At 41.0% G+C, this 576716-nt stretch overlaps 7 protein-coding genes across 18 annotated transcripts; 5 read left to right on the forward strand and 2 right to left on the reverse strand.

The window, feature by feature from the left end:
• Positions 1-510: 510 nt before the first annotated feature.
• On the forward strand, positions 511-48295 carry ST8SIA6 (ST8 alpha-N-acetyl-neuraminide alpha-2,8-sialyltransferase 6). Its single transcript, XM_075048240.1, has 9 exons — positions 511-663; positions 933-1028; positions 10496-10594; positions 16159-16245; positions 28201-28345; positions 30639-30751; positions 32016-32108; positions 35067-35539; positions 40505-48295. Exons 1-8 carry the CDS (start codon positions 569-571, stop codon positions 35533-35535), a joined length of 1197 nt encoding a protein of 398 aa, XP_074904341.1. The 5' UTR covers positions 511-568; the 3' UTR covers positions 35536-35539; positions 40505-48295.
• An 18960-nt stretch (positions 48296-67255) lies between these two features.
• On the reverse strand, positions 67256-75716 carry VIM (vimentin). Its single transcript, XM_075048251.1, has 9 exons — positions 75096-75716; positions 74901-74961; positions 70712-70807; positions 70406-70567; positions 69753-69878; positions 68812-69032; positions 68674-68717; positions 68153-68238; positions 67256-67624 (listed from the first exon to the last, which is right to left on the reverse strand). The coding sequence occupies exons 1-9, from the start codon at positions 75635-75637 to the stop codon at positions 67583-67585; spliced, it is 1380 nt and encodes a 459-aa protein (XP_074904352.1). The 5' UTR covers positions 75638-75716; the 3' UTR covers positions 67256-67582.
• Positions 75717-77461: 1745 nt separating this feature from the next.
• TRDMT1 (tRNA aspartic acid methyltransferase 1) lies at positions 77462-118243 on the forward strand. Of its 9 annotated transcripts, XR_012653204.1 has the most exons (12): positions 89207-89382; positions 97652-97761; positions 98806-98882; positions 100363-100434; positions 104243-104308; positions 105815-105884; positions 106803-106886; positions 107385-107755; positions 111811-111868; positions 112922-113051; positions 115868-116038; positions 117482-118243. XR_012653204.1 is itself a non-coding variant. In XM_075048308.1 (11 exons), the coding sequence occupies exons 3-11, from the start codon at positions 98845-98847 to the stop codon at positions 117580-117582; spliced, it is 990 nt and encodes a 329-aa protein (XP_074904409.1). In that variant the 5' UTR covers positions 77462-77479; positions 97652-97761; positions 98806-98844; the 3' UTR covers positions 117583-118243. The 9 variants fall into 9 exon arrangements, 5 of the variants coding, with proteins under 5 accessions (XP_074904409.1, XP_074904382.1, XP_074904418.1 ...); XM_075048308.1 differs by lacking the exons at positions 89207-89382; positions 115868-116038 and adding an exon at positions 77462-77479; XM_075048281.1 differs by lacking the exons at positions 89207-89382; positions 115868-116038 and adding an exon at positions 88990-89108.
• Positions 118244-129008: 10765 nt separating this feature from the next.
• Positions 129009-283937, forward strand: CUBN (cubilin). The gene is made up of 67 exons (XM_075048329.1): positions 129009-129142; positions 129302-129431; positions 129770-129862; positions 130870-130908; positions 131696-131797; positions 132751-132854; positions 136470-136596; positions 138036-138204; positions 138966-139097; positions 140300-140395; positions 140953-141074; positions 143279-143465; positions 145208-145326; positions 146616-146850; positions 148181-148362; positions 149170-149332; positions 149531-149721; positions 153688-153844; positions 154467-154645; positions 155146-155308; positions 155555-155771; positions 156777-156907; positions 164127-164313; positions 167374-167534; positions 168650-168831; positions 169505-169661; positions 172220-172407; positions 185463-185622; positions 201955-202136; positions 208745-208919; positions 210587-210768; positions 217366-217522; positions 219202-219318; positions 221605-221718; positions 222969-223097; positions 223373-223505; positions 225673-225878; positions 227148-227329; positions 228867-229056; positions 230126-230323; positions 230649-230795; positions 231677-231867; positions 232150-232333; positions 233672-233846; positions 234923-235101; positions 236814-237023; positions 237321-237461; positions 239233-239414; positions 240973-241144; positions 242120-242326; positions 245397-245546; positions 246400-246521; positions 248405-248630; positions 250675-250862; positions 253195-253351; positions 254905-255054; positions 262173-262373; positions 264700-264829; positions 265780-265997; positions 276248-276453; positions 277319-277481; positions 277947-278155; positions 279449-279596; positions 279695-279876; positions 280994-281159; positions 282991-283226; positions 283626-283937. Exons 1-67 carry the CDS (start codon positions 129024-129026, stop codon positions 283731-283733), a joined length of 10905 nt encoding a protein of 3634 aa, XP_074904430.1. The 5' UTR covers positions 129009-129023; the 3' UTR covers positions 283734-283937.
• A 7851-nt stretch (positions 283938-291788) lies between these two features.
• Positions 291789-404064, forward strand: RSU1 (Ras suppressor protein 1). Its single transcript, XM_075048341.1, has 9 exons — positions 291789-291982; positions 292238-292349; positions 301761-301811; positions 318398-318518; positions 322173-322291; positions 323855-323937; positions 324207-324321; positions 339427-339559; positions 403591-404064. The coding sequence occupies exons 2-9, from the start codon at positions 292241-292243 to the stop codon at positions 403691-403693; spliced, it is 834 nt and encodes a 277-aa protein (XP_074904442.1). The 5' UTR covers positions 291789-291982; positions 292238-292240; the 3' UTR covers positions 403694-404064.
• Positions 404065-431752: 27688 nt separating this feature from the next.
• On the forward strand, positions 431753-438132 carry C1QL3 (complement C1q like 3). Its single transcript, XM_075022467.1, has 2 exons — positions 431753-432340; positions 437057-438132. Exons 1-2 carry the CDS (start codon positions 431753-431755, stop codon positions 437234-437236), a joined length of 768 nt encoding a protein of 255 aa, XP_074878568.1. The 3' UTR covers positions 437237-438132.
• A 1844-nt stretch (positions 438133-439976) lies between these two features.
• Positions 439977-462720, reverse strand: PTER (phosphotriesterase related). 4 transcript variants are annotated; one of them, XM_075048353.1, is made up of 6 exons: positions 462629-462720; positions 451118-451155; positions 450546-451022; positions 448093-448358; positions 443926-444066; positions 439977-440814 (listed from the first exon to the last, which is right to left on the reverse strand). In XM_075048353.1, the coding sequence occupies exons 3-6, from the start codon at positions 450975-450977 to the stop codon at positions 440604-440606; spliced, it is 1050 nt and encodes a 349-aa protein (XP_074904454.1). In that variant the 5' UTR covers positions 450978-451022; positions 451118-451155; positions 462629-462720; the 3' UTR covers positions 439977-440603. The 4 variants fall into 4 exon arrangements, with proteins under 4 accessions (XP_074904454.1, XP_074904462.1, XP_074904480.1 ...); XM_075048361.1 differs by lacking the exon at positions 451118-451155; XM_075048379.1 differs by lacking the exon at positions 451118-451155 and having other exon boundaries at positions 450546-450752; positions 462629-462687.
• Positions 462721-576716: the final 113996 nt, after the last annotated feature.

The raw sequence follows: 576716 nt of genomic DNA on the forward strand, positions 1-576716 counted from the left end.
GTGACCCCCGCACACCGATCCCGCCTCCACCCGCTCTCCGCCGCCGCAGCCGCCCCTCCCAATTAAAGTTTCGACGGTATTTTAACTCCCCCGCGCCGCAAGGTAACCGCCCCGCCGCCTGCGCTGCCGAGGATGGCCCCGAGCGGCCGTTAGCAAAGGCCGCCCGGGTCCTGCCCTCAGGCCGCGGCAGCTCGCCGAGCCGCCCCCCCTCCCGCGGCACCGCCGCCCCGGCAGCGAGCGGGAGAACCGAGGCGGCAGCCCCCTACCGATCCGCTCCCCCGGGATCCTGCCCGGGGAGCGCCGCGCCGCTGGCCTGAGGGGAAAGTTTGGCGGGAAGCCCGTCCCCTCAGCGCGGCCGCGCCGGCCACCAGCCCCTGCCGCCCCGGCGGGCAGGGCCCCGAGCAGCGGCCGCGGTGGGAGGGGGGCTGATGGCGGCGGCGCAGGGTTGCGGGCGAGGGGCGGGGCGGAGAGCCCCTGTGGCTGCCATGGCCGCCTCCCCCTCCCCGCAGCCTCCCTTAAATACTATGGGGCGGCCGTAGCTGCGGCGGGCGCCGCTGCCGAGCGCACCATGCGGGCTGTCGTCGCCTTGGCCGCGGCGCTGGGCAGCCTGCTGCTCGGCGGCTGCCTCCTGCGCCTGGGCGGCCAGCAGCCCCTCCGCGCCAGGTAGGGCGGCCGGGCCTCGCCCGCTGCGGTGGGGCCGCGGGGCGGGAGTGCCTGGAGCCGGCTGGGGAAGCAGGAGCGGGACGTGGCGAGCCCCCCGCCGCCCTCCGCCGGGAGAGGGGCGCGGCGGCCCCCCGGCGCAGGCTGGGCTCGGCTCGGCTCCGTTGTTCGCGGCGTGCGAACGATTCGCGGGGAGGCGACCGGCGCCGCTCACGCCTGGTGATGCTTAACCGCTGGTTCTGACAACTTTGTTTTCCCGTCTTGCTTGCCAGGGGCTGGGAGGAGGACGCGGGAGTAGCTACTGTCACGCCGAAAGTGGTGCGAGCCCTCAGGTCCCCCCTAACGTCCCCTCCTCAGACCGAGAACAGGTACGGGCTGCCCGCCTTCGCGGACGGGTCGTGTGGGTCCGTGTGGAAGGGGCTACAGAAGCAGAAATTTGCCTTCGCTCCCATTCATTCTTCCTTTTGTTTTGGCAGCTTAATCAGAGAGAGCGTTGGAGACTCACTAGATGGAGAAAATGGAAATTCACTTTAACTGTAATAAATTGTTTGTTCATAGGCCCTCTTCGTGACAGCTGTCACGCTGCCCTTAGTTTTGAGCCCATTAAAATGTTGCGTATAGCAGTTTTGTTAATGTGCGACGCATAAAGTCCTTGCCGAATGGCATGTTCCAGGTATCTTTTACTCTTCTTTCCAGGAGGGTGGAGCTGGAGCTGGGTTGTATTGTTACCGGTTTTGTAATGTGTATTTAGTTAAAAATACAGATTTCTCCTTTAAAATCCATAGGATGAAGGCAAGACGTATGAAGCCTTTTTCATGTTGTGTAGCATCTTACTTCGTGGGAGCCCTTTTGCTTGATCCAGTGTTTTGATCTTCTAGATCAGTGTAGATCTTTGCTTTACAGCCTGTTATTTTATACTGTGAAGTTTAATATGAAAATAGTTGGTAAAATTAGCTGTGAAACAAGTCGTGTCTTGTGTGCAGGCTTCAGTATTAACGACTGTGTTTTCATGCTCTTGAGTCTTCACACGCTGTAGGAAAACTAACAGTGCAGAAGAGGGTGGTGTAATCCACACATGAGATACTACTATGTAAGAAGTAGTTTGCAAATATTTTTGCTATTCTCTTTTACGTTATGTGGCCTCATTAACATTGCAGTTCCAATGATTATTACATGTTAATATATATTATGGTTCAAAACACATGATAAAAATTAGAACTTGGGAATTTGGTTTTTAATGGGAACTGTGATGTCCTGGTTATATTGAAGTCCATGGTGACAATGCAGTTAACCTTACTGAGGCTGCCATCTCACCTAATCTAACTGAATTTGAGGTTGAAACAACATATGCTTTTCCTAAGTGAATGCAAGTGACGTTAGTCGTAGTAACCATTGCAGTGTACCCTAACAGTAGGTTTCTTACATGTTTCTGATGAGAGAACCTTGTGCTCCCTGTCTCAAAATTTAGAACTTTCACAAGCTGTAAGTTTATAACATCTTTCAAAATTAGAGTGAAACAAAATGAACAGGAACATTTGCAGAGTTCTAACTGTTGTTACATGCTTCTAGCCTGCTTCTCTTTCCTGTGGTCATTTTTTCCCTTTCTGCCTTTTTTTCCTTCTTTTCCGCTCCTTACAATTTATTGGTTTTGCGGTACGTACTCTGTTCTGCTTTGGTTTTGTAACTGTCAGTACATTCTCCACTCTGTTTTATGTTATGTCTGTGGTTCCCTCCTGCCCCGTCTTCTCATACTCTTCCTTTTCCCTGCTAGTTTCTGAGCTGCAGTCTCCTTCCACTCAGCTCTGTGTGCTAAAACATGGAGTCAAATTGACTAGAAATGCTGCCAGAGAGCACTTCAGAGAACAGAAGTCTAGCTACTTCCCATCTGCTGTTAGTATACTCACAACTGGGGCAAAGAAAGTGGAAGCAGCACATACCAAAGAGGGCTGAAAATCCATGGCGTGTATGGGTCAGTTTTTAAACTCTGTAATAAGGCAAGTGAGCATGAGATTTTAAATACATGTTTTTCCTCAATCTACTTGGAGGATTTTGGCACCAATTTGGAGCTAGTTTTGATCAACCTGAAATTGTATTTCTTCATGACTAAGTGACTGCAAAAGTGTGACAAGTAAATTATTCATCAAAGAAAGTTTCATTTCACTCTAGCTCCTATAACCGTAGCATCTTTGGAGGGGTGGCTTGGTGGCTGAATTCATGAGAGGATGTTCTTTCTCACCTGAGTGACTACGCTCAGTAAGCTGGCCTGACAGGAGTTTGTGGTGCATGTTTGGCATATGAGGAAGGAGAGAGGGCTGCTGGACTGACCAGGAGCTGTTACTTAATCCAGAGAGCAGCTGGACTGGGCGGGGAGCCATGCTGGAGGGGTTTGATCCAGGCAGCAGCTGGACTGGGCCTGGCTGAGGGCCATGCTGGAGAGATTTGATCCAGAGAGCATCTGGACTCATTCAGGAGATTCAGACCAATCCCTCAGTGATGGAGATGGATGGTCTGGTCAATAGGAATTAGATTCCAGTTTGCAGTGGGTTTATGCCGCAGTATCCATGAGTATAGCATGAGTATTAATCTTAAAATAGATTGTACAGGGGTTAGTGAATTTTGGGCTATGTTAGTATGTTGATGCGTAAAACTAGGAACAATCTATTGGTGCAGACTTCCTGAAGTATGGTTCTCCTGAAGTACCCTGACAGTTTGAATAGCATTGCTGTGTTGCTAACAGCAATGTCCTTTCCTGCATAAGAGTGAGAGGATGTGCACAGATGTTAGGTTCAAGTCTGATCTCTTCATCAGTTTCACGCATTTTTCTGGAAAGCAAAGATTTTTCTCACCAACTTTGGTGGGAGGATCCAGGAAAGGAAAAAAAAAAAAAACTTGGACACTATGCTTTTTGAACTCTAAGTATAAGTAAGCTAGACAATCTTCAGAACTGCAAGCTAATCTTTCTTCTTATCATGGTTTACTTTGCTGTTGGAGGCATATTTGTAACCAGACATCTCCTGAAGAATCTCTAAGGCCCTATTATTCTGTTGCCTCGCAATATTGAAAGCTAATCTGCTCTTTTACTTTGAGTAATTCTTTTAAAAGGATGAAACTGAAGGATGAAAGGATGAAAAGCAGGGGATTGGTTCAGACTGTTGTAGATATTTAGGCAGCTATTATGCACAGCAGTGTTTAATTAGATGGTGACCAGGCACCTAAAGTTCTCTGAAGTTCTGTGTCTTAGTAAATAACCTTGAAGATGCAGTTTGTCTTTTACAGGACACTTCTTACCACTTTTTCGTGTTAAGTACTACATAACTCGAAAGATGTGACTGCCTCTACAGTGTGACTTCCAGTTTTTGTCTTGGGTTTATTTCATAGCCTACTGTGCCTGTCAGTAGGGTTTCTTACTTTAAAAAAAAGGCCATTGTTAGTAAGATTTCTCTGGTAGTCCCCAAATTTATTCGTGGAACTGGTATCATTTACACTGCAATACTATGTTTCTCTGGCAAATCCTCATGCCTATGCCTCACACCATCCTCTCAGTTTTTAAGCTGTAACTGCAAGTACAGCTTAAAATTGCTTAAACCAAGAGTACAACCAAAAGAAGTAGTCTTGCACTTGTCACACCTTTAGACACTTGGCCCTCCCTCCCTCCCCATGTTTGTGCTGGCATGTTTGTATAGTCACAGCATTAATAGCAAAATAGAGGGTTTGGTACTGCTAGTGCTTATCGGGCAAAGGTGACATAATAAGAGGAGCTAGGTAGTCTTTTCGTTGTTATGAGGCCCAGGGTATGCAATGTTAAGCTTGGGCAGAAATTCTAGCTCCTTTTGTACTGCCCAGGAATATATAGCAGATAAAGAATGCCAGCTCCTACGAGGGAACTGAAAATAGTTTTCTCGAGCACTATTTATATACAAGTAATAACAAGGCAGCAGTACCCTGAAGAACTGACCACCACTACTCTGTTATTCTGTTTGTGTTGCCAATTTTAAGGCATTCACTTACTGTTTCCCTATCTTACTCTCTGTCCTCGCAGGTCCAAGGCAAGCACGGTGTAGAGACTGTTGGGGTAATTGAACAGTGAGAGGAAGTGATTGAGGAGCTATGAGTAAACAAGTTAGTATTAATACAGTGTTCCATAGTGTTGGTTTCTCCAATTCCTCTCTCAGTAGCAGATCTTTATGCAGGCCTGGGGAATAAACAACTATACCTAATTAACTGTGCTACAGAGACCTGTACATTCTGTCTTCTGTCAAGATACTGCATTCTGGCAGGCAGCAGGGGAAGAAGAGACAGGTTATTACCACAATCATGAACAGTAGCTTAGTATATTGCACAAATAATTTGTTACAGTTTAGATAGTCAGCACTGGTGGCCACTTCACTAATTTTACTGCTCTCTTAGTATTTTTTCCCTTCATTCCCAAGTGATGCATGCAGACATATTTTAGGAGCACATTTCTAACACATACCTCATGTATTAGTTCTGTCTAAATGAATAGGTGTTCAGTTGAAAGCTGCTGCCAGGACACATTTATGTTCTGACAGTGGTGAAAGGTTTCCCAGCCTCTTTCTGTTTACTTGATTCAAGTGAAACTGCTCTGTCATTCTGTCTATCGTGTACTATTGTAACATCATTTTAGTGTAAGTACCTTATTCTTTTCACTTTACCCACCATGAGACTCTGAATGTTGTTTGTCATGTTACCTGTCATGTGGTTTATGGATTTTATAAATAAAAAGTATCTGATGTTATGTATACCTGCACTGGAAGGTCCTCCAAATAATTTCAAAATGCAGCTTGTCTCAAAGACCTGATTTAGCATTCCTTAGATAAGCAAAACCTCCATGGGAACTTGAACAAGGATAGTAGGATCAGTCTCTTTCACAGTTACTGTGATTAATGTTACAAGACAAATTCTTACTCCTATGGTTTGATAAAGCCATTTTTATAGTCCATTTCACCAAGCATTTAAATTGTGTATTGTGTATTACCTTATTAATCAAGGTGTTGTGAACCTTAAAACCGTCACTATGTTCTTATCATCTGATTAATTTGAAACAGTGTCAAAGATGGCACTTAAGAGCACCCTTCCTAGGGAAGTATGGATTACGGGTTTTTAATAGTATTCAACTAATAGACTATGAGATTCAAATATAAATTAGTCTCTTCAAGGGAGAGATTAAGACAGAAGGTATTCACAATCTGGATAGTGTTGTTCAGTGCCACTTTGGTAGAAGGATATAAATGTGCAGTTTTGCATGCAGAAGTTACCCTTTTTAGCTGGAGATCCTCAGCTGGAACAGGGTTCAGAGGTCCTTGTGCTGCTTCAGGCAGACAAGAGCAGGAAGCCGTAGAAAAAGTGCAACAACTGGTTCTGCTGGGCACTGAGTGTTTAAAGCCAATGAATGGGATTTTTCCTTATGTTGTGTGGACTTAACTCTTGCTGAATTTAGGGGTGAAATTATCGTTGCTTTCAGTGCTACCAGACAGTCCAGTTCTTAACCCTTTTTGAAAATCTCACCCCACATTTTTTCAGTTGTTTCCAGCTGATTTTGTGGGAATTCTGGAAGGTCGACCTTTCAGTCCTGGGCATATCTTTATGTTATAATATAATTCACAGCACTATATTTCTTTCTTCCATCTGCTTCCCCCCCCCATCCTTTTTTCATCCATCTTATGTCCATCCATTTTCCTACTCTGATAACTGTTTGAGGTTAAGTTTAGTTTTGTTTTTAAAGGGCTTCCCTTTTCTTTCCCTTCCTGTATCACTGCTCCCTCAGAACCCCATGTTAACTGAGGTACCTGTCTGTCCAGTGATTCCCTGCACTAAGACTCCCTATAGTCTCAGGACTGAATGCTACAGGTGCAGCAAAAGGGACTGTGGACTTCCCATATATTTTTTTCTATTTCTTATTCTAACAATGGGTGCAATCCTTGTTTTAAAGAATTTTACAGTTTAAGGAATTGCTGTCTTCCTGAGAGCAAGATGTAGAATAACACCGTGCTGATAAATATGGCACATAGTCTTAATCTACTGTGGATTTATTAAAGTACAGATGGTGTACTTTCTGAGTTCCTAGAATTACCATAGGAAGTATGTGGTCCTCAAGCCATTTGTATATGATTTTAAAAAAACACCTGTTTTTCAGATTTAGGCCAGTGAGGTTGGTTTTGAAACACCTCAACCCTAAAGGAAATACAGCAGGAATTTCCCTATTTCATCAGGTTTATGAGTTCAAGACAACAGGACATAACATGGTTTCCACTTCAAGTTCTCATCTAGCCTAAGAGTTTGCAAATTTAGTTGAATGTAGCCTGATATCTGCATTGTTAGGCATGTTATCAGATTTCATTGCAGGAGTTCTAGTGCAGTTCTAAGTATTGAACGAAGACTGTCATCCACTAGGTCAGGTAAATTCCTTTAGTGATAAATGTTGCCTAGCATAATTGTCCTAAGTGATGAGAAATCTAATCTGAGTCTGATGTCTGCACAACTTTGCAATGAATAATGCAGAAGTCTGGACTGCCCCTTGCACACCCCTCTTATCTGAATGCAAAAATCTTTCACTCATGTGAAGCAGAGGCCTCTCTGACAGTGAAACAGAAATTCAGAAATTTAACTTTTAGTAAAACAAGTCATTGTTTTGCATGTCTTGTTTTATTTTTTATCTTTTTGCACCATATAAAGAGCATTGACTAAATTTTGTGTGGAAAAAGCCACAGAAGAAGCACTTTGGTGATCTGTCTTATGCCTGCATTATATAGATAAAGAATTTGGATTAAAATTTGTGTCTGGCTTTCCCCACAGCTGTGCCATTTTCCCAAATCTTTACATGTGTCATGGAAAGGGAAGGAAAGACTCCTTATTCCTTTTTTCTCCCCTTGATGGCTGTAAAAGTGATTGTCAGGATTTAATGACAAAATAGAACAGGCATTTATTTTGCTCATTCTTTTTTATCTGACTTCTTCCTTTCTGAATTTTTCAAGTCTTGAAAATGTGTGCATAAAAAGCAATTACATATTAAAAAATGAGGCAACTTGCTTCAGTTGATCTTAGTGCTATGAACCTAAAAAGACTAAGTCTGTTGAGTAAAGCTTGTATTTGGTTGAGAGAATATTTATTCACTGCCCTGCTGATCTCAGGACATAAATTAAAAGGAAGCTGTAAGGACCTTGTAATGATTCTCTGCACACAGTTGAAACCTACTTGTGAAAGAATGTTGGTTCCCCGACAGTGCCTGCAAGCGCACCTCGCAGCGAGCTGATCAAACCTAACCGCCTGCCCTGACTTGGTCTTCCTGGCAGGCTTCATGTGTTAAAGAAGTTCTCCTCTGTGGATCAGAAGGGCTGGGGCCACTTCTCAAATCAGCATCCAGCATCTTGATTTTTAGTTGTAATGAAAGACTTATTTGCAGCAGTAACATGCATGATACCAATAGGTCTTTTTTTAAGGTGCTGTTTATGCAGCTAAGCAGTGCCTGTAGCCATTTCTCTTACTTTAAGCTGCAGCTGCAGAAGAATTATTTGAGCTTACTGAGTTAAAGAAGCAAGAGAGAGGAAACATGATTTAGTGCTAACTAAATTTGTTTGGGAATTGATGTTGGGTTCTTTTGTGAAAGGGCCCACCTGGTTCTTCAGTGTAGACAAAACCATTCAGACCAAGCTGCCGCAAACCTGTGTGTGTAAATGTTGTAGGCAGAATATTTGCTGGCACTTACTATGTAAGTTCTGCTGAGGTATTTGCTCTGAACTGTGTGCTCTGAGAGCTGTCTGCGCTCACATTTGTATGTCGCTCCTTGAAAAAGAATTTGGTAAGGACCTGTATGCAAAATCAGCCAAGGAGCTCTCAGTAAGTAATGCCAGCTGTTACTATCTATTAAAGTCACCGCAGAACTGAAAGGACAGAGGTTTATGTTGTGTTGTCTTACCATTGCCCTAAACCAGGGGAATGCAGACTGCATACTTCCTTGGGGGCACTAAATGTATACTGGGAAACAGTTCCTGATGGTGGAAAGAAAGGGAGAGAGCTGATCTCTCTCCTCTGCAGCCTACATCCTGGGTGAGTTGCTCCTGTGCAGTGACTGATTAACTAGAAAATTCATGGGCAATGGAAAGAGAAGGAAAGGCGCTTTGTTCCTTTTCCTCCTGTCATAGCTATGAACATGCCAGTCAGTTCAGTGGCAAAATAAACAAGCATTTATTCTACTCTTTCTTCTTCAGTCAGTCGTCTTCTCATTTGAATTAAGGTTTTAGTTGTTTAAGAAGAGAAGGCTTAGGGGAGACCTTATCAATATCTGAAGGGAGGGTGCAAAGAGGATGGAGCCCGGTTCTTCTTAGTGGTGCCCAGTGACAGGACCAGAGGCAATGGGCACAAACTGAAACACAGGAGGTTTTCTTTGAACATCAGGAAACACTTTTTCACTGTGAGGGTGATTGAGCACTTAGATCGTTGTCCAGGAGGTTGTGGAGTCTTCACCCTTGGAGATATTCAAAAGCCACTGAACGCAGTCCTGGGCAACTGGCTGTAGGTGGCCCTGCTTGAGCAGGAGGTGGAGCACATGACCTCCAGAGGTGCCTTCCAACCTCAGCCACTCTGTGATTCCATGACTTGAAATGGTATCTTTTCCAAGTAAGATCTTCAAAATCAGCTTGTCAGAAATCTTGTTGCTAAGTGGTCTCCATGTTTTAACAGGTGAAGGCAATGGAGTTTTGGTCCTTGTTGGTAAAAGGAATGATGGTTCCGAAGCAGAGCGCGTTGTGTACAAAGCAGGGAGACCCTTTCTCTTTGAGTGCCTCTGTATAGAGATGGCTCAGTTGTTCTGTGTTTCTAAGAATAGTATGGGTTCTGTTCACTGCTGCAGCTCACACCCAGGGGTGAATGACACAGCATCTACGTCTTCTGTATTTCCAGTTCTGGTTTGGACAAGTAGGTTGCAGTGTCCAAGTGCTCCAGAAGTAGTGAATCAGTGGAAAGAACCCAAAAGGAACAGGGCAGGGGGGAGAGGGGAAGATATTGAGGAGCAAGGAAAATAAAAATGCTGGAGAAAAAAACCTTCATGCTAAATGACAGTATGCACAGCAGAAGGTTGATGATGGAAGAGGGTGATTGTATGAGATTGAACCTAGATACAGGGTGAACTGAGGTGAATGGAATAAGACCTTGGTATCTCAGTCATTTACTAATTTACAGCTCAATCTTCTACGGGGACTGCCAAAGCAAGAGGACCACACGAGCTTGGTGAAGATAAGACAACAGGAATTAAAGATCACTGTCTGGCACTGGCCTTGGTTCCTTTTACAAATATTTATTCTCATTGTGTAAATAAAGAATAAACAAGGGAGGAAGTATTAAGCTCAAGTCAATAAGTTAATGTCCAAGTAGAAAGATCCACTTCACCTGTGGTGTTTCCTGTACGTATTATATTGGCTCTGAATATTGCACTTCATCAACAACTTTAGCAAATCACATTTGCTAAATATTTCACTGGTGAATATTTTAAATATCTTCAAACATAATGTTCAAGAGGCTTCCCATTTAATTTCTTTTTTTTAAATTACATTTTCTGATTACAGTGTAAAGCAGAAAATAAAATTCAGACTATGAAATAGGGTTACTTTAAAGAATCAAATATTTTATAGGCACAAGCAGCAAACTCCCCTTTTATACAAGAGCTTCACAATAGAAGTCAATAAGATTTCTTTGGTAATGTTTTCAGCTAAATCAACAGTTATTAATCTTATTGTTATAGCAAAGTAAATGTGACGGCATTGTCAGAATATGTTCTCTCTTTTAAAGTTTGTTGCTTTCTCTTCCCCCCACCCCGCAACAGAACAACTGTTAATAAAAATGGAATTTACCAGTTCGAACAGGCTTCAAAATGTAAGGCAATTCAGGACAACATTTTGTCATCATCTATCAAGAAGAAAAGGTAGGTGTTTGCTGTGCTTTCTGCTTTGTTTGTTTTAAATAGAAGGGTAAAAGATTGTCCTCTTTTACATAATTCTCAATTATATTAATGTGGAGCTATACAGCAGGAAACTGAAATTGTTCAACCAATGTTTGCCTGCATTTTGTCTTTCACGTGAATTAGATTTGTTCAAGGTTGGATTTTATTTTTTTTATTTTCACAATATAAGTCAACAAGATTTCTCCTTGCCAGTTAGCAACATTTTATTCCAAGATATTCACAAAAAAGTTGAACAGAATCTCTGAGGTATAATTTCATTCTTGAGTGTCTTTTTCCTGATTGGTGAAAACTGCTATGAGCAACCTCAGTTAATAGATTCTTTTCAGCATATTCACTAGAGTAAGTATGGAAATGTACTAGTATAAAAACTTGCTAATTAATTGCACTCATTATAATAACTAGTTTGTAGGAAACTAATAATTTGATTTTAGATATATTGAAAAAACACCCCAAATTAATTTGGGGTTTCAACTTGCTGTTTTGCCTTTTCCTGACACAGAAAAAGAATCTTTGTTATCAGCCCTGCTCAAATTCCTTGCCACTTTCTAAAGTGAAAATGGGAGAAGCAGTCCGTTGCTTTTGACATGTAACATTTTGCCTGTATGGATGCACTAATAAATAAAACATTGTAAATAAGAAAGGCTTCCCATTAGGACCAAGTTCCAGCTTAAAATTATGTGCCATGGTGTCTTTAAAATTGAAAGCTCCCCCCCCCCCCCCCCCATTTGTGAAGAGAAGAAATGGAATGAGAAACAAAAGCTCCACTAAAAATAATTATGTGCCTTTCCCCATTCAAAGGACTGGAGAAGTCAAATTTTTCCTTAACACAGAAACAATGTTAAATCATGGTTTTGAAACATCTCCTGTCTTTTTTGCCCCCTCCTTGCTTTCTCATTGAGTTTTAAGATCTTTCACCTGTTTTTAAGTCACCATGTTCCCAGCATTCTGTCTTTACTGTTTTAATTCTTTCTTTTTTTTGTCCTCTATAACTTCTTCTCCCACAAATATTCCACCTCATCAGCAACACTATCATTGAAGTTTTACTCTTTTCAAAGGTGGTAGACCACTACGTTACTGATGCACAGCTAGAGAGAGCTGAAACAGAGACTGGCAAACAGAGGTCCAAGAATACAGTTGACTGAAAAATTGAGTGATTAACACCAAGGGAAGGACAACAAGTCACTGCATTGCCTCCAAAATCCAGTTATGGCAATATAAATGCCATTCTTTATCCTGTGTGTTACGAAGCTGTGCAGGCTGCAGTAATACAGACGTGCTTTTCATATCTAGAATGTTTTGGAACTGAGCTTGTAGGAGAAACTTTAGAAAGTGTGAGACCTTTATTCTGTGGCTAAAGAGAAAGGAGCTGCACCATTTAATGAGACAGAAGATGAATTGGGCAGGTAGGAGGAGAAACTGATGCTTGGAACAAAGGAGCAAGGGATTGCTTTATGCCGTGAATATTGCAACTCATTGCCCTTCACTGAGAGGAGCTGCAGGGATCTTTGTTGCTTTTTGAAAGTGTGACCCAGAGACATAGTATATAAATGCTTTATATTGCAGTTCTAGGCTTTCGGGGACATTCTGGACACTCTTCCCTCTTAAGTTGGCAGAAAGGGAAAAAAATTACTAGTTTAAAGCTTGTCAAATTATTTGATAGTAAAAAATGCTATGTAAGTGGGACGTAGTTATAGCAGGTATGTGCTGGTGGTGATAAAGAGTCTGAAATGCTGAGTTTTGCTGGCATTTTTCCATTTTTATTCTAGAGCAAGTCCTACGCGCACTCTCCTGAGGGCTTTAAAAAACAGTAGTTGTTTTGGTAGTATTAAAGTGTCCAAAAGCAAAAGGGATCATCCTTTTCTCTTGCATTTCCTGCCATTGTTTTTTTTTTATTTGTTTCTTTCTTGAACATAAGCTGCCAGGTTGGAATATTTCCTTTTGTCACTCCTGCTGCCCAATTTTCCTTCTAATTCAAATAGCTTTTTTTTCAAGTAGGTGTTTACTTTTAGCAAGTAACTAGTGGGCCTTCATCTGTCTCTCTGTTCTGACATTTTACCTGTTGTCTCCCTACTATCTCAACACTTCTGTCCTTGCTGTTGTCCTTTAGATATCTGCCAAAAATTAGAAGATACTTATACTTTGTCAATGCCTCAACTGTGCATAATAATTCCACCTTAGCCACTGCAGTTAGTGTAGAAGGTCACTGCATACCTGACAAGTACTATAGGCAAAAAATGACACCTTCCATGTGTTATTTGTCAGCAAGGCTCATGCAGTATATGTCAGTTTCCTACAACAGCTTGTTATTATAATGGTTGTGGTACAGGTGGCAGCCAAAAACAGGACTAAACATGTTTCATTCACTATTTTCAGCACTGTAATTATTGTCTTGTCCATGTATTTTTATACTTAATTTAGCTGAGCTTTTTTATCTTAATAATAAAACCCTTTTAGGATCAGTGAATATGTGCTGTAAGCACCTGGGTGCCAGTGGAAATATATATACTGTCCCAGCTCTTTAAAACGGAACAGTGGAGAAGAGGACTGTCTGGGTTACAGAAGAGCCATGAAATGATATTCTGATGGCCTTCTGGACTGATTCCATTGGAGGAGTGAGTCCCCAAGGCTTCTTTAAAGCAGGAAATGCTAACATAGGCTTTTTGGGAGGAAAACAAAGCTTTCTGGGCTGTAAACCCAGCTGCAGCAAATCCCAGAGCTTCACTTTGAGTCTTTAAAAAAACAAATCTGTGGGAATATTGTCTGTATTCAAGTAGAGTTTGTTTCATGGAAGCCTTGTATCGGTGCAAGCAGATGTGGCAGCTGCCTTGCAGAGCTGCCGGAGCCAGGAGCTCCTGTCCCCCAGGACATGCTGCTGGGATGTCTCCGCCGCTTGCGGTGCTGTGCCAGCGCTGGCAAAGATGAGTTCTGACAGTCCGTAGTGTCTTTGTAAGTCACAAGAGGAGCAAAACTGGATGCATAGGGCAAGCAGAGGTGTTGCTCTCCCTTGTAAAGACCTGTAAGTGGTGGTTTTCTGGGTGATCTGGTGAGCTTAGACACCTCTGAGCAAGTGATTCCATCCAGTAGACAGCAGAGGAAAGGCAACAATGTTCTTGCATTGTAATTGGTGTTTTTATCCTAAGTGCAGCTTCTGTTACATGTATAAGAAGGTCCTCACAGTTTCTGACAGTGAGTGCCCGTGTTTCTCATGGGGCCTCAGAACTAGCATTAATGGATGATGCTTCAATTTTTCTCCTTACCAAATGTTTCCCTGTAACTTGCTAATAATTTGTCAGTCTATGCAATTTCTTTCTGAGCTGATGGTAATTTTTCTTTTCATTTCTGACTCTGATCTTCATCTTTTCAATGTCTTTAGGCTAGAATTTGCTTTTTCTGTTTTTTTTTCTCCTGGATAAAGATAGCCTAAGTAACTCTTCATGCCGTGTTATTCTATTAACTTTTGGAGTTTTTCCATAAGTCCCAGCATCTAAGGGTTATTTATTGTTTAGCCTTAAGGAGTAAAACTAGATGAGTGATTCAACATCAGCATAGGCTATTTCAGTCCTGTGCTTCTATCCTATCCTCCCTTTACACTCACTCCCTGTCCTGCCCTGTGCTGGTACTGACACTTGTCTGACCCCATGATGAGCCGATTTAGGTAGCAGCTTCAGCAAAAAAGTAGTTCCTTTTTCTCTGGCTGCAGTTCCAAGGCTGCTAATACAACATACCAGCAGGCAGCTGCCAAAATAAGAAGGCCTTGTTCCCAGTTTCGCTGCTTCCATCACTCCTTGCTTATACTGGCTGTGGCATTTGTTGGAATCTTTCCTGATCTAGTTTAACATACTAAAGACGAAGAAAATGCATATGCTTATTTTTTTCCTTCTGGGTTATTTTTTTGCCATGGCAGTAAATTAAAGTGGCCTATGAAGGCATTTGATAAGTGCAAAAGCTGGGAAGAACAAAACAGAAGTCAAGTAAGTACCAGCAGTGGCACAAGGGAGAGGACAGATTTGGAGTTGGACTGGAAGGAGGGAGAATGTACTGCACCAGGTCAGGTCAGCTACAGCTGCAATGAAACTACTTTCGCTCTTCTCCCACTTCTGCCCATTCATTCCTGCTCTCTTGAGTTGTGCAAGGGCTCAGTAAAATCAGTTTAGTCACAATCATCTAGTTCTTTTAAGAGTTTGCTAAGTCTGGAGAATTAAGATTGTATATGTTGTCACAAGTGCAAACTTGAGCCAAAGACTAGTTCTAATGCAATATTCCTCTTAAAAGTTTCAGTTCTTTTTCCACATAGAAATGGGACATGATTTTACTCAGGGGTATATAAACAAGTTAACTTTAGCAGTTGCAGTACTTTTATGAAGCAAACAAAAAGTGGGATCTGTTTTTTCAAATGTTTACCATAAAGCTATGGTACTAAAAGCATGTTGAACACAGAGAGAGAAAGAAGCTTTTGGCTTGTTGACCTCTGCTGCTGCAAGCTGCCACAGCCTTTTTTATATTCCTTTTTATCAATTCTCATGCTCCATTTAAAAACAAGAGACATTTCTTGCCATCCCAACTCTTGTAAAACTATTCGAAATACACACTTCTAAGTTCCAGCTAAAATAAACTCATGATCATTTGGTTTTGGGCCAATGCTAAGCCATTTTTGCTAAAATAATACAAGGTAGATCTTTTCTGGAGACGTGAGTTTGTAGTCATGGCATCCATATCATCTCTTCTTCCCATTCCCCCAGCCCTCCTCATAAGTCAGTGTTTTTTAAAAGCCCATATTAGGATCCAAGCACAAATGGGAGAAGTATTAACATTGAACCGGTAAGGGAAGAAATGTCTCCGTTCTTTTGACTTCCATGTTCTGAAGTATTTCACATATGGACAAATTTGAATCTCTTGAAAGGGTTTAAAAGGAGCAGAAAGCTCTTTGGTTACATGTACCAATGTAACCAAAGTGCTAGCTGATGTAAAACAACAGATTGTTTTATTTAAGAGATAATTTGAAGGAAAACGTACATCTGTAAATATTGGTCTGTGGTCTTAGCTAATTGAACTGAGCTTTGGGGACTTTATAAGGTAAATAAAAGAAAAGGCCTAAGAAGTGTAATGTTTCATCATGGCTTGCAAGAGTCACATTTCAAACATTTTTGTAGTTTAAAACACCAAATACGAGAGGTTTTTTGTATTATTTTGGACTTTTGCACTTGAGGTGATTTCTAGTAACTTCAAGATATTTATGGTCAAATATTTAAGTTTGAAACCAGTGTACTTTTGAAAGTTTCTGAAAAGAAAAGTTCATTAGGACATCACTATTAGGAAGAGATGTTTAATAGGCCATGCTAATTAAATGAGGATAGTACTGTTACAAATTACAAAAATAAAATAGGTCATGGAGTTCTAAAAGCAATCTATTATATATGCACCATGCACATTATTATTAACACATGCATCATTTGAATGTTTTAGAGACTGTTTCTAAATATACATACATATATATTCTAGTGTTTGATGTTATTGCCTTTTTTTAGATATTCAGAAGATTATTATCTTCACATAGTCACAAAACTGCAGAACTGCACCTGGATAAGGAGACCAGAAGAATCTACAAAGTTCAGGTAATTTTCATTGTCTCATTTAGAAAAACTGTTTACCCTCAATTTGTCTAACAAGCCATAAGTTTAAATCTTCCCTTTTGAAAAGATAATTTTGTATTACTTTTAGACTGCATTCATAGCTATACATTTCTGTTAATCTTTTGATGCTGGGACTCCTTCTGTTTATTTGAATTCAACTGTGCAAACTGAGTAGGATAAAAGAACTACACAAATGAAGTAATTTCACCTGTATCCACTATAATGAATAGTTAACTAACTTAAGTAGAATGGATTAAAATATTCCTGACGCAAAACCTACAGTATTAAAAAAAAAAATAAAAATCACTAATGTAATTTTGTCCATCTGATCTGGCACTCATAAAAGAATGTGTAATGAAGCAGTGTATTTTTTACCCCAAGACTATTGCTTCTGTTACAGAAGTGCCCAAGGCACTCATTAGGTTTGACGCTGCATGTCATGGCCCCTGAGCGTGTAAGCACGTGATTACATCTGTCCTTGTTCGGGATGGCACATAAGTACATGCTCGGTAGGGACAGTGATCCCTGAAAAGCTTCCACTCTCATTTGGAAATGCATCATGCTGGTTTTAGAGAACAGCTTCACTGTGCCAACCCTATTTTCTCTGGGGGAAAATACTGTCTTGAATTACATTATTACATGTATCAGAATTAAAGATTCTCTCATAATCATTAAAAATAAATAAACTGACATACCTTCCAACTCTTTGGAGTTAACTAGCATTGAAAACTTAATATCTACATGCTCAGCATGATACCCTTGGAAGAAGTAGTTGGGGCTGGGGGGAGGTAAAGCTTTTTGTGCAACATTGCTGTGTTTGCTGTGTATCATAACTGACTAATGGTTTTTCCCAAAGCTGAGGTAGAATACATAAAGTTAAGGTTTAAAAAACTTTCAATGAACTGAGGTAGGCTTTAGCTGTGCACAGAGATACCAGAGCATGATAAGAAGCTGTAGAAGCAGCCCAGCCTGTTTCAGAACAGGCAGATGTCTTATACAGACTCTACAAGAGGTAAAGCTGCTCTCATCTGCTCATCACCGTGCTACATTTAGGCTTTTTGTTTTCCAACCTTATTTTAAAATTCTCTTCCTTCCGAATGGACCAGCCACCACTTACCAGCAATTTGCCTCTTCTTCTGCTGTGCTATGTGTATAAGTCAGTGGCAGAGTAACCACTCCTTGTTCCAGCTTCATTTATTTCTTCTGCAATCTCCCTTCCACTGGGCCAACTTCTTCTACGTCTTCTAGGCCTACGGGAATCAAACAAGACACCATCTATCTCATCATATGAGACTGTTGGACTTTAAGTACAAGATTCCTACTGTTCCTCTTGCTGTCTTTGCCTTCCAGCAAGGAGTGTGGATCATAAGTAGCTGAGGTTTGTTATACAACCAATGATCAGACTGGAAATATTCAAAAGTGGAAACTGTGGGGTGCACTAAGCCACCTAGAAAATGTGGACTGTATGTACATTGAGGTGAACTTACTAGCTTTAACTTAGCTCAAATACCAAGTGAAAAAAATCCTTTGAAAGCCATGGTTCAGCACAGGCTGGATAAACTCTTGTTACTTAATCGACATTCAAGGGCTGCACTGTTATGGTTTCATTGCTTTTTAATATCCAAACTAGCTAGAGTATTAGCTAGTTCATATGTACACAACCCATGCTGCAATTCTGATGACAGTACTGTGTATTCTTCTGTCCCTATGAAATCTGATCTGTTTTGATATCATCTAAAAATTCTATTGATATGACCAAGGACTGGTACTTTGGTTTAGGGCATTGCAGATGATTATTTTACAAAATTTGTGTGCTTTTGCATAAGTCTTTTCTTTCTTTTTCCATTCTCTCCAACTCCTCTTCTCTCTGTTGTTCTATGGAAATATGATATTAAAATTTTACAGTTGTCCTTGCTCCCAGACCATACTGGAGACTTTCAAGGCTCTTAGCAGTTGGTCAATAGAGGCTTTAAAAAAAAAAAAGATTAAAAGAAGGGAAAAACAAACTCAGTGTAAAATTTACTGACTAAATCTGTATACAGTCCATGCTTACAACAGTCCCAAACTTATTTATCAGACTTAAGCACAAGAGCTTGGAACTAGCTTTGCAAGGACACTCTAGCTGAGAAATGATGCATTGACAGAGCTCTATGAGGAACAATGCTTCTAGAAATGCAGTGAAATAAATGAATTAATAATCCCTTGGCAGTACATCTCTTCCTTTTTCTAACTTTGCCTAGTGTCAGTAATGCATAATAATTGTGTAATACAAATATTATTCAGTTCTAAAAATCTCATTAAGTAGGTAGATAAACACACCCATTTTGTAGAAGAGGAAATTAATCTCAGATGGGCTGTGCAGCAGGAATTGGGTAATACAGCTAGCCACCTTCAGGACGAGAGCTTGAAGCTGCCTGTGTCGTATTATTCACCTGCCAGTGCCACCAGAAGTCTGCCTGCTGACTAGACTGCAGAGAAGCTGCTTGACTTCTTTCCCTGTTTGCCCATCTGTTAAATGGGGTGAACACTTAACATGCTTTTCAGGTGTGGTGTCAATTGTATAACATCTCTTTATTATCCTGAAGTTCTGAAGAACAGGCATGCATATTTATAAGGGATTTAATGTCTTATGCTTCAGGGCATAAACTAACCCCTAATTAATAAGGTTCAAAAGTAGCTTCCCATGGGGTAGTGAATTTTTCAGAGAAGCTTTCTTATGTTTTCCTCTGCAACTTTTGCGGTTGGCTACCGTTATACTGGTAGTGGAGTAAAGGAATATGTGATCTGAGCCAGTAACTCTTATGTTCCTAGAAGACAGCACTGTGTGCCAATGAGTACACATCAATTCTCTTTGTAAGCTGCACTCCCAGCAGATCCAGTCCAAATAAAAGAATATGAATTAGAAGTGCAATGCAGGAAAGAAATACTTGTCTTTGTATTTGGCAAAAGGATTACAGCTGACAGCCATGCATGGCACAAACCACAGTATTTTTGCCAACCCATTGTACAAAAAGCAGAATGCAGGATTCCAGGCTGGCCCTCTACTACCTAGCTCAGCTTTGCCATCCAGCTGTGAAAACTGTGTCCATTTGTTGTCGGAGAACTGCCCTTTTCCTTTTCCAGATGGCTTCCTCTAAAGCTGCTCTGCAGGCTCCCATGCACTTGGCTAGATTGCTGTCTGGCAGTGGTCAGAGGTTGTTGACAGCTACGTGATGTTTACGCATGCGTTTCTCAAAATCAAGAAGAATCATGAGGCAAGTACAAGCCATGATGTTCTCTTTAATACCTCCCATATCTACAGTCACTCTTCTCTGGCAGATTTTTGTCCAGCCTCTGTTGGGGAACCGGTCTCCTGGCCCTTCACTTATTTCAGTACCTGTAATGCTGACATCAGCTCTGTGAGATTCAGGCTGCCCTTAGAGGAGCAAGTGCAAGCACTTGGTTCATTACTCTTGCAATCTAGATAAGGTTTGTTGTGCCCCACAGTAGTGTTTATCAGCCATTGCTAAAGAGGTTTTATCTATCTTCACAACAGAAGCTAGCAAAGGGGATGTACCTATACCAGAAGTGGTGTAAACGACATCCTACTAACAGTGATTTAGGGAAAGTCTTCTCCAGTGTTTACTGCTACTGACATATAGTAAACTATTAAGTTTTTTTCCTTCAGACCTTTCCTTTATGAAATTCAGCTGTGCTTCTCTTGTTCTTTTTTTTTATTTCTCTTGTTCTTTATGGCTCTACAATCATCTAGCATCTCCACATTCTCCCTTTGTTTCTAAGCCCACCTTCACTTTTCAGATTTGCATCAGCTCTAACTTGTTTTAGACAAAGCAAGTCCTCAGATTTCTTGGTTATAAGAGAGGATTGGTAGAAACCTGGAAAGGGAGGGGAAATAATCTTGCAGCTGCCTGGAAGCATCATTCTTAAAGCTCCGGAAAAAAGCTGTGCTGGGTAGCTTCCTCAGCAAAGGCTCTTCTAGCTACAGTCAGTAGAGTCTCAGGTTCCCTAGGTAACCTGAATATTAATTATTATATTAGTATTCTTCAAAGGTTTTCCACTTAAAAGAAATGTTTCATTAGTGCAACAAATTACAGAGCCCAATTGGGTGCAAGCTGTAATTGTTTTTTACACCTCCACATCTCTTTGCTCTACAGACTTTTAAGCTTGATTTATTCTCATTTGGGCTATATACCCATGATGGCAAATAATCTGCAGGTTTTCCAAATAGTTGCAACTCCTGTTTTTGCTGGAAGCTAACAAATAGCTAAAATAGCCCTCAAAATGACTGGGGAGGGCAGGGGGGGGATGATATGGAGAAAGGCTGAGCAGATGCTGTGTTTCAGAGAAGCCTCTGGGCATTGTATTTCTGGGCTATCTCGCTGAGCTTGGAGCCTGGCAAAGCAATGCAACAGTTCTTCAGGAGTGGTATCACACTGGAATAGCCCTATGTGAGCTGTAGATACTGGGCCCCCTACCCATGGAAATACCATTCCTGAAAAATCTTATTTGCATCTGATGATGAAAGGAGAAGGAAATTCCTAGCCGTAAAATACAGTTTTAAACCCCCTAACGTTACACTGCAGTTTAGCTGGCACACTGCTCCACCCTACCAAAATATTTTAAACATTTTTTTAAAGAAAACATTCCTACTTTATAAAAAAGAACCCTGGGTCTTGAAAAGAATAGTTAAAAGATCAACCCATTTTCCTAGTCCTGTAATTTCCCCTCCTGCTTTTTATTCCACTCGACCGCTATTACCCTTTTCCCATTTTAATATCTCTTCTGAAAAGTGTGTGTTAAACATTCCTGCAGATTATAAAATCACACTCCTTCTTGAAGAGATTAATTTGTAGTGTGCTACACTCTAACATATATAACGGTATTGTTTAACACATCTATGTGCTGCAATGAACCACAGTTGAAACACAAATAAAATACCCTGCAAGGTCAATTTATGCTTACGTAAGCTCACACTGCCACATAATCAATAGCTTTCCTAACACTAAACAGATCAATAATTCCACTGTACTCACTGAAATCTTCCATTCTCGTATACAAGAAAATATGCAGAACTCTGAGATTACAGTGTGATTTCAGAGTACATTTGCTGCATAGGTTTAATAGATCGTATGTAAAATCAGTAGTATATATTCAGAGACATTTCTATTTCAGAAGAGGAAAAGGCAGGGTGGAGAGATGGTAATTGGTGACAATTTGGAGAAATGGTTGAATCTTTTAATTGCTCTACAGACTATACAGTTTCCTAAAGGTTGGAGGATTCCTACAAGGGGAACCTAATTTTGGATCAGACTGAGTTAATTATGTCTTCATGGCAGACTCTTTAAATAGTCTTTGGTTTGAAAATTTTATTACACTTTTTACATATTCAGCCTTGATTTCAGATTCAACCCTGTTGGCTTTCATAGTGTTAGAATTTATGATGTTACTTCATTTATAGACAGTTCAAGGGCGGTCAGTGTAGCATTCCCCTTCAACATGTTCTGTTTCAGATATCAGATTTAACCACTCTTTTCTAAAAGATTGGAATATGTCATAATATGCCTCATTGCACTTTGATGCTATTGACTGGGATTGACAAGAGCCTGGAGAAACCCATATCATTGTCTAGAGCCCCCAGTGCAGTACAATAAGATAATTGCTTGGTCATTATAAAATATTACAGCAGTGGACATAGATAAAAGGTAGTCTCACTCTTTGTAGTTGCACCCTTGAAATTTTGCTCTTATATAGTCGATTTTTTTGTGGGTTCTTCTCTACTGTCATGACAGTCTCTTCAATATGAAACCTCAAAGTCTTTGTTGTCTTCACATGTACAATACAGTAGCTCACATGAACTAATGATTACAAATACCCAAGCTAGGTGAACTATTAAAACAAGCTATTAGACAGGCATAGACTTTCTGGTTATTAGTAGTCCACAGACTTTTGTTACTTGGAATACTGTGCCCTTTATTCAAATGATATTACAAACTGTGCTGTGAAATACACTTAGCATCAGGCTTACACGAGTAACAGCTTTAGATATTTGCTAGTCTTACTTTGTCTTTGGCTATCTCTTTTATGTGGTGTTTATGTGTGTTGGGTAACTGAAGATCCACAAAGAGATATGTCTGTGTCAGCGTTGCTGGTGTGGATAATGTGCAAGTGCTTTATAACAGGACTGGTATGATATTCGTTCTGCAAACAAACATTCACTTGTACAGATGTTTGTAAAAGGTGACTTAGAATCAAATGGACTTAGACTGTTACTGAAGAAGTTTTGCCCGTTATCTACTAAAAATCTCCAATTGTTGAAATTCTGCACCTTGCCTAGGCAACCTCTTTCAGTGCTTCCTCGTACTGAACTTAAGCATTCTTTAGTGCAAATTAAGATGATTTTCCTCACCCTTCCCACTGTGGCCTTAGAAGACAGTTGAGTATCTACTATTTAGAACAATGTTTCACATATTTTGATACTTCTGCAGTGTCCATCCCCATCCACTTTTCCCCTCCTTCCACCTCAATTTAGTCCAATGTATAATGACAGTGAAATATTTCACTGTCCTCGGCAATGAAGAATGCCCTCTGGCCCCAGTTCTACAGGCACTGGCATCACACTGAAGTGTAGTCTACACAAAAGAAATCCTATTAAGTTCACACAGTTTTGTCAGATTCTGCAGGCTCATGTCCCCCTGGGGGTACTGCAACCCCTTGAGGGTCACAGTTAACTGTGTGGTCCAGTTAACCACAGTGGTCCAGCTCTAGGCTGGAGCAGACAATTCCAGTGGTGTACTCTCTTTCCTGTGTTCCAAAGTATGAGGCTGTGTAAAGTTTTGGGGCAGAAGCAAGTGCTTTTCACACCAGACATATATCTGAATAAAATATTTTCAAATATAACATTTAAATAAAATTTACTTGAGTTAAGCATTTGTAATGAAGGAAAGTGTTCTGAATAAGAACCATCCTACTTACTGCAGGAGGATGAATGAAAAGCCTTCTTGGTGCTTGTATCAGTAGTTTGGAGGAGTGGGGAGTTTTTAAACTCTGCAGAAGCTCTTTGCATAAGGACAAATTTCATCCTTATTATAGATTCTTCCCATTCCACACAGGATAAGTGCCAGCTTTTGGACCAGCTGAGAAACTCTGCTTGCCCTTGACTAACTGTTGACTGCTTTAGTTCTTATTGCTGGTTGAAATGGAGTTGTTAGAATGAAGATGTTGAGACATTTGCAGTCTTTTCAGGATGTGTGCACACTGTGTCTTGTCAGCAGGCACGTGCAGCCTGTATGCAAGTGCTGAACCAGCTAAAATGCATATATTCATATTAGTGCAGAACCAAGCTGAGCTAATTAATTTTGCTGCTAGAAGGGATACAATAGTTCAGGCTGAGCTTCTTGGCTACAGAGCTAATACAGGAGCTGCAAAAAGACTACATCAGTTTACATAGATCCTGCAGGTACTTACTGACTTTCACGAAATATAGTGTACTATCCATGTTAAGTGTTTGCATTATGCAGATGCAGTTTGGAAACATGTACAAGCAAGGCAGTAGTCCTCTATTACTGCCCACAGTTCAGTGGGGACTAACTGCATAGAAGTTGGAAACACCATTATTCCTTTGGCTTGTCTCAATACTTTGATAACTTGCTTCAGAAACCAAGATTTTCTTAAGTTCTCAGCAGCCACAAACCTGAAGAAATTATCTGGATGCCATCTGGGCTCAGAATTCCATCCCAGCTGACCTCAATACAAAAATGGGCTCAGCATCCTTGGTCCACGAAGGACAAAATTCAGCAACAGTGTCTGCTGAGCAACAAAAAATGTTCTCCGGTGCAACAATGACTCTGTGTTGTCTGTGAAGTTTTGTTCATATTAGACAAATGCAGCACACCATACAGGTTAGGTTATTGATTAAGACTATCATGACTGTACTTATTCAGTTTTATGAGGTATGTATTACCAGTCCTAATGGTGTAGTCTTTTTCAAGGTACTGATTTTGTTCCTTACTTGTTACAAGTGAAATTTCCAGATAATGCAATCAACTCCCTTTCTGCTTATCTTGGCATAAGAAATATCTCTGGTTGATGTTATGCCTCAGGATTTAAAAATAGCTCTTAGGTCTCACTCTGCTTCCAGCTGCTTGCAGGAGAAATGTTGGGGAGAGGGCTTCCTCCAAATAAGAAACTGGCAGTAACAACCTGTACTCCAGAGGAGGTACTTTCCAAATCTAGAGCCCTACAAAACTTGGGTACTTTGACTCCAGGTTCCTTCACTCTGGACTTCTAATGCTGTGACTGGATCATAAAAACATTTTGTTCTAGGGCAACCCCCAAGTCTAGCAGCTCTGTTAACAAGTGGAACTTAAACCTTCTTACTGTAAGCTACATCCATGTTCTTACGTGTATCTGAGGTGGATACTCAGCCTGTAGAGCAACATCCCATCTTCCAAGAGCTGTCCCCATATCTCAGCATTTTCTCCTGGTCAGAACAGACAATGTGGTTCACTTTCTACCCTTCCAAAGAAAATGCAGAGTTTGGCTTTAAGGTAGTACTGTTTGGTGCTGTTAAGATTCTGACCCTTGTCTCTTATCCCACCACCTAGTTAGGAACTTTTGTAAGGTGGGTTTAAACAATTTCTCTCTCTCCAGGTGGCATGATACACGAGTTAAAATGTTGTCTTGACTTTGCAACACCTTACATATAGCACTTGTTAAAAGAATTGTCTTGTACGGTACCTGTCTTAATCTCATGAAGTACATGCTCTTTAGAGTGTCATTACCTCATGACAGAGACCACATATGACATTAATACTATGATGACAATTGAACTGCCCAGTCTTTACCCCTTCCTTATTGTTTGCTGTCAGTTGTAGAGGTACCATGTGTTAAAGCTTGTATAAAATCCTATATGAACAAATCACTAAATATCTTGCCAGTGGGTATTGCTGTCTGCAGGTTACGTGCATTCCTGCTGGAGCTCTGTACATGGATGCTTGGGCACAGTGGGATTCTGTGTCATGATTTGATCTAAGTAAGAGGTTTCTATTGTTACCTCCAAATTTTTAGCACATATGCTCTTAGGTAATGTAAGAATATATTTCATTAATCAATATGTATTCTCTTGTTCTCACTGCGTTTCTGAACTAGCCTGGCTCTGTTCTACTTCCTCAGTGGATCCATAATATTAATTTAAACTATTACTTTCTTATTAATTCTGATACCTGTTTTTCTTCCAGACTGTTTCTGCTTTTATTAAAGCACTCATTCTTGTGGAATGAGTAACAAAAAGCAAAAATGCTTTTTACATCACCTGTATTAATGAATGTTATCTATCATCAGTTTGCTTTTTCAGGTGCTGGTAGCCATCACACACAAACCAGCTGTTTTATTAAAGCTGGGCAAGACTATTCTGACATTGTTCCTTCTCCTCTGAACATCCTGTGGTTGACAGGCATAACGTTTAGGCCTGCTTCACTGCACTTTAAGAAAAAATTCAAGGAAATCAAAATTACGGGTTTTGTGATTCCTTATCTCCATGTGGTTGGCAGGGAGCAGTGAGGGACTGCTGCTCCCTAAGGGACAGGGAGCGAGGTCCAAGCGCAATAACCTGGCCAGCAGAGCAGGCCCCAGCCAGGAGTGGGGCAGCCCTAGTCCCGGGCAGCGGGCACCTCCCTGGGGATGGGATAGGCACAGCTGGAGACCGGCCCTGCTGCAGTGTTGCTGGGGCAGGGGCTGATGGCTCTGTGGGGCTGAGGTGGGGTCCTGGGCTATGGGCAGGACGGAGGTGGCCCTGGGGGGCTGGGCAGGGGTAATGAGGCTTGGTGGTGCCCTCAGGGCCTGACGTTGTATCTGAATCCTCTTATGACTGCAGTCCGTATTAAGGTTAGAAAGAGCTGGTTATAGGAAAAAGCGTACAAGAAAGAAAAGCAAGTGGACTCTAGTAAAGAGTGGTTCAGTAACATCCAGTGTTCCCAGACTTAAAACATCTGAGTCTCCTGCCTCATTGCTCCATTTGTATTCTTCCATATGTTTGAAATAGGACACTATATGCTCAGAGCAATTGTTTTTACCACATGTGCACCTCCTGACCCACAAGAGCATAGTCTCAGTTCCATCCCCACCCTTGTACCTAGAGATTTTCATTGATCACAGACCCCCCCACCGCCCCTCAAGGCTTCAAGCAAGGCAGTGGGAATCACTGTGTTCAGGGAGTGGAGCTGAATATGGCTTGTGGAAATCTGAACCTGACTGTTTCCTCCCTCAGGAGTAATATTTCCCGTTAATATTTCCTGGTAACTCTCCTAGTAAGATTATTTCAGATCTGTGCCATCACAGCACTCAGTCATTCGCAGTGTTCCTCACACATTTGGAAGCTTTGTCTTTGAGGAGTTTCAGAGCTCAGTATTCAAAACAGGTTAATATATACCAGTAAGCCATCTGACAATTGAAATGGTACTCTTTCCTTTGGTATTTTATGTATGAATCAAACCAACCTGCCCAACCTCCCCACCCCTGCTTTTTGACCATTATTTCAAGAGAAGTGTTTGTTTTCTTCCCTGTCTTCCAGGAAACATAATCCTTGGGTTATTCCATGTGCTAGACTGCCTCATCTCCATCAGAGTAAAATTATATTATTATTAGAATATTTGCTCTGTGTACACTGTTGATAAAGTCGAAGCAACTTCTCTTACATGTGTCTTACCCTATTAAAGTCAGCTTACTTTCAGCCAGAATTTGGCCTGTATTGTTTTAACTAGTTCCAATGGTTTGATTTACCTCTTTCACTGAAAAAGTATGAAAAAAACCTTTTCTATTCCTCTGGCTTTAACTGTAAATACTTTTTTTCTTCACAATTTCCCTGCAGCGTTAGAACAGGAATTACTATCTTTTCCCTGCTGTGTTATCTTCTTCAAAATTCCAGGCAATTCTGTTATCAATGAATTTTCTTCTCTAAATGGTTAGTAGTTCTCTTAGTGTCTCACCTAATCAGATAGCTATGTCCTAACGATTGATAGATAATGTCTGGCCATGAATATTTCAGCCTTACAGTCTGAAAATGGGATCCAGTGGCAGCAGAGAGAACATTGTTCCCTAAAGCAAAATGAATTACAGCGTTTCAGGTCTGATTTTAAATGGTCTGATGAGGCATTTCATTGCATTTCACTGTTAATAATATAGGGTGTTTGCACACATAATATTTTTAGAAGTTTGGAGGTAACAGCAATTGTACGGTGGGCAATAGCCTTAACTCCTACATAAAGTTTGAGTGAATCCCTTGCACTCTTATCTATTTAAGGTCTTCTGCTAGGTGTTTTGGGGAGCAGCTAGGCTATCTGTCTCTACCACAAAGACACCCATCATCTTTATTTGCAAGTTGTGATGTAATTTATTTAACATCTGTGATACTGTGCACAGGAAGACTGTGCTGAACAGTTGCAGAAATGAGTTATTAATTAATTGGCTTGTAATCATCTAGCTGTTCACTAAGTACTATAGCCAGTACTTCCCATCACCATTCCTTTCACCTCCTTGGTTCTTTCTTTCTTCAGCCTTCTAGTTTCTTACAATCATGCATTCTACATTGATTGAAATCACATTATTAATTCTTTGGGGACTGAAGTGTCTCAGTGTTTCTATAATAATCTTAGCAATTAATAATAAGGAGAAGACTGATTACAACTTTCTGGATGGAAAAGGGAGACCAAGATAAAAAAACAGGATAAGAAAAGGAGTTCTCGGTCTGATTAGTTTCTGAACATTTGCTGTGAAAATGGACTTGCTCTGCAAAGCAAGTCAAGGGAAATGACATTATAGAGGGTTCATATAGCCTTTTGTTGCTTAGTTAATTAAAACTGGTTTTCATTCATCTAGTTCTCTACCACTGCTTTTCTACTTATTTGCCTGTCTTTGAGCAGGTTTTGTTTGGGTTTTTTGCAGGTCAGAATTAGCTTCCTGCTGTGATGCAGTTCACAATTTTATTGCTTCTCAAAACAACAGCCCACTGGGAAGTAACATGAGTTACGAAGTGGACAGTAAAAAGACCATCCTCATTACAGAGGACATTTTTAAGATGCTGCCTGTGGTAAGAACCGTATCATTACCTGTTATTATAATTGCAGTATCATATATATTTTGGGTTAGTCATAGAGCTGCTTTGTTTGATTCCTCTGGAAGAAACCCTTCACCCCCTGTATGCACTTCTTCATCCACCTTGTAAGACCTTTTTTTTAGCCTTCCTCTGCAGTGGTGGAGGCATGGACAGGGTATCATAGATCAGTTTGTAGGTAGAGTTGCTACAGAACACAAGTTGCAGCCTGGCTTCACAGCCAGCTGAATTCAGGAGTGAATACTCTGAGAACGTTTGCCTTGCTTTTCCCATTCTCATTTTCAGAGGCATTTCAGTCTGAACAGCATTTCATGTTCCTTCGTATTCCCATGCCATTTCTGGTGCAGGCTTGGGCATATAACTTATGAAAGCTATTGTGGTGGTAAACCTGATATAGAATGGAGTAGGAATAGAATGGAATAGAATATTTCAGTTGGAAGGGACCTACAGTTATCATCTAGTCCAACTGACTGACCAATTCAGAGCTGACCAAGTTAAAGCATGTTATTAAAGGGATTGTCCAAATGCCTCTTAAACACTGACAGGCTTGGGGCATCGACCACCTCTCTAGGAAGCCTGTTCCAGTGTTTGACCACCCTGTCAGTAAAGAAATGCTTCCTAATGTCCAGTCTAAACCTCCCTTGGTGCAGCTTTGAACCATTCCCATGCATCCTATCACTGGATACCAGCAAGAAGGGATCAGCACCTCCCTCTCCACTTCCCCTCCTCAGGAAGCTGTAGAGAGTAATGAGGCTGCTCCTCAGCCTCCTTTTCTCCAAACTAGACAAGCCTGAAGTCCGTATGCACCCCTCACAGGGCATTCTTTCCAGCCCTTTCACCAGTTTTGTTGCCCACTGGGGTGGGGCCTTTACAGCCAGAAACACAGATTGAGCAAAGGAATCAGATTTTGTAGCTCAGGACTTAAAATAGACATAGAAGCTCTGGAGACCAGACAAAGAGGGGCACAGAGGTGTACTCAATTTCTCGAAAATAAGAGCACATGGGAGCCCTCTTGCCCATCTCTGGCATTCTTGATTTGTGAGATCCCAGCCACCATGAGTCTTGTCCTTTCTAATGCTGCTGTGAATCACTAAAAACTTCATTGCAATAGAGGTTACAGTGGTTCCAAATTTAAAGCGAATGAAAGCAAAAAGTAGTATATTTTATGTGCACATATACTTGCTAAGCTAGCCAGAGTTGTCTGGCTTTTGTGTTCTCCTACTGTCTCTTTAGAATTGAACAAAATATTTGAACATGTTGTTTTGTAATGTATTGCCAGGCAACGTGATGTCTGCCACTTTCCCCACGCTTTTTGCCTTGTTCATAACAGGGTCCCTTCCTGCTTCTCTTTGGGCAAGCTGATGAGAGAAGGAGGAAGGATAATGCTTTGTGTAAGCAAGTTTCAACTCAGTTTTACCAGTGGGTTCAGTTTCTGCAGTCAAAGTAGCCCAGCTGTTGGGCTCTGTTGAATGTCAGTGCTCCCACAGCAGGAGAGGGTGAATGAGATGTATGAGATGTTTCTGAGACCATGGGATTACAGCCAACTATATTAATGTCAACTGAAATAGCCAACAATTTACATTAATTTGATAGGCTGTGATCTGTGCTGGTTCACAAGTGGATGCACTTAGCACCCATTCAGCTTTGCCACTGCAAGGCAGCAACCTCTAACAAGAAGAGGAGTACAGAGGGTGAACAGCCAGAAACAGTAACCTCTTCAGTGAGCCGTCACATTCACCGTGAGTTAAGCCAGGGCACTTGATTATCCTTTACAATATCTTCAGGTTCCCCTAATTTCATTATTTTACATCAAATGTAATTGTGCGATGACAAAGTAATGAGCATTTCCAAAGTTACCTTCTATTAGCTGACAAAGTCAATGAGTATGTGACAACCCCCAGTCTGTTACAGTGCAAAGGAAACTGGGTAAATTTAAATTATCTTCAGTACAAGTTAGTTCCTTAGCTTGCCAAGGATTCAGTCCACTACTAGGTAATTTTTGTGTTAAGTGTATTTAAAAGATGTTTGTCCAGTTTTAACAATCCAGTGTTATTCCCTCAAAGTACTAATGACAGAAGTAGCAGCTCTCAGTCTGTTGGTGCCTATTTTTGGCTTTTGGCTGTCCAGGCCTGGCAACGCTGTCTGCTAAATGGTGAATGCTTTCACTGGGATTTACTGGATTAAACCTGCAAGGACAAATGACTAAAGATGTGAAGAAACAATCAAAAGATTTATAAGGCATTGGCTGCATCTTTTTATTTGTTTGCAGTCCTCTCCTCTTTCAGTCTATCCCTTCAAGACCTGTGCTGTGGTTGGAAATGGAGGCATTCTGAAAAATTCCAGTTGTGGAGCTGAAATCGATCATTCTGACTTTGTGTTTAGGTAAGAGCTGCTTCACCTTACCGAAAACTTGGCAGGCTTGGAAGCATGCCAATGCCAGTTTGTAGCAATGAGGAAGGATCTTGACAATTCTTTATTTCTGCCTCTCTAAGGATACTCTTTCTGCTTTGTAGATTTCAGAACGCTACTTCCTAAGTACAGAGGACTATATAGATACATGTATGATCTATGATTGCAAAGATACCTTGCCAGTGATGTGAAACATGATTATCTGAGAACCTGAAATTTCTATTCATTTAACATCCTTTAGGAGAGGGAACTTTTTTTTTCTTTTCTTTTCTTTTTTTTTTTAATCAGGAGGAGAGAATAAAGAGAACCCTGAAATTGAAATAAGAAAGGCTGGTATTAAATGTCACATGTTTACCTTTACCTCTGGTTTAACAAAGGTTTTACTTAGCCTTAGGTTGGCTCACTAATGCAGTAATTTAACTGCCCCGATATTTGTCTCACCTTCTGTTTTCTGTTAGCCATCTAAAAAATTAGGCATCTAATTTAAGTATTTTTTTTCAGCTCCCTCTACAGATTGTTGAGAAAACCAGGCATACTCAGAGTGTAATTTGGCCTACTCTCTGAGTACATGTCTCACACTTTATAGTTCCTGCAAGGGAGCAGAGTAACAGAGTGAAGGTTCTTCTCTCAGTGATGTCCAATCACACAGTCTGCTGGATTTTGTTTGCGTTCCTACTTTTGACTAATATTTGGGCTTTTCAAATTAAAAACAAAGCAAAACAAAACAAAACAAAGTCTTTCCAGTTAGATATCTTAATAAAAATGGGAAATCTACATACTGAGATGCTAAATTTACTAAGTGACTGAGTTTTAAAAAATGCTTTCTTTACCTTTCTTTACCAGAAACAACCGTTTCCGTAATTGGGCAAGTTGTGCCATTGTTGTTAGAAGACATAATAGAAGGCTTTCAGAAGAAATGCATTGTTTAAGCAGGAGGAGCAATATTTCCTAGTGGCTAACATAGGGTATTCATACCTCCTCTGGGGATTTTAACTTTGCTCCTGATTTGTGAGACGGTTTATGAAAATGAGCTCTCTGTGCCCTATTTTAACCATCTGTACAGTAGATTAAATATTCTTACTAGAAGTGCTGTAAGCCTTATTTAATATTTGTAAAGTGCTTAGATATCCCTGGGAGCTGACGTGAAAGTGTCATTGCACAGGAGAGGAATTCGCAAATAATAACTGTAAAGCATTTCTGGTGCGCATCTGTTTAAGTAAATGTTTCTCAATTACAGGTGTAACCTCCCTCCAACCACGGGAAGCATTAGCAAAGATGTTGGCAATAAAACAAACCTTGTGACTGTTAATCCGAGTATCATAGCTCAGAAGTAAGTACTACTGCAAATCTGTTTTTGTGCTATATTGTATAATAGTTTGACATGATTTAGATTTTGTTGGAAATCCATTGGGATACCAGCACAGAGAGCAGTGCATGCAGATTACTTCATTAAGCCCTAGTTCCCATGTAAAATATGTACCAGCCTAAACAGAAATCTGTTAAACCTGGCCTTTTTTGTAGCAGAAAGGAGTCAGCAATACCCAGATTAGCAAGTGCCTTGGTTGGCACCAGGCCACAATTTATGACAGAGTAAAATTGAAGGTTGCAAGCCCGAGCCTCTTCTTTTCCCCCCATGACCCTCATGATCCCAGCATAGGAAAGGAATTGTAATCATAAGTCAGGAAAGCTTGGAAATGTGTGTCCAACTCTATCAGTAGGACTGTAAGCACATGTTCTTAGGTAATGTGCTTAGAGGCTGTTCTGATGAAGGCTATTTCCTGAATGGAGGCCCAATTTCTGTAATCCATTTTCTCAAACCATACGAAAGCTGCTCACACACTTTTTTCTCAGCAAAGTTTTTTTTTTCACCTGCTTGATGAAAAGAAAATCAAATAAGGCCAGGCTGACTAATCTGACATCTTCAGCAGGCTGAAACTGCAGCTTATCTATGAAAAGGACTGCTGTGGTATGTTATTTACTGCTTACTGATCTTACTGTATCTTATTGTCTGTCATATCTGTATTTGTCAAATAGACAACACCAGGCAAAGCTTTTTTTTGTTGTTTTTCCTTTAAAGGAAGAAGTAAAAGTACAGTGAGCATAGAAATGACTAACAGCCATTTGTCATTGATTCAAGGATAGAACTTGATTTTTTGCAGTGAGTACTAACTACCTCGATGCTTACCCAGCCCTTTTTGACTTAAATGAAGATGAATTATTGCTTTCCCAAAAATAGATTTAGCTCATTGATGTTAGTGGGGTTGCACAAGAATATGAGGAAGGAAAACTGTCTGGTGACTCAGCATTATTGGTGACTAGTGACCTGATGCACAATTTGTCTGGGCTTGATCAAAGTGTTCTGCCACAGCTGCACTCATTTTTTAGCCAAATTAAACCACACTAGGGTTAATAGGATTTACACTGAAGGAAATAGGAGCTAAACCTGTGTGAGGACAAAATGAGATTATGAGAAGACTTTAGGAATTAAAAAAATTAATTCTTTAAATATTCAGAGGACACTGTAAATGCTTTTGAAGGAGTAGCAGGAAGCAATTTGGCACCATTTAGCAGAACTAAGTTTGTTTCTTCTCTCAGAAGACTTTATTCTGACTTTATTCACTTTAATTTCTAATTCTGTGTTTGGGTACTGGGTTAGTCCAATGTTGTTATTGTTAAGGTTAATCAGCTTTTGAACTGTGTCAGTCAGGGTGTATAATGTAGGTGAACTCTCTTGGAAGAAAGAAGCACAGTTCTTATGTTTCCTAATGGAGCTGGGCTACACTGCACCTTACGGTGGCAGAGCTGGAAAGGAAAACAAGACGAGGTTGAGTTGTTCAGGTTTCCAGCTGAGGAAGAAGAAGATCTGAATTCTGTCCTGAAGGCTCTTTATATACTTTACACTGAGTAGAAAAAGAGAAGATTCTTGGAGTAGAGGCCAGAAGTTCACACTTCAGCCACGCTTCCTAGACATAGACTCAGGCATTTCTTGTTTTTTTTGGCTGTGTGACTCTTTGCCTGCACAGGGGCCCAGGGTCAATAGGAGGGGCTGAGTCTCTCTCATTCATTTTGTTTCAGAGTCTGGTGGTAATAGTACTTTTCTGGGTAGCAGAAGCTGTAAGCTTAAACCCCTTCAGGCTGAGAAGGGGTGTATCACTCCTTGCATGAGTTCAGTTGTGCAAGAAGTAACTGATAACTTCTCCGTGAGGGTTTTGAATGGAAATGGCGGTGGCTGCTGTCCTCTGTCTTGAAGTGCTGCATGAGAAGAGGGTTTGAACCTACTCAAGTTGTGAAGAGAAATAAAACCAAGTTTTCCAGTTTCTGCTGGAGCCATTTGTGAAAAGTGGGCTCTGGTAGCCTTTAAAAGGTGAAAATACACTGCTCAGATAGACAACTACCTACAAAAGAGGATTCAGTGTTTTGAATCCCAAAGGGAGTGTGAGCACCATATGTTCAGGTGATTCAGACAACTCAGATCTATAGAGGAAACAAGTTGAGTGACCCTCTTGTGTCTTGTATCACTTCCTGGATAACTCTGGAAGTTCACTTTTCAATATTTGGGAGCATGGAATTATCCAATGGTGAGAACTAAGTGTCTTTCCTGGCTGTTGGAGAACCAAAGCATATGAAGATAAATCCTTTTCATTTGTGAAGTTAGATCTCTAAGTCTTTACAGATCTCCATGTGTTCCCTTTGTAGTCGAAGGAGATAAATAGACATGCCTATATTTTCATCTATTTTAAAAGCATATCAAAAGCAACTAAGACCCTGCAAAACTTGAGCACACACTAATCTTTAACACTCCAAGACTGCCCGCATGCATACTTGTATTTCCACACAGAGCAGACACCCAGATTTTGAAGAGAGGTTATTGTATACCTATTGATGTAAGAAACACATTTCACGAACGCATGCAGTACATACCATAGTGCATGTATTTTTAAGCAGAGAAAGTATAAATAGGAATTTTTTTTTGCATTCTCCTTTGAAATTTCTTGAATCGATCAATTCTGTAAACAGGTCCTGGTCTCATTAGCAGTGAATTCAGTAGCTCCCATGTTGCCAGTTCAATCCTATGAAGTGTGTTCTTATTATACAATAAAGCCAGATTTTCATAACTACACATGTGACAACATATAACAGGTTGGTATAAATTTGCAATGTAGACAGGCTGAACTGATGCAGCAGAGTTCATAATTCATATATGCAAGTTCAGTTGTGCTGGTTTGGTCTGTAATATTTATATCAATAGTACATTCCATTCACTCTTTTCCTAAAATGTACTTTGCAGATACAACAAACTAAATGAAAAGAAAACAGAATTTCTGGAGAACATTGCGGTCTATGGAGATGCTTTTCTTTTATTGCCAGCATTTTCCTTCAGAAGCAACACAGCCACTTCTTTTAAAGTGTATCACACTCTGCAAGAGTTCAAAGCAACCCAAAGGGCAATATTTTTTCACCCCACTTATCTGAAAAGTCTTGCCCAGTTCTGGAGAACTAAGGGTGTGAAAGCCTACCGGTTATCATCTGGTTTTATGATCACTAGTGCTGCTCTTGAGCTGTGTGAGAATGTGAAGCTCTATGGCTTCTGGCCTTTCTCAAAATCCACAGAGAAGATGCCAATTAGCCACCACTATTACGACAACCAGCTGCCTAAACCAGGTTTCCATGCAATGCCCAAAGAATACAACCAGATCCTTCAGCTTCATGGCAAAGGCATTTTGAAGTTGCAGTTTGGTAAATGTGAATCAGACTAAAAAGGTAGGTCATATTCTTACCACATAAAATGTCTTTATTCAAGTAATTTATCAAGGGAAAACTTGTTTTGCGAACAGTGTGGGTCTGTTCTTCCTTAGAGAGACATTTCTATCTTACACTCAATGAAGTTATGTTCATAAATAAGTGAAAGGTTGGAGTTTCCTGAATAAATATAATCTACCACAGGGTTGAGAAATGTTTTCTAATTGCGAACTTTAGATGGGAAGCATAGCTAAATACATATTATCATCATAATTCACAGTCAGTCAGTACTGCCTCCTTATCTCAGATACGTGTCTTCACCAGCCTATGTTTGGTTTGGTATAAATTCCCATGAACCAGCCTTTGTGAATTGCTTTATTAAGGGCAGTCACATACTATGATCTACAAGAGTGTCATGGTTTAACCCCAGCCAGCAACTAAGCACCATGCAGCTGCTCACTCGCTTCCCCCCCACCCAGTGGGATGGGGGAGAGAATCGGGGAAAAAAAAAGTAAAACTCATGGGTTGAGATAAGAACAGTTTAATAGAACAGAAAGGAAGAAAATAATGATAATAACAATAATAAAATTACAATAATAATAATAAAAGGATTGGAATATACAAAACAAGTGATGCACAGTGCAATTGCTCACTACTCACTGACCGATGCCCAGTTAGTTCCCGAGCAGCAATCAATCACCCCCACCCCCACTCCCACCAGTTTATATACTGGGCATGACATCCCATAGTATGGAATATCCCTTTGGCCAGTTTGGGTCAGCTACCCTGGCTGTGTCCCCTCCCAACTTCTTGTGCCCCTCCAGCCTTCTTGCTGGCTGGGCATGAGAAGCTGAAAAATCCTTGACTCAGTCTAAACACTACTTAGCAACAACTGAAAACAACAGTGTGTTATCAATGTTATTCTCATACTGAATCCAGAACATAACACTATACTATCTACTGGAAAAAAAAAATCAATTCTATCCCAGCCAAAACCAGGACAAAGAGAAGCCACCTAATCCTGGCACAGCCTTTCCAGATATATACAGAGGCCAAAGTAAGGATTAAGATTGCCCCATGAAGGAGTAGCATGCGTATGCGCCCTTGTTCCCTCTTGTTAGGTAGAGATAAGTTTAGAGCAGCATGCTTTCGCAGCCCTGGGCTGCGGAACAGCTTGTGGACAGCAGTGAGGAAGCTGCCATACACTATAGCAGATCTTGCTGAGGATTTTACCTTGAGGCAGCTAAGAATCTGGGAGTTACAAATATAGGATGAAGTGTCATTCCCTTTGCTCTGTCCTTTCTAACTGTCCCATCCCCCTTGGACCTCTACCTTCTGTGTATTGCCTCAGAGAAATGCAGCACAGAGTCTGGCCTCTGACCTTGAGCCAATTTACCACGTACAGATTACAGATGACTTTGAAAAGATTTGACAGCATGTTTTCAATCTTGATTTGCCCTGTTGACAAAGTAAGACCAATTTGTATAAATACTTCTTCATCTTTTAAGCTAATTCAGAAATTCCCCAGCTCACAATACTGTTGTTGGATTTGCCTTTCACAGAACTCTATTTTTCCAGGGGGTTCAAGTTAATATGACAGTAAGTGAAATGTACAGTAGAACTACCATTGTATATAATATGCTTTAATTGGACTGGTGTAATCTTACGACTGTATTACTCAAGTTAAATAAATAAAAAGAGCATCATCTTGTTCAAGCCAGAAATTTTAAGTTCAAAAGCTAAGGGCTTTTCTTCTGGCTAGGTTCTGAAATGTATTTGAAAATATCCTTTGATGGTATTTAGAAAACATGCTATCAAAGATACATTCACAGTTGGTTCATTGTCAGAGACTGCTAAGTTTTAAACTAGCAGATTGCTAGTACCAAGAAGGCACAATTTTATTCAGTATCAGTTTATTTGAAGAAATAGAAAAATAAACTGGTTTCATATAAAATTAGAATAATATAAAACATGTGACAAGGGACCTAGAAGTCATCTAGTGAATCCATTCTCCTAGTGCATGGAAGGAGATGATCTAGGAGGAGGTGTATGTGTATGCAGTTTCATGTGGCTGAGATATGCTTTTTTGCTTGAAAAAAGTTGCAGCATATTGGAAAGGTTAAGAAATACATAATGTATTTTTCTTAGTGGCTAAGCTGTTTATACCCTGCGGTTTCAATTGTATTTATTCTTCCTATAATATAAATCGCCGGAGACATACCATGTAATTTTAATTGTAGTAACTACACCAGCTAAGAAAATGAAAGGCAGCTCTTTATGAATATTTAATCTAGAAAGAACCAGATAGAAGCCACAAAAATGTTTAAGCATCTGTATGGGTTAATTAATGCTGTCCATGCTTGACAGACTGAAAAGCACTTCTGTGGCCAAATTAGCAAAATAAGCTGTAAAGAAAAAAACAACGAGAAGGATAAGTTGTGCTGCCCTAATTTACACTTACATTTACAAAGAGAAAAGTTAGCCCTTTAAAACCAAATAAATTAAATGCTTTCAGTATGAGCTACCATTCTACTACTATTATCTACTATTAGAGATAATTGAAATTCTATAATAAGTATATTTCACTGAAAATGACCTTTTCTAAAAATTGAACAATCTCCTTTCTCTTTTTAATTTCCCTTTTATGTTCTTCTCCCTGCTCCACGATCTTTCCTGTTAGTGTGTAGCTGAAGGTTCCTTACACCACTGGGTGCCCACAGAAGTCTCAGGCAGAACTTCCCTCACAGGTTACTGGGACACAAAATGTTGCTGCTGTAAATAAGAAGTGAAGGAAGCTGCTCTTCTGCAAGCACCTATATTGCAAGCAGGTGGCAGGTTCTGGAACAGTATGGGGAGAGCATAACTGCATCCCAATGAATCATTTTGGCAGTATTGCTCCTAAACACCATCCTTGCCATTGTAAGGGTGAACTTGTCTTATTGGATAGAGAGAATTGTCAGATATGAGAACCCTGTAGAGCTTGTGCTGAACGATGTGAGAAACTCCATCTGCCTTAATATCTGCTCCTGCACCTTTATGATTATGCTCAACAGACATGTACATGTCTTTGCTAAAGTAGATGCATACCTATCACAGATGGTAAAGTGGAAAATGAGACATCAGCAAAGTCTTGAAATGCAATTAAAATAATGAACTTTATTATTTTGTATTAAATTACCAAATCATTTTTGCTATGGCCCTGCAGCTGAAGGAAGTCTTCTTTGTTCATTGGTTTAACCTGATAAGCCTGAAGGGCATGTCATTAGCTTCAAGTAAACATAGGTTCAAGGAGGGGAAATGGCCTGATCCATATTTAAAAATAGACAGAAAAATCTGATTAGAAAAATTGTCAGATGATAAATTAATCAGGCTGGCAAAACTTTCATTGCCCAGAAGCCCGGTTAAAATGCAAATTTTGTCTGACCAAGAATCTCTCGGGTTTTACATTTGCTAGAAAGAAACAGCAGGGAAGGTGAGTATATGTTGCTTTGATATACAGCACAGTAACGTCAAGCAGCTGCTCAGAGGAGTTAGTCAACAGAAAATAACGTAGAAAGAAAGAATGAAACTGAGACTCCCTGAGCCTGGGGAAGAGAGTAGTGTTCAATTGTCCGAGCAGAAGGACAGAAGGAGGACAGGTTGAACAGAGGTGTGCTGGTGGTTAGGGAGTAAGAACTGCTGAAACTTCGACTGAGGGTGAGTGTATCTTACCTGGAAAGTAAATATTGGGTCTGGGCTTTTTAATTCCAACCAGATGATTAAAAGCCTTCTATTTCTGACAGAGACAGCAGCAGTGTAGCCCTCCACTCAAGGTGGAGCTAGTAGGGCAGCATCCTGTAAAGCAGGGGGCTGCCTGCTTACTTGCTCAGGAATTAACATCAGAGAACCATTTTGTTCCAAACTCTGTCGTTGTGTGATCTTTTTCTTAACCTTGAAAGTTACTGCAATCCAAATAAGTGATAAATACTGTTAAAAATAACCTATTTATAAATACAATTGTTATAAATAACCTATTTATAACAGTAGGATACCAACATGAGCTTAAATTCTGCTGAAATTCTTTTATGCTTGTGGTGTCTCAATGTAGCTGGAGAAATATGAACTGCCCCACATTTCGCTTTTAATTACCTTGAGAAAAATGATACCACATTTTGAAAATAAGGACACCTCTGGATTCCTGTCAGGCAGCCAAATTTCAGCCTATGCTTGACTTGGGCAAATATTACACAGCGTGAAATTATTAGATGTATACAACAATTGAAAGAAAGGTCTTCTGCTTTAGTACCCATACCGTATAGCTTTAAGCACACACTTTGCTCATGTGTTCAGCCACTAAGTTTTAGTGTTAAGAATAATGTTGGTAGTGAAACAAGTGGAGATAAGTTGCTTCTGGTTTAGTTAAAACCCGCCAGAATAGAAAAATATAGATTAAATCAAATTAGAACTTATGTTAGATTTCAAATAAAATGAAAAAGTATTTACAGATCTAGAAGGGTTTTGTTTGGTTTTGTTTTGTTTTTCCACAGCAGAACTAGCCTGTTGAAGAAACAGAATAGTTTCAATCTCTAGCTATTTCAAAATATGAGTAAGATAATATAATTTAGAACATATCCATATTCAGATTAGCAGAAGATACTGGTTGCACCCAGCCTTGGTTAGCTTAGGAAGCCTGAAGAGGGTGATGCAGGTGGGGTAAGTGTGAGAAGTTCTGGGGGTATTCAGATGAAGGAGTCCTCCTTTAGAAAGAGCAGATGCTCGAGCTAGATCAGGCACAAGCAGTTTAGCTTACCCAGGAGAATTTTGTGAGTCTGTGATGCTGTATAATAAATGTCACAGACTCCCAGTCTGAAATAAGGATGAAAAAACAGATGCAGAAGGTGAAATGGATACACAGAAGACTAAGCTATTGGCTTATTTTGAATAGAACAAGCAGTTTTCCTACTATACAAGAAATATCAATAACATATTTTATTGTTTTAATTCCAGGGTGATGATCCTAAGGAGACAATTTGTGTGTATCTCAGCAGTTCGGTGTTGGATTTGATCTGATGTGATTTTGTGAGCATTAAACTGCATTATTACAATAGAGAAATATTTTACACTTGGGGAGAAAAGAAAGAGATTTTTTTCACACAGTGACTGCTACATTTCTGAATTTTGAGCAATCATTTTTTTAAATACAAAATAACATTTATTTGGGAAATTATGAAACTCCTGACTATTGGTTTAATTGTAGCAAAGCACAATCTCAGGATGGTGGCAATATGCACATTCATCATGTTTTGCTTCTTAAAGTATCGTTAAACTATTTTTACATAAGTTCTCTGGTTTTGTTAATATCACGTGATACAGGCAATAGTCTCTGTATGGTAGCTGCATGAGTTGGCAGTGAACATTTTCAATTGAGAACTTGATCCTGTAAACACTAGCATTTGTCTACATGAGAAAGGTGATGAGAAGAGCTGCAGAGGAGTAATTAATTGAGAGCTATGTCATTCTTAGTTTGTCCCAGGGTGCACAGATGAAAAAATCCCTCAGGTTAGAGATAGTCAAGTGGTTTATGGGCTTTCATTTTGTGGGCAATAGATAATGCTGTGGATTTAATGGGCTTTTATTTTGTGGGCAATAGATAATGCTGTGGATTTAATGGGATCACTCATGTGAATGATGTTAATTTTGTGAACAAGTGTTTGAAGGACCAGAGCTGTATAATTGTTTTTAAACCCCTCTTCTTGCTTGTGTTCCTGTCTAAGGTCCAGTTCAGCTCCAAACGAGGACAATAAACTAGGTTCCATGCTGCAATCCCCAGAGTTCTGGTAGGGCATGACTTTGCAGACATTCCTGCAATCCCAGCTCTGTATCTTGGCTGACTTACGAGATGGGCCATTCATTAGAAAAATGATAGGTACCAAACCTATCATTTCTTCTATTTCTTTTTCACCTAACATCTGTCGTATCAATATGTGACTACAGATAAGGAAACTACACTAAGCATTATTAGAAGAATGTTCCTCTTACATCAACCTCAAGCTCTTCTCCTATACCAGGATATATGAGAAAAGAACCTACAGTCACTTAATTTAAAACCCATGCAGTTCTTGTGCTTTCAGTTTCTGTATGGTCCAGGAATACCTGTGGAGCAACATCCTGCAACAAGAGAAAGTGAAATATCAGCCCAATGAAAAGAATCACTTTAACATTTACAGGAGCTATGACAAGCAGTTGTTGCCCTAGCTATGGCTGCTTATAAGTTATTGCTTTGATGTTTTACTGCAAGGAAAAAAACAAACCAAACCAAACCAAACCAATTTTGTAATAACCAGTTTCTGTTAAAAGAAGAGTTTCAGTGGCTTTTTTGAGAGTCTATTGAATGATTGGTTCAAAGATAGAGTGTCCTTCTCTTCTTACAGTCAGATACTATCGAGTATTTTGTTTACTAAAACTCCTTTTGCCACTGTAGCATTAAATCCCCAACCAACTGATTTAAAGAGCATTCAATATTCCACTCATTGAAGATTATATGTGCAAAAAAATCCTACTTAAATGAAATGAACTTTATAAAATAAGGTTCAAAAAAACTTTTAAACTGATACTTCATAAGAGCATTTCTATATTGTTGTTATATTTGAAGGCTTACCTTGCAGCAGTTTTAAAATCACATAAATAATCCTGAAAGTATTAGAATCAATCATTATGGTTCCAGGTCTGTTAGTTGAGACACATTCAGCATCTTGATCCATTTCCAAGATAATGGTATCAGAATCCAATACTACTCCTACCCAAGCAGAAGCGTCCATAAATCCTGGCTGCACATATCAGCAATAAAGTCAATTTTTGAAAATAAAGTTTTTAAAAAATAGATAGTGCTTTGGGGCATTGAATGACACCACTAATATGCAAGTGGTCCTCTGAATATCAGTAGGGCTTTTAACAGAAACAAAGCCATCACAATTGAGTTGATAGGTACATCTGTGTTCCCAGCTGGTGACTGAAAGAGGCGAGCACACAGGTTTGATTTACTGTGATCTGCTGTGGTTCCAGCACCACACGTCCACATTTTGTCTTCACCAGCAGTGAAATTGTGCCAGTTTCTGGCCACAGGCATCTGCTGCTCATGTGCAGAGAGCTGGCTGCTGCAAGACCCTGCATCCATGTTACAAGTGTTATGGATGATTGCCTACTGCAAGACCCTAGTTATAGATCAAAGACAAATTTGCTCCCAAAAGAGCTCCTCCTATGCCATAAATCACTCACGTAGACTGTCCCTGAGTGTTTGTAGCTGGAAGCTGTGCAAAGTGATGTAGTTGTCCTTTGGGTGATGCAAACAGCCTAGGTTGAGGAGAACCACATCATATTTCATCCAGAGAGACAGAGACACACCTGTGTTCAGGCAAGGACTGTAACTTATTCCAGTCTAGTTTAGTGCAATGAGATGATCTTGGCTGTGTAGCAGGTACATGGTTTGACTTGGAAAAATTCATGCATCTTTTGGAGATTGAGAGGATCTTGCATTGTATCCAGATCAATTGCAAGTGCTTTGTGTGCATGTAAAGATGATGCAAAGGGTATCATTCATTGCTCAGATTAAACTAAATTAACTACTCAGCGTGAGTGAAGTGGCGAAACCTGGTTGTGTGTACATAGAAGATGTGGAGAGGAGAAAATGAAATTTACTTGCAGTGGAGAAGCAACGTTTTTCAAAAGCATTTGTTAGTTAGCACAGTATTGTATTATCTCAGTGAATAAATGTATATACAGTGTACCATGACACACCATAAAGAGCTGAAGTTACTGTGTGTCTGTACTATTTCTGTGCAGCCATGTTATTTATAACACACGTGTTAATAACTGGAAAGGTTATTGGAATGCATTTTAAGAGCACTTTAGCCAAAAAGAAGAAACCTATTCTAGTTTCCTTAATGAAAAGAGGTCTTAACTGAAGGACAGTGATGTAGCACACACAAATGAGAGCAAACAGAAAGCTCTGTAACATGGACAGACACTTTGACTTTTTAGTGCTGTTTCAGTGAAGTTTACACTTGCCATTGGCCTGAAGACCTGATTCTCTATGTTCTCAAAGCTGACAGTGATTTGTGTGGAGCACAGGACTGACAAGAAATACATGGAGGAATTGTTAACCTTTCCTATCTACAAATACTCTTAACTCCTCATAGAATAAAAATATACCCTATTAGACTTTAGATTAAGAACCTATTTTTAACGTAGCTTTCTCAGGCCTTGCTCCAGACATGAAGTTACTATGAGATGTTAGTTGCATCCACTTCCCTCCACAGAAGCACAGACCTTGTACTCGGCTTTATTATTGCTACTGCTGCTGTGTGCTTGGTGGCTAGGTCGTGTTAATTTGTTTACAGGCTGGGCAAGTTAATAGCATTTCTGTGTGACAGGATACAGTCAGATTGATCAAGACTTGCTGAAGTACACTCACTGTGGGAGTGGATGTTTTCTTGGGTAGCTGAATAAATTATTTCTCATTTATTTTACATCTGCGATTTGTTATTTATTTTACACCTGTGATTTCTTGTTTATTTTACATCTGTGCCAGGTTAATGATGAATAAATGGATTTTGTACCTGGCTGGAGATGTTTATGACACTTTGGCAAGACTGAGCCAAGTGCAGTTTTTATGAAGGATTCTTGACCAAAGGTTAGGAAGGGCCTTTCATTCCCTCTACTTCACATGAGGAATAATCATTTTTAGGGTTTGTGGGCCTCCAATGCTGTCACATGCTGTGGAATGAATATTGAGATTAAATAGTTTTCTAAAGATAGAAACACTGACAACGTGCTAATAGTTCCACTGTACCTTTGCAGAGGCTGACAGTGTCCTTGCACATGACTGCCTCACATCATCATTAGATTAAAGCCTGCTTGGCTGCTTTTATTCCTTTTTCTCCTCTGAATCTTTAATGTTGCATCTTCCTTTAGGATCCAGTGCTGCCTTGAGTTGGTTATTTCTCTTCACCCTGCAGGGCCTTATGTAGTCCTGTTTAGTGTCAGGGAGTTTGTATGGCTATGAGTCAAACACTGCTATGCTTGCAGCATAGTAAAACATATTTTAAATGGCTTGGTTTACACCACAAGGAAGTCAGCATGGTGGGATATTTACATTGCCTAACTGGAGGTGCTAAATTTGGGCTGTAGCTCCACAGTGACTTAAGCTGTCATGGCTGGCTACACAGTCCAGTCCTCGTTCTTGCACTGCACCCCTTCCTTCGTGCCATCTCCGGCTCCTGTCTGATCCTACACTGAGCTGTTTTGACACACTGAGCCAGCAAAAACCTAGCATGGCAACAAAAAGAGAAAACTGGTTCATGCCAACAGAGCCAGAGGAATTTCAGAGTCAAAGCAAAGGAGGGGGTGAGACCATGCAGGTGGGACTGTAAGGACACAGTGGGGCCGTCTGTTACGTGTCGGCTGTTGGACAGGCCCAGTGGTCCCCTGAAACCTCGGTCACCTCAGGAAGGTCACAGCTCTGGGGGCCTCCGTGGCCAGAGGGGAGAGATGGGCTCCTGCAAGGGGGGATTGCAGCACAGCAGCTGCTCTGGTGGGCAGGAGCCCATCTCGCCCTGTGGTGACAGAAGGTGCTTAAGGACTCTAGGTAGCTACACTAAGGACTCTAGGTACCTACACTGGTTGATTATTGCTCCCCCTTCTCCCTTTCCCATTACAGTCATTTTAACAAGCTGTTCACCACCAGCAGGTTCAGAAATGATAACTTAAAAAAAGCTTTGACTGTAAACACTATTTTCTCAGTTCACTGACAGTAAGCTTGCATAAACTTGCTCATTATTCAGCACGCCTATGCTTTCAGTCTCTGCTAATCCCAGCACTTCAAACAGCATCTGCAGAGTACAGAGCTGTGCAAGGTCTGGCAGTTTTGAGACCAGTTAGTCTCACTTTGGTTCTCTTTCCTTTGTACAGTAGTGAGATGTCTGATGTATTGCCGTGCTTGAGTCAAGATGAAATTCTCTGTCCTGTGTGATTCAGGAAAAGAAACTAAATGATCTAGGTGACCTAGCACCTTCTGTGGGCTCCCAAATTCCTAGCAAAATATTCCTGTTGTTATGTATTATTTTATTTTATCCAGTGCAGATATCTGGGTCAGTTAATTGGTCTGGGTTAATTGATCACTTAGATCTTGAGCCTGCACAGACTCTGTGGTGGAGTTACAGTCTGACATGGCAACCTAGGTTTAAAAAACATTTGACCTGGAGATCTTTCTCTGTCCTGTCGCTTGCTGTCATGTGACAAATCTGCAGAGTGAGATCCTGAGCTTCCGTGCAGTAGCTCCTCCACGGACTTTTGGGTCTACAAAGCACACGTCCACTTGTGTACAGGAGTCTGTGCGAGATCAAGCCCAAGGAATATTCTGTGGAGTGCTTTATTCTGAAACAGCTTTATTTCAAACAGCTGATAGCCACTTGTTGCATGCTCTGAAGCAGTAGACTTCTTACACATGAGCTTGTTCGTTAAATATATCTTAGTTTGAAATATTCACAGCCAGGTAGTCCTTCATCTTGTGGTACTTCAGCTGATCTATTTCATCTCTAGGTCTGCTAGCCAAGAACAGTGACAAAGGGATGTGTTTTTACCATATAAAGCCTGGCTCTCTTGATTTTGAATTCTGTCATTTTAGGCAGGAACATCGTCCTTCTCTGAGTTTCTGGACAGCCAAATTTCAAAGGCTGCTGATCTCTCAGGGTATTCTGTAGAAATCATTTGGGCCTTTCAGCTACAGTGCACAATGAGTGGGCAGATTTATATTTATTAAGCTTTGTTCAGATTTTCATAAAGTATTTCTTAATTGGCTCTAAATTATCATAATGGTCAAGTAGAGCATGAAACGATCTGCAGCATGCCACTAAACAAAGGAACTATTGCTGTTATTTAGTGGTCTCCTTTCATAAAGTCGCATTTCAGAATACCTTCCTGTTCTGGGAACGCTGGCTCACCAGGGGAACGACCCCGGGTTACTGGGTTACGGTGCGCTAGTCCAGCTGGGGTAGCAGCCTGTCAGTGCGCTCTCAGTGTCGAGCAAATTCAAGCAATATGACAAGAGCTTAACACGATGGGAGTACATCAGTTTGGGTTTGCTGTAGACCAAGGAGTAAACTTAGTACTGTGATGTGTGATAACTGAGCTCACGTCCCGTCCCTCTGTGTGTGAGCAATAGCTGCCCTTTGGTGGCAGGCGTTGGTAAATACTGGTTTAAACATGAAAACAGTCTGGCTGTTAAATACAAGAAGGAGTGGCATCCTCATGTTGCCATCAAATAAACAGTCAAATCTGTCTTTTGCTAAATTCTGGAGTAGCTTCAGCAATACATTGGCATTTGTTGCTGCACCAGTACTGTTGTGTCTTGTCTTTTTTTCATCCCTCTTTTCTCCAGTGAGGGAGAAAACTCAGACAATTGCATGATGGAAATATTTAATGATCCAACTATGAATTCATGGTATCATGGCAAGGCCATCAGAGTGAAACACGCTAATGGTTGTGACAGGAGAGTCTTGTCTAAGACAATATTGCTGGTTTTAAATTCCTCACTATTCACTTTAGTCCCTGACAAGACGAGATTCTTCACAGCAAGTCTGTAGTTCAACAACCTGTTAGGCTTCTGAGCTCTTGGCTCAGCTGTGAGATGATTCCCTAAAAACACCTCCTTCTTGGTGTATTTATTGTTAGTGCTTATGGTACAAACCCATTCTTAAATTCTTGTGAAATTGAAGTGTATCAGCTGACATTTCTGCATGTTTTATATGCACATTTTATATAGTAGCTTCATATGTATTCTTTATGTTAATATTCTTAATATTCTTTTCTTTAAGTGTCTAATAAAAATTATTTAAAATATTCATTATATTTTATGCTATGAGAGTAAACTGCGGGGCAAGTTACATAATGCCACCTAAAAAACCAGTGATACAATGCAAAATCATTTTTAAGGGTATCTGACTGATTTCTAGAAGGTATTTTTGTTAGTCATTTGGACACTTGCTGCTTAGATTTACCTTTTTAAGGTGGGTCTAAGAGGCCACCTCTGCTTCTGATTTATTTCAAGATCTGCAAGTGAGGAGATAGGTGGAGAGGTTCTACACAGAGCTGCTCCTAAGGGATGGCAAATGCATGTTTTTTTCTTTTAAGAGACTGTTCCATGTGTCATAATGTAATTAATTCCATAAAGTTTCTGTGATAGCTTTTGCCCAGAGGTTTCATTGTCTCTTAAAATGTGTATTGTTTTCATTCATTTTGGTTCCATTCTTTTCAATGCAATTGTCAAAGCAGAGCTTATCCCCCCTTGGAGCTGGTATAATTGTGCTCCTCCACATGCGCCAAGCTCTGTGTGAAGCTGCTAGTGTAGGCTCTGCTACTGCTGTTTCCAAAAAGGCTCTCTCAAATTCTCTCAGTGCTGAACTTATGTTTTCAGATGTGAACTTGATATTGTCTGAGTAGAATGTGTGCAGCGTAACTTAGAAGTGTCCCTGCGCAGGATTTAGGAGGAGGCACAGAAAGCCCCTCAACCGTGTGTGTGCTTTTATTACAGAAAACCAGGATGAATTTGTATTGTTGAGTCATCTGTTATGGCTGATTTAATTTGTACTTTGTTTTCATGTTTTAAGTGCCTAATGATTTTTTTGTCAAGGAGGCAACGGTTTCACTGTTATAATGCGTACTTAGAATTCTGCACTTGTTACCTGTTCTGTAATAGAATATTTTTGCAGTTTCTGTTTGGAAATAAAGAATTATTAGGCATAATTGTGATTTTTTTCTTTTTTGAATTCCTGAGACTTAACACTCAAAAATATGTCTTCTGAGGCACAGCAGCGTACAAAATGCATTAGTCTGATTTCTCTACAGTAGCTTTAGCAACTGCTGGTAGAAATATGGACAGTTCCTTAAAACTGTGCAAGGAATAAAGCAAGCTGTGCTTAAAAACAGGTATGGGGGGGTTGGGGCATTGGTACATGTATAAATACATATTGCTTAAATAATACCTTCATGTAATTTCAGTCTTTCCTGTTCTTGTATGGCAACACAGTTAACCATCTTCTTCTGTTAATTCTAATGACTTGAAATATTTTTTTAAATTATTTATTGAAGAAAATTCAAACAAGGAAAGGAACCAAACAAGAAACAAAAATTGTTACCGTTTTCCTCTAAAAATAGCTATTAAATTTGAAAACTATCTCTAAAAATAACTGAACACTTTGAAAACAGTGATTAACTGAAAATGTTAAAACCACTGATGCAAAAGTTTTTCATATAAAGTACTGACTGTGAGTACATGTCTAGTAGATGTGTACCTAGTAGACCTCTAGACATGTTTTGGTGGCTTATGTTTTTTCTTAATATAGGTTTTGGTAATTTACACAGATACTTGCAGTGAACAAATTTCAAACAGATGAATTTCAGAGAAAGCATTTTCCCTCAAAGCATTTACTTTTTACTTTTGGCCAGAAGAAGGCCGTATAGCTTCTGTGCTGCTTACTGTGACTTCTCCAAATAGAAGCTCATTGCCTCATCAAATCTGGTCAAATATGTACTTGCAGCTGTTTCGTGATGTGGACTATTATCCTTTAGGGCCCTCTAGGGACTGAACTGCAATTGCCAAATTTTATTGCAGCCAGAAGAGAGGATTAGAACTGAAAGGTTTTATTTGGCCTCACGGAGCACCAAGTGGCTTCTGCCCAAAGATTAAGATCTGGATCTTTGTGGCCTCCCTCCTTCCCGTAGTGAGTCTTTCTTTCACAGATGATCAGAACCAAAGGGTTTCTTTTGTTTGCTGTGGTGACAGCTGGAATTGAATATATGGGTGATGCAGATGCAAATGTGTCCTCATAATCTGAACAGTTTCTAAAGCAGAAGTGTGATTTCTGCTGTGGAAAGTAAGTGTCTTAGAATGAGCTTAGCTATCTCAAATATTTAGCTGAAGAACAGCTAAATGTTGAAAGAGCAGCACTGCTTGGTGATTAGGACTGCTTGGTCCAGGTACAGAATAAGTGAGTACTGCCCCAGACAAAGCATTGCCTTTTCCTCATCCTCTGCTTGAAAGGGGAGCAGTTTGGGAAAAGCTGGCTGGACAAGAGCAGAGCGGGAGGGAAGCAGTCATGCACTGAGATTATGCCTGTCAAACAGCTGCAGTACCTCTGGATCACGCCAAGCACAAACCATTCTCCTAGAGGTAGAGCATCTCCCATGAAGATGGCACTCCTGCCATGGGGGAAACACGGTCACTGGTGTTAGAAGGGCTTAAGAAGGAATTTTCCCAGGAGCAAGAAGATTGTCCAAGACCAGGTTAGGTTTTCTTCCTGGCTCAAAATACTGTTAGGTAAAAAGCATCATGCAAAGAAGTTACAACATAAGGGCACTGGGTTAGTCCAGAAGAGAATGTCCAAAGTCTAGTCCACAAGCTGAAAGCCATGGCGGTGGGCTAGGGGAGCTGGGGTCATGGCCGCATCATAGCCAGCAGCTGGGAAAATACGCATATGGGCTGAGGAGGACCATCAGCATTTTAAACAGAGCGGGGAGATCACCTCCTCCTCAAGGATTCTGGTATGCCCATGTTCTGGTATGTGCCTGGGTTTTGAGATACACGTCTAAGTTTTAGCTTGCCTCTTCCATTCCTGTATCAAGTGTTTGTGTCACCCTCACTCTGCGGCCAGAGCCAATTAATAGTGAATAGGGAGTGTTAAGGTCTCACGGCCTGTGCAGACAGATAGATGGAGCCATCTGGTTAATGGAGATACCATAATGAAAGCATTAGCTCTTAAGTATATAAGTGCAGCTGAAACTCTTTTATCATGTAAGTGAAAAAAGAGAGAGCCCAGCGAGGACTGAATTTAATCTGCTGTCTGTCTTCTGCAGCACTGGGAAGCAAAGCAGAATTAGTCTAGAAGCTCATGTCCTGCCACTGTCGTTGGAGGAAGCAATGCTGGATGTGCTAGGAAGAAGATAAAAGTATTAGAAATAGAATAACTTTCATCTTCAAAATTACTTTATTAGGTATTTTGAGACATTTTTAGAGCAAAAATAATCTGACTGAATTCTAAGCACAGTCCTGCTTGTGTAACTCCAAGCCTGCAGGGGCATTAGTTCTTTTTGTTTAGCTTTTAATCTCCTTTGTAAGGACGAAAATTGCTCTTGTATTATGTGTGGAGTTTTAACAGAGTAAAAACACTCAGTAGCTGCCCCTCTAAAACTGATGCTTCGCCTTGAACAATAATGCATTGTGGAAAACCTGCTGTGAGCGCAGGCAGGACCTCGGGAGTGGGCTGCAGCCCCTGCTTTCTCTGCCCTCTAACAGAGCAGGGGCACAGCTCCTGCCTGCAGGCTGCCACTGATCCTCCCCCAGACCCGTCAGCAGCTGGGTGCCTGGGACTCCTGCCAGGAAGGTAGAAATGATGGGTCTGAATCACCTGTGGGAGAGGAAGGACTTGAGCTAGGCGGCATGCTGCCTTGGCAAATATCCTAAAGCTGGATTATGACATAAAAGAGGAGCAAAAGGACTCTTACCCTAGCTGGATTTTAAATGAATTGGTTCTACTTTTCCAAAATATAGAGTTGTTACACTCTCAGGAAAGGTTTCAAAGCTGGATCCAAAAAAGACGATGATGTTCTCTGAGGCATTGGAATAGAAGAGACAAGAGTTAAGATACATCACGCATGTATCATGCATGATACATCATGGAGAAATGTTACGAAGGAAGGATGAGATGGGTGTGATTATTAAGTGGCAGAGGCAGTGACCTAAAATGGGAGATTACAGTACTCTGACATTGAATGCACAGTTCTCCATCAAATGCTGGTGTAAAATAACTTCTTTTTAAAATGCCAGACACATTGAACAACTGAATGGGCCAAAGTGGGAGGCAGATCTAGCAGCTGTGACACAGGTCTACCAGTGTTGTTGGGCATCTCACCTTGCTGTAAAGATGAGTGGGGTGGCAGAAGGAAACAGCCTGAGATTCATCTTGCCAACCACAGCCTCCAATTCGAGGGAGGGTGACTTGTATGCTAAGCTCCATGGTCCATAAGCACAGGATGCTACTTCATAGACAGGGTGACTACTTAATATATAAATTTCTACATCATAAACACCTACACTGATTAGATCAGTCCCATCATTCCTGTCCTACCCTTCCCCTATCTGCATTGAATGTTTTTTAACAGTGCCTTAATCATAGAGCTCTGAACTCTGTTGGTCCTATTTGTTCTGCTATAATATAGATAATAATCTCAAGGATGAAATCTCTTTTTCTGAATATATTTAACAACTTTCAGAAGAATCTAAAATAGAAACTCTAAGAGCATTAACTCAGAGCACTTTCCAAGTTCATCTTACTTGCAGTCCATTAAAGTGAAGTGACAACTGAGGTGTGACATGAAGTAATTATACTGATTGTGTTGTATGTGCTCCGCAGGAGCTGAATGATTTGCTGAGGACATTAATTTCAAAAGTCAGACAGCAAGAGATCAGCTGAGATGGAAGATCACTGCAAAGTGACTTCAGACTAGGGGAAAAGAAAAAGAAGAGGGGGGAATGTGGCCCAGCGTGGCAGTTCAGTGCTGTATAGTCTAGCAGTGAACTGAAGTAGATGCATTTTGAGGCCAAAAGTGGTCTTCATGTAACTGAATGTGGGTGTTATCACTGTAGTTCAAAGTCATCACTGTAGGTTGCCTTTATGGTCTATGGAGAGAAGTGGAGAATAATTCATCTGGCTTATTTTAGGTATCCACATTAGGTTGCGATAAATTATGCCCTAGATTCCCTGGTTTATAAAGAGTGTAGGGTGACTAGCTGGGCCATAATGTCTGCAGTTTGATGCTTCACCCTAAGGGACTGCAGTGTTGGTGAAATGCAGGTACAAGCCTAGATTGAGCTGCTATCTTATTCATACAAAGTCATAGACTTGTCTATGACCTGATCATTACACCTGTGGCATTACAGTTCATGTCCAGGGAAACAGTAGCTAAGTAGCAGACTGTGTAACATCGCTTAGAGATAGCATATAATGGGATCAGGTTGATAAGGATTCTCTGAAAGAATCTGTACCTTTGTGAATAACAAACATAGTGAATTTAATTTCTTTGATCTCTGAAACAATTTTCATGGTTATAAGAAGTAAATCAGAATGTAAAAGCTCTTTTTCTCTATCAAATGTTCACTGTTGAAATCAGTATTGGATTTGTGTACTCAAACTGTTGTGCAGCCCTAAATAGATACGTTCAAAATAGTTTAATTTGATTGTATCTTGGCTTTAGCATAGTTCAGTAGTCTAGCAGTGCAAGTAAAACTGCTTTCACTTAGGGATTGTCACTGCTTCAGTTGGATAAATTCATTAGCAAGACATAAAGTAATTGTGAGTCTGAGGGGCTTTGGGAGGTATGGGCTAGATCTTCCTGAGAGAACCAAAAACTGAAGGTAAGTAATAGCCAGTTCTCAGTGTAATACAACATTAATGGAGAGGATGTCATGAAGCTTGACTGGCAGCATATTCCTTGAATCTTGCTATCAATGCTCAGAGAAAGAGATAAGTAGTAGCAAAAGCATGATTGTGTGCTAACAGGGACCTCCACACTCAATCGTTCCACACAGCTTCATCTGCCATTTGCCAGAAAAAGTGACAAACTACTTTAGTTTCACTAAATGTTGACTCGGCCAAGAAACAATGTTTTGGCACATCCAGACCAAAACAGAAGTCTGTAATCATCATGGTCGTCGCTGCTACTGACTCATAGTCTCCGTGGAAAAACACAGGCAGTCCCTGAGTTGAAGGCCCTCGGCTCGAGGGCTGTGAGCACATGTCCAAGGATCCTGGGTCCCTTGTGGTTTTGGCTGCTAAGGCTCAGCCTGTACAGAAGAGGAGACTGGCCTATACAGCCTGCCCCAGGCTAACCATCTGGGCTGACATAGCTGCCTTCTGTAGTCAGTGGACTATTGGAAACAAGACCTTTATCCCATCCACCGTGGTGCTGTTATGTCTCCACTGACAACAGAGAGCCAACCTGAACGAGAGATTTAGGTTTCTGACAGCTAAAGTAAAACAAACGGATCACCTTGCTCACTGATTATGGTTGTATCCTTGCATGGCACCATTGACTGCATCAGTACTCCAGCCTCTGCAGCACAGGCACCATCCACAGGTCTTTTGTGATAGTGAGAAGGGATGCTAATCAATTTGTGGCCATCAGGAATCTAGTCTGTCTTTCCTTTCCACACACCTGCAAATGAGGCAAGACTTTGCAGTTCAGAGGGAAGGATGCCTTTGTAGGGATCTTTTCTTTTTAATCTCCATGTAGCAAGAGTAGATAGCAGTGCCTTGATTTCTCTATGGCAAAGCACTTAGTCCTCTATTACTCTCTCTTCAAAATGGGGACAGCAATGCTTTGTCCTGTCCCAGTAGCGTTATGGGGGTAAATACACTACATCTTGAGATCCGTATATGTTCTGTATGATGGAGATCACACATGAACTGCAGAGAGACAGCTTTTCCTCTCTCTAAAAACTGCAGCTTATCTCTTGCTGCTGTTTCACAGCTTGATCTATGCTTGGTTGGCCATGACATAAAGCACAACTGGACAGTTTTAATGTGTAGTACCATTATTACGAAATTTAAATTACAAAGATAGAAAACAAATCAAAAGAACAATGAGAGTATTTAACATTTTTTACCAGCCTTTCTCCTGCACTTTCTTACTATTTAATTTAAACCAGAGCTGCTTCTTTTCTCCTGTAGTAATCACTCATCTCCAGGAAGTGAAAATACACTTGCAAAACTAATAAATGAGAATCTATTTGCAAAGATATTTATTTATGCGCCTGGCACTTCAGGGTGTTTAGAGGGTAATCTCAAACCATGAGCTCTGCACTGTGTAAATTTAGAAGCGATTTTTCTAAATGTCAAGTATTTATTACATGAAAAAAACATTTGGAGTGTGGAGCAGGTCCCCAGTGATATACAGTGCATTTGAGGAAGAGCTTCTTGGACGAACAGAAATAATATTTGAAAGATAAAAAGCAAATCCTGTATTTGAAATTGCTTTGTGTACATGGAAAGGAGATTAAAGAAAGGTAGAAGGCAAGCCCAGTACTTTGCTTTGTCTCATGCATAAAATAGTGGTTCTCCAAACCTTTTATAACCAAGCCTATACCAATCTGTCTTTGCTGGGTCCTGCGACACTTCTACCACGTCTGCTTAGATTGCTGCTGTCTCCTTCTCACCCCCTTAACAGCTCCAGCAGCCTCTGTTCAGACCGCAGGCAAACAAACCCTGTAGAATTTATTCATATAGGATTTTACCCACAGAATACCTTACCTTAATGTCAACATATCTCAAAGTGCAAAGTAGTAAAGTGCAACTCTCCAACTGGAGGCTGATGTTATGGAATATAAGGGACTCTGATCTATTGCGAGAAACCTGTGATGCCTGTTGTTTTGCTTGGGAATACCAGTCAGCCTGGAAGCTGCAGCAATGTGAGAACCATCGCAAGCAAGGGAAGGACACAAAAAGTCTAGCGTGTTTTAAACCAGGAAGCTTTTTCAGGCTGGTGGGTGCACAGAAGCTGAAGGATTTCCCTCATTCAGACCTTGCTCTTGGTTTTGGTTGTCCGTAGTCCATGGTGCTATACAAGACAATCCCCAGCCCTTGGTGGACTATTCGATCTGCTTTAGGGGACCTTCTCAGACTTAGTATCACAGCCATATACTTCCTTCACCACTTTCCTCGGATGTCATTAGTGAGGATCTCCCATGTCTTCCTTTTGGTATACTGCTTTATGCTGACTTTTCAGTTAGTACTTATGTTACTCACCTCCCTTTGAAGACTAACTTCATGCCTCAACCACTAATATTCTGCAAGAGCAAAATATCTAATATAGTTGGTTCTTTGTGTTCAGTCTAGGAATTAAAGCAAGATGCTTTCTATCAGTAGTAGCTCTGTAAATGTTTCCCTTTTGCTCTTAAGCCTCTTTTTCTCTTCAGATAAAGGCTCATGTTCTCATTTTACACTGCATTTAGTGCATATCCTGAAGCTACCGTATTACTCCTGACTACTGTTTTGTCTGCGGATGTCTGTGATATTTTGGAGGAGTTAATTTAAGGAGGGCCTTGCAGTTCCTGAGCAGTGATGCAGACTGAGTTACACACATGCTGCCTCCGTGCTCTACTGAGCACCACGTGCTTCAGTGCCACCGCTTGGGAGGTCAGCAGCACAGGGAGTTAAGATGTGCCAGGCTATGCTCCAAAATTGCCATCTCCCTATGGTCCAACTCATTGGTCCCTTCAAAGTGGTGGAACCTCCTGCAGAGACTCACCTGTGAGGGGACTACAAACGGGATCTTCATGTGCTGTATGCAGGGCCCATGAGTACACTGTCAGCAGAGAGCCCTCTGCCCAGCCCTTCAGGGGCTTGTCAAGTAGTGAGGCCAATCTATGGGCTCTAGCTAGGTTACAAAGGCTGAGTCATGGCTGGCATCAGGATACCCAGCTGCATTATAGCCAGTGCTGCTCTCCTGGTGTTGGAGGTACCGACCAGTGAAGGTGTAAGTGAGGGTCTCGGTCTTGACTCACATGAAGCTGGAGTTCCCATGTGCCCTTGATAAGCTGAGTGCCAGGCAGCCAAAGGACAAAAGGAGGGAGTCTCTGCTCCTCTGCTGCCTCCTCTGCTCATCTGAAGTCTTGGTGGAGGTCTTGTGTCAGGAGCAAAGAACAGGGCAGGACCTTCTGCAGTATCCCCAGAAACTTCAGTGTTGGGCCCTTCTGCAAGAAAAGGGTCTGCTTGCCTCTGTGCAGAACTTTAGGCTGCTGTTGGGGACAGAAGGGAAGTTAAGGGGTCAATGGAAGTACCAAGGGCCCCAGAAATCAAGTGAGAAGCAGGAATGACAGCATATAACTTCAACACTACGCATATATTTCTCATTTGAAAAATGAAAAAGCAGGACAAAAAAAAGGACATAAACATAACAAAGGTAACAAGCAATGGTGGCTCTAACAAATTCCAAACAAAATATTTGAGGTCCTACAGGGAGACATTAATACAGGGCTATGGGGCTAAGGGCCCTTCACATTATCACCACACAGGTCCCTCCTGTCCTCAGAGGGTGCTGCCCTCCACAGCCTTGCCACTGCTGGTGTAACGGTGCATGAACTGCAACCAGACAGCTTTTCTGGCAATCCTTCCCCTCTACACCACCCTGGAGAGGCCACATCTGGAGTGCTGTGTCCAGTCCTGGGCTCCCCAACAGAAGAAAGACATGGACATACTGGAGAGTCCAGAGAAGGGCCACAAAGCTGATTAAGGATCTAGAGCATCTCACATATGAGAAAAGGCTGTAAGAGCTGGGACTGTTTAGCCTGGAGAAGGGGGGGGTTCTTATCACTGTATACAAATATCTGAAGGGAGAGTGTAAAGATGATGGAGCCAGGCTCTTCTCAGTGGTGCCCAGTAACAAGACCAGAGGCAATGGGCACCAGCTGAAACACAGGAGGTTCCCTCCGAACATCAGGAAACACTTTTTCACTGTGAGGGTAACCGAGCAATGGTACAGGTTGCCTGGGGAGGTTGTGGAGTCTCGATCCTTGGATTTATTAAAAATGCAACTAGACATGGTCCTGGGCAACTGGCTGTAGGTGGCCCCGCTTGAGCAGGGGGTTGGACCAGATGACCTCCAGAAGTGCCTTCCAACCTCAGCCATTCTGTGATTCTGTACTAGGGCTGGGCCAAGGTGAGCCCAGGACATCAAACCCAAGGAGAGGGTCAAGATCAGGCCTAGTGAGGGGAACTGGTATCAGAGACAGCCTGTAGTTCCCTGGGTCCTTATTCTTGTCTTTTGCTAAGATAGGAGTGACATTTGCTTTCCTTCAGCCTTCAGACACCTATCCCAGTCACCATGATCATTCAATAGTAATTGAAGGTGGCCTCACAATGACATCTGCCAGCTCCCTCAGCACTCATGGATGCATCCTGTCAGGGGCCATGGGGTTTGCGTATATCCAGTTTGCTTAAGTATTCTGTGACCTGATCCTCTTCTACCAAGGGTACATCTTCCTTGCTCCAACCTTTCCCCCTGGTCCCTGGGGATTCCTGAAGTCGGGTCTGGCTAGCAAAGACTGAGGTGAAGAAGACATTCAGCACCTCAGCCTTGTCCATGTCCTGTGTCACCAGGACTCCTGCCCCTTCAGCAGCAGGCCCATATTTTCACTAGTCTTTTTTCCCCTTATGCATTTATGGAAGCCTTTCTTGTTGCTCTTGACATCCCTTGCCAAACTCAACTTAGGGTGGCTTTTGCTCTTTTCTAGCCATGTCTGTATGCTCAGACAGTGTCTCTACATTTCTCACAGGTTACCTGATCCTGATTCCACTTTCTGTATACTTCATTTTTACATCAGAGTTTTGCCAGGAACTCCTTGTTAATCCACGCAGGCCTCATGGCATTTTTGCTTGACTTCCTGTTCTTTGGGATGGACTATTCTTGAGCGCAGAGGGATGATCATTGAATACCAAGCAGCTTTCTTGGACCCCTCTTCCCTTTAGGGTCCTATCCCATGGGACTCTTTCAAGTGGATCTCTGAAGAGGCCAAGTCTGTTGTCCTAAATGCCGGGGTTTTGATCTTGGTTTTTGCCCTGCTCTCTCTTTTCAGGATCCTGAACTCCACCATCTCTTGGTCACTGCAGCCAAGGCAGCCTTTGACTTTCACATCCCCAATGAGTCTTTCTTTGTTTGTAAGTGTGAGGTCCAACAGAGCACCTCTCCTTGCTGGATCCTTTATCATTTGGGTCGGTAAGTTGTCATCAATGTTCTCCAAGAACCTCCAAGGCTGTGTTCTCTCTTCAGCAGATACTGGTGTGGTTAACGTCTGCTGGGAGGACCAGAGCCAGAGAACATGAGGCTACTTTTAGCTGTCTGTAGAAGGCCTCATCTGCTTGTTCTTCCTGATCAGAGCAGACACCCTCTACGTCAGGCATATCCTTCCCCGTGGAGGTGCCTGATGCCCTGTGCTGGCGCTGCCCCAGCCATCCTTCCACACCAGCCTGGCCTGCTCCCTGGCTGGGGGAGGTGGGACGGGCCCCGGACGGCGAGGCCCTGCCCTGCCAGCCCCTGTGGGGACCACCTGCAGTGCCCGTTCATCTGATGACAGTGAAAGTCAAGGTCTGTGGATAGAGGCCCTGTGTTTTATTAGTCCATCTAATAAAGTTGGGGGGGGGGGAATTTCTGAAAGCTCTTCTTCACATCTGAAATAATAGATGCCATGAAGTTCAAAGCAATTGCTCCAAGTTCAATTAGGTACATAGGAACTCCACTACCTAAAGGAAAAGGTGGCTAAATAATTATGGGTTAAAGGAGAGAAATGCTACGAACGTATCTTGAAAAGGACATTGAGAGACAAGTAATTTACAGCCTGTGTGGAAAGTGGAGAGGTTAGTGGTGAAGAGGATGTAGCAGTTGCATGTATTGAAATTCAAAATCAAGCTAGGAAGGAAAAATGACCTGGAAGTCCATTTCAATGAAGCTGAACTTCATAAGGGAGCTTTCTTCAAATGTGGGCAGCAATATATATATATAAAAAGTAGAAGCTAAAAGATTGAAAATGCTGATAAGCCATGAAGAGACTTTTTGAGATACTATATTAAACAGAGAACTGCCTAGTATCTTGCTGAAAAGCCTCTTAGAAAAAGAAAAGAAAAGAAAGGAAAAGAAGAAAGGAAAAGAAAGGAAAGGAAAAGAAAGGAAAGGAAAAGAAAGGAAAAAAGGAAAAGAGAAAAGAAAAGAAAAGAAAAGAAAAGAAAAGAAAAGAAAAGAAAAGAAAAGAAAAGAAAAGAAAAGAAAAGAAAAGAAAAGAAAAGAAAAGAAAAGAAAAGAAAAGAAAAGAAAAAAGAGAAAAGAAAGGAAGCCTCACAAAAAAAACCAGCCCAATTAAATCAGACCGTGAAGGTAACTACTAGAACTTGACAAAAGTCATGTCCAAATGGGAAAACCAGGAAAATCTGGCAAATGAAAAGTAGATCTCCAGTGAGATTGATCAAATACCAGTTCTAGAGGCAAGTTGCTGATAAAAAGCACTTTCAAACACATCCAGACCATGCTGTCTGCCAGAAAGTCAGTGCAGCTTCAACTGAGACGGTCAAGAGGTAGAAGGAATACTCAGCAAAGATAAAACCATAGGAAAAAACTTGCATGAATACAGCTTATTACGAACAAGGTGAAGGACCCCCCTGTAACAGATTAAGAACAATCTCAGAGTGAAGAGATTTTGAAACAAATCAATACATTGACAGGTAAGATGAAGGCAGGATGGCAACCATCAAATGGGTCTGGAGTAACTCAGCATGAAACTGCTAATTTGCTAGTTGCAATGCATCTGGTGTCAGAGCAATAGTCAATGGCCAGTATAACTTCAGACTCTAAAAAAGGCTCCAGGTTGATGCCAAAATCTATGGAGCAATAAATCTAATGTTTTTACCAGGCAAAATCAGGAGGAACTGTAAGAGCAGCTCTGCTGGGTAGGATTCCACATGCATTATTTCCTGAGGAAGTCATGCCTCATGGATCTGGTGGAAATGTCTATGGGATTTTACAAGCTTTGTGGGTAAGGGTGATGCAGATGGAAGATTTTGTCAAAAGCTTCTGTGAAACAATCGCTGCAGATTCCTAAGAAATACAAAGGGCAGGTTCTCCCTATTTTAAACTAGAAAGTAGGAAATTACAGAAATAATGGAGACCCTTCACTGTGGAAGGAAGCTGCCACTGGGTTCCCACAAGTATTTGCACACTAGATTTTACTGTTCAATATATTCCTCAGTGACCTCACAAAGCATGACTAGTAGGTTGACAAAAGTTTTTGGTTGGTACAGATTATTAAGGGCAATCAGTATTGATACTGAGTTCAAAGTTGCAGAAGGGTATCACAGTCCTGGATGACTGGGTGATCAAACAGTGGATGAAAATTTAATGACAATGACAGCAAAGTAGGGGGAAAAAATAACTCGTAGCTATTAGTCCTGAGGAAATAGATATTTGAGTCACTGTGGATAACTTTCTGAAAACATCAGCCCAGTACTGAACAGTGATCAAAAAAGTAGATGGGATATTTTTACTTACTTTGAAGGTAACAGAGCATAAAACAGGAGTTCCCATTATGTCACTCTGTGTTGCTCCAATGCACGTGGCTTGAAGACTGCTTGTTGTCTTAGTCACCTTGTTTTAAATAGTATATAGCAGAATTAAAATGAGAAGAGTCATGAGGATTATTAGGGTTACCAGATGGCTCCACGATGAGAAGACACTATGAATGTTAGAAATGTGCAAAGGTGCTGGAGGGGAGCTACTAGAGAAGTCTGTCAAGTGAGGGGTGGCATGGAGAGGTTGTACATGGAATGATTATTTGCTATGTTTCATAACACAAAAACTACTGGAAAGTCAACAAAATTATCAGAAAGTGAGGATAAAATAAAAGAAGATGTTTTTCTGGGGTACACTGTCAAATTATGAAATACAGGCTGTTAGAAGCTAAAAAAATAAAAGCGTTCAAATTGGGTCAGACAAGTTCATTATTGATCTGGATAAAGCCACTGGCTCAAAAAGCCCCTGAACTTCTGTTTGCCTGAAAATGAAGGCTATTCCAGGGATTGGAGCCCTGTTTCTTATGCCCTTTTTCTCAGCAAGCACTGTAGGAGACCAGGTGGATTGCTGGTCTGACACAGTATGGCTCTTCATATGTTGTTGTAGAGCTCTGGCCTTTATTTACCCTCCCATCTGCTAAGTCACCACTTTCTATGGATGCTTTTCATGACCAGTCACTGTAGCTTGCTATAATGAAGCTAAGTTTTCTGGGGGAGGTGATTCTTCTGCTCTGCTCAGCCCTGGTGAGACGCCTCTGCAGTGCTGTGTCCAGTTCTGGGCTCCCCAGTATGAGAGAGAGATGGATGTACTGGAACAAGTCCAGCCAAGGGCCATGAAGACAATGAAGGGCTTGGAACACCTGACATACAAGTAGAAGCTGAGAGAGCTGGGACTCTTCAGCCTGGAGAAGAGAAGGCTCAGGGTGATTGCATCAATGCCTACAAACACCTGGGAGGGAGGGAGTACAAAAGATAGAGCCAGGATGTCCTCAGTGGTATCCAGTAACAGGACTAGAGGTAATGGGCATGAACTAGAAATACAAGAAATACTGCTTAAATACAAGGAACAACTTTTTCACTTTGAGAGTAACTGAACACCGGAACAGGATTTGGCCAGGATAGAAGCATATCGTACCAATGCAAGAATTCACCACTTCAGATCCCCCCTGGATCACAGTCCAATATACTTAGCTTAAAGCAATGGGGAAAGTGCTTTGTGCTGCGTTTGGCAGGAGTGGTACAGGCGTGCACTTCTACAGCTTCCTAGCTGCATGCAATAAGGTCTGATGGGGAAAGCTGGGGACAGCAAACCTGTAATGCACTCCAGCAAGCATTATCAAAGGACTGTTGGAGCAGAAGTATGTTTGCAATTCCCACCCCCAATTTGCAAAATAAGCTTTAAAAATATGATTGTATTAGTTTACAGTAGGTGGGAGCCAAGGTATTTTTACAGTATTTAAACATTAGCTAGGGATGGGGATGGAAGCCTGGTCTGCATGTGGAGTGTTTCAGCCAGCAAAACCACCCCATATTACTTGCTTTGCCTTATATAATAAAGCTGGTTATATAAAAGGGCAGAGCTTTTCTAGCATGTACATTTCTTGGACATCCATAGAATCTATAGAGTGTCTTATGTTGGGACATCTAGGCTTAAAACCCTGCTCCTAATTTGGAAAAGATGGACTTCGAATCTGGGTCCTTCTCAGCCCTCATATATAGCCTCCACCCAGGTGCCAGGTGCAGACACATGCACCCGTCTGAACCTCTGCTAAATTCTTGTACTAGGTCTGGCTGGAAAGTTAACTGTCTTCATAGCAGCTCCTGTGGTGCTGTGTTCTGGATTTGTGGCTAAAACAGTATTGGTGACACACATGTTTTGGCTGTTGCTGAACAGTGCTTGCACAGCATCAAGGCTTTCTCTTTGTTTTCCACTTGGCCCCCTCAACAAATAGGCTAGGGGTGGGAAAGACACTGGGAGAGGACGCAGTTGGGACAGCTGACCTGAATTGCCCAAAGCAATATTCTGTACCATACAACATCATGCTCAATCAGCTCAATCATCAGCGATAAAGACTGAGGTAAAGGAAGAAGAAGGAAGGGGTTTGGCTTCCAAGGTGGCCATTGTTCGGAGACCAGCTGGGCATCTGTCTGCCTGTGGGGAGTGGTGTGTGATTGCCTTTGTTTTTCTTGGGGTTCCCCTGCCTCTTTTTTTCACCTATTAAACTGCCTTTATCTCCACCCACAAATTTTCTCATTTTTGTTCTTCCTGTTTTCTCCCCCATCCCACTGGGGGTGAGGAGGCTGATCAAGCAGCTGGGTGGGTGCTTGGGCTGCTGGCCAGGTTCAACCCACCACCCTTCCCCATCCTGAACATGGTCTTATTTGCTGTCTGCCAAGTCTGAGACGTCTTCCTGGACTTCAGAATCACAGCCAGTAGCAGAGAATAACTGCAGAGCAATTATTGGAGAAAGCTGCATCTCTTCCCTTTGCTGCCATACCATCCTGCATGGTGCGCTGCAGTCAAGGATGCACCAGAGAGGAGAAACGCTCCAGGCAGCCTGTCTTCCCCTTGCAGTTCACATAATCCACCACAGGGAGACAGCTGCAATACGTCTCTGAAAAAGAAACAGGCCGAAAATGTCAGGCTGAGGCATTCGTATGGAAACTATCACACACTACTGTGCAGAGATTTGGCTGCTATGGACTTGCCCCTTTCTGAAGCGATGAGTTTGGTTGCTGCAGCCAGAAGCCCATAAGCAGCTTTTACCTCTGGCCAGTTCATGGGCCTGGGAATGACCTTGGACTGGGTTGTGAGGGGGCCTGTTAGCAAGAGCGCTGCTGCCCTTACTGCAGAAGGGAACTGTGGAATGAAGGATGCTGTCGTGGTTTAACCCCAGCCAGCAACTAAGCACCACACAGCCACTCACTCACTCCCCCCCCACCCAGTGGGATGGGGGAGAAAATCAGGAAAAGAAGTAAAACTCCTGGGTTGAGATAAGAACGGCTTAATAGAACAGAAAAGAAGAAACTAATAATGATAATGATAACACTAATAAAATGACAGCAGTAGTAATAAAAGGATTGAAATGTACAAATGATGCGCAGGGCAATTGCTCACCACCTGCCGACCGACACCCAGCCAGTCCCCGAGTGGCAAAATCCCTGCCCCCCCTTCCCAGTTCCTAAACTAGATGGGACGTCACATGGTATGGAATACACCGTTGGCCAGTTTGGGTCAGGTGCCCTGGCTGGGCATGAGAAGCTGAAAAATCCTTGACTATAGTCTAAACGCTACTGAGCAACAACTGAAAACATCAGTGTTATCAACATTCTTCACATACTGAACTCAAAACATAGCACTGCACCAGCTACTAGGAAGACAGTTAACTCTATCCCAGCTGAAACCAGGACAGATGCAATATGCTGTAGAGAGAGAGAAGTGTCCTACAGTTAAGGTAGGTCTACACCATGTTGGAGAACTGGATTTTTTTCTTGCTTGTGCTATAGCTTTCCTGGCCGAGGCTGGGAATTTCACTTGAATTGTGCTTTGCTTTGGTGCCCCTGAATGTTTGAGCTCCATTTTGTGGGAACTTAAGCTGAGATCCAGACTGGGAAAGTACCTGGACCTGAAATCAGTAAGTGCCTTAAAAGTACACAGTGCTTAACTGACCTCACACCAGACCCTTGAGGTTAGCTTCCACTTCTGAGCTTGGCTGCTCTGCTCCATGGCCCCATGTGTGAAACAGGGCTGATAATACCCCACCTCTCACAGGGGTGTTGCAAAGAACCTTGAAGAACAGCAGAGGGTATCCTAGAGGAAATTGAAAATTCAGGCTCTTTAAAGCAGATAAATAAATAAACTGGGAGAACACACACACACAGGAGGTCTGAAAATGCTTTAGCAGTGAGTGGTAGTGATTCCTGAAGTGCTGTTGGGTACGTGCACTGAATGAGACAAGGTCCATGAACTTGCAGCTGAAGTCTGTAGCATTATGCATGAGCACAAAGGCACCAAATGAAGATTGAAGATGTAATTTTAGTTTTGGCACTTTCTAGTTCTGCATGCGTGACTGCACTCAAGCAAATGTCTCTTAGAGCAGTTTATTGTATGCAAATGACTTTAAAATTTGCAGTCATATCCAGGCTTTCCTTCCCCTATGGAAGGAATTGCGACTAAAATCTCCGACACTTACCTGCCATTACGGCACCAGCGAGATTCTCTGTCCAGCCACTCAGCCACTCATCCTCTCCAAATGTGGGAATTTATATCCCCGGGCACCTCCCTTTCCACCAGTTGGCATAAGCAAGCCCTGACTGGGAGCAGGAGCCTCCCAGCACCAAGTGTGCCCCAGCAGGACACAATCTCCGTGCAGCATGGGTCCTCGGTGACTGCCGCCAACAGCCCTATGACAGGGACATCAACCACAAGTCTTTCCATGCTCCATGGGTGCCTAAAGGTGATTGAGAGTCTACAGGATATGTTTTAATTGACTAACGGTAGAACAGAGCAGTCCCAAAGTGCCCAGTAACCCACTTACATGTGGGATTTTGCACCTGCAAATCGGACTTTGTGTGTGAGCCCTGTAAGTGCTCTAATCACAGGCAGCACTGGGCACCCTGTCTGCTGTGGTGAGATTTGGGAGGTTTCATACTGGGCTAGGATGAGCGGTTTCCTATAAGCAGTTTTCTGAAGGTCTCGGTTCCTTGGGTGCTTTCATGGCTTTGCATGAGGTGCCCAGACGCCTGACAGTGTGGTGCAGCTTGGTGCCATGGGGTAGTAGCACCCTGCAGCCTGAGGCACAGCGGTGCCACCACCCTGGCACCACTGCTGAAGGTCGGCTTTCCACCGTACTGCCGTCAGACCTCATCCAGTGTCCCGAGTTCTTTAAACCTCACATGTAAACCAAGCTTTCAGGACCTCAGAGCAGACTTGCAGCTGTTTCCTCCGTACAGGTACCCCCACTGAGCACAGTCTGCCAGCAGCAAAAGCACCAGTCATTTACTGATGTAACAGCCAAAAAGAGCTGTCGCAGGGAGAGGAAGAGAGAAGGCAAGAGTCTTTGGCTGGGGCAGAAATGTGAGCACTCTTTGTGAGCCAAAAAAAGTATGCTCAACACTGAAACACTAGACAGACAGAGAGACAGAAAGGAAAGAAAGGAAGGAAAAGAGAGGAGAGGAAACATGGAACTACTACCATTACCTTGAATGAGCACTGAATGCAGTTCATACTTACTGAAGAACTCCAGTTTGCATTCACTCATTTCACAAAAACTATAGGACTGAAAGCTTACAGGAAGCAGGCTTTACAGAAGGAGTGATGCAGAACAGAGTAGCTACTTCTGTGGGGCAAGAGCTGTGCTGAGGTTTTGACTGTGTTTTAATCTGAGAATTATCTTGCTCTGCAGAAGAAAAGAAAGTTTAAGTGCTCACAGAGGACTTCAACCTTTCACTTCTGCCTCCTGGAAGGTTACAGTAGGCCACATGGGAGTTTTCTTTTCCCCATTCTGCTACACTTAAGCTGATGTTCAGCAGAGAACACTGAGCAATGGTGGCTCTCCTTTTTTAAAGGAGTTTAAATGCTGGAATCAAGTCAGCAGTAAGGCAAAGTAAGGCTGGAGTGTGTCCAGAGAAGGGCAACCAAGTTGGCAAGGAGCCCAGAGCACAAGTCTTAGGAGTAGCAGATGAGGGAACTGGGGTTGTTTAGTCTGGACAAAAGGAGGCTGAGGGGAGACCTTATCACTCTCTACCACTACCTGAAGGGGGGTTGTAGTGAGGTGGGTGCTGGTCTCTTCTGTCAGGTGGCTGGAGATAGGACAAGAGGAAATGGCCTCACGTTGTGGCAGCGGGGGGTTAGATTGGATATTAGGAAAAATTTCTTTACTGACAGGGTTGTCGGGTATTGGAACAGGCTGCCAGGGAAATGGTTAAGTGACGATCCCTGGAGGTATTCAAAAAGCATGTAGACAAGGCACTTCAGAACATGGTTTAGTGGGCATGGTTGATGGTTGGACTTGATGATCTTAAAGGTCTTTTCCAACCAAAATGATTCTATTCTTTCTACACATTCCCTTTGAATACCTCTCCTAACCCCCACTCCATCTGAAGCCTTCATTTAGCTTCTGTAATACAGAGAAGCCTTTGGGAACTAGTCTTTCCTGGAAAATGAAGTCAATGCACCAAGTCAGCTGTTAACTTTGCAAAGGTGCTGTCTCAGATAAGGGCTCCAGTGAACTATTTCACAGCTACTTAACTACTATGTTTTATAGAACTGTTTTAAGGCATTTTGGGCATTCTTAGCTCTTAGTAACTGGGTTAGCTAGTATAAGGAAGCAAGATTAATTTTTATTAGCTTGAAGTATCATATTTTATTCAAGTGATAAGAAATATCATAATACATTATGCATCTGCCAGTTATAGTCCATTTTAGTTGGTTCCAAAACCTAAGCAATAAATGAGTAAGACAGTTTATCTAGTTAAACTGAAAAAAACAGCATTCCACACAACCAGTACTGGAGATGTCAACCGTATAGTAATTCCAGCATTACCTTGTTATGGCTTTCCAGAAAGTCATGAAGTTAACAAATTAGAACACATCAAGAGCCATTTTCCAAAGATTTATTGAAGTAGCGACAGGTTGCTCATACTGTGCTGGAAAAAGCAGTTTTATTGAATTCAGATACTTAAAAACAGTATTGCAGCACAAGATATTGCTATTTGTAAACTAGACTCCATTGTAAACTCTAATCCTTCAGGGAGAGTCAGTTTGCAAGATCTAAGACCTATTTCCTAGCATAATAATCTTGCGCTCATGGAAAAACTGCAGAAAGGCACTTGAAAGCTGTTTCTTCCTTTAAGACATGGACTTTTTAAATCATGCTGGTAAGAATTTCTCCTGCATTAATAAGTATGCATCTTCACTTCAGCTTTACTCCAAGTCATCATGATGCTGGGAAGTTTCATTAATAACCTGTTGAAAACCAGAGACACTTGTATTAAATTTTAGAAGTAAGATCGTTGGGGTTTTTAGAGTTAGAATTGGAATATCCAGTACCACAGAAACATGAACAAATGGGTATTGACTCTCACTTGTTAATGAGAAGTTCTGGTTGGTAAATAGTGTGCAAAAAAACATTTAAGCTTTATTGGCTTAGTCTGAAAACAGTATCTTGTCCCAAACAAGTACCTCTGTTTACTGCCACATGTTTTCCTCAGGTGATGTGAGGAATCTTTTGAGAACTTGCTTACTCAGCTGAACATAAATACTCACTACACAGGTAACTGTCAGCCACTTAAGGACTATCAGATGAATTTTGTGATCATTTCCACAGAAGCCTGTTTGCTACATCTGTATGTTCAGCCATGCAGCCTGGACTGCCAGATGCTGTTCTACTCCATACTTACTACCACATACAGGCTGCACTGACCAGTAGACAAGCTTAAGAGTATTTTAAGGTAAGCAGCTGTGATAGAAATAAAATCAAAAGTTACCACCAACCTGTCCGTCTCTAGTTTCGACAGTCTTAATTAGAAGTGTCCTCTTTGAGTGAGTGTCAACCATTGGCTGAGACTCAATGTTGGTTTCTGCAGAAGAAAATGTATTATTATCAATAGTCTAGATGAAGTGCCTCCTCAAAGAAATGTCATGTAATTGATTTTAGTGTCTACTTTCAGAATCCTAGTTTAGTGTATGAAGACCCCATTTAGTGTATGAAGTCTCCTGCTCTGAATAAGCTTACCTTCTCTATTTTCTCCCTGTTCCCCTGAAGGCACCTTCAGCAGGCTTCTAAACCCATCACTCACTATGTACAGATATTTAAAAAAAAATCTGTGCCCAGAAACAAAGTAGCTCCTCCCATCCAAGGTTAAGTAATTGCAAATAGTCTAGTTATCTATAGAAAAATGTTCACGTGCAACTGCATTTATACAAGTTCAAATACTGGAGAAAAAGGAACTATCCAGGACCCTTTTGCTAATGATAGAACAGCCATCTAAACTGAAGCAGCAGAAACAGCTTACCTCTCAGGTTCAAGGAAGCAAAGGTTGGAATAGGCATGTTAATCCTGAAGGAAAAAAAGAAATGGATGAAGTCAGACAAGGGTATAGAGTGTCTTCTAGTAAATACTGTTTAGAAAAGTGCCTGCACATGATTTTTACCTGCTCTCTTCACCCTCCAGCAGTTTTCTGTAGGTGGCAATCTCAATATCAAGAGCCATCTTTACATTCAGCAGGTCCTGGTACTCACGGAGATGGCGAGCCATTTCTTCCTTCATGTTCTGAATCTCATCCTGCAGGCGGCCAATAGTGTCTTGGTAGTTAGCAGCTTCAACAGCAAAATTCTCCTCCATTTCACGCATTTGGCGCTCCAGGGATTCATTCTGGAAGAGAATAATGAAGTTGAGCACTGCTGCAATTCAGCCACTCTTCCCCACCCTCAAATTTTTAACAAAGGGAAGTTTAGTTACATTAGCATCCTTTCCGAAAATGCCCAGACACATCCCAACTTTGTCATCTCTTTATCTTCCCCTTGCAAATTCAAGGTGGGTTATTCTGCTACTTTGTCTGAGGTGTGCCATGTATTTGTTCTAGCAGGTGGCAAAAGAATCCCTTACAGTAAGTCTTAACACATGCAATACAAGTCAGCATGCAGGCAGACCTCAGTGAGGGGATTTGCAGGTGTACTATACACTGTTAAATCCATTTCAAGCCAGCCTTTAAGGCAGTCTGTTCTAGCAGCAGCAAGATTTGCATCTCCTTTCCACTGCTCCTCCAGCTTTTTTTATAGCTTCAGCTGTACCTGACAGACAAGCCATAAACACTTCCAGAAAGTGTTACATAAACAGTGAATATTATAGCAAGAGAACAAACTCAGTGTTTATACCTTCAGGAAGACTAGTTCAGCACATCAATCTAACTAGTGCACTGTAGTCCATGCAGGCAAACTGAGCCCATAGCACCCTTTTCAAAAAGTACTAATATGCTGCTGTATTGCATGGGAGATCAGCTGCATTCACATCTATTATCAACAATTAAACTGCAGTGCAGTGCTTAAAGCTGCAAAGGTAAGAATGTCCCAACAACTGCTGTCTTATACTTACGCTTCCCTTAAGGGCATCAACTTCACAGGTGAGAGACTGAATCTGTCTGCGGTATTCATTAGCTTCTTGTTTGGCCTGGCGCAGGGCATCATTGTTCCTATTAGCAGCTTCGGAGAGATCTGCAAACTGTGGAAATCCCCAGTTTGGTTAGCCTAACACTTCAACAGAAATAATGTAACAGACTTTTTTTTTTTGGACACAGCATTTGAGGGCAACTGAAGCCGTTACAAGCCTTAACACCTAAACCACTTAAATATTAGCATTACTCTTAAAATGCCTTTCTATTTTAATTGTTAAATTGGAATTCATAGTTAAACCTTTCATATTTGTTTTCCCACCCCATATGTTTCCCATCTTTTCATCATTTTTTCACCGATTCATTCACTCCTTTCTCCAGTATTTCATCCAACATCTGCTTCCAGGTACAAGCACAGGAAAGTCTCCAAGTATGAACCCATTACTTTGATGCTGTACTCATGGCACAAAATAATGTTTTCAGCTGTACTCTTCCCAGACTAGGAGTTTAAAGAAGACCCTGTGCCATGGCTGTGTTCATGTCCAGTAGAGAGACAGAGGGAACACCACGTGCTACAGCAAAGCTGTTATGTACAGTTAGTTCGAGTGCCTGATGCATCTGAACAGATTTGACTTACTTTGGACTTGTACCACTCTTCAGCTTCCTGAAGATTCTTAGCAGCAACGCTTTCATACTGTTGGCGAACATCACGCAGGGCAGCAGTAAGATCAGGCTTAGAAACATCCATATCAATTTGGATGTGCTGTTCCTGGAGTTGGGCCTGCAGTTCTCGGATTTCCTTAGGAAGAAGCAGACACTCAGTGTTATTACACGACAACATACAGAACGTACACAGGCGGGGACTCTGGGCCAGAATCAGTGAAGAGCTTCCTTACTCGCTAGACCACCAGCATCTAATCACAGACCCAATTATTCAGCTTACCTCATCATGAAGCTTCTTCAAGAAGACAATCTCCTCTTGCAGGGACTCAACTTTGCGCTCAAGATCAAGACGTGCCAGAGAGGCATTGTCAACATCCTGACCAGAGAGAAGAATGATTAGCAGTCTTACAAAACTGGTGTAGAAAAGTCTTTTTAAGGCAAGTTCAGTAGCATACAGACTGATCCTACATCTGAGCTTTTTGGCAAGACAATATGAAATAAAGAGCTGTGAAAAACACCTTTTTGCCACCTCCTACCCTAGCTTCAGACACTGCTATATGCACCTTTGTCATTTTGGAAACTATAGAGCATATGTAGATTACTTCATCTTTGCCAATGTATTGCTAAGCATGATCAAGAGCACACAGATCATGGTGGGAGTAAATCCTGCTTGAAGATGAAGCGGGTACTTGGGTCAGAAGCCAGCAATAAGGTCTTTTAGCTTGACTACACTGAAAAAGAGTTAGTCTTGCAATTTGCAAACTTCTTTTTTTCCAGTGGGGCTTAAAAGTGCAACCCATGTGCCTGCATGCCTATCAGTGGGCTTAGTTTCTTGTTTATTTCTTATGGACTCCTTGGTGATCAACCACAGAGCCCTTTGGATCCACAGACCACAGCTTGAAAGCATACTTGTAAAGCTAGCGAGGTACATACAGGAACTGCAAGCATTTACTTCTCCAAGTGGTTCAACAGATCTCCCTCGAGAAAAAGAAGGTATAAGCATAAATGCAAATCGAGTTAATCATCATTGGCTACACCCTCACAGCAGCTGGCAAAGACTACACCTTTTGCTGGACGAAGATAGTCTTAATCAACAGCAAAAATTCATTTAAGGCATAACAGAAGATATACCATGAATGTTACATGGGAGCAGCTTGAATTAGTTCAAAAACATAACTTAAGACTAAACATTGATTGGTAACTTCTTACATTTTAAATGTGCAAGGCAATCCGTTTGCAAAGGGAATGATTGTTCCTTTCATACTAGTTACATACGTGCTGCATGCTTATGTTCACACAGCATTAACATGTCAGGTTTTCACAGCTTACGCTAAAGCTATTTTGGATTGCCCGAAGCATAAGCATTCCTAATCAGCAGTTCTCACTATTATGGCACCTTTGAAATAAGGAATGTTTTCTTTAGACTCCTAGAAAGCCACTCCTTGCATCACTCCTACTCTGGGGTAGGGTTCTCGCTCCAGAATTCTTCTTCTGTTTTCTTTATCCAGCAGAACATCCCTTCTATGTGTTATTCCATAACTTCCCTACCAATTCCAGTCTTACACTCACACAGGTCACATCAGCCCTGTTTTTCATTTCAGAGAAAGAATTCCTTAATTCATTTGTCGTGTCCCCCCCGTCCCCCCCAAAAAAAAAAAAAATTGAAGATCATTCTGGAAGGAAATTACATGGCTATGACACAACATGTTTATACAATTAGACAGACATCCAAAGAGTTTCTAATGGATTTTACTGAAATCTGCATCCTGAAGACTAATTTTTTCAGGACAACTGAACAGCTACAGGATTTTTAGGAGCTTATAATAAACTGAAAGCATCTTAAATTGAAATCATTTGAATATATAGTATGTATTTTACTATATACGTTATCATTAAGTTGGGAGTAAAGAATCAGTGTACCTGTATTTCCTAGGTGTATGGAGAACCACATAAATAAGCTACTTGTAGCCTGAGCAAACAAAGTGTAAGGCATGCATACATGCAACTGGACTACACATTGATTTTATCTTAGGAGATTCTTTAATGCTAGTCACATAGTTTGCAGGATTGAGCATCCATGTTTACTTCACATAAACCCCATGTTAGCCAGGAGCAGCCCTGTTAGTCTTGTCATAGGTTCAGGACCTATTCCTTGCTGCCACAGCAGCTGGCAAAGCTGCAGTAAATAACTTTCTCACTAATTGTGATGCTTGTTTTGTCCCAAAGGAAAGAACTCTCTGAACCCCTAGGTTTATTTTATGTAGTACACCCCTCAGCATATGAGTAAAATCTCATCTTTGTTCAGGACAATAATTAAATTAAAACTCAGTACATAAAAGTTGAACAGTCTCTAAAGCAGGCAGCTTTTGGAAATACAAAGTTTAAGTTCAATTATTTGTTCACTTTCTTTAAAATACTGAAGTATACAACTGCTCCATCAAGTAAAAAGTAAATTTGATGCTACATCAGAACAGTAATTATCTGCTGAAATGTTCCAAATCCATGTATACAACTTTCTGGTGCAAGAATACAATGGTTTAATATAAAGCTGTGCATTTCTTTACAATGGGAAGCACAACAGGATGTTTCAACTTCAGTGTTCTGTGAATGTAATTTCACTTGCAGGAGAACAATACTTATACTGAAACAGATTTAGTTTTCACAACCTGCATGTTAAGCCCACCCTTTCACAGTAAGGAAAATTTAGATATTACTGTTGTTCAAATCAAACACACTAGCATGCACCAGTTATGTCGTGAGTGGATTTAGCATAGTGTTTCCAGAGACAATGATTTGCAATTCTTAACCATAAGCTACACCTCAGGAGATTAAATGGATCCAGTTCTGACTGTACCGCACACACAGATCTGCTGGAGGCTGAGCTCCTGAACAACCCCTTTCCACAGTGGAGGGAAAAGCGGGATAATGAATGTGGGATATGCACAAAGCCAAGTTCACTTAAAAGCCTCGAACCTTCAAAAAGTTTAATTGGTTTGAAATAGAGGTAGACGTGCCTTGAAGTGCACCAATTAAGTATGAAAGATCATTTTAAAAGCCAGCCTTAAGTCAAAGGATCCTTCAGCTGAATTCAGTAATGAATCAGAATAGATTAGGTTCTCTAAAACTTAAGTTAAATGCTTCTGCATGGAACTTCACACTACGTTAAATTAGCTTAGCACTCAGAAAAACAGAAGCTGAAGTTAAGGCAGTATCTCAAACTGTTCTGTTTCAAACTTCTGTCCCCAGAACACCAGCGGAGACTCTGAATTCCCAGACTCTGAATGGGAGTAGGTATCTTGGTTTCCACATGTTATCTCACACCTGCTCTCCTTCAGAGACTATAAATATACTGTAATCAAAAGCCTTGCCCCGGGAAACACTGACAATCAAGTGATGATTTCCTGAATGGTGACATCTACTAATGCCTATGAAGAGCTTTGGGATGAAATCAGCTGTGTAGAGATAAGGGCAGTAACTTCCAGCCAGGAGGAATGCTAGCAATGCTGTTTCACACCAGCAGTTTTAGGGAAGAGACCTTGTTTTGAGAAGGCACATTCCTAAATACCTTCTAGTCCAAACAAGGCTTAATCCAAGTTGAAAAAGTTGAAAGCTGGTTTTGCACAAGCGAAAACCTGAGCTTAACACTTTTTGAACACTGTTTGCACAGTTGGTTCTGGCTGTCATGTGGGTTTTAGTTTATCTGGATAACATTGTAGCATCCTACAGAGACTAAACTCTAACACAACTTGTTTCCTATGTTAACGTCTTTGTTTACAGAGGATTAAATTCTATGTTCTTAAGGGACATCCAGAGGAGGCAGACTTGACTGCTGTGACCTCACCCCAAGGAACAAATTGTCTACTTCTTGTCAGCAGACAACACCCATATGAAAAATTTTAGATTTGGAACTGCTGTCCAGTAACGCACTGACCAAAGTGATTCATTAAACAGGAGCTCTGTTTTGTGTAAAAACTGGACCATACGCACGATAGACACTTTTGGCCAGAAATACGCCCGCACCATTACACATTTAGTAAGAATGCAGCCCACTGCGCCCTCCCCTCCGACACAAAGGGATCTATTATTTCAATCTGCTGCCACCACACTTGCCATAAAGCCTGTATCTGCATTCCACGGTGAATCCCATAGAAACCATTAATACCCTTCAGCCAAGCGAGCAGATGGCCCCCTTTCACTTTTATTGGATCGGAAAGCGATTCCACGTCGGAGCGCTTTTTGTAAACCAGGCTAGACTTGGATAAAGCAAGACAATAGTTCCCCCCCACCCCCCACCTCCCTTCAGACCGCAGCATCCCCCTAAAGAAAACAAGAAGGGTTTGCGTGAGAACCGATGGAACTCCTTTGTGCGAGGAAGGCAAACTCCTAGAGCCCCATCCTCCCGTCCCAGGCACCACCGCCCACCTCCGGCTCTCCTCTCCTACAGCCCCCTCCCTCCGGCCCCCGCAAACCTGTCTGAAGGACTGCAGGGTGTTCTCGGCCTCTTCCCGCTGCAGCATCTCCTCTTGCAACCTGGAAGGGGCGAGACAGCGCTGAGGAGGGAGCCGGGGGTCCCGTCCCCGTCCCCCCCAGCCCAGCTCGGGGTGCCCAGGGGCTGCCTCCGCGCCGGCAGCCCGATCGACCCCGCCCTCCCCCCGCACACTCACTTCTCCCTCAGCCGCATGATGTCGTCGGCGAGGTTGTCCCGCTCCACTTCCACGCGTGCCTTGTCGTTGGTGAGCTGGTCCACCTGCCGGCGCAGCTCCCGCATCTCCTCCTCGTAGAGGTCGCCCAGGCGGGACGTGCCCTTGCCCTTGAGCTGCTCCAGCTCGGCCAGCAGGATCTTGTTCTGCTGCTCCAGGAAGCGCACCTTGTCGATGTAGTTGGCGAAGCGGTCGTTGAGCTCCTGCAGCTCCACCTTCTCGTTGGTGCGGTTCGCCTTGAACTCCGTGTTGATGGCGTCGGCCAGGGAGAAGTCCACGGAGTCGTGGAGCCGCATGGGCGGCATGCTGCTCCGCAGCCGCACCGACGTCGCCTTGGTGGCGTACATGCCGCCGGGCGAGGCGGACACGTACCGGGCGGTGCTGGGCCGCAGGGAGCTGCCCAGCGAGTAGCGGCTGCTGGAGGTGATGTAGCGGGTGCCGGTGCTGGGGCGGCTGCCCCCGCCGAACATGCGGCGGTACGAGGAGTTCTTAGTGCTGATGCTCATGGCGGCGGCGGCGGCGCGGGCTTTGTAATCCGGGAGCGGAGCGGGGCGGCTCGAGTGCGCGGCGGGCGAAGAAGAGCGGCGGCCTCGCCCCGGGCCCCTTCTTATGAGGGGACACCGCCCGCCGCCGGGCCCGCCCCGCCAATCACCGCCCCGCCCGCCGCCCGCCGCCAATCGCCGCGCCGCCCGCCGCCGCCGCGCCTCGCCCCGCGGGGAGGGGGCGGCGGCGGCCGGTGGGCCGCGCGGGGCGGCGAGGGGAGGGCGGGGGCGCTGCGGGCCGCCGCCGCGGCGGACACAAAGGCGGGCGTGAGGGGCGGGGAGGGGAAGGGAAGGGCGGCGGAGAGAGCGGAGCGGAGCGGGCAGCACCCCTGTCTCCCCCGGACGGCACGGCGCGGCCGAGCCCGAGGGCCGGCGGATTTCTCCCCGCGGCTGCGGGCGGGAGGGCAGCCGCCGAGGCAGGGAGGGAGGGGAGGGAGGGAAGGGGCGGCGGGGCGGTGGCCCGCAGGTGGGGGCGCGGCGGGAGCCCCGGCGCGGCGCGAACCCCGGCGCGGCGCGGGCGGGGAGGGCGGGGGTGAGAGCAGCGGCATCCTGGGCTTCGCGGAAGCGGGCGCTGAGCTCTGCCTGCCTCGCCCTCTCCCCCTGCGAGAGCTAGGGCGGGGGGTGCCTGCGCGGGGGGGTTGGCAGGTTCAGTGCTGTGCCACGGGACGGGCAAAAGTACCCCGGGTAACCCAGGGCGCGTACGTTAAAGAACCCTCTCTAGGCGAGACGTGTATGTTGTATCTTTCTGAGAACCCCTTTCTCCTCTTCCTGAGCTTTCTGAAAGAGAGTCAGATCGGGGAAGAGCGATGCTAACTGTTCACAAAGGCCTGCCACATGTCCAAAATAAACAGGCAGAAAAAATAACATATCTGTGTCTTCTTTAGCTGCCTCCTCTAACAGCAATCTTAGCTCCTACTTCTGTGCTGAAGACACAACATCTACAGGCTAAATGTCTTTCCCCTGTAGCTGGGTGAGCATTTACACCAGTAAGGCTTAATTCTGCCATTGTTGTAGCAACGATCCCAGCGGTAACTATTTTTTTAGTATGGAGAGTACATTATTGAAAGAGCTGCAGTCAGGATCTTGCTCCTGCATGCAATCCTTCTAATAACTAGGATAGTGGCCAGCTTGATTTTAACGAAGGTTTGTTTCTGCACTGTGGTACCCAACGGACTTTTGCTATTAATTTCAGTAGGCACACAATCAGTGTCTTAGGAAAGCACCTGGTAAAATTATAATTATTCATTAGACAACCTTTCTAAGTAGCTTCAAAGGCCAGACAAAAATCCCAGTTTTTCAAGAGCAATTTTACTATCAAAACTGTGCTCCCAGCAGTAGAGATGAATGATGTAGGTAGGTAATACAGGGCAATAACAATGGCATAAAATTTAACAAAGAAAAACTTAGACTGAGTAGCAGCAGATTGTTTTCAGTATGAATGCAGAAGTCGTTTAAGGGAGATGACAGAATCTCTCTCATTTAGATAATTTAAAACTTAGGCGGCCAAAGCACAGAGCATGTTCTCTAATCCTGCCCTGAAACATCAGGTAAGGGACATCTTCCTCTGCTGTGAGAAGTGACCAATATAACATAGAGGTATTATCTGTAATGTAGTACTTCGGCTCTTTTGGGATGCAAAACTATCACTGATTTTTAATTCTTTTTAACTTGCAGTCCTGCAGAAGCAAACATCTTCACTGGAAATTCTGATAAACCTGAACACGAACACTGGGCAGAGAGGAAGGTAATCTTCACATCCCAATTCACAGTGAAGTCAGCTATTACACTTCAGCTATTGTACTTCAGGTATTGTACCTTACAAGGAAGAATCAGAGCCCATATATTTTGCTAAGAATTTATTTTTTTTTAAAGGAAACTGTGCTTTGGTTTCATTCTGATGGCAACCAGAAGTGCAGGAATGCAGTTTGTATCTCAATGTAGGTCCTTGAGGTTTTAATTTCCTTTATTCAGTGAAGCTTAGTCAAGCAAATGAAGCTGACAAGGTTGAGCCACTGAAGTGCTTGCAGCATAAGTCCTGGGCTCCAGCTCATTCCATTCACCCACTGAATAAGAGGCAGAGGTCACACAGCATTCCTGAGGCTCAGGGTACCCGCAGCCCAGCCTGGACGCTGTTGTGCTCTCCAGCCCTCTGAGAGCTCTTTATTTAAGCCATCAAGTTTGAGCTGTAAGCCTTTGTGAGCCCCAGCACAAAAGTACACACTCCTTCTATGAGCAGGCAAAAAAGTAAAGCAGCACATAAGCAACAGCCTCACAGATTAAAGATGCTTTACTACTCAGAAGTAGTGATAGTTTTAGCAGATTGTTGGTTTTTTAAAGGTGTGCCGTGCCCAATCTGTTTTTCCTAGCTGAGCACAACTTATTTATACTCCACAGAACCTTTAGTGGCACACACAAGCAACAGTCGTCCTTCATTCAGAAATTCCTTTGCCCCTAAAATCCAAGGAGGTGTTTGTTTTAGTAAATAAAGATGACCCCCTCCACCACCATATTTGAAGTGCAATTTCCATATGTTTATGTCACCGCTGCCATATGTATTCTTGGCCACCTGCCTCGTTACTGTTTCTCACTATGAAATTTTCCTAGAAATGTTTGGATATTGTCAGTTTTCAGGACTACAATAAACCTTTAAGTGCCTTTTGCTGGTTGGCACTTGCACAGATGCATAAATGGAGGAAGCTCTAAGTTTCTTACAAGGCTGTAATAAATTTAACACACATTTGCATCCAAACCCCAAAGGGGAACAAGAAATGGTCTCTTGAAGTGTGAAAAGATCTCCACAGTACTTGTCAGGAAAGACTATATCTCAGTTTAGCCATAAAAATCATGGAAAGTGTACTTCTCTGAATTGAAATGAAACCACAGAAATCAGCCTAATTTTAAGGAAAGTGCTATGGGACTCTCAGAGTCTGTGGCTGGTCAGGATCTTGATCAATTCTTACATGAAGGACAGACAGCTAACAGCATCACTAAACACATGCTGGGGATTATTCATAAACTATTAGTTGTCATCTGTTTTGTTTATTGCGATGCTTTCATTTGCAATTCCAGTACACAGTCAGGCAGCTGCCTGGTCAGCTTGCAATGCCACTTACCTCTACAGATGTAGCATCAGAGGTAAGCCAATGGCACTCTTAAAAAAAGAAACATGTATTTTTATTCTGAGCCTTTCAGTTCACACTGCAAAATTTATTTTGGCATTTTTCATCTTTTTGCTAGGGAACTGATGTATTTGTTCACTGCCAAGAGTGAAATAAGGAATCAGGCCCTATAAGCGTAGCAAAAAATACAGGATTGTTTAACTTTCATTAACAGGAAAAATGGGTGTGCATAGGCAGAGGGTACAGTTGCCTGATTGGCTTTATACTGAAAATCTGTTACACTAAAACCAAAGAAGTCCTCATAACAGTCAGAATTTCTCTGACTTTCTTGCACAAATATCTGTTGGTCTGAAAACACTGCTGAAAATAATGGCATTCACATTTTTTTGATTTGCCACTTTATTTAAACAGTAAGGAACTGAGAAATTTAGTCCAAATATTGAGTGTGCTTTCCAGTTATTATAGACTTTGACTAAACAGATGTGAATACTTTCATTAATCAGATTTGTGCACTTTTAGTAAAGTTTCTGCTTCTAGGAGGTATAAAATGACCCATAAATATTAAATAACCAGGAAAAACATCCTGCTATGCAAATGCAATCACTTTTGTTGTCAGTACCATACAGCAACCTTAAGCCTTGGATTGCATGTGGCCATAGAGGCATTCCTTTACACTTCCTCTGCTCCATGAATATTGAACAAACTCCAGGTAAAGGGACCCACTTTAACATGAGGATATGAAAGACTCTTAACACCCTACAGTAGAAGGGACTCTCCGCAATGCTCAGCTACAGCAAGCGCTATGGCTTATCACTTGAGTGAATGCTGTAATCTTTAGTCCGAAAAAGCACTTCCTCCTTCAGCCGTGGTCTAAAAAGATGAAGACTGCTATGGTTTTGAAAACAGAAAGGTTCCTGTTTCCAAAAAATGGATTCTGGCTGTAAATCTTCAGCTAGGGCCAGTCCGTCCCTCTATCTGAGAGCTAAGTGTAATGGGGAGCCCCAAAGAAAGGCTGGTGCATCCAGGGAAGGACTGATTTTTCTGAACCCACAAAAACATGTCTCCCTGCACGCTGCCTGGGAGAAGCTGGTTTGTTTTTTTTTAACACCACTGGGCTGCAGAACACCTAAATGTCCAGGCATTGAAGTCTCCCTTTGTGAGTAACTTCCTTGACTAATTACAGTCTTAAGAAAGAAATTGGCAAATATTTTTATGAAATTTATTTTTAAAATTATGTTGCCTACGGTCATTGCCAGTGTTGCAAAGAATATCAAACTGGTGTGACTAGCTGCTGATTTTTTTCAAGGAAATGACTAGGTTCTATACTCAAAACTAACCAAGTCTCTCTGCAATATTATATTTTAATGTAAAATGAACTATATAAAACTGGCAGGGGTTTCAGCACTAGGGAAGTGTTTTGAACATGACTCATGCCACCCAGTTGCATGACTTATATTTCCAAAAATTATTATTGTCGTGCATAAAGTTCCGTCTACTATGGTTTCTAATTGCCAGAATAGGATGTTTTCTGTATCAGAACAGGATGTTTCTGTACCAAATCAGGTACTCATTTTCAAAGCCAGTACAGCCCTCAGCCCTGAGTCCCACAGTTGTCGCAAACACCATGCACAGTTCTAGCGACACAGGGAAGAGAAAGAGTTTTTCAGCTCTATCATAGGTGTAGCAATTTATTTAATCCATCCCTTAAACAAAAAAAAAGGATGACAACCTAAGTATTCCATCTGTCTCACTTCACTTCATAGCAATAGCACTGACTGCTGAATGTTAGCAATACATTTAGCAATGACTGGGACATAAAGGCCAAGGTTTTCCAAACTGACAAGAGGTTTGGCATGGTTTGAGGCTTGATGCTCAACCTGAAACTCTTTAAGCAGAAATAATTTCCAGAATACACAAAGTCCCTCACTCTTGATTTGGGTGCTCAAAAATAGATAATTTGAAATTTTAGCTCTTTGCTGTCCTTGTTTCGTGAAATTTGTATTTTGCTAAAGACCAAGGAACTATTCAAGGATCATGATAAGCACTTTACAAAGACTATTTAACTTAAATATCAGATAAAGGGTTTTTATTTACAGTCAGCTTAAGCTTTCAGTAGGATCTATGTAAAATGTTGTATAATGTGTGGGGATTCTTTCTGTCCTTTGCCACATTGCTGACCTCGCTATCTTGAGCTTGCTATCAAGTACAGTGCTCAGCTGCTATCCCTGCAGTAAGCTGTTGGCACAGGTAGAAGTCAACAGCATGGATGAACATTCATTTGTCACATTACAATGGGAAGCCATAACATTAATCTCTCTGGGATTGCTGTTTTAAATTTTGAGATTGCAAACCTTTTCAAAGATGAGTCATCCATCCATCCATTCTCTCTTTTGGAAAAAGCTAAAAGAAGTGATTCTAATATGCCATTAATGAACCCTGTCAGTTAGACATTTACTACTTCTTTTTGGCCAAGCTTTTTCAAAGGAAACTGCTTAAAGAGCTCTAGCCAAAAAACAATTAAATCTGAGGAGTGATTTCATTCTTCTCTCTCCCCCAGTTCCACCACTTACACAAAGCATAAATAGCATAATGTTTTCTTGCCATGATATACCAGGAAATGATGATGTTCTTTCTGAGGAAGAGGCAGGACACAGCAATGGAATCGTTAATTGCATGCAGCAATTGTTCCCTTCTTCCTTTGAGGTGCCCAGGACAAGTAGAACAGTACTAGCTCCTCGAGGGCCAAGTTTTTAGTGGATTCCTCAGTCCAAGTTCTTGTGCCAAATCCTTGGTTCCAATGAGACTCATAAACTGAGCGTACATTGTGTTAGCCATTCTGGGATTACTTGGCTTCTTACAAAAGGAAGAGGCGGTGGTGCACACACCCCAAAGCTGAGAAGACTGAGTTTCTAAGAAGACGAGCTGTTTTTTCATGCTAGCTCTATGCCCAATTTTCAAGCGTAAGTATATTCTGTCCAGTTGGGATTGAGGAAGGAAGATGATCCAGATTTAAGCTGATATTATGCATAAAATATTGTGGGCTACAGGGAATGGAGTGGAAACTTTATTGAATAAGTGTAGAGCAGACGGTGCATGTGGCTGGAGAAGGAAGAGAGCAAATATCTGGAAGAGTGGAGGCATCCGTATTTTTTCAGGTGGAAAGGTGTCCTGCTTCCCATTAGAAAGACAAATTCACTATTTGCCTGGAATTTTCCTTGAGAATTTGGTCTTGCATACGGTCATTAGGTGGGAGAGACCTTGTGCAGGATCACAGGAGGAAGGACCTAGCAACTATTTAGGAGCTTTGTAGATGCTTTAGTTTTGCTGACTCTTAGACTTTTGCCAATGTTTGTGGCTGTTTATTTGACATGGATCAGGCATTTCCCGTAAACTCCATGACATGGAAGTTACCAAGCCTACCACGTAAGTCCAAAGCATGCCAGGATGAAACAACATGCAGGTCAGATGTCAGGATCTTTCAAAGACACAGGAATGATTTACCCTGAATATGGTAATAATGCCACTGTCCTGCAGTTGTATTCTGAAAATAATCAACTTTTCTGATATTAAGAGGAATCTTGAGATTTATGCTGGAGATGAAGGATGTAATACTATTGTACTGCAATATATGTGATACCTGCACTGGTAATGACTATGGGAATTATGCACAGTGTAGGTTAATTAATTACTTGAGTTTAATTGTGTTAGTTTTTGAACAACTGTGTCTTATACCGTAGGAGATGAGTGCTACATCTGACTTGGCACTGTAACTGCAATGAAATCATCCTCAGGGACTTCATCTGACATGCAGGGTTCCCGATAGACAATTCCAACAATTTCCCATTGTATTTCTCTTATGAATTATGTGAAACATGTTTGCTGGAGTCTTAAATCAGCCCAACTCCCTACAGCTGAATATTGACACTGCCAGTCCATACTGAATACGTCTTGTGCAAGAAGATTTCTCTTTTTCAGAAAGAACTATTCTAGGCTTTCTTGACTCATTTAGGTTAGGCTTATTTGGGCTTCTCTCTCCAGACTGTCTCAGCAAAAATAACATTTTAAATTCATAGCCATTTTTCTAAAAAAGGTTTGTTTCAACTTTAGGAAAATGCAAACCTTTTTGTTCTTAGTTGAGGCAATACTTAATTGGGGGAAGGGACCCCAAAAGACGTAGCAGCCAAAAATGACACTTTTATATTTTAGGTGGGATTTTTTGCAGAATAACTTTTCAATTTATCCTGCATTTCAGTTTATCCTTACAAAATCTCACAACTTCTTCAAATCTGTGCTTTTCTACGGACTGTTTTCTAAGATACTTTCTGGTAGAAAAGAGCTATGTCCCAGCCACTAAGCTTTAGTATATTGGTATGCTTGACAGATATTTGTAGCCACATCCAAAGTGAGAAAGAGAATATTTACAGTGCAATCACTTCCATAACCGCAGTTCATAAGTGATATCAAATAGCTTTAAATTAGCTTTAAAGTAACTCATTTGCAAAGTGCCAGCAATATAGCCAGGGTGGCAGACACCTCCATGCTGCCTAGGTACCAAGTGCTCAGCTTCTTGGGCAGATTTTACGGTACTTACTTCATGCAGTTGTGGTTTATCTAATTTCAAGATAGCTCAGCAAGTCCACAGCTACAGCTCTGCTGCGGCTGCATTAAAGGTTTTCTTTCTCTCTGGAGGAAACACCCTGCTACTGAAATCCTACCACCACGGTGACCAGCATAAGAGATCTCATTTCCTGTGCCAACTACAGCCTTAGTCAAAGATTAAACTCACCACATGGGACTGAATGAAAAAAACAAAGTTTGGGCAGGGGCTGAACTACTTAAAAGACAAGTCTGTGGTATACAAAAGCTTTAGGTGATACTAGAAGGCCCCGTGAGCAAAAAGCATGACCAATGCTAACATACAGCTACAAGTCTTTCTCAGTTTGCACACTATAGGCTGTGCAAATCATATGGGGATGCCAGAGATGAAAGTTCCTGCCTTAAGCAAAAAGGTAAGAGGCATATCCAGGCTCACCATCTGCACTCTTTTTTTCTCTCCTTTCCCTCATACCCCCTCCCCCAGAGAGAGAGCAGCAGGCACCATGCGGTTTCCTCCTGCCCCTGCAAGGGAGCTGGGATCTCCCAAGCCATTACCTCATCCCGCTGGAGCGGCTTGAACTGATCCCTCCTTTAAGAACGCCTGGCTCCATGCCTGCTGTCACCCACTTCCTGTGACCCTTCAAAGGTCTGATTCAAAACACATTCGTTGCAGCAGCAATCTTTTAGCTGACTGCAGAGGGCCTTACATTGGTCAGAGTCCGTTTTGTTCAGTTCAGCGAAGGTTTTATAAAAATATATATAGTTGGTTGGTTGGTTGGTTTTTGTTGTTTTTTTTTTTTTTTGATACTAGCCTTTTTTTATCGTTTTTTTTCATCAAGCACTGGAATGTGTAAGTACAACAAGAAAGTCAGTAACATTATGTAAACATATGCATCTCATCCAGCCAGGGTGACCACTGGAGGCCAAACATAACAAACAGGCCAGATTTATTTAGATTTAAATTTATTTAAACTAGAAAAGTAAAGATTTAATTAGAGAAGCAATGTCTTTTTATTCCTTATTCCCTACAGAGTATACGCATAGCTCCAGAACCTGAAAATAAAATCCTGAAATGGAGAGATTAACATATTTGAAAGGAGAAAGGTTAAAAATGCTTGTGTCTGAGGACTCTTCCAAATAATTTCAGCTACATAAACTTCCCCTGTATAAAGTTCTTAGAAACGCATTGGGAGAGGCTAACAAACCTGGTTTGATGTGGGTTTCATTTCTAGTCTTGCAGATGCGTGGCATTATAAATGAAAATCGTAGGCTTCATTAGCCATACTGGCATGGCACAGCAGGCTTCCCAGAAGTGCCACGTCTGTGGCTGACAGCTACCTTTGCTGAGCATCACTTCAGCAGAAACCAAGTGTGATAAATTCCATCCTGAAACATTACACCCAGTACAGATCCATTTTGATAAACTGCAAAAGGTTTTTAGTTTTATTAGTAACCTACTGGGCCAATGGTTATGGAAACAATAATTCATGCTAGACACTCTCAGTGAATTTTTTCAATTCAGTGATTGCATTCCGAGGGTATGACATGCCTCACATTCTTTCCTAGCCACAGCGATTTCTGACCCAGAACATGAGCTTCCCTTCTAGACAGCTGAGATGTCTGTATACTCTTCCTGATGCCCACTTAAGTATTTAGTAGGTTATACTGGACATTCGGACAAAAGAAGCATTGTTTGTTGTTCAGCCATCAACATTAATATTTGCCTGTATTGAAATTTTGGCTGATCACTGTGAACGCCCTTTTAAACATCTGGTGGATCGGCAAAGGGGGAGTTTTCTCTCTCTCCATTTTTTGAATACAGAGGAAAGGCTCACAAACAGTTCACAGCTACGGGTCCACTAGCTTCCATTACCTAGCCTTACGTTGAGGGGTTGCATTCAAAGGAAACTTCAAGCAGTTTATACTGCTGCGGTATTGTGGCATCAATAAAGCCTGTGACAGGCACTGCAGACTGGCAACCTCCTGCTCACAGCTGGGTGCAGGCAGAGGCCTTGCTGGCACGTTAGTCTGCTCTGCTGCAGATGGAAGGGCAGGGAGAAGAGTTAACGTGTAACTGCAGAAGGCTTAAGATGCCTATAAAATGTTTTGTGTAGGTTTGTTGTGTGCATTTGTTGCTGGTGTGAATTATAGAAACACAACAGTGAAAATCTTTTCTTCTCACTTTGAGGAAAAGAGTATACATACGGTCCAGTCATAGTTTGTAATTTTACCCTTCAGTTGCCAAGTACAATGCAGAATCTTAAGGCAGTGGTTTTTGTATGTTTCTGTGATGTTGTTTGGCAGCATTGATAATTGTAACATTTTTAACAATTCTAAAGCATTTTAAGAAGAGAAAATACTGCAGTGGTTTCATTTGCGTGTTCCTCTTACCACATGTAGCTGTTTCACTGGATGTGTTTATAGGTTTCTAGGGCAACAGCTTCAGATCTAGCATGATTACCTGTATCATACCACTCATCAGAGATGTGGGCAAACTTTGGAAACTTCTACATTGAGGAAATGCTGCTAGTTGCTAGGAGACAGGACTTTTCAAAAGCTGTCTCAATGAAAATGCTGATATCACATGCCTATGTCAACGGCTTTAAAAATGTCATTAAATGATCAGTTTGCTTAAAATATATTTTACTATAAATATATTAGAGTTAAGAAAATAGCTGCTTCATCAATGCATTATCATAGTTCTATAGATGTGCTTATTTAGAATAAATTAACATCTTTTTAGAAAAGCCTATCAATTGTTATTTAAAGCCAGCTATATTGTTGAGCCATAACTGATATATGAAACAGCCCATACCTGTGTCCTAAAAAATGTTGAAGAGTCCAGAAGTGGACATTGGACTTCAACTCTGTTATTAATATCCTCTGTTAATCATATTAAATGTTCACTGAGATTTACAGGAATCCTATCCATCCTATATGCACGGAGCAGACAAAGAAGGAGCTGTCACAATATCCCAATTTCAGTAAGTCAGAGAGATCTAGTTGGGAAATTTTGCAGACATGTGGCTGCTTTGGGGTCACAAGACAAAGAGTGAGCAACTGTTTACCCTGCCCCATGGCAGTGGCAGCATGTGTTAGCAAGATATTCTGAGTGAAGCATGAACAATTGCTTTCACAGGGCTCATCCTCTCTCTGCAATCATTCAGCTTTTCTGTAATGAAGAAGATATGAGTGGCCATGGATCTCGGCACTTCCCGGCCATTGCCCCAGTCTCCGAAATAAGCAGCATAACTTAAATACTGTTATGTAAGGTCGGATCCAAAAAGTATGGTTGTTATTATTATGCTGACTTTACATTTATAAAGGGAAGAGCACTAAAAGTAACTGTTTCCAGATTCCCTGTTTTCATTTTGGTCCTTTTCGCAGCTGTCAATTAATAACGAGAACCAGGTTAGGGCAGACACAGTTATACAGAATTATAAAACTGACTACTGGCAGTTGTTTAAAAATGAGCACTAGGGAAATTTTGATGTTTCTGATTCTTTGCAAGAAGCAGCCAATAAAATCCCAACCTAGTTAATTAGTTTCCTTGTTGCTAGAGCAGAGGTGTGTTGATCAGATTCTCCAGTTTACTACACTGGTGGAGGAGGTGGAGAATTTCCCCTGAGCAGGGAATGTCCTACTGCCACCAGTATAGCAAAGACATCTCTGCTTTCTCCATCAGACTCCACCTTTCTTTCCCATGCGTGAATGGCAAGAATACCTTGGAGTCAGGGAAGGGAGAGGAAAAATATGGCTCAGCTGTCTCCCTGTCTGATATAAGGAAATATTGCTCCTCTGTAGCTTTAATTGCTCCAGGTACTGGGCAGCTCCAAGTAAACGAACTGCTCCCAGCTGCCTACAGCTCCCGCTTATCACAGTATCTAGCATTGCTGTGATGTTGCTGAAATAGTAACACAAGGAGCTCAGACTCATTCATCAGCTTTACTAATTTCAGTAGTCTAAAAGCTGCCTTTTTCTTTACCTTCACCTTGCATCTGTATTTTGAAGGGGTTCTACTGAAGTGTGTCTTTGTAGCTGATAACAGCCCTGCTCTTTGTAGCCACCTTCATCATCTTGAACCCTCTTCTTCACAGCCTTCACCGTCTTTGTCCCATGACTGTTTTCTCCAGCTGGCACATTCCTGCTTTTGTTATGCCATGTGATTCACCCACCTTTCTCAGTTCTCATCAGCCAGCCATCTGTGCAGGCAACCTGCCTCACTTCCTTTCAGAAATTCTAAAGTAGACCCTGGACTTCTTGTTTTAGTCACCTGCTTACATCCATGGCTGACATAGAAAGCAGCAGCCCCAGACTCTGATGATGAAGATCCACAGGTGAATGACAGAACTGTTTTGAAAAAGCTGGCAAGGACCAATATTCTTACTTTGAAATTTTGTTTCTAATTCCACTGTTTTCTGCAGTTGATGCGTCCCATATTCTGGAGAAGTACATTGAAAGGCAGCAGATCTCTCTCTTTTTTGCCCTTCAGTTTCAGCTAAAAATTCTTCCTCCACTGAAAGGCAAGAGGTAGGAGCTATGACAGGCTGTATGAGGCAGCTTCTAAGGAAAAATAGATATTCCTCAAATCTACCTTGTTTTTGCCAGGTTTCTAAGAGGCTCCACAAAAATATGATTAACTCAAGAAGTTATTAGAGAAACATGCTGAGGTGTTTTTTTTTAATGTTTCATCTTCACTTTAAAATCTAAATCTGCAAACTGAGGCATAGGTGAGCGTCTATTTGTATATGGTGGGTAACCCTCATTACAGTGTCTGTCTAACTTTTGTTTTGAAAACAAACTACTTTTCATGGGCAACAATGTCTTTAAGTTGCCTCTTCAATTTAGCAACAGCAATTTCGTAGTATTGGGGCAAATTAGAACAGTTTCATCAGTTATTTCCTTCCTTCCTGTTCCACCAGTGGTGCGGGCTTTGAAATGACTTCTCAAAAACATCACTGCACGCTGAAATCATGAAATGCTTAGGCCCATAAAACTGTCGAGGGCCATTCACATCAGCTGCCCGGCCGGAGAGCAGGCCAGCACGCGCACCCCCGCACAGGGATAAGCTCCTTTTGCCGCCCTGCATCCCTCTTCTCTCCCTGTGCCCTGGCCAGGTGCAAGCCACCCAAACTAATTTCGGCCTCCGGCCTGCCCTTCCCTGCTGCCCTGACACTAACGGCCAGGCTTGGCCTCCACCTCCCCGGCAAGCACTGGACACCCTGCGGTGGCACAGCAGGGCCTGAGGAAGGGCGATGGAGTTGGGGATTTCGTTGCTGCCCCTGTGAGGAGACGTTGACCACAGGGACTGATGGCAGGGAGAAGGGCCTTCTCCTGAGCCCCCAATCCCAGGAGGGTGCAGAGCTGCCAGCCAGTATCAGCCCCACGTCTGCCTTGGCCCCACGTCGGCCTGAGGGGCAGCAGAACCAGTCATGCCAGCGGGTGGCTTCGTCCTCCAGGGCCTAAGCCCGCTTTGGGGTTTAGTGAGCAATTAGCAACGCCAAATTGAGCCGCTGCTCCGCGGCTGTGCAGGGAGCTGCGGGCGCTGGGGAAGAGGGCGGAGAGCGGGCGGCGGGCAGGTGGGAACGAAAGAGCGGCGGAACGGGCGGGCGGCGCTCGGGGAGGCCGCCGGGAGTGCTGCGCCGGGCGCCGGAAAATGGCGCCGCTGCGGGTGCTGGAGCTTTACAGTGGCATCGGGGGGATGCACCAGGCCCTGAAAGGTACCGGCGAGCGGCTGCCGCCGCCAGCGCGTCCCTCGGTGCTCGCTGCCGCCGCGGCTCTGCCGTGCGCCCGCCCGCCCGCCTCCTCGCCCACCCCCACCTCCTAGGGCGCCATCTTCTTGGTGGGACCCCGACCCCTGAGGGGAGGCTGTGGAGGGCGCCATCTTCTCCATGGGGCGGGTTAAGATGGCCCCTCTCCTCCCGCAGCCCCTTCCCCGGCCGGGCGTGTCGCGCCGCTCCCCCTCATCTTGCACAAGCACCGTGTGGAAGGAAGGTATGGAGTGGGAGGGGGTCCCCTCATCCCAAGTCCCGGACACACAATCTGCCGCGGTGCAGTGACAGGAGAGTGACCTTATAGCGGCGGGGTTGGTGTTAAAGGGAGCCGGGGGAGGTGGCTGTCTCACGGGCCTGCTGTCAGGGACTGCCTGGGGGTGATTGGCAGCACTAGGCATTGGCAGCTGAGTTTTGGCTAGCGGCATGTTCGCACTGGGGGCCTGTGGCTGTAAACTGAGCAGTGCCCGAAAGCATTCGCGGCCTGCTGGGTGGCACCAGGTACCCTGGAGCATGCTAGGATGGAAATTATGGATCCGTGGTCCTGCTTTGGCCTGGGCAGCTGCTCCCGGGAAGGCTGTGATTTTGTCTTTGTTAATACGTGCTCTGTCTTGTACTGACAAACCACTGCTGCAGATGGGATCAGGATCATGCAGACGCACAGGATGATACTCGGGCAAATTAGCCAGGGTATCCCATAGGCGTGGACGCAGACTTGGTTTTCATGGCGCATAGTTAGATGAATAGCTGATACGTGATCCATATATGAGACTGGTATAACATTTTCTAAATATGAAAACTGGTATAGAGAATTCATGCTAGACCATGTGCCCTGGTTAGCTTTTGATCTACAAGGAACTCTGGAGCTGAATTTGCTGTATTAAAGCATGGCCTGGGTGACCTTCAGCAAGTTTTGTAGACTCTGTGACTTGGCTTCCCCAAATAAATAATTGAGCTAGTTCTATTGATCTCCTTTGTAAAGTACCTTGGGCCTTGTTACTTCGAAGTACAGGCTTCAACGAAAAAATGCGTCATTTAAAAGAATCACCATAATAATTTTAATTGTACCTACAATCCTTCAAATACTTCACCCTTCATAAGCATTAGTAGCCCTTCTGTTTACAACAGAGAGCATTTTCATTAAAAAATCAGGTGAAAACTTATCTTGTTAGTTTTCCAGTGAACTGAGTAATATTAAAAGGTTATGCTTACAGAGTAGAATCCATTTAGTGTTGTTCATTGACTTAAAACAGTCACAGTTGGCAGTGCAACATTTTTTCTAATTTCTACCTGAATGTGTATGTATGTTTTACATATATATAATATGTAAAAATACGTGACATACCGAAATATATACCTACATTGTTACTGTAAATAATCCTGCCTGCCTGTTGTAGGGATGCATTTTCCTTATTTCCAGAGACATCCTTAGATTATTAAGAACAAAATATATCTTTGTATGGAAGTGCAGATTTTGGAGTCTTTGTGGAATGAAGAGAGAATGTTAGACATTGTACGTTGTGTATATAGCTGTAATAGTAATACTCTACTTTTCTAGTAGTCTGGTTTGTGAAGTGATGGTGAACTATCTACATGTTATAGACAATTTCCATATTTCGGTAGAAAGTGGACTGGTTCCTGAAACTTAGCTTACACCATGGTCCTTCACTCAGCCATTTGTCATGTGTTGGTGTGTGTATATATGTAACAAATCTTTACTGAATGTTATCTAACTCTGTTCTTAATGTAATAATAGGTGTCTTGTGAATGTTTGGTAGTGTTCTGCAACAGTTAATAAATTGTAATGCCAGATGTGATAGCCTATGGATGGCTAACTCAGAAAGTGTCCTTTACAACACAACAAAACACTTAAAAGAATGGGAGTATTGGGAATGCAGCCTTAGAAGGTTATCAGAATACTGTAAACTTGTATCCAGTAGATAGTTACTGTGCATATGAAGGCTTGAGAGCATATATCACATTTATATCTTGTGTAGTTTGGAGGGTGAAGGAATTAACCAAACCCTTTGTATTATTTCCCGAAAAGGTAACTTTATTGCCAAGCTCACTGTTTCTGAACTTGCTGAACAACTGCATCAGTGTCAGTACATGTTGTAATTTCTGTTATTCTGGGTTATATTTGACTGAAGAAATTCTACCGAGTATGAAGTGAGACACAGATTCTTTTGTAGTCATACCAGCCAAAGCAGATGAAGGGACTGTGTATAAGAGGAGACTTAAATTATCTGTGTAAATTACCCTAGATAGTATTAAATTGTTAAATACCAATTGAAATTTGCAAAGTGTATAGATACTATGCTATTTGCATTACAGTTGGTTTAACTTTTTTTCAAATCTCAGTGCTTATTTTTCTGGGACGCATATGAGAACTTGGCCCATAGGCGTTATGTTCTCTTCGAAAAAGTCCAAACCGTATACTTCTAGATGACAATCTTGGTTTGAGTGTTGTTAAAACTAATAGTGAGGCAATTTGAAGAAAATGGTTCTGTGCAATTTGCACTGAATTGAGTATTTAATGACAAGTCATTATATAAAACTGGTTTTGATGAATTGAATTACATTCAGGAATACTGATAGAGTCAGGCATTTTGATCTTTTCTGCTGTTTTCTCTTTTTAAGTCTCTTAGACATCTGGATTCATTTTTCTTATACAATTTATAAAGGAACAAAGTAAAGTCAAGGGGGATTTAAGTGTTTGCTTTTATGTGGAAATCAAACAAAGAGTGAATGTTCCTCTGTAAGTACTTTTTGTATATAATAACAGGGTTTCGTATATGTTTTAGGCCTATATGTGTACATGAAACCATGTTATTTGAAAATGTTTCTGATACAGTTTTTTGGATATCATTTAGCAAGTGGCAGATTGGCATCTTCAATTTAAATCAAGTACAGAAATATTAGAAGGTTTTTCTTCTGTATAAATAAGAAGCTTGAAAGCAAGCCTTCCATTTTGCCAGTGCTTTCATAAACCAGATACATGAGAGATGAAGATTACGTATAATACTTTATTTTCTTGGTTTCTAGTGGATCTATACAGCCAAGAAAAATAATAGAAACATGTAGAAGAGAGAGAGCATGAAATACTTCAGTGGCAGCACCCCAGGAAAGCTACTTGTTCTACAAAAGGGATTCTGCAGTCCTGGCAAGTTCTGGCTCAGTGTTGGTTCCTGGCTGTGTTATGGAGCCAGTTTTGTGGCCAGCTGTGTTTAGGAGAGCTGGTCCAACTTTCTACTTTTCTGTGAAATTGCCAATGTTTTCAATTGGCAAATAGGTATTTTCCAGGAAATCTGACACTGCCTTTTCTACCTGGAAGCCTTTTTGGCTGTGATCTTTCATAAACTTAGTTTTAGGATGGCATATACTTGGTGTTACTGGATGAGGATGCTCATTGTTTTGGCAGCTGTCATTAAAAGTAGAATGCATTTGGCACCAAGTAGTATGCAATTGGTTTTGAGGTTGTCCTTGCCTACAGTAAGAAATAATTGAGTTTTAATAAATTCACCGAAGTTTATACTCTCTCATAAGTGTTTGTCTATTAACAGTACGTAGAAGTTATTAGTACATAGTTACATAGTTGAATCAGGTTCTTTTTGACAGTGAAAAGAAGGCTGTTCCTGAATTTAGATTTCAGTCCAAAACTGAAAAAGAAAAATTTTGGAGATTGCCTAGCTCTGTGTTGTTTCTTTAGCTATAGATAATTCAGCATATGCAGAATTTCTAGTTTTAGATTTTGAATGCTGTATAATAGTATTTTAAGTTTAACAGCAAAGGCATGCAAAAAGATGTGATTTAGAAAGTTGAGCTTGATTAAGGTCAGAAGTCAGCAAGTCTGTTCATATTCACACTCTTGAAAGATTGAGTAAGCTAAGGGATGGGATTGCGTTTCTTTCTTCCTGCCCTATGCTCCAAACTTTGCGAGATTTATAAAGATTGATGTTTAGATCATGTATGTCTAAACCTATGATACTTCATATATATATGTGTGTGTGTGAATGTATTCCTTATATATAAGGTGCAGAGTTTCTGCAGTGAAAAAGTGTTTTATTTTTAGAAAATCTATGGCTACAAATTCATTTCCTTAGTAACTTTCCATCAAACAAACAGCCTACTCTTCCTCATTCCCAACCAAAACAAACTTAAACTGGTTTATTAATTTAGGCAGTTTTCCCATGAAAAATGGGTTCCAGGTCTCTGCCACAAGCATTTGTAATCTGCCAGGTTACTGAAAAAAGGCTTCGTGCATGAAAAGTGAAAGGACATTTAAAAAAAAAAAAGAAAAGTGATTTTTGCAGCGCTAAAGTTGGTGATATTTTTCCTCTGCAATTGTTATATTCCAATTTTACAGACTAAGAATTTGAGTCTCTTGTACTCTGTCATCTCTGTTTATTCATTTTATTTGATTATCTCTGTGAATTGCACAGCATAATACACTGGTGTGCGTAATTACACTAAGCATAGCTATCTCAGGAGGAGACACAAAGGAGACAAAACTGGCAAGCAGCTTTAGGATTGAGCACAAGGCAAAAAAAAATATTGCCAGTTTGAGCAAATTTTCAAACCTAAACTCACTTTCATGTATTACTTCTCTAAAATATAGCTCTTCATAGCACAGGATGGTGCCAGTTGTGCTATAATGTAAATTTGCAAGGTTTGTAAGGCTGAACATGCACAAATCCTGTACAAATAGAGCAGTGAAAAAAGTTACTAAGTATCCTGCAGGAAGCAAGTATCAAGTTTACTGATAGTCCTGTTGACTGTAGCCATGGACAGTTCAGCCTAATCATTTTAGCCAAGAGCTGACGACGCCTAAATTAAATCTTTGCTCTCTGTTTTAAAAGGAAACAGGACTGACAAAACATGTGACTAATCTTCCCTTTTCCATCTGTTTCCATATACCTGTTAGAATAGATAATTGTTCTGGCTCTGATTTTCCAATATGCTGAGATCTGCCAGGCTCTGCCCTTGGTGTAACACCATGTATTTCATGTGCTCTGCTGACATTGATGATTCTATTACAAAAGTACAGTGGTGAATATAAACAGATCTATGTTAATTTTAGGTCTGCTAGAAACACATGACAAAGGAATCGATTCTGAAGAGGAAAAGGACAGATATTGTAATGTCAGAAACTTTATTTTCAGTGTTTGAAGATGACATGCTTTGGGTTTGTTTTTTCCAAATCAGAAGCTATTGCACACATCCCATCTTCCTTTGTTTCATATGCCACACCTTCCAATCATTACAGCAGCATCCCTTTCACTCAAGTGACGATTGCTAGTACAGCAAAATAGAGAATAGGGACCCAAAGTTTGATTGCTGTCTCTTTAGGCAATTTAAATAACAGTTAAAGAGTTTCTGCTGTGTGGATGCTAGAGGTTTTAAGACTCAAGTGCAAAATCAGTACTTTCCTAATAGAATTCCTAAATTTGAGTTCACCTGCTTTCAGCCAAATGAGACTATTATAGTCTGCCTAAAAATAAGCCATAAGACCTCCCTCAGTAATTTCCCCATCATGTTTGTGGCTTCCTTTTGAGCTACAACATCTCATTCAGAAATTGGAAGTCTCAGTTCAAAAACTGTGGTGTTGAGGAGTATTGCAAATCAAGTATTCCAACAGCTACTTAGTTTCACTTAGAAAATGTGTATTATTTTTCTTTAGTCTGCATAAAATGAAATTATTCTCTGCATAGCTGTAATTCTATTAAATGGCTGTTTTTTGAAAATTGGACGTACTTCTTTGGGGGCAAAAAAAAAATTCTCCAGAGCTGTGTCTGTTTCTGTATTGAAGTTCCTCTATATATTTTGGGGAGTTGATTTAACATCTCACTAAGTCAGCAATTCAGGGGCATTTTCATATTCCTGAGTTGCTTTTGTGCCTTTTGTCAATGAGGATAGTTAAATACAGTCTTGATTATGTTTTTTTTTTGCATTCTGCTTTCTGTCTTTTTTGTGATACATTCCTACAGTCATTTTCAAGTAATAAATATAATTGCTATAGCAAAATGGAATATCACAGTTTGACATCAAAGTTATTTAAATTTCAGGAGGAGAAGTTCTTTAAAAATGTTTCATTTTCACATTGTTTGAAATTTACACAAGCTTTTCTTTGTTAGGTTGGATGTGTGAGATCTGCTTGTCTGCTCGAGTTCCTTCATGCGTTTCCAGGGTATTTCCACACAAATACGCTTAATCAGCTTTTAGAGGGAGTCTGTTCTGTAACAGGAACTCCCAAGTGAGCCACAGCTTTTGAGTGAAAAGGAGGAGAAGCTTTGAAAAAATTATCAGGTCTTTGAATTGGAAAGAGAGGATGTCGGGTGGAATAGCTCAGGAAAAGTTCCTGTCCCTTTTCCATGCAGATTAACATCTCTGATTTAGACTGAACATTGTATCACAGGGGGATTCAATAAATTACTGTTAGCTATGTCCTCTCTTTCGGTATTTCGGCCTGTGAAGTCCCTTGATGCAAATCCCAAGTACTTCTTTTCTCATGTATGTACGCGGGGAGAGATTGAATTGATGTTAGTAAAACGGGTGAGTGTCTGAATCATGAGTTGTGAGAGAAAGCACGCTGCCTGCCTTTCCAATTGTCATTTTTAAACTATATGTTAATTTAGATAATAATTTGAGTTATTGATTTTTTTTTTTAGTGTTTTTATTTTTTTCTTCTGGAGTGCCTGGAAGTCACCCTAAGGATCAGCTTGTCAGGACAACATGTTCTAAGAACTGAAAGAATAAATGAGAAAAGCATTCTCTTAAACAGTACTTGAAGTCTGTTCCTATTACTTAGGTGTTACAGCTTTGTTTAAGGAAGATGAAAGTATTGAGTTTTGAATATGCTTGTAAATTGGGACAGTCAGCCTGCTAAGGTGACGTTCTTTTCACGCTAGATGTCAGTGTTAACATACCTGTTCTGTAATCTGAGGTGTAGTCATTCAGTTGTCCTCCTGGATACACCTGTATTAAATACTTTAGTTACAATTGATGGTCAAAATGTCAAGACAGTAACTGCAAATAATGATTTGTAGGCTGACCCTTAATGGGCAGCTCTCTCTAAATCTTTTTCTTGTGAAACTCCTGTTCTTACTGTGTACCAAGTAAACCCAGGAGAACCAGGCTGGCCTTTGTTAAAATGTTTGCTACAGCCTTTCCAATACCCAGATTTCTTTTCATCTTAGTTTTGACTAAGATGGCTTTGAAAACCTGAAAGATAGTAGATGGCTGATAACTGCATCACTCAAAATTAAATCCACTGGGGATATCATAGTTAGTTTTTCATCCTCTCAAACTGTAAATAATTAGCCGACTAGCAGTAATTCATAAGATGTCTCAAAAAGTCATTTGTCAATGTGTTACTTGAGCATGTTGTGAGACTACTCAAAGGCATGTGGCTATTTGCCTTGTTTCTTTTGGTTTACAAAAGATTTTTTTAAATACCCTGTTTCCTCTGGGGCTTTGTAATGGTGATCATAATGTAAATTTCCTGGTGGTTGAAACTGGTTGTGTATATTGGGACATATGGTCACTGTTTTCTGCCTGTGGCTATAACAGTGACCACAGCCTATCTTTGCGGATAAAAAGCCTCAGTGAAGGTATTGTAGTTAGTAATAATAAATAGTGTGACGTGATGAGCAGTGGTTTAAACACTGTTCTTTTTATGTCTTTGGCTTCTGTAGAATGTATTATTCTATTACTCTATAAATTAACCATTGATTATTTACATTCTTTTAAGTGTATTTTTTTTCAGGATTTAGCTGTCAGTAGATTTGTTACACTGTGATCTCTTCTTTTCAATAACACCTTTAAGTGTCCAGAAGTACTTCCTTTGATATCAAGAGAAGAGGAGCTGCCAAATGTTGTCCTTCAAAGCATTTGGTATTTTGGGGACCTTGAACTCAAAGGAGGCAGCAGCTGTGTTCAAGGCCCAAGGTTTTATTGGAATATAAACATAAATGTTTTTCAGGCAACTTCTTAAATATTTATTGCAAGAGTAGACATACCTCGAACATATTTATTGGTGCCAGTTTTTCACAATGAGTAGTAGTATACTTCTAAAATAACACATTTATTTCCTGAAAGTTGTCAGTGGCTAGAAAGGCTCAGGCAGTGGCAGGGGGGCTCGGCGGGTTGACTCAGGATCTGTTCCTATAGCTGAGGAACTTGGTGGCCACAGAGACCAGCTGAGTGCAGGTGGGAACGTTGTAGAGATGTGCCCTGTTTGGAGTTTGTGTGTGACTCCACAAATTGTATGCAATTAGCTTCCATTTTTGGATATATAAGGAGGGCAAGTACTGGCCATACAATTAGAAACATGGTATATTTTTCATATAAAGTTTTAAAGGCAACACATCAAAGTTTGATCATGTAATTTCCCTTTTATTTTTGAGCATAGCTGTGACACAACTGAACAAATGCATTTTTTCCAAGAGTAGTAAAGAGAAGCTACAGTTTTCAAATTCTTTTTTTAATTTTAGAGAGCTGCACGTCTGCAGAAGTTGTTGCTGCTGTTGATGTGAACACTCTTGCCAATGAAGTTTATAAGCACAACTTTCCCAGCACACCATTATGGGCAAAGACAATTGAGGTGAGTAATGAATGTCTCTCTTACTCTAGTCTGGCACTTCTAGAAGTAAGTTGTCTTTACTGTCCTTATTAGTAACAAGAGAAACAAAAAGATTTAATTTATGTTGTTATGCATATAGCAGTTTTACAATAACTTCGATTTCTTATGCTATGGTTGCTTGTTGAAGTTAGAGGGATACTCACACTGCAGTCTTTTCCTGAAAGTCTTGATGGCTGCATCAAGAAAGGTTATGTGAATGTCAAGAGGAATGCTTACCACCAATAAAGGAATGACAAAAAAATATTTTTAGATTAAAAAAATATTTTCATGTATTTTGAAAGAATTTAATTAAATTACTTGGAGGCATGCCTTCATTTTGTAGTTATAGTTGAGCTCAGTAGAACACAAGAAAATATACTGGATGGGACAGTCTGGCATTTTTTTGTGGGCTCAACAGATCAAATGTTTCAGGGATTCTGTCCTTTTTCCAAATTATTTGAAGAACAACTAGGTAAAATTGTATTCTGTTTTAATAATTGAGGGGCAAAGTAGGTGTGTTGTTTTGCCTGGATTTAGGTAGAAATTACAGCATACTTAATCTTCTTTTACAGTTTTACAACATGACAGTAAAAGATACTGAATTTGCTTTAAGACACCAGCTTAAGTACAAAGTTTTGATGTACAAAGACTTCATATCTGAATAGGGATACTTTATTTGGAGGAGGGATGGGGAGAAATAACTAGTCAGTATTTTGATGTGATCTACGGAAAGAACAACTACACGCCTCTTCTGAAAGAATGAGTAGATAAAAACCTCATGATTATGTATAGATGCTAATGTCATTAGTGGTTTTGATTTGTATTTAAAGCAATTAATGCATATGTGCATTGTATGGTTTGCCAAGGTAGAAAAGATTGAAATTATGAGGTCAAATGAGCAATTAGGTAGTTTTTTGCTAGGTGAAGCATATAGTGGAAGTAAGAGGGGTAGTTTGATCTGAAAGATGACTTGACTTTCATACAGTTTACAACGCTCAACATTCTTCTTTTTTTTTCCTTATTCAGGGCATAACACTGAAAGAATTCGACAGATTATCTTTTGATATGATTTTGATGAGTCCTCCCTGTCAGCCATTTACAAGGTAGATATAGCACACTTTGGAGAAAAGTGCAGTTATTACAGTATGTAAAGTTAAAGGAGAAATGTTCTCAAAAGTGACACTATGTGTGGTTCATCTGTGTATCTTTCTCTTCTTAAGCAAAAATATTGTAGCTCTGTTCACTGTGATATATACTGAAGTGAAAGAAATGTAGCAATTTCAATCTTAATAATTGATCACATTTCTTATAATATATATTATAATTCAATTTAAATTAAGTAAGCTTCTTACAGCACCTATTTTGCATACTGTATTGTTCCTCCAATAGTGAAATTCAAAGATTTTGCTGTTTAGAGGTGGTTCCTTTCCCTTTAAATATCAATCTAATCTTTTCCTGAGGCAACTCAGGAAAAGGAGGAGGTTTGGAATTTCTCACTTCTGCCTGAGACTGAGAGTGTAATCTGGTTTTGTTTGTACTTTGAAAATTGCACACGCACACAAATAGTTTATTCTGAGGAATGTTTCTATTTTAGCCAAGACTAGGAGGATAATGGCTTTGAAATGATTTTGTGGATGATATAGAGAAATGTCTTGCTGATTAAGAACTGAATTTACTGAGATGTTATTTGTCAATTAGTTTCAAATTCATATCGTTTGACAGCAGTGACCAGTGGAGGTAAGATTCTAGTAACTGTACATAATGCAAAGTAGCAGCTTCATGAAAAAGTCTGTTGATGGTGATGAAACTGCCTGTGTGAGAAAGTATATGTTATTGAATGGTCTAAGATTAGAAGGGTGCTGGTCTATAAAAATGTATTTGTGCAAATCTATGATGTATATAGCAATCATTCCTTAGAAAAAAAAAATTTTTTTTTTAATAATAAGGTGAAAAGAAAAAACCTGTGTATGACTAATTAATTTAGAGACACACTAAAGCTCTTCTACCAAGGCTTTATTCTTTTTTAAGAGCTAATACAAGTACAAGTTAGGGGAACACAGGCCTGGAATCATTATATTGTGTTATCATTTTTATAACCTACATGAGCTGTCCAGTTTAATGTTGCAAAATTGGTTACAAAGTTATTTGCATAGGGCTCAATCCTGCTAAATGGTGAGCACTGAGGCTTTAATTCATAGAAATAATTTAATATATTCAATGTAAAATAGCAGGCTATTCCCAGGAACCCAGTGGGGTTTTTTTGTTCTTTCAGAGCCAAGTATGTTCAAGGGATTTGCTGGACAGGACCAGAATGCTAAACGCTTTGCAGACTAGGGAGTGGATTTCATTACTGAATGCTTCAATTTTAACCTTGCTGTGAGCTGATGGATTCCAGAGGCAAACTATCATTCCTCAGAGCATTTCTTAGGACACTGCCTCTGTGAGCAGGTCCTTATGTCTGTACACAATGCTTTCGTAGAATCCCTTTTTGAAACTCAAAGCAAAAAGTGTCAGCATTCTATAGAAAATGTAAATGTCAGACTGCTCCAAGTAATATACAGTTGTTTCTTTATTCTTTCTTAGACTTGGCCTGCAAGGTGATGTATCTGATCCACGGACAAAGAGCTTTCTCTATATCCTTGATATTCTTCCAAGGTATAAATGAACTTCTACCTCAGTTCTTACGCCTTTGTTGTAACTAAGGAGGTCTTTTATATTTCAGTGGGACAAGTCATCTATGATTTTTTACAGGGGTACTACTAGTATTGTGTTGTATTACTTGTTCGTTTTCACATGATCATATGTAACTTAGAAATACTTGTATTTTAGTAATGCCATTATCATCTCATAGTTACTGTATATGCTTTCATGGTTTGGTTTTCTTTTTATTGTGTGTCTGTTTAAACTGTGGCTCTATCATAAATGAAGAAAATTGAGTTATCTTCAGTTCAGCATCAAACTTGCACTGACTTTATGTAGAAGTGGGAGTAGGTAATATAATGATTTGCTAATGGGCATTGTGGAAACATGAAAATTGTTTGAAATGCCGGGTTAAACAAGCTTTGATTCAACATTTAGTCACCTTTTGAATAGGTAACATTTGAAAGTTTGTTTAAATATGTTATTGACTGCACAATACAATACATCTTCCGTCCCCTTCCATTCTTTCTTAAAGTGTCTATTCTGTCTTCCTGGTGCTGCTTCTACATATCTTGGGGCAGATTGTGTATTTTTGGTTTGTAGTACAATCTCTTGTTTTGAGTAGTAATACTAAAGAATTCAGATAGCACTGCATTGTCTTTGTGTTGATCTGTCATTTTTGCCTGGTCAGACCCCAGTTCGTAATAAAATAGCTGTAATTATTTGTATTATTTATGCCTTAAATTTTGAAAAAGTAAATCCAAACAAAGTGGGCTTTGCTGCCTAAATTGTTCTTACTGAGAGTGTTAAAATCTGCTGCAAGTAATGCTTGTAGTCTTTTTGGGGAAGAGATGCACAGCACTAAGAACCCTTCCTGGGGAAGTGGAGCAAGCAGTTGCTTAGGGAGATTATCCAGCAGAAATCTCTGCTTCTGAATTGAGATGTCCATTGGGCACCAATTGGCATGAGCCTGAGAATTTGCATCAATTACAGTCCACCAGATGCTTACTGTTTCTGGCAGTCCTGCTTCTGCTGGAGACTGGGACAACTGTTCTCTACATGTTCCTTCATTGGTTAATCTTGCTCTCAGAATTGGAGGAGGATGAAGGGAGGTTTGGCTGTCCCTTTTTTGTTTGTTTGTTTGTTTGGGGTTTTTTGGTTGGTTGGGTCTTCGGGTTTTTTTTGGTTTGGTTTGGTTTTTTAACGAATGCTTTCTGCACAGAAGGAAACCAGTACCAACAGCAGCCTTTCTTTCAAACTGCTGTTAACACTGGGAGAAAAGGGTCTTCATCCTTCCAGAAACAACTTCTTTGCAGCCGGCAGCATTAAATGGGACTACCTCTTTGCCCTTGTCATGAGCAGATAGAGAACACAGGCACAGAAGGGCTGAGTGGCTTGGCTGGCATCACCTAAGAAGTCGGTGGCAGAGAACACAGAACACAATAGAGATTCTGTAGCCTTGTAAGTTAGGCAATTAATAGGTAAAAAGCAAGATTATTATTAGTAACCCGCTTCTAGCAGAGACACAAAAATAGGGAGATAATGTGAGTTTCCAAAAGTTGCAAAGGATGTCTTTTCTGGAACAAGGAATGTAACTCAGTCCTCCAGACTGACCTTTCAAAATTATAAATTAAAAATGGCAGATAGTGTGTAAGTTCATAATTTGTCAGAATAATAGTACCTTACTTATCTTTAAGGGAATCCTGACCTCAGTATTCCTTTCCATTAAACTGAGACACAGTTAAGAGGCTGGCTGCTTTTGGGACACTGTTGTGCATTCATATAGAAATGTTGCTTCCTGGTTGCTGTGGGCTTCGCTGGATAAAGGGCAGAAGCTTTTCCTTCTCAAAACCAAAACTTCAGACACTGTAGGACATATGTTTTTCGTCATGACGATGCAAAGGAGCTGGGCTTGACTGTGGCACTTTATCTCAACACCCCATGAGACCCTGCTGATGTCCCTTATCTCCCTTGAGCAGGTTGTTTCTTGAGGGAGCACTTAGTAAGCAGTCTGTAATATGTTCAAGATGGTGGCTTCTGCAGAGTTTCTCAGTTCCAATAGATTTATGTTTTACTGAGATAGTGTTTGTGTGTTTTTTGGATATGACATGTTTGCCTGACATTGAACATGGAGTATTTCAGCCCAAAAAAGGGAAATTCTTAATATAGGAATTATCACTTTGCATTCTAAATTTGTATGGCATGCGTTCAGTTTATGGAAACTATAAAATAATTTCTCATCCCTTGGCTGTTCCTACCTCATGTTCAGCCTTTTATAATGAAGTGTTGCTGAAATGAGGCTCAAAGATAGCCTGGGAAGACAAATATTAGAGATAAGGAAAGGCCAGTTTCAAGATCTGGAAAGACCTGGGAAATCCTTGGAGCACCCAGCCAGCAAACAAAGTCTGACCCAAATGGTCCAGATACTGTCTGTTTATCCTGTCCAAGCCATAACCCATGGAAATCTAATGCTAAGACGTCAAAGCACTGCTTTTACAGACACATTTGTAATGTTAATACCTGCCAAGTACTTAACACATACTCTTTGTATAGTGATTACTTGTCTTGTGATCTGTTGATCCTCTATGAGCTCTTGTATTTTAGGCTATGCTCTGGATTCATTACTTTAAAAATAAGTTTCGTACTAGGTGATGATGATGTTGAGTGTGGGTAAACATACCAACAGGTGTATTCTCCATTCCTTTGCAGGGAATTTGGCTGCCTCTGCTTTTTTCAGTTCAGTAATTTTTTTTTTTTACTGTTATTTTTAGTATTCTTAAATTTGATGTAGTATCTTGTACATTTTCCAATTGCTTGTGAAATGCTTTAGTTCTTTAGTTCTTCATGTGAATGTCTTTAATTGATGGTAGTTAAGAACATGCTAAAACAAATTCTGCTGTGATTTGTACCAGTGGAAGTCCAAAGTCACTTACTGACTTAAATAAGTATGGTGCTGCTGTCTGGTGGCATTAGTATCCTGTTTCTATATGCCGTTCTGAGATCCCAATGTGTGACAGACACACTATGTCTACATAAGCCTTACTAGAGAATTAATCAGTGCCAGGGAATGTTCCCAGAGACTTGAATCTGAATCATCTATGCATCTAAATTGTTAGAATGGTCCCTGGCACAGTTTGGGCATGTTCCTTTCTCCAGAGATTTAATATGCTGTTTTTGGAATGATCCTTTTTCCAGACCTCTGGACTGATCTTGCTAAACCTCAGGAACCTCCTTCCCCTGCCCTCCCCCCACCCCTCTCAAAATGAAAAAGTTAAGTATAGAAAATTAAGAGTATCTGTAGTCTGAGCTCTAAACATGTCATATTTCTTAAAGCAATTAGATGAATACTGGTTCTGATGTGTTACCGCTAAAGTTGATGTGACATTTTGACTCTGATTTCAGGTTTAAGCACTTTAAAATAAAAGTTTTCTGTTCCATGGCTAAATAGTGATCTTTTTCCCCCGACAATTATCCTTCCTATTACATAATCAATCTGTTCAATAATAATATTATGCTTTAGGAAATGACATTGGTAAGCATTTTCAGAAGTACATGCATGGGGTACAGCAGTCCATCTGAACATAAGTAGGTTTTGTTGCTTTTTATAATTACCAGCAGTCCACATTTTTAATTCAGTTGGGAATGATTTGATCTAGGCAACCTTGGAAGTTGAGGTACATTTTTGTAAGGATGCTAAACTTTAACAGCTAGCATGATGTGGAAATACTTTGATCTTTCTCATAACTAAACAAATCTGTGGATGAATATAATGTAGTTTACATCTTGTTACTCTGATTTGTTGATTTTTTTTTTTTCCTTGTAGGCTCCAGAAGCTTCCAAAATACCTACTTTTAGAAAATGTTAAAGGATTTGAATCCTCTTCTGCAAGGTAAAGTCTAATTTATGCAGGTTTTATTAATAAATTACTTTTTCTTTAGAAGGGGAAGGCAGGATTTTTATTTCCTAAAATTTAAGTTAACAAAACAGTGAGATGGGACAGCTAGCAACTGTTTAATTTAGGAATGAAAATCTTAGGTTGTGAAAGGACCTTGTTAAATAACTATTTATTTCTCTAAGCAGATAAAATATGTTTTAACAAGTTGACTCCATTGATTTCATTTGATAATGCTGTGTCCTTTGAAAGAGTCAATATTAATTTTCAAAGAAAAATAACAATAGGTATAGCACTCAGAGGTTTTGGGGTTTTATCCATGACAGGAGCTTGTGGTATCTTGTGTTAAGATCACAGTACAGTATAGGGGCTTTCTTCAGTACCTTTGGTGATAGTAGATGATCAGTCATTCAGGAACACTACATCAAGTGTTCCAGAGATGTAGTATGAAGACTGTTTATAATCTTTGTCTGAAATGTGGAAGAGGAAAGCTGTCAGTAAGGTTACCTAGTGACAGCAGGAGCATTCTCCTCTCTTGTGGGCAAAGCAGGAGACAGGGAGTTGCGGTCTTCCTTCTCATTTCTTGCTGGAATAGAGTAGGATCTTTCCATAGCATTCCTTAAAGCACCAAGAGAGCAGCCAGCCTGCACATCATGCTCCTTAATGAATATGGCAGGCAGCTGGGAGACACGTTCAGCGCGCTCACTGGTTAAGCGTGCGGCAGTCCTCTTTGAACACGTGAACACTTTGCTGAAGGTGCAGGCTGCTGCTATAGATCCTGCAATTCCCTAGGCTATGCCTTGCTGGCCAGTGTTTGGAACAAGTTGTAGTTCAGAAAACACCCCAGTCAGAATACTTGCTTTCTTATATGACACTTGGGGTGCAGTGTCACATACAGTACCAGGTACAGGTCACAGTTTATGCTTTTAGTGTAGTTCCAGCCTAGTGCAGTCTGCATGGAATAGAAGAGACAAGTCTTTTTAAGAAGATTTCCATTTCAGTCATTTTCCCACTGTTTATAAAGTACAGTCCTACCTCACTGTTGTTATCAAAGCTACCAATTTTTGTCATCCCTTGAGTTAGCCCTTTTGTGAGGCTTAGCTGATGCCATGTATGTGAACAGAGGGAAGTAGTGAGCTATTTGTAGTGGTTTTAGTCTCCTGTTTTATGATTCACAATAAAGAGAATGTCTTGCCCTCTGATTATTTTCCTTTTTGACACACTATAAGTACTGTCCTAGTGATGGGATATTTTTTGAAGGTGTTTGCACCGAAGTAGGTGCGAGAGACCTGTGAATGTGTAGTAGTCGTTTTTGGCTACAGTAACACTGAACTTCATATGTTGTCTCCTCAAGTTCAGAAATGGATGACTTCATAACTGTAATTGTCTGTCCAGTTCTTTCACTGAATGTCTTGGTACCTAAGGTCTTGCTTTCAGTGTGTTTTTATTTAGGATAAAAAAGGGCCTAGGGAGTAATTGCTTTTTTATTCTTTTTACTGCCAGAAATGAACTCTTGCGAACGCTAGCAACATGTGGATTTAAATATCAAGAATTTCTCTTGTCTCCAACCTGTGTGAGTACTAAAAATGCTCTAATGTTATTTAACTGTTCAGACTGCACTCAGCCCAAGAACGTTTGAAAATGATCTATTGTATTAGAAAAGACAGTTGTGCCCAGAGCTGAAGATACTCTTGAATGAGAAAGTCATCTTGCGTGACTTCTGACTTCTTACCAGTATACTGGCATAATCATACTGCTGTTATTCTTCAGATCCTAGTCCCGTATTGCTTTGCTACCATTTGATATTTTTTAAGAAGGCATGGATTTACACCATGACCAGGAAGGTGGTTTTCCCTGCAGGAGCCTCGTTGCTTCAGAAGTGCTGATGCCTGTGAATTTCCCAGCACAGAAAATGTGACTGTGTTTGTGGGAGGAGGGGCTTTGTTTGCATATTTCCCTGGCAACTGAAAAAAGAGTTGAGAGAGATTTCAGAATTGTGCAAGACTAAATGGAATCAGTGAAGTGCTGTATATACCTGAGAGACGCTGATAGAGGGTAGCTTGAAAACCAGTTGTGGTGCATTTGTTTCATTGTTAGATAACTTATAATTGCTTGTTCAAAAAGGCAAGAAGACACCACTTTGCTTTTGTCTAGAAAACAGATAGTACCTCTCCCAAGAAATTGTGATGCATCTGATTTTTCTTTTTACCTCACATAAAAGTTTGTTTATATTCTTGTTCATTTACAGACAAGGTCAAAACCATGAGGTACAAAGAATAATTGTCTGCTTATTTCATTGAAAATACCTAGGTATGGAAGTTATAAGTGTTTAGGTATTATCAAGTAATACTGATATCTCTGAAGTTGCAAAATATATTAGAGTGTCATAGTTCTATTGCTGTATATAAAGGCAGGTAACTTGTATGATGCTATAGACCACTTTTTTCTCTCTTTATCACGTGGACTAAAGGCTTGTGGATTTTGCTTACAGCTTGGCATTCCCAATTCTAGGCTGCGATATTTTCTAATTGCAAAGCTTCACCAAGAACCATTTTCCTTTCAAGCTCCTGGTCAGGTGAGTCTATTAGTGTTAACTGAATTTGTTTTGTTTCATGAAGATTGAGGGTTAAATTTTCAGTTTAGTGGTGTGTTTTGATGAATGGAGAGTGGGATAAGTGATATCAACAGAAAAGTTAAATTCTGTCTCTTTTTCAGCCTGAATACTGAGTTTTCTAAGAACTGAGATGCATGCCAGTGGCTTAGGTGGCTTTAAACAGTTGGGAGACAGTGGCTGATAGTGGGCTAGAAAACAATTCATTCTGCTACCTTTTTCACACCCTTGGAAAGGTCTTTTTGCGAAGGCAATTATTTGTGGTTGTTTCTGACATCATTGCTGGTAGATCAGCAAATCTTGATGCCAACATTTTTTTTAAATCTTCATGAAAACAACATGAAACAGTTATTTGCTTTATTCTGAGTATCTCTGAAGGAATTCTTACTCACTACAGAGTCGGCTATCAAGTTGTTTGTCAAGTGCAGCTTTTTAATTTTTTTTCTCACAATTTCTTTTTAGATATTGACTAGATTTCCAGATCAGGATCTAGAAGACTTATTCAAGGACAAAGTCATTGACAAAGTGGGTGAAGCTAGTTCTTTCTTGTCTTCTGAAGAGAAGAATCTGGATCCAGACATTGGTCCTGATTGCAGCAGCAAGAAGAGTTTACCAAAAGGGGCCTTTCTTTTTAAGCTTGAAACAGTAAAAGAAATGGAAAGGAAACATGATCAGGACAATGATTCTTCTATTCAAATGCTAAAAGACTTCTTGGAAGAGGAAAATGAAGAAATGAGTCAGTATTTCTTACCACTGAAGTCCTTATTGCGCTATGCTTTCTTGTTAGACATTGTTAAACCCACCTGTCGGAGATCCACATGCTTTACAAAAGGGTAAGTTGCAAAGAAAATGTCTTGCTGAATCATGTTCTGAAATTTTAAGTGTATTTTTGCTTGTGTCCTGTAAAAGCAACGAGAGCTGTTTCATCAAAAAAATCCAGGCCTCTGAAAAAAAATCTCCTTATATAGCATGCTTCCTGGTCCAGTGGAATGCCAGCATGAGAATCTGTCTGGCAGAACATCATGTGCCCACTCCAAAAAGGCATTCACAAAAGACAGTGCCATTTGTTGTTGACCTTCACAGAAGCTTAATTACCCCTGCGGAAATATGGTTCCAGTAGACTGGTATAGTACTGATTCATTAATGAATTTCTTTATATTGTGCAATGAAGTTACAAAGTGTCATGCTTGACAGATCCATTCCTCATTAAAACTGTCTCACTGTACATTTATTGATTTCTTGGATTTTTCAGCTGTGTAGGTCAGAATAGCTGTGGATTGGACATATATCATAAAACCAGTTAGGTTGCTGCATTACAAATCATATTTGATGGAGCAGAACGTCAGTGCTTTTCTGTCTAGTAGTTTTCTGATTCGTACCTTGCAATTTTAAGTTTGACTGCCAGAGGCTGGTGAGTATTCTGAAACTCTGCAGACAACCGGTCAGGACCTTTTCCACTGAATGCATTTGTATTGGCAAATGGCAGCTGGAGCCTGGAAGTTTGTGGGAAATGTTAATATTGGTGAATTTTTCAAATTAGTTTGTTTCTTTGGAATTCTTGAAATGTTTAAACAAAATTACTTAGTTGATGAGTCAAAGCTAATTAGAACTTTTTTTTTTAATTAGTAGAAATTGACTGCCAGATTGACAGAGTTCCTGCAGATTCTGTGATTTTAACTTTTTAACAATAAGAAAGCTGAGAAGAGAAAGAATTTCAAAAGTTCAAAATTTGTGCAACAGGAAAGCCCTTCCCCCAGCTCTCATTGACATACACCTTTTATGCCATCACTCTTTTGAGTTGTGGGGGAGTCGGCATCTCATGGAATCTGTTTCTTAACTAGAAGAGTCAAATAACCTTAGGCCAAAATAATCTCTTATGTATGTCATGTATGCCTTCAGTGTCATCAAAAATAAATTGGCCACTTGTGGTTTCACTAGAATACATCATGGAAGTTTGTGGTCATGTTTATCAAAATCACACTGAAAGAGGCTCCTGAGTAGTTAATATGAAGTCTTTATATATAGTGATGGGAAATCTGACATGGAACGTGCCTGTTGCCCTTCTGCTGATGTGGAAGGAGCCAGGCCAGATATTTGTGGTAGTTCTTGGCTCAAAACATAGGAATCTGATTTACTGTCTTTGTTCCCTTTTTTAAGAGCCTTTGGGAATGAAGGTTTCCAACATGGTTCTCAATGTGGTCATATCATTTACAGCTCTGCATTAAGAGAAGGATTTTAATTACATCTCAGGCTTCATCCAGGTCAGTTTCTGAGGCCAAGAATAAATTTCTGCTGTACATGTTCTAGGAGTTCTGTTTTTATGTTTCTCTGAAGCATGAGATTTAGGAAAGAGAACCCTGAATGGAGCAGAACAGCACTCCCAAGTAGTACAGAGAATCCCTCCACTGAGATGCCTGTCTGGTGTCTTTCTTAGAAGTCATACTGACCATCAGCTTTGAGACTGGGAGAAAAATTTCCCTCGGTTCTGATTGGTTTTCAGGTATTTCCAGCAAGGTTTGTGTATTGAGGATAATCCAGATATGCCTTCTCCAGGTTTTGCTAGTTCAGGGACCTCAAACACCGATATTTCATCAGTGTTTTTTTGCCTTTCTGCCTGTGTCATGCCAGTATGTCTTCTGAAAGGCTTTGGTGGAGTAGAGGGCAAAATCTAATGGCCTGTGACATGTGAGAGAGACAGCAGATGATCCTGTGTTCCCTTCTGACCTTGGACTCCTAGGCAATTGGAAAATGGTTGCTGAGTTCCTTGAGACTACGAACACCATGGTTTCTCCTGGGAGTATATTTGTGGTGACTGAAGTTGTGAGAGGAAATTGTCCATTTTAAAGGGCAGAGCAAATGAAAACTACTTCTTTAGGTATAATCGCTCTGGACTTATTTGTAAATTCTTGATATGCTATTGACAAGAGAAGCAATACCTTCTAAAATAGTGTAGTATTAGTTACAGAAACTCTGTTTAGCATTGTGGAAATTACCTTTTTGTTAGTCATAATGTAGGACACAATATACCCAGAAATAATATATTATGTATATGAAATTAAAAGGTTTTTTTGAAAGCTTACAGAAATAAAGGGGGGGGGGGGGATCTTGAGTCAGAGGAAAATTGAAGACTGTAATTTCTTAAGCCAACTTCTTTCATTATAACTGGTAATGAAATGTCAGAAAATCAATGCATCATTTTTTACTGTGGCAAAAATTCCCATCTTTAATGATGTTATGAGCCTAAGGTAGGAGTGTTAATTTTTCTGTAGTCAGCATCTGCAATAATAATTAATAACAATCCAGCTAACACTGGCCATCTGCCCACATTTGTGTTAAAAACCCACTCCACCTGCCCCCCAGCCTCCAAACCACTTCTACACCAACTACATTTTGGTGGTGGTGGTAGTTCTGTACTCTACTGCCAGTTATTTAAACTGGAGTATTTTGTATAACATGGATCCTATTAAAAGATTCTTTTCCCCCAATAAAACTGTGAAATACCACTTTGAAATTTATCATCATTTATTTATTTTGGCTCAGATATGTTCATCTGAAATATGATCAGATGCTGTATAAGATGACGATCAGGATTCCTCAGTGTTATGTGTGTTACATTGTTAAACTTGGTATTGGGGAATTTTCAGAATGCAACTAACCAATTAAAGGTGATGTATTTACAACACAGTTCTATTCCATGTGTTTTTAATCTGCATCAGTGTTTAGGGCCTTTTGTTCTGATCCTAAGGAAGATTTGCAAGCATTTTATTTTCAAATGAGTGTTGCTCTCACTGATATTGGCAGAACTACTCGTAAGCTTTTTCCAGCTGAAGAAGAAATTCTCAAGATTGTGCCATGTTGGGTCATTGTGTCTGTGCTGAAGGGAGAGTATTCCTTTATTCATTGTGGAATTAGAAAGGCTTGAAACAAAAATTGTTCCAGTGCCTTGCTTTAGAATGGGTCCCAAGTAGAGCAAAAGACCTTTATAATTGTCTTTACAGATGCGCAGATAAAAATAGAGAATAGTATCTGTTAATGATTGATGCAGACTGCATCTCTCTAATGCAGTGGATCTTCTGAAATTGTTCCACAGTGCAAAAGCCATCTGTTGACTTGCTTCAGTCTCTCTCTGTTCAGGACATTCAAACACCATCATAGACGAGCAGAGTATGTTTCTGAAAGCCCATAATTATATTTAAATGATAGCCTGGAAGAGACTACAGGGTAAACATGTTGTTATGCAATCAACCACAAAGCATCCAAAAGAGCTTTTGTATGGTTTTAGAATATAAGTTTGCTTACTGTGTAGTTGGATTTAATTTTTTCTTTCTTCTTTTCTTTCTTTCTTCTACTGCTCTGCATGGATGCCTGGCCATCCCTTATCCCTTCCCCCTGTGGAAAATCCACAAGCAACCAAAAGTTAAACCTGACTGAACCACTTTGTTTCTAATGGATTGATATAAAAGCTGGAGGCTCACACTAATGGTCCTCCTCTGAATATGGAGAGCCAATCTGACCCCCTAGGACCATTTGGCCTTTAACACGTTTTGCCTTAATGTAAAATTGGTTTGTGCGATGTAGTTGGCCCTTTCTGATGATGCTATGCTTGAATTCCTTGGCCTTGTATATTTGCCTAGTTGCCTTATGTAAAGCATTAGTGTGGATAAACCCTCGCGCGTTGATTGCAGACTCATCCCTAGAGAGCAAATTCAGAAGCTACTGCACTCCAGGGGTTAGCGTTGTTAATAACAAGGCCTTTTGCTTTATCTGTCCAGGATGCTATTTGTTAATCAAGGCAAAGGAACCTAAGTAACCTCCCTGTATCTTTGCAGTTGTCAGTACGGAGGTCCAATGAAAATATTAATTTAAGATTGTTACTGTTGTTGTTAAGGTATGGACACTATGTGGAAGGGACAGGCTCAGTTCTGCAGACAGCAGTAGATGTACAGGTAAGAATGTGGAGACTAACATACGAGAATGACATTTTAAAATTTGAGACTTGTTTTAAAACTGATACGAGATTTGTTTTATTTTTTTTTCTGTCTTCTGGTTTGTTATTCTGAATATTATAAGAAAAAAAGCTTTTAAAACTACATTTTATGGCAACTGAATTTCCAATTGATTTTCTTTATGTTCCTAAACAACAGTTTATTTAAATCAAAATTATATGTGTGTGCCTCTGTGTGGAGAATGTGAGTTGCTATTATTTTATTATCTGTAGTGTCATACAGAGGTTTCACAGGGGTACATGAAAACATTAAAAATGATTAATTCTGTGGATAAACTGCAGTACTGTGTTGTGAATCTAGTGCCATTTTTTGTGCATAGATGATCCAGTAAATATTGTCAAATGTTTAACATGTTTGAATTTCAAAAGTATTATTTATCTGGGAAGACATAGTATTTTGAAAAGTTCTGCTGTTGATACTAAGTTCACCACAAAGTGGTATTTAGGCATTGGGGAAGGTAATAATAAATGTATTGGTGAATCAGCACTCAAAGATACTTTTCACACAGCCTGTTTTGTACACAGGCACTGCCTCCTGCACTTCTGTGCTGTTCACTAATATTATATGGCATTTGTAAGCATAAGAAGAATGCAGCTTTGGAATTAGGGATAATCTCAAAGCAAATGTATTAAAACAGCTGCATCCATACAGCTTAATTTGTGTGGATAGTTTGCTATTGAGTTAATATTAAGTCACTATCCTGTCATTAACAGATGTTTATAGTCCTTTGATTGCCTCATTAAGTATTGGTATAGCTTGTAACTGGAGGAAGAAATGATGAATGCCCTCATGGCAACATTGATTTCTTTCTTGCAAGTCCATGTGTTGAGATAATGGCTGCAAAAATACACCACCAATTATACTTTCAAGCAAAACACGCTATTGTCTTTGGCACTGTGATAATTAAAGAAATATTCTGTTAAGATGTGACTGTTGAATTTTACGTATTTGGCCTGTGTCAGTGATATCTATTGTTTTGAATATTCTTCATAGCTTGAATCAGTGTTTAAACACATTGAAGACTTACCAGAAGAAGAGAAGCTTATGAAATTGTCAACACTAAAACTGAGGTACTTTACGCCAAGAGAAATAGCAAATCTTCATGGATTCCCTCTCGAATTTGGTATGTGGTGCAAAGTACCCATTTCTGCATCATTCTTCAGAAATGCTGATGTAGGTTTTTTACTGGGGACTAATCCATGCTTTTTATTTTGCATTTTTTTTCGGACTGTTTAATTCTTATGATTGATTCATGCTATTTGGCTAACTCTGAATTTCTGAATTTCCACTAGTTTTTTATATTTTGTAAGAGCCAGCTTCTGTGGTTAGGTTTATCTTCATAAACTTAGAAAAAAGTTTTGTGAGAAATGCTCTATTACTGAACAGCAATGAAGGAATACCTTTGTGTAAAGTTGAAACTATTTACTCAGCAGCCAACATTACTCACAACTGTGCTAAGTCAACACATCCTGCCAGTTTAGGAGCTCTGTTAGTGGTTCTCAGTGTTTGAGCTGCTTGCTTTCTCCCTTCCACACATTTGCAGCTGCTGACAGAAAGGGAATTTTCAGAAGGTACAGATACTTCTTTGTTTAGGACTGACGAAACTCTTCAGTTAATGACCTTTTAAGTCATCTCTATTTTCTAGAAAAGGCAGTCCTAGCCCTTGTTCAGATACTTAATTTTCTAACTGTTTTTGTCAAGAAGAGGGAGTCAAGGAGCAAGACTCAGCAATACCAGTACATTGCACACAGATCAACCAGAATTAAGCCTGAAATAAATTCACCAGAATTCCCCTTGTAAAGAAAGGGAGGCAAGAAAGTGTAGCTGTTACTACCTACTAAAGAGCTTGGCCTGCTGCTGACACTTCAGATCAATTTATTGTCTCAGCAACACAAGCATCCATAGAATAAGACACAACTGACCTTGAGTAATTGGTTATATTTTTTCGACTTCCTCAGTGACTTAGAGTTCTGAGGAGTGCTAATAGTTTTATATATTTCTTTCTTTTGCAGTTTTAGTTTGTTTTCTCATTTATTACTTAGTTATATTCAAAATTACTACATTCAAAAGCACATTATCAAGGTTGCAAAGTCAAATGTTACATTTGCCAGCACTAAGCTTACTTGTTTAAGAGTATTTGCAGGAGTGTGCTGTGTTAAGTTACATGCCAACATGCAGGATTTTTTCATAGCCTCTCTTCTTTAATAGGTTTGTTCTTTTGGCAGACAGCCTTTTTCTTAGCACAGCTCTGTTCCGTATTGATGTAGGCTGATGTAAAGAAACTTGGGCTAAACAGGGCTGGATTGGGCTTGTATAGATTTATCATTCTGTTCAAGATCACTTTTAAGCACAAAGTTGCCCATTTTCTCTTTTTTTTAAAAAATACAGCTTGTGTTTTCCAAATGTTAAATCAGTCTTTGCACCATCACTGAGAGGTGTAGCAGGGTTAATATTGCTTATATTTTACAGAGGGAGAACCGATACAATGCAGAAATTAATGTTTGGAAGACCCCATTAATTTAGGGTGATCAGTTTGCAAAACCTGACCTTTACTATTTCAGAGTGCTTGGAATGATACCATGCTTTCTCTGTTCAGAGCTCATCTTCAGGGGCAGCTGTGAGGTTCAATATTTTTGCAAACCAGAACTGAACTCTCAAGGCAAGTCAGGCTTCTGAATTTGAGGAGCATCCAGATCATCACCATCTATGAAGTGCTTGTTTAGCAAACTTGTCTTTTGTCACGTGGGAACTGCAGAGGGAGGGACAGGGACAGATTCCACCTCTCAGAGGGCAGTACCCTTCTGCCTTAATCATAGGACCTTCTTTACAGTTCTTGCAGTTCCCTGCCTCACTATGTTACTTGTCCAACTTTCACAACACATAAAACAAGCCTCTCTCATCCAGTGGCTTCCTCTCACATATACTCCTGATTCATAGGCAGAGCAAGTTTTTCCCACTGCTATGAGTCAGAAGTCTGACGTTTGTTTCCTTTGTGTTTAATCTAAGACATTTCCCTCTTTGTACTTTAAAAAAAAAAAGTGTTACTCAGCTCTAGGCTGATTGAAACCTCTGGTGAATTTAGGTACTATAATATTAAGTTTCTTTTGAGGATTTGCAAGCTATGGGATTTTTTGAAAGTCGCTATATTTATGGCTACAGTAAAGGGTGTTTCCCTGACAGCATTTCTCCCATGTTAAATTTCAAGTAATTATTGCGAAGTGTGGTATTTTCAGAGGGAAATATGCTATAATTTCTCTGCTCCTGTGTTCTGTAGTGACAGCAACATTTGTGCTGAAATTTTCAACAACAGAAAGCCTGGAAATGTACCCACTGCAAATATGTTGTGGGTCCAAGAAGCTGAAGAATCAGAAAACTAGAAGCTGAAAATGGAGTGAAGAGAATGTCAGGAAACTTTGTAACACAGAGTGTTACTAGCTGTAGCTACAGTATTACCAGAAGAAACATGATTGTGTCTAAATGGTTCTATGTTTTAACAAATTGATGGCCTTTTCCAATACCTGAGATGCAGAGTTAAAATCATTGTTCGTTCTTAACATTAATTGATTTATTTGTGCTTTTAACATCTAAATGTATAAATAGTACTTGCACTACAGGTCAATGAAATGCTGCAGTCATTTGTCTTAGTTGCTACTGTGGGTCCCACAGCAATATCATTAAAAGTGATCAGAGCATTCTTGCACCTGTGACCTGCTTTCATGAGGGTGATGTCAGGATGCCTTTTCCATTTTTCCTGTTAGTGATGTATGTAAGCTATTAGGAAACAAATGGCAGCCTAGCAGAAACCCAGCGCAATGTGGCAGTGTGTGTTGCCAAGACCGCAACATCATCAAGTAGCATGCATGACCTAAACGATATGGTGAGAGCTGTGCAGCAAGTGCCATCGTACTATGAGTTGTTAAATCTGTCCTTCTGATGTAGGCTACTCTTGAGGCAAGAAGATAGAAGGTGCAAGATAATGTTAACACGCAGATGGAGGAGCCTTGGGATAAAGGAGACAGTGAGCCTTGAAAATTAATTCAGGCTTTCAGTTGCTAAGAGGCAGAAGGAGAAACTCTGAAATTTTCAGGGTTCAGATAAGCTTCTTGGGCTGTAAGTGGACATGCGTGTGTGTGTGCATAAATATGTGTTTATTTTTATATATGCTTTCAAAATGTGTAGATTCTGTACCTTAGTCAGTGATATAATGTGAAAACTCCATCTGAGGAAGTATGTGTGGAGTGCAAGTGATTGTTCCAAAGAGAGAAGAACGGTTGCCCAAATGTGAGTGCCAGGAAGCTAGGCAGAGTGGATGGAGCTGGCAGAAGATGTGTTTACCAAAGCAGTCCACATTTGAGGCATTAATAGCTGGCAGAAAAGGATGGAACAACTCCTCCCAGACACCTCCTCCTCAGCTTTCCACCCTTGGCTCAGCAGCTGTCCAACCATGTTCTCTTCTGAGCGACCCCTGAAAGAGGATTTTTCTGAAGTGCCATGAAAACTTCAGAACATACGTATTGCTACTTGCACACACAGTGTATTGATGCATCAAAGCTAATCTGGCTGGTGATGACCTTGGGCTCAAAGTTAGGTTTTCGTCTTGGGGAATGATCAAATAATTGAATGTGATCAAGTTTCAGCAGCTTAGCAAATGACCTTAATGGTTGAATCACCGCTGCTGTTCGTCTTTCACTCAAGTTGAAGCAAATGCACTTTAGCTCACAGCTGGAGTAAGCTAAGAGTGTAAGCAAAGACAGTTACAGCAGACCAACTGGCTGTTGGCAACTTCTTCATTCTCAGAAGCTTGCTCACCTTTGGGTACTCAATACACAGCACAGCCCTTTCACAATAGCTGGACCTGTTTAATTTTTTCTTGGCCTCCCTTCTTTCTGCCAGTCCATGCACTTTACCATGTGAAGGACATCTCAGATGCTGTCTTTATTTCTGAGTGCATTTGACAGGTTCAGCATTGAATTACATGGAAAATTGTTCAGCTGCTTGATCACTGACTGAATAAGCCTTGCTTATAGCTTAATCTGTGCTGGTGGTATATTGCACTGTGAGACTCATTTGATTTGCCTCAACTGGTTAGAGGTGCTCAGATTGGAAGTACAATGTAAAGCTTGTTGAGAAATGCAGTTTAGTCCATCTGCAGAATCATCACTTTTTCTTTCTGCCATGGCCATGTTCCTCTGTGGATGTTCTCTAGAGTAGCAGTTGTGCAGTGTTGTAGGTGCTGCTGCCCTTCCTTGAGACTGCTGGATATTTTGAGCTACTTGAAGAGAAAATAGTTTGGCGTTACTTACACAATAGAGCAATGTTTTGAGGCTTCTTGTTAAACTTCAGAGATGGCAGTACTGCTAATGAAAGAACTGATACGAATCCAATGAACTGGTTGGGAATTATTTTTGTAACTTTGTGAATTTTAGACCGGGGGGTGAACCCTGCTGTAATCTGTGGTAACTGCATTAAGAACTGTTCACTGAAAAAACAAGTAGACTAAAAGCTAGGAACAAACCCAAACTAATGATGTTGCACTGTATGTTTTTGTTTTAGGCTTTCCTGACAAAGTAACAATAAAGCAGTGCTACCGTCTTCTGGGAAACAGCCTCAATGTACCTGTGGTGGCAAAATTGATCTCCATTCTACTTGGATAATTTAGAACCTGAATCTGATGAGTACGGAATGGTGACAGAAAATACTTCCATCTTACAAGAGAAAGCTGATAGCAGCTGAACAAAAGTCATAGCTTACCAAAATATCTGCCTAGAGATTTTGCTGAACAGTTCTGATATGTTTTTAATGCCTTGCTTTAATGGTGTATTTGAACTGTAGAGGTGTTTTATTTAAATGGAAGTTTCCAGGACTTAATTGCTTTATTTAAATATGTCCTTTTTATTTTGCAAAATGAAAAAGAACAGTGTTTACGTATACCTCAATGAAAATGGATAAGACTATTTTATTTTATCTTAAAAGCACCCTCTTGGTGCAATATAAAAAGGCTGTAAATGTAAAAGGTGTTCTAATTAAGTGCAGAGACCAAGTTCTACATGTAAAATGTCTTCAGCTGTAAATATCAGCGATCCATTCTTAAAAGATTTATTGTATATATAATCTGAAATTTTGATGTATTTTTTGTAGCCAATTAGACTGTTGAATTCAGTATTTTGTATAAGATTTTTAAGAAGACACAGTGTCATCCTTAGTTTATGGTTGTCTCATCCTCTCAAAATACTTGTAGGTTTCTGGAACCCAACTGCATCTGTCTGGAATGATTTTAGGTGCACCTGAATAAAAATATTTCAAGATCATCACAACCCTGACAATAACTTGCCTGTTTTCTGTTGTCACTGATATTATTCAGGATAAGATCATTGCTCCTTACCAAAAACCTACACATAAAAGACATAAAAACTGCAAGGGATGCAAAGAATAACAGGGGCTTCTACAGGTATGTCAGCTAGAAAAGGAGGGTCTAAGAAAGCATACCCCCCCCCCGATGAACGAGACTGGCAAACTGTTAACAACGGACAAGGAGAAGGCTGAGGTACTCAACACCTTTTTTGCCTCAGTCTTCACTGGCAGCCTCTCTTCCCACACTTCTCAAGTGGATGGGCTGCAAGACAGGGACTGGGGGAGTGAAGTTCCTCCCACTGTAAGAGAAGATCAGATTTGCGACCACCCTGAGGAACCTGAACATACGTGAGTCTATGGGATGTGACAAGATGCATCCCAGAGTCCTGAGGGAGTTGGCTGATGTAGTTGCCAAGCCGCTCTCTGTGAGATTTGAAAAGTCATGGCAGTCAGGTGAAGTCCCTGGTGACTGGAAAAAGGGAAACATTGCACCCGTTTTTAAAAAAGGGTAGAAAGGAGGACCCTGGGAACTACCGACCTGTCAGCCTCACCTCTGTGCCTGGGAAGATCATGGAACAGATCCTCCTAGAAGCTATGCGAAGGCACAGGGAGGACAGGGACATGATTCAAGACAGCCAGCATGGCTGCACCAAGGGCAAGTCCTGCCTGACCAACCTAGTGGCCTTCTATGGTGGAGTGACTACATCAGTGGACAAGGGAAGAGCTACAGTTGTCATCTGTCTGGATTTCTGTAAGGCCTTTGACATGGTCCCCTACAACCTCCTTCTCTCTAAATGGGAGAGAGATGGATTTGATGGGTGGACTGTTTGGTGGATGAGGAACTGGTTGGATGGTCACATCCAGAGGGTAGTGGTCAATGGCTCAATGTCCAGGCAGACATGATGGTGACCAGTGGTGTCCCTCAGGGGTCCATATTGGGACCAGTACTGTTTAATATCTTCATCGATGACATAGCGAGTGGGATCGAGTGCACCCTCATCAAGTTGGCAGATGATGCCCAGCTGAGTGGTGCATTTGACATGCCTGAGGGATGGGATGCCATCCAGAGGGACCTGGACAAGCTCTAGAAGTGGGCCCATGTGAATCTCATGAGGTTCAAGATGGCCAAGTGCAAGGTCCTGCACCTGGGTCGGGGCAACCCCTGGTATCAATACAAGCTGGGGGATGAAGGGATTAAGAGCAGCCCTGCGGAGAAGGACTTGGGGGTACCGGTGGATGAAAAGCTGGTCATGAGCTGGCAATGTGTGCTTGCAGCCCAGAAAGCCAACTGTATCCTGGGCTGCGTCAAAAGAAGCATGACCAGCAGGTCGAGGGAAGTGATTCTGCCCCTCTATTCTGCTCTCATGAGACACCACCTGGAGTACTGCATCCAGCTCTGGGGTCCTCAGCACAGGGAAGACATGGACCGGTTGGAGGGGGTCCAGAGGAGGGCCACAAAGATGGTCAGAGGGATGGAACACCTCTCCTATGAGGACACGCTGAGAGAGGTGGAGTTGTTTAGCCTGGAGAAGAGAAGGCTCTGGGGAGACCTTATGGCACCCTTTCAGTACTTAAAGGGGGCTTATAAGAAAGACACTTTCTAGTATGGCCTGTCGCGATAAGACAAGGGGTAATGGTTTTAAACTAAAAGAGGGTAGATTTAGACTAGATACAAGGAAGAAATTTTTCATGATGAGGGTGGTGAAACACTGGCACAGGTTGCCCAGAGAGGTGGTAGATGCCCCATCCCTAGAAACGTTCAAGGTCAGGTTGGATGGGGCTCTGAGCAACCTGGTCTAGTTGCAGATGTCCCTGCTCATTGCAGGGAGGGTTGCACTAGATGACCTTTAAAGGTCCCCTCCAACCCAAACTATTCTATGAGAAATTTAAAAACTCCATGTTTAGGTTCCTATGGTGCAAGAACTGGAGAAAAACTATATGGGGTTCTTCTGAAGATTTCTTCACAAAACTTGATAATAGTGCAAGGGTTAGAACTGTATGTTGGGATGAAACCACTGCATATGGCCATCCAGAGTGCCACAGTTTTACACCATCTCATAGAGCTGGACTGAATGTTTTTTTAATCATCAAGTCTTGTGAGTTTAATATCTCTGAAACAATAGAGAAAATTGTGGAAAAACTGAAAACCTTCTAAGGAAACACATGTTCCAGTTGTTATTTTTCCTTGCAGGTAATATTATATTGGTATCTAGAGAAAAAACAGCTTGAGGGAGGAAAAGGCAAGATGATACTTAGTAAGCATCCATTAGAGAGCTGGTGTGTCAGAAAACTGAAGGATTTCTTAGATTGATCATAGTTCCTGTAGTACCAAAGCAGTAAGTTATCAAAGCCGCCAACCCTGAAATTTTTTTTTTTTTTTTTTTTTCCTATGGGATGACATAGGAACAGTCATGGTGTTATTGCATCTAGGCTTGGTAATGCAGGAGAAACTAAAGACCGTAGAGAACAGAGCTGCTGTCGAGATACTGCAGCTATTCTCATCTGCCGTAGTCCTCCTGAAACAGAAAAGGACTACTTTTGTAGTCCTTTGCTATTTTGTGCCGTACTTTATCTTATGCTGACTCCTTGTGTATTTCTTCTTCAGTCTTGATTTGCGTGCTGTTTCTGGACTGTTAAACCAGGAAAAGCCTGGGTTGACCTACTTCAGCCTGTCTTATTCTCCAAGTGCATTTGGACCACTTGGGCTGTTCCACCTATAAAAGAGAAATGAAAATGGATTCTCCTAAAAGAGCTCTGGACTAGACTCTAGAGAAGGATGAGGTCAGCCTCTGTCTTTACCTGGTCTCTTGTAGTACTGTAATGGCAAAAAAGTGCTAGACTAATGTTAGGCTGTGCCTACTACTAAACTGTGAAGAGCAAGTGTGTTTTTGACAGTGTTACGAACCATAGTTATCTGTTTACATGGTGGTCATTGGGTAGATTTATCAGCCAGATCAATAACTCGTAGCTATATGGTTTGTTCTTGGGAGAAACATGACAACAGGAAGATCTGTTGCAATCTAACATGATCCAAACATTGAAATGAAAACAAAGGAGATAAATTTTATTTATAAATTGGGATTTCTTTCGCTAAGCCATGTAAATAGTCTGTTCATTTTGCCTCACTATAATAATATTTGGCAAAATATTACTATTAACAATGAGTTTTCAATTCCTTAATCTATAAAACATGTTTTAATGATTTATATGCCACTCATAAGCAAGCAGTATTAAAGTGTAAGTTGAAAGTTATCTAGCTGCATCTAAAACTGATATAGCAATACAGCCTGTTACATGCTGACAGTGAATTTTAATTGAATGTGATTGTGAAGACTTAAATCTGTTTGCTACTCTGAGCTGTTTCTAAAGGAGATATTTTGAAAGAACAGAGTTCAGAGTTGTAAATATATATTTGTGTATTTTACCTCTACTAACCCTGTAATACCAGTGCAGCTAAATCAAGTGACTGCTGCTTATCCCATCAGTTTGTCATTACTAGACTCATTTACTGAGCTCTGCTGGGTTGCACCTGCTTGACCTTACTTGATGATCACATTGCTTCCTTCTTCATGTAGTCTCCTAATCATAAGTGCTTTTCAGCCTTACATCGGTGCTGCACTTGCAACTTCAACTTAAGCATTTTCACAGCAATGAAATGTGATTACAAAAACAGCTGAAAGGTTAATGAGTGAAATCTGGAAGACAGCTCTGGAAATGGAAGATTTCCAGAATCTGATTTTTGGTTTTGTAACTCATTTATCCTGCATATCTGAAGCACATTTCATTATCTGAGCGAGAAGATGTGGTTGCATTCCCTCAAACTTGAGGAGCTCCACTGAGGAAAAGGATGTCATATTAGGTGGTGTCATACTTATGCAGTCATTTTTGAAGCTTGCCAGTTGCCTTACAGAATGCGTTGCCTACATAAGCTTGTTTTTCTCTGAGTTAATCTAGGGGTGCTCTATACTCATGGAGAAACCTGTGTAGCAGTGAAGTTACTAAAATACCATTTGTTTAACGCAGTGGGTTTGAATATTTTTTGATACATGAACTCAAAATTTTCCAGTGGAGGTGCATCGTTCCATGTAGTGAACGTAAGGCTCCTGCCCACAGGCTTTATCTCACCTTTTGCTGACTCTTGTGGGAGGAGTATAAAGATTGTCAGGAATCTGTACATTACAGGCTGGAAAACATCGATCTGTGATAACACTATCATATGTCTTAAACTTAGTCATGGGTAAGCCCATTTTGTTTTCTAAAGAGACATCTCAATAGAAATCTGAACAGGTCCAATGCTTTGATGACTGTACAATTCTTTTTTAGCAGTTGTCACACATTTCAAAAATAAATAGAAAATCTAGCAAATATGTGTTACATCTCAGGGATGAACTATTCATTCTCAGCTCACCCTTTGATTTCTCTGTTCTATTTGCTTGCTATTCATATGAGGTTTAACACTGTTGGCTTATTGTATAAATACTGAATTATATTTCTTTTCCTTAGCACTTTAATGTATTTTGCCTCTTAGATATTTGAAGCCACTTACATACTCTGTGTATTTTTTGCCTGCATGGTGTTTAAAGAATATGCTATATTAGTAAGGATTTGGAGGAGACAACGTAAGAATTGGTTAAGAACACTGTGCATTTCTGGACAGCCTTATATAAATAGTGTATAAAGTAGAAATGGTCAAAGAAATATCCAAGGAAAAATAATGTGAAAGTGTAAGAAATTAGGCACAGAGGCCCAAATGAACTCCAGCAACCATTTTCCTTTTGCCTGTGCAAACATGAGTATTCTAGTGTTACAACCTCCTTAGAAGTTTATGCTTGTTTTGTAACAACTTGTTTGAATAGATAACTGATATCCAAGGCACCAGGGAAAATGAAATACTGAGTAGTGATAGTATGTCAGTTTAAATGTTGTGAAGAGCATGAAGAGATTTGTGTTATTTTTATCTTCAGTTGATTACAAGGTTTGGGGAATTTATACAGCTGTTGAAGAAAAGAAGTACGTGGCCTTAGATGACCAGGCAACCATCTCTAAAGGCAAGACAACCGGGTTGTTCTCTTTGACTTTCCTTCCCCTGGTCCTTTTGACAGTGGGAGGAAGCATGGACAATGGATCTTTTGGCAAGAGCTCTCATGAAGCAAGAAGCAGAGTTGAAGGGCTAAAACTGAGTGGAATACACCACTCTTAGTGAGAGAGGGTTGTTGGAGGGAATTTCAGGCGGCCATGCTGGTTGGGTACCTTTCACTGGGATTCAGAAAACTCTGCAGCAAAGAAGTCCCTAAAATGTCCTTCAGTGGGGAGCCTCTCTGATTTTAAACACAGGAATACATCCCGAAATCCCAGCTTCATTTGAGAGCACATTTGTCTTGTGCTTTTGTCCATGACCTGGGCTGTTGTAACTCAAACATTTTTAAATAACAACCTGGCATTTGGAAGCAAAGCACATTGATGGTGCTGAGGTATTTTCTCATACCTAGAAAGTAATAAATGGTTTTTATTAATTTAAATGTTTTCCCTGTGTACATTTAAAAAAAGAAACTAATCCCATTCTGTTTATAAATATTACACTTAAAAATGGGATTCTACTCAGAATTAGTATTTCTGAGTGACATTTTGACTGTATATTGATCTTACTTACCATGTGGCATTACTCATTCATTGTACATGTGTTGTAGGGTGAAGCATGTGGAAGAGTTCAGAAGAATGGACAAGTTCATGGAAGAAAAATCCTTTGAGAGTACTGAGTAAATAGACTTCTGGCTGAAGAAGTTCCCAAGCTGAAAATAAATGGAGGCCAAGAGAGTACCTAGGAGAGGTACTGTATGTGCATGCCCCTTCATGCACCCTTCATTTCTGAACTATCTGCTCTTGGCCACTGTTGGGGACTGGGTACTGACCTAGATGGATCTTTTTCTAACCCAGTATGACCACTCTTATTTCCTTATATTTGTATGGTGACAGAATGCCAATATTTGTAATCACAACATTAATACACAGCAAATGATTTATGGACTTATCTCAGATCTAAGCCTCTCAATAAAGCCAACAGTACAGAACAGAATGAATCTGAGGGAGGTTGTGCAGCCAGGTCCATTCATGGCTTTAGGATTATTAGTGGAGAAGGGTGACTGTGCAAATGGAAGTCCCTAAAAATAACTCCAGTGTACGTTAAAGCAATTGGAATGTGCTAAAAGGAGTGGAATAATCAATAGAAAAGAACAAAGCCAATATAACTGAGTGGAAACTTTTCATGAACCTAATTTCAAAAAAGAATGAAACAGAAAATAGGAAGCTTCAAAGTGGTTGGTGGTTTGTAGAAACACCATGTGTAAGGAGAAAAATCAGAAAGACAGAGGAACCAAATACAAGTCTCATAATGAAACTAAAAACCTAATATATAACTGCCTTCGTTGTGATAAGGGAACCCAGGGAGAATTGGGACAGTAGATCAATTCCAGCTGAAGTAGCTAACTAAATCAAAACTCATCTCTTTGTTATTTGCTATTAAAAACTGAAAACCTAGATTTCCTGGCCACTTAGTTTAACTTTGTCAGCAGGTAACTTATTAACTTCATCATCTGTATTGAGGGAGCAAAATGTTAAGCAGGTGTCAGAGGGCAGTATGCTGACAAGTAAAAGAAATTCTTAAGAAGTGGTGTGGGAAATGGACCCTTGCTGCTGCTGCAGCCCCTGGGGAAGGTGCTGCAGCCGTAAAACTCTCCAGACACAAGTAAAGAGAATGAAGGAAGCAATGATGGGTGGATATAGGTAAGAGACAGAAAGGGGAACATTATTTCTCAGAGTAACCCTTGTCTGATGTAAACCTTGTGGTTGTTGATCCTCCATATAAGGCCTAATACCAGCTTAGTGCTGGGTTGTCTCAGAGCTATGGGGACACATAGGAAGTGCTGAATTCAGTAAGGAGCATTGTTTACACCAGTGATTTGCACATTTGTACCATGGAGGTAACAGTGATTCTTCGTGTGTCGTTTTTGAACACTGGAATATTATTAGAAGGAGGAAAGATGAAAGAGGATCCAGGGAAGTGAAGAGGGAAGTACTGGGAGACATGAGCTCAGCTGAGGGGAAACTCGGGTAAATGTGCACCGCTTGGGATTAAACCAACAACAGGGCTGGATTTGTAATTATTTGCAAATATTTGAATCACAACATTGAATAGCTGGGATCATTTTTGCATCTATAGAACAAAATAAAGGATTATTTGTTAGTCTTCCCTTAAAAAAATAGCCAGGGTGGGATTCACACCAATAGTTTTCCTTCCCCCATATAAAAAGGGAGCATTGTCACAGACTTGTGTCATGTCTTTGCATCTGAGTTGACTTCCTAGGTGCAATTAATGCATATTGAATTTTTGGCCATAATCTGAGTCAACTGTTGTCTTCTACAGCAGTGTCTTTGCATTGCAGGCTCATACTGCTGGAAAAGTAGAGGGATACCACCATTTCATTTCACACAGCTACACAAGATGGTGGTAAATTGTAGTCCCTGCTAGTATGGGATAAACTTCAACTAGAATTAGAGGTGAATGCTCCATTACTTCCTGCCAAATCTGTGCACAACCTATACTCTTTAGAGATGTTTTCTCAGCCATCATGTCAGTGAGGTAATGAACGATCTGTCCCAGGAGGAGGAGTTTGTGCCAGCTCTTCTTGTTAGAAGGAACAGCCCCTATTCTTATGCCAGATGTTTGCAAGGTTTCCATTCTGTTCCTCCAAAAATGATGTCTCAATCCAACATGTTTCAGTAAAATTAAAAGGTGTGGACCTATTTTTCTCCTTAAAATGGTTTGTAGATCTCCCAACTTGGCCAGCCTAAGGTGCATTCACTAGGAATAGAGAGTAAATTAACTAAAATCTGGATAGTCTAATGAAATGGAAAATAGTGTGTCATGCAAATTTTAGATAGATGTCCAGAGCTCTTTCCATCCTATAAACAGTGCATAGTCAAAGTCACTTGGTCTTCAGGTCAACCATTTTCTAAGCTATAAAGCCTGTAGGAAGAGAAGGTGAATTTCTTCTTCCTCCTTGCATTAGCAGCTTTCTCCCCATTCTCTGTGGTTTATTGCTCATTGGTCATTTGGTATATTGGAGTTAATGAGTTGGAAAGGGAAACTTAAATCAAAGATTGACAGGCAGCAGAGAGGGGCAATGCATACTCAGTATGCAAAAGAAATCAATAGAGAAAAGGAAGGATTTTGTGGATGACAGCCAAAGTCCAGGCTGAAAACTGTCAGCATGCAACAGACTTTGTGAAAGAGAGTCCTTGAGGTATGCATACATTCAGCCAGTCTGCTAAGAAGTGCAGGTTTAGTTGGCCCATAGTTTCTTCAAGTTGACATGCAACTGACAGTTATAAAAACTCAGTAAACTGTTAAAAAAACCCCCAAAACAAAACCAAAAGAGCAAAAAAACCCAGACAGACATCAGAACTGACATGAAGAATGTTAGTGAGCACTAGTTTAATGGACAGTACCAGGATACCCAGAGGCAGAAGGTGTCCTGTTGACTAGACAGAAACATCAATAATTTGTCTATGTTCTCCTATTCCTGAACAGAGATTTCAGAGCAAAGAGCATAAATAAAAAAAAACATAGAGGGACAGGTTCTCTGTTGTCGTAAAATATCATAGCTCATTTGGATTGAATGGAGCAGTAACAGTTTTCAGCAACTGAGGATACAATTCTGTATTTTCATGTAAACACTATCCCCTGTGATAGTAAAGGAGAACACCTGGGAATTCCTTCTCATGTTATTCTGTTCTGGCATCAACAGCTGATAGTCTTGGTCTCCTGGAGGCCACAGGCTGCTGCTGAGCAGGTGAATATCCAGCAAGCCGAGCTGCTGCTACTGCACCAGTAGGCATATGGGATGGGCTGCGCCCTGTGGGTTCAGAAGGAGCTTCACCTCTGCCCTTCCAGATCTCTAGGCAGCAGCAGTAGCTGTTGGGTTACCTGTATCACAGTCTGTGTGAGCACAAGAAAGATGGTCAGCAGGCTCATGCTGTTCTGAATTCTGAGATAAGTTTCTAAAACCACAGGGAATAAAATGTAATAAAAAAATACTTTTTATGCACACAACAGAAAATAGTGGAGGTGGTGGGATGCAGCTGATATAATCTCGAACACTGTAGTTATTCACAGTAAAGATCAAGTTATTACTTGTGGCAGTACCACAAACATTAGCTATCCTGGCTTCACATTCATTTTCAGAGTCCACCTCTGTCTCTTTTTGAGGTTACATTATTTTTTGTCACCACGTCCAATCTCTTCCCAGGGTGCTTTGACCTCATAACACTTCTGTCTGTGAAAGCTGTAGAGTTCATTCAATCCCCCAGCTCCAGATCACGTCCTGCATATCTGTAGGACATCTGTAGGTGGCAAGTGCAAACTGGAGCAGAAAGGAAGGCTGGACAGGGCTAGGAAGTGCAGGAGCTCTGTGGCCTCCAGGAAGGACTGGGGCTTAAAGGATCAGTGAATGATGGCTACTCTGAGCAAGAGCAGTTACAACTGTTGCTACACTTTTCTTCTCAGTGGAGTTTTGAAATGTGAGCAACCTGCATGAGTTGTCTACTAAACAAAAAGGAAAATCAAAAAGAATAGTGGTGGGCCTGGAGGTTCAGGTAGCTCCTATGCATGAGGAAGGAAAAGGTACATAAAGCTCCCCTAAGCAGGGAGAGGAAAGCACAGCAAGGTCTTGTGCAAGGGGAATATGGAGACTCTGGCAAAAGCAAAGGGGAGGTGGGACATAGACCCTGTCATGGGTTCAGTAGCAACAGCCTGGGTGTCAGAGACGAGTACTGACAAGCATCTGGGTGAGACGCTTCTTCTGAGAAGGCTGTGAGGTACTGCTGAAGGGTAGATGAAAATGGGATCAAGATTCAAATATTGGCTCTCAGAACATATTAATTTGCATTTTTTATTACTTTTGAGCCTCCTTTGAATTCTTCCTTGGTCTTCTGCATTGTCTATGGCTGACCCTGAATTTGGGAGCCCTAGTGTGTGCAATGAAAACAGCCTACACATGCCAAACAAAATGCAGTCCCCTTGGTGTGTGAATGTCTGCCCAGCATCTGGGGGCCGAGTCATCCTTGAGTCAGAGCAACCATATTTGGTTAAAATTGTATTTTGCTGTTATAATCCATGGGATGCTGTTTGGTACTGCTAACTTGTTTGTGTCATCTGCCCAATAAATTACTGTCTGGAAGCTTCTCTTTCAATACAAATATTCCTTGCCAGCCACTGTGGGTTTTATATGTGGGGTTTGGGGTTTTGTTTTTTTTGGTAGCAATCTAGGTCCTTTAGTGCTGCCAAATAATTTTTCCTTCGCCTGTGTTGTGTAGCATGTGGGGAGAGCGAGCCATTCCCACAGTAGCCAGCTGCAGATTACAAGGTCCTCCAAGATACAGGGGTGCACAGCTGTACAAAGGTCAAAGACATAACGATAAAACACAGGCAGCGTTCAATTAATAATCCTTCAAAACTCCTGAAACCAAAAGACAAAAAGAGAAAAATGCGTTTAATATCTAGAAGATTTGCATGCTGTCAATCTTTAATTAAGATACCTGAGATAAAGCTGACCCTTGCAAGACAAGACAGCAGAATGGGCACCTTGTGAATAAAAAGCCATGTGAGAGCAAAGAGCATCTGGGCTGGCAACAGTACAATTCAGCACTGGAGGTTTCACTTCAGACGCAGGACAGCTGGAGGAGGGCAATGCTCTGGGCTGTTCCTGCTCCTGGGCTTTTAGTTGCATTATTATTACTTACTGGATTGAGCTGTGAATCAAACCACTATGAAAAAAAGAGGCAGAAAAGAACCATTTATGATGAGCAGTAAGTACCATTGCTTGCAAATGCATTTGTTCATATGGTGGCTTCTAAGTGCCAGTAACGGGAACAGAATGGTTTTACTGCAGCTCTTTTTTTTTTTACATACTCTTTGGCAGATATGTGTAACTAAATGATCTCTTTGTTTTTTCCGTAATACAACAGGCCTCGTTTGTCCTCAGAGCAGGGTAATTTAGTGTTCCATGCTGGCTCCAGCAAAAATATTGAATTTAGAACTGGACCACTGGGGAAAATAAAAATTAATGAAGAAGACCTTGCAGAACTTTTTAGTCAGGTGATACAGTTACTTTTCCTTAATATATTTTTGCTTTCAGTTTTGCACATTAATAGTTTAATTGTCTTCAGAATTTGTCTTACCAAATGTTTGATGTGTTTTGTATGTTTGCTTTTTTCGTATTATCTATGTCAGCACTCTAATATGAAAGTAAGCTATTGCAGATTTGTAAAGTTACCATGCCATTACAGGAAATAATTAAAAGATTGAATTGTGTATGTAACAGAGCTCTCTGTATTTAAGTGGACTTTATAACAGTAAAGTTAAGCAAGAACGAAACTTTCCTAAGCTTTTGAAAAAGCAAAACTTGTTTCACATTATCTCTTGTTTAAATTTAGGTGAGAGAAAGTAACACAGAGATTAAAGAACTTAAAAAAGCCAGTGCTGCCTCTCAGAATGTGTCCCAGCAGGTTGCCCTGCTGACTTCCAAGGTGAGCCATACCCTTATGTTACCCTCCTCCAGCATTCCCAGTTTTCCATTCCTCAGATTAACGTTGTTACTTGATTCATTTTAGTATTTCTGGACTCCAATTCAGAGAACTGGAGTAGAGTCCATATTTAACATCAGACCTGAGTCTATGTTTAATGTTGAGATACTTATGCAGTAACTCTGGAGACAGTGGAAATATCCTGTAAATTCCATAATTTCCAGTTACCAGGATTCTTCTTTTGTTCACTGTCAACATCTCTATGGACTATATCCTCTAATATTTATGGAAGTGAAACCCCACTAAATTCAGGAAATGGACCCTATATGTTCTATAGTTGTTATGCAGACATTCCATTCCATAGGTGAAATAGGCTATAGGGGTTTGCAGTGGAAAGAAAGGACCTATGTAGTAGTTTTCTCTCTTCCCTGCTACTGAAGATTTTTCTCCAACCAAAGATTTTGAAACCATTGTCTGACATGGTTTAAGTGTCTTTTGTAACAGTGTTGCCACAAGTTCCTTATAGGAAAGTATTTTACAGCCTAAGAGACCTCCCTTTGGGAAATTGTGCTAATATGTATCCATTATATTCCCTGATTCAGTTTCAGCTTGCTGTTTCTGGTTACAACCCACTGAGATGTAGTGAAGCTTTTCTTGGCTTTTGGTGTACTCTCTCAGGCGTCCATCCTTCGCACGCACACGAGCACATGAACAGTCCTGCTGGAATATTCACATTCTCAATGTTGAGCACCTGCATACATCTTCACAAGACTGAGTCTTGCTTTTTGGACCCAAACAGGGACACATTTGAGCTGTCATTTTCTGAACAGCCTAAACCACCAAAATCCCAGTGAAAGGGTCCTGATTTGAACCTGATTGTCACCTGGTTTCACATACCAGCTATTCTCTTTTCTCAAAAGAAATTATTTTGTTAGCCCACCAGCATCTGGCATGTACCTCTGTGGTCACTCTCATACCAAGCATAATGTAATTTGCATTTTTTCTTGCAGATCGTAAGTCTTGACAACAAACTTCAAAGCTTAGAGCAGGTGAGTAAATGGGAAGCAAACTAAAGATCAAAAAATAAAAACCCAGCCCAAGTAGATGAAGTGAGATTACACTGATTAAATAGCTGAATGATTTCTTTCCTCTCATGCATTACCCAGGAGAAATTTTTTTGGTAACAGGAGGTAAAAAAAGCACCTAGATTTGTGAAGGACGTGAAATGCCTTCTTACAAAATACAAACTGTGTAGGAGCCTGCATTCCTTAAAGGAAAAACAGTTGTAGATTGAAGAACAACAACTAGATACCAAAGAGAAGTAAACTCTTCCTTCACTGATCTGTCAAGACAAAGACTGAAGAATTCAAACTGGATTTTGTATTGTACTGCAAATAGCTAATTTTCAGCTGTCACCTGCTTCTCCACTGAGCTTGTAACAAGCCACAGCTACAGCTGCCAGTAAAAGCAATTGTCAGATGAGTCACCCATGGAATTGAGAAGACAAGATAACCCTCATCTAGATTCACAGCCTGCTACCAAAGAACCTTCCCTATTAATATTTACTTCTTACAGGGCTTTTCTCATCCTAGTGCTTGCAGCTGACCATCCTGTGTTAGACCAATCATACTAGTCATTATTTTGTACAGGGATAAGCGAAACAGCTCAAAATCTTTACAAATCAACCTTGCTGAAAAGGAAGTGTGTGTGTGTGTACCCAAGAAAGAATGGGAAAAAAAGGGGGGGGGGGGAACAAAAGTTTTGTCTTGAAAATAAATGCTAATGGAACACCAAATAAGCAGGAACTTCATTTGCTGCTCTTTTCCTGGGTTTCAGGCTATCCAGAGGAAAGCCTGCAGTAGTAACCCCTGTGAGAACTCAGGGACCTGTGTAAACTTGCTGGATGGTTTCTTTTGCCTCTGTCCCAGCAACTGGCAGGTGAGTCTTTAGCCTCCTTGAATACGGAGCAGGTATTTTAACTCTAAGGATACACCTGGCTTAGTATAATTGTGATGAAGTGTAGCATTTTAAACTTGCTCAGGACAGAATAAGATATACTGAACAGCTAAGCAGCAGTATCACACTCATCATTTGTTTAAAGTGCAACACATTTGCTTCTCAACAGTATCAATATATACCAAAAAAATGAAGCGCAAACCATTGGGCCAGACTTTGCACTGTTATACGCAGGCGATGGCCCATGAAGTCAATGCTGCTTGGCAGTTCCCACAGCAGAGAATTAGTCTTTGGTTTTTGCTGAGCAGTGAACTGAACTGTGTGCCTTGCTGTTGATCTTATGCAAGGATAGAGAGAGAATGGGAGAAGGGAAGGATATTTATTTAAGCTCAAACAAATAAGGCAAATTGGGGTATAAGTAATCAATCCCATTCTGAGTTTTTAAAATCCAAACACTTTACTGGCAAAGGTTTTAATGGTGCTGTTATGTGCACTAGAGATGTAAAAGTTCTATCTTCTTCTCAAAGGCTTTCAACTTGAAAGTTGTCCCAGCAAGATTTGGTTCAAAATTGCTGTTTTTTCAGTCTAATAAAACAGCATCTCCTGACAGAAACAGTTTGAAAGAAAGTTTTCTGAGCCTTTTGCTAGCAAGTTGGGAAGTGGGGGGTGGGGGGTGGGGAGGGGGTGACAGTACTATGCTGTCCATATGCTTTCTACAAACATCTGAAATATTTTATTCCCCCATCAGACTGATAACCAGGGTTACAGAAACACAGCTGAAAACCAAAGTTTTGTTATAATGTTTCATAAGGGAAGCTGTGTTGATAGCGGCCCATGGTTTGTATATCTTTGGAAACTATATTAAACATTGGCTCCATGGTTTGCTTCATTTCTCAGCTATTTGGAAAATAAACTGGTTTTCCATTTCATCTTAGGGCCTCCTGTGTTCAGAGGATGTTAATGAATGCCAGATTTATGCTGGAACAGGGTTACTCTGCCAGAATGGAGCCACTTGTGAGAACAAACCAGGCAGCTACAGGTAACTTTTCAAAACTAGATACAAAAAATCCTATGTAAAATGTGCTGCTATTTTTGTACCTCGTAGCACACCTACAGCCCAAGTTCTAAGAATAAGTCTGTTTAGTATCTATGCGCTATAATCCCTTGCAGTCTGAGAGAATATAAAATCCTTAATACACTGTACACCGAGCCCACTGCTGACACAGGGGGCCTTCTGAAGCTGTTGCCTGTTTTGACACAAGAAGAGCAGCAAGAACCAGATTTGTCACACAGCCATGCTGGGGAAGAAGGCTGCAAATTGGAGACTGGCTCCAGTGACCTGGTTTTCTGTTGTAGGTGCAGATGATTTAATGGAAACTTACTGCACCGTGGGATGTAGATGGGGCGGTGAGGTGTGACATGCTGGTCTGTAACCAGCACTCGCCAACGTGCCCACCTAGCACAGCCACGTTATCACCCCTCCATTATCACCTACCCCTTGAGACCAAAGGGAGTGAAGAGATGGAGATGGACAGCTTTGGCCCAGCAAAGGCTTTGAGTTGTTGGAAACCTCCTGAATACATGGGCACCCTTGATCACTGGCATTCCAGCACACTGCATAACTCTGAGAAATGCCTTCACCCCCTCCAGAAATACAGGCACTGCTGAGACTGCAGCAGAGCAAGCAATGCACAGTGCTGCCAAGCAGAAAGGGAGTAGAAATACTGTTTGCAGCTGGCTGGCCAGGAGGGTGCCTGGGCTGCCTGTGTGCGGGCCCCATAGAGATCATCTCTGGTCCCTGGAGCATATCCTCCTCTGGCTGTGACCAGCTCCTTAGGAAACATGCTCTTGTTTACAGGGCAAGCCAGCCTGAACGTTCTGTGTCTTATTTTCCAAAATGTCAAACAATCTGGTAAATAAATAACTTTCAGATACAATACAAAGCTATTCCTGTGCAATGGGAACAAGCAGGCTGCAGAACATGGCACAGCTTTCTGCAAAGCATTTTGTCTCTTGCTTCAGCATGAAAATCTTAGCCCCCACAAATATTTCCTTCACTGGCTTATGGTGCTTTGTCAGTTCTTGGAAGAAGCTCACACAGGGGAAGTTCTCCTGTAGTGCTCCTCACACTTCAGCATTAACACAGAGCCTGCTGAGGTGTCACTGGTATGTGATGCTTCCTGTCAGCTTTTCTTTGATTTTAAAGGATGTTTCTAGCTTGCCTGCAGCTGTCCCCAACACAGACATTTGTCAAGGAAATGACACAAAAAGCAGCCTTCCTTCATTTGTTGTTTCTTACTGTGCTCAGAGATGTGGTGTGCAGGTGTGTGGCTAAATTAAGTTTTGAGAGAACAAACCCTCTGCCTTTCTTCCAAGTGTTGTCATTGTGTTAGTAGTTATGATTCCTGTAAGTGTGTTCCCCAATGTAATTCTTGCCCTCCTTGATACTTGCTGAATCAGTGCTTCCTGAAATGAACTAAACTTTTCTTAAGTCACCCAGATCTTAATATTACTGATCTTGCATTATGCCCTCAGGATTATGGAAGGATTATTGAGGCCTTTCCCCAAGCCCATTGTACTGTCTTCACAGTCTCCCTTCACATACTGTCTGTCTTCTGAGTACTCCCCAGATGCTAAATCCATCCCCAGGTAGAGCATGACACGGCTCTTTTCAACAACTGTGACAGCATTGCTGCTAGTGTTTCTGGGGCCCAGCAACCCAGGTCACCCCACTCCTGTTCTGGTGTAGTTATATACACCAGTGTGGACTGTGGGTAAAGAAAACGGTTATATTTAACCTTCCATAGCCCCCAGTGATAACAGCAGGTGAAGGGAGTACTGGATCAGGTACCGTGAAATGGAGCATAATACAGTCTTCACTCCCTTCAGATTCTTCACCTGCATGCTTCAGGCTGTAATTCAGGAAAGCACTCAAGTATGAGGAAAAAGAGCAGGTATTCAGGAAATGCCTTCCTTGATTGACACCTTAATGGGACATTCCATTAGTTGGATGAAAGGCTGTGAGAGTCCCCAGGTCTATCAGACTTTTGCGTCAGAACCAGAATAACAGGGACCTCATGACAACGTGCCGTCAGCGATGGGAGAGAACCAGGGCAGTGCCGAGCAGCAGTGCATCGCAATTTGGCTGAAGATCCTTGCAGCATGACCTACTTCTTGAAGCTGTTCTCTAAGCAACTTCAGATGGGTAGCAGATTAATCTTTGACAGACTAGACAGGAGAGTGCGGTTGTTGTCCTCCTTTGAGGCTGGTCAGATCGCTTTGCTGAGTCCTTTGGAGTTGAACATGAAGCTCTGAATGTACTTTGAACATACAAAGGTGATCTGCTTCCCTGACCTGTTGCCTCCATGCTTGCCTGGGTTGAGCTACTGCATTGGCGAGATGGTGTTGGTCTATCTGCCCTCTCTTACAATAATGAACATGATGTCTTACAGTACTGCAGACTGCAGTTAAGCATTAAGCTATTGTGGGTTTTTTTAAGCCTAAGTTCATCCAGGTTTCTTGTCCTGGGTGCAGCATTTAGTTACCTGCAATTGGCTTATCAAACTGCTATTTCAACTGAGCATGTGACACCCTGGCAGGGACAGTAGCAGCTTATTAATAAATTGCTCCAAGGTCCAGGTCAGCTGCACTGGAAAACCCTGATTCAAATTCTGCTGATAAATGCTCTTACAGAGTAGTTTTCATTAGCCAGCTTAAAAGCGATTCAACAGGGGTGTGTACCTGCCATATGTCTCTGTGAGGAGCAGACATCACAGCATATAACTTGCATCCAAATAAATGTCTCACTGTCATTTTAATAAAAAGCTAATGAACTGATAGGAGACTTTCTGTAGGTTTAGGTCCCTTTCAGTTGTATTTCACAGCCTCAGATTTGGTCCATGTGGAAATAAAGGGTCAGAGAAAAGGGAAATGTTATCCGATGGCTTAGAAGTTCCGAATCTCAGTTCCGCCGCATATGTACAGTGCTGTGACTAAGGTGTGCCCTATAAATAACAACACGATGCAGCTAGCAGCCTGCAAGGCAGATCCTCTCTATAGAATGCCTCCCTTCAGCCCACTACTTTGTTCTTCCCACCCCATTAGCCCCAAATGCCTCCTTCTGCCCGCCACACTCACCTGAAAGCTGGGCTGCTGCGGAGACAGCAGCTGCCGCGTGTTGAAGTGTGGGTGTGAAGTTACCCTGCTCCCTGTTACCGGCCAGACATGGCATTTCTGCATATTGCTAGAGGTAGGGTTTTGGCATCATATGAGGCTCATAAACTGAAACACAAGGTTTAGGTGCTCTCTGACTTAAGTGGGGATTTCCAGGCACATACTCTGCTAAGTCTCATGTTAGATGTTTCTTTTTTCTGGATTTGCACTTACAAATGTAACAGAAGGCTGTGGATTCTCCCATAGGGTCAGACAGTCATGGATATGCACAAGTCCCACATGATTTTTGAGTCTGCTGAACAGGAGCCTTGTGTCTGTGCATGATTGTTAATGGGATTGTCAGTATAGCTAAATAGATGGATTTCATAAGGAACACTACCTATTTAAAAGAATAGGAATGATCTCTTACTATGGCAATATATGATCTTTAAGTGCTGTATAAAGGCAACATTTTGATTTTTCTGTCTGCTTTCACCATTAGCTGCTCTTGTACTCCAGAAACCTATGGGCCTCACTGTGCCTTGAAGTTTGATGACTGCCAGGGAGGATCTGAGACACTCTGTGGACATGGCATCTGCATAGATGCAGACAGAGATCAGCCCAATAAGGTGAGGAACAACATTTAAGTTTCACTATACAGCACAGCATGAATAAGCAACAACATGCTGAGCACCACAAAACTGTAGCACACACTGCTGCTGAAAAATAGCAAGAAACGCCACTGTACAACATAACCCCTCTGTTGTCCCAAGCACAGCAGAAAGAATTGAAAATGCCTTGTGTCTTGTTAGAGGTCCTTGTCACAGTATCAGATCTACTACATCCATAGGGAGCTTGGGAATATTCTTTAAATAAGTCAAAGTCATATTAGAAGCATAATATTTTTACTTATTTGGGGACATCCAAGTTGCTAGAATATTTTATTACTTAAAAGATTAAGAAGTACAAACATCATGAATCTTGTTTTTCCTGGGAAAAGGCATACATGTGGAACATTATTGTCAGTGGCCTGCAACCCACTAGGGCTGCATAGCAGCTAGGGTGGCTGCTCCTTGTCTTTGGTGCTCCTCACGGTTAGTTGGACTCAGTCTCTGACTCCAGATACTCTCCAAGCGTCTGTGCTGGATACACTGCTAACCTACACTTGAAGAGCCTTCTGGAGCAAGCCAGCTCATTCTCTTTGGGAGAAAATTTGGGTACAGGATGTTCACTCCAAAGGGACATATGGAACATGCCAGCTTTGGCTCTTTCCACTCAAAGCAGCCCTCCAAAACTACCCTGCCAGGCCTGTGCTCCTTAACACTTCTATACACCCATGCACCACTCCAGATACACCACATATTCTTCATGCTATGCTATAAAATAATTTATTTTCTCAATTTATAAAAGTTTTCACAACTCATCACTTGTTTTCTGCCCATTTTTTTTGTGGAGAAAGCTTTTCAAAAGGGTTCAGTGTTGGCTTAACAGTGTCTGCTCCTGTGACAGTCAACAATGAAGCTCCCATTAGCTTTAATTGGACCAAAGCTAGTTAAATGCTGAACTCTGGCCATTAGTAAAGTTTACTAGAGAGAAAACTGTTTTCCTTAAAGAAAATATATATTTGCAATTTAATGTCAGTGCTGCACATTGCACAGATTACTGAACAGTTTGCTTAAAAGAAAAGACCCAAGCTGATTTCAAGTTGCTTACACTGATCTGTTTACTCTGGTTACGAAGCAAGTTGATGACTTCTAATTATGTTTATGTACAGCTCATAATTGCTGTTCATTTTCTCTGGGAGCTTTGGGGTAAATTGCAGGTTTCTTTTATGAACATAATGAATGCGCCTCTTGTTGCTTCCGTAATCTAAATAGGTAAATGCAGAGGAAGAAATAGACTGAGAAAACTACCAAAGCAACTTATAACACAGAATGTGCAAACCATGTAATGCTCTGAAATCTTTCTTGCTATAGTTTAAAAGACATTTTATAAAATGAACTCCTCCTGCCCTTTTCTTGACTGTTCTCACTGTCTTAAATATGTAATGTGATGTTTGCTGTGGCAGCCCAAGTACCGCTGTATCTGTGACACTGGCTGGATGTCCCCTCCTGGCAGCCCTGTCTGCAGTGCTGATATAGATGAATGCAGCCTTCCTAACCATCCGTGTTCACAGAATCCCCTTGTGCAGTGCCACAACACACCGGGCTCCTACTCATGTGGTCCCTGCCCCACAGGTATCATGTCCTTCCATGGTCTCAGGTGGGAGGGGGTGGCAGTAGGTAGTACTGCCTGCATGTCATAAGCACAGGCACAGGATCTAGGTGAGAGTAACTCCATGAAATGCTTTGGTCTGTATTCTAGAGAATAAATACCTGCAGGTTATGTCTTACCTAGGTAACACAGGCAGTGGAGGCTAACACATGATTTATACCATCCTAAACTGAGCATCTAAATAGGTCTGATGTACCCTCATGTCCATCAGTACCTTCATGTCCATCATGTCCTTTTACGTTCATGTAATAGGTCCGAGGTACTTTCATATCCTTATGCTCACTGCCCCAAGGCAATATAAAAATCTAATTGTCTCCTCAAGCCATATAACCTATGATTCCTCTTCCTGAGTTGGGTGTGTATAGGAGGAGATTTTGAAGTACTTAACCAGAGTTATGATAAAGCTTTGCTGCAAACTATACATGTGTGCACTAGACCAGGACTGCCTCCTCTGTAGGTTAAAGAGTGTTTGATTCTGCAATATCCAGAATACAGTTAAAATAAAACATTCTTGCACACATGTCTCCACCCTGTTGTGTTTGTAACCTATTTTGCAGACCAGTATTAATTTTCATCAGTTATGAGAGGGACAGGTCTTCTCTTGTGTTAATGAAGTAAAATTCAAAAGTCATATTTTTCTGCTCTATGAAAAGATCTGTTCAAAGATGAAAGTGAAAAGGCCAGGCATTTTCTATTTTAATGTCTTTCCTGTGCTTCTTTTTAGGCTGGCAAGGAAATGGCTACAGTTGCCAAGACATTGATGAATGTGAAAATAATAATGGAGGCTGCTCAACAGCACCGATGGTTCAATGTGTCAACACAATGGGATCCTTCCACTGTGGGCTCTGTCCACCAGGTAAAATGTTTTGGATTTTTTTTGATAAAACTATGGAAAGGCTTAAAAGATGAAGATTCAACACATTTGAGTCTGTTTTATGGTAGACTTAAGAAGCTGAAGATTTTTTTTTTATAAAGAAGTATCACATACACAAAGCAATACTGTAAATCAGATTGCAAAGTCCAAGTACATTCAAACTGCTTCAGCTATTAATGAGCTTTTTGTAGAGTATGTCTCTAACGATGATCCTCTGAATTGTTTCTCTTGTACTAGGTACCCCTTTTTAGTATTAGAGCCTTGATTTGACGAAGTACTTCCTTTATAAGATTATTAACGGGAAACAAGGATTGCGTAATTATGATAGTAATTTCATTGTCTGTATTAATTGAAAGAGTATCCTGTGTGCCATAAATCAGCTGTATTGTCTGTCTTAAAAAGCCTTGATAATTGTCACGCTCTGAATGCTGTCTAAGAAGGCAGTGTTTCCATTGCAGTACAGGTTGAGCAGTGGAAGTTGTGACTTACATCTTTATAATTTGTGGTTTATGATTTAAAATGCTTTATGAAATGCATGCTATCAATATGAGAAATACTAGCAGGAAAAAGTGTTTCTAATTGACCTTTCAATTGCTATTTAAATGGCAATAGACTGCAGGTAGTGAAGGCTCTCAGTTACTGAGCGCTGAAGGGCTATCACCATGCTGGAAACGTGGCCTCAGACAAGTTTTGATGTGGTGCAGTGGACCTCAGCTCTGGCCACGCAGAGTCGTGCTGCAGTGCTTTGGTCCTGCTGAGCCTCCCGAGAGGAGCTGGATGTTGCGTTCGAGACCCAAGGGCAGCTCTGGCGTGCAGCGGGAAGCCTGGAGGTGGTGGGGGCTGGCTGGGTGCAGACACGCAGGGAGGGCAGCACATGGTGGCTGAGAGCGCTGAGCTTCTATGGCCTCACTGACCTCACCTATACTTGGCTAGCACTAATATACCCTTTTTCTAAAAATCACGGGAGGGTTTAGTTACAATCAGAATCTATCCCTGCAATGTAGGAACCACAACAAATATGCCAGGTTTTACTTCAGCGGCAATCTCAACTTTTTTGTTTTTAACTGCAGAAGACTATGATTTTACACCATAAATTAGTCTTTTTCTCACTAGATGATTGTTTTGTTGTCAGTTCTCAGAGAATGTAGTTTGTTGCAGATTAACTGAAATTTCCCTCTGAACAGGTTATGAGGGAGATGGACAAACATGTACCCAGGTTGATATCTGCTCAATAAATAATGGAGGGTGCCATCCTTTGGCTACTTGTACCTCAGCTCCAGGTACGATGGTCTCTTAAGGACTGTAAGTAATACCAGTGTGAATCTCAAGGACGGTTTGGTTAGGCTGAGTCCACTTTGTAGCCACATACTTAGATTGCAGCCCCTTCTCCACAGTCAGTTTTGCCTCACCCAAAGGAGTTTACAGGCAAGTTAGGTAAAGCCAGCAGGCCTTTCCACAAACACTGACAGAAGTAGATTTAGGCTTCACCAAAGAGCAGATTTCATCATAAAAACGTGCAGATCTGCACCATTTCTCTTTGATGCAGTTTTCCAATTTCAGTTGCTTTTACTGTTCTTCTCCTTTCCATAAATACAATTCAACTACTCCCACTGCTTCCCACAAAGGTGACTTTGGACTCTCAGGTACCCATAGCAAAGCAATACCAGGGATCTTTCCATGGTCAAACTGGACACTGTCCAGGGAAGTTGTCAAAAGATCAAATAAGTTAGAATTATATAAAGGCTCTGCTTCAAAATGTCAAGAACCTTTACTTTCATTGGTATTGTCATTGTAACAGAGACCGAATTACTTTCTGTATCTTGTCTCATCTCCCAAGGGCCAATGGCATTTTGTTCCTGCACGTCTGGGTACACTGGAAGCGGATATGGGCCGAATGGGTGCTCTCCTTTCAGTGATATCTGTCAGCTGCAAAACCCTTGTGCAAATGGGCAGTGCTTGGTAAGTGCTAGGCTCCTCAGTTAGTGACAATGTTATGTAGCTATAACCAATAACAACAGGGAGACTGGTGAGACTGAAAGCTGAGTGCAGACATACTAAAGGTAATGAGGCAAGGTCACCAGGGAGTGGGAGATCAATGGATATACCTGGGGAAAACAAAGAGAGTTTCAGGGCACACAAGCCATTTCTTTATGTTTGAAGTAGAGGCAGCAATCTTGGCACTAATAACCTAAGAGATTGTAGCTGGTAGCCCAGGCTAGCGATGGGATGCTGGTGGTGGTAGTGGGGGAGAATTGATGAATGGCTGTCCCTGGTGGGAGAGGGAAGTAATTTACCACATTGGGCCACGGAGGAATCACCCAGGATAACAAAACCAGTACACCAGTACCTCTGTTGACCTTCAGACTGCTAATATCCAGTATAGTTAGTTATGTGTTCCTAGGCTGATCTTGTGAGAGCTCCCCTGGAGTCTCAGACTGTTTATATGGATATGGAAAAGGTGCTTCACGGGAATTGGTTGTACTCCTGCTGGTAGCCGAGTGTTTTGGACCTTTACTGATTGGTGGTATGAATTCATTCTCATGCACAGCGACCATTTAGTTTGTCCACATGGACCCTATGAAGGTCTTTTGGCTTCCTCATTGAGGTGTGCTGTGCTCAGGGAATTCTACACTGCAGACCTGGGGATTTCAATAATTCTGTTGTGGAGGATGTTTTTGGAGAAATGTTCACAAATAGCAAATTTGTTGTTCCAGTAGGGTCTGATCCCATTTTTCCACACTGGTCTGCAGATATCCTCCTTTTGATGATCCTAGGAGGCAGGAGGGAAATGGGACATACAGTATGGACTTGGTAGTGTTAGTTTAACAGTTGGATTCGATGATCTTAAGGGTCTTTTCCAACCCAAATGTTTCTGTGATTCTGTGATATGTTACCTTTCCCTTTTCCCATTTTCTGTGTGAAAGGAGACGATCCCCTCAACTCCACTCCACCCCTTACCAGCATTTCTTGCTCCCTCTCTTCTGTAGGTACTTATTGTCTTTTCACTCAGATATTTAAGGGGCCTTTTGTGCCCAGATCTAATCTACTTTTTCTGACTATTTAGAAACTGTCTATTTTAGTCAGTCTATTCAAAGATATGACATCTTCCCCTAAATATTTCCTAACATACAACTATAGCCAATCATGGTTACAAACTACTACATAAAGATAATAACACAGTCAGATACTTCAGTAATAGGACTACAGAAGCATCTAATAAAATAGAGGAACAGTAAAGCTATATTTGGCCAGCATAATGACAGATGAAATGTAATGTTAATTAAATATCAGGCAATGCATATCAGAAAAAACTTTTTGCCTTCTAAAGCATTCGGAGCCCTAAATACACATCAAAATCCTCTTCTGTCTTACTAAAAATCTCTGTTCAGGACACAGAGGACATGGACAGAGAATGCAAAAGGAGATAGAGAATATAGCACGTTGATTGTATGTCATCAAAGAGGGGATTTTTAGCATGTACCTTGGAACACCATGTTCTGCTTTAGCTGTAAAAATCGTGTCTATAAAACAAGAAATATAAGGAAGGAGGACATATGAAATTAAAACAGTTAGAGATATGGAAAGACTTGGTTATAAGGAGAAGTAGTAAAGGCTGAGACAAAAGAAATGGAAAAGGGACATACAGAATAAGGAATAATGCAGAGAAGGCAATAAAATTGCTCCCATTTAACATCCCTCAGGGTGAAAATGAAAGTTAACAGCCCACATAACTGCAGTGCAGACTTTCCAGAGAACTGGCTTGACAGAAATGATTTATAAACCACTATTATCTTGACTTTCTATTTATAAATTTTGGATAATATGATTGACTTGTTTCTAGGGTGATCATTTCAAAGCCAAGCAAACAGTTTTCTGAATGGCTAAATGAATACAGATTTTGACTTTTTAGAAAGTAATTTGAAAGAGCCCTGCAAAGAAATAACTTAATAGAAAAAGCAAAGAGCTAGATAATCTGATTAGAATTTAGGTTTATTTTGGTATTCACCAGTGACCATTAAGGCCATTAAGTTCCAACGGTTTTATTTCTTTGCTCTGGTGTCTCCATATAAAATAAGTGTAAATATCAGTCTTTCTGCCAACTACATTGATTCCTTTAGACGATCCATGCTCGTTGAGTTTATTGCATTTTCTTATACCTGTAGGCAATGATCTCTGGATATTTCTGCCTGTGTAATGCAGGCTGGACAGGCCCTAACTGTACGGAGAACATTGATGAGTGCATTAGTAACCCGTGCCAGAATGGGGGGAGCTGCACCGATGGGGTCAACAGCTACTCCTGCGAGTGCACCAGCACCTGGACAGGACCACAGTGCCAGACTGCCCAGCAAGGTACGGCCAGGACCTCCTCCTCCGCAGAAATGGGCCACCAGGCTTCAGCAAGTAGATGCTTGGTGTATATGATTAACATGTGAATAAGAACCAAGTTATGATGGAAAAAACGAGCTGTCTTCTTGGTGGATTACAGGTCCCAATCCAAAGTCCCTTGAAGTCAGAGTTTTCCATGAGTTTTGTTTATAGCTGCTTTGTTTAGCAGTAGGAGAGTAACAATGAAGTTGATCTGCAGGCCCACTGGCCTTGACTAGACACCAGACATCCTAAAATCAGATTTCTGTTCCTGAGAAAGTGGTCTGGTAAGCCGGGTGGGAAAGAGGATCTGATATAAGGAGAGTAGATTTACAAGGGAATGTATTAATGTTTCCTTTTGTGCATACTATTGCATTTGTTGCAAAGCTGAGAGGTCCTGACATTTTTAGTCAAGATGAAAAGCCAGAGAAGGTTTTCAAACAGAAATTAATGAAAGAAATGTTATCCATGAAAATGGGGGACTCTGAGTTTTATGGAGTGACTGCAAGGTCCTGCCTTTAACATTTCTTCTTACTATCATTTTTTCTGTTTGTTTGGGATTTTTTTTACCATTAATTTTAATTAAACAAGGTCAGGATAGCATTCCAGTGAGCATCCCTGTGGCAGCCATCTGTCAGATGGTTTGTATTTATTGCAGATTTCTGTGAAGAAAGCAGATTAACTTTTCACAGAATACAGAATGTAAAACTTTCACTGAGCCCCTGTGAAATCTGCTCTATTTCAGAGCTACTTCAAGCTCTTTCCTATTTTCCTTAAATATTTAACCAGTAATGTTTTATTATTAAGTAGCTAAAAAAAAAAAATATTTTTAACCATTCATAATAGAAGGGTTAGAAAACCAGTTTTTATCCTGTGAGAAATTATAATGTATCAACTTTTGGTTTAGTTCCTAATCAAGGGAAAAATGATACATTTTATGGCGTGATAATTCTGAATCTGAATGACAAATGGTGAGATATTTTAGATGGACACTTCAAACAAAATTATATTCTTTTTACCACTCCTTGAAACAAAATACTTCATTTCAGTTTGCTGAGAATTGAATATTTCTTTAGCATCAGTTCAATGTTAAACTACAGCTGCTTGTTGTACACTGTAGCTATGTGTGCATTGTATTTTGGGTGCATAAAGCACATATTTTTCTGTTACTATTTGGGATTCCCAGTTCACAGCCCCCATTCATTGAATGGCTCAGTGAGAGAAGAGACCACGGTGTATCATGAGAGGTATTATCAGGCCCAGAAATCTGACCAAGAAGAATAAATGGGACAATAAAACATCTGAAGGATAACTTCTATGGTGCACCACTACTGAGAATGACAATTTTACGTCATGTTAGCTTCAAAATGTTATTTCATTGTAGGTGAAAAATTTACAGATTCAATCTGGAGGTAGCCTTCTGGAAACAAACTAGTTTATGGACATGTTCCTGAGACAGAATCAATGTCTTTTGGGGGTATCCACATATTCCAGCTGAAAATCTTTGTTCTTTTTCCAGGAACTACTTTTCTCTCAGGGAGTAATTTTTCTCAATTTTTTGTGATGTCATTCCAGTTTATAGGAAATCCTGTAGAATCTTTTATAGGAGTATTTTTCACCCTTGTTTTAAATGTTTCGAAAGTCAAAGCTGTGCTAGAAAGTTAGGTTTTGTTTAAATCTGTATAGTGATAGCACAAGTTAATCTGTTTAATTTTCTCTCTCTGCAGTTTGTGGAGGATATCTCTCAGGCCTAAGGGGGACGTTCAGTTACCCTAACAGCCCAAACAGCCAGAGGTACAACAGTGGGGTCAGCTGCGCTTGGATTATTCAAACTACTCCCAACAAGGTAAAATAGAGATCAGGTTAAAGAAACCCTCACTCTGCAGGACCCCTCAGCTCATCAGAGCAAACGTGTGGCACCTTCATGCCACATATTCCAATATTGTGATCCAATCCCCTCAGAATAAATAGTTTTTCAAAAAGAGTAAGTTTCAGATCCTCACAAGCCTTCAGGCTGCTTAGCCTAAGAATTTGCCTGGGTTATGTTTTCAAGGTTTTTCCTATGCAGCTGAGGGTTAGAATTTATTCACCTACCACCAGCTAGAGAAGGTGCCTATTTTAGCATGTGATCTCTGAATAGCTGCACGAGAAAAGCTCTGCTCTGATAGGCTCCACAGTTGGTTTGTGAGCTAAGCGACCACAGAGCAATTTCATGTTTCTGATTTCTGAGCTCAGAAAGGTAGAATGCGGAGTTCATATTGTCAATGGCTTTGTGTAATAACAGCATTTGAATTTTTTTAAGGATTAATTTTTAAACATTACATTCAAATGTGTATTCTGATTCTGATGTGCAGCTAACAATTCCACTTGTGTTATAAATAACAACTACAAAATATGTTACTTCACACTTTAGCATGGGACTTCTTTCTTGGGATCTAAATATTTGATCTATTTTTGACATTTCATGGAAAGAATTAAGTAGTTATAAACCAGTGGATGCTAGTGATTGTGTTTGTATGTGACATATCCTCAGCTTTAAGCCTGAGAACCACTACTGTCTTCAGCAGAGCTATCTGAAAGCATATCAGTGAGGAATCTGAACATACATAAAGCTGTATGTCACTAAGTATCTAGAGTGGTCTTATGAGACACTGATTTTATATGTGCAAAAAAAGATAATTTCATTTTTTTAGCTCTCATGACAGTACTTTCAACCATAACAAGGATGAGAAATGTTAATTATTTGATGAGAAAACTGCCATTGGAAACCTGGAATAAAGTATTTTATGCTGTATTTCAAGCCTTTCACATGGCTTGAAATATATACACATATATATTTCACATACGTAACAGACGCAGGCAAATAGTCTCAGTTTATAGAAATAATGCTCTTTCCAGACAACTTACCTGTCCAAATTCTTTCCTATCTATCTTCTCTCTTTTCTTTTGACCCTTAAGATTCTGCAATATCTTCTTCTGTCCTGGAACTTTTCAGGAAATGGCATAATGGCTTCAAAGCTTGTAGAATCTCACAGTTGCATGAGCAAATACATCTGCTTTATGCAGAGTTACTGCATAAACACTGTCTCAGCAGATGGAAAAAAAGACATTTCTTATTTTGCTACTCCCTGCTAGATCCTGCGTATTACTTTCCCATTCTTCCAACTGGAGACAAGTAATGACTGTAACTCTGAATTCCTTCAAATACATGACGGGCCTTCAGCGTCAATGCATATGCTGGGAAAATACTGTGACTCCTCACCTCCTGCAGAGCTTTTCAGTTCCCACAACTCCCTGTACTTTTGGTTCTACTTGAACCACACCATTACGGCTGGAGGTTTTACTGTTCAGTGGGAATCTTGGGATCCTGGTAAGTTTGGTGAAATATCATGTGATTTAGCATTTGGAGCAAAATGAATGACATTTCCTTTGATTAGGAAACGTTAGGAGCAGTAGGACAGTATTTTACTAGGGAATGAAGCTGAAATGTAGACATACATGTAATTTTAAAATATATAAACTCCAACTCTGGGCCTCTGCATGAATAACTTTTGCTGGTTTTTAAGGCTGCTTTATACCTCCTGCGAGGAAACCCCCAAAGAGCATGTGTTTCTGGACATGCCATTCTTCTGATTAGTTCTCTTTTTCCACAGAAGTATCTAGTACTTTGAAATAGGCAAGCTACCCTTTTTTGCCACTGACAATTTACAAGAGGCTAAAGAGGTTGAACCATGCTTTCCAAACATGATAGTGTTGGGAATTTGATTTTAAATTATCCATGAGCTTTTTGGTATGATTTGCTGTACATTTCTGCCTGAATTCTTGGTAACACCCCTTGTTTAGTTCTTCCAGGAGGCCTGGCAGTGCATTTCTAGAGATAAATCCCAAATCACCTTGTGGAAGGTCAAACTCACTTCAGTGTTCTGTGTATTGTTTAGAAACAAAATGATGCATTGGGATATGTCTTGAAAGAACAATACAGTATAAAAAGTATAGAAAATTTCGGGGGGAAATGGTTTCTTTATTTCCATAAATATTTATTGAAATGCTTTTAATGCGATATTTGGTGTTTTTTTTCTTTCAATTAACATTATTAGATAGATAATTACTAATTGACGAATATGGATAATGAAAAGTGAAAACAGATCTTGGGGGGGGGGGGGAGAAAAAAAAAGCAAGGAGGGAGAGATGTATAGATGTGACTAAACTAGCTACTCCTTAGGTATAACACACAAGTTAACCTTACCACTCCCAACTGTTATGCTGAGAGGGATGGGGTTTTTTATTACAGCTATATAAAACAGCCTTCCCTGTAATTAACTTTTTTTTTTTTAGTTAAAACAGTCTTGTGCATGGAGACTATTTACAAAGTACAGAAATCCAGATTGATTTTGTAAATCCAATCTAAAATACAGTGCTTTTGATCATTCTCCTAAAGATATTTCCATCCTAACTGGGAAAGAATCTTTCTTTTACTGTGCAAATCAGGAAGTATTTGGAATTCTGCTTTTATAACTGAATTGCAGAATTAATTGTAAAATTTAAAGAAGTAACGTGTTTGCTTGTTTGTTTTGGTCTTTGTATTTTAATTTATTCTGGATCTGAAAGTGGTACCTAGTTTTGACACCACAAGAGAATTCATCTTCTGACCTGACATGTAGTGTTAAAGACTTTGTTCTTCCATGTTTCTTTTCTGTTAGAATGTGGCGGTGAGCTGACGGGTACTTACGGCTCAATAAGCTCTCCAGGATACCCTGGTAACTATCCTGTAAACAGAGACTGTTTCTGGACCATCTCAACCAGTCCTGGCCTCCTCATCACATTTGCTTTTGGCACACTAAGCCTAGAACACCACGAAAATTGCAGTTACGACCATTTAGAGGTAAAGTTTAATTGTGAACTATGACAACATTTTATGGCTAAGTTATTGCAAAACAAGATATTTCAAAACTTTTTGTACATACAGAAAGGGACTGTTTGAAAATTAAATCATGGGTTGAAATGTCCATTTGTACTTACTTATTCCAGCCATCAATGCACACTCAGATACAGGCAGCATAACAGAAAGAGGATGATATCCCACTCCACTGAAATCAGTGGATGTCTTGCAACTAAAGAGGATGGGATTCAGGCCAAATACCTGTTGGGAAGCTTTCACTTTCTTACAAAGTTCAGTCTCCAAACTCCTTGTCAAATGTCAACCCACAGAGACTTAATCAGCCTAAGGAAAACTATTAAGGAAAGGGTTCCAAGATTAATAGATTCATATTATAGTACAGTCCATGACTTGATGTGTGAGCTTAGGGTTTTTTCTCAAGTGCAAAGTAATGGTTACAGAATTCACAAATACCCAGTCATGGAAATGAGAAAATGGTTTGGAATAGCATGTTCTCCAAAATTGTGCAATGCAGAACATGATTTCAGGAAAACAGTTTAATGGGAAATCTCCTGATGCTTTCTTTCCCTTTCACAAAACCCTTGATGACTCTCCTAGGAGCATTATCACAGCTATCCTGGTAGGTCTATATCTTGGTTTCTGTGTGTTTGGAGGAAACTTTCTATGAGCTTTCCCTACACCCACCATCTACAACACCTCCTGGGGCCCCCAAGATAACTTTAAGAGTGTTGGTAGTGTTCACAGATGGCACACATCTAATAATCCTAAACACTGATCTATCATTCTGTCTAGATTCGAGATGGTCTTCTTCCACAAGATCCCATCCTTGGTAAATACTGTAGCACTGGATCTCCACCCCCACTCCAAACCACTGGTCCATATGCATGGATTCACTTTCACTCTGATGACTTAGTTACTGGTAAAGGCTTCCACATCCTCTATACAACGTCTCCTGGTAAGTAAAATTCAACATTAAAGGCTGGTTTGTTACATTCCCAAGATATAGCCAATAGCATACAAATAGATGTAATTAACACTTGCTATTTAATAATATAGAAAGCCTCTTTGATTTGCAGCCATTGTACAGAGGCAGCCTAAACTGAAAGTGTTACCATACTTGTATCTCAACTAATATATTTTTTTCTTACTATAGAAGATCCAACTTGTGGAGGAAATTACATGGATAGTGAAGGGGTTATCATGTCCCCTTTCTGGCCTAATCCATATATCAACAACCGACAATGTATCTACATTATCAGACAGCCAGAGGATGAAAAAATATACCTCAACTTCACTCACATGGAGCTGGAGAGTCACACTGGTTGTTCATCAAATTATATTGAGGTGAGTCCTCTCAAGCAGTTGATATGGAAGGTTGATTACATGTGTGTACCAAACCAATACCACTTAATTTCTGTCCCAAGGGCCACTGCAGAAATAGGTGTTAATCAAAGGACTAAGTATACCAGTTTATTAGGGTCCAAAAGTCACAGGGGCTAAAAGAGTAGAACTGTACATTCAGAATGAAGCAAAGATAAGAGAACAAGAAAATCTCTCGAGCTTAACACTAATTCTTAATCAGCTGTATGTGATTAAGGTGGAGTTTGGACTTTTGGTAAATGCATGCCAAATGTAAGAAAAATGGAAATAAAGCCCCAGCCACTATGCAGCATTTTCTGGAGTCATGGTGTTATACTGAAAATCTTGTGCTGGGGCAAAAAGGAAGCACACCATATATGTGTTTATATAGACATACATATGTACATATATGCATATGTAAAGCCAGGATTTTATTGTTAGTATAATTGAAATTTTAGAAGGCTAATTCAAGAATTGTTATTAGTCTAAATCTAATTATTATAGAAAAATAATAGTACGGTTAGAATGCTTCTATATGGAAAATGTAGTAATACTACTACTACTACAATAAAAATGTTGATGCTATCTAGGATCCACTTGAGGTTATTTTTATGTTTGCTAAAGTGCTTTTACCCCTAGCTCTTTCTTCATCGGTCTGCAGCTTCACATTACATCCAAATGTACTACTATATGGTGCCTTTTAAGTATGCTAGGTACGACTTCTTCATTTTCTTTGTTATCCCTAAGCCCAGTTTTGTCCAGCTCCAGGTCTCATTCCTTTAATTGACCACGGGTGAGGTTTGGCATGGTGCTGTGGAGGCCGGGGGCTCCTGGAGGCCAGGGGGGCTCCCCGGAGGGGCAGAGCAGGGTCTCACCATCAGGGCCCATCCCACCACCCTGGCCAGGGAGTAAGGGAGCCCCAGGAATTAGGCAGCTCCCTAGGGATGCGGATTGGCCAAGGTCAGGCTGGGACGTGGGCCTGTGGGTGGGCCTGGCTCAGCAGAGCCCATGGCCAGGCAGGGCAGGGCTGTGGGGAGCTGGAGACCAGCCCTGCTGTGGTGTCGCTGGGGCAGGGACTGGTGGCCCCGGGGGGCTGATGGGGGGTCCTGGGCTGTGGGCAGGGTGTGGGGGCCCCAGAGGAGGGCAGGCTGGGCCAGTGAGTCCTGGTGGTGCCCTTGGGGCCTGACAAGCTCTTTATGTCGGTGGCCTGTGCCCCTTCTCCTGTCACCACATCCCTGTGCCCCTCTGCGCTGCACCCCAACTCGCCACATCTCAGGGTGTCTGCTGTCATACCTGGCCTGTATTTCTCCATATGGTCACAAATAACTCATCCTACATGGAATGACTTCTGGGTACTGCTGGCTGTATAAAAGTGTGCTTGTACTGCACAGAGGCAAACAGGAGTAAAACAAACGGGGCACAGTCACTCAGTCAATTAGCGAAGGTGCCACCACAGCTGAAGCAGGTAGGAGCAAGCCCTGCGGCCCCAGCGCAGACCTGGGTCCTGCGCTGCTGGCTACACAGTTAAGCGGCAGTGGGATTTGGTTTTGTGCTTAATCTCTTCTTGACCAAGCGAGGAATAGGCCCCTGTGAGCTCCATGCAGTTAATCTGTTTTTAAAAGATGTTATTGTGCTGACATCATTCCCTTCCCTCCTCCTCTAATTCAGAGACTTTGGTTGGAATGAAGTGCAATTAATTTCTGAAATGAGAGGGGAAGTGTGTTTAATGAAAACAGACAGCTTTTGTTTGTTTGGCCTGGTACTCCTCTTGCCTAATTGCTGGCAGAACAGCAGCTAAATTCACAGCAGCCAGAGAAACAAAACCATTTCTGTTGAATGCAATCAGTTTGCGTTAGTTCAGCAAGGCATTTACCTTGCTGTTTGCTGATCAGTCACAAGCCATTCAGTTTCCCTGTGTTTCTGTCCTCCTCTTCTTCCTGCCCTCTCACTCGGTGGCTCAGACCAGAGAAGAGAAACAGGACCGACATTTTCTGACTGGGTCAGTCGGTACAACTAAGGCACTGTGCTCTTTTATCAAGGCCTGGTTTTCCACAAATGCTTTTCTAAAATACTGTCTCACTGGGTTTTATAATGAGGTTCAGCTAGGGAGGTAGCTTTTGGATGCTTAAGTTACTTTAAAAGTCACTCTCTGACAATTGTCACTCTGAAAAGGTGCAGATTATTCCCATCCCTGGTGATACCAGGAAACCTGCAGAGTTTCCACAAGGGCCAGACACAGCTCACAGACACTTGCTCAGGGAGGGATGTTTAGTCTTTTACTGAGGAAGGAACAGCCTGGGACCAGGAATCTGCAATAAGAAACTAGAGACAAGACAATAAAACTTCTTATTTAAGAAAGACTGTGACATGGTGCTGCAGAGGTAAGGTGTTAGCCAAGGCAGCTCTTTCTCCTTGCCATCCTTCTAATTGGCAATAGGAGACATTACTCACAGTTTAGAGAACCTGTTATTTTTATCATTACTCACTGGGCTTTATAAACCAAAAATGTATGGAGAATCCGCTCAAGAAAAAATGTAAACTCCTGTGAACTATACATCTGGAAACTTTCACTGCTGTCCAAAGATTTTCTAAATATTCCAGCACAAATTCTGATCTCAGTTACTCTGCTGTAAATCCAGAATAATTCTGTTACCTTAAACTCAAGTCTCAGGGAAATTAAAAATATCTGTTAGTCAGAAAGGCATCTCATGAGCTGGAGTTTGCCAAAGCTGGGCAAGTAGGCCAGCCATTGCCTGCTCACCCAGGTATTGACAAAGGTCCCCTGTCTTCTGTCCCAGTCCATGGAGGAATACAGCTGGAACACAGGAAAGAAGAGGTGATGAAGGGGGGGACCTGAAAGCTGGGGGTCTCTGGCTTTGCCAATGATTTCACTGGAATGATTTTTTGGGGTTGACATCATATAGGTGCATTTAAAAGCAGCTCCAGCTGTATGAGCTACCACCACTTCTACAGCAGAAAAGAGCTGTTTTCTTTTTAGCAGAATCTTTGGGAGAAAAATTTCATTTTTTGCCTGGGCAAATAGCAGCAGAACTCTTTTTTGAACCTCAGCTTGTTGGCTGCCTTCTTGGGCACCTCTGAGGGTGTTCATTGCTCCTTAGCTATACCAGTGATCTGCCTGGTCCCTGGGATGCACCTATTCTTTCCCATGCACTGTGGGTTCAGTGCCTGAAGTTCGGAGCTGCAAATACCTCTTTCTCTTCTTGTGCCCTTGATAATCAGGATTTATAATCGACTTCTGGGAAAACAAAAAAGATAGCAATTGATTGAGGTCAGTAGAGTGGCAGTGCAGAAGGTAAAAGCTGAAAGTGATTCCTTGATAAAGCTTCATTGTCATTATTGTGCATTGGACCCTTCAGATAAAGTAATGGAAAGATGTCAGTATACCTCTTTACTGCTTTAGGGACTCAGAGTTGCATCTCCTGTTAGTGAGCTGTCCCGCTGCATTGATGTATGGGTGTGATGGGACGTGTGCTTGTTCTGGAGAAGTGCCATTGAAAAAAGAAGCTAGAAGCTTTATGACCAGAGCAAGAAAAACACAAATACCCCTTTTTATCCCCAGCAGATTTTCGTGTTGGCAAAAATTTCATAGCTGTCACTGGTGAGCAACTTACTTGTCTCTTTCATACTAAAGGTGTCACTTTTGGAAGCATAGACCTAAATTGTACTAAAGCTGAGAAGATCTGTTTCACCCTAATGTCCTGTGACAGTAGCACGTGTGCGTCTTCTGTGCTGATCATCCAGTCCTTTGAGCTCTCATAAATCATGTGCTTGTGCCAGTTACTGTGATGGCTCTGTCCCTCTTACAAATAAGTAGAATAGTTATTCCTTTTGTTATTTAGCAGCTCTTGTGAGATTATAATTTTATCCAGATATCAGATCCCAAGGCTTTTATGATCTGACATTTTTCTTTTTTTTCTTTTCGATGACTAGGTTCGAGATGGTGACAGTGAGATGTCTTCTCTTATTAACAAATTCTGTCATAATACACTCATGTCACCAATCACTTCTACCAGCAACAGTCTCTGGATCAAGTTCAAGTCTGATGTGTCTGTGCAAAGGGCTAGCTTCAGGGCCATTTATCAAGTTGGTAAGAAGAACTGGTAACTTGCAGTGTGAACCGATCTGCAATTTGGACACTTTCAGTCATTTCCGTGCTATATTATCCATATTATGGGTTGAAGACAGACTTCAAAAGAAATAAAAGAAAAAAATAGAGTCAGTTTATTTATTTATTGCTACTTTTAGAAATTCTAAGATGATGTCTGTAGTAGGTCTGTTGTAGGCACTCCTAGCATGCTTGGAAATGCAACCCTCATTGCTACTATTAATGATAATCACTTCCTGCTAACATACCAAAAATGATACAGCTATAATTCTGCCTAAATAATTTTACTTTCATTTTTCCTGTCTTTTAGTTCTTAATCATCAACAGATCTGTGTCTGTGAAACAAATGAGTCAAATCCATTGGTTTTCATGGGCACAATTAAATTGGTGTTCTGTATATACATATTTATGCTATACTTATAGCAATATATTCTTTTAAATACATTCTTAATACTACTCAGATGATCTGTAGTAGATGCTGATAAGAAGATAGGTTTTTAGGGATGGTTTTCTTCTAATTTCATACTGATATTTGATAGACATCACATTATACATTCTGTGAAACCTTTCATTGCAAGTACTGATTCTTGGTGTCTCTTGGCAGCCTGTGGAGGCTCCTTGTCTGGAGCAGGCACTATCCGTTCCCCTTACTACCCCAGGATGTCCCCTCACCCAAAGACCTGTGAGTGGATCATCTCCCAGCCAGCTAGCAAAGTGGTGATTCTTAACTTTATCGACTTTGACATTCGAAATACAACCACTTGTGACTCGGACTACATTGAGGTAAAGAATAATACACATATACTATGAATAGTATATGATTTCTTAACTGTATGTTCATTTTCATACTCATCTCCACTACAACAGAAGTGCTTGACAGGCAAGCACTTCTTACAGCAGTTATAAAAGCTTTTCCAGGCTCATAATGGGATCCCAAACCTTTTCTTGGTTCTCCAAAGATGATGTGACCATTTTAATAATCAGAGAGGAATATCAGGTGTCTTTAGATAAACAGACCTGGTTTTGGAGGTTTATGTGCAACTTACTGTTTGAGGGTATAAGGTCTCAGCTTTTCTCCATCTGACATGCTTTGCATGGGAGAATGCTCCTCTGACAGTCATAAGGCTGCATTTTATGTACCTGTAGTAGAAACCATGCTGAAAAAAGGGTAGGGTTTGACTTGCTGAGGATGTCTTTTATGTGGTTCTTATGAACTCATTTATGCTTAAAACTTTAATATAATAGAAATTTGTATGGGATATCTTGAATACACTGTTCTTCAGGTCAGAGATGGCAACAACACAGACTCTCTTCTTTTGGAGAAATACTGCCGTACAGCTGTATCATCTATGGTGCAATCTACACAGAACAATCTCTATATCAAATTCAGAGCTTCCTCTCTTACCAACCTTGGCTTCAGAGCTGAGTACTGGCCATTAGATACAGGTAAGGATTTTTTTGTCGTTTTCTGTATAGAGTGTTGAAACTTTCCAAATTTTCCTGTACTCTGAAAACAGTTGGCCATCAAGTTTTATGAGGTTGTAATGGAAGATCAATTCTGAATCAGTTACTGTGTAGTATGCATTGAGGAAAAAAAGACTATAAAATTTCAGAAAGAAAAATATCTGATTTTATAATTGCCTAACTTTTTTGTAAATATATCATTTAACCTGATGTTTTAAATCTCTACAGGATGCGGAGAGACACTCACTGAACCAAAAGGAAGCATTACAAGTCCTGGTCATCCAGAGGTCTACCCACATGGTATTAACTGTACCTGGATTATCAACATTCAACCTGGCTACCTTATCCGCCTGACATTCACTTCATTTAACTTGGAATTTGATTATAGTTGCAGAAAGGATTATCTTGAAATATATGACAACACCACTGTGCAAAAATTGGGAAGGTGAATATGTCCATTAGCCTACAGAGCTGAATTACTGTAGAGTGAGCACTGTTCTGTAGACCTCAACATCCAATTTTCTTCCCTAAATTCTGTGTGTAGATTAATTTCTCTGCATTACAGAAACAATAGCAGCAATTTCTCTGCTTAGGATAGTAAAGGCAGCTTGCTTTCTTTGACTATGGAATGAGAAGCACATTTAATAAATATTATACCAGGACAACCTAACTTGTGTCAAAAAGATAGCTTTTTAAGGACAGGTTTCAATAGCTGGCATAGTCCAGCTCCATTAACATTTTGATGTATGGGAAATAAGTTCAAAAGCATTAGTATATCTGTGCCCAGCAAAAGACGTGTTTTGAAACACTTGCATAAGTGAAAGAAAGATTACTTAAAAGATTGTGCATTTGGATCTCAGCAAAAACTAAACCAAAATCTGCATTTTATAGGAATTTGTTTTCAATTTCTCTTGATATGTGATTTTATCTTAGGGAAGAATCTTTTCTTTTTTTCCCCTTCTCCAGTTGGGGTATACACAGGGTTTTCTTGCCGCCCTAGAATTCAAGAACATCTGAACTACTTGGGAACAGTATCCAGCTGCAGCTACAGGCTGTAAAGTAGTTGGCTAACATGGCAGTATTTTGGAAAATAAGGAGCAAATTAATGTCATAATGGAGAGCGTTTTGCAACCTTAGTCTTTGGCCAGCCACTCTGACTCCTACAAAAGAACAGAATATGTTGTAGGTACAGCATAGAATAATTTCAATAAGAATTTGACAACTTGATGAACAGTTTCTTCTCTGACTTTGCCACACAAGTTAGATTTGTACATGTAGTGTGCTATTTAGTCCTATGATACAGGGTATATGGCTGGGATCTGTATCATCCAAAGGACACATTTGTCTATGCATAACTGTTCAAACTGCTCAGGAAAGCTGAATCCTCTTCCAGTAATACAGATGCTTCATAAAGTACTGCCTTTCAATTTGGGGCATCTTTTTGCTGCAGGTACTGCGGAAGATCAATTCCACCATCCATCACTAGTGGTGGCAACATGATGATGTTGTACTTTGTGACCGATCGCAGCATTACATCTGAGGGTTTCTCAGCTAATTACATCTCCCTGAATGCATCACAAGGTAATATGTCAGTCTGTTCATTATGTAAATTGTATGTTTTCAGCTGTCACTGTAAATAACCACTACAAGAAACAGAAACATTATTTTCTATGTTAACAGAAGACTGCCTGGTGCCTCTTCTACCCCTTCTTATTTATCCTGCTTTATTCACAAGCTTTTTTCCTCCCTAGGAAAGCAGAAAACAATTTCTGTAAGCAACACTGCTGTTTTCTTTAAAAAGCCAGTAAGAGCTGACATGGTAGAACTGCATGAATTATTTAGGAAAAGTATTTTCTAAATTTGCTTTGTCCGTTCTGAGCTGAGTATGTGTGATCTAGGAAGCTTAGCAATTGTGGACAGCTTACTTGAATGGGAGACTCTCAGGTGCCATAAAAATTAATTTAGTCCCTATTAAGGTGCAGTATTGATGATGGGCAGAGAAAGGTCATATAGGATGAAATTTGATAAAGCAGCAAAATAACCTGAAAGAACAAGCTGGGTCTTTTTTTGTTACGACAGAGTGCACCCTTTCTGTCTCCACAAGAGTTCAAGGCTCCTGTTATGCCTTAAACCTGCCCTTTAAGTATCTCCTTTTAAGGGGCCATGACATACATCAATGGGGTAAAGACTACTGAAGAGAAGAATGATGGTTCCTTCCTTAGTTCTCTAATGCAGAGAAAAACTGAGAAATTACTCCAAATTCTAATCAAGCACATCTGTGCTTTCAAACTATGCTGAACCCACCATACCTGATCCAGTGTTTGCCCCTCTCTCTAGCACTGAGAGCATTTTAGCAGTGACTGAACTGCACTTGAAAAAGGAGCCTCTTGATGAAAGACTGTAACTACCAGTTTCATAGACCCAATAGACATGGGTCTGCTATTGCTCCCCTCTCTGCTAAAGACAGATCTGTAGTAGAAGAGGATTTATGTGGGTAGAGGGACAGGTTCTGCCTACAAAACCTGTTTTTAAACCACAAAAGGGGCAGAGTGGGACAATGAAGAAAAGTAAAAGTGAGAATACATTTGTAGCTGGGTTATTTATCTATCCATCATTAACCAGTTTCTAGGTCATTTGTGTGTGTGTGTGCAGGCTACAAGGGATTTATTAGATGAATACCAGAAATTCATAATAATCATCTATGCAGCCATAAACTACCAATGGCTGCTTATTGTTTGCTCTTAGTTTCTTTTATTCTTCCTGCTTTCTGAGTTTCTCCAACCTGTTTAAAACCAGCAAAATTTCCAATTTCTACCATGTGAAAAATAACTGCTTTCTTGATGACAGCTTGGAAAATTTGGTTATTATTTAATCTCTCAAGCATGTGTGTAGGCAAGACCAGTACGTATTTTGCCACTGTGTTTTTATTCACTACCAGATAACTTACAAATCCAAATAATCCATTTTCTCAGCTGCCTTCATTCATACTTGAGTTATCTGGCATGGAAACCAAGAAGCCAGTAAAAACAATTAAGATTTAATGAGAACTATTCCAAGGAGGAAATTACTGTTTGTTAGAAAATAATAGGCCAAACCCCAATTTCTACTTTTAAAAAAACTTTCCAAGAAAGATTCCATAGTTTGAAACCTGAGTTCTTATCAGTAAGAAACTGTGAAATTTTCAATCAGGCTTATAAAGAAAGTCTTCTATGAGCCTGGTTTTGGAGCTGCAAACTGTAACTTCTCTAAGTATGATTGTTATTTGTTAATGTGACATTTTTTCTTTTACTTTACCTCAGATTAATATTTTGTGGGTGGATTTGATTCCTTCCTAACTGTTCTTATAGCAGCTCTTCTCACAGTTCAAGATCAAAATATTCTTTACTCAACTTTAATCTATATTTCTGCCTCTGAGTAACCCTATCTGTTTCTCTGGCTTTGATAGTTATCCCGGTGCCATCCAACTTCACTGCTCTACCTCCTCTCTTCCATATTCCCCTCCTTTACCACCACCATGATGAATGGATTTTCTTATCTTTCATCCAAAGCACTGCTATATGCATCACGTGAGGTTCAAACTGCATCAACACTGTCCCTGGAATGATTTCAAACTATGTCATAAAAATGCAAGTCTGTTTTCTCTTCAATGCTATTAATAACTAGAAACTGTAAAAAATGTTTATATGAAATTAGAACTATGTAAAATCTTCATCCAAACTCTAAACAACAGGTATGATTTGTTTTTCCCATAATGAATGCAGATATCTTTACTACTCTTCAGCTAAACTGGGCTAACTCTCAATTTATTCTCACTCAGACGAGAACTATGATCTCTAGAATAAATGCTTTTTCATTTCAACCACTGTAGTTTGTAGAAGTGTGGCAAAGTAGCAGATAACTACTGAAACTGAGAGTAATAAACTTATACAGAAGTTGAAACTACGATCTGATTTCTCTACAGAGATTTGTTTCTTTTGGTCCCAGTACAAGCATAGCAGTACTATAAGGTGGTCATAAATACTGGACTGCTAACATTCATTTTTTAAGAATAAAGTGTTTTGAAGTTTCTATGGCCTGAGAGAAGGCAAACACATGTGTGTACGTGGACTTTGCTGTGAGGAGCAACTCCCCGCTTCCCTGAAATCATATCAAGTTTAGTTTTCCCACTGTGAGATGTTTAGGTCTGATATTCATCTTATGTATATCCAGTTACGCTAGGGTAGCAAATTGCTGAACATAATCATATCTGAGAGATTTACCAAAGCTATGGATTTTTTTTTTCTTTACATCTGCTGCCTATTTTCATTTTTCTGCTAAGGAAAATATGGTTCTAATAATGTTTCTTGTGCAGTAAAACTCCTTCATATTTTTAAGCTATGTTTTCTTAGCCAGCTAGAGTGTAACCAATATCAGAACTGGCTAGACCTGTTCTGGTTCATATTAGAGATTTCAATAAGATTTTGCCTGGAGTTATTTTACAGAGAATGAGCTATTGAAAAGATGGACAAGATTATCCTCCAAAAAAGAATAAATAGGAGTAAAAAAAAAAAAGGATAAGTAGGAGTGAAAAAAATATTTTTGTGTAAAACAAAACTAGTTTTCCTCTCCATGCATTTTAGCAAACAATGTTTTTGTTAGCATGGCTTATCTGTGATATATTAATTAGTTGAAAAGTAGCCTGAAAATAATGGCAAAGCTATATTTCCTGTTCAAAAAAATTTGAATGCCACAAGATACAGCCATGCCCATGGTCCATAAAGTGCAAACAACTTTTAGCAGTCTGCCAGCTAGTAGCTGCAAATAGCTCATATGGCAGCAGTACAAATGGAAATCCTTCAGTCAAACATGCCTACATGACAGTTGTTTAAAATGTATATTGCCCACTTAAACTATCTGTACCTTGGATGCTTAGTTCTTGGCTGTCTTTCTGTCTTTTAAAGGGGAAAGTCACATGGAAAGCAAAGTAATATTTGGGTTTATTTCCTAGAGTCCAGGTCTCAAATACCAGATAGACAAATGTTACAGCAGCCATATAAGTGTTATGACAGATTTTAGGGTTTTCTTTTGCCCATCTTGGCTGACCACGCCACAGAGAACCCATGTAAAATTATTGAAAAATATTTGAAAGAGCTCAGTCTTTCCTGGAAGTGTTGCTCAGGGTCTTGAAAGATCCAGGCCAAAATTTTTCAACAGGAATAGAACTAGAGTCAGTGTATGTATTTTATTGTCCTTGACTTCTTCACAAGTAAGTGGAAATTTATTTGTTTTACTTTGAATTGGGGTTTGGGGGGTGTGTGTTTTTTCTTTTTCTTTTGTTTTTCACTTGTTTGTTTCATTAAAGGGGCTTCATTTCATCCTTTCTGCTGAGAAAAGTCAGCATTTACAAGGTTTTTAGCTCCTCATAGAGTTTTTATACCTGGTCTTTCTCTGACTTTGGTGAAAGATAAGATTTTGTCTCCTTATAATCCTGAATTGTGAATGATATTATTTATCAAGAGGAGTAACTTGGTTTTAAATAGCTTCATTATGTGGTATATGTTAGCTGACAATGACTGACTGGAGAAGTCAGTTTGAGAAGGATGAGGAAAGAAAGGAAAACATCTGTAAACCCATGGACTTAAAAGTGCACCTGAATGTGAGGTATAGATTTGTTTGTCGTCTTTATTGATAGCTGAGTACAAGTTGAGATCTCAGTTTCCATCTTGCTGACTGAACCCAGTAATTAGTAGGAGGATGTTGCCTAGCTTTTCTCATCAGCTGAACAAGCAAAGACAAGAATGGAAAGTAGTGTCTGACAAATATGTGTGTGCAGAGATAAAGGGCATGGTTGAACAAGGCTCAGCTAAGAGAAAAAAAAGCTGAAGTCCTACATGCATCTTGGGCATCAGCTCATCCTAAGTCCCAGGAAAAAGGCTCAATCAGCTGGCAACAGACAACTTGTTACGCCAATTAACTTGGTTATGTTTGATCAGGGTATTAGTCTGCCTGTGTACACCTATATATGTGTCTACAACTCTATAGTATGTGTGTTTATGTGTAAATCAGCAGAAGAGAGTCAGAGATTCTTTTTAAACAGCTGTACCCAGTGTTTCTAAGGAGTTTGGGTCTGAAATGCTACAAAGGACCTTTTTGTGCCTTCTTGGTAAAAATTAAGCCTGTTAGCATCTGCCAGCAGGAGTAACAGAAGGCCCTGAAGTCCAGATGTGCTTTTCCATTGCCTGTGGAGAGACATATACTTCATGTGAGAGTTTCTTCCTTATTTTCCTAAACATGCATAGTATTACATAAAGATCTAATTGTTAGGCATCCCAATTTTCCTTTGGCAAAGTGAGATCGAAAGAAAACTCCCATTTTACATACGACACTATAGTTTTTTTTTTGATTAATTGGAATTGTGGCAACCGATGAATATCTCTTTATGGGAAAAAACATGGATATAATTTTCTGCATTATGCATGATTTCATGAGTGAGTGGTACAAAAGCTGGCATTTTTGTCCTCTGTTGGCTATTACAGTGGGTTACTGCCATTTATGGCATTTTTTTCAGAAGAGCAAACACATTCAGTACCAAAATCAGAAAGCAGATTGAATATCTTTCAAAACCTCACACGCTGGCAAAGCAAGATGTGCAATTGTCCTCGACAATTTCCTCCTTCTTCTGTTTTTCATGAGCTGCAATAAGTGTCTTCAAACTAAACTGAATTCGTATTTTTTCCAGGCATATAATAATCACATTATGGCGTTGGCCTGCATTCTGAACTTTGGCAAAGGAGTCAAAGTATTTCTTTCTTGCTAACTTTGCTAAAAGTGTTCACTGAAGGAACTATTACTGCCCAAGCACACCCCCAAATGCTGTGTTAGCGAAGTGAGGGCAAAAGGGGAGTGCCAGCTCTCCTGTTGAAAGTAGAACACAACACATGAATCCAGTTACCAGAAGAGAGTTGGCTGTCAAAAAACATGGGTTCATTTATGCTTTTCCTAAACTTCATAGCAGTGTATGCTCAGTCTACACTTGGATTTATTTCACTGTAGCCAGAAGTCTGACATTTCTAAGGCAGTCACTGTTCCACCTTCTGTATTTATGCCCCCTTAGATCATAAAGAAGATTGTTATGTGAAGTGTAGAACAGTATGCAGCACTTGGGATACAAGTTTCTGCATGGATTACTCCCAAGAGAACAAACTTTGGTGAGGGAGGGAACCTGGATAGTTTTGTGGAAATTGTTCTTAAAAGGGCTGATAAAAACATTTTGGCTTCTGTGTTGCTAATTTTACCCTAAGGGCCCTTATCTAGTACATCCATTTTAATATTCTCCAGGCTGAAAGCTAGTGTTCATAGTCTCAGCCTCTGAGTGAATAAGGAATAGCAGTATTGCAACAGCTCTAACCATTAAATGTGCATGAGTCAAACATCTAACTGTCCAAAATCAGGAGGAAATAATTAGTTAAAAATATGTAACCTAATAAGTATACACACATTTTAATTTTATTTTTTTATTGTTTTTTGTGTAATGAGCTGTTAGAAAAACTTGGATCACATTTCTAAGTCAGATTTCTAACCCTGCAGGCAGAGTTCTCAAGAAATCATATGACTTAAGGACCTGGGGTTTGATGATAAGCCCTACATATCATGAAACACCATGGGAGCTGGCAGCACAGCAAGGGCATTATAAGGACTTATAAAGCAGCACAAAGTTTTTAAGGTGACCAGGACTAACCTGATTGTTATATGCATACATTAGAGCCTATCTGTGATGGAACACACAAATGACTAAAATTCTAGATAAAGACTTTAGTAGATCATGATTTTAGGTAAACGAGTGCATGAAACCTTTTTGACTTGTCAATACCAAAGTACAACCCAATGGCAGAAAATTATTGGCCTGTTTCTGTGTCATCTTTCTTTGTTCTTGTTGTTATGAGTTAGGAACATGAGTCTGGTAGCTAGCTTTGGGGGTATTTATTCCACAGAAAACATTTTCAACAGAGGCTTTCTGGGTGACCAAGAATGCAAAACACCATTAAAAAAGACACCATTAAAAGCAAAAGCATTTTAGTAGTTAGAATGGATAAAGAACAGACTTGGAAATAACCAACCTTACACATGGAGGGCCTGAACTGTAATTTCATCCCTTTCCCCTAAATTATTATCCATATTGAAGTATTAAGCACAAGTATTACTACACTGCAGCTATGTTGTGCTAGAAAACATGTTTCAGAGATCTGTGGCAACCAGCTTAAGTGAGTATAAAGTTAATCATAATATTTTGCTTGCTCTATCAGTTGTACTTCATAATTAGTCTAACTCTGCCTATTTGACAGAAAGTACTTAAGAAATCTACTTTCATTTTTATAGTTGCAACCTGTAGGACCTGAAATGGGAATGGAGGACCAGAATGAGTCTCCAGGGTCATCAAATCCAGCCCACATTCTGCTTTTCAGAAATTCAGGAAGACTACCTTTTGTGTTGATCATGATAAACTTTTCAGTTTCCTTTCTCTGCTTACCTGGGTTTTAGGTCAAAGCCAACTTAGGCAGCTGGAACTACTCTTACGTTGCCTATTTATTACAAACACAGTGTTCTGGTAAAAGCTGAACAAATCAACTCAAATATAGAAAATCCCAGCTGGATTCTGGTTTTACTTTACAGTGATGACATCCAGCAGTAAGATATGTCCAGGAAGAGTTATAATGCGCAGGAGAACAGGATGTTTGCTCCTTTATCTGTTGAAAACAGAAATTTCCTGTTAATTTAGCATACATATTAAATTAATTTATACTTGTTTCTTTTCTTTTTAAAGTGTGCTCACACAACTACAGTACTGAAACTGGTGTGCTAACATCTCCAAACTATCCCAATAACTACCCTGTCCGGATGGAGTGCATATACACCATCACAGTGGGAATGAACAGGCGGATTGTGCTGCGCTTCACCAACTTCACCTTGCACGGGAATAAAGTCTGTACAGACGATTATGTAGAAATAAGGCAAGCCTAATTTTTTCTCTTGTCCTTATTACTGATAACCATGGCAGCTGTCCAAATACACTTAGGCATGTTCAGAAGCTATAGTTTTAACTATACACCTGTGCTGTCAATGTGGGAAAACGATTTACCAGAGAACTTTAAAGGCTACTTTTTCCTCCTCCAATCCTGCTCCATTGTCAGCTTTCCCACTTGGTAAATTCCAGCTCTCAGAGCAAGTGGAGTATGTGGACTGCGTTGCCATGCACTGCATTCTGGTTGTTTTCCTTAGTGCAGAAGCAAAGAGTTTTACTGCCCGTTTTGTGACATATTCTCCATGAGATTTGAAAAGTCACGGCAGTCAGGTGAAGTCCCTGGTGACTGGAAAAAGGGAAACATTGCACCCGTTTTTAAAAAAGGGTAGAAAGGAGGACCCTGGGAACTACCGACCTGTCAGCCTCACCTCTGTGCCTGGGAAGATCATGGAACAGATCCTCCTAGAAGCTCTGTGAAGGCACATGGAGGACAGGGACATGATTCAAGACAGCCAGCATGGCTGCACCAAGGGCAAGTCCTGCCTGACCAACCTAGTGGCCTTCTATGGTGGAGTGACTACATCAGTGGACAAGGGAAGAGCTACAGTTGTCATCTGTCTGGATTTCTGTAAGGCCTTTGACATGGTCCCCTACAACCTCCTTCTCTCTAAATGGGAGAGAGATGGATTTGATGGGTGGACTGTTTGGTGGATGAGGAATTGGTTGGATGGTCACATCCAGAGGGTAGTGGTCAATGGCTCAATGTCCAGGCAGACATGATGGTGACCAGTGGTGTCCCTCAGGGGTCCATATTGGGACCAGTACTGTTTAATATCTTCATTGATGACATAGTGAGCGGGATCGAGTGCACCCTCATCAAGTTGGCAGATGATGCCCAGCTGAGTGGTGCATTTGACATGACATCCCTGGAAACATTCAAGGTCAGGTTGGACGGGGCTCTGAGCAACCTGATCTAGTTGACGATGTCCCTGCTCATTGCAGGGAGGGTTGCACTAGATGACCTTTAAAGGTCCCCTCCAACCCAAACTATTCTATGATTCTATATTCTGTTTTATGTTTATCATCTTTAAACAGCAGCTATTCTATGATGCAGCACTAGGAACATTTACATAATCTGCTATATTTGTCTAAACTGGCATCACCATTAAAGTTAGGATATTAGCATGGTGATTTCTAGTAAATTTTACAGGACAGAGACAAGTAGAAGAAAATAATATTTGCAGGAAGGTTAGCTGCATACTTACAATACAGCAGCACCAAGTACACACCCTTTCTGCTGTGTTGCTGTGTTGGATTTTCACTGTGCCAGCATCAGTGCACCCATTTTTGTCCTCATGAGCCAGCTCTCTAGATGAACCATGTCTGCAGAACACCAGTGTGTTTTTTCACCCTGAGGATGCCATGAGTTTCCATGACCTCAGTGAGCACTGTGATAAAACTCATTCTGAACATTATACCTGATTTTCTGTATGGTTTATTCCTCGGTTAGTAGCGTCTTATTTTTTCGAATGAAACAAAAAGCTGTTTGCTGAAGTTGCAGTGTTGAGATTCTGAATTCCTGCTGAATTAGCTGGTTGTTTTCAGCTGTACATACAAACTGGAGAAAGTTATGAAAAACTGAAAGGTTTTTTTTCAATATTTTCTAAGCGAAGTGTTTCATTTTTTCATTTTAAAACAACTATCTGAGATTAAATTCAACCTAGCTTTAATAGTTAGCACCTTAATTTGGGGTAGATCTGAATTATAACTGTGGGTTTTTTCACTTTTTGATCTCGAGAACTGAAAACATTCATTTCTTGCATAAATCTAACTCTGTTGTCTCTGTGAAGAGCTCAGCAGCATTAAACAGGTTTTAAGGTATGGCCAGAACATTGCTAACTGCAACTCAGCACATTTCTGCTCCCATAACTGGATTTCCAGAATGTGTCATCAAACCTGATACCATTACATGGGGTAGCTAGATAAGTCTTAGGTGAGGTGCCACTCTGGTTTCTTGTCCTGAGGTGTCCTCTGATAAACTGCATTCAGTCAACTAAGAAAATTGTTCCTCCGACCACAGCTGCAGAGGCCAAGATGCAAGTGAGGGGAGGTTCTGGCACAGTTCTTCAACTGCAAGTAACCTGAGACAGAGGCAAACAGTTTAAGCTGGGAGGATGACAAGAAAACAGAGTGGCAAGGTCTAAGTGGAAATTTCTCTCAAAAGCAGGTATAAACCTGTGAAAATGTAATTGAAAGTACTACTGTCCACTTAAATAGCATCATATTAATATCACACCCATATATAGATATAAATGTATTTATTATTGTCCTAATGACCTGTAGGGTATTTGTAATATGAAAGTGCTTAAAGATAAGGTTAGAAAGCAAGTGACAAGCAAGTTGTCACTGCCTTTTTTATTCCCATGAGACATGCGCAGGTAGCAAAACAGAACATTAGCTGTGCATCCTGATTACAGTATTAGAAAATATTACTGGAAATATTACTTAATTTAAAAATAGGAAATAAGTGGTTGTAGAAACAATTCTGAAGGCTAAGAAAATATTTCAAAACATGCACCATATCTGTTCTGAGAAATGGGTTCCCATTTGTGTGGTGGCAAATAAACATGTGTTTTTTTAATAGGTCAGCTCATCTGGTTTTGTGCCAGGCTAAATAGTGAGAAGTGAGCAAACTGTTATTTCTTCAAATTAGAAGATTACCTTTGGTTACACCTATGATTGTGACCTTGTAGAATATAGAGAAGGTCCTGCCTCTGCAGCATCAAGTCTACTTGAGACACATTGTATTGACAGACTCTGCACAGGCTGATGAGATGAGAGTGGACATACCCAGCAAGCAGGTGCTTGTGGTAGGACTTCTTACTGCAAGTAGCAGGACTCCTCCAGTATTTGGTAGCTGTATTGCTGTGGAAGATGAAGAGCAGGATTAGTCTTTCCCAGGCCTGAAAGAATCCCAAGATTTTTGATTTGTTAACATTTCTCATAGTTTCCCTCTTTGACTCAAGGTTTTTCTTCAATATTATTCTAGAGATGGAGGATATGAAATTTCTCCTCCTCTTGGAAAATACTGTGGTGAAGACCTGCCTCCTGTTATAATCTCTCATGGTAACAAGCTGTGGATAAAGTTTGTAAGTGACATGTTTGGTGCAGCAAAGGGATTTTTGGCAGAGTGGGATGGTACATCAGCAGGTAAAATGACTGCATCAAGTATAAAACCATTTTACACATCTCATTTTTGATCTTTCATTTGTATTTAATTTCTCACCTTTTCCCCCACACCTTTTCTGCTTCCCGTCTTCTAAAATCTGTCTGCTAATTATATAGCAACATATTTTCATGTTGTTAAGATCAAGGATACAACTTTCTTGATCCTTGGGCTTTCTTTTTCTCCACAGGGAAGGATATACTATTCCCTAGATATAAAATAGCATCAACTTTCTCATATGTTTAGGAAAGCAGTTGTCCTGGTTTCAGCTGGGATAGAGTTAATTGTCTTCCCAGTAGCTGGTACAGTGCTGTGTTTTGAGTTCAGTATGAGAAGAATGTTGATAACACAACACAGTTGTTGCTAAGTAGTGTTTAGTCTAAAGTCAAGGATTTTTCAGCTTCTCATGCCCAGCCGGTGAGAAAGCTGGAGGGGCACAAGAAGTTGGCACAGGACACAGCCAGGGCACCTGACCCAAAGTGGCCAAAGGGGTATTCCATACCATGGGATGTCACATCTAGTATATAAACTGGGGGAGTGGGGGTGGGGGGGCTTGCCGCTTGGGGATTAACTGGGTGTCGATCAGCGGGTGGGGAGCAATTGCACTGTGCATCATTTGTATATTCCAGTCCTTCTATTATTACTGCTGTCATTTTATTAGTGTTATCATTATAATTATTTAGTTTCTTCTTTTCTGTTCTATTAAACCTTTCTTATCTCAACCCATGAGTTTTACTTCTTTTTCTGAATTTCTCCCCCATCCCACTGGGTGGGGGTGAAATGAGTAAGCGGCTGCATGGTGCTTAGTTGCTGGCTGGGCTTAAACCACAACAGCAGTAACCAAGAATTTAATGGAGTGGTTTCTATTTGAAGATTAGCTATCTATGAGGAGCACTCTTCCAATTAGATAGTTAATACTTCTAGGTGCTATGGGCTCTCTTCTGCTTACAACACTGTTGGCTAAATGCAGATTTTTCGGGCATCACTGAAGATGTTCAGGGTATGTGAAGGAGGACAGTAGTGTGAATCTCACACATCATGTCTACTTCTCTGCTCTTCTAGGTGTTAAATGTTGGTTTGGTTTCTTTGCCATTTGCAGGCTGTGGTGGGACTTTGACGACAGTTTCTGGTATCTTCATGTCTCCCAACTACCCTATGCCATATTACCAGAATTCAGAATGCTACTGGTTGCTCAGAGGAAACCGAGGAACCCCATTCAAAATCCAGTTTGAACAGTTCCATCTAGCATATCACCCAAAGTGCAACTTTGATTACCTTGCGGTATGTACCCTCTGACGCTTTGCTCCATAGGAGGCAGCTGAGTATGATGAGTACACAGGCAAGGAAAAGACATATGGTCCTGGTCTTCAAACATTTGTAAGTAAACAGACCCAGAAAAGGAAAGCTCCATGCTGACATGCTACCTTCATATCACAGAGCAGTGAGAGGTAAGGCAGCAGTGTCTGTGTAGCTGCTGGTAAGAAAAGCATTTATGTCTAGATAAAAAGGCCATTGAAACAAGAATCTGTCTATATCTTTTAAACCTGCTGTGTTTTGGACCAAGGCCTTAGTATGCTTTCTTAGTTAATTACAAGGAAAAAGGCACAACAGTGTTGATAACCCTATTGTTAATCACAATTTTCATATTTGAATTGTTGGATAAATTATTTGAATATATTTAATAGAGTTGAAATGGAGTGCAGTTTTCCCCTCTTGGTGAGTAAGCCCCTCAAAACCCACCAGTATTCAGTTACTGGCTTCCTGGTTTTCCACTGATTTGCTTGTTTCTGAAATGCCTGTCAGGCTTCCTCTGAGCAGAAATACAATTTAACCTCTTGTATACCCAGTAACAATTCCCTAAGAAGACATTTGTCATGGGGAAATTACTTGGATTTATAATGCCATCAGCTCTGTTAAATTATTTTCTTTCTTTCTTTCTTTCTTTTTTTTTAAGGTGTATGATGGCAACAGCAGTAATGCTAAACAGCTAGGTAAATTTTGTGGGAATCAGATACCACAACCCATCCATTCCAGTGGAGACAGCATGTATGTAAAACTAAGGACAGGTAGCAGTCTGCGAGGTGAAGGTTTTTTAGCCAAATACAAACAGGGTAAGTAAGTAAAAGAAGATGAGAATAACATGTTTCTCCAGTTCAGCTTGTTCCTGAAGCTGCTTCTTGCAGCTCATGATCTTACCTATTCATGAGCAGAGGACAATGTATAGAGCTTATTATTGACACAGATTCTCTAGTCTGCTACTGTCACAGAGCACAGAGAGCTAAAAATTAGCTGCCCATCTACTTGTGTTGGAGATTATCTCCTGCCTAGAAGAAAGCTGGTGAGGTGGCTCTACTTCTATTACCTGTGCCAGTGACACTTACCACTCTAGATTTACTGAGAATAACAACTGCTAGGAGTCCATAACAGGGTAGATTGGGCTGTTCTTGCTCTTCTGCTCACCCAGTCTCCTGACTTTTTAACAGAGAAGGCAGACAGAACAAGCTTCTCTGTTCTTCTAGCTGCTTTTGAGGCAGGATGGCAAAGGATAAGTGAGTTACCCTCAGACATCCTGGATCATTGTGGGTGCTTAGGATCATTTAGCCTACCTGGAACACTTCAAAAAGTTTAATTTTTTATATCTTATGGTTAAGGTCACATATTTCTTGCAAACATTTTTTTGTAAAATAGTTCTACCCCAGAAATATCAGAATAATAACTTTTGGAGAAAAATCCAAGAAGATACATGACAAATTAAAGTTATTTTGTTCCCAATCATAACCTTGAATATCATCCTGGTGTTTACTTTTCACCTTATACACTCTAGCATATATGGTTAAATGCACATTGGAAGATATGGAATTTCACCACATACAAAATGATTTGCAAGCATCTTTGCATACCCTAAACATGACATGCCCAAGTGATAGGGATTGCTGTAGGTTTATAGACATTAAGTTGTCCTAGGTTTGGACAAAAGTAAATGGATTATGAAAAAACCAAAGCTATTCATCCACACATGGCACGTACAATAATTAGAAGAGTGAAGGAGCCAAAGCTCCCTCATTCCTTAAAGATATCACAGATTCATCTGCCATGTACTTTTCAGACTGAAAAGTCAAGATGATATATTAGAAAAGGGTGCCCCCCCTTTCATTAATTAAACAGAAAGAGCACTTTCAAAGGACTCAGTTGTAGAACCTGAGCTATCAGATAATGTGATCCACTTTTTACATTCATATTTAATTCCCAAAGATGCATCAGAGAAAACTTTCAATGGCTTGCCCAAAAGCTAAAATTATGTAGGAAATAGAGGTATAAAATAAGGATGCTTAGATGCCAGATGCATTTATGTGTACATGAAAGAAATGTAATGATGAATTGGAAAATATTGCAAAGGAAAACATGGTATCAAGTTAACATTCAAAGGCACCTTTGTGTCTGATATGTTTCTAATAAAATCTTGATGGCAGGGTGTAGCAGCTTTTACCCATCTTGCATTCTTCAAAATCCATTTTGTACTCTTCATCCTGTCCTTTCAAACAGTTGTATGCTTCAGTGTAGCTTTGCAGACAAGCTCCACTCCACCTGACCCTGACCTTCAGCTGTATCCTGAGCATTTTGAAGTCCTAAAAACACAGACCTTGCTGCTTTGTAAATCATTTGGAAAGAATTAAAAAAAATTGCAGGAAGTAGGTGTATTATCCCTAGTGACAGAAAATAGAAGAGTTTTATAAGTGAATCTCAGCTATTTCTACTGTTCAAACACTGCAGATTTGCTGTACAAAGCAAACAGCCTGCCCTGCTCCCCACCTCCTGCCCAGTTCTTCTCTGTGCATTACACTGGCCTGCTCCCAACACACATTGTATGCTGTCTCCAGACAAGGGATTGCCACATTGATATTTTCTGTCCTTAGTGAAAGTTGGATACAGGAAAATGAGACTCACTGACCTAATGCCATAATTGTAATTTCACTCTTTATCTAGTTTAGTTTCTTTTTCATTTTCTCTGCACTTCAAGGAAAGCTCTCATTATTCCAGGTGAATGTCTAGTGCTTATGCTAGGATTCTATTGGATGACCCACAAGGAAAATCACGGCTCCTTTTTAAAGAATTTCATGATCAATTCCAGTTCCTGGAGCTAGAAAATGCAATACCCATTTACTAGTAGTGTACTTTCCATTTGTTGTTTTAGCCAGAGATTATAATTTTTTTCCAGGTTGCTGAAATAAACAACTTCAATCCATTAGTTAATCTTTGCTGAGCACCCTCCCCAAATTGTTTCAAATGAGAGGCAAATTTCTATTATTAGTTAAAAAAATAAATAAATAGAAGAAAATATGTTTCAGGAATAACCATGTATTTAGAATTAAATAAAACTGCAAAAAAAAAAAAAAAAAGTACTACATATATTGATGAGTGTGCAAGTGTCAGAAGAGGTTGTAACAGAGCTGAATGATTCAAGTTTGGAAGTTCTGGATTTTGTTTGCCACATGCAATATGTTCTTCAATAGGTCACAGATCTCTTTCTGAATGATTTCTCTTCTCTAATCTGTGAATAAAAGTATTTCTCACCTTGTAATGCTATCAATAACTTCAGTTAGTAATTTTTTGAAACACTGGGTTAATAAGGACTGCACAAATATAATTTATTATTACTTTTTTTTTTCAGTTTGCCACGAAGTACTGACTGTTAATCGTAGCCATGGCATATTGGAAAGTTTAAATTATCCAAATAATTACCCATTAAATGAGCACTGCAATTGGACTATCCAAACTACAAACGGGAACACACTCAACTATAGCTTCAGAGCCTTTGATTTAGAAGATGGAACTGGCTGTGACCGTGACTTCTTGAAGGTATGTACCCAGATGCTAGAAACAAGAAATATCAGGTCTTTGCCAATAAAGAAAAACAAGAAGGATGCGGAAGACCAAGGGGAAATTTATTTTATCTAAATTTAGCCATTAAAACTCAAGTGTTAAGTCCAAATTATTTGTCCTTATTTCCTCTGCGATCAGTAGGGAGTGAAGCATTGCCAGAGATCCCTTCATCCTACCTTAAGACAGGTGTCTGCAATAGGAAAGATGGATCACTTATTTTGCAGGTGCCTAAATTTGCTACAGAGAGTCTAGCTACCACCTTAAATTAGATGCACTGGCTTTTATGGGTGAAGTGAGGTGTCATGATTCCAGCTTCATGTAAAGAAAAAGAAATCCTGAGATTAGTAAATTGATTGCAAAACGGCAATGAACCCAATTATTTTCCTCTTGTTTTTATCTGTGAAGGAGTGGGGAATGTTCAAAAACTTTAAAATATGTTATTTCTACACTTTTAAAGGGAGGGTTGCTGTGTCTCCTTTTATATTTTCCTTTTCACAATTAATCTGCTTCTTTAAAGGGACTGAAAGAAAGTGAATTTACCCACAAACAAAATAAGAAATTTTTAGCCAAATAAAACCATCCAGTCAATCTAAAGTCCAGTACCCTTTATTTCTTTTTTTCCTCAAAAATTTTATTTCTAGGACAACTGAAAAGATATTTTCTCTCAGTATGGTGGGAAGTACAGTGTAGTCATGATCACTGCTATACTGAGGATTACAATCTCCTGCCGCTGTTTTGCTGAACTAATCCATCCTTCAGATGTCCCCCTTGTACAGAATGCAAGCACGTAGCCCCTGTGCTCTACTTAGGTTTTACACATGAGGAATTGAAATTTAGAGGAGTGTTAGAGAAGACTACTTACAGCCAAAGAGAGGGCTAAGGAATAGTGCCCACATTTCTGGGGATACTTGCTTACACTGGGGTCTTGCAGAAGGTCCTGCAGGAGGCCTGGTGATGGGCCAATCTATTCCCTCTAGATTCCCTCCCTCGCTCCCTCTACCTTCTTACTATGCCAGCTTTCACAGCTCAAAATTGGTAATAAACTGCTGGCAAATGTGGTGTTCTTCCAGCTTTCTTCTCTTTGTGGCCAGGAATGGAAAGAAAGAATAGACATGTGAAGAAAATAAACAAGGGATCACTGTACTGAGAACTAACTGTTAAGGCCTGGTTCATTTTTGTGAGGAGGCTGAAAAGGAAACATTGGAGCCAAGTGGAGAGGCCAGTGCTAGTCTCAAGATGCCTAAGCCCTTGATCCGTGGAAAGCAGGAGCCCTGCACACAGTAGCCAGGCAGTGAGGAGCAAGAGACTTGCCAGAAGACTCTATTCTAGACATAAGTCAAGGCTGGAGGAATAGTGCCAGAGGCAAGGACCTGATCCAAAGCACTTAAAAGAACTGAAATAAAACATATCGTAGGGAGTGAGGAGACAGGGAGCAGAAAAGTACTTGCACTCTTTGTTTTAACAATTTTTCAGTGCTTCCAATCAAAGAAAATACAGACTGAAAGAGGTATAAAGAGGAAAATGCAAGGGAAAAACAGAGTAATGGAAGTGTGTTAAGAAGGCTTTAATTTGCAATTCATGTGACATTACTTACAAATCTTTCTCAAATGCCATTAAGAAATATCACTTGGAAAAGATATTCTCATTTGGTTGTTGCATGCTACACAAATATGTGCCATAGTGTAAAAAAGAGAACAAGGTTAAACCAGCCAGGAAACTGAATAGTGTTTGCTCCCACCCTGCATCTTGCGAAAGGGGAGCATGTTGGCAAGGCTGTGAGTGCTCTGTGGTATAGGGGAAAGGGGGAATCATCTGGAACAAGTGTGCAGTTCACTTTCTAAGTGGACTGTGGATATCTGGGACTTTTCTGTCTGAAATCCATGTGGAATCTGACGCCACTGCAAATTGGAAAAAAGGTTAATAAAAAAAAAAACACTCATAGCTGTTCAGTTAAGATAAATTACTTTTCTGCCACATGCTAGTTTTGAGATTCTTTTATTGCAAAGAAGCCTAAAAGGGGAAAGCTCTGATGCCCTGGCTGAGTATAACTCTGGCAGAATAGAGGTATAATCCTGTTCACTGTAGTCCAAGTGCACGGTGTGTGGACCATGTGCCAGAGCCCTTCACTTTTCTTGGAGGAAATGGGAAGTTGCTGCTCAGTTTCCATGTAGCTGCACTCACAAACCGGAGTGGCCACTGGTGCTGATCAGGTGCTCTTTTTCCCCAGGAGCTTTTAGATGCCCCTTTTCCTACCTCCTTTTGTGTTTGGTGGCAGCATGTCTCCCACCTCAGCCCTTTGCAGCAGGCAGCAACACCCTATTTGTCATCTTAGTTCTGTGGCAGTCCTGAGAGTAGCAGCCTGGTGCTCCATGGCAGCTAGCAGATGGCAGGCTTGGTGACAATATTTGCTGTTACTTGCTGAGAGGCTGGGGATGGGAAGTACAAGAGTTAGCTGTTAGGTTGGATTAGGTGATGATCACAGTGGTGGTGGTCGTAGAGGGCGTAAAGGAAAGTGGTATGTGATGGAGAAGGACAAGATTAAATGTTGCAGAGGTGTTATAGCAGAGAGCTGACCTGTCTGAGCAGAGTACAATCAAGAAATGGCAGTTGCAAAAAAAACCCAAAATAGCAGAGCTGGTTTTAAAAGTCAGTGGGAGATGCAGATTTAATGCATGTGGACATATTTTTATGACATTGCATATGTCTCTAAATAGAGCTCTGATTTTTTTGAAATCTTTCTGAATTCTTAAAAGAGAAAATCATGGTGCTTGGTGGGGTAGGGACAGCTAGGCTGGGCAAGCTGCGTTCCTGAGTACTGCTGGACCTGGCCTGCTGCACATTCTGGTTTTGGTCCCAGCCTCCATACTGGAAGAGGGCATGTTCTTCAGTTTTGTGATTAATTATGACTTACTTACATTTCTGACACAAACCCACGTGTAGTATACAAGGAGAGCATTTTGCCTTGTGACTAATTCAGTCTGATACACACAGAATATATTAATTTGCTATTTTCTCCCTGGCTTAGTCCACATACGAGTCAGAAATTAAATATGTAGAATAATGACAAAACTAAAAGTTTCTACACACAGGTATTCCTAGCATTTGTCAGTTACCAAAGATATTATCATCACTTAGAGCAAATAACTGTTTCAAATACAGGACAAAGAAAAAGATAGATGTCCAAAGAGTACAAGTAAATGCAAGTACAGTGTGTGGCTGTCCCAGACTGAAATGCAATCATAGCTGTACAATGAGAAGTCAGCCAAGTATTGCGTTAACTAGTTCCTTTTCTCCTTTGACCATGGGATGCTTCTTGTGAGCCAGACTGCTGTTTGCAGCAGCTGCCTAGTGTTACTCATGGTGAGCATTCCTTCTCCACAGGGAGCCTTGGGTGACTCTGACTCGATCTGGCCTGGGCAGGGCCTGCATCTCCACTACTTCAGCATGTACAACTCTTTGTACCTGTGTCAAGTAGGAAGGAAAAAGCCCTGTTCTTCTGGTTTGGTGGCAATTTTTTTTGCTTCTGTGCATAGGTACCAGAAACTGAGAAGGGGCAGTGTGGGACAGAGGCAAAACTGCATTTTTTTATATGTCAGTGTCTAGCATGAATCTTATATGAGCATTTTCTCAACAGATGAGCAGCATGCAGCGTTTCAGGGCCTGTCGGAGGATGTTGGCTCATGGCTAGTAATGCTCACAGGATGTGTGACATTTTGGAAGGAGTTTTACAGCGAAGTTTTCAAGAATATGAGATGAATAGCTTCTGATAAAGACATGTACAGAAGTGGCAATGATATAATACAAGGCTTACCAAATAACAGACTGTTTCCTAGTCATGCTGCACTAACTGTAATTAGATTGGATGGTCTTTAAATTATATTGCGTGCTGTGGCTTGGCTTAATAACCTAACATTAGTCTTTCTAGAGGAGTCATCAGGCTGTAGCCAGTGAGATATTGCAGACAATGACATAGAAATGTCATTCCTTCCTCTACATTCACCAGGTTATTAGCTGAACAGGCATATATTTAACTCTCCATCTTTAATGATGAATTACCTTCTTATTTAGTATGACAGAACATAATCTCCACAGAGGCAAAGCTATTTTATAAGTAAGGAGAATGTCATGTTATTGCCCTGAAGATCAGAGTTGGGCAGTAGGATTGAAAGGTACTCCTTTCTTATCTTAGAAAAATGTCATTTGAAAACCACAAATCTTTCTGTCCTTCAGTGACAATATCCCTCTATGTTCTTCTGCTCAGAAAGTACAACTGTCACTTGAAGTCCAGTCTGTTTAGCATCTGCTTTTGCAAGATGCCACCAGCCTGATAAGCAGATAGTAAAATTGTGTCATGTGCCAGGACGAGTTTCAGAGCTCTGTGTTTGAGTCTCACCCCTTTGGTCTGTGTAGCATGTTAGTCTAGCAGCAAAGATGGAATTATCATTGGGTTAATGCAAAAGAACATCTTATGGGGGCAAATGACTGCCTGAAAACAACAGTACCCTTCCTTCTTCTGCAGGGCAGGTCAGAATTCCTCTTTGGAATAAAGGACTTCCTTGCTTGCTTACTGCCAGTGTACTTAAGCAGTCCAGACTCTTTCAGCAATTAGGCTCAGAGTGGTTAAAATACCATTGCACCCTTATACGTGGGATATTATCAAATCAGTACGGTAATTAATATGGCATCTGCTCCTGAGAACTGTTTCATTTCCTTCTAGTAGTAACATGATAAATCCTTTTTTTTTTTTTTTTTTTTAAACCACAGTAACTTTCCAGGGATGTGCCATAATATCCTTTTTGTTCATCAGGGAATACTGCATTACATAATTGTCGCTTGCACTCAGCTGGTCATCCTCTATTTTTATTAGCTTATCATAGAAAAAAAAAGCTTACCCTGCTTCTGGTTTTATTCCCTTTTGTACTTGTAATTAGTAAATATGCTTAAAACATACTAGGACATTAACATTATTACATTTTATTTATGAGTGTCTCTTTTTAAAGTGCTGCAGGAATTCTCCAAGCACAGAGAATGGCTTTGCTTATGGCCATGCATTGATTTACAAAATGTCACCAGTAGTACATGACCCTGGGGAAGCAGATGATTTATTAAATATACCCATCCAGGTTCTGCACACAGACATCAAATTACAGCCTGCTGGCCAGACTGCAGTGGTATCCATTAATGTATTACCATGCAAGCTGGCAGTATGCCAGCCCATCCCTGAATTCCTTCAGGGGTTTATGGGCCTCCACAAGAAGTCCTTCAGTGCAAGACTGTAAGGATAAAAGCGACAATTCTCCTTGGGTTTCTATGGCAGGCCTCACCATTGGTAGACATGGAAATCTTAGCCCTTGCACTGATTTTCAGTGAGAGATCTGCATACCTGGAAGGAGACTGCTGGGCCAAAAAGCTGCCCACCCTAGACAAGACTGGATCAGGGCTCAGTTTTTTGTTTTCCCAATTGCCTGCGCTGCCAGAATCGAAGTACACTTTGGCTTTGCTCTTTGAAAGGTTACTTAGAAGCAGACTTACTTACAAATGCACACAAATACCCCCACGCCTCAAGACAGCTAAATTTGCCAGTGATGAAAGGGTTGCATGCTGCCTACAGAAACTTCAGATGACAAGAAGCACGAGTGAAGCCAGCACAGACTCTGCTCTTGGACTCACAAAATGAGTCAGACCTTCATGGACTCAGCATTTTCCACACCCTGACAGCTCAGAGCAATGTGACTTTGCCTGTACCTTCAGGAAAAAAGCACTGTACAATGAAGTGACTGTGAAATATTACCATATGATGATAGTGTGCATGCCCCTTGTTGGGGAAAGGGCATTTGGGACTCATCTAGTTGCAGCTGGATTTTTCTCTCCTGTTCTTCTTCTATATTCCAAATTTTGCTGGAAAGCTGGCCAGCATCTGTGAGACTGTGCAATGAAGTGGCTTATCCCACTCAGCACAGGCATCACAGTATGAAACTACATGGTGGCTGGAGAAACCCCATCTGAATTGATCAAAGCTTCCCCTCATCAAAGGGAAGCCTCCAGAAAACCACACCGGACTTTGAGGAAGGTTTTGTCCCTCCCCTCCTTGTTGTTCCCATGAGCAGGCAGTTTTGCTTTCTTGAAAGCCTAAGAGGCAGGAATATTTCCCTTTTCTCCCACCTTCATTTGCCGAGACCAAGCTGCAGCTCTCCTCAGTTGCTATAGTTATGCATGATGCAAATTTTCTAAGATGGGGGAATTCCCAGAGAGGATCCTGCCCTCTCTGCCCTCTGATGGTGTCAGTGTGATGTTGCTTGCACTGGCAGTTCAGTTCATCTGGGCCGGCAAAGCATGTAAGGAGCAGCACTCAGCCCTGCACTCAAGTCAGCAGCGCTGCAAACTGCTCAGACCTGCCCCGGCCTTCTCAGGGCAGACGCACCTTGTCCATCGCCCCTGATTACTGTGTCCCTAGGAACAGCCCCATCTCTTTGTAAGGAGCTTTTCCCACAGTAGCAGCTTTCTGCTGAAGAATAACTTTGGAAATATTACTGTCCCAAGCTCAAAAGCAGTCCTGCTCCCGCCACCACAAGTGGATTCTTGCTGCAGAGGAGCCACCTCAATTTCTGAGGCGTTGAGGAAAGCAGGCAATCTACCAAAATAGCCACAGCCTTGTGACCAGGCATGTGTGATCCCACTGCCACAAGGACATGGATCCCCAAGCAGCGCCTTGGTAAGCAAAGGCAGGAGAGACACTTCAAGGACCTGTCTGGATGCTGGCCATGACAGCAAATATCTGCCTGTACCTCAGGGAGAGGCACGGGGTCAGGAACAGCACACCTGGGCAGCCTGGGTTTGTCCCAGGCAATGGAGCCATGATTTGAGGTCAAAGCACTCACAGTGGTTAGCTGAAAGGCAGGCTTTTTGGACACACTCCTGCACTGGACCGCCTTGCTTTCAGCTCAGCCTGCTCCGTCTGGCATGCATGGGTGAGAATCCAGGACTGCCCCATTGCAGGTGGCTGAGACCTTCTCCATCCAGACAGCATGGCGATTAGGTGCAGGTGCTCTCCTAACACAGGCTTGGGGATTTAAAATCTTATGCTGAACAAATAAGGTTTTGAGTGCAGATCTTGGGATTGACCAACTAGGTGGATGTCTCCTAGGCACTCCTTTCTTAAAAAGCAGTTGTTTCCTACTCTTATATCTAAAACAATTTTAAAATTTCATTCAGATACACACTGCATTTCTTACATTCTTATAATAAATCCAGTCTTGCTAAAGAAAATTATTACTTTTATATCATTTGCAGAAATAAACCTTTCCTATAAAGACAGGAATGAGCAGATTTGCCTGTAGTTAGAAATTCTTGTTTTCTTTGAGAAGGTAGTAAGTGGTAATGTAAGAGATGAAAATTTCTTTTTTAGAAATATCACTGCAGTCCAATGTGGAATTTAACTTTGCTTGAAACTTTCAAAGGGCTCTGAGTATTTCAGGCTCAGGTTACGAGACAAAACATAGACTGAGATACAACTCTTACTATTAAAAAACTAGACATTTATACATTTCCATATGTTAGATTATCCCAGCAAGATTAACCAGTGTGCCTATATGTCTAGTGATGCACGATGTCAAACTCCATTGTACTATGGAATAAAATGGTTAATTAGTGAAAATGTGTCACTGTGTGGAGACAAGAAAGTTGCCTATGGTGGTCAGAGCAAGGAGTTTTATCAAAGGTCATCTAGGGCATAAACCTATCTAAATATTAATCATATTAAAACATTATTTAGAATGAGTTCTTAAGGAGGGCTTTTTTCTAGAAGCAATTGCAAACACTTCTCATCATGCACACACAAACATAACCTTTTTTTGTTCTCCTGTTTGTGCAGAAATAACAAGGCTCCACACAGTAAGTTGCTCAAAGTCTTAAGTCTTTGTTTCTAGGAAACCTATGTCGCTGTGGTGCTAAGCTAGGACAATGTGCCACATCCTGGAGCTTCAGTTTGTTTGGGTTTTTTTTCTCTGGCTGACAGACCTGTAGGTTCTTAAGCTTTCACTCTAGTTCTTCTAGAAGGAAATGTGTTGCTTGGAAATGGAATATTTTTATTTGTGTTAATTCTTGCTTTAACAATTAATGGTGATCTCACTTTGGAGTGCATTCTGTTACTTGGATGATGATTATATTGTCTGGTTTTTGCTTTTGTTTTCTGGTAACATATTTGTTGCAATGCCATCAAAATTTCCTTTCCAAAAAAACGACCCATTCAGGAAGAGCTGCTCAGATGCCTGTAATCACTGCCTCCAGTGTTTAGATCATTCAAAACAATCCCTCATCAGGTTTCCCACTTCTAAGAGGAATGGGATACTTGTGTGTGTCAGAATAGCTCTTCGAGGGTGTCCTAGAGTCTCTGGCAATGGGTGGGACACTTGCAGATATGCTGGTCTGATCCAAGGTGCAACCTCCTTTCCCGAGTTCTGCAAATACAGCCCAGGGCTGTTGCTGCTGGTCCCTGTAAAAAGGCTTTTGGACTGCAAACAAATTGTTTCAAGACTCAAATTGAGGCAATTATTGATATAATTACTCATATAATAAAATAATGACATCTGATACTAGAATTATTTACAGTAGAATAAAATGAGAACTGTCAGTATTCATAGGATGGATTTTCCCCTCGTATGAAACTGAAAACTTATTTTTAAAGACCCCGTCATCTCTGGACTAAGACTATGTGTTACGCCTAACTAATGTATGTATACAGCTTTTTTCCAGAGCAGGTTAGGTTGGGGGGTTTTCCTTTATAATGATTCTCCTGATGAAAAAATGTACCTTTTCACAGAAATAAAGTTCTCCAAGTGAAAATTGAAATTTTGACCTAAAAAAAAAAAAAATCAGTTTTCTGCCAGGAAAACTGAACAGATGGACTGCCACTACCTGTCTGGAAGGCTCCTGCCAGTCTCACTTTGCAAGAATGAATAAGCTTGACAAGGTCCTCGGCTAGAAAAATGTCCCTGCTTCGAGTATGCCCAAATGGAACACATTCATAGTTTCTTTCCTCCCATTTGTTTGAGATCTTTATTTCTTTCCATGCAGCGGAAACTCCATTTTCCAGTCAGCTGTCCTTGAGCCCTTGCTCTAGTTCTGGCGATGAGATTCTCTGTGACGCAGGTCACACCGCTTTGCTTTGCTCTGCTCCTCCAGAGAGAGGTGAACAGCTGTGGCCTCCAGAGCATTGTTACTGTGTCAGCGACATATTTCCAGGCTGAAGAGTCAGAAAAGCAAAAACGTAATACTGGTGACCATGGTGTCTCCTCCGGGAGAGCTACCCAAGCTGTACCCTTCCTGCAGCCTTGGCTAGCCCTGCTGTCCCAGCCCCACTCCAATAAACAGCAGATGGTTTTCAGCTGCCACTTTACTGCAGGGCAGTCCCATCGCTTGATTCAGCCCTTAGAGAGCTAGTACCACCCCTTCTTAATTTTGTGTCAGCCTATATGCTTGCTCCTAGGCAGCCTGATAAGGAGTTTCTCATAACAGTTATTGAGCCCATGCCTAATAATTCATCTGAATGTACTGCATCCCTGCCTGGGCCTGGTGCCGGGGTGCAGGCTGATGAAATGGAGTGCTCTGGGTGCTGCTGGGCAATTACTTCAGTTAAAGAGGGGAGGCTAAGGATCTGAACATGTGCTGCATCTGTTTGCATATTTTGCCTGTTGGAGTGTCTGCCAAAATCATTACAAAGCCCTTGGATTTTCTGATGGAGGGTAAAAGGTCTGAACAAATAAATAAACTACAAAACAAATATCTACACAGAAAGGGAGCAAGCACTTTCTTCCCAATGAGGAACTGGGAGGGAGTCCAATCCCTGATTCCTAGAGTCAGTGTGGTACCAGAATGGCTAAAAAACTGCCCCAATATTCAATTGTCTTGCACAGTCCAAGGGAGTACCTTGCCTCATATAGCCTGGGGAAGAACCTTCCCTTGATTTGCAGCAGTTAGGATAGCACAGCTGACAAAGCAGGCCCTTAGACAAAAAACACTATCTCAAAGATCAGAAGAGAAATTGTGGCTTGTGAGATCTGTGTTCAGCTTCAGTTTCACTTGCCTGTATTTGTGTGAGAGCAAAATGTGGTTTGAGAAGTTCAAAATGCCCTGTGAAAACACACAGCTGTTCCCTTCATTTAGAAATGAAAGACATCTTGAAAAACCCCACTGTAATTCTAGCAGTCGTGGTTCTGCCTCTCTCAATGAGTTACAGCTGGCCAGGCACTCGAATTTCCTGCGAAACTCTGCTCTGAACCCAGACCCACGGGGCAGCGCGGCATGAAGGGATTGCCATAGTAACCATTCTTTGTGTCTCAAAAAACTGACAGAGTGTTTTCAGGGGAAATTACATAGAAATGTGACATTCGCTGTCTCAGATAAAAATAACACTCCCTTGATGAATCAAAGTTGCATGAGATTCATGAAGGTTAGTTTTTTTGTTTTGATTTGGAAGTTTCTGGGTATGATTTAGTCTGTAGTTCTTTAGAATGGTTTTTCATTTGTAATCACTAAAGCTAATGGCTGATCGTTGAATATGTATCTTAACATAGTTTTTGCATCAATTCAGAACACAGATTCATGATCTCCACATTGATTCATTCTTCACCATTCATATTTTTTTGGTGTAAGATTTCCATGGCTTGAAGCCACGGAAATATGAGCAGTATATACCACAAAGCTGTCAAAGGAAATAGTACTATCAAAAAATCTAATTGGATCTGATTTTGTTTCATTTTGCTGAACTTAAGCCATAAAAGAATGTGTAAAGCTCAGTCTGGCTTGGAGGAAGGTCATAACTGTAATTCTGGGCATGGGACAGCTCATCTGTCTGTCAGGCGGTGCTTCAAGCTTTACATTTGGAAAGGATACAGATGGATGTTCAACTTCTTAACATCTAACCTTTATGCCAATTTCATAATTATTACCAAACACATCTGATCAAGGCTTTGCAAGAACTACCAGCAATGGGTCTGCAGTTAGAAACTTTCAGGCTTCTTTGTTTTTGCCTAGAGAAATCATACCAAATGGAGTGATAGTTCTCAAGTTCCAATACTCTCCTCATCCTCTGAGCCTTTCATTGTATTAGAGGTTTGAAACCCCAAAAGATTCATGGTCACCAGGCATAAAACAGGCCATGGAATATTACCACAGAATTATTCCTGCAATTTGCTCCTAACTTCTGGCTGAACAACATCCAGTTTATTTTTTATTAAAAAAGACATTCAAACTAGACTGTCTGCTTGAGGATTTGAAACAATTTGAGTACATTTCTTGGCCCCAACTATGTCTTAAATCAACCACAAGATTTCTGAAGGTTCTGCAAGACCTACATCTTGAACAGAAAAGCTGAGGGTTTAATTACTCATTCCCATATGTAAGTCTGCTAGAAAACATGTGCAAAAATTAGTAGCTAACTTGGTTAATTAATATTTACTGTAATATCATACTTCCATACTATGGGTGTTGAGTGTAGGAGAATTCTTAGTGGAATCAGATGTTTGGAAAAGAGATTTGAATAGAGAGCAAAGATAAATAAACCTTGGCTGTTTTTCTACAGATCATAGATTTGATTCTTTGCACAGAGAGAACTTTACGGTGATGGCTTCAGAACAGAGAAAAGTTTTTGTTGAAATTCTGAAAGGAAGCATGCCAAAAATTCACAATGAGAATGTTCAGACATGGTTTCTGTGCCAGTGATTTGCTGGGTTGTGTTAGGAAGATGTGCTCTGTGAAACAGAAGATCAGATGAACTGTGGCAAAGTGATAACAACGCACAAAGGTTGCTGTTTTTCTAAACTTTAAGAATCTTAGTAACAAAAGTAGAAATAATAAAGCAACTCCTAACTTGACAACAACTGGCAATCTGATATCATCAGTCAAAGGCAATTTAGCTAAAATATCTCATTTTTACCAGCTTTGCAAAAATTATACTGCTCACCCCTGAAAAATGACACTGAGCATTGGGGTATTTGATGAGGAATATAGATGCATATTCAGTGTGATTTACTGGATTTGAAAAAAGTCACAAAACTAGAATTTGAAAGACCCTTTAAACCTGTTTGGAGACAACTAATGTAAAGAGGCTTAAAAGCTCTAAACATCCACTATCACCCCATCAAAACATGTATTAAGTGTTTTCATTTAAATGTGAGTATATGACTAACTTCAGATGTCAAGTTTTAAATACAGGAATATTTCCTCAGCATTTTATTTGTTTTGTTTTTTTTTACCTGATGATGTTTTAAGTGTGGGATGGAAGATTTGTCATCCATGTTTGGAGAACAGAAAGATTTTCAGGCTGGCTACATCTGCCAACACACTGACTGTCAAAACACCATCATGTAAAATATGACTAGGAAATCAAACAGAAACTACAAAATTTCAGAAAGCATGGCTCAGTCCACTGCTTCTCTGAAGCAGGACACTAGCATAAGAACATGAAACAACAAATAAACAGATGTGAAGTTTGTCTTGTGGTTTTTGAGGATTTACTTTGCATTTGGTTTTCAGTTTGTCCTCAGTACTCTGGGAGGCCCTGGTGATGCTGACTGCTTGGTTTTCTCCATCACAAGATCAGTTAGTCCTGAAATCACCTGAGTGCTATCTTAAAGAAATGAAGATGTAAACAGAGTTGTCACCAAGGGGTGTGGAGGCACTGAGCATGTTAGATGCATGGTCAAATCAGACCCAGGACATCCCCTTTTTCTTTCTATTTCGGTTCATTGCCATTTGCCCTTTATCTTCTTCCCCAGCAACCCCCAATACACATCAAAACAGAAAGAGCAAAATCTTCCTACTGTACACAGTGTGCAGCCGGGTTTAAAGACATATTGTAGTTATAGTTGCTCATCATTTCATCCAGATCTTTCCACAGTCCCCAGAGCTCATATTGCTGTGCAAACATGGCCAGTGCGAGAAGTCTCACTGCTTTTTCTTTGACATCCTGTACAAAACATTAAGAATTGGGAAACTGCTTTTTGCTCACTAAGATATTTTTTATTTCATTTCAGCTCTATGATGGACCTGATGTACAGTCCAACCTGATAGGCACTTTCTGTGGACAGTCTCTTCCACTGGCAGGGACCACTACAGGGACCAGCCTTCATGTGGTGTTTTATTCTGATGGACTGAACACTCGAAGTGGGTTCCAGATGCTGTGGCATGTTAACGGTAAGTTAGCCAGATTTCCTCTGGGAAGATGTGTTTCCTTCTTCCCTCTATGTGTAATGGAGTCCCAGCTTATGCCACCCAAAGTCAGCTAAGTAGAAATAACCCATTACAGCTCTAAAAACATTGCATTTCCTCATAATTCCTCAAATGCTTTCCTAGTGGATGTTACTGCACATGTACACCTTCAAAGATCACCTGATCAGAGACTGAGGGCTGTTAGTGCAACATGCTTTCATTTGCACAAGTAGGCACAGGGATGATGGGCATCTGCAGAATTTCTGTACTGAACAGGAGATATATGGTATTACAGGGGAACTCTGGGTGACCTGGGGTTTCTAATGGGAAACACTCAGCCCTCAGTTTGCCGCATTCCTATAGACTTGTGTTTTCTGTGCAGACTTCTCTCTAGTTTTCTTTAGTGGTGCTTGTTTTGTTGGGTAGCACGTTCACTTCCAGCTGCCTCCCACCCCCCTTCTCTGCATGAAATAACATAGGCCAGGATGTGCTTTGGGTGTTTTTCCTCTTGTTCTTGCATGTCACGAAGACTGTCACAGGCCTCATTAAATAAGCAAGCATGCAAGCCAATTATAAACAAATCTGTTAATGACTGTACAACTGCAAATTATATTTGCAGTTTCTTCTTAAGTAAGGCTACAAATGCAACTTTTTCACTCTGCTTATTTAACAGCAATATCAGACTGTAACAAGATTAAATTGTGTGCCATTGTACATCCCATCAAAGAGGATCCAACCTTGAAAATAATTAAATCACCACAGTTGCCCTGTCCGCCTAATCAGTTCACACCATTCAGCTTTAACAGCATTGTAAAGCAGCTGAAATCAGCTGCAGAGGCCCCACTGTGGGTTGCTGAGGTGTACAGCATGCTATAGGTTGTTTGAATAGGAGCTCCTCTACGCTACCACAGACTGTTGGCGTTTGCGGGCTCCCAGAGGGCTCTCGTCTACTAGACAGTGGTGTTTTGCATTCAGCTGAGGTCAAGGAGCATTTCTGGGCAAAGGAGGGACATATGTGGGAGGAGTGAGATGTGTGGCAGCAGCCAGCAGGGGAAGTGCTGCAGCACAAAGGTACGTTCTTGTGCTTCGAGGTGATGTCATTCTGGGACTGCACAAAAGAAGAAAAAGTGAAGGCTTTTATGCACAGCCAGATGACATCAGCTCCATACAGAAGCCATGGTGTGGGGTTGACTTGCTTTTCCAAAGCTCACAAACCTTTCCAGAATCTGCCCGCACAGTAAGCAATCTTGCACTTTCCCTCCACACCCTCCTCCAAACATTTCCTGGATTCTCCAGTCCTCTCCCACACCCCTGCACTCCTTTTCTGCGCTGACACATTCAATTCTCTGTCAGACAGCACTGGCCCTCTGTTAATTCCTGGACACTAAACTGCAGCCTAGCGCTGTACAGGGCCCAGGCTGCTAATGTGGGGCTGTGTTTAAGCAGCACAGCAGGATCCGTGGGTTCAGATAGGGCTGGCTCCTAGGGAATGTCATTGCTGGCTCTGAACGTCACAGCTGCGACTCCTGACAGCCTGTAATATGAGTGCAAGTTCCTCCAGAGCTGGCCACAGTTGTCCTCTTCTTGTTCATTGCAGGTGCTTCCTTTTTTCTTGATTGGTGTCATCCACAAATATGGGTTTTCCTCTTACCCTTGGTGGCTATGTTGTCTAGGCATATACTGTTGCTCTAGACTGGATAAAATTAGATCTGTTACTGTGGTCGGGGTGCTATATTTGCTTCTCCCTCTGAAAATCTTTCAAATGCACAAAAAAAGCTCATTGGAGAAAGTCTTCTTGTCTAGGGGAACTCATCAGGAGATGCAGCCTTTGAGTTGTGTATTTAAGAGTGAAGCATTCAGGTCTGTCCTGGTTTCAGCTGGGATAGAGTTAACTGTCTTCCTAGTAGCTGGTACAGTGCTATGTTTTGAGTTCAGTATGCGAAGAATGTTGATAACACTGATGTTTTCAGTTGTTGCTAAGTAGTGTTTAGAATAAAGTCAAGGATTTTTCAGCTTCTCATGCCCAGCCAGTGAGAAAGCTGGAGGGGCACAAGAAGTTGGCACAGGACACAGCCAGGGCACCTGACCCAAACTGGCCAACAGTGTATTCCATACCATGGGACATCACATCTGGTATAGGAACTGGGGAGTGGGGGGGGGGGGAATCGCCGCTCGGGGACTAGCTGGTGAGCAATTGCACTGCGCATCATTTGTACATTCCAATCCTTTTATTACTACTGTTGTCATTTTATTAGTGTTATCATTATCATTAGTAGTTTCTTCTTTCCTGTTCTATTAAACTGTTCTTATCTCAACCCATGAGTTTTACTTCTTTTCCCGATTTTCTCCCCCATCCCACTGGGTGGTGGGGGGGGAGTGAGTGAGCAGCTGTGTGGTGCTTAGTTGCTGGCTGGGGTTAAACCACAACAAGGTGTCCTCTTCCCTGAGGGCTAATCCATAAGAGAAACTAAACCTGGATGTGGTAACATCTCACCTGACAAGAAAATAACAAGGTTATATATATAGATGGCTGAGAGAAGAGCTTTTAATTCTGCTTAACTGACAAACGTGCTCTAGAGTTCAAGCTGCTGTGAACTATTTCTCAGGCTGTCCATGTGCTCCTTAACTGGCGGCTCTGAAATATCCATGGGATATATATCAAGGACATTCACATGCTTTGGTGATAAAAAAGAGCAGCACTTACACTTGCCACCATGTGCCCGATACAGTTCACTTCAGACATTCTTTCCAGCAGCTTTGTTGACAGTTATGAGGTGATCACAAAAAGCCAAAAGCTTACCTCATTGATAGCTGATGTGAGGAGACCCTTCTACCACACATGACACAAATTTGAAGAGATTTGATTTGAAACATTTGCATCTTATCTTTCCAGTTGCTGAGCCACTGCTTTTCAGTTGCTGAGTTGCTGATCTGGGTTGCTGAAGGAAACCCAGTCTTTAGGCTTTCCCAAAGACAGAATTAGTAACTGATCTTCGGTGAATGCTGCTATTTATGCTTAAATGTGTCCTATATAATTTTAACTTGGGTTGAAAGCTCTGGTGCAAAGAATTAAATTTAAAAGTGGTTGTGGTTCTGAAATAACACTGTTTATCTAAGGGGCTTTCATTGATGAGGCTGGATTTAGAATTGATTTGGCTAAATCACTAATGTTTTTTTCTGCAGCCAAGGCCTCAAGAGGATTATTCACCAGAGGAAAGCTTGAATCTGCAAGCTGTCCATTCCACTTCTGCTGTTTATTAGGAAACTTAATATAGGCAAATATATTTGGGGGCATATATTGGACCTTTGAGAAACAACAAACTCTTGTTAACAGTCTGGACATTGCAAAGATGGCATGCCAATTGAATTGCTTTCCTTAAAAAAAAAAAATCAGGAGGCCAAAAGGGCAAAGGTGTCTCGGTGCAAAATTACACCAGTGACAACTGTCACTATCTGAGAAGACACATATTTCCTAGACCCGTCACTTACCTTATTAAGCAGTGTGCATGTAGGAGCTGACTGCTTTATATATACATCTACATTACATTGGAAGCTTACTCATTTGGCTGCTTGATTGTCAGTAGAGCTTATAAATTCAATTGGCTCTTCTCAGCATAGTCAAACTTTGTGTCCACTATTCTGTTTCCTGTGACACATTAATTCCCCCTTTAAAAAAGAAGCAAAGAACACTATTGAGAAAAGAATTATGTAGCCCTAAAGTATCATATAGCTCTTTTCCTTCACCATCATATTCTTTCTGCTGGATTTCCCTAAGAAATGATTGATGGACAGGGTGTGGAGAAAGCCACTTGGTTCATGAGAAGAGAAGTTTTCATTAGTCTGGGTCTGTATTTTCAAAAGATGAAAATTATTAAAAGGCATACAATACCTAAAGACTGGGGTTTTCAGTATATGTGTCAGATGAAATGTGAAATAGTTTGTTAGTTCTTCGGGGAAGCATAACAGAAACAGGGATTAGATTAGGATGCAGAAGCCATTCACTGCAGACTTTGCCAGGCATCCATTAGAGTTGCTGGAGAGAATATTGCATTGCAGGTCAATGAGGGAGCTGAGGCCCAGATTTCCTAAGCCTGAATCATAGCTTTGTTGCTGATTTCTTGCGCAGCCTTTGACAAATTGCTATTTGTTCAGCTTTCAAAAATGGCTATTCCTTTTCAATGTCTTTCTGTCACATTAAGCGTAAGGATGCACAGGGTCTGATTTCTTGAAGTCCTGAGCAGTTGTTTTGAGTTGTGGGTTCTACTATGTTCAGAGCTGGCTTTTTGTACTGCAGTCTGGCTGTTAAAAATGTAGATATGTTCTCTATGAGAGCTAAAGATGAATTAATTTCTATTTCTTCAGCAAGCTGGACCTGCCCCCACCCCCAAACTAAGACATAAGAATAAGGGCCAAAATTTTCTTAAAATGCTTGTTGCTGAACAGTTCAATCAATGTCTAAGAGCTAGAAAATGGCGCTTTTTTAAACATTGAACACTGGCAGCTGATAGGGGAACTGTGGCTGTTCAGTATCAGCTCCTGTTTAAATGCCTAAATTCGCCTTCATGTCTCTGGGTCCTAGTAGTCTATCTTTATTTATTATCCATCTTACTGATTTCGGATTGGAACATGTTGAAGAAAATACCAGAATTCAGGAGACTGATAAAACAGTAATAATCAAAGCTACAGAAGTGATTAACAGATCAGAAAGAAGAAAAAAAGTTTCTCACTTGAATTTTTACTCTCTCGCGTAAACCCTCATCACAAAAACTATCCCACTTGCTCCATTGGATAATATTCTATGAACTGAACCAACTCAAGACAGCAAAAGATTTCAGAATCAAATCCAAATTATACTTCATGCAAGTATTAGTGTAGTACAGGCAAATGTTCATACTACATGCTCCTTGCAGCTAGAGTCAGTTAACATTTACTGAAGTATTTCATCATGAGCACAACAAATGGAACAACTCCGAATCCTTTCATTTCCCTAACTCTGATTTTACAGGAACAGTGCCAGTTCACTTTAAATTTTATGGAAGGGATTTTTCTAGCATGTGGCTAAAACATACCCATGAATAAATCTGAAAACCTTGCAAATAATAGAGGTTTCCACAGATTACTACTTCTCTATTCAGCTATAATTATTTATGAGAATAGGGATTCTTCTTTGGTTAATGAACACCATCTGCTAGCCAGACAGGCAGTAAAACGGAAAGATCTATAAATCATCCCTTGCACAATCTTCAATGACTACTTAGATTTTAGCCAGAGGAAAGCAAAGACACCAAATATATGTTTCCTGAGCTTTCTATTTGTTGTCTGATTTCCTAGCAACTAACACCAGGTTAGGTAGTTGTTTTAAGCATTTTTCAAGGGAATTCCAGGACCTTTACACTACTAAAAGAGTATTTCCCCTCCCACTTTTTTCTCAGTTTAACTGCAGGGCTGAAGTTTCCAAAATGACTGCATGGAGGTCTGCACAAACAGAGCATATGCCGTATGCAGTTCAGCTGCAAGAAACTTTTCCGCAGTGCAGCTGTCTATGTATTTGTCCACATACAGCAAGACCATGTATTTCTGTGCTGAGAAAAACTTTTAAAGATGTTTCACTAGGAACAGAATGGTTTCAGATTATTCACTATTATTTCAGTGAGAGCTGAAGTCATGCAGCAATTTATAGGTTCTGCTTCTGCATTTTTATTTACCCCTAAAGACCAAATCTTTTTTACTTTGTTGCCATAAACAGCACAAATTCCATTTATTTAAATAGAAGCAAACTCAAATCTGATGTTTGCAGACAAATGTAAACATTGGGAGAAGGTTTGTATTCATTTAATGGTGATGCCAGAGATGGAAGAAGTTCGATTAGCTAAGATGATTACATCATCATTTAAAGTTTTCCTATTTCAATATCTTAATAAAATAGGCAGTCTACTTTTGTATGGAAATTACATTCCAGGTTAAATCAAAATGTATTTCTTAGCTGGCTCAAAAAGTAGGAAAAGGATATGGTACATACAAATGCATGCTTCAGAAATGCTTCTGGCATTTCTTCTGAAGTTTTCCTTTTAAATGCAATATCCATACATATATTCATGTATATTAATATATGTATATAAATAAATATGCATCTGCATCTACATCTACATCTTCAGCCTGAACACCATTCACATGTATGTAATTTTTTTATATCTTTTCTGACTATTTTAAGTATCTGCCAAGGCAGATTTCAAAGCCTAGTATAAGCATCTTAAGGCAGGGAATCTGTCTTCATAGGTGACGCACAAATAATACGAAAAATACTTGCTGTTCAGTTTTCCTTGATGGCTTGTATCTGTGATCCAATCAAAGAAAGGGATAATGCTACAAGAATTTTGTGGCTAATGAAAATGGGGAAGACACTGAATAAATCAAGGATCAAATTCTAAATTTACCTTTTTAAAATATTCAGGACAAAAAGCTTGTGAATAATAAGGACCCATAATGTTCCAGGAACCAAGCTACAAGCTGCAAAGTTGGTGAATAAAAGTTCGCTTCTCATTTTGAAACAGTATTCCTGGACAATTTGTTTGTTTGTTTGTTTTGTTTTGTTTTGTTTTGTTTTAATTCTAAGGCTGGGCAAATCTTTCACATCAAACATTTGCAAGCATTTAAAAAAGTTCTTCTATCATTATTTGAGTTTTTCTTATTTTAGTGTTCCATAGATATAGCAAGAGAGTTTAAAGGCAGGAATATTTGTTTGAATCTCTCAAGTATTTCTGTAAATATTTTGTTAAAATCATCTAGCATGTATAGTTTCAAAAAAGCACAACAGAACTGATTCTTACATCATCCATATAAGAGCAGAAATGTAATATATAGACTTCCTGCCAGTTGGCCAGACAGTTCAGAGATTATGCTTCTGCTCTGATATGCAGATATGGACGTTTCTGCTTGCATATGCAGGTCAGTCAAAATAGTTCAGGTGTGAAGTTCATGTATTTGCAAAGATCAGTGAGTCCTTTATTCAGCTATTAGTCAGTGAATACTTAGGCATAAACTCAAGCAATTTCTGATCTGTTTGCAAACAATAAATAAGAGATTGGCAACATGAATTCAGCACATTCATTATAAGAAATGAATCAGATCTAAACTTTACCTCCATTTTACTGGAGCACTTAAGAAGAATCACTTCTCTTTTAACAAAAAGCCTTTTCTGGGAACATTTGTAGTTGGAAGAAAAGAAATGGCACATTAACAACAGTTTGACCATCTTATGTGCTTCACATACCTCATCCAGAGAATATCGATTGAGCTTAGAGAAAATATAAACCACTGTGGAAAGGGAGTGTGAGTGATTTGAATGCTACCTGCAAGGGTTGCATAGAAAGAAAGATCTGTGCCTCAAAGCGCAGCAGGCAAGCTTTCCACTCATCTGAGCCATTTCGAGTTTAAATAAAAAACATGTCTTTGTGGCTATCAGGAAACTCTTAGTAGGAGAAGCTGAGTCATAACTGCCTGTTTAGTTTTAAAATGTTCCCAGCTTTCTCCAAGCTGAGATAAATAGCAATTGGCTTTGTTCTTGCCTGCTGAAACTCCCCTGCCTCCCCATTCCCACCCCCTCAGGAGCCAAGCCATCAAGTCTGTTTTTTGAGAAATCTTTCTGTTTCCCAAGCTGGCGAGCAGGCTTCCCCCTCCTGAAGTCTGTCCTCAGCGGCCGTGTCATTCCTGCTGCTGAGGGAAAAGAAAGAGAGGAACTCACCCTGCAAATTCAGCTGTAAGGCTCCCCCCCGTGTCGATGCCTTTTTTTTCCAGTTGCAAAAATCCAATGGCCTGGTTTGTTTTGAGAAAAATTAGGCCATCTTCTGATGGCACTGGTGATACCGAAAAGCCGGTTGAAGAAATTCTCTAAGACTCATTTTGGAGTTTTAGAAAGCAAGCATTCTTTATCGCATCACTGGATGCATGGGGGATAGTTCCACCTAGCGTGCATGCCACAGCTTTAGCACTAACAGGTTATATAGAATAACTAATTGCATATTAATCACATTAGTATACATATACATAAAAATAATTGCAACCGATTATCTTAGTACTGCCTACATCCGATCGTGCGCAATGAAGGATCCATTTGAGTCGAAGGGCTGCTTTTGCGACCACCGACCCATTTGAAGTTCTTGTTGGCTGTCCTTGAAGTCTTTACTCCTGTCCTTGTTCTTTGATCTTGAAGCTTAACGCAGCTTCAATCACACGTGGTCAGTTTCAACATTGTTCTCATCTAGCATACAGGAACATCTAGTCAGAAGAGCAAAGAACTGCAAAACTTATGAGTAACTACCTCTACTAGTTAATTGCTTGGCTATACTTTTGTCTATTGTTTCAATCATAGTGTTAGTATAAGATTTCTAATAATTATTTACCAAATCTCACTTTTACTGTCACCTAGCAGCAAACCAGTTTCCACAGCTGGTACAAAATATTAAAACCATCAAAATATTTAGACATACCATACAGAATGTATGGAAATATGCTATCAATTCCCTCCTTTCTGTTTGAGGCTACTAATTCTTTTAGTAGTCTCACTTGAACATATATAGTGTCACAGCTCGTTTAAGACAGCTAAAAGCGACACAGATTATAACAATGATGATAACTACTTCTCTTGCTTTGTTGCTGCGACAAGGGAAAGCTTCAAGCTAACCAGTAAAGGTATCAACTAGAACTAGGATATATCAGTATCCCTTTTTTTGAAGCAATTCTGTAAAATCAATTTGCCAATATTTTCCTGCACAATTTCGTTGCTTCGTAATTCCAAAGGTAATCTTATTATTGGTTTTGAGATTATTGTGTATGCAAATTTCACATCCAATTGTAATTGTTCGAATAATCTTTGTCACATCTCTACTCAAAATATACTTTTGTATATGCTTAACAAGGTTTTCTGTTCCTCAATGTACTTTGTTATGTTCAGCCTGGGCAATTTCTCCCATTATTGCGGGTGGGACTATTGTTTGACCTATTGGTGTTACAGCCCACCCTGTTTTATTTTTATTAGCCTGCAATTTAATAATTAATTCTTCATCTTTTTCATTATAATTTGGAGCATCTTTAGGTAAATTTACACTTTCTCTGGAACTAGTGTTAGGATGCCTTTTTCTGCAGCCTCTTTAGCAGCTCTATCAGCCAATCGGTTACCTGTTTCGGGGACAGTCCTACCTGACTGATGTGCTTTACAGTGCAGTATCGTGACTGCTGTTGGCTTTTGAATGGCTTCTAACAATTTCAGCATTTGTTCTGCATGCTGAATGGTAGTTCCTTGTGCAGACAACAGTCCTCTTTTTTCCATATTGCTCCATGTGTATGTACTACTCCAAAAGCATACTTTGAGTCTGTCCAAACGTTGACTCGCTTCCCTTGACTTAGTTCCAGTGCTCGAGTAAGAGCTATCAATTCAGCCTTTTGTGCAGATACATTTGAAGGCAAAGCTCATGATTCAATTACCTTCTCAGTAGTGGTTACCGTATATCCTGATAAACATTTTCCTTCACAGATGAAACTGCTTCCGTCGGTATATAGTTCCCAATCCGTTTCTTCCAGTGGTGCATCTTGGAGATCCAGTCGGCTGGAATAGACTTCTTCAGTTGTCTGCAGGGAGTCATGTTCCAGTTCTCCTTCAACTTGATCAGTTGTTAAAAACACAGCAGGGTTAACAATAGTGGTAGTTTTTAAGTAAACATCATCTTGCTCCAACTACACCACTTGATATTTCAGTATTCTACTAGGGGATAACCAATGCCCCCCTTTCTGTTCAAGCACAGTGATTACCATGTGGGGAGCATACACTGTAATTCTCTGTCCTAGGGTGAACTTCCGAGCTTCCTGGATTAATAGCACAGTTGCAGCAACGGCTCTCAGACAACCAGGCCATCCCAGACCCACATTGCCTAATTGTTTTGAGAAGTAAGCCACAGCTCGCTGACTTGGTCCCAGATATTGGACCAGGACACCCGGAGCTATACCTTTTCTTTCATGAGTAAAGAGTTCAAATGTCTTTGTGAGATCTGGCAGACCTAGGGCTGACGCCTCCATTAAAGCCTGTTTTAGTTGTTTGAAAGCAGCTTTCCCAGCATCAGTCCAATCTATAAATCCATTGTTTGAGGTTTTGAGCTGCTTGTGTAAAGGTTGGACCAGCAAGCCATAATTTGCAATTCACAGGTGACACCACCCAACCAACCATTCCCAGAAATGTTCGCAATTCTTTTAGAGTCTTAGGTTCAGGGAGACGACAAATTGCTTCCTTTCTCGCAGTTCCTAATTGTCTCTGTCCTTTCAGGATTTCAAAACCCAAATAGGTTACTTCTCTCTGGGTTATCTGGGCTTTTTTTTTTTGACACTTGATATCCACTGATTCCCAAAAAGTTCAAAAAGACTAATAGTTAACTTTGTGCATTGCTCTTCTGTCTCAGCTGCAATTAATAAACCATCCACATATTGTAACAAGATCCCTTCATTATTTTCTTTCTTCCAGATCTCTAATTCTTGTGCCAATTGATTTCCAAAAATGGTAGGACTGTTCTTAAAGCCTTGAGGCAAGACTGTCCATGTATATTGTGTTTTTCTCCCAGTCTCAGGATTTTCCCATTCAAAAGCAAAATCTCTTGACTATTGAGATCCAAGGGAATACAGAAAAAGGCATCTTTTAAGTCTAACACTGTGAACCATTCTTGTTTCTCTGTTAGGTTTGTTAACAAAGTATTAGGATTTGCTACTACCGGATGAATATCTTGTACTATTTGATTTATTGCTCTGAGGTCTTGAACCAGCCTGTAATCTTTTCTATTAGCCTTTTTAACAGGCAAGATTGGGGTATTATATTTGGATTCACATTCTATTAACAATTTGTACTTTAGAAATTTTTGTATTATTGCTACTAACCCTTTCTGACTTTCCAGTTTTAGGGGGTATTGTTTAATTCTTACCGGACTCGATCCTGGCTTTAAATCAATTCTCACAGGCTCTGCTCTTTTGGATTTACCAGGAACTTCCCCAGCCCAGACAATTGGAATTACAGCATTATTTACTTCGACTGGTATGATCCTCTGCTTTCAGTGACCGTCCTGTAACAACAAAGCCACTGCTTCGATATGTTTAGTTTCTGGAATTAGAATTTTAATCTCACCATTTTTAAATTTAATTTCTGCTTCCAATTTCTCAAGTAGGTCTCCCTCTAACAGGGGTTTAGGAGAATTTGGCAAATACAGAAATTGATGAGTGACCCATTGCTTTCCTAATTTCATTTTCAAAGGTTTAAAAAAGGGTCTAGTCTCTCGTTCATCTGTCGTACCAACAACACTAATTTCTTCAGAACTTAATTCCCCCTTTAAGGTGTTTAAAACTGAAAAGGTGGCTCCAGTGTCAACTAAAAATTCAATTTTATGTTCTCCCAGGTTAGCTGTAACCAGAGGTTCTGCTGGTAGACTCCCCTCCGGTCCCCGTCAGATACTTTCACTCAACTTTCCAAAGAAAGGGGGAACTTGCTGAGATTGTGCGGTCGAAATTGGGATCACTTGTGACCCTGTAGGTCTCAGGGGACATTCTCCTTTCCAGTGTCCTTCTTGTTTACAGTATGCACACTGATTCAGTCTCAGGGGCTGGTTTAATCCCACTGGTGACCCCAGTCCAGTTCCTTTCCCTTATCCCATTCTTCGACCACATCCCCTTCCTCAAGGAATAACTCCTCTGCCTCGTCCCACACCAGCTCCTACTTCCAGAGCAGCTACTAACCTTGCATCATTTTACTCTATAATTCATCTCTATTTCTATATGCCACCCAAGCAACTTCTAATAATCTTCCCCAATCTCGAGAATCTGCTCCTTGTAATTTTTGTAATTCCCTTCTGATATCATCAGAGGATTGTCCTATAAATAAAGGAGCCAATTGAACTTTTCCTTCTTCAGACTCAGGATCCATATTAGTATTTTTCCTAGCAGCATCTTTTAATCTGTTTAGAAATTCAGTGAGAGACTCTTTTCTCTCTTGTTTAATTTCATATAATTTAGACATGTTAATTGCTTTAGGCATAGCATTTCTGATTCCGAATAGAACCCATTTTTTATATTGATCCAGCAGTCTTCTCTGAGCCAAATTATTAGGATCTCATTTGGGATCAGTAGATGGAAAATTTTGTTCCACTGTTCCCTATAACACTCCAGAAGCCACTTGTGCTTTTACCTGGGTTTTAGCAACCCTCTGGATCATATCTCTTTCTGTACTATCAAAAAGTACATTCATTATTATTTGTATATCTTTCTAATCAGGATCCTGAGTCTGAATCATTGTTTCAAAAGCATGGGCTGTTTGATCAGGGTTTTCTTGATAGCTCCCAGCCACTATTTTCCAATTATTTAAATCCACAATAGAAACATCTTTGCCCAATACTACATGCAGAACAACACTTTTTGAGCTTATTGTCACCTTTTTTGTTTCCTTCTTTTTCTAAAGATAGCACAAAAGGATCGCTGGGTGGTATATTAATTCCACAATCCTTTTGTCACTCAGGATGATTTCTTTAAGGTAAAGAACAAATCACAATACATAACTTCATCCTATTTCTGCTAATGTCTCAAAAATAACATAAGGTATAGTATGGTGCTATAATTTAGTGTCTCATTCACAGGCCACTTTTCCCCTTCGTCAAGCTTATACAGAGGCCACCAATGATTACAATATTCAATCAAATCTTCTCTCCACATGTTACTAACCGAAACACCCCCCAGCTGTTTCCACTGCTTTAAAACACACTCCAGAGGTGATTTTTTAAGGAGTTCACTTGACTGTCCTGTTCCCATTATCAACACCTTCAGTACACAAAAATCAGAAATTGGAAAGTCAAATATCAGAGCCTAAGTCAAAATACCAAACAGAATCAATCAGAGATCAAAAGGTCATATCTAAAATCAATGGTCAAATACCAAAGCCTTAATCAAAGTACTGAGACCAAACCAAATGAGAATTTTCGCCTTCAACCAGAGAGACAAATACCATTTACCAGAGAAGTACTTCTACCAGAATACCAGACTTTTAAGGATCCTTTTATATCTTTTCCTTGCTGACGTCTCTTAGCCAGGCTTACAGGTAAGAGTACCAGACCAGACCAGAATACCAGAACCAGGTTAATCAAAAGAATGCCTTTAAATAAAATCTTACCAGTGGCCTTGGCTTGTGACCCCGGGGAATGGGGATCAAGGGTCTCCACAAGAAATCTTGATGCCGGCTGGAGGTCCTGCGATCCCACGTCCGTCAAGTCTCAGAAGCCTTGTCCGATCTGGGTCGCCAAAATGATACCGAAAAGCCGGTTGAAGAAATTCTCTAAGACTCGTTTTGGAGTTTTAGAAAGCAGGCATTCTTTATTGCAGCGCTGGATGCACGGGGGATAGTTCCACCTAGCGTGCATGCCACAGCTTTAGCACTAACAGGTTATATAGAATAACTAATTGCATATTAATCACATTAGTATACATATACATAAAAATAATTGCAACCGATTATCTTAGTACTGCCTACATCCGATCGTGCGCAATGAAGGATCCATTTGAGTCGAAGGGCTGCTTTTGCGACCACCGACCCATTTGAAGTTCTTGTTGGCTGTCCTTGAAGTCTTTACTCCTGTCCTTGTTCTTTGATCTTGAAGCTTAACGCAGCTTCAATCACACGTGGTCAGTTTCAACATTGTTCTCATCTAGCATACAGGAACATCTAGTCAGAAGAGCAAAGAACTGCAAAACTTATGAGTAACTACCTCTACTAGTTAATTGCTTGGCTATACTTTTGTCTATTGTTTCAATCATAGTGTTAGTATAAGATTTCTAATAATTATTTACCAAATCTCACTTTTACTGTCACCTAGCAGCAAACCAGTTTCCACAGCTGGTACAAAATATTAAAACCATCAAAATATTTAGACATACCATACAGAATGTATGGAAATATGCTATCACTGGGAAAGAAAATGGGGTGGTGGGTTACACTGAAGGTTTCTTCCTCTCTGTCTCTCTGCTGAAATATTCATGGATATCAAAGTTTCAGGGACTTAACATTTACCCACCCGTGCTGGCAGGCCTCGGGGAAGTAAGTGCACTACATTTTTCTGTTTTTCTTTCCAGAGGGAATGAAGGCAGGATTGGTTTTAAATACACTTAAAAGCTTATTTTACTCCTTGATTGAGACATCCAGTAGCTTGGTAATGTAGCTTAGTGGCTGCAGGGCAAACCACCTCAGGGTTACGGAGCATCCTGTGCAGCAAGGTGGGGAAAAAGGGAGAAGAACTAAGCACGTGCCAATTCACCGGTGAGATCAACCTCACCTATGTAAAGGATTTCCTGGGTTATAGCTAACTATTGTTCAATTGTGGGAATTCTTGTGTTTAAAAGATGGTGTTCCAGTGAGCACTGGGTAATAGTCTGACAGAGATCTGTGTTACATTGCCGGCATGGCTGGAGTCTTCCTCACATCTGCATGTAGGTGGGTCTTTCTTAGTTTAAAATAGCTTCTTATTGCTTTGCTCCCTTTCAGACCTGCTGTTCGTTCCTCTTTTAGATTTGTATTTTGCCGTCCCAGAAGTCCTAGAGCCAACTGTGGCAAAGCCAAACTCAAGTTTTCAGTGAGGAGCTGAAAGACTCTGTGGTAGAGATGACAGCAAATGCCTGTGGGGTTTAGCAGCCACCCTTCAATAACGACAAGTTTGTCACAGAAGGTGTTGAGGAAAGTACTTGCATTTAATTGAAGATCTTGATTTATAGCTTCCTGAAGAAAAAAAAAAAAAGTGTTAAGCTGAGCAATGGCCAAAGACACCTTGTTAAATTTGCAGGTTATGCATAGATTTAATAGAGATTAGGGGAGTTCTACACATCTGTGTGGATTAATTGAGCAGGTCAGAGGGGTAGTTTATTTGTTTTATGTTATAAAATATCTCCTATAACTAAAAGTTCTGATACAGATGCTATTTATCACTTCTGACATACCACAGTATTTGCCTCTGGGAATTCAGAACTCATGGTTTGTTAGATGGTTTTATTAAGTATTTGGGGGCTTTTTTTGCTATGTGACAGAACCTTCCCTCTGGAGATGAAGCCAAAGAGATTAATGGAGTGCAGGCTTTACTTACAAAGCTCGAGTGACCCTGTAAAATCTGTGTAAGCAAAAGATTAACTAGTGCCCAAATGAAGCACTTGGGGGCTTGTAATGTAGAGGAAAAAAAAATGCTGCTGCAAGGAGAGCAACACACACATAAAATCAGATCAAACACACAATTCTCTTGCTTTCTGCATGTGACAGATACACAGCCACCCTACTGGTTTCTCTAAAGGTGAGTTTCACCATGAATGTGGCTGATCTAAATCAGCCCTGACACTGGGAAGGGCTGCTGTGCCTTCCCACCCTGCTTGACACATGCACCCAGGGACTGGGTCAGGGAGAGCGTCTTCCCAGAACTCAACAAAAGGAGGCAAGTGCACCAGTTGCTACATCTCCGTAAAGCAATGATAAAACTGCAGTTTCAGGTGTTCAGCTGCTTTGTGCTGTCAAATCAGGGCCTGCATATAATCCATTGTTTTGCATCTTTTTTTTTTTTTTAAGTCTAGCTCATAACATGCAAGAACTTAATCACCCAAGGGGCTGGGTAGTGAGGTTAGGACAATAATTTCTTATCTTAAAAGAAAATACATAACTTTTCAAACATGGCATGTCTTACAATTGCACAGTTACAATTCAATAAAAAAGAACATTAAATCCACCAAATGTCAGAAAGCCAGTTTATCCACTGTGACTTGGCAGCTTGTAATCATGCTCAGTGGGCTGAGGGAAATTGCATTGTCTTTAATTTTATGATTTCTAAAGCAGTGGGAAATGGCATTTTTACAACAATAGGAAGCCCTCCCCATGATAACTTAGTTGTGTATTAGTTGAGGTCAGTACCAGCTGAGCATGGATCTGATTCAGCTTTCTAGAACTGATCAAAGTTAGAGGCCAATACAAAACATGTCACTGTTTTTGCTCTGTGTCTCAGTTTCTTCAGCTGTCAAAGCAGATGCTGAGGTATGGTGAGAAACATACCAAAACAGGAGGTGAAGTGCTTACTGCATGGGCAGTGCCAGCAGGTCCAGCCTACTGTTCCTGAGTTTCTCTTCCCTGCTAGACCTCAGTTCCCTGTGATACAGCAGACCCTCAAGCCCTGTATACATTTGTGCATGAAATGGGTGCTAATGACTGTCCTCGTTGCAGAGCTGTCAATGAGTTTTTCCAGAGCCCCTCACTGATGGGCTGCTTTGCTGTGTTGCCAGGTTGTGGAGGAGAACTCTCTGGCCCTTCTGGTTCATTTCACAGCCCTGGCTACCCCAACAGATACCCAAGCAATAGGGAGTGCATCTGGTACATTCATACAGCACCTGGTAGCAGCATTCAACTCACCATTCAGGAATTCGACATTGAATATCATGCAAACTGCAGCTATGATGTTTTGGAGGTAAGAGCATTAGATTTACTCCTCAAAAATACACAAGTAACACACTGTTCTGTCTGGAGCAGATAATCCCAAGAACTGCAGAAGCAGAACAAATGATTCTACTGCAATTTCCCATTTCTGCTATTGTTACAGTTACATTCCACAGATGTTGTCGCAGAAGCCACAATAGTCTTTTTTTTTTTTTTTTTTTTTTGCTTTTATGCATTTGGTGTCTGTATACCTTAATCAATAATGATGCTAGGCACTGTACAGTTCCTAACAAGAGACAACACTGCTTTGAAAAACTCAGTCTTAAAAAGTCCACCTTTTACAAAGAACTAAGTGTCAGGTGCTATACCATGGAGATAAAATTTCCTGGTGTAAAGTAAGATAATGGAACACTGAGGGGATAACTAAGGTGAGACCTTGCGTAGGACCTTCCAAGGAAGTGGGGAGGTTTATAACCCCAAGTGCTGAAAACTATGAAGAATCTTTGTATTCAGAAAAAAGAATAAAAGAAGAGGCAGTGTCCTAGTCAGCTTAGGGTAGTGTAACAAGGAGAAAAGGGACCTCTTTAAGGGTTTGTTGACCTTTAAGAGACCCATAAGACTGGATGGTCCTGTTATATATGACATCTTTGTGCTCATGTTGGGAAGCAGCCAGGTGACCAATCCCAGCTAACAGATTTGAATAGACTTCCAGTGCAGGAAGAAGGGATAGGAAATAATTTCAGGAAGAAATTCTTTAGAAGTATAGACTTTCTAGATGGCTCCCACTAGAGACATTTGAGATCGCTAACAGAGGTACAGTTGTTGGGTCTTTCAATGTTAATACATGGGTGACATATGTATGTTTTTGTAATGAAGCCAAAAGATTGATTAAGAAATCTTGTACCATTCTGCTGGGGCCTTTCTTCTCATCTTCTCCTGGGTAATGTGATATGTGACCAGCATACAGCTAGACAACTTTCTGTCCAGCACCTACACATACTCACTGTTGTCTATTCTCACCTTTGTAGCTTTGATTTCTCCATCTCCAGCCTGTGGTCCTTAGCGCAAACTCATTAGCAATATTCCTGCAAGGCTTAACCCACATCCCAAAGCATGTCCTAAATATACAGTTGCCAGTTAGATGATTGCTGAGCATTTGTATGAGTAGAAGAGATGTATAACTTAACTCCAGCTTTCTGGATCTGAAACAGGCTTCCCTAGCTTAGCAATGGAATGGAAGTCTTGACCAAATGGATACTGTGCTTCGAGTATCCTATTGACCTTGGGACTTCTGTAGGATCTGGGTGTAAGGAAGTTGTTCCAAGAATTCTCCGTCAGCAGAATTGGTAGACATGACTGCATGTCACATTGCTGACACCAGTGCCTGTAAGTGATCTGTGTTGGCTGGTTTGGGTTTTGATGAAGTCTGTTGTATTGCAGCTTCATTGTTGTTTGTGCCTAAAATGACTAGATTGAAGCTAATCTGTCTGTATGCTTCAGTTATGCCTCTGTTGCCCAGAGGAATCCATTAAACAGCTACAAAATCTAAGTCTGCTGTGGTTGACCATTTCTTGAATAGTGCAAGGACAATGCCTACATCTGCAGGTGGTCACCCAGGAGCTATCACAATCCAGTAAGAGTACAGATGGCTGGCAATCATTCGCTTGCCAACTTTTTGACTAGCAGGGGAACTGGCCTAAAACCAATGAGTGGGTTACTGGACACAAATTGCTTAAAGAAGTAGTTTAAGAGGATCCTACAGTTTGCTGCTCTGTGTCCCAGAGCAAGGTATTCACCTTAGGGTTTAGGTTTTCTTTTTTTACCACTTCAAACTTAGTTGCTATGCTTTACTTCTTTCCAACTGTACTCATTCAGCAGCACAGATGCCTGCCTTGCTGTTTGAACTTCTCTGCCTTCCTGCCCTCAGAATTGGCATGCCTCTGACTTACTGGTCTCCTAACCTTGGCTCCTCCAGTTCCCAACACTTCTCTCTGATCTGCTGACAGATAACCTAATGTAAATCAACTTATTGGGGAAAATTCATTCATGTCTTAGTGCAAGATAAAAAGGTTCTGCCTGGCAGTGAACAGCTTCCCCTGCCAAACTGGAGGCATTTGGTGGAGCATTATGTACCCTGCCACATATGTATTTTCTTGCTTTTGTTATAAAATTACATGTTCACAGCATGATTGATATAGTCTGCACAGAACAAATGATTACTCAGGTTTAGTGGGGGAAAAAAAAGAACATTGTTAACCATTTTCAGGAGCCGCTCTATCTTGTCATCTTCTTTCCTGTAGTTGTCTACATATGTCCAAGCTGAAGACCACACACACAAAAGTCTGAAAAGTGTTAGAAAAAAAGAGGTTTCTGCTGTGTCTTTGACACAGTGTGTTTCAGTGCTCACTAAGGTTCCAAACTTCTTTCACTGTCACATTATCTTCCCAAGAGTATCCTGTCTACCAGTACTTTGGGTTTTGAAGTCTGCTTTTTCTCATAATTATTTTCCTGATTTCACTTTTTCCTTATCTCTGAATAGTGAGTTCTACTGCTTCCTGTTTTCTTTCAAGCCAAATAACTTTCCAGTTTTAACAGGAAGTCAAAATCAGTACTAAAGTAGCTCTGCACCCTGCTGTCCCTCCCTCTCCCGTTAACTCTCTCTCCTCTCTAATATAAGAAGCTGTCTTTAGAACGTTGCAATAATTTGTGTTCTTTTCTGTTGCTTTTCTGAAATATATTACCTTGTAATAAAAATTCCCCAGTAATCACAAAACTTGCTTGCCTGGATGCATTTAGCTTTCGCTTAGAAACTCCCTCACCCCTTCGACCTGGCAGAGAATTGTAGGAAAATTCTAAATGATCTTTCCCTTTGCAACACCTTTATTGCTAACTTCATTTTTATACAATAGTTTCTTGAATATTTCTCTCTTGCACATTTTTCTGAAGCATACTTGTTCTTGTAAAATGCAGCAACTGTCTCCCCTTTCCTTTGACAATGCCTCCTAAACAGGCTGTCCCTTCCATGTCAGTATCCCAGTCCTACCATACTTTTCACCAAACTTTCCACCAAGACTGTGCAATGATAGTTATGTAAAAATTTTGTGTGTGAAATCCTCAAGTTCTCCCCATAGATTCTGCATGCTCAAGTGTTTGACACATTCTCCTTTAAACCTCCTCCTCCTTGTTTCTTTTATGGCACTGTTGCATTCTGTCTTTCTCTCTTCCCCATCAGATTCCATTCCTTTTACAAATATCCAGAGGCAAATTTTAAGTTGTTCTTAAAGATGCTTTCTAGAAATGTTTCATGGAAATAGAAGCCATCATTTTGGACACAATAAAAGATTTAAAAATATTTTTTAAATGGCTTCTATTGAAAATACATACATAGAGAAAAATGACCATGCCTGCTTTGTTAAATTATGACATCTTTAACGTGGACCAGGTTTTTGTAAACTAGAAATATATTCTGCCAAAACAAAATGTAGTACTGAGCTGAAAAGGAAGGAACCCTGTCAATCTATTGCACTTCCAAGTCTTTATTAGATGCTCTAATCTTCTCATTTAAATATGCAGAAACATCAAGTATTACCATAATTCTTAATTCTCTGTCAAAGCCAGGCTCTCTCTTTGCTGGCAGTTATATCTGAACAGGGATCAGTTTTATTCCCAGAAAATCTGTGTCATGAGTGTGACCAACCACATAAAAACAGCTTTCTGTTGCTCATAACTCTGGAATGCTGACTGTTAACAATAAATAGAGCTAACGGGGCAGAAGCAAATGATAAGAACAGATTAAAACCATGGGCTTTATGGCAGTGTCCTCCAACCCCGCTATGCGATCCAACATCAATTCATCTCTGGATCAGGTGCTCTGGTCAGACTAAATGTTTTTATTTTTATTTTTATCTGTTAGCAGCTCAGACATCCTGTGAGTCTGTGAACCACACCCTGGAATTCATTCTTTCCATCCATTCTCTTTTCCCTCTCCTTTTTTCATGTGGTAACTATTGGTTTTCCTCTTTGTAGCCAAAAGTAACATTTTATTGTTTTTTGTCATGGAAACACTCTAACTCGTTTTTGTTCCAGCCCTTGTGAAAGCATCCGATTAATTGAACTGGCATAAAGGAGAAAAGAAAATACACTCCTAACTGTAAAAAGCATGCCTTTGACTGTGCTTTTTATTTTGAAACTGTGCAGAAGGCTGTTGCTGAACAGTTAACAATTTAAAGGAGACCCACAAACCTCATATTTTCATCAATATTTCTTCCCCATCCTTAATTTTCTTCCAACAGGTCAACTCTAAGTATTTGGCTTGGGCCAAGTTAATTTCTGAGGTAATACTACAGAAATCAGGAGGGTTTATGTCAGAGCTGGGTTTGGTCCCCTTGCCTGTGGTGTGCAGATGGCCCCAGGGAGCACCAGGGATGATGTGAGAGGCTGGTCCATGATGATTATTAGATGCATATTAGAAACCCCTGCTGTTTCCTCTGCCACATAGCTTCTCTGGGCTGGTTTAGATGATTAAGAGCATGTGTTCCTGCTAGTTCTCATGCTGTGGTTCTGACTCAGGGAGTGTACCACAAACACATTTTAAAATTCAGATTTTGAACAGACTTCTGACAAATGCAGCTGTCATTGGGCTTCACATGCAGCCAGGCAGTAAGATTTTGCTAAAGACAGTGAACTTCCAGAGGACAAACATGCTTCTTGCCCAGACTGTGACTGCTTCATTACAGATTCTTAATCTGAGCTGTGATTTCATCCATTCTGACTTCTCTTGAATGCCTTGAGACAATCGATTGGACAGAGAAACCATTATCCATTCAAGTCATGCAGCCTCCCTGCAGAATGCAAAAAAGTGCTGTCTCAGTCAAAATTGAAATGTTTAAGCTATTAAGCCTGTGTATTCAGCCACTAAGACAAAATACAGTCTTCTGAACATCTAACAGACTAAGATGTTTGTAAAAAAATTAATTCCTTGTTTCTTCTGGGGATGCAAGCTTCAGCTTCTGAGATCTCAAATTACCCTGGAGTCACTGAATATTTTTTGCAGTTAAAAAAAAAAGTTCTTTCCCTTATACCTCTAACGGCAGAGCAGTGTCAGGCACTGTGAGCAGTTAGTGAGCACAGGACCAATCAAATTATGTAGGAATGCACTACACTTAGCCCTGGAGGTGGTGGGACTAGCTCAGCTATTTGTAAAACTTGCTCAGATATTTAGTTTGGACAGAACCCAAACTTCTTTTGAGGTTAAAAAGTATCCAGCAGAGCTTATTAAAATACTGAGTTTCCCCTCATCTAGAAGAGATCAGAGGCAAAAGGGCCATATGGAAGGTTGGTTCTTACTGCCACATTCTGAGACAGATTCATGGATTGCTTTTTTTGACCTTTTTGATGTTTACCAGACTAATAAAATATTGGTGAAGACCTATTCCCTGGTTTTGTTGTTAGAATTTGCCATTCTCTAGTTTAGCTTTAGGATTTATACATAATATATGCTGATACAATGAGAAGCTATCTATTCCTAGGTCAGTTACTGAAAGACAATAGCACATTATTTGGTGTATCTCTAACAGTTTTCACATTTGAGGTTACTGTCAAGCTGACTTTTGCAGCTGCTGTCCTACCAGGGACATACCAATGGAAGGCAGGAGACCCTTAATATCAGGTGACATTTCATTAGCATTAAGAAGCTTAGAAAATTCAATCATTGAAGGCACTAGGGACCAAAATCGTATGTCTGGTTTTGAAAATTGCACTGAAGCATGTGGTGTTTTCTTCAGCTTTGAGAGGGAAGACTAAGGAAGGTAAGCCAGTTCCACCAGTTATAAATGGGCTCAAACTAAAATCCCACATCTCTTTGGGAAAACAAGGAATAGGATTAACAAGATTTCCGCACGGCCATCTAATTCACTTGAATTGGTTTAAAAATGCATTATAGAGTACACAGTACTGCTGATGATGTTGATGAAAAGAGTGTTGGTTTTCTGGTTTATAACTGCCTGAGGCACACTCTTCTGAGTAGGAAATAATCACTCTTAAAAGTAAAAACCTGTCTTTTGTGGGAAATATGTGTGATATATATCCTTATTTCCAAAGAAAATGTAGTTTACTTGACCAAAATCCCATAGTCTGGATGTTGATTCTGCCATTGAAGTCAATAAAATTGCAATGTTTTTTGTTTTATCAGAAAGAGTGATGAAATCTAGCCCCAATTTAAAAATCAGCCTTAACTGTGCCTTTAAACATATTGGGTACAAAATATCAGCACAAGTTCCTGCAAAGAGATACAGTTTGTTTGCACAAGCACACAAAAAATGTGGTTTTATATCTCCTCAGAAACAAGGTGCTAACCCTGGAGGGATGAGAGAAGAAGAATGTGGTAAAGTCCCCAAAGCAGAAAATCCTTATTTAATGCAAGGCTGTTTTGAAATCATCTAGAATTTCATACTTGCGCCTGGTGGTTCAGATACCAAGTAAACCTGCAGAGAAAATAACTTTATTAACTACTTTACATTTCAAAATGTGGAATCACTTTCAATACTTACAGGTTTTCTTTTCTAGCTAAACAGTTCTCATGTATTCTGTGTGTCAGACAGTCTCTTTGAAAAACTTTGACAGTGTTTCTTCCATTTCTAGGTCTACGGTGGCCCTGATTTCCTCTCTCCTAGACTAGCCCAGCTGTGTGTTTCAAGATCAGCACAGAACCCACTGCAACTGTCTACTACTGGCAATTCAGCCACTGTCCGTTTCAAGACAGATGCAGCAGTGACAAGGAAAGGTTTTAATGCCTCCTGGCAAGAAAATCCAGGTGGTGAGTATACTGATTAATAGCAGGAGAAATTCAGGAAGTCTGAGAATCACGGATCAGCCATGCAAGCATTTAAAGTAGTTGAACAGCAGCATAGGACTGAAAACTGAAGGAGAATTTGGGTGTTACTGGATTTGGTAACACTAAGAGATGCTGAAAACCACACAGAAGAAAGAATTGTCCAACTAGCTGAAATCCAGGCCTATTCAGGTATTTTGTAACAGTCTACCTTGTTGGGGTTTCTTCTCTATGTAATTAATCAAGACATTCCTGTAATCAGAAAAGAACTTTTGCGTGCTAGCTGTTCTCCCCACCCACTCACCCACACAGAGTCCTTTATTAGCTGAATGATGCTTTTGGTTTTAAACTGTAAAGTGAAAAATATCTGAGAACGTGGCTTAAGTTGGAGAACTCGGTAGACTCCAAAAATATTTGGAGTGATTAGTAAATACTTGAACTCTATAAGGTTCATCTATCCTCCATGTGATTATTTGTTCAAAGCTTTACTGGTAATCAGTAAAAGAAGAGACATGATTAAAAGACCCAAGCACATGTTTCTACATGGGAGTTCTTATGAAAAGGCCAATTATCAGAAAATAATTGCAATGAAAAGTGAGGAGAGGCAGATTTTAATTCTTGCAGTATTGCTTGATTAAGTACACTGATTCATTAGTTTGTCAAGTTTTATACTTCTCCATGCTCACAAGTTTCATGAGAAAGGCACAAGATTTTTTTTTTTTTAATAAAAGACTTCTACAATCGTCCTTTGAATTAATCCCCTTCCGAGATCTGGCGGCTTATTTTGTCTACTTAGGCCACCTGAAGTTTTCTTATCCCTTTACAGGGTCTTGCCTGTTGCACTCCACCCCCCCTTTAGCCTCTAAAATACTCACTCACCAGAAAGCAATAACAGTATAGTTTTTATCCTTCCAGCAGGCTGCCTCCATCGACAGCAGCTCCTTGCCTTTCTCTCACCCTCCTCCGTCCCTTTACAACATATAAAAGCCTATTTGTTTGTGTTAGTCCTATTGAAAGCCCTGGTACTTTCCACACAGAATGCATCATTCCTGGCTATTTAGATATTCATGAGCACTGGAGCTGTTCTGGTCAGAAATACCTGAGGGTGAAGTCCTCAAGAAGCCCTCAACTGCATGGGTAGAGAAGCAGAAATTTCAGGCTTGCAATTGTTGTACTGCTAATGGGGAAAGTGGAGATCCTGCTGTCTTGATATTTTCAGAAATGGTTTTCTCACCCCTGTGCTCAGCTAGGCCTGGTCATTGCTTTCTCAGTATGGTAGGTCTGTGGCATTCATGTGAATGATATTTTTGATTGCTTTTACAATATCTAGGATAGAGGAATACCAGCACTGATGTTTCAGCCTTTACAACATCTACTACCAGCCTGGGGCTAGAGAGAAACATTACTCACAAGCATTGTTGTTGCATATTCACCAATAATGATAATGTTATACTTCCCTGATAGCCATTTCCATTGATTTTTGTTGCGGATAGGACACTTCAACAGTTGGAGCACTCATCTTACAAAAGTTCAATGTAGATTGAACTACAAAAAATATATAGATGGAGGTGTTCTTCCCTTTGTTTAAAAATAGGGGTGGAATCTCGCTAAGCTTAAAAGCTTGTGATTAAAACTGATTATGTCTTTTTCAGGCTGTGGTGGTATTTTCCAAGCTACCAGTGGGGAAATCCATTCTGGAAACTATCCTCAACCTTATAAGAACAACACAGATTGTTCTTGGCTTATCCAAGTTGACTACAGCCACAGAGTTCTATTGAATTTCACGGATTTTGATATTGAAAATCACCCTTCGTGTGACTCTGACAATGTTGCAGTAAGTAGCAATAGAAATTTCAACAGTTTCCTTAATGAGTCTGGTAAAATGCTTGCAAAAGAGGAAGCTTACTGTGCAACCTAGGCTGCAATTGGTTTCAGACTGGTAATTGCATAGTCATATTTATTCAGTGATGAGCTAAGTCTTAAATTTACAGCTAAATAGTTATCATCTGGTTCCCTTTGCTTCACCAATGAAGCAAGCTTCACAAATGCATTTCTGCATTCTTCCAGGTTCCCACTTATATTTGGAAGGATCTTTTCTTGAAGGCAGTGCATGCTGCATCCTGACACCACGTTTTTCCTTTTGGTGGTGTAAGTTGTAGTTAGTACTGCAGGAACAACCTCATAGATAGATGGCTGTTATTATGACACCCTTTCCCATTTATAGCTCAATTTACCACAGCTTGCTCCAAGCCATAGGTTGAACTGCCCACATATATAATAGATTGCCCACACCCTGTTACAAACTCAGGAGAGAGGGAGGTCTACATCCAGAGGGGATTGTGGCTGGCTGGTTTTCTTTATGTATGCACTGTGTATTCAGGTGCTCCTCAGCTGTCTGTTTAATTGCTTCATTAGCGCCACTGCTCTCTTAAAAGCTTCACATTGCTGTTGGTTTGTAGGCTTTTGTTGATGTCACAGAAATTCAACTTGCTACTCTATCAGTGCACAAAAACGAAGAAATCTCCACGTCTCCACTTGGCCTTTTGGGAGCAGGGACATGATGACACTCAGTATAAAGGCATGTGTGATTAGTACCAGGCGGATAAAACAGTGGCTGTAGCCCAAAACCCAGCTCTCCTCTCCTTGATAAACTGTCATTCACAGAGAACTCAATTTGGCATGAGCTGGGACTCTTTTGGAAACAGCATCAGTTTTAACAGCATTGCCTCGTAAAGCTTTTTTGTACTGAACCAGAAAAAAGGAAATGTGTCCCCATTTTGCTGTGCAGAACTGAAGATTTCATTTGGCCACAAAGCATCTTTGTACAATGACTGTTCTTTTCTTTTTTCTGGTTCTGAAGGATAGGGAAATTTGGTTATGTCTTTTTATTTAAATTGTTTAACTACATCAGGGGGAATCACTGAAAGGGAAAATCTATTGGAAAAATCTCCAAGTCTTCTGTGGTATCACACAGGAGTAGAAAATCAGATTGCCGGACAGAAACACAGGCCATCTGAAATGGCAGTACTGGTAAAAATGCCAAAAAAATTTTCACAAATTAAGTGCTAAATTCTGAAAAGACCTGAAATACAAGTTTCTCTTTTAAACCTGATGCCAATGGATGTATGTACCTATCTAAACACTTTGTAGAGTACTGAGCTCCTTGCAGTTACAGACACAACACCCATTACCTTTATAGGCCGGATATAGGCACTGGGTTTTTAATCACTGAAAGGCATCAGTCCTTCAGCTGGCAGAGGAGATGGCTGTGGCAGAGCTCTTTGCATAAGCAATGTTTGCAGATGATTGCAGTGCAGTGACACCCCTTTTCCTCTATTGCTGTATGAGTATCTGTTGTTTGCTTCTGCTTTTGGGGTTGGTTTTTTTTTGGGGGGGGGGGGGGGGAGGAGGAAGTTGCTTGTCAGCCACAGCTGTGCAAACACAACTGAAGCAGCAAAGTAAGCAGGGAGGGAGATTTAAATTTAATTCAGCCATCAATCACTGTCCACCAAGTGGAGGGTGGCTTGAAAATGGATAAGGGAGAATGCTGATTTGAAGCTAAGAGATAACGAAGGGCTCTGAGGCTCTAGCGTATGAGGTAGAGCAGAGCTCTTCAATGCTAATGTAGGGGGACCAGCAGGGCAAGAAAGGAGTGGATGGGGTTTCTTTCTCTATCTGTTATGCCAATAAGCAGAAAATCACTTGTTACTAACACCTGGATGTGATTTGTGTTCATCTCATTCCAATGCTTGCTATATGCCTCACACAGTATTAGGAGAAGAGAGTGAGGGACAGAGAGTGCCTGGAAATACATAAGTAGATGTCTGACCATGAATGGTTTAGGAATTGCATTCCAAAATCTGCATAAATGGAAAATATGGGCAGCTAAGGAAGTTGGTGGGTTGTTCCTATATTAGAGAGAGAAAAACAACTACTGTGTATGAGTAACACAGTGGTCCCACCCTTTTCTATTTCTTAAATTTTTACTTATCTTTATGGATTTTATTTGCTCTGTGAGTTCTCTTGGGGCTCCCCTCCACCCTTGAGTGTACCAATGGCCTTTTCCTTCATCCTTCCCCTTCTAGATCCAGTCATTTTTCCCTGAGTTATGACTCGAGATTTTTTTTTAAGTATTTCTACCATAAATTCCTTTCTATGGAGAACACATGAAAATGTATTTTTTTTCCATTTTTTGGAATGTTTTCCATTGCACATTTGTTATGTGAGCAAAATGGAGGGAGAGAAAATACTCATGTCTGCTGCTTCTTGGCTATGCTGCAACTCCAAAAAGCCCAGTGTGTTTTTCAGTTCTGCTCAATGATTCCACATGTGAATCTGAGCACAGATACAGATTCTGCTAAATTAATTCTAAGCCTGTAGCAGTAACCCACGGTGTAACTGCTCTGAGCTCCCTCTAGAGTCAATGGATGGAGTGCACAGAGCGTAGTCCAGGCCACCAAAAAGCACATTCTTCATTCACTTAGCTGCCTAAATTTAGTTGATTCCTGTTTCTATGCCTCAGTTCTATGCCTTATCTGTTCTCAGAACAGGTGAACAACTCTTCATCTGCTAGATGAGGATGTATAGCCTTTACTTTCTCTGATCTCAAATATAACTCCATTATATTCTGTAGAAAGCATAAGATCTTTGAGAAGAATTTTTGTTCTCATTGTCACCATACATAAGGAATAAATTTTTAATTTATCTTTGTGTATCAGCCCATTTCTATCTGGAGAGTGTGTCTTACAACAAACAAATTTGTTTCTTTGAGGGAAAATAGAGGGAAAGAAATAGTGAATGCACTAATTCCTGTATTTCTTGCCCATGTGTTTAACCGGTATTGTATCTGACGCTACACCAGGAGTGCAGGTCAGTAAAAGTGTCGAGGATTTGGAGACTTGAGGATGATGTGCCTTGGAAGGCAGAGCTTGTAGCACAAGGCACTGAAAAGGGGAGGGAGAAATAGTTTGTTCTTTTCAGTGGCTTTGATTAAGTAAATGTTATTTTTCTTTCCTGTTGCAGTACAACAAGCAGTACACAGGAATGTAGAAATGTAAGCCTCTGGGAGCTAGAGAGGAGGTATGACTTCATTTATTCCAGGTGCTGGCAGAGAGGATCTTCCAAGAGAGGACAGCTAGAAATATGTGGAGTTTTTATGGCTCAGAAGACAAAAAATATCTTTTTGTCGCGTGCTTTTGCAAAATGCAGGACACATTTGAACAAGAAGGCAATGAGTCACTCAGTTATGTTCATTGTGGAAAGGGAAGAGAAGAGCAAATTGCTGCTATGCACAGTGCAAATGAAAATTTGGCTTTTAAGTAAGCAGATGCATCATTTTCCTTTACACATGCAGACACAGAAATACATTTCTCAGATGTTTTCAAAATAACTTTAAGAAGCAGCAGAGAGACACAACTCTTTCCTGAACTAGTGTGTGAATATTGTGGTTTCTGATCTAGATTCAAGACTGAAATCCTCCATATAAAACAGTTTAAGATAATAAATAGCAGGTGAGCAAAAATGATGCAGCCATACAATATCCATGTGTTACTGTTCCTGCTTAACTTGTAGCTGCCATAACTCCTAAGAGTCGCTGCTGTATCTCACTAATGCTCATGCTGAACTGTTCCTCGAATCAGATTTTTAGCAAGTGTAAAGGCTAGGAATAATTTCTGGGTTTCTGACAGAGGAGACAGTACTGTTCTTCAAGCAAGCTGTCCAGAAACAGCAAATACACTTGATTTAGAAAACATTCCTCTGACTTCATGCCCTTCTCCCAGTATTACCACAGAAAGGCTTCTTTATTCCAGAAAGCTCTTAGAATGAAATGCATGCTTAGACTCTTATGTTACTCATCCTTAATACCTTTCTAAGTGAGACAGCTCAACTACTCGAGTCTCACAGCAGTCCATGTGTCAATGGTCATATCCTCAGCTGTGCAGAGTGGCACAGATCCATCAAAACCAGCAGTTTATGTGAACTGTAGTCAGGGCCTCTCTTTACCTTCTCTCATTGCAATGCTTATTCTCAGTTCTAGCATTCAGATAAAATCCTCTCACTACTGTGTAGGCAAAAACAGTACCTTAATTCCTAAGGGTTATTTTGTTAGTCATTGCTTTTTTTCACATTCCATGGTTTGTGGTTTTTAACTCCAGGCAGTCTGATTTATATACAGAATATATGTGCAGAGGAAGAATAAACACTGCACACTATGTATTAAAAGGCTGATTGTGGCAGGATACCAAGAGAGAAGAAAAGGTTGAATGGATGGATATTTTGGGTCTCTCTACCAGGTATTCATTTTTACAGACATTGCAGTACACTTAATGCTCTGTCACAAGGTCCCACACAGCTAGCTAGTGTTATAGGCCCAAGGGCAAATGTTTAATTCATGAATACAGCATTGGCTATGTAGGGTATGTCAGTGGATTAAGCAGGAGTTTTGTCCTTTGTTTCTTAGCTCCGAGGTTTATTTGAGACAGGTCACCTGTCGTGGTTTAACCCCAGCCAGCAACTAAGCACCACGCAGCCGCTCACTCACTTCCCCCCCACCCAGTGGGATGGGGGAGAAAATCAGGAAAAGAAGTAAAACTCCTGGGTTGAGATAAGAACGGTTTAATAGAACAGAAAAGAAGAAACTAATAATGATAATGATAACACTAATAAAATGACAACAGTAAGTAATAAAAGGATTGAAATGTACAAATGATGCACAGGGCAATTGCTCACCACCCGCCGACCGACACCCAGCCAGTCCCCGAGTGGCAAAATCACTGCCCCCCCCCTTCCCAGTTCCTAAACTAGATGGGACGTCACATGGTATGGAATACACCGTTGGCCAGTTTGGGTCAGGTGCCCTGGCTGGGCATGAGAAGCTGAAAAATCCCCGACCATAGTCTAAACACTACTGAGCAACAACTGAAAACATCAGTGTTATCAACATTCTTCACATACTGAACTCAAAACATAGCACTGTACCAGCTACTAGGAAGACAGTTAACTCCATCCCGGCTGAAACCAGGACATCACCTTTCTCTCAGTTACTGTTTTTATATATTTTTTTCACTAATGCTCTCAAAGGCCTTTGAATACTGGAGGCAGAAACATTGCATTGTGTTAGACAGTCTAGTTAGAAATTTTTAATTCATTGGTGTTGTATTGCACAGACTTGCTGGAATTTGAGGCATTTTGAAGTAAAAGAAGGCAATCTTAATAAGAACTACTCTTCTTCTAACCCAATGGCATTATTTTGCTTGAAGTGGGCTTTTATATAGCTTTTAACATCCTAGCACCTCAATATCTTCCAGTCCTCCTATCCATATTTTTATCCATATTTTTCTCTATTTTGCTATAGGAAGCTGAGTCACAGGTTATATTAAATGACATGCCTATGGTACTGCAAGATGTTAATGCTGAAACAGGAACTGAATTAAACTCTTGCTGCTGCCCAGTAGCCCAAAGGCTTTTCCTCTGTGGGTCATGCAACTGCTCTTGGCTCCAGTGCTCATCATTTCTGAAATCAGGCACAAGGGCTCTGAGATTGGCCCATGGCTCCAAACAGAGCAGCAACAAATCACATCTACTGGAGTGCTAAGAAAGATTAGTGGGACGCTTTGACTGTGGCCATTTTTCCACCTCTGTTTTTTCTCTTGTTATAATTTTGATGTTGCTTAATCTAGAAACTCATTGGTTTTAACTTCACTATCCTCTTCCTGATTGTGAAACAGAAAGGAAGGAAACGAAATTATCAGCTGTACAGGGAAAAAAAGGAGAAGGCAGGCATTTGTGGCAAAATTAAAAGTGAAGTTTTGTAAAACTATCTTTGCTTTCTTCCTCCCTTTTTTTTTTACTTTTCTTTACCATCTGCTTAAATAGCACTTCCTGTATATGTGTGTAATTCAGCACCCTAAAGTTAGTATAAAGCATAGATATATGGACTCTGATCCTTGATGCTAGGTACATGTACCTAAAAACCATAATTCTAGTGTCTTCTCTTTATATGGATAGTCATAGCTCCCACTGGTGCACTAGTTGCACATTAGGGCCAATTTAGAAGTCTTTACTGATGCAAGGTGTAGGGTTTAACTCAATAAAAGCTGCACAGAAGCTCATGTTAGCCATTAACAGAAAACAATAAACATATGGGGATATCTGGATTGTTAAAGGTTGCTTCCATACCAGATACATACAGAGGAAGATAGTTACTTGATGCATTTTTGTTATAAAGGCTACTGTAGCTTCAGCCTCAAATACATGCATTTTTTTTGAAATGGCCACAGAATTAAGATAAGCAATGCATAGTTTGTTTGCATTGCCCATACCAGCGCTGTATCAGGATCAAAATGTATGAAATATAAGAGAGGGAGAGAAATAAAATTCTTCTGAGTACTCCTCTTGAAACCAAATACTCCATTTGATCTTTTCACAATAGGTATTTGATGGTGCTAATAATGAAGCACCACTTCTTAGAAAACTCTGTGGAACACAGCATCCTCCTACTATCACATCCTCCAAGAATCTGATGTACATCCGACTGCGCTTTGATGCAACCACCCAGCACAGGGGCTTCAGTGCTCACTTTACTGAAGGTAATTTCATCATTTACATTAATGCAAATTTATCTAATCACCAGTTTGTTTGTATTAGGCACAATTTTTAGCACAGCTGATAACAGGAAGTGTTGCTTATATACATGCAGCATACCAGTGTGTATCTTTAACAGGACTGAATTTTTCCAACTTATAGATTAAATAATTTAAAATCTAAGGATCATCTTAGATTCTTTGATTGGAGGAAAAAAAATGTACTTTTTATAGCAAGGCATCTAGCACACATCAGTTGCCTCTTATTCCTCCTCCCTAGAGGGTTAGCTACCCCTAACTGTCCTGAGAAAAATGTGCAACTGGCAGTTTCCACAGACCTAGTGACAAAATAACATTTTATATGTCTACCCATGCGCACAAATCTGAAAAGCTATAAAAGAGTTCTGTGTAGTGCTGTTGATGAAGTCCATGGATTCAGGCCTGCAAACCCTGCCAAACATCAACTATCCAATTTGTGAAGGACTAATTGGTATTTTACAAGGTTTCTTTTTTAATAACAAATGACACCAAGTGGGCAGAATTTTTCATTAAATTACATACTATTTGACGATTGGTGATTTTCTTTCATTTTTTCACAATAATTTTGGAAACATTTTTCCCCAAGATATAGCCATTTAGTTTTTGCAAAGAAAATCCCTTTCTCTCATTTTCTTCTTAGGATTCTTTTCGCTATAAATGAGTATTTTTCCGAGAAATTTTTTTTTCTTCGAAAATAATCTGAAAAATTATAAAGGAAAGGATGAGTCTGCATCAGCAAAAATCTCAGGAACCCGTTATTGAGGTACTAGTTAGATACTAATTAGGCATTTTTGACTAACAGCTATGAAAGCCTAATCTGTTAAACATTCTCAGAGCACATTTACTGGATTAGGCCCTGTACAAAACATGCCTGGTGAGTAAGCATTCCCTACCTAGGATGTAGGCAACCCAACTTCCTTCTTCCTGAGAAAACCCTGTAAGTCCCATCTCCTGCTGAATGTTTTAGGCAGCACAGCACGATAAATGAATCTTAGTCTTTGGTGCCTAACTCCCTACCCTGCTGTTTATGTGTTAAACTCAGATCTGGGGTTTTATGATGAGTCAGTATGCTTAGAAATGAGGCATGGCAGCACTCAGCACTGTCAGCCAAAGTTACGCAGTTAGCCAAGCTCTTGCACATGTGCAACATTTCACACAATTGCAGTTTTGTTGACGCAGCTCACAAGAGGATCATGCCAACACAGTGTGATGCCATCCTTGGGCATTGGAAGGTTCTGGAGGGTTTCTTATGATTTTTTCCTTCCTAGGTGCCAACACAGGCAAATGATCAGAGAAATGGGTGTATGATTGCACTACCCTGAAACCAAGTTTTTCTGGCCCCATGATTGCTCTTCTGGGCTATGGGGAGCTGATAAAGATAAGGTCTGTTCCCAAGTCACTACGGTTTCTCTCAGATGGTCATCCAGGTGCAGCACAGCCCGTGGATCCAGGTCAAGAAAGTACACCTGGTGCTGGGAGCTAGTCCTTAAGTCTCTTTTTCTGATAAATTACTGTTTTGGATTTTATCCTCATTTCACATTGATGTAGCATGTTACATTTTATGCATTCATTTTCACTACAGAATCTGTGTTTTGTATATATAAATATCTACGTGTGTATGTGTGTGCATGTGTTTCATTCTAAAGCATGCGGAAGTTTCATAGAGTCAGATTCAGTTGGGGCAGCAATTTCCTCTCCTCTGTATCCTGCCAAATATCCAAACAATCAGAACTGCAGCTGGATTATTCAGGCTCAGGAACCATGTAAGTAAAAACGTCTTTTATAGTTAGCTGGGATGACTAACATCCTCATCTTCTTTTCTGTAATAACAATACAAAATTCCTCCTTTATTTCTCTAGGAAGTTCTGCATCCTGGTAGTTGGAGAGTGTAGCTCTCCTAATCTGTCCTAAATCTGATTTTACTGTAGATTTAGTGCATGGTGAGGAAAACAGTTTACAACTTTGTCATTTTAGCTGATTTACTGTGACCGAAGTGTTGCAATTATAAATGAGGTGTTGAATACTATGTGAAGCTGGATTCACATTTAAGGGCTTATATGTAATTAAAGCACTTGTATTTAGCTGCGCTTATTTTGGTCTGGATTTTTCAAGCCAGAGTTGTGTTAGATCGAGTCTATGATGTTAACATAAGAAAATGAAATTTTAATTAAATAATGAGAAAAGTTACAGAGGAATTTCAATTTAAAATACAAATAAAAAAGAATATAAATAAACTGGTCTTATGCACATAGATATACCCTCAGATGTTCCTGTCTAATTTTAGACAGATTCATGGCTGATCATGAAACACCAAATATTTTCCATCAGATGCCGGTATTCCCTTTAGTACCCAATATTACCTTTACATTGTTTAAGATTCTTAAAAAATATTTGCAGTTGGGTAGTAGTATCCTGGTAACATCATTTAAAATAGATGTTTGTTTTTAATAGCAACTGCTGTACTTCAGTTGTTCATCTGATACTTAGCCATTGTTGTTAAAATCCTAGAATGTTCCAACCACATTTATAAGTTTATTTTGCTAACTTATAAAATGAAAATCAATTTGCCAAAGAAAACACCAAAACAAAGATCAGGAGATAAGCAATACTTTTTTTAGCATAGGTTCTTATACAAAGACATGAAAAGGACATCATCAAAGCCGTTCCTCACCTACACAACATTTATTTTTAAAGAAAATCTTTTCCTGGATCCAGGTTGAAAACTCATACTTAAATGTTGTCTCCTGATTTACATCAGTATAAGAGACCAGAAAAATGCTGTATAAGAAGTAGCCTATACATGTGACTTCCTCCGCTTACTGCCAGGACCACCACATACCACAAGTTACAGGTACAGGTACACGTGGCTTCATTACACCAGTCACACAGCATTACAGGGCATAGCCATATACAATAGATTTAGCCAATGGCAAACCGCAGCAGAGTTCCTGCTCTGCTTTTACTGAGAAGGCCGACAAGTCTGCTGCTCTTGCCACCCACTGTGTTTTTCCTTTTTGCTTTGTATCCTGAGGACCTGCATTGATAGCTGTAATTGATTAACCAGACAGGACACAAAAGAGTGCCAAACGCACAGACTGTACAGCTGAATGCCAGTCAGTGGCACCCTGCTGAATGCAGCCCCCGAGTCCATGTCTGTCATTTCAGCTTATTCTAGCTAATTAATTGTAGCCCAGTTAAAAGCAAAATATTTGTGTCAAATTCAGGCTTGGTCAATGTGGTAGAAAACTTAGTTATCATCTAAATCGTGAGACTCTTTCCGACCTGCTCAAGCTGTATAGGAACTCTAAGGCCAGGAGTAACTACTGTCACAGACTGGTGTTGAGGACAGCCTCTCTTCTTTCAGTTGTGACTTCACCTTTGTTCAAATCAGACAAGAAGAGCAATACAAGAGTAAAAAATACCCTGAGTCAGAAATTCTCTTTTTCAGGACGTAGCCTGCAGTCCAAGGGTGTGGAAAATCCAATTCTGTACAAATATAGCTAAGGGTAGTTAATGATCCTTTAACCAGTCCTATTGATGTATGTGGAATGTTACAAAACGATGAAAGAACCGACTCTTTCTAAGCCTGGAGCAGGGCAGCATCAATTCACATTTTGTCTGGATCTATGGTATAGATCGCAAAGGGACAGAAGGTCACGGATGTGTAGAAATAAATTTTGTTTCTGAATGTGTGTAAATTTTCCATGTTGTATTTGCTGACACTTTCAGTATATAATTAAGCTGTTCAGATATTAGGAAACTTAGATTCATCTGTATGTGTAAAATCCTACACTTCTGATCTTGATTGTACTAGAGAGTACTGAAATATGAAGAGATTTACCAGGACCTTTGCAAGGTTGGTCAGGATTAATGCACTTCCATCAAATTCACTCCACATATCAGGGATTAAACTACTTCAGATGTTACACTTTATAGGGACTGATTGACTTCAGGGGAGAAAAGAAAAGATCATACATTTGTTTACATGTAATTAGTTCTCTGTGAAATGCCAAACTTCTTCTTAAGTGTTCACTCTTTGCTGTTGCCAGTCAACCACGTCACACTCTCATTCACTGACTTCGATACTGAAAACAATAGACAAAACTGTACAACGGATTTTGTGGAGATTTTGGATGGGAATAACTACGAGGCTCCTCTTCGAGGTATGGTACCTTTCCCTTGTTTATTTCATATATAGAACTACACCCAAGGTACGCAGGAGAAGGTTTTCTGTAAGTGTCCTGTTTCATGGATTTTCTCTGGTAAAGGAAGCTCCTTGGCCACTCTGGCTAGCGGAGACTGGGGATGGAGGATAAGTCTTCAGTGTGAATGGCACAGTCCTCCCGGGCTCAGACTGTATGTTTTCTGTTTCTGACTTGTTTTCCTTCCTCCTTAGCTGAACAATATTGGGAACCAAGCAATTAAGTTTAAACTGAATTCCCAGCTAATAGTACAAAACCATAACATAACCCACACTCATAAGCACAGTCCACACTAAACATAGGTAAAGAAAGCTGCAGACTTCTGGGAGCAGAAAATGGATTTTCCTCAAGCCCCAGAAAGTCTGATTTTCTGCTTGTTCCTGCATTTTCTACAGCTTTCTCCTGACATCTCTGTCCCAAGTCGTCACCTTCAAGTGGCAGCAGTCTGAAGCAGCAAAATTCAGTGCTTATACTGCCAGGAAGCCATGAGAGAGCCCAGGACACAGGATGGTCCTGACTCCCCTCACATCCCCAGGGTTGCCTCAAATTCCTTTCCAGGAAATTCGGAATACCTGTGCCTGATTATGCTCTCCCTTACTCTACTTTTGTACATGCTCCCTTGGCAGGAGTGGGGCTGCACGCAATTTAAATGGTTTGTAATGAAGAGCAGAATTCACTTTTTGGTCTCCTACCCTTGGCTTTCACTTGGCAAGACAACCAGGATACTAGCTGCTATCTTTCTTTTTGCTGTCAGATGCCTTTCTCCTAGATCATGATTCATATTCCTAATCCCCATTTTACAATCCATTACAGGAGAACCGGTCTGTTATTTGTCACTTGTTTTTTTCATCAGAAACCGAGTGAAATGGAAACTACTGTCAGATATATTTGATGGGATTTTTTTTTTCCTAATTAGGCTGTAATTTCTGGATAGAGTGAACACAAAGGAGCTCAGTGACAGAATAGCCAGTGACTAGGGTGCCTGGAGTGCAGGAGGTCCTTCCTCTGTTAAAAAAAATTGCCACCAAAGTTGAGTTCTGTGCTAATGAAATGGAGTATTTAATTTTTATGTAGATTGAACTGACAACTGCAATTGTAAGCAACAACAATTACTCCTGGTTGCTGTCAGACATTAAGCCCAAATGTTAAATTAGCAGTAGTAATTACATGTTTAACACTCCTTTTTTTCTCTCTGGCTTGTTCTCTTTCAGGCCGTTACTGTGGCACTACTATACCACATCCTATAACTTCTTTTGGTAATGCCTTGGTGGTGAACTTCATCTCCAACAATAACATTGCTGCCAGGGGCTTCCATGCCACCTATGCTGCATCATCATCATGTAAGTCCATCTGGCAGGTGTTGCTACCTTATGCCTCCAACTTTTAAGAAAAAGAACAGATCCTGTATCTCTTTGTCTCTCTGACATTCCCTCTTTAAAAATCCCCTATTGCCCTTCCTCTTTTTTGGCCAAGGTCTCAGCAAGTATATCAACAAGCTAAAGAACAAGGAGACAAGGAGAAATACTTTCTTCATTAGCAAATGCTCTGGCTCTGTCAAGGTATTTTTTTTTTATGTTATCCTTCTCAAGCCTTTGCTGTCTCCTTCTTGTTGCAGCCTGCGGGGGTACTTTCCACATGGACAGAGGAGCTTTCAACAGCCCTGGCTATCCTGAGCCATATCCGCTCAACACCGAATGTGTCTGGATGATTCTCAGCTCCCCTGGCAACCGCCTCCAGCTGTCCTTCATGTAAATGCATTGCCGGGGTTATTATTCAGCCCTTTAACAGACCTGAAGGAAGGATGCTCTGGGTTTATTAGGAAATGTAATTACCAGATGATAAAGCTAAAACATGTTTTTAGAGTGACTTGGAGAGACAACAGCGGTGGTTAGTGGCAACTTGCAATCACTGCTCTCCCATCTTAGTCATTGCTTATATTAAGGCATATACAGTATTATATAAATAGTTGGTTTACTGTTTGAACAACACGGGATGCTGAAGAAGCCAGTTCTCACTCACTTATAAACAAGAAGAGGAAATTTAGCATTGCTCTGCCTTTTCTTTACAAAGGGAATTCCTACTATTTTCTTACTACAAGACTCATTGTAGTATTTATTATGTAGTGGAGTAATATAAATGGTGCAGATACTCCACAGATTGTAGGGTTAGAATTGATATTAAAGTCTTCTAAATTTCTCCAACAATTATAGCAGTGAAGGTACAACAGGGGCCAGGAGAGTATCTGAAGGAATTTTGTTTTCCCTTCACCAGAGTAACTTTCCTTTGAAGACTTCTGACCGGAAAGTCATGCATGATCCACAGAACAATGTGGAGTCCTTTACCAGGGTCGTTAGGTTGTTCCTTACCCATGATGTGAATTTCTGAGCCTCTCCATTTCCTGGCATCAAACAGTGGCTGCTGCCAAGAAAGAGAACAGTGACCCTTTGCAAAGCTTATCAAGAATCAGCAGGAGAAGAAAAGTAATTCTGAAACCTGCATTTACAGTTAATCAGGGCAAAAGGAAAATTTGCCCAATAACATGCTGACTGCATAAGGTGCAATTTGTTAGGCACATACTGATTCACTAACTCAATAAAAAGGACATTCTATTCCTCCTTTGCTCACTGAAGCAGAGAAAAAGTACTACAGCCTGAAAACATTTTCCAAAATATTTGCTAAAAAATAATGAATAACAACTTTTCAGAACCAAACCAGAAACTATCAGTGGAACATATATTCAGTTATATAAAGTGACACTGAGTAGATGTAAACTCTTTTTCTTCAGTTACACATAGCTGAAAGGCAAGCTGAAAATACTGGAAAGCATGGAGTAATTGTGTTAGAAAGCAGTATTTATTTTATTTAATTTAATATTAGGGGTTTATAAAGTTTTGTTGGCATGAGACATTCATTTTCTTCAGCTCAGTCTGAACAGAAATCCCTGTCTTGCAGTTTGAGGCTTAGCTTTAAATTACTCTGAAGTATATCCAGATGAGCAGTTGGAACCATTTCACAGCACGTGTACACTGAACACATATGGTTATATTCAGGACTGAAGGGAAGGAGTTGTTGTCAGAAAATCAGAAAGCATAAATATTTGGGGCATTGGTTATAAGAGGGACTCTCTGGATTCTTTACTATATATTTATAGCCTGCTTCTGAAAAGTATAATGGATTGAATCAAAGCACTTCACTTAGAATAACATAATGTTTTTTAGAATATATTTAGCATTCATCTTGGTGCAATAATTTAGAATTTATAATTTTATTTCCAAATCCCATTCATTTTCTAAGGTAAAAATTGGTTTAGAAGTGTTCATAGCAATCCTTATTATTATTTTGTGCACCCAGCTATGTGAAACTCAGAGAAGCAGTAATATTTTCTTATTCTGGAGAAACTTCTAAGGGATTTCTGAGCTCTGAGGTGTTAACTACAAATGAACCTAGGCCTCTGGAATTTGTTTTCTCACTGGAGAGTGTACTGAAATAAAACATATATGAAGGATTTCCAAACTGATTTGCAAGGCTAGAAGTATTCTCTGCACCCTATAGATGTGCATCCAGTAAATAGTCTGACCTGGGCTTATATTAAAAATTTGTTTTATATAGCAGGGGCTTTCTGTGTTTCATGGTTGTTGTTGTAGAACCAAAAAAATATTACAAGGGTTTGAGAACTCTTTAAAAAATATAACTTTGCAAACTGAAGCTCTGTCATAAAATAAGGGGCTAGAAAGGAAAGAGCCCTGCTAGGTGATGATCAGTGACTTCTGGGTTCTGGAGCATTTTGTTGCTGACTTCTTATTAACTGTTACAGTAGAATACCAGCCACAGGGGGATTTGTGACCTGGCAGGGCAAACTCTGAAGTATGTGCCAGTCATGTGCCTGCTAATGCTGTTCTACTGCTGTTGAAACAGAACATTTCAGGTGGAAGATAGTAGCGGATGCTCCAAAGATTACGTGGAGATTCGTGAAGAGAACGATACAGGCACGCTGGCAGGACGATTCTGTGGGAACTCTTTGCCTTCAAATTATACATCTACTGTTGGATATGTCCTGTGGGTCAAATTTGTCTCAGACAGCTCAGGCACTGGTGTTGGCTTCAAGGCCACATTCTCTCACTGTAAGTAAATGTCGTTTAGTTCAAAACTATTGTTCTTTCATAACACTTCCAAAATGTGAACGTTTGGCCCTGTAAAGTCTATTAGAAAATGCTTGTTGAAGTCAGCAAGTCTGTGAATTCACTTAAAAAATGTTTTGTAAAATATCTGCTGAATGTAAAAGGATGCTCTAAAACTTGTCAGAACAGAACTGCTATGTATGTAAGTATAACATAATCAGAAGAATTATACATGACATTCTATCTTTTTAAATTATCATAACAGACAATATTTTTTCAAATTGATCATATTATCCTTCCAGAAGCAAAAAATTCCATGGATTACAGAAAAAACAAGTCATCTATTTCGTTGACTGTTTTCTAACAGTTTATCACCTGGTTTTCAGATTCTTCCTTCAGCAGTATTGGGCTGTGAAGATAGGAATAAGAGCTATATACTAAAAACTTCTATGACAACGCAAGTTTACCAGTAGCCTGTTAGAGTTAAAAATATCTGACCATATGTCTTTGCTACCTGAGAGTGAGCAATGGTGTTTAATGCTTACGTTGCCTTTTATTAGGCAATTGATAAATTAAGAAAAAAACATCACTTTCCCAGCTTTCCATTTTGCTTTTTGAATATGACAGTGTCCATGTTCTGCTTTGGATCTAGATGCCATCAACCAGGGAGCAGAATTAGAAGAAAAGAAAATGACGCCAGTTTATAGATCTAAAATTTCAAGGGACCATTGCAAACATCAGTCTGACTTGCTGCATGAACAGATAGCTGAAGCTAAACATCCCCAGCCATTCTGATTATGCAAGCTAAACTTCTACTAATTTTCCTTACTTGAGACTTTTACTACTCATTTTCAAAAGGAATTATCAATAGTTCAGAGCTCAATCAAATCAGAACAATTTTTCACCAGAACACACAAAGGCATTTAAAAAAAAATTATTTTATTATTTAATGCTTCTTGAGAAGAAATGAACATGAAGTAGGCAGAGTCAGGGGGGAATTTAGATGTGCCATCTTCCCACCTCTCCTACATGTAGAGCCACATGGGTAATTTCCTTCAGATAAGGGCACACTGCATCCCTCACAAGAAGAAAATAATTAGATGTGCATCCTAGGACTGTTTGAAACACAAGTCTATGCCTCGCAGTGCTGTCTAGTCCTAAGTAAATTAAGCCAGATGGACTGAAATTAAAGCTATATTCCCAGCTGGGCCCCAATGCTTCTTTTAATCTATGTGAATTGGAGGCATTAGTTGTGTCTTTCTTGTTTTTCAGTATATGGAAATGACATTGTGGGAAACAGAGGACAAATAGCTTCACCACACTGGCCCAGAAGTTACCCTCACAATTCCAATTATCAGTGGCGAATAACTGTTAATGCTTCACAAGTTATCCATGGCCGTATCCTGCAGATGGATATTGAAAATCATCACAGATGCCGTTATGACAAGCTAAAGGTGATTTCATTGTGAGAAGTTACTTTATTTCAATTAACTTTGATAAAGATGATAAATAGAGAAACCTACAAGAGGAACAGGAAGAATTTCCGAGTATCTGGAGTGGCTTATTGTTTTTGCTATGTCATCTTTCCAATAATTATTAGCTATAGGAAGGGTTACATACTCTCTGGCTCCCTAACAGTATTTCAAATCTGTAAGTTTGAAACTTATTAAAAATAAGTCCACAAATTTCAAATCCAAGAATTTCAGGTCAGATACCAGCTAGAACTTTGCTCTGTGCTGGTTCAGTTGAGGACAACAATGATAATAACATCTCAGTGCCTCTAAAAATAAGGTTATTTTAAAATCCTACAAGGAACAATCCTTTACTTGCACTTCCTTTGTTCTCTGGATCAATAACTTGCTGTTGGCAGTAGGAAGGTACCTCCTCCTGTCTGATTGTTTTTTCTGTACTCTCCTGTAATACGGTTTAGCCTTTTTACCAGGCTAAAAAATACAGCACACGTGGTGCTAAGCAAAATGAGCAATAGAGGCAACAACTTCTTTCTGAACTTAGCTAAACATAACTACTTAGTTAAATAAGGTAAATCTCTTCTTGTCTTTTTTAGTTTGTTTGGTTTTGTTTTTTAACCAGCTGATTCACTCATTATCCTTTTCTTTCACCTTTGGGAAAAAGAAATTTAATACTATTTCAATGTATTCAGTATATTCAATTTATTATTAATTCACTGATATCTAAATTTGCTATTAATTCCAGAAATGTAACTTTTTCCTTCATCTCATGTCAGATTTTAATGGCATCTTCTTTCTTCTAACTCAGCCTGCCTTTCTTTGTCTGTCCCTCTGAAAGAAAAATGAGTTTCTTAAATCAGCTAGACATTCAGTGGGTGTGAATCAGCCTGACCTTTAACCTGACTCAAGGATCAAATCTTCAATGTAATAATGTTTATTTAATATTTCCTAGCTTTCTCTACTGGACATTTTTTGCTGGGGGGAAGAGGACAAGAACACAAATATGTTTGAAAGGTGGCAGAAGAAAAGCATCTTTTAACCAGCTGAGAATGTGGCTTATAAACATGTAAAAAGAAAAACATATTATTGCATATTTATTTGATAGAATTTAAAATATATGTGTTCCTCAGGGGGGGAAAGGAAAAAAAAACCACAACAATGCCCTTTTTTCCTGCAGAGTGTGTTGGTTTTTTCCTCAGCAAGGAACAATTGTACCAGTGGACTTTTTTAACGTGGGAAGCCAGTCCATGTCCCCAAAGAGCAGCCCTGTGATGGGGAATGAGCTGAATTTGATGGCTTCCATTCAGATCCTTCTTCTGTAAAAGCTTCACAATTAACAGTATATAATGGAAAGGGAGATTTTTTTCCATTTTTGTAAGAGAGGCTTCTCTCTAACTGGGATTTGCTGAAAGATCCCTCACTCATTTAAAGAGGGTAATTTTCTCCTTGGAAACTTGCTGAGTATGGGGCGGATGAAAATCTGCCTGTGTGAGGAATGGCAGTGTTCTCCTTCCCTCTGCAGGTTTACGATGGGCCCACCATTCATTCTCGTCCTATTGCAACGTACTGTGGTGCAGACCCCGCTTCTTTTGCATCCTCTGGCAGTTCAATGACAATCCAGTTCCAGTCAGATTCGTCTGTGACTGGAAAAGGCTTTCTTTTGGAGTGGTATGCAGTGGATGCTTCTGCTGGTACACGCACCATTGCCAGAGGTGGGTTTTCAGTGGGTTGCGTGGTTAAAAGTGATATAGCCAGTGATATACTGAGCTTTACTTAAAAAAATCCAAACCAACAACTTCCCCACAAGAGAAAGCCCTAGCTATTAACAGAGAGAAAGCTTTCATTGACATTTTAATTAGGCATTTTAATAGCTTTTTAAAACAATTTCTAGGGACTCCCAGATATACTGTTTTACAGTGTTTTAAAAATAAGCATGTTGGTAGAGGGACTTTTTTCTTTACACAGGTATTTCATGAAAACTAAACATTTTATATGCTTTCATGAAAAAGTGTCCCTCTTGAAATACCATTCTTAAATCACTGGCCATTGTGATATGAAATGTCTCACTATAATGCATGTCATATTCATAAATAAAGAGAATATGCTCAGTATGATCCTGTACCTCTGACAAATAGCTCCTGGAAAGAGAGGGAATATGCTTCTTGTACCATTGATATCCTCTGAGCAAGTTCAACAAAAGAAAGTTAAGACTAACTAGGATATACTGCAATGTCTTCTTTCTAAATCTGAAGGCAGATTTCTGGGGACAGAGGGACTAAGGATCCCTGGGGCTCTGCAGGATAGTAGCAGTATGTAAAGTGTTTATTTCTGGGAGAGCACTGAGCCACTAGATATCCCTGCAAGGACTCCATCTTGATCTAAACATATAGCTGAGACATTAAGAGTGGAAAAAGAAAAGAACTTCAGTTTCAAGAGGGTCTAAATTGTTTATTTATTATTGGTTATGTATGCACCATTCCTTTCTGATATGAAACCTGTGTGAAACTGCGGTAGATGCTTTTAGCTCTTTTGCTAGATATTCCTCATGGTAAAATAGGTCATATCATTGCTGCACCAGGTAGCACAGGAACATCCTTATAGGTCAGGATTTTCAGGTTTTGTACTCTCAGTCCAAACTGAAGAAAAGCATTCCTGTGACTACACACATCATCACTGTGCCCCTATTGTGCTTAATTATAGGACTGTCATCTTAAATTTTACTAGGGAAGTGTTCAGTTTAAAAAGAGGATGCTGTAATTTTTGTCTTCTTGTACATGACAGGTGCATGCGGAGGGACTGTAACAACTGAAGAAACACCTTCATACCTCTTCTCACCAGGCTGGCCCATGAATTACAGAAATTTTGCTGACTGTGTGTGGCTTATCAGAGCGCCTGGATCCACTGTGGAGCTCAACATCCTGGCCTTAGACATAGAATCTCACAGCTCATGCAACTATGACAAACTTGTTATCCAAGACGGTGAGGAGCCAATCTTGCCCTACCTCAATAGCATGCAAGAGATACCCAAGATCCCAGTACCTGGAATTCTCATGTCCGTTGAGTTTAAGCAATCTAGATAGCAATGGGAACATGCTCTAAATCAGTATTCTTCCTCTATGCTGAGATGTTCTGCTAGACAAAAAAAACCTAGCAAAGTCTAGCAAAATATTTTCTGGTTTATAAAAATATTTCTAAATCTGTAAGATCTTGAAAAGCACCTGCCTGAAAGGGTGAGCCACAGCAACCAGCAGGCACATGTGAACTGATTTGCGTTTAACATTGACATGTCTTCTTTTGATCTCAGGAGACACTAGTCTTTCTCCAGTGCTGGCTACCCTGTGTGGACGAGAACCTCCTGGACCAATAAGATCAACTGGAGAGGCAATGTTCATCCACTTCACATCAGATGCAAGCATCACTGGAGCTGGGTTTAATGCCTCTTATCACAAAAGTAAGGTTTGTTTCTCTTGTCTCCCAGATAAATGTCTGCCTTGCTGCTAACAGTGGGGCAAGGAAAGAAAAGACTCTCGCATTTTTAACAGGTGTCTACAGTCTAGCTAATTAATCGCACAACGATTATTCACCTCATGAATATTCATTAATAAATGTCTGACTCTGCAAAGGTAAAATTTGCTATTTTCCTAACGATATAATACAACAAAGCATGATTCAACCAGACCAGTCACTTTTCAGAAGTAAGAAAAGTGTATGCCTAAGTTTATAACAGCTCAGCTGAAGGGTGAAAGCATGCCCAACTAAGAGAGGGAAATAAATGATGCAAAGCATAGGCACAAAACAGACAGAGACAGCTGCAGAAAGCTGTGTAAGTTCCAGCAGGAATGTCAGCGGTTTCCAGTGGCACTCCTCCCACATGCACCCAGGGATAATAACAGATTCCTGAATGGGTTGAGGCACCAAGGAAGGTGTTATGATAACAATGGACAGCCAGGGGAAGTTTTTCTGACTGGCTTCTTGAATAAGTGACAGTGGTTTGGTCCATGGCTAGAAGCAATGTATACTCAGACAGTGTAACAATATGCTCATGCCATGGGAGGTCCTTGGCATAGCTGCCTGCTTACTCGTCTGTTAATTCTGAGAACAGAGTCTCACTGTCAAGATGTTTGGTGTGTGTCATCTTGCAATCTACTAGCTTGTGTTTGGTAGATCATTCATTGTGTGCATTGCTCTATGCCCCTCAACTCTTCATACACTTGCTTCACCATTTGCTTTTAACTATCACATCTTCCTTTTAGAGATAGGGTTTTTCTCTAAATGAATATGTGAATAGTTGATGCTAATATTTTTTTCTTTGCTTCAACTCCTTTTTCTCAGGTTGCGGAGGCTATCTGCACACAGGCAGGGGTGTGATAACATCCCCCAACTACCCTCAGGACTATGCTCCTAACCTGAATTGTTCCTGGCATGTGGTGGTAACCTCTGGATTTATCATTGCTGTCGATTTTGAACAGCCTTTCCAGGTTAAGAGTGAGGATACTTCCTGCAGCCTTGGAGATTATGTAGAGGTGAGGTTATTGGTTAAGTCACCAAATCTTAAAAAGCTATTAAAGCTATTGAATCTTATTGATTTCAGTGTCAGTAAGGTGGCCCAGGTTGTCAGGGGGTGGAAATACCAAAGAGAAATATCACAGAGATTATTTCTCTCTCTCACTCTTATTTATTGCTGTGTATTAATTAATCACTAGGTTATTGTTTTCCCCCATGGCTGGAAGCATTAAGATGGTGTGTGCTCAAGGTTTACATTCCAAGGCTGTTTGCTTGAGTGACATTAGCAATTTCTCATCTAGCTGAAGAATGGGTTAGATAATGCTGCCCCACCTTTGGTGTCCGGAAGAGGGAATGGACGGTTTTGTGGAAGCAGCCCCATCTCTACCATGTACACTACAGACAATCAGCTGTTTGTTCACTTCATTTCTGACAGCAGGAATGAGGGTCAAGGATTCAAACTGAAATACGAGGCTAAGAGTCTAGGTAAGTCTAGGAAATAAACTTAAATTCTGCCACTCAATGGATATAACTTGGAGTTTGTCCTCTTAAAGGAGGTTTTGTTATAAGTCCCAACCCTGGTAAAATCAGATGTCTGCAAAAACGTCCTGTTTCCTTCTTTAGTGCATGACTTCTCATTGTACTATCAAATTTCTCCTTTTCAAAGACTGGCAGCTCCAGGTCATGGAACCTGGAGACATTAAAGTTTAAAAAAAACTGATGGAGAACACTTTAGCAGGGAAGTAGCATCTATAGGTAGGAAGAGGTATTAAAAATTCATACAGGAAATGAAAAAATACCTGGAAACAAGAACATTATTTTGAACATATAGTACTCAGTGCAAGTGCTAAATGATGTCAGGAATGATTTAAGCTAATGTGTCTAGAAAGGTGGTAAGATTTCTCATAAGTTTTACTCTTAGCTGAGAAAATAACATTCCCTGCCAGAGCTAACATTTCTTGACAGAATGAAAAAAATGGAGACTCGGTTCCCAAGTGTAAATAAGGGACTTGGCATCTGCAGTTGTTCCACTGTATTAATACACATGCCACTTGGGACACCAGGAGACCTCCTGTTAAACAATATAACTAAACACAACTAAGGCAACCTGTCAATCTACTCAAATTTTTAAGCGCTTGTTTTCTGCCTACTTTTCCCCACTGCGACAAAGAATCGTTCTTAGCATTACTGTAGGGAATTCATGAAGGGAATGGGTGAAGCTGTACAATAGTATTTCTACCCCTCCAATTTATAAAACTTGACTAAACCCTTGTGTTAAACCAGTATTGCTGGAACATAGTGGGGGGTTTTACAGAAAGGTTCTGGTCAAAATAAAGATATTTTTGTAGGATAAAGGACCTGAACAAATCCTCATGTTTGCTCTGACTGGTATTCTTCACACATTCATTAGTGTCTCAAACAGACATTTTAATTTTTGGAAAGCAGAAGTGGGAAATGATTCACAGAAGCATTGATGGGTCTGACTTGTAGGCTTTCTAGCTCTTGGGAACTGGGGTAGGAACAAGCCAAGCAATATGTTTCCTGCTCGGTTTAGAAGCAATCCAAGGAAGAACTAATAGCAATTTAATTCAGGGCCCTGAACATTTGGAAATGGGGAGGGCTGGGTAAGCAGAAGCACAGGAACATAGGATTCTTCTGCATTAAAATGTTTTCCCACAGTAAGCAGTAAAATGCATTTGTTCTTGTTGTATCTATATGACACTGAAAGGAAATTGTCTTGGAATATAGTGATAACTCATATTTTTGATGCCTCACCCATTTCCTTAACATGTTGGTTTTTATTGGTGATCTTTTCTTTCCCAGCTTGTGGAGGAAATATTTATATCAATGATTTCAACCCCAGTGGATATATTTCTTCCCCCAACTATCCAAGCAATTATCCCCAGCATGCTGACTGTGTCTGGACCATAACTGCTCCTAATGGACATGCAGTAGAGCTGCAATTTGAAGATCAGTTTTACATTGAACCTTCATCAAAGTATACATCCACATTATTTTGCCTGTGTTTCTTCAGAGATTCCATTCTGGTTCCTCTTTCCCTGTTACTTTCTCTAATTCCTCCCAGAGCACACTTACAGATATACAATCAAAAGTGGTTAGGAGATTTTTGAGAGACATCGCTGAAGCTATCAGGCTTCTGGTATACCTTCCTAGGACTTTGCAGTGCATGACAGAAATTAATACAACAGACAGAGAGGAAGCATCCATGGTAGAAAGGTGCTTTCTGTAAAATCTGTGCCCTCTAATCCTTTCATATTCAGATTTTCAGTCATTTTGACTCTCAGGCCCTTTTAAATCCAGTGGCTTACCACCACAACAATTTGTCTCCCTCCTCCATTGCCTGTCTGCTGATTTGCAATAGGTCTACAAGTTTTGCACCCCCTGCCTGAGGCATAAAACAAGGCCTAGTTTCCAGCTGATGTAACTTCATTGATTTGGGGCTGAACCACTGTATGGCAAAGGTGAGCCTCACCTGTAAGACCATGTCCAGAAAAAATGGTGCAGGATGGAGAATCCTAAAGGTGTCCTTTCTCTCTGGCTTCCCAGAACACTGCACCATTCTGAAGGCAAAGCTGTTATTTAAGATATCTTGGGTCCTTCTATGCTCACCTAAGTAAACCCCCAGATTTGAATTTTTATTCCCTTCATCTGTCTTATGTCTGTTCCTTAATTCAACAGTCATCAATGAGACTTAATAGGGAATATCTGCCAATTCTGAATGCTGCTAGAAAAAATATGTTAAAGATGGTCACAACTACTTTATCAGTGCTGTTCACACTCCTCCTCCCCAGGACTTGCTGCCTTGCTTTGCTTCTGTCAGATCTGATCTGATCATAGACTGGATTTGGGATGAATCTTTCTCAATGTTTCTAGCACTTCTTTTGACATAAATATTACATAACTATCATTGATTATGAATGTGTTGATTCTGTTCTCGTCACACTGCATGGAAACTGATCTAATTCACTACAGCTTCATGGCTTTGTGCACATACTGAAGTGATTTTAAACCATTACTGCTATACATTGAACAGAAAATTCTCTCCTTTCCTAGCTGCACTTCCAGTTACCTAGAGCTACGCAACGGCGCCGACTCCACTGCGCCCATCATTGCCAAGCTGTGTGGAGGTTTGATGCCAGGCTCGCAAAGATCCTCAGGAGCTGTCATGTACCTGAGGTTCAGGTCTGACAGCAGCGCCACATACGTGGGATTCAATGCTAAATACTCCATCGGTAATGCTTGCATTTATCAATTTGTCTGATTTTAGAGAAGATTTTGGCCTCAAGTGTCAGGCTTTTGTAAGAGGGCTTAAATCATGCATATGAGGTGGACTGACAGATATGTGCCTCTTTCAACTAGTGTTAAAACTAAGGCATCAGAACCATCATAAGTGTTAACAGCAGCATGTTCTGCACCTAGCAAGAGGTGAAAATTATAGTCATAGGAATAGGAAAGTGCTCATAGATCTGCAGCAGTGGAAACAAAGACTGGATAACCTCTTGTCAAAGACATTTATCAAAGGGGCAGTAGAAAAAAAGGTTGATGTAGATAAAGTCATGTAACATGATTTTATTTTCAGCATGCAAAATTAGTTTCACTTTCATGAGCAGGATCCTGAAGGGAAATGCAAAGATCAGCTGAGAGTTGGCAGGAGAAGAACAAATTAGGAGCTTCTCTATGTAAAAGTTAATCAATCTATAATAACAATGCTGCTAAACAGGGGCAGCACAACAATGGACTGAAAAAGGAACGAACAGTAAGAAACATTATTTGTCAGCTGGGAAAAGAAATACATTAAAATTATTTGCTCTCAAGCTGCAAAAACAGGATTAGAAAGCACTAGCAAAGTTTTAAAATTAAATAAAAAATAGTCTTTGATCAGATTCAGAAATATACTACTTTTTTGGTTTTGACTGTGTTAATAATCTTCAAAGAATTGCATCTCTTATGTTAGTATCATTCATATAGGAAAGTCTAGGACTGTTAATTTCTCAAAGGCAAAGTAGTGGACTATATTGCTTTACACAGAATTTTGCTGACTGAGTTAGGTCTCAAACACTTAAGCCAATATAGCATGCTGTTATATTTAGGAATGGGAAAACTGAAGCAACTTGCAATAAAATATTGTTAGTATATGAAGCCACAATTTATATTTATCCATAACAGATTTACAGTATCTCAGCTGCATGCCAGTCATCCTGGAACAAAGGACTAATCACTCAGAAGAGCAGACAGCATGAACAGAACTGTTATTGCCACAAAAAGATTGTAACTAGCAGACACACAGAATACACTGTAAAATCCAATAAATTCCACTTAGGAATATTATTTGCTGTAAGTCTTAGTATTATGAACTTATGTTTGCAGGTACCATGGAGAAATGAGTTTTCAGAGAGAGAAAATTAAAAATAAATAGCTGTTTCCTGAATTGTGCAATGATCCCTTACCAAGGCATCACAAGGAGTGGATGTGAACAGGAAGGGACTGCAGGAAAGAGGAGTCTGAACCATAGCTGTAGGCCCAAACAAGCAGTCAACTTCTGTCAGTCATCAAAAATTTAGATCCACATTTAATAAACTAAATTTCCATATAATTATCTGATAAAGCTTTCCAAGATTTTCTGGTAAATATGGCCATGGGTAGAGATTAGATATAGACCTTGAAATCTGTGAGTTTATTCAAATTAATAAAAGATGTGATAGAGAGGAAGGGCTGCTTGCAATGCGAGGGGGTGTGTGTGAAAAAAAAAAAAGAACACCACAACAAACTAGGACTGGTTGAATTATAAGGAGAATGTGGAAGATTTTCAATTGGAAGGCAATTCCTGTTTTATTACCACACTTAGAGAACAAGTCAGTTGTGCCTTAGCTTTAAGTCTTGTTTAAGAGAAAGGTCATCTCTGTGAGGTCCTTCAGTCAACCAAGCAATGTTTTTCCTTTTGCAGCTCCCTGTGGCGGGACAGTGATAGGACAAACTGGCATCATTGAAAGCACGGGGTATCCTGAGCTTCATTATCAAGACAACCTGCTGTGTGAATGGTTTCTGCAGGGTCCCAGGGGCCACTATCTGACTATCAGACTGGAAGGCCTGGATATTCAAAACTCTTCTGAGTGCACAAATGACTTTGTGGAGATCCGAGAATACAACGCTTCTGGTCTGAGAATTATTTCAGTGTTTGTCTTACCTTCCTTAGTATTACTATGAAACCTCACCAGAGGTTCCTGAAAGCATTTCCCTTTGGGTATAAAGTGAGCATTTTCAATGTACAGTATTTGCTTCTGTCTGCCTTGCTTGCTGAAGCAAAGGTAAACAAAACCCTTCTATTTCCCAGCAAGAACTTGATTCTACTAGTTTATTCCTGCCTGTCCGGTTAAATTGGGAAGTGATCTTTCAATATAACTATAAATAATATATTGATATAAAATTGTCTTCCTGTATTTGATTTTTGCAGGAAATTTGTTGGGCAGGTACTGTGGTAATACTCTCCCTGATGCTGTGGACACCTCTGACAGTTTTGCTTATGTCAAGTTTGTCACTGATGGATCAGTCAATGCCGGAGGATTCAGGCTGCGCTTTGATTCTAGTACTGAAGGTTGGATTTGTAAGGTTGCAAGTTACTTTCAGGGAAGCAACATATACCACAGACTATAATTGCACTAATACAGCATATATTGTAGATCACTTATTCTTGGAGTCGTGTGTATCTTCTCTTAAATTTAAACTCTGGGGAAAGTATGAATAGAGCTCTCTGATCACTACTTAGCCAGTCTGAAACTTTGCAATGCAAGCAGTCTCCCACTGTAATGGATGTTGCCATCAGTGGTAGGTCTCACACAATGAAGCACACTCTTCCACACCTTTTCTCTCCAGCAATCAGTCCAGGGATGTCCTAACATACCCTCCCCACAACCCTCTTGATGAGGAGGCAGGTAAAGAAATGCTGTGATTTTCCTTTATGTTATTCTGTCCCTCTGAGGTGAGTGGTATTCTTAAATCTCCATAAACCCAATAGTTTTTAACCAATAGGTTTCAAGCAGAATCCCAGAAATGCAGAGACATTGAGGTTGGAAGGGACCCCTGGAGATGAGGTAGTCCAACCCCCCTGCTCAAGCAGGGCCAAGTAGAGGAAGTTGCCCAGGACTGTGGCCAGTCAGGTTTTTACTGTCTCCAGGGATAGAGACTCCAAAACCTCTCTGGAAAACCTATTCCAGTGTTCAACAACCCTCATAGTGAAAAGTGTTTTCATATGTTCAGACGGAATTTCTTGTGTTTCAATTTGTGCCCATTGCCTCTTGTCCTGAGCACAATGACTTCAAAGTGCTGCTCTGAGCAGGACTAAGGCCATAGACCTCGTGCATTACACTTCTCTTTCACATTCTTTAGTGCCCATGCAATGCTTGTCCTGCCAAAATATGGCTACTTTTTAAGAAATTATTTGTGGTAGTGGTCTTGAAAAACCTCCTGCCAACCCTTCTTAATTCCTTCCAGTTCATTTAAAAGCTCAGCTGAAAGCTTCCTTATTCTTTGTGTTTGCTTCTGCAATAAAATAACAGACGGGGAAACAAACTCCAAAAGAATGTTATTCCACTTCCAGGACCCTGTTATGCAACCATAGAAGAGAAACTGTATTAGTAAAAATTTAATGCAGGTGGATACGCAGATTAGACTATTTTGCAGGAGTCTGTGAGGGTGAGGAAAGGGACTAAATCTCCCACTGCACTCCATTAAACTGTATCTCTGTATTTTAAAAGGAAACTAACTGTAAGCTGGTAAACTTATACCATTAGTCTCAAAAGAAAAATGCACTCCATACCCAAGACTTTTCGTGTTCTTTCCTCAGAGCACAATTTGATATTCATAACAAAGATAGGAAAACCACAAAATAACTGTACTGAAAAAGTGTTGCTTAAAATCCCTGAAAGTTTTTCTCTACCTCTGTTAACCAGCAGAGAAAAAACACATCCTTCATCAAAACCCACTTTAAGACCCTGCTCGTTCTGTGTAGCTCTGCCCAGTGATCTGAAAGGCAGAAATGTCTCAGTCCTGCCACAGTTAGAGGCTTGTATCACTCGACATCAAAGTCTGTGGGTCACTCAGGCTTCTGAAGCCTGGCATGAGCCCTTCAGAGAAGGGGTTATTAATAATTAGACTAAAAGGAGCTTCTATGGTTAATTAATGTTCAACTACATTTATGGCTGAGTGATAAAGACTGGCAGGAAGTTAGCTGTTTAGACAAACATATGGACAGGATAGGCATATCAAAGCAACGTCTCAGGATCTCTTTTTCTTGCATTATCAATGTTTTTTTGCTATAACTCTATAAGCAATGCTTTAAGAAGTGTCCCAATATTTGGGTATTTCAGAATGCGGTGGGGATTTCACTGCCCCTGTTGGAACATTTACTTCACCCAACTATCCCAACCTATACCCACATAATCGAGTGTGTGAATGGAGGATCACAGTGGAGGAAGGCCGACGTGTGACTCTAACCTTTAATGACATGAAAACTGAAGAACACTGGAGGTGCTCATCAGATTACGTGGCTGTGAGTATTGGGTGTGGAGGCAGAAAATGCTCTTTCTAATCCCTTTATGGAGCATTAATGGACATAATAGAGCTGAAATGTCATTTGTAGGTCTACATCTGATTTTAAGACAAAACATAATTTAATCCATGGAAAACAGATAAATGAGAGAAAGTTAGCTCTGTAGAGCGTCTAAACTCATCTGCTTGCTTTAGAGTATGGAAATTTTGGAATTGTGGTCCAGGCAGAGGGGAGGACTTGAAGAAATAATTGGAATCGGCTCTTTATCTATTATGGCAAAAAGCTCTGGGTTTTTTTAAAGCTTTCAATGTCTCTTCTCTGTGGACAGTAAGTCCGTCAGTCACTTCCAGGTCTCTTTTGACTTTGGAGGTTGTTACTGCTGTTGTTACTTACTGTTGTCAATTTAAAAAAAAAAGAAAGAGAGAAAGCCAGAGATTGAAACAAACAGCTGCTACTGCATTGGATCTTGCATATTCTGAAAGAAAGAAAAGGAAACCCCAGAAAATTCTACCTATTTATTGCCCCCATCTCCTAAAAGATAGATTGTGGTTATTTTAGCATTGTTATTTTAGATTTTTGGTTATTTAGTGGAAAAAAAAAAAATCAAACCTGGCACACAGAACTGGACCTGGTCAGATGTACAAATGCCTCAAAAAATGATTCCTCTACAAAATTGCAAGAATGGAAGATCTAGTTTAGTTTCCTATTTGTTCAGATTAGCAGTGCAAACACAAGAAGTAGCTTCAGTATCATCAGAAACTAGCCCATGCACAACTGGGGGGGGGGGGAAGTAGCTCTCCCTTGTGATTTGTAGATGATCTTCCCCTTGTTTTCTTTCACAGATGCTTTAGACAAACTGTGGGGAGCTGGCTTTTTATTGATCAATGAAGTAATGATCACTTAAAGGAAGCTCTGTCCTGCCAGCTTTTGTGCCTTCAGCACTTTAATGTATTCCAAATCTCAGTGGGAAGCTTCACTTCTGCCTTGCTTGCACTGCTGAGATAGTAGTAGAAAGAAGGAAATTAACTCCTAGGCTAAAGGCTGTATGAAAGAAACTGCAAAATATATCTGGTTCATCAGAAAGTGAAATGTTTGAACTAATCAAAAATACCCACCAGCGCCAAATATTTTGGAGATTTTTGATAAAGCTGATGTTGGCTTTAGCAAGACTACAAAGATGATTGTTTGAAACGGAATGAATATGATCAGCAGCTGACATCATGAAGTGATTGAAGATATAAATATTGAGCTAAAATACAGTATTTTTCCAAATAAAACTTTTTCAATTTCTTTTAAAAAAAAAAAAGAAAGAAAGAGAGAGAGGGCATATATTTGTGTTTTGCCAAAATAAGCAAGGTATTTTTGATGTTTTACTTCAGAGCCTCATCTACTCAAGGCAATGGAAGTTTGTTCAGTGTCTTGAGTAGATCTGGGAACTAACCTGCTGTGATGGACATCAATGAACCTTGTATTAAAGATGTGAAGCACTGTTAATTGATACAGGACATGCTCGTAAGACTGTAGTTTGATCTCATAAGAGTTTATTTTGACCCAACAGGTTTACAATGGCCTCAGACAGAACTCTCCCCAGCTGGCCAAGCTGTGTGGTGAGGTAAATCCAGGCACTGAGGTGAAATCCTCTGGAAACACAATGAAAGTAATTTTGGTGACAGATACGTCCCATGCAACCAGAGGCTTCAGTGTCTCATACATGTCTAGTGAAGATGCAGGTACTGTGTGTTTTTTAATTGTTTGATCTTTGGTGAGTCATTTCATAGTTAAAGTACTGGTGCAAGTCAAAGAATTACCTAGACAAACAACAAACCTCTGATACCTTTTTTTTCTCTTTTACTTCTCTTTGGTGGGAGTAGATCACATATCTTTAATTAGTTGAAAGGATGTAAAAAAATGGGGAATGTCTGGGAGCTACAGACTTCATGTGCCTGTTATATTAAAATTTCAAATGAAAAGAACAACCTCTGTTATCTATCACAGTCCTTACTCTCACTACTGATTTATTGGTTTGTACTTAGTCTTGAGTAAGACATGGTCTGAAGTGGCCTTATTCCATGAAAAGATCCAAAAAGCATAGTGCCATAGACAACTTGAATAATTCAAGTGCTTCCTTATTACTCAGGGGGGTAATAAATTTATTGTAGCTTGTGAAAGAGTGCAGCTAACCTACTTTTGCAAGCTCAGCCTCCAGAGAGGAGGCAGCTGGCAGAGCCTTACTACTACAGCCTTGTGTCTTTTGAACTTAGTTTTCCAACTCCCCCCCAAATACCTACTGTAGCATGAGTGTACTGCTCTTGAGGGTATGTTCCAGAAAAATCTCAAGTCTAGAATTAGGTAATGGGTAAGGCTGAGCAATACTGAACTGCAGCTGCAGTGGGATTTTATCAAAATGTTAAATAATGCTTGTTGTATTGATGGTGCTGCTGAAATATTTTATTTGATAATGTGAATAATTGTTTGTTTGATTTACACATGTGTTTTTCAAGGCTTGCCAATAAATTCCAGGACATTAGGCAAGAATTCTCTTGTACACAGCAGTAAATTATAAAAAAGGAAGAAGGTGGAAAAAGTTTTGGTCTAATCAGTACATATGCTTGCTGACATGCACACATCAGAATAAATAGGGGCAAGATTTATCTTTATACAAGAATTATTGCTATTTTTTGAAAAATTGCATTTTGTTTCTGCAGTTTGTGGTGGAACCTTGATGGTATATGCAGGTGGCAATTTCTCTTCTCCTGGTTATGATGGTGTAAAAAATTACACAAGTAACTTGAACTGTGAATGGACCATTGAAAACCCCTCCCACTATAATTCATCCATATATATCTCTTTTGAGGATTTCCATTTGGAACATCACCAGGACTGCCAGTATGACTACCTAGAGTTACGAATAGGTTTGTATGTTCAGCGCGAGATTGGATTCAGCCTATCAAGGTTCCAGCTATGCAACTGTGTTTCTTCCAAATCTTGTTCATGTATATTTGCAGACGGTGATTGTTGTGTACATTTGAGAGAGTGTTCACATGCATGCCTTCCATGTTGCCTCCTAGACCAGGAGTGGGATTTCACTGCCAGAGCAATGGATGCATGGATTTAGTCACCCTTTCTTTCAGGGGAGAAAATGGAAAACTGGATAGGTGTTTTGGGGGGATAAATAGTTTTGGTGGTTGCAATACACACCGGACTCTCTCTTTACAGGGGACAATACAAATTTCACTTCATCTCCCTTGAAAGATGGCAGCCAGGAGAAGTGGGAGTCATCAAAACAATTTACTTGGCCCACAGCCCATTCTTTCCCTGCTCCTGAAATATCTCCAGGGACAGCAGGAGTGGAGTAAAGAATGTTTTAATTATTCATAGCCTCTGGGCTGAATACCCAGTTCATACCGCACTTTTGTACTCTTAAGATGATTCTCCAAAACCAAATCCATATTTCCCGTGAGACTGTATCACAAAATACAGACTAAAGCATTTAAAAGGAAAACAATCACAGGATTAATGCATGAGTAATAGCTCTGCACATTTGAGCATCTTTAGCTATCCATAAGAACAAGCAACTGGAAATGTCATATGAAAGTCACTCAGCTAATGCCAAGTGTAGTATGAAAACTCCAGCTGTCTTCTTCACTGAAAGGCTGTATCTGTGAGTCCCAATAGAGAGAGCAGGTTCTAATTTATGAGGAGATCGTTTCTGAAAGGTGTGGGAGGGATTGAGACCAGGAATCTGTTACATCCTTTTGTGCATTCATTTGAACAAGAACTCTTAGTTGTATAGCATCAGTTTGTCCCCTGTACAGCCAAAGCATCCATAGCTGCGTAGCTTAACAATTCCCTCCCATGTATGCACTGGAGCTGGGAAATAATAGAAAGAGAACTCAGAGAAACAAATAATAAAATATATCTGGTCCATTACTCATTAGTTCCCACTACTCTCACTTTACTGTGAACCTCAGGCCTCCAGGCAATAAAATCAAAGGAAAGAGTCAAAAATGTAGTCTTATTTTGCTCTACACAGCTTTGCCACCTAAATAGTAATGTTCATTTTGGCCATATTAATGGATCTTCAGTTTCACAACCAGTGTCATGACAAAGGCAGAATGCCCTAATTCAGCTGTGTACACTGACAAGTAACATTTAATTATCACTGAGATGCAAATAGTGCAGAATATCACTAACCTCAGCCAGGTGCTGTTTAAGACTCAACACAGCAGATGTGAATTTGGAGAAAGGTCCAATTCAACAGTAAGTCACCCGAGAGACCCCAAATGAAACTGAGATGTGTAAAATTCTTTTGAGTTACCCATGCGACACACTTAATGGTACTGAATGAAAAAAAAAAGTGGAATTGACTTTGTGTATTCACTGAGAAATTTTTAATCTACAAAGGTAAAATAAATATTTCAAATTTCTTAGAATAAGGCTTTATATTAAGTTATTAAATTATCAGGCATGTGCACATAGTCTGTACATGGTAGTACAGTTGAGGCTATTGCTGCAGTGAAATATACTCCTAGCTTTTGGCTTTTGTGGAAGACTCTTGATTTTGTCTTTTGGACCATTCCCTCAGTTTGAACCAAATCTTACAGCACAGTCTTTCTGTTTACATTTTCTGTTTATCAACAGTCTAGATCTCTGGCCAGCTGGCCATTCTTGAAAGCAGTTATTGGTGTCATTTTTCACACTGTAGAGACTGAGTAACCTGGGTCACATCTGTCACATAGTCAATCACCTTGTAAGAAGTGCAAAAACCAAGAGGTACACTTCACATTTTAATGCTCAAAGTAGATAGTACTATATTTTCCCAAGCCATAATTTATCATGAGCATCTTCTGCTTGTACAGCTCACTATCATTTTTAGTGCATGTTAACAAGACAGGTTTTAGCATTTCTCTGTGTAATTTACATTAATAGAATTTTATTATATGCCACCTTTTATCCCTGTGCTTCAAGGCATTTCAAATGGTGGCTGTGTCACTGTATATGACAGAAAGATAAAAAGTTAGTCAGCCATGTGACTTGGAATAACTGTGAAAGGGCTTTGAAGAGTGCCCAAAGTTTCTTCCTCTTGCTCTACTGCTTTCTTCACAAGAACAGCCTGCCACTCCGCATGGAGCTAGGAGTTGCTTTTGAATGGAGACTTTGAAGACCAGCAGCCTGCTGTTATTAGAGAAGCAAACTTAGCCATGGTGTTGCCTGGATGTCGTGAGGAGCACCATTATGCTTATTTTCCTTCTCCTGAGAATATGTCAGGAATAAACAGAAGCTGATACTTTTACCAATGTGATGGATAAGAGCTTACACCAACATGAGCAAACATTCAGTGTCACAGAAGTGCAATGTCCTGTGTTGTGCTTTCATTTTAGGTTTCAATGATTTGAGCAAATGATGTGCAAATTTGAGCATTTTTTGCCATACAGAGAACAGTATGTTGAGCTCCCTAGGAAAGAGATGCCCACTATTAATACAGCAGTGACAGCTTGTTCACGGAGGAAGCACATCACTATATGGTAGAAAACTCAAAATTCCTGTTGACTTTAATGAGGATGTCACAAACACATAGGCCTAATAGGCTTCCTCGTGATCAGGTCCTTCGGCCATCTTTTCCCACTGTTCTGCCCCAAAATGTTTGCAGTTTTGGGGCACTTTCTGTGTTTTCGGGTCTGATGAGTCATATAAAATGAAAGTGTGCAGCATGGCAGGGAGGGGAGAGAAGGACCCCAAGAAATTAACAGGATCATTAACACAGCTTTGGAGAGAACTTCCTTGTTGTCGAGATTTAGATCCCAGCAATGCACTGCAGCACTCTACCTATACCCATAACAAATAGCCAGTTATTAAGTGTGATATGTACTTTTCTCTGTTTTCTAGTCAAAACGAAATGCATGTTTGCCCTATGAATTCCTTTACATTATTGTAGCTCTTTTAGGATTCAAAAATTGTATTTTTTTTTCTTTCTTTACTCAGGGGATGCTGATGGAGAGCTAATAGCCAGACTTTGTGGTCAGGCTGCACCATCTGTGCCACTAGTCATAGCTGCCCCCCAGATCTGGGTACACTTTGTAAGCGATGAAAACACAGAAGATAAAGGATTCTTGGCCCATTACACATTTGAAGGTAAATGGCTTGATAGACTGTTGCCCTTGCTGAGTGAGGCACTTCTAGGGAGTGTTGCCATTCATTTGGTGATACTGAGAATACACACTATGGGATTAACTCTCAAAGAGGTCCTCAAAAGTTACACAGTGCCTGCCACTATTTATATCTATCTAAAGCAAACATATGCTAGCAATTGAACTTTCAGATTTATTTGCTGCCTCACTGTTCCCATTCCCTGAACCGCATTTGAGTTTTTGCAATGCAGTGCAACACTTAGAACAGTCAGTTGCTCTTGGGAATAGGGATGTAACAGGTAACACCAGCCAAGTTTGACTTACTTCAAATAGGCCTCCAGAGTGGCTGAAATGCATTCTGCTGGTTGAACCTTTGCACTCATTTTGAAATCCACTTAAAGCCATATCAGTGCAAATTACACCACTTTTGCCATTTACATGCCACCACAACTATTCTTCCTGTCACAGCTGGATTTAGCCTTGGTGCTTGTCTAGACACATCAGCAAGTTTTTGACTTGATAGTGTTAGTCCAAGAATGGCACTGGTTTTCTTAGGAGTCTGAGATAAATAAATGGAAGATAAGGTGGAAGAGGCAGCTGTGTCAGCTGGCAAAGGTTTTGCAGATCTATATTAAGTATCAGAATAAATGCAAAGTTTCAAGGTCATTACATCTGCTTACTCACTATTCAATGACAGTTTTTAAAACTTGGATTTTCCCAGAGAAATTGTTCATCCTTACCTATATCAGTCCAACTTAAACATATTTTAGTGCTGTTACAAGCTGAATAATCTTCCACTCATTTGATTATAGTGTTCAGTTACTAAAATGTATTGAAATGTTACTTTTTTTCTTCAGCCTGTGGTGGTATACAGTCAGGTGAAAGGGGAGTTATCTCAAGTCCTAACTACCCAGAACCTTACAGCAATCTGAATCGCTGCTCCTGGTTGTTGGAAGCCTCTGAAGGTGAAACCATCACTGTGAGTAACACAATGTCATGATTGTGTGAGCAGCTAGCAGTGTGAGAAACACCCTCTAAGTCTTGAGGAACAGGTTTGAGACAATTTGGAAAATGAGAAATGTGGAAGAATGAAACATCTCCCCATCAGCCTTACCTAAGAAAGAGGGGGAAATGAAGGTAACACAACCAAACTAGATGATTGTGCTTTTTGAAAAGCAGAAGGATCCTAGCCTAACTTGACCTCAAAACATAGCACTCACTTCTACTTTAAACAATTACTTTCTACGTTTAGGAAGCTAAAATAAATCATGTCATTAGATGTGCATGGGTATTCTCAGTATCATGAGAACAAATATGAGGCTGAAGTTTTTTCATCTCTGCAGGAAAGTTACAAGCCACTAGAAAGTTACTTTTGTGTCTTAATGGTTAGTCTGGAAGATAATATGATCGCTGGTACAAATCACATCAATGAGATGCTACTCTTATTTCCCAGCAATTATTAATGGGCTGCCTGGGGTGCTACTTTCTTGAGCCAAACTGCTGAGAGACCAGTTTAAGCACCTTTATGATCAAGCAGTGCTAAACTTCACTCACTGAATTATTTGACTGATCCTTTGGAGAACATGTCCAATCAGTGACATTTGCAGTCCAGGTCGGAAAAATATCTGAAAAGCAATTTTGTAAAGACACACTGCAGATTTTCATATGTAATGTTTTTCACTAATTTCCCTGTCATGTTTTCCTTATTTACAACTACAAGGTGTTTCTTAGAAATGCAAACTCATAGTCCTAATTATTCTGCTACGTGATGTTCTGACCACTGCCTAGGTTCTTACTTCAGGGAATACAGGATTATTTTAGTAGAACACAAAATTTCTATTTAATCCACAAATTTGTTTGAAGCAGAACTAGTCTTAATCAGATGTAAGTAGATTTCTATCTTAAAAGAACTGAGTAGCAGCTCCTTCAGTGAAGGCAGACTAAACTTTTCCAGTATAAGCTGCCAGTTTCAGTTACTGGTAAAGATCTGAACTTAAACCATTTGAGCTAAATTTGTATTTGGTCTTTGCCTCAGGCAGAGTTCTTTTGGAAATGAATACACACAAAAGTTACAGGAAGAAGTACTATGTATTTGCTAAACTTTTCCACAAAGATCCCAATTCTGCAACTGGTAAAAAAAACTTATTGGAAGAGGGCCAGGCAGTCATTAGTGTACATCAATATTTCAACATCAACAAATCCAGGAGTCTACTAGGTCAGCAATCTAAATCTTTGAACTGGAAATCCCACCTGTGTGCATATTGCTCCAAGGACAAAGAGCATCAGTGTGGGAGGGAGACAGGGTCAGAAGCTGCCTGCCTAGCCCAGTCTATTTATGTGATGCATCCAGGCCCACAGGAACCAAACATGAAACTGTTTCTCTCAGTTTTAATGGAAACTAGCATTCTTTTTAGCAACTCTTAAGTATTCTGATTAAAAATAATAGGAAGGAAAAAATCCAAGGCTTTCAGCTTACATAGCTACTTATATTTGATTGTGCAACTTCAGATTTCATGACCAGAAGCTTGGAGAGCAGAAAAGTGAAACACCTGTACATATTCAAGACCATTTTGAACCACATACTTAGCTTCAAACATATGGTTAAGTCCCAATAATGCCAGTTTTGAACCTGTGTGTTCCTTTTCCATTTCTGTCTTCATGCTAAGTAGTTGCTGTTACTTATAGTGGCAAGACTCCAAGCAATACTTGCAGGAAAGCATCAAGGTGAACTGAGGGTCAGATTTCTGAGCATACCCAGAAGTCATTGTGCTAGGATGGCTACAGAATCTGGCTGGAATTGCTCCAACCCCTCCGCTAGTGTGGCTGGTGTTAGCTTCTGAATGTCGCTTTTGTGTGTTGCAGCTTACTTTTACAGCCTTCCATGTTGAAAATCATTCACTTTGTAAGTGGGACTCTGTTACTATCCTCAATGGCGGCTCTCCTGGGTCTCCTGTCATAGGAAAGTATTGTGGAAACACATCCCCTGGGACTATTCGGTCTGGTTCCAGCAAGCTAGTCATCATCTTTAACTCTGACCACTCAATTCAAGGAGGTGGTTTTTATGCAACATGGACAGCAGAATCTCTAGGTAAGAGAAAAAATACTGATTTTTCCAGGTCTAACATCATGCAGTACATCATGCCTATGTAGCACTTTCCAACCACAAAATGAAATAGGATTCCTCCTCTTTAATTAAGTTTGCATTAAAGAACAACAGAAATACATGCCAACATCTTCAGCATTCCTGAGAGAAGCCAGCACTAAAAAAGTCAACTATTAAACCAGTGTTGTCTGATCTCACACAATGAAATGAAATTTGGACTGATTTTATACTTTTTAAGCCTCCCACTGGCAGTTTCTTGATGTCTGTAAATTGATATCATGCCCATTATCCTCCCAGCAGTGGTATCTATTGTCAGTGACTATGAGACATTTCACATCTTGAGTACAATTGCTTCACAGTTTGATTTGGTTTAAACACTTAAAACTAGAAAGAGGTCAGTTTCAAAACAGAGAGGCAGACAGAACTTCTCAAAGAGCACATGTGACAACAGTCTAAAACTCTTCCACTTTAGTGGAGATGTTGGTACACTTTTGAAGGTGGTACACATGCAGGATGGAATTGGCACATTTTAAAAAGCTACCTTCCTTCTGTTGAAATTATCATCTTTCTGGATTGGGGCAGGCGGGTTGGAAAGGTAGCTCACCATCTGCACACTGTCCTTCAGGAGATGACTAAAGGCAAGTGTAGATGTGCTGGCTGGTGGCAAGGCAGAGTTCATTGTGCCTTCCTACCTCAGTACAGAGCTGGCAATGTGTTTCCTAGTGTCACCTCCAGCTGCAAACTTTCTGGCTGATGCTGATCAGCTTTCCACCAGTTAATGATCTAGCAGTATTCACACAGTCAGTTGATGGAATGCCTTCTTAAATATACCAATAGCCCATGCTTGTGTGAATATACACTGTCACGCAGGTTTTTGACACTGTTCCCTATTGTCACTGGGATTTCATGCGCAAGAAAGGCCACTCTTCAATGATGTAGTAGACATTAACATACACATGCAATGTGCATAGTCAGTATTCTCTCTGTGAAAGAAGAATTCTTTTTTCATATACCTTATTTCTTTTCCTCAGCTTTCTTCTCATTTGTCCACTGAGAATCTCTGGGCTTACATTCTGTATGTATGAGCAAAACTTGGCCTCATATCCTTCTAAACACAATAGGCATTCTAACATAGAAGAATGAAAAATAAAATCTTCCTTTTAAAGCTAATATATATTTTTTAACTAAGAAGGAAAAAAAGAGAATGTTATAAGCCTTTTTTTTTCTCTTTATTCATCCTGTTACTACATCGTCTCTGAAATAATAATGGGTTGCTAGTACTGTACACAAAGCCCTAGTAAATTATTCTTGGCATGGTATTTGCAAGTATGTTTCAAATTAACTAAATTTATTATGTATAAGAACATGAGCTGCCACAGAGCCATGACTAGCTATTCCTTATAAATGAATCTGTTAACAATTTTTAAAGGCATGTTTGTCAGCCCTCTCCATAATCCCACTGAGATCCACAGGGCTGCCTGGGCTGGAGGAGAAGTCACCGTTTTGCCCTGGGTAAACGGATGTAGCTTGAGTAGATTCACATGTGGAACTGCAATATTCACATGTTGCAGAGTGAGAAAAAAAAAAGGATTCAGCAGTAGATTGAGGTTTCTTCCCTAGGGTGCTTTCCTGAATGGCTGTCAGTCATGATGTGCATGCTGTGGGGTGTGGGAAAGAACCTGCACAGTCTTGAGAGAAGCTCCTCATTAATGTATTTCTGACCCTTACTCTCTCTCTAAGCAATACTCACTTCTAATTGCCACCAGAGCAAAAGGTTATGAACTGGCAAGGAGAAGGAACTTGTGAAGAGAAAGTTAAGTACAGAGAGAGTCCTTCCCTAGAGTGTAACTACCTCCCTGCTGCAGAGGCGGGAGAAGGAACATCAATTAAAAGAGGGGTAAATGAAGTTTGAGTGGATGTCAGGGCTTTCCTCTCTCACTCTTGCAGCCACAGAGGCAAGCAATCATTCAAAGCTGACACCGACAGGAAATATTTGAACATTTCTCCCACCTGTTGCTACTTTTTCCAGGATGTGGTGGAATCATTCATTCAGATAGCGGTATGATCAAGTCTCCTCATTGGCCTCAAAACTTTCCCATGAACACCAGATGCACATGGACCATCATTACGCATGAAAGCAAACACTTGGAGATGAACTTCCACAGTAACTTCCAGATTCCAGATAGTGATGGAAGCTGCCAGAACAGTTATGTGAAGGTAAAATAATTGTTGGTATTAGATCAGCAGAGCAGTGCTTTAAGAAGTCATGATTCCAGAATCCTGTTTTGCAATTGTCTTGGTTAGGATTGTCAAGGCATAAAATTCAGGAAATATAAACCGAAGTCCTTGTATGGAGTCCTTGTATGAAGTCCAGTCAATTTTCTGTATGCTTTGAGAACTAGCTTGTATATATTTTTAATTTTTATTAGCTCTTGAAATTCCACCTCCAGCAGGGTCCCTACCACTCTACATGCTGCCCCAAAAATGAAAAATATGAAAAAATTACTTATGACTTCAGAACCAGGAAATAATGAGAAAATATAGTGTAATGAAAAGACCTTTTCAATTACTCCAGTGAGTAAAAAAACAGGAATGTGACACTATAATTCTACAAAACTTCTTTATAAGTGTATAAACTGTCCAAGTTGCACTAATTCTTCTTTTTTTTAATCTCAAAAAACAAAGATAGCATTCTTATCTTTCATAGGTTGTCAAGAGCCACTTGTTTTCAAAGCAATAGAATGGAGTGGACATGCTTTGAATTTTTCAGTGTCATTTTTTTCTCAGGCATTTGGCATACGTCCAGTGGGTTTGTGCTCATTTTCTCTGCAGCAGTACAACTCCCACTCGAAATAAAGGGCAAACATAATTTGACATGTAGGAAGACTTGAGCAGCTGTACCTACTAACTTACAAACTACAGTTGCACTCATTTTTTAAGGCTGTAGAAAAAATACTATTAGAGTTGTCTTTTCATAGCCTGCTCCACTGATTAATTGATGTAATATGTTACAATACATTTTACTATTATGAAAGTCTTAATGCCACCCAGTTAAGGTGATTTAATTTCAAATTTCTAAACTGTCCTAAAGGACATGGTCAAAACTATATCAACTGGAGTTTTTCTCCATAGCAAAAAATCTGAAATTTTTGGTGATGTCCACCTCCATTTCTGAATGTCCAATTTGAGAAGTATGAAGATGTCTGGATATGAAAAAATGTGGAACAGGTGTAAGTTTTTTCCATTCATTCCAAGCTGAGCAAGAAAAAAGAGGAATCCAAAATCAATAGTGACTTTGCAAAATCTTGGCCAGGCCATAGACTGTTTATATTAATCATTTAAGCATCCATTGCCTCAAACACCTGGCCAGATGAATGAGGTGATTCACATGCCTAACACTTACAGACTAACCCTGGGGTAACCCTTTCTAGGATGGCTGCTTAGAGCAATCACAATTTCATGTGGTTGTTCTAGTGCCACTAGACTTCTTTCAAACACATTCTTTTAAAAATCAAATAATATTTTTAAAATATATTATTAGTATAAAGTACCAGTAAAAAACCTGTTCAAACACAACAGTGAAGAATAAATTTATTATCAGAGTAAGAGTAAATAATTTTTTTCTTTTTTCTTGAAGCAGACATTTTAAATCCTTGGCAATAAACATCCTGATTCAGGAAATTATTTAAGCACTCAGAGACACCAAACATCTATGCCTATGTTTCATTTTATATGTGTGTTGAAATTCAGTGCTTAAACTGTGAGCCTCAAGTACATGTTTAAGTAATTACCTGAAGAGGGTTTCACTGAAATACCTACCCTAAACCTGCATGTGCTTCTTGAATGCATGGTTTGATTGAACTTAAATTGGCTCTTGGTACAGTCGAAGTGATATATATATATATTTCTTTATTATATTTTTGTAATTATATTATTTTGTTAACTCTCTAAGTGATTTGATAGTTGTCACTGAACAAGTGAATGTAACATAACAAAAAATTGGAATAATTTTTGATTAGTAAGACTAGATATTAAGGATCCAGATCTTCCAGTCTGATGCCTCTATATTACCCTAGCATGATAGCTTTGGTTTTTATTGACTTATGAATAATATAAGGATTGCATTTAATAATTCATTGTATACACAGATATTCATATTCATAGGGTGTATGGAGATAAGTTAGCAGAGACGAAATGGAGATCGGTAATGATGTGCATAAAATGTTTTTCTCTGGTTCCCTGAACCTGATCTACGATGGCTCTGCTATCAGCAGGGGTTTGAGCAAATGATGTCCAGATACCCTCCAGAGGTCCCCGGCAACCTAAGTTATTCATTGTGATTCACTCCTTGGAGAAGTCTTTTTGTCTCCACTGACCGTAGAGTGAATGGAGAGGGAATTACCCCCAATTTAGATCTCTAAGATTCAGTGTGAGATGAATCCTACGCTAAGTTTATGGAAAGAACAATTGCATATGCAATTCCTGGTGGGTTCCCACAAACTACATGGGCTTTGAAAACACTAAACTGTTTCCAATCTGGGCTTGTCAGGTGTGGAGAGGAAATGATGAAGAAGAAGCAGCTTTGTTAACCACAGGATGTGGAAGTTCAGCTCCTGATCCTGTTGTTGCTCCAAACAATGTGATAACTACAGTGTTTCAGTCTCAGGATGCTCCTGGGCCAGGTTTCTCTGCATCTTTCATAAGCAGTAAGTAATATTAAAGCCAGATGGCTGCTCTATTAGTCCATTTTGGATTAGTTTGATCTGTGTGTAGCAATTCAGACATCAGTCCAACAAGGCATTGAAGCCTCTGCCCAGCTTTTGAAACCAAGAGTTTCCTTACTGAACGCAATGGAGCTACTGTGTGCTCCAGTGTTGGACTTGCCAAAGATACTCCATGCAGCTGTAACTTTGTAGTTATTCTTAGCCACCTTTGCCTTTTCAGTGTGCAGACAAGAAAGGAATAGGCTTTAAATTTTTAGAATTTGTTTCTCTGTAGTTAAACTGCTTGGAAGCTAAACCTATAATCTTAAAAAGGAAAATGGATCTGCTCCTACTGTAGAATTTTTATCTCTGTTCTTCTTTTCAAGGCACGTGCTGGAACTATGGTAATTTCTCCTGTGTATGGTGTAGCCCATGCCCTTCACATAAACTGCTCTCAGGAGAAGAAATTGCTCCTCACCACCTGCTCTGGCCTTTGCTTTGCTTTGCTTTGCTTTGCTTTGCTTTGTTGTATTTGCATTTCATGTAGATCAAGTGGCATTTCTTGGGTGGTCTTCTCCATTTCTTTAACCACAGTATGTGTTTTGTGAGGGTCAAACCCACCAGAAGTGTAGGAGGCAGTGCTCAATTGCCATTGGTTTTTTGGGTTTTTTTTGTAGGATGCTGCCAAAGGAAACCACTTTCCCTTCACTGGATTCAGATTAAAACAGTGAGAAATTAAGTGCTTAGATGAAGACACTATTGAAGTATACAGAATTCTGAACTGAAATTGATTTTGTTTTTATAATGTCTGCACTAATGTCGTCAGTAACAACTAACAACCTCTTAGTGGAGACAATCACAGGCTTCATATGTCTGTTCCTAATCTTATACCAGCATCTCACTGTGCACTACACTCTTTTAAGCCTGTGGCTTAAAATAAAGAGAAACCCTGAGGCCATGCAATCATTAGGATCAGAAGGAGCTCCATGAAAATGAACAGTTCTGTGTGCTTGAGACGTTCTGGGTGGCAAACCTTTCCTGTCACTGCATACAGCAAAGCAACCCAGAGATGGCCCTGCAGCAGACTGCATCCTCCTGGCTGTCAGGCACGAAGGAAGAATGGTGCCACTTGGGTAACACAGGCATTTTCAAATGAGGCTAAACTGCTGATGTCCCCCTAGTAACGCCACATCCAATTCAGCTACATTTGTATGTACTAAGGGATTTTGAAATGTGCAGACTCCAAACCCATAAGAACGGCAGTGCTCTGCCCTTCTGTTCAGTGGGCTGAGGGGCTATGGCCTGGTCTTATCCAAGACACTCCAAGATACTGTGTGAAGCTGTAGGCAGGAAGGCCCTGTTTTTCCCAAAACCACTGCTGTGTGTATGTGTAAGACCTACTTTTGCTATCATGATACATACTACTCTCCCTGTTTTTTGACCAGCCTGTTAAGGAGAGATGAGGTCCTTGTGTACATTATTGGTTTTCTCAATGCAAAACCAGAATGATGTTATCACCTGGATTATAACTGTGTCTTATTTATTTATGTTTGCAGGATGCGGAGTAAATTTCACCAGCCCTGCAGGTCGTATCGTCTCTCCTAACTACCCTAGTCAGTATGATAACAACTTGAACTGCAGTTATATCATAGACCAGGGACCACAGTCACTGGTGATCCTAGAGTTTGAGACTTTCCACTTGGAAGGTAACTGGTACTTCATAATTTCAGTATGTACTATGAAGTGTAACTTCTTACTTGAAAACATACAAGTCTTCTATCATGGAAAATAGTTGATGATTTAATTTGCTGGTCCATTCTGAAAATCATTTACAGTCAAACATTTAGAGAGGTAATTTCCAGGGTTCAGTTTTGTGTCACTGAAGTGTTCCAGAAGAGTGAAGCTAGATCTCACCTGTTGAATATCGTACAGCAATGAAGTCGGGAATTTGCTGAGTGGTTGGAGTATAAAAGTGTCTGTGGCCAATTTGGTCTTTGTTCCTGCCTAACCTTTTTGATCTTAGGCCAGCTGTTTTGCTTTTCAGTGCTTCTGCTTCCTTAACTGATAAAATGGATATAAATATACTCGGGTGTTTTACAAGGATGTACAAGCATATAAATGGGAAACTAGGTGAAAGACTACAGTAACTGAAAATGTGTAAAAGTTGTTACACTGTATATACCCACGAACAAAAGTCCCTCTTGAGATTTTCAAACTTGGCAGCATTTAGCCAAGAAATAACAGGTATAATATCCTGGTCTCATTGGTGTGAATGGTAAACCTTTCCCAACTTTGATAGGACCAAATTTTTATGGGTGGAGATGTCGTGATAACACAGAGGAATCAGTATGTCCAAACTACTTGGGTAGCATCACATATTTTAAGGCCATCTTAATTTGGTTCTCTTGAAGTCACGTAGAAAAGAGATTTTTGAGTAATTTGTTACTAAGCTGGGGTGTGTAATTTGAATTTTTCTTCGGACCAAACAATGAAGTCAGAAAATATGTTCCTTTTATTTTCCTTTTAAGCTTTCAAACTATTTTAAATTCAAAAGTATTATGGTCCAAATTTAATTTAGGTCCGAGGCAAAGATTTGATTTGACTATGATTCTATCTATCCGAAACATTTTTTTCATATCCTAATACAAACTGCTACTTTAAGAATTTTTTTTAAATGAAATGTAAACCACAGAAATTACATAATTTCTTCATGTAGAAGACATTATTATTCAGCAGACATGCTAAACATTAGGCTGAATCAGATGATGCCAATTTTTACACCTCTGTGAGTACATTACTGATCTGTATTCTGTCTGTGCATTCAGTTAATTTATAAATGGATTGAAGCTTTTATTATCAAGAAAGTTAAAGCAAAGAGGTAAATGATACAGACATAATAATAAACATAGACCTAAATAACTACTAAAAATATTCTACTTTTTGCAGGGCAATTTGCTCCTTTATTGTTATAGGCTTCCTTAGGCTACACAAACTAAAAGTCCTCAGTCATATGAAAGAAAAGAACTGTGGATATGACCTAAAGGTCAGCTGGTTATAAAAGAGGAAGTATGACACTCTCCAGCAGCTGATTATTAACATTTTTCACAAAATCTTAAACCACAAACCTGTAGCAAAGAGAAATTGCCTGGGTTTAAGTTGGAAAGAAGATTGAAACCACTACCTTGCAAACTATCACGCAGAAGTGAAAAAGTATTCAGCTGTCCCACTGAATATGTTTAGCACATGTGCCTAAGGGTTTCCAGCGTGAAGTCCCTTAGTTCTTTTGCAAAGGCAGGACAATGTTTGACAGCATCTGTTAATAACATTTCTAGCTATTCCGTATGCAAAGAAGCATTGCACCTGCTTAGACTGTTGCTGAGTATGGCCTTTAAAATTTTAACCATACTAGTACAGATGTTCTGGACTGGGTTTTTTCAGTTTAGCTACATGTCCAATTAACATAATTTACTACCTATTTGACCTCTCAAAAGAAATCCAATTGTTTTTTTCATGGTTGTTTAGTAATGAAATGAAGTATCTAAAATAATGCCTGTAAGGCATACATATCTCATTGACTTTAACTGGTTGAGATATCTTTTCCAGAAAATTAGAAGGCAGAATGTAATTGGCTATAGTGTAGTGACACATTGGTACAAAATTGAATGACTTCATGGGTTAGTCACAGACCTCTGCTGTAGAGTAGTTATGTTTTCAATTATGATGAGATGCCTATTCTCATTATAAAGAACGATTCCAAATGAGGTAGTTAACCCACAGCAGTTATACAATGTCAGTATCTGGAACCAAATGAACAAGAAATGCATATACTAAATATTAAATATGTATTAAGCACTAAATATAGCAAGTAACAGAGCAGGAAAGCACTGGAATAAACTGTATTTGTTGATTTTGTGATCAAAATTTAATCTAAATTTGCTGCTTCCTGGTAGGTAGAAAAATTGGCTTTATCTGACTTTGAGCCCTGGAAAATAGACACCTAATTGAGATTATCATCTAGATTTATCTCCTCCTATAATGCAGTGAAAAAGTGCTTTAAACTCAAAACCAAATATGTTGTACAGGTGGAATGAATTGCCTTCTGAAGGCCTCCCTCACTCTCTTTACCCATTGACTATTACAGGAAGCCATAGACAATAGCTTACACAAGATACTTAAGATTTAGGCAGCAAAACATAGGCAAGATTAAACCTAGGAATGGAGTTTGGCTTAGTCTCTGTGATCTCCTTGCAGCCTGAAGAATGTCTCTTCGTGTGCCAAACTGAATATGGTTACTGAACCTTTCTTTTGATTTGCTTGTTTCATGAAGTTGCATTGGTTGCCACTTGCTTCTTGTAGTACCACCTGCATTGTCATGTTTGGTTATTTTATAAAGAACCAAACAAATGGGGGTGAGTTTGTTTTCTCAGCCCCACTTCTGCAACAGTGATAAATGTCTTCCATCTGTCATCCCTCCTTGGATCAAAGGTCTACACAAATCTAACATATTAGAATTAGCAGTAGACTTGCTATCTAAGAAATAATTAATCACATCCATCTTTGTTCATAAGCTTTATTCAGGTGAATGTCCCTACAAATACACCTCTGACAGCTACGGTAGTGTATTATTAAATGACTGTAATACTCTTCAAGTATGAGTATAACATCCAATAAAGTCTGAGTTCCAAATCATGGAAAATTAGGGCAAATGGATGTGGGCCTTCTGCAATATCTGCTTTTAGAATTCTGTAGTATTTATATTCTGTCCATAAAAAACAACTGCATTGTGTTGATAACATGTCAACCTGAAAAATGTTTTAATAGCTTGTTTATTTCTCCTTTTTTTTTTTAAACATGCAACTGTAATTTTGCAATCTGGGATAGGGTCACAGCTTCATTTTGGAGTCTTCTCTATCTGCTTTCTCAGTTGTTACTAGGCAATTCAGAAAATAGACAAGTTTTGCAACAGATTATTTTGAAAGACTGTATATATATATATATATATATATATGAAAGACTTGTAATTCCTTGCTTTCAAAATAGTATCTTGTGCTATGGAGCTGGTTAATATGTTGCGCAGGAGTATATATCTGTGTAATACTTTTCCTACTTTAGTAATTACTAATTGTATTACCAGTATATATCTGCGTAATATTTCTCCTACATTAGTAATTATTAATTGTATTACCATTTGTACCAGAAGCTACAGCTCTGAACCAAAACCTCATTATCTTAAGTTTTACAGACTTCAAGAAAAAGACAGGTTCTGCATCAATACAAAATGAAACAGAGTCTATGGTTATAAACAGAGATATGAAAAGAGGACATTGTTATTAGGGATCAGATAGGGGCGCAAATTTGTTCAAGGTTTTTGTGCAGGCATCATATCAAATCAACAATTTATATGGAGAATAATGAGACTGGACAGAAATTTCTGCTAAATGGAAAGGAAACAACACAAAGGCGTATTTCAAAATGCAAGGTAAGGACAACTGAAGCTCTTATCATGTGAACTTTGGAGGCAGGGGTCAATGTATCAGTGCTGAGCAGTACCAAGAAATAATGGAGTACAGATAGATAACGAAAAGCCTTGAAAGCAAACGCAGGGAGCAATTCAAAGCAAGACAGTTATGTTCATAACATCAGGCCAAATAATTGATCCTTCCAGCAGTATTTGGAAGAAATATTGCCAAGGCTAGAGGAACAAATGGTACAGTATCCATGTTGGAAAAACCACTATTTCTCAGGTGGCAGTCATAGCTATATGGAAGAATAGGGAGGAATTTATCTTAAAAATAATAACTGGAAACACTTGACAATATTTACATCTAGCCTGGATGCGAAGACCTAGAGAGATCCAAACCATAGACACAGACCTAATGAGGGCAGGGAAAATGATGAGGCTGTAAAGAAAGAAGATGCAAGTGAAGAGCTGAGAGGGGGAAAAAGCTGTCCTATTGAATGGTTTTGTTGAGAGACAGAAATAAGATTTTAGGCTGAACAGATAGAGGTCTGGAGGAGGGAAGCAGACTTATGGGGTCATCAGCATAGAGATAGTAGTTGCATCTGTCCTTGCAAATGAGATTATACAGAGCTAATGTGGAGATAAAGAGAGAAAGACAGGAGAGGAGATGTCTTATTGAATACTCATGGATGAATCAGAAGAGAGACTACAGTAATACCAGAAGGATGAGCAAAAGCTTTTAGTAGAGAAGGTTCTAGGAAGAAAAACAGTGCTAGCTATGTGGAAAGTGACTGTCAGCTCAAAGAGGATGTGGGTCTGACATCTGGCTATGAAAGATCTCTGGAGACTTGTGAAAGCTGTTCCATTGTAGTCCAAGGGACAGAAATTGGTCTAGAAAAGATCTAAGATGATAGAATTAGAGGAAATAAATCACAGAGAAGAATCTCTGATGATCTGCTGAGTATGTGTAGAGGCTGGAAGTATGACATGAGGAGATAGAATAGAGGAATCTGAGGCTGGGGATTATTTACAGAATAATGCATTTAGTATGGTGAGAAATTAAGGAAAAGTGTGAACAAGAGAATGAATTACAGGATAGAGATCAAACAACCATCAGTCCTGCCAGGATTCATGGGTCATAAATTATATCTGCCCAAACAATGAGGATTCAAAGCTAGAAATTAAGCTTTTTGCTCACAGTCCTATGTCAACCATCTTATTCTTTCCAGTGCAGCAGTTTGAAACAACTTGTGACAGGTATTGTGGACCTTTGCTTTGCTGAGAAATCCATTTCACTTCACGCCTTTCTCCAAAGTCTTTTCAGAAAAAGACCTCAGTTGCTTTCTCAAATCGGTTACATTCTGAAATTGCACTTGTCTCCATTTCTTTTTTCTTTTCCATTTCTTTTTATTTTAAAATTGATTGGTTTTTTACTTGCATCACATTATCAAGTATTCTCATAATAGGGTAGGACATGAAGAATATATTTAATTAATTATTTTATTAACATTGTAATCAGCTATCTGATGTGGCTGGTTGTTTTCAGCTTAGTTACTCTTATTAGAGTCAGACAAGCACCATATTTCCCGATTGGCATAATTGTAAAGCATGTTAGAATACATTGTCTTCATTGAGAGAGAAGGAATTTTTAAATTAAAACTCCAGAGAGGATCTAAAATACATCTGACTGCTGGGATCACTCTGTTATTCTTGTGAAAGAGAATTATCACTCCATTCTATTTGTCATCCTGTTCAATACAAGTCATCCTGTTTCCTATAACACTAGGAAGCAGCTTGTTTTGACTGGACAATCTGCAGGAATCACTTTGCTGCCAACAGTAGGTTCAGTGTCTCTCCTGTTAAATTTAGGTAATTCCCTATTAAACCTTTGCAGTTTAAGTAACTGCCCCATTGTTGCTAGCAGATTGCTAAACATGGTAACTTAACTTCAATAAACATGTGACACCCGAGCTTCCATTATGCTTCTAAATGATGATGAAGAAGACAAAGAAAACATCAAGTTGTTCTATAAGCATAACAAATAATGAAGCTCATTTTTCAGTAGAGGTATGCTGTATTTTTCACTGGCAGCGTTAATCCAGCTTTCCTGCATAGCCCATGGGGCTCCCTTCTTGCTCCCACATGATAGAAAACCTCTCTAGCTCCCACCATACCTCCCTTGGTGGTACCACCCTGGGTGCCACCAACCTCTCCCCATGCTTATGGCTCCCAGCTGGGCAGGGAGGTGGTGACATGGCTCTGAGCTCCCAGGGCCCCGTGGCTGGTGCTCAGCAGGTCTCTGCCCGAACTCACCGCCCTTACACTGAAAGCACAGCTTGTCCTTTGGGGACATTCCTCTGGCACTTGTAACTCAGCTACTGACCTTCATGAAATTTATATGAACTTAATACATTTGAGACCTCTCGCCTCAGTTGAATCTGGTTGCAAATGGTGAGGTCGCTAGAAAGTCAGGAAGGTAGGGCAGGGAGTCAGAGAGGATGGCTCATTCCTCCAGAAATCTAACTGCAAAGGAGAAAATAAATACCAAGGGGAAACACCAATGGAATGCTACATTCCTCATTTCTGTGTTTCTTGGTGTTTTTGAATGGGCAGCTTTTCACTCACCATAATATCAGCACCAATTTGCCCCCTAAAGCAGATTGCTCTTGAAAATAGTTGGGTTTTTTCCTATTGCTCAGTCATCTCCAAATCTCCACTGACTGCCACAGTTGCAGCATTTCACTGGCAAAATGCAAGATTAAATTTACATTTTTTTGTCTTCTGAGTCAAGCTGAAGAATCTGGGTTTAGGTACTCCAAAGTTTGAGGGAAATCAGAGAGAAAGAAGTCAGCTCTGAAACATGTTAGTATATGGACTATTTTTTCATTTTCCCAAATTCTCACTCTTAATGATTTAAAATTCCCTGCGCTGAGTGCTGACTTCTACATTAGGGGAAAGAAATACTAGGCAGTTGGTTGCCTGTAACAAAAGGTGCATTGCTTTGATGCACAGAGGAGATCCATGCTTTTGTTAGGTCCTCTCATCTCCTCATAGATGGTGTTCACTCAAATATGAACTCCCACAAACTCAAGGGGCCTGGAGCCTTTTCCAGATGATAGGATGTATTGAATGAGACCAGTCTGATGTCTTATATACGAGGTGTCTTCACCTTTTTCTGCCTCAGTTTTTCTGCATTTTAAAAATTGACATTTGCTTCCTCAGCAAGCAAATGAGATCCCAGATCCTGGAATGGAAAGTAATATAAAATTTAATTCTTATTCTGTGTGAGACCTATATACTTACAGCTCAGTATATCACATGGAAAATATGCTACTAACACTTCTGCATTATATGTCCACGCAGCCCCAGCACTCTTGAGCAGAATTTGTCTTTATGATGGAATAAGCATCTTCAGTGGGACGAGGGTTACCCCATATCCTCTCATCACGCTCTGTGGTAATGAGCTCCCTGCCCCAGTCAGTGTCTTTGGACCTATGCTGCTCAACTTCTACACTGACTCCCACATTGCAGGCTTTGGATTCCAGGCAAGATACAGAGCAATTGGTGAGTAGCTACTGTCCTATGCTTTAGACGGTGGAAATATTCCTGCTGGATATTGGTTCAGCATAGGAAATACTGTACCTTACATTGGGAATATCTTAGATGGATGTAGATGGTTCATATTCCCTCTTCACTTGCCCGGAGGAGCTCTCAGGACCCAGACATGGGACTGTTTGGTGCATGTTGTCACTGACTGATGTGTTATCTCATTTCAAGACACTACAACAGACCAAGTCAGAAACTGAAACACTTTTCTTCTGCTGTAGAAAAGAAATGCAACCCATTTTGGCAGGTTTTTTTGTTGTCTGGGATTTCTTTGGGTTTTCTTTGGGTTTTGTTTCTTTTTTTTTTTAAAATAATGTTTAAGGAGAAACATCACCAGTTTATTTAACTGAGTTAATGTAAAAGATTTTGTCACATACAGGAGAATGGTCTGATTCTCAGTTATACTAAAACTATGTTATACAACACGGGAAGCAGAACAGGATCTTAAATGTATCCAGCTATATGCCTCCATTTGATGACCCTTTTGCAGTGCCAGGTATTAATGTAAATAAAAATTGGGATCTAGGTATACTTTTCTTTTTTAATAAATATTTTCACCAAAACTTTTTGTCATTCACATGAGATCTCTTTTGTTTAAAAGAGTAAATATGTATTAAAAAAAGAAGTTTCCAGCTGAGTTTAGAATTTGTATCTGCACAAATATAAATATCCCAAAAGATTAATTTTATTTTCAAAATCAATTTTAGTATTTTCTAGGTTTAACTTATAGAGACAGTACTTTGATTTTTGAAAGCTATTTCATTTTCTAACTGCAGAGAGAAGTGTGAGTTCTTAACTTTGGTATTACCCTTAATATATTCCTCATGTTCAAAGCCACAGCAAAGAGCATAAGGCTAAATTCTTTATGTAAAATGAATGGCCTGATACAGATAAGACAAAGGCAATGGCATCGAGAAATGACAATGTGCAGTTACTCATGGAAAAGACCTTCATAACTCACTCAAGTCAGTTGCTGCTATCTGACTTGTGACTTCTGACATTTGAGAAAGATGACTGCAGCCTTATTAGATTGTTGCTGTACACAAAGCAGATTCTTGCAATTAACATTCCTCTTCCCTCTAGTTGTATTGTTTGATGGAAAAAAAAACCAGAAAAAGGCTACCCCCTCCTATTGTAGAATAATGCTCATTCTTTATCCTCCGGCTCCTGTCCTTTATCTGCCAGTGCTCCAGGCCGCCAGCTGAGGAGCCAGGGGCTCTGCGTCCAGCAGCACCCTGTGTGGGACTGCCTTTGGTTAAGGTGCTGGCCTTGGCAATGGCATGTCCTTTAAAGCATGAAAAGTTGTGTGTGGCTTTGAGCTATTTATCAACAGGACGCAGGGAAATGGTTTTTTGCCAAGTTAAGATTATAAAATAAAGGCTGAAGCTAACAATGGAGATTAGAGTTGGTTTTATAATCGTTTCTGTTCCCGCAAGCACTGAAACTGGGAACAAACATTAGCCACATCCTGGCCTCCCCAGCATCCATGGTGTGAAACCCTGAGGAGCCAAGCAGTGCCTTTAGTTCACAGCTGCAGAGTTTAACTTGCTCCTCAGCCAGAGAGCAAGTATGCTGTCCTCCAACTCAGCCCCCCCCACTGCTGGCAAGTCCCAGCACAAGGTGAACAAGGTGAACTGGGGAACAGTCCCCATGGTTAGTGACACCTGGGGACTCTTCTCTGCCTTTCTGCACAGAACAAATGCTACAGTAATGCACCAGCCCAGCCAGAAGGTGGAGAGATGATGACCTTCCGTGTACAGTTATTCCAGAAAAGTCAGGGGCAGGGCTATGTGTGCAATTGTGGCTGCTTTTGTGTCAGTGCCAAACTTCGAGAGGCTTCCATGGGGCCAGGGTTTGGGTGAGGGAATGTCTTTGCCTACATATCAGCCAGGTTTCTCTTGGCAAGCTAGAATGGGTGCAGAGTTACTCCACACGCACCTCACTTACGCTGCTGCATGGGGCACCCACCCCATCCCACTGCTCCCTCGTCCTACTGCAGCACACTTGAAATCAGGCTCAGCCTTTTACTGCACAAACACGGAGCCATTGCCATTTGGTATGGACTACTAACAACCTGTTACTTCGATACTGTCTAGCCTTCCACTGCAGAGCACAACCTGATAGACACCTCCACATTTAACAGTTCTAGGCATGACAGTGAAGACTGCTCCTAATTTATCAAGGGCTTCTCTTTCCTTATGGCTAAACTCCTGCAAGAAATATGAGAATTAGGACCAAGCTAGTATTCAGACACTAATCACTCTTTTTTCTGTTTCCCCTACAGCTTGTGGTGGCATTTTCAATAGCTCTGTTGGTGTTATCAGCAGTCCAGCCCATTCAGTTCTTGATTATCACAACAACATGAACTGCTCATACTACATCACAGTTGGATACGGCAAAGTAGTGGCTCTCAAGTATGTAATCCAAGTTCACCTTGTCATCAAGGGGACAGAGGGGTCTCTGATTCCACTTAAAGACAGCAATTATTGACAATTTTCTCTCTGTCTTTCCTTTTCCAAGGGGAAAGCTGAACTAAAATGAGAAATGGCTACTGAAGCCACCTTTATCAACCTCAGGCTCCCTTACATCTTCCTCTGTAACTCGTTACGTGCAAAACATCACCACAATTTTAACTTCCCACTTTGGTTATCAAGAGGACTAAGAAATTGTAAAAATGCAGCTCATGCTTTCAGTTAAATGCTGTCAGCCTTTGAGGAGTTATGAGACTCCTGTGAGTTGATATAAGAAAAAAAAAGAATTTTTTTAGAATTAGAATTTAGAATTGGAATCACTTTACAGCCCAAGTAATAATACCCACCCAGAAAGAATATACTTCTGAGTGGGTGCTGTCTTGCCTAAAAGAGGGATATGGCTGCTGCAAAACCTTGCCACTGAGAAATTAAAAGATGGACACATTCTTCTGTAACATATATGCTGATTGTGAATTAAGAGAACATTTCCCAACTAAGCGGAAGTCCCAGCTGGTCTGCACTCTGAGCTTCCATTTCATATGCCCCTCATGTGCCCAAGGAAATTGCAGGCTGAGCAATTTGCAGAAGTGAGAGAGGGTGTGTTTGCACAGGGGAGATCTGCTGCTTCACAGAAAGCTGAGGTGTGCTGACAGCTTGCCTTGCAAGTGGCCCAGCAGGTGAGGGTCACTATTTCTTTGAGGCTGGTTGGCTGGAGTGTTTTGCCATGCAGTTAATAGTTCTGCTTGCTTGTGCCTTGAAATGTTTGTGGTATCTGTCTGTGTATGGCTTTGGCTATTGCTATTACTTGGACCTTTCCTTAAGCACTAAAAACACACATAACACAGGAATAGAAATGAAAGTGTGATACCTAAAGCTCCATGTGTATTTTACAGATTCAACAGCTTCCAGCTTGAAATATCTCCCTCCTGCTACAAAGATTATGTGGCTGTATATGATGGCTCAGACACCCATGCCTCTCTCCTTGGGAAATTCTGTGGCTCAGAACTGCCTCCGAATATTAAGAGCTCCAGTAATAACTTGTTCCTGGTGTTTAACACTGACTTCTTTGGAGCAGGCAGGGGATGGAAAGCATCTTTCAGGGAGACCTTAGGTAAGATTATTATCAGACTCATAACCCCAAGAATCTGCTGGTAAGTAATTTCCTTTGGTGAGGAGTGGTTACGGTCTCACTCACTAGGGGCGCTAGAAGCAGGAAAATGTTTCTGATTTTGTCAAAATTGAGTGAACTAAGGTAAATACTAGGCTTATGGAATCCCTGCATTCCAGCTCTGATTCTGAACAGATTCCTTTTATTCTTTGCTAATCTTTCCCTGCCTCTCTGAAAGGCACAGGCATTTCTTGGGTGACTGAAGGCCTAGCGGCACACAAAGGCCTCTCTTTTGAAGGAAATCTGGCAATACCCGAGAACTCTTTCTTTTGTAGTCAAGGGTTGGTGGTGCCCTAAAGATGCCTCCTTTCCATCCATCCTCCATTTCCATTTTCTTGCAGTTCACCGCTCACCTTTTTAAAAACTAAAGTGTTAAGACCAGTTAAGACTGGAGTTCCCCCCAGGTACCATTGTGCTGATCTCTGCTGATTTTGTCGATCAGTCTGGTTAACTGGCCATAACATAAATGGGATTGTAGTGAGAAGGCACTGGATGTTAAATGTTTTGATGGACACAAGAGTCAGGGGCAAAACTTGATTATTGCCTTAAAAAAAGGTTTAAGCCCAGTAGTCTATTTTTAAGCTCAAGGTGCAAAAGGAATTTTTTACCTTCTTGTAACATCTGAATTGTTTAGAAATGACAAGCAACAAATTACTACATGTAAGTTGATTTCATGTCTTTGCTACTAGTTTCCCGGGTAATTAACTCAATGGTTTTTGTGATCTAGAAAGAAGTAATTGTCTAGTCTACAAGGCTGGTACTCAGACAGTTCAGAATGAAAGGCCTTTGTGGCAGAACAAACATAGCCTTCTGCTGAGTCATTGAATCCCCTCCCAACCCCTAGCCAGGGACTTTCTCATTTGATACAGTCTGAGAAAGTATTTACAGATAAGGAAAATAACTGGTTCTACAGGCTTTGCCAAGAAAAACATTCCCACAGAACCTCATGGTCATCACTATTATTAACTCTTCCTTTGCTTCACTCTAAGTAATTGCTACAAGAATCTTTAAGACCACTTTTGTGGACTGTTATTTCAAGTAACATAATGTTTCTTCACATGCTGCTGTCTTGAAAGCATTAGGTATCTGTTGTCAGAGATCCCCCGCAGCCGGGGTTCATGCTTCCAGGGTGAGATCATCAGGAACTCCCCAAGCTCTTGCTCTTCTTGTTGGCATATAGTCAATTTTTTTAGCCACTGACTTTAGATTTATTTGTGCAACTTGCCAGAGATCCTGCTTAAGCACACAACAGAACACAAGCCAAGCTCTTCAAGTCAGTACCATGCCTGATAATTTCCTAGAGTGAGGAGAATCCTTTTATGAATAAACTTTGACATCTATTAGGCTAAGTTTTGGAGGCACATTTCTGCAGGATCCCAAGGAAAGGGAGGTTGTCATGTTGCAGGAGTTACTGAGGAGCAATGGATTTGCAAGTTGGAAAAGATGGCCATGCAGAGATATGGGTTGTGTGACGAAGAGCCCATGGTGGTAAGATGCTTAATGGTAGGCCTTCTTTCTCCACTGTGGGAAGCAATCCACAAGGACTAAACCACATAGTCCTTAGGAAGGATCCTGACAGCCCCATGCTAGTACAAAATGGCCAAAAAGTAGAAAAGTATGTTATAAAAGGAAAACATGAGTCACATTCCTATAAACGTTCCCAGTTTGACTTGTCTAAAAAATAGAGCCAGGAAAATCTGTGACACATCTTTGTACTATGAGGTCTGAGATTCTGCTTCAAATGAAAGAGAATAAAACCATGAAGATCTAAAAGCCTGTTATTCTAAAAGGTGCTTTAGAGAAGCTCCCTCATGTCTGTCAAAAGATAAACCCCATGTGGTTTTGTAAGAGTCCAAATGCAATCAGATGACAATTAATAATGATAAATCTCTTACAAGGAAGATGGTATCTGTAGAGAAACAAGAAGCCTCATTCTCTGTTGGATGGCAATGAGCGCATTATTCTGTAGTTACCCTAGGGAAGCACAACTGATAACGTAATTATTGCTCTTTATTTAATGTTGTGAGTGACCCTGATTATGTATCGGAAAGAAGCAAGCAGAAACAGTACACTCGTTTGTAGCAAACTAAACTATTTCTTTTCCTTACAAGCTCTTACAATTTCTTTCCTGATCAGGCTTCTCTCAGGGGTACAGCCAAAATCCAGCGTTATCTATTCTTTCTCTCTTGTGAATTTTATTAGTAGGGAGTCCATCTGATAACCATTGTGGTGGGAGGAAAGAGAGAAGATGAAGTAGGAAACTCACAGAAGCCTAGCAAGACCGACAGTAACCAGGCATTCCAAGAGTTAAACGCTGAAATTTCTGTAGAAAAACATGCTCTGTTTTAATTAAAACAATTTGCATCACTGATCCTGCACCCACTAGAATATTGAAGGTTCCCCCACTAGTCAGAAAAGGGAGACTAACAGGAAGTATGAAAGAGTATTAATTTGGCAGTACAGCAACATCTCACCTTTTTTGTCAAATGTCTTTTCTTTCACCTTGCTACTCCACACGCTGTGCAATAGATTGTTAAGTGCACATTTCAAAACCAGCATCCTTTGTCACAACCGACTCTGTGATATGGTGCATTTGAGGCAGGGGAACATAGGGCCCTTGTTGGTGGAGTTTGGTGGGTTTATAATTTCACTATCTCTGCTGCTAAGTTTGGCACTTACTGGCCTTATCTTTGGAATCACTGGACATGCTCTCAGGCTGAGCTGGTGAACTGGGGTGACTGGAAGATCCCAGCCTGCTGCAAGTGTTAGATTTGTGGAAAGACAGACGACTCTTACTTTAGTAACCATTGACCTTTTTTCTGCCTTTGTTTTCAGTCTGTAAAATGAGATTATACCTCCCTTCCACAGTGAGCATGTGCTAGGCAATAATAAAAGGATGAGAAGAGATAAATCAATACCAGCTTAAGGCATTTGGTTACATGAGATCTCTGTGAAGGAACGAAAGCTAAGATCTCTCCCCAAAGAATAAGGTCTGCGTGAACTGAGCTTGTGGCTCGGCCAAAGATCTCCTGATTATCTCTCCAGCTCTAAGGGGAGACCTGAGCTTTTCCGCTGACCCTGGCTGGCAGGGACAGAGCCTGCACATACCTCTGCCATTCCTGCTGTGATAGCAGGCACTTTGTACTTTGGTGATAAATGGAGCTTCTGCCTATTCCCATCCAGCAGTGGGGTGACCCTCTCACCCCAATTTGTGATCCCTCTGAGGCTTATGATACAAAGGCTGAGAAGATATATAAGGGTTTGGGTTTTTTTCTTGTTTTTAAAGAGTCAGCAACCCCTGTCAGGAGATGTAGCTGTGACCTTATTAACAGCACATCATTTCTCCTTGGCAGCTCTCTGTGCTCGCGTACATAGCTCCATTGTCTCAGTAATGAAAAACATATCACATTCTAAACCATTGGAGAAGGATCTAGGGGTTTTCTGAAAGGCAGGTCTGCTCATGAGGGCTGTCTGAGGAAGCCATATGAATTTACAAGAAGCAAAGTGTTACACATGGTTAGATAAGTGGGTTGAGTCAGAAAGCTCTTCCTGAGCTGTCTTCACACAATACAGGCAAAACCGAAATGGAGTTGGGACACTGGGGAAGGTAGGATGGAGGAGGGCAGGAAGATTTCCTGCTTTTTCTCTACAGCTCTAAATGCTGCTTGACTTCAAGCTGTAGCCAGCTCTTTCCCCTCCCCTTTTTTATACTATCTCTTGTGAACATGCAGGAGAAAGTCACATTTATACTTTGTGAAAGAGCAGTATGGTGTACTGCATTAATACCAATGTCATCCCTTGTTTGCATTACCTTGGGGCTTATGAACTCATGGGCCATGATTCCACTGCGCAGGGACTGCACGGGCAGAATAAAGCAACAATCTGCTGTCACAAAGAGATTTTAGTTTAAACACAGGACAAGGAAAACCAGATGGATATAGACAGTCAAGAAGAATAGGGTGGCAACAATGAGAAAACTAATGTTGTAGGCTCTAAGGCAGAAGAAATGCCTCCAAAACCTTTGGCAACCATTAGGCTGTTGGAATGTGAAGTCCTCAAACACCCTGTTCTTTGCATTGTCCTGAGTTTTCCCAGTTTTTCCCTCAAGGATCCCTCCATCCTTTTTATTTGAATGAACATTTCTATTGAATGAATATTAATCATTTTACACAGGAAAAAAAAATAATTAAGCGAGTTTAGAAGAAAAATAGCTGGAAAAAGGAATCTTCTCTGATATCCCAGAAAAATGCATTAATAGGTAATTGACATAAATAATCTAGTATGCATATAATAGAAATAGATGATAATCTATATGCTTTTCTTTCTGACAAAATGATCTGTAACTTACCTGATAAATCACCCGGAGGTATCTTGTCTTCCCTATTAGCTGGATATTGAATTACTTGTTTCCTGTTTGGAATACAGTACACTAAGTGTCTATCACTAATGGATTTACTGTTATGCTCTCCCCTAATGAAATTAAAGTGTACTACTAAAAAACAGATCCAGTAGAATTTTCACAGCATTTTTATGCTATTTTATTTTATCAACAAAAAAATTTGCTTAATATAGTTCTAAGTCCACTTCTGCCCTGCAAACTGAAAACTTGGCTCGCTGTATTCAGTTTCTAGGTACAGATTTTCAGCAGTGCTCAGCATGCGCAGTTGCTGCAGAGTTTTTTGGGGTTGTTCTGAATTGCTGAACTCCCCCCACCCCCCCAGTTCTGAATGGGCAATATAAGGTGTAAAATATTGGTTTGGTTATTCTATTGCATATGTCAGGGTTAGGTGGTTTTTTGTGAGTCATTTCTAAAGTCTTACACCACCAGAAGTAATTCATTGCACTGATTTATGTAAATAATGTTAGCACCTGCTGTAGGTGGCACCAGGCACCTGTACTGACAACAGCAGTTATGGACTGTTAGGTGGGAAAGGACTCAGCACAGCTGAATCTCAGCTTTCCTGCAAATTTTTCTCCCTCCAACAAAAACAAATCTTAGAAGAATGTGTCCTTGATTGTGGCATGTGAATGCTGTTAGATCTTCTCATGCCTTCGGAAAAGCAGCAGTGCCTGGCAGAGATATCACAGCCCATTAGGACCAGTTTCCAGGAGTGTATCTCAAGATACCCAACCTGGACTTAGAGCTTGGTACTGCAGAGGGTCTAACTGAGAAGCAAATTGCTTGAAACTCACAAGACTTCTTGCAAAAATTTCTTAGGGCTTTTGGTTCACACAATTTTTTACCAAATATATTACACATTAATATTACACACTTCAGATTCATTACACTGTCATAGCTTAACTATGATTAGCTTAATCTATTAAAATAATGAATAAGTCGTGGCTAATAATATCTTTTCTTGATCTTATTATAGTCTATGAAAATAAGAACATCTATAACAACCTCAGAATATATGTTCATAAGTCACAATTCCTGGACTGCTTCCAAATGTATTCTTGGGCTAAAAATTTTGGGCTTGAAATCTGACTAAATTTAGAAAGCACTTGCAGTGTTGAAATACATCTCTTCAATATCTCTGAAAAGAATACCACTGCTGAGCTAAGGGATAGTCTACAAATGCCTCTCAGAAATGTCAGTTATTTAATGTCTGTGACATTTCTTCTCCCAAAGCATAATAAATAGAAGTGGTTTGCATACTTGAACTGGATAGATAGGAAAAGAGGTAGACCTTTAAATATGAAATTTCTGACTGATCTGAAAAAATGAGGTGAAAAATAGTTTTCATACACAGCGATTAAACATTGTAGGTGACTAAACAGTTAAAAGCCAATGGGGTATTCAGATTAAAGGCACTTCCCACAACTGTTGGCAAACTCTGCTGGCATGAGTTGTCTTAGCTTCACTAAAGTCAATGACTGCTTCAGCTGAAAATCTGTACTCCGGTGCATGCAAACAAAGGGTGAGGAGACATTTCTGATTCATATGGCAAGAGAGATCTGCAAAGGCCTGGGTGGCTGTGATGCCAACAAGTATGCTAATGCAGTATTAGAAAGTATTAGAATGAGGCCAGACTGCATGTCTGCCCAGACAAGCATCGAGGAGATGGATAGGATGGTACATACATGACAGTTTTGCAGAACTAGGGCAGGCTTGGCAAAGAGTATGTCTGGACTGTCATATTTGGGATCAGCCAATAGTCTAAAAACTTAAGAATATGAACTTCATCTGACTGCATTTGTGAAATCCTGCTAAAGCAGGAGACTGGGGATTTGCAGTCCTAAATGTCACTGCTGAAACCATTGCCAGGCCATCAAACCAGTCAGAAACCCTTTCTGTGTAAAGACTAGGCTGAGGACTAAAAAGAGTCCTGTGCTTTCAGAAGTGTCCTCCTGAAACGTTGCAGACACTGTGGTCAGGGCTGCCACTACTGCCAAGGTCCTGCTTCCACACAAAGTCTCAATGTCTGTACAGTGATTGCCAAACATGGGAACAGCTCAGCTCAGCTTGCGAAGGTTTACTGACCTTCAGTATCAGCCATGAGACGAAGCGCGACAGTACGATTCCTCCCTCCAGCCCTATATCCTTCTGAGCCATGATCCAAACAAGCTATAAGCTAATAACTACAGCCACAATTAGTCCAGCCATTCCTCTGCACTGGAAATAAGACCCATCAGGAAAGAAGCATTAGTCTTGGCAGAGTTACTCCTTGCTTATTCTGATTTTTAGTTCAGATCAGAGAGTAGCTTAGAGTTCCCAGGCATGCTTCTAGGTGAGACCAAATGTGGTTCAGAAATCTGGAAGAGGATTTTCATTACTGTTCAGGCAGAACTAGAACAGTTCTTTGAACTTTGCTGCCTTCTGGTAGATGTTTGTTGTGCTCATTTAGTAAGGGAAGGGCAGCAAAATTAGATCATTGTGTTTTGAAATGTCATTGGTTTAGTTGTTTCTGATAGATGTAAAACTACTCAGTAGGCTCCTTTTCACTGCATCCATACCCACATAAATGAATCTTACACCTGGCTGTGCTTCAAAGGCAGGCAGCTTCAAAGATTCGTCTTCATCTTCATACCCTATCTAGAGGATGTAACTCTTAACAGAGAAACATGTGCTTGCTCTCTGCTGTAATTATTTTTATTTGCCATAGGGGACCTGCAATTCTTTCTTTTCTGAATGGTCCTTCAGCCTTTTAGTTTCATTAATGTTTCCCACCAAAAGCAATTAGTGATGACAGTGTGTGCCCTAGTTATTCTGATAATTTGTATTCTCTGGCAAGCTGTTTATGAGAGGCACAAGATTGCAATCTGATTTATGATGACCTTATGATTTTTATTTTAAATAAGAAACCAGAGACTGAAAAACACAGTAAGCCATGTAGTCAGTCCATCTGCTCATATGCAAATTGTTCTATAAGGTACATTTCTTATTCTTTTTATCAAGTTTACCTTTTAATATCTAACAGTCTGTTCTACAAATTAACAGACATCTCAGTTCCAGATTTTGCCTAAATTTTGGCTACATTTTTTTCTGGCTGTGTTAGCCAGTGATGAGTACCATTCCATCAATGATCACCAGCAGGCCAGATGGCTACTATTTGGCCTTCTATTGAGAAATGGTGCTGATTTTTAAAACAATGAGTTGTGTCCTGGCTAAAATGCAGTGCAATAGTTTTCCTCTTAGTGTGAGTTCCCTCCTGTTAAGCACTTGGTTCTTCATTTATTTGTGGGTGTTCCCCAGACCTACACAACTTCACTATTCTGTAACTTTTAGTGGCTGCAATCAGATGATCAGTACTGAAAAGCACCAAGTTGGATAGATTTTTCAACAAGGGCTGCTCTTTATTTGACTTGATGCAGCGCTACTTGATATCTGGTTGGCTTCCAGTCTAGCCATAATGTACTGTCCTGTAAGCAGCTGACTCAACCCTGGCTGAGAGGGCTAAGCATTGTGAAAACTAATGATGAAACCTCATCTTTATTAACTGTAAATCATACTTTTAGCTATTTATCTCCCTTAGATGCTCTTATTGGCTATACTAGCTAGAATTAATTTTCTGATGATGAGGATTTGGCCTATTTCTCTCTCTGTCAGGTCCATTTTATGTGCTGTACAAACATAGCTTACCCACATCTGTTTTTTTTGTCATCTGAGCTGTCTTTATAGCTGCACAGCTAGCAGTGAAGTGCACCATTGCAAAGGTCCAGACATTTGATATCCAAAAAAAGGACAGTCCAACAGCACTGACAGCCTTCCTGTTGCATGGCTCTGTGGCAATTCCCTGACTCTTGTTGCAATGGTCTGACTGGCATCTCTGCAACTCTAACACTAAAAAGGGTGAAGGGGAGCTTTGTAAGGTGTCTGACCCATATATCACTCCAGATTCAATATTGCAGGGCTGGATGGTTGGACTATGATCTATGCCTAATGATTATATGCTTAATGTTATGTTTAGTAGATGGTGTCCAAAATGCCGAGCAGGAAACAGCTCCAACAAGATTGTTTCAGAGGGACTGAATAAATCATGCAGAAGGGTGAACCCAGAGAAAAATATAGCGAAACTGCACTCTTAGGGCCCAGGCACCCTCTTATCTGACATTTCCCTCCTTCCTAGACTGTTTGTAAGAACGTGATTTATTGCTCGCATTTTCCCCACTGTTTGTTGTCGGCTTCTGCAGTGGCGTTCGAATGAATGCTAACACTTTTCCAAGTTTCCGACTTCATTAACAGCCCACGAAACTGGACTAGAATCTATTAATTCCTGACTTTTTCACTTTGTAATAAGTTTCTTCTGTTCGTTTTTAGCTATAGCAAAAGCTTAAATCTCATGTTGTTAAGATTTTGGGTTTAAGCAAACTTCTTTTTAGGGTGGGGTTTTTCCGGCTTTGGTTAGTAGAGCAGGATGACATTTAGCCTTAGTCACTCTGGTTTAACCATTACAGTCTTGCAAGACAGGGTTCTCTCCAGTCCTGTGTTACTGATGCAATCCTGATACTTGGATGCTGATTTTTCACCAGAGTGATCTTTTGTGATACTGTAGCTCAAGTAGGGTGCAGTTCTATATGCCCAGAAATATATCAGTGTGTCAAGGTTAAGTCACTGTAAGTCAGCCAGACAGGCATATTTTACACATGCAGATGAAGTTCTGAAACTCCATTCACGTTGCTTAGCCACAGCTGTAGCTTCGTTTATTATCTAATTCTCCTAAAATGATACACTGTGGGAGACAACAGGCTCTTTGCAGTTACCACTTTGCTCTGTGCAGTTTACAAAAACTTTTTCTCAGACTCAAAAGCAAGAGTATGAACCATACTTAATTTGAATTCCTGAGTTAAATAAATGGCCAGGAGACCTCACAGAGACTGGGGAAGGAAGCATAAAGTAAATAAATTGTTCAGATTTACTAGCCCAGTCCAACCTCTGGAAATCAAACTACAGGGGAAAAAAAAAAAGATAAGTAAAAAACCAATCCCTTCAGATGGTCTGTATTTTTTGCTTGTTTGTAATTAGATGCAATAAAAGGGTTCTGATCTTCTAATAACTGCTTTTGTCCAAAAGTAATTTCTTTCAATGTGACTGAAAACATTACAGGGTTCAAAATTTCACAGCATGTAAGTACAGTAAGGGACTTAGCTCTGTCTGGAGACCCAAATGAAAAGCAGCCTGCTTTTCAGACAGGTTTTAAGTCCCCACCAAGCAAAACGCTTCCAGGAGTAAGTCCCTTTTAGCTAGATTCCTGAATATGAGGCTGGGTCCCAGCGTCAGGCTGCCAAATTCAATCCCTCAGAACGAGGTCATATTGCCAAAATGAGCAACTTAATTTTTAACCAGATTTTCAAAGTCAACAACCCAGTGCCCCCTACTGTCCAAATATTCTTACCAGCAGGTAAGAATTACATTAAAAGGCCTTCTAACCATCATTCTTCTATTTAATTTCTGTCCCCCGTCTTCTTACAGTCCCTTTTAAAAAATCTGTTGCTACATTTTCAAAATGGATACTCATTTTACATTCAAGAGAAGACATGAGCCTTTCTTAATTCACTCTACGAAATCTAATTGTGATTTGAATCTATCTAACGCTATTTGTGTTGAAAGCCTTTTAATCATTCAGATATTCCTTGTGAGACAGGACAGTAAAATTCTGTAGCACAGAAAAAAGCTGCTGGCTTGCATTAAAGAGTTGAAGATTAAATAAATGCCAGGAATTGCTTTTGAAAAGCTTCTGCTTCTTCAACAGGACCTCAGAGCGGCTGTGGTGGTTACTTGACAAATTCAGCTTATACATTTGGCTCTCCAGTCTCCAATGTGACCAGAAGATATGAGAAAAATCTGGACTGTGTATGGATCATAACTGCACCTGTAAACAAACTGGTCAACCTCACCTTCAATTCATTCATGCTTGAAGCACAGTCTGCTCAGACTTGCCGATACGATTACGTCAAAGTAAGATAGCTGTGTATTTTAACAAGAAAATATCAGTCAGATACAATCCACTATCGTCTCCATGAGGCTAAAACTTAATTAATAGAAAATGGTCTTATGAAGAAATTAAATTGCTTAATATAATTAAAACTTTTTTCATTGGGTTAGATTACTACTCCAGATGACATCCTGCCTTTTTGGAAACCAGTAAGAGTTTTAACATTGTTATGGGGACACACTTTTGGTCTTAGACTGCCTATATAAAAGAGTATTTATTTCACAGAATAGAAACAAAACAAAACTCAAGCACTTCAAAAGTAAGCTTGCAGATTCACTATCATACACAATTACTTGAAAAGACTTTAATTTACAAAATTTTGAATAAATAAGTCTTGATGCTCAATGCTCACCTGTGAAAGCCATTTTCTTGGAGAAGAGCATACGAAACGTAGGCTAGCAGAATGCTGCTAAACAAGATCCACCAAGGACTGTTATAGATCCTGTTGAGCATTAGAGATGCTCAGTGAAACTAGGAATTAATTTTACATTTTGGTGAATAAAATCAACCTTTCTCACTGAAAAGCGCTTTGGGATTACATATAAAAAAAGAAACCAGAATGCCAAATTAAAATAGAATAAATTTTTGATAGATTTGCTAACACAGGACCAGAATGCTCCATAATGAGATTTACACTGTCCAACAGAATTAGTTAATATGGCAGTGAATAATTATAGTCATCAAGAACATCCTGTTAAAGCACAAGAGCACGTACTGTGCTTTCAAGTAAAAGAAATTGTAATGTCAGGAGGGGTCAGAGAATTTTATTCTATTTATTTGTTTGTTGCACCTGAACTATTAGTGGCTTATATACATTTCTTCTTTCAGCTTTATGATGGCAATAATGAAAATGCCAATTTAGCTGGCACATTCTGTGGATCTACAGTGCCAGCTCCTTTTCTTTCTACCCATAATTCCTTGACTGTGAAATTTATCACAGACAATTCTGTGGAAAGGGAGGGTTTCAATGCTACCTACACCACAGTGGATCGTAAGTATACTATATATGTATGCATGTACATTGTTGTGACTCTTTTGTGGAAATACATGTTTAAATAATAAATCATCAAATTTTGTTCTAGATATAGGGGTCAGGAAGGGGCAAAGAGTCCTTAGCACAGCATCTATAAGCAAGCTAAAAGAAGCACTGCTAGACTCTAGTGCAATTCTCTTTGGTCTTGGCTGGCTGTGGGATGGCTGTCAGTCTGGAGTGCAAAACAGGAACATTCACAGATTGTTAACAAATACGCTGATATTATAGGGAACAAACATTTATTTGAGTTTTATAACATACATTGACACAGCATTAGCATGTGTTTTACTTAAGATTTTTTTCTTCTAGAGACTCACAGGTAAATACAAAAGTATATTGTCCAGTGTAATTTTGCTCAATAAATATTCTTTGCCAGTTGGAAAGGTTTCCACTCTATGATGCATTTATTACTGTTTTACACAGGACCGTGTGGAGGAATATATAATGCAACTTCTACATCCCTGACTGCAACATCTCCTAACTTCCCAAATGAATATCCACCATTTACTCTCTGTACTTGGGTCATTGATGCCCCCCCGCATCAGCAAGTCAGGGTGGTGGTTGAGGCCTTCCACCTCCATTCTGGCCAGGACTGTTCTCGGAACTACCTAGAGCTCCAGGATTCACCAACAGTAAGAAATTTACAGATGATACCATTCCCCATTCACATTCAGCTCCCTTCACTCTTTGTAAAGAGAGAAAAAACTCACCATTTGGTAATAGATTTATTGATGATTCTATGTGAGAGGCATATCCAAAGCATTATGCACTGTGCCCCACTTAAGGTGTGTTAACTAATTGGTACACAGACCTCCTGGAAGCACGCTATACACACATTGAATTAGACCTGTAAGTGTTACACACAATTTTTCACAGTTGCACCAAGTAACAGAGCTGCCAAACTTAACACCCAGAAAATACTGTCCAACAGCAAGTTTTCATAACTAACTGTACTTCCTCCCATCCAGGAACCATAATAAAAATGAATATTCATGCCAAGAAGAGGGTTTGTAAAAAGAACCAGAAAAAAAAAAATCTTGTTTATGTCCCTTGTTTTATATTATTCTAAATCTTCTTTCATTGTTTCTCATTTTGGCATGAAAATACCTGTTACATTTGGTTTGTTTCTTACAATAATTGAGGGGAGATATAATAAACAATATATAACAAATAAAATGTTGAGACATTATAAGTGATTTCCATGAGAACTTTAAAATGCATTGCATAACTGGTATAGAAAGTGTTGAGAGATTTATTGTCCTTGTTTCGGCTGAGATAAAGTTAATTTTCTTCCTAGTAGCTAGTATAGAGTTATGTTTTGGGTTCAGTATGAGAAGAATGTTTATCAATAACACACTGATGTTTTCAGTTGTTGCTAAGTAGTGTTTAGACTAAGAAGTCACCAATTTTTCAGCTTCTCATGCCCAGCCAGCGAGAAGGCTGGAGGGGCACAAGAAGTTGGGAGGGGACACAGCCAGGGCAGCTGACCCAAACTGGCCAACGGGATATTCCACACCATGTAATGCTATGCCCAGTATATAAACTGGGGGGAGTTCGCCTGGGGGGATTGCTGCTCAGGAACTAACTGGGCATCGGTTGGCAAGTGGTGAGCAATTGCATTGTGCATCGCTTGTTTTGTATATTCCAATCCTTTTATTAGTATTGTCATTTTATTATTGTTATTATTATCATTATTAATTTCTTCCTTTCTGTTCTACTAAACTGTTCTTATCTCAACCCATGAGTTTTACCTTTTTCCTCCTGGTTCTCTCCCCCATCCCACTGGGTGGGGGGAAGTGAGTGAGCGGCTGCGTGGTGCTTAGTTGCTGGCTGGGGTTAAACCACGACATTTATTCACCTCAAGTTCAGTAAGTAGAAAACCGAATTATATCAGTAAGTAACTTGTGACATGTATTGAATTCCAGCACAGCCAAGGATTGGTCCATAGATTCTGTGGCACTGAAACTTTTCCAGTCCCTGAATTTTATTCTCATGATCGCACAGCCATCGTGACTTTCAAATCAGATGAATATATGATTAATAATGGAGTCAGATTTACCTATCAAGCTACAGGTAAGCTTGAAGAAATGTCTAAAAAATCTACCTACCATTCTCTTTGTTTATTGCATACAGTGAGAAGCAATTACATGTTTCTGGTTTTCTGTCTCAAGGTTGCAGCAGAGAGTATAACCAGCCATTTGGTTACCTGAAGAGCCCTGGCTGGCCTGGTCATCACCCCAATAATATGGACTGTTCTATCATTCTACGAGCTCCCATGAATCACACAATTTCTCTCTTTTTCCATGCTTTCAGCTTGGAAGACAGCATCCAGTGTTCACATGATTTCCTAGAGGTATCAAGCAAGTATACATATTTTGTGGGCCTGTGTCAAAATCTGCTGAATTCAAAGGATTTTAATAAGCTTGGGTCAAGTCTGAGCTGAGCTGACATTAGGGACCAATTTATTGCTCCAGTTTTATGGTGAAAGGTACTCAGATGTGACAGTAAGAGGTTAAACAATACACACTATAGTAGTTCCAAAACCAAAGAAAAAATAGTTTCATTATCAGCTAACTCATCTTTGCCCAGCTCTTCTTGCTGTTACCCAGTTAACAGAGCAAGCCGGGATTGCTTTCATCCAATATTAACATCTGTGCATGAACAGAAAGCCATGAATCTAAGTGCTTTCGTTCCAGCAGTAGATTCCATCTGCTTGATATTTTTCTTAAAATTATTTTTTTTCAAAATACATTTTTTCTTAAAAAAAAAAAAAAAAGGAGCTCTAGTAACAAGTGTAGGATACTTGCAAAGGTACTTTGTGTCAATAAAAAGCATATCCTCCTACACAATCCCCACTCTGCCCTTTCATGCTTGTTGAAGGTTTCCCTATTCACTGGTCAGATGACAAAAATCAGATGTCTGTGAAAGCATCATTATTTAGTTCTCCTTTCATATCCTCTTTACTGTCTCAAGAAATGGATCTAAGCACCAGCATTATTGAAGCTCAGACAAAAATCAGATTAAACCTGAACTATGTAATATGATCTGTGTCTTAACGTGACCAGGGAAAAGAGTGGTCTGCAGGGTAAAGAATTAATCTTTTCATCTGGAATATTAACATTTCTCATGAAAAGTAAAACATGGGCTTGAACTGTAAAAGCACATCTTAGCTAATAGTCAAGTAATTTTTTCAGTCAGGAGATGTACCACTCCATAAAATTTAGCTACCTGTTTCTGATGATACTTGTTCTGTGCAATTACTTACAAACCTCAGACAGACTGGTTAATGATCTCTTTTTCCTTCTATACAAGAATATATAGTAGGAAAAATAACAGTATTAAAATGACAATTATGGTATGCATGCAAGTCACTACATAGTTTGTGCTGTGCTTATATCACTGCATAATTGTATTGGTGTATAACTGGCATAGGGATTTAAAATTGACAATGTTCTTTGTGTCCCTTGAAGGTCAGAAATGGGAGCGATGTGCAATCACCACTACTTGGCAGGTTCTGTGGCAACACTGTGCCCAGTCCCATCTTCTCCCAAAATCATGTTGTCTACATTCATTTCAAGAGTGATTTTTCAGGGGCTCATGATGGGTATGAAATTACATGGACTTCATCCTCAACGGGTAAGGCTGTAATTACAAAGTAATTCCACTTAGCAATTGTCCATAGAGGGAAAATACAGAAATGTGGAATTCAGCCTGCTCAGTTTGGGCCCTGCTTCATCAACACTTAAGCTGTTGTCCACACTACTCAGTCACTGGAGAGAGGTAGTTTTTCCTCAGGACCAGTGGGGCAAGATCCATTCTGTGTGATGGAAGCAGTACCCTCTCTCTAGTGGTGACTTTCGCAACCTCAGATGATGTAGTCTGCTTAAGATGAAGATCTACCTCTTTCACCGAGAGGTCAAAAAAATATCAGGAACATCTATCTTGGGATCCACATAGTGGTGGTGGTGACCCAGCCTACTCCATTAAAAGTCCAATTGTGACATGGCCTAGGATCTAGGCACTGCTAAGCCTGAAAAGGACTGAAATTTGCCCCAAGAAAATAACCTAAATATAATGCTGTGTAGTGACTATATCATAGACATTCATAAATGGCTTATGAAATGGCAGTGGATAGGTGGGTAATAGTTTCTTCATGACACTAAGTTACTGGAGGTAGGAAAGCTCGTGGCCAGCTGAAAAGCACTGCAGAATAACCTTACAGCATTGAGTGGCTTGGTCATGAAAAGGCAGATAAAGTTCAGTGTAGGAAAGTGTTGATGAAGAACATGGGCAAAAAAAGACAATCTTAACTTTACTTACAAAAATATGGGCTCTGAGTTGACTTTTAGTACTCAGCCACAAGATCTTGGGGGGTAAAATAGTTCCATGAAAACAAGAGCTCACTGCTCACTAATAGTCAAGTAGGCCAGCACAGTGCTAGGAATTGTTGGGAAAGGAAGAGAGAACAAATGGACAGCCACTGTATAAATCCATAGTTCACACACAAATTGAATGATGTGCACAGTTCTGATCTCCTCTTCTTATAAAGAATCCAGTATAACTAAGGGCTCACATAAAAAATGGCTTCTGTATGAGGTGTGCTGAGACTTTTTAATCTGGTTAAGAAACTACTGAGGTCTATAAAATTGAGTGATATTTGATGATAGTGATCAACTGTTCATTGACTTTTCCCATAGAAGAACTAGAGGCCATCAGATAAAGCCAGGAGGTGGTAGGTTCAAAACAAACCAACAAACCAGTTCTTCACACAGTATGCAGTTAAGCTGTGGAGCTCCATCCCATAGAATGCTGCAATTTACATGGATTCAAGGGTTACCTGAACAAATTAATGGAAGACATCTGATAAAGACTATTAAATACAAAGATGCCATCTCTGTGAGCTGTAAGCTGAAACTTCTTGGAGACTGTGAGAATAATCTGGGGCATGATCTGGCCATGCTTACTCTTACTCTATAAACTTGCATTTCTCCCAGGACATCTGCAGATTCTGCCCACAGTTGGAGATTGCATTTTGGTATAAATGGCCTTTAGTTTACTTAAGATGACTATTTTCTCTGAGTTGTTCTCTGTATTTTTCTATCAGATGAGGATTCACTACTTTTCATTCCAAAGACACCCAAAGAATATTTGTCTCTAGTTGAGTAGTTGGAAACTGAACTGACCAAGGCACAGGCTTAAGACTTTGGTTCCTGTTTCGAAGAGGTTTGGGGTTTTGGTTTTGATTTTTAATATCCAGTGATGGTCTAATGCCCATTGCATATTCTTCTCGGGCTGCTGAAGCTAGAGCCTCAGTTTTGTCTCTTATTGGAATAATACCCTTATCCACATTCATTGTTCCAGCTCCCAGTGTCTCTCTGTTTTTCAGTGCTACTGTACTCATGTACTACACCATGCAGTATCTTGTGAAACTAAGCCTTCTAAACTAATTAACAGTGTCTGTTTCCAGGATGCGGAGGAACATTATACGGTGTCACTGGCTCATTTGCTAGTCCCAACTACCCAGCAACTTACCACAACAACACTGATTGTGAGTGGGCCATTACTGCACCCAAGGGACGAATTGTCACAGTGAACTTTGATTTCATCAGCATCGATGACCCAGGGGATTGCAGTAGCAACTATCTGATCCTTTACAATGGGCCAGATGCCAGCTATCCCCCAGCCGGGCCTTACTGTGGGATGGTATGTATTGCCTACTGTCTTTGATCCTGTAAGTGGTTAAAATGAATCTTTACTATTTCATATTCAAGACTGTTTCCCCAATTCTGGCATGAATTCCACATAGATGAGTGGAAGTGAAGGCATGAAGGGTGTGTGGCACCTCAGGAGCCTTCCAATGCAGACCTTACAGTGACATCTAGTGGGAGGTATTAAGATATTTTGCTCTGTATTTAGTTGTATTTGTGATTTAAATATATGTAATACCGTGAGGGAGAAATGCAACACCAGTATCTAGCACAGACCTGAGGTCACTTCCAACCTATGATCCAATTTGTGCCTCAGTTTTAACTCTCTGACTGGCTTTTCCAAAGGATCTTGATGTTCTATAAAGCTTCTCATTTTTCTTGTCTTTAATTTTAGGATACAAACATCGCTCCATTTACTGCTACATCTCATCAAGTCTATATAAAATTTCATGCTGAATATGTGACTTTACCATCAGGATTCCAGTTAAGCTGGACGAGCTAGAACACTGTTTATGATAAATATATTACTATTCCTTGCTATACTGAAGAGACATTAGATCATGAAGTAAGTTTGAAATCCGGTTATGATAATTGCAGCTGAAGTAAGGCCTTTTAAAAATTACTGTAAGTGTAACTGTTATGAATTTAGATTTCTGTCAAAAAATGTGATCTCTCACTGTACTGAAAATAAACTATTATCTACCCAAATGGGAAAATGAAGTTTTTTGCGAGTTTTTGAAACATATTTTTTATATTCTTCTACATAATTTTGAAGTTTTACATTTAATGCTATAGAAAGTGAATTAGCCAGGATAAAACTTAAACACAAAATATTCAACATGAAGTTGATAAGGGGATCTAAGATATGAAGTTGTCTTTAATTAGTTCTATAGAATTATGTGGGTTTGTCCCAAGCACCTTTGAAAATGTTAGCTGAAGTTTTATTCAAATTAGAATAAAATCAGAAATTGCTAAAAAATGGCCCTTGTCCTACAACCACTTACACAGATAACTTTGCCAAAGAACTTTCTGTAATACCATGTGTTAGGTATAAGAACCCAGCTGAATAAGTACTCAAGCATTTACTGAAGTTTAACACAGTAAGGACATGCTGTGTTACTAAATCTTAACCACATTAAGAAGTAGTGCCAGGATCAGAGATTGATGTTCGGTATACACAAATAGCTGTGATTATATTTGTTGAGTTATATCTTCAAGCTTTAAAATCTATTTTACAAGTGAGTATAAAAAATTTGGGACACTTTTAGTAGCTCTCATAGAATCATAGAATGGTTTGGGTTGGAAGGAACCTTAAAGATCGTCTAGTTCCAACCCCCCTGCCATGGGCAGGGACACCTTCCCCTATACCAGGTTGCTCGAAGCCCCGTCCAACCTGGCCTTGAACACTTCCAGGGATGGGGCATCCACAACCTCTCTGGGCAACCTGTTCCAGTGCCTCACCCCTCTCACAGTGAAGAGCTTCAGCCTTACATCTAAGCTAAATCTACCCTCTTTCAGTTTAAAGCCATTACCCCTTGTCCTATCACTACATGCCCTTGTAAAATGTCCCTCTCCAGCTTTTGTTGTAGGCCCCCTTTAGGTACTGGAAGGCCGAATAAGGTCTCCCTGAAGCCTTCTCTTCTCCAGGGTGAACAACCCCAACTCTCTCAGCCTGTCCTCATAGGAGAGGTGTTCCACACTCTGATCATCTTCATGGCCCTCCTCTGGACTCGTTACAACAGGTCCATGCCTTTCTTGTGTTGGGGGCCCCAGAGCTGCACCTTCCTAGTCAACTTGTAGGCAACTTCCTAGACATTTATAAAACAGATATAACTTCAGAACAGGGCAGACATAAAAATATCAGTTGACCTTTGATTAGAATTAGTTTTTCCCTTCCCCAGGCTAACACACATCATACATAAATTATACATACATATTATACATTATACATAAAAAATATTGTTGACAGGGTATACAGAGGACACTGATTCTCACCATGAACCATTTTTTGTCACAACCCAGAACAAATGACCAATAAATTTCCTGAATGTCACCTGCAATGGACAGGCAAGAGGAATTCACACCACAGCAAAGGAACACGGGCCTCATTAGAACTCTCACTTCATTACAAAGAGTTACTCGCAGTGAAAGTAACTCCTTTATGTGAATGTTGCAATAATTAATTATGAAATTGCATTAAAGTGTTAGTGGCAGTTCTAACAAAATCTAGGAATGCTTTGAAGATTTCCCAGTGAATGCCGAAAAAGCCACCGTTCCACAAACATACAAAACTTTACAGAGACTGAGAAGCCATCCTGGTTAAAATAAAATTTAAAAAACACAAAACAGACAAAAAGGGAAAAAAGGTAGAAGGCAAGCTATAAAATACAACAAAATCATCTGGTAATAAGTTAGAAAGAGACAAACCTGTGAAGTCCCACTGGCCAACAGAATTAGATGTAAGCCAGCATTTTAGAATTGTCCAAGGACCACGAAAAACCTCGCCTATGTACAGGGGATACTCCTGCTAACGTGTAACACAGAAAAAGGAGAAATATCTGCATTTGGATGAAACTAGGAGATATCTATGTCCTGCTGAGCTGCTGGAGGTACAGAAAGTTGCTCTGATAAGGGAAGCTATAAAAGACCATACAGTCAAATTAAACATTTTCAGATTAGTGGCCCAGAAAACTTTTGCTGGGAATCCACATCAAACTGATTTCATATTTGGAATCAAGAGACGATGCAATCGTTGTCCATAAAGTTTATTAGAAACCCCATAAAGAGGATAGCAAGGAGCAAAGAAAACAAACGTTTGAACTGCCTGGAGCTAAAGCTACAAAATAAGCTCTAAAGATAGCAGTGTGTAAGACAGTGCAAGTACAATCAAGCATGGCTTCAGCTGTTTGCCTACAGAGATGAGGAGGACTTCATTTCTTCCTTGTGGACGGCAGCATCATGGGGATTTATGAAGGTCCATTGTGGTTTTCACCTTCCTATCAATCACCGTGGATTTGGTGCAGTTGGCACGGGGCAGAGAATCCCCTCAAGATCTGGCTGCTGTCTCTTGCTGCTAGGTGGCTGGTCATGGAAGCATCAGATTTTAGGTGAGAATCAACTTGGCAAGAACATTGTCATTTTCTGTATTTCACCAGCCTGGAGTACAGCTCAGCTGGAAGCCACAGGTGAAAGGGAAGGGCATGTCTCCCCCAAACAGCTCCCTGCCACTGTAGGTAGTGCTCTGCGGTACATTCATTTCTGTTGTTAAAAGTGGATCACGCCCTGACAGACAATGAGTTCTCAGGTTAAACCTTGGCCTTGTCAGGAGTATGACAGAGCATAAACTGACAAACAACAGAAACCTGTACATGGTTTTAATGAATGAAGTTCACTAGCAGCTTTTTGAGACTGGTATGAGCCACAAGTCATACAGTTTATGGACACGAAGTTGAGTTCCCCAAGGACACCCCTGTCCCCCCTGCTCGCTGCGCTGAGCCTGGCCTCCTGTTGACTTAGTGAATAGTATGTAGATGCGATCTGCCAACCTGTGATGTGCATGAAGCCATTCTGGTTAACACAACCTTTGGCCTTAAAGCTCTAGAGGGGAACTGCAGTTAAATGGATGAGTTTGCTGAAATCTGTACTACAAAAAGATTGATTTTACTACGAGAAAATGCATGTTTCACTTCAAAACATTAAATGTTTTCAGACATTTTTTGATACAATATATACTTGCTCTTGGCATGACGTTCTGCCACGACATCAAACAAATTTTATGGAAGCATCGAACTTCTGCAGGAGAAAAGACTAAAGAGCACTGTGAATGGGAGGAAGAGAGATTTGCAAGATTTTTTTTTTTTTTAATCTAACAATAAATTATGCTTGGTGCATCTTTAAATGTTACAAATACTCCATACCTCTGCATAATTTTATGTACAAATGAGTAAAATGCATGAGGTTCTTTAGAAAAAAATTAAAGTCCAGCAGAGAATTTGTGTTCATGAAGACTGTTGAATGAAGCTGCTGGTACAAGGTTCAATTGATCTATTCCAACTGACTCTTGCCAAAAATAGTCAAAGTCTAAAATTAGAGTAAATTATCAAACCCATTCTTTAAAAAAACAGGAACAAAGTAACCCACTGCTGTCCTCTAACATTTTATATGAGGAACCACAACAGAAATACCACTGCAGAAGTATTAAAGTGGAGGTCCTTAGAGGAAAGAGCTGGTGCTAAGCCATGTTTCTGTCTTGGAAGGTAAGGAGTCATTTAAAACACTTGCTTTAAAATGAATGCACAGCAAAAGCAAACAGGAACAACTAAACAGATAATTTAAAAATAATTATTCCATGAAACTTCTATGTGTTTTTTGCAGTGTAGAATTCAAAAGACAAAATCTGTGTTTAATAAGATTTATGGCTTCATCTCACAATACTGCCATGAATATCTTTGCTTTTACATCTGTGCACATTGCTGTCTATTTTATAGATAACATCGTAGTTGTGAATGCTGCATGTCCATATTATAACACCTGCATGACTACAAACAACCTCCCCCGGTCAATGACAAAGCATGGATAATGAATATGCATGTTTTCACATCCTAGAGCCTGCACATTTTTAAATTATGTGTAAATCTTCTTCTGCATGTTACTATACATACTTATTCTTATACAAAGGTATGTTTTATGAAACAGTTACATATGAATGGTAAGCACTCCGAAGACTAGGATTTGAAGAATAAGCACTAAAAGGTCCGTAACAAGATTTTTTAATTGCCCTTCCCATGTGGCAAGGCTATTCTTTATAAACAATAAATGAGAAGTAATACCGGAATGAGATCATTGGGGCTATGGTTATTTGAAGTAAAGGAGAGAGAAGATATACAGCTAAAATACTAGAAATTGTGCTGCTGGTCAGTTTAAAACATTAGCTAATTTTTGTTAAATTTACAAAGCAGTTTTGGCTGAAAAACAGTTTTCACTCGGTTCATAAACCAAAGGAGGAGGTGTCTCAGTTTCCCACAGTAACTCAAGATCTGTGTCCTAGGCACCAGAATTAACATATTTAGTGTAATTATTTTTTGTCAGCTGCCAAACTAAAACCACTGCGTTACTCTGCAGTCCTGATTAAAATGAAATGTAACAAAAATTCGTAGCATTGACTGCTGTTCATAATAACAACAGCAACAATACAGGATTACTAACAAATAAATGTTTAAAATGTTTATTATCTGATAATAAAAATAGAAGCCAAATTTTATAGAAGTTTGCTTTTATAAGGCAAAGATCAGCAAAATAAATATTGTGTGGCAGTTATCACACATAATTATGTAATTTTGATGGATCCATTTTTAGTAGCAGTGCCTAACGGTACATAAGTGTTTTTGCAGGTGCATGTTGCTGTTGTATCATTTTGATGATATGCTAACTCTGCATTAATGTTGACTGTTATGATAGCTTTTCTTGGAGGGGAAAAAAAAAAAAGGATAAAAATAGAATAATAATGTAAAACCTCATTTCCTTGGTCAGAAGAACTCCCTAGGACAGCCAGAGCAAGGGCAGCGTCAGAGCCGCTCGTCCCCTTGCTGCTCCCCAGCACAGTGAGAAGAGCCAGTGGAAGGCACGTCCAGTGCTCGCTGCCCGGCCGGAGCAGGCTGGAGGGAACCAGTGCAGGGAGCAACTTCTCCCTCCTCTTACCACCACACGGCAGCTGCAGCTCTGCCATACGATCCTGGCCATATGTCTGCCTCATAGTCACCTTCTTTAGCCTGCTGTCCTAAGGACAGAAGGCACATGCCAGCCTCTGCAAAGCATTCGGGCATTTGCTCTACAAACATTTAAGCTAAGTGACAAATTTAGAACAAATCTGACAGATATCAAAGATATTTTATAGTTGTTTCATAAGCAAAAAATCCATAGCTGGCTAGTACAGCGAGACCTAAATTGGAAAAGCCTGTACTGTGAGCTCGACTGCTGTACATGTGGGGAGGGCTCCACCGGCCAGTCCCCAGACACATGCTGACCAGCCTCTAGTTGGAGGTATAGAGGGAGCTAAGGATATTTGGGGTCAAAGGGGTTACGGAAGAACTGGATGTACTGGGAGGAGGCGGTAGGGGATAAGAGAGGGGAGGTGGGGGGACTGCAGCGGCATAGGCCCCCTGCAGGAAGCTACTCTTCATGAGTATGACTGCTGATGGAACAACCTGAAAATTAAGTTTTCAAGATCGGGGAATGACCTGGCCCTTGGACAATGTGGCATGTGTACTTACTTTCCCACTCCTCATCGCATTGATATTTAGTGCTCCATGAGGAGCTGAGAAGTTTAGAAGGAAGGCTTGACAGCAACTCCTCTTTGCCAAATCCAGTGCAGACCTGAGCAGGGTATTGATTAGTGCATTTACTCAGATGAAAGGTTTGCTAGAACAGGAACCAATGTAGATGGCATAGAAGGTGCGAGTGATAGATGAACTATTTATACAAGAGGAAAATGAAATTAGGTGAACGGTAAAAAATAAACCTGACAAAAGGGAATAATGGCAATATGTTTATTAAGTGGGGAGTAATTAAGTACTTCTATGGTAGGGGTCAAATGTGGACATCCAGGCCATGTGCAATCTAATAGACTATTGTTTTGATCACTGCATAAATGGAGGAGTAACAAGCCAGGGGAGCTCCTCATTAGTCACAAAGACACCGTTTCGTGAGTGTCTTGTCACAGTCACGTGTGCTTTATCTGTTTGTTGGAATAAGCAAGTTAGGACCATATTTTATAATAAATCTGCCTAAGCCTTTGCTACTAAATGAAACCTGCAGTCATTCTCCATGAAACAAGAACAGTAGACATGCTAGCACCTAGGTCTTTGGGACAACTGACTGGTGGGAATCAGGGCATTTTCTTACACAGGAAAGGGATCCAGAGTCATGTTCCTGCAGACAAAAAAGGAACTGCACATTGTTGTCTTGTACATCTGAGTGACAGTGTGTTCTGCTGAGCAATCCAGATAAAAGGACGTTCTTCCAGTTGTGTTTTGTAAGAAAGACCCGGAAGCAGCCTGTAACTTCAGAAAAGGACTCAAGGACGCTATTTAGGGATAAACATGCTGCAATTCTGCAACCCAGAACTGAATCCTTACATTCTTAAAAAAGGAAAAGCTAAAGTTGCACCTCAAGCAGTGTTTCTCATTTGCTGGTTTAGGCGCCTTCCCATTCATCATCATGGTTTCTGTGGATATTAGTTTTAGGCTTCTAAGCAACACCACATAGTGCATAAGGAGCACACGTGCAAAATTCAAGGCTGTGGCTCTCAATGGGTGGCCTGACCTTCAGTCATTTTCTAGTGATCAATTGCTCTGAGCTTCCGTATCTGTTGAATGACAGTGAGTAGGAGCTTAACTCCTACCAAAGATGTTATATGCATAAATACGTTCTAAGCAGTAAGGTTGTAACTGCAGCATCATGGCGACAAGGTCAATTAAAAGTGCTCGGAACCTGGGCCCAGCCTTGTGACTAGTTTTGCAACTAGAGCCGACTAGAAAATCCACAAGGACACCTGGAAGAAATGGAAACCACTGATTCAATGAACCCCCATTTTTTTGCAATGACATCTCTTGCCTTAGGTAGCCTTTGCCAAGCTTCACGAGTGCTCTGAAACCCTACTTGGTCAGTTCCTAAGGAGCCTGAGCTTTCCAGCTCCATGGCTCTGCAGCTTCTCCTTTCTCCTGCTGACCTGCTGGGAGTTGACCAACCGCCCCGAGCAGAGCCCTGCAGTTCCCAGACCCCTGCCAGGGCAGCAGGAGCCACGGCTGCCAGGCACGCTGTGCGGGACAGGGCACCCGAAGGCACTTTTCTACTCTGTGCAAAACGGTGCCACATCCACCACAGCCCATCTTCTCGGGTTTTTGCTTGTGAAGTGCTTTCCAAGTGCCGAAGAAACAGGAACGGGTGTTAACACCGTATTTCGAACGGACAGCTGTGTAGGCCTGCGAGGCTTGTCACAGGGAAGGACAGATGGGCCTACGGCACCGCGGTAACCCAAGCTCCCCCGCCTGCCCCGAGGTACGAGCACCCAAGCGAGCCCGCTGAGGAACAGGCCGCCGCGCCAGCAGCGGCACTGACGAAGCCGAGTTTCCTCCCCGAAGCCACCAGCTCCTGCAACCGAGCCCGTCACCGGCGCCTGACAGGACGGCGGGCATCACGGGGCTGTACTCCTCTACCGGGCAGGCTGCTCCGCGACCCCGGCGACGGCACACAGCCGCGCTCCCCTCAGCCGGCCGCGCTCCCCTCAGCCGGCCCCGCAGCGGGACGCCACCGGCGGCCACGCCGCCCCCGCCACCCCAGGCTGGCCGCCCCCGCGCATGCGCCGAAGCAGCACTCGCGCAGGCGGCACCCCGCCGGCTTGCGGCCTAAAGCCCGCTATCCCCTACGGGGCGCGTTTATTGGCCAGCGAACCTTCCTCCCGCGCCTGCGGCCAATGGCCAGCGGGCTTGCGCCGAAGAGGCGCGCTGACTGGCTCGACGCCTTCCCAGCCGTGGGCGGAAGGGCTCGGGCGGCCGGCCGGCCTTAGAAGGCGCGGGGAGCGCCTCCGCTTCCCGGAGGCAGGCCGCGGCGCGCCTGCGCGCGAGGGCGGGGGGGCGGAGACGGTGGGATGGGGCGTGGCGGGGCGTGGCAGGCGCGTGTGGCCGCGGGGAGCCGCCCGGAGCCGCCCGCCGTCCCGCCGTCCCGCCGGCTGCCGCCCCGCCGCGGCACCGCGCGGTGAGTCGCCCTGGGGGCAGCGACGGGCCTGTCCCTCCGCCCGGGGGTGGGAGGGAGGGCGGCCGGCATCCCGGTCATGGCTCCGCTGGGAGGGGGCGGCACGGGACGGGACGGGACCCCCCGGCGGAGCGGCGCGGAGCGAGCGGGCGGGCGGGCGGGCGGTCTCGCTCGCCGCCCTCAGCCCCTCAGGGCGGGGTCCGCCCCCGGCCGGGTCCCCGCCGCCCGCCTCACGGTGTCCGTTTCTGCCCCGCCCAGGCCATGTCCAAGTCGCTGAAGAAGATCGTGGAGGAGAGCCGGGAGAAGAACCAGCCCGAGGTGGACATGTGCGACCGCGGCATCTCCAACATGCTGGACGTGCCCGGCCTCTGTAGGTACCGGCGGCGGCGGCGGGCGGGGAGAGCGCGGAAACTTCCTTATTTGTCCCGGGAGGAGCCGGGGCCGCTGCCGGCCCTGGGCGCGGGGGGGCGGCCCGGCCCGACCCGACCCGGCCCGGCCCGGCTGCTGCCCCGCTCCCCCGGCCGCTCGGCGGTGCGGGGCTACCCGAGTCTCTCCTGTGTCGGGGGCGTCCCGAGGCTTTGGGCATCGGGGCCCTGGGGAGAGGTTGGTGGGCGGGGGGAAGCGCTCCGCTCCCAGCAGCCGGCAGCGCCTTCGGGAGAGGCCCCGCTCCGCTGCACCGAGAGGCCGGCGTGGGGAGCTGGGGCTGCCTCCCGCCTCTGCCGTCGCCTCTGCCCTGCCCCGTCTCGCCGCTGTCATTCTGGCCCGCGGGTGGCGGGGAGACTTCGCCTCCTGTCCGTCCTCGCCTCTCCCTGCTACCGAAGCAGAAACGCCGCCAGCCCACCAGCATCTCCGCTGGATTTTGAAAGGCATGGGGTGACGTTAGCCTGGAGCTAGGCACGGCTGGTCTCTGAAGGAGAGTAAGGTAATGCTGTATTACAGATACAGTAATACCATACTTTGGATATTGCGTGACTGCACGCGTTCTCCAGAACTGTGACAAGTATGTCGTTACTGGTATGCAGCATACCAGTAATGACATACTGTCACAGTTCTGGAGAGCACATAGATGAAGAGCAAGGCAGGTAACTTTGCCTTGCTTTTGCTTTGGCTAAGAGTGCGTATGATGTTATGGTACAGCTGGTAGGCAGCGAGTTAAAGTTGTAACTGGCTGTGGCGTGCCACAGGCTGAAATTTTTCTGAATGCGTGATGTAATGAGGAAAAAGCAAAATCTAAAACAACCAACGTACTTGAAACTCTAACCATGTCCTGGTTTAGCTCTTTACTATGTTTGTTAAACTTGATAGCAACCACGAGCAAGTGTACGTAACTCTTACATGATGGAAATAAGTTCAGGGAAATGTATCGCTAGCTACAAACTCACCATTGTCTGCAGAGTCAGGAGCAGACCAAAGTTTCTTCAGTCACATCAGTAAAGGATGAAGACTTAAGTACAGAACCTAGTTCTGCAAAACTCTGTGCTTAAGTCTTCATCCTTTACTGATTCTTTTCCTGCTTATGAGTTGTGCATGGGATTTCTGGAAGATTACATTGTAAAGCCCAGATATATGAACTCATGCTAAATAGAAAGCTTCACTGTATTTCTGTTGGATGAACAGCTGTTTGAGACAAAGTAGTGTTTAGGTCACATTAACCACAGACCCATTTTCAGAACTATACTTAGCCCTTTCAGATAAACTAATGCGTTAAGAGTATGGGACAGCGACAGAGTACTGTTGCTTTTGTTACATAGACTTGGCGCCCATTATCAATACTAAGACATGTAATTAATTAGCCACCTTTGATCTTTCAGGTGGGGGGGAAAAGATAATTTTGAAGCACATCAGTAATGCTGAAGTAAAAAAAGCTTTTCTTGTACAAAGACTGTTTTGGCTTTGTTGTGCAGGCAGGGTTAGGGACCAAAATGTGGGACACTGTGGTTCACAGGTGGTCCCTGGTACCAAGTTGCTAATTAAGCATCTGGAGCTTGTTTGGCAGGGAGCTCCCTACATGAAGCGTAGACTTGTGGTACCCTAGTTACACTGCTTCAGAGAAGTCTGTATGCAGATACTTTTGGTGCACATCGTGTGAATTGATTTAGCATGGGGATTTGGGGCCTTCAGTTTGAGATGGAAGTTAGCGGAGGGAGGAATGATGACTGGTTTCTGTCAAGTTAATTGAGACCTTCTTGCTTTTTCAGTTAGTCTGCACTCTGGCAGAGAAGGCTTAAGTTGGGTGTTTGGGTGGGGTTTTTTGCCTTTTTTTTTTTTTTGTCATCAAGGTATTTGCTACTTTCCATCTGGACAACCAATAACTTCGTCCAAATATGCCTGTTAAAAAAGTAATGGATAGGTATTACCTCTGAATTTTAGGTAATGATTTGAGAAAATGTTAAACTTGCTTGTTTTCTAACCCTGTCAACTGACTCCTAATGGATGATCTTCTAGTATAGATTGGGTGTTTTGGGTTTCTCTGGCTCTCAGAACTGGCAGAGAAGCTAGATGAGTCTGGCCTTGTGCCTTCCCTTGTAGGTGTGTTGGATATCTTTCCAGTGCAATGCAGTGTTAAAGCTTGCCTTTTCAGAAACTGTGTTTTTTCCGTGAAATAAAGATCTTTGTTAAAAACAATCATCATGATTCATGCCCAGTGACTGTTCTTTCACAGCATCTTGTCTTTAATGAGGGCCACTAGTAGATGTTCAGAGATAAGGGTAAGTTTAGGTTATGATTGGAGGGAACATGGTGGTGGTGTTTTCCCTGTTTTTGGTTATTTGAGGCTTAGGGACTTACTAGGTTGGAGGATACTAATGAGTTACTTTGTTCAATAGCCCATGATAGGGATTTTGTCTCGCATAATTATTTAATGGTTGCAAATGCCCCTCCCAGAGCAGCCAGTAACTCTTAAAGTAAGCTGCTCCCTATAGTCTTGGTTATTCTTCAAGAAAAGGACCAAGCCTTGTCCCATTGCATTTTTTAGTACTTCCTGCAGAGTGGCTAGTGGACTGACTGATACTTAAGCTTTCCTAACTTAAGTCACATAGAATTAATGCAGACACAAGGATTTGGAAGCAGTACACTGTGTAGCATCTGCTCGGTGTGCCAATCCCTTTCCTGTAGGAGCAGACCTATTCTTGTCATGTGTGTTTAACAAAAAAAAATAATAATCATAAGTGTTCATAGAAAACTGGTGTTATATGGGGGCAGAGAGGAGAAAAGGGAAAGAGGAATATATGCCCTGGCTTGGACAGGATTCTTTCCTGGCTTCTCCTCCCAGTCTAGTGAATGACTTGCTATGATACAGGGCAGCCACTCATATTTTCTTTTGCCTTGACTTCCACTGTCTGTAGCAGTTGTGGGAGAGACAAAACAGACCAAACTTGCCTCTGTCAAATACCAATGTCTCTTTCCAAATCAAGATGAAATACTCTTCCTCTCTGGGTAGAGATTGACACTCAGTATCTGAAACTGTCTTAAACTAGCTTAAACCTAGAAGCTTGACAACCTCTATAAGTCTTCCCACTTTTGTGTTTAGTAAAGGGAGAGTGGAGTTATCACCTTGTTTATAATGTGTTTAGATTCACAAAGAAAAGTTCAGTAGTCGCTGAACCACTGCTTGCTCAGGAGTTCATTAATGTCATTAGAAGCTGAATTCTATTTTTGGAATGTTCCTCAGATCCCAGCACTTCCGTGTTTTCTCCCAGTGACTTAAAGTACAAACTAGAATTGTGCTACAGGCCTTCAGAGCATCTGAATTTTCAAGGCTTTCAGAAATGTAATATGAGAAAACTCTTTTCAAACATGTTCTGTAGGAAAGAAATTTCATTTGAGGCTAAAAACATCCCTTGATCTAGGTTTTTTGTGCTATAGCTCATCATAGTAATGCGAAGACTGTGTAAAACAGTTAAACTTCAAAGGCTTTTCTTATTGTTGAGGGATGCAATAAAACAAATGATTTATGATGACTTTATACAGCCATCAACAATTATGAAGTTGTTCTTGGAGTAAGGACCAGTCTCTAATATCTCATTTATGTATCTTTAAGTGATTGAAATGGGGAAGCTATGAATTAAGGAATTATTTTGCCCAAATAACTTGAGACATCTGCTGCTCTGTAGTCTTGTCAGGGAAGGAATATTGGATGAAATCCTATTTACTCTGTAAGTGTTAATTTGCTCTTGTTATCGTTCCATCTGTAAGCTATTCATATTTTACATAAAGTACATGCTTGTGTGGTAGAAATTAACATGCCTAGAATTATTTATCAGAATGTTAGTGTTGATATAATTGTCTGTTCCGAAAATAACCAAGGCACAGAAGATGGAGGGGCAGGCTACTTGTAAGTTATTTTGTATGATAGTGTAATGCTTGTCCTGCGTTAACTTCCTCCGATGGAACAGAAAACGTCTTATCTTGGTTCAGCAAGGTCTCTGGAGTCTTCCTGGTTTGGTTTTTTTTCCCTTAAAAAAACAAGAGTCCTGTCACCTAAATATTTTATGTAAAGCTAACTTGCAGTGCATGGTAGCCGTATATGAAACGGCTTGATACTAAGGCCGAAAGGGAAGAGCTTAAACATTCCTCCCTTGACCCACTCCATTTTGAAGCAATGATGGGACTGGGACCATAATGAGAATTTGTAATTACTATGCAAGTAAATTGCTCTGGCAAAACGGTAGTATCCTGACCCTCAAACTTCTGTGTGGATATTTGGTGCATTCTTGAAATCAAAATAACTTACCGCCTGTATGCTAATTACCGTAATGTTAACAATAAGGCAACCGAGGTCTGCAGTCCTCAAGTGCAGTCCTTCTTAGTGTCTAGGAGCTCCTCCGGTGGCATCCTAGAGAGGTTATAGTAATTTCCCTGTGGGAATCGTGGTGCCCTTTGAATCTCAGGGGACTGGCACTCGGGGTGAATGGTCTGACCTGTTGAGTGATCCTCAGTGAGTCCTGCTAGTTACGCTTACCTGAGCTGCCTATGTCCAAAGCAGAATGGCCCCACCAGGCCTCCTTCAGCTTTGTAGATATTACTTGGGGATGTTAATAAGTTGCTTAAGACAGATGTCTTTATCAGAAGAGCTGATAGTTCAGTTGTCATGCAGAATGGACTTATATATAGGATGAGGAAAACCACAGTCAGCTGTTTCCACAGCACAGTCCTCCTCACAAGAGTAGGTGACTGGCAGCGTACTGGAAAACTTGGTATTTCCAGGGGCTGATTGTTTAGTACAGGTCAGTTTAATGTAAGTGAGCAAATTCCCCTACTTGTAAGGAGTGACCAAATGCCACTTTATGTCTAGGCTCCCTTTCTTAAAATGCTTGCAAATCTGTTTCTGAACTGGTAGACCTTTCAAGACTGAAAATCTTTTTGTCTAGGTATGGCTAAAATGCTGCTGGAAGTAGTTCAGAGCACAGATGCCTAAATCTTTGCTCTTTTCAAAATAGTGGAATCTTACCTCTTTCATTCCTTTGGGGGATGACAGCCTGCTTTGCACATCAAAGGTGCAATGGGATTCTTTGTCACACATCAGAATGGACTGACATAGTGGAGTTTCAGACAAGATGTCTAGGCTTCAGTCAAATTTGGACAGTAAAGTCCATATTGAAGTGTCTTTGGTCTAGGGATTTTGGCCTTGAAATTCTTGACATTGGGACTTTGTTCTATTCTGTACAGACGTGAGAAGAAACCCTGCTGAAAATAGGCTCTGTTGAAGAAGACGGCAATGTGACAAATACAGAGAGGGAGTAGTGAGAATAATGCTTGTAAAGGCCAGCAGTACACATGGCTTCATGGTTTAGTTAGCAGGCTTACCTTTAAAAACTAAATATGCACAGAACTTTTTATGATATTTAAATTCAGCAGGAGTTTGCTGTTCAGAAGACCCGAGTCTGCAGCCCCAAAGCTTAATTGCCCTTGAGTAACCATCCTCACTTCCTATGTATACAAATGATGAAGTCATGGCAGGAAAGGTTCACCATATGCATACACATGGATTAGATCAGGGTCTGTCTCAGTTCTCTGTTAGTAAAACACTTCCTTTTCTTACTCTTTTGTTTCTTAGTTCAGTTTGTAAGTGATCTAGAGCAGATACTTGCATGTGTTCTACTGTCTAGCGCTTAGTGCAGTTCAGTGACTTTATACTGCTGTGGTGTAAGTTGTGTGCAAGTGGTGTCTCCTCATAAGCTGGCTTCTTGCAGGAGTTATAAATTTTATTTGGTATGTTTTTTCTTTTAAACATTGAATTACATCTTGAGCACAGAAGCAGAAAATCTTAAGCACTTCTTTTAGTCTATTTCAGTCGTCATTCTGATTTGTATGCTTTAAATGGGTGTTTCACTTAGTGGGGCATAGGGGGGTGGGGATCAGGACTACTTCCTTACCACTGCCTTGAAGAGTTTATTTTGATAACCTTGGACATATTTAGCCTTAGTGTTAACAAATAATCATTTATAGAAGTCATATCCTCTTCATAGAAGAGGTGATTTGTAGACAGAAAAGAGTTGAGAAAGGCCTATCATATTGGTGGATGTATGAACTAAATTTGAACCTTTCATCATGTAGTTTCTCAAATCAGTCTAGCTGCTTATTAGAAGGCATGTAATGTGGATTGCTGGTTCTAATGCAATGAAGTTCATTATGGACTCCAACAAAGTAAAGAACAGATTATCTGAATTTTGGATTCTGTCCTGAAGCTGGCAAAGCTCTGTGCAAAGCTGGAACGAACTGGGGAAGGCCACAGAAGTGTGGTGACAGCTTCAGTCTTCATTCTGCTTTAATATATCAAAGGAAGCATCAACTTCAAAGGAAGAAAGAAATAGCACAAATGTTCTCTTAGAACTCACTCTGTGCCTGGCTGCCCGATTTGACTTTCCAGTCCCTGCACCTGCAGTGCAGCGTGGGTTTTGCAGACCTTCGCCTGGCAGCAGCAGTGCAGGGGTCCCACATGTTAGGAGTCCAGTTGTCTGTCATGCTTGTGGTGAGGTGCTGACTTTTTAGTATGGAGCTGAGGTGGTGTTAGTTGGTCTTGTTCTGTTACTTTAGTTCAACTTCTCTGCTTTAAAAACAAATCGTAAAGTGAGGTAGAAGCAACTTGGTACAGTATCAAAAAACAATAATGGATTTTTTTTTTTTTTTTTTTTTGAAAAAGCAGCTTAAACAAAATCTTTACTTTCCAATGCTACGGTCATGGGAAGGGCAAAGGAAAAGTTCTGAAATGTTCCTGTACACCAAAACTTCAAGAACAAAGCTGGAATGCCATTTCCTGATTCTGGTGCCTGCAGCCAGAGCCCTGCTCTTTGTAATGCTCCACACTTCAGCCTTAAAGGCACTCTTCGGTGTCCTTAACATGCGGAGCTACCTTACATGCAGGCACGGTGAGTTGTAAAGGCGTGGTGACGTAGCTAGTCTTCACCATTACCACTGTGAGAGGGACTGAGAGTACAAAGCTGATGGAAGTCTTTGGTACGTGTTGTGCGCTTTTTCCTGTCTTTTTGATAAACTAGAACTTATTTGAACATTTGAGTCTTGGGGAAGATAGGACTTGACTAATTGGATCTTTCCTATATCAGCTTATGAGGGGGAAAAGGGCCCTTTTGGACAGGAGGACATTATGTGGATAGGCACACAAGCCGTTTGAATTGTAATGCAGAAGATAGCCATTACTCTTCTTGTGGGGTGGCAGGAAACTGGCTAGGGCAGAGTAGGTAACTCCGCTGCCTGGTAGGAAAATCATTGCTTCTCTTTAAATACAGCGGAGCAAGGCTGACTTCTTGTTGATGCTGGTGAGTCTAGGCAAAGCCTCAGAGTTCTAGAATGACTTGTTTCTTAAGTTAAATGCAGGAAAATACGGCTTTTCCTGGCATTGGATGCGGCTCTGATCTAGATTAAGTTGCTGTGGAGGTGGAGACTAGAGCACTTCTCATCTCGGGGTGCCAACTGGTAGGGTTGCCCTTCTAGTGGTTGTGTTCTTACTAGTCAGGCTTGGATAATAAAGGGCCTGTGAAACATTGACTTTTGCTGAATGTCACAGCTATTAAAATATCTAAACCAGGAGAAATAAACATGTGAGGAGTACTTAGGCACTTGTTCACAAGCTTATAACTATCTCCAGTATCTTCTCTTATTTTTTTGTGTAAGTTGCATTCCTATATTTAGCTATATATGTAGCTATATATGTAAGGAGTCAGTAGTGTTAAATGGTTGCTTATGGTTCAGATGCTGATATGCCTTTTATGTTTTTAAGCTTAGAGCTCTTTGTGGAAGCTGCTGCTCTTGTCTACCCTTCAGTGCTGTATTTTCTACAACACTCTTACAGACTGTCTATGGGCTTCTTTCTCTGTCCTTCTGTTCTGCTTTGTGAGGTGGTGCAGGCAGTACTTAGACTGCTCATATTTTAGGACAAATTTAGGGTGGGTACACTGTTTCTTCCTTTCTCCTCCCTGCCTTTCCTTCCTCCACAACCTGCAATTGCACAAGGAACTGTGGTGATGCCTTTTTTTTTTTTTTTTTTTACACTGCACTTTCTGATCTGCTTCTACCTTTGAGTGACTGCTTTGATTCTGCTAACAGGTTATATTTGCCTGTGGTAAGTCATGAGCTTTCAAGGGTTAGCTGAAACAGGTTGCTATATCAGTAAGTAAAAGCTCTCCAAGCTGTTTCTTCCAACTTGCAATTTAGTAAGCATTGATTAGCATGGCCAGTTTTCACACATGCTCACCAGGATATCTTCATTCCCTATGGCAGCAAGGCCCCTGTGGGCTGTCTCTGGGCTAATGTTAGTGATGTTTGTTGCTTGAGGAAAGCTCTGAGGGATGAGAGATGTAGCACTGCAGCTGTCCCTCAGGCTGGAAAAATTCCCAGCTGCCTAGGAGGGGCAGCAAGGTAATTTCTAGAGCTGTTTTGAAGAGGGTGCACTGGAAGTAAGGAAAATGTGTAGGGGAGGAAAATCTTCCCATTTTTCTAGTTCTGATAAAATACAATAAACTTTTTGGGGGGACACACAAGATGTTTGAGAACTCCTTCAAGGTGCGAGTTTCTCCTCTGACTATTTAGCATATTTTTCTAATCAGATACTGTTGTCAATTGTCGGCTGTGGAGCTTTTAGGGAAAGCAGTAGTGGTGTGAAGGGTGGAAGTAGGTAAGAAGAAATGTAAAGGGTGAAGTGTAGGGGGAGTGCCAGTTTCTGCAGCTGCCTGTGCCCCACGCTCGTTTGTTCATTAAAGTGGAGTCTGAGGGGCTTTGATCAATCAGATCATTCAATTAATTTCAGTAAATATTGTGTGTTGTCATCTGGCCATTCGCCACACAACAATGATGCTAGTGAGCTACTGTGCTTCATGGATGCGAGGCTGTAAATGCAGCTATTGGTACTTGGGACTTAAATCTAGCACTGACTTGATAATTAATTGGGAACATGCGGAAATGTAATTGCTTGTGGCATGTGTTCTGGTGGGGTAAATGTTGGAGTACCTATCTGTTTTTCCTTGGGAAGGATTCAAAGGGTGGAAATGAGACAGGTGTCTGGGTGCCCAGAACCAGATCTGTACTGGGACGCACTAGTCCTCACTGCTCGACTCGTGTTTGATGCAGTAACAGAAACGTGAAGTAAAGGGGCAGAGGAGTGGCTGGGTGTGTCCCTAAGTCTTGAGCTTGTCTTGCTTATTGTGACAGTGCACATGAATCTGGAGTTACTGGAGCAGAGAGGACAGCTTGCCTGTTTTAGCTGAACCAGCTACAAGCTCTCAGTTGCCATGTCCATAAACTAACGTCTTTCTCTCTTCATTTGCAGTTACGTTGTCTCATATCACGCAGCTGGTTCTGAGTCACAACAAACTTACAAGTAAGTATACTCCTAATTTTGGACTTTATTACAGGCAGTTGAGCAGTATTGAAAAGCTGACATTGATAGTTTGATTTTTTTTTTTCTGTTTTTTTTTTTTTTTTGTAATAGAGCACAATGTCACTGTTAAGAGTGCTTCTTGGTGAAGCACTTTAAAAAAATAAAGAGAATGAGAATGTGACTTAGCAGCCATTGTTCAACATGCCTTTCCAATTTCAATACAGATCTGTCATGTACTGGAAGATCTGTAATTATCAGTCTTGTTACCAGTTCAGCCAAAAATCCATTCCCTACCATGGCTCTGAAGTCCTTCTGTTTCGGTGAGGACTTCTGGATTTTGGTTTTTTAACTGTATCTGAAATGATGCAGTTTGCATTTTGGTAGATAGATAATTAATTTGACTGAAGCAAGTAAAAATAAATTACAACTCAACTGCATTATATGTATAACCAAACATATGTGAGTAAGGCCAACTGAATGTGAGCTTCAGGCATGAAAGTCAAGCAGTCTACTTCTGCAAAAAAAAAAAAAAAAAAATCCTTTGAGTGTAAGTTGTCCTTTGCTTGTACTGCCCACATCACCTTCAGTTACTATGTTTTGGATCCTACTTCCCATATTAAAGAAGCTCTTAAGTGAGGTGTTGGTGAATAACATGTCATGAGAGCAACATAAATATGGGACTCAACTTAGTGGAGGCAGATATCAGACTGACTTTTGCAAGGCAAAAAAAATATTTTTTTTGTAGGAGAATGCTTCAGGCTTACTCATCAGTGTCTTGTGCAAACGTTCCTGCTGCTTGGTTGTTGAAAGACAAGCAGTGAGCTTCATCTGGTCCCTGTTACTGTGCATCTTCTAAAGAGAAGAAAAGTGTTGGTATTGTTGGTGTTCTGCTTGTCCTTGTCTGTTCTCTGCATGTGACAGTGGATTTCTATTTCAACCAGTCCTTCCCTTTTTGGAACTGAATTTTTTAAGAGTGCATGAAATGGGGAGGGGAATGGAACATGCAAAGGGAGCGCGTGTTGATGAGATGACTGGGTAGGTGCTTTGGCATGTACCAGGCTGTACCCAAGGAAAGCTCTACAAATTGAGATGGGTTTAAAAAAAAGCAAAACCAAACAGAAAAACCCCTAGCAAACAAACCAATAAAACCCAGCCTATTGAACTCTAAACTACTTGCTGCACAAGCTGTAAGATGGTATGTGTTATTTAAAACATGTATTAATGCGAAAATCTCACTTAAGGCTCTGAGCATTTGCAGAGGATTAAGTATGAGGGAAAAAATTAAAATATTCTTAGATTCTAGCACATAAACACTTCTACTCTGGATGCAGTTTATTGGGTACTAATGCGTAGCTTAAAGGGTTTGTAGTAGTATAAATAGTTAAAATTATGGGCACTATATGAGTGGCTATGAGAAGTATGAATTAGTTATTCTAGGCCCTGCTTCTGATTGCATAGTGTCCTCTAGACTGGCATCTTGCTATTTGTTTTTGTCCCTATTGTAGTTTTCAAAGAAATCTCAATTTATTTATAAATACGACCAGCAATTTCCAGCCATCTAACATGTAAATGATAACTGATGGGTAAATTCATGGGAAAATTCAGGCAGGGAAAATCATAAGCATCACTATTAAACACACAGCTGTACCCCGGGTTTAGAAAGTCATGAAGTTCTAAATAGCTGGAAGCTGAGAGAATGTTTTTGGAAAAAATGATGGTAAACTTGCTTTCGGCATATTGCGATCTGGCATCTGTTCCCAGCCACTGATGGAGTTGGGCTACAGGGCCACCCAGCTGGTGGCTTTTGTGTTCCCTTAGGTCACTGCAAGGAGATATCTGTCTCTCAACTTGAGCTGTTTAAAAGCTAGGCAGTTAATTGTATCCAGCCACTTCAGCTTTCTCTGCAGCTTCTGGAGGGTTGCGGGCGCCTTGAGATAGTGGTTCATTCTGCACACCTCTATCTAATGCTTGTGGTCAGACAACGCATACAAAGTTGGGTACCTAGTGCTGCCAGGCAGAACTTCTCTCTGGTGCTGATTATTTGCTCTGGTATCTTCTGTCTGAATGGCTGCTTACCTGGCACAAGGATGAAGCAAGTTGTAAGCATTACTCTTGGTAAACTTGACTATGCTTTCTCTGGGATTTGTAAAAATCCTACAACTTCTGAAAGCTAACATACTTCCAAGGACTTAATAATCTCTTCCATGTGACACCTTACAAATCTTAAATGTACCTAAAGGGTGAGTTCAGCTGAACACACAGCTGGCTGGGCAGGTAGCAGATATCTACCTTGCTCTGAGGAAGAGAAGACAGGCTGAAACTCCTGCAAGGAGACTTGCATCATGGTAAACTTGACTGTCTGAGAGCTGAGCCTGGGGAGGGTGAAATGCTTCTGCACGAGCACCAGAGTTAAAAGCTAAGTAACTAACCTATGTCCTAGCTCTGTGTCTTAGCTGTAGACCTGGCTAGGGAAGGAAAAAGATAGGGTAAGAAGAGGTGTCCAAGAAGGATGTGTTCACGTTGACTTTAACTATTCGAGAAAAAAGCAGAGTACACCATTTGTTTAAAGCAGTTTTAGTTTTCACAATACCAGTATAAGGATTGCCACTACTCTAAAATTGTGTTAGATTAAATCTCAACTTTTAATTACTACTTTCTTCTGAAGTAGCCCTTAGATCAGCAGGCTGCAAGTATATCTGTTCTCTCAGCCAAGGGATTCTGTCAGCCTTTCTAATTGCTATGTTTGGATTTCTTTTATGGGAAGGTAAAACCACTGCTTCTCCTGAGAAGTAGCTCATCAAGTCTGTAACTTACTATTCTTTCACAAATTGATGTAGACATTTAAATAGACAGCACGCATTTTTAAAAGGCTAAATTTCAAGTTCATATTCTCATATTTGACACTGTTGACCTAATCTTTTAAGCTATGTAATTAATTGTCTTAGCAGATTGTTCTTAAAATGACTAGGAAGCTGGTGGCAGTGACACTTGACATGCTACACTAAGGTCATATTAGCATCTTCTACTAGTTTTCTGCCATTTAAATGAGTGTTCTGCTTGCTTTTTTTTCTGCTGTTTAGAGTAAATATGTCTATCTGGAAGAATAAATACATGTAAAAACTGGATATGCATATTTTTATGTAACCATAGTTCATATTTTTACCAGCAAACTCTATTAAAAGTAAGTAAAGTTTCATTAGCAAGGATGAGGACAGTACCATTAAATCCATCACATTGCTTAGAATATTTTTGTGGCATGGTTTTTGTTATTATTTTTAGTATGCCATTCATACTGTTGGTGCTTGTGCATTTACATGTCTAAATCATTCATTATCAGAAGTACTCAAATCCACACTGATTTTTCTGGAGAATCAGAGGCTGGATTTTTTCCAGCTGTCTGGTGCTGTGCTAATGGAAGATTCTTGAACTGGCTGCTTCTGCTCTAGGTAACTTCTGAAACACTTGAGTCTGTCCTTTGCTGCTTGATGAGAACTTTTCGTGCTTCAAAATCAGAAGCAAAACTCTGGGGGAAGCTGAACAGCTGCAATTCTGCAGTCTTGTTGAACCAGTTGCTGCCTAAGTGGCAAACATGGGTTGATTCCACTTTGGGGTCTCCTTTGACAATCCAGTTGAAAGCAGAGGGAGAAAGTGAGTGTGTTTTTTCTTAACTCAATGTAGACATATGGGCCAAGCCTTCTATCCAGTATACAGCTGAGAAACAAAATTAAAGACAGTCATGCTTATGTTATTAGCCTGCATAGGTCGTCTGATCCTGACCCAGGTGTCTTTTGAACCTATTGGCTAGCTTCAAAATAAATGGAATAGAAGTCCTGACAAATGTTCATCAAATTTGTGGAAATGAGTGGCTGAATGATAGAGACTTCCCCTTCAGTGTGGTGGATTAATTTGGGTAGATGTGACCAAGTTGTCTTTGTTCCATGTCATTTGATGGTACCTGGGGGACATACAGGTGACATTCACCTCCTGCTCAGTGGGATTGTTAATAGGACATGAATGGTGGTAGGGAATTAGGGTAGCTGTGCTGGAGGGGTACGGAGGGAGTTGAAGCCACAGGACATACTTCTGTAGAAACCATGCTTGATCAGTGTGGTCAATCACAAATACTGTTTCCACATCTTTTGTGCAACAGTAATAATTTTTATGGGTATCCATTCTACTGTTTTGTGCACTTCTACTTAGGACTGCTTCACCCAAGTTCAAGTGGAATGGAACTTCTCTCGAAGTCTGCAGCAATTCTGGGCACTTGTTCTTTCTGACACTGCTGTGTAGGACGAAAGTGAACTTAAGGTGTTGGTGTAGATCTGCGTGTTTTGCAGAGCCAGCCAGCATGTTTTCTCTTACATTGCTGTTCCATGGTTGATGCTGGGGCGGCCATGCCAGTTGCATGTTTTGCTGTGCTTGGTTTCCAACAGTTTGGACTGTCATGAGGCTTCTGAAGTTTTGTGTTAAGGAGTTTGTCATAGAAGTTCTTGAAATCAAACTTTGTCCTACTTTGTTCAAACCTCTTCAGCTACAGTTTGTGGTTTCATAATGGTTCTGGGGTACAAGTTGGGAATTGCAGAATATTGGATGTCCAGGTAGCCCAGGTCAGGGAGAGGAAAGGCATGTTGCCAAGCTTGGCCGTCTTTCCTACTCTGGGACTTGCCCCATGTCATTTCAAGCAGAATGGTTTGGAGCTCTGGGAGACAGTGTAAAATAGATGAGTGAGTATGAGGTTTTGGGTTTTGGTTTTTTTTCCATCTGGGAATGAGGTTTGTGTATCACATTGTCTTGAGGGCTTAGCTTTTTTTATAAATTGGTTGCACTAGAACACCAAATGGCTGTCTTTGACTGGAAAAAAAAGTACATTTGCAGGCTTGAACTGAAGTTGGCAGGGTAGATTAGGCTTCACCTTTTGGTCCTCTTATGCCACTAGATTTGTAAGTGAGCAGTAATTGGAGCAGAATTAGCAATACAAACTCTCCCATTTTTAAAGGAAACTGTTTGAGCATATATATTGTGGCTTATCCTTACCTGACTTACTTTTTTCCTTGCAGAGCAGCTTTTGTGAACTATTTTGCCATTAAGTGGTACTGAAACTTGTAGACTTTAGATAGCTAGGCTAACTCAAGGTATTCTCCCGCTGCTTCAAGCATATGCAAAATTTCGCATTCTAGTATAGTGACACTTAATATCCTTACTTGGTATGCTGGTGAAGTTTGACAATTAAAATCCCAGTACTACATCATGAATAGGAAGTGTGCTTGAAGAGCTCTCAGAAGCTTAGGTTAACCCTAAGGTAGTCCAACCTGGGAGTGCACAGAGGGGAAGACGTGACTGGAAAGCAGGCTGGGATGTTAAAGGTTACTTTCAGCATTGACAACAGGTACAATTTACCAGTCATCAGTACGGGCACAGCTATTACACTGCTAACTTGACATGTTTTATTTTCACTTATTTTTGGGATATGCTGGAAGTTTTTTGATGACTTGTAACTACTGTAACAGTTATTTGACTCCCTGAGATGATTAATTGATTGTGTAATCATTTGGAGAATCTATTCAGAGATTCTAGCTTTTGTGTCGTCATCTGATCGTGCCTGGAGTTCGTGTTTCTGCTGTCAGTAGAAATACCGGTATTATACGATTTGTCCATTAGAGGTCACTGTTTAAATATCTTTAGCAGTTTCTTTCGTGGGAAGACGCTTGTGCTCCTGGCAGCAATTCAGCCTGCCTGGTAGGTAGTGGTGGAGAGCAGCTTAGTTTTTGCTATTCTCCTCAGTCTCCTTAAGCTCAGGTGATCCTGTGCTTGCCAGCTTCACCATATTCTTGTGCTGCATTTAAACGTTCTCAAAGGTTGTCTGCTATTCATATCTCACTCCTGATGATTTTTCTACCCTTTTGCTCTCATGCTCTGATTCCTTGCCCATTATTAGTAAATGTCTGAATGATGAGAGGTTGGTAACAACTATTTTTTTCTCAAACCTCGCCTCTATTACCTGATGTCACATTCTCTGTCCTCCTCTCCCTTTCCTCTGAGCTGCTGTCCTATACTGTCCTCTCCTTTTTCCATTGCTGATTCCTTGATTCTTGAGTGTAATCCTTTACTCATCTTTAGTCCTTTCCTTTTTGTGAAGTGATCCATTAGTTTTTTGCTGCTGGCTCCCATTTCCACACCTGAATTTTGTTTCTGAGTTCACTTTCTGATCCTGTCAGAATAGCTGTGTCTCATTAATTGCATTCCTTTGACAGCCACGTAGTCACCCTTTTTATAATCCTTGTGGATTTTGCCTTCTTCCAGCAGAGCAGTTCAAAACTTTTTTTTTTTCTGCTCACACAACTTACTGTTTCTTTGCTCTACCATCACCTTCTAAATTGTCTTGCTGTCTGTGTGTGACCAGCACAGAAGCTTGTCCCTTCATTGCTGTGCTAAAATCCCTTGGTGTCATTTTTATATTGGGGTGTCTCCTTTATAAGTCACCTTTCTGGCTGTACTGTATACCTAGATGTATTGGAGGTAGTCCAAACACAGCAACACTGCATCTGTCTGTCCTGAATTCCTTCCCAGTCTAGCTGCTTTGTCTTCTTCAGACTGCTGAAATGTGTTATGGTGTCTCCCACTGGTATTGTCTGACACTTTGCATTTTGCCTGGTATCAAGTTATTTATATAGCAAACTTGCTGACTTCTGGGGGGGAACTAGATTCCCATATACTCTTTACTCTTTGTTGCTTCTTGTATTCTCCCCTACTTTGCTTCTGCCTCTGCTTCCTTCTGGTAAGTCATTCCACACTGTTGTACTGACACAATATACCCCACAATGGTGCAGGTAAGCTATCTGCTTAGCGAAACTAGGGTTGTGTCCAAAGCACAAGACTTCTGCCTGACAGTGGCCTCTCAACTGTGCTTAGGAGTGGTGCTTTAAATTAACTATAAGCCTTTAATTTTCATTATATATTTTGATTTGTTTTTACTTCCTATTTCTGGTGCAGGGATCTCTAAAGGGAAATATCTTTATGAATGCAGTGCACAGGGGGATGTGAGAAGGAGGGAAAAGGAGATCCCCATACATAATGCCTTACTAAATTTATGACATCTGAGTTCTGCACAAATATTTAGATTAAATACCTTGTTAGCTTTTTTTTTCCCTCCCTGAAAAAAACCCAAACCTTTGGTTCTGAGAAACTACAGATGGTAGAGCATTTTAGCTTTAAATAATATAAATTTTGGTCTTAAGAAACTTTGGGAGAATGAAGCAGAATAATTTATGAGAGAGTTTTGTGCTGTAATGGTATAAAGAGTGCATGCTGAAACTACCCCAATTTATGCGTAAATGAAATTGTCAAAGTTTGTGCTGTATGGCAACAAAGTTAGTTTTGCATAATAAGTAAGCGTACACACTAAATATGGCGCTAGACACAAATCACTTGTCTTTAACATAGTTCTTCAGCAGCTGTTGTCTTATTGAAAGGCATCTGCAAACATATTAACTCCTTTTGTAGTCTCAATGTCTTCTGACATGTTTTAGTACAAATTTCTTGTGTCTTCATGTATCTCCGTTTTAGTACAAATTTCTTGTGTCTTCACGTATCTCCCAATGGCTTAAAATAGCTGTAATTTTTTTTGTGGAAGCCCCATATAAATGATCTTTCTCCATGTGTATGTACAGGTTGTAATGTAAAATTGTTGGAAATCCTGTTGCCAGGTATAGACTATTTTCAAGTTGGCATTTTCAAAGCTAGTGAATGTTGCACAAGTGAACTCACTTCATTAAAGAGCTAATTTTCTATCATCTTAAAGAATTTTCTGTCTAACAAGCGGAATGGAATTTTTTTGTTGCTAATATTGAAGGACAGAGGTGAAAGGTAGATTTGGTCTAGATTGAGGGGAAACTAGATTTAGTTTTATATACTTGGTTTTGTACTCTATTTTCTATGTATTCTTTTGTTCTTCTAGTAATCAATCAGGTGTGTGTTGTTTGAAGTGGATAATGACACAGCATTTCCCTTCAGACCACTCACCCATCTGGCCTCTTTCCATTTTTTTTTTCCCCCTGTGTCAAAAATATTGTAGAGTGAAATAACACTTAGGGCGAAGTAATTTCCTGATCTTTATCTGAGGATGGGCAATTTGTGGTAACATGGTTTCTTTTGTCTAGGAGGAATATCTGCTGTAGCTCAAAATGAAACATACAGTCAGCTGAAGCCTGGGATCAGCTAATGTAGAAGTGCAGGGAGAGCTCTACCATATGGATTCAAAGAAGTTGCTTTAAGTACTGGGTATAGGGAGCCCAAATTAGGAGGGAGTTTAATTCATTCCCAGCTCTGAGGGCTGGAACAAGAACATCATGTGTAAACACGTGTGCTGACTTTGCTTCTGAGCAGTGGTGAGCTCTTTTACTGCAGCCTCTTCCTGTGTGTGTTTAGAGGATGGGCTGGTGTCTCTGATAAACGGCGTCAGCATGGCAGTCTGTGATGCTGAATGGGGGGAAGAGTCAGTTGATCCAAGTAGCAGTGAAAAATAGTCCTATGGGAGTTCTTAAAAACATTTCAGTGATATAAAAAGTGTAAACTACTAATACCGTCCAATAAACCGAAATGAAATTATGGACTATTTGTTTTAGATGCAGTGAGAGCAAGATTTTGTAAACAAGCACTGCTAAAAGCACATGAGCAGGTCGGTATTCTGAGTAAGAGACTGAAGTGACCTTGACCTGTGAGGGGTAACCTATAGTATCGCTTCAAGACCTGATGTTCAGGGCATCTTTGGTTAGTCCGTCTTGTGAACTGCAGAAAGCATGTGAAATAGACTGCAGTAAGGAGAATGTTGAGGGAGGGGAAGGTGAGCATGCTGAACTTCAGCTGCTTTGATTTAACTAAAGCCAGCTACTGTGCGGTAGTGTGAAACTCTGAAACAACTTAAACACCTGGAGGAGACTCACTGAGATTTAGTGAAGACCATTTGCAATTGCATTTGGTGGAAGCCTAATAATAAATCTCAATTTACACTATCAGCTAAAGTTCTGTAGTCCTGTAGAAGTTACTTTTCTTAACCATTCCCTGCTGTTAAAATATCAATGCATACAGATGATCTGACCTGTAACAAGGGGATGTAGCCTGCGTTCTTCAACTGTTGCCTGGTGTACCACATGGGTTTTTTTTTCTCCTGACATAAGAGTAAGATAGCAAAGCATCTTGGATGAACTGTGCACTCCTCACAAAACAATTCTTGAAGCTGAAGATGCTGTGGTCCACTACAGTACTTGCATGTCACACTAATTCAAAAAGCTTGGCTAATACTCTGTTTTCTTCAAAATTATTTGTAGAAATGAAGGGCCATGTTCATATCCGCATTTTTATACCCACCCTCACTTGAACAGTACTGTTCCTTACTGCTGTAAAAAAGCCAACAAACATCAGATTTTTGTGAGCTATTTTGGTGTGGTTTCAGTTCTTTGCTGTTAGGTGGTTTATTTTCAATGTAGTAATCTCTTCCTAACCTTAGCCCATGGTTTCTAGTGTCTCTGCAAACTCTGAAGTGCATCTTAAGCTTTCTTCTCAGAGAACAGATTTGTCCTTTGTCTTCACTAGATGTCACTTGATTCCCAGTATCTTCTCAGCCTTTCTTGTGCTCACAGCACTTCTCCTTAGACTGTGGCTTCTAAATTAAAACTGTTTATTGATAAATTGCTTTGTTAGCCCAGTAGCACATCAGTGAGCTATAATATAATTTAAACGTGTTCATAAGAAAATTTTCATAACTGCAGTGCTTCTGTGGATAATTGTAAACAAGAACTCTGCTGGTTTCTGGAAAGAGCTGAAGATTAAGGAGACAAGTTTGTTTTTAATGTTTTCAGTGTGAGGAAGGTTAGTATCCATCTTTGGAAGAGGTTGGAGGGTGGGCAAAAGGGGAAACTTGAACTACATAGTGTGTAAATTAAGTACTGTATGCTTCACTTGGGATCAGGATTCTCTCCAGTTAACTGCCAAGTATGATATCAGCATGCCTATGAATATTTAAAACGAAAACTGTTGTGTTCTCCCTCTGCTAATTCCTCTTTCATTTTGGTGAAGCTGATTGCTTCTCTCAGTATAACAGAACCCTTGTCAAATTAATCTAAACATGACTCCAGCTCTACGAGTACAGTTATATTGGATGCACAGAATGCATTATATATTTAGTATTCTAAATTCTTCCTCCCCCATGAAATGTGAGTAACATTTCATGTCTTTATGACCTTTACTCTAAGGGATCCTTACTCATTAAAAGTTCCTGTTGACTCTAACTGGATTAGCAACAGTCTGCAGAACTGGGTTTATTATATTGTATAGCCTACAGATTTTACTCTAGGCTTAAGTAGTAGTTTCTTGCTCTTTGCAAGAAAACCTTACCTGGGATCTACAATGGACTGATAGCACTCTGAAAGGTCTGTATTGAGTTCTCCTTACTGTGTACATATGACTCTTGACCAGCTTTTAAATGGAAGAGTTTAATGAGAAACTGGCATAGTCTTATAAATCTCTTCTCTGACAAGTAGTGCTATTTTAATAGCTCTTCTGGATAAATATTCCCTTAGAACCTGTAAAGGTTTGGAGTACTACTGAACGTCATGTTCCTAGGTACTGTGAAATTACTTCATTAGCTAAAGAAACATTCTGAAAAAACAGGGATTCTGCAGCTTAAAGTTTCTAAAGATGTGAATGCCAAAGAAACTAATCATATTTTAAATAAATAAAATTCTTATTTCACTTGATGTCTGCTTCAAAACCCATTGAATTCAATGGGAGGTTTTCTGTAGCCTTTGAATCATATTCATTGAGGAGATCATAAGCTTGCTTGTGCACAGTTTTATGAATAGGTAGGTATTACAGATATGATTTTCCAAGGAGCAGTGGGACAATGTTTATTTTGAACATTCTGTGTTAAGGTATAAATGAACTGAAATGTTTAACTCAGTTTGGATACCATGTGTTCCTCTCATGGAGAATTATATTTTTAGTAAAATCATTTCACTTGTCCAGTTGGGTAGTTTACTGACTCTTGTCACGTTTTTCATCTGAGCTTCCTTGTCTAAAATGTTTTATATTTTAGTTTTGAATTGTAAAGAAAATTTTGATATGGGTGTCTCTTATTAAGAGTGTGTTCAGAAATGTTTGATTTAATGTTGGTCCGTACTAAATAAAAAAAACCAAAACAACCTAGATTTCATCTTTTAGATGAAAAGCAAATGGAGACTTAGTCTTGCAAACATCTGAGTTTGTTTACTTTTGAAGTTGTGAGGATTCCTGTTGTTTTCCAGTGCTTCATAGAAGCTTTTAAGAGAAATAGTCCTGGAGATCATTTGCTGAAATGGAGACTTTCTGAAGCCTGTGCATTTTCAGCTGTATGAAGGGCCCTGCCACCACAGGAGGAATTGTATCGAAACCTAGATGAATGACTAAAGAGTGGCAGAGTGGAACTGGAGGGAAAAAAATGCACCTCCTTTCCTCCTCTTCCATTTTCTGTGTTCTTCCTCCTTTGTCAGAGGTTGGGTATACAAAAGGAGCTGGATCTAGAAGTCAGTTCTAGGTGGTGGTATGAGAACCGCTTGACTTCATGCTTTATGAGAAAGGGTTACATCTGAGACACTTAACTCCAAGCTGTTTTAACTGACTTAAATGTTCTTAGCATCTTGCTCTGCATGATAGCTGCCTTGGATAAAAGGTCCATCTAACCCAGTATCTGTTCTCCAGCAGAGGGCAACACCAGACCTGTAGTAAAGATAGATGTCTGGTGTTGGCTTCTGGTTCTTGATGTGGAGAGAGAACAAAGGTCCAGATCCAGGACACTTAGGTGTGGGGTTACATAGGCATTGAATAGTATTAATCCTTCTTATGTATGTTTTGGAAATCTTATCAGAACTTTTAAACAGCTCCTGCTTATGTAGGAATAAAATGTAATAACTTGCCTTGAGTGAAAGGCTGCTCTGCTGAGAATATATTTTAGTGCCTAAAGAATTGCCACTAACTTCAGGGCAAAAAAGAGCATTTTTTTTTTTTTAAATGTTCTGAAGCATGACAAGTTGCCAATCCTTATTTCCAGGAGTGCGAACAAAGTCCTCTTATTCCTTGGTGTGGAGCCTGTAGACCCTCTCTTTCACTCAGCCAAGCTCTTGAAATCAAGGTGAAGTCTATAGCTGTCATAGTGAATCACTGTATGCATTTTCCAGTATTGAACAAGGCGGGGAGGGAAGCCATTCCTGGTCTTGTGAAGTGAGACTTAATATGAATGGGGTTTCATGATGTGACTGAAGCTTCACAGGAGAATGCAAAGGCATTGGGTTGCCAAATTTTACTAGCATTTGCTGAGGGGGAGTTTAGTTGTTAATGACACTGGGCAGCAGATGGTCTTAGAAGAGTTGTTAAGACACTGTGGATTGTACTGTAAATATGTGGGTGAATGGAACCAGGATGCTGACAGTTCACTCTCACAGCTCATCATGAGAAGGTGACTCGAGTGGAATTCAGTATTGCCAGAACATGAATTTCTTGGTATTTGGCAGTCTGCTATATATCTGGAAAGAATTTTGCAACATAACAGTGGGATGGTAGTCAGGATGCACTTAGTTGTGTAAAGTTCAGAACAGAGAACATTATATGCCTAGTCAACCTTGCTTGACCACTGCTCATCTTTAGACCTGAAGGTACTGAACCTGTGCAGTTTAGCTACAAGACCAGTACAGGAGTTAATTTCAGTCTTCCGTTTTTCTTTGAATCCAAGAGAGCATTCATTCATACTACAAATTAATCTGAATTGTTGGACCAGAAAATAAGCTGTTACAGGAAAAAGTCCTCTCTCCCTTACCACAAGCCTGGTCTTGACCTACTCTTCTGTTTTTTCTTCTCATGGAATGCCTCAAGCCCCTCCATCCAAACCAAAAAATACAATTGTGGATTAGGGCTTTTTATTTTGATTTAACAGGGTGAGACACAAAGTATTTCATCCAAATCCTTTGCTAAATTTTTAGCATTTTTCTCATCTCAGCCTGCTTGCCCATGCAGCTATTAGTATGGCTTGAAGAAAATAATGATATAAAGTATCCTAAGTGTGATTCACAACATGGAATACAGTATGTAGGAATTATACAGATATCAGAAACTTAGCAGACAGTGTGCAAGGACACAGCTCCTATTGTTCACTAGGGACACTTACTCACACCTGTGCCCTGACAAAAGAAAACCAAATTAAAAACCTCTGATAAACTAGCCAATGGAAGTTGAGTTTTTGCCCCGTGTTTGCAAGTGGGATGAGTAGGTAGAATCTGAGATTCTTAACTGCGTAGTAACCCATTGAAACTAGGGTTCTCTTTGATGCTGTGAACTTCAGCACAAGCGTAATCTTCGTGAACAAGTCTCTGGAAGGCGTTTTCTTCCTGTCTTGGTGTCTAGGTGTCATCTTTTTCTGGGTGGTTTCATGGGGTTTTTTTGGATTTTGTGGTTTGGGGGGGGGGGGCTATTTGTGTGTGGTGGTTTTTTGTTTTGTTTTTTTAAATGAAAATAACTGTTCACCTTCTTGCTTGAAATGATTCTTCCTCTCCCCACAGTCTCCTAGCTTAAGTCAGAAGTGAGATACAAGCTTAAGAATCCATTTATTCTTAAGGGAGGGAAATAAGCTGATTTGGACAGGTATTTGACTTAAATCAGTGTTGCTAGTTCAAGGGAGCTCAGTAGCTGTGTCCAGCTTTTTGCTTTGATGTCACTTATTGTTTGGACTCTGTCAGGCTGCTTGGAGGGTGCTTGTCCCCATCTTGTGGTCTGTTCACAGGTGCAGAACAGCTTTGCTGCTACTCCCATGATGCAAGTGGTCATTAGGTAACTAAATCCACTGTGAATAGGACTGCCTGAATATAAGGTGCCCATTAACCAACACTGATTCAACTGAAATGCACATCAGGTGTTGCTGGCTTTCCTCACATGAGGGTAGCACTAACAAATTGTCTCTGTAGTCTGACAGTTTCTGTAGTCCAGCTTCACAGAAAGATCAAAAAAGTTCTGAGGGCTTCCTGTGTTTGTAGTGATAGTATTGTCCTTGGTGTAAGATGTACTTTTTTTAGTTGGCTTTGAGAACTTTCAGTGTCTTGGATAATAGCTTCTTAATTTCTTGATCATCTTGTGATGGTTTTCAGCCTGAATAATTAAAATACAGAATTGACACGTAGGCAGCCAAGCTGACTATAGGTTTGGTAAGTTTGACCTCGTGAACGTCATGCTCTTGTTTTAATGTTCCCAGAACAGAGCTCTGCATTACATTTAGCATAACTTGTAATGTTAAGTTGCACTGTTTTTTCTAGGAGAGTGTGATCTCTTAGACTGTCCTAAAGGCCAAAACCTTCAGACTGTGTTTTTACTAATTGCATCAATAGTATAACTTCAGGAGAATTGCATTTGGTCTCAGCATTGTTTAGTAGGCTTTGACTAAACTAAAACCTGTATTTGCTAATACTTCTGATTCCTATTCTTGCATAAACATAGTACCTATTTGAGAAGAGCAGAAACATTGTTTGCCAGTCCAGTGCATCTCATCAAAGTCAAATTATAAAGTCTAATTTCTGAAATGAAAACATTTTAATACTGGTAATTACTTTTCTGGTGAAATGTTGAGGCTGGAAACAGCTGAATTATGTCAATTAAAATCCTCAGTCAACTTCTGTTTGGGAATAATTTCAAACAACAGTAGTAGTACACTAGTCTACTTTCTGAAGGCACATAATTCTTGCCATCATTGAGTGACAGATACGCATGGACCGGTTGGAAAATACCACAAAGGGAGGGCTATTAAATGTTCAGATTTGCCTTAGTGACTTTATAAAAAGTCTGCTAAAAATCTCCCGCAATGAATATGACCCTCAGCAGTAATATTTATGTAGTGTAATTAGAGTGTTTGTTAGGGATCCTGTTATTGTTCACAATGTAATTAAGATTATAATCCAGTAAATGTGACATACTATAATGTTCTGCTTTGTAAACATTATTGACTCAATTTTAAGACTGAGATTGCCTCATGCCAACAAATAAAAGAAAATCATGGCCTCATAAAAACTTCTAATTAGTTAGATGTGCACTCTATGGGTTCCTGATGCAGTCAAAGTTGAGACTGAACCAAGGTGAATATTGAACACAGGTGCAAGCTTCTGTGCAGGTGGTTTGCCAACCTTCTTTTTTGTTAACCTCCTCTGTCTGCTTAAATCTCACTAGGTTTAAGGAGGAAAAGATGCAAATCTGAATAGCTTTTTAATCTCATCTGCATATCTCATATTCATATTTTGTTTCTGCCTTATTTTTCATGTTTCTAGATAATAACCAGATATTGATTTGTTGGTAATCCAATGTAGCCAAGTATGTGTATTGATGAGTTAGTTATTCACTTATGGGGGGGCTTGGCTGAACAGTTCATCTTTTAGGGCTGAACTTACTTTTGTAAATGTTGCTGTATCTTAAATGGAAAAGAACTTGGATACTAGATTATTTAAGCAGTAAGCAGAATGGGCCATCGCTAAAAATGGATTTTTATTTCATGTTTGCTGTTAAAGACCCTTAATAAAACTGTTGTCTTGGTGTAACTACTTGTATTTTTTCAACTCAAATAGTGAAATGATCCAGGTCTCTTAGGCTCTGCTCTTTTGAGACCTGTGCGTGCTACATGAACTCAGGTGACGGCCTGCTTATCTTTGTTAGTGTCCTGGTTTCAGCTGGGATAGAGTAAATTGTCTTCCCAGTAGCTGGTACGTGCTATGTTTTGAGTTCAGTATGAGAAGAATATTGATAATACAACACAGTTGTTGCTAAGTAGTGTTTAGTCTAAAGTCAAGGATATGTCAGCTTCTCCTGCCCAGCCAGCGAGAAAGCTGGAGGGGCACAAGAAGTTGGCACAGGACACAGCCAGGGCAGCTGACCCAAAGTGGCCAACGGTGTATTCCATACCATGGGACGTCACATCTAGTATATAAACTGGGGGGAGTGGGGGTGGGGGGATCGCCGCTCAGGGACTAACTGGTTGTCAATCAGCGGGTGGTGAGCAATTGCCCTGCGCATCATTTGTATATTCTAGTCCTTCTATTATTACTGTTGTAATTTTATTAGTGTTACCATTATCATTATTAGTTTCTTCTGTTCTATTAAACCGTTCTTATCTCAACCCATGAGTTTTACTTCTTTTCCCGATTTTCTCCCCCATCCCACTGGGTGGGGGGGGGAGTAAGTGAGCTGCTGTGTGGTGCTTAGTTGCTGGCTGGGGTTAAACCACAACAGTTAGTCTATGAGAGCATTTGTTGTCCTTGTCTCTCTATGCAAAGGTCTTTGTTAGTCAAAATATCTTACAGTACTGGTAGTAATTTTCTGAAGAGTACAAAGTGACTGCTCTCAGCAATAGGAACAGATTCCAGATAGGAAGGGTTTTGATATGAACTTTGCTTTTATTGCAATAGCTATTAGATGCTGTTTCTACCATCAGCCACTGTACAAACAGAGCAAAAGACAGGTGTTAGTAGAGCATCTATAGTCTAGGTAGCTTGCTCGAATTGCAGTCTCTCACTGTGAAAACTATCCCACAGCTGTGCCAGCAAACATCGCAGACCTGAGAAACATAGAAGTGCTCAACTTTTTCAACAACCAGATTGAGGAGCTGCCTACACAGATCAGCAGCCTTCAGAAGCTCAAACACCTGAATCTTGGGTGCGTATCCTAATGCAAAAATTTGCTGTAAAAGAGGTACTGTCAGATGTTGTCACAACTGAACCTGAAACTTCTTATTTTTTGCCACTAAATTTCTTTTTGAAAGTGTTTGTGAGGATAACTTCGCAATTATGGCTTCAAAGTGTTTAGCTAGTGTTCTGGATAGTCGGATACTTAAAAGTGATCAAGCACTTACTCTGGTATACTGATAACCATTTAAGGGCAACAGCTACTCACATTCATCTAATACTGAAGTCAGACTTAACAATTATTGAATTTTACTTCCCTAGCAACTGTCTCTTAATTCTGTGGTTGCTGCTTAAGAGCCAGGCTCTATTTTGTGTTCTGCTTTGTAAAACAAACAAACAAACAAAAAACCCCCAAATGCTAATTTTTCCATGTTAACTTAGGACTTTAATTCCAAAGTCCTAAATTTGGGGTTAAAGAAATTTTCAATTTCTATTAGACCTGTAAAAGAAGCAGCAGATCTTTAAATGTGGTGTGCATTTAATTTGAAGAGCTAGTATTGACTGAATTTGAGCCAGAGGCATTCATGTTGAGTGTTCAGATATTATATTCCAGTAAAGTTGTTGATACTTTATAATAGCTACAGTTGCAGAAGGCTTTCTTGAATTAAGAAAATAAATGTGAAGCACAGAACCTTCTTAAAACTAACTGGGCATATTAAGCTACTTAGTAAAGCACTGGTGGGGGTAAGCCTTAGCTTTATAGGCTTCCCATAGAAAGAATGTATTTTATAAATTCAAACTTCTGAACACCTTAAACTGACGTTTTTTTACTATTTTCAATACCAAATGGTTTTGGCTGGGCTCTGTGTATCCTGTTTTAGATACCTTTGTAAAGTTCTGATAATTGAATTGCATCTTGAACCATTGGAATGCCAATAAATGTTTTCATGATGATCTGTCTTCTGTGGTCTTTATTTGGTCACTTTAGATCTCTAGCATGCCTTAATATCTGTTTGAACCTGGAATTGCTTTTCAGAGCAAATATTAATTCATTATCAGGTTTCTGTTTATCTTTGGGGTTAAATCCATATTTTTTGAATGGCATATACAAGTGTATGGAAGGAGGAAGAAGTTGGGCTCTTTCCATGGATTAAAGCAGTGACAAGTGTTAGTGTAGTTCAAATACTGGTCTTCATTAATGGAAAAAATGTAGTGCAAAAGTCCACTTGGGGTTAAGAGCAGCAGACATTTGGGTCTGGAACCACAGTTGCCACCTTCATTGTCATGTGGCCCAAGATGTTGTAGATTAAATGCTCTTCTTTCTTAATCCTCCTTCCTCCTTAACCATAATCTTCCAGGCACAGGATTTACAGGCCAGCCTTAGCTCTGCAAAATGGGTTCTGCTTCAGAGGTCCTTGGAGTCAGTGAAAAGAAAACTGTTCGGCCCTAGTAGTTTGCTGGGGAGCAGCCCAGAAACCCTCTTGTCATCTGTAGTGCATGTGTACACACGGGGCATCAGAACAGCCCTCTGTTGGGGGAGGGGAAGTTTGAATAAAAGCGTAGATTATTTTTGGGAGGATTTTGGTGCAGAAGGGTCAAGCGATGGGGTGGAAAGAGGGAACGTGTACTGCTACACTGAAAGCTTAAAAAAAAATAAAATTGGAAGGCAGGTGTGGCACAGTTTCTGTTGCACAATCTCAATGTTTGAACTTGTACAGGACTGAATAGTGCTGGGCAGGGACTTTCAGCTGATTCTTTTTCCATGCCAAAGAATACATACCATTCTGCCCGTTGTCAATAGGGAGAACACTCTTTCTCTCCCTGTTCCTTGCTTACGAAAGGGAAAGGCAGTCAGGGCCAGTTATTCGTTTTACTAGTGAAAAAGGAGCTACTTTATTTAGTCCTGTTTGATATACAGAACAGTTTTAGAAACAGTGGCAAGTCTGCAGTAGCAAGAGTAGAGAATGCCTTTCTGTATTTGAATAGCTACTACTACAATAGAAATACTAGGTGCATGTCCCTGGTAGGACCCTTATGGGGGATGTGGAGGAAGAGGATTTCATCTAGGGTTTAGCTACAGAGAGCTGATCTCTACATGTTGTTCTTCTGGTGAGGCTCGCTTATGCAAAAGTGGGAGAGGAAAGGTGGGGTTAGTATCTGAGCATCTGTGAAAGAAATGTTGTATGTGCTTCTCCTGCCTTTGCTCACATGGATGTGTAGTTATCATGCTTAGTCTGGAGGTGCAGCTGCTTTTGTGTTCTGAGGGTCCAAAGAACTTCTAGAAGATGGGCTTAACTGTCCTACAGATGTATTTGATAGTACTTATCACATAGCGTAGCACAGTGTTTGACAAATGCTGCATTTGGGAGGGAAGGCCCAGAGATTAGAGCCAGAAGTCTTTATTATTTTGGGGTACCCAACTTTGTCAATACTTCTACCTGAGTTTTCATAGTTTTTAGTGTTACATCATGCTTCATACATTACATCTCCTCTTGACTTCATTTTTGGCTATTACTATTTATCATTTTTGCATCAGAAGGAGGGTCAAATTCAGAATATATTTAGAGATAACATGTGAAAAGTCATGATTGTTTCCAGTTGTCACAGAAGAATAAAATCCAGTTCTCCAAAATAGCTACCTCTACATGCTTCTCCTAAAGATGCCTGTCTTCTTTGTTCCACTTTCAAACCCAGGTGACAACTGAAGCAAGATCCATACATGCAAGCTGTATGTTTGGTGTACATGCAGAAGAGACCATATGAATAATAAGCTCGTGGTTCTTTTCTGTTCATATGATAACCAGCCAGAGCTCTAGCTCAAACACAAACAGTAAGGTTCTATTAATATAGTCTCCAGCTCCTTGCCTGCCTTTGTCATCACAGCAGCTCTAGTGATTATCTGGATCACCTTGTTCAAGCCCTTTGAGGTCAGAGAAAAGTTACTGTTTTCTGTAGCTTGTCTGCTCCAGGTTATCAGAGAAATCTTTTCCTTCTGTTAGATTTCCCCATGTTCTTCTGGCTGTTGCCAGTGGGAACTGCTATCCTAAACCCTCTAAGACTGGCTGAACAAGCTATATTTACGCTAAGCCTCATCAGTCAGGGGACTGACATTTACCTCATGCTCCATGTGCATCAATAGTTATCTAGTGACAAAAATTTGCTGTTCTTAAGAAGGGGTTTGAGCAGCAGTTATCAAGGAACATAAATACCATGCAGTTGAGGTATTCCTCTTTGGTTTTGGTACCGTGGTGAAGAGCTATGTGGTATGGCGGAATGGCAGATGGTCAAGTTGATGTGCAAAAGGGTAATTTGTAGTTTAGCTAGAAGACAAGTAATCTACCAAGGACCAGCTTTCTCTGTGGCACACTGTTTAAGCTGAGCATAGCACTGTGGCACCTCTCTCCTTTGTGCTTCCCGTTTCAGGTGTGGCTGTTGATTGACATAACAGACAGGATCCCTTGCAAGTGCATGAGTTTTGGGCATATTTATGGGAGTGAGAGATAAAAAAAGGTCTCCATCACAAAAGGCTTGCTCAATATTTTGTAGCATCAACCCCTTTTCAAAACAAAAGGGAAGCTTGGTGTAGATTACATTTTTTAGAAATTAAACTCTTGTTGCCTGTATTACTCCCACTAGATGAAGTAAATACTGATGTCATGTTCTGTTTTTTCCTCTTTACCTACAGCATGAACCGGTTAAACACTTTGCCAAGGGGATTTGGCTCTTTACCAGCTCTAGAGGTTCTTGACTTGACTTACAACAACTTAAATGAAAATTCTTTACCAGGAAACTTCTTCTATCTGAGTAAGAAACTTTTCTAAAAACTCTACAAATCTTCATGATATGGTGCTTTGCTTTCTGCAGTTGAAATTTATTTGATGGAGTCCAAACTCCAACAGAATTTTTCTGATATTTATGTTTTTCTTCGAATGTCTCTTGAATATTTCTACATAGCTCAGCAATATTTAGCACTGATATACAATCACCTGACACCATTGGACATGAGAAGACTGGGTTAGTAATGGTATATTAGTTTTCTTCTAAGTAATATTTCCTTGGGTCCCATACTCAGTTGAAACTTAAAACTTCATGGAAGCATGCAAGCCTCAGGGAAAAGTAAACTGTTTTGCAAGGCAACTGTTGTGTGTTGTCTCTGGAAACAATTGTGTTCCTAATGGTTTATTACTGAAATAGTTTTAACAGCATGTGGATGTTGAAGTGTCCAGTATGTTAAAAATTATGCTAAGGTTACAAAGCTTGGCACAGGAATGGTAGAGCTAAGCTGACCTTTGCACATGTTAAAAATACACAGAGAGTTAAAATAAAGGTATTGTAATGCATATGTGCAAAAGGGCTGCTTTATGGTTGCCTAAGCAACTTAGAATTCTGGCACTTTCTGGATTTCAGTGATTCTGCTACCTTACTGGTCTTTTCAGTGTACTATCCTGAAGTGGCTTCAGGATCAGTGCATTTAGCAGCAAAAGTGATGGGCAAGGGGAAAGGAAGCAGTGCCACTGAGAGATCTTGTGATTGTAACCAGGCAGAGGGAAATTTTTAAGTCAGCATTATTAAAAATGGTCACATTTAATGAAATGAAAAGAGGAGGAGGAGTAAACTGCGTAAGACAAATGGGATCTCATCTCTGGCGGGGAGGAGAGGTTTTGCTGACTTGACCACCTTCCTTCCCGCTACACCCAACAGTTCTTTATGAGTCTCCATTTTAATTTTTTTTTCAAACTGTCATGTGTGCTCATTCAGTAATAACAAGCTACATGGTTGTGCTGGGTCATCTCTTTTTCTGTGAATTTTTGTAGAGACTAAGCATGGAAATTACAAATTATACAATTTGAGTCTTCTGTGTTGCTCTCTTTTAAGGTCTCTCTACTAGCGTTAGGCTGTGCTTTCTAATCACATCTTAACATAGATGTGTATTTGTCCGAAAAACTCAGATGATTTTTTTTAAATGTTTGTTTAGAATGCAAATTGATCTAATAAATAAGAATCGGGGGTAATAAAGAGTAATGACTGTATTCTGACAGCTGAGCATTGAGACTATATGCCAGAACCTGCCAGAGTCTGCTATTGTAGAAATTGTTAATTGTGCCAGTCCTTGCCAGAGTCTACTATTGTAGAAATTGTTAATTGTGCCAGTCCTTTTGAATATAGATGTTTTCCTGAACTCACCAACAATACAATAAGCCAGTAAATCTAAGTTTGACCTGCTTGTTATTATTGTGAGCCCTGGGTATGTCAAAGGCTTTTCACCAAGTCAGGATTATTAATCAAACCTGACTCCCTTTTATTGATTAGACCTCAAATGGTTGGGTTATATGCCACCCTGTTTATATATTGCTATTTAATTTGCAGCCACCCTGCGTGCACTCTATCTAAGTGACAACGATTTTGAAATCCTGCCGCCAGATATTGGGAAGCTCACAAAGTTGCAGATAGTAAGTAATTTATCTAAATTCTTGGAAAATCAATTCACTTTTGCAATGCTTGTAGGAATAGAAACTAGTCAATTTGAGGAGTAGTAGGGTATGTTTGCAGGAATAGACCACTACACCTGGAACTGTTTCTTGTTTACCAGCAGACACTTGTAAATAAATTGGAAGAATTGAGTGTTTAGGAGAAAGGTGGGGACAGAGGGAGTAGAGTTCTTTTTAGGCTGCTTTATGGTAACTGAAAATTGTTCTGACTACTTTATATTCACTCTCAGCTGAGTCTTAGAGACAATGACCTGGTATCACTGCCTAAAGAAATTGGTGAGCTCACTCAGCTTAAGGAACTTCATATCCAGGGAAATCGTCTTACTGTGCTGCCCCCAGAACTAGGTAAGATTATGGATGATCCTTTATTTATTTGAATAATAGCAATAATGGTGTACTCTGTTTCCTCTGAAACGAAACTAGTTGTTAAACTCTAGGAAATGATTATGCTTAAGTTGTCATTGCTGCTAATATTTACTTCCCTCTGAGAAACGCTCACTTTTTCACTCCTACTGGATATGCAGGAGGGGCCAGAAGACAATGTGTGTTTGTTTTTATTAGTTTTTTACATGTTATGTTTCCTTGTGTATTAGTACACCTGATGGCCAATTTGTATATAGCATCTTGCTTTGTATAACATATCATAAATACCGGGTCTGCAAAGCTATTGTTGTCTCTGGCTGGGTTTTGAGAATACTATTTGGATCAGCCAAAACTGTATTAAGAAAAAATGACAGCGGCATTAGTGGCTTTTTTGTGACTATGCCTGTAAAAATGGAAGTTTGATCAACTAGCGTAAAATATAGCTAAATTAGAGGAATTTTTCATTTTTCTGTTTCAGTAGCCTACCTTTCTTGGTGAGTTGACAGCTTTTTCACTTAAAGAGGTACAGCTGGTTGATGTACTTTGAATTTGTGATACTGGCCATTTAAATATGATTACAAGTGGCTTCTTTCAACCTATAAGATAGAGTTTTTCTTTGGAACTTAAGTATTGATTTTGCTGAATTTGTATTGCAGTATTCCATTTTACGTGAGGGGCATTAACTTCTATTGAAGTTGTGTCTGTTTGCCCCAAGCCAGAATTTGGTTTCAGATCTTTTTAAAGATTGTCATAAAATATTTTTGTTGGGAATAATGTAGCTGCATCAATTACCTGTTGTTGAAACACTTGTTCACAGGGTTTATTCCTTGTTTCATGTTATTGTGGACTGTTATATAGGGAAGTGTCATGGTTTAAGCTCAGCCAGCAACAGAGCACCACGTGGCCGCTCACTCACTCCTCCCCACCAGTGGGATAGGAAGGAGAAAATATAACAAAAGGCTCGTGGGTCGACACAAGGACAGGGAGGGATCACTTATCATTATCATTAGGGGCAAAATAGACTTGACTTGGGGAAAAAAACAAAATCAGTTTAATTTGTTACCAATCAAATCACAGTAGGATAATGAGAAGTAAAACCAAATCTGAAAACACCTTCCCTCCACCCCTCCCTTCTTCCTCGGCACAGCTTCACTCCCGGATTCTCTACCTACTCCCCCCGCCCCCTCCCCGCCAGCAGCGCAGGGGGACGGTGAGTGGGGATTGCGATCAGTTCATCACACGTTATTTCTGCTGCTTCATCCTCCTCAGGGGGAGGACTCCTCACGGTCTTCCCCTGCTCCAGCCTTGGGTCCCTCCCACAGGAGACAGTCCTCCACGAACTTCTCCAAAGTGGGTCCTTCCCACGGGCTGCAGTTCTCCACGAACTGCTCCAGCATGGGTCCCTTTCACGGTGTGCAGTCCTTCAGGAGAACACGGCTCCAGCGTGGGTCCCCCATGGAGCCACAAGTCCTGCCAGAAAACCTGCTCCAGCGTGGGCTCCTCTCTCCACAGGGCCACAGGTCCTGCCAGGAGCCTGCTCCAGCTGCAAGGAGGACAGCCTGCCATCTCACCACGGGCTGCAGGGGCATCCACCTCCTCAGGCACCCCTCCTCCCTCACTGACCTGAGGGGTCAGTGCAGAGGGGTTCCTCTCACATTCCAGTGCCCCTACTCACTACCAGTTCTCCTTCCTAAATCTGTTCTCCCAGAGGCGCTACCACCGTGGCTGATGGGCTCGGCCTGGGCCAGCGGCGGGTCCGACTTGGAGCCGGGGAAGCTTCCAGCAGCTTCTCACAGGAGCCGGCCCTGCGGCCCCTCCCCTGCTACCAAAACCCCGCCACACAAACCCAAACCAGGAAGCTTCTTTGTTTTTAGTAGTACCTTCCAAATAATAGTTCCCAAAACTCAGAAAGATAGTGACTGAAGTTAGCATGACAAAGCAAAATTGTTGTCATAATAACTTGCTTGAACCCATCAGAGAATGTGGCAGCTGTGTGCATAAACATGACAGTCTGCAATCTATGCTTTTTGTTTCATACAGCAAAGGAAGGTGTCTGCTTTTTTTCTATGAAGTGGGGGAAGATGCTTATTTTGACTCTTATTTGTTTGTCCAGCGTGGGTTTTTTGTCTTTTATCAATTTAGTGGACTATATGATGCTGAGTTTTTTGCCTTTTTATTTTTTTTTCCTCACCACTGGTACATGAAAGTTGTTCTTGTTTCGTTAATTTCAGATGTTTATTCTTTGACACAGGTCCTTCTTTAGCTTTTTGTCAAAGTCATATTTATTTCTAAAGTCTTTTTCAACAGCAATAACAGTTCAGAAGCATGTAGTATCTGCAAATATACTTTTATGTAGCTTCCTAAATTATAGCCTTCGTTTTTTCTAGAAAGTGGAAGTTAAATGCTGCACTGAGTCTAACCAACTTCTGTGGCTAATTAAATGTCCTAAACATGCTGTTGCCTTACAAGCATAACAGCAAATTACCTTCAAATGGTTTTATCATCATTGTACAAACCAAATGGAAATGTTTGAAACAAAATTCTTGATGTTTATTTTGCGCTGACCTGCAAAACTCAGGATGGCCAAGGGAAGCACTTTTCCTTTTAGTTAACATTTGTTTGCAGTATAGAACAATACAGAAAAAGGACTTGTAATTTTGCCCCACCTGGTCAGGATGAGGTGCACTGACACAGTGTCCTGGTTTCAGCCGGGATGGAGTTAACTGTCTTCCTAGTAGCTGGTACAGTGCTATGTTTTGAGTTCAGTATGTGAAGAATGTTGATAACACTGATGTTTTCAGTTGTTGCTCAGTAGTGTTTAGACTATAGTCAAGGATTTTTCAGCTTCTCATGCCCAGCCAGGGCACCTGACCCAAACTGGCCAACGGTGTATTCCATACCATGTGACGTCCCATCTAGTTTAGGAACTGGGAAGTGGGGGCAGGGAATTGCCGCTCGGGGACTGGCTGGGTGTCGGTCGGCGGGTGGTGAGCAATTGCCCTGTGCATCATTTGTACATTTCAATCCTTTTATTACTTACTGTTGTCATTTTATTAGTGTTATCATTATCATTATTAGTTTCTTCTTTTCTGTTCTATTAAACCGTTCTTATCTCAACCCAGGAGTTTTACTTCTTTTCCTGATTTTCTCCCCCATCCCACTGGATGGGGGGGAAGTGAGTGAGCGGCTGCGTGGTGCTTAGTTGCTGGCTGGGGTTAAACCACGACACACAGCTTAAGTCCTTGTTATGTCTGTTCTTTATTACTCATATGCTATTCTATAAATTATATTTTCTTTTCATGTATTAATTTACAAATGTTTCATTTTATGGTCTTGCCCAAGATGCTTATTCATGATCAGTTGGCATTATATTTATTGCAGTCTATGCCATGTGTAGCACTAGAACTATGTCACATATTTAAAATAGTCTAGATTTTGGGGTATATTTCCAGAGAACATTACATTGAAGTCTAGATTTGTAACTTGTGCAACTTGTAAGCATATTTACTGTGCAAAGCAATGTTCTTGCTTGTTTTTTAAATATATAGACAAACATTTAGGAAATGGATTTTAGTAAATGGAGCACTAGGCTGAGCTTTGGAGGGCTTGTTTGAAATCAAGTAGCAGCAGGCCACAGGCAAGCATGAATCTGCTGAATGATTAGAAAAAGTCACTTCATCTCTGCAGCCCTGTTTTCTCTTCTGCAAACTAGGGCAATTTAGAGAAGCACACCTTTGCAGACAGTTTTAAGGTCTGCCAATGAAAGATGGTATGTGAGTGTTACACCCTAATGAATGGACTGCTAATTCCGTAGTCGCCATCTGAGGGGAAAACAAATTTATCTGCTTCCTGAGTTGTCCCTCCTAAATTTTTAAAATTGAATTATAATGTAAGGAGAGCTATGCAAATACTTTGTGCTGTGCATGTTGGATAAATAGCTTTTCAATGAGCAGGTCCTATTTGCATTAAATGGAGGTACTGCTGTTCCACTTAAAGTAAACAATCTTTCTTCTCTCATTATCACTTTCATAATTAAAGGTGCTGAAGGCTTTTGACTGTCTTAGTTCAGGCACTGGTGGACACCAATGAGTCATTAGATGTTCATTTACCAGGGAGATGGGCACAACATAAACACCAGAATAAAACAGTGTATTTGAATGAGGAGAAGTGGAGGAGTACATTAAACTGGTTTTTAAAGGTAATAGAAATAAGTGCAGAAGGCATGGAGAGTAGGGTATGAGAAAAGGCCACAGACAGGCATTGGGATCACAATTTTGGAATGGAGAGAGATACCAATAAATAAAACACCGCAGCCTGCTCTGAATTTCACCTGATGTGATTGAGCATGGCACATGCCAGTGAGAGGGCTGGGGGAGATCAGTATTATCCTCCTCTGTGTTTAGCAGAGAATACCTATCACTAATTTAAGAAAAATATTCTTGCCCAGGAGGAAAAGAGGGGTCTAGAAGAGTGCACTGGTGCTCTCCGTGAGGGTGCCTGTCTGTAAATACAGTACTTGTGAGTGATGAACGCAGGAAATGGCCGGGAGTAGGTGGGTGGAATTTGCAGCTTGTTTTTATCGTTTGTCTCTCAAAAACGCGTTCATGAGGAATGGTGGTGGGCAGTCATATATAAACTTTAAAGAAGCACTGGCATTTTTTTCCCTAGCATTTAAAAGGTTATGTGCTGCATTGCGAGACAAATAAATCATGATTCACTGCAAAAACAGAGTTGCAGTCAGTTATATAAATTGCCAGGGAAGCACTAAATCTGTCACTTTGTGTATTCTGACCATTTAACAATTGGAACAGTGTTTGGAAAGAAAGCAGAGTAGAAGTAAGAACCACGTGAAGTGGCAGATGCAATTAGTAAGATCAACGATGGTGTTTTAAGTTCATTGTATGGTCATCTGGGTGGACCCATATGTGCCACACAAAAGATTTTCTTAACGGAGTCAGCAGTGTAAAAGTAGTATATGGTGCAGAATGTTCACAAAGTAGCTAAATTCACAAAGTTGTAGCTAAATGTAAATAGCCACCCAGAGAATATAACTAGCTTATCTGTAGGTTTGCATTTTTGATGTGAAAACAAATGGCATGATTTTTAAAACCCAGATTCTAATGTTGACTGTGTTCATTACCCTGCCTCCAACACAGGTTTGTGCACACATACATGGAGTTTGCTCATATTTATGCATATGGGAAGAACAGTGATTTCTAAGGAGGCATTTTTAATTACCATCCTCTTTTTCTAAAACTGAATGTTGGTATCAATGGCTTTTAAGTATACTATTCAATACTGTCTAGTTTATCAAATAATTTCCTCAGGTAAAGGGAGACACTATCAAAACTGGGAAGGTAGGTACATACTTGAAAAGTGGAAAATTCAAGCTCTTTAAAAAAGAAAAAAAACCAACTTGATGGGGTAAGTAGCCGTGTTCATTTTTAAGGACAGTCAAACATTTTGTAAATTAAATCTGTATGTCAGAATGGCTAAGTAATTCTTTCATAATTTTTTCATTTTGAACAGCTAAATTATCTTCTGTGGATAAAGGATTGGCTTTAAATGGAAAGTTCAAGGAATCCTGCCAAAAGTCTCAATATTTCCATCACAGGAAGGCATTTTAAAATTTAGCCTTTTGAAATGACTCTAGAGTTTGTGAGTGAATATTATATTACGCAAAGTAGTTGCTGCAGTTGTTTGTTCAAGTTAATATTAATCGAAATAGCAGTTTACTTAGGTAATTATAACAGACATGTGCAAACATAGGAATCACTTATTTCACAAAAGATATTTCTTTTCTAAATATACTTGATGTAAACTCCAAACTTTTCTTATTTCAGTATAAACTGTCACTGCACCCTACCTGTGTCATAACAATGCTGCTCAAACCTGCAAATACAGGTCTGTGGTGCCTGTTGGAAGCCTGAACATCCTGGGGCTCTTTGGGCACCAGCTCTGAGCACTGGAACAACTAATTGATACCTTGCAATTTAAAAAAAAACCACCTGTTTCTACTTTTGGAACTAAGGCAAAGGTGGTGTAAGAAAGTAAGGACTTTTACTAAACTTACCAGTGGATAAACAAAATAACTTGTTTTCTAGGACTACTGATGTAGCAGTTATTAGTTAAGGAATAAGAGAAAAATGTACATAGCAAGATAGGTCAGAGACAGATTTTTTTATGTAAGAAAAGCATCTCTGAAAATCTGTGAATATTCTAACTGTGTTTCTCGTTTTAGGCTTATTTTGTGTTACAGTATGAAAAAACCACTGCCACCAAACCCCACCACTTTTTACGTAGTTAGAAACCAGGCTGATTCCACAGAGTCCTTGATGGGAATTAAGGTGTATGGGAAGAGATGACAACTTTGCAGTTTCATTATACACAGAAAGATGTTTTCTATAGCCCATTATTTAGATTTACACCAAAGGCATTCATTTCCTTACACTGCTGTAATTCTTGCCAAACTTGCCAAGATTCAGATTTGATCTTACATTAGTTTTTAAAATATGCAAGTCCTACTGTCACTTCTCAGATGACTACAGTGTGTGTGTAGGCTTTCCTAATGTTGACTGTACTCTAAGTACCATCAGCATAATAATGATGTTTCTGTCAGCAAATACTTCATCTGTTCCATCAGAGCTGTGGTAGGTAAGAGTACTGTAATTAGAGCCAATCTAAGCAAATGTTATATTTGTTGTTAAATTTGGTTCATTTCACGTGTTCCATAGTACTTAAAAGTGGTTTCGCTTTTCTGAGTACTTGGCAACCTGTGTTTGAATGGAAGTTTCAAAGGTGCGGGGCAAAAGCAATACAATGAATCCTTTTTGAACTCATATTTTTAAATTAACTAGATTTTGGTCTGATAGGGACCCTTCAAAGAGAGAATGCTCTGTTGAATTTCTGTGTAATTGAGAATCCCAGGGGAGTTTCTGAGATTGGAAAAAATGTGCAATATATTTCAAAATAAATTGGGATGCTGATCCTCTAAACCTGTAATATTTCCTGTGCCATTAAAACATCTTTGATGTTAAACTACTTTGACATCACGTTAATTCCCTTTGTTCCAAAACCCATCTGCCACATAGTGTGTTTCTTGGGTTTCTTCACTGGGAACATTTAGCAGTGACTGTTGGTTTGCCCCTTGAGATCCCAGTCAGCACCGGACATTTGTTACGCAGAGCAGTGAAGGAAATAGTATTTCTGGCACACTGTGTCACCTTTCAAAGAAAGGAATCCATGAAACTTAGCAATACTTGTAGGTCTTCTAGTAAATGGTGTCTCTCTTACATTAGGAATGTGGGAGAAATGAATTTAATCAAGTCGTAAGTAATTTGAAATAATTTTAGAACGAGTATAGGAAACATTTTGAAGTAATTTCTTGGATTTTTGTCAAGATGCTGTTTCTTCTGCCGTACTACCCACACAACGGCATCAGCTGGGCTGTGGTTGCCTTGGTACCTGAAGGCTGTGTGTGGTGGATTTTGGCTGTTGAAACAGCGTGATTCGTCATGTGGAAGTACAAGCCGTTAGCAGAGTGTTGTTTGGCTAGGATTGCTTTGTGTGCTGCATTGAATAAGTTACTGGTTTGTGGCTTTCATCTGTGAATGTTAATATTATTTACTCTTTCTACTAGTTGTCCTGCTAAGGTCAGGTTTGTTGTGTGGAGTGATGGTAGAAATTGCCAGGTCTCTCCCCTTGTTCCCAGAGAGTTAACCACTCCTCTTGTCACCTGAAAATGTGAGTTTGCCCAGCCAGCTTAGGTCTATATTCTGCCTGTACTTAATACCTGAAATGTGGTTTAAGGGAGAAGTTCAGCATTTCATCCGTTCTATTGTCTTTCCCAGGCTGCATCTTCAGTCCTGTCACATTCTGGAGTGGAAGTCTCCTTGTGCCAGACTCCCCATTACCCTTTGGTATAATGATTCTGGCTGACCTTTGCTATGATGCTGAAATTTTGTATAAATATCTCAGGTCTAAATTCGCTTTGTTTTAAACTCTTCTGTGGAAGGTTGAGGTGGGACAGTGCTGGAGAGTAAAATCATCTTCCCATAGATTTTTAATAGCGGTAGCTGAGGCAATACCAGTTTGCCCTATACCACTTCACCTTTACATCCAGGGTAAAGAATTCAAGATTTAGTTAGTCAGCTTTTACTTTATTTATTTAAGCTGTGGTCCTTTTTCTAAGAGTTGAAGCAAATGGAGTAGCTATTCTGGGATCACACAGAATAATGAAAGTCTTTAACCTATCAAAGGGAAGAGTGAGAGGAGACTTAGCTGCCAATCCTCACTAACTCCATGAGAAGGAAGCACAGGTCATCTTTCTGCCATGTAGGTGGGCAGAAGCAGCAGCAGTGTTTGAGAACTAAGGCAGCTCAGGTCAGCACTGAAATAAAGAATGCATTTTAACAGTGATGAACCATTTGAACAAGACACCACTAGCAGAGTCTCCATCTCCTCATGTTTTTCAGACCAGGTGTTTTTCTGTTTGAAATGTCTTTGTTAAATTTTTCAATTACTAAACTGACAGAGATCTAGTGTTAGATGTATTCAAGCAAACATTCAAGTTGCGGTCTAATCTCTGAACTCATTATTGGAAATTCTCATTTACATCTGAGAAGTTGTTAGAATAATGTGTGATGTTACAATATCTGCATTCCTGTTTTTTGTCCCTGAAAATAATTCTAAAACTGAGGATGGGCTTAGGCTTCGGTGGTTGGCTTTCAGATTGCTCATTCAGCCTTCTCTTACCCTGGGGCTTCCTGTCTAATGCTCACAGGTGAGGCTACAGACATTCCCATCTGTGTGGTGAGGAATGCAGTCAGAGGAAGACTTCCAGCCTGCTTCTGTCTGATGGATGCTCTGGAGTATCTGTTTGGTTTATTTGTATGTACTGAATCTGACTTCTTTATATTTGAGACTTGAACCTTTTCCCCTGTTAAGTAAAACCACCACAAATGCTGAAGTGCTTGGTGACTCCAAGTGATAACTGTTAGACCTTCTCCAGTACAAGAATGTAGGGGTGAAAGGGCAAAAGTGTTGCTGGGATTGATCTTTTGGAGATGCTTCTGTCTAGGTTTAGATTTACTGGTTTTCTTTTAGTGCAAAGAAACTCATCAATAAGCAAATGTGTATTTTTGACATATGCTATGGAGCTGTAGATTTGTTTATCATACTGAATATTTCTGTGAATATTTCTACTGGTTCCAAAAAGATTGAGTCACACTTCACTTTTGTACAAGAAGTCTTTGCTCTCTGTTGTGTTACTGCTCCTTTATAACTACTGTTTAAATCTACTCTCTCTGTGACTAATCCCTCAAAAGTGATAGAGGTCTTCAAAGCAAAGATGATCTTACTTGTTTATAGGAATGATAGGAGTTACCAATACACAGCTTACATGTGCTTAAGATTGGTGTAAAAATCATTTGCTTTTGATAACACTTTGTGGCATAGAAATCAGTATGTATTTTCATTTTTTTTTAACATAGATTTTAAGACGTAATTCACAATTATATTGCTTTGGTATCATTTTTATGACATAATAGTCATGATATTTCTTCCACCCCTACGCTTAAACCAATCTCTCTCTCTTTGGAGACAAAGCACATGCCACAAAAGTAATAAAAATTATAAGCCCTGTAGTGTAAAGCAAATCTATAACAAGCCAGGACAGACATATTTTTACATACAACCTAAGTTTAAATTTGGTGTAGTGGATTGATCCCTTACTTAGCATTTAATAAAACAGGATTCAAGGGTATTTCTATCTAAATAAAGCAATACAACTAATTTTATTCCTCCTGTCCTTATGTACAACAGTGAGAGAGTAAGACCTTTTTGTTGTAAAGGGAAAGAACATTTAAATTGCAGTCTTAAGAGTAATCACTGAAAGGGGTGTGTTACAGCCTGAGGACTCTCCTTGAGGTCAGCGCAGTAGAGTGTAGGCTGGAAGGTGAGTCAGAGTATCAATGGGACACAGATGCGTAACAACAGTATACAGGCTAAAAATTATTTCCATTGATTTTAATGAAGCTCCACTAGGGATGAATTTAAACCATTGCAAAGAAGCGTTGATCTGGCATTTTACAGCTAGGATCATGTTTCTTATCCTGAATGCCAATGTTCAGTTCTCAAATGTCAGAGTTGTTTAATTACTTTATTTCACCTTTTAATTTTTGAAAGTATTTAAAGTGTTGCCAAGGGGCGTTCGAGTGGAAAGGACAAGTCAGGTTTGTGTTCGTTCTGTTTTCTTTTGTTTGTAGTGAAGTAATGCCTATGTACACTAGTCGTGCCTTACTATACCGTAAGTATAAGTACATTAGGTAAATATTATACGCTCCATGTATCCTACATCACAAAAGGGTGAGGGGCTTATAGTTGCCTATAAGACATGCTTGCAGGCTAGATCTAATGGACAGGAGGAGCCTGGGAAGTCTGGAGACACCCTTGGTCAAAGCGATAGGTAGCATTATCACTGGCTCTGACACTTATTTCTGCAAACATGACTGTGGGAGGCAGCATTTTATTTGCTTTTATGAACTCTTTTCTGACCTTTGCAGGCAGTTGAGCAAAATACAAATGTTCACACAAACCACTTACTTCAACAGCACTGAAGGAAAATAACAAAAAACATTAACTATCATGTTTTAGAGCAAATGTAGGATAGATTTATTGAGGGAGGTGCAGGGACACTGTAGCTGCCTTTTCCCTTTAACATCACTCAGGATGAGGTGTGCCCACTGTCATACAAGATGTCCCTTCTGTCCATCCATGGCTGTGGGAGCTCTGAATTTAAGCAGTGATAAATGGATGGCATAAGTTAGAATACATTAAAATTAAAAGTATGCATACTGGTGTAGATCTATTTACTGTAGCTTCCAGGTGGCAGCTAACAAGAGATTTGGGTACCAGACAGTTTTCAGGTCTGCACAGCTTACTAGTTAGGCATAGGAACATTTTGTTTTTAAGGTGGGTTAAACACGGAACTTCAGTCACACTGATCCAATCAAACTTAATGGTTCAGGATCATCTTTAGATGCAATGAGTGCTGAGGCAGAAAAAAAAAAAGCCAAGATCAGCTATTTCTAAACCACACAGCTGGCTCCTTTTAGAAGGCTTTTGGTCATTCTGTGCAGGTCATCCACAGCAGTCAGCTGTTAGACCTTTATCTCTTGTTCTTCTCTTTTCCAGACTCTGTTCTCTTTTCAGTGTCTGCTCATTGTAGCAGCATATGTCCACTTTGCATTCTTCCTACATGGAGATCTATGTCTGTTCAAGATAGAAAGCTTAAAAAAAGTATCCTTCAGGCTTAGAAATTAGAAGGTTCTTTAAGCATGTTAGATCTGGGTTCTGGGATATATAATTTTCATTATTTATTTATAAGAATAATTTTAGAAGCACTCAAAAATAATTTGAAAAACATTTCTGTGATCTAGGAAGGGGGCTGTGCTGACTAGTCTTAAAGATAGCCTTCTCCTCTCTTACCAGAAGCATGTGACTGTAATGCATTTCAGTGGAGTTGACGCTTTCAGTATGGCAAAATAGCAAGAACTTTAAGTCTGTTATGAAGAAACACAATTTTAGTTTACTAGTTATGCCAAATTTTAGAGATGATAAACAAATATTTTTTAATAGGCTGATGTGCATGGAAAGAACTAACCAGCAATAACCAATGCAATCTCCAACCCTAATGCATTTTGTGATTGAATCTTCAGTACTTCAGTACTTTGGATTTTTACTAGAGGCAATTTTGTATTTTGCTTACTAAAAATATCCGAGGGATTTGATGTGATCTGTGTAGCAGAACAGTATATAAATTTCCTAAAGGCCTGGGGATAGTGTTCTGCTGACGCTACTGTTAGACAATATGCATGAAGGCGCATCTGCCATGGCTTTTTCCCTGGTCCATGGCTCTAGTGCTGCAGGGATGGAATAACAGCATTTCTTAGGACAGTGCTGCCATAAAAAAAGGTCTAGGCAAGGAGACTGTTGGGGATGGGAGGGGACAGGGACACATCTGTAAGGTGTCCCGCTGCACAGCACTCCTGCGGTGAGCCTGGTACCAGAGCCATTGCTTCAGGCAGGTTTGATCATCTCTTCCATGCTGCTGGGTTCATCTCGGTGCACTGGGGCAGAAGGGCTCATGCAGGGCTCCCATGTGTTTGGTTACCCCACCACATACTGTTCCTGAGGTCTCACTGAGACTGACCTCGTGCTTGGGACTCCTGGATGTCCTGCAGCCGGAGCAGAATTAGGTAAGCCCTTGATTCACGGATGGTTTAGCTGTAAGCACAGAAAGGACACAGGATACGGCCCCAAGCAATGTATGGTGATGCAGGAGTGACACATTTCCTTCCTGTCTCAGTTTTAATTATGTGATTTCTTTCTTCTCAAGTGGCTTGCCTTGTGGCAGAAGTGTTAGACTCTGTTTCTTCCCTAGTGCTGATGAGGTGAGGTAGGCTCTCCAAGACTTCTTACCCTGCCTAACTTTCTGCCCATTTCTGTCCTTCATTTCCAGATGGAAATTTCAGTACCAAACGGGGAGGAGTTTAAAGCGTCCGGTGCCCTGTCCTTCCTGCTTTCTGTGAGGCAGTCCTCCTTTACTCCTCTGCAGAGGAGGACCCACTGTCTGCCTGGTGCTTGCTATGAGGGCAGATGGGTTGTTCCTTTTTGCACTACAACACTTGATTAAATTCTTCAATTAAAAACCCTGGGCTGTGGGGTGGCAGCTGACCTCTCGCTCCAGCTGTAGGTGGCCGGTGGTACGGGCTGCCAGGCCAGCTGCTGCCGGCAGGGCTCCCAGAGGGACGTCCTGGGCAGGGAGGGGGTGGATTTCAGGGCGGATGGTGGACTTCCAGATGCCCCAATTTCCTCTGTAATTAGGTTAATTTTACCATTAGAGCCTCTGCCTGCCTCTTACCTCTGAAGTTAAAAAGTAATATCTGTACCTGCCCCCAGAGTGTTTTGGGGAGAAACAGAAGACAGAGGAAAATTACGTGATTACTTTGGCATGGGGACCTACAGTTCATTTTGATTGAGCAGTCCTCTTTTTGCTGTAAGGCTTCTTTGGCTTTATAGAATAGTATTTATTACAATTACGTTGAAATGGGCCATGTGGTATTTGGAATGGAAGTGGGCAGTGCGCTGCGGGGATGGAAACATACGGCAGTTTTCCCTGGGCGATAAATTTCTGACACAGCTCGGGATGAGAGGATTCAGCTGAGACCCTGGCTACTGAGATTTTGGGAATGTGTGACTTATTCCTGTAAGCAACATTGAATTTGACCCATGATTGGGCCAAGCTTGCCTCCCCAAATTTAACTATTTTTATTAGTTGTACACAGATTGATCATTTTACCTTGATGCAGTACTTGCAGAGCCGTAATTACAAGGGAGTGCTTACAGCGTTGGTAGTTTTGGAGAGCAATGTATGTGGTTTTTTTGCAGGTAATAAAATGGAAAATCCAATTTGCAATTGCAAAGCAAGCCCCTGAGTGACACATGATCTTCATAGCAGCACTGGTCAGAGGGTTACAGCTAATCACAGTGCTGGCTTGCTTCCCCGGTGGCCTGTGCCTGAAAACTGAATAGCGAGCAGCGTGAGCCTGTGCCTTGAGCCAGCATAGATTTAGACACACCAGTTTCTAGCTTATTAGGTCCTCTTTGTCACAGTACTTAATCCTGCTTCCTGATTCTTGTTAGAACAGGGCTGCAGAGTCCCTTAATAAAGGAGATGGGTGCGAGGCTCCTAACGAGGCGCACTGAAGCGTGAGGCAGCGAGGGCTATTGCCGCCTGACTGACAGGGGTGAAATGCTCCCTGCCTGTTGTTATTTCAAAAGAACAGGCCTCAGACAGCTGACAGATGAGCTTGCTAAGGTAATGGTAACTTGTTGGTAGGCCAATATGAGATGCATGACATCTTTTCACACGGTATAATGGTCTGTCTTTAATTGTGTTAACCCTTTTTACGGAGAGAAACGCATCAGGGATTAGCTGTAATGTAGAACATGCAACTGAAACGGCCAGCAAGCACACAGCTTGCAGCAGCTCCTGTAGCGTGCATGTGTGCTCATGCAGCTTACACAAGTGCTTTTAGTTTTGAAAAGCTAGCACATCAGGTTGATTTCAGATTTCTCTGACAGCTTGGCTCAGTCAGTCTTCAAAACCTTGTAATTTTTCTTTGTTTTGTTTCCTATAGTTAAAGATTATTTTATTTTTTTTATTTGTTACTTTAGCTTTCTGGGGGAAGTGTAGGCCTCTCTTCATCATAAAATTAACAAAAATAAATGTAAAATGTAACACAGATTTCTTACTTTAATTTGAAAAACACAAGAAAATATTTCAGTGGCTAGACCATCCTGGAATTCAGCCTGTTGCATCCATAGTCATGAGGAGTTTCAGTAGAGCATGTACTGTTTTGGTTTTGGGTGGTAAACATTTATAAAATGAACAAACAAAACAAAAAAACCCAAGCAAACCCCTAACAGGTCTCTTAAGTCTTCCTGTCAACAGAATAGGTAAAACTGGCATGTTGCAAGAATGGTGGGTTTTGTTTGTTTTTCTCAGTATAGAGAACTATAACCACAGATCAGTGGTAGGACCTTGATACAAACAACACATTGGGGACTGGGAAGGCAAAAAGCCTGTTGGGCATTGCTTGTTGACATTATGCTTGGAGCAGCGATCAAGAAATGCTTTAGGGTTGCTAAGCTTCATCAGAGCAAACTCCTACCACAGCATCATTCTCCTTTCATTCCTGCAAGCCATACTGGAGAGCGCCCAAGAACTATGCACTATTAAGCCCTGCTTAAAACTAATTTGATGAATAAATATTATATGCAGTGGGCCGAGTTCAATCCTGCTGTGCCATGTGTAGTAGCACTGAAATGAACAGGGTGGAACTGTATCCGTCATGGTGGGAACTACTGTGTCCTCCTATTCCTCTCTGCTAAGACTGAAATATTTGCTTTTATTATGGTTATACTCTCTGAAATGAATGAAGAGTTTCATACAGCAAGATATTTCTTTCAAACTTTTCATATTTTGAATTTTATTCATATGCTGTTTTGTTTAATCCCTTTCAGGTAATTTGGATTTGACTGGTCAAAAGCAAGTCTTCAAAGCAGAGAATAATCCTTGGGTTACCCCTATTGCTGACCAGTTCCAGCTGGGAGTATCTCATGTTTTTGAATACATTCGTTCAGAAACATATAAATAGTAAGTATACTGTAGCTGTGTTGGGCTTTTTTTTTTTTTTTCCTGTAGTGTGTTTTGCAAAGTGTTATCATCTACACCCTTCTTTCATAATCCATGCAGTAGCTTGGTATTCAGGGCAAATATGCAAACCTGTACGTTTATATTAAGGAATTTTGCTGACAAGGAGATAGCTAAATGGCATTTAGACATTTTAGGAAAGCACAAAGACTGTTTGATATTGTCCTGCATTTGTTATTCATTTCTAAGAGCTATTAAGTAACGTGAGTTGTAAAAGAGCAAGCATTACAAGCCTTTGAGAAGTACTAATTTTAAGTATGTACAGTAAGGTTTTATAGATTGAAATAGATACTTGGTAACGTTTTGGGATGCAGGTTGTTACATTTTGAAAGAAATGTCCAGAATTCAAACCTGTTTTGAACTGGACTGGTTTACAAAACTGTACAACCCTGGTAATTCAAATTCAGATACTAGTACTTTCTTCAACAGTGTAACTGGAAAAAAATAAGCCTCATACTGGCACTTCTCCATTTTAATTCAAAATACTAAGCATTTGTTTAGGAAATAATGTCTTTAATCATTCAGTGAATTGAAGTATTTCTTTTCAGTAAAAATTTCCATGTTACAAGTCCACAGCAAAACTTTAGATGGGAAGTTATTTCCAAGTGTCTGACAACAACCTTGATGCTGTCTTTCTAGAAGCAATAGGTGGTAAAACAGACAGTACAACCTCTAGTTTGGAAAGTTAGTTTTTGCATTCCCCTTTATGTAAAAAATATATTTTAATAATTTAGAAGCATTTCTGACAATTTTTTTATATGGTAGCTACCTGAACTCAATTACCAAATGCAAGTAGTCACAAGTGAAGGTTTTGGGATTCCAATTAACTGAGATGTAAATTTCTATATGAAACTAAATGATCCAGCAATGGCTTTTGTAGGCTGTTTTTCATTTACAGAACTTAAGTGAAAAGGATCACAGATGGGAGAGTGGTTACAAAAATTGTGTGTCTCAGAAGTGTCCTGATATTTATGCTGTAATATGTGTTCTCAAGATAGATTTATTCATAGATCTAAGTAGGCTGCAACACCCTTCTTCCAGTAGTACTCTGTACTACAGACATGGTGTAGGGAAACAGCTATCTCCTCTCCTTAGACCATCCCTGCCCCACAGTCCATTGTGTAGCTGCATCTAGATTTCTTGGTAATGTTCTGTAATTTTTTTTTAATTGCCAATTTTATATTTCTGTTTGCTGAGCAATGTAGATTAGGGACCCTCATGCAGTTCTCACAGGGACAGTGCTGGGCATCATGAGGACAGCAAAGTTTCAAGGAGTGAAGTGCAGTTTTGAGAATATTTGACCCATATTCAGTTTTGGGGGCTGTGGGGGCTGTTGTTATGTATCTATAATTAAAAAAATTACAACTGTGGACATATTAAACTGTTCTGGCAACTTTCCTTGTGCAATCAAAATTGACGTAAAAGGTTCTCCAATTCATCATTTGCCTCAACTATTGCTCTTTGTTTTAACTATTGTTAATGATTGTTCCTTGCTGAGGTGTAACAGTGTCTTACTGGCTAATGGGCTGATTTTGATTTTGTCCACAGTAAATATTTGAAGCCTGTATAGTTAACAGTGTAAGCAAAATCAGACTCTACACATTAATAGGGGGAAAAAATAAGATCATAAATCTTTCCATGGCTCATTCATGGCTTCTATTTTGATCTTAGAAGCATATTCAGTTAAAATGTCATTATTTTCAAAGATTAGTGATGAAAACCACATGTATGCAGATGTTAATAATTAGATGCCATTTTTTTATATTCAGCATTTAACCATTTTATATTTAAAACATAAATTAAAAGTATCTGTATAATTTTGTTAGAATCCCAGTAGCAACTTCTTTTGATTCTTGATTGTATTTGTTTCACATGATATAAAGAGAGAGTTTTGGATTTTCCTGTTGAAAAAGATTGTCCTTTTTATTTCAAGTTTCCTTTAAATATGTGATCTGAGAATTCTTTGGATGCCACCTGCTACCAACATTTTTCTGTTGGCATTTGATTTTAGCTGTTAAAACTCATGAGCAATGGTGTAATCTAAGTAACAGGTCTAGTAGCATTATTGTGCACAAAAGCAAATAAGCTGTGAACACAGAAGAAATGAAAACTCCATTTTGTGATGAAATTTTTATCTTTTTCCTACTAACAACTATACACCACCTTCAACTTCCTTTTTCTTTCATAGCCTATATCCAGGTACTGTGTCTTTTTTCTCATTAAGCAAATCACAAGGTTGAGATGTGAATGTAGTAATTTTTTCTGTAGATATCTAAGTAAGCAAAATTGAGCTCTTGGGTTTTTTTTTTTTTGATCATTCAGCCAACAGAAAAATTTAAAAATTAACTTGCAACGTGATAGACCCAGCCAGCTTAACTTTTACCCTGAGACAAAGCAGTACAGTTAAATGGGTGACTGGATAGAATGCTGTTTATATAACTTCACTTACAACACTGAGAAGAGAGAACAGCTCACATATGTTAGCAGCTGACAAACAGATCAGTAAGTTTACTTTCAGGTACTTTCATAAACCAGGAACTTTGCATCTATATGGTGGATGGATTTTGAGCTCCAGAGATGGTAATTGTCTCCCTATGCCCATTGCTTTTGCTGGCCGATTGGAAATATTGATTTTACTTTGTTTACAAGTCTAATATTATCTAAACTAGCTAAGACATGGTATGCTCCTAAAATCGCAAGTGCCATGTTTCAGGGCTTAGTAAGTTATGTTTCACTAAGTGGGTTTATGCTAATACAGTTTATTCTGTGTTTGCAATGACTAGAACATCATATTTACTCAGTTGCTGTTATCTCAGCCACAAAGTGGTAACTCAGTAAGTCTTGGCAATGCACTCACTTGCAGTCACGTTACTAAACCTCAAGGTTTCTACTGATGGCTGGCACAAGCCATAACTGTACACTGCAGTCAATATCGGAGATTTCTGTGAGGCTGCACTTGTGAAGCAACTAGCAAATACATCACAAACCTCTTCTTTACTTTGTGAAATGTACTGGCTGTTTCAAGCATATTTAGTGAAAAATTACACCCCATTTTTAGTCTTGTCTTAGGATATTCATGCTCTGGTGATTAATCGGTAAGTAGGGATGACACCCATGAGGGATGATTATGTCTAAAGATAAAATGTCATTTGTCTCGCATACTTTTACATTTTCACACTCCTGTTTTACATGGTACTCACGCACCAAGTATAAAACTGGAGTTGCACTTTACTTCAGAAGCATGTTAGCCTATAGGACCCTCAGATCAGCTCTTCTTACTTTGTAGCTTCTTTCATTTCCTTTAATTTCCTTACCTTTCATGAGAAATGATGCCAGGTGATTTTTTTCAACCCTCATTTTTCAAGGAAGACTTGTGCTGACAAAAAGATGGGCCATATATTGTGGCAGAAAATGTGTGTGGAGGGGCTCTTAATTCTTAACAGGAAATTCAGCAGCTCTTGGCACTTGCTGGCTTTTGTTGGCTAAAATACGCCCACTGCACATATCATCCTGTGACAGCATCATTTGGAAATAGGTCAGTTTGCCAAGTATATAATGGTTCTTAATCTCTGACTGCCGTACTAACTTTCTGAAAGTTAAGTTAGTAAGCTGAATTTTGGCTTTGATTCTATATATACTCAGAAGGTGCCATTAAATTCTCCGTGGGGTGTCACGATAGTGTTGAAAAGCAGTTGAAGAACTTGCTCAAACAGTAAAGGGTAATGGCAACCTCATCTCCTCAAAGGGCTTAACTAAATGTTTTACTTTTTATTCATGCCTTTAGTCAACTTTCAAAGTGACCTTTATGTTGTAAGCATATTCTCAGAGGGTCTTCTCTGTCTAGGGTACTGACAAAGAAATGATGGATTGTATGATTTAGTGGGTACAATGTACTTAGACAAGTGCAGACAGACATAAATGTTTGAAAGAAAACAGTGAATTAAGCTCCTGTGAAGAATGGAAATCCTGTGATGCTCATCAGGATCACTGTAAGATAATTAGTGATTTCATTAATATGAGGTGAAGCCGAGACGTGCAATTGGTACCAGTGGGTGGGTTTGCTTGCTGGCATTTACAGCAAGTCAATCGGGAAAGCTGCTCTTTGGGTACATTTCTGGGATTAATCATGTGCTCTTGATCAATCTTCATGTGAAACTTGCTCTTTACCTGTGTGTTCTTGTAACAGAAAGGGTAGTGATTTTGCTTTTATCACAGCAGAGTCTATTGCAGTCATCATCACCTGATAGTGTAATCTCAGCTAAAACAAAATAATTTGCTGGGTCCTGAGTGCTTAGAATAGCATTCAGACTTCTAGCATTTTTAAGCTGCCGTTGAACCCAGCAGTCACATTTTAACACTTTATTTAATGATTGCTGTGTCCCTGTTTGACCTCCTTATTCCAGTGAGGCAGAATTATGATAGAACAGTCACCGTTTATTAAGTTTCTAGAAAGCAGGTTTTTCCACACAAGGCAGTCAATTTGGAGTCAAGAGTCTCAACAAGATGTTTTGTGAAAGGAAGTTGCACTTTTCACATTTTCATCAGGAAAGGCAGTAGAAGAGCAAGCCATTTTAAAGACTGACACGTTAACTCTTAGCAGAGGAAGTGGTTTGATAAATGCTATGCTGAGCATATATCGTTTGGCAGCATTGGAACATAGGTTTCCCTGGGCAGGCTGCTCTGTGCTAAGCATTGTAATTGAAAACTTCATTTCATCGGCAGTGACAGTCTGGAAAAATCCACTCTTGATTCAGTCCTCTATTTAGAGACAATCTCCCCAGCTTTCTTCTTGAGAATGAATTGTTGTACTGGACCCCCACTATTATGTAGCAGCTGCTTCCAGGGCAGCAGACACTGGTCATGAAGTAAGAGATTCTTCTTCTGGGTTATATTAATGAAGAGTATTTCAGCATTTATTTTTAACAACTAGAGGAGACTGGCAAGATACTCAGAGTAATGCACTGGAATACAGATAGTATCTTGAAATAACTCCTGTTCTTATTCCACAGTTGTTAAACCTGTTTTATTTCAGCTGTGTGATTGGGGCTGTCCAAGACCTAAAAGTGATGATCAGTAAAACTACCTATCATGGAGTGGAAAAGAGGTCAAACAAGTGAAACATCCAGGTGTTGGTGGTTGGGAAGCATGCTGGGAAAGTGGGAATTGCCAGCAGTTGAGGTGGAGGCATCAGCAGGTTGAACTGATAGGAGGAGAGATTGTGCTGGAATGGTGTTACTTGTGCAGCATGGTCATGGACCTGCAAGAATTCAATTTTTTTGTTAGCACAAAAAGCAGGAGTATTTAAGTGACATTTGCTGATGACACAAAGCTAGCAGCACAGAAGACAATCAGCGCACCACACAGCAAGAATTAGCAAATGAAGAGGAAGGCTTGGGTGTATTAGTTGCAGGTTTTCTGTGAGCCACCAGTGTGACATGCCAGAGTGGGGGAAGAGACAGAGAAGCACAATCTCCAGAGCTGGGTTAAGAGAGCAGAAATTTTCTAGTACAGAAAAGGAAATATTACACAGTTCTGGTCATCATGTTCAAGAAAGATGAATTCAGGCAGGAACAGGCAAAGTGAGGAAGGATAATGGGATGATAAAAGGAATGAAGAGCCAAGAGGAGATTTAAAAGGTATTTTGTTTATTTAGCAAAGCAAAGACTGATAGCAGAGATCATTGCTGTCATTGGGAGGGAGAGGGGGAGGAAGAGACTTCATTTAAGGCATAAAAAAAATGGTGGACATAAGAAAAAATACAAATAAGCTGGTCAGGTGTATATTTAAAGGAAGGTCTCTAATTATTAAGGGAGCAAGGTAATAACCTTCTGATAGAAATAGCCTTCTGACAGAAGAAGTGAAGGCCAAAATCTTGTTTGTTTCAAAGTAAGCACTGATCAATTTGAGCAGGAGTATATGACATGATTGCTTGTGGCAGAGGACAGCATGTCTGTGATGCAGGCAGACCTTTGTGCTCTTGTATTCATGTCTCCTGATTTTTTGAGTGAAAAATTCCGATGATCACCCCCATCATATATTAAAGTAACTGCACAGTGCAATTGACATTAAGCTAAGGAAGACAAAGCTCTTTTGTCTGTTAATATAAATAAGGCAAAAGATTATTTTGCATATTCATGCATCTAATAACTTATGTAAATAAACGTGCATGACAGTTTTGTGCAATAGTTTAAAATTACTAAATTTTTTAAATAACATAATAATTACTTGTTATTATATAAATAACATATTCATTAGGAAAAATTCATTTGGGCTTATAAAAATCTTCATAATATTCCTTTCTCCACCTAGACTGAAGACATGCATAGAGAGAATGCTTCTCTTTGGCTGTCTCTAAGTAAAATTAAATAACTTGCATTATCCAGCCATCTAATCTTTTAACAATATCAAAAAGAACCAAATTGAGCACAGTATGATCTCAGCAGTAATTTCTGCTGGTGAGTATTCTTGATGCTCTGGGGGAAATGAAGACCACAGAGAGGAACACAGATCAATTGCTTTAACCATCTAACGTAGATTTGATTCAAAGGAGTATGGTTAGATGCCTCAGCTGTTTGTATGACGCACAGAGGTCAATGCAGATTTAAAGAACTTGGACAGCGTGAGTCTATCCTCTGACTACCCTAGAAAAATAGGCCATAATAAATGCTATTCTTCTTCTATACTTTTTCTTTTGTTTTGTCACTAGTATTCTTTGGTAATTTGTGGAATAGAAGACTTCATGCATTAGTTTTCTCTTAGGCTCAGCTCTACAAGTATTTATACTTCTAGAACAGGTATTCTCATTGTTCCTAGAGGGATTGCTCTTGTGCATGTGCTCATAGGATGAACCTTTAGTAAGTACTTCTTTTCCTTTCTCATTTGCACAGTGTGGTTGTCCTGGGCCCTGTACAAGAAATAAGATGGTGTTATGTGTCCAACAGTCCATTGCTGGAGCTCACTTCTATATCTCAGTGACTTTTTAGCCTGGCATCTTTACCATTTGGCCACTGACGTAGATGCACTATCTGTGCCAGTGGTAGCTGTGACCTCATGTAATTTAGGGTGGTTTCAAAGACTGGGTAAAAATAGTGGAAAAGAGATGACCTCAGTGATCTACCTTAGGTGAGATTCTCTGAGATACCGCATCTCCCGTGAAGATGAGCTCACGGCAAATTAAGCTTCCCTCGAAGGATGGCAGGAAGCAAGATCCATCATAGCTAAGAAATAAACAATTGTTAACAATTCTGGTTCACGCATTTCGATCACGTACCAGTAAAAGATTTTAATTAACCAATAAAAATCTTTTATCAGCCTGATGTAGGGAAATATAAAAGTGTCATTTACGTTTGGTTCTGTTGTATCAAAGGCATGGTACTGTATATTTTATATGAAAATACTGATTCGTATTCCAACCAAATGTTGTATTTATTGGCTGTATTTTTAAAATTGATAAATATATTAGTACATTATTTCCAACAGAGAAAATAGATTACTCAGAGTCCTGACATCTTTAGACAACATTTACATGCAAATCTGTAACTCTTCCTTAAAGAAGAGCAGACTCAAACCCATGTTGAAAGATAAACAAGAAAAAACAGTATCTCTGTGTATTTGTGTTTATATATTACTAAGATGGATATGTAATAAAAACAAAGCTATCAGTGATGTATCTGACAGATATAGATACTGCACATATAAATACTGGTGTAACTACTGATACTACCATTCCCTCTGATGTGAATTTTCATATAAAGTTTAGAATATTATGCAGTAATGCATTTACGACGTCAAGGATGATAGTCCAGGGCTTAAGTCACTGGGGCAGATGTCTAGGGCTATGTTAGAAGCGGAATTGGAATGAAGAAGTGGGGAAAGTGCAGAAGCTGAGGACTTTTTGAAACCAAAGCTAGGGAAACAATGACAGCAGGATACAGGCTTTGAGTAGGGAAACAAGACAAAGTTACATCTAACTACAGGTAGGGCAAGGCAAGATCAGTAGCTGAGTTAAAAATCAGTGGTAATTACAGTAAAACCCAAAATGAGACACAGTTAGGGATGTGTCAAAGAAACTGGTGAGAAACAGAATCAAGGACCTGGCCTAGAGGACAGGTTGGGGTCTGAGCAAGCAAGCAAAGTGTGAGATGTGCAGCTGCAGGCAAGTGGCACCCTGAGCAGGAAAAATGATAGGTGGGATTGAATAAAGTATGTGCAGTGGGAAAGACGGCCAATCCAAAGTGGTATCTATCTTGTTAGGCTCCTAGTCATTGAAGAGACTGGTTGTGGCTATCTGTTTATGATAAATCCTAGAAATGAAATGGGCCCTTTTCTTAATTATGACAGATTATTAATAATGATGAAGGAAGGAAAGTCATGTTCTGTTAGACTTCTGTTCCATGTTCAGTGCAAGCAGGATGATCTTCTAGGGAAGGTGAGTTATATCTCAGTCCACTAAGTAGAAGCCTGACCAACATTTTGTTGTGAGAAATGGTTTTCAACTTCCAGGCCTGTGGACATGCACTCAGAAGGTTTGGAGACTTGACTGACAGAGTCTGGTCTCACCAAAGTTCAGTCTTAATTAAAGCTTGGTGTCAGGGACATGCCAAAAAGTGACAGAAGTGCTAGTATCCTTCCAACATCAAGGAAGGCAAATAGACTAAACTGAGTTGTTAGGACCTAGTTTACTCTGACATCAATTTTTGGTTAAATAGTGAAGAAGAGACATGGCATTCTACTAGTGAAGATTTAAAAAGGCATGAATGTGATTGAGAACTATTTCCTAAAGAAACATTATAAATTTGGTTGGTCAAGGCAACTCTACATAGAATTTTGTGAAGCATTTAGTTTGTACAGCTGCACAACATTCTCATTAGAAAATGAGCACTGTATAATTTCATTAAAACACTAAGAAGAATTAACAACTGTCTGATAGGTCTTGGGAGATAATTACCAACAAGGACATTTCTGGTGAGCTCCACAGAGATCTGACCTGGAACTGTTCAGTGTTCTTCTCAGGTATTTGGAAGCAAATATACAGTCATTTCTGACTAGAAATTTTATATGACCTGGAAGTTGGTGAAAGGCAATGGTGAAAATATGGGCTGTCCTGGATCACGTAATGAACTGTGCCTGTGCATAGTTTATTTTAAAGCAGCTCAGAGAAGAGTTAAGTATCTGTGAATGAGGTATGCAGGATATACCACACGTTGTGGTTATGATTACAGGAGGAGATAAAAAGGAGTGAATACTGCTTTCCAGAAAGCAATTGGCTCTGAAAAATGTTTTAAGAGACATCATATAATTGAAGTGCGCTGTCAGCTCGCAGTTCAGTGCTATATCTGAAAGGCCTAAAAGAAGCCTTGGATTAGTGAGTACAGGAATAGGAACTTATTATTTTCAACATCAGCTGGGGCTGATACTGAATTCAGTTCTGGTGTTTTAAAGGGATGTTAAAAATTTGTTTAAATACAGACACCTCAAAATTATTTGAGAACAAAAGTCAATCAGATTAAGAAAAGAAGGCAAGGTACAACCTTGTAAAAAGGATGCTTATTAGGGCAAGCTACCAGGGAAAGTAGCAGATTCATTTTCTCTTATCGTCCTCTGATTGCTTCAGGATACTTTCTGGGAAAATGTGTTTTGAAGCAACATCCCAATATGAAAGTTACTGTATGAACCATGATGGCTTTTAATATTTTATGCCTAGTATCCAAAGGTGATGATCTATTGCCTGATTTTAGATGTTACCAGAACTGCCACAATTTTAAGGCCTTGTATCCAATAGTGTGCTCTGCTGCTCTAGCTGCTGTGGACATGGTGGGTCCAGCTCCTCATCTCCAATGGTTTCAAGGGGTTTTCTCAACATTCCTGGGTAGTGGTGTTGCTAACCAAAGGCTAACCAAAGTGTGTCCAAAATGCATGCATTAAGAAACTTGACTGATGTTCTCTGAAGGTGCCTCACCTAATAATTTTTTTTTTTTTTTTTGGTGAGGATATTGCAGAGAACAGAATTTGGACTTTACAGTAGGTAACAAAAAGAATAGAGCATTTTAAAGAAGATCCTCAAGACTGCAACAGGGAGAATAATAAATAGGAAATGGCAGACAAAACAATACTAATTGAGAACTGATGTGGAAAACATGTTGGTAGCAGTAAGGGTTTTCTGGAAAACTTGTGTAGCTAACAGTAAGTAGTGGTAAGCCTGTTAACCCTTTGTAATCTTCAAAGTTCAGTTGATTTGCTTTCTTATTTTCTTCTTCAGATTGGTTCTTTACAACCAAACAAGAAGAGTTACTGCACACATTTGCTGGTTTTATTTGAGAGATAAATTAAAAAGTGGCGCTTTTATAATCAAGCAGAACTGTCTGCAATTTCTATTCTCTACGCAGTCATATTTGTTTTATTACATGCTGGCTTTTATTGAACTCCAGTTTTTATTTCAGTCTCGCATTATTTGAGGGTTTTGTGTGATCTTTAGCAATTTTTTTACCCTCCTGGTGAGGGCTATCAGTTAGATAGAAAAGTGTCCCTAATTTTATGATTGCCTTTATCAACTGTTTATCCAGTGGAAGGCTGAGGTGGGAATGATTCTGGTATAATTTGCTGGAGCCACTTGTAGTGCAAGCTCTGATAAACTTTTTAAAAGCCATTATTTTATTTTAGCAGGTATTACTGCCATCTGGTTTATATGCACTTTTACAGCCCCTTATACCTAAGGCACAGTGTTGGAAATGGTTATGATCAGATTTCATTTTAAATTCTTGTTATTAAAATTAACTTTTTCTTGAAAAGTATAACCTGAAAATCAGGAACTTGTACTGTATATGACACAGGTTTTCTCAGTCCTGCGTTTCAACACTTTCCTCTGTCCAAACAAGAAATGTCTTACTGTTAAAGCTGGGGATAGTCAGAGTTAGGTCCTGTTTAGGCAAGTCCTTCTGACTACAGCTTTGCAATGGCTCTTTTCTATTCTGTACCTAACCACATTAATAATTTAACCCTAAAAATCTGATATACTGAAAAACAGTTCATATCAAATATCGCAGGAAAAAATATACTATAGTTTTTTGTCTTTATTACACTTGGTTGGGAAATTGGGGAAGAAATTATAGCCTAAAGTTAAGTATGCAGGAGCATAAGCAGTAAGTAGAATTACTTAGGATACTGATCATTTCAACTGCTCTAGCTTCACCAAAGCAATAATAATAAATGCAAAGATATTAGCCCTCTTCATAGTTTTGCCAAATGGTTTAAGAAGCTGGCTCCAGTGCTAGATATAAACAGCAGCATTTATTTCAGTGAGTGGGGAACAGTGATTCCCTGAATCCTTTTTGTTATCCATAAAGCCCACTTATAAATTTATAATCTGATAGGTTTTCAATCCTACAATCATATATCATGCAAACAAAATGTTGTCACATGATGTTAAATATATGCAGAAGTAAATGGAGCAAATCCTAAACCCAGTGCTGTAAGTGTGGTTCCCCTTGACAGGAAAAGGAGGAAATTGATCTCTATTCATATGTATACCCAGATCCCTACCTCTGGCCTGCTCCAGTGTCTAGTTTTGTGAGACTTTCTGCACGTTAAATGTTTTGGGGAGTTATCCCAGGAAAGAGAGTGGGACCACAGAGTCCAGGACTCTTCAGAGATGCATTGCAAGAACCTGCTGCATGCAGAAGCCCCAGTAAGGAGATACCATAGTTTTGGAAGAATGGGATTTAGGCATGGATATATGTGTGCCAGTTTTGACTCCTAAAATACAGTGAATCTTACTTACAAAAGCAGCAACTCTGAGAAGACTGGTTTTAGTCACCTTTCAACAGGATATAATTTCCAAGCTAAATTCTGAATGTTAGTTTTGATTATTGCATTTGATATTCTGCAAATTTAGATTTACTCTAATGTTGACTTTAAAAAAAGGAAAGGTATGCAAGGACTGACAGTGATGATCTTGAATATAAATTATATCAAGCAAATTGATGCAAGATAAAATTACCAAATCAACCTTTTTTATTCTATATTTTATGGAATATCTAATGTATGTTTGGCAGTAATTTACTCTTGCACATGAATTTCTGACAGTTTCGATTCTTTGGGCTTATTAATCAATGTAGTCAGCACCAGAGCAATTTTTATGAGACTCACTAGTCATCAAAAATTTATTATCAGATAAATCAAAGAAACAACTAGCATCTTAATAGGGTGAACAAAGCACCATGTAAAAGATCATTCAAGACTACATGTTTTTGACTCTTGTGTATTGCATTTACTGCTAGGGTCAGAGGTTTTGTTTACACTTTCATTAAAATAGTCATCACTGACACAATTGTTTCCTTTTGTGCTAGGCTTTTCTTCCTTCAATTTTTTGTATATATGTATGTATATTTCATGTTAGCACCATTCTTGTAAAGCATGAAACTTGTGTATAAAATGTAATATAGAACTTTAATTAAAATCTGAAACTTTTATAGTTAGTTTAAGTAGATCATGTGCGCTTCAGGAGTAGGGTGGGATGGAAGTACATTGCGAGCAGTACCAGCGTGCCCCGAATATGCTTCAGTCTCTGATCCAGTTGCATAAGGAGCTCTGATATTCATTCCAGTTAAACCTCTAGTGTCTTATTTGATACAGTAATCTTCCCACTCTCTGAAAAGATTGCAAGTTTCTTGTTTGTTATTTTAAGAAGAATTTCCCAGTCATGCTTCTTGTGGCTGTCGTTGTAACCAAGTAAAGCCAGAGCTTAATACTTCCAAACTCTACCTTTTTGTTAAAGCAGAATGCTTGTCTTCCCAAAACGCTCTTGCATTTAACATTTGGGGTGGTTCAGTCTCCTCCCCAGTCTGTGCACGGTCAGTGGGCTTCCCTGGCCTGGCTGGCCTGTTCGACAGCGAGGGGATGTAGCCACAGATGCGTGGTAGGAACATCCTGGTGGTGGCATGGGGAGTGTGGCTGGTGGCTTCACCTTCCCCTGATAACTGCTGTTGGCTTCCTGGCGTGAATGTGTCGGCAGGAAAATCCATGTGCAAGCTGGTAGCCCTGTCCTCAGAGGAGGGCAGGTGTTTGGGGGACGATGAAAACGGCAAATGTCATTGTTTTATGGAGCATGGCTTCATCTCAGTACTCAAACATAGGCATGTCAAGCAGTCACGAGGACGGAAGAGTCGCTTCAGGTTGTCCCTATAGTCAAGGGGGCACCTCAGGGACCAAGACAGTTCACCAAAAAACTAAGTCATGCTTTTGAGGCCCAGAGGGGAAGGCTGGGCCCTTGGCCACCACTCCACGGGTGGTACACTGCTGAAGCAATGGAGTGATGCCAGCCCTGTGTGTCCGCCCCGGGCTGTGCGTTCCCACCCGCGCGCCCAGGCCAGCACTGGCTCTTGTGTGACCATGTTTCAAGGAGGTTTGGGAAGCTGATACAGCTGGAAACTAATCACTTAATTTGGCAGTTTTAGTCTGAATTACCTCCTTGAACTCGGCGCCTGACCGCCAGCACTAGCCCTGAGGGCAGTGATGCACAGCCATAGAAGAGGTAGCCCAGCTGGCAAAAGTTTAAGTTGCAGGGGCTGCTTACATCAGCCCCTCACCAGTGTGTCCAAAGGCAGGAGGAGGAGAACCTGGATCCTTACGTGCATTTTTCACTTCATGCACCAAATGAAGCATACCTCCTGTGAAGAGAACGCGAGTGCTTTTAAGAACTTAAAAATAAAACCTCCCCAACATCAGTGAACTAACGGCAAGTCTGGATTTGTCTATGTGCAGAAAACAGGGGGAGGGAAAATATCTTGACAGCCTGTGTATATCACATGAATCTGGTGATGCTGAAAATACACGAGTCTCATTAGTGGAGTTCTTGTAGCTAGCTTTCATATGTTTTGCCTAATAAAAAAATAACTCAAGGGAGATTGAATTTATTCTGTGTTAATAACCAGAAAGGATGTTTCTGGATGGCTACCAAACGATACAGAACTGTGAACGACACAAAGGAACTCTACTATTCCCTCTTTCACCCAGTGCATGCTTTTACAGGAGAAACATATTTAACTTCAGCATTGTCTTTTTCTGTGTTTGTAGTCCCAAGTATGACTGAAAATTGGGCTGTGTATGGGATTAACAGCTTATAGAAACGCTGTTATCTTGTAGCTCTTAAAGTTTATCTCCCTGGTCTGATTCCAGTTCAAGTGAGTTATGACTGAAAATGATTGCTCTGGGTTGCTCACTTAGCAGTGTATGTAGGGTGTAAGAGAACTAGATATAGTTCTCTTATTTCTCTTATAGATATAGCTATAAAGGTGTGGTGGTTTTAAAACTAATGATAACATCCAGTAATCAATGCTAATACCTGACTGCAGCTGCACATTTTCTTTAGCTCTCTTTACCCAGCCTACCTACAGTTTCATCTGTGTGAATCTTACTTCAAGAGTAGATTTTTATCATCTTTTTATTTTTGAGACAAATCTATAATGAGACATGAAAGTTCTGAGCTGGTGTATTTGTCATTAACATGTCAAAATAACTAACCATCTCTCTGTGTACCTTTTATATGGCTGTTGCTTGGTAGCATTTGCATTCAGAATAGAAAGGACTAATCTTCTCTGGTCTTGATTTTAAGGCAGACTGGAGTTTGGACTGGTCCAGGATTAGGACAGCTTTGTGGTGGAATATACAAAACTACAGTTAATAGAGATGTTAAATATTGTGGATGAAAGCCTGTGATTTGGACAGTAGCTCAGGAGGCTTGCTTGAAATACATATGTATTTCAGAGCACTCCCAGAGTAAGTTTGGAAGCATCCATTGGATGAATAGTGAAGTGAGAGTTTTAGATCCAAGTCTTTCTATAAATTGGAGAGGTATCAGGAAGCTGACAAGGTGTAAGTTAGAATCCCAGTCCTGTGTCTGTCGCAGATTTCGTGTATAGCTTTAGTGACTTCTATACAGTGACTTCTTCTCGAGGATCTCAACACAAGGTAACTTTAGCTTAGGGCCATAAGCTCCTAAAGGTCATACCAGGCTACTGAATGCATATACAGTAGACAAAATCGTTTATCCATTTTACAGTGGAGAATATGCAGTTCAGATGGCTGGTAAGAAATTAGCCAGTCAATAGCAAACTGGTGTTAGAGTACACAGTTTCTGTTTACTCTGTTCGCTTCATTCCCACTGTAAAATCTACCTGGCCAGGCCTTCATTTTCCGTAACTTGGCTAGAAGTTTCTCAGGTGCCATAGATGGGACAAAAGCATAAAGCTCTACCCTTTCTTCAGCACACAGAGTTCAAGTGGAGTGGGTTCTTGCTCTTAAGGTCCAAGATCCTGCAGTCCCTTCCATAGGACCTACCACTGATGGAAAGGGTAAAGAGCTGCTCTGATCAGTAGTATGCAGAACTTGAGGGACAGATGATGTTTTCTTTTTTGTGTGGTTGTCTCTTATACCCTGCATTTTTGTTAGAAGCTAGTGAGGATGAATTCTGTTCAGTGTATTTGGATACTTACTTTACCTGACCTGATGCCATCTGAGGTGGTCTCTTGTGTGATACTTTTGATATAACTGGGAGGGATATTTCAAAAACAGTTTGACTCACGGGTGCATCAAATCATGCTATATTGTCTACAGATTTTTCACCAAAGCCATTTTGCATTTTATTTAATTAATGCTATTTACTCCTTTGTTGATCGGTTTTAATTTGCAATTTTACTCTGGGAATTGAAACAAAATAGTTTCTTTCTGAAGTCGGGTGAAATTCTTGGAAATTCAGTCTGGCATTTCACAGTTTAGATTTTGATTAATTTGTTTACTCTTTGCTTCAGTTTTGAGACTATTCTATAGACACATGCCAAAACAAGATTTTAATCTCTTCTGGAAAAGTTGATTTGTCCTGCTTTCCTCTTAAGTACAGTCCTGTTCATATGATGACATACTACCAACTAGACTGCCCTAGAGATCCAGCAGTGCCTGTGATCAAAATCTGGCTGATAGTCGTGTATCAGTTCCAAGTGATTCACTGCATAGATTCATAGCTTTGGAGGTGGCAAATACGTGTCTGAGTTGCAATGTTCTGCACATCCCACATTCTTTATGGAGGAGAGTTTGCAGGTTAAGGTTCTTATGGACCAACTTGAAACCCACAGATGCATTTTATTAGACTAGTGACAGTAACCTGAATACTCACAAATATTTGACACTTCAGTTTGCAAAGATAAACATCTTCCTTTTACATACTGCTGTTGTGTTTGGATTCCCATTGGATTATGGCAGTACCAGTGCTTGCTCTTTTTCTGAAGATTGAATTTTATAAGTATTGCATTGCTTGATTAGTATTTTTTTCAGTAATATTTACCTGTAGATGTATAAATGCCTGGTATTCTGTGGCTTATGATGTTGTGAATGGTAATTAAAACTTCATATTCCCTCTGCTTGGCAACTCCTGTATCCACTAATCTAGGTAATTATTCATAAACTTAGTTTCATTGCTTTGTTATGTTTAATGTTTAGTTTTATTCCTCTGAAACTTGGTTTACTAGTGCCAAGGTTTACCTATGTTCACAAAGTAAGTAGTGTGAGTTGCTTTCATTACTTCTTCACTGAAAAAGATATTAACGTTTATGTGTAAGAAAATGAGACCCTCGTAACAAGGGTGAAGGTTAGTAATTTCTGTTTCCCGGTAAAGGATTGGTTTGTGATATTAGATAATACTAGGACATATTTCACACAAATTCTTCCTTTCCACAAACAAATTTCACAGACAGTGGACTTGGGAATTGGAAGGACCAGCTTCACTCAAATGTTCATCCATTGGCATGGGAATATATGCATGAGCACTAATGAGTATACATGTTGGAGAAGTAGGGAGTCTGCACTAGGATAAGCTAAAACGCCCCCTGTGTTTCTGCTAGAAGGAGAGAGGTAGACTTCTAACAAGTTGTGAGTTTAAATGTTCACGGTGTATGTGTCTCTGCGCTCACATCTATCCATAAATATTCTCCCATATTTCTGTATATATTTACTTTAGTGCTGAAATTATGTATTGTTCAGTAGATGCATCCATTAACTCAGTTCCATTTTATTCTTTTCGAGGAAGAAGGATAGATTTGGAAAACAATGGGCATTGCAGTGTAGAATTCTGTTGGCATGAAATAAAAATATGAATGGTGTTAAAAATAAATTTGTAAAAATAATATTCATAGGTAAAATACTGAGATGATCAAAATGAATCATGGGAGGAACTGATGCAAAATGCAGATATTGCAGAATCCAGATTTTTATATTCATGGGGATCGTAATTAATTATTTAATTCTAGATATACACATACTATAGCCTAAAAATGTATTGCAGGTTTACAACTGACTAGCTGTTTTATGTGGCAGAATGTAGTCTTTGCATATTTATTAAAATTATTCATAACTGGTTGCTGCCTAGATGAACTGCTCTATTCTTATGTCTTGCTTCAATACATTATCTGAATCATTTTATCATGACATTATAATGAAATTTGTCTAAGTTTTAGAATGATCCATGGGGCATTTTCCAAAACCCCTATCAGCATCTCTTAAAAACATATATTTGCAGTTCATATTTAAAAATACTTTCAAAGGGTTTAGTAGCAATACATATTTTCTACATATAATTGTTTGCTGCTTTTTTTTTAAAAAAAGGTTTTATTCAGATGAAAAAGGGATATACACTGAAAAAGTTAGAATAAGCATTTAATCAAACTATATGTGCTTATCCATACTCCAGCCTACCCCTAGAAATTGCTGCTTTTAAAGGCAAAACATGTTCGCAATGCAGTTTTGTAACCTTCCTCATAGATGTCCCAGCAAAGTTATAAAAATCAATTATATACCTACTGAGTGTGTGGTGCCTCACAGCTCTTCCCCTGGATTTGTCAGGGCAACAAGTCTCTTTTGCTGAAAAAAGAGAAAAAGAAAAAAAAAAAAAGAACGGGAAGGCATTCCACCAGCCTGATAGGCAGTTAGAGTGATTATAAGATAGTCACAGTTACCTCATCTGGTGGCTGTTCTACGAACCATTGGCTAATTTGTGTACACAGGTAAGACATCTTTATTTCCAACAGAATTCAAACAAAAAAGTCTGCCTATACCAATATCCAGAAAGAACCCAAGGCAAGACATGTTGTGTATCTTATTTTGTCAACCTTTTTTTTTTTTTTTTTTTTAAGTCATTTGGAAGAGCACAAGAAGAAAAAGCTTAGTTTTCAGAAAGAAAAATTTAACTTAAAACATTTCCACATTAGGAGTGTAGAACAGTTATAAGTTGGTTGGGGCTTGTTGTGTAAAGCCAAAGGAGTCTGATACTGTAGCTGGAATGTTTTGCTTTATGGTGAATACCTTAGAAATGTGTTACTGTACTGCCATTTGCATGGTGATGCAGCATTATTTCCACTAGTTGTCAAAAGCAATTAAAGGCTAATGAAATTCTGCACAAACCGTCAGATGGACACTTTCCATTTGATTAAATAAGTCTTGGTGGAGAATAAAGGAACAGTCCCTTTTTATACATCAGAATTTTATATCTTGCTGGAATACACCCAGATTCCCGCTTATGATTAAATAGAAAACAGTTTAATAAAAAACCACATTAGTTCAAAAACTAACCATGAGAAATCGCTTTGTGACTGCTGCTGCCATGACCATGGTTTGCCTATAGAATGCCTGAGGTATGGCAGTTGCTTTACATTCAAACAGGAGACACAGTCCCAGCTGTGCACTCCCTGCTCCCGAAGAAGTGCAGTTTCTCTCTGTTTATCAAAGGATTTTGCAAAGCATCAAAATTGTTTGGACTCCAAGTGGTGCAGTGAATCCTGTTGCAAGATTAAGCTCTTCCACATAGGCATAATGCTGCAAATGGGAAAAAAATGAGAAATAAGAAAAGCTAGAAGAAAGAAAATGTGACTCGTGTTTTACCTTATCTCTCTGGGGAGGTTTCTGGCTGGATTTGTTTGTTCTGGCCAAGTGTAAGCATCCATGAGGAGGAATCCGAGAAATTTTTATTTTTATTTTTATTTTTTTAGCCAGCCTATTCATGAACTTTCTGTCTGAGCTCACCCTTACGTAAACTAAGTAAAACATCTTTCCATAGTGATATTTGTTCATTTAATTCCTGTACTCAAATGTTTGGGACTGTTGTACCAGGTTTTGGGGGCTGCCTTCTGTTTTAACTTTTCAGCAGAATAATGCATGAAAAGTCTTTTTCTTCTGCAGAAAGTGTGTGATACTGTGGTTCATGCCAGTAGGATCACAGTGAAAACATGCTATTCAACTTCATTATGTCACGGGCAGAACAAAAAACCTCCTCTCACAAATTACCCCCATGCATCTTCCCAGTCTAAGGGTATTGTGTTGTAATGGTGTGTACATCCAGGTTTGCCTCTCTGAAGTGATGTGATAGCAGAATTCAATTCCCAGGCGACGGTTACTAGAAGTTTTTGTTATAGCAAGCGGACAAGACAAATACCCAAAGTGACTGGATTCCAAAACCTTACAGCCCAGTAGCAGCAAACATAAACTATGTGCTGATAATTTGAGAGGAGTGACCCAGCCAGGCAACGAAGCAGTACATGACGAAGTGCCTCAAACCCTCTGTGAAACTGTATTTCCACTACAGTTAGCAACGGGATTTTCTCTGTAAGCAGTCCAACATGTTACACCTCTAGTTGGGTGGTGGTTTAAGAGAAGCACACGGTTGTCCAAACAGCCTCACCGATCTGTTCTGCCAGCACAAGCAGTGTAGATAAAAGATACTTGATGGACTTTCTGGGAGTTTTGTAATTGGAGGGAGTTTCTCTCCAGGTATCCAATGTAAAAAGAGGCAGACTGGCTGGAAGCTACTGAGAGACCAGGATGAGTTTGTGCTGATGGGCTAATAGTGAGCCAGTGGTATTAATTTCTTTGCTAAGTCTCTGCAAGCAGTGACACTTCCTACTACCTGTGGGTTTCAGGGCAGTGGCAGGCTCAAGGTTTACTGTCAGCACAATTGTTTTGGAGGTGAAAGATGGACGACTTCGAAAGCTTGACCTTTCTTTTCTCCTTCAGAGAGCAGACAGCCCTTTTCCCCCTCATAACAACATGGCGTCAGTTTTACCAGAGGAGGCTGAAAGTTTTTCAGTCTTTTTTTTTTAACCAACGCAATTTGGGCCAGTAACTACCCTTGGTCAGTCCTTTTGTAACAGCAGCCAATGAGATACTGTCACTAATTTTATTATAACCTTTGCTTCCCTATGAACCTACTCCATTGAGGGGAAATGCTTAATGCTCTTGCTATTGCAATCTCAGAAACTTTTCAAGTCAGTAAAGAGTAATGCTAGCTCAAACTCTGGGCCTTGTTTCTGAAGTCTGATTTAATGTAATTGTTATTTATGGCATTATAGAGTGGTAAACAGCTGCTCGTGCCTGCTGGGGTTTTTTGCTGTTGGTTTGTTGGGTGTTGTGGGTTTTTTTCCCACCTAATGATGCCAACAAAAGTGACCTGGCGTTTTTCCTTTAATTAAAATGGGCCTTTGTGAATTAGTGTGTGAAAATCACGGGATATGGTACTAATTGGAGTTTAGGCAACTGCTTTCCTAACCTTTCACAGTGAAACTTCTAAATTAAATGTTTCAGTTTTCATTTAGTAGCTTGAGAGTTTTTCATAGCTACATATAAAATAATGATTCTTGACCTTTTCAGACAAATACATTGGGGTTTTTTCCTGAATAAAACCTTTACAGCATCATTCTTTTGTGGCTAGTCTTACCTGTGGTTTGACTGCTTCAGCTCCCAGGTTCTACAATGGACATCCAGAGGACATAAGAAAAGACTTTCTGTGTTAGATCCGTGACCCATCGAGCCCAGCAGCCTCCCCCTGAGAGGTGGTAGGAGGTACTGTTCAGGGAGAACACACAAGACTGGCTGCTACCTGCAGTACCTTCCCCTTGTTCTCTCCCAGCATCCAGCGTCGTTGTCTTAGGGGTGATGATGGAGAGTACATCCCTGACTCTTCCTTTTATCACCTATTTACGGATCTGTTGTCAGCGAATTTATCACATTCTTTTTTGAAGCTCCTGAGACTGTCTGCCAGCACAGTCTCCTATACTAGCGACTTCTGGAAGTTCACTAACTGCTAGGTCTTTTTTTCTGTTTGAACTGGTTTTGATTCATTGAGGGCTTCATTGGGATTTATTATACTTAAGATCAAATTGTTCTGCTAATACACAGGTAGGGATAGCGGCAAAGAACCACCACTGTGGCTGGACCAGCCATAACTTCTCAGATGAGGCATCATCATGTAGAAACGAACAGCAATGGGAGGTGAGAGCCACTGTTTGGTACAGAAGTGATCCACTGTGTACCAAGGAATCCACTGCATCTTACTCCTCTAAGTGCTAAACAGCAGCTTCAGGACCATTGGTCTGGTGAGGTGGTTTGTGAGATGGCAGGGGGTTGTGCAGGAAAGAGAATGATGAATGACTGGGAATGAGTTTAGGATACTGTAGTGTGACAGCAGGTGTGTGGTATATGGAAGGGGACAGTGGGGATGGTGTGACACTGTTGAGCTGCATTGGGGACATAGGAGGGGTAATGTCACTGCAGCACTACAGTCAGGCAAGCTGGCATGACAATAGTGCACTAGAGAAAGAATTTGCTTCATTATAATAAATACTTGCTCCACTGAAACAATCCGGATCAAGAGTAAAGTCACTGATAACATTTACAGATTTCTTATGTCTTTAGGCTATGATTATGTATATACTGGAAGTTCACAAGTCACGTGTTTGTCAAGGATGTATAGAAATAGCAGAGGATTTTGACAGCATTAATGGGTTTTAAGTATAAAATTCTAGGTGTCCTAACTGAACTAAGAAAAGTGCTGAAGGTTTCCATTTTGGAGGAAAGCACTCCCGCATAGATTTTGAACACCGATTATCAATCTACGCTGCAGTAGACTAGATCAAAATCAATATTTCTGCCTGGAATTCACACAGCCTCTTTGAGAGACGAGATTAATATGGTTACTGTTCGACTCTATGTTCTTAATCAGCTAAGTATGTGCACTTGTCATTCATATTTTGTTTTTAGCTTGTTATTCTGACAGAAGAGTCTCTGAGGAATGAAAGGACACCCAGTTTGAAGAGTAAAGCGATGTAACATTTACATATTTTCACACTGTTAGGGAAGCCGGCTGTTAGACTTTGAACATTATTTATTCATTTGATGCTGCTATTTGTTACAGACCTCTGAAATATGTTACTGACAGTAACTAAACCATCCGTCTCGCTTTAGGATTTCTACTGATTGCTAATTTTCTTGACTAAGTGGTAAAGAAGTTCAAAATGTGTTACAGCTAAAAAGACAGGGTTCTATTAGGGGTTTTTTCCTAATACCCTGCTCCCATACTGAGTTGCAAGAGAGGGGTTTTTTAATGTTGGCACATGCACTGAAAAAAACATCACGTTGTAGGCCTTGCAAATGATGCAGATCACTTCAGTTTGTGCTGGTGTGTTCTAAAAATCATGCAAATGAGCTTTCTATCATGGTTGTTTACCCAGTGGGTGGAAATGTAACCATCATATTCAAAGGGGTTGAACCAACCAACTCTAAAAGCAATTACTGGCAACATTGATTTTTCCATTAATTGGCTGAACCCTTTGGAACATGAAATCTCTAAGGACAGCATCTGAAATGTGTTACTGCTTTTATGGCTGTTATAATTATTAGATTTTGGATGCTACCAAAATGTCCTGGATGATACTCAAATACAAGACAGTTCCTCATGTTGAGAGCTGAGGAGTCTGAAAGACAAAACAATGTCAGAGGGAATAAACATTTTTGATGGCTGTTTAGATGCTTCCCAATATAAATGGGACCTCACTAAAAATGCTGCATTTTAAGGGGGTAATTCCTTGCCATAGCATGTCAGGAGAGATTTGTCCATACATGGGTTGGTGGAAGACCATGCGGAGTTTTCTATGTGGGAAATGGGTAAGTGGGACAATAAAGCTAATATCGTTGACAGGGCAGAGGACATGGGATTGAGAGGGGGTGAAAAAAAGATGGTCCTTTTGTATCAGGTTGGAGTTGGGCAGAACCAACTAAGGGGAAACAGAAAATTGAGCACAATGCAGTGAAGAAGGGTAAACTATTTTTGGTAACTTCTGGTATGGGCTGGAAAGGAGTGACATATGCAGAGGGAAATGATGCTCTTTGCTATCTGGACAGTGGGGAATGGCCAGATCTTCAGAGTGGTGTGAAGGAAACAGCATCAGGATTCAAATCCTGATTGCTCCAAAATTTGTTTAATTTCTGGTGGATGAATTTTTAAGGCTTTGCAACAAAACTTAATTCATGCAAGACTTTATTCACATTAGCCAGCCTGTGTTTTATTTCATGACAATTTTACACCCTCTAGAGCTCTAACTCCCTCTTTGTCATTACTATGCTTGTTGCACAGGGCACCTGAATCAGAGGTGTTATATAATTCATTTAATAGCTATATATATTCCCTTATAGATGCCTACAGCTGCCAGGCCTACACCTGCTGGGCATTAGTTTTAGCACTTCACTGGATCAGAGTGTAAGTATCTGCATTGGAAAATGACCCTTCAGAATGACCGTGAACGCTTGAGAGCATTTTCAGTTCTTCAGCCTCTTTCTTGAGCCAAATCTGAGTGAAGAAAACTTACAGGAAGGCAGTGGCTGATTTTCCTAGAATAGCCAGTACTGCTGTAGGAGAAATAAGATGTTTCAGCAGATCTCCAAAGCAGAGTTTTCCTGGAGGCTGTCTTTAACCGCATCTCATATAGTGCAAGTCAGATTCTCTTTCCTCCACTCCTGCTTGTTTGGGAGAAGTTCTCGCTCTACTGTACAAAAGGTTAAAGCACATTCCCTTCTGCTTGATCCTGAGGTTGCAATATAAGCAGTTGCTAGCTAAGAATAAAGGAAGAAAATGAAGACATATATGATACCAGGGACACATATGATAACAGGGACAAGGTATATCAGTGTTTCTATCGGACATTGTTTTTCTTTCTCTTTCTTCTACTTACTGTACTAGCCTACTGACTATTTAGTCATACAGTTTGTTTGTATAAGAAAGTGTTCGTCTGAAAAATTTGGAACTTGTGTATTTGAGAACAGCAGACAAGTATTTTTTCTGTAGACATGACAGCATGTTAAAGTGGTTAGCAGAGTTGAAGAGAAGATAACAGTACAGGAGACAGAGTTACAGTAAAAAGAAAAATCCACCATTGATGATTTTGGGAAATAAAATAATATTTGAAATATAAATACTACTGCCACTACTGTGTCCTGAAAAGAATAGCCTGAAATTCAGCAGAGCTGAGTATAAAGTACTGGCTGCAGGAATACACAGTTGGGAATTACTGCTGAGCACTAGATCTGCAGAATGAGCTCTGTAACCACAGAGGGTCAGCAAATGCCACCACATCACTGGGGAAGTGTCTTAGGTGACATAGGAGAAGTAATGCGCCTGCTGTACTCAGTTCTATCAGCCCTATTTTAAGATACGTATCCCAGTTGCAAGAAGGATGGGAACCAATTAGAGAAAAGTCCAGAGCAGAGGAACAGGCAAAGTCAAAGGTTAGAAAAGTTCACCTACAAGGAAAGATGGACAAAGTCCAGGGGTTTACCCTGAAGAAGTAAATATTTAAATGTTTTCAAATATCTTACAGATCTTTGAAGAAGAGGAAAGGAAAAAAGTGTGGTCTTGAGTGAGAATAATACAAAAAAATTGGACTCAGATTGACTTCTGTCATCACTGGAGATCTTTAAAAAGATCTCAAGACAAATTAGAGTTAATCCTGTCATGAGGCAGAAGATTGAAGCAGATGAGTTCTCAATGTCCTGTCAGCCTTATTTTTCTGACTCTATTTCTTATTGTGTTCTCAAAGTCTGGCCTTCCTTCAGCCTTCCTCTCCCTTTCTCCCTCTTCCCAGAAAAAAGAAAGAAGAAAAGAAAGTACCTTGTGCTTTTCTTCTCCCTAAAAATCTACTGAAGTGATAATTAATTAGCACCCTCTTTGTTGCTATGTAGTATTGGATGATCTTCAGGTCTGTCCATGGTGCTTTAGGTGCATAAATATTATGTAAATACATAATATTTAAATGAACAAAGATTAAACTAGTGACATCAAATACCAATAGGGAAAAAGAGACCTGACACTATGATTTGGGTTTTTTTTTGGGGGGGGGGGGGGGGGGCGGGGATAGTGCTTCAGCAGAGAGATCGTAATTTTGGTCAGCAACTGTTTCTAAAGGCCACATGAAATCTGGAACGCAGGTTTGGTTTGCTTCCAGCTTTCTCATTCAGCAGAGTCCATTGCAAGTCAATACCTCCATCATTTTAACCTCTGTCATGGAACTGCAGTCCTCTTATTTCAGGCCCATCATGTTGCTTTATAGTGTATGTTTTGCTAGAGGGAGGTGTGAACCACACGTAACACATTACAGTAAATTTTCTCATTTTTAAAAAAATAATTTTCTGTCCCAACCCTGAAGACTCTTCAACATAGAAGAGGGAGAAGAGTTTATTTACTTTAAAGCAAAAGTTAAGAGCTTTTACAGTCTCCTCATGTAGCTGAAAACACAACTTTGTCAGGAAAGAATGTGAACAGAAAACTTTCAAGTTTCTTAGTAAGCAAAAATAAGTATTTAAAGTAGAGAAATGTGCTACAGCATGCTTGCTACTTTATGAGGTTGTTTTCTGCTCTTCTCAAGTGTGGCTTTCAAAACATTTTTCCTTTGGGGATTTTTTGGAAGCAGCAACGAAGCCTGAAAGATTGTCTTCTTGTAGGTCATCTTTAAAAATTTCGGTGTGAAAAGATGAAATAAATAGAATTTCACTGTTTTGTTAGTCAACATTACTTTTTTTTTTTTTTTTGGAGCTGAGAATATAACTAGGAGAAAGTCAGAAATAAAGTTGACACATCAAATATGTAACTTTAAGATTGCTGTTCTTATTAAGCTATGTATTAAGTATTCCTTTTTATTCATCCCATGGTATACAGATGGTGTATGGCTAGTTATTGAAACGTGCTGCAGCTTGCATTGGTCAGAACTCATCTGTGTTTAAACTGGTTTCCCCAGTGAAATCAACAACTAATTTGGTGTTTTGTTTGAAACACCTATTGTTTCAGTCTTCAGAGCAATTACCATGCATATTATAACCAAAGTAAAAAATATTTTCCTGCAAGCCTGATATACTGAAAATGAGTCTTTGTCATGGTTTAACCCCAGCTGGCAACTAAGCACCACGCAGCCGCTCACTCACTCCTCTCCCCAGTGGGATAGGGGAGAAAATCGGGAAAAGAAGTAAAACTCAAGGGTTGAGATAAGAACGGTTTAATAGAACAGAAAAGAAGAAACTAATAATGATAACACTAATAAAATGACAACAGTAGTAATAAAAGGATTGAAATGTACAAATGATGCACAGGGCAATTGCTCACCACCCGCCGACCAACACCCAGCCAGTCCCCGAGCAGCGATTCCCCGCCCCCACTCCCCAGTTCCTATACCAGATGTGACATCCCATGGTATGGAATACACCGTTGGCCAGTTTGGGTCAGGTGCCCTGGCTGTGTCCTGTGCCAACTTCTTGTGCCCCTCCAGCTTTCTCGCTGGCTGGGCATGAGAAGCTGAAAAATCCCTGACTTTAGTCTAAACACTACTGAGCAACAACTGAAAACATCAGTGTTATCAACATTCTTCACATACTGAACTCAAAACATAGCACCGTACCAGCTACTAGGAAGACAATTAACTCTATCCCAGCTGAAACCCGGACAGTCTTATTAGGAATTTTCAAGTTAGTGGAGAGCAAGGCAGTGTGTGCTGTGCTTTGTTTGTGCTGGGACTTTTCACAGTGCAGTGAAAGGAAAACTTACGCAAAGCTGTTTAGTGTTAGTTATGCAAAATGCAGACTTACTAACATGGGTTTTCAAGCACAGGGAGGCCTTTTTTGAGTTAGAGTTGAATATGTGGGAGAAAAACCAGCTCAGTGGAAAGGTTTTAGGGGGAAGAAATAAAGGGAGATTTCTTAAAAAGTTAAATGTACCGTCAGACTTGTTTGACTGTGCACACTAGCCATGTTAGGGCCATAGGACAGTGCAATCACAGAATAGTTACTCAACGTGTTCATGTATGATCTCAGCTTGGGTAAGATGATTTAGTCTTCCATATTTCACTTCTGCCACTCCGTAAATTGCCTTTTCTTGTGCCAGTACTCTTTGCTAGTGGGGAGATCGAACACCTTAACCTCCACCCCGCAGGGGATGCTGCCCATCCGCAGACCTGCTGTGAGATGAGGTCCGACGTGTTGTGGCTGCCTCAGCCTTCGTGCAGGTGTGGAGGTCAGGCAGAACATGCACACTGGGAAGTGCAGTAATGCCACAACATCCAAAATACAAAGTGTTACAGCTCTCCTCGATACAGTTGAGTTCTGCCAGTCTTTACCATGAAGTGGCAGGTATGCTTTCCTTCTTTATCCTTTATACGCTACCTTATAATATTATTAATTTACAGGATATACAGCCAGCAATTCAGTATTTAATACCAGGAATGTTTTATGTATCTGAATAGCCATCTCTAAGCAGAGGGAGTGCCATGCTCCCAGGGTTCCTCATCATCTCAGACAAATACCTCACTGTTGCACAAAAGGGCTTAAAATTAATCTGATTCAGACCTGTGTGCTGAAATAAAGTATTTGATACAGTTATTGAAAGATAAATATAAACTTTCTGAGTGTTGAAAAACTAATTGCTGCCCGAATTTTACGGTGAGGGAAGAGAGGGGAGTGAGGAAGGAGAAACAACCATTTTAGGGACCAAAGCCAGAGAGGTGAGAGACACCGCTTTATCAAACATAAGCACCACCTCAGTAAAGAAGAGCAGTGGTGTTTCACAGCAAAGCCCAGCAGTTCAAAGAGGTGTGCTTAAATGTGCTGTACACTTTATCCTTTGTCTTCTTGTTCACTTAGGTGTATGGTACCTGAGGGGTTTTTTTATATAAGCCAAATTTAAAAGGGCTGTTTCAAGATCCATAAACCTGATGATGATGTTGGATGCACACAATGAAAACAAGTGTGTTACTCTGTATCACTGCTACTTGTGGAATTATTTCAAGAACTATCTAAGTGTTTTGTTGCCACCTTCGTTCTATTTACACCTCTTAGATTTTTGGTTTATGAGCAGCAAAAGCAAACTGTCACTATTTGCTGTAAATTGAAGCTTTTAATAACTATGTCTGTTCTACAACATTTGTCAGCTTTGAATATTCTGTCAGTAGAAAATAAAAATAGCAGGAAATCTCAGAACAGTGACACTGAAAATTTATCTGCTTATGCTCAAAAAGGTGTAAAATACAGGCTTCAAGAATAAGCAATTGTAGTTTTACTTTCAAAAAAAATTGTATTTGCTGTGGCTAACAGTAAGCTCTATATACATCACCACCAAATAAACGACAAAGTATTTGTATGTAATGTAGTTACATACACAAAATACTGTTAAACCTCTTAAACAGTAAGAGATGGACAAATAGGTATTGTTTGTCAGACTTCAGTGTTAGGTACACTGTTGGACACAAAGACGAAGTTGTAGAAATGCTCTGAAGAGTAGTTCTGCTCAATAACAGACATGTTTTATCATCTCGTAAAACTTGACTGTTGTGTCAGGGTGTTTTAAAGTAAAAAAAGACATTTCAAATGTAAACTGTTTCAAATAGCATTATTTTATTTAACCTGGAACTGTGCTTGGTAAAACGAGTATATATAAAAAATAAAATACAAAGTTTACATATGCCATCTATAGGAAAACTGCGTATTTTGTTGCTCTTATTTTTCACTGTTGCTGAGGGAGATATTCTTTTGGTAATTATCTTGGGGTTTTTATTTCAGGTTTTCTTTATTGCTCAGTAGTATTTCTCCTTCCTTAAGTGAAAAAAAAAAAGGTTAATTATTTATCAACTTTTCTTTAGTGTTTTTATTTGTTAGTGAAGCACGTTCAGAGTAACTGTGCAAACTCTGAAGTACAAATGTTTTATATTGTGGTGGATCTCTTGTTACAGAACAGGAATATTTTGGGACAGCCCTGGCAGGATTTCTGTTTGTCCTTAACTGAAGTGTTCTGCTTGCAATAGGACTAGTTCAATTCCACGATCAGAAGTGTGTTATGTCCAGCCTAAAACACTGTTTTCCACCTAATGCAATTTCTCTTTCAGGCTCAGTTTTTTCTTGTTTTATTTGTAAAACTTCTAACAAGGTAGAGTTATGGTTTTAGTCTTAGCAGATATTCTGGCAAATACCCGTCTCCTGTAGTCTTTCTGTTCAGTAGGAGATAGCTAATCTCCTGTAGTCTTTCTGTTCAGTAGGAGATAGCTAATGTTTTAATTGTGTTCCTTTTTTTCTCGCAGTCAGAAAGCCAGTAGCTATCATCTTCCTCTCCGATAAACCATCTCATTCACAATCCTCCTTTGAAATTGTGAGGCTTGTTTTGCCAAAAGATGAAACCGATTAGAAGAGAAAAACACTTTCTATTTTAGGAGAGGGTCTACAAAAATTTTGTCTAGTCAGAAAGAAGTGTTACAAGATTGAATTCCTGTCCTCTGCAAATGTAATTTTTGTGTGACAGAGCCTTCAGTCTGCTGTCAGTGTCTTTCAAGAGTAATACAGGAATGTAAAAGTGGGGGGGGAGACTTACCTAGAGTGGGATAAAATTATTCCTCTGGGAAATACTTCTTGTTTATTTCACAGCAAAAGCTTGAGTCTGTTCCTGAGTGAAAGGGCAGCACAACCTAGAAGGGCCCAGCAAGGAGATCATGACACATAAGGATTTGTTTAATTTAGAAAAAGAAAAAAAAAATAAAAAAATTCTTAATTCTTTCTTTTTTCTGTTGGATTTTGTTGGGCAGAAATTGTATTCTAGGTGAGCAGTCATGATAAAAATGTTTTTCTCTTAGAAGTCATTGTGCCAATTGAAGCCCGTAAAACAATTTCTCTTATTCCATAACTTTCAAAATATTTATTAGGTTAAGATTATGCATACCTGTGTCTAAAAGTGATTTGTGTAGTACACATCTGTAAAACTATAACAAAATCTCTCAGCCTGGAATCATATAGAAAAGAACAGTGAAAAATGAGTCCACTGGGTGACAAAACAAAATTTACAACTTTGGATCAGATTTATAGCAGAAATAGTTGAAGGCTTGCAGATTCAGAGCTTATAGGCTTTCAGTGGCTTTACCTAGTTAGGAAGGGAAGGTGTTTAATTAGGATAACTAATATTGGAAAACTGTGTATTCAATGGAGAAGTATAAGACAAGAAATACAAATGTGCAGAAATAGACTTGAACTCTCCATCCTGGGAAGGAAATGATCAACCAGGTTGTGTTAGAGAGCTGTAAAATGGTAAGTAGCATGATACAGATGAATAAGGAACTTTACTGAGTATTTCTTACAGTCCAAGAATTATGAGAAATTATCTGGGACAGATGTAAAACAAACAGAAGGAAGGAGGGAGGTGCGTTGGTTTTTATCCTATGTCATTCAGTTGTAGGGATGGATAGCATAAACTTGTTCCAGAAGCAGTTAGACAAACTGGTGGAAGAAAGTCCTGTTAAATAAGACATGCTAGGTGTGACCCCAGTTCAGGAATTTTCCAAAACTGATTGCTGGAAGAGAAGAGGATCTGCCACAGGAATGAATGGTTGTGCTGGGTCAAAAAAGGCTCATCCAGTCCTGCAGTCCATAGCACACAATGCTGCTAAAAGGATTCAACAAAAGAAGATGTATGAAGAAATTTTACGTGTGTCATCCTGTTCCTCTTTCTTCTAGGGTCTTTAAAGATGTATATTAAGGGTGAATGCTTAGTGCGCAGCTAGTTGAACACCTAGGCTGTGAAGAATCTCCTCTACTGTTTAATTCCCACGGCAGCAGCATGAACATGTGCAGACTAGTGTGCCAGAGAAAGTGCTGGATGTTATACCTGAGCCTCCAAGTTCCCTGTCCAGCTGTGTGTCCCAGCCCCATTGTGCTGCTGTCTCAAGGCAAGACCACTCCTCTTCATATCCCCTTCACCGTTATTCCCACAGAAAAGAAATTGGGGTGCACGGACCAGACAGGAACAGGCACATTGATTTGTATAGTGGTGGGATGTCGCAATATTTATCTGCAGAGCAGTTTATAAACAGCCTCTGTACTGACACAGAAATCTGCTGTGTATGTAGGAATAGTGGTCTGTAACTCATGCTATCACTTGACCCAGGCACTGCATCTGGCTACACCATTACCCCCCAGGCACAATTTTTGCTCTTGGGAAGGAGCTGCATTTCAGTCTCCTGGACATTCCTTGCATGCAGCCAGAGTACTCATGTTCTGGGTAAATGCATCATATTCAGGTTATTGGAGATGGATCCTCCTAAAGCTCTATGGGCAGAAAAGCTGTTATTATTCAGTGGTGCAGAGAAGATGTGAGTTAGAAGAAGGTTGTGCAGAAGTCTCCTGTGGGTGACGGGAGGAGGGAGTGACACATACCAAAGAGGAGATTCATTGAGACTTGGGGCTGAGAATACCCCTTTGCATGGGTTTTTCTTCCTCTTGCCCATGCACCTTCATGTTATGTCAGCCGTCTGTTCGACATGGTCTGTGTAAGAGTGTATTGCAAAGAGGGCCATGTACTTCAAGTGGCATTTAGCAGAAGAGGTGTCCCAGAGAAGTAATGTCTCTGGCACTTGCTCCCCGCCAAGTTGTCATCTCAGAAGAGCTGGCTCCTCCTCAAAGGATAGATACTGCTGGTAAAAGGAGAGCCCTGTTTTCCTCTGAGATGCAGCATCTTCTGGTACCTGTTGGATTTCTACTGGTTTGGGATGAATACATGCAATCTGACATCCCACTTGTGCAAGGTTGCTGACCCGTGGTCTACATAGAGTCGCTCTGTAACTGCTGCATTGCCTGAGAGGCTACGATTAATTCAGGGCCAGTTCAGCTTTTTGGGCTGGAAGCTATTTTTTAAGACCTCAGCTGCTACAAGTGTGCTTCCCTGCCCTTTCTTCAGTGCTGAGGCTCGGAGCAAGGGTGAGATGAATGGTCATGCCACCTTCCAGTGTACCAGCTGCTCCCTGAGACCTGCCAAAACACACCCTTGAGTCCTGAGGCAAAGGTGCTTTACCCTGCCAGTGAAAGTCACCTGCCATTTACTGCGTGGCTGGAGGACACGTGTGGGCAGCTCCTGCGGGAGCAGCTCATGAGCTGTAAATCCACAGCCCAGCATACCGGTGGTGACTTGTTCATCAAATCGTGCAGTTGCTGGAACTGTAGTCTGCACCTTAGATAACATAGGGGGCCTTCATCCATCTCTTTTTCACGTATGTTTTTTTAGGCAAGTTTTGAAACACCTAGAACTTAAGAAATATTTTTCTAGTACCCATAAAATCTCTCACCTCTGTTTTGACAGAGTTATAGAGGCTTCAAAGCAACCGTATAACAATATGAAATAGTTTTCTTTTAAAAACACCTAGTGGCCCCAGTTCTTATTTACGTTTCCCGGATTTGTAACTCCAACAACAGTATTTTTTAAAAGCCAGATAAAGTGTTTTTATCTATTGGTTATATTTTTTGATGCTTTGGGAGATATGTTTAGTTTTTATGTTGGAAGCCGCCAGGCTATTTTAGAACCTGCTGAAAAATGTTGTCTGAGAAGAGGAGCAATCATAAAGCAAGGTTTTGGGAAATCACAGGTTTTCAAGCAGAGTTTCTAGCAAATACATTAGATCTGTAGTTAGATTTAAAGACAGTGCTTTTAAGGAGGATGTGTTCTTGCAGAAGTAACATTTGTCATTAAGTCTATCCTCCTGAGTAAGCACCCTTGGTTTGGCACACTGCAAGAATTTCTTGGTACGTGAATAACAACACACAGAAATGTCACTGGGAGCAGGGCTTCATGTGGGACAAATGCTTCACTGGTGCTTCTGCTCCCAGAGAGCTCTCCCCTCTGCTTGATATAAGAGTCCTAGGTGATTGCTCTAATATTTTTAAGAAAGCTTTTTTGCCATCTTCTGTCCCTGTCTTATTTCAAACATTGAGCAAATATTTCTTCTTCTCAGTGCAATTGTATTATAGGTGCTGCCGGTTTAAACAGTTTTCCTGTGTGAATTGGTTCGGTAGCTCTGGTGAGTCCGTTCGCTGACAAATGCCTTTCACAATTGTCCCTCAGACCCGCAGAACAGTGCTGTGGTGTGACAGGTAATTCTGGTGCCTTTAAAACAGGAACTCTCAACATAATTACATTTTTTTTATTCACACTTGGCTGATGGTGATCTTTTTTGACTTTCTTGACAGTCTGTATGTAAAAGAGTATGTGTGTGTGTGTAATTTAATTAATGGGTCTGTTGTCCTTTTCACCTCGCTACTCTGCCCCAACCCTAAAAACAGAAAGGGAGAAGAAAAACCCCACTTCTTAGAAACAATTGTGATTAATGCATTCCTAGCATCAGGAAAGAGAAGAAACATGTTTTGGATAACTGGATTTTTCTGGAAGACCTGCTTTTAAAAGATGACACATTAAAAGTGTTTTTATATCTTTGCCTGGGTTAAGTAATATAGCAAATGCTTTTGATATAATATTTGTGTTTCATCTGAAGGCTGTAAATATTTTTTTCAGATCTGCCTCTGATATGCCTATGTCTAGCAGAAATTCTCTCTCTAACTGAAGCGTATCCATCATTCTTTAGGGTATCCATCATTGCACATCCCGATTCAATAAGAGATGATATCTTATTATCCTTCCAGTGAGTCACCGTATTTATGGATTTAACTGGTATTGTCCAGATGTATCATCTTCGATTCAGCATGTTAGGTACTGTGGGACTTACTCTCCGTACTCTGCATACCATAGGTTGCCATTGTGTGGTGCTGGGCCATCCCAGGGACCATTTTTATCTGTGAGTGGTATCAACAGATAACAATGGAGTTTTTGTCAGTGCAGAGTTTATATATTCAGTTTTGTTAAAATATGGAAGGCTTCAGTTTAGACTTTTCAGTATTACAAGCTAATCTGATTTGGTATTTAGGGGTTTTCAAATAGTTTCTTTTTCACAGCCATCACAGAGGATTGCACATATATATTTACCCTTGTTTGGTTATTCAGTATTATGCTAACTCTGAATAAATATTCACCAATTCTACATGGATATTTCAACTCTTTTGAGAATTAAAAGGCATAAAGCATATTCAGATTGAAATTTCAAGAAGTCTTAATTGTGGAATATATGTGACATTTGATGAGGTTTTCACTTACAGAACTATGCTTTTTAAAAGATGACGCTTCACATAGCTTTGCATGTCTTTCAGACATCCATTTTAACTGACTATGAATGATTAGTTGAAAGGTGTTTTGTTTTCTGCTTGTTGTAATTACAGTAAGATAACCTTGTGACCTTGTTACAATCCTACTAAAAAAACCCAAAACAAAACACAGAAAGAATGCAGAACCAGGTGTACTTTCTTAATGATGAAAAATACAGTACAGATTTCACAAGGTTAGAGGTCAGTAAAGACATCTTTTCTTATTTGTGCATTTTCATAAAGTAATTTTAGAAAATAATTGAGGAGATAGGCTTACAAATAAAGCAGAAGACACATGAGGAGCTGTGCTTCTGTGGCAGTACTAGTTGCTGGTAATGCAGCAAGGGGAGGAAGTTAATTACAGGATCATAACAGTCTACAGATGTTTAAAAGATGAAAACACTAGTCAGAGTAATTTTTTTTTAGCTTATTACAAGTGGGATGTGGACAGTTTTAGCCTGAATGCCGGGGATGACCTTCTCATAGCAAGATACAAGTGAATTAACTCTTTAGATCATACTTTCCCCTGAAGTACTTAAAACACATTGTTAACCATATTTAATAAGGGGGAAATCTTTCATTGCTCAGAGCATGGGCTGGGTTCTGTTTCTAGCCACCCTGGTGCTTGAAGCATTTTTCTTGGGGCCATCCAATTACAGCAATCTGTTAACCTCTTTGGAGGAGAAAACTGAAACCCAAGTCCAGAGAGATGAATGAGATGGACCTGAGGGCAGACAGCTCACAGAATAGGCTTTTGATTAAAAAATTACCTCATTTTTAAGTACTGATTGGGGAATTTCAGAGAAACAGATGAGATCCTGATATAGAAAAATTCTTGCATTTCCTGCTGGAGAAGAGTGTTTGTGCAGGCTGGAAGCGGCCTAAATAGCCAGCTTTTAGAAAATCCTCTTTGCAGAAGAACGGTAATTTCACTGCATTTTTGAGGGCAGTTGCTGGTTTCCCCAACAGGTGTTCCTGATGGTTATTACATGCTGGTAGCAGCCAAGCAGAGGAGAAAAGTAATCCTCAAGGAAGAAAAGATGCTTATTTTCAAGCAGCGAAGGCATGATCCAGATAATTTAGAAGCTGCATTTTTAACCTTTGAATTCCCTTCATGTAGTGCCATAGATTTGCCAAATTAGAGGAGGTGAGTACTTAAGAAGTGATGAAAAGCATTGGACAAAAATTCCCCAAGTCAATTCCAAGAGAAGGTTATGGGCACCCAGCAGAGGGAAAACATGCCTCAGTGGAGTTACTGGGGTGTTTTGGGGAGTGGGCTGGACAAGCAGACAGAGGAGAGATGTTGTTTTAAAGCCCTAGCAGTTCAGTAAGCAGATGCAATGCAGAGGAGAAGCTCACTTCACGTTCTTCAGCACTCACAGGCCGCTTAAGTCTAACAGATGTGTTGGCGCTCCAGCATACTACTTCATACCACATAGATCTGGTCTCAAAGAGGTCTTCCCAGTGACGAATCCTCTGGCCCGGTGTGGGCTTCTGTATCCCGCTTTTTTCCAGCTTATGGTTGGTAAGTGAGTTCCTGTATTCTGGGGATGCATGGCTGATTAAAAAAAGTTGCCTAGCTGTATCACTGTGTATTAGTGATAGACCTAATACTCAAGGTCAGCTGTGTCCTCTGAGGTCAGAGCTCATTTGGTCATAGTGTCTTACAAGACGAAGTTGCTAATTCTTCCTGAACAGAGACTGGTAAAACTGAGTTCTCCATTCATTTTTTGTTGTATTACCCAGGCCTCCTCATGCTTTCCTTTCCTTAAAGCTGGAATGGGTTTAAACTTTGCAAAACAAGTTTCTTCCATTCTGGTGAGATTTCTTCAGATCCCATCAAGTTAAAAATTAGTCATTCCCAGAGAGGAGTGACAGCAGGTACGGGGAAGCGTTGTTACCTACGTGTTCTTTCACTTGCAGATCCCCGGGTGTTCAGCTGCTGCTATTTGCTGTGCTGCTCGGTGTGACCTGTCTGCTGTGTCACTCTTCTGATTCCGAAGTGTGTTGTCTGACGGGCTGACAGGTTTCTTTGTACTATCATCCTGGCTTTGTACTTCTGGATAAAATTTCTTGCAAACATAGTGATTCCTTCATCTGTCTGGCTGATTGCCAATAGGTGTGAGGCTCTGGTGTTCATTGTCAAGATTTTGATAGGGGTTTTCGGGTCTGGCACCCCCCAGATGTGGTACTCATCGGTGTTTGAGCCATCCTAAGAGGCAGTTTAAGTTGGTACCGTACGGAGACAAAGAGTATTCTTGTCTGTGAAAAGTTGTCACTGTCAGAACAGAAAAAAGTATTCGATCACAGGGAAGTAAAAGGAATATAGAAACCATTATTAATACTCACACCTGTAAAATATCCATGGCTTTTTTTTTCCCCATTTCTTTTCTGCAGTGGAAAGGAGGGAGCTTCAGGGTTTCATTTCATTTTGTCTATTTTTGTTCATGTCTGTCCAGCTGAATCTTGTATCCTGTTAATTAAATTTAAACCTCCTTGTAGGCCTTCAGTGCCTAGAATTTTAATCTAATCTGCTGGTATCTTTACACACTATACATGTTACCAGTGTGACTTGATTCTGTGGGTAACATTTCTGAATCATCTGTGGACTTCTTTGTTTATCAATGTAGCCAGTCCACCCATCAAATTCTTGAGTACAGTCTTGACAGTTGATGTCAAAGGCTAGATCTTTTGCCCTGGAATGTAAGAAAAGGATAACATGTAAAGATGTATATACTGTAAATTCACTGTCTCTTAACTTCTTAAAGGTATAGAGAGAGATTGCCCACTGACGTAAGAGGTGAAAGCTCCATCATGATGTTCCACCTTACAGCTAGAAGGGGTGAGCCCCATGGCATGTAAACAGAGCACATTTCAAACATTGCTTTTGTCTGTTCTTCAGAGAAAAGTCTGATCCCCAGTGTGCCAGAACGTATTCAAGCTGGCTTTAATGAGTAAGAATAACAGCACAGATACAACAACACAAGGCTCAGAAGTCTTGTGCAGCTGAAGCTCATAGCTCTGCTTCTTCACTGCTTGCTGTTGTCTGTGCTACTTTGGCTGGGAATCGATTCTTCCTTTTCAGTACAGACCTGGGGTTAAGGAATGACTTGTCCCTTTCTTGCACTGACATTGACCTCAGCAGGATTACTCCTTTTCTGTGTCTGAGCAAATGAGAGGAGAATTAAGCCTGTAATCCTGAAAAGAAAAATTGCTTAAATTTGATCTCATGAATAAGTACTGAGTCCTAATTTCATACTATTTCTGGTGTTCAGATAGAGATAGCAATATATATTAGGGATTCAATAATAGTTTTGAAGCAGGATTGAAAGTGCAGCGTTTGCAGTTGCTCAGTTATGACCTTCACTGTGTAACTGCCCCCAGCCATGGGACCCCGGCAAGGAGACAGCACCGGCTTTGTTCATTTCCTCCTGATGTGGGCTGCTCTTGCATCAGCACTCCGGCTTTTGCTTTCTTTTAAAACAGATCAGGAAGGTAAACTATTATTACGAGATTGTGTGCACTGAATGGCAACATACATTCCTGTTGAATTATTGTAAAGCTGCCTTGTTTTACGACTAAACTGATGCATTTCAGGTGAAACTAGCATTTGTGCCCTAAAGCTTGTTATTAGGTAATAAGTCCATAGCAGCAGTCTTCTGACATCTCTTTGAGAAGCTGGGGTTCAGCTTCCTGAGGTGGAGCAATGTTAGCATGATTTGATAAGGTATTAATGTCTTCCATCTTAGAGAAGGTAGGGTTGAAAGAGGCAGCATCACTTCGGTGAAGCCATGTTCGGGACTCAGACGCGTGCAGTGTTAGTGCACTGTGTTTGACGTGGAAAGAAGGTGTTTTCACGTTAGTAATTCTGAGCTGCAAAAATGAAGTTCCTTGAGAAACAACTTCCAAATTGTGGGATAAACTTTCCACTGTCCAAAAAATAATAGTTTTAAAATAAGAAATGACTTCTTATTTATATGGCCTGCATCTGTGATTAAGGTAACTATGAATGAACTATGAAGAACCTTCTGGACTCCCTTTGGACTAATAGCAATGCTGTTCACAGCTATTACTCTTCAGTAGAGCAAGAGGATTAAAACTTAATGGCTTTAATATAAAAGAAAAAGACCACATATATTGTTATTGAAATTTAGTTTCACCAGGTTAGACTGTAACAGTGAAGTGTTTAAAAAAAAATGAAAAAGAAAGATCGAAACCCTTGTTGTTTGCCGCTTCCACTCAAACACTTTGTTGTCTCATCCTTTTTTTGTGCATCCTTCCAACACACTGAATCAAAGAACTTTGTAAACAGCCCCATGTCTCTCACTGCAGCAGTTTCTGGTGGAACCGTCTGGTTTGGATGCTGTTTTGCATAGTTACATTCCCCCCTGACCTGTGTTCCAGTAAGCGGGTCCCGAGGAAAGCCATGCATTGATCTGACAGGGACGTTGGAAGATCATTACTGCTGAGCAAGCCAAGGCGTTGTAAACCTGTCACATTAATGCAGCAGTGCCTGTAACAAGCTGTATTCATATGCTCTACTAGAAAGGGAAAAGTGCTTCCTATTCAGCTGGACAAGGTGTGCAGTGAACCTGTCCTTGTGCGCTCTGTTTTCTGGAGTGTAAGAACTATTACATTGCTGTCTGAATGATGTTTATTTGCCTGCCATTTGAACTTTCAAGCTGTAGTAACCAGCTAGAGATCAACAAGCCAAAGTTCACAAAGCAGAGATCCAGAGGAAAAAATTGTTTACAAATGATCTGCTAGAAAAAGACCAGCAGTGTCAGGCTGATTCCCAAAAGAATCATTTCTATGTTTCACACCAAGTAAAAGTGAATAGGGTGCTGGTGCTCCCCTCACCAGCCATTGCAAAAGCAGCTTAGTGCTGGGGACTTGTCCCTTGTAAGAAGAACACAGCTGTCATTTAGAAAGATGTGTAGATGGTCTCAGGCAAGACTGTTAGGCACGTGGCTCTACTCACAAAGTAATTTAGCTAGTAAAAGACCCACCCACTTGTTTTTACTAAGCTGTTCATGGTGTAGGAAAGAATGTGTTGGATTTTTTTAATTCAGCTTTTATGAAAAAAGAGCAAATTAAACAGCAGGTATGAAGAGTTGCAATTTTAAAATCTCACACCAAATCATTCAGCCTTTATCCCTGCCAGAATTTATCTAGAAACAGAGGGGGTGATTTGTCTTGAGGTGGGACTTGACCTGACAATTTCAGGAAGAGTAGGTGACACAGAAAAGTATGTTTCAAAAGAACTATTAAAATGTGTTCGTATCTGAAAAAAGGGGAATGAAGTTGGTGGTAACCTGCTCAGAGCATATTTCAGCATGTTATTTTTGCTTAGTATAAATGTGGCATGGTGGGTTTTTTTAAAAGCATAATTCTGTGTGTGTTTCCAAAGGGCAGCATCAGGAAGATGGGCAGCAGCAGGGGTTTGAGTGGATCCTGTGGTTATAGGAATGGTGGAAATGGTTGCTCAGTGCTGGATGAAAGCCTTTTTATTTGCAAGCTGACTGGCAGCTACTATTAAACACTCGATCCCCCATCCTTTAAATTAGCCAGTGGAACAATGCCATTGGCAGGTTGCCCAGGTAAAATGGCATTGCAGTACCTAGGGCAACTTCTCTGGGAAAAATTATGATTGTTCAGCTTAACCCCCCATTTTCAGATGCAGAATTATCAATGAGGCTTAGAGGATTTAACCCTAAAATCACAAGGAGAAACTCTAACCCTGTATCTACAGAGAAATTGTGACACTCTTTGCTTCCCCCACTCCATCACATCCCAGGTAGTCTTAACCATCTTGTTTGGCCATTCATTTGTTTTCTTATACTCATCTATGGACAAAGGAATTGTACGTAGATTTTTATACATAAATCCTGATAGGGGCTACCTGTTTCTGGATTTATCAGGTTTAGCCCATTGTGGACAGCGTAGCTGAGCCATTGAGAATGCCAAATGACTGTTACTCAGCTGAGAAAATTTCATAGTAGGTCACTTTTGCTGCCACCACAGTAAAAAATTGTGAAACCTGGGAATTCATTCAACACAGAAAATAATTAGAAGCTTCAAGGCAACCAGCAGGACTCAGATTCCTTAGCAATTTTGGGAGCAGCAAGAGGATAAAGAGTAGATATATTAAGCCATGGTGTCCTACTGGAAGCCTAACATCTTGCCTAACCTGATGGTATAAAAGTTAGCAGCATTCGTTTGATTCAGTCCCCCCAGTTGCCAAAAAAAAAAACCAAAAAGGGTAAAAGAGGTAGTTGAGCTCTTGGAAACAAGTAATGATTTGTAGCCCTGCAGATGCTCAATGTAAGATCAGTTGTTATTATAAGAGTACAGGGGTTTGGTATTAAACTCTGCCAAAAATATATTGGATCGTTTATATATAGATAAATAGATATTTAAAAAAATAGAGCTTGTGAGCATCTGTTTTCTACATGTTGTTGCAATGAAATGTGAACCACTTGTTCCCGGGTCTTAAGCTGGACATCTGCGTGAATTGCAGTGCTACTGTAAATATTTCTCAACACAGACAGGTAGATGCTATCGGAAAAACCAGAACAAATTCCTAAGTTGCCAATATTGTCACAAAGTCTCCCTGCAGAATGAAGTTGTTTGACAAAGTGTTTCCCTGGTGATTTGGCTGCAGATGAAAATGTCTTCAGCAATAAAATTCCGTGCTCGGGTCTCAGCTCTCTGTGCTCATCAATCAGCAAATGACATATCAAGGATCTTTTTTGCTGGATTAGTTAATATGGTGGGGAAAATATGTGAGACATTGATACCCCTTTGAATTTCTATACATAGGGGGGGGTTTCCCCACTCTTAAATACACATTTTTTAAAAAAATATCTATATTTTGTTGCCTACAGCTTCCTTTAGTAATCAATAGTGCCACAATAGGACTAATGTGAAACTATTTTTTTATGTACACAAATTTTCTTGCCTGGAGGTAATGCCTACTCTCAGAAAATCACTGTCAATCATAGGAGAGGGAGAGCTGGGGAGAGGTTGAAGGAAAGACATACGTTTGGTGACAGCATTTCTATTCTTAGTACACTGTCCTTTGTGGCTTAATATATTAATGTTTTGCCAATAAATGGCATTGTGTAGAATTTTTGTGGCTCTGTGTGTTGTAAATGCAGTTTTACTGGGGATAATCATGTTCCGTATCTGCTGATACTTTCGTAAGCTATCTTTAATGGCTTTAGAAAGTTCAATTACATGGCTGCAAAGAAATAAATCACTTTATAGTTTAATTACCTCTAATATAACAGCAGCAAATATCTTCTGGGAAACTGCCTTCTGTGTTACTAAATGAGTGTCAGTGATGAAGCTGCTTTTCTTAAAGGATGCTCTATTAAGAAGATCGTTTCACAGTGTTTTATGCTACATCTGTTGCTGCCACTACTAAATTTTATAAAGGAATTTAAAATATGACAGATGTCAGTAATAACTTTTATTTCATGCCTAGTTTTTAAGGAAAAAAATGGAATTTATTGCAATTCACATAAAGATTTATATGAAATGTTTCATATGAAATCCTTTTTAAATACTTTTAAAATATTTTTTGAACTATGATATGGGATGCAGGGAAATACCTTAAAACATTATAGCAGATCCCCTCTGTGTAGTGTGTGTCCATCTGCTGAGGAAAATACTAAGAAGAGTCATTCATTTTCCTACTTAAATGTTTCAAAACAGTCTTATTCAGATCCAACCACCTGAGAGGCAAGAAGGGAGCACAGATGGAAAGATGAGTATCCTATATAAAAAAAAAAGAAGTGATAAAATTATGAGAAACAGGGAAAAGAAGGAAGAAAGCATAAAAGTGATACAGGAGGAAGACTAGTAAGAAGGCAAAGGCTGACGAGCTGGAAAGGGAAGAGAAATGGGAAGAGCCAAGATTCTCGACAGGGAAGATAAATGAGGATAATCAGCTGATTAGGCAATGGGAAGAAGTAGGGAGGAAGTGCAGCAATAGCAGAAAAATGGAGAATTTAGTAAAAGCAGAAATGAAGGACACCGAATAATCAAAGGATAAGATATAAAACAATATTGGCTGCCTTTTCCTCCTATTACCAATCAGTACATGGGAGAGAGGGATGATGGACAAATGTCAAAGGCACAACCAACTTGTATTTTCTTGCTTGTCCTCTTCTTAGGACTCTGGGTTTCCTCTGTGTGATTTTGGTTCACCATGTTTACTCTGGGTAGACCACACTTCCGTTAATACCGCTGCATTGCTAAACTCTGTGACTACTTTGAATTATTTGAATCATTATTTTGGGATCATAGCTTGAACTAACAGGCTTTAAAATGATTCTGAGCAATTTTGGATCGTTTCTTTTCCTCGTGCTTCTAGAAGAGTGCAAGTTTCAGTACATCTCCTCCCCTCTTAATGCAGTAACTAGCAAACACTCTGACTTGATTGCTCAAGCACTAAGGGGTGCGGAGTCTTCAGTGTGCCGAGTACAGTGGTGGGTAATCTCAAGCATCTCCCTGTCCATAAGGTGGTGGGGTGGCTCCAGAAGAGGTACGCAGCTTCCAGGATCCTAGGTGCTGACTGAGATGCACCAGTGTGTGCAGGGATGCTAAACGCTTGGCCGTGCTGTGGCCCACCCTTTCATTTGCCGGCTAACAAAGGTTAGCCAGCATGGGAGGATAAAAGAGCAAGACTTTTTGAGCGGTAAACCCCAGGTACATTTTTGTTCTCCAGAAGAGAGTGGATCAGGGAGTGTGCCCTGCCCTTTTCTTTGGGCAATTTCCTTACAGCAGTGCTCAGGCGTTGTTAACACTTTACAGGGTAATGGGTAGGTTGTTAACTAATGGCTGTTTTCAGCCTCTAACTTGTAGGCTATAACAATAAGAATACATTCTATTTCAAAGGGTGTTTTTTTAAAGAAAAAAATGATCTTTTTTTTTGCTGAATTCAGGAGGTGGGAGTTAGGCAGCACTTAATGTATTGAATGTAGTGAGAGAAAATTTGAGCATAAGGTACAGAGACATGTAGGTTGGGTTTGGATGAACACATTGGTGTGTGGAAAATTATATACTGCCTCAACGAAAATGACTTTTTCCTTCTGAAAGAAAATGTTGTTTTCTCCCATGTATTGAGAGAAGTTACAGATCTCCCATTGTAGCATATGTAGTTTTTATCCCCATACACGTAAACAGCAGTACTATTAAACTAGATTTTGCAAAAAATTATGGAAAACTCCTTCAAAAAAGTGTCTTTCTTCCTTCTAACTGTTTTTATTTTATGTGCTGATTATTTTATCTTGTGGCTGTGAACCCTTGGCCTGTTGTTCGTTGTTCTGGCAGAATTAAAAATACACCACAAGTGTATTCCCCTCCTTACTAAAAATAATTTCCAAATTGAAAAAAAATAAATATACAGAAAAGCTGTGAGAATATCTCATCTAAAGTTGCCAGTACTGAAATAATATTTCAAGAATATAGTAAAAAATCAGAAAGAACAGAATCAAGTTAAATGGAATTGTGTTGTTTCTCCCAGGCCAGGATTAATGTAAATACAGAGTGGGTGTAATGTGAGGAATAATAACATATAGTCACAGCCTAATTAAACAAAATAGCAAGTAAGGAAGATGTAGCCTGGAAAAAATCTAGATCAAAGGAAAGCCTGCTATTTTGTCCTTGCCTCACTGTTTTTATTTTGGCTATCTACAGCTGATTTTCAATGCCTTTACTTAGCAGAGACAGCTTTTAAAATGGAAGGCTGCTTACAAGAACCAGGATTTTTAAGAGAAGGTCCTCAGTCTGCCTCCAGTCTACTTAGAAATACTCACACAACATGCTCTGTGTTTGATTCTGATTTTGGCTCTTTTACCTAGTCCAGAGTGGGACCGCATTTGGGGCAGCCGTGGGTTTGCGACACGGGGCAATGGAACTAGTGTGTCAAAGATGTGGGGACATCAGCAGGGAGTAAAACTTGTTTTTCAGAAATGTTGCATGGGGAGAAGAGGCAATTCTTAAAACGGCTTAGATGAATGAGTGCAGAGCGAGCCCCCGGTCGGATGGTGCTGTTTGCAGGATGATGGGCGTTGCCATAGTGACTGAGAGAGGGAGGAACAGAGGAGTTTTGAAGAGAATATCAGCTGGGGGGGGCTTCAGTAATGCTAACTTAGCAAGTGACGTCTGCCAGAGAGCCCCGCTGGGAGACGGGCAGTAATGTGGTATGAGTGCATGAGGGCACCGAGGCTGCCCGGCGTCTGCTAGCGAGCGAGCAGCTGAAGTCATGGCTTGGATGGATGGGGGCGTAGCAGAAGTAAACTCAACTTTTGTACACATATGCAGGTTATTCCCAAGTTATCTATTGGCACATTTCCTGACAGGGTAATTGCTTCTGCTTGCTCTCCTGTTCCTGAAAATATTTGCTTTAATTCTAACAGTGACTGCTATGGAGAGAATTCCCAGGTACTCTGTGCCTTGGGAGCACCACTCTTGTGTCCCAGAGGCTGCACAGGCTCTCCCATGCTGGCTGACTAGTTCTCTTGGCAAATCAAAAAAACTATGAAGAGTAGCCATGGGCTGACCTTTTCCTTGTGCTTTGGCAGTAGTTTTGTGCTCTCTGTAGTTTTTTTTCTCTTGATTCAGGGAGAATGCAGTTGACATCTGTGGTTGGTTTGTGTTAGGGGAACAGATTAGGAAGATGAGTTACCTGCTGCACAAGTCTCTTCACTAGGGTCCTGCATCTGTGCTGTTAGGACATAACATGGATCTTCAAAGCCAGATGCTGAGTGATACTTGTAGGCAGCTTACTGAACCTACTGCTTGTCCCTGGAGACCAGAGACCCACCCACTCTCGTCATGGAACTGCAAATTTTTTCAAAAAGTATGAGGCCAACTGTTGTGTTTGGAGCCAGGTGACTTCTCTCTTCAAGCAGATAGTTTGAGCTGTATTGTGTCTACACTTCACAGTAAGTCACTATCCAGGATTTGCACTAAAAAACTCATTTTTGCTTAAATAAGAATTACTGTCTTTTACTAAATACATGATGCCCATCAAGTGGGTACAGTACTAAAGATGTCGAGTGAACGAATCATGGGCAGGAAGAAGAGTCAGGACAGAGTTTGTCTCTGTAGCATGGAATCAGAATCTGGACAAGGCTAAGAACTACTCAAGATCAAGATATATGACCACTCTGATACAAAGTAAATAGCGTTTTTAAAATTAATGTTCTTGGTATTGGTTATGTTAATACTTCCCTTTTGCAACATTTATTTTTTCATTAACGGAGCTAATGTGACCGAAAGATGGATGTGGAGAAGTGACAAGCACCATGTATGTTTAAACGGGGAAGGGTCTGCTGCAGTCTGTGCTCATGCTGAACTTGCTTAGTCTTGAATTAAGGGTACTGAAAAACATAGACTAAGGAGAACTTGCACAGCATTTAGGGGATATGCTCCTTACATCAGTCAAGGACCCCCCATGTTGTTCTGTTATATACCATAAGGGTTCCTTGAATTCACATGGTCTGAATGCTTCCTTCATTCACTCCATGCTCCCTTTGTTCACCAAAGTGAGAGTTGCCTGTGTGTTTCTTGCAATATACTGGTGTCGTCCTCTTTTTCCCGTGCCAAGGTCAGCTGCTTTTCCATACGTGAAGCTTTGCGTGTCTTTTTATCCCTCTTTTGTCCTCATAGCTCTTCCTTCCTTTCTTGCATCCTTTCCCTAGCTCTTAACTTTCTTCCCATCCCTAAGGCAATTTGTTCTAGGTGTCAGCATTTCTAAACTGTACTGGGAGCAAGTGCTGCAAGGATATGGGAGGAAAGGGGGATCCTTAACACTGGCGAAGAAGATGGCAGCCATCCACTGGCTCTTTGATCTACAGGCCATTACTCACAGATTGGATGGCTGAAACAGCTGAATCTGCTAACTAACTGCAAGAGGTCACAAACCCTATGTGTATATATACCTTTCCCCTTTCATTTTCTTGTTTTCACCAAATCAATATGACACTGCCCATTGCCTAGAACATTGCCTGAAATGTTGGAATTCATCAGATAATCCAGCATCCTGAAATATCTTGTTACAGACAAACACATGGAGAAATGCCACTCTGCTAACAATCATAACATCCAGGGATGAAAACTACCCCAGTGTATGCTCAGGTCATCAGTCCCTCAGCACAGCTGTTTTTTCGAGGCTACGCTGAATATCTGCCAGTTTTCTTACAAAGGTGTTCTACAGACTGATCTAATACCTCCTTGGTGGGAGATACTGGCTGACCCTTATTCTGTGGGTCTCCCTTCCATTGTGCTGGTTCCTCACCACTCTTTGTGTCAGCTTTGTATGGGCTTGTGAGGTTTGAGTGACAACAACGTTTTTTCCACAACGTGTATGCGTGTCCCTCTGTGTAGTTACACCTTCCAATTTATACCATCTGATTTGTTCGGGGGTTTTTGAATTACAAAAATGGATTGATCTATTTTCTTTTCTTTACCTTTTTCCTCTGGCTAGGGTTTCCTGTGCCTGCATCACATTAAATCTGGTAACTAAACAGCTGTGTATTCATGTTAACTTGCTGTCCTGACAGAAGGCATGTACCCCGAAACGAAACATTTTCTAGAGCAGCGTAACTACAGTGCTGGAAAGTGGTCTGAGCACGCTATACTGTGAGCACTAGACCAGGTGAAGTCAGTGTACCTTTGGCTTTGATTACTGGGTTTTGATTAAGTTTATTTTGAATTTGCAGTGTGGTTTTGTTGGGGTTTAAGGGGGTTTTTGTTCGTTTGGGGTTTTTTTTATGAAGGGATGTATTTGGGTTTTGTTAGGCAGGAAACTAATAAAAAAGAAAAGGGAAAATTTCTTGAATAGAAAGAAATATGAGTGGTTTTGGATTTTGTTTCTTTTGATTTTCAGTGTAAAGTATCTCAAAAACACTTTAGTTGGGAAGTTGACATAGAGGATAAGAAAACACTTGAGTATAGTAGTGGTTAACTTTTGAATTAAGTATTTTTCATTAATAAAAAAATGTGACATATATTTTGGTTTGGAGTTTAATCTTGATCCAGTTTACTTGCTGTGATAAAAACTGCAGTTCACTGAAGCCCCGAAGAGATTCATAGAGAGCAGTTGTTCGCCATAGTATCATTTCTCAGAGATAAATTATGCAGCAGTAAAGACAAGTTCATAAACTTTATTGTATTGCTTTAGTAGCAGTGCTTTAGGTACTACCGGGAAACCAAATTCAACACTAAGGCATTCCCCAAGGTTTATTAAACTGTCTTAGAAGCTGCCAGTGTATTTTTTTTTCTTTTTAGGATATTTTTCTAAGCTTAGTAGTGGGAGGAAGAGGATGGTCTTTTTTTCTTCATCTTTGGTTAATCTTTCTGACTTCCTACTTACACTAGCATGTAAAAGAATCATAATATAAGAAAAAAAATATACTCTTTATACTTGATTGACTCAAACACATGTAGCTTTTTATAGGCTTGCCATTTTTCTTCAATAGCATGCATCTTTGTCATAGTTTAAAAATTATCTAGAAATAGTACAGTTATAGTTCTTCTTAAAATTATGTGCTGCTATGAGCAATATGTACTATCCACATTTTCCATATGTTGAGACAATGTTCTAGTTTTATGTGTATAGTAAAAAAATTATCAGTGATAAACAGTCAGTTGAGTAGAACTGTATCTTAATTGAATACTGAAAAAATCAGGATCAAAGTACTTTGTATTCAAAAGAATTTTAGGACAAAATGTTTTTTGGGCCCTTACATGGTAACCCTCAAATAGGTCTTTCTGGGCTTTGCAAAGTGTATTAGTATGCAATATTGGCACCAGAGGATTTGTGGCTGTTTGCCTCTGATACGTTTTTTCTTAAGAATTTCAGAAGTTCTTTAAGCAGCTATCATTTTTACTATTTATCTCTGGGTTTCATTTTAGGACAAATGTAGGAATGTTGAACTGTTGCTATCCTAGCTGATGTAGCAGTCTCTTTGGAGACATAATTCAAACTGCAAGTTACAAGACTGAAAGACTTAAAGATAAGAGGAAGAGTTTATGTCTTCACTGCCCATGCAGGTATATCTTTTACAGCATAATAGCTGTTCTCCTGTAAAATCCAAGCCACAGATTTTTTTTTTTTTTGCCACAACATCTCTGGGTGAATTGAGTCCTCGGGAACTGCCTAGCTACATCATGGTAAATACAGCATTGTCACCATGAAGGTGTTACGGAGAGGGAGCAAACAAAAGCTACTTCTCTTGCAGTAAAAATCTCATTTTGACAGTAAAGCATAGCCAGGCAGAGAGCTGATACCTAGCCTTTGAGTCATATTTTAACTCCCACTGCCTTAGCTAAGACCTAACAGGTGACCATCAAGAAATCAAGTGCGATCTCAGGAATGCAAGCACAGTTGTTGTGAAAGGGACCAGATATTCCCCCCTATATTGGAGCAGCTGTGTGGATCTCAAACCTCATGAATCCCCTTTCTTCTGAGTCCTATTTTCTACAGCATGTGCTAATCAAGTGGGTAAGCTGTCAGGAAACACCCCTAGAAAGCAGCCTGTCCACAGTGCACTTGTTCAACTGGGGATGCATCTATTCTGTATCTGAACATGTGCTCTGAAAACATCTGTTGGTCAGCTTAGAGCACTGAGCAGTGAGCTGATGGTAGGTGGGTGCTTCAGTGAAAATACAGCACTGTCTCACCGATGGGTGCTGGAAAATATGTTACCTGAGATGAGACCAAAGGAAGCAAGCCATCTTCTCTGTGTGTCCTCACTTTGGCACCAAGCAGCTTTCTGATTTTTGGGGACTCGAGTGTTTAATCCACATGAGCCCCTCTACTGATGCTGCTCATTTTGTTTGTCAGTGAATAGGAGAAAGCAGCTGAAAACACAGCGCCAAATTCTCCAGGGCCTGAGTATCTGCATACAACTGTTGTGTCTAGGCAAAGTTGCTATTTATAAGGGCTCTGGGGTGGTGAAGAAATGAGGCATCCTGTGTGAGGGAGAAGATGTTTTAGGCCTTAAAGAGGGATTGATTTGTGGTTATTATTGCTGCCTTTGATCTGCCAACAGGGATCTGAAACTAATCCACCAGAGCAGCACAAGTCTGATATATAGTGCCAGATGGAGATGCCAGAATAGGTTACTCCTGCTGTCTTTGACACCGCATTATCATGAAGTGGTAAAACAGGTAGTACAAAGCAAAGCAAGCAAGGGTTAGGAGCGTGTGCGCTGCAGGAATGCTGCTGGCTGTGTGAAGTGACTGCGAGTTGTTAAAGCCACTGCAGGATCCATTAGCCATTCGCAGCATTATCCTAACCTGATGAGAGGCTGAGGGACCCAGCCACACAGAGAAGTTGGTTGGCATACAGAATTGAACATCACTGGGTACTTCCATGCTAAATTGAGGGAGCAGAAGATGCAGGCTCCCTGTATTTCAAAAGTAATCCCATAAGCACAAGTGGCCATAAAAGTGAAAAACAGTGTTTTGTATAAGGACTTTTATTCATTGTGAGTTCATACCCCACCTATGAAGTGTATAAAAAATGAATCTCATTTAAAAATGTTGTGCTGGAAGCAGGGAATATGGTCTAGCTGCTGAGGCGTTGGTGGGATTTTACCACTTTTGGTTTCATGTTGTTTGGAAATTGGAGCAATTTGGGGCTTAGTACGGCTATTAGTTCTCTATAGAGCTCATGATCATGTGAGTCAACAAACTCATTGCATAAGAGCTTTGTATAGACGTTGGATCAATTGGCAGTGAGTTGTCAATAAATGTATCTCCTAGACACTGTGCAATTGACAGGCTAATGAAGTGCTTTCTTGGTGACAGAGAGCTGTTGACAAATCTTTTGCCACTATGCTTTTTGCACTCCTGCATTTCTCATAAATGCGCTCCGTGCCGCGGGCTTGGGGAATACTGGGACAGTTTCACAACTAAGCGGGGTGCCTGTTTGCTACCTTGCATGCATAGGCTGGGATTTGGCAAAGGTGTTAGTAGCCTGTGTGTTGAGGAACCAGAAAGTAAGGACAGTAGTCCAAGGGCCATGTTTGCCCTCCTGGCAATGTGTTTTCTAACATGTTTGTAAGCCGACACAGAGTAGATGTCCTGCAGTTTATCCTCCAAGATTGCAGCTTGGGGTTTGGCTCCCCGTTATTGCACTCCTTCTGCCGTCTCTGCAAGTGGTTTCAACTCCATGTTTCTTTTCCTCTTGCCCAGAAGCAGGTGGAACCATTAGTTTATTTTGCATCACTCTTGGAGGCTCCTGTGGGTGCCTTTTGCAAATGTCTGATGATGGAGTAAACTAGTTCCTGTCCTTTTATGTAGAAGTTCCGTATTTGTTCCTCTAACTCATAAGCATACGCAAGCACCAGTGATTTAGGATGAGTGCTGCCTACCTATGGCAAAAAGATGTTCAGCAAAACCAGATCATATTGGTATGCATAATCCCACCTTCCTTGTAAGAGAAACTATTTTGGTTAATGCATGCATTAAGAAGTTTACAGAGTGACTCATTAGCCCTAGCTATTGCTAGCACTTGATGAGAAGACATAATTTTCACTCCAGTGTTCATAGCCAGCCTGTGTTGTTCATACATTGCTGTACAGTTTGGAGCTGTAAGCTGTAATGCAAGTGCAGTTTGCCTGTTTGCTTGCATGGATAATAATGACCATGTGTAGAAGATTTAAATAACAAAGAATGTGCTATTTGATTGACATTGTAAAGCCATGTTTGTTTTTGCAGTTTCCAAGATATGCCTCAGTTGCTAACACTAATTGCAACAGAAATTATTATTACCTCTGTTGTAATTCTTAAGTAATCTAGAGGTCTTTGCACTTCCCAAGTCACTCTGTTCAGGAGAGAGTTAAAATAAGAAATGTAGGTGATTTCCAAGAAGACTGCGATGAGACCTGCCTCACGGGGTAGACCGTGCTGCATGGTGTGCACTAGTGGATTTTCAGTTCTCAGGAATAGATTGTTTGACATTACAGGCCAAAGGCTGCATCCACTGAAATCAGAAGCAAAACTTGTATTGATTTTGTTGAGATCAAAATGAGGCTGGCACTGTGTTACCATTTCATCTTGACGGACATCAGGGAAGAAGGCGGCCTTTCAAAAGGCTCTATGTTCTTCACGCTGTGGGCCTTGAAATACACTGAAAGCAACTTGGGAAGTTGTACGGATTGGATGACACCAGAACTTACTGATGTCAGTGTAACTGTTGTTTTCCAAAGGGGTGGTCAGCTTCTTGCTTTGCAAGAGGGAAGGAAGCCAATGCAAAAATCTGCAATGAGGCAGGGACGAGGATTCACACAGCAAGTGAGACTTGTAGTGTCACCCAGCTTATCCAGTGCTATGGAATACAATTCTAGGAGAAACACTGCTGTCAGGAAAACATTAATATAACACAGTTTGTTTCTGGTAGACAAAAGGAAGCTCAACCCTTCACTCAAGGTGTTAATGGCATGGAAAAATATGTGGTTTTCCTGTTGTTTCAGAATGACCTCCAACTGTAGGCAAGTTTATTTACAGAACAGACCTTTCAGAAAGGACAAGCTAAAAGAGAAATGGTAAATATTCAAACAAATGTTAGTGTCTTGTGTTACCTCAGGAGCTGGTTCAGTTTGCTGATTGCTCAGTTTCAGTGTGGTCTGAGTAATGAAGAGCTGACTAGTGAGCCTAGTTTGATGTAATTCCCTGAGTACTCTTGAAGCATAACAAACCCAGAAAGACTGTAATGAAAAATAATAGAAAGGTAGCTGGAGGCTTAACTTATGATCTGTGCTCATTACAGTAAGCGACATTTTCATTGCAGTGTTACCATAAAGATTATTGGCTGCCACATAACATAGGTCCCTCCTGAAAATATTCTGGAACAGCTTTGTTGGCACAGTAAAAGCCATGGAAAAACGCCAAAGATTTGCTTAAAACTCAGTAATTGTTTGCCAAATATTAATGGTGTGATGCTTTGGTCAACACTGGCTGGAAAATGGGGTGAACAGTCTGTATCATTTTATTACATGGTATCTGTGTGACCATCTTTGGTCTTCCGCAGTAGATGTATATAACTGGAAAACCATCGTGTTGATATTTTTTGCTTCTGTAATGAAGTACTTGATCTCTGGCTTTCAAAATTCCAGCATTTTAACATGAATGGAGACAATGATTTTGAAATTGGCTTTGAATCTCCTTACTCCTTTGTGCGTATGTGGACCTGTCTGAGCACAACTCATCAGAGCATCTGGAAGATTGACATCATTGGCATGTTTGTGCCAGTGTTGGCCAGGGAGGAGTTGAAAGAGCTGTGTTTGGGAACTGGAAAGAGATTTCATGAGGAAGACGGCAAAATTCAATATTTGCATTGACCTGTGGTGCATGTTCAAAAATTCAATCTGAGAAGGCTCAAACAGCCTTTCTGGAAAGTATACAAAATGTGTCAAAGAAAGCTGACTCAGGTGACTAGGTGAAACTAGATTGTCTGTGATGTGTAGCACTTCAGATGTGGTCCTTTGTGTCAAAAAGGTGAAGTGAGTTTCCTCATTTCTTCACCTTTTTCCTGGTCGCGCTTTTGTGCAGCTAAATCCAGTGGGCTGGAGGAGCCAGGGGATTTCTCCACTGATGGCAGTGACCAGCTGCTCCATATCCCTGTTCCCTTGTCCTGCCAGTAGCAAGGCTAACCACAAATTCAGAACATGTGTGTACACATGGCCAGCCATGAACAGATTAGCATGATGGGAGGACAGGTGGTCACATAAACGCAGAGAGGACAAACAACAGCCAGACTGCATTTCTAGGCATCATTGCTCACGGAAAACCCTATGTCAGGGATCTATCTGGTACCTGGCTCCCAAATGTTGGATATTTCAAGTATCAGGTCCCCAGACCCAGTCTTACCAGCCTACAGCCCCTCAGCCTCGCTGGGAGCTGATCCGAGGCCCTTGGTCTCTCCAGTGTTGAGGACTCAGTCCATCCTAGTGACCAGCTAGCCTGGCTTGAACTTTGCTGATGGGTCACGCATGCATGTTGTCAGAACAGAGAGCACACTCACACAGAAAACAGTTATAAAGAGGGTTTAGGTAGAACACACCTCCACTTGGAGGTGATTTGGTGCAGTTTAGCCAAACAAGCGTTCTGGCCAGACTCCTGCTTGCGTATGACTGGCCTCATTTATTCCCCACTTGATCCTCTCTCCGTTTTCCTGCACTTGTTCTCTGCCATCCATCTTGATCCCTCCTTTCCACTCTCTTGGTCCTTCCCCTAAACATCTCATAAGTCCTGTATAATCCTTAAATACTTTTGCTCAATCCCAAGACTCCCCCTAAGCATCCCACAGTAAGTCCTGTGCCCCCTTTACACAGTGGTCCCCAGAGCCTGCACAGCCTTCCAGAAAGAGTGTGTTGAGTCACCCCAGTGGGTTGTGCAGCGGGAGCGGGGCTTAGTCCTTCGCCTTTGAGGGTCTCGGGAGCGGTGATTCAGGAGGGTTAGGTTGGTTGAGTTCCCCACCATGTCACTGTGTCCCTCGTCACTGTTTGGTCTTTGTGTCTAGTTTGAGGAGCCATTAGGCAGCCGGCCCTGCAGCCAGTAGGGATGATGAAGGTAGACAGACACCCTGGCCAGAGGCATGTGAGCCAGCCCAGCAGAGCAGGGCAGCTATATAAACCCTGCGTATGGAGAACTGCAGTCCCCTGAATGTTCTCCCTGCTACTGCCAGTGAAGTCAGTCATCCTCAGTGTGCAGCAGAGCAGGCTCAGATTAACTCAGACACTTCAGTTTTGCTCAAAAAAAGAGACTCTGCGTATCAGTATTTTCCCAGAGTCCCTTCTATACATTTTATTGGTACACTTTGTCTAGTTACTGGAAAAGAAATACATACCTGCCAGATGTAGAATAACTTAAAGAAAGTTCCTTGGCTTGCACTTAGCTATTTTTACCTTCTGTTTTCCTTTTTTTAAATGTTAATTAGGTGCACAGCAAAATGCATGTAGTAAATCAATAATAAAGATTATGTAAGGGGATTTATCTGAGCAGCAAGCCCCTTAGTGTAGCATTCAAAAAGGAAAATGAGCACTGGTTTGCTTAAACCCAAAGGACTCCATGGGCACAACAACATTAAAATAACATAAGAATGAAGAATCCGTTCGGCTGGCTCCAGGAGGCTGTCTGTGCTGTGTGCTAGTATGTTTTCTGCACCGTGTTCGCTGCCTGTCCAGGGTTAGTTTGAGAGCAGGCAGGTGGCCCTGAATATGGTCCCAGCAACGTGGTTTGGTGAAATGGAACAAACTGTTGATTTATCTACTGCATGCTCACGGAATTACGAATACATAAAGACAAAGGTTGTGATGATACAGGTGACTCCAGTGAACAGAACACACTTACTTCTCACTTGAGTAGTCTTATTCCTTCTTGCTGGTGCATTTTTCTCTGCAGCCACCTGTGCAGGCTTCTGCCAAAGAAGCTGAGCCTGCTCATGCAGATTCTGCGGCTCTTAATTCCTTTTGATTCATTAGGTGGAAGATGTCATTTGTCCTGGTGGATACCTCAGCCCTCAGGGTTTACAGCTGATACCTCTGTCTGGCACTAAATTGTTTTTTCTGGTCATACATAAGTGGGGAAGCACCATTTGACCTGTGAAAAGAAAACAAGGGGAAAAGTATTCCACTGCAATCTGTGGGAATTCTCAGCTGTGAGGACTTTAGGTTCTGACCTATGAGGTTTCTCTGTGCCTGGGGTGGATCCAGGGACTGGTCTGCACATGTAGGCTGAACCAGTCAGCAGTCCATTTGAAATGGAGCGTGAGAAGGGAGATCAGCCCTCCTGGATGCACTTGAAGATGCAAGTCCCAGGTGAGAAATACTTCATGATTGACATAGTCTGATAGGACTATCCAGGTGCAGAAACGAATTGTTCTTTCCCTGGTCCTCTCAGTCTGCTGTCTCATTATACCAGGCTAGCTGGTGGTTGTTTTATCAGCATAATAGATTCTTTAGATGAAATCTTAATTCATGTTTGCCTCTGTTTTTAAAGAAATAAGCATAAGCACATCCTCTCCTTCCCATCTTCATGACAGTTCCATGGAGGTCCTCCTTGTGTGTGTCTCTGGCTTTGGAGCACAGCTGAGATTTTCAGTGCTGGGCTCCCTAGGTATTAGATAGGTCTGACTTTCAGAAAACAGATGCTGGTGTTCCATGTGCTTTCAAAACCTCTCTGCCAAAAGTCACATTTCTTGCAAGCTCTTTCAAGTTGGGTATGCAAAGTCATTACCCAGTTTTGCAAATCCTTTTCCTTTACAAAAGACTCTTTTTTTTCTAGGTTTCTATGAGCTTCCAGCTGTGCTCCCCTAACAAGCCTCACATTTTAAAGTACTTGCTTCAAAAGGCTGCTAGCCTCAGAGAATATAAGGAGAAGGCTTTCTTTTATTACTGTATATTAATTAAAGAAATGCCTAACACCTACTTGGAATTCCTTTCTGGAAAAAGAAAATTAGTTCTCCTTAACATGCAAGATGGTGAATTCAAAGAAGCAGGGGTTAAATTAACCACTTTAAGAGCTGACGTGTCTGGCAGAATTAAAATTATCCAGCAATTGCCAGCCTTATAGGAGAGAAGGTGTTTGTAAATCATAGTTACCTTGGCTCAAATCTTCCCACACAGACACATCTCCACCGAGGTGTCTCCTTACACGTCCGACTGGACTGTATTCCCTTTGCAACTGCTGCGTTTGGGCTGCTGGGTCATCACAGCAGGACTGATGATGCTATTGTGAGGAGCATCACAGGGAGCTCCTGAGCTCAGGCCAGAGGTCTATCTGGTCAGGATGCATCTGACAGTAACCTGTGGGGAAAGAAGGTGGGAAACATGACACGTAGAGGCTGAGTCTTTCTCTTCGTCAGATATATGACACAGCAAATGCAAACAGGAGAGACTGGAGTTGAGGGATCCGGCCGAAGGGAGCCCTGTGAGGAAATGAATGTGAAGTGGGTGGTAGGAGACACATGGGATGGGTGGGCTTATTTTGCTGGATGCACATTCAACACAGTTGCTGAGATGGTGAGCTCCAGGACAATTTTGGCAGAATACTTTTTTTGCTTATTGAGATTGGAGTGATTTTAGGCAGGAATTCACAGTAAGTCAACTTTGGACTGTATGACTCGGCAGAGTCTGTAATGTAAGGTAGCTAACACCTTGTGAGAGCGTGCCAAGTGGGAACAGAGGGGGAGCGGTTGCTTTGGGCAGACTTCATCTATTATTTTAACATATATAAATGTGAGTGTCTACGTGTCAGCTAGCTGCCTACTGTCCACTGCAGTTGGTGAAAATCTGTAACAGAGTATAGCAACTAAGCATCTCGCAGCAGACACTTGTATTTGGTCACCCAAAAAGCTTTCTACTCCACTGGCTTCATTAGCCAGATCTCCACTGACTGCAACACAGGCTTGGATACCCAGCTCTCCACCTGTACTGAATCCTCTCCTTCTTACCTAATTTGGGCTCCAATAAATGAAACTAGCTACAAAAAAGAGCTAATCCAAGATGGGAAGACATGATCAGTTCCCCTGCAGAGTGCTTCTGGGGGTGAAGACCCCAGAAAGCACTTGAGGGGAGTAGGGATTTCTGGTGATGCAGAAAGTCTCTTTGAAAAGTGAAGTGCAGGACTTGGGGGGATTAGGGAGGGTGATGCCAGGGCAAACTCTGCAGGAGCTTTGGGTTATGAAGGTTATTGGGGCAGGTGGAGGGAACAGGAAGATATCACAGGTTGTTACACTTCACAGTGTCTTGGGACTGGACTCTAGGGTGTGGAGATTTGGGGCAGTCTGAAGTATTAGGCATACCAGAGTGTAAGTGGGCAATACAGGAAGACAAACTGTTAAAGACCTAAAAATACTGGAGCAGTTTTACGACACATTAAGAGCAGCAGGTTTAGTAGCCCAGAGGCTCTTGCAGCGTAGCAAGCACGCAGCACCACTGGCACCTGCCCCCTTCAACCAGTGAGCACTGCCTCCGTTTCGGAGCACGAGGAGCGAGGTGGTGCACAGACAGATGACAGGCCAAAGCTGAGTTTTTGAAGAAACTTGCAGAAAGCTTCAGATGATGAACATCTCTTGACACTGCTGCCATCTGCTCTCAGAGCACTCGCAAACAAGGGGCAAAAAATTAGCTGAATAAAATGAGTCACTCTTGTCTGTTCTTCCTTATTAAGAATCCTAAAACTGCAGCTTGCCATCCGAGTGTGCAAGGAAACCAGATATTCATTTCACTTACCCATGCAATGTTCCTCTTAATTTAAATCATCTGACTTATGTCACAGAGAATAAAAATAAATTATTGGTAAACTACCAAAATAATACGATACTTGCAAAGTAATTTTAACCCCCACTATTTTCTGTCACTGGTACATTACTGGCAAATTAAACCCCAGTATCTGGCCCCTTCCTAGGAGAAGATGTGGTTTGAGGAGGTGACGTGTTAGCAGCTCCCACAGGAGAAAAGGCCAGTCTCAGTAGCTCAGAGGGGATACCAGAGCAGCAATAAGCCATGCAAAAACTGCCAAGGCAAAAGCATCTTGCAGTAAGCGCTTGAGAATTGTAACTAATACAGGCTAGCCAGCACGTATCAGTCTTGCAAGCACTTCTTTTCAGCTTTGGGTCTCCAGTGATATCACCACTGATTCAGCCTTTCCCCTCTCCTGCCTCGGCAGCTGGGGCTGGGGGCTGTCCTGTTGAGGTCCTGTAAATACCCACATTTGAAGCTGTGTCTGAGCATTAAATACCTGCCTGAACCTGAGCTCCAAGCAAGCAGTGCTGGAATGTTTCACCTTTGTTTCTCAGATTATGGTACATACCTGGAGGTGGCATCTCTCCAGGATCGTATTCAACTGCGTCCGTCCTTTTCATACTGCATACTCACCCTGTAGGTCTATGACAGACATAAAGTGAAAGCAATTTATTTCTTATGGCTCATTCTTGAAATCCTCTTTCAAAATGCTTAAATTCAAGAAAATTAATGTGTGCATCAAACACTTGATGCTAGTTCACTAGCTTACACACAAGTTCACTCTTTTCATCTCTGGGAGCACGTAGCCTTCAGCTAGTGAATGTTTTGTTGTACAAGAGCAAAAAATTGGAGGCAATTGTGCTGAAGGTGGTTTTTGAAAGTGGCTCTATTGAACTTTATGAATTTTAACTATGGTTCTTTTTTAAATTCAGAGGTTTTGGTAGCAAGACTGTAAGTTTTCAAGTTACAAGGCTCCATGCCTGATCTTATGCTGTAAATTGCAACATTTAGCAATTTGTAGTTTAATTTAGAAGGATGACCTACTTGCCTAAATGCTTAAGTAATGTGGCAGGCTGTGGTTATTGATTCTCTCTGAATTTATTACAAGAAAGCTGTATTCACTCTTTCCTCTTGGGAATGCCCATCCTGAACTGCATGCTTGCTAGTGACAGCTTAGACCCCTGATACATAACCAAAGACCTTGCCTAATATCCTTGCAACTGCTTGGGGAATTTTTATTAAGTAAAAGCATCATTAAAGTAGACAGAATGATGAAGTTTAATGAGCATCTTTCTCACTTGATATTGTTAGTTTTGCTGCAGCAGCCGTAGTGCTCTCATTTGTTACTTCCAGTGGGGCAGACAGAGAATGCAGGGAGATTTTGTTTGTTTGCATACAAAGAAACATTTATGTTCATGAGAGATATTTGCTTTGAAAAATATATACAAGGAAAGAAAGCAACTGGAAATCTCTATCTGAGGGCTTTCTGCATTTTCAGTCTTGCATTTAATCTCCCCTTTCACTTTAACATAATGAGAAGGCTGCATGCAATACTGTAGCTGCTAAGTCTACAAAGGTTCAGCGGTTTGTGAACTGTGGTTGTAATAACTAGCTTCTGACTGTTGCTGCAAACCACAAACATCTCAAATATTTATTTGCACTCCAGATTTTATTCTTCAGCTGAGGTTTTGGTCTGCAAGCTGTGTGTAGTGTCCTGCTCAGAGCTGTACCAGCCCCATGAACAGGTGACATTCCAAACTACCGAGTGTGAAGGTGCTGCCATGAATATATTATCAGCATTTACCTCACAAATCTGCCTTGAAACAGTAGCCACAATCTGCCTCAATATTCCTTTGTCTGTTTATGGAGGCCGTCTGCCTTTGCTAAGGGTCTAGTCGTACAAACAGATAATGTCAAGGTGCCATCTCCTAGTACATTACCATCCATCAGCTGAGCTGCGTAACTGTCTGTGTGTATGTCTTAAGCTGACCTTCGCTGCTGAGGACGGTGCACGAGTGTCTCTGCCTAACACGTTTGACTTCACAGTGATGCCAGAGCAAGAACATGTACACAGTTGGTTACTACAGCTTGGCTGACAGACAGTGACGTGCAAGCTATGGTTTCTGTGGCTCTATCCTTCCAGCAGGTATCGAGATTGAGGGCTGTATATGTAAACTCCACATCTATTACAGCCAAGGGTTTATAGGTTCTTGTGTAATTCAGATAGTTGCGGATCAGCTCCATTAGGTTTTTTTCTTTGGTGGTTTTTTTTTTTTCTGGTTTTGTTTTGGTTTTTTTTTTCCTTGGGAGCTATAAAAGTGGTGTCTGTTGTACCAGAAGTTCATTGAAAATTGTGCATTCTCTTTTCCCTAGTGTAACAGAAGGCAAATTCTGTCCCAGAGGCATTATCACAGTCATTATTGTATTTAAATGTTGTTGTGACACCATATGTCTCCTCGTATTTGATGTGTGCAAACACAAGAGAGAGTCCCTGTCTGCGAAGGCTTGTATAATCTAAATACGTCTGATCCTTGCTCTTTGCATAGCAGACTACTGTGATAGATTGTAAAGCACTTATCTTCAGTTGAGATAGCAATGTGCAGCTGAAACTTCCTTGAAATTTTGCCAGAGAAACCTAAGTAGATATATTTGATTTGCTTTTTTAAAACCCAATAATTATTTTCCTGGATGAAAATTCAGTGCATGTGCCGATAGAAGTGGTTGGACCTGAGAATAAGTGAAAAGAATGTAAAAGTGCTGCAGATGTCTGCATCTCACACACATCTACTACTACTGACGTAGTATTTGCATGGGGTGGAGGGAATTGCTGGAGTACCAATAGCACTGAATATCATAAGGAGTAAATATCAAAGAAAAACTGCTACTAAAAATACTTAGAGGTCAATTGGGATTTTTACTGCTTAATGCATGCAGTGGCCACTGAACCTTTCACGGTCAAAAGGTGTTGCCCGAGTAGACTATACCAGAACTCTGAAGTTCATTCAGAATTGTCAATATTCAGCTTTTGCACTTCAAAAGCATCCATGTAGTCAGTAGAATTCCCACCACACCCTTTTACTTCAGAAAAAGTTCACTAACCTGAGCTCTGCTAGTCCACAAACTTGAAGATTTACCCTGAGAAAGCAGGAAATGAGAGGCAGAATGAATGCCTGAAGTGTCATCTGAGAGGGAAATTCATATAGTTTCCAAAGCAAAAAAGTGGAGCCTAAACCAACCTGAGCAAAAAAAAGGGTATGTAACACCTGAAAACCACTAAAGCTGCTGTTACAGTCTTCTCTGGCTTGGCACTAACAGGGCAAAGGAGCTGTGGGGCAGCAGGAGGTGGAAGACAGGACAGGGGCAGGGGACTTCCATTCCCATCTGTGAAGTTTTTTTGAGCTCAGATACAGTGGATCAGTCAATTCTCTGTTAATTCAGCACTTAAAGTCCCAGTCCGCAGTTCTTAAAGGGGCCTTTTCTTACTATATGAAAAAACTTTACATTCTACTCCAATGTAGCATTATTTCTCTAGAGCCAGAAAACAACTTGAATGTTAATTTAGTATTTAACTAACTATTGGTGTTCACAGAGTTGAGCATGCATTTCCACTTCTCTGTTGCTAACTTCTCAGAGTTACAAAATGATTGCTGACAGTGGTTCAGAGGCTGCGCCGCATATTGTTGAGAACAAGATGGTGCTTGTTCCCTGACTTTTTCTACCCTGGATAGGTTTCTGATAGGACAGTCTCCGTGAATGACACTTCTGTGCTCTTCCACAATGATAGTATTTCCTGATACCAAAACATCTCCTGCCTTGTCTTTCCTCCCTCAACTAACTTAACACCTTCCAAAACAGGACAGTTATTTAGGATGGTTATTTGATTAGTACACATACTGTGTATTTAGATAAAATATAGCCTTGTGCTGTTGGGGCTGTATCTCTTATGAAAAGAAAAATATGTGTATTGTAGCTAATAGTAAGCATTCAGTTATCACGGAGGGTCAGGGCTCTCTGTGTTCATCAGGAAATGGGATCTGATCCCGTGTTGACAATAGGTGATGGCACACATAAAATTTCAGTAAGGTGAAATAATGTCATAGTTTACAGTTGTATTTTCCTTGAGCAAGGCTGTTTTGGGTACAGCGCACCGTGACAGCAGCCTGTTTAGCAGCATGATGTAAAACTGCAGCTGCTGAGGAGGTGAAAGCGAGTGCTGCCTCTCTACCCCACCCTACGAGAAGCTCTAATCCCAGCAGTCCAGGAACCCCAGGGTTGAAGTATCTTCCAGATAGAGCGAAATAAAGCTCAGAGCGGGTGGTAGCTTTTAACCTCCTGACATGGAATAGAATAGACCAGACCAGACCAGACTATTTCAGTTGGAAGGGACCTACAACAATCACCTAGTCCAACTGCCTGACCAATTCAGAGCTGACCAAGTTAAAGCAAGTTTTTAAGGGCATTGTCCAGATGCCTCTTAAACACTGACAGGCTTGGGGCATCGACCACCTCTCTAGGAAGCCTGTTCCAGTGTTTGACCTCCTTCTCAGTAAAGAAATGCTTCCTAATGTCCAGTCTAAACCTCCCCTGGTGCAGCTTTGAACCATTCCCATGTGTCCTACCACTGGCTCCCAGGGAGAAGAGCTCAGCACCTCCTTCTCCACTTCCCCTCCTCAGGAAGCTCTACTGACCAATGTATGTCTTGGCTCAAATCTCTCTGTATCTGACGTAAATAGCCCCTCCATGGCCATGCCTTACAGCACAGTAATTCAAGGGTATTTCTGTCTGTTTGGATCCTTGTTCAGTGTCTCTTGCATACAGTTGACTGTATAGTCCATCAGGCCCTGTAGAAGAAGGAGGGCCCGTCCTCTGCTGAAATTAGTTTCAGCCTGCAAAGCAAAAGAGGTCACTGTAAATAAAGAGTCAGTTTATCTGTGATACCCGCTGCAGAACTGTCTATCAGGTCATGCTTTCTGGATAAGCAGCAACGTATCATGAGTAACTTAAGTCTGTCTGGACATGACTAAGCAAAAGTAGCGAAAGGATCTCTACCTGGTCCTTGTTTGCAGCGAGGGTTGGGCAGATGTGCAAGCTGCATACACAGGCTGCAGCAGGGGAGTGCACGTGAGGGGGCGTGTGATGGACCAGTGCAGCTCGCCTGCCACAGCTGGGACCTTCTGCATGCCCCAGACATGTGAAAATGCAGGACCCGGGTTCTGTGGCAACAGTGCTGACAGCTACCCATCCCAATTTTGACACATCAAAAGGCAATTCTAGGAAGACTCAGAGTTTCTCAACCCCAAGCCCCTGATCTGTCCCATTTTTTGACAAAATCCACCAAAAGGTGGAGGTGCAGTGACACACGGAAGGCTGTTGTGGGAACTGGTGCCGTTATCTTTAGTAGCAGAATTCCTGTCAAGTGGTGGAAGTTCCTGACAACAGCCTAGTATGGGATTGGGGCGGACACTCACCAGCATCAGGCCTAAGTATTAGCAGGGGGACACCTTTCAGAGGGATTTCAGTATTGGTGTCAACATTGCCAGTGTTTATACAGCTGAATGAGCAGAAACAAAGCTCGTCCCTGTTCCCTTCGAGATGCACTGACACCCCCGCAAAGTACGTCTTCAAAAAGCACTTTATGTCAATAGGGGAAGTTAAGTTTGAGCTGTGTTTATTTTGGGTAGGTTTTTAATTTAGTTTAATCAGGATTACTCATAAATTATCTATTAATTACTATGTGATGTTTAGCAAGATCCTCTCAGCCATGTAGTCTGTTTAGCTTCGCGGTGAATGCTAGCCATCTTAATTGTAGGATACTTTGTCAACATTTAATCAGTGGTACTTAGTAATGTGGCATTGATGTGTTGGTAGCTGTCCCAGTACTATCAATCATGTGTGAGCAGCAGAGGCGGCTGTGACACCATTGCTCTCTGTCACATTATCAAGCCCTTGGGTTTTCTGGTTAGGGATGATGCTCACTTTGCTCTAAGTGGGCACTCTATCTCTCCAGTTCAACCCAATTTTTGTCATTGTCGACTTGAATACACATCCTTGCAGCCTTCCAAGCCTTAATCCCATAACTGCAGAATAAAGGTTGCTGGTTTCTGAAGGCAAAACTGATTGCTCATTCACTGCTCCAAAGGCCTGCTCTTCCTGATGTTACTCTCCCGATAAGTCATGAAAAACCTAGTATTATGGACTGCAGCATGAGATATAATAGAAAATTCAGTGTGTTGAGACAAAATAAATATAATGACCTTCCTTTTTTTATTTCTAGTAACTAGATGCATTGTTTAACATGCTGCAGAGTAAAAGCCTGTGTTTAATGGTTGTATCACAAAAATTCTTTGTCTCATTTCCTTACAGTCTTTATGGCAGACACATGCAGGCGAATCCTGAACCTCCAAAGAAGAACAATGACAAGTCAAAGAAGATCAGCCGTAAGCCTCTGGCAGCCAAGAACAAATAAGTCCCTGGCTTCTGCCTCTGTTTTTATATCTTTTACATTGCTTTTGCATGTGCCTATAATATTCCTACGCATCTCCTGTTACTCATAAGAAAGCAGACACTAGAGGTAAAAGCAATTTACTATGTATACTGCTTTAGAAGATACTGCTTAAGGAATACAAAATTACGTATTCTCCTAATTATGGTCCCATTTATGTAGCCATTTAATATATCACTGTCAAACACATTTTAGCTTTTCTATTTATATGTATATTAATGTCCTCTCTTCACATGTATCACGTCCTATCAATATCAGGGGTTTTGCACCTATATTATATGATATTAAATTTCATATACTATTCCAAGTGATTTTAATAAAGGTCTTTATTTGTATTGTGTTTCAATTTCTTCAGTAGGACTTCTGAATAGCAAATTCCTTGAGGAACGTATGTGTCCAGTTTCCTGCAATGTGTTAATTTCTTGTGTAGGAACGTGATAGCATTTTATCTGATACAAGTTAGTTAAAATGGAAAGCATTCTGCTGAGGGAGTGAAAAATTTGAATCAGTTTCTGTTTCTTTTTTACATTGCTATGTCCTGCTTTTTTTGCCTTGAAGGTTATTTTGAAATCATGGAGTAGGGGAAGAGAGAGAGGAAAGAAAAAAAAATTGTCTTTGTAAAGAGATGCCAATTGCCAGCCTCAATTTGGGAAAAGAGAACTTTGTCATTTGAAGAAAATGGTATTTCTGCCAATTTTTTAAGGTTGGGTTTTGGGGGTTTTTTTTAGGCAGAAAACCCAAATAATGTATCTAATCTCTACTGAAAGTGCTTGTATTGAAGAGCTGTTCCAAATGGCTTTTGAAAATGCCACAGCTTCTATATTCATCTGTACAAAGCCAGCACCACAACCAAGCTCAGAAGCCGCAAATTGTTTAACATCTCAAATAGCTTCAGGTCTTACCAGTGGGGAAGAAAAACCTAAAATCTACAGACAGTGATTTCCAAACAATTTTAGTCTTAGCAGAGCAAAAGCCAACCAGGAAACTCAAGGAGCAAGAACAGCTATTCATACCTAGATCGCTCGTGTCAGACCTTCCTGGCCTTGATTTCCGATTTCATGAATTTCATACCGGAGCAACCCATTGCCGAGTTTCGGCTGCCATAGGGACAGCAAGCCAGGAAACATGCCCAGACTGCCGAAACAGGCCTGTTGTGCTCAGTGAGAGAATAAAAGGTTTTAAATGTCTCATGCTAGAAATGATACAAAAGCCATTTTGTATCTGAAGACTGTTACCAGCACCGGCCTCTTGATCGCATTTAGGATTACCCCAGCATTTAAGTAATACATGGTTGCCTTAGTCTGAGAATAAATGTATTGACATATATTTTGCAACAGATTTTTTGAATTGGCAAGCAGGGATAGGAAGTTGGCATCAAGCTTTAGACACATTTTAAGTGGTCTTTGGTACTTCAGAAGAATAAGGCAGTCTTGGTAGGCAGATGGAAAACAGTAAAAATGGTAGACTTGTCAGGAACAGTCAATTCTATCTGTTGCAAGCTCTGCAGAGGATTTTTCAGACCTCTTAAGTGATCTGTCTAGGGGCACAGATCCAACTGAAACAGGCCCGTGGAGGCACTAGGTTGGGTGCGTGTTAAGAATTCACAGCAAAAACTGGCCCCCGGCTGGAATGCACACAATTAAATCTAGTGTAGGCATTAAAACGTGAGGGTACCTAATGACAATAATAATCATCCTACAAAAAGCCCTGAAGAAATGTCAGTGAAATGTCAGAAGATCCCCAAACTACTATTGCAAATTCCTTTTGGAACAAAATAAATAGCAAGGGCACATCTATCGGGAAGGGGTGAAGAGGCTCCAGATCCTTCCCCCAGTATTGTTCCCTGTCACTGAATGCTACCCCAGCCCTCGGGGGTAGCGGTGCCAACAGGGCTGAGCCGCTGCTCTCCTGGCAGGTGCCTGGAGCCATGGCTAGACCCCGCTTTCAGGCTTATAGACATTTTACGTAGGCTCACTGCCAGCTAAACTGGATTCGCTGCTCTTCAGAAATCTCCCTGGGTACACCTGGACATGGTTTTCTGTGAGCGGGGTGGCAATACGGCTCTCCTTTGATTTGAACAGAAATCCAGCCAGAGCTAAAGGCATCCGGGTGGTGTCTGAGACTGCGTCCATCACCTGCTCTGTGTCTTGGGGTTTAGAAAGAGAGAAGTTGCTACGGGGCTACAAGAGTTTCAAAGCATGGAGTAGTCTTTGATGTAAAAATAAAAGCTTGTTGGGGAAGGCCTGATAATGTTATTGGTGGGAAGCTACAGCACCACTTTAAAATAAGCTGCTGATTTTCAAGCATTAGTCAGACTTCCATTAACTGCTGTTGCAAATTTTGAAAGTGTTGAAAGACTCGTTGCAAGCTCTCCTCTGCGGGGTTTCAAAGTATTGATTGGAGCATTCCTGGGTGTTCACAGCAAAAAAAATCCACCCAACCTTCCCACTTCTTCTCCCATGAAGGAGGAAGAAACACAGTTTTGACAAGCAAAAGCAAGAATGAAAGGTCTGGGGAAGAATAAGTGAAAGGCGTAAAGATGAGAAGGATAAAAGAAATCCTAAAGGGAGAAGTATTATACTGAAGATGGTGGCAGATGGGGAAAAAAGAAGTTTCTTGAAAAGAAAGATGAAAAATTAAGATAATGATCTGAGAATAAGACGAAAAACTGAAATGTATAAAGCTTTACAAACAGAAAACAAAATGGGGGGAAAAGGAGTGCTCTTCAGAGACTCGGGGCAGAATAAAAGACATGGTGAAGAAAAGCAAACCATCTGGGATGTAACATGCTAATGTTTTAGTGTTTTTAAAAAGGTACCAGCTTCTTATAGCAAACACCACAACAGTTTTAATGTGAGTTTGGTGATTTTGTGTATCTGTTCTCTAGAGTCATTGCTTTTTTAATATTTAAAAACAGCTTGTTTCATTTTACTGGGTCACATTTATTTCCCCACTGTACTTCAAGGAAAGGAATTGCTGTGTCCTACTGCAATGAACCAATTAATGAGCATCGCAGCTCATGATGGTCCCCATGGTCATTTCTCCAGAGGATCCATCAAACTGAGGCCCTTTCCCGTGAGCCCTTGGGTGCTGTCCCGAGGTGAGCAATTGTGTTGTGCCAGCTGGAGCATGGAGCTCTGTAGAGGGAACTCTTTGCTCCACTGATCAATATTGTGTCACTGGCCTGGTTGACAATGAGGTCCCTGATCTCAGGGTGCCTTGAAGAGGACTTTTTTGCCATCCACTCATTCACGGTCACTCGTTCAGGTTGTCTCTTTGGGCCAACCTCTCATACAGCCAACAGCATGCCATTTCAAGGGGAGAAAATTATTCCTGTGAGAAGAAAATTTGCTTTTTAAAGCTTTACAGCACCTGGGAGCTCTTTGAAAACAATGATGCAGGTAATTCTCAGTTTTGATTTTGCATACGGTGAACTTGAAAGACTTTGGCGATTTTTTTGCGTACAATGCACCTTGACAAAGAAAACTTTTTAACATTACTGTAAGACCAATATGCTGTGCCTGTGCAAAGAGTAGCCTGGGGAATTAATGCTCCTTGCTAAAGATAGGGCAAAATGAAGCCAGAAATCTCACATGTGCAGGCACCATCCATGGTTTTCTTGTACTTACAGTGTCAGTTAAGCCTGTATTGCCTCCTGCAGTCCTCCTGATGGACAGAGAAGAGTTAAAAAAAAAAAACACAACCAAAAAATCTCAGCTGTGAGAGCTTGGGTATTGCTGTTATTCTCTTTCTTATTTAAAAAAGATGTGGGCAACAACACTGTGATTCTAAAGTTTCACCTTTTTATGATGTTAGTCTGGAAATATGTTTCCCATGGAGTCACTGGTATTCAAGCATCTTTATTTTGGTTTTAGCCAGGTCTTTCCTATTAAGGAAATGGCACTGTAGCATCTGTTCATCAATTAGCTGCCAGCCTTACAGCTGGCAAATCACACCAGCAGCATGGGCATTTCTTCTGAAATGGCAACTTGTTCGGAGGTACGATCCGAGCCACCGCAGCCTTCGCGTCTCCCCCCTCTGGCACCACGTATCGTCCCCATCCTCCTCCTCCGCAGTCTCCCCACCACGCTGCAGTGCACAGGGCCGGGTGCTGGACTCCTGGAGGAGACGGAGAGAGGGAGAAACCCTCTCCCTGCTCTGCCAGACCCCCTGCTCCCTCACAGGGAGCAGAGTGAGGTCAGGAGGCATTTCCAGCCCTGGCAATGCTTGGGTGCTCCACACTGGCTCGTGGCTTGGTGCTGGTATGAAAGCTGGGAGGGCGAGTCTGTGCCATCCCCATGCGTGCTGAGCAGCAGGAGCTCCAGAGACGGGTAATATTTCCAGTTTGGAGCGGGTGGTAACTGTTAATATCCTCATGACAACCAGGAGGAGTGAGATTGTCATCGGTTATATTAGTTGTTAATTTTGTAAATATTAACAATTTCTAGGATTATGGCACAGGATGTGAGCTGTCAGCTTGCTTTATTTTCCTCCTACTCCTTCTTGCAATGACACATCTTTTATGCTCCCGGATTCGTGCCATGTGTTTGTTGCCTTGCACTGACACCAGGGCTGGCAGATGTTCTGGGATGAAACCATGATAACCTCCGAAAAGTTAGATTTTCTTCCCCTCCTGGGTACTTTTTTTCCTCTGATCCAAGGAGAAGTAATTTCCCTGTAAAGCACAGTGATTTATAAATATCTGGGGTTGGTTTCCGTCCAGCACCGCTGCCGAAGCCGCTGCCTTTGGCACGGCTGAGCTCCCGCCTCCCCTTCCAGCTCACCTGTGAGTGCCGCACGCAGGCACTGCCGCTCCCCGTCCCCTTTGGAGCAGGAACTGAATTACAGCTCTACCAGGAACCATTGCCCTGTTGTGAAAAAGCCCTTAAAATTGACATTTTTACAGTGTATCTCAAAAGCAAAATTTTAACTGTATTTTTAGATCAAGGAGCACGGTAATCGCGCGAGTGCCAGCTGCGGTAGTCACCCCTGCAGGTTGATGGACATGTTCGGAGCCAGCTTTAGCGACGAGGTGTGATCGGGGGCAAAGCACTGGGAAAGGCAGCTTTGCCAGGGCACTCGCTCCTCACCTCGGCTCCCTTGTTGCTGGCAAGAGCCTCTCTGCCCCCTCCTGTGCCACCGGCAGCCCTGAGCTCACAGTTGGTGCCCAGCCGAGCGGTGATGACCCCCAGGCTGAGCGTAGCTTCACGATTTTCCTGACGTCCCGGTTATTCAGGATAATGTTTCACATGGTCTGGTGCTGGGGCAGCCGCCAGTGCGAGAAGGCGTGGGGAGCGTGGCCATGGCGGTGGCCGGCCAGGGTGCTAGCAGGGGGACGAGCCTGGCGCTGAGCTGCACCCTCCAGCCTGGAGTCATTCATGCCTGCGGACGGCGACGTGCAAGCACTGGACAAAATACCCCCACTGTTTCAATAACCATTTAAATGGGGTGCCCTTTGCAAGGGCTGGCGTCCTACAGGCCCTCGGGGGAAGGCATGCCCTCCGCCTGAGCCTGGTGGTGCTGTGCTTCTCGCGGTTTTGCTAATCTTTGCTTTGCTGGCGTGGAAATGGCAGGCTGGTGGCAGCGGTTTTCCCGGCAGCACAGAGCTATCGCCAGGCAGAGCCGGAGCAGCGGGGACGCCTCCCGCCCCGGCCGTCGCCCCCGTCATCCTCAACGTGCCAACCCCGCGCCCGCTGGAGCCACCCCGAGCTCGGTCAGCATCGCTCGCCGGGACCAAAGTGCCGGGGCAAAAGCCGCTCTTCGGAACCGCCCGTGGGGCTGGGCATGGCAGCGCCTGGCCCAGGAGCAGCCAGAGGGGAGCAGAGCCAAAAGGCTCCTCTGAGGCTCGGCCCCGCAACCCGGGGCACCGCTGGAGGACGGGCAGTGCCACGGAGGCCGTGATGTGTGCTGGGCTCAGGCTCTCGGTGGGAGAGGGGATTTTAGCTTAATACTGGGTATTGTTTTCCCTCCAGCTGTGTGGTTTAGGATGTAACGAACGTCACAGGAGTGACGTGGAGAACTGGCGATCTTGCCAGCTGCCCCCTCAGGGGGGTTAGCTTTAGCAACCGAACTGCTGGTGGCCTGATTTGAGCACCCTCAGCCGCCTCATATTTGTTCTCGTATCGATCCAGATACTTTCTTTTAGGTAGCTACTCAAACGCGCCTGGCACACATGATTCCCCAAGATCACTCAGAAATGAGCATCTGTGTTTGTTTGGAGCAGAAGAGAGCGCTGATTCAGAGGAATGAGGTGCACGAGTACTTATTGGGATATGATTTTAGCAGTTACCATCCAGACCATACAAAGTGACTTCCCTGTCTTTATTTCTTCTCAGCTTAGGCTACTCAAAGACCTCTGCTGTGCCGGTGATACCCAGAGATGCATTAAACACCCTGTGGATCAGGAAGTCAATACCAGTCCATTCTGAGGGCAAACATATAAATCAAAACTTTGATTTAAATTCAAGCACCTTGCAGATAATGTGTAGGCTTGGAGCTTAATTGTCAGAAGCTCTCAGCTGCTTGTGCAAATAGGAGGAATGACCAGCAGCATCTAGAAATGCAGTTTTCAGCCTTTGCCAGCAGTGGGTGCAATAATACAATTAGAACAGCAAGGAAGGAGAACACCAGACCTGAACAAAAATTGAGGCCCGAAATCCTTTTTAATTCATCGCGTTGCTGGTACAAAAACGTGCCGAGACAGTTCACAGCGAGCACGACCGTCACCCCCAGGCTTGGCAGGGTGTCCCCAGGGAGGCTGCTGGTATTTCCTTTCCCCTCACTTTGCTTTTACATCAACTCCTCCAATTAAGACACCAAGTAATTCGGAGGCAGCCATGCGACACCAAGTGCCGTAGCAAGGGCTAAAAATAGCCCCTAAGCCTCGGGAAAAACAGCTCCCGGGCTCCGCGCTGAGCAGAGCCCCGTTGCGGTGTGTGCGAAGAGGATCGCAGCCCTGGGTTGCCCCATTTGGGGGGCAGCCAGACCCCCAGCGGCCAGCCTGGCCGTCCCCCCGCCCCAGGGAAGGATTTGGGAGCGCGGGGAAGGCTGCGAGGGCAGGCCCTGGCAGCGATGCTCCGCTGCACCTTCCTCTGGGAGACCCCCCCAGCTGCTGCCTGGCCGGGGGTGTTGAGGCAGAGCAGGGGGGTGCGCCAGGCCCCCGGGACGCACAGGGCTTTGCACTGGGGGCCTGGAACCAACTTCTTCATACCCAAGGCAAGCACTGACCTAAAAGCAGGTCCATGAGCTGGGCCCAGGTTTCGGACCTGCGGCTGATGGCTTCACAGACAGAGAAACATGGAGTAAAGCTTAACAACCATTCCTTTTTTCAGCAAGAAAACAGTAACACCCACCCCACCCCGCCCAAGAAATAAAGATTGACAAATAATCTCTCCAAAGCCCTTGAAAGGAAGGAGCGGGGGGAAAAACCCATGGGTTTGGGAGGAAAATGGAATTTCTTTTGAGTAAATAAGAAATGAAGGAAGGCCAGGCCACCTGGCATGGCTTCACAGCTAGACCCACGCTCCTGCGAGGTACAGGCGGTTATAAATATAAAATAGCGCATCCAGTTCTGCATAGAAGTTTTCTGTTCTTGTAAACCAAATGAAATTAATCATTACATTTATCTACAGGCTGTTCTATAAAATCAATAAGCTCTAGCACAGCATAGCAATCAAAATATGACAAGGCACTTAAACTTTGCCAACTCAATCCAATTAATGATATCTTCGTTAGAAAACAGTCATTTTTATAGAGTCAGTTGACTCTTAAAGGACAATAATATAAGCTTGATATAAGCCTATGGATTTTTACTTTATGATTTCCTGTTGAAAGCAAACAGAGATCACTCGCTTTGTAGAACTGTGAAAATATGTGTGTATTTAACATACCAATATTATTTATAAGCAGCAGCTAATATTTAAGTGCCTCTTGTACGCCTTGATAAAAGTGGTTCATGAATTCAGCCCTCTCAGATGTTCAGAGGATGTTCTTCCACATTATTGCTATCGTCATTTGTCTTTCCTCTCTGACATGTGCAGTTTTTTATGCAGGAAAACTCTGTAGACAAGGCTCGTCAGCAAGGAGGAAGGCAGCCTGAATACCTATGAGGTGTCGCTGGAAACTGAGCGCCTCCGAAAATCCCAGCCTGCCTCTCCCACCTTTTCACGCAACAGCCTGGAAGCTTGCAAGGCAGAAGGGTGACCAGGAGACCCCGAGGAAAGCGGGAGTGGAATAACACTGCAGGTGTAGGGGATTAGAGGTAGGGAAAAGCTTATCGGGTGGTAAGGACTTTTTGGGGTAACAGGAGAAAGGTTTGGTTCGGCGTAGGGATTGGAGGGAGGGGAAGGACCCCGACACTCATCGGGCGCTTGTGAAGCTCACAAGCCCTCGGGAAATGACAGGTAAAAGACAAATCCTGCAAAAATGTACACCAGGAGGTGAGCAGCACTGCTCCCAGCTCTTCTTCAAAGAGCGCAGGTGGGGGCAAGGGCTCTTCTTCAGTTGGCGCTGCGTACACGTGAGTTTTGGAGGGGTGTCCCCGTGCCGCATCGCCCCTCAGCTGCCAGCCGGGAGAGACAGGCCCCAGCCGGAGCCCGAGCCTGAACCAGAGCCTTGGTGCTCACGCCAGGACTTCAGCGGTGCAAACGTTGAAGAGCTGAAAACAGCAAGTGAGAGGTAAAGCGCCCCAGTAAACGGCGCTGGCGAGAGCTGGTGCTCTGTCCCGAGGGCAGGAGGATTGCACGCCTGCGCGCAGGCCCTGGGGGCTGCTCGGGCTCAGCTCCCTGCCAGCATTTATGGGACGTTTGATTTCAGCCCCCGGCAGCATCCAGAGGCACACCATGCCTGGATCCAATGGGATTTCGTACCTTTTGAGCTGATGTTTGTGAGGTTAACAGGAGACCACCTGGTTTGAGCAGTGGTCTCGCTGGCAGGGGACAGTGTCTCCTGCCTTCAGTAAACGCGTGGAAAAAATCAATTTCACCAGCAGGAAGGTGCCGCTCCTAGGTCCTCGGGGCTGGCCAGTGGGTCTCTGTGCGGAGTCAGACTGTTGGCTCTGCGTCAGGCTGTGACTCCACCTTCCCTTGCGCTTGTCCCTCTCGACGCTATGTGTCTGAACAGCCATTTCTAAGGCATTCTCTCAGTGGAGAGAGTGGCTGGCTCCGGCGGCAGCACAGAGTGTGTATGCGTTCGCTGTGTATGCTGCAGACCAAACCTCGCTGAACCAGAGGGCTTCCTCCTGTCCTCTGTCCCTGGACAAACCTCAAAAAACAGGGTCCAGCATCTGAGTATAGAAAAGCAAATCTAGCAGCAGCAGCAGCAACATCTAGGTAAATCGCATCACTGCCACGTATTTCCTAGTAACTGTCCTTACCAGGGCAGCCACAGAAGTAAGTGCAAAAAAAATCCCCCAGTAATGGCAAGTGCTTCAGTCTTGGTGGTTTATTGTCATTAATAAGAGGTTCTTGTTAAAAGTCTGAATCTGGGCGGGAAGGGTGAGCCAAGCTGCTGCTGTCCCATCAATGCCCAGATCTTCCCAAAACCAAAGGAGGCTGTCCAGGGAAAGAGGAGCTGGGGTTTCAAAAAAAAAGACAAAAACTGAAGAGAGGAGTGAGTTTTGTTTCCTCTCCAAAAGCGTGAGTCTGTTTTTAGTCACGACACGGCAGATACAGATTGAAACAAAACAAAAAAAAATTGCATTTCCACAGTAAATATTGGCAGTTAAATGGTCCATTACTCCTAGTTTCTGAGATGCCTTGCCTAGCCAAGGTAATGCAAGCACCGGCGTGTCACCGGCACATGCCAGGGGTTACCACCCATCACCGGCAGATGGGGAGGGGATGCAGGAGCCCCGGCACTGGGCACGGGGCCACGACTGGAAGCGGGTGAGCCTCTGCCGTGGCAGGAGAGCTGCAAAGGCTGGCGAGTGGCCAGGGCCACCACCATTACCAGGGCAGGGGCGCCTGAGCTTGGCTCCGCAGGCAGGAGGACTTGGTGGCAGGAGCCATTTGTGGCGCGGCGCAAGGTATAAAAGCCTCCATGCCCCTGTGAGCTCGAGTCTTCGGGAAGACGAGTTGTAACTATCACAGAGGAAAGCTGGTCCCAGTCCTCCAGCTGCTCCTTCACCCTTAGCCACAGCTTTTGGATGCTGGAAGAGATATAGCAGGGTGAATAACTGGACGAGCCTCAAGACAATTTTTTGACGGTCTTGAAATTAGCCAGGTTAATAGGAGTTTCTCAAACCAGCAACAGGGGAAGGGGAGGAGGAGAAAGCCATGACAAGGGGAGGCAATTAGCAAACTGCACCTGGGGAGCCCAGCCTCAGCCAGGGGAGCTGCTACAGAGCTACAGAGCCAGCACCTTCTCACAAGCACGGATGATTGCCTGGGGCAGACAATTCATTTCTGGCCAGGATTAAGCGGGAGCACACGTAATGGAGGTTTCGGTGCCGCCTGCCACTCTCCCGGGGCTGAGGGGCGGCACAGGGGCTGCTTCCCTACCCTGGCATTGGGTCAACCCTGCAAAAGGACAGAGCTGTAATTAGGCCGAGGGTAAATGAAGGAGAGGCTGGATGCAGCGGGTGATAGCGGTGGGAGGAGATGAGGTTGACCCCTCTTCACCCGTCCCCACCTGCGCAAAGCCTGTCCGGTCGCCTGGCTAAGCCCTGCTCCAAACAGTAGCAAGCCCAGGGCAGGAGCAGCGAGCCGGGGGGCCGGCGGCGTGCGGGAAGCACTGCCCGGCTGGTGCGGCCGGCCGGGGCTGCGGAGCTGTCCTCGCAGAGGACACAGCAGCAAGAAATCCCTTACAAGAGTGAGTGACAGTAATTGGGAGTAATTGCAGCAATGCGGACATGAAGAAGGCTTTTTAGTAATTCACTGCTCCCGATAATATAATATGAATAATCCCCCTCTAAAGTGATGGTTATGACTGCAGCTTTGTCATTTTTTTGAGTTTCACCTTAAACTAGTTGTAAACTGAGATAATCAGTTTCTGTGGGATTATTAAGAAAATCGCACATCTATTACGCTTCTCGAATCGGCCATTTTTCCACCTTGTCTTTACTTAATGTCTTTTTCCTTTTATTCTCCCGTTAAAAGAAGAAAATGAATGTCCTTTGTCACTCAGGCCTGCTCTCCTGGTTACAGGTGTCACGGCAGACATTTCCTACCAGGAAGGCAAATAAAATTTGGCCCAAATTCTGAAACACTTTCACAGGGATCACAGCTCCTATCTCCAAGGTCTTGCAGTACCTCAGTTTGCTCGAGCATGGTGTGATACTGAAAGAGACAGTGGCAGCTGTCAGCAGTCGGTGCAGGAGCTCGCTCTGGTAATAAGGATTACCCAGAATTTAGGCTGAAGAGGGACTGATGGCACCATGCGAGACCATTGTGCAGATATCAGCCTTCAGACTCATTTTGAGAGCAAAACTGTTGATGAAGCCCAAGGCACGTTCAGTCTGCCTCATGCCTTAGGTTTTTTATCCGACAGGGCTTCCTACCTTCCTCGCTCCTGCCTCCCAGGTTGTCTGGTGGCTGTTCCGGGAGGATGGAAGGTGTATTTGTAATCTGTAGCACCGTTGCTCAAAAAATTGAACTGCGATTAAGTAGGAAACGTTCATGTTGTGTTCAGAATAACCCTCGTTCAGTCAATATTTTCTGTTTCAGCATTACCAGCCAGCAGAGGAGGCTCAGCTGCCTTCGAGGCTGTACTCGCCACATTGCTGAGAACCCTGGAGCAAGGGCCGGTCTTCAGCCTGCCTTCTGGGAGAGGGCAAAGGGTCGAACTTCTCAAGAGAGCGGATAAAGACAGTTGTCCCTGGGTGGGAGTTACAAGACCTTATGAAGAGGAATAAGCCTTCAGGGCCAGGACAGGGAGCAGAGTGCCCTGCGCAGGGGCAGCCGTGCAGCCTGCACCGGCACGTGCCCTGCGTCTCGCCACTCACCCTGCTGCAAGGACTGGGGGCTGCGGGCTCCTCAAAATAAATCTCCTCTGTACCCAGGGCCTGTGGCAAAAAGGATTTCCGCATTTCTGAATCCTTTGCCCTTATTTCACCTGGCGTGTCCCTCATGATTTCAAATAAGACAGGTTCACCGAAAAGCTGATGGAGTCTTGTGAACTTTCCTTCTGAACAAAGTATGCTAAACTGCTTCCGAGTACTGCAAAATTCTTTAATCTGACATTTGGTATTCTAGTATGTATTTGTATTCTTGTTTCCATTGGTCACAATTCCCCTTTCAGGCAGCCTGTGAAGTGACTTCCCCTTCTGCGCATGCAGGTGGGCTATAGAAAAATGTGTGTTGTAAGTAAACTTGGATATGACCCACCAATACATCTCAGGCTTATCGTTTGGGTGCACACAGTAAACGAGGTGGGCTGTGGTGGCTGGGTGCAGTTCAGAAAGAATGTGAGTAATTCTGCAGAGCGGATCTGGCGCAGAGATTAGCATACAAACCAAGGAGCAGAGGTCAAAGCAGCACGAGTAGAGCACTTGAGACAAGGAAGGCTTGGATCTGGATTTCTTTAGTTCTCTGCAGCTTGACCATTCTATAAAATTCTGGGAAAAAGTGGACAAGCGCATTATCATTATGATTTATCACATAGGGAGAATCTTTGTGCTCTCGTGACTGTTGAGCGCTGGAGTGTCAGCACTCAGGTCCAGAGGAGATTCCCAATAACCTTTTGTCTTGGTTTGGGCTGGGATAGAGTTAATTTTCTTCTTAGTAGCTGGTATAGCAGTATGTTTTGGATTCAGTATGAGAATAATGTTTATCAATAACACACTGATGTTTTCAGTTGTTGCTAAGTAGTGTTTAGACTAAGTCAAGGATTTTTCAGCTTCTCATGCCCAGCCAGCAGGAAGGCTGGAGGGGCACAAGAAGTTGGGAGGGGACACAGCCAGGGCAGCTGACCCAAACTGGCCAAAAGGATATTCCATACCATGGGATGTCATGTCCAGTATATATACTGGAGGGAGTGGGGCTGGGAGGGATCATTGCTCGGGAACTAACTGGGCATCGGTTGGTGGGTGGTAAGCAATTGCATTGTGCATCACTTGTTTTGTATGTTCCAATCCTTTTATTATTATTACTATTATTATTGTCATTTTATTATTGTTATTATTATCATTATTATTTTCTTCCTTTCTGTTCTATTAAACTGTTCTTATCTCAACCCACGAGTTTTAGGTTTTTTTCTGATTCTCTCCCCCATCCCACCGGGTGGGGGGGAAGTGAAGCGAGCTTGGTCCTGTGTGGTGCTTAGTTACTGGCTGGAGTTAAACTACGACACTTTTTTTATACTGTTAATGAGCAGGCTTTCCTTCTGCAGCCAAGCCCTAGCAGTGAGCAGAGAGCCTTTTGCAGGGAAGGTCTCAGTGTCTCTTCTTCCCCCTCTTCCTCTTTGGAGCCAGCCACAAGACTTGGTTGACTGTCAATCTTTGAACGGGGTTCAGTGCAGAGCAGTGCTCTGTTTCAGGATCTCCCCTCCTAAACAGAAAGCCTACATCCACCTGAGCCTGCAGGGCAAATCTGTCCCTCTGTAGTGTCCAGAAACTTGGCTATAAACAGAAATTTAGGCACCATCTCTAGAAATCATCTAGCCTGTTCATAGTATCAGGACAAAAACTTGCCAATGATGGATTAAAAAAGGAATTTTCTGCCTAGCATGCTCAAATAACTTTGCATCCGTCATGCTGGAAATAGCTCCCAGACAGCAAAGCTCACTCATCACACAGACTTTCTATACCAATATCTAATCCTTTTAATTACCTACTGCAAAATGACTTGTCTGCCATCACACAAACCTGCTCAACTCGTATAGACGTAATAGCACTCTCTTGGGCACTTTTCAGAAATCCCACCAGTGCCTAGCTGGGTTTCTGCATTTATGGGACCTACAAGCACAGGCTGGTGGCTCTGATTGATGTGTGCTGGAGCTGGGGGCTTGGCCAGCCCTAATCTGTCCTAAAATGCATTTTGTGCAGTCATCCCACTGCCTGCAGGGTTTTGGCATCTTTATGGTAATTCAAATAAAGCTGCTAATTTCTGGGAGAAAAATGACAAAGCCTGTTTCACTAGCAAGCTATCAAAAGCAACTTCTTTGATTACTAAGTAAGGCAAGAAACTGAATCAGCTCCATTTCCTTGCAATGTTTTTGGTATTCTGTTGGTGTTTCTAAGATTTCTCATCTCCTGACACACTGAGACATTCATCTTCAGTTACAGTGAAAACCCACAGGTTTGCAGAAAAGTCACAAATTTGTCCTCATCTGCTGCCTGTGATGCAGTCAAATGTTTCAGCCCAGCAGCTCCAGAATATCTCATCCCTTTTGCAGTGTTTGCGCAAGTATGTCCACTTCTCCCTAGTTCTCTGCCCTTCTCGCGGTGTTTCTTGGCTAACGGCTGTGTTTGAAGAGGGCTTCGCTATGCACTTACAGCAATACAAACATCAAGAGCCTTCGAGGTGCTCTATGAAGAGGCTGTTAAACAACAGTGCAACTCTAGGAAAAAAGTGGGAGCAAAAGTAACGCCATCATGGCAGACCAACTGGGTACACCTCATGGAAACACATCAACAAAAACATGAGGGGTACAGGAATATCAAGCTAAACAGGGAGCTACAGGATAGTGCCAGTGGGGAAAACACAGAGACAAATACATTTTTCAAAGGGAAAAAAAAAAAAAAGAAGAGGCATTGTAATTCTGTGCAAAAATCTGAAGTGGAATATACCTTCTAGCTGTTGATTGTTTTTTCCTGAGCTGCTGAACAGAATAATTCTTATGGAAAAACACAGCAAAGATGTGAAGAAAACATATTAGGAAATCAGAATACATTTGTCAATCTAAATCACTGAGCTTTAAAAAATTACTGAATACAAACAGCATCAGTAGCATAATCCACACATGCACACACATGCTCAAGGACCAGATCCTTGGGGTGCCGGGGGAGGGTGCGGGAAGGCAGGGAAGTGTGTCGGGGTGCAAACACTCTTGCTCCCGGTGCCAGCCCTGCTCTGAGCGCCGCAGCATGGACCTGCCGGCTGGCAGCTGCCTCCTCCCTGGGCGAGAGCATCCCCCCAGCCCTGCTGAGCTCCTGCCTGTGTGCTTCAATTCTGGCTTGGGAAGGGAAAAACCAAACCACGCCACGCTTGAGGGAGCAGACCCCTCGTACAGGGAAGAGTTTGCTCACTTCTATAATCCCTGTGGCTGGAGAAGACCTGAATTAGCAGGATTTTTTGCAGTCTATCTGCCCAAGCAGTTCGAACAATCGGCGTTCAGTGCGTCCAAATCACGCTTGCAAACCAACTAACAATGTTTAGCTCAGGTGTCCTTTTGGGGCATTAGTTGTGTGCGGATGCATTCATATTTACGTATTTCTACATTTCTATCACACACTCAGAGCTGCCTAGGCTTCTGTTACATGGCACAAATCCTCTCTGTTTGCCTGAGGTTCACCCTGGCAGGAAGAAGAAAAACAGCCCCATTCAGCTGCGGTCACACAGTGCTCTTTTGGGGATAAAATTGCAGTTGCAGTGAGTTTCTCTAGTCTAACAGGGACAAATACCACTCCTAGACATTGGCCTGTTGCCTACCTGATTCTGACAGGTTTGTGACTATATCCTGGACTGACTCTGATCTGGACTGACAGGCACACTTTTTAGCTGTAAAAGAGAATATATTTCATTCATATCAAAAATGTGTAGCACTGTGAGTAGGAAGCACATTGTGTATTCCAGAGAACTGGAAAGAAATGCAGGCATTGCTGGTTCCCCAAAACCCCCATGGGTAATTAGACATAATTTTAGACCTGGTTGAAAAATGGATGCCCTGAATTAACTGCATCAATTAGAAACCAATTTTGTGTCACTGGCACAGCCCCCTTGCCTGGACACTCTGCCAGCAGCCGGAGTACCATGTTCTGATTTAGCTGTGGTTGGGCAGAAGACTAAACCAATTTAGTTAGACAGTGAGGTGACTGCTGTAAATGAGGTGCTGGTGCTGTCTGACATTGCGCCCGGCACCATTGCTGGGGAGTTCCCTTTGATATGAGGATTTCTTTCCAAGTCAAGCATCCCTAATTCCTGAGCAGATGTTATTGTAAGAAGCAGTAGTGAATGCACACCATGTTTTACAGGCTACAGTGCCCTTCAGCCCAGCTCGGGCATGCTCTTCCCATTATCCCTTTTCACATGGCAAAGCAACAATTGTACCTGGCACCCTGGTAGGCAAAAATCCCCTTTGCAGTGGGCAAAGGAGCTGCCTATTCCCTTTCTCCTACAGCAGCTAGGAAATTGTATATCTGCTGCTGCTGAAAAAAAAAAAAAAAAATCTTAAAATATGCCTTTCCTTTTGGAAAAAGGCTCTTACTGAATTTTTTTTTTTTAAGGCTTTGGATCTGCTTGCCTTCAGAGTGTGACTCTGCAAGATCCTTTGGCCAGACAGGCGCTAGATGTTGCCAGGCTGCAGACAAGCATGTCCCTTGTAGACCAAACTCAGCACTGCTTTAGTGGCCTCAAGCTACTTGATAGATGAGCAGCTAAGCTGTTTTCTCTGTGGGTCCCACGAACAGCCAAGCACTCTGCTTTCCTGGCACAAGTGGGCAGCCTCATCCTTCTCAATTCTGTGAGCCGTAAAAGCCTCAAAACAGCATTCTCTTTAAAGGGGAGCAGTCAAGGAGAGCTATGCTAATTATCTTGGGTAGAGGATCCTTTAGGTCTTTGCCAGTTTTTATCAAAGCATAAAAAGCAATTATTAAAATTAATGCAATTTACCATGTGTTCTACTTCTAGCAAAACTATTTTTGGCAAGGGTTGCCATCTGTCCCATTCAGTAAGATCAGCCACAGACTTTTGCTCTCTATTCCGCTTCCCACAGTTCTCATGTGGAGCTAGGCAAACACATGCCTATTTGCAGAATCAAGTATCATAGAATCATAGAATGGTTTGGGTTGGAAAGGACCTTAAAGGTCATCTAGCTGCAACTCCCCTGCCATGGGCAGGGACACCTTCCACTAGACCAGGTTGCTCAAAGCCCCATCCAGCCTGGCCTTGAACACTTCCAGGGATGGGGCATCCACAGCTTCTCCGGGCAACCTGTTCCAGTGTCTCACCATCCTCATCGTAAAGAATTTCTTCCTTACATCTAAGCTAAATCTATTCCCTTTGAGTTTAAAGCCATTACCCCTTGTCCTATCACTACATGCCCTTGTAAAAAGTTTGTCCTGGTTTTGGCTGGGATATAATTAATTTTCTTCCTAGTAGCTGGTGCAGTGTTGTATTTTGGATTTAGTGTGAGGATAATGTTGATAACACACTGATGTTTAGTTGTTGCTAAGTAGGGCTTATCCTAAGTCAAGGACTTTTCAATTTCCCATGCTCTGCCAGCGAGGAGGTGTGCAAGAAGCTGGGAGGGACCATGGCCAGGACAGCTGACCCGAACTGTCCAAAGGGATATTCCATACCACAAAGTATCATGCTCAGTATATAAAATGGGGGAGTTGGCCAGGGGGGCACAGATTGCTGCTTGGGGACTGGCTGAGCATCAGTCAGTTGGTGGTGAGCAATTGCATTATGCATCACTTGTATTTTCTTGGGATTTATCTCTCTTTTTGTTATCTTCCTTTTCATATTATGATTATGATTATGATTATGATTATGATTCAATTATTAAACTGTTCTTATCTCAACCCACAAGTTTACTTTTTTCCAATTCTCCTCCCCATCCCACCAGGGGAGGGAGAAGGAGTGAGCAAGCAGCTGTGTGGTGCTTAGTTGCCAGCTGGGGTTAAACCGTGACAAAGTCCCTCTCTGCCTTTTGTTGTAGGCCCCCTTTAGGTACTGGAAAGCTGCTATAAGGTCTCCCTGGAGCCTTCTCTTCTCCGGGCTGAACAACCCCAACTCTCTCAGCCTGTCCTTACAGGAGAGGTGCTCCAGCCCCCTGATCATCTTCATGGCCCTCCTCTGGACGCACTTGAGTAGGTCCATGTCTTTCTTATGTTGGGGACCCCAGAGCTGAATGCAGTACTCCAGGTAGGGTCTCATGAGAGTGGAGGGGGAGAATCACCTCCCTTGACCTGCTGGCCATGCTTCCTTTGATGCAGCTCAGGATGTGATTGGCTTTCTGGGCTGCTAGCACACATTGCAGGGTCATGTTGAGCTTCTCATCAACCAACACCCCCAAGTCCTCCGCAGGGCTGCTCTCAATCCACTCATCACCCAGCCTGTATTTGTGCTTGGGATTGCTCCGACCCATGTGCAGGACCTTGCGCTTGGCCTTGTTGAACTTCATGAGGTTCACACAGGCCCACCTCTCAAGCCTGTCAAGGTCCCTCTGGATGGCATCCCTTCCCTCCAGCGTGTCGACTGCACCACAACTCAACTGCAGCATCTATCTTACCTGAAAATTGCCATCACCTGGTAGCAAGTGTCCTCTGCATGAGAAATACTTTTTCTTCTTTCACTGTTGCTCTCTGCTGGCACCGCGGATGCCCCTGAGTAGCACTTGGGTGAGGAAGTGCTGCATCCCTCTGCCCTGAGCAGGTATCCAGTGGGAGAGGCTATGGGGGCAACCAGCAGACCCATCTGCAGGGTGGCAAAAATCAGCTTTTGTCTGTATTTTTTACTGCTCTACAGCCTGTCTGACCTGAAGCAAGAGGAAATTAGTTCATTTAAGTTTTTATGTAACTGAAGATAAAGCAGTGCAGGGAGAATAAATGTGTAGGGAATAAAGAGCCGACGCCAGGATAGTGCCATGGGCCCATGGACATTCAAAGTGTTCTTGCAAGGAGACTCTGGAAACCTGGCACCATCACCTGTATAAACGGGAACACAGCAGGCACAATCATCCAGAGTGGAGGCATGTGAATCCTCCGGGTGACTGGAGCGCTGGGGATTCTTTCGCATTTGCCATCCACTCACAGTCCTCTGGCAGCAGCATCCTCTGCACTGAGATCTCTCCTCTGTATAAATGAAAGAGAACGCTGCAAAGGAAATAGCAAGGGCAGCTCAGTCTACCCTTGTGCCACTCGTCTGGAGTTGCGCAGATGACGGAAGTTGGGCAGATGAAGGAGACAGACTCTTCTAACATGACATACTGAAGTCATAGCAGTGAGCCAGTTTATTTTCATCAGAAAATAAGATTTTTATAAAAAATGTATTTTTACCTGTCCACTGAGTGTGGTAAGAGGAAGAGAAGCCCGGATGTGATGCTATCACCGAAATACCTACTTACTGGCTTCAGACTAGCTACTTATTAGCACTTTAAAATGAAGAACAGTGTAATAGATTGAGTGAGGAGGTGTGATAAAAACATAATTAAGAATGGAAACCTACTAAAAGATATATGTTAAATGCCAAATAGATACCTGCACAGTGTAAAAAAAAAATCTGCGATATAATCCCTAAGGAGATGATTAAATACATGAAGAGGGAACTCTGACTCAAAGTCTTTAGACTTGAGCTGTCTGATGGCTGGATCCCACAGCATCCATGCTTGGCAGCACAACAGCATATTGCTTTCCGCTTGCCATACTTCCTGAATAAAGGAACCTGAGTGACAAATTTGGCAGCAAATTAGTTTGTATTAAGAGCCATTAGTATCCCTACCTGGTGGGAGACAAATGTTGGAGGAGCAGTTACCAGACAAACTGTCTGGAGGAAGAATTTGGTCAAAGCTGCCTTGAAGTTGCCGCCGTTCAGCTCTGCTGCAGCACTGCTCCGTGCGTCGAAGTACAAAGATTCCTCCTGCAGACAGATTCTCTGCGCTGCGTTGTGCCTGGTTCAAAATGAACTCTCAAAATGACACCTGAATATGTTTATCTCAGCGTACTATCACTGCAACATTATGGCTAGAAATGCTGCTCTCCAGCAATGACATTCCCTTTGTAACCCAGGTCCACAACAGTCTCCCGGTCAGTCTTACTCCGCTCAGAGGCACTGCCCTCTCCTCAGATATCCTTTTCTGATTCCTCCCAGCGTTGCAGGGAGAAGTGGCATTTATCAGGATACTCAGTGCAAATTCTTCCCGTTTCATTCTCTCTCCCAGGCATTAAACTCGATAAAAGATTCTCGCCTCTTTTAGATATTTAAAGACTGACATTAGCGATTTAAAGTTAATTAAACAGAAGATTCCGGGCTAAATTCTGTTCTCATAAACAGCAGTGAAACTCTAATATAAGTTCAATGAGCTTCACTGCACAGTAACACAGGAGCGAGGGCTCCTTTCAGGCCAATGGAGTCGCTCATGTGTTAAGTGCAAACAATATTTGGCACTCTATCAATTAACTCAGTAGAGTAACTCCATGTGCACGCCAATATTTTCATGGAATATTGTGTATATTATCCTGCTCCTCTGGATTACATTTAAACAATAAAATACAAAATAGCAGGTTGCTGAATTGTGATAACCGCAGGTTTTAGTGTTCAGTTCTGATTCCAGAAAAACATACACGTTTCTATTTTACATTTGTGTGCGTACATGTGCATGGGCATGTGTGTGTCTCTGCATATTGTAAACCTATGTATAGCGTCTCACTACATGAAAGGAAAATTCCAGCTGAGATTTTATCTTCCTGAAGAGTAGAAAATCTCAGTCCCCAGATGGTAGACACGCTCTCTAGCCAGTCATGTTCCTCTTCTCACCTAATGCTTTTTGGATTTGTGCAGTAATTGTTCATACTAGAGTTTTATTGCTGTATAGAAAGAATACCAACAGCCTAGCTGAAAATTTATGTATTGTGTAGGAACACATGCATATCTCAAAAGGTGGTAAATACTTCGATTTTTCTCTCCAATCTGCATCCTTTTCTTGCTGTTACTGCTAAATGCACAAATGTAAGTTAAATTTACAAATACCAAACCCAAAGTTCCATCCAGTACAGGATAGCCTATTAATAATGTCATTGGCAATACATTATGCTGGGAAACATACACAATGGTTCTTCTGCATGGCTCATATCTCTACAATGCCGTGAGGAAACATCCTGGTCCCTTCCTTATTGTGCAGGCATAATCAGTCCCTTTTGGGGATGAGAGCACTCACTGTGTCTCCTTGTGCTTTGCAGCTCTCTGACCGTGATGCAAAAAGCAGACCCAATGCTGATCTCGCATGCATTAGTTAACTTCTCAGTTTACAACTTACTTCAGTGGAGCTATTCCTGATCTGTGATGCACCAGGCCTACAGATCAATATTACAACATGGTTTTTTTTAACGAAGCGAGGCCAAATTTCACAAAATTCTGAGCACACTTGCCTACCATAATAATCAAAGGCTCAGCATCTTGCAGGATCATGCCAAAATCCACTGTATGCCATTTTGTTGTAAAGATTGTTTAGGATCAAAGAGTCTCCTGCTTTAACTAATGAAGCAAATAGGAAGAAAAATGAATGATCAGAAGTAATTGCAATTTGCAAAGTAAATTACAACATTAACTACTCCAGAAATCAATAATCAGGCACAAAAAGAAAATCAGTTGAGGGGATGACAGAAGAAAAAATAAATCTCTTGGGCATCTTGCCACTCTGGGGATTTTAATTTTGAGTTTTCCACTCCCAGCTATCCATTCTTATTGCCCATCCATCAACCTCCTGATGAATATAAAGGACTCCGGTATGAAACGCCAGGAGATTGCTGGGTTGGTAGAACAATGGAAAGGGAGTCTTTCAGGTTTGGAGGAAGAAGGGTGAATCACAGATGACAGTTTAGAAAAGCTTGTCTCTGCTCTTGCTTTTTTCCCCTAACATCTCTTTTTAATAGCATTGGCAGCCTAATAACCATTTCAAAGGTAACCAAAATCATCGTGATGGGTAAATCACCTGGAAATATCCTCCTGATTGACTCTAACAACTGACATAATTTTTAATAGAAGTGCAACATGATTTATGCCTTTGCTTATTGGTTTAGTTTTAAGCAGGGACAAAGTGGTTGTTTAATCTTACTCCCATGTTAGAGGCATTTATCTTCCACCCCTTTGTATTTACTATTTACATCTTCATAAGAATGCCAACACTGTAGCCTTCACTATTAGCAATACTCCTTGACTTAATAGTACTTATTAATATCTCTGTATTTTGGGGTTTATTAATGAACATTGTGTGCCTGCTTATGAGAGGTTATCTGCTATGGAATTTGATCAGAAGGGAGTTAAGGCAGGGTCAAGCAGAAAGCCTACATGAAAAAATTGCAACCACTGATATGGTTATATAGGCCGTTGCAGAAGCCAAGACTTCTACATCAAAAAAGGGTGATGAGTTAAAACGTCCACCCTACAGGAAGGGAGAGGTGGGGTGTGTAGAGCAAAAGGGTGTTTTTAGCAAGTACAGCTGACCCAGACTGTAAGCTGGACCCTGCTGCAAGCAGACACTATCATGGCACTGGATGCCCACGCTCCTGTGAAGAAAGCTGGTGGAAGTGCTGTGTAAAAAACCTCATTGTTTGAAATCCCGTTCCTGAAATGCAGTGCACTTGTTGGCAAATTGAGGCTATTTATGGAGGAGGCGTTCACTGGTTGGTGCAAGCATTGCTCAATTGCACCTCCATAGCACCACGGCCCTTTAGTGACCTCGCTAGAAACTGTCCGAATCACCACTCCTCCTGCAAAGAAAAGCGTGGACCTGCCACTTGGAAGGGGTGACAGATCAGAAGAAGGATCTCAGTGGGTGCAGCTTTACCCAGAGACCATGAAGCTGACACTAGGTACAGCTCTTGCAGTTCTATACCATCACCAGTGCAAGAGCAAGCAACTGGTCAGGCATCACTGGGGCTGGTGAAGAAGTACTAGCATCACTATCAAAAAATACTCCCAAGATTGACTGTACACTTTCCCATGCATCACTACAGCTTCATATTCGCCACCATAGGTCATGGGGAGAGAAGGAGGAGAGAGAAGACAAAGAGAGAAGGAAGCTTGCAGGCACGTGGGAAAGGAGAGGAGAAACCTGCAAGAACAATCTTTTATGCTTGCAACTACTGGTTTAATCTTTGGAATGAACAAGGGCACTTGCAGTCATGAGTATCTTTTATGGTTAATTACTGCTATTTATGTTGGCAATTATCAAGTGTCATATATGATTATTTTATATCCTTAAACTTGGTCACTTGAATGTGTAATCTTTAGCTCCCTATGTGTTTAAGACTTATTTTACATACACAGTTATGTTTTTATATCTGCGGTAATTCACCAGTCAAAACATGATATACATGACTCGGGTACCGATCTTTCCATTTTAATTCCCCCCAACCCCCCAAGTAGCCAGTCATGTTTGACTGATCTTTTCAGATTAAAAACTAAAAAGGAAGATATATGTGGAATTTATTTGCAAATTCTCCTTGTTGAGCCCTGTCACTTTAGTGACAGCCCTCCCTGAATTCCCCCCTCATTCAGATTTGAAAAGTAGTTGTAACCCTTTCAAGGCTGGACACATTTTCTTTGGATCATTTTCCTGTTTGCCTTCACGTTCAGAGGCTGATCTTCAAAGGGCATTATTAATTATGATAAAACTTAATCTAGAATATTTCCAATCACACACACACAAAGATGGCTTAAATCCCTAAATTGCAGAGAATACCCTGCAGAAGGACTTCCTGCATTCCAAAGGACAGGTAAAATCTTCCAAAAAATCAGCAATACAATTTTTTTCTCTTGTACACCGAAGCTGGTTTTCCTTCCATGAGCATGAAAATCTTAATTTTATGAAAGAACCCAGTGGACAACTTGCATCACTATAAACACAGATGGTCTTCAGTCATGCTGACCAAAACAAGTTTTTGGGAGAGATAGTTAGTGCTGCCTGTACAAGCTTCTACCAAAACTGGTGCAGGATGTGGTCCTTACCAGGACCTACTACATGTCACATGTGCCAGCCCTGAGATTTTAGCAAACTGGGTGAACAGAAGTGAAATAATAGAATACCAGGAATGGTTTAGGATCGCACCAAAGGTGTCACCACCATGTCACCATGGTGCCTTTGAGCCATCCATACTGATATGAATATTTTTTTCCCCGTTTATGACATATTTTATTTTGTAGCATTGAACCCACTTACCTGTTGGGGTGAGTGCATGTTGTTCCTTGACCATATCACTGGTATCCAGGTTGAAATGCTGATCTTTACATACATAGTTAAACCAGTGTTTATAAAGGTACAGTGTAGCAAAGCCTTAATTTTTGAGTTCACTGAAATTCAAAATGCTTCTCTAAAATAATAACAAAAAAAGAGTTAAAATATAAGCAAGAGCAAAACAGATGCAGATAGGAGTAAGCAGAGGCAGCATGGAACTTGGCACAGCATTCGAACACTACTTTGCTCGGCATATGACTTTTTTCTACCTTACTCCTGCTCACTGTAACTGGTAAAGGATTGCCCTTTCTCGCAGAATATTTTTTTTCCTGGGCTAACCCTTTGAATTTAGCACTGCAGGCATAAGGAGCCATTTTGTGCCTGGCAACTGCAGAACATGTTCCCCTGTGTGCCAGTGGATACCTTCTTACATGGTTTTCTCCAGTTCTTCCCTATCTTAGTGCTGAGGCAGCAGCACACACGTAAAATGGACATGGATGTTATGCTGTACATCTTTAAGGCTCTGTATGAACATTAACTAATTAGTCAGTAAGGAAAAGAGCTGTGAGAAAGCTGTTTCAAATGGCAGAAGCTGCAGGGGGATACAGCTTGAACACCAACTGCAGGTCTGAATGCATAAAGGCCCAGAGAACCGGGAGAGAAGCAAACAGGCTGAAAGGCTGGAGCAAGCCTGCAAGAGGGCTTCTAAAAAACAAAGAAATTTAACACATTAAGACTGGCAGCAGCTCATGTAGGTACAATGGTTTTGTTAAGAATGGACTGTCAATCTCGACTGTTAGCCTTTAGCATAGAGAGGATATTATATTATAACATAAATGCTACCCAAGCCGTAATTACAGCAAATCAATGCTTTGACATACCACTTCAGGAAAACAAAGGTCCCGTGGTAAAAAGAGTTTTCTACATTTCTTTTTAACTTTTCTCCAGACTACTGAGGCCTCCAGTGCATAAACTCTGAGGCCTGCAGTTTTTTTCTTAGTTTCCTTGGAAAATATATTTTTTTCTTTGGGAACTAAGGATAATCTGGTAACTAAAGCACTGGCCTGGCATTCAAGGTCCCAGGTTATGTTCCCAGCTAACACACAAGCTCCACTGACAACCCAGCACCAGTACTTGCCCCCTTCTCTCTATTCTGCTATCTCAGGCTGTGATTTTTGCAGCTGGCTCACAGGTCTTCTTTGGGAAAGAGTCAAGAGTCTAGAGTAAATGAGCATTCTTGGCAGTATGCATGAGGATAAAACTGTCTATTAAGAAGGTAAACATGGTTGGTATGGTAGGTAGGACCTGGCTTTAAAAATCAGGCCTATCAAAGCTGGAGTAAGGAACTGACGGTGTGCTTGGTGCCATTAAGTCACCCAGCATCACTATGGCTTGACAGACCACGATAGGTTTGTGTCTATTTGAAGGCAAGAGATTTGCTGTTTTCCCAATGTGTAACACGGCCATTGCAATAGAGGTTTACGCACATCCCGATGTCACAAAAACTGCCTGGGTTAGGGATGACTAAATACAATGCCTCAAGGGCTCAGCTACAGGCTGAGATGGACCTGTCACTCTTGGTGCAACTTTTCTTTTTTTTTCTGACCAGATGAAAGAGCAGTGCTGAAAGCCCTTTCCTATGGGGTGAAGAGAGCGATGAGATATGAACATAAACCTCCAAGTGTGTTCAACTGCCTTCCTGGGTCTTGAGGGGAAGCCCTTAGCTGAGGGAACTGGCTAGCTTGTGTCAGTGCCAGATAAAGAATTTTTTTAAGACGGAGCATTAGAGGAAAGAAAAAAGAAAGAAAGAAAAAAAAGGGGGGGGGGAGGAAGGGATATTTACAAGTGCAGGAAATGTAAGGTTTATCGGGAGTTTTCTGGGGAGATAAGGAGCTGGGCTGGCCCATTTCTACGCAGCATGGACCCACTCGCTGCCTTTGAGTCTCTCAGGAAAGAGCAAAAGGAGCTGCTGACATTTCTGCTTAAAAGGAAGAATCAATGAATCTTTGTTTCCCACTGCCTGCTTGTTTGACCTTATTGTGTTGTGGAACAGAAAAGAAAAGAGAACGGGTGAGGGGAGAGGGGATTTGTGCTAATAAAATCCAAGACAAGATCACAGCCTTCTGATCATCGCTGGAGATGCTATTATTTAGTTGTTGTCCTATTTGCTGCTGTTGCTCATTTCCGATTCTTGCCTTGCTGTAATAAGTCACACTCTTTCCACCCATCATCCCTGTATTGACAGGCAAATGTCACCCACGTTTGATTGACATCCATTGCTCCTGAATACAGAAGTATGATTTAGGAATCAATTCTGTTTGTTTATTTAAACAGCTCTTTGTGTACCTTGTATATCTGTAAGCAGGACAGGTTCCTTAATACTTTCTCGGGAGAAATGCCACTAATATTGTACATTCACCTTCCCACTCAGTCACAGAGGTGCTCGCCAGCCCTTGGGGGAGGAGAAACCTTTCACACACACACACACACACACACACACACACAAAAGAAAAAAAAAAAAAGAAGAAAACCACAAGACTTAACAAAACGCTTTGCTGCCCCCGAGTTAAGCCAGAGAGACCTTTTTCTCAGGTCCAGGCATCTGTTGATCTGCATATGCCCCGCACCTTCCTTCAGCTTCTAAACAAAAGGGAACTCTTTCCCTTGGTGTCAGTTTGCTAGCAAAGCGATGGCTGGCTTTAACACCGGGAAACACTGCAGCCAGTGATGAGTATGTCAATTTTAATTCACAGAAAGAACGGTTTCCTTCTCTGCCTTTATGGTTGTAATCGGGGAGGGGGGAAGAGGGAGATCCGAAATTGTGAGAGATGCTAATCTCTATTACTGTGCGAGGTGGGAGGTGTATTTTCAAATAACTTCCACTTGGACAATCGGTAACTGTAAAGCATCCCTACATTTAAAGCGGTATTTCCCACAAAACACTAATACGGCAGGGTGGCCTCAGGGTAGCGTTAAGCAGGAGGTGGATTGACCTTTTAATTCTCGATCGGTGACCTGAAGGGTACCCAGAGGCTGCTAAGCACATCTCTTCCTTTTGGTCTGCTCCAGAAAGAGCTGTCATCGCAAGACACAGCTAGTGAGTGAGGCTCACGATTTCGCTGTTCATCCGTTTGCGGGAGGGGTGGGGGAGGGAGAGAGGAAAAAAAATATATATTTCCCACACTGCCAGAGTAATGCCAAACTCTCTGTGAGTGGGAAGAGCGGAGCAGATGCTGGGATGAGATGCCAAAGCAGCTCCCCTTTCCCCTGCGCTTTTGGGTGCCTATAAATTGCTCCAGCGCGCTCGTCAGCCTCCTCCTCTCCTGGCAGGTGGCACCCGGGCAGGATCCCGCTCTCCCTCCGGCTCGGGCTCCGGCTCCGGCTCCGGCTCCGGCTCCGGCTCCGGTGCGGCGCGGCGGCGCGGGCTCTCGGCGGCGGGCACCGGGGCGGCCGCGGGGCGGCCGGGAGGCGCGTCTCCGCTGAGGACTGTCGTCTCTGCGAGAGAGAGAAAAAAAAAAAAAGAGAAAAAAAAAGAGAGAGAGAGAGAGCGGGCGAGCGGGGCGATCGCGAGAGGAAAGGCAAGTTCCAGGGAAAGTTGACTCGGACTGGCACAGCCTGCAAAAAAAAAAAAGTCGATCGCCAGCGGGAGGATAAAAGTGCGGGCGGCCGGGGCGCGGCGGCAGCTCGCTCTCCCTCGTCCTCTCCCTGCCGCCCGCCCGCCCGCCCGGCGGCTGCAGCGGCCGCCGCGGAGCGCCGCGACCCGCGGGAGCCCCCGCCGCCGGCGGCAGCGGGAGGGCGGCGAAGCCCCCGGGGAGCCGAGCTCGCGCGGGCTCGGCGGTTTTTCGGCTCTGAGGAGGTCCCCCGCCAACCATCAAGATTTTGTCCAAAAGCAGGCAAGAGGATCGCCCTGCGCTGAGCCGGCTGGTGGGCAGCAGGCGGCGGCTGATCGCGGCCGGCGCGCTGGGGGTGGTGATGGTGCTGCTGCTGGTCATCCTCATCCCGGTGCTGGTCAGCTCGGCCGGCACCTCGGCGCACTACGAGATGCTGGGCACCTGCCGCATGGTCTGCGACCCCTACGGCGGCACCAAGGCGCCCAGCACGGCGGCCACGCCCGACCGCGGCCTCATGCAGTCCCTGCCCACCTTCATCCAGGGGCCCAAGGGGGAGGCCGGCCGGCCGGGCAAAGCGGGGCCCCGCGGCCCGCCGGGAGAGCCGGGGCCGCCCGGCCCGGTGGGCCCGCCCGGCGAGAAGGGCGAGCCGGGGCGGCAGGGCCTGCCGGGCCCCCCCGGGGCGCCGGGGCTGAACGCGGCGGGGGCCATCAGCGCCGCCACCTACAGCACCGTCCCCAAGATCGCCTTCTACGCCGGCCTCAAGCGGCAGCACGAGGGCTACGAGGTGCTCAAGTTCGACGACGTGGTCACCAACCTGGGCAACCACTACGACCCCACCACCGGCAAGTTCACCTGCTCCATCCCCGGCATCTACTTCTTCACCTACCATGTGCTCATGCGGGGCGGCGACGGCACCAGCATGTGGGCCGACCTCTGCAAGAACAACCAGGTGGGCGCCGCGCCGGGCGCCGGGGGCGGCCGGGGACGCGAGGGGCTCCCTGAGGGGCCACCCGCGCTTCCTGAGGGGAGACCGGGCTTCCCGAGGGGAGCCGGCTGCCGTGAGGGGAGCGGGTGCCGCCAGGACAGCGGGCGGCCGGGCGGAGCCGGGCTTGCCTGAGGGGAGCGGGCGGCGCGGAGCGGAGCGGGAAGGGCGGGAAGCGGGCGGCGGGCGGGGAGGGGGAGCCGGGCGGCCGCTGGAGGCGGCGCGGGTGCGGGGCGGGGGAGCGGGGCCCGAGGCCGGGCGGCCCGCAGGCAGGGCGAGCCGCCGGGGGAGCCGGCGCCCGCCGGTCCGCAGCCGGCGGGGACCCTGCGGGCAGCGCCGGGGCCGAGGCGCGCTGCGCCGCCCCGCTCCGCCTCGGGTGCCCGAGGACCCCCGAGGGGTTCCGCGCAGGTCGCCCCGGGCCGCCGGGCGAAGGCGGGCTCCGCGCACTCTTTTCCCGCGGAGTCACGCCGCTGGCCCCCGCTCCCAGCCCGCTGTCCGGGCCGGCCCCGCGGCCGCGGAGCGGCACCTGGCCGGCGCCCGGTGCCCCCGTCCGGCACGGGCTGCCGTCCCGGCCAGCCCGCGGCCGCGGAGCGCTGCCCGGCCGGCACCGGAGCGGGGGGCGCGGCCGCGCAGGGAGCGCTGCCCCCCCGCGGGGACGAGCGGAGCCCGGGCCGGGGCCCGGTGTTCCCCCAGGGCGGGGAAACTCCCCGGGGACGGAAGGGGAGCCGGGGGCGGCGGGTGAGCTGAGGGGAGGGTGGTCCTGGGTGGGGACAGGATGCGATGTGGGGGAGGAAAGCAGCCACGGCACGGGACGGGGCTCCCGCGCAGCGGGGCGCCGATTTTGGCGGGCTCAGCCGCCGGCGGGGAGCGAGGTTTCCCTCTGGCAGGGAGAGCCGGTAACCGGGCGAGCTCGGCGTGCGCAGACCTCGCCCCTTGGCGGACCGAGCAGCGGAGGGAGGCGGGCTGGGCACGGCCCGAGGTCCGCCGGCACCCCCCGCGGCAGGAGGGAAACGCTCGAGATAATTAAAGATCTTGCGAGGCTACCGTCTGGAAGGCGGAGGAATCGCCCTTTCTAATGAGGATAAACGTTGCCACCGCGCTGGCGGGGGCTGTGCCTGGAACGTTGCCCCCGGGGAGCCGTTCTCCGCGATTTTGCGCTTCCTCACGACGTGGTTAACAAACACGGAGAGGTCGGCCCTAGTTACGACAGCGCTTAGCGATACCGCCATCCCTCCGGCGCCGGCTGCCCGGCGGGGAGCGCGGTGTGCCCGCGCTTTCCCGTGCCTCCGGCAGCCCCGCGGTGGTCCCGCCGGTCCCCCGGCCCCCCGTGCGGCGGCAGGGCGAGGGACCGGCCGCGCAACAGGTCGTTGGCTGCCTGAGCTGTTGCCGGTGCGCAGCGGGCTACGGGGCCGGGCCGCCGGCTTTCCCAGGCTCGGGGAGCCCAGCGCTGCCGCTCTCCCCGGGCTTTTCACCCTCCGGCGGGGTGGGCTTGCGTGGTGGGGGGGTGCTGATCCGCTCTAGGCAGCGTCCGTGGGACTGAAAATCGGGGTGCGCGTCCCCGCCGCGCCTCGCAGGTCGCGGAGCGGCTCGTTCGTTTGCCTGTCTCCTCCCCCGGGAAGCGCCGGCCGCCGCCGCACGGCCCTCGGTGCTCAGCGGCGGCGGGAGCGTCGCCGGCCGGTAAATTAATCTGGTACGCCACTTAACCTTCTGTTTATGGCTCCTCAGAAGGACCGCGAAAACAGAATAATGAGGGGATCAGCGGCAATTAATTAAATTAGGAAATGTCTACCACAAATACTACCTCAGCAGATAAACCAGGACTAGTAGAACATAGTACACCGTTAATATATCCACTTTGATTTATTCATACAAAGGCAATGCCGTCCACGGCGAGAATGCCATTTTACTCGCAGTTAAAACATTGACGCCTATTTGTAATGTTTTAAAGTGAACCCGGAGAAATAAATACATGCCGGTACTTTTTAAAAAGTGACCAATTATAAATATTCAGCCTGAAGTCTAACTGTTCCCAAATGTAACTGCTTCCAGTACCAGACATATTAAACTTGCCGGGATTCAAAGGAAAAAAAAAAAAAGGGTGGGGGTTCTATGTATATATTTGTATGTATCTATGCAAAGATAAGTATTTAGGTAAATATCTGCATACAAACTATTTAAAATTGATGCACGGAGCACAGTTTTAATGCAGCAGTGTCTCCTTTTGATTATGGTTTATTCTTGAAACACTAGACGCTGATATGATGAGGTAGCAGTTAACTTTTTGTGTATTTTTGTAAGAAAGCTCAGAGATTTTGCAAGTCGTTAAATGGAGTCTGGCAAAGATAACATTATAAATTCAGTGTTTTCTAACAATGAAAAAACCCAAACCGTTGGAAGAGTGTATCACTTACAGAAAAAAAAAAACATTCCTAAGCAATGCACAGGAGGAACCTCAAGGTTTCCACTGTTAACACATTGCCTTCTTTAATGGTTATAAAGCTTGAACAGGGACCTGCTGAGATCACGTAGCTTAGCTAGTATGTGTGTGCAACCTGAGAGTGTAACTTCACAAAAGATGAGGTGAGCAGTCATGCAACTTATAAAATTGATAGTGCGTTAATGGTTTAATTCCGAGATACATTTACCCTCTTGCAGCAGTACGCTGATAATTCATTTGAGACTGTTCTCCCAGGCTTTAAAAAGAAATTACTCTGGCTAACCAGACAAGGAGGCAAAACCTGTAAGAATAGCACAGTGGAGCTTACAGGACATTTGTTTATACATAGGGCAGTAAGAGCTACACTTTGGTTTCTAGACTTTCAATACGCAGGATCTTTTTTCTTCAGCCAGTTTGTACTATCCAGAATCTTAAAAATGAAATACCCATTGCTATTGTAGTCAGTGTCCCTATGCTGACTCCCTTAGGATAGTCAGTAATACAATTTGAATTCTCCTTTACTATCCACAGAAAAACTACATTTTAGACAAATCCACAAAGTAGCATTTCATTATGATGTAAATGGGAATTTGGAAAGTAATTTAAACCATTTTGCTTACCAGCATGCAAGATACTAGTTCTCCATGAAAGTTTTTCTAACTCATCTATAGCCTTTTCACTCCTTCCCATATGCCCTTTCCATTTACACTACCAGCAACAGTCTCAGCCCGTTATTTTCTTTGGAGAGTATTTCCAGGGTTAATGGCCCAGAGCCTTCAACTCCACCCTGCTAGTCATTAATCCAGAGGAAATACCCTCTGCTTAGAATAATTATCGCTTAAACACTAGCAAAATAGATCACCTCTGTAAACAACACCAGGCAATTCAGCATCAAGAAGTCCTGAAATAGTTGTGGTTTTTCATCATGCCATGTATCAATTTAAATTTGCAGACTGTCACACCACTGTAAGTCCTTTAAGCCTTTCTCACTCTTCTTAACAGGATGTATAAAGAATTTCCAGCTACTGTGATTTTTAAGCTGCATAATGCCATAAGATCGTGCATGGTAAAGAACCCCCTTCTTTTTAACATTTCAATATTAATGTGAGATCATATCACATGAAAATTTAATTTGGAAATTTATCATTTAAACTTTGAAAGGAATCCATGAAAATTTCTGACTTATAGCCTATTTTTTCAATTCAGAACAGATAAAATCCCACATATAGTACGCCAAGTCATGCATTATTACTTAGTTCAGGTTTGCAGTACCACTAAATCACTTACTCCTCTGTAACCACGCTAGAACAAAGACAAGCAACAAGCAGATGATGTGTTACACTGAAATAAATCACATACAACTAAGCTTAAATATTTTACCAAACAGGGTCAAATTATATATAAATGATTTGGAAATTTACAAAGGCACAGGCTGTTCATTGCTGGAAACCGACATACATCTTGAAGTTACAGATTATTTCCACTTTGCTAGCAATGTCAAATTTAAACAGTAGTGGAATAGCAAGGGAGAAATGGGAAAAAATGTGTCTTTAAGTGAAAGCTGCAAATGAAATGTCCTCAATTCCTTGTAAATTCCAAAACCTCTTAAAGCAAGTGACTCGTCTGTGATTTTTCAAATGTGCATCTCTTGCAACACAGAGAAACTAAATGTTTGCTTACTGAAATGTGGCAATAACAGTTTTCCCAAACACCGGCTAGGATTCTTACCTGCTTGTGTGCACTGGAGTGTGTGCATGTGTGTGTGTACTTTTTGTATTCTTTTTGCAGCATGATCCTATTAGTAGTATGACAATAAATTGCCTCTGGAAAAAGTCCAGCCTGGTATCAATATGGCCTCACTGTGGATCCTCACCAGTGTCAATCACTTGTCCCACTGAAATAAAAGTTACACCAATGTAAAACTGGCACACGACCAGATTCAGTTCTCTGAACTCCAGCTATTATTATGCATATATTTAAAAAGGCTCCAAACATCTACAGGAGTGCAAGCAGTTGTGTATTAATCAGATGACTGAGAAAGGAGCACATTACTGCTTTAGTTTCAGATGTTGTATTGTAGGAGAAAATAAGCAATAACCATAGGAAAAAAACTACAATATATGTTGCCAGACATTTGAAGTGGCAACTCATGCATGCTGAATAAAATGTTGTGGATATGCTTTGATTTCATCATGCAGGAAGAATTATCTGAGTTTTCTTAACCACTCATTATGTATTTTATGTAGGTTCGAGCTAGTGCGATTGCTCAGGATGCTGATCAGAACTACGACTATGCCAGTAACAGTGTGGTTCTTCATTTGGAGCCAGGAGACGAAGTTTACATTAAATTAGATGGAGGAAAAGCACATGGAGGAAACAACAACAAATACAGCACATTTTCTGGATTTATTATTTATGCCGACTGAAAATGAGTAAAAAGACCCACCAAACCAGTCCAAAAATGAAGCTTGCTCTTCTAAGCAATGGATTTGCGTGGCAAAAGTCAATGAAACAAGCACCCCAGCAAAGAGTGACCACCGAACACCTCAGTAGCGGGGAAAAAAAGTCGAATGCTACCTGATTCACATCTGTACAACACAGAGAAACCTTATGTTAAAAAATTACAAAACATGTTAAACAGATGTGCAATCCACTACCGCCAAAGCAAATACTTCCTCATTGTTAGTGTCCATGTGAATGAAGTCCTACATAGATCAAATTTTTATAGAAAAAAAAACACCTAAGGACGCTGAGTTATTTCTTCAGTGTATATGATACTTTGATGTGTTATGATCTTGCTGCTTTATCCATACTTCAGCTTTGGTTCTTGTGACTTACTTGCTAACAATGATGCTTGGAGTCCACTCATACTGTGGTGAGGAATGATTTTACAATAAAAGGAAGAGGTAATCAAAATATACTTTCTCTCTCCAAAGGAATTGTTTGCCTTGTACTTTTCTTATCCTTCCACTTAAAACTAGAAACTAATCAGCTTCAAGCCTTAACTCAATGTTCCTGCTTTGTAGGTTTACATTAGACTTTTAACATAAAATCAAACCAGTGGAGTTCTTTAAATTTTGTCTTCCCTTTAGCTGTATTCTAAAAGAAAAAGGATAGAAGAAACACTTCTTTTTCCTGAAAAATGTCACAGTTGACAAACTCTATTGGACCAAATCCCTGATTCCACCAAAGCCAATGGCAAAACTCCCATTGATATTAGTGGAAAAAGGATTTGGCTTTTAATTTGTAAACGTGTAAATATATATTTAGACAATTATTACAGGCCCATTCTTGATGGTTAGTTGTGTAAATATTTAGCAAGCCTGGCATCCACATCCTCAGACTAAGGTAGAGTCTCTTCTTTGCAGCAATTAGTATTCATTAGTCTTTTAGCACTTAGTCTGTACTTGGGTACTATTTTTAATAAAACAGTTATGGCTTAACATACTGCAGATGCTCAACTAGAATTTCATAGGAATATAATGGGTCAAAACCTTATTTGTCTTAGGTGTCCTGTCTCGCTGAAGTTAGTGGGATTATTCCCACCAAGGAAGAGTGGGAGATCTGATGTGAGAAAATGTTGTCACACAGACGTTTTCCATGGTAGCTAGTTACAGTTTGTAGTAAGGCGTGCCTATGAAATGGACACAGATAAGCATATTACCAAAAATGATAACACATATGCAAAGAAAGAAGCAGATATTTACATGCAAAAAAAAAGTGTGTATTAAAACCTATTTTTCTCATTCATATATATATATATAAAAATATATATATAAAGTCTCAAAGGAGTTTAATCCATATAAAGGATTAATGGCTTGGAGAATTAAACTAAACACAGGTACTATGAGTTACATAGTTATAAAAATGCTTTAAAATCAGTCATACCAGTAATGTCCACAGAATATTTTTATTCAGAGAATGGATTTATTATTTGTTTTGGTTTTGGGAGGGGAGGCTGTCTATTTCTCTCAGGTTAAAACTTGCAGATTTCATTCTAAGCCTAAATTTTAGCAAGATAATTAACTAGCTCCTTAGCACAGTTGGTTATGTTATTTAACATTTTGGCAAAATCAAGGTAACGTTTCTATAAATTGTTGAAGAGTAATAGAGGCTACCCCTAGCATTTCTATTTCATGTACTTTGCCACAAGCAACCTTGTCTAATGTACTAAGGGTATAAACTCAGATTTATCTGCACTAAAATGTCAAAAGTGTCTGCCACTGTGACATAAGAGCTCTTCAGTGCTGGCTACCCAGCAAAAGTCTGATGAAGATTTTACGAATCTCTCTCAAAATCTCTTGTTTGAATGAGTGAAGCTTTTCTTAAACAGAACATGTTACTCTTTCTGTTTCTGTTTTGAGTTGTCCAATTTGAAATAAATGCCAAGTTAGTCTAGGCTGACTGAGAGGACTGCCAGTCTAACTCATCTAGGATTTATAAAGGGACATTGTGCTGCCAGCTGCTTGTGTATTATCTCACCAGAATGGTTAACGCTTTTACTTTATGACAAAGTGCCAACCTATATCCATACATTGTAGTGATTACTCCTGGTTTTTTTTCTACAAGGTAATGTATTTTAATAACAGATGTGTAACTGATTTCATGTCTGTTTGTTCCACTGTTGCTTTTATTGGTTAGCGCACTCACAACAGCAGTGTAGCTAGAGATTTTCTATGTAGTATCAGACAGTAACGTACCAAGCTAGAGATCATTTACAACTAGCAATGCATATTTACTAAGGTATTTATTGGAAAAGCTCAACACTACAAGACATATATGGTCAAATTTGAAGAAGCTTTTGAAATCGGGCTACCACTGCTACTGGATAAGACCATTTTTTGGATAAATCACCTGCCCTGGTTAGACAAGAGCAAAGAACACACTTTATGTGAAAAACACATATAAGGCAAACATTTCTTCCTTTTTCATCATATCTTGATATACTGATTTGTAAAGACTTATATCACAACCTTTGTTATAACTATTACAACTCATTAAAACCGTATTATGTAATTTATTTTGACTTTTGGTGTTGCATCCTTACAAAAAGAAGCTGGTCGGCATGAAGTTTCGCATTATTGCTGTGAGATTCCAAACGTTCAGGATAAAAAAATCAAAGCGATTAGAAAAAGACATACGTAATAATACTGCACACAGTTTAAAAGGTCATCAAATTGCTTTATTCAAAAAATGTATTTTTCCATGTATTTTTTACACTTTCAGTTAAAAATATGTAAATTGTTAAACTAGAAAGAAACAATATCTTTTCAGAATTATTTGAGATTCCTTTTGCCTTCTGTTGTCTACGGAAGCTATTTAAAAACCCCAGTCTTTTATCAAGCATTATTTAAAGAATCTAAGGATAATTAGAAGATTGTCAATATTACAAGGATTAAAATCACCCCCTGGAGAAGGGGAATTTAACTGAAAACCATAATTTCCTTCAATGTCCAGATGATGCATCTTCAAAAATATTTTTGGGTAACATCTAATAATAGTATTAGATTACTCTCTAGAAAAAATTTTAAAATTTCAATTGGAAAGACTTTGCAGGTAGGCTCATACCCAGTTAATCATTCATGAACAGACTTTTAGAAAGGAGAAAATGCAGAGAGAATACGTAATTTTGTCATTCTAATTAAAAAGAAAAGTCATAATCAGTTTGTTCGCATCTAATTAATAACTTCCAGTTTCTCTGAAAAGAACCAACTTTTAAAATGAGTGCTCTCCTGAAACAAATCTGAATTTTATCAAGCTTCCCTATAACATAGGAATATTTACTCATCATTCCTACTTAAAAGTCAACCACCGCTTTGGATTTGCTAGGAGTATTTTATCAATTTTATCTTGGGATATGCCTCTAATTAGCATTTTAGGAACTATATTTTTAAGGATATGTGAATATCCATGACCTCCATATTTCATCAACCTATTCTTAGTGTGCACATCATGAGCAATCAGAATTCTGTCTTCATAGCCTTCATCGATCAGCATACGAATCCTGCAAAAGTAAAAAGCACATCCATCAGTGAAAGGTTCTCACTCTGCAGCAGCACAGAACTGGGCAGGGTTTACGTTTTTCACATTAGTGTACTGCTGGACTGTATTATAACTGAAAATACTTATTTTTAGGTCCTCAGAAGACATATTCCTTATACTTAATTGAAATTAAAACACATACTTTATTGAATGAAAAAAACCCACCTCTGAAAACATACCACTACACATCTCAAAGTGGAGAAGGAAAACTCCAGTTGGCGCATGACTTTGCATTCCCAGTCCCATTAAGTCCACGGAGGAATTCAAGAGCTTCAGCATCACCAAGCATGGGACACAGGTTTTATAGATATGCGTTAAGTAGTAATTTCCTACATAAACTCCTTTTCAGCAGGTTAGTTCTTGCTGCTGTCACAAAGCTAGTCCCATTACATTTGTTAATGACCAGACCCTGTGTGTGACAGGTCATTTAGGAAGCCTGGCTCAATTACACAAATACTTACACATCTTTAGTTAATTCCCATTTAGCAAACCAGGGTAATAAAAATTTGAAGTTGTCAGCATCATATTCTATATAGACAGTTCCATATCATCCAAACACATTTCAAAGATGTTCATTAAAGAAGAAGATAAATAAGACAGGCACTGCACAGTGCTAGCATATGCCAGGGAATAAGAGGAGTTACTGTGGCGGCCCAGCTAAACACACTTGGCAAAATGACAAGAAGTCAGCTTGGAAAAAGAAGCGATCCTTCTGGTCACTCCCTTGTAGCACGTCTGCTACAACAAGTCCTTCTGTTCCACATTTCACTCTGGTAACCTTAATCCTTTGCTCAGCTCATTTTTTAGAATTTATTCGGTGGATGTCTGAACTCCTGTATTGCATGACTGTTAAGTTTCCCACTAAGCTTCCGTTTAGTTTGGCAGTAGATTGCAGCATTAAAGTGGCAGAGACGGATAGACCAGACCTGGAAAGTGCTTGTTCCTCCTGAAGGCACCCAATTCCATCATTTGCCAGCACTGTGAAATTCTAAATCTTACCTTCCTGACCGTGTGTTGATCAGCAAGAAAGCAAATACTAGTTTTATAAGTAAGTAACCGCACTGTATCTGAAAGCCCTTACTGTCACTTTTTATTACAGTTAGTTATGAGGAGATACATGTAGCAGGATCAAATCAATATAGGCAGCAGGAAGAAGGCAAGAAAGACAGATCCTGGTAAAATATTAGCATCTTTCAAAAAAACACCGTAAATAGTCCCATATAGTGCACAACACTACGTATGCTGTAGTATTACAACGTCACAAGTATCTTCTCCAGCCTGAAATACAGAGAGACCACAAGCCAACTGGAGAGTAAGAGCAATGACACTGGAGGGACTAAGTTCTTTGCTGACCAAACATCTTCTTAGAATCATCTCCTTTCATATTTGGACTAATTTCATTGGTTTGAGAGGCATATGGTCCTTTATATTCCATATTCATTGCTGGTTTTTGCTCATTCCTTAAGTCTAGTTAGTACTTGCTTCTGACTCAAAGAAAAACTGTCCCTGAAAAAATTCAGTTTTTTCCATTTAATGGCACTTCTAACTCAAATGCACATATTCACACCATACAATGAGAAGACAAATTTTTTGTATTTTCTTCCTATAAACAGCCTGCTGCAAGAAATACTCAAATGCCAGAGAGTTTAAGACGTCGGTGACTGAGCAAGTGTCATGGATAGAATGAAAACTTGCCACGGTTGAACAAGCACTTGTTAACCAAGGCATAGTCCATTCTTCTACACATATTCCTCACAGTGCTTCTGTACACGCTGACCTCCCATGGCACAGGAGAGGGGAGGAGGCACACAGGAGGGGAGCAACTTTACCTATTCTAAATGTGAAAGCTGTGGGTTCATTGCAACAGTTTAAAATACTGAGTGCAAGACTGAGAGCCCTCAAGACAGAGAAATGATTTCTAGTGTGAAAAGCAGCAGCAAAGACTTGGTAGTAAGCAGAATAGTAACCACGGCACCTTCTTAAGAAGAGAAGAGTCTGAAAACAGGGAAGATTAGTGTTGAGGTTAATCTGACAATGAGGGGGAGGGAAGCTATGTCTGAAATGTAAGCGAAAGCTAGAAAGTTACTTCATTAGTGATCAGGCATCGTAAAATCTTTCTCATGAAGGAGAATTAAAGAACTGTTTGTGACTCTGGAAGGAAAAAAGGCACACCCCTCAGAAACCTGCCACTTCGCTGCACATGGACACTGTGGACAAACAGCACAGGAGGATCACACCTCCAGATGGAGTGGAAGGAGTGAGATGCCCATTCCCAGCTGATCCTACCTGTCTCAGACAGTTTCTGGAAGGAATGCATCTCCTTGGCAAAACCTTTGTTAGCACAGCCCAACAGATTAGCTGTGCAGCTGAGCTGAGACTGCATGTGCTGACGAGAAGCAGGGAAGCGGTATCCTGCCAGTGGGCCCAATATTTTCATTGTGAGTGTAAGGAGCATGGGAGTTCTGAGGAGACAGAAATCTCATCCTTCAAAAGAGACAAAGGGCAAAAGGAGAGGGGGAAGAGAGCTGATAAAGTGCTTGAAAGAAAAAAGTCTGGTTTTCAGGACAGAAGGACAGGATCAAATCCACCCAAGACAAGCAGTGAGTTTTGCTCTGTTAGCACATTTGTGAGGTGATGTAACAGGCTCAGATGATGCTTAGTAGCAGCACTAGGTTTCCAGTACTATGTTTCAAACAAAAGCCAAACCCTAACATAAACCCACTATCTCCAGCCTTTCCTTTTTTTACAATTTATATAAATGCAGTAAATGATAAAATTCAACCAGATCAGCTTGGAATTAGGATAGAGAATGAAGTTAAAAAAGCTCTTGATCTTCTTCTCAAGCAACTTTCTGTAACACTATAAGTCTACATCTTCCTTTGCAGATAGAAGAAATTATAAATGCTGCTCTAAAGGTGTGACGGCAGCAGGAAAAAAAAAAGTCATTATTTTAGTATGAAAAAAGACAATTTTGAACAGCAAGCAGAATCACTCTGTGATGGCCTTAAAACAAATACCAAATATTCATATGGCAATGGCAATGATATAGCTTAAACTGCATGGAAGCAGATACCTTGCAACTCTTTCACTGTCGCTCGGCATGTCAATATCAGGATGGAACTGGTAATGAAGAAATTCTGTACCAAATAGGTCATACTCTAAATAGCATCCAAGTTTAGCAAATTCCAGAAGCTCCTTTGTATCAAATATAGTCCTACAGAACATATATAACACAAAGTCAGCATTGTAATAGGAAGAAAAAAAATCTCATGATGCAAGGATAGGTATTTTGTGATTTCCTACTTGCAAGGAACAAAACCAATAATCTAAGATTTAATTCATCCTTTTGAAAAACAGGAGTCCTGTTTGACACATGCAACTTAAGCTGATACAGAGCATTGTCCTTCTCACATTCATCTGGGACTTCATGCATTAAAAAAACCAAAACAAAACCAACTCTTCCCCCATTAAATAATGAAAACATTTATGATAATCTTTAAATGGAAACAGGAGAGTTACTTACTTTTGATATCACTAACCCTCTCAACAGACAACCTAACAAGGAAGGACATTTAAGGAGCAGGTTAATTCATAGTGACATTTAAAAAAACAGACAATGGATTACTTACACAAGACAGATTTACTTTCCCAACAGAGTTACAAGAGACAGCTACATCCAGGGCTTGTTTCATCCATCACACACCGGTAATACACAACTTTGTCTTTAGTTTCTATTCTGTACAGTGCTGTTTCTAGATTGTCATTAGAACAGCAATATATCATTGTTTGCACTGGGATCTGGCCAGAACGCCTTAAGGAAATGCTCTCACCAAAATATATAATGGCACTGTGAGTACCTGGGACATGGACTTTGCAGCAGATTTGAAAAGTGAAGGAACTAAAACCCATCACTCATTTGGAAAGAATGGCAACTGAAACAAGCGTTCTCTAGAATATTTTTGTTTCTTTGAAATGTATTTACCAAGAGTATAAGCTATCCAAAGGAAAACAAAACCACTCAAATGATACATTGTAATTTTATCTTTATAACCACAACACAATTTTTTTCATCTAACGAAAAAAATAAGTTTCCACAAGAACAGCACAGTTAACCAAAAGGGCAGTAGTTTAATTTTTTTATTATTGCAGATATTGATGTCACAAAGTAATTTCACCCTATCCAATTACATCACAGTCCATTGCTATGGAAATGACTGATTGTGGCAGGCGCACCCACCCTGGTAAAGACCGAAACCCCTCAAAACCTCCCGACCGTTGAACCGCAGCTCTCCCCAGTAACGACTGTCACGTACACTCTTCGGTCTAAAGGCAAGGCCCTCAGTCAACGGAACACTTCGGTCAAAAGAAACTTCCCGACCATTAACCATGTATGACCACAGCTCAGATTCAACTGGGGTATAAATGGAGGCCCGCTGAAGGGCAAATGGAGCCAGTACTCCTCAGAGCAGTGGGTCTGCAGTTGGGGGCTTGCCCCGTGGGTCGGGACGCTGCCCAAGGTAACTCCTGCAGGTTGAGAGCCCTCATCTTTTAGGTGAGTGATTGCACATTTTGGATCCTCATTTCTAAAGCTTAAGAATTTTTAAGTCGGTTGTGTATTATTAGCTCCGTTCAACATCTTGAACCTGTAGTTCACTAATATTTATCAGAGCACTAAATGATTTTGATTAGAACTAACTTCATTTTTAGTTTATCACCTGTTAAACAGTTTTGGTTACAATGAAGTTTATTTTGAGTTTATCACCTGCATAATTTAATTTCTTGTAAGCCTCCGCGACACTGATGTCACGATTTCAATATTATGACTTAACAACAGGACCAAGTAGGAGGAACAGATGGGTTGAGAGAGAGAAAACCCTTGTTCAAACAAGCCTGCCATCAGCAGGAGTCTAAGACTTGCCAACTGTAATTAATAAAAAGTGTTATTTTTAAATAAATGTTACAGTTTACAGAGATTGAACATTTATCACCAAATGAGTTTTCAAAGTGCAGAGCAAGAGAACGGGTTATTTTAGATCCAGCCCTGCTCAGTTCACAGGGAGATGGTAGCCAAGAGTATTCAATCCTGTGCAGGCGGCAAAAACCACCCAGCGATATATTTCAAAATCACAGCCAGAACAATTTCTTTTTAAAACTACTGTTAATGTTGTGCTTTTCGGTGCTCTGTCCCAACAAAGAGCAGGAGAGCTTAATTTCATCAGCTGTTGGGTCTCCTTGTAAACCACAGGGATGTAGCAGCAGCAGCAGTTCTCAGGTCAAATTGCTAATCTCTATGCTGGAATTAGGTGTTTGGTCAACACGTGTCCCTGAGCAGCCCTGAGTGCATGGAAAAGGAGATGGGACACAGAGAAGCATCCTGTAGTTTGGACCTCATCCATAAATTACAGCAGGGACACCCACCAAACCATTACCAAGCAGGCATTCGTAACGGTTGCTGTGAGTCTTCTAACAAAAGCTACTCAAGTGAATCAATGTTGATCTCTACCAAGATACCTTTATAACCTTAATCCCTAATAAATGGCCAAAGCCAAGACTGGATAGCTTTTGCTTCCCAGCCTTTATCTACACTATAGTTTCACTATGGACACTTGCTACCTTTAGTTCTAAGGTGCTAAATTGTAAAACATGGTAGCCAGGATTTTAGTTTTATCATTTGACTGTAAATCCACCTGAAAACTATCATTCTATGTCAAAAGCAGATATGAAATATGGAGCTATGTACAAATTTATCTCACATTTAAGGGACTGGGATGCTCCCACATGGATTTTTCTCACTGGAGGAGACTTAAAATGTTAAATGCACATTGCAAAGCCAAACTTCACAGTAGTTTAGAGTCTATGTTATAGCAAGTGCCAACCTGAATGTGTGAAAGTAATGATAGAAGGAGTCTAAGGAAATGTCATATTGTGCATCAGAGGCAGTTAGTGAAACTGCACCTCTCTCTTGACTGTTTTCCTACTTATATTGCTTATTTTCCAGCAATCACTGAATTCAGTGATTTACAACAGTGTATAAAGGCAAAAAAACATAACTGGATGTTTATGTTGTATCAAAATGGCTATGTAAGTACCGACACCTGCAGCTTGCTCAGTCCTCTTTCATAAAAAGACTTAAGTAATCAGTTTTTCTTTAAAAAGGAGAGAAAAATATAGCTATAGATACAATGGAATACAGGTAAACACATAAAGAAAGCCCATATCATTTATATAAAATCAAATGTAAATAAAATTTCATGGCACTGAATTTTATGCTCCTAAAAATCCCCAAGTAAAACATTGAGCTTTGTGGGAATAGAAAACACCTGTAGCTCGATTTGCAAGCTCTTAAGAGCCTATAACCATTAGAAATTTGGAGCACAGTGCTCTTGCCTGTATTACACTTACATTGAGGGCAAACAATCCAATTGCTGAGAATCATATGACCACAAACAGTCTCCATTATTCAGCAACTGGCCAAACTAATCAATGCTTGGACATTTTCCAGCTTACCATCAGCAACACAAGGTCACACAAAACTGATTTGGTAATAGAGGCTGTGTTTCTAAACCAGAGAGAGAAAAAATCATCCCAATTCACCTCCATGTCTGATGTGGTGCTCCTGGTTTTTGCTCTCAAGGAAACTAAAACTTAGCTCACTGGTCTATGCTAAGAACTATACAAAACACAACTGTTTTCTTTTTAAGCAATATTTCTTTTGTCTGGTAGCAGAATGTTAAAGATCTGCCTTCTGCTTTGATCCCGAATCCAGCCAAATCAAGTTCTCCATTAGCTTCTGTGAGATTTTGGTAATGGCCTTAAGAGTGGCCCAGTTTTCAAAAACGCTGGAAGCCCAGCAACTTCCCACCCAATTTGGTGAGAGCTGCTCAGTGTCCAATGCTTTGTAAATACAGGGATTTGTGCAGGGATACAAATTAATGGAATTCCCATTTTTAAAATATGTGGCTACAGTTATTCCTAATCTCACTCCCAGGCCTTCAAAGAGAGCATTTAAAATCCCAAAATCTTTTTGTCAATGTGAATCTAAAAGCTGATCCTGACTGAAGTGCTGGAAGCTGATCAAGCTCTATATAAGCAGTTATTTTTAAGTCAGTAAACTTAAAAATAATTCTTCATGTTGTGATCCCAGTGCACAACAGAAGCCTAGCTATTTGCAGCATAGTTCCCCAAAACCCCAGTGAGTTGTGGCAACACTGCCAGAAGGACAGGAGAATAGTCTGCTTACCTGTCGAGGTGAGACATGACTGTTTTTGAAATATCGGCCCCAGCTTCCTGCAGAATGCGGATAATCTGGAAAGGTGCACCGCTGTTCCTGCCAGGATGGATGATAACGGGGCACCCAAGCTGTGTCTGAGCCTGCGCTGTTGCCTGAAGCACTCTGTGTTCACTCTGAGTCAAAGGCCAGGAGCAACCTATTTCTCCCACCACACCACACTTGATGTTAGTTCCATCTGCTCCATTGAGTATCTCATCAACAATAATGCCTGTAAGCTAGAGAACAGGAAAATGAGATTTGGGGTTATTAATACTATTTGTGTTAAATAATATCAAATTTGGCCTATGGACACTGTGCTAGTTATACTCCCGAGATATTTCTGAACTTAATAGTTGGGTTGTGTGAAAACACTGCAGTTAAAATCTGGTTTCTGTCAACTAATGTTATGCTAGCCATTCACTGAGACCAAAATAAACACAGAAGCAAATCAATTTAACAGTATCCACTCACACAGTTGTCCAGATTTGCCAAGATAGCTGGTCTACATATAACTTGAACACTGATTTAGGCTGAGACTAATTTAAAAAAAAAAAAAAAAGTTAGTTTATCATGAAACCTGTGTCTCACACTCCTGAAGTGGCTCCAGAAACAATTCAATGTGATTCATTGCAAAACAAGGGATCAGAGAATAAGGAAACCTTGTCATTCAGATATGGAAGGTAGAAACTGGCAAAGATCCTGAAGAGACAATTTTAAGGCAAATCCTGCTTGTGGGAATGCCAATGCAAAACAACAGGAGCTCCACTGACTTCAGAACTACAAGAACAAAGCTCAGCTGACAAATTTACTGGGTCAAAATTAGCTTGCTTTTAAAATATTCATAGGCAAAAAAGACATCAGAATCTCCTAAAAAAAGCAATTTGTTACAAAAGCTTTAGTTTTTCTTTTCCAGAATAGGCCATAGATCTTAAAGCACACATTCAGAATCGAGAGCACAAAGTGGCACTGACGATGACCTTCTAACTCTTTGGCCCTAAATGTTAAAGGAAATCATGATTTTAAAGAAGAATGAAGTGAGCAAAGGAAGAAGGAACATTTGCAAGCAAATCCAGGAAACTGAAAAACCCCAAACCAATTTTCAAATAAATCTGTAACTTTTGTTACTCTACACCTTGTCTCCTCGACAGCATCATACAACATATTGGTAAATACTCAACACACAAAAGTCAGTCCAAGCTATTACAATTCAGAGCAGGCTTCTGCCCAACACTTTATCCTGTGATCACACACCTTCTGCTTCATGTATAACCAGTCTACCAACCATTTCTGTAGACAACCAGATATAGAATTCACTCCTCTCCTGAAGAACATCTCTCAAAATATTCAAATTGCCTTTGTCTAATCAGAAAACTTATCATCATGTCAAATTCACTGGCAAATGAGGAACCACCAGTTATCACAGATCAGGCACTGCACAACCCTTTCTAAGTAACTGTCTTCTTGATTGGATTAAGTATTGATTACCTGCTGAGTACAGGACATCTGTGCATCTCCAGCAGTCCACCAAATACAGAAGGGAAACCTTTGGCCCAAGAAATGTATTTGTATCAAATTTGAAGTAATGGAGGAATATTTAGGAAAAGTAGTGTGGTTCCGTACAGCTTGGGCCAGCTTGGGTCCCGTGTGGTTAGCAGCACTGCTCAAGTTTTGACCATTGATTTTTAAAATTAATTTGACTAATTTGTAAACTGTGACAGATTTTTAAAAAATTTTCTCAGCTCTGTTCATCCACATTCATAGCCTCCTGCCTTGGAGTGTTCCCTTCCCTCTTCTCCCTATCATCACATTTTCTTATTAAAAGATGAATATTTATTATTATAGGAATATCTGGGGACCTCAGTCATTATTAACACACTGTCTTAGGCACCGTACAAATAATCTGATGTAAACTCTGCCCTGAAAAGTCTGGACAAATGGTAGAGAAGAGAGATATAACATACAGCAGCCTGAGCAGAGCAATGATTTACAACTGTCCTATAAATATTGCAGTTATTTATGCTTTTTACAGGAATTCTGGGTGATCTCATTAGGAAGCAATTAGCCAGAAAAAGAGACAAAAGAGGTAGAAGGGAAATACTCCTTCCTTAAAAATTGTAAAAAGAACAGGATAATTGGTGTTGTACCAGATGCCCACACATGATGTACTCTATTTTACTTTTACTGTTGCATTATAACAAACCCCTGAGAGAAAATGAAGCTTAATTGGAAATGCTGACAGATAATCCCAGCACACTCAAGTAGTGCTGGTCCAGCTATAATACACAAACACTAATGCTGTTCCCAAGTTTTTTCACGTTGAGAACTTCTAGATACCATCTATTTTGGTGGAATTTCTCTCCAACTTTGATTCACCCAGGGATAATTCATAGAAGAGAGACACTGAAGCAATGGTTAGGACTCACCTGCTCCACTGTCATGGCCTGTGTTTGAGAAGAATGAGAGGAATCCACATAAAACCCAGCCCCAGCAATAATATGGACTCCAGTTTCTTCAGCAAGTTTCTTCAAAGTATTCATATCCCGACCAATTCCTGTGGTTGTGTTTTCCACAATCGTCCCACCTCCTGCTGCTTTAAAATGCAACAGCTCCTCCTTCACAGCATCTGTTTCCTGATACAAAAGAAGGTTTTCTTTATGGCTGTAGGGATTTTGCTTAATCCAAAACAAGTTCTTCATCTCAATGGGCGCATCAGACAGATGCTCTTGGCCTGGAGAAGGTGGACAATAGCAGCCGCTGTAGTTCATAGTCAAGTGTTCATGAGTCAATGTGTAGCCAATGCAGTCTGGCTCCACAGGGCCCAAGACAGTGTGCGCTTTGCCTCTCAAGAAAGGCATTTTTCTTCAACAAAAGGGAAAAAAATAATCAGATTCTAAAAGAATCTGGGAAGGAAGAAGAAAGGAAACAAAGACATTTCAGAAAGAGCAAACTTTTCTTACACAATTTCTGAATTCCCTCCTCCCTCTCACGCACATACCTACACGCTGTGTGTGTTCGCTGGAACGTTTTCAAACGCTGTTTCCAGTAGAGTTGCCAACATGAAAAATAAAGCATTTATTTTACCCAACTGCACTGGTATCAGTACTCTAACAATGTAAAAATATCACATTCCAGTACAAGGAAATTGTGATCATTTATTGTGCTATAGTCAATATCACATTAAGATAAATGTTTCCTATTTAATAACAACCACTGCATGTTCATTTAGGATTCTCTGCTCTTCAGCAACTGTCAAATTTTGTCAGCTTGAGCCACCAGATGAACATACTTGGCACCAAGGCTGAATATTCCTTACTGGTACATTCAGCTTAATTATCTGTGTCCTCCAAGACTCACTTGCCCCCTTCGCGTGCTGAGGAAGCTGTCCGTGCTTGGGCACCTTGTCTGCCCCTCTGTAGGAGGAACGCAGGGATGGGGGTGAACATCTGCTCCTTCAGCTTCAACAGGGTCTCAGGTTCTCCTGCCAGCTGCGCTGTGGAGGTCTGGAACAGCCCAGGACAACTCCTCCAAGGCTGACAACAGTCACTAAAGATACAGCGTGGCCCCCAAACAGCGAGGCAAAAGCCAAAGTGCTTTTCCCATCAGGTTCATTTGCCAAATATTTTACCAGTTAAGAACGTGCCTTATCCTAACACTTAACTTTATACAGCTCAGCCTCTGAGAGACTTCTTTCTTCATCTTTAACATGAACGAAACAATGTTATTTCTCAAAACTTCAAATGAGTGGTGACAAAGATACAGGTTGAGGCTACTGCCTGCAGTTGGTTCATGTCAAAGGCATCTGCCCTCTGTGAGTTTGGCCTGACTCACTGCAGGTTAGAATTAGCTGCAGCTCTCTCCATTGGGATTTTGGGGTATTTTTTTCTTTTGGGAGTGGGGGTAGTCTTTTTTGTTTATGTGCCATATTAACGTTAAACATAGCTGACTACCCAGTTCATGTTAGATCTTCCTGATGCTAGTTGGAAAGGCTTGAGGATATATAGTTATAATCCCTAGTCAACCAAAATCATCAGTTATGAAACAAAATACATGTTTAATCATGTCCAGAGGACAGGACTAACTAGAGCATGCATTATTGATTAAAGACAGAGGTCTTTCCCGTTTCTGTCTCCCTTTTAGTCAGTAATATCACAAACATGGGTTTGTTACTGGTGAAGCCCTCGGAGGACGTTTTCCTTTTAACTGCTAAAGTTAATCTACCAGGATGACAGAAAAACTGAAATCTGAAGGGCACTGAACTCTACATATCAAAGGGCACAAGAATGTCAAGATCTCTTTGGGGATACTTTCATCTCACGAGAAGCAGTCATTGCCAGAGTACCAATGTAAGAAAGTGACCCAGCCCCTGCAAAAGGCAGATATCACCTGCCTAGTGAAGTCTGTAGAGCTGGCAGCTATTTTCGTATGAAAACTTGGCCATCCATAAGAAAGAGAAAGGACTGACTATGTTTGCTTGCTTTGTGTAAAAGCAGACTTAGGAAGAACTGTTCTTTTATGAATTTCATTTCTAGACTAGTGTGTTGACTTGTTTGAGAAGGCAGAAGAATAATTACTCTCATAGAACAGACTGCTGGCTGATTAATATAATGATTTATTTTTTGCCAAATAAATTAAGAAGTGCATGATTTCAGAAAATATTATTCTTGAGCAAATAATTAAAAGGAAAATACCTGTCTTAGTCAGAAACTGCTGCTAGCTGCAATTCAATTAAGTTGTCCAACCCAGTCATTAATTCCATCCTTGAACAAAGCTGGTGCTCTACAGAGCAACCCACTATTTTGGAGAAAGTTCAATGATCTGAGTCATTCTTATATGCACAGCAAAGAGACTAACATAATTCTAAGATAATTGCATTACCTTTGCTTCTTCCCCCCCCCCCCCGCTTTTTTCTGACGTTCAATATCTACACTCAGGTATTCAGTAAAACCCTGACAGCATAAAGAGTGATAACTACTCTCTGCATTGGAGACAGACTTTCTTTCCCCATGTTCACTGACAATTTTCAAATCCATTTGTTAAGTTAGGAAAACAAACCTATATAAGTATTTTGTTATATAATTAAATATACAAGTATTGAAGTTCTTTTGATAAAACTTGACACAAATTGATTACAGTCTGTTTCCTTAACAAGTTTCCACTTAAGTTTTTTAGCTATTTAATAGTGCAGTTACTCAAAAAGGCCACTCTAATTGAATGTGAATTTTTGCTCACTTTCAGATTACTACTTTGATAAAAAGTTGACTTTCAACATTTGTTCACACTAATTCCTTTCTGACACAGTTAATTTAGATTACCCTTAATTAATCTGGCCTGCCCACTGCAAAGACCTATGGTTGTGTGTGTGAGATCTTACAGCCTGAGGCTGCTGTCTTCTGATTTATAACAGCAGGAAACATCTAAAATTACCAGTTCTAGTGCCAGGTTCCTCCTGTAGCAGATACCAATCTGTTGATTTTTAGACTCTAGATTTAAGATTATAGCACACATACAGAGTTTACAGAACCAATGCCTACTATTGAACCTTTTGATTAAGGCCAAGGATTTTTATAAATATAAGCAGCATCACAAAAACAGAAACTGACACAAACAGCATTTAAAGTAGGCCTAATTTTATCTGCATGAAAAATATGATTAATATTAATGTCTGTGCCTGCTTACTAACACAGTTTTAGAAACCTACCGCTTTTAATAAAAAAATTATGAAAACTAAAGAAAGCCAACAACCTGTGACTGGAATTATTTTTAAAACCACTGTCCCGGTATCTTCCCTACTGTCATTTACATAGGCAGCATGCTCTGATTATGCTAAAATAATACATTATTCCTAGTAAGATTCACCTGATGGAACCAGAATTTAATTAGTGTCTTTAAAACAGATTTTAGGGGCAAACAGCTTTTAAATGGAATAAGGACTGCTGCTTAATTTAAGCATGTATATGTTACTACACAAATCAATGTTTGTGTGCTTTACTAATGACTTGCATGCCCTATTTTATGTAGAACTTTCTTCTGAGAAAGTTTCTTCTTTCATACACCAAGGACTGAATTCATATCACCTCATTTAGCCATCTAAAATGATGTATGTCTTCTACAGAATAATCATCTAGACCATTTTCATAGTGGAGATGGAAAGACATACCTATAGGCAACTCATGCAGCCTATTTTGAATGTTTGTGATAGGACAGGACAAGTCACTTTCTGTAAGACTGGCCTCCTTCCATGGACTACAGAGGGAGCCAAGAAACAATCTTGGACAAGACAAGTATGTTTTAGATGGTCCTACATAAGATGTGTGAATCTTAACCCAGTCTGAGGGGAGGGGAAGGGTGTCAATTCCTATGACAAAAGATAAATAGGTAGGCTCTTATCTGGCAATAAGAGGTATTTTGGGTTTGGAAATGACTAGTTTATGCTGTGGTATTGCCAAGGTGCTCCTACATAGACTAAGGCTTCTCTGCTCCACGTGCTGTATAAGCAGAGAAATAAATGGTATTTCCTGAAAATTACACATTCAGATAAAAAGAAAATGAGAATTGCTTTAAGATATAAACAAAACTTGTATTATTTCAGAACAGCCTTGAAACAATACCTTAACATTTCTGTAAAACTCTGGACAAATCTTTACAACCACCAATTGTATGGTGCATAAAATACAATTCTCACCATTAGTCAGCTACTAAATACTGGCAAAGTAAATATTTTTCCTAGAGGTACTGTTAAGAGAAAAGAGACTTGCTGCTAAAAAGGTCATGGTACTGCATTCCTGACTCTGGTAAAAACTCCACTGAGTTCAATAGATGTTTTGCCTGAATACTGATGACAAGATTTGTGGTTTTGCTTTTCCCATCTGAAACTTGCGCTTCTGTCATTGTGTCATTTTAATAGTCTTCTAATGGGAAGTCTCTCTAGGTTCGCATTAGTTGCTTCCTACAGTAATCTTGTATTGCTGAAACATTATAATCACATAAACACAGTTTCCACATGCTAATGCCGCATTTGTTTTGATTCGGTAAGCACATTTTAATGGTATTAGCACAGATTCTCTCTAGACTTGTATGGAATAATTCTATTGCCATTATATTACAACATGAGATTACACTGACACTAAATCCAGATTGCTGTGACACAAAATTTAGAAAAAAGCAAAAAGAATGGCTCAACAGGTATTTATTATATTCAAATAAAGTTAAACACAGCTGCCATTTAGAAACAAAGGCTGCCCTGGCTACATCAAGAGCATTGTAAGTGGGTCTCTCCTTTATAACCATGCAGTCCTAGGAAATGTGACATAGTGCAGGTTTGCTGTATATTTACAGATGAAGGAAATGCTTTGAGCATTCAATTCTACTGTGAGCAACTTCTACAGAGCATGTAAAAGCCCCAAATTAGAAATGCGTGACATCTGTAGTAAATTACCATTAGCTAATCTATGTGGCATTATCTCACCATTTCCCACATGTAAACATTTCTCAATGAGGGAAAAAGTTAGCAAGACAAAGGAAGAGGAGAGGCAGAGGGCAGGAGAACACATGTAGACTGTCAGGAAGAATTTAAAAAATGAACTTATTTCTCTCTTCCCCCATGCTTCTGCCAACTCTGTAGAGGTTTAGGGGGTGGAAGGAACTCAATACTGCCACCGCGGTTCTTCCTCTTCCCCACCAGACAAGCAAGTTTCCTAACTTCTCTGACAGATGGGTGCCAGATCTACATTACCATCTTCAAAAATTCATTCACAAGCACTAATTACAGAATAAACATGCCTGAAACCCAGCTCTCTCTCATACACTGCTTTCAATAAGCATGGCTTTTTTTGCTCATGCACAGCGTCAGGGAAGTGCAGCTACAAGGGCTGTGGAGCAGAGTTCACCACAGCTGGCTGGGTGAGAGCAGCAGGACTGAACTTGCACCTGCTCCAGGACAGATACAGGCTTACCTGGCATTTAGCCCAGCAATTCCCTCTGTGTCAATGTCTGCAAAGGTGTCCAACAGCCTGTGACACCATACTCCTACACAGGTACTCTCACAGCACCACTAGTTGTCTCTGTGTTAGGTGAGTTAACAGCACATCTCATACTGCTTTTGGTTTATTTTGCCCAAGAAATAGAATTTGGAAAAGAGGTAAAGGTACTATGAAAAATGCAGGTTTCTGGGTAAACTCCTGTCTCTTCTGCAGAAATGGCAGATATGCTTCTCTGAAGGTGACACAGATTATTCTCATTGAAGTCATAATTGTTCCTCTTTGTCTTCAGAATTGACATTGGTCAGAAGTCACATTGGTCTTTTTCCTGTCCCAAACTGGAGCTATGAGATAATCATGATTTGCTAAATTTCAAGCTAACTCAGAAAAATGAGCCAAGGAAAATAATCTTACCTATTCAGAGGCATTTGTGGGGTTTTTTTTTCACTACCTCCATAGTCTGTTAATTAAAAAAAAAAAAAAACAAGTATCATGACAGCTTTTCACGGTATGGCCCCTTGTCTAGTGCGGAAGTGTGCCAAGGGGATAAGGGCATGCTAGTACTTCCACGAGCATCAACACTGAGGCAAGGTGTCCTTGCGTCCTAAGGACCGATGTCACTCAGGAGATTTTTCAAGCCTTGACTAAAGCTCTTCTCAGAGAGGAGGGGAATGCTTACAGCGCCTCTATCCTACAAGAACTCCTGTCTAACCCCATATGAGCATATGTTGCAGCTCTTCCCTTAATGGGGCACCTGCAGTTTCCCATCTTTGGGCGGATACATTTTCATGCACGTAAGAACCTCACCACTTCAGACATGTGTAATCTCTCAACTGGGTAGAAATTGGCCAACAGATTCAAAACCTAGAGAACTCTTGGGGGAAATATTTAAAAAGCATCACCTATCACTACCTTTGCACATTTTTTCCTGAAGCACACTGTTCTGGAGATACTCAGAATAGTGGGTTAATGCTGTGGCCTTCAGCGACCTACCTCTCGTCCCCAAACCATTCAGAAACATATATTTCCTTGAGAAGCCAAGGTAAAAGAAATGCTAAATATTGTTTTTCACTAGATTTCCTATATATGCTTTGAACAACCAAAAAACCTTTACACTGTAGAAGTGAGAAGGGACACTGAAAGTAAGTCTTTATATAAAGTTACAATATGTGCTATGAAAAAAACTAGGAGAGCTTTAGCCAAGTCTTATATAAGCCTACAATGATAAAGAGAAGTCCCAGCAAAACATGCATGTACACACACCACCGTAGTTACGTTGCTTGAGTGGCACTGGCAATGTTCTAGGACCTAAAAGCAGAGTCACTTAAATTTTAAGAGAAATTTAAACACTATCACACGTACGTGAAAGGCCAATATATTGATTCCCTGCCCTCAGAACCTCCAAAAAGCATGCTCTGGGGAGAGGAACTGGGCAAGTGAGAAGCAAAGCTTTTAAATGTTCACCTGAAAGGGTAAGTGAAAATTTTCACTGCATATTCCCTCCATTCCTTCACTAGTGGCAGACAGATAGACCTTCTAGCTTCACATGGTTTGGGGGTCACATTCTTGCTCTAGCTAGGCTTTGAGCCAGACATAAATAAAACAGATTTCTTCCTTACAGTTGAACAGCCACACCAGAACAAAGTGCAGCCTCTCATATTGATTTCACAGTATGGCCATAACTTTGGGATCAAAGCAAGCACACGTGATCTGCACATGACCATTTGCCCCAGAGGCAGAGTCTAAGCCACTTAGTATGTAATACTTTGCACATTTTTTTTAATTTGGCTGAAGTTCAGCTGTTGTGAACAGAATAGTCAGACTTTTATTATACCTTATTTCTCTGCAGATAACAGTCTCAAAATCTAGGCTTCTCCAAGCAAAGTCACATTGAAGTTTCTCTTCCTCAGAGAGATCCGAGACCAACATCCCCATAAGTGTTTTGTTCATCAACATCTCCTTTAGAAGAACTTCAGGGGATTTTACATTTTGGGCAGCTTCCAAAATTACTCCTGATAAAAGGTCAGATAAAATTTCTCCCCTAGGGTCCAACATTAAATTAATTATATTTTACATGCACATATAGTGGGTTTAGGCCAAATATTCAGAACTGAAGTCACATTATGCTATATGCAAATATGGGCTGAGTCCTGCATGTTGATACGTACATTTGTATTCTTAAGCCTAAACAGAATCGTATTTGCTTCTCATGAGTGCTGGGCTACAAGCACATACTCTCTTTCTTGCTAGGACAAGATGATACAGGAAAAAAGTCTGTGCTTTTCAGGAATGCATGTCCAGTCTTCATTCCCTCTAAATTTCAAATTTGAAAGAAGCATACATCTAACTCTACTCTTACTGTTATTCTCATTGACTTAAATTGGTTTTTTGCTTAAGGTCATATACGCTGAAATATTTTCACATAAGCTTAAAACATTTCAGTAAGCATGTTGGATGTAGCATTATCACTCACTGGTGCAGCACCACCACCAAGAGCCACACCAAATCACTCTATGGATCTTTACAAGCAGAAATAAAGAGAAAAGGGATGGAGGTCTAAGACACCAAAGAACAGACATCACCCTTCTCACCACACAAATCTAAGCAATGGAAGAGTGATGTTCATTACTACCTCCTGATCAAGACTGGACATTACTAGCTAGAAAAATTCAGATGAACCCCAAGGTCAGCTTCCAGCAGAATGTACAAGTCACCGATCCACTGAAACCTGTAAAGCCATGCACAGTGGAAAACAGTGTGGAGATGGGCTTCAGTGCCTCATTCAAGATCACAGACTGCAGCAACTGGGATAAGCAGGGACTTCCAGAAAACGACTTTCTTTACTAGTGAGAGATGGGCTTAGGTGCACACAACTAAATTCAGTTCCCCACTACTGCAAACTGTATCCCAAAACTTGCAACCAATCTGAAAACCCACTGGAAAAAAAATACCCTGAGAAAAGCCTTCACAGTTTCCACTGTGACTGTTCTCTATGGCTGTGTCAGAAAATGGAAGCCATATGCCCTTCTCAAGGTCTGCTTCTACTGTAACAAGAAACTAGCCCCCACAAAAAAAGTTAATGTGAGCCAAGGCAAAGCTTAAAGCTGATGGGTGTACCTTAAGCATTATCTTTTAACTTAGAGACTGCCTTTACAGAGTCTGCATGCTTTGTCAGTGGTCAAAGTCAATGACCTCTTGCTTGTACAACTCCTATTGTTCCAAGTTCTTACCCTTGGCCGGATACAATAGTGAAACAGCAGGAACAACCAACACACACAAGCTGACAAGGCTGTCAGGTCTCCTGCATATCCTTCTGCTTTCTTTCCAGGTATTGCCGAATCTTCAGTCTTCACAAGAACTGGACACAGAACCCTGCCACTGTTTTGTCTTGTCTGAATGTGATATCACAGTAGTTCTGAAAGAAGATACAAACTCCGTATCTTTGTCCTGGAAACTACTAACTACCTGTTCTTTAAAAAATCCTTGCTACCCAGTCTGAAGTGAGTAACAAAGAACCTAGTCCTGCAATAAAGTTTACAACTCACAAGAGTTTGAGCAGTAAGACCAGTTGACCATTTCCAGACCCATCTGAAAATGACCCATCTGCCAGAAGGTACACAAATCACAGGAAAGAGTTAAATTCCTTTCATTTGGTGACTAGTCCTCACTACAGTGACTCCAGACAGGGCAAAGACAACTGTAGGATAAAACAGTTCTCCTTTTACACTTTGAGGTAAGAGGCGAGATCCCGAAAGAGCAGAAAAAGAGAGCACCTCAGCAGGTAACATACATACCGTTCTTCTTTGGTCCCCCCTCCTCCACAGAAGTAACTTCAGGAAAAACTCTGTGGCTTTGGCTCCAGGCAAAATTAAGGTTTCAGAATATCTTTGAGAAGAGTGATCCTACATGCTTCCAAGATCCAACTGTAAAACTGTGATTTACTTAAAACTGTCATATAAGAGACGTGGTGGCCTTTCTTCTTACTTTCTTCTTCTTATCCAAGTAGTTAAATACTTCTGAAACACATCCCAGACATTGCTAGCACAAAATGCCTTTCTTGGATTATTACCCACATACATATTTACTATCAGACCAAAGACATGGCCACTACTTAGAAAATTGTGAGGAAACTTTTAAAATTGTGACCAGAAAGTTATGTTAAAGCAGAAAACCTATCCTACCAGTTCTGAGAAAAAGATTAAAATTTTTTTTAGAAGTAGGGGGATGGGACACTTCCTTTCCCTTCCAATACAGCTGGTAATGCAATGACTTGTATATTCTCCAGAAATACAAAAGATCTAAGTTCAAAACTGCTCTGAATCAAACCAGGGACTTGAACCTTATGTTTCCACAAACTAGATGGATTTCTAATCCTCCTCCTACCAGACAGGTGGCCAGTCTGATGCAATCAGAAGTCTCCTTTCTCTGTTTTCATGAAACCTTAAGAAGTCCTGGCTTCAGCTTACTAAAAAAATTAACCTTGTTCAGTATTTCAAGTTTTGAAAGATGGAAAAAATATTTTAGATCTACATCAAGTGAAATAAGAAATAAAATCCACAGAATGTTCAGAGAAATAGTCCTTTAATAAACTCGTTGGTGCCATATGCTTCACTATATACTGATTTTTATATATGAGGAGCAAGCTGACGGTTCCCTAACCACAGAGGGAAGCATTGACACTTGTTCCTGCTCCGCCATGCATAAATTTAATAAGTTAGCACTGGTCACCTATGTGAAATGTAATTAAGCATCTGAATGTCATTGTTGTCACCTTTGATTATAACTTAAAAAATGAACGTGATGATGACGACACGATAGCAAATATTATGTCTGTTAAATTCCAAAACATGAGAGGCATTCATAATAATAAATGACACTTACGTAGTCTTTCATATAACAATCCCAAAGTACCTGACAAAAAGATACAAAACTACCTATTAGAAGCATCGCTTCACCCATCACTGAAACACAGCCCCCAGCAGAAACCAAGCAACAACCTTTAAACACTACAGAACATATTACAACAGAGGATGTCGAATAATGTATCCAGCATAAAGCACAGGGGAATTCCAGACAAGCAAAACACAATTTTCCAAAAGCAAGGGACCTCTGGCTAAAGATTTGTTTCATTCAAGTTATCACAAGCCTCTAGCATACAAAAGACACCATCCTTAACAACAGACGCACCTTAAAAAAAATAATTATACCTACAAGTTTCGCAGAGATCATATATACATTTATGTATTTGCTAGGCCAAAAAACGCTCATCTGAGTTCCTCACCAACAGGACTTGTGTGCTTCAACTTGGGACCAAGCTCACCACAACAACAGGACCTGCTGCAGGAGGGGCTGCCAAACGCCCAAGGCCACTGTTGCGCAGCGGCTTGGCTACAGCGCTGAAGCACGTTTGGCAGAGGGGACCTGAACCTCCCTCACTCAGAACCAGCACTGCCCTCCACAGCTCGCCAAACTGGTGCAAGGGGAGGAGAGAGCAGGGCATCTGCCGCAACTGTGTCTTGTAAAGGGCAGCACACCTCAGGCCACGGAGAAAACGCATGGTGTATGGATCCCAACCAAGGCTCACAGGCAAGTCTGGGGCTTTGCTATTGAGCCTCGTCAAGCTTAAGCGACGCTGGAAGCATCTTGCAGAGGGCTGCGGGTGCTTCCAGATGGAGAGGCAGCTGAAGGCAGGCTTTGAAGGTCCCGGTTTTGGATTGAGGCATTTGTTCCTTCACGGAGCCACCCTCACAGACTGATGGGAGAGGAGTACTGGAGAAGACGTAGTTCCAATATTTAACTTGTTATGACTGTACAAATATTAAATACCAGCACTAATAATAGCAGCGTAGCTTCACTCACACAGTGAAGCCCGCCCGAGCTGGGGGGTTACTCTGCCTATAAGTATCATCCGATCCTGTGAAACGCTTTTCCGGAAAGGAGGTTCGTCACCTCAAGCTCCTGACTTGCCGCGGGTCTCCCCGCAGGAGCCCTGCCTGCCCCGGCGGCCGTCTACCTCCTCCCCTCCCGCCGCCGCCTCCGCCGCCGCCGCTCCCGCTGATCACGCCAGCGGCCCCTCGGCCGGGGCTGCCCTGGGGCGGGCCGGGCCCCGCCTCGCCTCAGCGCCCTTATCCGCCCGGAGCGGCGGCCCCCTAAGCCCCGGCACCCAGACCGGCGCTCCCCGCCACGAAGGGCCGGCCCGCTCGCCTCAGGCCGCCGCCTCTCGGCGCGGCCACAGCGCCGCAGGACGGCGACGCGCGGCCGTTACCCGCCGCCGCTTCCCGCCCTCCCCGCCTCCGGCCCTGCCGCGCCGGCAGCGGAAGGGACGGAAGCAGCTCTCGCCCTTCAACTCCGGCGAAGTTTCCCGGCCCGGGCGCTTGTCGGGCCGAGGGCATTAAGAGTGAGCCCGGGACGGGTCTGGGCCGCGGGAGGACGCGGAGCGGCTCGGCGGGCTGAGGAGACGCGCCCCGGGGCTCCAAGGCGCCCCGCCGCCCGCCCGCTCCCTCGCTCACCCCGCCCGCTCCCTCGCTCACCCCGCGGGCAGGACCCTCCGCCGGCAGCACGTCAGCCCCGCCGGCCGCAGCAGGGGCCGCTGCCCAGCAGCCCGCCGCTCCCGCCCCGCGCGGGGCGGGACTTCCCCGCCGCGGCCCGGCCCCGGGGACAGGAGCGGGCGCCGGGGGCGGGGGAGCGGGCCGGGGGCGAGGGCGGCGCGGCCTTTGGAGCTCGGGGTGCCCCGGCCGGGCGGCGAGGCGAGCGCTGGCCCGCTGGCTGCCTGCGGGGACCCGCCCGGCTCGGTGCCCGCCGTGGGCCCTGGCGCTGGGCCCCCTCCCCGCCACCCGGGGTTCGTGCTGCCCCGGAGCCCGTTCCCCCTTGGAGAGAGGGCCGGCGGTGTTGGGTGCCGGCGTTGGCTCCAAGTACGAGTGAGAGTCGGTGGATGTGAGCGTCCTGCCCGTCCTTGCTCGTACCCCTTGTTGACACAGCAGGGAGGAGGCTTGGATCCACTGAGTCATTTCGGGGGGTTGGGAGGTGGCGCGGAATGCTTGGGCTTGCAAGAGGCAACATTTTCTAATTTGCCTTTGCAATGCAAATAACTGGGAAGGTTGAAGAGGCGCTTCACGGTATCCACAAACAGGATGACAATGACAGTGATTCTGGATGAAAACTTTGCAGGTGCAAAGTATGAAATGAAAACAGAGCTGACACCAAGTTCTTACACTTTCCACCCAGGATCAAAAGTGCCTTATTTCCCTAAGGCTCACAGCATCCTGTGTGGTACTATTCCATTTTATAGAAGGGTAAACAGACGCTGGCAGCATGTCTAGCAAAGGCACAAAGGACAGTGAACTCCTCCAGCCCTCGCACGCAGCCAAAGCTGCAGCAAAGCCACCCTGTGCGCTGTGCAGAAGTGTTACCTGAACCCGGGAAGGGGACCTCAGGCTTTTCTGGGAGAAGTACTTGCTGTTCTCATTGCTAGCCATTCTACTTTGACTCCTTCCTTGTCCCCATTCACACCAAGTTGGGGCCAGCGATGGCCCCGCACCCCGCTGTGCAGAGCCTCAACCTGTGCTCAGCGCTGCAGCACGGTGCATGCAAATGGATTCTGGTGTGGCCTGCTTTTAATACGGCTGTTCATTGCCTGGGGGAGCTGGATCCTAGCTTTTATTCAGATCCCAGATAATCCTGTGATGCAGAAAGTGAGTGGGCAAAACTGGGAATGAAAGCCAATGCATGCTGATGCTTGGGCCTTTTATCATCTGTCTTACAGTGAAGGACAAAAGTGGAGGTAGTGGATGAAAAATGAGGAGGGTGCAGAAGTAAACAACTTTAGAGAGGCAGGAGGTAAGAGAAAGTTGTGCTTTTATGAAAGTGATGGAGAAATGGAATTTTGTCTTGAAAGAAAAGAAAGAAAAAAAGCATTGTGAGAATACTAGACCTGAGGGGTAGAGTCCACAATGACTGGTGATATTGGTGTGGGGAGGGCTCAACCTTTAGGATCTCAACCGCAAGGGAAATTACTGCCCAGTGAAGGAAAAGTAAGGATGAAGAAGGTGAAGCAGGTGAAATGCTTGGATCTTTCAAATTAGCAGCCAGGCACCATATATATGCAGCAGTGATTAATACAGATAGATGGCTAGAGCCAAGCTGCTGGGATGGTCCAGTTGTCAGCATCACTTGTTTTTATTTGCTTCTCATATGAAGTCAAGTGAGTGTGGGTCCTGCAAAGATTAAGTGGAGATATGAAAGCCTGTCATTTATAATGCCTTGTATTTCAACATGTTCATATTGCTGGGCAATCAATGCAGGAGAAATTATGTATGAGAGCTATGTTAAAAATAGTCATGCAATGCTTTATGGGACATCATTTGTCACTGGCCGTATCAAACCTGTTTTGAAGATTTGCGATGAATTTTACATAAGGCCTGCACTTCTACATCTCTTTTGTGTTTTAAAATATAAAAGCAGTATTAAAACTTGGGTAGGTACAAAGTAAAACCATATTCAATCTGCATTTTTACACACACAGAATGAGCTTCTCTTTAAAGCAATCTTCAGTATGTCCAAATCAAAGTAAGGTACTATATTTTTATTTTTTATGTCCTTGACTTCAACCTGCTACAAAACAGAGGCTTGTAAACATAAAGTAATGAGATTGTCTCATTCAGACCAAATGTGTAGTGAACAGTGAAAACAAGTCAGCAGCTGGCAGAGTCTATACATATGACACTGTATTCACAATTTAGGTGATATACAACCTTATGTTATGTATCTGGCATTTGTATCCCCTTTCCCAAGTCTGAAAACCAGGCTGTGGGCTTCCTAGAAATATTGAATTGGTTAACACAGTAAATGGCTCATTACATTGGGGGAAACAAAACCCTCAAAAAAGCCCTCAGCTATGTTGGCATACAAATAGCAGTGGCAACTGTCAGTAACAGCACAAACTAAAATACCCATACTGCATGGTTCAGAAACAAGGAGAAACAGTTTACTATTAAAAAAAAAAAAAAAAGTCCTTTATTTTGCCGGGTCTGCAGTAAAGAAAAGCTTGGTGGCAGTAGCTTTTGTAGAAGTTACAGTCTGCTCAGGGCTAAATAACACCTGTGCTTTTGTCCACCTCCATCCTGCAGTGACCAAAAGGGACACTGACTGATCCTTTTCCCCTTTGGGACACTGTTGTAAACTCTGTCCACTATTTAACAGTAGACATGAAAAATGGACCAAATACTTGCAGTGCATTAGCTTCAGTAGCATCTCTTCTGTTCCCAAGGGCGGAGGAAGAAGAGCGCAGACCAGTAGGTGCAATGGCAGACCAGATGCAAGGGAGTACTCTTCGGGGTGACCTAGAGAGAAGTGCCGTAAAGGGGCTGTAACCAGAGGTCCCAAACCCAGGTGGGCTTGCCCAGGACAGAGAGGCCATGACAGTCACTGCCACCTGGGTAGCTGTGGAAACAGCTGAGCCTCTGCACCGGGACCCTGGGGACAGAGCAGTCTCCTCCAGCTTGAAATCTTCTGCTCAGGGCTCAATGACTCAGGTGTTACAGAAGTTATAAAAGCCATGCTGTGTTTTGTTTTACTCAGACAGCAGTTGATAATGTTTACACTAGCTTAAATGCAATATTTTTCTTCTTTGAAACGAGCCCCTTTTGGGGGGCTGTGGTAACACTGAAATGTTATAGCATTCGCTAGGCCAACTAATGTAACTGGAAGAAAACCAACTTCCAGGCACAAACAAGCACTTCTTCAATACAATGCTGTATATGAGTTTTTCTTCTGGTATGACATGAAGACAAGAGAATTCCAGTTTGCTTTAATAAAAATTAGTGACTGCAGACCACAGATTACTATTATTCTTTCTTCAGAAAGGTAATAGGTAAGGAAAAGAAAAAGAAGCAAAATGTAATTTCAAGTACTATTTGTACAAGGGCCATTGCAAACATAAGCATTTGCACACACCATTGAGAAATGGGAAGTGAGAGTATCACTTGTGCACATATACAGTATAATCCACAATATACAAGTTAGTAGCTTGGATAAAGAGGAATCTGAGAACATCAAAAACACCACAGAGAAAATTCATCCAGCAAGGGTAAAATAGGTAAAATTTAATCCTTCAGGGAAACCCTTTATTGATCATGATAAAAAGGCTTCCCCCCCTTCCCCCTTCAAAGTGATTCCATAAATTGAGAGGGTTAGAAAGAATAATTTGCTTGTCAGTCTGGCATACGCCTGTTGTTCTTAAATGACAGAACAATGGACAGCAGTCCTTCAGTTCATGCAGGAGATGGATTGTATGGTAAGTAGGGTTTTAAAATCAACCGTGACTGGAAGGGGTTTCAGGTGTGTGTTCTTTGTTTAGGAAGGGGTGTTTTTTGGTTAGCAGTGTTATTCAAAGATAACAGTGGCTGTTCTTGAAAAATTCTGATGTGCTGCAAATGTAGGCACCAGTCGGAGTGTTAAATTGCAGGTGCTCCAAGCAGCAAATAAAAATTGGAAGAAGTAGACAATACATAATACTTAACTGGGAATAACACAAAGCTATTCATTAACAGAAAAAGTAAATATGTCTCTGAAGAATAGTAAGTTACAGTTTTCTGGAGGCAAAAGGCAGAACAATGTTGACTTTGACTAAAGACTTACTTAATCTTACATTCTTAGTTATTATTTGAGTTAGTGGAGGGTATTTAGAAATAGCCAAGCTAGGCTGATCATTAAAAAAGTTTGCAGAATTCACCTTTAATATTATTTCATAATGCCATTTCTCTCCTTATATTTGGAATTAATGTCTGCTTAAAATACATGGAAATAATGCAGAAGGAAGTAAATTGATTGTTATAACTGAGAGAGATCAGCGGACCAAGCATCTCTAGAATAAGCCATAGCTTTCCAGCCATTGAATACAATTCTCTCAGCACCTTCATCTGTTTTTTCTTTGGCTGACTAGGCTAGAAGCTCTAAGGAGGTTATATGATGGTACCTCTCCTGTTGTCTGGTTGATTAATATTTTAGGAGAGTAAGTATTTTCAAGCTTTTGTTTGATCTGAAAAATATCTCCTTTTTTTTTTTTCTTTTTTTTTTTTTTTCCAGAGAGGAGTATGCAGACAAGTATTCCTGGGAGTCTGTAAGCTTCTGAGGTATTTTCAGCAAAATGCACATGTTCGCTTTCTGAGTTAAGAGGAATTTTTTCAAAGACTTGTACGTAAATCTACTCAATCTAGATGACAAGTGGCTATGCAGACATTTTTTTAGAAAATGACAAGTTTACTAGTCACATATAATCTTAAACTGCAGGTGTCTTACTGTTGATGATTACACAGTAGAGGAACAGAAGAAGGAGAGGAATGAAATCTCTGGTTGCACTGCTTGAGTGGAAGATGAGACAATGGTGCAATTTGCATAATTTACAATGGGCTGCTGGTTGAGAGCAAAAGGTTCCCAAATAATCATTTTCATCTCTTTTCAAGAAATTAAGATTTTTTTTTACAGATAAAACATAAAAAAGTCTTTTACTGTTTCACTCACTATTATTGACTTCAACATCATTTTATAGTACTATGGAGGAATTTTGGAAACAGCTGCTGCTTTGTTTCTAGCTCAGTGCTAGGATGACCTCATTCAGTAGCACAAAATTCAAGCTTATTTCTGCCAGTGATCAGTGATAACACACATGAGTAAACCAAGAGTGGTCACTGCAGCCTGCCACTTCACCTTCATTCTTTTGATAAATCCCAAGAACTGTAGAGAAATGACTTTGATACCATCTGTACTTGCAATTAGTACCAAAGTTAGCAATATCTTCGTGAGGATGTAATTGAGGGCAAAACTCGAGGCCGCTAGATTTCAACTCACTGTACAAACACAATTTCTTCCAGTTAGTTGCCACCTTTTAAACTTTATGTCTTTAATGAGAGAAACTGAGAATGAGAAAACTCCTTAATGAGGGGAATTGAAATGGAGATGGCTCTACAGGCTCAAACTAAACCATAAAGGGAGGCTAGACTGTTTTATCTTCCCACTAACTCACTGAATCACAGCCTATCTCCTTAAATCATTTCCCTACCTCCCATTTCTTTATTGCAAACAAGATTTGTCCTTTATAGCCTCAAATTTCCATTGCTTAGGAAAATGCCTTTGAAGGTCATGAGTTTGCTTATGTTTAAGAAAAGATAAAATTTGGCTTACAAGCCTCTGGCTTGTTTGCTTAAACCACATTTCTATTTTGTTTAAATGTGTTTCTCTGCTCATTTGGGCACAGAAAGATGCTGTAAGTAGTGTTCTTTAAACTTAGGAGTAAATTTAGGGGCATGGGATCAGGTCTTCTATGCCCCATCTTCTAAGTAGTCTTTTTGAAATTAGTGAGGAGAACATAGCCCTTCTTCTGTCCAGACGGTTGTTGTATTATGAACATTATTTAATAGAAGATACAACTGATGGCAATTTAGAAGCATATGAAGTTAACATGAAACATCCAGGCTGCTATCCAAAAGGAACAGATGGATCTGAAATTGGTTAAAGCTAGATCAAGGAAAGCTCAAGTATTTGTACTTATTAATGCTATGTAGGTTACCCTCAGTGATCACGATGCACCCATGCATGCCTTAGCTTGCCCGTACTTTGCACTGAGCTAGCCTAATCCAAAGAACTACACAGAGAGCAAAGGAGTTATCACACGATGCCTTTAATCATTCCCCTGTTGAGTAAAACTTTGATAGTTCTGTCTTCAGCCATCCACATCCTAAAAGTTTTATTTGTGATGGCTTCTTTTTTTAAACTTATATTATTGGTCTATATTTTTTCACAAGTAGAGTTTCTTTATTTTCCCTTCTTGCAGTATGGCCATCTGCTACCACTTCAACTTCAACCGTATCTTCTTGATCTTTTATTCTCACTTGTTCACTTACCCGTTGTTTTCACCTGTCTCTCTAAGTAATACTAAGCATACATCTTTCCATGCTTCAGTGTCCAGCTTCTTGCTCTGCTCTATTGTCTCAGTTTTTGCTCTCTGTCATGGCTCATGAGACACACAGTTCAAAACTTTCTTTTAGAGAAATGAAAGATATTGCATTTTCTCCAGTCTTCCTCTAACTCCTCACTTTAACCTTGATCTGTTCTCTAATTTTTTTATTTTGATATAAACCAATGCATAACACTAGACCAAATAGATGCCTCCCCATACAGTGTAATATATTATTATTTCCTCTTTTATTAAAAAAATATTATTAGTTTGCACTCACAGCAAAAACGTAATTCAGCTTTAGGCCTTAGAGAATTGTGTTTGGGAGATTATACAACAATTGTTCTGATCCGTGAAATTAACTGCCAAACACTAATCTTGATCAGATTTAGCACACTAAAAGGGGATTCAATTAAAAATTTAAATGCCTGAGAGTTTTACTTCTGATTTGTAAAGCTGAAGCTCACTCTTACCAACCCTGACTATATTGCTTTCCCCTAACACCTGCATCGAGAACAGTCATTTCCATGTGGAATCCTCTCTTTAATGCCTCTCTTTTCTGGACAACATCAGTGTATTTGGAGGGACAGTCTCTCCCACTCCTAGTCTGCTGTCATATTTTCAGTCAGTAATGCTGCTGTGATGGTAGGTCTGTAAGTGACCTGGAAGGTCCCCTGGGATCAGATTGCTATTTAAGAATTGAGCCCTGTCAGTTTGCCTGCCCTGCCAGGAACTTGCTTTTATCTATGGTAATTGCTTTTAGAGCTGGATAGCAAAGAGACTCTTCTCTGAGATTCCCATGTTTCATCCTTGCTGGTGGCAGACTAGTTTCACAGCTGCTCCAGCCCATTTAGGAGTCATTTTTCTTTCACCTACTGGATATAAATCTGCTGCATTCCGCCTACAATTGACTGTCCTTCTGCTTCGTTTTAGGACTTGTCCATTCAGCACTGCTTAATGATCCTGATCCTGCAGTCCCTTGGCGTTGACCATAAGTTGGGTGGGAGAGGGGTCAAGTTTGAGGCTGATTGATAGAAGCAGAAATGACTGCCCCTTTCAAGTCAAACTAGGGTGAGCAATTTCTGCTGGCTTGCTCAATCTAGGATGCAGCTTCAGTCCGTGCTATTTAAAAGCAAATGTTTACAGGAGAGAACCAGTTTTCACAAGGCAAACAATTTTCTCTGGTTCTAACAGATTTTCTAGTTATTGATCAGCACAGCTACTTTTCTGAAAGGGAAAGAAAGAGCTAGTGGGGTGAGCAGCAAAGTAGCAGAATGTACACTGTATTAATTTGTATGATACCAACTGTATACTAGATGGTATTGCTTCCAGCCATATTACATAGCTGTAGAAATTTCAAGGCTGACTACTGTCACTTCCAGGGGCTATCGCAGCAGCTGGGGATTGCTTGAGTGAAGGTAACCTGGATTTACCTTTTCCCTGCATAATTCCTCAGTTGCAAAATTTCTAACAGGGACAAGAATCCAGCTCTGAAAGTAAAAATGTTTCCCTTTTGCCTTGTGCACACCATGCAGGAATTGATGTAGCCATGGGGAAAGGGGAAAACTGACAGCTCTTCAAGAATAACCAACTGGAGATCAGGCAAACAAATAAAAGGGCTTTTCTCATATTGAATGTTTGTGGGAGAAGGACCGGACAAAGAAAAAATATGTTTTACATATTGCCATTACAAGGAGCTCCTTGAGTTTTTTAGATCTATATTTTTTTGCTCTTTAGTCAAGTGCCTGCTTTAGACAACATTTTGCATCATTAATTCCTCTGATCCTGCAGGCTGTTGCATGTGGGAAGCCCTGTGCTCCCATGTGGAGCCTCACCATTTTTAATGGTGTATTGTGTGGGCAAAGGCATTTCCCCCTGGAGAGAAACTTTCAGCATGAGGTGCATTAGTCAGTCTTCCCTTATTTGTGTTGATCTTCCAGGCAAAAAAAAGAAGATAAAACATAGCTGAAAGCTGTACATGCATCCTCATACACATGCATGCAGAACTACACACAGAAGCACGAAGACAGGAACAGGCATCAAAAGAAACTATTCTGGTTAATTTTTGTGTTGTCTAAATTATGAACTGACAGTATTCCCTTGTATCCTGAAACAGCATTCATCAATTGCAAAATCTCATAGGGAGACATTTCTCATTTTCCCATGCTTTGATTTCTGAGGCTAGAGCTAGTTATTTTGCATGTACATTTTTATTTCTATTCATATTTGCTGTTGAATCTTAGTTTTATATCCAGATGAAGAAAGTCAAGGACAGTTCTCTTTCAGCTGAAAACATTCTTTCTTTAAAAATTTGGCTGCTCTGTTCTTTGATTTATTGCCTTGCTTATGTTGGACAACATACCAAGTATCATGTCACAATATTCCTGTTATGAACAGGAGTCTTTTTTTCTCTTCTCTCGGTGATAGATAAATCAGAAGAGCTTGCATTTTGGACACAAAGCTACAGTTTGCTGTTCTGAACATTATATTAGTTATCTCAGACAATGCACTTGGGACACTCTACCTGCCTATTTAATTGCCTTGCAGAAGCTGTAAGTCTGAGTTTCTATATTGTCGTGCAGATTGTATAATCAGTTACTCCTGTGCAAAGGGGTGTGAAAATTGTGCTTACTGAAATTCTTCCTCTTGTTTGTACCAGTAACAACAATCATACATGGAAGCCCATCTTTACAGAGAGATCATTTTCTGAGCAAAACAGGTGGGACAAATTAATCAGAGATAATAGGCACATTTTACAAATTTGGGGTATATTTTTGTTTCCCATTTGAAAAGCTATCAATTCAGAAATGTTAACTTCATATGACTATTTAATATAATTGTCTGTAACATGGGTGCCACTTTGCTAGAAATATGCAGAGCCAGATCCAGCTACTTGTGTTCTATCAAATTGTGGCTTCCTCTATTAAATTAGGGAGAATACTTACAACTCAGAAACAATGTTACATGCCAGAGTTCTGGACTCAGCCAGACTCAATGCTCAGTGCTTGATGTATAGTGATTTTGCAGCCAGTGGCCCACAAAACACTATTCAGATGATGAGGGTCCCAGTCATAACTTCCTTTCAGTCATACCACCTACCTCAGGGACCCTGAGAAGTGGATGCCTCCTTTAACAAGGACAATTTTACGCTGATATTAAAATGTTCTTTAACTTACTGGAAAACATGATGTTCTGTAAAACAACAGGGCATTTGTTGCTAATTTGTCTAAGTTAAATAGCTACTTTGTCTAGAAAAGAAGGTACTCTGAGAGTGTCTGCTGCATGGCCAGTAGAGCTCTATCGGTCTTTCTGTTGGGAGTGCAGCAAAAGCATTACATAACAGGTCAGCTCCAAAATACGCCTGCACACAAAATAGAGTGCAAACAGCCTTGAAAAACCTGGAAAAAACTGTGTCATTGCCTGTGTCTGAACCTGATAAACATTAAAAAAAAAAAAATCCGATAATATTTAATAGAATGAAGACTGGGATATTATATTCAAAAAAGACTAAGCAACTGTTCTGAGCAAGCTAAATATCTCTGTGGCCAATATCATGAAAGCAGTCAATATTATGAAGCACCAAAGAAAGGTGTGAAAATATCTGTAGGACTGTTTATACTCCTAGCCATCCTCCCACAGAAAGACCCTATTAAGTCAAGGTAAATTGTACCAACTGCCTTAAAGTGGTGCCTGTCTGTTCTAATTTTTTTGATACAGCAAGCTGAAGCTTAGTGTGATAGTGATTGTAGTGACCTATTACAGCTGAAACTGATAGGAAAATGCAGTTGTCACCTACAGCTTTGTTATTGTGCTGCAACAGAAATATTCTTTTCTTGCACCATTCTTGCTTGAAAGGGAGAGCGCGGTGCACTCCTTTCGTTGTCCAATTAGATAACACTGGTACGTTTTGCTATAAGGATGCATTTTAAATGGGGTTCTTTTTAAAATGCATTTGACAGCCTGAAGACACTACCAGAATAAATTAGTTATGCTTAGTGCTGCATTTGAACAGTACCTTTTCAACTGCTTTGAAAATAGAGTCCCTCCATGCTTTTAATGGTTTATCGCAACTCAGTACAACTTGTGTCATTCTGCTCAGCTAGGTTGGTGACTTTCCCCTCTTACTTTTTTTTTGTGAATTTAGTGTTCATGAAAGATGCCAGATTAACAGCCCTAGAGAGTTTCCTTTATTTTTCCAGAGGACATTCAGAGTATCAGTGGTGAGAGTTCAGTGTTTGCTGCACTGCCCCAGCAACGGGAGATTTAGTTGAGCACCCTGACTGAAGGAGAAGGTAGTTCAGACTCCTGCAGGCTGGGTCTTTGCCTGTCCTGCTCACACTGCCTCAAAGGAGGCACTGCAGTGCTGTGTGGCATTCAGAGCTGAAACCACAGATTTTCTGTCTGCATGTCTTCCTTCATAACAAGTCACTGGCTTTTCCTCACACAATTTTGCCAGATCTGTTGCTTGCTATGGGAAAGTGTTTTGCAAGGTTTGGTTAAAAGTGCGGTACATTGATGTCTGTGTAAGCATGAGTACAAAAAAGCAGTTAAACATGGTCCTGCAGAAGATGATGGGCTACCCGTCTTAATTTAAGCACTTGCTTAAATACTCTATTGAACTCACATTCTCAATGTCTATTATACTTATTTTAATAAAAGCTCTCTGCTGCTCTGCTGATAATCACTTTTGCTTAATATTGAAAGTTGCTGGGTGGTGATCAAGTCCTCCTGTAATACTTTATAAAGTAATGTAAGTCACACAGCTTCTGTTTTATGTAACAAAACATGCAGCCATCTGAGGGTACAGGATATTTTCATGTGTGTTTGCATGACTTAGGAGCTAGCATTGTGACTGATAAGCAAATGTTGCTCCTACTGCAGACAGGACTTCAGGTTCAAAGAGATATATTTTTAAAACCATGATATAGCAGGTGTCAAGCTTTGCTTGTTTCTTCCACTTAGAATTCAATTGTGTAAACTTTACACCTGAGTACTTGGACCATGAACAATATATTTGAAGATGCCAGTCAAACAGTTGGCAGTACAAATACTCCCAAACGCACCTGAGTTTGATTTTGCAGGTACAGAAGGAAAACTGGTTTTCAGTGCAGTTGAAAGGGCCCAAATTTTGTTTCTTAATTAAAACTTTGTAGGTTTGGTTTTTTTTTACATATGCAGTAAGGGCTGGAAGAAGGGCAGCAGGAGGATTTTTCTGGCTTTTCTTTAAAGACCAGCAGAAGCATTTTTAAAACTGCAGTTTCAGTGAAATACCCAGGAAGGAACTATGACATTATAACATTATCAGTAGACTCACGATAGGCTTTTCTCAGGATTTGAGAGTTAGATTCCCAGTCTAGTGATACAATTTGCTCCTATACTTAGTTGACTTAATAAGAGCCAGATGAGGCTTACAGAGATTTTTTTGGTACAGAAGTGTTAGTGAAGGCACTGCCAACTCCTCTACCAGCTGACTTGTGAGTCAGTGAACACATGGGTGAAGAACAGAGAGGGGGCAAGGCAAAGCAGAGCTCAGAGCTCTGCTATTTTATCTTTCAGTATACAAGTGTTGCATCAGGAGTGACATCATTTTTCTCAGGCCATCAGTCTGTTAGCATCAGGTCTTGGTGTAGTGAAGCACCAGGGAATGTGTCCTCCCTCACTAGGAAACTGGACTGATGCAAACCTACAGAATATATCAGATCTACATTAAAACAGCATAAAGTAAGTGGTGCAGTTTAATATGCTCATGGGAGCTTGCTGTGGTGTAGCTAACTTAAAGACAAGGTCTTAGGGCCAGGCTGCTTGTAGTCCTACAGTTTTGAAGGTGTAAATGTACTATAATGTGTGGTAGGTATGTGTTATGCTATCAAAAAATTCCTGTTAATGGATAAAATAAAACATTCTCATCTTCAAGGCTTGGAGTATGGTTTAGTATTGATGTGCATGGTTAAATAGCTCTTGGGTTTCAGATTAGAGCTGTCTGTATTTTGCCATCAGGCATGTGATGCAAGAGCATGTAAATCAACTTGGCATCTTACTGTAGGAAAGGTGCTTCATTTAGGTTAAACCTATGCCCCTAGTGTCTTACCATGGCAGACTGTTAAAACAGGGATGTTTTCTGCAACTAAGGGAGCAAATACAAGCAAATGGTCTCATCTGTGATATAAGAATATAGACACAATTGACTAATAGTAGCTAAATTATGAAATATCTCAAAAAACTTCCTCTCCGGAAAAAGAATTGGCATTTTGGGTGTGACCTGGCTCATTCTAATGTGGTTTTTCATGACAAGTCTGTTTCCTCATCCCCTCAGAATATTTTCATTTTATATGTCTTTGTATAAAAATTCTGCATTTCATATACCTGAGAATCAGTGGATGCTGACAAAGAGGACTTCCTAGATACCTTAGACCAAAGGTTTAGTTCCTGCCCTCATAAAGACTGAACACAGTATTTACCTTTTCTGATCTCTTCTTCTTGAATATGTTTATAATTTTTTCCTTCACATAATCTCGCCTCTTAAAGGTACTTAAGCAAAAAAAAAAAAAAAAAAAAAAGAAAATACCTTTTATCACATAAGATTGTTTGAAGCTCCAGAAAATCATCTTATATACAATATGCATTATACAAAATTTGTTTCTATTTCTGGAGCCTTAGTCATCATTCTTCCAAGAGCAGCTTGTAATGAGGACATATTAAATAATTAGTGGTGATTGCATGCTGAAATAATGCTATGTACACATTAACATGAGTCTGTTTAGGCCATAGACACACAGACTTTATAACTGCTGTCTGAACAAAGTTGTAGTCAAAGTTATGAATGACACTAGTTTGCAGATATTGAGATATTGTTCAGTAGCTGTAGTCCTTGAATAGGCTGAACATTTCCAAAACAAGATGAATATTCTATAGTTACATTTTTTAAAAAAGGGAGTGCCCCCAAATTTGCTAGATTCATCATAGAAAATGGGTTTTAGAGATTCATGAGTTTTTTCAGAGTAATGTTTTTCCTACATAAAATTTTGATTTTTTTTTTTTAAAAGGAAAACTTTACATTTCACACAAGACAAAAATGTCTACATTTACAACTGACTACTTCAGATAGCAATTTCTAGAAATGCAATTTTAAACTTGAAAAATAAACTGCAGAAGATGAGATCAATGTTACCACTATTACCTAGAACTTGGCTACTTAGTAAGCCTTACAGAATAATTGTAAATGCGAAAATAATTATCTGGCAGGAACAAGTTATCTATTCTTGGCTTGTTGCTGTTCAATTGTCTCGCTAATTATTGTTGAATCATCATGCTAAAATTTACAGATGGATACAAAAACTACAGTGGGATAAATTATATACGCTATGCTTACCTTGTTTTTTAAGTTCATCCCAACACAAAGACTTACATCTAGACTCAGAGAAAGTATTGATAAGGGGAAGATGTGTTTCAGTAATTCTGAAAATGACATAGGAATCACAGCAGATAATCAAAAAAAGCCGAGTTCCCAATCTGATGCAAGGCAGCAGTGTAATTCCTGTGTGCTTACACCTGCCAATAACAACAAGAAGTAGGAAGATGGAATTACCTCAAATCTATAGTGACAGTGACTCAAGCCTTATTTCACCATTCCTTCCCTCTGTCTCTTCACAAAGGGTACTGAAAAACACAAAAAGGGTTCTGGGAAGACATACAAGAAAGAGTTGAGAAAAACATGAGAAGAGAGAGACCCAAAAACCTCAGTCCCTTAGTTTTCAAATATTGTTTATCAAGGGTAAGATTAAAAAATATGATCCTTATACATTAAGAAGAGGTTGCTGGTTGTATATGGCTCTTCATCTGAAAAGGTAAAAAAACAGAACATGAGCTAGGCAAACTCTAATTAGAAATAATACTCTGTTGTTTAACAAGTAAGAATAATTAATCACTGGAACAATTTATTAAAGGAAAGAGCAAAGTATCCACATCTTGGTTTTAAATTAAAGGATGCATTTATACATGATCCACAGTCACTCAACCCAAACTTGTGATTGTGATATTGAAATGTTGAGACAAAATTCTCTGCTCCATAAGGCTCATGCACTTGGAGTCCATTAATTGCTTTCGGTTGCTCTGCTTCAGTGACAACACTCTGCACTTTAGTACTTTCTGCTAGTGGCTCTTAAATATATCAGTGAGACAGTGGATCTCTACAACACGGCAATGCATCTAGTGCTAGATACTACATCAGGACTCTGGAAACTTAGGATCCATGTATGCGATGAGCTAGTCATTTCATCTTTTTGTGCCTTCCCTTCTCCTCCCACCTGCTTTCCATCCTGCTCAGTTAGATCCTTAGCTTTGATGACAAAAATACAGTAAAGTACAAACAAAAACATTACAAAAGTTTCCAACCTTATTTTTTTATTCTCTAATATTAAAGGTTGATGTTTAGACACCAAAAAATGACCTGCAGATATTTGTGTTTCTGATAATCAAACCCAAGATATTTGCATTTCCACACACCTTTTCTATCAGTCCAAGTCTGTAAAGGTTTTTGAGTCCTAAATACTGAGTTTCACCGTGATTGTTATTTATTTTTTATATATATTTATATATATATTTACATTTATGTACACACAGGCCCCTACTTTCTTTTTTTTATTCTGTCCTCTTAAATATCTCCCCATTTTCTTCCCCTGTGGGTTTTCCTGGACAGCTCAGAGCCTCTGACAGCTGCTTGATGAACAATTACAAATCTGCTTAGTACTGCTGGATAGGGCAAATTTTCTTTAAAAGTAGTTGTCATGGTTTAACCCCAGTCAGCAGCTAAGCACCATGCAGCTGTTCACTCATTCGCCCTGTATTGGGTTTGCATGGCAAGGTTTTGGTAGCAGGGGGGCTACAGGAGTGACTTCAGTGAGAAGCTGCTGGAAGCTTCCCCTGTGTCCGACAGAGCCAGTGCCAGCCGGCTCTGAGACGGACCTGCCACTGGCCAAGGCCGAGCCCATCAGTGATAGTGGTAACGCCTCTGTGATAACATTTTTAAGAAGGGAAAAAAAGTTGCTGGGATAGACAGAAACGGCAGCCGGAGAGAGGAGTGAGAATATGTAAGAAAAACAGCCCTGCAAGACCCCAAGGTCAGTGAAGAAGGAGGGGGAGGAGATGCTCCAGGCGCCGGAGCAGAGATTCCCCTGCAGCCCGTGGTGAAGACCCTGGTGAGGCAGGCTGTCCCCCTGCAGCCCAGGGAGGTCCACGGTGGAGCAGATCTCCACCTGCAGCCCGTGGAAGACCCCACGCCGGAGCAGGTGGGTTCCCAAAGGAGGCTGTGCCCCCATGGGAAGCCCACTCTGGAGCAGGCTCCTGGCAGGACCTGTGACCCTGCGGGGGACCCACACTGGAGCAGTCTGTGCCTGAAGGACTGCTGCCTGTGGGAAGGACTCACGTTGGAGAAGTTCATGGAGGACTGTCTCCCACGGGAGGGACCCCACTCTGGAGCAGGGGAAGAGTGTGATGAGTCCTCCCCCTGTGGAGGAAGGAGCAGCAGAGACAACGTGCGATGAACTGGCCACAATCCCCATCCCTGTCCCCCTGCACCACTGGAGGGGAGGAGGGAGAGAAAACCGGGAGTAAAGTTGAGCCTGGGAAGAAGGGAGGGGTGGGGGGAAGGTGTTTTTAAGATTTGGTTTTGTTTCTCATTATCCTACTCTGATCTTGATTGGTAATAAATTAAACTAATTTTCCCCAAGCTGAGTCTGTTTTGCCCATGACGGTAATTGGTTAAGTGATATCTCCCTGTCCTTATTTTGACCCATGAGCCTTTCATTATATTCTCTCTCCCCTGTCCAGTTGAGGGAGGGGAGTGATAGAGTGGCTTTGGTGAGTGCCTGGTATCCAGCCAGGGTCAACCCACCGCACTCTGAAAATTGCTACCCAGTGGGATGGGGGAAAGAATTGGAAAAAAAGTAAAACTCGTGGGTTGAGATAAAGACAGTTTAATAGGACAGAAAGGAAGAAAATAATAATGATAATAATTACAATAATAAAATGGCAATAATAATAATAATAAAAGAATTGGAATATACAAGTGATGCACAATGCAATTGCTCACCACTCACCAACTGATGCCCAGTTAGCTCCCGAGCAACGATCCCCGCCCCACCGGTCAACTTGCCCCCAGTTTATATTTACTGGACATGGCGTCACACAGTATGGAATACTCCTTTCACCACTTTGGGTCAGCTGTCCTGGCTGTGTCCCCTCCCAACTTCTTGTGCCCCTCCAGCCTTCTCGCTGGCTGGGCATGAGAAGCTGAAAAATCCTTGATTTAGACTAAACATTACTTAGCTACAGTGGAAAACATCAGTGTGTTATCAACATTCTTCTCATACTGAATCCAAAACATGGCTACTAGAAAGAAAATTAACTCAGTCCCAGCCAATACCAGGACAATAATATAGCCTTAAAAGGGCTAATTTTAAAATGAGGAAACTTGATAAGAATTTGGGGAATTTTTCTACCTCCTCTGTGTTTAATATGATGGTACGCGTCACAGCTCATTTTTCTGTGTAACAAACACTGACTTTCAAACAGAGCCACAATTTAATATCCCTTAGTTTCTGTGCCTAAGTCATCCAACTTGTACCTCCATCTTTAACACCCAGAAATCTGTTTCTCACTGTCACATGTAACTGTGTTAAAAGGCTTTAGACATGTTTGTTGGTTTACAATTGCATTTTTGATGGTTCCCTCAGTAATAATTGTTCATGTTGTTAATGTATTTGAAGACCATATGACTGCTGGTATTACCACTGTGGAAAGTTCCAGTTGTAAAAGAGAGTTAAATTTTATTGGTGACTTGAAAAATTTGCATGAAATACCTTAAAATGCCTTGTTTTCACTATGTGTCTGCATCAGTGTGCCATAAGGTATGCAGTTAGATAGCAGGCTGTTTGCTATTAAAGATGGATTCATACAGTTTGCAGTTTAACATTTGGTAGAACTGAATTTGAAACACTTTTAGCTACAGTTTTGCTGATGTTTTTAACTGCAAAGGTAGCTATCTTACTGTCAAGCTTTTTTTCAGTTAGCTGTGAAAGGACATTTTTTTAAAAACCTTTTTAAGACTCTGAAAATCTCTTCAGCCACTAGTAATATTAAATAAGTCCAAATAGGAAATGTTTTTCAGCCTCCTTGGAAAAGTTTTCTTGATTGCCTGTTCCACATGGGGATGAACTCAAGTATGTTCACCTGTTTTCAAACTGGAGAAATGAGAAAATCAAATAGGTTTGTTCTCATTCAGGACACACATAAATGTTATGTGAATGGGGGCATAAAAGGGGAAGCTTATTCCTTGTCTCATATTTAAAAGCAAAAGTCACACCATACAAAATAATGGGACACAGCCTATCCTTCCCTTGCAATTATGTTTCTGGTCTTGCTCACCTCAGAATGACTGAAAACACAGTATTTTGGCTACTCATCTGAGAAAAAGGCTAGGATGCAATTATTAGCTCTGAATGTCTTTTTTTTTTCTTTTTTTTTCTTTTTTTTTTTCCCCCCAGCATCGTTGTCTTTATTGAAGCACATCTATTTTCTGCACAAACTTCTGGTTTTGAGCAGCTGACATATTTGTGACAGAAAGCTATTTTATCAGAAAAATTCCTACCAACTCCAATATTGATCTTTTGGAGGGTAGTAGCAGGACTCCAATTCTATCAGGAATTCCATCAGCAAATGTAAAAGTAGAGAGTTTAAGGCATATTATTTTTAAATGTTTTCTCCACTTTGAGAAAGAGAATTCATATCTCCCGTTGCCTTTTGCCTTGCTTCTACATATAAGCCAGATTTCTTCTTACTTGAAAATGTCATTATGCTTGTTCCTTCAGCTGCTCTAAGCCAGCAGAGCGAAACATCTCTGTATTTTGTAAAAGAATGTATAAACTTTGCTATTTGAATCTTTCTGCCTGGTTCGAAATAATCTTTATATGTGATTAAGTATAATTATTCTTTTTTTGCATTAAGATAAAATAACAACTTCTACATGTAAAAGGCCAGGTGACTCTTTCTGTTTAAGCACCCCAAACTGTAAATGTAGAGCATGAGAGCTAAGGTACAATTATTAGTATGACAGAGAAATGCATTAGTGTGGTATCGTATTTGATGTGTGGGAGGGGTGACAATATGGGTAGCACAGGTACAACATCGGGATAGATATCCAAATGTTCACCACTGCGTGTCGTCAGCTGTGCACACACCTTCTGAAATGGGAATAGAAATTGTCATGTAAATAGACTTCTTATCTCTCAGAAACATTTATTTTTAACTCATGATTTCTTACCATCTATTGCTCTAGATTCCTGCAGCTATAGTCATGCAGTTTATAAACTCCTGATCTACTCAGAAATATAACTTTAAAAAGAAAACTAATTGCTCTTCCCAATCATGAAGATAGGTTTTTCCAGTACAACAACTATTTTCCTTCCCTTTGCCCAATCTCTGTTTCTCTTTTCTGTTTGGTGCCAGTTATCAGACCATGCTATTCTCAGCAATGAAAATTGAGTAAAATCGCAATGCCATCAACTGGCTCGATAGCAAACTTTGGTGTCTAATATTGAAAAGTTTGACTCCCTTCAGCTAAGAGATTCATGGCAGAAACATGGAGAATGGTATATGTAATGAGTAGGAAATTGGAAGAAAAGGTTAGTTACAAGAGAAGAGGAAGAAATAATAAAATTTAAAACTTTTTTCCTCCTGAAACTAAATTGTACGACATCTATGTGTACTTGTAAACAACTGGCTGTATATTGCCCTATGTGGCTATAACTGCTTGGTTTGCTAGATCTACCAGTTCTTGTCACTGTATTTCTGATGTAAAGAGCTTCAAAGTCTTAATGGTGTTTTTCAGAGAAAAGTGGAGAAATTTGCACCAGACCTCTGTGTTAAGAGGTTAGAGCAAGTCCTGACTTGTTGCAGTGAGATATTTTAATGGAGAAAGGGTCACAACTGAAAACTGTGCTCTTAGTACACTCTGGAGTCTCTGTGCCCCTAAGCTGGCAGGATTGCTAACAGTTTTCCCTGGACTTGCAAGAGAGAGCCCTGTAGTGGCCTTTTTGGCAAGGCCATGGCATGCCATATTCCCCGACAGGTTGTGTGTAATTTGCCTGATGACTTGGTGCCTGTCTACCTGGGCTAGAGCTGGGTGCTCTCTTTTTTTGGTTGACTTCTGAACAAAATACAAAATATAGCTTTATCAGAAGACTTGTTAGGAACAGTTTATTTAAAAAATAAAAATGGATTTTTTTGAAATGAATGATTTTAGTAATTTTCCTTTGCAAATATTGTAGGCTTCAGATTTTCAACAAAACTGTTTATAGGGTAAAATAGGAGGCATTATTTCTTAAAGGTATCTTATGACAAATAATGGGAATTTTTAACCATCTCCAACATACGCCTCTATGGATTAAATAACATTCCTAGAAGGCTTCACTATGCTTTTTTACTCTGATCTTGTATATCTACTCGTTCAGAATATTCTCAGAATTGATGCTGTACATTCAAATGAACCCATCATGATTTCAGTGAATACCAAAGCAATTAATAATGATTAAACACTTACATTAAATGTCATTCTCTGTGTTTCAGTTAGAAGAGAATTTCTGGCATCTATTTTTATTTGAAGAGAGTCACATTGCCCACAGAAAATTTCAAGTGTATACTCAAAGTTTAGCAATTAGCATAGATCAGAAGGCCAGGAACAGAACAGACAGCAAGAAGCGGTTTGGAGGTTTGGTTATTTCATGGGAGGCATGTGCTTTCTCAAGCTGTTTCTTTCCTGGAATCAAGATGAGAATCAACATGCAAAAAAAATCCTTTCCAGCTTTTTGAAGAAGCGAAGAGATGGGAGAGGTTTCTTTGTTGCTGTTGTCACATTTGGTTACGACAACCCAGAGTGGAAGTTTGAGTGCATCCACTTTCCCCAGGTCTTTCACCAGTCCTGAGGAGTTAGAGGAGTTTTTTTCTGTTTAGTTTGTCACAGTGGGCCTTTCAGCTGTCACTTCTGAACCAGACTGCAGGGCTAATGGAGGCCCCCTTGCCCTCCCTTACCCAGTTTACTTTGTGACCACACATATTTTTATATACACGGACACTAATAGTGGGGAGGGAAATGTGAGGCAGTCAGAGCAGTTTCATATATCTCTGATCATATAAAATACAATAAGCCTTGTAGTGGGGTTGAAAAGAAGGTGAGGATATAAACATCCTCCAGGGACAGTTTGTCATTGATTTATGACAAAATCTTCTCCAAAAATCAAATTGAAATTGTTTCCACTTTGCATTTTGTGGGCCCCACCATAATAGCAGCCTCATCATCTTTCAAAGGACAAAAGGTAAGAGTGGTAAGTTCAATGCTTGTACAGTAGTTCAATATATCTAACCACAAGACTATTGAAATTAGTCCCCTTTTCTGGCATGATTGTGGACTAGAAGGACATGCGATTGCTGAACTTGTAATAAGATTCAGTAGTTCTGATAAAAGTAAATTATTTATCACTCACTGCCCCTTTTATAGGCTTGATCATGTTTATAACTGTATTACCCAGTGTCTTTCACTACGCAGGATAGAGTCTCTCTCACTAAAGAAGGATTAAATACAGCACCTGACTGACAGTGTACGGACCAGATGGGCAAACGAATATTGCAACTTCATCTTGGTCACTTCTTGCATGGTGGCCTTTATGAAAGAAGAAACACAGTTTTTTCCCCTTTTTCTCAGGGTGTAGCAAAGTGACATTAATCTGCCATGATTGAGATATCAGTTTGGTTAGCAGGCACGAAGCAACCTTAAGCAAAAGGGCAGAGCAGCTTGAGAAATGTTGGTTGTTAGTCTTTGATAACAACCCGATCGAGAAGCCCTGAAGTGGTTCAAATCACAGACTGCCTGCTAAGTGGTCTTCAGGGAGGCTGTTCTGCATCTAATCCCACCGAGAGAGATATGAACGGGACTAGACTGGAGATCAATGTAGGTGCCTTGCTCGGGATATTAACTACCCCACCTTCACTTCTGACTCCTGCAGCATGACAACTCTATCCCCAGAGGGGCAGAGGATTCTGCTGGGGTCTGTAGCAAAGTCTGTTGAAAGCAGGAGAATTGACATTTTGCTGATTGTCTCGACTGCTTTGACATCTCACAGGCAGTACAAATGATCACTTATGTAAAGGTTATTTGAATAAAGGTAACATCCCTTGGTGTGACTTAGCTGTGAAAGCGTTCCAGTTCCCCTTAGGTGTCCCTCTGAGATTTCTAGTCTCCTAAAATGTGCATGTATTTCTAATTTGCCTGTAGGCTAAAGAAAAAGCTGGAATCTAAAGTCTGCAGAGCTTGTCTGAACTGGCAAAATACACTGAAACTAGGCTTATTCAAAAAGTCTCTTCCAGGGCTACAAACAAGACATGACAAAAAAAATAAATGAGACATTTCTGTCTCAGGGAGCTCCTTTTACTAAAAGCATCAAAGCAGGGGAGGGAACAGACGGGGAGCTGCTGGGATGGATGCTCCTGCCCACAGAGTTACTGGGTAAGTGAAGGATTTGCTCTGCAGCGGGGAGCTTTTCTGCACAGCCCAAGGGCTGCCCGCTCCCCAGTGGCATGGGGGGGGTTCCTCCAGCAGTGTGGGGAAGGGGTCCTCCCTTCCTGGGAGCATGGGTTTTGAGAGAAGTCCTACAGCTTGAGCTCTCGTTTAGCTTCTCAGCCTTTGCAAGCACTTGGATCATGTTCATAGGGTTTTCTCAGCAGCTCCCCTTAGGGCTAGAGATTTTGGGGTGAGAGATGTGCTGGTTTGTTTTTTAAACCAACATCAAACATTTTTAGATGAAACTATTTAACTTGAGATGATGAAGCTTTAAGAAGCACCATCAAATATTGCAAAGGGATCATGATATTTCAACAGCAAAACTGTGTCTTAGATGTGGCCTGGACACTCATTCTTCACTGCTCCTGTTGCGGGGGAAACCAGAGTGGTGGTATGGCAGAGACACTTGTGCAGAATCCCTCTAGAAGGGGAAAGCCCATGTCCTGATACCCTAAACCAAACCTGCCATGTGCTGTCAGAGCTCTTCTGGAGACTTGTGCAATTAGACCCTGCATCTGCATGACCATGTAGGCATTTTCTTCATTAACTGTGTAGTTAACTATATCTAATTAGTGTACACAGACATATCTGAAACATGCAAAAATCTGTCATGGAAAATTGCAAGCATAATTTTAGATATTGCTTTCCTTCATGTCTGAAAAATTCTCAGATACTTTGCTGCATTGATAGATACTGCTAGATCATAAGCCAAAATGAAGTTACCCTAGGTTAGTGAAAATGGTATGCATCTGTAGGTGACTAAGAAGTTCAGTTTCTCTAAGTACTTGTGCTGAGCTCTGAATTAACCTGACGCAAAATCATTTTTAAAAGATCACACCTGGCATTAAACCCAGTACTGTTAAGGATTTCTTGGCTGGGCAAAGGCATGTGAGCAATCCAGCAGGTATTTGGGAGCGAAGCATAAGTTTACAAAGTGCTGAAACGGACAAGGACGCTGTGTCCTTGTATGCTGGGAAAAAGGAAGATAAGAAGACCCTGATTAACAACACCTGGATGCTGAAGGATGAGATCAGTAACTGCTGGACACCTCATGAAGAAGTTTGCACAGCCAATAGAGGATAAGATAGCATCGCGTGAAATGTGGTATTATACCAATTAAAGTAATGCTCAAGGCGCGTGGACATAGAAGCTTAGCCAATAATAACACTGTAGTTAGCGTGTGTTATCAACTTTTTCTGTATAAACCCTGTAAAAACCTGTAATAAAGGAGAACGACTATACTAATATTGAGATTTCATCGTTACTCCGGGACCGACCCCCACTCCGACACAGTACTATTTCATTTTGCTGAAATGTGGGAACTGTAGTCAGAAGCATTTGAAATTCCCCTGTGTATCAGAAACTCCCTTAGTTATGTTCCTGTGATAAACTGGAGCTAAGGGAAGGAGAAATGTGCTGGCCACTTTATTTGCAGAAATGTGCTGACTACCTTCGTAATTATGCTCTGGTCCTACTTCTAGGCTCAAGAGGGGTTATGAACCTGGTGCAAATGTGGGTTCATGTGTTGATTACAAAATGGCCTATGAAGTGGTATCATACTAAAATCATATGAGGGTCACATGGTAGTTATGTGAACAGATTGCTCATTGCTCCTTTCAAAAGAATTTCTGCTGTGACGCCAAAGTCTCACCAAATATGCTGAAAAAAGTCCACATTTGAACATTCTGTGCAACATAGCTCAAAAGGTTTGTACCTGAGTAGTAATATTCCTTAGGAGGCTTTTCTTATTAGGCCATGGACCAGAAAACCTGATTTACCTTAAAGACAGTAAAACTTGAGCCTACTGCTGTTGCACAGAGAAATTTTCATGGCTCTGGAAGTGGTGGCAAGCTTTCCACCAGAAAGGCACAAGACTTCAATCACCTTTCACAAGGGAAGATCTACACTCTCTACTGACAGAGAAACGCTATAATACATCTGAGTGTGGGGAAGAGAACTGGTGTTTTTTCTCTGTGTATTTAGACTGTAAAGTTTTGCTAGAGCTCTTTTTTAAAAATGAAAATGCTGTACCATAAGTACATTAAGAACATGAGCTGATGCCAAGCTATAGCAGACATCTGGAATTGCCTGTTGAATTCGTAATTGCAGTAAATTAGTGTATGATGATTTTTATAACAAATTATGAAATGCCAAGTTAATTATTAATTATTGGACAGTTGTTATACAGTATTGCCTGCAATGAGTGACTCCATCTGGTCTGAAACTATTGCAAATACTCTGAAGCAAGACTGCTTAAAAGAGTATAGGAAGGACTTCATAATATGCAAAGTAAAAGGATGACAAAATAGAAAAGAACAACTATTTCCAACTTTTGATTTCATTTGCTTGGTGCTTATGTTCAGTAAAATTCTTGTTAGACTTTTCAGAGTCCTGTAAGGGACCATCCCTCCATGCCGAGCGGATTGCATGAAGTTCCCATGCGATGCAATGCTCACCCATGTTCTCACTGACATGTAGGGCCATCTTCTGTCCAAGGAGAGAGGACTAGCAATGAGAGAAGAAATAATTTCTCTCTTGTCACTGTCATTAGCAGACTTTTGTTAGATTTTTTGTGTTGAGGAAAAGTAGTCATTACTAACACTGTGAGGAATACTGAGTGAGCAATACCAGGTGAAGTGAATTTTATGCTGCTGTGCTCTGGAAGCGCAAACTGGACTAGCCATCTTCACTAGGATCATTCTAGGCAGCAAAGGATGGTTCTGAAGTCACATTTAATGACTCTGCTTTGGCAGACTCTTTATAGGAGCCTGTCATGGTGGCCAAATTTGTTTCTAAGTGTCCCCACAATCAGTGTGCTTGATTAACCCTCTCCTTGCTTGCTGCAGCTTTCTTGTTTTTTGACATATTTCGCCATTTGCTCTCCGACAGCAGGAGGTTTCCTTTGCTGGATATGTTGGTTGACCTCCCACATGCTGTCTTCATTGCCTTCTAATATGGCATCTCAAATATAAAGTTGCAATTTAATTGCTGAAAGACATTTGAGCATACTTAGTGATAGCAGTGTGATACCAGAAACAAGGGACTTTGCTGATGTGACTATTTGTCACTGCAATCCCACCATTCAAGTGGGATGTGATCAGCTGGCCCAGCTTCAGGCAAGTCTTGCTCACACCCAAAGCTATGAGGCTTCCCAGGTTCTGGGTCTAAATATTTTTCTTCCCAATTTGAAAAACAGGACTCCAGGTCTGAGTTGGATCTCTCAAACATCAGTGAGTCAATGTGGATGATTCCTCCACCTTTTGGGTTTCATTGTGATTTCTTTTTGATGATACACTTGCAGCTTCCCTTTAGAAAGGATTTTACTTCAGTTACACATCTGCTATTGACAGCCAGCTAATCACAAGTATTTGAAATCTTTGGGCCAGAAACTCCACTGGTGTCACTTCAGTTGACACATACTGATTTCCTGAAGGCAGCTGAGGATGTGGCAAGATATACAGACCTGTCTTGCAACCGCTTTTACCTATGGATGGTTTGAGTGATCAGTTTCTACTAAAAGGCCGGTTATTTTCTTCTCTTGGACCACACCACATTTTAAGGTCCTTTTCACCCTTTGTTTGTTTTTTCCCTCTTCTTAAGTGTCAGTGGCTTTTTTTTTTTTTTGTTTGTGTGTGATCTGCTTTCTGAATCTTCCTCTTAATTCCCTGTTTGACTCATTTCTCTGTGCTTCCTGCAAAAAGCATTTTGTTTTTGCTTCTAGGCAACATCTGACCATGTCTTCTGTCCTTCCTGCTTGTAACTATACTCCCTGCTAGAGTAAGCACAATAAATCAGAGAGAAACAAATGTCTCACTTGCCAATGCATTTTCCACTTTCTGCTGTCCAGACTGCAAGGGTTAATTCTCATTCAAACTTCAGTCACAGGCAACACTAAAGAGGGATTTTTTCACACTCACCACAGCATCCTTCCTCCATTAAAACTCTTTTCCAAATAAAATGATGAGTTTTAGGGCCTGACCTTGCCCAGGTGAGTACTCAAAAGAATTTTCTGGATTACACCCCAGAAGTGCTTTTATTTTCCACCGAACAAAGCAAATTGCTTTCTTGCCTACCTCCAGCTGTCTCAGAACCAAATCACAGCAATTAACAAGTAAGACTGATATTCTGCGACTCAGTTGCCACTTGACTGCAGGATGTCGTCAGCGCTTAGCTGCTTTTTTCCCTTCCTTGGGGTAGTACTTCTGGTGGTAATCACCTCATCTATCAATTACAGTGGGTGTCTTCTCAACGAGGGTTGAGACTCTGCAGAGTCCTGTCACCATGAATAGTCACACTCACACCAAGGGAAGGTATTTCTGGTGGTTTATGAGAGTAACAGGTGCAGAAATATGGTATGGAGCATTTCCACCAGCAAAGGAATGACAGACAGAGGAAAAACTGAATGGGCAAACATGTGTAGGGTTCAGGGAAACAGCAAGTTTCGTCAGTGCCTTTTGAGGCCGCTTCCAACAACCCTGGCCCTTGCCCAGGACAAGCCGCCCACTTGCAGTTTTCCATATGTAATTTCTCATGCTGCAAACTGATTAGGAAGCCGGATGCGGCCAAGTGCAGTGCATTTAGATGTGTACAGCCAATTTAAATAAACTCAATGAAGCAGATCGTCCATACGCCAGAAGCACAGATTATTCTATTGCTGGAAGTTTTCTGGCAATAGGGCTAATATTTTTTCAGTGGTTTAGTTGCACACGGCTGTCTCAACCATCCTGAGCACCTGTGGTCACCTTTACCCTCACAGCAGAAATGAGCTCGCAGTCCCTAAGAAACCCCTCGGTTCAGCTTGTAGCTTGAAGGTAAGATGACAGATTCCAGGGAAAGATCCAGACTTTCAGCAGATGCAGCTACTGACTAATATCTATTCTAGAGTCTATCATGCACGAATCCTGGCTTTCTGCTAGAAGTAACTGTTTTTATGTATATATTTTTTATTTGAATCCTTGGCACCCAGGGACTGACTGGATTCTGTCATATTCCAGAAAGCGAGCAGCAAAGGCAGAATTTAGCAGTTTTCTCTCAACTAACAAACGATGCTTTTGTTGATTTATTGTTTATTTTACTTCTGCGTTAAAATGTGGTGCTTAAGAACTGTATTTTAATTGCAAATGAAAGAAACATAGCCTTCTTGCTTCCGTGGGATGAACGCCTGCCTTCCAAGAATGACTGAGAGGAGAAGGCTCTTTTGCCTTTCTCCTCAGAAACCCTGCGGAAGATCGGGAGCACAGAGGAACTCGGTGGTGGCCGGGGCAAACGGGCTTCTCCGTCGGGCGACGAGCGTGCTGACTCAGCCGGCGCGGGAGGCTCCCTGGCACAGCACCGTGGCTGTGTGAGTGGGTGGGTGGGTGGGTGGAGAGGAGGCTGGGAGAGCACCGCGCCGCGCCGTGTGGGATCCTGCAGCAGTTCCTCTGAGCTGGGGCGTCTTAAGGAGTCATTAAATGTGGGCTCAGGGTCACTGTCCTGAGTACATGATTTCTCCATAACCTGCTTTCCCTTTCAGGTGCTCCAGCTCTCTAAACCCTGCATTTGTTGCCATAGTGAGAGGACCCAGCTCAGACAGCAAATGCTTGCCTTTATTTTGACAGAGGTCCAAATAAAAATAAGGGCAGGACAGTCCTGCATAGTCCTACGGAGAACCCTTCTCAGTCTTTAGTGGCTGTCTCCGACCCAGTGAAAATTTGTGCTCTTGGAAAGGTATGTGCTCTGGATGGCACACCGCAACCTGCCCTGGGGAACTGCACCCAGGACTGGAGCTACTGGGACATGACAAAGAGAGGGAATACAAAAAGAAGATGCAGAAATGCAGAAAAGGTAGTTCATTTGTTTCCTGGCTGAGAAGAGTAAATGGTGTGTGAAGGAAGAGAAAAGAAACATATCTGTACTGTCCACAATAGCGTGTTATGACCTTTCCGAGCAAGAGGAGAGCAATCCCATAGCCAGGAAGGAAGGACAGGCTTCTCCCGGGACTTGGGCTAGCAGTGCTGTGTATGTGGACCTCTGGAGTGCTCTAACATACAGCTCCTCTGCGATGCATGTGTATCCTAGGGGTCTAAGAAAAGGCCTGCCTTTGATGCATGTGCCCTGCAAGTCAGCAACTAGGCTTTCCTCCCTACCAAGATCTTTCTATATAGTTTTTAATCTAAATACCTATTGATATGCACATTATGACCTCTCTAGAAATCTTTTTCTCTAGACTTACCACCTGGAAAGACTCAGAGGCAAGGTTTTGCTCACCTCTGTTAAATGATCATCCTCATTTGTGACAGTGCCATGAAGGGAAGCCCTTCAAGTAGGCAGAACAAGTGTGCTAGTAAGAAGAAAGGCAGTCAAATATCTCCTAAAAAGAAAGACAAATATCCAGGTACAGGAGGCATTGATCATGCTGCATGTGTGATCAATGGGAGTTTTGCCAATGACACCAATGGGAATGAATTGGCAGGAAAGAGAATGGGAAATATTTGTAAAGAATTGCATCAACTTTGCATTCATAGAAGAAAAAGCAGCTACATTAGCAGCAGTCCCATTAGAAGGTGCTCAGGGAAATCAAGATTCATTGCTTCTATCTTCCAGGCATTAACTGTACATTTTTACTCTAACTTCTGATTAGGACTTTTAATTGTACCAAGCCCAATTCCCCCCCCCCCCCCCCCCCCGCCCCGTATGCAAGGTAATAGGCTCAAGCAAGAAGTTAAGTTTAAAAGAAATGAGAGAAGTCTCATACAGTAGGTTGTATGAGGATGTTCTTTCTTCAGAGACTGACTGAGACGCCAGCAGCCCTTCCCTGGCAAGTGCTGACCTGTGCCATAAGCAGACCAAGAAGTGACACTGTTGTCAGTGTCTCCAGCTAGACACGCAGGAAGGTCACATTTAAACATGATCTTCACTACTGCATATACAGCAGGAGAGGGGTATCAACCCTCACCCATCTCACTCAACCACATCTTTGCTATTACCCAGTTTGTAAAAGCAGAAGACTTACCAAAGACAATGGGTAGGACATTAAACTCAATTTGCAAATTTGGAAGCCCCTTCTAAGAACGTGATCCCTGGTGGTAAAAATTTGTGTTGACAGATACAGTAATGTAAGCGGGAATAGTCCATGATTTCTTGGGTTGGCAAAAGAGCAGCAAGTGCTCTGGAGGCTCCCCTGGAGCATTGATTGCCTGTGTGACCTAAAACTGGTCGCTTGAAACAGTGGCGTGGCAATTGTGACTGAAAGCAAAACTTATCAGAACAGCAGATACTGTGTTAGATTCGAGCTTTCTGGATCAACATAACCCCATAACTGACAGACAGTTTTCCTGATGAAATAGAAGCATATTCCATGACTCTACTAATGAGCTAAGTTTCCATATGTGATGTGATTCTCTTCATTAACCAGATTTGTTCCTTCATCTCAGTTCTCTAAAATACCAGGTTTTAAGGCTTTGCCAAATTACTAATTCTTACTTTCCAACAGTCAGTTATGAAAAACTGTGGTTTTGAAAATATTGCCTTTCTGTGAGCAAGCTCAGCCTTTTGCAGTAATGATATCCTAAAATACTTCTGGAGACAAATGTTTATCCTTTATGACAGAAGCAAATGCTCCTTTTAGTAGTAAATGGACAGTTACTTACATGGCACCCTTCTTTATCACCGACATGGAAAAATAAAGCAATGCTAAAATATGATTGCAGCAAAGATGTCTTCTGGTATGTATTTTTCCCCTCCTTCATGTAAATGGCATATTTGTGGTTTTTATATGAAATACATTCTGAATATAGAAAAAGGAATCCCTTGGTAGAAATTGCTTTCTCTACAAACAAATGGCTTAATGTTAGTAAGTAGGCAATATTCCTAGCTTGTAGCTTTTCTCGTTGTGTATGACATCATCTTAAAAAGCGAGACCACTGTTGTAGTAGAAAATGGTGTAGAGCAACAAATCAGAATATCATGGGTGACCAGAGGACTAAAATAGATTAGGTAATAGAAAATTGGGTAAAATGTAATTGCACTTACGGGAGAGTAACACAATCGTTTCAGGTAAACTGGGAATTCATTGGTTTGAAATGAAAAAGCAGAAGAAAACCGTGGTGTGTTACTCAATGACAGAGTGGCTGTGAGCAATAATTATCATGCAATTATGAAAACCTTATATTTGATACTAATGTAGCATAGGAAGCATTTTCAGAAAAAAAAGAGGGAAGTATAAAAGTCATCGTACAATATAGATTATTGGAAATAGCTCTGGCTATCTGTGTGCTAGAAAGATGAATTAAAATCACAATAGGTGCAGGGAATGAGGATGACCAGAGGAATGAAGATTAAAACATTTGGTTGGTACAGCATAGCAGACTGGCTGGGTGGAAACTGGGCGAGCATGTGACTGTGCTCTATAAATGCATAAAGGACATATTTAGTCAGAATATAGAAAAGCTATTTAAGCAAAAGAATCAAATAAACACAGAACAAATAAATATATTTTTTAAGATGGAAATTAGCAGAAAAACATTTCTAATTGGTGTGATTCTGGAACAGCCTCACATAAGAGTTAGTTTCAGCAGTCTGAACATGATGAGTTTATGAGAAGAAGTGTATAGTATGACTGTCTGGAGTTGCAGAATAAAGGACCCAAGACTTTTGTTCCTATTCCAGTTCATACACTGTGTTTCCTCACTTTCCCATACAAGCCAGCGAAGGGGAGACAAGAAAGACTTACAAATGGACAGGAACCTCAAACCACCAGTACAGTTCTACTCAACACTCATCCCTGTTTTGGCAAGATGAACGGCCATGGCCAAATGACCACGTTCATGGCCATTGCAATAGCTTTTCTTCAGAAAGCGTATAAAGAGTCACCGTCTGACATCAGGGAGTAAACTGTGTGAATCACAGTCTTCCAGTTAAATGTCATCATTGCTGCAGTATCTCAGACAGCCACTTATAGTAGGTATCCTTGGTTGGGGCCCAGCAGCAGAAGCCTGCGCAGCAAAAATAGACACAGGATCCTCCCTCTGCTATACACACCAAACTGCTACAAATGCAACATTCAGTTGCTAATGTAACAAATGACAAATTCAAACTGTGCTTAACTGATTCGAGCCTATTCCAGAAAATTTCCCATCAAGGCAGCAAGTTTCCTCCCTGCAACAACTTCTGTCAAAGAAGAACCTGAGCAGTAAAGGGTCTAGGACAGAAGTAATAGTAATAGAAATTTATTGTTTTCTAGTAAAATAGTCAAAATATTTGTGTTGTTGACCCTTCCGCTGCCTCTCTGAATGTTCATCCCCTGCCTTAAAACAGGTAATAGTTTTCTTCCTGTGTCATGTGAAAAGCACCCTTTCTTGTCTTGCATCACAGATTTTCAGTTCTGATTAAGCTTCAACCACAATTTTGTGACAGGAATTGTACTTTCTTAGAACAAAGTGGTTTTCTCCCATACACTGTAACTGTATTCTCCATGACTGGGTAGCAAAACGCTGCAATCACCCTCAGCATTCAGTTATGCATAATGTGTGGGGGAAAAGCACTGAATTAAAATGACAGAATAGTCCTCAGACTCTGAATATTATACTAAGCATGCTTTGGCATCTTATATTTAGAGTGAGCTATTTTATGCTCATTTCCTCTTGATGCAATTTAGTTAATAGCCGAATTCAGTCACAAAACCACTTGTAAATAAACACCTTGTTACAAATTACAGTGTTCTCAATCCGCGCGGCTCTATGGCTCAGTCTATCAACCAATAAAATCTGCCGATATTGTATATTAACTTCTGTCATGTTCCAGTGTTTTTATACATTAATGGAGCAGCTTGTAATTTCACCATATAGGCTACCCACTTCTGGATATACAGCACATATCAGATAAATAAGCTGTCCAAAGAAGACATTTGTATTGGATGTTCACTGTTGGTTTCTTCCCATACTGCCCTCAGATGCAGAAGCTGCCCTGGGAGATGAATGTGCCAGGATAAGTTATCTGGGGCTCATAAAATCTTTTTTAGAAGATTGAAATAAAGTCAGTGCTTGCAGAAGACAAATCAATTGTGACATTTCTGAATAGAGTGCGATGCATTTAATTAGCACAAGACATACTGGCAAATGCTGAATTACCCAATAAATCACTGAATGCTGGAACCCATACAGAGCTGGGAATCAGCTGTCTTTTGAGATGTACAGCAAGTGATAATAGGAAGATCTGGCTATTTCTTCTCCATTTTCTGCTAAATTTCTTCCATTTTGACATTTGCATACCAGACCATTTTAATTATTTTAAAGTATCGAAGAATTTCTCCAGCCTAATCTGAGAAATCTGTGCCATTATCTGCATCTGCCAAAGAATGAAACATGTATCTTATGATATACTACAGTTTTGCTATTCAGTCCGAGGCAAATGATGGAAGTTAGCCTCTAGGAATAGAAGGATGTATAAGAAAATGTACAAGGCTGGTGCCAAGGGAAAGCGTCACAGGACCAGGCCCTGTGGTGACCACTGACATTGGCCTCGATGTCTCGGGGCCCCCTGTGTGATAAGCAGAAGGGGCTTCAGGGTCGGTGCAGCCAGGCGAAAGGGGAGCAGATGGAAGGCTGAGCTTCGAGGTATAAGTGCGCTCCCTTGCTTGAGGTTCCTGGCCACCAGCTCTTGCACCGTGAAGAGGTCGGGGCTGAAAGCAGCAGCAGGGTTATGGTCATGTCTGGGTGCACGTAGGCAGAAGCGCTGTCCTTAATGTACGATCCCCATACACTCACTATGCCCTCGCAGGGCTGCCAATACTCCTGGTGTGTGACAGGAGTAATTTGGTAGCTGTTCAGAAAAACTTTTATTAATGTGTTAGAAACCTTTCCAAGTGTTTACAGTGCTCGCATCTCACTTCCCTGTGCTTCACTTCTAAACATTACAAAAAATTCAGTAGCTAGATGTAATTTTCGAGAGACTTGGGCACCTAAAATACTTAAACAACAACAACAACAAAACCCCCAAATAAATTCTTAAGATCCTAAGGTATATATGTGCTTTTTGAATATTTTGCACTGAGTATATTACATCAGATTCTTGTTTGCTTGTTGCTGTACAGCTTAATCACAGCTTAAAAATACATTTGTTTAATGGGTAGCAATTTTACTGTTTCAAAAAACTTAGCCTCAGGCTAGACTGAGCTATCTTTAGGAATAAGGTACAAAAGACATACACAACTGTACTGCTAATTTTGTGCCTACAGTGATAGAAAACTACATATGCAACTGCAGCCATGGAATAAAGATTTTGCACTCATTAAAAGGTCTGTGATTTTTAGAATTTGGCATTTAATTATATGCCACCATGCAGGAGTGGCCTACAGTCTCTGCCTAGCATCGTCCATTAGGCACAAGACCAGAACATGGCCTCTTCTCAAAAAGTAATCCAATTGCTTTGGGTGTTGCCAGGATTTGATATTTATTTAAATCTGTGCTTATCACCAGTATAAAAATAAACATAAATTTAGCTTCACTGCCTAATTTCTCTGTTTCTTCTGGCTGAATGTGTTCAGCACAACATTGACGTAAAATATTTCGTAACCCATCCTTCTTCTGTAGCAAGTTTATTCTTTTGTCAGTTTTACATGGTCCCATGTTTGTTTTCAACCTTGCAGTTATCGCTGCCCTGCAACAGGTGGTCAAAGCCACTCTACCAATCTTACAAATCAGAGGTACAGCTCAGATGACACTTTTGTCTTCTCCTTGTTACTGACAGCTCCTTGTCCTCAAGGAATCAGCAGGGTGTCCATTGGTGCTGGCTGAGATTGCCCACAAGTAGAACTGGAAAAAAATAGAGTGAGGGGCTTCTAATTTTTGTGTCTGTCCTGTTCATATAACATCAGCAGCCTCCACCTTTTGAAACTTAATTTAATTGTGGATGCATAATAGTAATTAGTCTTTGAAATGATTGTTGTAGACAATGATAATTAGCAAATATATACAATCATTCATATTTGTAGAAAATTGCAGCAGAGGAAATGAGGATCCTTTAAAATCCTATCGTAATAATTCAAGAATAAGAAAACCAAGATTAAAGCAGCACTCTGGTAGATGGGTAAAGGATGAGAGAGGCAAAATCCTCCTCTACCATCTGTACCCTCTTGTGCCTAATCCTACAGAAGGCTGAGGTCCCTCAACCTCCAGGTGCTGCAAGACTTCCTCTTGCCCTAAATTTCACTAGTTCTCCTGAGTGTTATAGTCTTCTAAGGCAATGAAGCACATTGATTACTCAATTAGCCATTAAGCAATACACCGCCTTCCCTTTTCTGTAATGAGTGGGTGACATTTCTGCTTTGCCTGTTTATGAAGTGTAGTAAGGCCACAGAGTTGGAAAAAGATGTAATTTGCATTCCTCTGCTTCTCTGTGTCTTTCCCTAAGTTCAGAGCAGGAGAAAAATGAAACAAAGAAATTAGTCCTTTTTATTATCCATAAAGATGATTATATCATCACTTTCTGAGGTATTGAGCATGACTGTTTTTATCACAACACAGTCCACCAAAGGCCAAGGACCTAGAAACCCATTACTATACTCTTGCTCTTAGTGTGCTTACAAAACATTGTTTTCTAAAAACAAATAAATGGTTAGAAACTCTTAAACTTCTTAATGTGGAAGGGCATGTGAATTAATGTGAGTAAACTAAGTTGATACACATAAAATACTGACAGAGGGATTTCCAGCTTGGGGCTTTGCTCAGGTTGGGGCTATCCAAATAAGGGATGCTACTTTTCAAACACATCCTCACCTATTCCATACAGGAATACCTACCTGTATTCCGAACAGCAACTGTTATGTTGCTTCCCGTGGGCCTCTGTGCTGGGGTGACAAAATGTAGCCATGCAGTCTCTGATTCCTTGGTCATCAGCATGGACAAAATCAGAGCTTCTGTCCCAACTCCCCAGCCTTCTGCTTCCAGTGTAAAGCTGCTTGATTTCATTGGTAGACACTACTGCAATTATTTTTTTAAAACTGATTGCAAACCAGCACCTGACTAAAATCCTTTGCGAGCCTCTGTGTCCAAAACCACCCGTGCAGACTTACACAGACCACTGTCAAAACAAGCATGACCTCCAGCAAGACCATGTCTCTCTTCGTCCCCTTCATTCCCCATTGCAGTACATGTTGGCGAGGTGACCCAGTAAATCCCATTCGGGACCAGCGCCGAAGGTGCTCTGAGAGGGGAGAGGATTTTGACGTTAGCGCTGCCCAAATCCTTCCAGTGCTCCCAGCTCTTGGGCCCCAGGGCTTTCAGATCAAAGCTGCGGCATTACTGCAGAGAGCAGAACGGCTTGCCGAAAAGAAAAAGGAAAGTCTGCCAGAAAAAAAGCTCACGGAACATTTGGGGTGTGTATTAGAAGCATCACCTTCGATTCTTGCTGGAAGCGGCTCGGTAGCCCACGCAGACCTGCTTGCTGTGGGAGCACCAGCGCCTGTCCCCCTCCCAGGTTTCCCCGGGGCTCCTGCAGCCTGGCCTTAAAACAGGGATGCTGTCCCCAGCCCAGAAAGGGGGTCGGCTTCCGATCCTGATGAAAAGCAGACACAGAACAACAGAGATCTCTGCTGAGCACTTTATCTCACTTCGATTTAAAAATTAATAGTGCTGAGATAAACTGTGGGTGATGATTGCTAAAACTTCACTACAGAATTAAGACTGTTAGCTTGGAGTAGACAAAAAAGAAATTTTTTGCCCCCTCCTACTAAACCCTAATAAGACTTTTGTGCCACTTGTGTTATTGTTCTGTTGCTCTCCTGCAGGTCTTGAAGTAATTTGTTTTTTCCTTTGTGCTGTTTTGAATCCCCGTCATGATGCTGGTACTTCCCAGTGGGGTGTCAGAAGGATCCAGTTTATTTTGTGCATCCATATGTTTGTGCCAGTGTCATTAGCAAAAATTTTAAGCACACTCCATCCTAAGACTTGGACTTTGGGAGTTCCACCAGTAACTTTCCTGTTTCTTTTCCTATTACCATCCCAGCTTCTGAGCAAATTTATTATTCTTACACTAATGCTGGTCTCTTTCAGCTTAACTATCTCTCATATGGCACCATATGTAGATTATCTTAAATTTAGGTAAAGGAAATTTAGGACTTTTCATCAGCAATTACCATACAAAACCCCAGAATATCAGGACAGTTTGGCAGTATCTATTCTGGCAAAAAAAAAATGTATTTCTGTCTCATTTCCTATACGTTTCTATAGCTTTCACTTTTCTTTCCTTAAGGATTCTTTCTCAAGTCTTGCATAGTGTTGATGGGCCTGGCTGATTTTATCATTTCCTCATAATTATAGATATTCAATTAATTGATCTGTGTGTGTGGCACATGCCTCACTTGACTGGTTCACTGAAAACCCTTCATGGGGTAATTCCAGTCCCTTCTTTTGCATGTGTGGAGCTGTAAGGATTTGGCTTCCACTTTAAATGTGCTAATTTCTATATCTCCCTTCCTTCGCTGGTGGCAACGAGACCTAGATCTGGCCTTTTGTTGGAAGCAACAAGCGACAGCGTGTACACAAAGCTGGGAATGCGGAGAGGGGCAGATGGGATTTCAGAGGCTGTTTTTGATAATTTGTCCTTACACATTTGTCCTAGTACACACGAGGCATAATAGTAAGTGATAGAAGGGAAAATTAATCATATTGGTAATGGACAATTTGTCTCCTGGATGCTCTCCAATGAGGGGGGTCCCACATAGGCTGTTGTCTTTGTAAAATTCAAGCCCCAATGTGGCACCGTATGTATCTCGCTCTGTAATTTGGGGTTTACCTGCTGCATTTTACTTTTACAGAAGCTAATTGTGAGCGTCATTGAGTATTTTCTGGATCATATACATCTGACCCACCTGGGTCGGGGCAACCCCTGGTATCAATACAAGCTGGGGGATGAAGGGATTAAGAGCAGCCCTGCGGAGAGGGACTTGGGGGTACCGGTGGATGAAAAGCTGGTCATGAGCTGGCAATGTGTGCTTGCAGCCCAGAAAGCCAACTGTATCCTGGGCTGCATCAAAAGAAGCGTGGCCAGCAGGTCGAGGGAAGTGATTCTGCCCCTCTATTCTGCTCTCATGAGACCCCACCTGGAGTACTGCATCCAGCTCTGGGGTCCTCAGCACAGGGAAGACATGGACCGGTTGGAGGGGGTCCAGAGGAGGGCCACAAAGATGATCAGAGGGATGGAACACATTTCCTATGAGGACAGGCTGAGAGAGTTGGGGTTGTTCAGTCTGGAGAAGAGAAGGCTCTGGGGAGACCTTATGGCAGCCTTTCAGTACTTAAAGGGGGCTTATAAAACAGATGAGGGCAAACTTTCTAGCAGGGCCTGTCGCGATAAGACAAGGGGTAATGGTTTTAAACTAAAAGAGGGTAGATTTAGACTAGATACAAGGAAGAAATTTTTTATGATGAGGGTAGTGAAACACTGGCACAGGTTGCCCAGAGAGGTGGTAGATGCCCCATCCCTGGGAACATTCAAGGTCAGGTTGGATGGGGCTCTGAGCAACCTGGTCTAGTTGAAGATGTCCCTGCTCATTGCAGGGAGGGTTGCACTAGATGGCCTGTAAAGGTCCCCTCCAACCCAAACTGTTCTATGATTCTATGATTCTATGGCCTTCATAGTCAAGAGCATTCCTTATTAGTTCTCTTTCTGCAATACCTTGCACTAACAAAGAAAAGTGAAGCTTTAATTGGTTATATTAAGACTTGTGTATTTTATATCTTATATTTATTGCAGCTATCGTATCTTCAAAATACCTTTTTCCTTACCACTCCAAATGAGTTGGCATTTGACAGTGTATATATTTTGGCAGAGATGAGAGCAAGTTAACAGGCTGATGGCATTTTAATTATTTTATTGAGATGGCATTGGCCCAGAATGCTTGTTGGAATTTACAAATGTGCGTTGATTTATATTTTATTTTGTAAACCAGGCCCAAGAGGCTGACTAATTAGAAACATGACTCAAAGCTATAAGGGGTACTTATTGATTCAGATCATGAAAAGACCAGAATGATCAAAAGCATACATCTATCTCCCTCTTCATCTGGGGTTCAGGAGGTTAAGTGCTATTTGTCTCAAATCCCTGGCATTAGCTCTATCTTTGTAATGGGGAAGACAATTAACATCTATACATATTCGGTTTTAGTGTGTACTGTATTATTAAGAGGAATGTGATTTTCGTAATTAAACCATGCACAATAAACTATTATCAACGTGTTTCATTAGGTGATATTTTGCTTTTTCCTCCCCTTAACTTAAATTTTTCATTCTGTTTATTTAAAGTTTGCAATGTATCACTTCATTTTAGAAGAAATAATATGATTGGCTAAATATACAGGTTTTGTGCTGCAAATCTAATCTGCATACCATGGCAACATATAATAACTTCATTAGTTACTTGGGACCAAATTTAAATGGCATCAACAATTCTGTGTTGCCATAATGCAGCAAAAATGTTAAAATGTTAATGCATTCATGCGATAGTCACAGAAAAGGCAAACCAGAAGTGTTTTATACTCTCTGTGCTTCTCCAGGTCTCCATTGCAGCCTGGCTTCAGGACTGAAAAGGAAGGTAATGTGTATGTTGAAAACAGACGGAGAAGTCAAACTCCTCCTGAGTGCAGCTGAGAGAGAGATTTTGTTTTCTGGGGAAGAGACCAGGCAGCATCCATACCTGCCTCCTTCTGCCCTGTGTCCTGCCAGGGGGGACCAGTTTTGAGCTGATCCGGGTACATTTTTCTGTGCCACCAAAGCACCGCAGAGGGATGTTGTGTTTTCATGGGTGTCTCAGATTTTTAGACAATGCCTATTTCAGACTGAAGAGCCTAATGTAAGGAATGTGATTCATTTTTAGTATGTAACAAAGCACAGATAAATGTGAGGGTCTTTCGACTACTATTCTGTCACCCTGCCTGTGTCATCTCACCATGGTGCGCACACAGAGCAAAGCTAATTGCATTAGCACTGGGGTGCAGCAAGAAGCATGTTGGAGCTGGGCTTGGAAAGCGGCGCTCGCAGTCCTATGCCTGCTGCAACTGCCTGTGCCAAAGCATTCATTACTATGAGCTGGAAATATTCACACCCTCCCACACACAAGGACTGGATTGAGAAAGTTTCATATTGCAGAGCTACTGAAATCATTAAATAGAAAAACAAAGGATGTCTCATATAGGAAACTAACTGATTCAGGTTTAGCAGTGTTAATGGGAGGCAGGCCTTTCCATTCCATATCAATGGGCTTCAGTAAGGACTGCCACCAAATCATTGCAATCTCATCGCTGCTCAGTGACAGAGCAGAAGTGGCTTAATACTCCCAGTGCAGTCCCTGCAGAAGAAAAGAGAAGGTATTTTCTCTAGTGACAACATTCATAGCCTCAAGCGCAAGACCAGGCGTTGAGCATCCTCAGCTTTCCTTGCTGGCGTGGAGGCCCGGAGGTGCTCAGCACGTGGTGCAGTTGTGCTCTCTGTACTGCATCCCACTGTCTTCCTCAGAGGTGAGAGTTTCAGGTTAGGGCTGGTGACAGTCACAGGGTGTCAGGCAAAACCCTGTTGGGTGTCTGCCCACGTTGTTCCTGCCCAGTGGGTGACCATGTTAAACAGGAGTGGGAGCAATGGTGGCTGAGGACATGGTGCCGTGGAGCGGTCCACGGCTTACAGACACAGTTAAAAGGTTTCTGCCTCTCCCTAGTTACTCCATCCCAGCTTGTGATCAGTCATGTAAAAGGCTACGTCAGGTCAACTCCAGTTTGCTCTGACTCAGCCTTTTGCATGGCAGGGCTGTAAACCACACATACGCAGGAATCTATTTACAACAAAAAGAAAAAAATATCTGGAGACAGCTTTTAAAAAACAGGCTTCTATAACCAAATCTGATTTAGAGTGCAGCCTACGAGACAGCTGATTTAGTTGAGCTAATCTAGCAATTACCTCCAGGAAAAAAAGTGTTTGTGAATGGGGGATTTAAAAACAGCTCTCCCCCAGTGGAAAAGAATGGGGAACCACTGCTTGAAGCTTTGTCAAGCAGAAATTTCATTTACAAAGGACTTGAAAGAGATATTGTCATGTGGCTAGAATAGTAGGTTGGAATCATCTAACTAAATGTAGGGAATCATCTAACTAAATGTAGATATCCACATCTGAGTTGGTCAGCTTGGCTATGTTACAGTCAATGGAGGGACGGTTGATATGATAAGTACAGCATAAAGCATGATACCACTCTTCCTAAAGGTGTCCAAATTAGATGAATCTCAGCGTTAAAAACACTTGTTTCTCACCAGAAAGGAAGCTCCAGTGACTAGCTCAAACATGGATCCTTGCACTATGGATGTATAAGGTTAAGTGAACAAACCCTTCCCAATGTGACAAATATTTTTCCTTTTTCAAACATTTTTACCATTGCTTCTGCTCCATGAAATATTTGAACTGCAGTGACCTTGCCTCCTTATTCTTACTGTTTTGTTCTGTACCTTATTAATTTCTTTGGACTGCAAAGACTGTCGAGAGGACATTGTTCTTTGCCTGACATACCTACTTACTGCAAAGCACTGTGTACACTGCTGTATAAATAACTTCACAGAAAAAAAAAATGAATAATTGAAAAGGATGGAAAACTTTGTTCAGTTGACTGAAATAATCTATATGAGAACAGAGTCTACTGGGACAAAATTTCCTAAGCATATCTCTTAAGAATTAATTTTGGCAGTTCTGAACAGACTTCTGTAAAGATACAAACAAGTCAACATACAACTTTAGAGAAGTGGCTAATATTAGGAAGAAATTCTTTACTGTGAGGGTGGTGAGACACTGAAACAGGTTGCCCCGAGAGTTTGTGGATGCCCCATCCCTGGAAGTGTTCAAGGCCAGGATGGACGGGGCTTTGAGGAACCTGGTCTAGTGGAAGGTGTCCCTGCCCATGGCAGGGGGGTTGGAACTAGATGGTCTTTAAGGTCCCTTCCAACCCAAACCATTTTATGATTCTATGATTAACAACAAACCAGGGAGTCCTGCTCCAGCTGGAGATAAACTTGTTGATATCTGTTTCTGAAAATCTTCCATAGCTGGAATTTCCAGTAAGAGAACTGGTTTGTAGCCTGACAGAAGGAAGAAGTCCCTGTTTCCTAATGGACTAAAGGGTTTTATTTTCCATCTAGGTTGTGAAGTGTTTGGCAGTCACCCTTCTATACTGGGTTATTTTCACTTTTCTTGAGTGATGCTGCTCAACCTGCAACCATTTCTGTGGGGTAGCCACTTACTGTCCCACTGCCTGCTTTGACACGAAGGCTGGACCACAAGGATTTTCCAGGAAGACACTTCGAGCCTGGGTGAAAGGCTAGTCAGGTTCAATTTACATTGCACTAGATGAGGGATCTGTGGTTAAGCAGATGAGCTTAATGAGGAGTGGATGACTCTTTAATATTACTGTAGATGTCTTCTCTGGTCATGAATAAAATAAAATAATTTTTCTTTTCCTTTGTGTCTTGATAAAGATTTTGGTACAGTAATAAGACTTACTTTGATCTTTTTCACCCGTCTTAGATTAAAAACTTGGTCTGCTTTTTATTGTGTACATTTACATTACCTTATACACTGTGGCTCTCCTGGGGACTCTAAATCTTGCTATAAACCAGGCAAGTAATTTAACAGTAAAAAGTAGCCTACTCCTCATGCATCTCTCAGTCATTTTCTTCTCAACGGCTCTAATGCTTATCAGAGATAATAACTGTTAATAATTCCATTAAAAATTTAATTATTTCTTCAAGAACTTTAGGAAAAAAATATGATCTTTAAGTAATTTAGGGGGAGAATAAGTGATGTGGAGAATGCATGTTACAACTATTCCTTAGTGTAAATTAGAGTCACATGTGGGGAAAGCTGTAAGATAAATTCTTCAATTTCTGAGTTCTATTGTTAGGCACAAAGAGACTTAAAGGAGAGTTTCAGCGTAATAGAAAGACATCTTTAATTTCTGTGCAGTGATTGTGCTGAGTTGGATACACTCTATTGAAAAATCATACTTGCTATCAAACCTGCTTTTGCAACACTGACAACACTGATCAGGGCAGAAAGCTATCACAGGACTACAGGACCTGTGCAGCTGAGTGGAGCTTTTGCATCAATAGGGACCAGAAGATGGGACAGGGAAACACAATTCTTAATTAAACAAGCAAATGTCTGTACTTGGTACCAACTGTGTATACCATAATCTTTTTGTCTCTGTGTATTGGGTTTGCAAGGCAAGGTTTTGGTAGCGGGGGGCTACAGGAGTGGCTTCTGTGAGAAGCTGCTGGAAGCTTCCCCTGTGTCCAATAGACCCAGTGCCAGCCGGCTCCAAGATGGACCTGCCACTGGCCACGGCCGAGTCCATCAGTGACAGTGGTAGCACCTCTGGGATAATGTATTTAAGAAGGGAAAAAGTTGCTGTGCAATGAAAACTGAAGCTGGAGAGAGGAGTGAGAACATGTAAGAAAAACAGCCCTGCAAGACCCCAAGGTCAGTGAAGAAGGAGGGGGAGGAGATGCTCCAGGCGCCGGAGCAGAGATTCCCCTGCAGCCCGTGGTGAAGACCCTGGTGAGGCAGGCTGTCCCCCTGCAGCCCAGGGAGGTCCACGGTGGAGCAGATCTCCACCTGCAGCCCATGGAGGACCCCACGCCGGAGCAGGTGGATGTCCCTGAAGAAGGCTGTGACTACGTGGGAAAGCCCCTGCTGGAGCAGACTCTGCCTGAAGGACTGTATGCCGTGGAAGGGACCCACACTGGAGAAGTTCATGAAGACCTGCAGCCCATGCAAAGGACTTACGTTGGAGAAGTTCATGGAGGACTGCCTCATCCCACGCTGGAGCAGGGGAAGAGTGAGGAGTCCTCCCCCTGAGGAGGAAGGAGCGGCAGAGACAACGTGTGATGAACTGACCGCAACCCCTGTTCCTCGTCCCCCTGCACCACTGGAGGGGAGGAGGTAGAGAATTCAAGAGTGAAGCTGTGCCCGGGAAGAAAGGAGGGGTGGGGGAGTGTGTTTTAAGATTATTTTTTATTTCTCATTACTCTACTCTGGTTTGATTGGTAATAAATTAAGTTAATTTTCCCTGAGTCAAGTTTGTTTTGCCCATGATGGTAACTGGTGAGTGATCTCTCCCTGTCCTTATCTCGACCCACAAGCCTTTCATTATATTTTCTCTCCCCTGTCCACCTGAGGGATGGGATTGGTAGAGTGGCTTTGGTGAGTGCCTGGTGTCCAGCCAGGGTCAACCCACCACACTCTGAAAATTGCCATCTTTGGTATAGCAGAAGTGGGAACCGTGCAGCATGCATGCACTTGTGTGGGAAAGAAGACTGCTTGAGACATGTTCAAGCTGACTTTAAATCAGCCTTCCAAGTAACCACAGTACTAGGGTCATTGTGGTACAAACTTCACAGGGTGTTGGCCACCTGAAGATCTATATAGAGTCCATACAGGATATACAGCTTGTGCAGAGGTCCAGGCCACTATGGGCTTTGCGTTATAGAGATCAAAGCTGACACAAGTATATCTACACCTGCAGCAATTGTGCCAGTGACTCAGAACACTCCAGGGTATGCACAGACTCCAGGCTGAATGCTCCAACCTATGCTAGCGGACTGTATTTTAAGCGTTACAGCATATCTCATTGACTTATTACTCCCCTAATTAAGATTTTGGCCAATGCATGTGAAGCTGGGTGGAGATTTAGATGTGCTTTGTTGTCACTTAAGATGTTTTTTGGCCTGGGGCTTTGTCATTCTTGGGATATAGACTGTGCACAGAGACTGGGAAAATAAATGTCTTTGCTCATGAGACAGACACAGAAAGGGCAAAAGCATTTCTGGAGGAGTTGCGTGAAAACCTAAGTGAGAGCTCGTCACCAGAAGGTGCTGGCAAAGAGTTTGCTGTGGAGCAGTAAGCTGCATAGGAAGGAAGTACAAGAGGTCAGACTGAGCAGAAGAGGACCTTGCATACCACAAGCTGCAGTGAACTCTCAGATTGACAAAGAATGTAACACTGTAAAAAGAGAGATCTGCTTACGTGGATTCTTTATTTTCCTTGTCAAGAGGAGTTCATGCAAAACACGCTTCATTCAAGATGAGGCTTTAAAGAAGCAGCAGCTCTAAGAGCTTTGCAAGGAGATGAGTATTAATTATCAATTAATGATTACAGAAACCTCAAGGACTCACAGAGGGTGGTGTCATTTCAATGCACACAGGTGGGACTGCTTAGGAACTGGGAGAGATGACATGTCTGCAAGCAGCAGGAGACACCCCAGGCGTGAGCCTGGGTTAGGTGCAACCAGGCAGGGGCTCAACAAAGAACAAGCCCTGCAGCAACAAGGGCTAAAGAAGAGGAGCAGAGACTGTCCATTTAGAGAGACCAAGTAGTAGCGTGCTGGGTAACTGGCAAATGCAGACTTTCAGCCTCCCCCTCTTGTGAATGTGCTTACCCCTGTGGATAACCCCATTTTATCATCTTCATATGTTTGTGTAATTTTTGTCTCACAGATAGACAGGGTGTTAGCAAGGCAAATGCTTCCCTGAAAAGTAGCATCTTCTGTATGCCCATATCAGTACTGTCTTTTTTTAGGTCTAGAGCTGAGCATTTTATTTTGTTTGAAATAATAACTTTTTTTTTTTTCTTTTCCAGTTTTGCATCCAATATAGTGTTTGTGGGGGTGGGACTAAAATAGAATTTTCTTTTGTTCTAGTGACCAGTATTTTCTGTAACTATTTTCTCCCTGTCTTGTTGTTAACAGTCAGCCTCAGCCCTTCTGTATTTGCTATAAACTAGACCATGAGATCACACGACTGATAAAGCCCTACAACCTTTGCAGAATGTGCTGGTTGCCACTCTATATTAGACCTTAAATTGCAGCTTCTCACTGATTGTATACTCTTAAGAAATATATCTACACACTTAACTTGCATCTTTTATATACTTTTCACCCACTCATAAGGAACTAAGAGAGCCACTATAAGTTTGTAGATTATCTGCTACTGTAAGAATTGTATAGGATGCTCCCTGCTCATAACAACACATTAACTGCTTCTCCAGCAAAAACCCCACACATTTACATACAAAAGGCAGCCAGCAAAAATGAATGTTTGGAAAAAAAATCTGCCCAGGATCAGACTACCACAACCCTCTGCCCTCCCTTTCCTCTGCTTCAGGTTCCCCCATGCTCCTGGTTAGAAGTACAGAGCTTCGGAGGCTGGCTGGTCTCCGCAGCCAGGTGGCTGTCTTTTGAGGTATAGCTCTCCGAGCGATGCACTGGGTCCTGGGGGCTGCTGCCCCCACCCCCTGAGGCTTCTCTCGAGGAGGACAGGCAGTAACCAGCCTTGGTGGCCATCTGCTCCTCTGCACTTCCTGGCCATGGGGAAAAGCACCACGTGGAGAGACAAGCTGGGGTCATGTCTCAGTGCAAGGCAGCATCTCCTGAACCCCAGTTACTCCAAAAGGTACATGCCCCACCATCGAGCATGTTGTCCTCTGCTCCCCCTATATACTGAAAATGCATTTATTTAGGTAGGTATCAAAATTAAACATTCAGTAAAGACAGGCCAGTCATTCTTCTGATTTTATGTAATTTTCTTGTAAGAACGATAATGGTAAAATAGCAGCAAAACATGAAATCCACTGCTTTTCAAAAGCTTATGGCTATTCACTGGCGTTCATTTAAATTCTTAATTCTGGGTCTGTAGAGAGCTGTTTACTCCTGACCTAGAGTTACACTAGAGTTCTTATGAGAAAATAAACTCAAAACCTTGCAGCTATGAAAAGCTAGCTGCTTACTGGAACTATTAGTACTGCTGCATTTCATACAGCTGCTTCATCATGTTCCTTATATTGGCCAGTGATCCTCCAAAGACTTTTCTCATGCCAAAGCACCTCAAGTGTGTTGGAGGTCAGTGTGACCTTGCTGAACTGCCTGCTAGCAATTTTTCTTGCCAAGATCAAGGTAATCAGCATCTGGAGGTACCTCTCTCATGATTGCAAGAAGATACTGTAGTAACTATATAGCTTATTGTTAAAGGTGAGAAATAGATAAATCATTCTGATGGATCACCGAAATAATGTATCAGTATTTCAGTCGATTTGGGTACCTTTATGTGGCACTGTGGTGTACTATATAGGCATATGTCCACTGACCCATGATTATGTACCACAGGATGACCTGTGGTAAGACTACAGTCTCATTATCCCTCCTGTGTACACAGGTCCATTGTTGGCTTCAGCAGCAGTTTTAATGTGTGCAAAGAGCAGTGGGTGGCTCCTATTTTTAAATGACAAAGAGCTCCTAGATACTAGACTGCACAGTGGTGGTACTACAGTTCATGAATCAGATTTACGGAGAGAGCTGTCTAGTGAAATTCAGACCTCCATAGGCTGTAAATGATGCTGCATATTGCCCTCTGCAATGCATGGCATTATCCATATATGAAAGTTTAAAAATTGTACAAACAGATGAACTGGGAACGCTAAATGATGACAAATTGAAAGTTAAGTGCTAGTCAGAACATTGGAGGATGTTACTAACTAGCTTAAATGGCAAAAGTTTTTATGTATGATATGATGCCAAAGTGAGTGGGTGACAACGGAGGTCCAAATGCCAGCAGGAATTATTAATGTTAATATTGCCTTGAAAAGTACTTACCAAACATTTAAAATCATGTTTTCACATTCCCTACTTAACTGCAACCTCTCCCGACTGATTTCCATTCCAGATAAGTTGGCAGATAAAATGGATGGGTTTCCGCAGTATTGGATGTTAGTATATGCTATTCATAGATGTTTTCCTTTCCTGTCTGATGGCCTCCATAGCTATGGAGCAGGTATAGTTCAAATACAGTTAATCTTTCTCACAATATGTACCCCTATTTTTCAGTTGGGAAAGATGATGGAGTGATCCTAGGCTAGGCTGAATGTCTTGTGGTCAGCAGTGGGCAATTGCTGGCACAATACAAGCGTTTCTACTGTCTCCTGGTTCACCAGGAGGCAACGATGCCTCAGCTGCCTCAGAGTGGTTGGTCACACAAGATGTTGGGGGCCGGTTCAGAAGTAGCATCTAGACCTTATGAGTCCATTGGCCTCCCAGAGACCTGCACCACCTTACACGCCCTCAAAACATCTGTTTCTTCCACTACCGTGCCATACAGCATCACAGAATGGTTCAGGTTGGAGTGGACCATGGACATCACATTGTCCAGTGCCTGGCTCAAAGCAGGACTAACTTCAAAGCTAGACCAGGTTGCTTGACTACCCAATTGTGTTTTGAGTATCTCCAAAGATGGAAATGCTAGAAACTCTCTGGGTAGCTTGTTCCAGAATTTGTCTACTCTCACTGTGAAGATATTTTTCCTTATGTCTTGCCAAATTCTCTTGCTGCAAGTTGTGTCCATTGTGTCTTGTCATTTCACAGTTCATCTCTGGGAAGAGTCTGGCTCATCTTCTCTATAACATCCCCAGAGGTAGTTGAAGAAGACAATAAGATCTTCCCTTAGCCTTCTCATCTTCAAACTTAACAAATCCAATTCTTCCAGTCTCTTTACATATTTACACTCCTGATTTGTACTCCTACCCTGTAATCTTGATGTTCCTCCTGTGGAATCTCTGGTTTGTTGATGTCTTTACTGTACTGGGGAACCCAAACCTAGACACAGCACACCAGATGTGGTCTCACAAGTGTCAGACAGAGGGGAATAAGCATGTCCTTTGATCTGCTGGCTGTGCTGTTCACATGCAGCCCAGCATATGGCTGCCCTTCCCTGCAAAAAGAACCCAGTCCAGGCTCCGGTTCCCCTACCTCTTCACCACCACCCACGGCCAGCCACAGCCTGTGCTGTTGCAGGACGTTATTTCTTCCCAGATGTATGGCAATATAGTGATTTGTGAGCTAGCTCAGGTACCAGAAATGGGATGCTCTGCCTTTTGAGTAACATTTGGTGTGGTTAAATTTGTTTGCATAAATGGCATGCTCTCTCACTGTACATGATAAGATGTGCAGTGTAGTTCACAACTTTCTGTTTAACAATGTAGGCTGAAGAAAAAAGCAAACAAAAAGGAGGGATCACATGGACTACAAAGTCCCCTTCCCTCCCGATTTTCATGGGAACATGCAAAGAGGAGGTAACATTACCCCTGTTTAACCTCCATCACGGAGCAGGACAGGGCACAAGGCAGCAGCGAGGCAGCATCACCATCGCAGCAGTGGGGCAGCTTCTCTGTAACATGACGGCCCCCCTGTGCTGCGCTGGCAAGGTTCTCTGCTAGTGGCACTCGGGTCAGTGGGTGGCAGGAGACAAGTCTGTGGCTTTCCTCCTCCCAGAGCAAACAGATCAAAGGCAGTGATATGCTGTCAGGCAGGAGACATCTGTTCTTGAGAAATTAAAATAAGAAGAAAGGTTATGGTCCGAAGAGTGCTGAGAGCAGCCCTGGTCCAGAACCGAATGGGGCAGGGCTTATGTGCGGGGATTGATGTCGCGGACAAGGATTATGAGCTGCCTTTGAAGGAGTAATTCAAATCTTGCCAGCTTGTTACGCAATGTTTTTACAATGAGTTGAAAGCAGATCAAATATTAGACCAGCCTATAATTTCTCTGCCACTTGCTGTGGTTTTATAGTCTTTTATTTCTGGGTTGGGGTTTTTTTTTCAGTTTTAGTTTGGGAGCCTCTATGTGCGTTTCTGCAATTGAAGTGAATGGCAGATGACTGGCTAAATTCCTTTAAGAGAGTGCTCCCAGAGACACAGTGTCAATAAACTGAAACATGCAGGATTATAATTATCTGCAATCTGTCTAATATAATAATAATTTAATATGGGTAGGCACAGAGGGTCAGCTCTTTAGTTCAAATTAGCACATCTCCATTGAATTAAATGGGTCTCTGCCAGTCTTCAGCAGCTGAAGAACTAGCTTAGTATTTTCAAGCACACTGTGATTTCAAATAGACAGTTCACCTTAAAAAGTGTGTTCACCAGTGGTACACTCAGACTTCATCACAGAAGAAAAAATGTCGCTCTCTGTAGAGAGATTTTCTACCTCTTTCTGTACAGCAGTCTGGAGGCATGTGTGAACTTGCTGTGGTGTTGAAAGAGGTATTCAACAATGCCAGAAAGTGAATGCTGATCTTTACCATCAGCAAGACGCTAAGTGAGGTACAATTTAGTAGAAGGAATTAGTAAAACAGGACAAAATGTCTTCTCTCCCATGAATGCAGAAGTGTTTTCTGATTCCCAGAACACAACCTGTGTTGATTGGATGACATGACATTAAAACTGCTGACACTCTCGAAGATGGGCTGCTTGTTTACAGTGAATTGAAATTCAGATCCATATTGTCTGAGCAGGGCTGGCTGCAGACAATTTCATATTGTTTTCCTTTCCCTGCACCATTTCTCCAACAATGTTTTCCCCCCAAGAAGTACTGGCTTCTGCTAGACACACAAAATATGTCCGTGCAGCAAATTCAGAAGCATGTGCTGGCTCAGGGGCTTTATGGTCTTTATGATCCATTAAAAACTTCATGTTGTTACATTTTTTATTTTCAGAAGATAGCTCTCTAATAGACTGATCATCTGAAGAGGCCGGTGGGCTGTGAGTTAGGCTGGGCGATGCTGAAGCCTCACAACTCCACCTCCTGGCTATTGGAAGCTGAATACAAGATCCGTCTCTGATGTTGCTGTGGTCAGGAAGGGAGCAAAGATTTGTGGTTGAAGGCGTTGCAGCTAGTTTGGAGAGAAACTCCTGAGCTAAGGCACTCATTGTTTTACTGATTTGTTCTCAAGGTATACTTGATTATTGTACATCACAACCCTGTGTTACTCAAGAGAGACAGGCTTGGAAAGACAGCAATCAATTTTGAAATGGGCCCAAGATAATTGAGCATGCTTAGAAACTTCATAATTGTCCATTTCCTGTAAATGATGGAAATGGAACATAATGCTGAGTCAGTATGAAATGAAGATTTGTATGATTTAAGGGTTTTTTTCATATTGGAACTTCCTATACTACTTACTGCAGTGTGAAATGCGGTAGTTATTCCACCATCCCAACAAATGCAACTTATTTATCCAAGTACAGCCTCAGAAAAACCTTTAAAGCACTGCCTCAATGTGAAAAGCATGCTGTGCAATTCCTTATTATGAAAATATATATGGGTCAATGGAGACCATTCACTCTTTGGAATTTGTATACAGGACACTGAAGATGGAAGGAAGCCCTCTGATGACTAGCCTGTTTGCATATGGCTGCAGAACACAATTTGGAAGAAGAACAATGTTGCATCACTCAGGGTGTGATAGTTTGGAAGAAAAGTTTTGTCTTGGAGTGAGACAGAAAAACTGCTGAAGTGTTTTATGGCCAATGCACATTTTGTTATGATGTTAGAAGATAGTGATGATTTCTTCCTATCCAGCTAGAAAGCTAAACTTTACATCGCTTTCTGCTTGCAAGCTAAGTTTATTTCAAAGATCTATATGACTTAAGAAACAACAGTTTCAGGGCATACGAGATCTATAAAATAAGGAGCAGCTCAGAAACGGTTAATGGGGAATGAGTGATGGCTCTGACACATCCAGTTACAAGATCTAAGAGACATGTAATTTCACCAGCAGGCAGGAAGTTCAAAACAAAGGAGGTGGTTTTTACATACTATGCAGATAATCTCTGTAACCCCTGGAGTCTGGATGCTGTGAATACTAAGAGTTTGCACAGCGTCAAAACCACAGCTAGATAAAATTCATTGAAAAGAACCCATCAGCATCCATTAAATGCAAAGGCAACACCTCTTGTTCAGAAAGTCTCTGAGCTACAATTTTTTGGAGGCAGGGAGAGAACTCAGGGGAAATATAACTGCCTGTTTCCCTAGCTTTAGTATTCATCCGTTGTTGATCGCAGTCGGGAACAGGAGGCAGTGCACAACAAACCTGTGGTCTGCCTCAGTAACACTAGTCTTGCATCTTATGTTATGATGCATTATTGGACTGGATTTCAAAATTACTGTAAAGACCCATTATAATACAGAAAGACAAAGGGCCAGAGGACCTCTTCCGAGACCCATCTCTTGATGTTAATTTGGTTGTTCACTGGAGTAGTATTTTATGCCATAAAAAGTTAAGGGTCTGGACCACAAAGTATTTATTCAATCTTCGTTGAAATCTTAAGGTATTTTCAAAGGCTTTGTAACAGCTGAATAGGAACCTTGCAGTTTCCCCAGGATTCTTCCAAAAAAATTCATGGCATGTACAGAAGTTTTGAAATGGAGCATCCGTTTGTATGATTCTTCTTCCCTGCACTCTAAACCAACTAGACAGAGTCGTGCTATAAGTGTCAGATCAAGCTAAAACAATTTGCATTATCTGAGGCTTGCATATATGTAATCTTGTCAAATGAAAGCCACAACAAGCTTGGTACAACAAAGGACAGAGTGAGCTCCTTATGCTGTTTGTAGTGGGAGCAGCTAAAGCCTCATCGCTCCTATAAAGGCAGTATGTTTAAAGAGACTGGGAAAGATGCCCATGTTCTAGCAGTTTTTTACTTGCCTGTGTTAAACAGAAAACAAGTTATTGCCACAGTAAGAAACCAGGCTTTAAAAATGGTAGACACATGCATCTTGGACCTGATATATATACATATATTTGTCAGCCCCTACAGGAGAAGCAAACATATTATAATATGATTACCCACAGTGAGGAGCTGCTGGAGTGCTAATAGCTCTCTGTCCTCTTGAGCTTGCAGAGCTCTCCACTACAGTCTGGAGACTCTTCTCACTCTAAATTCAAACCTATTGTCTCAAACAGAAGTTACGTTGAAAGCACAAAAAGGTATTTTAGTAAAACTGTTCAGACTAAATTGCTGACTGCAGGACAATTCTGCAGCTTCACAATAGGAATTATAGGGTTCCTGCTGCCTTTTTAACTGCATGATAAATTGCAAACCTCTTGCTTCCGTGCCACAGGCTCAAAGAGCATTGTGTGATCACCATTGCTTTTCTAATTTATTTTTCATGCCTACTGGTGCCCATATGAAATCTCTCTTTTTACTCTCAGGCTCCCTCCATTTTTTTCATGGATTGTAGAGTCCAACAATTAGATTGGCAATTAATGTAAACATATATCATGGATGTGATGTTAATTACATTTTAATTCTCTGTGTCCATCACTTCTGTCATCTCAGTTTGTGCACTTGCTGTAGCTATGAGGCTATTAACCCTGTCAGCAGGCCTCTGGAGAGCAGTTTGCTAAGGTTTGCACAAGGTCTGGGTCTGTATAATTTTTATATATAGCAATGCCAAAATCTTCTGTTTTCACTCAAAGTTTGTGGAGGATTTTGCTGTGAAGGGCAAGGTGTATGTACCTGTTCTACTGTTGTTCTACCGGTTGTTTATTATGGCTGGAAGCTACCCTCAAGCACTAGTAATACATGGGGGCTTGTTTTCACCCAAATCTCTGTGCCTAGTATTTTAGTTTGAAGAGGTCCTCAGGGGCATTGGGGAGTTTGGCTTTCACCACTGTTTAGGCACAAGGAATTGGTGGAATTTTGGTTGTTTCAATATCACCTTAGCCAAAGTCCACTGAACTTAACAGAAAACTTGATAGTGGCTAAGATAAGATCTGGTTCCAACTCAGGAGTGAAGACTTTGCCCTGAACGCTGTGAAATCTGAATCAGTCAGATTAAAAAAATGCCTAAATAAGAAAAACAAGAGAGTGGATTTGAGTATGTGGCTACAAACCTAGGGGCCCTCATGAGATCCTTTCTGTGCTAGTGAGAAACCGAACTAGCTAGCCTTCTGCTAAGACTTGGTCTTGCTGGGTTGTAGGATTAATCTCATGGCTTCTACTCCTCCGTAAAGAGACTGAACACATTTGAGACTAGAAAAGAGACCCCATCGATGATTTCTTTCTGAGATCCATCTGTTAGCCAGTTTTTAATCTTTTTTAGTATGTGCTTCAGTGGTTCAGTTAAATGTTTTTAATCAGGATGTCATACTGTATCAAGTAAAAGAACCTGCAGAAATCTAAGTGTGTTATGTCAGCTGTCACTTTTTATTAACTAAGCTTGTCAAAAATGCTAGAAATATTTCCGTGTTAAATGCTAACATTAAAAAATTTACATTTAAAATGGATGCTATTGTTTTCATTAAAGCGTGTTGTTAGTGTTCCTTATACTTGCATCTTACATTGTACTTAAACCAGTTTTAACAATAACATATATGTCATGCTCAATCTTTCCCATGATTTTGCTTGGGATCAGTGCTAAGCTAACAAGCCTGCAGTCAGCCATGTAATAGCTTTTAGTCTTTGGAGCCTTTGCCCATCATTAACACTTCAACTGTTCATATGTATGCATCTGTCATTGTGCAGCATCAAACACAGAGTACTACCATAAAAAAGATATATTTTGGTGAAGGTTATATATTTCTGCATGCAAAAATTTCAACTTTACCAAAAGCACCTACAAGTGCTTTTACAGATATAGCAAAGATAAACATGGCATAACCTCTAAATTTTGATGTGGCCTCTGACTCAAGTCCCACAGTTAACACAAGCATCATTTGGTGAAGTTAAGGTATGTATACATTGGTTAATATTTACACAGTGCTTTGAAGATACAAACTATTGAAGTCCTAAACAGTATTCAAACCTACATAAAGTTGCTGATTTAGTACAAGCACTGGAAATATAGGCCACCTGAGGTCATATAAAACCTTGGTGAGCAAGAATGCAACTTTAGTTCAAAGCTGATGTTCTAGTGTGACAGACAGGGTCCTGGTTTATTGAAAAACCCAGAAGTACCTTACAATTAGCTGGCCATTTATGAAACACTGTAATGTCTAAGTTTTGGCATGGTTACAAGGAAAGGACATACAATGACACTGAGCAATTGAATCAAATATGCTATAAAATAACAGTCCTAAAATAGTAAACGTTGCAATGAATTATTAAAGTTGCTTATTTTAACATTTTTATTTACTGAATTTTGCATTATTAAAATTACAAATCATCAACTCACATTGTGTTGTCATTGAGTCTGGCCTCCCTGAGATTTGCTTTGTTCCCATTCAGCCTACCCAGTTGGTTAACGTGATCTTGGCTCCTGACCTTTTTCTCATTACACCCTTATGATTCATGCCACTGACTCCCTTTTGCCCATTCCTTCTCATTTGAATTTTCTTGGCTGTGTCTGCAAAGCTTTGCAAAGCTCCAGCACACCATGAATCTCTCATCATGTGTTTTCCCATATGCAACACCTCTTGTCCTCCATGTCCCAGAGTGCTAAGTTTCTGCCTTCTTTCATTTAATTTTATTCCTGGCACTCATCTTTCTTGCAATAGTCAAATGAAAAAAAAAAATTAAAATTGCTTGTTAAAACAAAATCCCTCGTGAGATGCCCAACATATGCCATCTTTCCTGTGATTGTTTTCATACTGTATAAATTTTCATATACTTTTGCTAAAATATCTAGCGTGGCTTCATGTACAGGTCAATCGATGGATTCTTTAGCATGGTGACAAGGAGAGACTACTCCTGTGCTATGCCCAAAATGGACCAAGGCTTTGAGATTAAATTCCTTAAAGTGAGCATCCCAAAAGGGAGGAATCTGTAATGCTAAAAATGGAACACTTCAAACAGAAAACTTTTTAGACAGAGTGAAAGTATAAAGATATAGAAACCGCTCTACCTATACCTTCTGAGTTCCTGGCAAAAGCCTGGATCTTTCTATCCCATCTAAGGAAATAACGCTGGCCTAGCTGCAGGATGGCCTCCCAGTCTGTTCCTGCTTGTGTGTCTCTCCCCCTCCATGTCTTACCCAATGCCCACATACAGCCTTTTGTGTAGAACATGATGTAATAGACACACAAAAAGAAGAATCATCCATCATGAGTTTAAAGAGAACCTGAGAGGACAGGTCCCATGGACAATCCCTATATCACCTTCAGCATTGTTTCGGTCCTTCTTCGAGGTTAAAGAACCTTGATAAGCCTGATTCCTTCTGGGGCAAAGCCGCAGCACGGATAATCCAGGCAGCAACGACATAAGCAGGGTCTGTCTTCTCTTGTGGCTTGCATGCTTTATATTCAAAACTACCTATTTATAACATTTCTCATTTGAATGCTAAAATAGCATCTGCCATTTTTAAAACAACACTTATCTGTTCTGGTGAAGTCTTTTTATTTTTGAAACTACCTACCTTGTGAACGTAGTCATACTGCTGGCAATGACAGCTGCGGTTTGACTCAAGTCACACTAGCAACAGGATTTTGCCATTACACCTCACTTGCCTTTTCCTCTCTGAAATTTCTCCCAACAGATGAACTTTTGGATATTTTCAAAATGCCAGTTCAGTGGCTGGGTAATTTTGAGACCGTCAGTGATACCCGCCTAATGTCTGAGTAGTGATGGTAGTCGACTGTACCTAAGCACGATGTTCACTGCCGTTATGTGTCCTTAGAGCAGCCCGTGTAGGAGGAGAGGCTCCACTGCTCATCAGTCAGGGTTAGGCACGTCTTTAGCTTTAGCTACAAACGTATAGTTGACAAGTGACACCGTTAAACCTGCTGCTACCCGTCACTACCTGTGTCTGAGCTCCTCAGCCTGCTCCGGGGAGACACAGGGGGTGCCGGCTGGGGAGAGGAGCGGGACCTGCACCCTGTCCTGGCATGGGTGTCTAAGAGCTGGGCTTGATCAGCCGGAGCAGAGACCTGAAGCAGGATGCAATTGCTGTCTTCAGCTACCTGACAGGGTTAGAGGGAGGGCAGTCAGACTCTTTCCAGAGGTGATGAGTGAAAGGAAACCTTCCCATGTTGCAGCAAGAGAAATTCTGATTAGATGCAAAGAGAATTTTTTTTTTCTAAGAGTGCGTCAGTTATTTTGATTGTAGAAGAGGTTGGGTGAGTCATGCCATAAATGTACTTAGGAGGTCATGCCTTCCTCTCCACCGACCCTGCGGGGGAGCTCGGGTGAGCAGTTCAGCTGGAGGTGGTTGCACTGCAAACACCAACTGTACCGCATGAGCTTCTTGGCTACCCTGCGTGGAATCACCCAGCTGCTTGCCCTTGTGCCTTAAAGGTATTTTAAGAATAATAATAGCTTCCTTAATAGTCACTGAACTCTTTGTTAAGGACACATGAAGTGGAATCCATACATTCCAGCTTATTGTTATAAGTGGGCATGTGTTTGATATACAGCAAATGTTACTATATATATTTTTTCCTATTCCTAAAAATGGTATTGCTTTTCTGTTGAGCTCAAGCTCTCTTTGTCATTAAAAGAAAATCCAGGGGATTGGGTAATCATTCCTGGGCTGTTTGCATTTCAGGCTAATGATCAGGAAGAGAAACTACTAAGGAAGAGTGCAATTTAACACTGCTGCCAAATTCTTCAGGTTTCCCCTATAGAATTGTTTGTAGTCCAAATGCTGTCTTGTGAATGATTCCCTGGAAGGTTAATCAAATAATGTCAGTGTGTATTTTCTTCTTTGACCCAGTTATCTGTGCCAAAGCAGTATGTTTTATGTGGAAAAGTCAAGATACTTTTCCAAATGTAATACCCAGCACCAAGGCTTTCTGTATCTGACAGTAATAGGAAGACGACTTGCATCTGCCAACCTCTGCCATGTAGTTAACTTGGCACAGTCTTATTCAGGTAGGATTCCACTCTTGGTGGGATGCTTGCAAAATCTGTCAACCTAGATGGATGCTCGGTGCATAGTAAGCATTTGCTTACTATTTATCTGTGTGCTAGAAATGAGTGGAAAGGCTGTTTGATCACCTTCTGGCCAAAAGGCAGTGCTAGAGTTTTCTGTGCAAAGATCATTTGGAATCTTAGTTAATGTTTGCTGAATCATGTAGGAACAAAAATAAATATTGCAATCCCACAGATACTTAAGAGCATGTGAAAAATGCTTCATGTGAGTGACCCAAAGACTTCCGTCCGAGCTAGAGCAAGGGGATGCCTTCTGTGCCGTTTGTTCCCAAGAAAATTTTTTTGCACAGCCTCAACCAGTCCTCTTGAAAGAATATAAATCCAAGAAAGTTCTCTTTATAGTATTTGGAATTAAGTACTGCACAGATATTTTGTTAACATCTGTCTGCCTCAGTTTAGGGAACAGAAACTGATTCATCTGAGGAAGCTGCTGGCAACTGACATACAGAAAAGCTGAATTACAGCCAGCATCAGAATCATAAAAATGCACTATTTTGTTCAGAGGGAAGAATTTTGTCATTAGCCATGCCAAAACCTGCCTTCGCTGACAGAAATGGATGAGAGCACATTATCTTATCTTAACATCCAGTTTACCAGGTCACACACTGGCAGAGTCCTAATCGCATCCGTGATCCTGCGGAGATGACAAAGCCAAGCTTGTTCCTGGCTCAGGAGAAGCTTCTCTCTGCATATGTCTTCAAAAATGGGCTATGTGGCCACCCTCTCCCATGGCAACAGGCAGCCCTTGCAGGGAACCCCCTCTATGATACCAATTTGTTCTCCTCTTCATCCCGCTTTGGAAGGGGTCTGGTGTCAAGGAGATGATATCTGGAGACAGGAGCAACCACTGCTACTGTGGCTGCTCACTAGCCCTACACTGGACCCCTCAGTGAAGTCCTCCCTGGATAAAGGGGTTGCCACCCCAAAAAGCCCATCAGGTGAGACATGCATCTGCATCAGGAGCAGGAGAGGCCAGACCTGCCCAAACTCTCTGTTGCTGAGGATGGGAATTTTTAGGGAAGTATTTTCATGAATGAGGCTGAGGGAAAACATTGCTCTCCTCTCCAGTAGAACAGTCATTAGAGGAATCTCTGGAGATGGCACAGCCTGGGATTTTGCAAAACATTAATTTCTTCCGAACATTTCTGGATTATTTTAAGAGTTTTGTATTCTGACTCATTGGTACTGAGGCCCTACTAAGTAACACCGCAAATACTGAAATGAGAAGAAGAGGAGGAAAAGTCATGTCTTTCCCAACTTTTTGTGCTTCGTCATCTTGGAAGGTGCCTCAGGTGCTTTCTTTCCTCTCTGGAAGTTGTTTATAACTCCTGGGACAGATTCTTAACAGAGGAAAAACAATTCGATGGCTCTGGGAACGTCTTCAGGAAAATACTGCCTTCTCTTGACTCTGTGAGAACAAATGTGCAGCTGAGCTTGCTAATGTGGACAGATGCTTGAACAGCATCTTTAGCACACATGATAAAAGATGAAAGACTGCAGCAATTCAATAGCTCAAAATTCTATTCAAACAAAGGCATTTGTTAATTATTATACCACAGTTAAAAGACACTTGGAAGTGATAGGCAAATAGCTCCAGCCAAGAAATAATAAAACAATAATAATAATAATAATAGTAATGCCAGGCTATGTTGATCTTAGGAGAACTTACTCTTGGTTTCAGCTAGTTACCTCTGCCTCTGTTACATGACTTGCACATAATTTACCCTTATATCCAAAACTTATATAAATATAAAAGATCTTTCCAAGTTTTTTCGGGAAGATTTGAAGGCAACAGGACTTTAGGAAACCTACCAGCCTATGTGGTAAGGATGTGTTTGCAATGATCCATTGAGTGTTTAATTTAGCAACAAAGGTTCAGGCAACAGGATTATGCACCTTTTCTCATACATTTAACAGTTTGTTAGATTGTACAACAAAGATATATCAAGCTCTTTGCATACTCATTTTCAGGTGTTCTCTAAGAAATCATCTAAGGATTCAAGGAAGGACTGCAGTAAGTTATTGAGCTTTAAACTGCTGAAAAAAAAAAATGTCATCATTGTATGAGAAGGCTGGTTTTTACTGCTGTTACACATATCAATGAAGTTCAGTGTTGTAATGAATGACCATGTATTTCTGGAAACATTTTTAGGAGACATCTTAGGTCCCTAGACCTTTTGGAGGACCTTCTGCATCAACTGAATTTCTTAATGTGCATTATGCTTCCATTATTACAATGCCGGTTTAAGTTGATACAATGGTAGAGATACAATGGCTCAAGTCAAACACCTTGCACACTGATCTCATTGTAAGTGTCCTGAAAACATTACAGTGACGTAAAATAAACATTTTTTGTTAAATACAGCTACTTCCATGCACTCTGTATATGCAGGTGTGAAGAGTTCAGAAGGAAAATACTTGTAGTAATACCTTATTCATCCACATCCTTTAGAAGCTCTCTAAAAAAAAAAATGAAGCAAATCTGTATGCCTCTTTTCCCAAGCATTTCAGGGATGTTATAGTAATAGAAGTCACATTGGGCTGTCCCATAACACTAAGAGAGCAGCATTGTCAAAATTGGCTACCAAATATGTGCTGACATATACTAGGAACAGGGTACAATATGTTCTTAAATCATTGAACCTGAATCACTGAGCCAGAGCAGGGGTAAGGCAATGCAGTCTTGCAGTGTGCTGGGTGCCTCCTGGAAAGGTGGTGCATAGTAGGAATGCCATGAGCACAGCGCAGGTCATGCTCAGCAGCTTGCAGGATGAATCCTCTTTGAAATGAATCGACCATCTCTAAAAGGTTTCATTTATTTTATCAAAAACTTTCCAAATAAACCAGTTCCCAAAGGAACCTCATGCTATTACAGCATTGAGAAATGGTAAGTTTCTGCTCTAATTAGGAAAATGTGAATAAATAGAAAGGACACGGTGTAAAGTGAAGGGTCAAATGCATGCTGTTCAGAAGTCTTGTATCAGAAAGCAGGGCCAGACTCACAGCTGCTGTAAATCACTGACTTCCCTGTTAATGATCTGAAACTCGTTTGTTACAAAGTGCCCTGTGACATCCTTCCAAAGGATGCTGTGCAGCAGTATTGTGCACTAACTAAAGGTTTTGTTGTGTGCTGGTTTTGGCTGGGATGGAGTAGCTAGTATGGGACTATGTTTTGGATTTGTGCGGAAAAGTGTTGACAACACAGAGATGTTTTCATTACTGCTGAGCAGTGCTTACACAGAGCCAAGGCCTTTGCTGCTTCTCACCCCACACCACCAGTGAGTCGGCTGGGGGGGCACAAGAAGTTGGGAGGGGACACAGCTGGGACAGCTGACCCCAACTGACCAAAGGGATATTCTGGACTATATGACGTCATGCTCAGTATATAAAGCTGGGAGAAGAAGAAGGAAGAGGGATACATTCAGAGTTATGGTGTTTTGTCTTCCCAAGTAACCGTTACATGTGATGGAGCCCTGCTTTCCTGGAGGTGGCTGCCGGCTGATGGGAAGTGGTGAATGAATTCCTTGGTTTGCTTTGCTTGTGCACATGGCTTTTGCTTTACCTATTAAACTGCCTTTATCTCAACCCATGAGTTTCCTCACTTTGAGCCTTCCGATTCCCTCCCCCATCCCACCAGGCAGGAGTGGGCCACTGTGTGGTGCTTAGTTGCCAGCTGGGGTTAAACCACGACATGTGGCAATAAGGGATAAATCCATGGGGTTTTGTTCCTACAAAAGAGTAGCCTTTGAATGATAGTTTCATAAATGAGCCATTATGACCATGAGTGAGATTTGGAAAATCAGATAGAGAGGAACTGTGATCTGCAGGCAATGGATGCAACTGTTCTGAGGACAACATGGTCACTAGTGACCTTACAAAAATCAAAGTAAGCACACAAAAATTTGGCAGCTTTAATTGAAAACTGTATTTTGCCCTCTGTCTTCCATGGTTTTGCATTAGGATCATTTCAGAAAACAGTAACCTATAGGTGGCATTCAAGGATAGCAAATTACTCTGATTTTGCACACATGTATAGTGCTGCCACACTTGGTCACACAGGAATGCTATGAATTTGCTAATTTTTTCATAAACTGTGAGCATTACAGTGTCATTCTCAGTGGGGCAGGCTGGCCAGAACGGGAAAAGCGCTTGCCCTGCCGTGGTTGCTGAGAGCTGTCAGCTGCCTTCCTCCACTCACTTCTGTGTCACACTACAGACTCTTTTTCTAACTTTAGGTCCTGAATTGGCCAACAGTCTGGATAACTAGGGGTCCTGGGCTATCTGGCTGTGATGTGCCCTCTGCAGCAGCTGTAGCCCAGCTCCGTCCACCCCGGTGAGGAGCATGGCATGAGCTGAGCTCCAGCCATTCCTGCCATCCCCTGCAGAAGTCTTCTTGCAGGGAGGCCGGTGCGGTGCAGCACAATCGAGGTGCAGCAGGAGCCACGCTAGCAGCACCGGCATACCCGCCGCCTGCAGCCCACTTCTTGGAGGGGAAGGTCTCTGCAGACCGCAAGCTCCAGCTGCCAAACCTGGATGTCACCAGCAGTGCTGTGCTGAGCTGGCATTGTGGGGACAACTCCAGGGTGCCTCCACATAGTGCCAGAAGCCGACCCTGGCTACGCTCTTGTAGATTGGCTCGGACTGTAAATAAAATCCCAAGCAACTTTATTTCCTGGCATAGACCAAATCCTGATGACCCAGCGCCTAGAGTCTCTCTCAGGTTCTGCTGGACGTCTCTTCTTTCAATCATACATGGGTCCTTCCCCTGGGGAGGGCAACCAGCCTGCCAGAAGCAGACACAACATAAAGTGCTTGAAGAACATAAAGAAAGTAATAGCAGTATCACCACTTGCAAATATTAATGCAGCTGAGACTAGATGTGAATGAGGAAGAAATAAAAGCACCTGGAAGGGCCAAGGGACAGTCTGGGACTTTGAGTGGGTGCTGGGACAGGGTGCTGGCTTGCAGGCGAGAAGGATCACGTATGACTTGTTTTCCCCATCCATCCAAGACACTGTCCAAGCGGGCCCCACCGTACCTCTGTGAACCCCCGCCGCAGCGGTTGTCAGGTGGGATGTGCCACAAATCACACTGCAGCTGTGTCCTTGTGCCCAGGCTGCCCTCAGAAACAGGAGGCTTGCTTTCTTTCGTCCCATAGCAGCTCTTTGAACCAGCATGGCAAGCTATCACCTTTGCGGCCAGCCCAGAATATCCAGGAAGCAGGGCATGCAGTAAGGATGAGACAGCATAGCACCCTCTCTTCATTAAGATACGAACTACACAGAAGTGTCATGACCTGGGCAGGAGCAAACTGTTCTCCAAAACTGAGCCTATATTCCACCCATCAGCACAGGCCAATCCTTCAGAGCAGCTTTATCTGCTTCACTCGCCCCATACCTGGGATTGCATCCCAACAGCGTGCTCTAACTCCCCCAGATACTGTCCTTACACCATACCTCATCCCGGCTGGCACCAGGGGATGCTGGAGTGCACCTATTGCCATTCATCTCATTGCAGCTGGAGATCCCCATTCAGAAAAAAAATCAGCCACGGCCTTTTTATGTCCTAAGCATAACTGTTAAACTTCACAAACTATGGAGTCTCCCCCCACCCTTACCACATGTGGTCGCTGCATCGAAGGACACAGGGCAGCCAGCCGGCGAGCACAGCTGGGCACTGCCCTTCTCATGGGGCAGAGCAACGCCTCGCTACCGGCATTGCCTGCCTTTCCCAAATTCGGGGGTCTGCAAGGTCTGCAATACCCTTGTCCTGCGCTTAAAAGGTTTTCTTAATGAATCTACGGTTTGGATATTGTTCAGGTGTAATTCCCAAGGTCAAACCTTGTTTTGCCATAGTTATGACATTCTCCTTTGCATAAGCTACCTGTCCGCACAGGACTTTTCCTTTGCAAATTTTGTAAAGCATTGTACAGGGGGTAATTAAAGCAGTCTGTTTCTACAGCACGTTCTGTCTGTTTCTTCTTTTCATTATTAGATGTGATGACACATTTGCCTGTGTGGCTTCCCACAGATGGCACTGATATTTTGTGATCAAATCATAAGAGTAAACCAACTGTCAGCTCCGATCACAGCTTCCCATATTGCTCCGCTGGTGTAAGAATACTGTTTTAATAAAGGGCTCCTTCTTTTTAAAGTGGTACGGTTTGCAGCAAGGATGGAGTTCGAGAGTAAGATGTCTAATTTGATATTAACAGATTCAAGGGTCTATTAAGAAGTTTTATGTTCTAACTATAGATTTCATCTGCAAACACTTTCAAAAAGTCAATATATGAAGAATTCTCATTCCACCTTTTTTTTAAAAGAAAATTGGTCTTTTAAAAGCTCAGAACTTTCACTTAAACATTCTAAAAATCACTGAATCACTTTATAGAAATGTGCTTTTTGAACATGTAGAAATATATTTTTAGAAGGCTTTAAAAATCTTTGATAAAAACAAAAGGGTTTAATTTTCTTTGTTGTTTTTGAAATGTATATCTTTGAACCAACTTTACTAAAATTATCATATTTGTACAATAATAAGAAGTGAACATTATTACAGAGTGTGTTTAAATCCAGAGGCAATTTTCATGGCAAACTGAATCAAATACAAAATAATGTAGGTGGTGAATAATTCAAATGCTTTGAAAATTCTGACCTCACAATAATCAAGTGTAATATAATGCATACACACAAAAAAGAAGAAAAATCAGACATGTTGCATGATTTTCTTTGGTTTAAAACAGAAAACTGGTTTATAGGGAAGACAGATTTAGGTTCGAGGTGCCCAGTGAAGTGCTAATGGAAGGCATATACATGCCCAGCACTGACCAGCTCACCTCAGCCTCCTCTGAACAGATCAGACTTGTCTTGGGGGCAAGTACATTTGGATCTGACATTTATGAATCTAAGTAGGATTGCTGCTTGATAATTCAGATGCTGACAGAACAGCATAACCGATGCAGATCAAACATTTATTTGCAGTTTCAGCTTTTTCTGCTATTCACAAATTATCTATGAACAGAATTTGATTTTGACAGATTTGTTCAATATTCAAAATAGTCAGAACATATTCCAGGCTACGTCTTGTTTGCAAATTATTTGTTTTCAGTACGGGTGTGTATTCAACTGTTTGCCGAGTATCATCCTCTGCTGCTGGTTGGAGGAGCAAAAGGTTTTACAACAGAGAAAAGAGAAATCTAACTTCCTCATGCTAATAAGCACCTGCATAAGCAGCAAGCAGGCTCTGCAGGGTCAAGCTGTGATTTTTCTTGCAGAGAGCTGATGGAGGCAGCAGGTACAAGTGGGCATCTTCCCCAGTTCACCAGGATGCCCAAGCCACCCGGACCCCTCCCCTTCCCCACCTTGGTCCTTCCCCTAAATGCCCCATAGGAAATTTCACACTCAATCCCCTTAAAATGTCTCATGAGTTTTACACAGTTCTCCCCCCACCCCAAAATAAGTCCCATGCCCCTGCAGGCAACCAGCCCTTGGTTTGCCTGGGCTGGCTGGGGAGGGGGGGACCACCCCTTGACCCACCTCAGTGGGCTTCATCCCAGGGACAGTGTCTGCTCGGCATCCTTAGATGGCCTTGGAGTAGCTGATTTGTGGGCTCTGGTTTTACTTTCTTCACTGGGACTTGGTGTTTCATTTGCTGAGCCTTTGGTTAGGGAACCTAACCGAAAGGTTTGGGTATCCTCCAGTCTTTCCATCAGCATTACATAGGGAGGGGAAACTTGCTTCAGTGGGGCGAATGGTGAAACCAGCCAGTGGTCCAGGTTTGGGAGTGGAGAGGGGAAATCCCTTGGTATGAAACCCTGGTGCCTAAAGCTAATCCCAGGCTGACACTTCCACAATAATCCGATATTCTTCCATCTTCCTGGTGCTCTCGAGAGACCGATTAAATGGAGGGATCAATGGATGGCTTTGCAGTAATTTCACACTCAGAGAGGATTCCTTTCACCTCTCATTATAATTAAAACAACTGACATTTTTCTATGTTAATTAGATACTTTATGTCTTGGCGGGACTTGTTGGGGCATAACGAACTCTGGCATGGACTAGTTTGCTAATGTATATTGTCCTTTTTAGTTCTATAGATACAGATGGTTTCTCAATAGCACATGAAAGATCAATTTGACTAAGATATGGTATTTAGTATTAGAATTTATCATGCGCATATTAAATAGTATTTTTAAAGGTCATAGCAATTTAAATTGCGATCTGATGAACCTTGCAGTTTAGTGCATTATGCATTAGATGTAGGTATTTTCAAATTTTATGTCAAAGACATTAAAAACCATTATTTTATAATTTTATTCTGAAATTTGTTGTTTTCTGTACTAGTGACCTTTAGTGCTTTTACCTTGGGCAGAAGCCATGTGATCTACTTTTACACCAGCTCCTAGAATTCCCCCAGCTGTAGGGGATGCTGTTACCTTACCGCCTGGGACAGAAAGAAGTGAGATCACAAACAAACTTAGTGAAAGAACCTGGACCTGAAAATACAGCACACCGGTCTCATTTTGGCAACACAGAAATAAAATGTCTGGGTTTTAGAAAAATCAGATCAACATCCTAAGGGTCTCATTAAATTGCTGAGTGTAAATTGTGATTGGAATTGACTGTTAAAGATCTTGGTTGAGCAGGTTAAACATCTGCTGGATTTATTACGGTTTTATTTGTACTTCATCTGTAACTAGTACAATTAAGCCAATCAGAGTAAGTGAATCAAATCTAATTTACTCTCTAATGGACCAAAAAGGAACGAATGAACACAGCGCTACTAGATCCAAATGATTAAACATATCTCTGAGGTATTTTTTTTTCTATTTCAGTGTAGAATTACAGTGTTTATGCTATAATTAATCACTAAGGAGTGATGTAAACTAGTTTGAGCACTCATTCATTTTTCATATGGTTTCATAAAAATGCTAAACAAAACATGTGAATGCAATGAAAGAAATTCCATCGGAATTGGGTACATTTATTTATATAACCATTTACCGTATATCAAAGATCATTATAGGATTGATACAGAGAAACATATTTATCAAATTGGATGAAAATTTGTTGTACCAATCTTTTTCCCATTACTGGGCCTTTTAAAGACAAAATTCAGCACATGTGTAAATAGCTAAGATGCACATATCATGTTCAGGTTCATTAGGTGACCATAAAATTTAAAGTTACATAACCAGGATTAGTTTGATATTTGATATTTTAAAAATATGCAAAACGGAGCTGCGGAGCCCGTCTACTCCGTGCTAAATAGAAGCTGCACACTGTTAAATCTGGGGTCCTTCCTTCTTCCCACCACTAGGAAGAAAACCTCAGCTTACAGCTGTTTACTCACGCTGCCAGCTGGAAAGAGGATTTAAGCTAAATTAAGTAAGCTAAATAAGAAAGCCATTTAAAGTATTAATAAACAGAATACACAGCATGATTTAACCATATCATATGGAAACAACCCTTTCCTTTGGAATGACCTGCTTTTTTGTGCCAGTGTGATGCTGCTACGTTCTCATATTCCAGGAGGGTCCATTTATTAAACAATTTCCTTCGGTGCCTCTGGAGGCGTTTCATCATGGCAGGAGGCAGCTGCAGTCCCCGTGGTGTTGCTTTGCACCCCCTTGTTTCTCATTGCACCTTTTCTATCATCCTTAACCTACATGCTGTCATGTGAAGTTATGTTTTGGCTCTTCCGCTGTAGGAGAGAAAGCATATTGTCATGTATGTATAGGTTGGAAATAACAAATACATGGTAAATGTGAACGTATGTTATTCCACGGTGAGACATCTTTGCAAATATCAATATTCTGCAAGGACTGAGAGTTTTCACAACCTCCCAAAGTTCTTTGTCAGGACTTTGTTAGGGCACCTCTAGGGCAGAGATATAAGGAAAGTCAGAAATTACTCAAAATCTTTTGTGAGAAAGCATGTTGCTCTGGAACTTCTAAGTTTACTTGGATTTTTAGCAAACAACTGAAGATAAAAAAAGCAGGATTTATACTCTAAAAGCAGTACTTTTCACAACTGAGGCTATCATCATTCATCAAATCACTTACTTAAATAGCAAATTCGCAGTGACAGTTTTCAGTCTGGGCTTGTACAATATCTGGTGTGAAGGAGTCCTGGCCCACAGCTGAGGCTTCAGAATAACATAACCATCAGACATACTATGTTGCTATAGCAAATTTACCACTGTCTTGGCATAGACTATAGTGCATATTTTTATCAGTCAGTACCGTTCCCAAAAATATTTTTGCAAGTGGGGCCACCAAGATGAGGGAATCATTTCCACAACCCATGTCAACGTGTGATTCCTGACACAGCTGGGAGGTGAGCTGCAGCTTCTGGCTACCTTGGAGAGCCGTGCAGCCCGCAGAGGCATTGCACTTGTGTCCGGGCTAGGCAGACCGCCGCGGAAAGCACACCAACACTAAACCTCGACGCTTACCCTGGCCTTCAGGATGCTAGGAGAGACAACAGCCCAGGTGTTGCAGCTGTGAGACAATTTCAGCAGATCCTCTGTCCTGTGTCCAAAGAGCCGGCCGGGTAACCACATCACCCAGGTGCCTCCCAACCCTCCCGAGCCAAACCCAAACTGAATATCACAATATCCAATATCACACTGCCTGTGAGCCCAGCTCAGCTGGGAAGTGGCAGGTTCTTAAATCACCTTGTGGTTGTCCCTAACTGTATGAGTTTTCCATTCAGAGCAGAATCAGCTTTAAATCGTGGCTGACCTGTTTGATTTTTGCCCTGAAATGGCATGGGGGAGCCTAAGTAGTCGGTGAGAGCTGAGCTGGATTGAAGCATAAAACTGGTGTAAATATATGAAAAGATTCAGCCTGTGCTAAATGTCAAATATAGATGAAAGTTTTGATTTTTAGCAGGCACAAAGTGAGTAAGCTCAGCATTAATGCTCAGTCACATATCCGTGTGAACATGCTATTCACATACATCCTTCCTTGGCTTGGGTTCCTGCTGTCGTGTGACACAATCCTGATGACAAGAACCAGACTCCCCGGGCATTTGTACCAGGCATGTTTTATATCAGGAGTGAGATGCATGCCACAAGCCTGCTGGATAATCTGCAGATCTTTTGCTACAGTCTTTTCTTCATAATGTTTTACTTAAGGAATTGAATCAATAGAACCTAATCCTGTAATACTGTCTAACCACCTGTTGCCTTCGGTGAGTGACTTTTGGGATGGAGTCAGTTCAAAGGATGCACGTTCTCTGCCTCACTGCCCCAGGATAATTGCTGACGCTGAGTCATTGGTTATGAACTGAATCATCTCAAGGAAAGTGAATTCTGCACACAAGATTTTCAGAGCTGAGTGTGGGGATAGATGTTGAAATGCAACATCTGCCTACAGATTTCTGTTTCTTTGATTTTTACTCAGGCTTACAGCGGGGTGTTAAGTAATGCAGTTCTAAAACATATGTAAAGGACAAAACAAGCTGTTTATTTTCAAAGTGGCAGACCAATTCAAAATTACAATGAATAATTTAACTAGCATGATTAATAATTACTTTCTCCTAAAAATATAATGAGTATGGTTTTGATGGGTGGATTTAATGCACCATACCTAGCAAACATTGCTTTTGAAAACCACTTAAAAATACCCTAACTAATCACCTGGAAAATAACTGTGTACCAAATGAAAGGGACAGGAGCCACCTGGGACTGTGGATCAGAGCCTTCACTGAGCTGGTTTTAATTAGCAGCAAGACAGTGAGAAAACATCTTTCCAGAGTCATGATGCCAAAGCTAAAATTCAAATTATCTATCACTGGAGAAGCGAAGGTGCAGATAGGCAAAGGAGTTTAAGCACCTACAAATAGATGAAGGGTAGGGTTGAAAGACAGAGAAAGCCTAGAGCTGTAGCTGAAGAGGGGCTGGAAATTGGCTGCCAAAGGGAAAACTACAAAGATGGCTTTGATGTGAGGCATGGTCAGAGGCAGGAGATGGAAATAGCAGCTAAAATAGGAGAAAAGGGTTCAGTGAGATGTCTTCTGCTCAGAAACAAGGATGTAGAGGTGCTAGCTATTTATAGCATTTTCTTTTCATGAAGATTCCTGGGGTTTAGTTCTTGATCGCCGTATCACTTCTTTCATGCAGTGCAACTGCATGACAACTGTTTAATGCATGTGTTTTTACTCATGTGTTACGGCAAGGCTTGAAGCAAGGCCCTCTGAGCTGAGTACTATCTTTACAGGCTTACAACATCATGCTTTCTCCTACAGTCTCTCCTTCTGACCCTAAAAACTTTCCCACTGTTTTTGTACAGTAGGGAACATGAACCAGGCAGGAGGTTCATCCCCATGTGCTGTACAGATTGGTATTTAACCACACAGTGTCCGCTGGGAAATGAGCTTGATCCACCTCATGCTGGAAAGGACTTAGATCTGAACACCAGCTAGCTGATAAAATGATGTTGCTACTGACTATGTTTTTTAAAGAAACAAAAGGAGCTGGTTGTCTGTACCCAAAGGGATGATTTAAGTGACAGAGTGTTGGCCTGTATATTTTTCAAGTCTGGGGCCAGAGAAGGAACAGATGTCTAAAACTGGAAGAAACACTCTCTGCTTTTTTGGTACTTCCCATTGACTGTTATAAGGTGTCCCCTCATTCAGTAGTGATTTCCATTCCTCCATATCTAGTCCTCCCTGTGCATTATGCAGACACCTAACCTGGCACTGGGAGTTTAGTGGAGGACCCATGCTCCTGATATAGTGCTCTCTGGTGAACACCTCCATGTGCGGGGGCTGCAAACCCACAATCGTAGTGAGCACAGGGTGCAGTCGATGTCAGGTTCAGCCTCAGCCTTTTCATCTCAGCTCGTTGTAAGTGTGCTTAAGAAAACAAGGTTGGTATGGAAACTGCCAGTCACAAAGCAAAAGTACTTTGTACCGCAAGATCCTGCAGGAAGATGTGTCAGGAGAGCGAAGAAGAGGGAACACTGTGAATGAATATTTGTTTGTGGGTATGACGTCTTCAGAGTTATGCATAGTCTCTTGGTAGACATTGCTATACAAATTAGCCTTTGTACGGAGTAAAGGGCTGTTTGAACCCCTCTGTCAGCTAAGTCAAGTCAAGGGTGGATACATATTGAAGTGCTGACTTGTATGATATGTATGTTTCACCTTCGTGAAAGTTTTGCATTTTCGAATCTGTTCTTCTTTACCAGCAGCTGTATGTATTGCTAGCTCCTTTGGCAGAAACAGCACAATCAGGAGGAGGAGAAGGTGTCAGGCACATGAAAAAGGAGCCAAGGTGCCCAAGTCTATAGAAAGATGATAACAGAATGATAATATTGGCAACATTAATGCTCACTCTCTTTGCTCATCAGAGGCATCACAGTGTCTGCTATTACTGAAGCAACAAGACTTTCGAAACTGGGAAGGGGATATTTTTCTTTAGGTTACATAGGATTTACTGTTATTTTGAAGTTGCCATGACTTCTGCTTCAATTTTATTTTTAAACCAGGAAATATTAGTCATCCATTCTCAACCTACAGCACCTAAAATACTCATCCCAAATCCACTTCAGGTTTAAGTGCATGGTACCATCTTTGCCATGCAACCTGTGGGCTGGCTTCCCAGCTGGCTGCAGGGCAATGGTCATGGGTTTTCAGTTCCCCTGCAAAACCAAAGCATGCGGGTGGGACTGTGGTCTTCATCCCAACTCCACATTTGCAACCTGCACGAAGAGTTGAGGTCACACACAGCACGAACCCAGACAGTCACCTGAACACAGAGGCTGCCACGGAAGCCACTTTTCCTCAGAGGTGCCACTGCTGGCACCGGTTGCCAGCACAGAGCCCTTGAGCTGCAGGCTGTGCCAGCCCCTCCTGCCCTCTTGCTCAGACTCTCTGGCACCCCTCAATCATCCCAACTAACCCGGGGCTCATACGTGCACCGTACCTTACGGAACCCACACAGCCAGGAATCTGAATGCCTGTCCCCAGAGCAGAGGCCACTGTGGGACCCTCTCCTCCCACATCATCCCCGCTGCCAGGCACTGCTCCCCCCATGTTCTCCTTCGGCTCTCCCTCCCGCTCAAAGATGCTGCGAAGATGGGCATTCATAATTAGTTTTTGATTTTAATAAAATCCATTTATCCATTCTGTGACACGGTTCATTTGTGACTTTATTATAAAAACACAAAATTTTATTTTAAGCAGAAATAATTTTATGATTGAAATGCAGAGTGCTGCCACTTTTCTCCCCTGTGGCTCATCTACAAAAGGATTTGGGTGGAGATAAGAGAGGGTAGATCAGAAACTTCTTCACACTGTGCCAGAGAATATGAAACTGGGAGGCAGCTGACAAAAGGTGTCAAAGAGACAGTTAAGAGAACCATGTTGTGGCAGAGATATAAAATCCTAATGGCATAAAAATAGCATTACTGAAAAATAAATTTAAGTTATGAGCACATATTCAAAGAGAGCTTGAGGAAGGCAGGAAAAGGCTATTTATGTAAAAAGAGTAAGTCCTGTGGTTGCAGAGTTTCGAGAAGCTTCCAGATGACAGGACCATTTATTGGCCTCAGCATGTGATCAGGCTGGGTTAGCACATCACTTATCATAGCAATCTCCTGGCTATCCTTCCTCTATCTTTTTCTATACATGTAAGGTTTAAACTGCCCCTTAATGTAATGTCTGAAAGGACTGATTGTACATACCTTACTGAGTAATTGCAGTCTGAATATTAATATTACAGACAGCATGATTTAAAATACCCATTTTGATGATATGGTGTGGATAAATTTGGATTACATATGTCTCCTTATGTAAAAGAGATCTTCTTCTTTTAGTAACACATTGTCTGCTGCATTTGCCTAGCACTCCCTACCATATGCTCTTTAAAACAAGCTGTTGCATTTCAAGAACTGTCCCTAGTAATTAACAGGAAAAATATTGGGGTTTTTTTTCTGAATAAACTAGAAGACGTTGCACCAATTAAGACTTATTTTTCCCTCTGGCTAGTTGTTCCCATAAGCCATAAAATCACTTCCTCCTTTTCAGTCCCTCACCTCCTGCCTGTTAGTTCAGCTTTTAGCACCAGTGCTTCCAGTAAATACAGAGCAAGCTTCTCCACTTTGTCTCTAAGCTTCTTGAAATCCTTAAAATTAATTTGCTCTGAGATCTCCTTTTCATCTCTGTTCTACTCTCTTCATTCTTGTATGTGTGTCTTTCCTCTCTTGCTTTCAGAAACCTATGTCTGAACCAGTCTCAGAGCTGCTATTTGCATCCCCCTTGGGCCTCTTTCTTTTTTCTGGACCAAGAATTATCTTTCTTCTTTAATTCCAGAAAGATTTTGCTTCTGTGGCTTTCTGCTCTTCCAATTAATTTCCCTAGTACTCAATCAATCAATACTCTGGGCTGTATGGGCTCCCTGTTCCTTCTTTCCCTTTCAGTCACTGTAAGACTGTAAATCTTCAAATCGTTTCCTTTCCCTCCAGCACCTCAGTTCTGGCCCATGTCATTTGCTTATTGATATCTATAGGTGTATTATATAGATACAGATATGTATAAATACATATCTGTATCTATAACTGTGAGTCTCAGAATCCCTGGACTCTGACTTTCTTCCTTCTTCCAGTTCCTCTCCTTTATGGTCTGTTCAATATGCCCTAGATACGCCAATGCTTTCTTAAATCCAGAGTGGTGGTAGTTGAGACAGTTGTTTGTCACTGTCTGATTCTCTCTTCTTTGTGACAGGGGCAGGTTGGTTTGACATCTAGCCATCCAAAACTCAGAAAACAAGGTAACTGTCCTAAGAGAAAAATGTTTTTAATCTCTTGATGCCTAGACTCCCCTTCTTCAAAGTTCCCTACTAACTTTGTATTTTATTGGTTTTAAATTACTTTCCATCACTGTCATATAGGAACACCTTTCGTATAAACCTATAGCAAAGTTCCCAAATGAGGAATGTCTTCAATCAGAATTTTGCCTAGGTTTTGTTTAATTTGGGGGTTTTTTTTGGAAAGGGGCCTGAAAGTGAAAAGGTTGTTTGAATGGCACACTTCCTCTTTGGAAAACAAGACTTATTCAGGAATATTAAAGAGTCCACAGCTCCAAAATTAGATCCTCTTCACTGAGCATGCAAAAGAAATCTTGAGTTTATCGCTGTCTTAAGAAATAAAGCTTTTGTGATGTCTTATAGGCTGATCTTAATTTAAGTTTGGGGTATTGCAATTCCATATACAGGTCTTTCAATTACTTCGGCCTGGTCTTCAATTTGGAAAGAGGACAAGGTTTCCTAGAAAGTGAATGGGAGAAAAGGTGTTCTGAAAACCAGTTCCTCGTTAGTTGTTTATCTGGGTTTCACAGGGTCTGACCGAAGTCTGAAGATGTACACTGTTCACTGCTGAAGGCTGAATGCTGTGGAAGACAAAAATAGCATCTGGGGAACATTTTGAAGAGATGGCTCTTTTTTTTGACCAGCATAGGTTTGGTCTTGCATGGCTTAAGCAAAACTAAGCCAGAGGTACTCTATTCTAGGCACTTTGATATTCTCGAAATAGTAGTGGTTTCCTCAGTTGACACTGACAGGTTTTGTACTTTTATTTCAAGAAAGCTTTCTTTCAACCTTGACAACTAGTTTGCATGCCCCACCTACCCAGACAATTATGGGGTACCCCCTCTAGAAAGATTTCTATCTTTCACAATGTCTCCTTCAAGGAAGTTGGAAAATCCCTTTTTCCTTTAGATTGAATCACCCTTTAATTTTGGCATGCAGGGACTTTGTTCAATTTACAAAGACAGTCAGGTGTCTGGATCAAATACAGCAGCAGTTATACTCTGCCTCACGGGGAAAAGTTAATCCAACACTTTGATGTATCAAGTGATGATTTGACTCCTCTTGGGAGTCCTAAGTGATGGATTTGCTTCTTCTAAAACAGCAGCTGTTTCAGATATGTGTTACCAATTAGGAAATCATTTTCCCATACATCGAGCCTGTAGAACATATGGTATGTTGAGGTCCCCATAATCACATTCATACGCACCCTCACCACTGATTACTCCCTAGGGAACCTAAAACTCTGCTAAATATGGTGTGTAGTCCCTGAAACAGAACCATACATGGTCCAGTCATCAGTACTACAGGAGTAAATCCCCACTGGTGCTGCCTCCAGCTACCTCTCCAAAATTGGTCTCCTCTCATGAGATAGCTATCAACATGCAAAAGTTTAAAAAAATAAATTGTACTTGATTTCATCATGAAGATTTATTTCACAGTCTGTTCATGGTTTTTTGCTCCCTGTGTTTTCCAATTCTAAATGCCAGATAAGAAGATTTTTCCTTGAATTTGTTGCTAGGGAATACCGCTGCTGTGTGTTACATCCTGCACTAAGGCATGTGATAAAGAAGGTGTTTGCATCTTCAAGCCAGCCTACAGGCCTGAAGTGGAAATGTGTAACGGTTGTCTTTTACAACAGCATCTTGTGCATGTACTGTGCGGCTTAGAGGGCCAGACAAACTGCCAGACAATAGTAACATTACACCACAACATGGTAAAAACAGATTAAGAGGAAGATCTTAGCCACACGCTACGGAGAAGTGTGAGTCTAGGAGAGACGTGTTTCATCTAAGCCAGGAAAAGAAGAGGTTTCTCCTGTTCTGTGCTGAGAAGCAGTAGTTGTGCTCTTCCTATTGATTCCTGGGAAAAACCAAAAGCTGCTAGAAGCTGGTTGAAGAGGAGGAGCTGCTCTCCTCCACTGGCTCGGGAGAGCCTCTAGACCAGCTGGTGGAGAATCTGCAACCTGCCACCACCTGAGGGAGGTCTGCCCACAGGCTCCTCAGAAGCCTGCCTCCTTTGCAGACAGATATTTTGCCACCTGACTCAAAACAAATCTCTGCTCAGAGCGTGCTTTTTAACAGCCGGCTTTCATCACTGCTTCCAGATATCATCTTCCTTCACGGCAGCCTGGAGAAGGATGGCGGACTGGGTGATTTCCAGTAAATGTTAGCAGTGCTGGGAGCAGCTTCCCTGCTTTTGGATGTGAGGGTAATGAAACAAACACAGTGCTGCCGCCTATCGCACCTTTTTCATGTGTCCTGTAATACATAGTGTTCTCTAAAGCTTCAGTACAAAATATCATCACAAGAAAAATCTAGCTTGTCTTTAATTCTGTTGCATATAACTGTATAGAAGTACTGGGGAAAAGTAAGTTTCAAACAAAATTTTAAAAGGTCTAAAAGGCTCAGTGTATTTTGGTGTTCATTTGGTTTGGGTACGTTGGTCTAGTAATGAAATTTATGGCATCTACAGGCAATCATAACAGCGATCAAGAGAGTGAAGTTTATAAGAAAGAAGAAAAGAATAATGAAATTTCTGTGAGTTTTTGTTGCTGGGTAGGTCTTCTTATCTGGTATTTTAACTCTAGCTAAATCAATTTTTAAGCTATTTTAAGTTATTTTATTTTAAGTTAAGTTATTTTAAAATTTAAATAAAGTCACTTAACTTAGCTTAAAATACATTAAGTTGTTGACATTCTTTTAAATCACGTTCAAGCTCCAACAATTTTTAAAAAGCACTGATACATGGAGATACACTGCACAACTTAGTCTTTAAAACAAATTGTACTGGGGCGGCAAAGAGGGCCAGTAATGATAACAAGGAATACCACACCCTGGGAGGGAAATTGTGATAAAACCCAGCTATGTGCAGTGTCATGTACCATCAGTATAGAAGTGAGAAATTTGTTATCACTACCCTCAACTAGTTACATGGAATTTACTTCTGCCAAGTTCAACTACAAAATAAATAATTCTAATTTTGCCTGTGAATATGTGGTTACAAGATGTGTATACCTGTGGCAGATATATCAGTCATTCAAATTAGTAAAGACCAGCAGGAAAGATACATTAAGAATAGCTTCTTATTGTAAAGTTAATATACAGGACTTTCACAGAGTCAGTGGTATAATAAATACATAGGTGAAGCAGGAAGGCCTTCCCTTTTTTTTTTCTTTCCCCATCCTTGGAGGGAAAAGTTTAAAAAGTGAACTATTTATCAAAAGCAACCATATGCACTTTCTGTTCACTGCAGTGGGAACCACTGGGCTGTACCAGATGGAAAGGAAACGCCTTTCTTTGTGTATCTATTGAAGGACAACTTGATTAATTTATTTTCTGTTCTACATTATCTAAACATTTATAAATTGCTTTTAAACCTGGGATGTAATACGAACATCTGGAAGTTCCTGTCTTTGACAGAAGTATGTTTAAAAGACTACTGGCTATATTCTGGTGTACGAAGTCTCACGTATACAAACTTTGACGCTGCTCCTCTCACAAATCATTTGTACCTTGAACACATTGTATTTTAAAAGGTGCAACTAAAAAGATATGTTTACAGTATCCTGGCTCTGTCTCCCACAACTCCTCCCTTTCATTAATCTTAGAATAAAAGCTCTGAAACCTAGCAATATCCTTGGTATATGTATAGTTCGTTGGGGCACCAACGGATTGCTGCATTACAAATTACTATTAATAAATCATTGCAAAAACTCAAAGAGTTTAATTGCATTGGAATAATGGCTCTGCTATAGAGAGAATGCACAAGGGGTGAAATTGCGCTGCAAGATTGGCAACTGTTTGCCTTTAATATTAATAGATTAATTAGACAGTGCATTTGAGACATGATTGCCTGGAAAAAATTTCTTCCCAAACTGATGCAGTGAACTCAACAGGATGAAACTTTGGTTGTCAATGGTTACTCTGTAGATCTTTGAAGAAATTTATTTTTATAATAATGTACAAAATACTGGCATCATCATTACATGTTCAAATGTGAGTAAGAGTTCAGTGAGTGTGATATTTTAAAATGTGTTCAAGATGTATAATGTTAATGCTCTTGAAATAAATCTTATAACATGTCTTCCTAATGTAAAGATTTCTTTTGGTCTTTCAAGACCCATATTATCCCACTGGAGATGTATGAGCCCTACGGGGGTTTTTTTAAAGATTTTTTGTTAGTGGTTGGAATTGTCACAATCTGAGCGAAAGTTTCTACAGCAGCAACTGGTCTATGGAGAACTACCTGGATGAAAAAGAACACAGAACAAAGGAAATAGCAAAAAACACGATTCTGAAACACACAGTGATACAGTACTGAGTCAGTGCAGCTGGGAGTGTGAGCTGCCATTCAGACTAATTGGTGATGCACTCTCAATGTTGGAGTGATGTGTTTGAAAATAACTACACGCAATTGCAAAACACAGCACTGGCAGTGTCTACCAAGTACCAATGCTGCTACAAGAGCCATTGCAAACCTAGCAAAAGCAGCATCCCTGGCTAACCTGTGACAGAATATGTAATCACACATTAGAGCTATAGGGAGGGCTCCATATGTCTGGACTGATAAGCTATAAACCTAAAATCTTTGATTTCTGAGAATTTCACACACGAGTAGATTGTCCAAAGAAGCAAAGAGCAATGAGTTTAACTCATAGCACAAAAAGCTCAGGTGAGACAGTAGGTTAAATTTCGTAATGGCAATATCCCAGCAAGGCAGCGGGAAGCAGTGGATGCAGGCCAGGGCATCTCCGGAGCTGGGGAGCTCTGAGCCCAGCTGCTGCAAACAGCAAAGGCAGAGCTGATCCTGCCATGGGGAAGAAGGAAGGGAGCAGATCATATCTCAAGACTGTTCCTAGTCTTATTTTTCTGTAACTATAAGTTATTTCCTTGTTCTGTGTTCTATGTTTTGTTTCCATTTTTTAGGTACATCTCAACTATATGCTGCGTTTAAACTTAAGCAGTGTCCTATGTCCGTACAGTTATTTGGTCCGGTTAACACGAATTGGATTATAGAATTGGGATGAGGAGTTTGATATTGCAAAATGAAACAAAAAGTACAAAAGCACAGCACTACACTGATGTGAATTTCTTTGCAGAACAAAATCCTTAGCTTCTAGCCCTGAGGAACTTGCTCTCTTCCATTTCAGAAACTGTCAGAGCTCTCATAGCTTATAGTTAATTAATTATATGCTGTTACATATAGTGAGAAAAAACTGGCAGGAGTTGATTTAATCCAATATGATGCAAGCTTGTCTTAGAAATATTCCTAAAAGGCACAATATGAAAGCATGATACTTGAATAGCAAGACAGCCAGAGACAGACTCTATAGCAACAGGGCAGCTGATGATCTGCCTTCCCCAGCTGTTAAGCTGCTGTTTTGCTAACAAAGTGTCTGCTAACCTCACTTTCCAGACAAGATTGTATTAAAAATGAAAACAGCTTAAGTGAAAGTGGAAATGCCTATGCAGGTGTTTCAAACCACAATGAAAAGATTACTGAATTTTGTCTCTGATCTTCAAATCACTGGTTTTAATTAACTTAAGGGTAACTAGAAAAGATGAGAGGCAATAAAGTAACAAGACAACAAAAGCTGTTGTCTTTTCAGAAAGAACAATCATATTCCCTTCATGATTTCAGGAACTACTTGCAGAAGTCTTTGCAAATGGAGATAAAATGTAGATCTCAATTTCAAATGCATGCAAGACATTTACATTCAGCAATGGGTTATCCAGTTCAAGCACTCAGGCCAGGGCTACTGAGGTATTTGGTTCATTTAAAATCAATGGATCTAGAGTTGCTATAGATCTTTATACATCTCTGCATAAGTCTTGTGGCTTACAATGGTCTCATAGTTAGGGAAAATAGGAAATACTTTAATTCTAGACTTTCTCAGTGGCCTTGGACAGACATTATTACCAATGCTGTGTGCCATCTCCACCTTAAAAAAACAATATTTTTTCCTAACTCCTACAGATGTGCTGTGAGGATAAAATCTGGTAGTAAGAGTTTTGACGGTCTCAGTAAGTCTAGGCAGCAGACAGATGTTCTGGCTGCAAAAAAAGACACCCCTTTTGTAGCAGGATGAAACAAGAAACACTCCAAACACTGAAGAACAATACACTGACCCAGCCTGAAATAACCAATTACTAGCATTTAGCATGCTAAATAGGCTGAAATCCCCCATGTACTTCAGATAGAGCAGGGAAGGGAACCATGGTTGCTATGCCTTGGATGACCAATTTTGAGAAGAAAAGCTTCCTTTCCACTTAAAAATTCTATCTAAAACCTGAAAGATCTTCCTCAGTGAAACTATATGCTTTCTCTCTAAGTGCTATTTTTGACAAATGAGAGTTTTCAGGCCAAATTGCGTGGCTGAAACATTTCAGTCAGCTCTAGCACTCAGCTGGTGTGTGACAGAGGCCACCTACGCAGACCCCCTGGAGAGGAGCATCGGTAGGGAGTCTGACCACCAGCAGAGTTCACCCCCGTGTCACTGGAGTTTTGGGACCCCTTTGCTTTCTCACTTGTGTTATTCCATTGGAAGTAATGCCATAAACAGAGTGCAAAGATCTAATGCAGCAAAACAAGAGGAAACTCAGGATCAGAGTCACTGTGTCCAGTGTGTGCCTTGGCCTGATAAAGAGGGACATAGTCTTACTGTCAAGTAACTAGTTTATTTTATATGCTTTACTGGATTTTTACTAGTTAACCAGTAAAGGAGGATTAACTGGTAATCCTCCACCCGTTTCTAAGGGATGCTGAGCTATGAGTATTTTATACCGCCTCTAATGTCACACTTCAGTGAGAGTCCATCACCATTTAAGTTACACTAATAGGATATTGAGAATGAAATCTCTGCTTTTTGATTGTGTAGTGCTCCTCCATGTGTATGTATATCCAAAGGTTGGCTACTGAGGCTGTGATGAGCCTTCAATTCTCTTGGGCACCACTATGATGAGTACATAGCATAAATGTCTAGATTGATAAAATGAAAAGTTAACAAACTGCTAAGGTAAGATCAATCCTGAAATCACAGCATGGTAGCCATGGCAATGGGCAATTCAGCTTCTAATATACACTATAAGGAAAATGGTATTTTTTCTTTATCTTGCTACCTACTGACTTTTGTCTTAGGCTAAGGTTGTCATTTCTGTTTGCCATGGGTCCACCTTTTCCTTCTGTTTGTACAATGCCTAGGACAGGGACATCTAAATTGCAATGGGTCCTGTTAGTTATGCAAGATTGCTATTACAGGATTGGTAACAATTACGTAGTCTTTCCAAGGAGAAGGATTATACTTGTTATCAGACTGCATGAAGAGAATAATGAAATTGTGCCTGTTGTTCCTATATTGTGTAAAATGTCTAAAATGGCCATTATTTTCTTATTTAATATACATGTAACATTATACATGTAATAACATTCCAAATCATTCCAAAAGCAGTGAGACCCTACATTAATTTTGCCTGTGATCATAACACTATCAGCAGTGCTTCTTAATCATTTGAATATGCAATTAAAAAATGGCATGTAACTTCAAATTGGCAATGCGTAGGATAAAACATGTCTTCACCCTGAAGGGACTGAGTTAAGCTTTCTTAAAGCAACATCTTTCAGGGCTGCCCAAGATTTTCTTTTTCCATTTCTCTCATTCTTCTTGCTAATATAACTGCATACCTAGCCATATGGGTAGCATAAACCTTTTCAAACATCTGCTGCGCTCTTCCTGCACAGCTGAGAAAGACAATTTGGAAAAAGTCAAATTATAATGCTAGTCCTTTCCTTTCCAGGCAGCCAAGCCCAGGCTTTGGCTCTGCAGTTAAATCTCTTAGAAAGGCAGGGGTAGAGCATAGAGTTAGAGTTCATGTTTAGATCTCCGTTTCCCTACACTGTCAACTCCACTAGTATGCTTTCATGAGCACCAAATTTATACCAAAATAAAAAAAAATCCTGAAGTCTTTGCCAACCAATAATAACGAATGTCAGTATTTTGATACAAGAAGCAGCTGGTATCTCCTACTAATATTTCAATTAGCAATATGAATGCTAGTTATAAATATTTCTGTGCACTTTGGGAATTTACAGTTAGAAGGCTTGGCTGGAGAAGAATTGGAAGTGCTAGCATTTTCTGACATAGCCTGAATACCTCTTGAAGCAGCAGGTGGACAGGATGCTATACAGATACTACTCAGGCATGTGTTCATATTACAAACAAGATCCCAGCATTGGCTGTAGCTAAGATTTGGTATTTATTCCCATTTTAGCCCCTCTTTTTGGTTGCTTATAACTTTGCAAAGCTGTAAGTGCTCTGTCTATGACTTTCTATTTGGAGAATAAATTTGGGGTTGGAGAATTCAGCCAAAAATGGTTTGCAGAAAAGCTGGCTCTCTCACACAAGTTAATGCATCTGAGGGGCTGAAAACTTCTAGTGCCCCAAGCAGGAACATGAGGGAGCCAGAAAACTCCATTCATGTGTCAAACTTTTGCCGAAATTGCAATTTGAAAATTCACTTGGCATAGGATCAGTAGAGGTTTATAAAAATTTAGTTTCTAAATACCCTGACAATTTCAATCATAATATGCATACTCTGGCATGTGTGAGTAAACTGGGAGCCTGCAGGTATGTGAAAACTGAGACGAAGAGAAGAGGTGGAGGAAGGAAAATGGGACTGAGTGGGAAAAGGTATAATTTACTGATGAGGTATGAAGCAGACTGCGAAAAGATCCAGAGTCAGCAGGTGTGTGGGAGACCGAACTCCAGGGAGGAAACTCTGGGAAAGAGCCTGAAACTGGAAACTGGGATTGTCCGGGGGAAGAGACTGAAGCAGTCACACTTCCTGGGGAAGCTTCATCTTTGACTTTGCTATCCCCCATGTCGTGAGTTAAATATACAGCATAGCAATGGCATGCAGATCTTTGGCCAACCCAGGAAAGTAATGGCCTTGTGGTACTTACGCAGTTTTCTTGTTTGGATTTTCTTTTTCCTCTTACCAAGACAGTTGTGTAGCTATTTGACTTTATCTTTAAATAGAAGTAGAAGAGATCACTCCTGCTATTGCCTTGCTCTTCCCAACAATCCCCATCTCTGGTGGGGAACACTGCTCCCTGTTCCTGTGCTCCCTTCCCCCTCTGCTAGGTTTGCAGTCTGGCCATGTAAAGGAGCATGTGACTTTTTTATATCCTGAAAACTAATGCAGAGGTGTTAGAAATACTGTCATAATTGTTTGAAAAATAGTGCTAGCCTTTCCAGAAGGAGAGGGGAACAGCAGGAGGATTTTTTTTAATGTAAGTTTAATTATAATAGCCAAGTAGCTCAGCACCATCAGAGCATAAGTTGCAGCTCCCTGTTTATGATACACCTGCCAGGAGGAATTTCAGATTCCTTAAGATATGTGTCTAATAACTGGTGTCAGTCCCTAAGGGCACAGGCCTTCTGCTCCATAATCTTTTCCACTTCAACTTGTTCATTTTTTATTGAACTATGAAAACACATAGCAACAAACCCTTTAAAATTAATAACTTATACAATGAAGTAAGATTAATGAAATGTTTTATAAAACAGCTTAATCAGTGACAAGGCTAAATGCTGCAGTTCACAAGTTCTGAACTTGGAAATTCACAAAATAAATTATTTTGGTTTACTCACACTGGGTTTATGCAACTCAGACAGTAATGGTAACCTTCAATGGATGTGCAAAGATTCAATGGAAGTAGAACAAAAGAGCCAACAGATGGCACTGCATTTAATTCTTTAACAGTGTTCACTAATTTATATTTTTTTTTTTGCATTAAATTATCTAATTTTTCAGGGCTGTTTGTGAATGCATCAACAATACTCAATTTAGTAGGTGACACAATGTTTTTTCATGCCCATGAGTAGCATGCCTAAAATTTTCAAGGCCAGTTTTAGCACAGCTATAATAGCTTGAATGGAGTCTCAACATATTTTATATCTGGAAGCTGCTTTTTTTTTTTTTCTTCTTCTCTGCTTTTTCACTGACTATCAAGACTATTGCAGGAACACCTCCCAGGCATGTTATTGTAGAACGTCTGGTGGATGCGTGATAGTCTTCAGCTGTGGCTGTTATTATTGTAGGAGTGCTGAGCAGCAGTTTTGGACTCTATTATTGACTGTGTGCCAGTCTTCAAATCTGGTGCTGAAGTTAGATGCCTGTTGTCAGAAGTACTATTCCCTTGAGTATCACTTGCAGGATTAGGTATTACATGCACAACATTACACAAATTGTACGGTTGCTGCACAGCTGACTGTAAGCGCTCTGGAACTATGCTCTGAGATCCTATGGTGGGCTTTGCTTAGTCTTAACCCTACTCTAAATCACAAGAAACATCTTCTACCAAGATACCAGTGGTGTAAGTCACAGCTTAAAAGGCAACCAGAAGCAGGATCAGGCAAAACTCTCCAAAACAAATGGCAGTTTTATAGTATTTTAACTATAGCTCTCAGGGGGAAAAAAAGGAAGGTTGCAAATGGATGATTCCTCCCACAGACCTTTTCTGGCAACACGACGTCTCCTGGAAACCACAGTACGCAAAGAAAGTTGTAAACTGGTTGCTTTTCCCTGCTTTTCTTTTCATCAGCACTTGCTAGGTTCTCCGATTCCATTTCCTCAGGTTGTCACCCACTTCTGTTCAAAAATAAAGTGTTCTCTTCAAATATAGAAATTAAATTCCACCTATGGACAAGAAGCATCCTTCTTCAGAGGTCACTGATGGAGCTGTAATGTCTCCTGAACAGTAGCAAAATATATGTAAAACTTCAGGTCTTTTGTGTCTAGTTTTGTTCTGCTGAACAGTTCAGCTGTCCACTTCCACATATGCTCTCCTGAAATCTGCTTTTCTTTTCCAGATAGTGTACCCCCAAGTACATCCCTGAATGCCTTCTCCACTTGGAATAAAATACTCTGGGTTTTAATTCTGTTGCTATTATTTAGATATTGAAATGGTATTATATCTAATATCTAAGTGAGATATTCCTGGGACAATGTGTTTAAACACAAATTATTATTAAACAACTAAACCCATTTTTAGACATCTAAATGAGATACCTAATTTCCAGGAGTGCAGGAGTCCAGAGACTTCCTGGAAATCAGGCCAATACTTTTACTTAGGTATCTAAAAACTTAAAAAAGAGCATAACTTTAGATGTGTCCAGTTGATAGTGCTGGCTGCACATTTTCCCCCTGAAGTTGGAGAGATGTGGAGAATGAACTGGGGATACTCAGAAGACTGGAAAGAGAAATATGTATTTTTCTGTCATTCTGGTGATACTGCCACTGCCTTTTTCTACCCACTGATATCATTACTGTAGCACAAATATATTTTGTTGTCCGTTCCCCAGGAAAAGAGACCCCTAACATAAGCAGGGAGCCCTTGTGCCACAAGGCCGTACAACTCAGCTGCCAGTGGCCCTATGGGAGGGGAAGAAGAACCCCAAGGAAAACTACAGCCATTTTGCACAAGTCAGCAGACCTGTGGTTGCAAACCTGAAGAGCACTTTGTTACCCTCCTAAATCAAATAGTATTTAGGAATACTGAATCTGAACTTATTAATGAGAACAGCCATTTGGGAAAAGAAACAGATGATTGTGTGGCAAATGCCAGACTACCGTTTAAGAGGCAGCGCTAAGTTTTGCTGAGCAGGATGACGCTATTGCAGGGTGCCGGTGCCGTGGCAGTGCGTGGCAGGGGGCCAGGGGCTGGCCGGACCCCTCCAGGGGTGATGCAGCCGTGCCAGTACGAGAGTGAAGGCTGAGCTGGGGAGAAGCAACCTTCGACAGACATGGGCCCATGCTGCCTCTCTGGGACCCGCTGGACCACCCAGCACAGAGCCACTGGAGATGCTTGAACCCGATGGGAGCGGGCAATGGAGGCAGATTTTCAATTCCTCTGATTAGAACTGCCGGACCCATTTTGTGCCAGAGATGAAAGGTGAGAAACCAGGCGCTGGGGCTGAGCATGATGAGGGTAGGATGGTGGCTGTAGACCCACTGGGAGACAGCGCCCAGTGCTCCACGGGGCTTGGCAGGGGCCGCTACAGTTCCCCAAAACATGCCCTGGCTTTTTTATGAGGTTTGCAGGATGGGGAAGTGAAAATCTGGGGAGTGGTTGGAGGGAGAAGGGGAAGAAGTGAGAGGTGGAGAGAAAGCAATGATTGCAGGTGGTGGGGGAGCATCAACAGGAGCAGAAATCAGAGCAAAGCCGGTACAGAGGTAGAGTTGGAGAGGGCGAAGCATCACAGTGGATAAATGGAGGAGAAATGAGAAGGAGTGGTCCGAATGCCTGCGTGCCTCTCATGGTGAACAACAGCAAATCTTAATGAGGCGTTTTAGTTACTACAGGAGCATGAGCTTAAGGATCAAGAGCGAAAAACTGCTGTTTTGTACGGTTAATAAGTTAACCCCAGCAGCTGACACTGCTGCGCAGCGGACAGGAAAATGTCAGAGGCAGCAATGCTGGGGTCCACGGGAGATGCTGAAACTGCTCAGTTGTGCCCGCACTTGTGGTACCTTACTTGTTTGGAAAGTGCTGATGAGAAGACATTTTCTTAAAGGCTGATATTTAAAATAACAACCACCAGTTTTACAAGCATTGACTTGTACCAGTTATTAACTGTGCCAGGAAAATGGAAGGTATTTTTAACAGCCAGCTCCTCAATCTGAAAGCCTTGACATGTGAACAAGCTACTCCTAGAATAACAAGTTACCAGAAGGCGATGGCTAAATTCAAAATTGTACCAGTGTGGCTTTAGATCAGCTTAAAATATATTTAATTAAATCAAGCAAAACCTCTATTTCTTTCAATTTATCCAAAGGTCCTATAGACTTAATCTGAACTGGTTCAAATCCATATGAACCTGCTTTAAATACAATTATGAAATGCCTGCAGGTCAGCTGTGTCTTGTGTCTGCCAGTGGCAGAAGCACACAAATGAACCTATGAGATGCTCATGACTGGAGTTAAGTCAGGTAAATAGGAATGGTTTTCCTTATTAAGTAAGGTGGACGTCTGTGTGCTTATTCAGGCTGGGATGATGGCCCTCAGGACCCTGAAAATGAGGTGAAGTAGTGGTGCAGAAATCTGCATATGCCTGATGCCTTCTTTCATACGCTGATGGCTTTTAGCTGGTAGCCATATTCAAAATAGACAGACATTTTGCATAGTAAGAAAGCAGTAACAGAGAGTTGGAGAAAATCTTCTTTTTTTCATTTTGTTGACTTTTTCACACATAGCATTTTCCATGACTGTTTAAGCCTGTGAGAAAAACCGAACTCTCCTTATTATAAATATGTGTGTTTCTGAAGGGATACACATATCCAATACAACCTTCATTACGATGCTTCTAATTAACCAATCTGCTTCACAATAAAGTATCTAGCTGTCACCAAAATCAACACTTTTCAGTTATTAATAGATTAAGGAAGGAATGTTAATTTCTTCAAGCTCCACTTCATTTGGTCTCATTACTCCACAAGCCAGATGGTAGCAGGGCCAGACCTGTCAGCAGGCACCGGGAGGAAGAATACGCTCACCGAGTGCCAAGCTGCAACACGCGCAGCAGCTGAAAACCTGCACTTTGGGGCGGCTGCTTACGATTCCCAGGAATTATTCTGCAGAGAGCAGAAGAAATCATGAATCGATCTAATTTTATCTGATTTTTCTCACCTCTCCCCTTATGTACCCAACATCATCTCCAAAATAACAGCGGCGTGTGTCTTCAGCTGTGAAGGAGGTAGCTCTCCATTCATTTTAGGTGGCCAACTAATTGCCTTTTTCCTTATGCCAATGGATTTTACCGTCTCTTCTGAATTGGCTGAGGTGATGCCAAGTTGGAAGAGATGCTGCCATCTACATCCAATTTGCTAGAGACTTTCTTCCTGCAGTATAAGTCTTAGGACTAAGAGAAAAGCACTTTGTCACGCTGATCAGTCAAAAATGTGTGGCACATTCCTAGGTTTACATGGCCGTAAAACCCAGAAAGAGAAGTTCACCTCCATTTACAGCCCGGGTAAATTTCTCCTCTTGGAAATAAATTTTAAAAATAGAGGTTTTGAAAGAGAATCACCATTAAAACTTCTGAAAAAAACTAGACCATCTGTTTTTCACAAAAACTCTCCAAGATTTTTACTTGTAATTGAAAACAATGAAAAATTTCAATTTGACCTAAAACTAAAATTTGAGAAAGATTTTCTCAGGTTCCCTTTTCTCTCCTTGCAACTATACAGGGAAGGTAGTTCAGAGTAACACAGGGCTGGGTCAGGTTATCTTTCCATAAAAAGGCAGAACTAAACACACCAAGGCCATTCTGGAAATATGTTCTTGAAACTTTCCTTTGGGAATTCTGCCATCTCTCTGAGTAGCCTGTAACAGCAATTTTCTATTGTTATAATTAGCAATGTTTTCCTAGAGTCAAACTTAAATCTTCTTTGATGCAAATTAAGCCAATGTCATCTTGTACTTCTCCATGCTGAACAATTTATTACTTATCCCCTTTAGCATCTGTTTTGTGTATTGTAAGACCATTAATGTTTCCCTACCCTAAATATTGTCTTCTATGTATTAAAAGGATGCCTTATTTACAACAAGCTCAAATTTTCTAAGTTTCTTTTCATTCTTGTTTCTCTATCCTGGATTTTCCTCAATCATTTTTTGGGGCTCTTCCCAGCTTACCAATGTATCCATGACTGATTTTTTCAACTTGTTCACAGTTGAAAAACAAAACTAATTTAAAGGAAACTAAAGTAAACGGGAATGTTTACCTCTTCCCTTCCCCCCCCCCCAAAAAAAAGACAGAAAAGAAAGATAGAAAATTGTGAACATTTTCCACCAGAAGTAACTTTCTGTTCTTTTATAGAGAATGGCCTTAGATTAAACCATTTTACCACCCAAAAACTATTATCTCATTAAATCCCTAAGCATAAATGTAGAAATGGTGATATTTTTGTGAAACATTACAGTGAAAAGGCTCTGAATGGGAGCAGGGCACAAGTATACTGCAGCATGGGGAGACCTGTGAAGAAAAAGTATCCGTTCTGGCCCTTCTTCTTTTGCCCCTTGCTTTGCTGTGGGGAGGCCGAGTTGCATTATCCTTGTCCGTCCAACGGACGGGACGAGCAGGGCTGCGGGAGCGGGGGGATGCAGTCAGGACCTCCCCAGCCCCATCCCGCCGCAGCCTGCAGCCCAGAGAGGGAGCAGCCGCAGCGACTGCTGCAAGTTGGTGAACTAGTAACAGTAAAACTAATGGCAGACAGAGATAAAAAACGATCTGCTGTCTCTAATTATAGAGTCGGGTTATAGAGTTTAAATATAAAAGGCTTTCACACAAACTCATGTGTATGATAGCCATATGTAATTAGATATTGTAGAAGACATAGATTAATAGTAATGAAGGCCATTTCAGAAAGGCCAGCTAAAATTACTCAGAAAATGAATTGAGAGAGGAAGAATAGAGGCACTGATGGGGAATATATCAGAAAAAAAGTCCTGTCCTTCATCTGAATAATACTGAGGGAGGGGAAGCAAGTAGCAATATCAAAATGGTAATCTGCCAAGATAAAGTTAATAAACCCTATAGTTTTTAGGAAACAAAATGAGCTCACACATAGTGGAAAAGAGCTATTTATGCCACTGTGTACAAAAAGAAGTTGCTCCGCCAACGTTGTTTTGGTCTTCACTGAACTGTTTCTCATCAAAGCAGGAGATGTCAAGTTTAAGACCTAGACTGCTACATATATTAAAGCTGAAGTTATTTCAGTAACTTGCATACTTGGTGGAGAAGCTGTAGATAGAGAAAGGATGGATGAGCAAATGCAAGAAAGGCCAGACCTTTCCTAGATCTCTCAGTCTTTGCCACAGGGTCATAGGGCTGGAAGGTTCCCCAGGGCTCATGGGGTCTGTTCATCATCCCCAAGGCAAAATCAGCAATAACCATGCCCTTCCTGAGTAACGCTAGTTTAATCTGTTCTTAGAGACCTCCAATAGCGGAGGTGTTGCAGATTTCCTTGCCAATCTATTCTTGTCCATTATTATGTACACACATATTAGATATATATTTTAACACGTGATAAAACTTTCTTGCAGCAATTCAAGTCCATTATTTCTTTTCCGATTTATTTCTGCATAGATTTCTCCCTTCCTCACCGCAGTTGTGTTGAGGTCTGTTATCATTTATTCCCTCGTTGTCTGGGTTAGACAATCCTTGTTCATTTGTTCTTGCCTCATACATCACATTTTCTAGAGCTTGATCATTCTTGACACTCAGCTTGTGATCCATGTCTAACATTAGCTTGAACTTGTTCTTCTCAGGGATGCATTTATTTGAAGTGCAAGGCGTGGTGGTGAGGCTAGTTCAGTCAGGGCTTTTGCCTCAGGAGATCTGGGCTATGTCTAACATCAGGGTAGACTGAATTCCTTCCCTGAAGCAAGTTGCTCACCCTCTAAATGCCTCATTTCCTTAAAAATTGGTACTGTGATTTACCTTTGCTCCTACAGGGTAAACTAAGAAGAAAACCATTAACAAATGCAGAATGCCTGCCACAAAAACATCCCCTGTTGCTCAACGAGTTTGCTGCATCTTCTTGTGTGAGGGGGACAGGGGAATTCAGGGATGGACAGTGACAGAGGTGAGTGAGGGTGCTGCATTAGCCCTGCTTCTTCTCTCCCATGGGGAGTTTGCAGCCAATTAATATTATCTCCCAAACAAACATCATTTAGTGGGATAGCTCATGTCCAGCATCCCACTTCAATTTTATCAATAATGAAAAAGGTCTGTATTTAAGATTCTCCATTTCAGAAGTGATTATTTTAACTGAGAGAACTAGTTAAAAATGTCAAAATAACTAATAAGCATCAGAACTGGCATGTAAGAGGGGGTTCAGTTTTCTCTGCATCTCAGAGACAAAAATGTCTGAAACATGTATACCAGCCTGGAGGTGAAAAGCTTGGAAAGAATGGCTGCAGACCTAACTGCAGACCTGAAGGGAAATACTAGGGCTAAGCAATAAGACTATAAGCAAAGGAAGTAAGAAGTGATCAATAAAGAAAACTAAGGTGTTGGAAAGTATTGGAATAGAATGAGATTCTCCAAAAAATGAAACTGAGTTAGACCTACCAAAGAAAATGGAAAAAACAAAACAGTAAAGGATTCATATAATTAAAAAATAAAAGGAGTTGTCTGCAATGCATTGAGAGTGGGAGAGAATGATTAAAGATAGACTGGGTATGGCCTAAAGATTGATAAATACAAGTCCTCAATTTTCAAGAAAGATATACTAAAAGCCTTTCCAAAATTTTGAAAAAACAAATTGTAGAAAAAGACTTTTGATGATCTCATAAAATCAGGGATTATATCAGAGGACTGGAGACCAGCAAATACGGTATCTATTTTTAGGAAAGGGAAGGCAGAAAAAAAGCAATCCCAGCAGCTACGCTACAGTTGATGATCATCCCAGATCACTGGATGTCTGGAGGTTTCAAGAACAAAGTGTGAGAGTGGTGTTATCAAAGACTCAGAGGTAAACAGATGAGGATTTGTCAGGCCAGGAGAGAGAAATGAAGGGGCTCTGTGTTGTCCCTCCCAGCAGCACTGGCTGGTGTTACACAGGTGGTGCAGTCACTGGAAGGGTGGTGGGCAGTGGTGGAAGGGCGCTCACTTTGCTGTACAAATGCACCATCCAGAGCACTGCTGTTTTCAGTCCTGTAGAAGAAGATAGGATAAAATTCAGCATATGATGCCCGATTTTTTTCTGATATTCTAAAAGCAGATAGCATCAGAATAACCCAGTATCTTCCCTCCACACCTTATTTTTCCATGCAAATGACATGCAGGCAATCTAATCTATCTGCTCTTCAGTAAAGCACCATAGAAGCAATTGTATAGAGCAGTGCTGGTTACAGTAAGGATTTAAGGAATGTAGGAAATGAACCAAATAGGAGATGGGAAAAGTTAATCTTGAAGGAAGAAGTAAGGTACTTGAGGGATCTTTAGAATCATCTGCAGCATCGATCTTGCTTAATATTTTCTTAATGATGCTGATATGAAAAACAAGAGTATGTTGATGACTTTTTCTGGTGACATGAAATTAAAAAGAATTGTCAGGGCAGGAAGGGTCATGATGACCTCAAAGACTACAGTTTAAGAACTGTCATGAAATTAATCATATAAATGGCAAAATTATGCACTTATAAGCTAAAGCAATTTTTTTTTTTTTGTGAGAAGTTAAGTTTTGAAAAATGTGGAAAGTGTAAAGGATTTGCAAATCATTGAGGAAGAGAAAGGTGTGGGTATTGCAGATGATCACAACTTCTATAGAAGTGTCTATGGTGACAGATGTCTGGGGCAAAGGGATGAATGGCTTAAAATGGATTCAGGAGAATCAGGGACTCATCAGTGTCCATCCAGGCACTGGCAACACATTATCTGGAACACAATGGCAGGTGCTAGTGTTTTCTGTGCAGGAGCAATGACTGAATATATGGCAGATATGGAGAAAGGCTACTGGGGAGACAGCTAGGGAGTAAAAGCCTGAGACCTGAAGCATTTGACTTGCAAAGTCTCACAACATGCAGGCTGAGAGGGAATGTGATCACTCTCTATGGATGCAACATGGAAGGAAGAAATTGGGGGAAAAAAAAGCGCTGTTTAAGTTAACAGACATTACTAGTCTATGAGCAATATTGACCTGAGGCTAAACTTATGCTGGACACTAGTGGGGTCTCCTGCCATCAGAAAAATTATGTTCTTGAATTGCCCTCCTGCAGAAGCAAAAAAACCCCTCTAAAGTCATTCTAAGATGAAATGAGATAATTTTATGAAAAGGATTGCATGATATGACTGATTGAGACAGCAGCAAGGATTTTATAATTAAGGAGGACGCTTCCAATGCTCCTCTTCTGTTTCTATCCAGATCAGTATTCACTCTGTGGATTAGTTGAACATTTTCATTTCTAATAGCGAACAGGATGAGAACAATACAATGCCTAAATAATTCTGAGAGTTCTCATAAACAGTCCAAGGCCTTTCCACATAAAATTACAAAGGAAAATTCATCTAACCACCATTCCCCTCCTTTAGGCTACTGGATAGCCATGGAATTTGTACCTTTGATACTTAATGTACTTCAAATGCAGCCCATCTGTGACTTGCAAATTAGCAATTAACTGTAACAGCCTGGCATCTCTAAGATGCAGCACTAAGTCTCTGCAGCTGTGCAAGTGTGCTCCATATTGTGGCCTGCAGCCCCAACCCTCTAGCATCCAGAGCAGAGAGGCTCTTGGAGCTTGGTGTGACTCCCTCCTTTCCTGCTTATATGAGTTTCCTACTAAATGTGCTGCCTGGATATGGGTAGACGGTGCATGTGGATACATAGGTTACGGAGTACCTGTGTCTCCCAGTTTAGATTTATGATGATGGAAAGGAAGGAAAACCTGAACAGTAATCTGTTTCTGAAGGGATTTTATGCGATTCCTGCATTGCATACCTTCTCTTTGACCTTGGCCAAGTTTCCTCAGCTGACTCTCATTAAAATGAGTGTGGAAATTGCCCCAGCTTATAGGATAAGGGCCAGAGAAAGAGCACATCTATGATCGTGGGGTGGGAGTGGTAATACAAGAGGGTAAGTACCACACATAGTTGAGTTTCATGTACACAGGTGTCTCAGTAATAGGCAGAAAGATTTGGTTTGTCAATAAATGCTCATTAATTTAATTCTCTGTTGAAATATAATGAGAATGCAATGGGGGATAAAATCTTAGCTCCAGAAAAGGTGGCAGGAGTTTGATTATTCACAGGAGTAAGTTAGAGGAATTAACCCTAAATGTAAATAAGAAAACTTTTTACAAAACCTAGACTGTTGTAAAGTCTAGATTACCTGTGTAAAGTCACTAAAGTTTAAGTTACTCCGGCTTTGCCCAATCTAATCACAATTCTGTATCACCCTTCAGTTCTGCAAGGAGCACTTGACCAAAATGTTCCCAGAAAAGGGGTATCCCTCTGACTTTTCATGAGAAGGTCAAAGCAGGGTTCAAGCCTTTAGAAATTCAGTGTTAAGTCCTTGGAAGTTACTTGTCCTTTCCTGTTGGTTTCACACGTTTATGAGCAGCTGCTGCAGTCTGAGCCCTGGTGGACTGGGAGCATTGGAAAGCTGCGGGGCATCACAGAAAATAGGTTTAGGCAGCTCTGTAGAGAACCCTGGAGCTAGAGAGTGAGGGCTGATTGCTTTATTCTGGCATGGCCTCCCTAAATAAACAGGTTTTTTCTTTCCATCTCCTGGTCCTAAATTTGCTCCCCGGGAGTCCCTCAGGATGCTGACTGGTGACAGACAAGCACGTCCGCCCCGAATGTGCTGCCCTCAGGCCACCACCGCAGCCCAGAGTCCTTCGGCAAACTCAGCTTTGCTGTTCACAGTTGTTTTCCTTTCCTGCAAAGATTGACTGTGAATCTTAATAACTTGCCTGAGACAGAGGAGGATTCTCAGTCTTTCTTCCCCAAGTTAATGCCAGCGTGCCTGTTAATATGGGATAAGCTCAACTACAAAACAGCTGTTTTTCCAAGCTAAAGCAAACCAAAAGATTTCAAAGGCATTGCATGCAGGTTTATAGAAGAAAATCCTCTCTGTACTTACCTCTCAACATTTAAATCCTTCATCCATTCCCTAACCCATCCTCTCATTTTGTGATCTGAGAGAAACAAAAGGCACTGGAGAAGTTGCTTCCTTATCTCTCATCGCACCTCCCTTTTCTTCAACCCACAGCGAAACAGCAAGAAAGATAGCACAAGAAGTATTTTTCATTTGTTTTGTAATTTTGCTTCAAACACATGATGCTCTTTGTTGAGAACGTAAGACATCATCTCTGATGTGAATGGGTTAAGACAAGGGAAAGAAAGATATAAAATGCAACTGAAAGGAACTAGCTGACAAGGGCATGTGACTTAGTAACTAACAAGTTTGGTAAAGATTTGTTTTTATGGTAGTTGCAAAAATCATGTCAAATTCTGTGTTCTTTAATCTGCCTCAGTAATGCAGTCACCACCAGCTCCATATGATACTGGTGGGATCCTCATCAACCTATACAGACTTATTCTGAGATTTTAAGTTTCCTTGTGCTGTTTCAGCAGGCAGATATTTCACATGAGCCCACAGAGCCAAAAATGCAGGGAGAAAAAAAGAAACTTTCACATGTAAAAGGCTAAAATAGCACTCTAGTAGTAGAGCACATATTAAATAGTTTCAAGGATTTATCTCCTTAAATGCTTGTGCATGGGTTACTAGCAGCGGTGACTGGGTTGTGCTTCTACAAGAACTTCCTCACGGATCATTGCTTACTTACTACTTCATGATTTCATGCATGATAACACACAAAATCATTGCTAAAAACACTGGCATTGACACAATGCCATCGGAATGGTAAACAGCAATGAGACAGGACAGCCAGGTATTTTAATTAATGAAAAACTATACACAGCCGTGTGTGTGAAACAGAGGCAGCTGCTGAAGGAGAGATGGGCATGTAAGACTTCCTGGTAAGGCTGTAACTTGCCATGCTGAGACAGGCTGTGTCGTCCAAGCACCGTTCTGCACCCTCCTGCACCCTCCCGTCTCTGTTTTTCGCAACGCAGCGGCACAGCTTCAGAGGACCACCGTTTCAGATTAGACTACTGTCAGAAGAGCAGCTTCTAAAAAAACTCAAAAACCAGATTTGAACCTACCATATTGACCAGCAGTTAATCTTTTGCTTCCAGTGGAAGTGTCTGAGCACCAGAGTGCTGTGGAAGAGGAAGGTACCTTCTCCTCCAGCTTTAACTTGTGGGCCTTTTTGGGGGGTCCAAAGTCAGAAAGATGCTGAGTCAGAAGGGGCAAATACCTCCTCTTAAAAAGGTGACACTGACTAAGAGGAGAGTGTTGATTTTGGTTTTGAACCTAATATCTCTAAGGATAATGACAAAAGTCTGCATTCAGTTCTGATATCCACATACATAAGTATGTTGGTTTGAAAGAGAACACAGAGAGGAACAATACAGCAGTTTGAAAGCTGGAGAAAACACTTGCAAAATGTTTTTGTATCCAGCTACCAGCAAGAAAACTAAGGTACACTGACCATAATGTATAAATATATCTTTATAAACAAAAGGTGCTGCATATGAAAAGATTGCTGAAGAACTAATAGCTCCTTTTAGCTATATGCTCTGTCAGTTTATAAAAGTAGGTGTAATGTTCTAAAAGACAAGATACGGTATAGTTTGTTTAGGACATTAGCACTAATATTGCTATGAAATTACCATGCCTATTCTGGCTCTACAACCCTTTTCTGACCAATACTATCCATTTCTTGTTGGCCATTTGGATGGGTTTGAATTTGGTAGTTGAATTTTTTCCATTCATACATTTTTCAGGAAGGACTTTTACTTGCTTGAAGTGGCTAATGGTGCCCCAGCCTTGCTCTCAAGGATGTTTAATGATAGTATGAGCTGACGCATATATAATACTTTCAGAGGTTTTCCTGATGTGTGCCACAGAAGCACAGAGAACATTTTTTAGATGGCAAAGTGCGGCCACCGGCCTTAGACCAGCACTCTGCTAGCCCTAAATAACTCTCATGAAGCCTTTTGTCTTTTCTCCTGACACCAGCATGCTCTTGTTCTTATCCACATTTTCTGCCAAAATGCTTTCAGGAAATATGAGTGTTTGTATCTTGTGACCCCCTCCAGTTTAGCACAAACTGAATCATGCTGTATAGTTCAGCTGAGTAATAAAATATAATCTGATTGGCAGGAGGTATTAGAGCTGGCCACATCATTATAGATCCTCTTTTAACCCAGTTTAACAAGTTGCTCCTGAGAAGTTATTTATTCTAGCTGTCAACACCTTGTTGTTGAGATGACAGCGATCAAATCTCTGTTAGATCCTAATCCTATTCTTCTTACTCCACCTTCAAGTATCTGAGAGCCTCATATAAGCAATATCACTTTTTGTCAAGAAAATGATTTGTTTGACATTGATCATTCACTGAAAGATACAACAATGTATTTTTTTAATATCTACAACAATTATTAGCATGAGATAGGGATGGAATAAATAGCAGGCAATAGTGAATCACGGAGTGTTGAAATTCTGAATTGTTGCTATGTTAAGCATGCTGATCCATATACAAAACAGGAATGTTTTTCACAATTATGAAAACTTAGCAATGCTTTCCCAGGTGCATAGATGTCACAGCAGCAAATTATTAGTGAGAGACTGATGTTCTGGTCGTGTCCTGGGGAGACCTCACTAGCTAGCATAGTGCCAGACCCATCTCTGTTACGAAGTTATGAGTTCTTCTATTACGCCTCTTGATGCTGGGAAACGGGGAGGGAAAAGCTATATATTATCTGTCAGGCAGACTCCACCTCAACTTGAACAGTTCTCTGACTTGGGAACTCTTGTCCCTAAATGCTGCATTCCATCCTGATTTATCTTCTCCAGCCCCCTGTCCTACGCACTCATGCAACTCTACCATGCCATGCCACTTGCATTATACTGGACAGTGAAATTACTTGGAAATTACTTGTATGTATTTGCAGGCTACAAGAATATTTTAAAGCATAATTAAAGCTTGAAAAATATCTGCAATTTTCTTGAAAATAAAGTTTAGAATGTTATTTGGAACATGTGAATCATTTTTTAATTGTGGGAAGCTTAATATTTTAGGCTTAAGACACTTTTGAAATAAAACATACCGCCTACTGAGTTCCAAATTATTCATTTAATATGTTATCTGTCTCTTGGGCCATTTGTGAATGCTAGCACATCTCATTCCTGCAAGGGAGTCTGAAAGCAAGTTCAATTTCAAATGTGGGTACTTAAAGGTAATAGTCCTGATTCTCACCTGAGATTGCTGAGGCGTGTTCTTCCAGTGACAGAATTTTTAAACTCAATACACAGTATATTTGTGTCAGAATGGAGCCAGCTGGTGTATCTGAAGGTATTCACAAAAGTGTGAAAATATTGCCCCTGGTGGGGAGAGAGCCGACATAATCAGCTCTGCATCTAATTGACTGTTTCAGACAATCGGTATGTTCCAGCAGTCAGAGCAACTGCATGTGCCCATGGGTGAATAGATGCTGCCTATACTGAGCCAACCTGAATGCTCACGTCTAACTTGTCCAGACTTGCTGACCAGAACCAGAACCAGAACCAGTGTTGAAACCATCTTTATTACTAAAAGAAAGTGAAACTCTTCTCCATTGACTGATACATTTCCTGCAGGGCTGTACCTCTAGGACAACATGCCATGCACTCCCCATCACATCATCTCAAGCATATTCAGCTGTTTATAGAAAGGAGGCAAATTCATGTTTTTCTTTTCATGCAGCTTCCTTGCTAATTCTGCAAAGTCTGGATCTCCCACATCTGTTCAGTGCAGTTTCTGCCTTACTGAACAATGATGTTGTAAATAAAAGAGAAAAAAAAGCAATTATGTCTTCTGTCTCCCTCTTCTTACGGACAACCGACAACTTACACAAATGAGTATCATTTTTAAGATTTTCTTTACCAAAACTGAGTGTGACAGACACATCTCTTCTGGAAATCCCAATTTGTCACAGTATCTCTTCACCACAGTTGTATTTTTTATATGTTGAGGGGATCTTCACACTTACCTCTTCATTTCATTGGCCACCAGCAGCGTGCCCAGGTGGCCAAGAAGGCCAACGGCATCCTGGCCTGTATCAGAAATAGTGTGGCCAGCAGGAGCAGGGAGGTGGTTGTCCCCCTGTACTGGGCACTGGTGAGGCCGCACCTCGAGTGCTGTGTTCAGTTTTGGGCCCCTCACTGCAGGAAAGACATTGAGGTGCTGGAGTGTGTCCAGGGAAGGGCAACGAAGCTGGTGAAGGGTCTAGAGCACAAGTCTTATGAAGAGCGGCTGAGGGAGCTGGGGTTGTTTAGTCTGGAGAAAAGGAGGCTGAGGGGAGACCTTATCGCTCTCTACAACTACCTGAAAGGGGGTTGCAGTGAGGTGGGGGTCAGTCTCTTCTCCCAAGTAACAAGTGATAGGACAAGAGGAAATGGCCTCAAGTTGCGGCAGGGGAGGTTTAGGTTAGATATTAGGAAAAATTTCTTGTTGTCAGGGTTGTCAGGTATTGGAACAGGCTGCCCAGGGAAGTGGTTGAGTCACCATCCCTGGAGGTATCTAAAAGACATGTAGATGTGGCTCTTAGGGACATGGTTTAGTGGTGGACTTGGCAGTGCTAGGTTAATGGTTGGACTTGATCTTAAAGGTCTTTTCCAACCTAAACAATTTTATGATTCCATGATTCTATTCTTATTATGCTGATTCATTGCTTTCATTTTGGGATCTTATGTTTTATAGACTAGCATTTTTGTGCATAAAAGGAAAATGTGTTACTTTCTGATTCTTTTTGCATGGGTTGGCTTTCTGCAGTGATCTTAATAAAGTCTGTATTTCAGATATATATGAAAAAATCTATATCACCCCTCATCGCCCCTCTTATCTCCTCCTCATTACAGCAGTGTCTTATGGTTTTACGTTATTTTTTTCCCTCTCATTAATGAGTTAATTTGGCTTCATATTTTGAAATAGTTATTTATGAAAGTGAACAGCCTTGAAATTCTTACTAAAACATTAATTTCTACATTTCTTTTGCTGGCTTCCTTTGCAATTTCTTTGCAGCTTTTATGTAATTTAAAAAAATAATACTTCTACATTGGTTTGTATACAGAACAAGGAAGCCTGACTTTTTTTGACGTAGGAATATTTTTGAGAAATATATTGATTTCTCTCATTGTTGGAACTACAGATGTAAGCTATGTGGAGCTTTTCATGGTGTGTATCTATTTCTGGCATTCCTGCAGAAATTTCTGCATTTCAGAGCAACACATTTCTGTCTAAATGGGTGAAGGAGACATTAAGATGGAAAGCTGGTTGTGAAATGTTGTAGAATTAAAGAAAAAAAAAATCTCTTAAAGCAATTTGACTAATAAAGGCTATTTCGCATGGTGAATTCTGTGGTATCCAGTAACACTCAAATCTAGATATACTACTTTGCAGAAAGCTGCCCTGAAAGCAAGCTGTGAAGCAGGCACAATGGGAATGGCCCTGTTGCTCCTACCAGGGTGAGTCACTGTGCTACAGAAAATGCATGCCCCAGGGAGGAAACCTGAATGACACACTCTTGGGAAAAAAAATTCTGGGTCATGGCCCTTGTTCTAAGGATGGCTAGTGCATTTAGCGTGCACAAGTCATGGGACAGTCCTTTCATTGATGGGCAATGTAGTAAGAGCTGTGGAACTGAAGTTATAAGTGAATTACAAGTTATGAAAATCTAGTTTGTTCTGTAGCTATAATGGTGTGGTGTAGCTGGGTATCAGGACTGTGCCTCTGTGCATGCTTCAGATATTAATTCCCTGGGTAGTCAAGAACCCCACAGGCCATCATTTGCCTCATTAAGATAATGGGCTGGTTTGAGACTGTGGACTGGTTTGAAATGGGTGCTTGATGTAGCTCCTCCACAGCAAAGTGTTTGACTGCGCCAGGAACTCTCCAGATGGGAATTTCAGGCAGTGCTGGAGATTCTCTCCAGGCAACAATTTGTATGCTCAAAATGTGTTGATTAGCCTCCTGGCCGGAGTGTTCTAGAGATGCCCAGGCAGTTTCTGCTGGCGAACTGATACGTGTGCATAGATAAGACACTTGGAAATAGTAGAAATTGTTCCTGCAGCCACATAAATGGTCACATAACCCATTTTTTTATATGTAGTTAAGATATTTAAGAGTTGTTCTGTATGTAGTTAAGATAATCGTGTGCTGGAGTGGTCACGTAGGACCATGAGCCAACCAGATTAGAACTGAGCAGAGCAGCAGCTCTGGGAATCTCAACCCACCCAAAGACACTGCTGCAAGGACTCCTGAAGCACCAGACAGCAACTGGCAATCATGTTTGCGAGGTCTGATTCCCTATGCAAGTGTTGTTGTATGCCAAGGTGGCAATAAATTATTTTTTTCTTTTTTTAACAAACTTTCTGTCATACCTATGCAAAAGCTAGAAAGTCAGGATCCCTAACTGACTTTGTGAATCTTGCATCTCTTTTCTGTACTGTCATTTGGCTTTACCACATTGGAAAATACTCTGCTCCAAGTAGGTGACATGGTAGTTGTTCTAATATTTTTCTGGCTAGTAGGGGCTACAGGTTTGAACTTCTCTAGGCTGAGGAGGATCTGTCTTTCTTCCACCATCTGGGTGAATGCTCTGGTGAACAGGTTCTTCTATAAAAGATGAGTACTTCTTCTCTGATCATGTTTCCAAATAAAAGCAATCCTTAGTAAATTGTGACCTCAGGAAATTTATTTTAACTCCCAAATCGAGCTAGATGGAAATAGGTGCCAAGTGTTTAGGCAGAGCAGACCCCCTTCTTGGATTTAGCTTCGTAAATTCTAAGTTGTGCTTTAGGGGACAAGTGTCTCTTATTTAGTGCTAGACTTCTAATCTGAGTTAGTAATTTAGATTCCATCTACTATCAGTAGAAAGAAATACACAATTCTGGTATGCAATTCATCCTACTTCTAATAGGCATTGCTATTTCTCTCCATTGATTACAAAGACATCTTTGGGTAGCTAGGGTAGATGCTAACATTTGCTTTGCAGATATTGAAAGTTAGGCAAAACTTGCCCACAGGCTCCAAGACTGTGCCAGGAAAAGCATTGCGAGCAGGTCGAGGGAGGTGATCCTCCCTCTCTACTCAGCCCTGGTGAGACGCCTCTGCAGTGCTGTGACCAGTCCTGGGCTCCCCAGTACGAGGGAGACATGGACATACTGCAGGGAGTCCAGAGAAGGGCCACAGCAATGTTGAAGAACTTGGAGCATCTGACTCATGAGGAGAGGCTGAGAGAGCTGGGACCATTCAGGCTGGAGAAGAGAAGGGTCTGGGGGCATATTATCAAAGCATATAAATACCTGAAGGGAAGGAGTAAAGAAGTTAAGAAGGATGAGCCACAGTCATCTCAGCAGCTCTCAGTGACAGGACAAGGGAAAATGGGCACAAATGGAAATACGAGAAATTCTGCTTAAACATAAGAAAAAAAGCTTCTTTTTCTGTGGGTGGTCAAACACTGGCACAGGCTGCCCAGAGAGGTTCTGGCATCTCCATCCTTGGAGATACTCAAAGTCGGACTGGACATGGCCCTGAGCACCCTGCCGTAGCTGACCCTGCTCTGAGCAGGAGGTTGGACTAGATGATGTCCAGAGGTGCCTTCTCACCATTCTGTGAATCTGTCAAAATGATTCCAATTCATGGCATCTACATTTAGTCTAGTAGACTTTCTTATATCTTCTTTTGTTTCTTTTTATAGCTTTTTTCCTTAATCTTAAGGAATGTGCCACATCTCTAGGATAACATTTCAAGAAATTGTTCTAATTTAAAGGATTTTTATGACTATCTTAAAATGACTTTCTCATAAAAATTCTCATAAATAATGAACCAGAAAAAAATGTCTAATTTTTAAGAAATCTGCCTCATGGCAGAAAAAAAATTGTAAAAGGAGCTTGGACTTTTGTTTGCAAATCTGAATATATCTAAATATGAGAGTCTTGTATCTGAATAATTGGACTATACAAGTTAATCTTATATGATCTTTGTACAGGGCTTTATCTTGAAACCCTTGCTCAGGTGATAGAAATTTTCTCTAACTAAAGATTGAGAAGAAAGAACTTTGAAGATATATTGCTATATTGTGTAAATGTGAAATATTTACTGTGCACTTGGACCATGGATTTCATACTCTGTCCCAATTCTTGCCTACAAGTACACCATGAACACACTGAAAAATAGAAAGTTTATCTTTTGATCTCCAGCTCTGCCTAATTAGGTCATAAGGCTTGTTTTCAGTAATGAAAAGAAAATATTCCATAGGAGAAAATTGGTTTTTGTTTTGTTTTCATGTGTGAAGTTAAACCTGCAGAATACCCATGCAAAAAGGTTAAAAGCTAAATTAAAATTAGATTTGCCATGTCAAAAAACTCTCAGAACAGCATCTTTGTAATATTGTACTAAATGGAAGATGAATAAGCAATATACCTAGTACTAGGAAAATATGGCTTAGAGTTTCTGTCTTTGAACCACAACAAAGTATTTGGCTAAAAATCCAGTGAAGTAAATAACGCATCAATAATGTTTGCAATGCTTCCTTAGGTTACTTATGCAAAACAAACAAGAGGTTTACTTAACATCGGCATAATTATTCCCCCTATTAGTTTTGATCAATTGCTTTGTGGTCATGTTCATTAGACAGCCTAATCTGAACTGCAATTAGATTTTATCCTTTTAAAAGACAAAGCAGAATCCCCAGCCATTAATTAAAGGGTCTGACTACAGTTGGTTACAAGATGGATGTTGCATACCCTTTACTGATGACTCAACTCAGCAAAACAGAGCACTTTAGTTTTAAGTGGCAAATAGTCTAGCAGTAATTGAATGCAAAGTTTTGCTCTGGTGCAGCTGGAGAAAAGGAAATAATTTCACATGTAGTTTCTTGAAGACATGAAATGCTAATGAGAACCATGTGAATAAGCAAGATTTACATAGGACAAACTGCGAGTATGATGAAAATGTTTGAAGTAGGGGAGGCTGATTAATATACATTCCTGCACCACTTATCTGCTGTATTATTTCTCTCAGGCACTATAAAACATTTAATACTTAGACTTCAGACCCACTGTATCTAATGCTGCAGTATTCCAATGGCAAAAAACAATTTATGGTACCTGAGAAATCAAAAAGCTTATTACTTTCTTACCACAACTGAAAACTACAGGTCAGCTAGAACATTAATGTTTGTTTCCAGACAAAAGCTCTACCTCTGCAAATGTAAGAAAACTGTCTCCAGGTAAATAAATCCAATCTATTACTTACTGCATGATTCATTACCTCTGCAAATGCTCCCTGATTGCACTCTATGGATGTTCTCCAGCCCTTGCTTTGTGGTAGGCTGCTCCCTCATGCTATCCAAAGTGTAGGATGCACATTCCCCTTTCAGATATGAATAAGCCCGTATTCTTGGTGCCTCTCTGGCAAAACCACAAAAAGTCTTAAAAGAGTTGCTGATCTTTAAGAAGATCTGATATCATCTGGCCAGACAATGAGCTGCACTCAACCATGCACAAGACCATGTAATACCAAGCGCTCCCGGTTTAGGTCTCTGCTTCTCCAAAGATTTCCTGTATGACCATGGGAAATAGCAAAGGGAAGTAAAACATAGTACCTTTAATTTATGAGACTCAGGCTTCAGTAGGAAAAAGGGCAGTATATCTCAAACTCCCAGGGCTCCTGCAAGGCTCTCAGCTCCTGTGGTAACTGGGGAGAAGAACAAAATGTGAGACGGAAGGTAAAGGTGAAATTTGGATGCAATAACTAAAGTTTTAAAAAGAATAACTATGCGGGTAAAGGGAATTTTTTTAATTCAAAAGAAAAAATTCAGGATTTTTTTAAAGGCAGGACTCACTGAGGCTTTTATCTGGTGTCTGTTTGGGTGTCTTTCCTTTCCATGAGTTTGGAATAATAAGACTATTACCTAGAAGCTTTAAAGGAAGAAGAAAAAGCTGCTCCTTGCCAGCGAGGGAAAAATATATTGCAGACCTTGGCAGTAAGGGCCTGCAGCTCTACCAGTCATCTCAGCGTGTAGCCAGAGTTGCTAACTCAGCTGTAAGAGAGCCAAAGCACACAGAGAACCTTTTTTTTAATTAGCTTATTGTCCATTATTAATAGGAAACCCACAGAAAATAAAAAAAAAGCAAATTGTAGATAAACACAAAACCCTATTTTTAGTCTGTGAGATATATGAGAAGAAGGTACATTGCAGCCACAGGAGGTTATCTTTCTTCCATTTCTCTGAAGTTTTCATCATAAGCTTACCTACACAGCTGTCTGCTAGGGTATTATCTGCCAGAAATGCTCTCTGGCACTACCAAATCATGCCCTTGCACTAGGCTGAGGAGATGGCAAAGAAAAGCCTTGCAGTTAGCTCGAGGAAGGTTTGTCTGGAGTACATGTCCTCTAGGATGAGATTGAAAATGAAAATAGAGCTGGATTCTCCCACGATAACCAAACAGAGCAAAAAAACTCAGGAAAATATGGGACTACCCTCAAGAAAAGCAACAAAACTAAATACAAAATTGAAAGATGATAGCAAGGATAGACTTTGCTTCAGAGCAACATTACTAGCACAGGGAGTCAGAATTTAGTAAGTAATCATTTTTTCTTCTTGTAATGATTTTCATACAGATATTCATAGACCATTAAAAAACCTAGATATCAAACCTCTGGATTAGATCTTTCTGATAGTGAGCAAAACACTGAGCTGAAAGCACTGGGGCAAACCATCATCTTCATCAGGTTGTCTTTGCTGGGTGCTTTCAGCAGACAGCTGGCAGATAAAATTATGTCCAGATTTATATGAAATATGTCATTAAAGATTAGAGATACTTTGAGGAAATTCAACCATGAATAGGAGGACAAAATGCAAAATGCTCCTAGCTTTGCTGGTTGTGGGGACTCTGCAGAATTTGCAACAGAATAAGTAGTGAATTTTTTTGATAAACAGCTTTCTTGCTGAAAAATATTTAAACCCAAATATGGGAAAAGATCTGTATTTTAGCTTAAAAAGGGAATATTTACATAAACAGCATGAAGCTTCCAATGATACTACTCTAAAAAAAGGACATGCTGGATTTTCAGTTCAAAATTACTTCTATACTGACATTTAAGTTACTTAAAACACATAATTCAGATGTAAAATGAAATATTTGAAACCATAGAAATGACAGTTTCACCCACATTATTGCTTCATGAAAATTCTTAGTATTTTGATTTCTGCTATTTGTATGGTTTAAATTTTCAACATTTCTGAATCTTTGTAGGACAAAAAAATGAGTCTCTCCTCTTTATTCATTAAGTCTTTTTGAACGGAATAAGGAAGACAGTTATAGGTGTGCTTTGCCTGTGATTAGATATATTCCCTAGAGGAAGTGCATCCTACCTTAAAAGTAAGAAATTAAGCATTTGATCAAATATTCATTGAATTAAATGAGCATTTCCCCATTGACTTTAGTGAGTTATATATCATGCACAACATGAAGGGCTTCACTTTCAGAAATGCTGATGTATAGTTGCATGTTTAAACACGCATAGGCAAGTAGCTGCAAAATGTTCCACCAATCACATGTACAGATTGTCCTTCCAGTCTTGCAGACTTTTACACATATTTGAAGATAATATGCATATATGTATGCATATCATGCATATATATGGAAAGGAACATAAAATATTTATATATTTTGGACTGCATCTTCAGACCAAGCATGCTTTTCTACACTCAAAGGAACACCAAAAAACCCCCGCAGGTTGGTAAGAGCCTAGATTTGTTTGGGTTCTTTGATATATTGCTGCCTACTTGCTCATTAGACAACCTTCCTCTTCCTAATTTATCACTTTAACATCAGATTTAGCACAAAGAACCAGCCTGCAAAAGGTAAAAGAAAAAAAAAATCCAAATTATACTGACCAGTTCACATTGGTGTGAGTGTTAGCAACACCAAGGTTTTTCTATTTATCACCATTTGCTTTGATGGGGCACCGTTCATTTCACTTATCATTTGATTCCTTTCAATTATTTCTTCTTGGGAAGAAGTACAATCAGCATTATTTAGTTAGGATTGTGTTTGCCCAACAGGTTTTGTAAAGTCCATTAAAAGAAAACAGTTACTAGATATTTGTGCATTGGGTCTAGAGTTGTCTTCCAATATCTGCTTACTTCGTGATTTTAAAACACATTTTCTTTTTTATTGTTACAGGAAACCAACACATATTTATGCATTTAAGCTTAAAAAGAGTGTAGGAAAATCATATGAATATTTTACTTCCAATTTCAGGGTAACACACTTCTGTTTGGAATAACAGCCAATTTGAAAATCTTCTACCAAGGAATATTGCTGTGTACTTTTTGGATTGGGGTTTTGGGAGGCTGGGGATTGTGGTGTTTGGGGTTTTTTCTCAATTTTGGAAGCATTTGGAATCCTCAGCAAAGATGTGGGACACATGATTCTAAGCATGAAATAAAAAAGACAAAATCAGCTCAAGTCTTGCGCAACCTGCTTAGGTGCACGGAGTCATTATAGGTAATAAGTCTGCCAACCTCTCGCACCTCTCCTTTCCCTGCTGTCATCTTTCCAAAGAAAAGACTGAGATAGATGCATATATCCAAGGGTCAACTTAGTTGTGTGTACCTAAGTTCAGGGAGGGCTCTTGGACTGTAAATCCCAAAGCAGTTCTCTCAGGGTTTCTGCATTACTCCCCGCTGACCACCTGGACATGTTGGGCACCATGAATTTAATCCTAGAGTGCTTAACCTCCAATTTGCTCTGGGAATTGCACTGCTGGACCCTGACTTCTTAGGAAATAGCAACCATCTATTGTACCAGCACCTGTACCTCAACCCCTTTGTGAATTTGAGTCTTACTCTTCAAGTATCAGAAGATGCAATACGGTGAATAGATACAGAAATGGTGGCCAGGAGGATGAGGTAACAGTCAAATGTCAGATATAAGTGTGAGTTGATACATCGCTAATGAGTTGCTCTTACTTTCAGTGACAAATTCCTCTGCTATTTCTGGTTTCTCATGTGACTCTGGCTTTTCATGTCGCAGTCCGGGGCACCTGGATGTTTAAGAATATTGAAAAGGAGGAGATCTGCCCCTCAGAGTTGGTGCTGATACCAAGGAAACAGAAAATTTGAGGGTCCAGAACAAATTCCAGTAAAGCAACAGGGATATTACTCACCTCTCAGTATTTGAATCTCTACACTTGGAAGAAGAGGACCCTGATTTCTATGAGACTTTTAACTGTTCTTCCCTAAAATTTTTCATTTGGCCCTCCTTTATAGGAGATGGACACGGTTTTTCTGGGTGTCATTTTCAAATTGCCAGTTAATTGCTTGGTAATCCCTGTAGTTAAAGACTTGTCTGTACTTCAGTTAGCCCCAGCTAAAAATGATGACAAGAATGCTGATAGGCTTAGCAGGGGGCTTTGAGAACCACAGACAAAGAGCACTGTGTTTAACACTACCTCGTGAGACACATGCCACCCCTTCAGCTTCACAAACCTCTGACCTTCTCTGGGTAGCAAAGAGAGACAGGAAAAAAAATCATGTTCAATGGTAAGAAATAAAAGCAATTTTCAACAGCTTTTTAAAGAAGGAATTGCACAAAGGTGCCCCTAAAGTAAGAAGTCCATAAATATTCCTGCCTCCCACCACAACATTCACACAGCCCCAGCAACTATTTCTGTGCCACAAAACCCTCTGGCAGCTAAGGCTGTTTTTAGTTGACTCCAGGACTCCTGTCTGTGACAAAACACCAACCAAACTAATGGAAAAGAGTATAACCTGTATCCTCTTAGCCTGTCTAAATAAGTAGGAAAGTGTCCTGAGTAGAGGTCAGGAATATATCTGCTTCTATGTTCTGTTCATTTGCAAAACAGGGACTCACAGGGGCACAGCAGGACAACTAGGCCTCCATCTGTTGTGCAGAGCTATTTTTTTTTCTGCAAGGTATACAAGAAATAACCAACACTTCATTAGAAAAGAATAATTTGACCTTCACTTTAAAATATGCCTTAGGCTGCCTAAGAAGCTATAGTTTGATGTTCTCAGCCTCACCAGCCAGTACTACCGAGAAGAGAAAATAGTCAAAGGAATATCCAGAGCCTGACATCACGTTCCTGCGCCGCCACAAACATCTTGAAGGATTACGTGGAAGCCACAGGCTCTGTGTTTCATTCCCATCTCTTAAATAGTGCTTCCCTAAGCTATAGGAGTGATGTGAGAACCAAGGCCACTGCAGTATTCTGTGCCTTGCAATGTGTGCAGGACGGGGATGATTTATACAAAAAATAGGACACAGCAATAAGTTCCCCTATGAATATCAGTTTAAAGGTTTGGAAAGGCAGCTTCAGGTGTTTTAAGTGGTACATAGATATTCAATTTTTTTTACAAAAGTGTCTAAACATTTCATAGTCAAACTTAGGTGCCCCCAACTTATACACTTCCCAGTCCTTATCTGCAAAATCCTAGAAGGATTTGCAGAAGTTTGGGGTAAGCAGCTTCCTTCCCAGGGAGATACCAGCTCTGTCACAGTTCCACCCATAGGCTACCCCATACAGGCCTGAGCCTCCAGGACACCGCTCGGCCCACCGCCAGGTCACCCTGCCTGCCTCAAACCTTTCCTGTGATGTTCCCAACACAAAACAAAACTACCCAACTGTTCAGTCAAAACTCCCATGCTCTTGGCCCTGAGGGAGGAAGGACAGGGAGAAGGAAGAGGCAGATGGGTATGGGGAAAAGGTATAGGGATTTGTGTTGATTATACCTGTTAGACTTTGCGGTACCTGGCTAGGATGGTGGTACAAGCCATGATTGTGTTAGACAAACAGAATCCATACGTTGAGATCCGGGTTTGTGAAAGGGCACAATCTGCCAGACATTCCCCATCACAAGTAGTGAATGTGCTTCTGACTAAAGTTTTCTTCATAAATACTTTCTTTCTCCAAAGGGCAGCATCTGGGCTTTAGAGTGCTATCATAAAGGCTTTCTTTTGGGGTACAAGATGTGCAGCATAGGAATAGTTTAGACAGTAAACCTGGAAGGCTATTAGACATCAGGAAAAATACCAAAGGAAAGAACAAGTGCAATTAATAAAACATAAAACATTTGCTCCATAAAAATCTAGAATATCATCATTACTGCTTCAAATTAGTTGAAGAGTAATTATCCCCAAGATGTTCTGGCACCTTCTATACCTTGCTCGCAAAAGTTTGCTGAAACAGGAAAGACCTCATAAAGATAAGGATACCAAAACTCTGTTGGATTAATAAGGGGAAAAGAATTGATATAAACTATTTTAAGTGAAATGACAGTACAATCAAAATTGGACAGCACTAGTTATCTGTGTAGGGAATGTGCACACATGAGTATCTGAACTGCAGTGAATGTGACCTTGCATAGTCTCATCTGATAGAAAAGCAGATTAAAATTCCAATCTATCTCAAATATTGTCATTACCTACTTTTAATAAACAATACACACCTAGTGGCAGAGTCCAGGTGATTGTTTATGTAAGTGCTTGATTTGCTGAAATTGTGCTGCCTTTTGTACTGAGGTGATTTAGAGAATTTATTAGCCAGTTTTAGGAGCATAGGAATGCTTTGCGAACAGGGTGGAAAAAGTCCTTATGAAGCTTTACTTTAAAGAAGGTCTCCTTACGAGATTTGTAACATGGGATTCAATATCATAAACATTTCCACTGTTTCTCTGTGATAAGGAAAGAAGATATATCCCAGTGGTGTAAAGGCAGCAGAAAAGTCAAGGTTAAAATTGCCTTTGAGGCATATTCCTCCCCTGGCTAGACCGGGTGAGACTTACTGGAGACAGCAAGTGTGTGCCCCAGGAAGGGGCAAAGGTGGCGATCGCTGCAGCCCTTCAGTGCACTGAGCGAGTGTCAGGAATAGCAGAGGAACAGGCATCTCTTCCTTGCCCAAGAAGAAAAGGAGAAGGGGAGGAGGATGTGCTGAGAGTGTGTGGAGAGAGTGAAAGGGAAGAAAGATGGGCTGCTGGATGCCCTTCCCTCCCACCAGATCCTGAGAAGAAGAATACTGTGCTCTATACTGTGCTAAAACATGACATTTAGACTTAAGCACTTTAAAAAGTCCCCTGAGCTATGTTGAGGGTGCAGAACAGCTGTATGTATAATTAAGTAAAGCTAATTACAATAAATTAAGTTAACTAGAAAATCAGTCAGAGCTTTTATTCCTAAAAGTTCTGTTGTTGTTGCCAGAGTTGAAACTGCTGCGGGGCAAGATGCTAAGCCACTGCAGATTGTCAGAAATCTAGTCACTTATTTTTATTTTAAAATCAAAATTGGTAACTGGAAAATGTTGGAGTAATGGGGAGGGTGTTCATGTGCCTGAATTTTAGCTCCAAATTTAGAAACTAGACGAGGAGGCTGATCTCTCTAGGATAATTGTAGAGCTGAAGTACATGCCTTCTCTTTCTCTTGGCTACAGAAGACTTCTTGAATGCTCAAGTTGGCACTAGAATATGGTGTGAACATTCCCTTTGCCCGTCTACCCAGCCATGCCTGCACAGCTCTACTCTAAAACTGTAACAGGTGCAAAAACTTTTGTTCTAGCTCAGCTCTTAAACATGACACACAGTCCAGTGAGAATGTAGTCCAGCTCCATGAAAGCCAGCAAAGTTATACAAATATGCTGTCAGCGAGTCCTGTCAGAGAGTGGGGTTTGCCCACCCATTTATTGAGATTCTTGTTTCAAACTGTGCCAGTGAAAAAGTGGCAACCTGCCAGGAGAAAGCCCGATCCTGTTGTAACTGGTAAGGAATGTAATGCAACTGGATGAACGGTAGATACTTTGGATTTGTGGTGGCATTGCTACCTTGATCCCTGGAGGATCAACTCCAGGGAGAACAACGTTCCGGATTTGTTGCAAACATTTTATGGAGAAAAGTGTTGAGCAGGTTTTGGCTCTAGCTGAGGAAATGCATGAGGCACAAATCTCTGGAGTCTGGGTGAACACAGTGGGAAAGTATCATTGTAGTTTGACTTTTTCTTACACTCTTCCCAGAACATCTGCTGCTGTCCAGTCTCAGAAACAGGATACTGGGCTGGAAGGATCTTTGATCTCACCTTATACAAGTATGATGATAGCACAGTCTGCTCCTTCAGTTGCAGGATGTATTCAGGAAGGAACAAATTGTGGTTCAGCTGGCACACAGCAAAGAGATGCCAAAGGCTGTGAGAATTCCTCCTGTGTCTCAGTGCTGGGTGCTGGAGTTAAAGACCAGATTGTGAGAGGGAGAGCGATCTTTCTTTGCAGAGTAATGACTTTACTTTGTGCAAAGAGAAAGGAATTAGGTTGGCAGGAGCTTTGATTTTGCCTCCTGCCCACAACAAGGCAGTTCCCTGTGCTGGAGAATATAGACTGCTCTATGCATCGCTGCCTCAAAGTGCTTGCTTTTCTCCAAGCCTCTCCTGGAACAGTGCAAAAAGATGCCCCTCCATTGCCCCAAAGTGGGGCAAAACCTGGATTGAGCCTTCTAGCAGCAAAAAAATACCACTGAAAACTACATTTAATTCATCTGCATTTGCTTTATTGGATAAGAAGGGATGGCACCACATAAAGATTTTTTAGAATAAAAATGAGTCAGTAACTATCTTTAAAGGACTTGGTTTAAGAGTAGGCGTAATGCAATCCACACAGGCTGTGAAAATAGTCTCATCAGGAGGCTTTAAGGAATGTTTCTGGGAACCAAGGTGAATTAAAGTTTGACCTTCTTTTTAATATTGCCTTTCTTGACACTTTCTCTTATATATACACACTTGTTTTCAGGTTTCAGGAATGAGCTGCATTGATCCTGTTTTTGGAGATCAGTCACAGTGGTAAACAGCAAGTCTCTGATTTATGACTGGGCTTGCTGATAGTACCTTAGAGATGTCTGAGCACCTGCAGCTGGAGATCCAGCTTTAGGAACCAGGAATTTAAGCCTTTCAGGTATAGCTTTCCCAGCTGTGCTTATTTGTGAGACGAAAACAAATCAGATGAGACAGTGATTATTACCAGTGATACTGATCACTGTTCAACCCATGAGAAACAGATTTTTCTGGTTTTATAATATTCTTCAATGCCCCCTTCCTCCATGCCATCCTTGATCAGCCCTTTAATAAAAGCCAAACATGCAGGATTTCTAATAACACCAGTAATAATGAAGGGAGAGTGTCAGGAACCACTATGCATGTCATAGATTTGACAAAATTAGTAGAAAATTTTTTAGTTGGTGAAATATAGAGTCCAGTCAAAAGTGGTTTTGTTGTTGTTGTTGTATTGACTCACAATGTGATTTCATACCAGCTACCCCAAGAACACAGCTACTGTCTGCAAGTCCTGGTTAGTCATCCTAAATGGCAGCAATACACAGTAAAACTGTATTTTTGAACACTCAGTTTAATTAATGCATTTGCATGCCATTATACTTAATGAAAACTAGGGTAGCATAGAACACACTCACGGCATAGCCATGCATACACTGTTATCTTTTCTTTATGTATGACAATGATGGCTATAAAGGCATCCTGTACTACAGATAAACCTGTCAGTGACAGGAAAGACTGAGTCAGGAAAGACTCTCCTTAAACTCCAAGCTTTACATTCAGCCATTTTCACTGCAAACTAAGTGATGCAAGGATAAATTTGGCTACACAGGGCTGGAAGTTGCCACGATATTGATAGAAAGGGCTGTGCTACACTGCAGCTTCACTTCTGGCTGCATGGCATGGAGCAGAGTGCTAACGGGGAAGTCTACCACCCTCTGAGCCACTGCTAAATCTGCCCTTTGGTACTGATGGAAAACTTCAGCATGTTTGAGATTCATAAGCTGATTTGTAACGTTACATCCTTTGAAATGAACACAGCGGCAGCAGCAGCTAACAATTGTGGGAAAAACCCTGCAGGTAAATGGCACATCTGTATTGATCAAGAGCCACTTAATAAGGCATTGAAAACATGCCACTATTCATTAGCAGTGATTGAAGGCACAGATTTTTAAGGCCAGGAGGGATCATTATGATTTGATAGTCTGACCTCCTGTACAATGTGGGCCAGAGGAGTCCTCTGGCACAAGGCCAACAGCCGTGTTTCAACTAGGGTATATTTTCTAGGAAATAAAGTGTAACCTTAATTTTTAAAAAGTCTTTGAAAGAAGAGCCATCTCAGTCCTTCATAATGTGTTCCAATCGCTAATCACACTGAGCAGTAATCTGTACTCTACCATTCTTACTAATCTCTACTAATCAGTTCATAGACATTAGGAGTAAGATTCAACCAATTTTGGGCACCTTCAGTAGAGGTCTGCAACTGTGCTAGTCATACTAGGTGCCTTTCACAGACAGTGGAGCGAATAGAAATTTTAAGGGAGTGATTCATCTAACCTGTTTTAGACATCTACTTTAGACTGAGATGAATTGTGCTTTACAATCCACTGAGAGTATTACTTAGATCTGTACTGACACACAGAGCTTCTAGATGGACCAGCTTAGATAGAGACATCTATATTTAGCCAGATGAATCCTACCATCATGCATTACTTTTTTCTGCGGAAGAGTTTGGCCTTTCCCAGTTAGATACTTTTGGACTATAAGCAAAGTATCTCTTAGCCCTGCCCTTGTTAAGGGAAATTTAGCAGGATCCCTTAGTATTTGACTTGTTTCCTAATACTTTTAAAATATTCTTACAGTCTTCAAGTTTTCAATTTCCTTCTTGGACTGTGAACATCAGAACTGGACACAATATTATAGATCTGATCATATATCAGGATGGTAAATATAGCAGTAATAGGAACAACATATGACTAGCAGTACTAGGTCAGACCCAAGGTCTATCTAGATAAGTGGCTTCTCTTTGACAGTGATGTGTAGTGGATGACTCGGGGAAAGTTTAAAAAAGGAAAGAAGTGAGTGATATTTTCTGGACTCGTCTACCAACCTCCAGCTTTATGACAAATACAGACACTTCTGTGCTCAAGAGTGCTCCATGGAAGGTACTTGCAAGAACTTGTCTCATTAGCATAAGGTTTTGGTATCCATAATATTGTATGCCAGTGAGTTTAACAGTTTAAATATGGAACATTTAAAAAAATAAGTCCTTATTTTTTGTTTTGAATCTGTCACACTCTCGGTTTCCTATCCTGTTTTCTAGGTTTCATATCACAAGAGACAGTGACAAAATATTCCTAAGTATAACCCCCTTACTTGAGATCATCCTGTTTATCTACATTAGCTCTTCTTGCCACAGCACTGAAGAGCAGATCATCTGCTCCAAAAGCCAAGATGTTTTTCAGAATTTCTGTTTCTAGAGGTGTGTTTTTTGATGTAGTAGTTTTTGTCCCTGAAATTTGGGCCTGAATTGAACATAGCTGTTTGAATGCCAGCAAATTTATTTGTTTTTTTCTCTCACGATTTGGGGGATATTTACAAACTTTATTAGGTTTTTCTTTTTTTCCCAGATAATTTTTAATAATGAAAGTGCTAGACAGCACAGGGTGAAGAATTGTATTTTGTAGAACCACTACTAGAACTAGAATAGCTTTACCATTATATTCTATTTATAATTACAATTCATGGCGCTTAAATATTTAACTGATACTAAATGCATTTCACATGGGCTGCATTCATACATGTGTATGTGTTGCGCTGGTATATTTTACTGATCAAAACCTTGTGCTCTATCAAATTAGACAGTTAAATTGTTTAGCATTATCTACCAAACCTGCATTCTCAAGAGGAAGCACCAAGACACAAGACCTGTTCTCTTTGCATCCCCCTTGGTGGAGGAGGGAAATTCCTTAGTGCTGTTTACTGTTTTGTAAACAGAAGTATAGTGAAGTGCTCTCTTAAAAATGATTATGAATGAGTAAAAGCTTTCTA

This window comes from Buteo buteo, chromosome 2 (genome assembly GCF_964188355.1).
Source record: "Buteo buteo chromosome 2, bButBut1.hap1.1, whole genome shotgun sequence".
NCBI classification, from domain to species: domain Eukaryota; kingdom Metazoa; phylum Chordata; class Aves; order Accipitriformes; family Accipitridae; genus Buteo; species Buteo buteo.

Coding starts and splice junctions, on each gene's coding strand:
- CUBN (XM_075048329.1), top strand. CDS start 129,024: ATGCTCTGGGCTGTTCCTGCTCCTGGGCTTTTAGTTGCATTATTATTA. Junction 155,772..156,776: donor ACTGTGCAAAAATTGGGAAG/GTGAATATGTCC, acceptor TTTTTGCTGCAG/GTACTGCGGAAGATCAATTC. Junction 221,719..222,968: donor CTACGAGGCTCCTCTTCGAG/GTATGGTACCTT, acceptor GTTCTCTTTCAG/GCCGTTACTGTGGCACTACT.
- VIM (XM_075048251.1), bottom strand. CDS start 75,637: ATGAGCATCAGCACTAAGAACTCCTCGTACCGCCGCATGTTCGGCGGG. Junction 68,718..68,811: donor CTGGAGGGTGAAGAGAGCAG/GTAAAAATCATG, acceptor TTTTTCCTTCAG/GATTAACATGCCTATTCCAA. Junction 68,239..68,673: donor TGCTTCCTTGAACCTGAGAG/GTAAGCTGTTTC, acceptor TTTCTTCTGCAG/AAACCAACATTGAGTCTCAG.
- ST8SIA6 (XM_075048240.1), top strand. CDS start 569: ATGCGGGCTGTCGTCGCCTTGGCCGCGGCGCTGGGCAGCCTGCTGCTC. Junction 10,595..16,158: donor TCATCTATCAAGAAGAAAAG/GTAGGTGTTTGC, acceptor GCCTTTTTTTAG/ATATTCAGAAGATTATTATC. Junction 30,752..32,015: donor CATTCTGACTTTGTGTTTAG/GTAAGAGCTGCT, acceptor TCTCAATTACAG/GTGTAACCTCCCTCCAACCA.
- C1QL3 (XM_075022467.1), top strand. CDS start 431,753: ATGGTGCTGCTGCTGGTCATCCTCATCCCGGTGCTGGTCAGCTCGGCC. Junction 432,341..437,056: donor ACCTCTGCAAGAACAACCAG/GTGGGCGCCGCG, acceptor TATTTTATGTAG/GTTCGAGCTAGTGCGATTGC.
- PTER (XM_075048361.1), bottom strand. CDS start 450,977: ATGCCTTTCTTGAGAGGCAAAGCGCACACTGTCTTGGGCCCTGTGGAG. Junction 448,359..450,545: donor AGGCCATGACAGTGGAGCAG/GTGAGTCCTAAC, acceptor CCTGTTCTCTAG/CTTACAGGCATTATTGTTGA. Junction 444,067..448,092: donor GTCATGTCTCACCTCGACAG/GTAAGCAGACTA, acceptor TATGTTCTGTAG/GACTATATTTGATACAAAGG.
- RSU1 (XM_075048341.1), top strand. CDS start 292,241: ATGTCCAAGTCGCTGAAGAAGATCGTGGAGGAGAGCCGGGAGAAGAAC. Junction 324,322..339,426: donor TGTGCTGCCCCCAGAACTAG/GTAAGATTATGG, acceptor AATCCCTTTCAG/GTAATTTGGATTTGACTGGT. Junction 339,560..403,590: donor CGTTCAGAAACATATAAATA/GTAAGTATACTG, acceptor ATTTCCTTACAG/TCTTTATGGCAGACACATGC.
- TRDMT1 (XM_075048261.1), top strand. CDS start 89,280: ATGGGGCGGGTTAAGATGGCCCCTCTCCTCCCGCAGCCCCTTCCCCGG. Junction 104,309..105,814: donor TTTGAATCCTCTTCTGCAAG/GTAAAGTCTAAT, acceptor TTTTACTGCCAG/AAATGAACTCTTGCGAACGC. Junction 106,887..107,384: donor CCTTTCAAGCTCCTGGTCAG/GTGAGTCTATTA, acceptor ATTTCTTTTTAG/ATATTGACTAGATTTCCAGA.